This window comes from Staurois parvus, unplaced genomic scaffold, assembly GCF_062004578.1.
Source record: "Staurois parvus isolate SC_StPar_1 unplaced genomic scaffold, SC_StPar_1.0 ptg000449l, whole genome shotgun sequence".
Classification (NCBI taxonomy): domain Eukaryota; kingdom Metazoa; phylum Chordata; class Amphibia; order Anura; family Ranidae; genus Staurois; species Staurois parvus.
This window is the reverse complement of record NW_028318245.1, coordinates 4,379,397-4,852,681: the sequence shown is the minus strand read 5'-3', so window position 1 is coordinate 4,852,681 and position 473,285 is coordinate 4,379,397. Positions and strand designations below refer to the sequence as shown.

The 473,285-nt window shown below is 45.3% G+C and overlaps 16 protein-coding genes, 3 long non-coding RNA genes and 2 pseudogenes across 27 annotated transcripts; 18 read left to right on the top strand and 3 right to left on the bottom strand.

Annotated features, from left to right (window-relative positions):
* The first annotated feature begins 4,713 nt into the window (after positions 1 to 4,713).
* Positions 4,714 to 77,542, top strand: LOC149453410 (uncharacterized). The gene is made up of 26 exons (XM_089688640.1): positions 4,714 to 4,836; positions 36,429 to 36,599; positions 36,686 to 36,809; positions 36,926 to 37,410; positions 37,514 to 37,655; positions 40,059 to 41,081; positions 45,019 to 45,149; positions 49,902 to 50,043; positions 50,314 to 50,375; positions 50,485 to 50,626; positions 51,259 to 51,393; positions 51,713 to 51,738; positions 51,848 to 51,995; positions 52,261 to 52,321; positions 52,520 to 52,665; positions 54,154 to 54,528; positions 54,637 to 54,956; positions 55,065 to 55,190; positions 64,568 to 64,617; positions 73,597 to 73,744; positions 73,831 to 73,954; positions 74,071 to 74,168; positions 74,274 to 74,415; positions 74,649 to 74,746; positions 74,857 to 74,998; positions 76,404 to 77,542. Exons 1-26 carry the CDS (start codon positions 4,825 to 4,827, stop codon positions 77,540 to 77,542), a joined length of 5,712 nt encoding a protein of 1,903 aa, XP_089544766.1. The 5' UTR covers positions 4,714 to 4,824.
* On the top strand, positions 6,140 to 14,924 carry LOC149453412 (uncharacterized). Its single transcript, XM_089688601.1, has 2 exons — positions 6,140 to 6,819; positions 12,739 to 14,924. The coding sequence occupies exons 1-2, from the start codon at positions 6,140 to 6,142 to the stop codon at positions 13,613 to 13,615; spliced, it is 1,557 nt and encodes a 518-aa protein (XP_089544727.1). The 3' UTR covers positions 13,616 to 14,924.
* LOC149453411 (uncharacterized) lies at positions 42,110 to 49,786 on the top strand. The gene is made up of 3 exons (XM_089688564.1): positions 42,110 to 46,537; positions 49,275 to 49,376; positions 49,463 to 49,786. Exons 1-3 carry the CDS (start codon positions 46,526 to 46,528, stop codon positions 49,664 to 49,666), a joined length of 318 nt encoding a protein of 105 aa, XP_089544690.1. The 5' UTR covers positions 42,110 to 46,525; the 3' UTR covers positions 49,667 to 49,786.
* Positions 77,543 to 79,600: 2,058 nt separating the features above from the next.
* On the top strand, positions 79,601 to 146,248 carry LOC149453408 (uncharacterized). Its single transcript, XM_089688574.1, is given in 7 exon segments — positions 79,601 to 82,324; positions 82,441 to 82,599; positions 82,686 to 82,809; positions 82,926 to 83,125; positions 83,240 to 83,378; positions 85,089 to 87,007; positions 143,819 to 146,248. Coding segments are annotated over 7 exon segments (3,558 nt in total). The 5' UTR covers positions 79,601 to 82,228; the 3' UTR covers positions 144,740 to 146,248.
* Positions 87,637 to 118,243, top strand: LOC149453409 (uncharacterized). 4 transcript variants are annotated; one of them, XM_089688534.1, is made up of 8 exons: positions 87,637 to 87,673; positions 90,184 to 90,337; positions 90,424 to 90,547; positions 90,664 to 91,373; positions 108,649 to 108,741; positions 110,958 to 111,048; positions 113,827 to 114,143; positions 118,010 to 118,243. In XM_089688534.1, the coding sequence occupies exons 3-6, from the start codon at positions 90,463 to 90,465 to the stop codon at positions 111,027 to 111,029; spliced, it is 960 nt and encodes a 319-aa protein (XP_089544660.1). In that variant the 5' UTR covers positions 87,637 to 87,673; positions 90,184 to 90,337; positions 90,424 to 90,462; the 3' UTR covers positions 111,030 to 111,048; positions 113,827 to 114,143; positions 118,010 to 118,243. The 4 variants fall into 4 exon arrangements, with proteins under 4 accessions (XP_089544660.1, XP_089544662.1, XP_089544661.1 ...); XM_089688536.1 differs by lacking the exon at positions 87,637 to 87,673 and adding an exon at positions 88,517 to 89,134 and having other exon boundaries at positions 110,980 to 111,048; XM_089688533.1 differs by lacking the exon at positions 87,637 to 87,673 and adding an exon at positions 88,527 to 89,134.
* A 3,766-nt stretch (positions 146,249 to 150,014) lies between the features above and the next one.
* LOC149453407 (uncharacterized) lies at positions 150,015 to 176,232 on the top strand. 2 transcript variants are annotated; one of them, XM_089688455.1, is made up of 6 exons: positions 150,015 to 150,143; positions 150,239 to 150,371; positions 150,610 to 150,704; positions 150,824 to 150,962; positions 153,401 to 154,701; positions 172,370 to 176,232. In XM_089688455.1, exons 2-6 carry the CDS (start codon positions 150,251 to 150,253, stop codon positions 173,057 to 173,059), a joined length of 2,346 nt encoding a protein of 781 aa, XP_089544581.1. In that variant the 5' UTR covers positions 150,015 to 150,143; positions 150,239 to 150,250; the 3' UTR covers positions 173,060 to 176,232. The 2 variants fall into 2 exon arrangements, with proteins under 2 accessions (XP_089544581.1, XP_089544580.1); XM_089688454.1 differs by lacking the exons at positions 150,015 to 150,143; positions 150,239 to 150,371; positions 150,610 to 150,704; positions 150,824 to 150,962; positions 153,401 to 154,701 and adding exons at positions 169,474 to 169,637; positions 169,754 to 169,851; positions 169,935 to 170,067; positions 170,323 to 170,420; positions 170,537 to 170,678 and having other exon boundaries at positions 172,014 to 176,232.
* Positions 176,233 to 179,653: 3,421 nt separating this feature from the next.
* Positions 179,654 to 210,530, top strand: LOC149453404 (uncharacterized; annotated as a pseudogene). Its single transcript, XR_016314703.1, has 10 exons — positions 179,654 to 179,708; positions 180,630 to 180,738; positions 180,825 to 180,945; positions 181,062 to 181,261; positions 181,367 to 181,508; positions 181,767 to 181,864; positions 181,964 to 182,105; positions 183,535 to 184,584; positions 184,666 to 184,691; positions 208,954 to 210,530. The product of XR_016314703.1 is annotated as an uncharacterized LOC149453404 (transcript).
* Positions 194,717 to 201,280, bottom strand: LOC149453406 (uncharacterized). The gene is made up of 2 exons (XR_016314711.1): positions 200,159 to 201,280; positions 194,717 to 196,360 (listed from the first exon to the last, which is right to left on the bottom strand). It is a non-coding gene; the product is annotated as an uncharacterized LOC149453406 (long non-coding RNA).
* LOC149453405 (uncharacterized) lies at positions 203,638 to 208,769 on the top strand. The gene is made up of 6 exons (XM_089688555.1): positions 203,638 to 203,860; positions 203,977 to 204,062; positions 204,163 to 204,304; positions 204,558 to 204,764; positions 204,844 to 204,985; positions 208,637 to 208,769. Coding segments are annotated over exons 1-5 (522 nt in total). The 5' UTR covers positions 203,638 to 203,775; the 3' UTR covers positions 204,846 to 204,985; positions 208,637 to 208,769.
* A 6,548-nt stretch (positions 210,531 to 217,078) lies between the features above and the next one.
* Positions 217,079 to 233,450, top strand: LOC149453403 (uncharacterized). The gene is given in 9 exon segments (XM_089688575.1): positions 217,079 to 217,119; positions 218,561 to 218,672; positions 218,947 to 219,117; positions 219,204 to 219,327; positions 219,444 to 219,643; positions 219,757 to 219,898; positions 223,424 to 224,230; positions 224,315 to 224,434; positions 231,998 to 233,450. Coding segments are annotated over 8 exon segments (2,748 nt in total). The 5' UTR covers positions 217,079 to 217,119; positions 218,561 to 218,579; the 3' UTR covers positions 233,089 to 233,450.
* A 2,335-nt stretch (positions 233,451 to 235,785) lies between these two features.
* On the top strand, positions 235,786 to 244,187 carry LOC149453402 (uncharacterized). The gene is made up of 8 exons (XM_089688339.1): positions 235,786 to 235,844; positions 239,857 to 239,992; positions 240,079 to 240,202; positions 240,319 to 240,620; positions 240,739 to 240,880; positions 241,137 to 241,234; positions 241,348 to 241,480; positions 242,647 to 244,187. The coding sequence occupies exons 3-8, from the start codon at positions 240,118 to 240,120 to the stop codon at positions 243,999 to 244,001; spliced, it is 2,115 nt and encodes a 704-aa protein (XP_089544465.1). The 5' UTR covers positions 235,786 to 235,844; positions 239,857 to 239,992; positions 240,079 to 240,117; the 3' UTR covers positions 244,002 to 244,187.
* Positions 244,188 to 248,711: 4,524 nt separating this feature from the next.
* Positions 248,712 to 265,753, top strand: LOC149453401 (uncharacterized). The gene is made up of 12 exons (XM_089688639.1): positions 248,712 to 249,494; positions 249,625 to 249,795; positions 249,882 to 250,005; positions 251,127 to 252,223; positions 258,477 to 258,530; positions 259,741 to 259,860; positions 259,991 to 260,158; positions 260,245 to 260,368; positions 260,485 to 260,582; positions 260,647 to 260,808; positions 260,900 to 261,041; positions 263,163 to 265,753. The coding sequence occupies exons 1-12, from the start codon at positions 249,411 to 249,413 to the stop codon at positions 264,302 to 264,304; spliced, it is 3,486 nt and encodes a 1,161-aa protein (XP_089544765.1). The 5' UTR covers positions 248,712 to 249,410; the 3' UTR covers positions 264,305 to 265,753.
* A 27,502-nt stretch (positions 265,754 to 293,255) lies between these two features.
* LOC149453400 (uncharacterized) lies at positions 293,256 to 306,276 on the top strand. Of its 2 annotated transcripts, XM_089688288.1 has the most exons (8): positions 293,256 to 293,586; positions 295,813 to 295,928; positions 296,185 to 296,349; positions 296,436 to 296,559; positions 296,676 to 296,962; positions 297,085 to 297,234; positions 297,562 to 297,703; positions 302,197 to 306,276. In XM_089688288.1, exons 2-8 carry the CDS (start codon positions 295,833 to 295,835, stop codon positions 303,570 to 303,572), a joined length of 2,340 nt encoding a protein of 779 aa, XP_089544414.1. In that variant the 5' UTR covers positions 293,256 to 293,586; positions 295,813 to 295,832; the 3' UTR covers positions 303,573 to 306,276. The 2 variants fall into 2 exon arrangements, with proteins under 2 accessions (XP_089544414.1, XP_089544413.1); XM_089688287.1 differs by lacking the exon at positions 293,256 to 293,586 and having other exon boundaries at positions 295,309 to 295,928.
* Positions 306,277 to 307,073: 797 nt separating this feature from the next.
* Positions 307,074 to 336,785, top strand: LOC149453398 (uncharacterized). Its single transcript, XM_089688638.1, has 8 exons — positions 307,074 to 308,771; positions 308,904 to 309,074; positions 309,161 to 309,280; positions 309,406 to 309,600; positions 309,717 to 309,858; positions 311,066 to 312,376; positions 317,109 to 317,115; positions 335,609 to 336,785. The coding sequence occupies exons 1-8, from the start codon at positions 308,688 to 308,690 to the stop codon at positions 335,964 to 335,966; spliced, it is 2,388 nt and encodes a 795-aa protein (XP_089544764.1). The 5' UTR covers positions 307,074 to 308,687; the 3' UTR covers positions 335,967 to 336,785.
* Positions 323,995 to 336,065, top strand: LOC149453399 (uncharacterized). The gene is made up of 11 exons (XM_089688291.1): positions 323,995 to 324,072; positions 326,452 to 326,521; positions 329,849 to 330,977; positions 332,392 to 332,511; positions 332,859 to 333,029; positions 333,147 to 333,225; positions 333,342 to 333,439; positions 333,551 to 333,692; positions 333,892 to 333,989; positions 334,100 to 334,238; positions 335,221 to 336,065. The coding sequence occupies exons 3-11, from the start codon at positions 329,850 to 329,852 to the stop codon at positions 335,577 to 335,579; spliced, it is 2,334 nt and encodes a 777-aa protein (XP_089544417.1). The 5' UTR covers positions 323,995 to 324,072; positions 326,452 to 326,521; position 329,849; the 3' UTR covers positions 335,580 to 336,065.
* On the top strand, positions 336,048 to 406,837 carry LOC149453396 (uncharacterized). The gene is made up of 26 exons (XM_089688637.1): positions 336,048 to 336,178; positions 342,110 to 343,250; positions 345,156 to 345,275; positions 346,187 to 346,357; positions 346,475 to 346,553; positions 346,670 to 346,971; positions 347,073 to 347,214; positions 347,441 to 347,637; positions 347,743 to 347,881; positions 349,759 to 349,808; positions 364,806 to 364,880; positions 364,933 to 365,114; positions 370,800 to 371,946; positions 375,303 to 375,440; positions 375,717 to 375,887; positions 376,005 to 376,083; positions 376,200 to 376,585; positions 376,700 to 376,835; positions 378,367 to 379,130; positions 390,009 to 390,965; positions 401,620 to 401,784; positions 402,203 to 402,340; positions 402,427 to 402,550; positions 402,667 to 402,965; positions 403,081 to 403,216; positions 403,888 to 406,837. Exons 2-26 carry the CDS (start codon positions 342,111 to 342,113, stop codon positions 404,847 to 404,849), a joined length of 8,199 nt encoding a protein of 2,732 aa, XP_089544763.1. The 5' UTR covers positions 336,048 to 336,178; position 342,110; the 3' UTR covers positions 404,850 to 406,837.
* Positions 386,383 to 387,542, top strand: LOC149453397 (uncharacterized). Its single transcript, XR_016314708.1, has 3 exons — positions 386,383 to 386,850; positions 387,168 to 387,287; positions 387,416 to 387,542. It is a non-coding gene; the product is annotated as an uncharacterized LOC149453397 (long non-coding RNA).
* Positions 406,838 to 417,732: 10,895 nt separating the features above from the next.
* LOC149453395 (uncharacterized) lies at positions 417,733 to 426,009 on the top strand (annotated as a pseudogene). The gene is made up of 7 exons (XR_016314727.1): positions 417,733 to 417,958; positions 420,632 to 420,751; positions 421,245 to 421,415; positions 421,502 to 421,660; positions 421,741 to 422,043; positions 422,155 to 422,296; positions 424,268 to 426,009. The product of XR_016314727.1 is annotated as an uncharacterized LOC149453395 (transcript).
* A 9,437-nt stretch (positions 426,010 to 435,446) lies between these two features.
* Positions 435,447 to 446,049, top strand: LOC149453394 (uncharacterized). 2 transcript variants are annotated; one of them, XM_089688444.1, is made up of 7 exons: positions 435,447 to 435,535; positions 439,217 to 439,317; positions 439,594 to 439,764; positions 439,893 to 439,971; positions 440,088 to 440,380; positions 440,477 to 440,618; positions 442,497 to 446,049. In XM_089688444.1, the coding sequence occupies exons 2-7, from the start codon at positions 439,222 to 439,224 to the stop codon at positions 443,360 to 443,362; spliced, it is 1,647 nt and encodes a 548-aa protein (XP_089544570.1). In that variant the 5' UTR covers positions 435,447 to 435,535; positions 439,217 to 439,221; the 3' UTR covers positions 443,363 to 446,049. The 2 variants fall into 2 exon arrangements, with proteins under 2 accessions (XP_089544570.1, XP_089544569.1); XM_089688443.1 differs by having other exon boundaries at positions 435,464 to 435,535; positions 439,109 to 439,317.
* A 5,232-nt stretch (positions 446,050 to 451,281) lies between these two features.
* On the bottom strand, positions 451,282 to 457,500 carry LOC149453393 (uncharacterized). The gene is made up of 2 exons (XR_016314712.1): positions 456,585 to 457,500; positions 451,282 to 452,837 (listed from the first exon to the last, which is right to left on the bottom strand). It is a non-coding gene; the product is annotated as an uncharacterized LOC149453393 (long non-coding RNA).
* Positions 457,501 to 466,892: 9,392 nt separating this feature from the next.
* LOC149453392 (uncharacterized) lies at positions 466,893 to 471,944 on the bottom strand. The gene is made up of 6 exons (XM_089688294.1): positions 471,244 to 471,944; positions 470,862 to 470,999; positions 470,652 to 470,775; positions 470,030 to 470,535; positions 469,777 to 469,918; positions 466,893 to 468,280 (listed from the first exon to the last, which is right to left on the bottom strand). The coding sequence occupies exons 1-6, from the start codon at positions 471,406 to 471,408 to the stop codon at positions 467,058 to 467,060; spliced, it is 2,298 nt and encodes a 765-aa protein (XP_089544420.1). The 5' UTR covers positions 471,409 to 471,944; the 3' UTR covers positions 466,893 to 467,057.
* Between the last annotated feature and the right edge of the window lie 1,341 nt (positions 471,945 to 473,285).

The following is a 473,285-nucleotide window of genomic DNA, read 5'->3' as shown; positions in this document are numbered from 1 at the left end:
TGTCGGAGAATGTAGTGTGGATGGTGGGGGGAGGAGAGCTGTCGGAGAATGTAGTGTGGATGGTGGGGGGAGGAGAGCTGTCGGAGAATGTAGTGTGGATGGTGGAGGAGAGCTGTCGAAGAATGTAGTGTGGATGGTGGAGGAGAGCTGTCAGAGAATGTAGTGTGGATGGTGGAGGAGAGCTGTCAGAGAATGTAGTGTGGATGGTGGGGGGAGGAGAGCTGTCGGAGAATGTAGTGTGGATGGTGGGGGGAGGAGAGCTGTCGGAGAATGTAGTGTGGATGGTGGGAGGAGAGCTGTCGGAGAATGTAGTGTGGATGGTGGGAGGAGAGCTGTCGGAGAATGTAGTGTGGATGGTGGAGGAAGAGAGCTGTCAGAGAATGTAGTGTGGATGGTGGGGGGAGGAGAGCTGTCGGAGAATGTAGTGTGGATGGTGGGAGGAGAGCTGTCGGAGAATGTAGTGTGGATGGTGGAGGAGAGCTGTCGGAGAATGTAGTGTGGATGGTGGAGGAGAGCTGTCGGAGAATGTAGTGTGGATGGTGGAGGAGAGCTGTCGGAGAATGTAGTGTGGATGGTGGAGGAGAGCTGTCGGAGAATGTAGTGTGGATGGTGGAGGAGAGCTGTCGGAGAATGTAGTGTGGATGGTGGGAGGAGAGCTGTCGGAGAATGTAGTGTGGATGGTGGAGGAGAGCTGTCGGAGAATGTAGTGTGGATGGTGGAGGAGAGCTGTCAGAGAATGTAGTGTGGATGGTGGAGGAGAGCTGTCGGAGAATGTAGTGTGGATGGTGGAGGAGAGGTGTCAGAGAATGTATATAAATGAGGATGTCCTCCTGCGCTTTATATGGATGTGATCCCTATAATTATAGCTGCTGCCACTCAACTTAAACCAATAACTGTGAAATTAACATACATAAAATAGTGAAGCGCTATATCAACCTAAATCCTAATCATAAATAAATTCATACTTAATTGTGCCAAATGTGTCAACATATTAGTGCTCAGTGGTAAACTGACCCCCAAACAGGAATATATCCTTAATGTGAAACCACTACACAAAAATTGAGTGAATATAATACAAGTGATATAAAAAATATCATGTGCATAAACCATTTATTTTCAAACCTAATAACCACTCAGTATATTAGCATATAAATGTGAATCAAATGCAAAAAAACATCCGTGAATAATCAAGATATAAAGTCCATGCAAGTGAAACTGTGTTAAAAGGTGATCTTCACCCACACAGGGTCAAAAGGCTAATGTCAGGGATCTCCTCGATCCCTGCCGCGATGGTCCCGGCGCAGGCGCACTGCTCCACCCAGCGCACGGGCACTAGGTCCGGGCCGGCCGCGGCGTTCGAGCTCGCGCATGCGCAGTAGAAGCCGCGGCCGCCCGCTGGGCACCAATGGCAGCGCAGGGCAGGATATTTAAAGGTCCCTGAGCTGTCATTTCGTTGCCTTCTGGTCTTACCTGCTTCCTGTGTTCCTGTACCTGTGCCTAGTAAGTTATTGACCCGGATTGCTCTTGACCTTGCTGATTTCTCCTGCCCAGACCCCTGCTTGCCTGACCTCTCTCCCTGGATGCCCCTTATTAGATCTGATCTCCTGTTGCTGACCTGGCGTGTGACCCGACGATTCTCTGCCTGCTCCCTTGTACCTTACCGTCCTCTACCTTACCGACTCGGCCTGTCTGACTACGCACTTGCTCAGCCATCCATCCATCCATCCCATCGGGCTCACCCGACCTCCTCACATCTGGCTCTCCCTGGTTGGAACCCCTGGCGAACACCCCTACCACTGACAGGTGTGCTCAGTAGAGGCGACCTGGTCTCGGGGTACTACAAGTCCATCCCCACCATCAGGGGCCCTGGTGAACAAGTACCCTGGGGCTTAGACTCCGCGCTCTGGGCACGCCTGACCAGTGGAGTGCTAGTGGTGCCGCTCGGCGGTCCCTCACAGCTAATAACCTCCTCTGTACCAGATCCTCATAAATATGCTGCTCATCCAGGGACCACAAGATAAATAGAGACTCCTCCCCAGCGTATTTATTCTGCTCCACCTCCACTCAAGGGCATATAAGTGAGACACAAAAAGATCCTTCCATAGTGCAATATTGTTTATTTAAAATGGATAAAAAATTCAATTGCACTCACATGTATTCCCCAACACATCAGCCTGTCACCACATCCTATGGGTGTACTGCATGGTATCTGGGGAAACCAATATGGCCGCTGCGTTCGGACATGCGTCACCTTGTGCCCGTAAATGGCGTACCGACGCGTTGCGTCACGTGCGTTGTGACTTCATCAGGGTTAACGGCCAACGTTGACCATGATATGTTTATATAAAGAAAAACAATTAAGATCAAACTCCACATTGAGTCCATAAGGTCCCTGTGTATGCATGATATAAATCCATCTGGACTCTGCTTGGCTCAGAGATCTAATTTTATTACTTCCTCTCCAGTGTTTGACATATTTTTGAATGCCCCAAAACTTCAAACCTGAGGGATCGTTATTGTGTTGTTTTAAGAAGAAAATTACGTTCCTTGACCAAACAGGTTTTTTCCCATGCAAGCAGTACTATGCATGTAGAGAAACTAAAGGGAAAAATGTTAAATGTAAGACATTTAAGGCTAATTATGATGGAACTGAGTTTAAAATTAGAAATTTCATTTCGTGTCGTACTGAAGGAGTTTTTTATGGCTTGGAATGTGACTGTGGTTTTCAATACATAGGAAGGACTAAAAGACCCCTTTGGAAACGTATAAGGGAGCATGTACAAAACTTAAAGGATTCCCAAAACATAGTGTTTCCAAACACTTCCTAAAACAACACAATAAAGATCCCTCAGGTTTGAAGTTTTGGGGCATTCAAAAATATGTCAAACACTGGAGAAGAAGTAATAAAATTAGATCTCTGAGCCAAGCAGAGTCCAGATGGATTTATATTATGCATACACAGGCACCTTATGGACTCAATGTGGAGTTTGATCTTAATTGTTTTATTACTGACTTTTAATTGTTTTATCTAATTTATCAGGTCTATTTATATGCTGTATTTAATTTACTGTCCCCTGGTTAGCATTATTTTAAGGTTTTATACATATTGAGGCCCTGTAAGTTGGGTGATTACATAATTTATATTCAATTTGTTGTCATTATTTATGATGCATATTTATAGTCCAAGCTATGGATGTATATGCATGGCACATATACTTATGTGTTTTATTTTAATTTAAATTTTGATTTTTAAATTTAAATTTTCAATTTTATCATATGTGTCCTGGAGTTTTTTGCATTCGGTTTTTTATTTAAATTTAACTTTTTTTTTTTATATATATATTTTTTCTCCATTTTTTTCATTTTGTCATTGTTTCCAATTTTTTCCTTCCTGGTTTCTCTTTAGGTTTAAATTATATTTTTTAATATAGTATGGATTTTTATATATTCCCTTGGTCCATTTAATTTAATGTTATGGTTGGTCTTGTATTAAATTTATAATAATAAAGTATTTTAATTATTGTGGTATTTCTTAGTGCATAGACTGAGGGTAATAAATTATCACTTGGTCATCATTAATGTAATTTTATTATTTAATTTATTTGCACTCACTTATATTATTATTATTATTATTATTATTATTATACAGTATTTATAAAGCGCCAATAGTTCGCTCAGCGCTGTACATTACAGATTATGAAGCTTCCGGTGTGGTGGCTATTGTATTCATTTACATAATAGTGCCATCGAGTTGAGGTTATATTTTCCTTTTCCTTTATAACACCATTTGGCAATATGTTCCTCAGCGTTGGAAGTGACGGACTCCAGTAAAATGTCCACTGGGAGCCCGCCCTTTCATTAGGAACATCATCTGGTTTTCCCCTTTCGTCTTTCAGGACAGCACCTTGAGAGACCTCGGCTCCTCCCCACCTGAGGAAACACCTCCACCCAAAATAAAAGTTCTCCATTCCCCTCCGACCTCAGTTCTGGTGTTTCCTCCGGGGGGGGGGAGACACGGGAGGAAGCGCAAGGTGCTGTCAGGTAGACAGGCAGGGGAGCCGAGGGTCGGAGAGCCGGCTGCGAGGCTCGGGGCAGCCGGGAGTGAAGGCCGGAGCGTCCGGCTGCGATCCTCCCTGGGCAGGCTGCCGTGCAGTGAGCGTGCACCCTGGGGGACAGGAGACAGCACGTACCTGTTCTCGCCCCCCGACCCCCTCCGGCGAGTTGGGGCGTCGGGGCGGCCGTAGTGAGGTCTGGAGAGGATCGGGGAGGAGTCCCACTCCTTCCTATGCTGGCGGGCAGTGGAACTTGCCGGACGTCGGGAGACGGCGGTTTCCAGCGGAAGGGGCGGGGCTTCTCCCAGGACCGTGGCTTCCGGTCGCGGCCCTAGCACTACGACGGCGCGAAATTTGAAAAGGTGGTGTGGTGCGGAAGAGCCTGGGGGACAGGCCAGCATGGGCGACCACCCTCCTGAGAAGGATGTCGGAGGCACCGGGACCAGGGGATGCCAGCACTAGCCAGTCTCAGGTAAGGTGACTCGTAGGAGTCCTCCCCTACCTGGTGGCCCCTAGCTCCTGGGGTATTCCCGGACCCTCTGGTGGTGAGGGTCTTCATGGGCAGGGTAGGGGGTCTGTGGAGAGCTTAGGCCCTGCTAGGAAGGGGGGGGGGGAGTAGGGGTGATGGCAGTGGGTGATAATCTTCCTTTCTGCCCTCTTGTGTCTTTCAGGGCAAGGCCCGGGCAAAGCTGAAGCACCAGGAGCCTAAGCGCAGGTGCCCATCCTGCAAAGAAATTCTGAAAGAATCCTGGAGGAAGGTTCTTTGTGGCCCATGTATAGAAAGGTTGGTAAAGGAAGAGAGGCCAGAGCAGGGTGACTTGGTCAGGTCAGTGAAGGAACTGACCAGTACCTTCGACTCGTTTAAAAACCTTATGGAAAGCTTAGCCGTTCCCCAAACCACACCGTGCCCCCCCCCCCCCGGTGGCCTCAGTAGGTCAGAGCTGGGAGACCCTCATAGCAGGGGAGGAGGAGGAGTCTGCTGGGGAGGGCCCCTCAGGTGAGGGCAGGGGTCCTTCTCATTACAAACTGTCCCTAGAGGAGGTTGACGACCTTTTAGGGGCTATATATGAGACCCTAGACATCAAGGAGGAGGTTAAGACCTTGTCCTTGCATGATCAAATGTATCAGGGGTTGGAGGAACAAAGGCACAGCGTGTTTCCGTTATACAGTATTTTACCATCAAAAAAGAGTGCCAGGATCCAGAAAGGAAGATTTCCGTTTAGTGAGGATCCGGAGGCTGTGTGGAATAAAAACCCCAAGATTGACGCAGCCTTTTCTCAAACAGCGAGGCGGACGAACCTAGCATTTGAGGATATGGGGGTCTTGCCGGATTTATTGGACAGGAGAGCGGAATCTCTCCTCAGGAAGGCTTGGGATTCAACCCTGTCCAACTTGAAGCCTGCCATGGCCACAAATGTCGTGGCCAGGAACCTAGAATACTGGTTGACACAGTTGCAAACCCATATTGTGGCGGACTCCCCCAAAGAGAAAATCTTGGCTTCTTTTGAGACCCTGTTACAGGGTGTAGGTTTTATCGCGGATGCTTCCGCAGAATCAGTAAGGCTGGGGGCCAGGTCGGCAGCCCTGACGAACTCTGCTAGGAGAGCTCTATGGTTGAAGACTTGGCAGGGCGATATCACTTCAAAGGTGAGGTTGTGTGGCATCCCCTTTACGGGAGATTTCCTGTTCGGGCCAGGGTTGGAGGAGATTCTAGACCGGACGGCAGACAGGAAAAAGTCCTTCCCCCTAAAAAGGAAGTTGCAGGAGGGAGGGGACGTGAAAGGCTCGCCCAGCAAAGAGACAGAACCTCAGGCTGGAAGGACAGAGTAGGTCTTGGGGGCAGAGAGGTAGGGGCAGGGGAGGGGTGATATTTCGCCCTCCTGAGCAGCCCCAGAAGCCACGGTGACTCGCTTCCTCCTGTGGGAGGAAGATTGGCGGCCTTTCTCCCACAGTGGGAAGTGGCGGTTGCCAGCCCCTTTATTCTGGACGTCGTGAGAAGGGGTTATCGAGTGGAGTTTTTGGAGCCGCCGCCGGGGAGGTTCTTTGTGAGAGCCCGGCCAAGGGGCCTGGCAAGGGCCTCTGGCCTAATGGGCGCACTGAGGGATCTGGAGGACAAGAAAGTTATCACTAAGGTCCCAGAAGGGGAAAAGGGGACAGGGTTTTATTCCCACGTGTTCATGGTTCAGAAGCAGTCGGGGGCGTTCAGGCTGATTCTGAACCTGAAGCCCCTAAACAGGTTGGTGCGATACAGGAGGTTCCGTATGGACCCCATTTTCACGGTCAAAGCCCTACTCCCGCCAGGGACATTTATGGCCTCCATAGATTTAAGGGACGCATACCTTCACGTGCCCATCGCGGAACCCTCACAATGTTTTCTCAGGTTGGCGGTACGGGGGGAAGCGGGAATACGGCACTGGCAGTTCAGGGCTCTGCCGTTCGGACTATCTTCCTCGCCAAGGGTATTTACCAAAATTTTGACAGAGGCACTGGTTCCCATCCGCATGAAAGAGATTGCAGTTATAGCCTACTTGGACGACCTGCTGCTCTTTGCGGACTCAGAGCTCCAGCTACAGCAGAACATTGCCATAGTAAGAGGTCATCTAGAAAACCTGGGGTGGCTTTTGAACCTGGAAAAGTCCTGTCTTGTGCCCTCCCAAAGAGCGGTTTACTTGGGGTACATTCTGGATTCCGTAAGGCAGAGGACAATCTTAACTTCGGAAAAGGTTGCCAAATTAGAGGCAGGGGTCAGATTGTTACAGGGGAGCAGGTCAGTAACATTGAGGCAGGCCATGTCGGTACTGGGGTTATTAACGTCTTCCATTCCAGCAGTGCAGTGGGCAGGCTTCCATCTGCGTCCCCTCCAGCTGTGGGTGTAAGGGACCGCCCGGCGGTACTACTAGCACTCCACTGAATAGGCGTCCCCAGCGCATGGAGTCTAAGTCCCAGGGTGCTTGTTCACCAGGGCCCCTGATGGTGGGGATGGACTTGGAGCTCCCTGAGACCAGGTCGTGACTACCGGGTGCGTCCGTCAGTGGTAGTAGTATGCGCAAGGGGCTCCCACGGGGAAGAGTCTGATGTGAGGAGGTCAGAAGACCCCACTGCACGGGATGGATGGATGGATGAGCAGGGTCAGACGGGCCGGGTCGGTAACAGAGAGGGCGGCAAGGTACAAGGCAGCGGGCATAGAATGGTCGGGTCACACGCCAGGTCAGCAACAGCAGGTCAAGTCCAATAGGGGGCATTCAGGAGAGAGGTCAGGCAAAGCAAGGGTCAGAACAGGCGAAAACAGCAAGGTCAGGTACAATCCGGGTCAATAACTTACAGGGTACAGGTTCACAGGATTCAGAATGCAGGAAAGACCAGAAGGCACTGAATGACAGCTCAGGGTCGTTTAAATATCCCGCCCTGCGCTGCCATTGGTGCCCAGCGGGCGGCCGCGGCTTCTACTGCGCATGCGCGAACTCGAACGCCGCGGCCGGCCCGGAACCAGTGCTCGAGTCCCTGCGCCGGGCGGCATACTGCGCCTGCGCCGGGACCAACGCGGCGGGGATCGAGGGGATCCCTGACATTGCCCCCCCCCTACGGGCAACCTCCGGATGCCCACCCGATCTCTCCACCACGGGTGATCGCGAAAGAACCTCCGGACAAGTCTGGGTGCATGGACATTATGGGCCGGTTCCCAAGAATTGTCCTCAGGACCATAGCCCTTCCATTTGATAAGGAATTGGGTCTGGCCTCCCCTCCTTCGACACTTCAGGATTGTTTCAACCTCAAATTCTTCTTCTCCTTCGACCGTTACCGCTTCCGGGGGTCTAGATTCCCGGTCAGGGAAGGCATCTGGGACCACAGGCTTCAGGAGGGATACATGAAAGACCGGGTGGATCTTGAGCGTGTCAGGGAGGGCGAGTTCATAGGCTACTTCGTTAACCATCCGTTTAATGCAGAAGGGGCCTATGAATTTGGGTCCCAATTTCTTTGACGGGCAAAGCATCTTTAGATTGGACGTCGCCAGCCAAACCTTCTCCCCAGGCCGCAATACCAGATCTCCTCTCCGTTTCCTGTTGAATGCTTTCCTGTAGTCTTCCTGGGCCCGACTGATGGCCACTTGAAGCTTCTTATTGTTCGCAGCGAAGAACGTTACCACATCTTGTGTTGCTGGTACTGGGCATTCCGACACCAAATCCGGGAGGAAGACTGGGTGAAAGCCATAGTTGGCGAAGAACGGGGACTGCCCTGTTGCTGAGTGGCGGGCGTTGTTATACGCAAATTCTGCTAAAGGAAGAAGTGGCAGCCAGTCATCTTGAGTAAACGAGGTATAGCATCTTAAATATTGCTCTAAGGTCTGATTGGTCCTTTCGGTTTGACCGTTAGTTTGAGGGTGGAACGCAGAAGAGAGAGATAATTTGATGTCCAGGGCTTTGCACAGTGCTCTCCAGAATCTGGACGTGAACTGGACCCCTCGGTCCGAGACAATGTCTTCGGGGACCCCATGCAACCTGACTACCTCACGAATGAAGACTCGCGCGGTCTCGGCCGCCGAGGGGGTCTTCTTCAACGGGATGAAGTGGGCCATCTTGGACAAGCGGTCCACGACTACCAGGATTGCCGTGTGGTCTCGGGATGGCGGAAGCTCGACTGTAAAGTCCAGTGAGATCTTTTGCCAAGGCCGTTCAGGAATAGGTAAGGGTCGCAGCAGACCCCAAACCTTGTTTCTTGAGGGCTTGTTCTTCTGGCAGGTGACACAGGACCTGACATAGCCCTTACAATCTTTAGCCATGTCTGGCCACCAGAATGAGCGTCGGAGAAGTTCCAGGGTCTTTTCTGGGCCAAAGTGCCCCGCCATTGGGTGGTCGTGGCAATGCCCCAAGACCAGGGTTCGAGCTTCTTCCGGCACCACAATTCGATCTTCCCTCCATAGGAGTCCCCCCTTGTTCTGGAGCGGCCCTCCGCCTGGGGTAGAGAAGTTTGTGGATGCCTCCATTAGCCTGGAACGAAGGTCCGACTGAAGGACCAAGAAGTTACCCGAGGACAGGATGGTGTCAGGTACTGGGGTCTCCTTGGCGTCTTCGTACATCCGTGATAACGCATCCGGCTTAGTGTTCTTTGATCCCGGCCGGTACGTAATATGGAAGTTGAATCTTGAAAAGAATAGTGCCCATCTCGCCTGTCGCGGGCGTAGACGCTTGGCAGTTCTCAGATACTCTAAGTTCTTATGGTCAGTAAATATTAAGATGGGGTGCACCGCACCTTCCAGCAGGTACCTCCATTCCTCTAACGCCGTTTTGATCGCTAGTAGCTCACGGTCACCGATATCATAGTTCCTCTCCGCCGGAGTCAGCTTCCGTGAGAAGAACGCTACCGGGTGGAGCAGTTCCTTGGTGCCTTTTCGTTGGGAGAGGATGGAGCCTACCGCATTCTCCGATGCATCTACCTCCAAGATGTAGGGCAGAGCGGCGTCTGGGTGACCCAAAATGGGTGCCGAAGTGAACAGCTTCTTTAAGGCTTCGAAAGCTCCCTGCGCTTCTGGTGTCCATCTGAATCGGGTTCCCAGCTTGGTTAGCTGAGTAATGGGGGAGACCAGACCCGAGAAGTTCTTGATGAACTTCCGGTAAAAATTTGCAAAGCCGATGAATCGCTGGACGCCTTTCCTGTCTGTGGGTTCAGGCCAATCCAGTATTGCAGCGACCTTCTGGGGATCCATCGCGACCCCCGCGGTGGAGATAATCAGGCCCAAGAAGGCAATGCTGGATTGTTCAAAACAACATTTTTCTGCCTTGGCGTACAACCCATGCTGCCGCAACCGCCCCAATACTTTTGCTACATGTATTCTGTGTTCCCCCAGAGACGGGGAAAAAATCAGAATGTCGTCTAAATAAACGATCACAAAGACATCCAGAAAGTCCCTAAAAATATCATTTACAAAATGTTGAAACGTGGCCGGAGCATTACACAACCCGAACGGCATGACCAGATATTCAAAATGTCCGAAGCGGGTGCGGAAGGCCGTCTTCCACTCGTCCCCCTCCCTTATGCGAATCAAGTTGTACGCCCCCCTCAGATCCAGCTTGGTAAAAACTACTGCTGACTTTAAACTTTGGAACAGCTCAGGTACTAACGGTAGTGGGTAACGGTTTTTTATCGTGACCCTGTTCAATTCCCTGTAATCGATACATGGCCTTAAGGTTTTGTCCTTCTTTTCAACAAAGAAGATTCCCGCCCCCGCCGGTGAAGTGGAGTGGCGGATGAACCCCTTCTGGAGGCTGTCCTCGATATATTCCTTTAGGGCCCCCAATTCGGGCTCTGAAAGGGGGAAGATTCGCCCAAAAGGAATTTCTGAGCCGGGTAACAGGTCAATGGGGCAGTCATAAGGGCGGTGGGGGGGTAGAGTATCAGCTCCCCGTTTGCTGAACACATCTAGAAACCCATGGTAGGCCGCAGGGATTACTTGTTTTAATTCAGCTTCCCCCTCAGAGCACAGGAGGATTTGGGGGGACCCCGGGCCCGAAGTGCGGCAGTATATTCGACAGTATGGGGAAGGGAACGTGATTACTCCGGTCTCCCAGTCAATCTGGGGGTTATGGGCCCGTAACCATGGGAGCCCCAGAATGACTGGGAAGAGGGGTGAAGCTATAGCATCCAGGCGGAGGAGTTCCTGGTGCTGGCCGGCAATGACAGTGGTGATGGAGGGGGTTTCCTGGTTCACTACCCCCGATTTTATTCGGGAACCGTCGGCCAAATAAATATTGAACCCCTTCTGTTTCAATTGAAGGGGAATACCCTGCTGGTGAGCAAAATTAATATCCACGAAGCAGCTGCATGCCCCAGAGTCAATTATGGCCGATACTTCCACGGTCCTTTCTGGAAGCTGAAAGGAAAGGGGCACCACTAAGTATTGGGATGGACCAACATTGCCAAGGGATAAGGAAGAAGAGGTGCACTTACTCAGTTTCTGCGGGCAGGAACGCGCCATATGACCAGCTTCTCCACAATAGAGGCACAGGTTCTGGGATCGTCTGCGCAGATGTTCCTCTGGGGATAGTTTAGGCCGTGCCAGGCCGAGCTGCATGGGTTCGGGGTTGTCTCCAGGTGGCCGGTTTTGGATGACTGGCCTAGGTGTTTGACTGGGACCCTGAAATGATCCCCAGGGATTTCCGTGACCCTGGACGGACCTCTCAAACCTGCGTTCCCGCAGTCTACGGTCAATTTTAATGGTCAGTGCTATTAGGTCCTCTAAAGTCTCAGGTACCTCCACCCGGGCGAGCTCGTCTTTCAGGCCGTCTGATAGGCCAACACGGAACTGATGCAGGAGTGCGAACTTGTTCCAGCGAGTATCCCCCATCCACCGCCTAAATTCAGATGCGTACTCCTCCGCCGCTCGGCGGCCTTGCCGGAGTGTGTACAGAGTAGCTTCAGCAGAAGCTGCCCGCTGCGGGTCATCATAAAGGATGGCCTTAGCATCAAAAAAACTGTCAACCGAACCAAGGTGAGGGTCATTTTTTCCCCGTAATCGATGGGCCCAGTCTTGGGGTTCACCCTGCAGGAGGGATATGACGAACCCCACCTTCACGGATTCAGTCACGAAGGTTCGGGGTTGTAGCTCAAAATAGAGGAGGCAGGACTCGCGGAATGATCTGAACCGAGTGCGGTCCCCGTGGAAACGTTCTGGTAAGGGTACTCGGGGGTCGGCCGCCGGGAGTGGTGCGGATGCCCCAGACACCAGCACAGGGACTGCTACAGCTGGAGGTGTGGGGACCGCGGCCTGTGGGGCAGGAACGGATATAGTGCAGGCCTGGAATTGAGTTTCAATCTGCTGACATCTATCCTGCAGGGCCGATACGGCCTGTGTCAAATTGGATAGGTGCCTGCAGATCTCCTCCAGCGGCGAGGGACCTCCTCTAGACTCAGTCATGGCCTTCTGGTACTGTAAGGGACCGCCCGGCGGTACTACTAGCACTCCACTGAATAGGCGTCCCCAGCGCACGGAGTCTAAGTCCCAGGGTGCTTGTTCACCAGGGCCCCTGATGGTGGGGATGGACTTGGAGCTCCCCGAGACCAGGTCGTGACTACCGGGTGCGTCCGTCAGTGGTAGTAGTATGCGCAAGGGGCTCCCACGGGGAAGAGTCTGATGTGAGGAGGTCAGAAGACCCCACTGCAGGGGATGGATGGATGGATGAGCAGGGTCAGACGGGCCGGGTCGGTAACAGAGAGGGCGGCAAGGTACAAGGCAGCGGGCATAGAATGGTCGGGTCACACGCCAGGTCAGCAACAGCAGGTCAAGTCCAATAGGGGGCATTCAGGAGAGAGGTCAGGCAAAGCAAGGGTCAGAACAGGCGAAAACAGCAAGGTCAGGTACAATCCGGGTCAATAACTTACAGGGTACAGGTTCACAGGATTCAGAATGCAGGAAAGACCAGAAGGCACTGAATGACAGCTCAGGGTCGTTTAAATATCCCGCCCTGCGCTGCCATTGGTGCCCAGCGGGCGGCCGCGGCTTCTACTGCGCATGCGCGAACTCGAACGCCGCGGCCGGCCCGGAACCAGTGCTCGAGTCCCTGCGCCGGGCGGCATACTGCGCCTGCGCCTGGACCAACGCGGCGGGGATCGAGGGGATCCCTGACAGTGGGTTCTGAGGATTTGGGACAGAAGGATTCAATCCTTGGAGGACCAGGTCTTTGTTCCCCCCCAGTGTGAAGAGGTCTCTGTGGTGGTGGAGGAGGTGTTTCCCCGTGACCAGGGAAGTCACCACGGACACCAGAGCTCTTGGGTGGGGAGCCCACCTGGGAGATTTAGTGGTTCAAGGGGAGTGGTCCTCAGTAGAGAGGAAAGAATCCTTGAATTGGAGAGAGTTAAGGGCAGTAGGAGAGGCTCTCCGCTCCTTCCAAGACAGGATCAAGGGCAAGCACGTACAGGTCTTGACGGACAATGCTACGACAGTAGCTTACATAAACAGGCAGGGGGGAACAAGGAGTAGGGCTCTCGGATCCCTAGCGGCAGTGGTTTTATCCTGGGCAGAAAGAAACCTGGCTTCCCTGTCTGCGGTATACCTGAAGGGAGAACTGAATCAGAAGGCAGATTTTCTGAGCAGGACTCGGCTCAGAGAGTCGGGGTGGGCCCTGAACACAGAGGTTTTTCAGGCGATCGTAAGACAATGGGGGTCCCCGGACATAGATCTCTTTGCCTCAGGAAAGAACAACAGGGTCCCGAGGTTCTTCTCCCTGAACCGCGTGGACAGGTTAGAAGCGGTAGATGCGTTAGGACAGAGGTGGGATTACCCGCTGTGCTACACTTTCCCCCCTGTCCCCTTGCTCCCCCTGGTGTTAAGGAAATTCAGGGCAGAGAGAATCTCGCTCATCCTTATCGCCCCTTTCTGGCCACGGCGAGCGTGGTTTGCTACCCTAAAAAGCTTAGCCACACACCCGCCCTGGGAGTTACCACCAAGGAGGGATCTGCTGACACAGGGGCCAGTCCTATGCCCCAGGTTGGAGAGACTGAGGCTAAAGGCCTGGTTTCTGAGTGGCAGCTCCTGGGCTTTCAACCAGGTTAGTGGCAACATTGCTGGCTAGTAGAAAGGAGGAGACTCAGGCCATTTATAGCAGGGTTTGGGGTTGCTTTACGGCCTGGTGCGATAGGGCGTCAGTGGCAACCCATACCATGGTTTCAGTATTGGTGTTCCTGCAAGCAGGGGCGGACAAGGGGCTTTCTATCAGCATGCTGAAAGGCCAGGTTTCGTCCCTCAGCGTGTTCTTAGAGACTCTTTAGCCAGGGAGGCACTGGTAGGGAGATTTTTTTAAGGCCCTGGCGAGGCAGAGACCTCCAAAGTCCGGGCCTTTTCCAAGGTGGGACTTAGCCAAGGTGCTTGGAGTACTGATTAAAGGCCCCGTTCAAGCCCCTAGAGTCCTACCCGATAAGAGATCTTACGATTAAGACAGCCTTTTTAGTGGCAATTACCACAGCAAGGAGGGTGTGTGAGCTAGAGGCCCTTTCAGTCAGAGCCCCCTATTTACAGATTTTTCCAGATAGGGTGGTGTTAAGGCCGGACCCATCCTTCATTCCGAAGGTGGCCCAGAGCTTCCAGAGGGAGCAGGATATAGTGCTACCCTCGTTTTTTCCTGACCCGGTTGGGAAAGTTCAGGAGAAACTACATTTCTGGATGTTAGAAGGTGCGTACTCCTGTACCTTGAAAAGACAAAAGGGTTTAGGAGCACGGAATCTTTTTTTGTTTCGTTCGCAGGGGCTAGGAAGGGCAAGAGAGCTTCTAGAACAGCGGTTCTCAACCTGGGGGTCGAACAACCCTTTCACAGGGGTCTCCTAAGACCATTGGAAAACACATATTTCCGATGGTCTTAGGAACCGAGACACCGCTCCTCTATCAGTCTCCAGGCGGGTCCGCCCACATGAAGATACGTCCACATTTCCCTGGACTGCGATGTGTGCGCGGGATGACATGCCGCCCCTGTCATCTGGCCACATCCCCGGGATCACTCAACAGCTCCGCCTCCTCGCCAGTAATTGGCCGCCGGAACTGTAGCTCAGGAGAGGCACACTGGCGGCCAATCACCGGCGAGGAGGAGGAGCCGAGCAGCAGCGCGAAGATCAAAGAAGATCGAGCAAGGGAGCGGCCGGAGAATGAAGACAGCTGACAGGTAAGTGTCTGTAGCGTGCAGATGGTGCTGCTGCAGCTAGGTATGCTGGTCGTAGATGGGACAGGGAGGGAGCGAGCCCAGGCTGGAGCAGGAGTCAGCAAGGTAAGTATCATTGGTGTCAGTAGGAGGAATAGTGCCCCATCATTGGTGTCACTAATGATGGGGCACTATTCCTCCCACTGACACCAATGACGGGGCACTATTTCCTCCCCCCCCTCCCACTGACACCAATGACGGGGCACTATTTCCTCCCCCCCCCACTGACACCAACGATGGGGAACTATTCCTCCCCCCACTGACACCAATGATGGGGCACTATTCCTCCCCCCACTGACACCAACGATGGGGCACTATTCCTCCCCCCACTGACACCAACGATGGGGCACTATTCCCCCCCACTGACACCAATGATGGGGCACAATTCCCCCCCACACTAGCATCAATGATGGGGCACTATTCTCCCCCCCCCCCACTGACACCAATGATGGGGCACTAGTCCTCCCACACTGACACCAATGATGGGGCACTATTCCTCCCACTGACACCAACAATGTGGCACTATTCCTACCACTGATACCAACGATGGGACACTATTCCTCCCACTGACATCAGTGATGTGGCACTACTCCTCTCACTGACACCAATGATGGGGCACTATTCCTCCCACTGCAAAATTACAGTTATGAAGTAGCAACGAAAATAATGTTATGGTTGGGGGTCACCACAACATGAGGAACTGTATTAAAGGGTCGTGGCATTAGGAAGGTTGAGAACCACTGTTCTAGAAGGACACTGGCCAGATGGTTAAAACTGGCAATTAGAGGGGCGTACCAAGCGGAAGGCTTAGAGGCCCCGGAGGGAATCAGGGCGCATTCCACCCGAGCAGTAGCGACTACCCAGGTGGAGCTAGCAGAGGCTTCCCCAGGACAAATCTGCAGGGCAGCCACCTGGTCCAGCTATGACACGTTTGTAAGGCATTACAGACTCGACCTGGTCTCGGTGCAGGAACAGGCCTTTGGGCGTAAAGTCTTGCAAGTGTTGCACATACGGTAAATAATTCAACTGTGCGAAGGATGGGTCGTGTGAAACCAGAAGTGTTTTATTAGGAATGGCTGTAACAAACACAGAAAACCCTTAATTACATGTGACTGGATATGTTCACTGTAATCACTGTCCTCTATACATTACTAAATATTTCCATATACATTAATAAGTATTTTCCTATACATTAATAAACATCTTTAATTGCAATACTGAATATCTAGACCTCTGCAGATATGCTAGTGACCTGTTCTGCATAACAATAGCGTATTACAATAGAGAAATCACATTCCCTGTATCTTAGAGCCAAATCACATAGCTGCAATATATATTCACATTTATGCTACAAGTAATCTGATTGCATAATAGTAACAGCGACATTTACTGACCACCAGGACATGTTAAGTCATTTTGTCCTATTTATCATGTTAAACAGCCTCCTGCTTACCTGTAACAAACACAGAAAACCCTTAATTACATGTGACTGGATATGTTCACTGTAATCACTGTCCTGTAGAAAACAAAGTGTTAGACTTTTTGTTCCTACTTCTGTGTCTTCCTATTATCACAGGAAGTAGTTCTGCCCTCTTGTTATGGTACAATAAAAATGCAATCACTAGTATCTTCTATTGACAAAGATAGATTACTGTTATATTAGGTATTAGGCTTTGGATTTAAATTTTATGGGGCTGCCTATTTTCTATACCTCTTACACTCTCCCCCACAAATTTGTTATGTCGTCCCTGACATACGCAGAATTTTTTTAAGAAACATTCTTTTACTTGTCTAGTAGTAACCATAGGAAGCCAATGGTAAGTAGTAACCAAGTTACTTGAGGAAACATCCTCCCTGTGACATCTACTCCCTATTACATCACAGCTTTCCACCAGGCCCACAGCGCTATAGTACCTGGCAAGATATAGTTGCGTGTAACCAACTATTTAGTAAAAACCCTTTCTATACATATTTGTATAGGTTACTAAGTTTAGACAAAGGTGACGAGAAACTAGGGAACATTTTATTACTTTTATACCTTTTTATCATAATGGCGGAATACCCATTGTACATCAACAATGCAGCATAACGTTGCCATCTACCGCTCTGTACTTTTATCGGCCGACTTTGTCTCTTTGTAACATCTAGTTCCCTCACCTAAAACTGTTTCTGCCTGACCTACAATATCTGCAGTACAAATGCAATTATATTTTTCCTTACTTGAACCAACAGAAAAGTAACATATAATTATTCTGGTTTTGATAATTAACTTTGGTATAGTGTCCCAAATAGGAAACAATGGATCAATAAACATAATCACTTCTACCAACTTCTATAGTCTTCAGCAAAACATTCTGAACTGAAATACCAGCTAGAGTCAACAGGTAATGTAGGAATACTGTCTATAACCTGTATAGATGAAACTCTGGTAACACTACTGGGTTGACCTAAAGTGTCATATGTCAAAATCTTTGGTTGTCTCCTGTTCCTGTAGGGTTGTATTCTACATTGAGGAAGTGAATCTGAAAGGTCCTCATTCTCCTCTACATCACTTTCAACAAGTTGTTCTGTGTTCTCTGTTGCTGGGCATTCTTCTTCTATACCTCCAAATGCATACTCAGTTTGTTCAATTTGATCTATAGGCTCAGTCTCTCTGACTCCTTCTATATCATACTCACTTACTTCCAGCTGACGTGGGTAGAACTCAATAGCTTCTGGATTTAGCTCTGTACTTTCCTCTGGGTGGTCATGCTGGGTGACTGGGATGAAAGATCTCCAGTGTCTTTGTTCGTGATCTGATTCATTTTCTGATTCTCCCTCAGATCTCTGTGTAGGTTGTTGAGTTGTATTTCGATCCTTCCCTTGCTTCCTTGCACTGGTTCTTTTGGGTATCTGTTGACCTTGGTCGCTAGGTAGATAATCACATGGCAATAGTAAGTTGCGATGTAAAATCCTTGTTCGGCCTTTTCCAGTTTCTGGTTTGATTTCATACACTGGACTGTCTGCACACTTCTTTTTAAGAACAACATGTATGGTATCTTCCCAAAATGATCTCAATTTTCCTGGACCTCCTCTTTCGGTAAGATTTCTGACTAGAACTTTGCTACCTGGTAGAAGTTCAGCTCCATGAATTTTCTTGTCATAGTGTTCTTTTCCTCTCTGTGCATCTTGAGTAGCTATTTTTGAAGCAACCTTATAGGCCTCAGACATTCTATCTGTCCATATGTTCACATATTCAGAGTAGGTCTTGTATTTTTCAGTTACTGGAGTGTCAAACATACTATCAATGGGTAGTCTTGGAGACCTTCCAAACAGTAGAAAGAATGGAGATTGTCCTGTAGCTTCACTTCGAGTACAATTATATGCATGGACTACCTTTGCTAGTGAATTTTTCCAGTCCTTTTTGGAATTTGGTGACAGGGTACGAAGCATTGATAGCAGGGTACGATTAAATCTTTCAACTTGCCCATTACCTTCTGGGTGATATGGCGTTGTGTGAGAATTTTGGATGTGGCAGTGCTTCCCTAATGTCAAAAACAAGTGATTTTCAAATTCTCTACCCATATCATGGTGAATTCTGGTAGGAAATCCGAATTTCAAGACAAAATCATTGAATATTTTGTCAGCAACAGTTTTTGCGGACTTGTTCTTGGTTGCATATGCCTGAGCAAATCTTGTAAAATGATCTATTACCACTAAGATATACTCATATCCACCTTTACATTTCTCGAGATGAAGAAAGTCAATGGAGACCATCTCAAAAGGATAAGTTGTCACAATATTGTTCAATGGGGCTCGAACAAGCTTATTTGGCCGTTTGTCTTTCAGACAAGTACATTGACGTGTGATATAATGCTCAGTGTCTCTTTGCATATGTGGCCAAAAGAATCTTTCTCTGATTAAATTTACAGTCCTTTCTACTCCTAAGTGTCCCATCTCTTCATGTAACTCTTTCCATACTAAGTGATGGTACAACTTGGGCAACACTAGTTGAGAACCAGATGATGTTTTCCGTCTCAAAATGTTATCGTCGTCGAGGTAGAGTTTGGTCCATTGTTTCATAAGTATGAAAAGATCAACAGGTTCACCTTGTCGTTCCTGTTTGGATGGAAACTTGTTTTGGCTTTTATACTTCCATACTTTTCCAATCACAGAGTCTTCCTTCTGTGCGGTTCTTATTGTCTCTTTTGGTATTTGAGTTACCTTCTTTGGTGCTGCATCGGTTGTATTGGCAATCGTCATTGGACATAGCCAAGGTATCCTTTCTTTTTGATGTGCTTGAATTGCTTGGGTTATGCAAGTGATGACTTTGGGTTCTACTGCTTGTGAACATTGTTGCATATATTGTTCAGGACTCAATGGCATACGAGAAAGTACATCTGCATCAGCATTCCTTCTCCCAGGACGATATTTAATAGTGAAGTTGAAGTCAGCTAGTTCTGCAACCCATCGATGTCCTGTTGCATTCAATTTTGCTGTAGTGAGGACATAGGTTAGTGGATTGTTGTCAGTATATACAAATGATGGACAGTAATATAGGTAATCTCGGAATCTATCACATATTGCCCACTTCATTGCTAGAAACTCGAGCTTCCCTGAATGCATGTGGTAGTTTTTCTCAGCAGATGTGAGAGTTCTAGACCCATAAGCAATCACCTTTAGTTTCTCCTCTTGCTCTTGGTATAATACGGCTCCTAGTCCTTCTTGTGAGGCATCACAGTGAAGAACAAAGGGTTTGGAATAATCGGGGTAACCCATAACTGGAGGATGAGTTAACACTTCAATGAGCTGGTTCAGTACTACCTGATGATGGTCAGTCCAGGCGATAGACTGATAGGATGGAAGTTGACCTTTTGACTTTGGGTTTGGTTTCCTCCTCTTCTTTGTCTGGTTATCTGGTGTTGAGGTTGTGGTAGGTGTCAAACCTGCTGACAATAGTTCATAGAGAGGTTTGGCAATTCTGGAGAAGTTTTGAACATAAGGGCGATAGTAGGAAATAAATCCTAATAGTTTCCTGAGTTCTCCGACAGTCTTTGGTTGGTTGTTTCTGAAGGCAAGAACAGGTGCCCTGTCGGCCGGGTCCATAGAGTGGCCTTCTTTCGACACAATCTTGCCCAGGAATCTGACTTTATTTTGAAAAAGTTCACACTTCCTGGCTGTTAACTTGATTCCGTGTTGTTGGTAACGTTGGAGTACTGAAAGGACATGCTCCATATGCTCCTGGAAGGATTTACTATGAACAAGGTTGTCATCTAAGTATGGCAGGCAAATCTCAACTCTCAGTCCTATTAAACATGTCTCCATACTGCGTTGGAATTCGGCTGGTGCAGAGCTCAGACCAAAGGGTATTCGGATCCATTCATACAAACCCCAAGGTGTAATGAATGCTGTCAATGGTCGACTGCCTTCTTTCATAAATCCTTGATGGTATGCTTTCCCCTGGTCTAGCATAGAAAACCATGAACTTCCTCCTAGACTGTCCAGCATGTCTTGGATTCTAGGAATTGGATGACGGTCAGGAATGGACTTCTGGTTCAACTCTCTATAATCGCAACACAGTCTTAAACTGCCATCTTTCTTTCTTACGCACACAATGGGTGAGGAATATGATGATTTTGATTCTGTAATCCATCCTCGATTTATCAGATCCTGCAGATATTCCTTAACTTCTTGGTGCAGTGGTTTCGGCACAGACATGTAAGTTCTTGTGACCGGTGTACTGTCTTTGAGACGAATCTGTAACTGTAAAGAAGGAATACATCCTACATCAGAGTCATCTTTAGCAAAAGCATTGCATTCTTCCCTTAGCATTTCTTTGACGATTTGTTGATCTTCAGGAGGGAGGTGTTCAAAGGCACTGGCAGGTCCCAGCACTCCTGATTGTCATCCCCCACCCGCGGATAAGTCTCATTTGGATTTCCAATTTTCCCTTTTGGTCCTACCTTGAGTGTCTGTGGTTCAGAGGTCACCGAATTAGTAAACACATTTGTTGATTGTTTCAATTGTACTTGAGCCGGATATGTTGTTTTTATGGGCTCTACACCTCCAATCTTTGTTTGACCTGGTAACACAATGTCCCGTTTAGTTGTATTCCAAACTGGAATGGTCAGTTTGGAGAATTGTGCTCTTTGAAATGAGACTAGTGTCTCACCAATATGCAGTCCATCCGCAAGGTGATAAGCCTCACTCGGTGTAAACAAAACTGTCTGAGCCTGCAAGGACGGTTTGGTGTGAGCACTACACCGGATGTATGTTACAGTATTTGCAGGGATTCTTTGGTTCTTAGTACCAGTCTTTACGATAGCACCACTGGTTTCCCTACAGTTGGCTTGTAGTAAGCTTACAAGGACTTCTGCTTTGGGGGTTGGCAGTTCCAAAGCTGTTCTTAATATGTCCACAAAACCTGGGATAACTTTCTTCCCATCAGCAACTGTCTCTTTGAATGTTTCTTCAATTATATTATAGCTGATAATTGGCTTCTCAGCCACTTTCTCATCCTCAGAGACTACTAGTGGTACTAATAACTGTTTGGTAGTATTACTGCTCGATGTAAGCTGAAAGGTTACCTCAATCCAACCTGAGAACGGAATCTCTATCTCATTGGCTGCTTTCCCTTGGAGTACCCCTGGTCCTAGCAGTTCTTCAAACGATCGGAGCACAGTGTGTGGCAGTACTCGCTGTCTCCAGCCCTCATTGATAATGCTAACCTGAGAGCCAGTATCCCATAAGGCCTGGACAGGAGTATTGTCTATTTCACAGTTCACAATGCATCTCTTTCCAATTAGACCCAGTAGCTTGTTGTGCTTTTTCAAAGTGATGCCATTCACATTGGTTGGCAATTTTTCAGCTGTCGGGGATAGTCTTTGAGCAGGGCAGGTTGGCGTTTTCCTCCAGTAGTCTGCGTTTAACTTTCCAGCCAGGGCTCTGATGGTAGGTCGGGGACTAGTTTCTTTACTACTGACATTTGCACGTTGGGACGCAGGTTTGGTTCTGGCACAGGTTACTGTCGGTCCCTTAACAGCAACCTTCTCCCGTTTAACTGATTTTGTTTGGCCGCTCTGCATTGTCTCACCCTATGTCCAGCTCGACCACAGTTAAAGCAATGGTCACATGCAGTTCTCTGATCAGTCTTTTCACAAGATTGACAAGTCCCTGTCCTTTGTCCAACAGTTGTTCTAGGTCCTCCAAAGCCATGCTCTTGTCGAGTTCTCGAATCTTGGAGAAGTGTTTTCATATCGAATATTTCTTGTTGCAACTGTATTACTATCTTTTCAAGGTCAGAGTTACTCTTTGAAGGCTGTTGGATTGCCAGACTACTTGTTTGTGATGGAAGCAAAGGGAGGGTGCCTGGTACCTGAGAACAATGGAGGATGTTGGCCTGGCACTCTCTTCCCTTCGTCAGGTTACTGTGCTCAGATTTCTTTTGTTTCTGCTCCCTTTCCATCTCCATGTTTGTAGCCTCATTCATCTTCTCTATGAGCAACTCATCTGAGACTGTAGGATCGTCCAAGTGTTGTTTTAGTTGAAACTTGATATGGTCACTTCTCAGTCCAGTGCCCACTGACCTTAAGAATTTCTTTTGTATAAATTCAGTGCCAAAGTGTTCATCTGAACCTTCCCCTTGTGAAACGAACAGCAAATGGTCCTTCAATGCAATGGCCCTAAATAGGAAGTTCTGGGGAGTCTCTTTACTATTCTGTGATATATTGAGCAATTGTTGGTATAGTTCAGAAGCATTTTCCTCTTTATAATGGCTCTTTAGGATTCTCTTGAGTGGCACTAGGGTCAGTCCACTCTTCAGCTCTAGCATGCCTCTGAGACTTGACCCAGGACTAATGGCTTTCACCACAGCTTCCACAAGCTCTGACTCGGAATATCCCTTTTGCAGTCCCATGTCAATCTGGTGCATGAGGTTAGTATAGGACAGCTTATCTTTCTGTTCCTTTTCGCCTATCTGACCAGCAATTTTAAAGTCCTTTCTGATTGTAACTTCTGGCAAGTTAGTATGGGAAAGTCTCTGAGCAACTAGATTAGGGTCTTGATTTGCAGGACTTCCTTTTGAGTCTTTGTCTTTAGTGCTAAGTTCTTTCATCTGTCCCTCTATCATCTTGGCCGTTTCTTGAAGTTTTTCCTGTATACTGTAGTATTGCTGTTTTAAATCCTTTAACTGTTGTTCTGCTTGAGGGTCTTTGCCACCATCGCTTGGTGCTTCCCTGTTATCTCTCTTCTCTAACTCACCAATGAATTTCTTAGTTGCCTACAGAAATTGTGTCACCACTTCTTCACTTTCAGTCTCTACCAGTTCATCTAACACCTCATTCACTATCCGCATGTAATGGCGCCGGGTTTTTCCTTTTGCCATACTTGCTTCGGAGGCCTTTATAAACTGGCAAGTCTCCATGAGATCATCGACTGTTATGTGAATCAGGTGTTCACTGATTTCATCTTGCAACTTTTCGATATCCATACTCCTAATGTTTTTCTTTAACTTCACCACGGACAGCATAGTCACTCCTTTTCACTTCCGGACCTTTTGGCGTTCCTTTCACCCGGCCCCACGTTGGGCGCCAATTTTGTTGCACATACGGTAAATAATTCAACTGTGCGAAGGATGGGTCGGGTGAAACCAGAAGTGTTTTATTAGGAATGGCTGTAACAAACACAGAAAACCCTTAATTACATGTGACTGGATATGTTCACTGTAATCACTGTCCTCTATACATTACTAAATATTTCCATATACATTAATAAGTATTTTCCTATACATTAATAAACATCTTTAATTGCAATACTGAATATCTAGACCTCTGCAGATATGCTATGAACCTATTCTGCATAACAATAGCGTATTACAATAGAGAAATCACGTTCCCTGTATCTTAGCGCCAAATCACATAGCTGCCATATATATTCACATTTATGCTACAAGTAATCTGATTGCATAATAGTAACAGCGACATTTACTAACCACCAGGGCATGTTAAGTCATTTTGTCCTATTTATCATGTTAAACAGCCTCCTGCTTACCTGTAACAAACACAGAAAACTCTTAATTACATGTGACTGGATATGTTCACTGTAATCACTGTCCTGTAGGAAACAAAGTGTTAGACTTTTTGTTCCTACTTCTGTGTCTTCCTATTATCACAGGAAGTAGTTCTGCCCTCTTGTGATGGTACAATAAAAATGCAATCACTAGTATCTTCTATTGACAAAGATAGATTACTGTTATATTAGGTATTAGGCTTTGGATTTAAATTTTATGGGGCTGCCTATTTTCTATACCTCTTACACAAGCAGTTAGCCCGCCCGAGGGGTGAGTACTCGCTTATCCTCTCAAGGTGCTGTCCTGAAAGACGAAAGGGGAAAAATCAAGTTACGCTTACGGTAACGTCTTTTCCGGTAGTCTTTCAGGACAGCACCAATTGCCCACCCAGTGTTGATATTTGGTTATGTGAGATCGTCTTATTACGGTCATGTTGTCTTATGTTGTGTCTCCCCAGGTGACCGGAGGTACGATTTAAGAACTGAGGGGAGTGGAGAACCTTTATTTTGGGTGGAGGTGTTTCCTCAGCTGGAGAGGAGCCGAGGTCTCTCAAGATGCTGTCCTGAAAGACTACCGGAAAAGACGTTACCGTAAGTGTAACTTGATTTTTTCTTTATATAAACATATCATGGTCACCGGTGGGCGTTAACCCTGATGAAGTCATGACGCGCGTGACGCAACTCGTCGGTATGCCATTTCCGGTCACGAGGTGACGCATGTCCGGACGCAGAGGCCATATTGGTTTCCCCAGATACCATGTAGTACACCCATAGGATGTGGTGACAGGCTGATGTGTTGGGGAATACATGTGAGTGCAATTTCATCTTATATCCATTTTAAATAAACAATATTGCACTATGGAAGGATCTTTTTGTGTCTCACTTATATGCCCTTGAGTGGAGGTGGAGCAGAATAAATACGCTGGGGAGGAGTCTCTATTTATCTTGTGGTCCCTGGATGAGGAGCATATTTATGAGGATCTGGTACAGAGGAGGTTATTAGCCTTTTGGCCCAGTGTGGGTCATTGTGTGGAGGTGAGCAGGCAATGCTGCCATTTGAGGATTTTTATTCACCAGAGTGAAGATCACCTTTTAACACAGTCTCGCTTGCATTGACTTTATATCTTGATTATTCACGGATGTTTTTTTCGCATTTGATTCACATTTATATGCTAATATACTGAGTGGTTATTAGGTTTGAAAATAAATGGTTTATGCACATGATATTTTTTATATCACTTGTATTATATTCACTCAATGTTTGTGTAGTAGTTTCACATTAAGGATATATTCCTGTTTGGGGGTCAGTTTACCACTGAGCACTAATATTTTGTCAGAGAATGTAGTGTGGATGGGGGGGGGGAGAGCTGTCAGAGACTGCAGTGTGGATGGTGGGGGGAGGAGAGCTGTCAAAAAATGGAGCAGAGTGTTTAGTGATGTGGACTCTGCTGTGAGAACAATGTGTGTTGGGGATTTAGACACTGATAATAAAGGAAGATCTCTGCCAAGGTTCGGTTATTATTGAGGATACTCAATGAAAACAATGATAAGAGCTGAAGTTTCTTTTCTAGTAAATTCATTCCCAATGATAGAATCTATATAACAGAATTTGTATATTACATCTATTTAGACTTTGTTTTACATTATTTAATTTCAGCAAAATTGTAAATATTAAAGTCCACTTAATATATATTGTTTTATTGCTTTATTACATTTTTTTTTTTTAAATCAAAGAGTTATATTCTATATGTGATAATAAAAACATTTCATATATGATGATAGTAATAGCTATGTATACAGTCAGGTCCATAAATATTGGGACATCAACACAATTCTAACATTTTTGGCTTTATACACCACCACATTGGATTTGAAATGAAACGAACAAGATGTGCTTTAACTGCAGACTGTCAGCTTTAATTTGAGGGTATTTACATCCAAATCAGGTGAACGGTGTAGGAATTGCAACAGTTTGCATATGTGCCTCCCACTTGTTAATGGACCAAAAGTAATGGGACAATTGGCTTCTCAGCTGTTCCATGGCCAGGTGTATGTTATTCCCTCATTATCCCAATTACAATGAGCTGATAAAAGGTCCAGAGTTCATTTCAAGTGTGCTATTGGCATTTGGAATCTGTTGCTGTCAACTCTCAAGATGAGATCCAAAGAGCTGTCGCTATCAGTGAAGCAAGCCATCATTAGGCTGAAAAAACAAAACAAACCCATCAGAGAGATAGCAAAAACATTAGGCGTGGCCAAAACAACAGTTTGGAACATTCTTAAAAAGAAGGAACGCACCGGTGAGCTCAGCAACACCAAAAGACCCAGAAGACCACGGAAAACAACTGTGGTGGATGACCGAAGAATTCTTTCCCTGGTGAAGAAAACACCCTTCACAACAGTTGGCCAGATCAAGAACACTCTCCAGGAGGTAGGTGTATGTGTGTCAAAGTCAACAATCAAGAGAAGACTTCACCAGAGTGAATACAGAGGGTTCACCACAAGATGTAAACCATTGGTGAGCCTCAAAAACAGGAAGGCCAGATTAGAGTTTGCCAAACAACATCTAAAAAAGCCCTCACAGTTCTGGAACAACATCCTATGGACAGATGAGACCAAGATCAACTTGTACCAGAGTGATGGGAAGAGAAGAGTATGGAGAAGGAAAGGAACTGCTCATGATCCTAAGCATACCACCTCATCAGTGAAGAATGGTGGTGTTAGTGTCATGGCGTGGGCATGTATGGCTGCCAATGGAACTGGTTCTCTTGTATTTATTGATGATGTGACTGCTGACAAAAGCAGCAGGATGAATTCTGAAGTGTTTCGGGCAATATTATCGGCTCATATTCAGCCAAATGCTTCCAAACTCATTGGACGCCGCTTCACAGTGCAGATGGACAATGACCCAAAGCATACTGCAAAAGCAACCAAAGAGTTTTTTAAGGGAAAGAAGTGGTATGTTATGCAATGGCCAAGTCAATCACCTGACCTGAATCCGATTGAGCATGCAATGCCCCAAGAACAAGCAGGAACTGAAGACAATTGCAGTAGAGGCCTGGCAGAGCATCACCTGGGATGAAACCCAGCGTCTGGTGATGTCTATGCATTCCAGACTTCAGGCTGTAATTGACTGCAAAGGATTTGCAACCAAGTATTAAAAAGTGAAAGTTTGATTTATGATTATTATTCTGTCCCATTACTTTTGGTCCCTTAACAAGTGGGAAGCACATATGCAAACAGTTGTAATTCCTACACCGTTCACCTGATTTGGATGTAAATACCCTCAAATTAAAGCTGACAGTCTGCAGTTAAAGCACATCTTGTTCGTTTCATTTCAAATCCATTGTGGTGGTGTATAGAGCCAAAAATGTTAGAATTGTTTTGATGTCCCAATATTTATGGACCTGACTGTAGAACTCCAAACGTTTCAAATAAATTAATGGCTAACACTTGACTACAGTTTTGAGTAATAAATCACTATCAAATTATTATCTTTCATTCACTTTTTTTTTATTAACCACTTGAGCTCCTGAGGATTTACCCCCCTTAATGACCAGGCCTCTTTTTGCTACTCGGCGCTGCACTAATTCAACTGATAATTGCGCAGTCATGAAACGCTGCACCTAAACAAAATTTACGTCCTTTTTTTCACACAAATAGAGCTTTCTTTCGGTGGTATTTGATCACCTGTGCGCTTTTTATTTTTCACGCTATAAACAAAAAAAGATCAAATATTTTGAAGAAAAACGATATTTTTTACTTTCAGCTATAAAAAATATATAGTAAACTCAAAGTTAGTTATAAATTTAAAATGCATTCTGCTCCATGTTTTTGGTAAAAAAAATCCCAATAAGTGTATATTGATTGCTTTGTGTGAAAGTTATAGCGTCTACAAACTATGGTATAGATACTGCAATTTACGACATTTGCTATACAGCAATGCGCTAGTTTAACGGACAATTGCGCGGTCATGCAATATGGTACATAAATGAAATTTATGTCCTTTTTTAACACAAATAGAGCATTCTTTTGGTGGTATTTGATCACCTGTGCACTTTTTATTTTTGGCGCTATAACCAGAAAAAGTTTTGAAGAAAAAAACATTTTTTTGAAAAAAACAATATTTTCTCATTTTGGTCATAAAAAATATCTAAAAAAACTAAAATTTCGTCATAAATTTAGGCCAAAATGTATTCTGCTACATGTTTTTGGTTAAAAAAATCCCAATAAGTGTATATTGATTGCTTTTTGTGAAAATTATAGCGTCTACAAACTATGGCATAGATAATGGAATTTACATAGCTTTTACTTTCTGACTGCCCATCACATTTCTTGAGGTGCTAAAATACCAGGATAGTACAAACACCCTCAAATGACCCCTTTTCAGAAATTAGACACCCTAAGCTATCTGCTGAGAGGCATATTGAGTCCATGGAAGATTTATTTTTTTCCACAAGTTTCTGGAAAATGATAAAAACTTTTTTTTTACACGAAGTTGTCATTTAAATGATTTATTTCTCGCACAAGACATGGGTATATGTGGAATTACACCCCAAAATACATTCTGCTACTTCTACTGAGTATGGGGATACCACATGTGTGAGACTTTTTGGGAGCCTAGCCACATACAGGAGCCTGAAATCCAATGACCACTTTGAAAGCCTGAAGGTGCGTAACTTCCTCATTACACTTCCTCACTACCTATCACAGATTCGAAGGCCCTGACCTGCCAGGATAGCCACAAACCCACCCCAAATTACCCCTTTCTGGAAAGTAGACACCCCAAGGAATTTAAAAAGAGGCATGGTGAGTATTTTGCAGATCTCATTTTTTCTCACAAGGTTTTGAAATATAAAAAAATAGAAAAAATATGTTTTTTTGTTGTTTTTCTTCATTTTCCAAAAACTTGTGGCAACAAATGAGATCTGCAAAATACTTACCGTGCTTTTTATCAAATTCCTTGGGGCATCTACTTTCCAAAAAGGGGTAATTTTTTTTTTGGGGGGGTTAGGTGCTATCCTGGCATTTTAGGGCCTCCGAAACTGTGATAGGTAGTCTGGAAGTGTAATGAGGAAATAAAGCCCTTTAAAAGCCTGAAGGTGCTTATTGGATTTTGGGGTCCTGTACTTGGCTAGACTGCCAAAAAGTCTCTCATATGTGGTACCCCCATACTCGGGAGAAGTAGCAGAATGTATTTTGGGAAGTAATTCCACATATAACCATGGCATGTGTGAGCGGTAAATCATTTAAGTGACAATTTTGTGTAAAAAAAAAATATATATATTTATTTTTGTCATTTTCCAAAAACTTGTGGTAAAAAAATAAATTCTTCTATTGATTCAACATTCCTCTCAGCAAATTGTTTGGGGTGACTACTTTCCGAAAAGGGGTCATTTTGGGGGGTGGGGGCCTTTTATGCCCTGCATTAGAAGTTTATGTCACACATCATTCACTCTTATAACCACCTGAAGACCAAGCCTTTTTGTTCACATGAAAAAAATCTGTATTTTTTGCTAGGAAATTAATTTAAACCCCCAAACATTATATATTTTTTTTAAAGCAGACACCCTAGTGAATAAAATGGTGGGTACTACAATTTTTTATGGCACATAGTACTCGCGCAGCAATTTTTCAAAAGCTATTTTTTTTTAAAAAAATACACTTTTTTTTACTTTTAATGCACAAAAACACAATATATTGGCCAATTGTTTGGTAAAAAATAGTGGTATGCCGAGTAAATAGATCCCAAACATGACATGCTTTAAAACTGTGCATGCCCCGTGCAATGGAGACAAACTGCAAACATTTTTAATATCCATAGGCAGCGCTTTAAAAGTCTTTAAAAGCCACCATTTTAGATTTACAGAGGAGGTCTAGTGTTAGAATTACTGCCCTTGATCTGACGTTCACAGCAATACCTCACATGCATGGTGCAACCGCTGTTTACATAACGGCACAGGGTCAAGGCTTGTGCACACAGGTGTGCGCACATGGGAGGGGCAATTTTTTTTTTTTTAGTTATTTTGATTTTTTTTTTTATTATTTTTACATTGTACCTTTCATTTTTTCTTTTTATTTTATCACTTTTAATGCTATAACAGGGAATGCAAAAAAACCCCTATAACTTCAATGGGCATTGTCATATTCTTTTTTGAGAAATCTGGGGTCTATCATACTCTAGATATCTCCTCTGCCCTTACATTATCTAATCAAACCAAAATCGGTGTGATCAGATGCTTTCCCAAATTACAAATGGCGCTGTTTATATCCTGCGAAACTGAAGTGATGAAATGCTTGTATCTTCTGAATTCTTAGACTATAGAGATGATTGGCACCATTCTGGTCTCCAAACAGCTCTATGGTCAGCTGGCAGAAACACCGGCTGCATTCTCAGGTTCCCCTGATGGCACGGGACTGCCCGAGAAGGCCGTGGAAGGCAGCGGGGGAGGGGGGACATCATCTCCCACTGCTTGTAAAAGCAATCTTGCAGCTAATTAGCCACTAGGATTGCTTTTACATGAAAGCCGATCACCAGCTGAAAAAAACGATACCAGGATGATGCCTGCAGCTGTAGGTATCATCCTGGTATAACCATTCAAATCCAGTGATGTACCAGTACATTGCTGGTCCTTGTTGGTTATATATGCTATGTTCTTATTTTTTATGTATGCAGCCAGTGGACTGAATGAAAAAATGAGAAGAAATCTCTGCCAGAAAAAGTGTGTGGTATGCCAACCATTAGAATATACTGCCCTGCATCCACCCACTTCTAATGGTGGGCACACATTAGGTCACGCTTTGCCACAAGTGCCAGTTCCAAGATTGAATAAATGTCTAAATAGTGGCACGCTTGAATAAAAATTGTCCACGTATAAGTGGTACCCCATATGGAGAAATGATGACACCAAGTCCCAAACTATCTTGCCACTGCTCCCTATATAGTCTCGGCATCCGGGCGGGCTCCACGTGACTATCTTTTCCCTCGTAAATCCGAAACTTATAAGTATAGCCTGTTGTCCTCTCACAGGTCTTCTACATCTTGACCCCATATCTGGCACGCTTGCAGGGGAGAAATTGTTTGAATGCAAGGCGGCCAGAAAAATTAATAAGGGACTCATCAACGCAGATGTTTTGCTGGGGAGTATAGACATCTGCAAATTTTAGGTTAAGGTGATTTGCGAGGGGCTGAATTTTGTGGAGCCGGTCAAATTCAGGGTTACCCCGAGGATGACAGAGTGTATTGTCGCTGAAATGCATAAAACACATTATACTCTCATATCTATGCCTGGCCATGGCAGCAGAGAACATGGCATATGATGAATTGGGTCTGCAGACCAATACAACCACAATTCATTTATTTTAGTAATGCCCATGTTGAGGGTTAGGCCCCAAAAAAATGTAAATTTGAAAACCGTAATGAGTTTACATGCAAATGGTCTGGCAAGGTTTGAATTTGGGTTGGCGGCAATAAATTGTTGTGCATATAAACTGCTTTGATCCACAATCAACGCATACAGATATTCCGTGAAAAACAGCTCCAAAAATCAAGGAGGTATGTGAAAGACCAGGATGTACTCGACCGCTAGTACTCGCCAGTTCACCAAAAGGTAGAGCGGCACTAGTACTGGCACTCTGCTGCATATGAGAGTCATCAAAATTTACCGACAAGTGCTAACAGAGATCAGGCCTGATTCTGCGAACACTGCGGTTTTGTGTGCAATGTATCAAGTGACAGTGACCTACTGACACTGCACTTGCTGGGGGAGAAGGGGGGGGTAAGCGTAGGGGCTAAACGCAAGTGCTGGCAGGTGCCGGGGCTGATCCCGCTAACGCTGCGTTTTTGGGGACGCTATACTAATGTGAACGCTAGTATAGTGCTGATCTGATCAAAGATATTGACCCGTTCAGACACTATACTAGCAATGGAGGCTTATTGTACATGAGCGTGCTCCTGGCAATCAAGGGGTTAAATGTGATGACTGGTGTACTGTCGGGCAATCTGACGCTATCTGGGAGGGGTGTGAAAGCCACGGGAGCGTGAATCACGTATATGTATATATATATATATATATATATATATATGTGTGTGTGTGTGTGTGATTTTGCGTACCCATGCCGCCCTGTAGCAGTATTTCTGCTGTAGGGTGGTCAGGAAGCGGTTACAGAAGAGGTTTGTGTTACGGTGCTGCGTTACTTTAACTGAGAATTGCGCGGTCATGCAACACTGCACCCAAATTAAATTTACATCCTTTTTTTCCCCACAAATTGAGCTTTCTTTTGGTGGTTGTTAAATCTAAATTATGATTCGGCACTTATATTGATGGCAAGCTTGCAAAATATTTGGTTTTTATGATTAGTCATAATTAATATTATATGTGTGAATGGTCTTTGACAAATGGTAGTATTTACTATTCTTCAATTATAGCTGAGACCAAAAGATATACAAGTTAAGCTGAGATAGTATATACCAGTTGAAAGCTGAGTATACTATATTTAGGCATAAAGTATCTGGTAGTTATGTCAAGGCTATTAGGAGGACTCATTATCTATGTATTTTAATAGTATCTGTGTGTATTTAGTATACGTTTCTAACATTGATACATATATAGTTTAGTGATTATACATTGATATGTTCTTAAGCTATATTATTCTTTAAATATAGCTGAGGGTTACGTCATTAGCTTATAATATTATTTACATCAGCATACATATGTTCCTGTCCATCAAACATCATATGTATAGTATCCCCTCCCTTATATGAAATGGCTTTGCTAAGCAGTAATAATTTCCATAGAAGGTATTAAGATCACTAACTATGACGTACATTTGCCTCATAAAAGACCATCAGATAACGGACAAGAGAGACACTCACGCTCACACACTTACACGCTACATAACTCTTGCATACACACGTCTGAAAAGCTGCAACAGGTGCATACTGCTGCTAGATCATCATATCCGTCTACTTCCGGCTGCTTCTTCAACAAAGTCATTGAGTTGGACAAGGACATGAGAATCACACATGGCAAGGACAGCCATGACAGATAATGGTGACTTTGTTTTAAACATTTGCTTGTTATTTTTACAGTAGTTTTATCTACATGGAACTGTTCATAATACGCTTTACATTGTTATTTGACACCATTGTGTGATAGAATAAAATCACACTTCATTTTTTATTTCAATGGCTCTTTCATTCATAATCGCCTCAAGACACTAGAAGAAGTATTACATGCGTCTAAAAATCCAACAGTGGTATTTGATCTCCTGTGCGGTTTTAATTTTTTGCGCTATAAAAAAAAAAAAGGCTGACAATTTTGAGAAAAAAAAAACAGTATTTTGGACTTTTTGCTATAAAACATGTCCAGTAAAAAAAAATTAAAAAATCAAATTTTGTCACAAATTTTATCCAAAATGCATTCTGCGACATGTCTCTGCTAAAAAAATCCCAATACGTGTAAATTAATTGGTTTACATGAAAGTTATAGCATTTCCAAATGGCGGGAAAGATACTGGGATTTTAAATTTTTTTTATACTAATAATGGCGGTGATCAGCGACATATGGCGGCGATCAGTGACTTTTATGGCGGCGATCAGCGACTTATGGCAGGACTGCAGCGGACATTTTGACACTGGGGGGGAACTGACTTGGGGTCACTGACATCCCCAGTGACACTAATACAGTGATCAGTGAAAAAAAACCCCCACTGACACTGTACTAATGGCACTGGGGAGGAAGGGGTTAACATTTTTAGTGTTAACTGTGTGAGGGGAGTGTTTTACTAGGGGGTGGGGGTGTGTGCTGGACTGGGACAGGCTGATCGAGAGAGACAGGCAACTGACAGAGAGCAGGGCTGTGTATAAACAATGCAGCCCTGCTCTCTGTCAGCGATCACCGCTAATTGCGGGGAAACGGCCGGTAACGACCGGCCGTGACCCGGCGGCGGAGACCCGCTGCTGACACCCGCGGGACAGGTAGGGCAGGCACGCGCCTCGCGCGTTCCCCCTACCTGTTTTGCAAAACCATGTTTTAAAACGTGGTTTTGCCCAGCCGTGCCTCCCTACAACCGTTTTTATGCAGTGGCTGGGGCTGAAGAAGTTAATTAGACGACGTTACCTATGATATTGGATGAGATACAATAAAAATACACCACAAGGCAACTAGTAAAATATAGAAACAATGCAGACTGCAGTATCTGAAAGCCCACAAGGTGGTGATCTTGCTTATAGTGTGTGGAATACTCAGACAGGAAGTGATGTATGATATAAAAAGGAAGTTCTGGGTGAGAGGAGACATTGCTGGATCTGGCAGCAGAGGAGGTAATAAGAACTTATTTTACATTTACACCCAGTAACCCCCCCCGTCATGTCCGTCCTCTTCATCTATCATCACCGTGACGTCCACCAACTGTCCATCCAGAACCTCTGGTTTATAGACCGGATACGTCCTAAATAAAGGACCATTTATCCAACTGTCCATCCAGAGCCTCTGGTTTACAGACCGGATACATCCTAAATATAGAACCATTTATCCAACCGTCCATCCAGAGCCTCTGGTTTATAGACCAGATACGTCCTAAATATAGAACCATTTATCCAACCGTCCATCCAGAGCCTCTGGTTTATAGACCAGATACGTCCTAAATATAGAACCATTTATCCAACCGTCCATCCAGAGCCTCTGGTTTATAGACCGGATACGTCCTAAATATAGAACCATTTATCCAACCGTCCATCCAGAGCCTCTGGTTTATAGACCGGATACGTCCTAAATATAGAACCATTTATCCAACCGTCCATCCAGAGCCTCTGGTTTATAGACTGATACATCCTAAATATAGAACCATTTATCCAACCGTCCATCCAGAGCTTCTGGTTTACAGACCGGATACGTCCTATATATAGAACCATTTATCCAACCGTCCATCCGGAGCCTCTGGTTTATAGACCGGATACGTCCTAAATATAGAGCCATTTATCCAACCGTCCATCCAGAGCCTCTGGTTTATAGACCGGATACGTCCTAAATATAGAACCATTTATCCAACCGTCCATCCAGAGCCTCTGGTTTATAGACCGGATACATCCTAAATATAGAGCCATTTATCCAACCGTCCATCCAGAGCCTCTGGTTCATAGACCGGATATGTCCTTAATATAGTACTGAGCTCAGGGAACGATCTCATCTTTCTGTAATATAGAGGAGGAATCTCACCACTCTGAAGGACAAGAGGGTGTAATGGGCAGAAAGTTCCTTCCGGAAACAAGCACCAGCAACAAGTGTTCTGGGCAATATGTCCTCTCTCTACCAGCCACTGGGGTTTTACTGTTCCCGCAGATGTCCAGAACGGAACGGTGTGATGTGCTTTTTGTTTTTTTTTCTCTTTTCCAACTTTATTGAAATGTCAAAATGATCATACATTAATTTCTGTGCAGCATTGCGTAGAAATGGACAGTCACATGGAGCTTTGTTTCTTTGCCAAAAAACGTGTTTCGCGCACATTTTTCTGCACGGAGCCCAGGGGCTCTGTTGCAGTGTGAACAGGGTACATAGAAAACAATTGTAAATGGTGTTTCTTTAATGCAGGATAAAAATGGGGTTCTATCACAAGTGATGGCAGGGTGAAGGGACTGTCAGGGACTAGTTAGTGCAGACCCTTCCGCTGAACTGGATTTGCAAGCCACGTTGACTAGGGACCCAGCTGGTGGACTTAGGTAAGTATAACTTGCTTCACTAGGTAAGGAAAACGAAAAACCTTTCAGGATGGGGGGGATGAAAGGGATGGGAATGGAGTACTATTTTTTCCACCACACCTGTAACAAGTGCTCTCCTGTGTTGAAACTTATTACTCCAAAATAAAACTTGCATCTCTACAATACAACCCTTTGAAGCAGCGTGAGTTGTCTTGAACCTCGTCTTCATTTCTTGTCTGAAAAAATTCCAATCATCATGAATCCCCTCTCCTCCTGACTTGTAATTGCCCACCCCTCACAGCTATTAGCTCTCTCTGCACCAATTGTTTGGTTTCCAAATATTATATGAAAGAACATGTTCCTGGCATCCCTTTAGTTGTGTATGTTCCAGATTGCACGTAGCAGTGAATTCCTGCCTTTGCTGCCACATTGTAATAACAGTACAAAAAATGGCCGCTGCCCCAGTCTATAACTGGCCTTCACAGCAAGGAGCACATGGAATGGCGACGCATTCCAACAACAACATAGAGAAATTCCCAGCTCAGCTTGCCAACCAGCCTGCAAACAAACCGAACTAACCTGTCTGACAGTATGCGTTAAAAACAGGAGTTTAGTCAGCACACATTTGCAAATATCTGCGTAAGCTACAGAGCCTCATCACAGCACCCCGATTTTCTTAACTCTTCAAATTTTAAGAGCCCCCCCCATAGTAGAAGCACATGTATTTAATGGATAGACCAAGGGCAGGTGGACATGAGGGAGTCCACCTTTACTTAAAGGTACAGGAGCGCACTGGACACCCAGCATGTAGTACAATGGCAGCTAAGGTGTCCTGTGCACCCCCTCAACCAACAATTCAACAGTACAAAAACTGAGAGGAGAGGAGGATTCTGGAAAGATCACATGACATTGAGAGTTCCATCAGAATGATCATTGCTTCTTCCCTTTACACAGGACTATAAAGTAGTGAAGAAAATATCTGGTGAGCCATTACCACTTAGCAACCATCTTCATAGGACATCACCCATCACAGTGCCTCCACCTCACTGCCTGACAACAGAGGAAACCAGTGCCAAGAAGATTCTAGAAGTCACCCAGAAGATCATTGATCTGCTGACAGGAGAGGTGAGCGATGCCGGGAATTCTGGGACATTCTCCAGTAACAGACAAGGGATGTGTCTGGATGGTGACTGTATCATTGTGTGTGTCAGGTTCCTATAAGGTGTCAGGATGTCACGGTCTATTTCTCCATGGAGGAGTGGGAGTATTTAGAAGGACACAAGGACCTCTACAAGGACGTCATGATGGAGGATCAGCCGCCCCTCACATCACTGGGTAAGAGGAGACTTTATTGTAAAGGAGAGAGCAGTACAGAGGGTCCACCTAGATCCCCCATCATCTGATAAACACATAGAAACAATGGATTCAGTCAGTGTGTGTGTTTCCTACAGATGGATCCAGTCATGGGAACCCACCAGAGAGATGTCCCCGTCCTCTGTATTCCCGGGATTCCACACAGGAAGATCACACCATCCCCCACCATCAGGTAGATGGATCCAGTAATGGGAACCCACCAGAAAGATGTTCCTGTCCTCTCTATTCCCGGGATTCCACACAGGAAGGTCACACCATCCCCCACCATCATCGGGCAGATGGGTCATGTAATGGGAACCCACCAGAGAGATGTCCCCATCTTCTGTATTCCTGGGATTCCACACAGGAAGGTCACATCATCTCACATAAGGTCAAAGAAGAGATAAAAAATGAGGATGATGAGGTTGGTGAGATGGATGAGTTTACAGAAGGACACAAAGACCCCTTCAAGGAGATCATCATGAAGCCATTCAGTGACACAAACCCACCAGAGAGATGTCCCCGCCTTCTGTATTCCTGGGATTCCACACAGGAAAGTCACACCATCCCTCACCATCATCAGGTAGGTGGGACTGAGCATGTAGACCTTAGACTACGCGAGGACATTCTTCTTTGTATTCTCTTGTTCCTTTTTATGAATGTATTCCATCATCTTTGGGGTTTAGGTTGAAGACCTGGAAGACATCAAAATTGAGGTTAAAGAGGAAGAAGAAGAGATGTTGGTGAGTGGAGATCAGCAGTCTATGGAGGAGGGGGAGATGGATATGAAAAGTAAACTGGAGGAGTCTTCTCTACATATGGACACAAGTAAGTGATAATCACAAAATGCACTCTGGCTACATGGCCAGTATCCAGAGCTGTCCAAGATTGGATTCTTGGTGACACCCTCCAGTTGAATGCTCCTCCATTGTTTTTTTACACTCTCTATCTTTCTTTTTCCTTTCCACTCATTTCCTGAATATATTCCTTTTTTCGGTGACCTTTTTTAATTGACTTACTGAAAGAAAAAATATCAAATGAAGAACTGTAATATAAGTCTATGTTTGTACCCAATCCATGAATGTCTCCTGTGACATGTCCTCGGTCTCCAACCACATTTGTTGCAGCTTTAGTAGCAATGTCTCTATCCATTTAATGTGGCATAGTTATAGTTTTCTATAACATTTCATACAATGAATGACCGCTTGCCGACCACATAACTTACATATATGGCGGCAGAGCTGCTTTTCTGCCTTGGATCACGTGCCTAGTACGTGATTAGCACTTCCGGTTAGGGTACGTTCCCAATGACCAGGCTCTGCTGTGGTTTGTTACAGCACAGGGCGGTCAGCAGGTCCCGGCTAATGATTGACCGCCGAGACCCAAGGATCGGCTCAGTGCTTCATGGACAGGGCTCTGTGTAGTGACAGGCGATCTTGTTTTTTCTGGTCCCTGCTAAGCAGGGGAAAAAAACAATAAGAACTCTTATAAGATCAGCACACATTAACACTTCCTAAGCACACGGTTAACCCCAATGGGTTAAAGTGGAACTTCGCTTTCTCACTCAACATGGACTATTCTAAATCCGTATGCTGCTGGCACTAGTAGATAGATAGAAAAGTATATCATATTTACTTATTTAATTTTTTTTTATATACAGTATATATATTTCTTCATTTACTTCCTGGTTTCAGTGCCTAGGCAAATGATGTAATACATCCTAGGAATCTTCAGGATAGGGGGGGTGGGGGGAAGGGTTCTCAGGCCAGCCAATGCCTGAGCTAAGAGCAGATGGGTTCCGGGAAGTAAATGCTACATGAATCATTTGCCCTTACTTGAGATGGCCACTGCCAGCAATACCAAGGGTTGAGCTAAGAGCAGGTGGGTTCCGGGAAGTAAATGCTACATGAATCATTTGCCCTTACTGGAGATGGCCACTATCAGCAATACCAAGGGCTGAGCTAAGAGCAGATGGGTTCCAGGAAGTAAATGCTACATGAATCATTTGCCCTTACTGGAGATGGCCACTGCCAGCAATACCAAGGGCTTACCTGTAAAAACGCTCTAACACTCTGTAAAACGTGCAAACTGGCGTTTTTGGATGTTTTTTTTTACACCCCCAATTTTTTTTGGTAATAAAAAAACACTAAAAACTGCAAACACGGGAAAACGCTGCTAAACGCTAATGCAAAATAAAAAAACTGAAAAACTCAGGTTTTTAAAATGACTTTACACAGCTAATGTCACCAGCATTATCAACACGTCCCGTGTGCATGAGGGCTGAAAGTTATAGCTTCTACAAATGGCGGTATAGATACTGGATTTTTTTTTAAATTATTTTTTATACTAGTAGAAGAGGTAATCAGCGGTTTATAGTGGGACAGCGGAAGGCATTCTGACACTGGGGGGGGGACTGACTAACTGCGACTGACATCCCCAGTGACACCAATACAGTGATCAGTGCTAATAAAAAGCACCGACCACTGTACTAATGGCACTGGGCAGGAAGGGGTTAACATCTGGGGGCACCGACACTGTACTAATTGCACTGGGCAGGAAGGGGTTAACATCCGGGGGCACCGACACTGTACAGATGACACTGGGCAGGAAGGGGTTAACATCCGGGGGGCACTGACACTGTACTAATGGCACTGGGCAGGAAGAAGTTAACATCTGGGGGCACCGACGCTGTACAAATGACACTGGGCAGGAATGGTTTAACTTCTGGGGGCACTGACACTGTACTAATAGCACTGGGCAGGAAGGGGCTAAGATCCGAGGGCACTGACGCTGTGTTAATGGCACTGGGCAGGAAGGGGTTAACTTCTGGGGGCACTGGCACTGGGCAGGAAGGGGTTAACATGTGGGACAATCAAAGGGTTAACTGTGTGCTGTGTGTTTTACTATGGAGACATGCTGCTGTGTGCAGAGATACAAAGCAGCATGTCCTTGCTGATGGGAGAGACCTGGGTTGTTCAAATACAGACTTCACCCCTGTCAGCTTTCGATCACCGAGTGCCGGCCTGGACCCAGAGATTGACATCTCTACCCACCAATAGCGGCGCGGGCAGGGCTGTGCGTGGATATACGGGATTTTGTGCATCCCTGCTGCCCTGTTGCAGTATGTCCGCTATAGGGTGGAGGGCAAGCGGTTAATGACCTTGGATTGTGAATGCTTTGACAACACATGAAACTTGCTGATCGCATTTATTTAAATTTTTTTTTCATCAGATGGCCGCTGTGTTCGCAATACAAGTACCAGGGAAGGGAACCTCAATGTATCTCCAGAATTGAATGCAAAGGATACTGGCATTGCACCGTGTTCTTCGGTAGTAAATGGCTACCGGCTGGAAAGATTGATGGGTCCCTCTAATCCTGAAGAAGCTCCTGATAATATACAAAGCATGACTCCGGATGTTCATCGAAGTTCTCACCATGAGGATAGATCAACAGATCCACCAGAGGATGCTTCTTTTAGCCATGAAGGGGTTCACACAGGCAAAAGTTCATTGTCCTGTTCAGTGTGCGGGAAATCCTTCATTTACAACAAAGCACTAATTAGACACCAGACAAGTCACGCAGCTGGGTGTCCTTATTCATGCTCAGAGTGCGGGAAACGTTTCACTCGGAAAGGATTTCTTATCGATCACCAGAAAAGTCACACAGGCGAGCGCCCTTTCCCTTGTTTAGAGTGCGGGAAAAGCTTCACCCAGAAAGCACACCTTCTTATACACCAGAGAATTCACACGGGTGAACGTCCTTATTTTTGTTCAGAGTGCGGAAAATGTTTCTCTCAGAAAATCGTACTTCTTACACACCAGAGAACTCACACCGGGAAATATCTCTTTTCGTGTTCAGAGTGCGGGAAAGGTTTCTCTAGGAAAGAAAACCTTGTCGGACACCAGAAAAAACACACGGGTGAACGTCCATTTTCATGTTCAGACTGCGGGAAAGGTTTCACTCAGAAGGGAAATCTCCGTAAACACCAGAGACTTCACACAGGGGAAAATCCTTTTTTGTGTTCAGAGTGTGGGAAATGTTTCTCTACCAAAGAAAACCTTGCTGAACAGCAGAAAATCCAAGCAGGCGCGTGCCGTTTCCCGTGTTTAGAGTGCGGGAAGTTTTTCACTAAGAAAAAAAGCCTTCATGGACACCAGAGAATTCACAAGGGCAAGGGCCTTTTTTCCTGTTCAGAGTGCGGAAAATGTTTTACTCTTAAAGGAAGTCTAACTAGACATCAGAGTACCCACACCTGCTGATGCTGCTAACAAAAATATTGAGACCCCAGATAAAGAAGGCTGGGTAAAATCATTCCAGAGAAGATATGTCACCCCACAAGCCTCATATTTTCTGAGGGCCAATAGATCCCATTGATGTACATCATGGTATATTGGGGGTGGGGCAAATATTGGTGGCTTTACAGGAGTGGTTTAAAAGTTCTAGGCCTGCAGGGATTAAATTGTATGTTCAAGCCAGGGGCGGACTGACCATTTGGACATTCGGGCACTGCCCGAGGTCCCGGGGTCAGTAGGGGGCCCCTGAGATGCCCCTGGTACCTTTTTCATAGGCTTGTTTGGGCAAGGACACAGGGGCCCCATGATCCCCTATTGCCCTGGGGCCCCATGAGTTGTCAGTCTGCCCCTGGTTCAAGTATTACCAAAATGTAAGGCACAACCTCCTCTAGATCATGTCCAAGCAGGGCTGGGGGCAGGGGCGGACAAACAACTCATGGGGCCCCTGGGCAATAGGGGCCCCTGTGTCCTTACCCAAACTCAAAAAAGCCTATGAAAAAGGTACCAGGGGCATCTCATGGGGCCCCCTAGTGACCCCGGGCCCTCGGGCAGTGCCAGAGTTCTTGTTTGTAGGTGACCAAATACTTATTTTCCACCATAATTTGCAAATAAATTCTTTCCAAATCAGCCAATGTGATTGTCTGGATTTTGTTTCTCATTTTGTCTCTCATAGTTGAGGTCTACCTATGATGCCAATTACAGGCCTCTCTCATCTTTTTAAATGGGAGAACTTGCACAATTAGTGGCTGACTAAATACTTTTTTGCCCCACTGTATATATAATGGATCCTTCCAAGGGTAATGTCAGACCTTTCCCTGCACCAATGTAAGGGACATTCTTCCCACTGACCCCCAATGTAAGGGACATTCTTCCCACTGACCCCCAATGTAAGGGACATTCTTCCCACTGATCACCAATGTAAGGGACATTCTTCCCACTGATCTCCAATGTAAGGGACATTCTTCCCACTGACCCCCAATGTAAGGGACATTCTTCCCACTGACCACCAATGTAAGGGACATTCTTCCCACTGATCACCAATGTAAGGGACATTCTTCCCACTGACCACCAATGTAAGGGACATTCTTCCCACTGATCACCAATGTAAGGGACATTCTTCTCACTGATCACCAATGTAAGGGACATTCTTCCCACTGATCACCAATGTAAGGGACATTCTTCCCACTGACCCCCAATGTAAGGGACATTCTTCCCACTGACCACTAATGTAAGGGACATTCTTCCCAATTTTTCTTTAATAAAAATCTTGCAATCAATAAACATAAAAACATATACAGAATATACATAAATAAATAATTATATACGAGACCCTCACCCAGAGATGGACATACACGGGCAACATAAGCCGGGAGCTTGCCATGTCGGACTCTCAGACTTTTCACTGGCCCGCCATCTTCCCAGCAACGCAGAAAAGGCCTAAACCAAGACTGAAAAATATTCACCCATCCCGGCGGGGTCTCTGCTAACATATTACCAAGATTGTACTTTAACCACTTGCCTACAGGGCACTTATACCCCCTTCCTGCCCAGGCCAATTTCCAGCTTTCAGCACTGTCACACTTTGAATGACAATTGCGTGGTCATGCAACACTGTACCCATATGAAATTTTTATCATTTTTTTGAGACAGATAGAGCTTTCTTTTGGTGGTATTTAATCATCTCTGGGATTTTAATTTTTTCTTAAACAAACCAAAAACCACTAAAAAAAATTAAAAAAAAAAGTTTTTTCTTAGTTTATGTTATACAATTTTGTAAATAAGTGATTTTTCTCCTTCACTGATGTGCGCTAATGAGGCTGCAGTGATGGGCAATGATAGGCTGCACTGATGGACACTGATAGGTGGCACTGATGGGCACTGATGAGGAGGCACTGGTAGGTTGCATTGATGGGCATTGACAGGCATCACTGATGGGCACTGAAAGGCAGCACTGATACATTACACTGATATTTGGCACTGATAGGCGGCACTGGCTGGCACTAATAGGCGGCACTGACTGGCATTGATGCGCACTGATAGGCCACACTGACTGGCACTGATAGGTGGCACTGATTGCCAGCACTGATAGGTGGCACTGACTGGCACTGATGGGTGACATTGAAAGGCAGCTCAGATGGGCACTGATATGTGGCATTGATGTGCACTGATATGTGGCATTGATGTGGCACTGATGGGCACTGGCACGTGGCACTGATGGGCACTGACAGGTGGCACTGATGGGCACTGACAGGTGGCACTTCTGGGGCTACACTGATCATCAGGGCACACTGATCATCAGTGCCCTGAAGATCAGTGTACATGTCCCCTCCGCGGAAAGCAGATTACCGGCTCTCCTCTCCTCTCGAGCTGTCAGCGTGACAGCTTGAGAGGAGAGAAATGCCGATAAATGGCATTTCCGTGTTTACATGTGATCAGCTGTAATTGGACACAGCTGATCACATGACCGAGCCGACATCTTCGGCTCTTTCCATGATCCGCTGTGTCCTAGGGACACAGGACACAGCGCACAGGCGATCGCCGCGCTGCGTGCTCCCTGAGCCGCGCATGCTCAGTGAGAATGGTAGGACGTCATATGACGTCCTATCAGAACGAGAGAACCACCTTGTGCCCGTCATTGTACTATAGGGTGGGCGGAAGGTGGTTAAAAAGAGCAAAGAAAAGAAAACTAAATTGGGTTGACCATTCCTAGGCCACCTGGACAGGTATGTTACACTGCGTTTGATCAGGTTCAGCCTATTTCCCCATAACAGTTGGAAAAAAACAGCTGCAGACCTTTGCATAGAGAGATACCAGCAAGATACAGACAAAGCGGACATATACAAAAATCGAGATCAGGTACGTTTTGATCAAGTCAACCCTCTCCCTCAAGGAAAGCCTCCATCTCTTCCAGCTTGCTACTTTGGCATTGGCATCTACCAACCTGCTTTCCCAATTTCGATGACCATAGTCACCAGGACCAAATTTGATGCCCAACACTTTGATTTCCTGCTGGGGCTCCGGGAAGGCATCCGGAAGTTTGAAGCTTTCACCCTCCTCACCCATCGAGAAAACTTCACTCTTTTCATGGTTGACTTTAGAGCCAGAAGCCTCCGTGTACTGCACCATCACAGAGACCACCTCCTGCACCTCCTCAGTCCCAGAGATAACAGACACATCATCAGCATAGACCATGACCTTCAAAGGCATTTTGACTGTGGTCTGTAGATATTGATCAGGCGCAGGTCCTGCCCCCTAACAGAGACGTCAATGACCATGCATCTCCCCATTTCTACCTCAATTACCCACCGACACGTTACCATATCGGTTTTAAAAAGGACCGCAACTCCGCTGCAAGGCTCAGCCGCAAGAGACCAAAAGGAGGGACTACATCTCCACTACCTTTTTGCTAGGTGGACTTTGGCCAAAGCATTGAGCCAGGTCTCTTGCAAAAATAAAATCTCAGCATCAAACTCGCTGAGCAAAAATAAGGCCGTATCACGAGCTCTTGCAGATTTAATGCTGGCGACATTAATGGTCACCACCTTAACGGAGCGGGAACTGCCATCAAGATGATTGGGGTAGTTGTTTCTTAACCTCTACCACACTCTCATCACCCGAAACAGATCTCTTCAGAGTATGTGACTCCCCCTCATCCATAGATGATAAAGAAATGGATAAATCAGATACCATCTCATCACCTGACAAAACTCAATAGGTGTTGCCAAGAGGCACCCCTCCTGGGTCTGATTCTGAAGAAAGGAGAGCTCTTCTCATCCTCCTCTTCTTCTTTTTCTTCCTCTTAACCCTCTCCCACCCCTCATCAGCCGAATCCCCCCCAGCAGGAGGTGAGACATGGGACATGGACACCCCTCTCTGAGCCCCATTGTCTCCACCCCTAGCCAGCACCCCCACAATCTCCTGCCCACGTTTGCGCTATCAGACAGGTACCGGAGGTGTAGTAGATCGAGAGGGAAGATCTGCTAAACCCGCCACCACAGCAGCTTCCACTAGTCTGGAGGATCTACATACCGTAGGATTAGGAAGAGGAGGGACAGACTCAGGGATGACATTACTAGGGGAAACCGAATCTGACACAACAGAGGGAACAGACACAGGAGGGGCAACAACAGTTTCCTCCATAGCATCAGCTGCCTCATCTTCTTTATCCAGCTTCTGCAGCTCAGCCTCCAATCCTGGCAGGTTATGTAGTGCCTCTGGGCACTGATTATACGAATCTGGGTGCATTATTTGGCCAAATGGCCTAAATCCTGGCACAGTGAGCATTTTCTTGATGGTACAGGAGGATGCAAAGTGACCTTTCTCTCCACATTTATTACAAACCTTAGGCTGACCTTGATAGAAAATGGTCATCCTATCCCTTCCCAGAAATGCTAAGCAGGCAGTTACTGAACCACATTGCCCAGCACCCTCATTTGCAGCGACACTGTCCAGGCCCCTGTCCATAGCCCAGGCTCGTCAAGGACCTTCCGCAGTAGGGTGAGGACCTCGCCATATTGGTGTAGCCACACTACCAAATCAGCCTCTGGTATGGATTCATTGCGGACCAGGATTGTCACTGATTTTATCGAAAGCTGCCTTGAAACCACCTTTGCCACCAAACCTCTCTACTGCTGAAGGCTCCTGCACCTCCTATGTCTCTCCCAAAAACGATCCAGACCTTCAGGTTTCACAAACGATAAATTGTATTCATAACTGCCGACTGGGCAGATCAAAGCAAATACATCACAGGCTTTAAACTCCATCTCCAAAATCAACTCAGCCACCCTCTCCCTTACTGGTGGTGTTCCCTCCCATCTGAACTGCCCAACCTTCCACCTCCTGGACCCACCAACCATCCTACCACCAAACCTCCCCAAATTGTGACCATTAGGATTTCCAACATTCCCTCCACCCTCCTTGGTGCGACTCCCCAAAACAGAGGCATAGCTCCCCACATTCCTCCCAACAGTAGAAACATTTGTGTATTTGGATGCATCTGATACAACTCTAGCAGATACCAATTGCTCAAATTTGAGATTGGATGATGAATCCTCTCTTTGCTGAACAGGTTGAGAAATGTCATTTTTACTCTTGCCGGCAACATTAACCCCTTCACCACCACCTACCACCAGCACATCCATTGCTTTAAAAGTCTCACCAGTCATATTATTTGCTGACACATTCATAATCTTCATAGCAATGTCCGTACTCACTGCTGCAACTATAGAAACTTCAGCTCCAGTTGTCATCTCTTCCTCCAGGACAGAGCTTTCAGTACAGATAGTGCATGCTGTTTAGACACGGCAAAAGGTAAAACATCACAGACATCCATGTTTGTTGTTTTCTCTCCACAGGGTGCAGTGTGCTGCTCCTCTCCCCCACCAGCATCAATTAGCTCTGGAACACATGCAGATTCAGGTAAAGCAGACTCTTTGCAGGTGACAGCCATCTTGCCTGTAGAGGGACTACTGGTCTTGGCAGGAACAGCAACAGTAACATTCATCTCTGGGGTCTTTGGTGCAGGTCTATCCACATTCCCATGATGGTCTGGAGACATGTTTGTCAAGGGTTTTCCTTCCAAGTTGGCTGACGATACTTCCACAGCAGGTTGTTTGCAGCGCTCCTTCTCATCAGCAGTACTCACCACAGCCAGTGGGGCAGACATCTTGGAAGCAGCCATCTTGGTGTACTGGGATTTCTCCACCAGTACTGGCTTTGCTGGTCTGTACCTCCTCTGTCCGTCCTTAGGGACTTCTGAAGGGTCATCAGAAAAGGCAAACCTGTCTGCCCTCGGGGTGACTCCATCTGCTGGATGAAGGTCAGGGTTCCATTCTCACTCTCAACCCCCTGGCTGGTTGTTGCTGACAACTCCGCAGCCTGACATGGGGGAAGAGACGCAGAGGTAGATGGATCCGGATCATCCATTAACTGAGGCTGCTGATCCCCAGAAATCGATAATGTTTGGCTGGCAAATCTCTCATTGTCAAACTTTTCTTTAAATGCTTCACTTCTGGCTTTCAACTTTTCCAGTAATAAAGATTGTTTCTTCACCTTTTCCTCCATTTGCTGTAATTCTGGCTTCATGGACAATCTGTTCTTTCTCCAGGCCTGGCAGTATTCGACTCTGAAGGATTTGTACTCCGCTTTCAAAACTTTAAGTCTTTCCTCAGCTTTACCAATCATCAAGAATTGATCAATAATCTTCTGTCTGTACACAGAAGATTATCGATCCTCACCAGGGCCTGGACCCACAGTCAGATCCTCCACCTCCTCCTCCTCACTAGGCCCTGTGTCATCAGGGGGATCCCTCCGAGGGCCTCCTCCTGGATTAAGCATGGTTTGAAAGCCCAGGCTTGAAAATTGCTGGTTCTCAGGGAGAGATCCTTTAGTGTGTCCTCCTCCTTCTCCCATTGACCACCAATGTAAGGAACATTCTTCCCACTGACCCCCAATGTAATGGACATTGTTCCCACTGATCACCAATGTAAGGGACATTCTTCCCACTGATCACCAATGTAAGGGACATTCTTCCCACTGACCTCCAATGTAAGGGGCATTCTTCCCACTGACCACCAATGTAAGGGACATTCTTCCCACTGACCCCCAATGTAAGGGACATTCTCCCCATTGACCACCAATGTAAGGGACATTCTTCCCACTGATTACCATTGTAAGGAGCATTCTTCCCACTGACCCCCAATGTAAGGGACATTCTTCCCACTGATTACCAATGTAAGGAGCATACTTCCAATTGACTACCAATGTAAGGGAAATTCTTCCCACTGACCCCCAATGTAAGGGACATTCTTCCCACTGACCCCCAATGTAAGGAGCATTCTTCCCACTGATTACCAAGGTAAGGAGCATACTTCCAATTGACCACCAATGTAAGGTACATTCTTCCCAATGACCCCCAATGTAAGGAGCATTCTTCCCACTGATTACCAATGTAAGGAGCATACTTCCAATTGACCACCAATGTAAGGTACATTCTTCCCACTGACCCCCAATGTAAGGGACATTCTTCCCACTGACCCCCAATGTAAGGGACATTCTTCCCACTGACCCCCAATATAAGGGACATTCTTCCCACTGATCACCAATGTAAGGGACATTCTTCTCACTGATCATCAATGTAAGGGACATTCTTCTCACTAACCCCCAATGTAAGGAGCATTCTTCTCACTGACCACCAATGTAAGGGACATTCTTGTCACTGACCACCAATGTAAGGGACATTCATCTCACTGATCATCAATGTAAGGGACATTCTTCTCACTGACCACCAATGTAAGGGACATTCTTCTCACTGACCACCAATGTAAGGGACATTCTTCTCACTGATCATCAATGTTCTCACGGACCCTGATGACTTCACTTTCGCAGGCATTACCTGGGACCTAAGAATGCTATGAAGGGTCCCTCTGGGGCAAATAGGTTAAGACTGTTCTATAGAGGTTGGAGGAGCAAGACCACAACCTCCAGGCTTGTAGCCTGACTGAAGGCATTTTCCAAATTCTGTTATAATGTCCTTACAACTTTCCTTTTGTTTTTAATTTTTTAGTTTTATATTTTAATTAATAAAACACTGTCAAATTATTATTTTCTATTCTATTTTTGGTCTGCATTATAGCTGAGCTATAATCTGTGTGTGTAAAATAGATGAAAGGACTGTGTGGCAATGTAGGCTGCAATATATATCATCTCCTCAAGGTGGGGAGCTCATGCATGGTCAGTGAAACAGGAAGTGATGTCAGATTATAAATACGAAGTTTCGCAAGTGTTGAAGGAGGAAGTAGAGAGGAGATATTCCTGGAACTGGCAGCAGAGAAGGTAGTAAGAAATTGTTTTATATTTACGCCCAGTAACCCTTCTGTGATGACCTAGAAGTGCAGAGATGGGGGGTGGAGGATAAGCACAAGGGACTCACTACAGAGTGACCAGTCCCAGCGTCCGGATAGCATTACACCACCAATACAGAATAACCAGTCCTAGCAGTTCTAAGCTGCTTAACTCTCTTTCTTGTCTCCTGTTGACCAAATGGACAGGTCAGCAGGATTCTGGGAAGTCTGTAGTGATAATTGTTACTTTCTCATTATAAGGTGTAGATAAAAACATCTACTGAGCCATTAACATCCAGCCGCTGTCTTCACAGGACATCACCCATCACAGTGCCTCCACCTCACTGCCTGACAACAGAGGGAACCAGTGCCAAGAAGATTCTAGAAGTCACCCAGAAGATCTGCTGATGGGAGAGGTGAGCGGTGTCGGGAATTCTGGGACATTCTCCAGTAACAGACAAGGGATGTGTCTGGATGGTGACTGTATCATTGTGTGTGTCAGGTTCCTATAAGGTGTCAGGATGACACTGTCTATTTCTCCATGGAGGAGTGGGAGTATTTAGAAGGACACAAGGACCTCTACAAGGACGTCATGATGGACAATCAGCCGCCCCTCACATCACCGCGTAAGAGGAGACTTTATTGTAAAGGAGACAGCAGTACGGAGGGTCCACCTAGATCCCCCCATCATCTGATAAACACATAGAAACAATGGATTCAGTCAGTGTGTGTGTTTCCTACAGATGGATCCAGTAATGGGAACCCACCAGAGAGATGTCCCCATCCTCTGGATTCCACACAGGAAGATCACACCATCCCCAACCATCATCAGGTAGATGGATAGAATGCTAAATGCCCACAGACTGTTTGAAATTCTTCATAGTTTCAGCCTATTGATGCTCACATTTTAAATGTTGTTTTCTATCATTCTGTTGGTTTAGCATGAAGAACAGATGTATATGAAAGTTGAGGTTAAAGAGGAAGAAGAGGAGATAACTGTGATGAGTTATCAGGAGTCTATGGAGAAGGATGGGATGTTGCTGACAATCAAACAGGAGCAACCTTCTTTAGATGTCAAAACAGGTGAGTAATGCAGAAAGTGTATCGGTATATATATTGATGAGTAAGGACCTGTAGACCGACATATTATCAGGAAAGATGATCTCTACAAGGACGTCATGATGGAGGATCAGCTGCCGCTCACATCACCGGGTAAGAGGAGACTTTATTGTAAAGGAGAGAGCAGTACGGAGGGTTCACCTAGATCCCCCATCATCTGATAAACACAGAAACAATGGATTCAGTCAGTGTGTGTGTTTCCTACAGATGGATCCAGTCATGGGAACCCACCAGAGAGATGTCCCTGTCCTCTGGATTCCACACCGGAAGATCACACCATCCCTCACCAGGATCAGGTAGATGGGTAGAACACTAAATGCACACAGACTATTTTAAATTCTTCATAGTTTCAGCCTTTTGATGCTCACATTTTAAATGTTGTTTTCTACAATTGTGTTGGTTTAGCATGAAGAACAGATGTATATGAAAGTTGAGGTTAAAGAGGAAGAAGAGGAGACAACTGTGATGAGTTATCAGGAGTCTATGGAGAAGGGTGGGATGTTGCTGACAATCAAACAGGAGCAACCTTCTTTAGATGTCAAAACGGGTGAGTAATGCAGAAAGCATTTCGGTATGTATATTGATCAGCGGCGGACTGACCATTTGGAAACTCGGGCACTGCTCGAGGGCCCGGGGTCAGTAGGGGGCCCCATGAGATGCCCCTGGTACCTTTTTCATAGGCCTTTTTGAGTTTGGGCAAGTACACAGGGGCCCCATGATCCCCTATTGCCCGGGGGCCCTATGAGTTGTCAGTCCACCCCTGATATTGATGATTAAGGACCTGTAGACCAACATATCAGGAAAGATGATCTCTACAAAGATGTCATGATGGACAATCAGCCGCCCCTCACATCACCGGGTAAGAGGAGACTTTATTGTAAAGGAGAGAGCAGTACGGAGGCTCTACCTAGATCCCCCATCATCTGATAAACACATAGAAACCATGGATTCAGTCAGTGTGTGTGTTTCCTACAGATGGATCCAGTCATGGGAACCCACCAGAGAGATGTTCTTGTCCTCTGGATTCCACACAGGAAGATCACACCATCCCCCACCATCATCAGGTAGATGGATAGAATGCTAAATGCCATAGAATGTTTGAAATTCTTCATAGTTTCAGCCTATTGATGCTCACATTTTAAATGTTGTTTTCTATCATTCTGTTGGTTTAGCATGAAGAACAGATGTATATGAAAGTTGAGGTTAAAGAGGAAGAAGAGGAGACAACTGTGATGAGTTATCAGGAGTCTATGGAGAAGGATGGGATGTTGCTGACAACCAAACAGGAGGAACCTTCTATAGATATCAAAACAGGTGAGTAATGCAGAAAGCGTTTTGGTATATTGATATTGATGATTGAGGACCTGTAGACTGTCACAGTATCAGGTAATGTGATCTCTACAAAGATGTCATGATGGACAATCAGCCGCCCCACACATCACCGGGTAAGAGGAGACTTTATTGTAAAGGAGAGAGCAGTACGGAGGGTCCACCTAGATCCCCCATCATCTGATAAACACATAGAAACAATGGATTCAGTCAGTGTGTGTGTTTCCTACAGATGGATCCAGTAATGGGAACCCACCAGAGAGATGTCCCCGTCCTCTGTATTCCCAGGATTCCACACGGAAAGGTCACACCATCCCTCACCAGAATCAGGTAGGTGAGACTGAACATGTAGAATTGTATTCTAATCTATGAGAGGACATACGTCAACTTGATCTCTTGTTCCTCTTTATAAATGTATTCTATCATCTTTGGCGTTGAGGATGAAGAACTGAAAGACATCAAAGTTGAGCTTAAAGTGGAGGAAAAAGAAGAAGAGAGGTTGGTGAGTGGTGATCAGCAGTCTATGGAGGAGGGGGAGATGGATATGAAAAGTAAACAGGAGGAGTCTTTTCTACATATGGACACAAGTAAGTCATAAACACTAAATGCAGAAACTGTTCACATTTTAACTTTACTTCTATGATTATAAAGTGTGTGTTTACCACTGTACAGTATATTATATAATATATATTGTGGATCAGAAAATTGTTTGCCCCCTGTTGGAGCAAATAGAACTATGCTTTATAAAGGATTCTGCATTCCTCTGGATCAGCTGATGGTTTAGGCTTCTGCGAAGGCAAGTTTTTGAACTTATTTTTCTGTGATTTTTCATTCTCTGATATTCCACTGTAGCATTTCGGCAGTCTTTAACCATCTTCTGTAGTACGTCCGCAGTCTTTGACCATCTTCCGCAGTACGTCCGCAATTTTTGACCATCTTCCGTAGTACGTCCGCCGTCTTTGACCATCTTCTGTAGTACGTCTGCAGTCTTTGACCATCTTCTGTAGTACATCCACAGCCTCTTACCATCTTCTGAAGTATATCAAACATTTACGGCTATAAACTGTAGTGTGTTCACAGTCTCAATACAGTCTTTGGCCATCTACTGTAGCACGTCCGCAGTCTTTGGCATCTTCGGTAGCACGTCCGCAGTCTTTGGCATCCTCGGTAGCACGTCCGCCGTCTTTGGCATCCTCGGTAGCACGTCCGCCGTCTTTGGCATCTTCGGTAGCACGTCCGCCGTCTTTGGCATCTTCGGTAGCACGTCCGCCGTCTTTGACCATCATCTGTAGCACGTCCGCCGTCTTTAACCATCATCTGTAGCACGTCCGCCGTCTTTGACCATCATCTGTAGCACGTCCGCCGTCTTTGACCATCATCTGTAGCACGTCCGCCGTCTTTGACCATCATCTGTAGCACGTCCGCCGTCTTTGAACATCATCTGTAGCACGTCCGCCGTCTTTGAACATCATCTGTAGCACGTCCGCCGTCTTTGAACATCATCTGTAGCACGTCCGCCGTCTTTGACCATCATCTGTAGCACCTCCACAGTCTTTGACCATTTCCTGTACCAAGTCCACAGTCTTTGACCATCTCCTGTACCATGTCCACAGTCTTTGACCATCTCCTGTACCATGTCCACAGTCTTTGAACATCTCCTGTACCATGTCCACAGTCTTTGAACATCTCCTGTACCATGTCCACAGTCTTTGAACATCTCCTGTACCATGTCCACAGTCTTTGAACATCTCCTGTACCATGTCCACAATCTTTGAACATCTCCTGTACCATGTCCACAGTCTTTGCCCATCTCCTGTACCATGTCCACAGTCTTTGCCCATCTTCTGTACCATGTCCACAGTCTTTGCCCATCTCCTGTACCATGTCCACAGTCTTTGCCCATCTTCTGTACCATGTCCACAGTCTTTGACCATCTCCTGTACCAAGTCCACAGTCTTTGACCATCTTCCGTAGCATGTCCTTAGTCTTTGCCCATCTTCTGTACCATGTCCACAGTCTTTGACCATCTCCTGTACCAAGTCCACAGTCTTTGACCATCTTCCGTAGCATGTCCTTAGTCTTTGACCATCTTCCGTACCATGTCCACAGTCTTTGACCAGCTTCTGTACCATGTCTACAGTCTTTGACCAGCTTCTGTAGCATGTCCACAGCCTCTTACCAATACATTGTGCAATGGTGTTGGCTGCAGATTGACAATAGGTATGCAGAGAGGAGGATGTATGCTACGGCATAGGGTTTGATAATCAAAGTTTTCAATATGGTTGGGGAATATTCCCTCCACTCTTCTGTGCTTCAGAATGGAAAAGGGTAGTAAACAATAGGAGGGACAAGATGTGTGGGGTCTAGTCAGGGTGGGCCTATAAGTGCATGCGTTATTAGGGGGGTCCATGAATGTTAAAGTAAAAAATAAGGTTGAAGAACACGGGAACAGGAGAAATCGATCTATGCTCTCCATGTCTCAATAAAGGCTGGGTTGTGATCATACAAGTGGTTAATTCTTTCATTCTCCTGATGATATTAAATCCTATTGTCCATTTCTCAATATCTGGAATGGTATTGTCTAAGAACCAGCATTCTCCCTGCAGACAGGAGGAATTGTAGGAGGCCTTTTTTCGCCATCTTCAGCAATCTTGGGATTATAGGAAGTAGAGCTACTTCAGGGGTCTCTGACCATTGCATACTTATTATACTTATAGCATTTTCTTTTTAATTGCTTTCCCACAGATGGGCATTCCAGGAAAACCTCAGAAGAACAATCTTCTTCAGAAGTAAATTCTTACCAATTGCTAAGATCATTGGATCACCCTGAAACCAAGGAATCTTCCGATATATCACATACTATGACTTCAGATGTCCACCTAATATCTCACAATACAGAAGGATCAAGAGATTCACCTATGGAATCTTCTTTAGGCCATGATGGAGTTCACACAGGAGAGAATTTAGTGTCCTGTCCAGTGTGTGGAAAATCTTTCACTAACAAAGCTCTGCTTAGACACCGGAAAATTCACACGACTGAGCGCCCCTATTCCTGTTCAGAGTGTGGGAGATCTTTCTCCCAGAGAGCATACTTTCTTTTACACCAGAGAGGTCACACAGGTGAGCGTCCTTATTCATGCTCAGAGTGCGGGAAATGTTTCCCTCGGAAAGGAATTCTTACCGAGCACCAAAAAGTTCACACAGGCGAACGCCCTTTTCCTTGTTTAGAGTGTGGGAAATGTTTCACTCAGAAAGCACACCTTCTTATGCACCAAAGAATTCACACGGGCGAACGTCCCTATGTTTGTTCGGAGTGTGGAAAAGGTTTCTCTCAGAAAATCGTACTTCTTACACACCAGAGAACTCACACCGGCGAATATCCCTTTTCATGTTTAGAGTGTGGGAAAGGTTTCTCTAGGAAAGAACTCCTTGCAGGACACCAGAGAAAACACACGGGTGTTTATCCATTTTCATGTTCACACTGTGGGAAAGGTTTCACTCAGAAGGGAAATCTTCTTAAACACGAGAGAGTTCACACAGGCGACAATGCATGTTAAGTGTGTGGGAAATGTTTTTCTACGAAAGAAAACGTTGCTTTTTTTTTTTTTTAATGTTTGAACTGGATGGACTTTTTTGTCTTTTTTTTTGTCAGCCAGACTAACTATGTAACTATGAACACCAGAAAATGCGAGCAGGCACATGCTGTTTCAGAGTGCGGGAAGTCTTTCAGAGTACCTACACCTGCTGATAAAAATATTGAGACCCCAGATAAGGAAGGCTGGGTAAAATCATTCCGCAGAAGATATGTCACCCCACAACCCTCATATTTTCTGAGGACCAATAGATCCCCTTGAAGTACATCATGGTATATTGGGGGTGGGGCAAATATTGGTGGTTTTACAGGAGTGGTTTAAATGTTGTAGGCCTGCAGGGATTAAATTGTATGTTCAAGCATTACCAAAATGTAAGACACAACCTCCTCTAGATCATGTCCAAGATGGCTTGGGGGGGCTTCCCTTGAGGTAGTGTCTGTATGTGTCGAGGGACAGGTGGTGCCTCGAGACAGCAGCCCATAGAATATACTCAACCAAGCTGAGGGCCCACACTGACCCAATCCATTCTTTACTGTGCGGCCCTGCTACCTGGGGGCTCCCCAACCTGACAGGAGGAGTCCAAGCAGAGGAGAAGCAATGTCTTCGATGGTGAGGTCCATTGTCTGCACCAGTGCTGTACTTAGGGGGGTGCAGGCCACACCAGGTACCAACACTATGAGGTTGTTGGCTGCCCACACACTTTTTTTTTTTTTTTGTTTTTGTTTCACCATCCAACTGTCAGGGCCACTGCTGGGATTTCCTTCCTGCTGATGTGGTCTTTCCCATGTGCACAGTGTGTGCGCATCCCATTGAGAGACCAGGCCACATTATTTTGCCACAATTTTAGTACATTTGTACCAGGCGGTAGAATCCTTCAGCAGTGGACGTTACGATCTTTGGTCCAATCGCTGCTTGGAAGACATTTGTACACTTTATGATCTTGTGCATCAGTGGTAAAGTGTTACTAACCCCACGACAGTAAAAACAGTCTATATATGCAGTAAAGAAGGCTTGTTATACTCACTGTGGAACCTAAGGGGTTAATCCCCCACATTGTGTAAAAATGCTGTTTGATCCTGTCTTCCCTTCTTATACTGTCCCCAATCCATCTGCTACTATTACAGAGCTCTAGGAGTCACTTTGCACATGCTCAGTTTAGTGTGTATTGCTAGAGCATTTTGGGTTTTTTTGGGAGAGTGAATATGAGCAGCACAGGGCCAATCAGCACTGTCCAGAGAAAGGGTCAGGAGTCATGCAGGACTTCTCCGACAAGATTAACTAGTGCTCTGCTGGACACTGATAAAAATCACAAGACTGCTATATACTGATGAGAAAAGGTATTTAGCAGTTTATATTTACTAAAATAATTTCATTTCCATGTTGTGTGTACTGTGGGAGAGCGGATATAGCGAGTGTGGGGTCCGTGGAGACCAGATATAACGCGTGCAGGGTCCAGGGAGAGCGGATATAGCGAGTGCGGGGTCCAGGGAGAGCGGATATAGTAAATGTGGGGTCCGGGATTTAGTAACACTTTAAGTCAATGTTTTAAATTTTTTGGTTCCAGCAACTTATAAATAATCAACTGCTGTCAAAATATTGATTTGTTTAATTTTTTTTCTCCATTTTAATTGAAATATAACCTCTGTGTGAGAATAAAGAAATGAATCCATTGTGCATTGACAATAATATACAAAAAATAAAAATAATATATTTGATCCTTCCAGGGGTAATGTCAGTCCTTTCCCTGCACTGGAGATAAGCTACCTTCTTTCCTGGCCAGTAGGGGTGCTGCATAGGGAAAATGTTTACACTGATCACCAATGTAAGGGACATTCTTCCCACTGACCCCCAATGTAAGGGACATTCTTTCCACTGATCCCCAATGTAAGGGACATTCTTCCCACTGACCCCCAATGTAAGGGGCATTGTTCTCACTGACCATCAATGTAAGGGGCAATATTCCCACTGACCCCCAATGTAAGGGGCATTCTTCTCACTGACCCCCAATGTAAGGGGCATTCTTCCCACTGACCCCCAATGTAAGGGGCATTCTTCCCACTGACCCCCAATGTAAGGGACATTCTTCCCACTGACCAATGTAAGGGACATTCTTCCCACTGACCAATGTAAGGGACATTCTTCCCACTGACCACCAATGTAAGGGACATTCTTCCCACTGACCACCAATGTAAGGGACATTCTTCCCAATTTTTCTTTATTAAAAGTCTTGCAATCAATAAACAAAATAATATACAGAATATACAAAAATAAATAATTATATACATATTTACTGTGGTGGTTTATGTAAGGATTTATTGTACTTATAAAGGGCGGTGTCCCTTTCCCTTAGATGAAATATTACAGTGCCTCCAGCCGTTAAAATACGGCAAATATTTAGTAAACCAATGATTTGGACACCTTGATAATTTGATCACCACTTATTATTAGACCTTGAATTCTTTTAGCCAGTATGATTTCGTACCATACACACAAAATTTGCCTTATAATAGATAAATATAAAAATTTATTTATGTACAAAAATTATATATATATTAACACAAAACGCAAAAGACTGGTGATGAATGAATATTGATACACACGGTCAAAGATATATCCTACCAATATCATACACAATAATAATATTTCTAAATAATGGGAAACAATATAACAATCTTCGAAATGATAATGATTATTAAAAATTAAATTTATTAATAACTAATAATTTAGAGTATTTCAGAGGTTATATTCTCACAAACCGTGGCCATAGGATTGGAAGAAGATATTCTTTGATAAATTATACTCTAATTATTAATATTTAATAAATTATGAAATATGAAAAATTTGGAATATGACACCAAACAATTTTAACAGTAATACAGATCTCTCTACATATATATAACCACCCAATATAGTTGTGATACACTAAGGTAATTCTTGTTACTCTACACAACAGATAAAATATGCAATGCAAAATTAAATGGACAGTCTCACCACACCCGGAATTCAGACTATGAAACTTCCCAGTGGATTCAGCTGGCAATGGAACGCCTTCAGAATGATGCCACAGGGGCAAGTGATAGATATATAGTATAGTAGAGATTCAGAGGTTTAGAAGTTTAGGAGAAAGTTTTTAAAAGTTTGAAAAGATGGAAGAGGGGTTATTCAGCAGAGTTGTCTCTTCAGATGTCTTCAGATTTTCTTCTAGTGAGGTTTTTCTTAATCAGGTTTTTTTTTTTTAGTCAGGGTCTTTTTTTTTCTAAATAAGGTGCATGGGCTTTTATACCAACTAAACTATTGTTCTAAGATACCCTCCCACCAGGCTTCTTGATTGGCTAGTTGAGAAATGTATGTACATAAGCTATTTCTCACCGGCCTGCCAGGTGGCGGTCTTGTACCATAGAACAATTTGAGTATTGATGATGACTCATACCTCGGGTGGAACTCAAGGTGATTTTAGGTATTAAATATACGTCTGATCCAGATATATAGTTGATCATAGCTATAATGTTCTAAATAAGAACCATGGAATATATGTGTATACTCGGTTATTCATCTCTGAGATACAAGCTGGTGTGAAAGCATTTGTTTCCTGATAAGACATACAACTGATGCGAACTCACAATATATCTTACTTTTTTTCCTCATCTCAATACTCAAGTTAGTGATATACAATCCCCATTCTGCTGAATATTTTGTGGTGTGTGAAACATATTCTTTATAACATCCATAGATACTATGCTTTTTAGTAATATCTTTGTGGTTAGATATATTCAATTCTTAGTCTTAAAATGTCCTGAATTTAACCTTTAGTCTTAAGAGTGACACATTAAACTGATGTTTGTCCATTGTAAAGATGATAGGCAACAACCAGGTGTCCTTGTAGTTTGAAAAGACCATTTGAAAAGACTGATATCTCACCATTCTCCTCAAGGGTTGTTTACCCTTCTCAAACATTAATATAGTCTCATCTATTGTTCACTTGTTGGTGTGGTGATTCAACATTTGAAGGTTTAAAGTCTTATTTGGCTGTCTATTTAACTTTTGTATACGTCTTCCACTCAACCTCAATATATAAACAGTATTTATTTACAGTCCAAACAATCTATTGTCTTGTAAAAAAAACTCACTTCACTCATTATGTACATTTCTTAACTAGAGTCCTTCGACTTTTCAACCAAGACAAGTTAACCCTTAATATACGGCTAGGCTGGGTTGCTTGGCTGTCAGAAGAACATTGTATTTTGAAAAATAATTTGAAAAGTCCACAACATTACACAAAAACGAAAATAAATATAGCAAAATCTGCTGTCTGACAAAAGCAAATCTCTCAGAAATGAACGTCATAACTGGGGAAATATATCTTACAACGCTCACATCACTACACCAGACATCACACCTGAGAGGTGAAGAAACAACCCTGCCTCCATTATGCATGCAGCCCTCCTTCAAAAAGAAGATCCTAACCAACAAAAACTAAGGGAGTGAAAAGAACCGCATAAGAAAAGAGCCCCTCACCCAGAGATGGACAGTTCACCAAAGGCAGGTCTGATATTCCTCCACACCCTTATCCAGACCGCTCGAGGCTCCCTGCCCTTCTCAAGACCCTGAATCTTCCCAACCTCACCCAGAATATCGTGCACCACCACCTCAACAAAGAGGACTTTCTTCCACAGGGTAATCTGAATCCATGCATTCCATGTGAAGTAACACAACTATACTAGCTAAAAAAAAAGTATCCAAATCAAAGTCCCAGCGAGCTGGGAATGCCCCGTACACCCACTCTCCATAACTCATGCGATAGAGAAAAGGGATGCCGAGAACCCTCCCCACCCTTTTATACACCTCTATGTTAAAGGGACACTGGAGCAGAAAGTGGTCCATAGACTCCACTTTACCAACACACTACGCTCTAGGACAATCCCGATCATTCACAGGGCGGGGCTTCAGGTTCCCTCTCACATAGAGCCTTCCATGGAAAGCGAGCCAGGCTTGATCCCTAAACTTCAAAGGGATTCTCTCCAAGGTAATTAAACGCAACCCCTCCCTCATTACAGAACCTGGGCAATCCTTTAAGGCCAGTGACACACTGAAAGCAGCAGCCAAAATCCTCTGCCTCCCAGAACCTTCATGGGAAAGGACTGGATATCCTCCACTGTCACCAGCCACTGCCAAAGTATTTTCAGACATGGGGGCAACATAAGCCGGGAGCTTGCTATGTCGGACTCTCAGACTTTTCACTGGCCCGCCATCTTCCCAGCAATGCAGAAAAGGCTTAAACCAAGACTGAAAAATACCCACCCATCCCGGCGGGGTCTCTGCTAACATATTACCAAGATTGTACTTTAAAAAGAGCAAAGAAAAGAAAACTATCGGGTTTACCATTCCTAGGCCACCCTCCCACCTGGACAGGTAAGTTACATTGCGTTTGATCAGGTTCAGCCTATTTCCCCGTAACAGTTGGAAAAAACAGCTGTGGACCCTTGCATAGAGAGATACCGGCAAGATACAGATGAAGCTGACATATAAAAAGATCGCGATCAGGTACGTTTTGATCAAGTCAACCCTCTCCCTCAAGGAAAGCCTCCATCTCTTCCAGCTTGCCACTTTGGCATTGGCATCTACCAACCTGCTTTCCCAATTTCGATGACCATAGTCACCAGGACCAAATTTGATGCCCAAAACTTTAATTTCCTGCTGGGGCTCTGGGAAGGCATCCGGAAGTTTGAAGGTTTCACCCTTCTCACCCATCCAGAAAACTTCACTCTTTTCATGGTTGACTTTAGAGCCAGAAGCCTCCGTGTACTGCTGTATCACATAGACCACCTCCTGCTCCTCCTCAGTCCCAGAGATAAGAACAGACACATCATCAGCATAGGCCACGACCTTCAAAGGCGGCGCACCAGCAATGCCCAGAGGCACCCCGCACAACGATGCGCTCTCTAGCCTTCTTACAAAGGAGTCGATTGTGAAAGCATATAGAAGGGGGCTCAAAGGACATCCCTGGCACACACCAGAGCCGACCTCAAAAGGCCATCCAACCCAACCATTAACAAGTGGGAAGCTCTCAGCCCCTCTATATAATGTCTTCAGCCAATCTGTAAACCTCCCCTGCAGGCCGTATCTACCAAGTAGCAACCACAGATATTCATGATTCACTCGATCAAAAGCTTTTGCCTGATCCAATGCCAGCAAGTACTTTCTCCATCCAGCTGCCCTGCATCGCTCCAAAGCCTCCCAGATAGCCAAAACTACTGAAAAGGTACTTCTACCTTGAACCGAACAGTGCTGATGGCTGGACAACAAATCGCCTGCTACTGATGACAAGCGCCAAAAAAGAATCTTTGCCAAGATCTTTTTAACATTGAAAAGACTGATGGGGTGCCAGTTCTCAATCATTGAGGGGTCTTTACCTTTTGACAGAAGAATCACAGTGGATTGCCTCATGGAGGGAGGGAGCGAACCCTCTTCTAGACAGCTGTTAAAAACCTCCGCTACAAAGGGAGCCAGAATGGACTTGAAAACACTTGTAAAATTCAGCTGTCAATCCATCTGGCCCAGGTCATTTTTTGGTAGCCAGCTTGTCTATAGCACGAACCACCTCATCTGCTGAAATTGGTTCTGTCAAATTCATCAAAAGCAATGTACCATTTCCCAATCCTGGAGTAGAATCCAGAAAGCTTTCCATCCTGTCCTGGCCAAAGGTCCTTTCTTTCCAAAAGGTGTGCATAATATGACCCAAAGATCTCCAAGATCCCTGATCTGGACTTTATCAGGGAACCCGTACTGTCTTTCAGGACAATGACCGTCTTAACTGCTATGCCTTTCTTACAGTTCTGGTAAGGATCAGGCGAGTGATATTTCCCATAATCCCTCTCCAGAACCAAGGAGGCATGCCGGTTGTATTGACACTTCCTAAGAAGAAGCTTCACTTCAGAAATCTCCCCTGGATCTCCTCCATACGAGACAATACGATCAAACTTCTCCGTAAATGCTGGTAGGCAATATACATACCAAGCTGCTTCTTCTTACTTATGGCCTTGAAAAGTCCAATCGCCCTTTGTTTCACAAGCTCCCACCACTCTGACTTACTGCTGCAAAAGTCCAGTATAGAAACCTGTGCCTGAAAAAAATCCTCAAAGGATTGTCTTACCTCTACATCTTCCAGGAGAGCCAAATTCAATTTCCAGACACCCCTTCCCCTGGGTGAAGTGTACGAGACATTCAGAGTCACAGACAGCATACAGTGGTCAGAGAACTCCAACACTTGACTCAACTCAGGAGCCGAGCAAGCAGAGTTCTCCTTTAAAAAAAACCTGTCCATCCTGCTCTGACTATTCCCTCTCTGAAATGTGAACCCCGTGCTGCCAGGGCAGTGCTTAATGTGCACATCTACCAGGCCTGCCTGTCTATCCAAATCTCTGAGAAAAACGCTATCATAACCCAGCCTGTCTATGGAGCCTCTCCTGTCTTCAGGCCTAATTATGGTGTTAAAGTCACCTCCAAAGACAACCTGCTGGGACGTAAAAAGGAAGGGCTTGATCTTTGTGAGGAGGCATTTCCTGCCCCATTTCGACTGCGGTCCATAGAAATTGATCAGGCGTAGGTCCTGCCCCCTAACAGAGACGTCTAAGACCATGCATCTCCCCATTTCTACCTCAATTACCCGCCGGCACGTTACCATATCGGTTTTAAAAAGGACCGCAACTCCACTGCAAGGTTCAGCCGCAAGAGACCAAAAGGAGGGACCACATCTCCACTCCCTTTTTGCTAGATAGACAGCGGCCAATGTATTGAGCCAGGTCTCTTGCAAAAATAAAATCTCAGCATCAAACTCGCTAAGCAAAAATAAGGTCGTGTCACGAGCTCTTGCAGATTTAATGCCGGCGACATTAATGGTTACCACCTTAACGGAGCGGGAACTGCCATCAGGATGATTGGGGTAGTCGTTTCTTAACCTCTACCACACTCTCATCACCCGAAACAGCTCTCTTCAGAGTATGTGACTCCCCCTTATCCATAGATGATAAAGAAATGGATAAACCAGACTCCATCTCATCACCTGACAAAACTGGATAGGTGTTGCCAAGAGGGACCCCTCCTGGGTCTGATTCTGAAGAAGAAAGGACAGTTCTTCTCACCCTCCTCTTCTTTTTTTTTCCCCTTCAACCTCTCCCACCCCTCATCAGCCAAATCCCCCCTAGCAGGAGGTGAGACATGGGACATGGACACCCCTCCCTGAGCCCCATCGGCTCCACCCCCACAACCTCCTGACCACGTTTGCGCTGTCGTGGGACAGGTACCAGAGGTGGAGTAGGCCGAGAAGGTGGATCCACTAAACCCGCCCCCCCAGGCAGCTTTCGCTAGTCTGGAGGATCTACGTACAGTAGGATTAGGAACAGGAGGGACAGACTCAGGGATGACATTACTCCAGGAAACCGAATCTGACACAACAGATGGAACAGACACAGGAGGGGCAACAATAGTTTCCTCCATAGCATCAGCTGCCTCATCTTCTTTATCCAGCTTCTGCAGATCAGCCTCCAATCCTGGCAGGTTGTGTAGTGCCTCTGGGCACTGAATATATGGATGACCCAGCTGCTGGCACAAATTGCACCGAATCTGGGTGCATTCTTCGGCCAAATGACCTAAATTCTGGCACAGTGAGCACTTTTTGATGGTACAGGATGATGTAAAGTGGCCTTTCTCTCCACATTTATTACAAACCTTAGGCTGACCTTGATAGAAAATGGTCAGCCTATCTCTCCCCAGAAAGGATAAGCATGCAGTTGCTGAACCACATTGCCCAGCACGCTCAATTGCAGTGACACTGTCCAGGCCCCCGTCCATATCCCGTGCTCATCCAGGACCTTCCACAGTAGGTTGAATACCTCGCCATATCGGTGTAGCCACACTACCAAATCAGCCTCTGGTATGAATTCATTCCAGACCAGGATTGTCACCGCTTTTATCAAAGGCTGCCTTAAAACCACCTTTGCCACCAAACCTCTCCACTGCTGAAGGCTCCTGCACTTCCTATATCTCTCCCAAAAAAGGTCCAGGCCTTCAGGTTTCACAAATGATAAATTTATTCATAACTGCCAACTGGGCAGATCAATGCAAATACATCACAGGCTTTAAATCTCATCTCCAGAATCAATTCAGCCACCCCCCCCCCTTACTGGTGGGTCTCCTTCCCCCTTCCACTTCAACTGTACAACATTCCTCCTCTTGACCTCACCGACCATCCCACCAGCAAACCTCCCCAAATTGTGACCATTAGCATTCCCAACACTCCCTCCACCCCCCCTGGTGCGACTCCCCAACACAGAGGCATAGCTCCCCACATTCCTCCCAGAAGTAGAAACATTTGAGATTGGATAGTGAATCCTCTCTCTGCTGAGCAGGGGGAGAAATTTCATTTTTTCTTCTGTCAGCAACATTAACCCCTTCACCACCAACACATCCAATGCTTTAGCAGTCTCAACAGTCATAGAGTTCACAGAAATGTCCGCACTCACTGCTGCAACCATAGAAACTTCAGCTTCCGCTGTTATCTCCTCCTCCAGATCAGAACTTTCTGCCCAGGAATGTGCTTGCTGTTTAAACACCGCAACAGGTAAGACATCACTGACAGAGGAGATATCCATGTTTGCTCTCCACATGGTGCAGTGTGCTGTTCCGCTCCCCCACCAGCATCAATCAGCTCTGAAACACCTGGAAATTCAGGTGCAGCAGATTCCTTACAATCAGTGGCCATCTTGCTTGCAGCAATCCCAGAGGCACTACTGGTCTCAGCAGAGGATGGAGCAGCAAAATCCATGTCTGAGGTGTTTGGTGCAGATCCATCCATATTCCTCAGGTGGTCTGGAGACATCTCTGTCAGGGGTTTTCCCTCCATGTCTGCAGAGGGTTTCTCCACAGCAGAAAGACCAACAGCCAGCTCCTTCTCTTTTTGCTCCTCATTCAGGACACCATCCACCATAGCTGGTGGGGCAGACATGCTGGAAGCAGCCATCTTGCTGTAGTGGGACTTCTCCACCATTACAGGCTTTGCTGCTCTGTATCTCCTCTGTCCATCCTCATGGACTTCTGAAGGGTCGTCAGAAAAAGCAAACGTCTGCTCTTAGGGGTGACACCATTTGCTGGATGAACTTCAGGGTTCCATGTGTAGCAGGCTCCTTGTACAAGAGGATTCAGAAGGAATCACATGATCAGCAGTCAGTCCTTTCTCTCTCTCTCCTATTTGTAAAACCTGGGCATTCTGCCAAGTTCATGACTCATCCACTACACAGAAAAGAACGCTGGGAGGGGGAGGAAGCAGGAAGTGAAGGGGAGAAGAGAGAGACACAAGGCTGGAGAAAAGACAGGGACATGTGGAGCCCGTCCAAGCAGAGGAGGAGGCACTACAGCACCCAGCACGGATAGAGGGACCCTGCTGTGTGTTCAGAGTCTGGTGAGCTGTCCCCCTGGAGAGAGTAAGACACACCATTTACACTTTGCATATAGACTGGGACATCCGCACCCCACTGCTGGGATCTCACCCATCCGGGGCCCTGTGCAAGCCACAGATCCCCCTGCCTGCTTTGTCCCTCACCACCAGTGTAATTGAGACTGTCTGCCCCGGGGACTGACACATACTGGGAGATTGCATCCTGCGACTGCCCCTGGTCTTGGGGTGCTTTGTGTTGCCTTTAGACACTGAGGTTGGATCCTCTCAGCCCAGAAACCTAGTAAAATTGGATGTAACCCACTCCAGCTGAAACTCCAAAGAAGCCTTCAGCTGCTATTTACTTCATTGTAAGGACTAAACGTGCACCAACTAGAGCTCCACCGTTACAAGGACTGAAGTGGGGGAATCTGGCTTAGTAGCCTTATTAGAGGTACCTCTTTATTGCATTCTGTTCTGACTCTGAGGTGATTTTTGGCTAACGCCCCTCAGAAGCAGAATCATACACCGGTGTGGGTAATACATTTCATTGATAGAGTATAAGTAAGTTTATTTGTTTGATATCAGTTGTATTCTGCTTAAAGTGCGACTCTGCCATCCGGAGACTCTTGGCTGTGAAGCCCTCTAGTGGCAGACCAAATTTACTGCATTGCATAAAAGAAGAAAAGTAAGTTTTGAAGTTGAAAGGGGAACCCCACCCCTCTACACTGCATTTCATTCTCCATAAAATTGTTCTTGTTTTATTTAACCCTGTGTCAGCAAATTTCTTGGCGGGGTATTTGCTATTCATTACCAGTTGTGCCAGAGGGATTGGGTTTGCTTAGGGTTGGATTTATTGAGCGCAGGACCCATAATATATTCCAGCTTGTCCCAAGGGGCAGTGCTACACGTGGGGGCTCGTCCGGGATTCTTGCTGCTCAATTACCCAACAACCACTCAAGCAGTGCCCTATACCAACTCCTAAGATGGACATCGCAGCCGCGACCAAGTGGTGCAGCAGGGAAAATGCTTGCCCAGAACGGAGTGTAGTGGTCGAGTTTCCCAGAGAAATGGGGACCGAAGAACAGATTACCAAGATAGTGAATGCACTACCCACAGAGGGAAAGAAAACATGGGTGATAGATGTGATACCCGCCTTAGACACCACCCTGGCATATGCCCTGCTAGAGTGGAAGAAGGGGATCCCTGACAGTTTCCAAGGAGCCAATATCCAAATAGAGGATGGGACAAGGCTCCAGTTACTTCAGTTGAACACCCCCGGGCCTAGTTGTGCAAACCCTGAGAGGGAAGAACCCCTGTCCCAGACACCTCTAGCCACCATAGGCCCGGAATTCCTCACTGCATTGGGGGACTTCATGTTAAAATGCCGTAAAGACCCCTCTCCATACACAGGGATGTATCGGAAGCTCCGATTCTTCTCGGGTAGGCAACCAATACCTACCGGGGAGGATGGCTTTGAAGAGTGGCTAGACCAAGCCATGCAAGCACTAAGTGAATGGGACATTCCTGAGGCCCACAAGAAACAGAGGATTACGGAAAGCCTAAGGGGCCCTGCATTGGAGGCCATTCGCAACCTAAAACTTAGCAAACAGGATTGCACTGCTCAGGGCTATCTAGATATTTTACAAGATGTATTTGGGCGTACTGAAAAGGCTTCAGACCTCATCTATCAGCTAGAGCATACCTACCAAAATGAAGGGGAGAAACTCTCCAGTTACATGGGACGTCTAGACAAGATAATATACCAAATTCTGCTAAAAAGGGGAATAGGCCCTGAAAGAGTAGATGAGGTTCGGGCGCAACAAGTCCTACGGGGAGCCAGGCCCCTAGACCCCATTGCCATTCTATTACGAACTCGGCGAGATGGTGGCCTCCTGAACTATCCAGACTTGATCCGGACTGTGAGAGAGGAGGAAGCCATTTTGGATGACAAAGAGAGACAGTCAGACTCTGTTGTAGGGGTACGGGTAGTCCATGTGGGAGGTGACACCCCTGAAGTTGAACTCCTTAAGACTCAGGTGTCCCAACTAATGGAGATGGTGACCTTACTAATGGCGGGACCGTCGGGTTTAGCGAGAGAGACGAGAGCAGTTTCTGAAAACCTGTCAGGAGTTGCCCCAACGCAAGCAACTAGTCCCACCATTCAAATGACCTGCTTTAATTGTGGAGGGACCGGACATGTCAGGAGAGTCTGTCCGAGCCCCAGGAAGCCTGAAGCTAAGCGCCAAAAACCGGCGGAAAACTTCAGAGGGCCCTGGTGAAGGAGCAACCCAGGGACCCCACCACCGCAGCTAGCTCCACTCAACCAAGTAAAAGGGGGGTGAGGAGAAAATCTGGCCCTATCCAGAAGGACCCCACCATCCCTTACAAACAGCCTAGGGAAAATGCCACTTCACCTCAGGGAGTCAGTGCACACCTCAAACCTGGGAGTCAACCACGGCTTAGGCCGAGCCAAAACTCCCCCAGGAGGAGAGTAAGGATAAGAACTGCAGAACAGAAGAAGACGGTTACCTGTTCACCACTCCCTGAGAATTTAGTGGGACCCTCCCCTGTCGTCCCGATTCAGGTAGAAGGGATTTATACCAGGGCTCTTCTGGACACCGGAGCCCAAGTAACCCTTCTGTACCGAGACTTCTATGACAAGCATCTGAAGCATTTGCCCTTGCAGAAGCTGGAAGATCTGGAAATATGGGGTATAGGAACCCAGAAGTTTCCCTATGATGGTTACCTATCGGTCAGACTAACTTTTGATCCTTCCATGACAAGGAAGGCTGAGACTTTCGAAGCCTTACCCGTCATCTGTCCCCGGCCGCCTGGGGCCAATGGGAGTCCCCTAATCATAGGGACCAACACCAATCTTGTCAGAAGGCTGCTGGCGCCATTGGTCGAAGAGCCCAATGATCAACCCACTTCTTTATATCCCATGCTGAGGCAAGCATATCAGCGCCTGGTACAAGAGAGGAGAGCCCCAGCGGAAAGAATAGGGAAGATATGGTGCCTGGATCAACATGAGAAGGTGCTACAACCCGGAGAGGTGGCGTGTTTACAGGCATCAGTCAAATTGACCTGGAAGCAGCCAGGCCCCTTCATTGTCCTTGAGGCTGGTGGCTGTGAAGAGAACACAGGAGTGGAGATCCTCCCGGAGGTAGTGTCAACAAAAGTGCTACGGAGGAGCCACGGAAAGGTTTCGGTCAGTGTTCATAATCCAACTGCTGCCCCAGTGAAAATCCCAGCTCGGGTGCTGTTAGGACATGTGGATCCTGCAACCCCAATCTTGCCCACTGAAAACCTGGCACCGCAACCACCTTTTGCCTTTGTCAGATGCAGTCCGTCTACCATCACAATCTGATCCACAGTCTACCCCCTCAACTTCTCAGAGGACTAGACCTGTGACCAGGTCACAACCCACACCACCTCCTGCAGATGAAGAGGACAGTGAGAGTGAGGAGGTAGGGACAGATTTGCTGTGGCCATCTGACATTTCCGAACCCACCATTCCTTCTTCCACTGGAGTGACTGACGTAGTTCCTCTTAGTCCAGAGGCTCCTGAATTTGTGCCTCAGGCCCAACCTGCAGAAGACTTGCAAGAACCTGAAGACTGGTGGTCCATTGTTGATGAGGGAGAAGATGTGGAGGAAGCTGAACTGGGAGAGACAGAGAGCATCGAGCAAGAAGCGAGGGTTGATGAGTCAGTAGTGTCAGAACCAACATCGGAAGCAACGCCAGAACCTTTGCTAGAGCCCAGAGAACAGAGAGAGCGTAGAGTTATTCAACCCCCAAAGAGACTGACATATGATGTGTTGGGTGAAAACTCTGAGGAAGTAGTACATGCTTCTCAAAGGAATCTCGTGACGCCTGGTTCTCCTACAGCAGTTTCGGTAGAGAACAGCCCCAACTCACCCCCTGGCACATCTGGTTGGGCCATTCCCATTAGTGTGGCCTATGGGCAGGACAACCCTCACACTGCTACATGGTGGGAGGTTCCTCTGCCAGATTCTTATGCAAGTGTGAATAATTTAATTTCCTGTGTGTACTAACTTTGTTTTTTTCTCCGCGTGTATATAAAAAGCATGTAACAGGTGGCTTTTACTGCTGTCTTTGGAGGACCAAAGCTTCTCTGGTGGGGGGAGTGTGTAGCAGGCTCCTTGTACAAGAGGATTTAGAAGGAATCACATGTTCAGCAGTCAGTCTTTCTCTCTCTCTCCTATTTTGTAAAACCTGGGCATTCTGCCAAGTTCATGACTCATCCACTACACAGCAAAGAACGCTGGGAGGGGGAGGAAGCAGGAAGTGAAGGGGAGAAGAGAGAGACACGAGGCTGGAGAAAAGACAGGGACATGTGGAGCCCGTCCAAGCAGAGGAGGAGGCACTACAGCACCCAGCACGGATAGAGGGACCCTGCTGTGTGTTCAGAGTCTGGTGAGCTGTCCCCCTGGAGAGAGTAAGACACACCATTTACACTTTGCATATAGACTGGGACATCCGCACCCCACTGCTGGGATCTCACCCATCCGGGGCCCTGTGCAAGCCACAGATCCTCCTGCCTGCTTTGCCCCTCACCACCAGTGTAATTGAGACTGTCTGCCCCGGGGACTGACACATACTGGGAGATTACATCCTGCGACTGCCCCTGGTCTTGGGGTGCTTTGTGTTGCGTTTAGACACTGAGGTTGGACCCTCTCAGCCCAGAAACCTAGTAAAATTGGATGTAACCCACACCAGCTGAAACTCCAAAGAAGCCTTCAGCTGCTATTTACTTCATTGTAAGGACTAAACGTGCACCAACTAGAGCTCCACCGTTACAAGGACTAGAGTGGGGGAATCTGGCTTAGTAGCCTTATTAGAGGTACCTCTTTATTGCATTCTGTTCTGACTCTGAGGTGATTTTTGGCTAACGCCCCTCAGAAGCAGAATCATACACCGGTGTGGGTAATACATTTCATTGATAGAGTATAAGTAAGTTTATTTGTTTGATATCAGTTGTATTCTGCTTAAAGTGCGACTCTGCCATCCGGAGACTCTTGGCTGTGAAGCCCTCTAGTGGCAGACCAAATTTACTGCATTGCATAAAAGAAGAAAAGTAAATTTTGAAGTTGAAAGGGGAACCCCACCCCTCTACACTGCATTTCATTCTCCATAAAATTGTTCTTGTTTTATTTAACCCTGTGTCAGCAAATTTCTTGGCGGGGTATTTGCTATTCATTACCAGTTGTGCCAGAGGGATTGGGTTTGCTTAGGGTTGGATTTATTGAGCGCAGGACCCATAATATATTCCAGCTTGTCCCAAGGGGCAGTGCTACACATGCTCACTCTCAACCCCCTGGCTGGTTGCCGCTGACAACTCCGCCTGACATGGGGGGGGGGGGGAGAGACGCTGAGGTAGATGGAGCTGGGTCATCCATTACCTGAGGCTGCTGATCCACAGAACTTGCTGATGTCTGGCTGGCAAATCTGTTTTCATTATCAAACTCTTCTGCAAAAGCTCCACTTCTGGCTTTCAGATTTTCCAACAATAAAGATTGTTTCTTTACTTTTTCCTCCATGTGCTGTAGCTCTGGCTTCATGGCCAATCTGTTCTTACTCCAGGCCTGGTAGTACTTGGCTCTGAAGGATTTGTGCTCAGCTTTTAAAACTTGAAGTTTTTCCTCAGCTCTCCCAATAGTCAACAACCGATCAATAATCTTCTGTCTGAACACATCCACATCCTCACCAGGGCCTGGACCCACAGTCAGGTCCTCCACCTCCTCACTAGGCCCAGTCTCATTAGGGGAATCCCTCCCAGGGCCTCCCCCTGGGTCAGGCATGGTTCCTGGGCCAAGCTAGCAGGCAAGGCCCAGGCTTGAAAATGCTGGTTCTCAGGGAGAGCTCCTTTGTGCTCCTCCTTCTCCCAATGACCATCAATGGAAGGAGCATTCTTCCCACTGACCACCAATGCAAGGGACATTCTTCCCATTGATCACTAATGCAAGGGACATTCTTCCCACTGACCACCAATGTAAGGGGCATTCTTCCCACTGACCTCCAATGTAAGGGGCATTCTTCCCACTGACCTCCAATGTAAGGGACATTCTTCCCATTGATCACCAATGTAAGGGACATTCTTCCCACTGACCACCAATGTAAGGGACATTCTTCCCACTGACCCCCAATGTAAAGGACATTCTTCCCACTGACCACCAATGTAAGCTACTTTCTTCCTACTGACCACCAATGTAAGGGACATTCTTCCCACTGACCACCAATGTAAAGGACATTCTTCCCACTGACCACCAATGTAAGCTACATTCTTCCCACTGACCACCAATGTAAGGGACATTCTTCCCACTGACCACCAATGTAAGGGACATTCTTCCCATTGACCATCAATGTAAGGGACATTCTTCCCACTGACTACCAATGCATGGGACATTCTTCCCACTGACCATCAATGTAAGGGACATTCTTCCCACTGACCATCAATGTAAGGGACATTCTTCCCACTGACCACCAATGTAAGGGACATTCTTCTCATTGGTCACTAATGTAAGGGACATTCTTCTCACTGACCACCAAAGTGAGGAGCATTCTTCCCCCTCACCAATGTAAGGGACATTCTTCCCCCTGACCACCAATGTAAGGGACATTCTTTCCACTGACTGACTATCAATGTAAGAGACATTCTTCCCATTGGTCACTAATGTAAAGGACATTCTTCTCACTGACCACCAATGTGAGGAGCATTCTTCCCCCTGACCACCAATGTAAGGGATATTCTTCCCACTGATCATCAATGTTTTTCACCGACCCTGATGACTTCACTTTAGCAGACATTACCTGGGACCTAAAAATGCTATGAAGGGTTCCTCTGGGGTAAATAGGTTAAGACTGTTCTATAAGGTTGGAGGAGCAAGACCACAACCTCCAGGCTTGTAGCTTGACTGAAGGCATTTTCCAAACTGTTATAATGTCATTTTATTTTTCCTTTTTTTTTTTTATTCTTTAGTTACATATTTTTAATAATAACACACTGTCAAATTATTGTTTTCTGTTCTATTTTTGGTCTACATTATAACTAAGGTACAGTCTGTGTGTGTAAAATAGATTAAAGCAGTGGTCTCCAAACTGCAGCTCAGTGACCAGATGCGGCCCTTTGCTTACTTTTATCCGGCCCTTAGGACAGTATTTTTCTCCACTGATAGCAACAATGGGGCATAGTTCCCCCCTCTGACACCAATGAAGGGGCAGAATAACTCCCAATGACGGGTAACAATTCCCCCCAATGACACCAAAGATGGGGAAAGATGGGGCACAATTCCTTGCAGACACAAACAATCGAGCCCAATGACACAGATGATGGAGCTCTATTCCTCCTATTAACACCAAAGATGGGGCATTGTTTATTCCACGTAAGTCGTGACCTTTTCCACTCCCAATAGTCGGACCCTTCTTAAGTCTGAAGGACAGTAAAGCCCTTTGTTTAGAAAGTTTGGAGAACTCTGGATTAAAGGACTGCGCGACAATGTAGGCTGCAATATATATAATCTCCACAAGGTGGGGAGCTCATTCATTGTCAGTGGAATGTGCAAACAGGAAGTAATGTGAAGCGCAAACAGGAAGTGATGTCAGGTTATAAATAGGAAATTCCAAATGAGCGTTGAGTGGGGCAGAAGTAGAGAGGAGACATTCCTGGAACTGGCAGCAGAGGAGGTAATGAGATCTTATTTTGTATTTACACCCAGTAAACCTTCTGTGATGACCTAGAAGTGCAGAGATGGAGGATAAGCACGAGGGACTCAACGTGTGGGACTCAATAAAGAGCGACCAGTCCCAGCATCCAGATAGCATCACACCACCAATAGAGAATGACGAGTCCTAGCAGTTCTAAGCTGCTTTTTTAACTCTTTTTTGTCTCCTGTTGACCAGATGGACTAGTTGGAAGCATGCTGGGAAGTCTGTAGTGATAATTGTTTCTTTCTCATGGTGTAGACAAAAACATCTACTGAGCCATTAACATCCAGCAACTGTCTTCTCAGGAAATCAACCATCACAGTGCCTGCCTGACAACAAAGGGAACCAGTGCCAAGAAGATTCTAGAAGATCATTGATCTGCTGACAGGAGAGGTGAGCAGTGCCGGGAATTCTTGGACATTCTTCAACAGAAATATAAAGTAGTGAGGGAATATATGGAGATCCAAGCCGTCTTCACAGGACATCACCTACCACAGTACCTCCACCTCACTGCCTGACAACAGAGGGAACCAGTGCCAAGAAGATTCTAGAAGTCACCCAGAAGATCGTTGACCTGCTGACAGGAGAGGTGAGCGGTGCCGGGAATTCTGGGACATTCTCCAGTAACAGACAAGGGATGTGTCTGGATGGTGACTGTATCATTGTGTGTGTCAGGTTCCTATAAGGTGTCAGGATGACACTGTCTATTTCTCCATGGAGGAGTGGGAGTATTTAGAAGGACACAAGGACCTCTACAAGGACGTCATGATGGAGAATCAGCCGCCCCTCACATCACCGGGTAAGAGGAGACTTTATTGTAAAGGAGAGAGCAGTACGGAGGGTCCACCTAGATCCCCCATCATCTGATAAACACATAGAAACAATGGATTCAGTCAGTGTGTGTGTTTCCTACAGATGGATCCAGTAATGAGAACCCACCAGAGAGATGTCGCCGTCCTCTGTATTCCTGGGATTCCACACCGGAAGATCACACCATCCCCCACCATCATCAGGTAGATGGGTGGAACACTAAATGCCCACAAACTGACATTCTACATAGTTTCAGCCTATTGATGCTCACAATTTAAATATTGTATTCTATCATCCTGTTGGTTTAGCATGAAGAACAGATGTATATGAAAGTTGAGGTTAAAGAGGAAGAAGATGGGACAACTATGATGCATTATCAGGAGTCTATGGAGAAGGATGGGATGTTGTTGACAATCAAACAGGAGAAACCTTCTCTAGACATCAAAACAGGTGAGTAATGCAGAAAGCGTTTTGGTATATAGATTGATGATTGAGGACCTGTAGACAGGTAATGTGATCTCTACATGGACGTCATGATGGACAATCAGCCGCCCCTCACATCACCGGGTAAGAGGAGACTTTATTGTAAAGGAGAGAGCAGTACGGAGGGTCCACCTAGATCCCCCATCATCTGATAAACACATAGAAACAATGGATTCAGTCAGTGTGTGTGTTTCCTACAGATGGATCCAGTCATGGGAACCCACCAGAGAGCTGTCCCCGTCCTCTGTATTCCCGGGATTTCACACAGGAAGATCACACCATCCCTCACCATCATCAGGTAGATGGGGCTGAACATGTAGACTTGTATTCTAATCTATGAGAGGACATACTTCAACTTGATCTCTTGTTACTTGTTTATAAATGTATTCTATCATCTTTGGGGTTCAGGATGAAGAATCGAAAGACATCAAAGTTGAGGTTAAAGTGGAAGAAGAAGAGAGGTTGGTGAGTGGAGATCAGCAGTCTATGGAGGAGGGGGAGATGATTATGAAAAGTAAACAGGAGGAATTTTCTCTACATATGGACACAAGTAAGTAAGAAACACTAAATGCAGATACCGTTCACTTTTTAACTTTACTTCAATGAGTATAAAGTGTTTACCACTGTATATTATAAGTCGTCAACTTTCCTGTTATTGCTGATAGCCTTGGGGATCAGAAACATTTTTTCCCTGTTGGAGCAAATAGGACCATGCTTTATAAAGGATTCTGTATTTTTCTGGATCAGCTGAGGGTTTAGGTTTCTGTGAAGGTAGGTTTTTCAGCTTATTTATTTTTCTGTGATTTTTCATTCTCTGATCATCTATTGTAGTACGTCCACAGTCTTTGACCATCTTCTGTAGTACGTCCACAGTCTTTGACCATCTTCTGTAGTACGTCCACAGTCTTTGACCATCTTCTGTAGTACGTCCACAGTCTTTGACCATCTTCTGTAGTACGTCCACAGTCTTTGACCATCTTCTGTAGTACGTCCACAGTCTTTGACCATCTTCTGTAGTACGTCCACAGTCTTTGACCATCTTCTGTAGTGTGTTTGCAGTCTTTGACCATCTTACGTAACATGCCCACAGTCTTTGAACATCATCTATAGGCCTTGACCATCTTCTGTAGCATGTCCGCAGTCTCTGACCATCTTCTGTAGTATGTCCACAGTCTCTGGCTGTCTTCTGTAGTATGTTCGCAGTCTTTGACCAATGTCCGTAGCATGTCCTTAGTCTTTGACCATCTTCCGTAGTAGGTCCACAGTCTCTGACCATATTCTGTAGTATGTCTGCAGTCTTTGACCATCTTCTGTACCATGTCCACAGTCTTTGCCCATGTCCTGTACCATGTCCACAGTCTTTGACCATCTTCTGTACCATGTCCACAGTCTCTTATCAATACAGTGTGCAATGGTGTTGGCTGCAGAGTGACAATAGGTATAGAGGAGGATGAGAGGAGGATGTATGCTACAGCATAGGGTTTTTCAATATGGTTGGGGAATATTCCCTCCACTCTGCTGTGCTTCAAAATGGAAAAGGGTAGTAAACAATAGGAGGGACAAGATGTGTGGGGTCTAGTCAGGGTGGGCCTATAAGTGCATGCGTTATTAGGGGGATCCATGAATGTTAAAGTAAAAAATAGGATTGAAGAACACGGGAACAGGAGAAATCGATCCATGCTCTCCATGTCTCAGTAAAGGCTGGGTTGTGATCCTACAAGTGGTTGAGTGTTTAATTCTGCTGATGATATTAAATCCTATTATCCATTTCTTGATATGTGGAATGGTATTGTCTAAGAACCAGCATTCTCCCTGCAGACAGGAGGAATTGTAGGAGGCCTTTTTTCGCCATCTTCAGCAATCTTCGGATTATAGGAAGTGGAGCTACTTCAGGGGTCTCTGACCATTGCATACTCATTATACTTATAGCATTTTTTTTTATTGCTTTTCCACAGATGGACATTCCAGGAAAACCTCAGAAGAACAATCTTCTTCAGAAGTAAATTCTTACCAGTTGCTAAGTACAATGGATCACCCTGAAACTGAAGAATCTTCCGATATATCACATACTATGACTTCAGATGTCCACCTAATATCTCACAATACAGATGGATCAGCAGATCCACCTACAGAATCTTCTTTAGGCCAGGATAGAGTTCATACAGGAGAAAATTCAATGTCCTGTTCGGTGTGTGGAAAATCTTTCACTGACAACAAAGCACTGATTAGACACCAGAAAAATCACACGGCTGAGCGTCCTTATTCCTGTTCAGAGTGCGGGAAATGTTTCCCTCAGAAAGGATACTTTCTTTTACACCAGAGAATTCACACAGGTGAACGTCCTTATTCCTGCTCAGAGTGTGGAAAATGTTTCCCTCGAAAAGGAGTTCTTATTGAGCACCAAAAGGTTCACACAGGCGAGCGCCCTTTTCCTTGTTTAGAGTGCGGGAAATGCTTCCTTCAGAAAGGAGACCTTGTTAGACACCAGAGGATTCACACAGGAGAACGTCCTTTTTCATGTTCAGATTGCGGGAAACGCTTTACTCAGAAAATCGTACTCATTACACACCAGAGAATTCATACAGGAGAATTGCCTTTTTCTTGTACAGAGTGCGGAAAATGTTTCTCTAGGAAAGAATACCTTGCTGGTCACCAGAGAATTCACACGGGTGAGCCTCTTTTTTCATGTTCACACTGTGGGAAATGTTTCAGTCAGAAAGGAAAACTTGATAAACACCAGAGGACTCACACAGGCGAGCGTCCCTTCTCGTGTTCAGAGTGCGGGAAATGTTTCATTCATAAAGGAGATCTTGTGGTTCACCAGAGGAGTCACACTGGAGAGCGTCCCTATTCATGCTCAGAGTGTGGAAAAAGTTTCCTTCAAAAGGCAGTACTCATTGAACACCAGAGAATTCACACAGGCGAGCGCCCTTTCACTTGTTTAGAGTGCGGGAAGTGTTTTTCTAGAAAAGCTTGCCTTGTTGCGCACCAGAAAATTCACACGGGTAAGGGGCTTTTTTCTTGTGAGGAGTGCGGCAAATGTTTTAGGTTTAAAGGAAGTTTCAATAGACATCAGAGGACACACACTCGCTGATGCTACTGGCAGATGCACCGGTGCCCTTCATGAAATGAAATCAAATATATCCTGGCAGAAGTCAGGTGGAGCCTAATAATGAGATGCACCTGCTGCCGTAACTGGCTTTCTTCTTGCCAACGTCGGGGTTTTTGCTTTTCATTTTTTTCCATTCAAAATAATATAAAATGCATTATAAATCCCGTGCAAGCAATGTAAAATGGGCCTGGCAAGGAACTCAAAGTTTTGGGCATACCAGGCGACTTATCTTGCGAACCTCAAAATCTCAAAGCGACGGCACAGAAATCTACATGGTAGAACTATACTGTTGGCAACTATGACAAAACATGGGGCAACACGTGAGGAATCACGACAGTACAAAGGCAACTGTTCAAATACACAAGTAACACACTGGCAATGGCAGCAATATATGGGGGAGAAGATGTAGAGGCAATAACTGGAGCCCCAGATTGTAGGATTTCCGAATAGTGGCAACTGTGAAAGCAAGTGTCCCACAAAGGGGAGTCACTGACTAGAAATCATGACCATCCCATGAGGAAATAGGTCATCGTGATGGACAACCATACCAACACACGGGCAACAAAAGAGCAATGTCAGCAATACATAGCCAATAAAATGCAGGAACAAAATCCAGAGCCTGAATGTTGTGTATTGTACAGCAAAGCAGTTATAGTAATTTAAAAAGATAATTACTATAATAGGGAATGTGAGAAACTGTCAAGAGAAGCGACTGAAGATAATGAGGGAGAACTATCAGAAAATGTAGTGTGGATGATTGGGGGAGGAGAGCTGTCAGAGAATGTAGTGTGGATGGTGGGGGAGGAGAGCTATCAGAAAATGTAGTGTGGATGGAGGTGGAGGAGAGCTGTCAGAGAATGTAGTGTGAATGGTGGAGGAGGAGAGCTATCAGAGAATGTAGTGTGGATGGTGAAGGAGAGCTATCAGAGAATGTAGTGTGGATGGTGGAGGAGAGCTGTCAGAGAATGTACTGTGGATGGTGAAGGAGAGCTATCAGAGAATGTAGTGTGGATGATAGAGGAGAGCTGTCAGAGAATTTAGTGTGGATGGTGGGTGGAGGAGAGCTGTCAGAGAATGTAGTGTGGGTGGTGGGTGTAGGAGAGCTGTCAGAGAATGTAGTGTGGACGGTGGAGGAGAGCTGTCAGAGAATGTAGTGTGGATGGTGGGGGAGGAGAGCTGTCAGAGAATGTACTGTGGATGGTGGGGGAGAGCTGTCAGAGAATGTAGTGTGGATGCTGGGGGGAGGAGAGCTGTCAGAGAATGTAGTGTGGATGGTGGGGGAGGAGAGCTGTCAGAGAATGTAATGTGGATGGTGGGGGAGAGCTGTCAGAGAATGTAGTGTGGATGGTGGGGGGAGGAGAGCTGTCAGAGAATGTAGTGTGGATGGTGGGGGAGGAGAGCTGTCAGAGAATGTACTGTGGATGGTGGGGGAGAGCTGTCAGAGAATGTACTGTGGATGGTGGGGGAGAGCTGTCAGAGAATGTAGTGTGGATGGTCGGGGAGGAGAGCTGTCAGAGAATGTAGTGTGGATGGTGGGGGGAGGAGAGCTGTCAGAGAATGTAGTGTGGATGGTTGGGGAGGAGAGCTGTCAGAGAATGTAGTGTGGATGGTGGAGGAGGAGAGCTGTCAGAGAATGTAGTGTGGATGGTGGAGGAGGAGAGCTATCAGAGAATGTAGTGTGGATGGTGGAGGAGAGCTGTCGGAGAATGTAGTGTGGATGGTGGAGGAGAGCTGTCGGAGAATGTAGTGTGGATGGTGGAGGAGAGCTGTCAGAGAATGTAGTGTGGATGGTGGAGGAGAGTTGTCAGAGAATGTAGTGTGGATGGTGGAGGAGAGCTGTCAGAGAATGTACTGTGGATGGTGGAGGAGAGCTGTCAGAGAATGTAGTGTGGATGGTGAAGGAGATTTGTCAGAGAATGTAGTGTGGATGGTGGGGGGAGGAGAGCTGTCAGAGAATGTAGTGTGGATGGTGGGGGGAGGAGAGCTGTCAGAGAATGTAGTGTGGATGGTGGGGGGAGGAGAGCTGTCAGAGAATGTAGTGTGGATGGTCAGGGATGGGGGGGGAGGAGCTTTTAAGCTTTTTTTCATTATTTAATTTCATAAGTGATGTAAATATTTAAACACAGTTCTATGTATTGTTTTAACTTAAATTCAATTGAGTAACTTGCTTGTGATATGAAAGAAATTACTCTCTTATACATTGATAATAGTAATAGCAATAATAAAATAAAAAATAATATATATATATGTATATTCTATTTTGCCAAAAGTATTGGCCCCGCCCTCCAAATAATGTGATTCAGGTGTTCCAATCACCCCCATGGCCAAAGGTATATACAATCAAGCCCCTAGGCATGCATACTGCTTCTACAAACATTGGTGAAAGAATGGGTCGCTCTAAAGAGCTCTGTGACTCCAAGCGTGGTCCTGTGATGCGTGGTCCCGTGATAGGTGGCCACCTATGCAATAAGTCCATTGGTGACATTTCCTGGCTACTAAATATTCCACGCTCAACTGTTAGTGGGATTATAACAAAGTGGAAGCAACTGGGAACAACAGCAACTCAGCCACCAAGTGGTAGGCCACGTCACATGACAGAGCAGGGTCAGCGCATGCTGAAGCGCACAGTGCACAGAAGTCGCCAACTGTCTGCAGAGTCAATAGCTAAAGACCTCCAAACTTGGTGTGGCCTTCAGATGAGCACAACAACAGTGCGTAGAGAGCTTCATGGAATGGGTTTCCATGGCTGAGCAGCTTCATTTAAGCCTTACATCACCAAGTGCAATGCAAAGCGTCGGATGCCGTGGTGTAAAGCATGCCGCCACTAGACTCTAGTGCAGTGGAGACGTGTTCTCTGGAGTGACCAATCACGCTTCCCTGTCTGGTAATTCGATGGACGTGTCTGGGTTTGGCGTTTGCCAGGAGAACGGTAATTCCAGTGAAGGGAACTCTTAAGGTGACATTTTGGACAATTTCATGCTCCCAACTTTGTGGGAAGAGTTTGGGGATGGCCCCTTCCTGTTCCAACATGACTATGCACCAGTGCACAAAGCAAGGTCCATAAAGACATGGAGGAGCCAGTTTGGGGTGGAGGAACTTGACTGTCCTGCATAGAGTCCTGACCTCAACCCGATAGAACACCTTTGGGATGAATTAGAGCAGAGACTGCGAGCCAGGCCTCCTCCCCCGACATCAGTGCCTGACCTGACAAATGTGCTTCTGGAAGAATGGTCCAACCTTCCCATAGACACCCTCCTAAACCTTGTGGACGGCCTTCCCAGAAGAGTTGAAGCTGTTATAGCTGCAAAGGGCGGGGCCAACTCAATATTGAACCCTATGGACTAAGACTGGGAGGGCCATTAAAGGTCATGTGCGTGGAAAGGCCGGCCGACCAATACATTTGGCAATACACTATGTATTAAAACATTTTTCTCATTCTTCAGTTTCACATTTATGAATTAATAAAAAAACAATCTCAATTTACTGGTGTTTTTCCTTATTTTCGCTTTTTTTTTTTAATTGTGTCTGTAGTAATGGGTGTAACACAATAGAGAAATGCACCACAAGGTAATGAACTAAATGTTAAAACATAACATAGACTGCAGTACTAATATCCTTCACAAGGTGGTAATTGTGGACCGCACAGACAGGAAGTGATGTAAAATATAAACAGGAAGTTGCTCTTAGTCGGAAGGAAGTAGAGTGGAGACAATGGTGGAACAGGCAGCAGAGGAGGTAATAAGATCTTATTTTATATTTACATCCAATAACCCCCCCGTCATGTCCGTCTTCTTTCTCCATAGTCACCGTGATGTCCATCCTGTTCCTCCATCGTCACGTCCATCTTCTTCCTCCATAGTCACCGTGATGTCCTTCCTCTTCCTCCATAGTCACCATGATGTCTGTCCTCCTCCTTCAAAGTCACCATGATGTCCGTCCTCTTCCTCCATAGTCACTGTGATGTCTGTCCTCTTCCTCCATAGTCACCGTGATGTGTTTTATCTCCAAAAGATGAAGATACACACATATGTAGAAGATAACAATGTATCTTCAGCATAAATACTAAATACAGAGCCTTTGATTGCAATCTCCATCCATATCCACCAACACCAATGATTGGGCACTTTTCCTACTACTGACACCAATGATTGGGCACTTTTCCTACCACCAACAGCAATGATTGGGCACTTTTCCTACCACTGACCCCAATGAAGGAGCAATATTCTATTCACTAATCCCCATGCCGGGGCACTATTCCTCTCATTGACACCAATACGATGATAGTATTTTTAACAGACCAAATGGAGAAAATAAGAAAAGCACTTCAAAGTAAGTGTCCAGTTTACTTTCAGTAAGATTACTGAGGTCAAAGAAGCCGTCTGAGGCACCAGAACTCTGGAGGAACTCTGTGCAGACATTATTCATCCCGGTCTAGTCCAGTCAAGTCTCACATTATCATTCATCTGCAGAGAGGAGCATCCCAAAGAACGTTATGTTTTAATATACCTGTCTACTAACTGGTGGTGCACCGATTGAATGGACTTTAATAGATGTAATTTTATATCCAATTCATGTTCTGTTCTTTAGCACAGTGCCTCAAAAGTCCCCTGTTTTGTGGAGGTTACTCCTTTTAGGATTCAGTAGAGAGGAGCGGCCCGTAGAGGTCACATGACCACTATGATGGAGGTGCAGAAAGGCCAAAGCCATGTGACTGTGAAGATATTGGACCTCACTCTGGAGATCATCTACCTGTTGACTGGGGAGGTGAGGAGGATTCTGGGAGAGTTGTACATTAGCTGTAACTAAAACACAGCCCTGACCAGACACGTCTGGAGAATTCTGGGAAGTCTGTTGTGACCATTATTATTTTCCCCTAACAGAAATATAAAGTAGTGAAGGAAATATATGGAGATCCAAGCTGTCTTCACAGGACATCACCCACCACAGTGCCTCCACCTGACTGCCTGACAACAGAGGGAACCAGTGCCAAGAAGATTCTAGAAGTCACCCAGAAGATCATTGACCTGCTGACAGGAGAGGTGAGCGGTGCTGGGAATTCTGGGACATTCTCCAGTAACAGACAAGGGATGTGTCTGGATGGTGACTGTATCATTGTGTGTGTCAGGTTCCTATAAGGTGTCAGGATGTCACTGTCTATTTCTCCATGGAGGAGTGGGAGTATTTAGAAGGACACAAGGACCTCTACAAGGACGTCATGATGGAGAATCAGCCGCCCCTCACATCACCGGGTAAGAGGAGACTTTATTGGAAAGGAGAAAGCAGTACGGAGGGTCCACCTTGATCCCCCATCATCTGATAAACACATAGAAATGAAGGATTCAGTCAGTGTGTGTGTTTCCTACAGGTGGATCCAGTAATGGGAACCCACCAGAGAGATATCCCCATCCTCAGTATTCCTGGGATTCCACACAGGAAGATCACACCATCCCCCACCATCATCAGGTAGATGGATCCAGTAATGGGAACCCACCAGAGAGATGTCCCCGTCCTCTGTATTCCAGGGTTTCCACACAGGAAGGTCACACCATCCTCCATCATCATCAGGTAGGTGGGAATGAGCATGTAGACCTAAAATGTATTTTAAGATATCAGATGTCATTCTTCGATGTAATATCTTGTAACTTATTATAGTCATATTCTATGATCTTTGGCGTTTAGGGTGAAGAAATGAAAGGCATCAAGGTGGAAGTTAAAGAGGAAGAAGAGACGTTGGTGAGTGGAGATCAGCAGTCTATGGAGGAGGGGGAGATAATTATAAAAAGTAAAGAGGAAGAATCTTCTCTACCTTTGGACACAAGTAAGTATTGAGCACTAAATGAAGAAATGGCTCACATCAACATTTTATCGGCTTTTTCATGCAAATAGTAGGAGCCTAAGTAGGAGTTAGAAAAGCACCACACTATTACCTTCTGTCAATAAATGAATCACTATAGCAGCAACTCCCAACCCAAAAACCGTACCGCCCCTTGAAGACGTGGTGACGAAACGTGTTGGGCGTGGCCTACTGGATGTTGACATCAGGACATTTTTTCCCCTGTGATTGTCGGCGGTGATCCGCGGTGAGCGGTGATCGTCCATTACTCAGTGTTGTGGCATTGTGGTTTAAGCTGGTGTCTGTCTGGACACCATATTTGTGAGTGGTTTGGATTTTTTAATAAATGTATACTGTTTTTAAACGTGCTGCACCATCATTTCTTTTCCTTTGTCCCTGAGTGTGGCTACATTTATGGAGAGACGGTGGTATATGGAAAGGCTCATCCTGAGATTTTTGGCTGCAGAGTATTGCTCCTTGAATTGAGATATTGTCCATCACTGTGGAAGATTTTTTTCTAATTGCCTGGATATGTGAATATCACTGCTAAAGATATATCTACAGTGTGGATATCGTTTACTCATCGCTCCCAGAGCAAAAACACTAGTGCTGGTCTATAATCTGATCAGCATTTAGCTCTGGTGAGTTTATCCAATTTATTTGGTGGTGGATCAATCACGGTGTTATGAGTTTCACAGATGAAATTTTTAGTTATTTATGGTGTTTGGACTTTCACGGATTCATTATGGACACTTTATTTTATGGTGATATTGTATTTTAGCGCATTCCTTTATATATATATTTTTCACAAATAGTAGGAGCCATTTATACATTTTGTATTTGAAAGAATATGAAAGGTCCATCTCCATTCCTCAATAGAACATCATGTTCCCAACAAAGGAGGAGAAGATACTGTACACCATATGAAAGGTCCATCTCCATTCCTCAATATAACGTCATGTTCCCAACAAATGAGGAGGAGATACTGGACACCATATGAAAGGTTCATCTCCATTCCGCAATATAACGTCATGTCCCCATTCTCTTTAACGTTATGTTCCCAACAAATCAGGAGATACTGGACTCCATATGAAAGGTCCATCTCCATTCCTCAATATAACGTCATGTCCCCAACAAATGAGGAGGAGATACTGGATACCATATGAAAGGTCCATCTCCATTCCTCAATATAACGTCATGTTCCCAACAAATGAGGAGGAGATACTGGACACCATATGAAAGGTCCATCTCCATTCCTCAATATATCGTAATGTTCCCAACAAATGAGGAGGAGATACTGTACACCATATGAAAGGTCCATCTCCAGTCCTCAATATAACGTCATGTTCCCAACAAATGAGGAGGAGATACTGGACACCATATGAAAGGTCCATCTCTATTCCTCAATATAACGTCATGTTCCCAACAAATGAAGAGATACTGTACCCCATGAAAGCTCCCGATGTTCCTAATGAATGAGGTATGGGAAGGTCTATTTCATTTCTCACAGTAACAATGTCATCATAATTGATGTGATTTTGGTGTATTGGATCCTTTATCAGTTTTGTATTCATATTCTTTGCTATGATTGCCATGTTCTGTATAACAATACATTTCTGGGCCGACGTAAATGTCTCCTGAATAGAAGACATGAAGGATACTTATAACATTTATTAAAAAAAATGTTTCCAACAGATGGACTCTGTGTACGTTGTATGAATACCTCAGAGGGAGATCTTATTTTGGTTCCAGATGATGCACAAGATGACTGGACAGTACAACATTCTCCAAGAACGAATTCCTTTGGTGACGATAGACATCATAGACCCCACTGTGTGGGAAAATCGAAAAATCCTTCTAATCCTGAGGAATCCTCTGATCACTCACATACTAATCCTGCAGATATCAATGAAAGATTTCACAGTGCCAGCAGATCAACGCATCCATCTTATTTGAAGGAATCTTCAGGCTATGAAGGAGTTCACACAGGACAAGGTTCATTGTCATATTTAGATTGCGGGAAATCTTTAACTAAAACGAGAGCACTTCTTACTCACCAGAAAACGCTTAAAAGTGACCGCCCCTATTTATGTTCAGAGTGTGGGAAATGTTTTTGTGAGAAAGGAAAACTTCTTAGACACCAGAAAAGTCACACGGGTGAGCGTCCTTTCCCATGTTCAGAGTGCGGGAAATGTTTCATACATAAAACACATCTTCTTGTACACCAGAGAATTCACACGGGCGAGCGTCCTTTTTCCTGTTCAGAGTGCGGAAAATGTTTTACTCAGAAAGGTGTACTACTTAGACATAGGGGACTTCACACAGGCAAATATCCTTTTCCATGTTTAGAGTGTGGGAAATGTTTTATTCAGAAAGGAGACCTCCTTAGACATAAGGAAACTCACTCGAGCAAACATACTTTTCCATGTTTAGAGTGTGGGAAATGTTTCTCTAGCAAAGCAAGCCTTGTTGCACACCAGAAAATTCACAAGGATGAGCATCTTCTTTCCTGTTCTGAGTGCGGGAAATGTTTCTCTGAGAAAGGAAAACTTCTAAGACACCAAAGAATTCACACAGGACAGCATCCTTTTTCATGTTCAGAGTGCGGAAAAAGTTTCACTCAGAAAGCAAAACTTCTCACACACCAGAAAATTCACACAGGTGAGCATACTTTCTCGTGTTTAGAGTGCGGGAAAAGTTTCCTTAAAAAAGAAAACCTTCTTAGACACCAGAAGAGTCACACAGGGGAGCGTCCCTATTCTTGTAGAGAGTGCGGGAAATGTTTCATGCATAAAACACACCTTCTTGAACACCAGAAAATTCACACAGGCGAACGGCCTTTTTCTTGTTCAGAGTGTGGGAAATGTTTTACCCAGAAAGGACAACTTATTAGACACCAGAAAATCCACACAGGTATGCGCCCATTCTCATGTATAGAGTGTGGAAAGTGTTTCATTCAGAAAGGGGACCTTCTGAAACACCAGAGGAATCATACAGGTGAGCATCCTTATTCCTGTTCAGTGTGCGGGAAATGTTTTGCTCAGAAAGGACAAGTAATTAGACACCAGAAAAATCACACAGGTGAGCGCCCGTTCTCATGTTTAGAGTGTGGGAAATCTTTCATTCAGAAAGGGGACCTTCAGAGACACCAGAGAATTCACACAGGAGAGCGTCCTTTTTCATGTTCAGAGTGTGGGAAAAGTTTCACTCAGAAAGCAAAACTTCTCACACACCAGAAAATTCACACAGGCGAGCATACTTTCTCGTGTTTAGAGTGCGGGAAATGTTTCCTTCAAAAAGAAAACCTTCTTAGACACCAGAAAGGCCACACAGGGGAGCGTCCCTATTCTTGTAAAGAGTGTGGGAAATGTTTCATGCATAAAACACACCTTCTTGAACACCAGAAAATTCACACAGGCGAACGGCCTTTTTCTTGTTCAGAGTGTGGGAAATGTTTTACCCAGAAAGGACAACTTATTAGACACCAGAAAATTCACACAGGTGAGCGCCCGTTCTCATGTGTAGAGTGCGGAAAATCTTTCATTCAGAAAGGGGACCTTTTGAAACACCAGAGGAATCATACAGGTGAGCAGCCTTATCAGAGTGCGGGAAATGTTTTGCTCAGAAAGGACAAGTCAATAGACACCAGAGAAATCACACAGGTGAGCGCCCGTGTTTAGAGTGCGGGAAATCTTTCATTTTGAAAGGGGACCTTCTTAGACACCAGAGAATTCACAAAAAGCTATTGAAACCCTAGGAACCTGAGATTCTCCTGGTGGGGGGGGGGGGGGGTAGAAAGAGGTGCAATGTACATGAAGAGACATTGGGGTGTAGTGAAATATAATAAATGTGATGATATAATAAATACAGATATAGTATATATATGCTGTAAAATATATATGCGCATATATTAAATTGTGTATATACTATATATATATTTTTTCAGTTTGTGTTTCATTGTTTAGTTTCACGTTTATGATTAATAAAATACTATCGATTTATTGGTGTTTTTCATTATTTTATTTTTTTTATTGACTGTAAATCTAATCTGTCTGGAATAATGGGTCTACAACAATAAATAAATGCACCATAAAGCAAGCAAGCAAAACGTTGAAACATAATGTAGACTGCAGAATTTATCACCTCCACAAGGTGGTGATCTTACTTATAATGCGTGGAACGCACAGAGAGGAGGAAGCGAAGTATGATACAAACAGGAAGTTGCACTTTATTTAGGAGGAAGTAGAGAGGAGACATTGCTGGAACTGGCAGCAGAGGAGGTGATAAGACCTTATTTTATATTTACACCCAGTAACCCCTCCATGTCCGTCCTCTTCCTCCATCGTCATGTCTGTCCTCTTCCTCCATCATCACTGTGAGATCTTTTATCTCCAGAAGATGATATCTCTCTATATATATTTATAATGAATATGTAGAGCCATTTATCCAAGTTTTACTCCAGAGTCTCTGGTTTATAGACCGGATACATCCTAAATATAGAGCAATTTATCCAAGTTTTACTTCAGAGCCTCTGGTTTATAGACCGGATACCTCCTAACCAAAGCCTCTGGTTTATAGACTGGATGTTTTATTTATTTGAGGTAGTTATATAGCGCTGTCAATTTACAGAGCGCTTTTACACCTATATATTGACCATTCACATCAGTCCCTAATCCTCAAGGGGTGTACAATCTAAGGTCACTAACTTACATTCATACATACACATATTAGGGCCAATTTAGACAGGATCCAATTAACCTACCAGCATGTCTTTGGGGTGTGGGAGGAAATTGGAGCACCCGGAGGAAACCCATGCAAGCACAGGGAAAATATGCAAACTCCATGCAGGGGCGCCATGGTTGGGAATCGAACCCATGACAAGGCAGATGTGCTAACCACTAAGCCACTACATCCTAAATATAGAACCGTTTATCCAACCGTCCATCCAGAGCCGCTGGTTTATAGACCGGATACGTCCTAAATATAGAACCGTTTATCCAACCGTCCATCCAGAGCCTCTGGTTTATAGACCGGATACGTCCTAAATATAGAACCGTTTATCCAACCGTCCATCCAGAGCCTCTGGTTTATAGACCGGATACGTCCTAAATATAGAACCATCTATCCAACCGTCCATCCAGAGCCTCTGGTTCATAGACCGGATACGTCCTAAATATAGAACCATCTATCCAACCGTCCATCCAGAGCCTCTGGTTCATAGACCGGATACGTCCTAAATATAGAACCATTTATCCAACCGTCCATCCAGAGCCTCTGATTTGCTCTTAGCAGTATTTGGATTAAAAAAAGTGCTATATATTTATTTCACTTTAATTTCTCCTTTTCTGACCTAATTGGATTCCTTTCTCTGTCATGTGATCCTGAGCACCAATCACAGCACAGATGCACCTAGACCTATTTTGGTGGCGTTCGCTGTCATCAATGTGCACAGTGCATGCTGTGTCCAATGACAATAATAGAACGGGACACACAATATAGGCATTCCCGCTGCTATGCACACAGAACAATGTCATGTCTACATCATACATACTAAATAACCATCAAATACATGTCTGTAAATGCATATTGTGTAGATTTTTCTTACGCTATTATCTCTTTAGAGTGCATTGTTATGTATAGATAACATGACAACGCCAAATAAGATAGATGAGGATGGGAGTCACATGACCAAGAAGATACTAAACCTCACCCTGGAGATTATCTACCTGTTCGTTGGAGAGGTGAGGGGGTTTCTGGGAGGTCTCATGACATCACTCATCTCTATTAACCAATTCCTGTCCGGACACTTTTACCCCCTTCCTGTCCAGGGCAATTTTGAGCTTTCAGCGCTATCACACTTTGAATGACAATTGCGCTGTCATGCAACACCCATATGATTTTTTTGGAGATAGATAAAGCTTTATTTTGGTGGTATTTATTCACCGCTGGGATTTTAATTTTTTTTTGCTATGTAAATGAAAATGTCCAAAAATTTTGAAAAAGTGTTTTTCTTATAAAATTTTGCAAATAAATAATATTTCATCCTAAATCTTGGCCAAGATTTATTCCGTTATTTTTTTAGTAAAAAACAATAAGCCAAATTAGTTTATAACCAAAAATTATAATTTTTAAAATTTTGTTTACATTTTTATTTAATTTTTTTAAATGGTGACACTGTACTACTTGGGGGTGATGAAGATTTTTTTTTTTTACACTGATTGCTTTTACACCCATATAGGATGTAAAAGCAATCATTTCTCTTTCTGTCTGCATTCTTGCAGCCATTGAAAACTACTGAGTGAGCTGTGATTGGTCACAGCTTGTCACATGGTACAAGGCTGTTGTGAATAGCCTTGTACCATGTGACCTCTGTGATCATTCACAGATTTCACACGTAGTACGCAATGATGTCACAAGTGACATCTTGCTTACTACTTTGCATGTAATCACTGATTGGCCAAACAGTGATCTCATGATCGGGACCTCGTACAGAGGTCCCGTCCGACGATCGGTGTTTCACTGTGTCGTTTATATACAACGGCGGGAGGTGGTTAATAAAACATAGACCTGGCTAGGGAGGTGAGGAGGATTCTGGGAGGTCACATGACATCACTCTCATCTCTATTAGTAAAACACAGACCTGACCAGAGAGGTGAGGAGGATTCTGGGAGGTCATGACATCACTCTTAACCTTTTAGTTACAAATCTGACTTTAGAGGTTCACACTTGTAAGATTATTGAGGAGGGTGCTGGGAATGTGCACAATTATGTTCTGTCTCTTTGTACACAGGATTCTGAAGTAGTGAGGAAAACGTGGTGAGGGATCTATACCCATCATCTGTCCTCTTGCGCCTTCCTCCACCCCATTCGCTCCACCTCCTTGGAGCAATGACAAGAGGATCCTAGAAGTTCTCCAGAAGATCATTGATCTGCTGACAAGAGAGGTGAGCGGTGCCGGGAATTCTGGGACATTCTCCAGTAACAGACAAGGGATGTGTCTGGATGGTGACTGTATCATTGTGTGTGTCAGGTTTCTGTAAGGTGTCAGGATGTCACTGTCAATTTCTCCATGGAGGAGTGGGAGTATTTAGAAGGACATAAGGACCTCTACAAGGACGTCATGATGGACAATCAGCCGCCCCTCACATCACCGGGTAAGAGGAGACTTTATTGTAAAGGAGAGAGCAGTACGGAGGGTCCACCTAGATCCCCCATCATCTGATAAACACATAGAAACAATGGATTCAGTCAGTGTGTGTGTTTCCTACAGATGGATCCAGTCATGGGAACCCACCACAGAGATGTCCCCGTCCTCTGTATTCCCAGGATTCCACACAGGAAGATCACACCATCCCTCACCATCATCAGGTAGATGGATTCAGTAATGGGAACCCACCAGAGAGATGCCCCCGTCCTCTGTATTCCTGGGATTCCACACAGGAAGGTCACACCACCCCTCACCATCATCAGGTAGATGGATCCAGTAATGGGAACCCACCAGAGAGATGTCTTCGTCCTGCATATTCCCCGGACTCCACACAGGAAGGTCACACCATCCCCCACGATCATCAGGTAGATGGATCCAGTAATGGGAACCCACCAGAGAGATGTCCCCGTCTTCTGTATTCCCGGGACTCCACACAGGAAGGTCACACCATCCCTTACCATTATCAGGTAGATGGATCCAGTAATGGGAACCCACCAGAGAGATGTCCCCGTCTTCTGTATTCCCGGGACTCCACACAGGAAGGTCACGCCATCCCTCACCATCATCAGGCAGGTGGATCCAGTAATGGGAACCCACCAGAGAGATGTCCCCGTCCTCTGTATTCCTGGGACTCCACACAGGAAGGTCACACCATCCCTCACCATCATCAGGTAGATGGATCCAGTAATGGGAACCCACCAGAGAGATGTCCCCGTCCTCTGTATTCCCGGGACTCCACACAGGAAGGTCGCACCATCCCCCACCATGATCTGGTAAATGAAGCTCATAGGTCACTCCAGACTCTTGGGACCCGTGTACACCTGTGCTCTTCCCTTCTGCATGTCGACATATGAGGCACTAAGGCAGCCCATTCAAATCAATCAGCTGCCAATGCACAAGAACAAAGCAAAAACCAGACATACAATTTTTCCGACACAGTACACCACAGCACATAGTAGTGAATTACTGTACATTGTGGTGCTTTGAAATGCAGGTGTGGCAGGGCTGCATGGCGTTAGGGTGTTGGGTTGTCATTCAGGTTGAATGGCCACCAAGGAGTGAATGAATTTGTTGCCATTTACACCTGAGCATTTTGTCACCTGAAGCTTGAAAAAGTGCATGGGCTTCTTTTGTTCTGAATTACATGCTTTTGGTCCCATAGACTGAAATGGGAGCGCTGGAAGAACACTTGAAAAATGTGTGTATACGTGTGCTTTTTGAGTGCTCCCATTAAAGATCTACAGTGGTCACAAATGGGAGACTGTGGTCCGGACCCCGACCTAGTGACGCTCCTGTCTTGACCATCAGCCACCAATCTGCAGCACAAAGATCCCCACTGCTCAGCAGTCATTGGTTACTAGGACCGCTGGCATCCTATCAACCAATGACATTACATATATGCCCCGCCTTTGCAGCAAGTTTCCCCTCCCAGCTCCCGCCCCTTGTTTGCCTGAATACAGGGACATATCCATCAGGTACAGGTACACTGTTCATTTTGATGGGCTCTACCACTCTATAAGTGCGCTATGAATGATCAAAACTGATCTATAAAGATTGTTCTTGGGGGAACCTGATCTGTGGCGGAAATCTGATGGTCACACCTAATGTAAAGGGACACTCTGATGAGGACATTTGATATAAGGGGGCTCTCTGATGGGGACACCTGATGTAAGGGGGCACTCTGATGGGGACACCTGATGTAAGGGGGCACTCTGATGGGGACACCTGATGTACTGGGGCACTTTGATTGGGACACTCGATGCAATGGGGCACTCTGAAGATTTGGGGGTCACTTTGATGGGGACACCTAATGTAATTTGGCACTCTGATGGGAACACCTAATGTAAGGGGGCAGTCTGCCCCCTTACATTAAGTAAGCTCCATATTGGTATCAATGGAAAAGAATAAGCTTCATTGCTGTCAGTGGGAATAAAATCAGCCCCATCATCGTTAGTAGAAATGAAATTTGCTATGTGTCATTGTGTAAGTGAAATACAACAAGCCACATATTAAGTGGGAGTAGAAGAAATCCTATTGTTGGTGTGAAAGTGAGTAAAATAAGTCTCAACATTGGTGTCATTGTATGGGTAAAAAAAGGCCCTGGTATTGGTGTCAGCAGGAATAAAAATAAGCTCCATTGTTGGTGTCAGTGGGGATAACATAAGCTGGACCCTAAATGTCATTGGGGTTCAAAGAAGCTCCATAGGTGTTGTCATTAGGAGGACAATAAACATTTTTGTTAGTGTCAGGGGTAGCAAAATAAGTCTCGCATCACTGATGTCAGAGGAAAATAAGCCCTATACTGTTGGTGTCAGTGGGAGTAAAAAGGGCCCCATGTCATTGCTGCCCCTGGAAATAAAACGAGTCCCATATTAGTGTCAGTGGAAATAAATAATCCCCATATTAGTATCAGTGAGAGGGAATAAGCCCATTTGTCATTGTCAGTGGAAGTAAGGTAAATTCCATCATTGGTGTCAGTGAAATAAAATAGGCCCCAAATTACTGGTGTCAGTGAAATAAAACCTGATATCCTTGATTGGGAGTAGAATAAGTCCAATTGTTGGTGTCACTTTGAGTGAACTATGCCCCATCATTGGCATCAGTGCGAGTAAAATAAGCCCCATTGTTGGTGTTAGGAGTATAATAAACCATTTTGTTGGTGTCAGTGGGAGAAAATCAAACTTCATTGCTGGTGTCAGTGGAAACCAAATAAGTCGTTTATCATTGGTGTAAAGAGGAAAATGAGCCCCATATCGTTGGTGTCAGTGGGATAAAATAAGCCCCACATTGCTGGCATCAGAAGGAATAAAAATAACCCCCATTGATGTTAGTGGGATGAGCTAATCCCCCTGATTGGTGTCATTAGGAGGAGAAATAATCCTCTTATTAGTGGGAATAAAAATAAGCTCCACCGTTGGTGTTATTGGGGATAGAAAAAGCCCCATCACTGTTGTCAGGAGGAGGATAACAAACCTTTTCCTTAGTGTCAGGAGCAGCAAACTAAGTCCTGTATTATTGATGAAAGTAAGAGAAGAATAAGCCCCATATCGGTGTCAGTAGAGAATAAGCCCCATATTGTTGGTGTCAGTAGGAGAGAATAAGCCAAATATCGGTGTCAGTAGGAGGGAATAAGCCCCATATCGGTGTCAGTAGGAGGGAATAAGCCCCATTGTTGGTGGGAATAGAATAAGCCCCATATCGGTGTCAGTAGGAGGAAATAAGCCCCTTATTGGTGTCAGTAGAAGAGAATAAGCCCCATATTGTTGGTGTCAGTAGGAGAGAATAAGCCACATATCGGTGTCAGTAGGAGGGAATAAGCCCAATATCGTTGTCAGTAGGAGGAAATAAGCCCCATATCGGTGTCAGTAGAAGAGAATAAGCCCCATATTGTTGGTGTCAGTAGGAGAGAATAAGCCACATATCGGTGTCAGTAGGAGGAAATAAGCCCCATTGTTGGTGGGAATAAAATAAGCGCCATATCGGTGTCAGTAGGAGGGAATAAGCCCCATATCGGTGTTAGTAGGAGGGAATAAGCCCCATATTGGTGTCAGTAGGAGGGAATAAGCGCCATTGTTGGTGGGAATAAAATAAGCCCCATATTGGTGTCGGTAGGAGGAAATAAGCCCCATATCGGTGTCAGTAGGAGAGAATAAGCCCCATATCGGTGTCACTAGGAGAGAATAAGCCCCATATCGGTGTCAGTAGGAGGGAATAAGCCCCATATCGGTGTCAGTAGGAGGGAATAAGCCCCATATCGGTGTCAGTAGGAGGAAATTAGCCCCATATTGGTGTCAGTAGGAGGAAATAAGCCCCATATCGGCGTCAGTAGGAGAGAATAAGCCCCATATCGGTGTCAGTAGGAGGGAATAAGCCCCTTATTGGTGTCAGTAGGAGGAAATAAGCCCCATATCGGTGTCAGTAGGAGGAAATAAACCCAATATCGTTGTCAGTAGGAGGAAATAAGCCCCATATCGGTGTCAGTAGAAGAGAATAAGCCCCATATTGTTGGTGTCAGTAGGAGAGAATAAGCCACGTATCGGTGTCAGTAGGAGGGGATAAGCCCCATATCGGTGTCAGTAGGAGGGAATAAGCCCCATTGTTGGTGGGAATAGAATAAGCCCCATATCGGTGTCAGTAGGAGGAAATAAACCCCATATCGGTGTCAGTAGGAGGGAATAAGCCCCATATCGGTGTCAGGAGGGAATAAGCCCCATTGTTGGTGGGAATAAAATAAGCACCATATCGGTGTCAGTAGGAGGGAATAAACCCCATATCGGTGTCAGTAGGAGGAAATAAGCCCCATATCGGTGTCAGTAGGAGGAAATAAGCCCCATATCGGTGTCAGTAGGAGGGAATAAGCCCCATTGTTGGTGGGAATAAAATAAGCGCCATATCGGTGTCAGTAGGAGGGAATAAACCCCATATCGGTGTTAGTAGGAGGGAAAAGGCCCCATATCGGTGTCAGTAGGAGGGAATAATCCCCATATTGGTGTCAGTAGGAGGAAATAAGCCCCATATTGGTGTCAGTAGGAGGAAATAAGCCCCATATCAGTGTCAGTAGGAGAGAATAAGCCCCATATCGGTGTCACTAGGAGAGAATAAGCCCCATATCGGTGTCAGTAGGAGAGAATAAGCCCCATATCGGTGTCAGTAGGAGGGAATAAGCCCCATATCGGTGTCAGTAGGAGGAAATTAGCCCCATATTGGTGTCAGTAGGAGGAAATAAGCCCCATATCGGTGTCAGTAGAAGGGAATAAGCCCCATTGTTGGTGGGAATAAAATAAGCCCCTTATTGGTGTCAGTAGGAGGGAATAAGCCCCATATTGGTGTCAGTAGGAGGGAATAAGCCCCATTGTTGGTGGGAATAAAATAAGCCCCATATCAGTGTCAGTAGGAAGGAATAAGCCCCATATCGGTGTCAGTAGAAGGGAATAATCCCCATATTGGTGTCAGTAGGAGGAAATAAGCCCCATATTGGTGTCAGTAGGAGGAAATAAGCCCCATATCGGTGTCAGTAGGAGGAAATAAACCCAATATCGTTGTCAGTAGGAGGAAATAAGCCCCATATCGGTGTCAGTAGAAGAGAATAAGCCCCATATTGTTGGTGTCAGTAGGAGAGAATAAGCCACGTATCGGTGTCAGTAGGAGGGGATAAGCCCCATATCGGTGTCAGTAGGAGGGAATAAGCCCCATTGTTGGTGGGAATAGAATAAGCCCCATATCGGTGTCAGTAGGAGGAAATAAACCCCATATCGGTGTCAGTAGGAGGGAATAAGCCCCATATCGGTGTCAGGAGGGAATAAGCCCCATTGTTGGTGGGAATAAAATAAGCACCATATCGGTGTCAGTAGGAGGGAATAAACCCCATATCGGTGTCAGTAGGAGGAAATAAGCCCCATATCGGTGTCAGTAGGAGGAAATAAGCCCCATATCGGTGTCAGTAGGAGGGAATAAGCCCCATTGTTGGTGGGAATAAAATAAGCGCCATATCGGTGTCAGTAGGAGGGAATAAACCCCATATCGGTGTTAGTAGGAGGGAAAAGGCCCCATATCGGTGTCAGTAGGAGGGAATAATCCCCATATTGGTGTCAGTAGGAGGAAATAAGCCCCATATTGGTGTCAGTAGGAGGAAATAAGCCCCATATCAGTGTCAGTAGGAGAGAATAAGCCCCATATCGGTGTCACTAGGAGAGAATAAGCCCCATATCGGTGTCAGTAGGAGAGAATAAGCCCCATATCGGTGTCAGTAGGAGGGAATAAGCCCCATATCGGTGTCAGTAGGAGGAAATTAGCCCCATATTGGTGTCAGTAGGAGGAAATAAGCCCCATATCGGTGTCAGTAGAAGGGAATAAGCCCCATTGTTGGTGGGAATAAAATAAGCCCCTTATTGGTGTCAGTAGGAGGGAATAAGCCCCATATTGGTGTCAGTAGGAGGGAATAAGCCCCATTGTTGGTGGGAATAAAATAAGCCCCATATCAGTGTCAGTAGGAAGGAATAAGCCCCATATCGGTGTCAGTAGAAGGGAATAATCCCCATATTGGTGTCAGTAGGAGGAAATAAGCCCCATATTGGTGTCAGTAGGAGGAAATAAGCTCCATATCTATGTCAGTAGGAGGAAATAAGCCCCATATTGTTGGTGTCAGTAGGAGGGAATAAGCACCATATTGGTGTTGGTAGGAGGGAATAAGTCCCATTGTTGTTGGGAATAAAATAAGCCCCATATCGGTGTCAGTAGGAGGGAATAAGCCCCATATCGGTGTCAGTAGGAGGAAATAATCCCCATATCGGTGTCAGTAGGAGGGAATAAGCCCCATATCGGCGTCAGTAGGAGGGAATAAGCCCCATATCGGTGTCAGTAGGAGGGAATAAGCCCCATATCGGTGTCAGTAGGAAGGAATAAGCCCCATATCGGTGTCAGTAGGAGGGAATAAGCCCCATATCGGTGTCAGTAGGAGAGAATAAGCCCCATATCGGTGTCAGTAGAAAAGAATAAGACCCATATTGTTGGTGTCAGTAGGAGAGAATAAGCCACATATCGGTATCAGTAGGAGGGAATAAGCCACATATCGGTGTCAGTAGGAGGGAATAAGCCCCATTGTTGGTGGGAATAGAATAAGCCTCATATCGGTGTCAGTAGGAGGAAATAAGCCCCTTATTGGTGTCAGTAGAAGAGAATAAGCCCCATATTGTTGGTGTCAGTAGGAGAGAATAAGCCACATATCGGTGTCAGTAGGAGGGAATAAGCCCCATATCGGTGTCAGTAGGAGGGAATAAGCCCCATATCGGTGTCAGTAGAAGAGAATAAGCCACATATCGGTGTCACTAGGAGAGAATAAGCCCCATTTCGGTGTCAGTAGGAGGGAATAAGCCCCATATCGGTGTCAGTAGGAGGGAATAAGCCCCATATCGGTGTCAGTAGGAGGGAATAAGCCCCATATCGGTGTCAGTAGGAAGGAATAAGCCCCATATCGGTGTCAGTAGGAGGGAATAAGCCCCATATCGGTGTCAGTAGGAGAGAATAAGCCCCATATCGGTGTCAGTAGAAAAGAATAAGACCCATATTGTTGGTGTCAGTAAGAGAGAATAAGCCACATATCGGTATCAGTAGGAGGGAATAAGCCCCATTGTTGGTGGGAATAGAATAAGCCCCATATCGGTGTCAGTAGGAGGAAAGAAGCCCCTTATTGGTGTCAGTAGGAGGAAATAAGCCCCATATCGGTGTCAGTAGGAGGAAATAAGCCCAATATCGTTGTCAGTAGGAGGAAATAAGCCCCATATCGGTGTCAGTAGAAGAGAATAAGCCCCATATTGTTGGTGTCAGTAGGAGAGAATAAGCCACATATCGGTGTCAGTAGAAGAGAATAAGCCCCATATTGTTGGTGTCAGTAGGAGGGAATAAGCCACATATCGGTGTCAGTAGGAGGGAATAAGCCCCATTGTTGGTGGGAATAGAATAAGCCCCATATCGGTGTCAGTAGGAGGAAATAAGCCCCTTATTGGTGTCAGTAGGAGGAAATAAGCCCCATATCGGTGTCAGTAGGAGGAAATAAGCCCCATATCGGTGTCAGTAGAAGAGAATAAGCCCCATATTGTTGGTGTCAGTAGGAGAGAATAAGCCACATATTGGTGTCAGTAGGAGGGAATAAGCCCCATATCGGTGTCAGTAGGGGGGAATAAGCCCCATATCGGTGTCAGTAGAAGAGAATAAGCCCCATATCGGTGTCACTAGGAGAGAATAAGCCCCATATCGGTGTCAGTAGGAGGGAATAAGCCCCATATCGGTGTCAGTAGGAGGAAATTAGCCCCATATTGGTGTCAGTAGGAGGAAATAAGCCCCATATCGGTGTCAGTAGAAGGGAATAAGCCCCATATCGGTGTCAGTAGAAGGGAATAAGCCCCATATCGGTGTCAGTAGGAGGGAATAAGCCCCATTGTTGGTGGGAATAAAATAGGCCCCATATCGGTGTCAGTAGGAGGAAATAAGCCCCATATCGGTGTCAGTAGGAAGGAATAAGCCCCATATCGGTGTCAGTAGGAGGGAATAAGCCCCATATCGGCGTCAGTAGGAGGGAATAAGCCCCATATCGGCGTCAGTAGGAGGGAATAAGCCCCATAACGGCGTCAGTAGGAGGGAATAAGCCCCATATCGGCGTCAGTAGGAGGGAATAAGCCCCATATCGGCGTCAGTAGGAGGGAATAAGCCCCATATCAGCGTCAGTAGGAGGAAATAAACCCTATATCGGCGTCAGTAGGAGGGAATAAGCCCCATATCGGCGTCAGTAGGAGGGAATAAGCCCCATATCAGCGTCAGGAGGAGGAAATAAACCCCATATCGGCGTCAGTAGGAGGAAATATGCCCCACTGATGGTGGGGTTACAATCACATTTTAGGTTGCTATAGAGACCTCCGTAGGACTTATCGCACTTCGCATTATTAAATAACCAATTTGTCTAATTTAGTAACTGAATTTGACCAAAAAAGTCACAAACTATTTTTTTTCCTTCCGTAAAAAACCTTCGTCTAGGTTCACAGCTAAGCGTTTTCCGCGGCGTTTTGCAGAAACGCACTGCAGTCCATTGAGCATGTTTGCCTATGGGACACGTTGACATCTCTGGGTTTTCACCCGCTGCGTTTGTTGGAAAGCGCTTTTGATGCGTTTTGCATTTTAATCTGCCTAGCAACGAGAAAAAAACCGCACAATGCGTCAAATGCATGTGCAAAAAAAAAACGCAAAATGCACCGCAAAAAGCACTTCAGAAACGGATCAAATGCTAACTGCATAGGTGTGAGCCAAGCCTAAGACTACATTCACACCTATGCAGGTTGCGTTTGAGCCCTTTCTGCGAAGCGTTTTGCATTTTTGCACTTGTGTTTCGCTGCGTTTTTGATGTGTGTTGTGGGTTTTTTTTTTTTTCTTGTTGCTAGGCAGATTTAAAATGCAAAATGCATAAAAATAACGTCAAAAACGCAATACATGTTTTTCTGCAGCATTTCCATTGAAGTCTATAGAACCAAAAACGGCAACATCTTGCTTAAAAAAAGTCCCCGACCCTTTTAAAAAAAAAACGCAGCGGGTGAAAACGCACGGGTGAGAACATGTCCCATAGGAAATCATGCTGAATGGACTGTAGTGTGTTTCTGCAAACCGCCAAGAAAAATGCTTAGGTGTGAGCCTAATGTCAGGCAAGGTCTAGCACTGCAATGCAGAAAAGCAACACTGGATCTAGGCAATAAGGGGTTACAGGTGAAGAGGTGTGGCTGTAATTGTCAGCTGACCAGTTCACCATGCAGGCTTTTTTTGTTTGTTTGTTTTAATTTCTTTTTGCTTTTATTTTAGTTTTTTTCCCCCTCTCTGCAGCTGTCCAGGAAAAGTGAGGCATCTAGGCACTGATGCCTCACTTTTTGAGAGTTTGTCCATTTGTCATTGATGCAAATAAAGTTGAGTGAGGAAAAAAAAAAAGAGGCTGGCCTATAAATATCGGGGCAAGTGGCAGCCATTTTGTCTTGCACATGGTCTGATGCTGCCACATTCTTATTATAATACAGTATTTATATAGCGCCAAAGGGTTTGCTCAGCGCTGTACAATAGCGAGGGGACAGAACATGAGACAATACAGTAACAATACAATACACAAAGGGTTCGAGGGCTCTGCTCTGAGCTTACAATCTAGGAGGGAGTGGAAAGTGGTACACTAGGAAATGGCTGTAGGGGATGGAGTGGTGGGAGGAGTGGAGGAGGTCAGTTGTTAGGCGAGGGTGGGATAGGCTTCCCTGAAGAGGTGGGTTTTCAGGGTGCACCTGAAGGTGAGGAGGGTAGGTGACAGTTGGATGGACTGGGGTAGGGAGTTCCAGAGGATGGGGGAAGTCCTGGAGAAATCCTGCAATCGGGCGTGGGAGGAGGAGACCAGGGAGCTAGAGAGTAGGAGGTCCTGTGAGGAGCGAAGGGCACGGGTAGGGTAGTATTTGGGTATCAGATCGGTTAGGTAGTTTGGGGCGGCGTTGTGAATGGCTTTGTAGGTCAGAGTTAGCAGTTTGAATTTGATGTGCTGGGCAATCAGGAGCCAGTGGAGGGATTGGCAGAGGGGGGGTGACAGATGTGGAGCGGTTGGTGAGGTGGATGAGTCTGGCCGCTGAGTTCAGGATCGACTGGAGTGGGGATAGCATTCGTTTGGGTAGGCCAGTGAGAAGGGAGTTGCAGTAGTCCAGGCGTGAGATGATGAGGGAGTGTACGAGTTGTTTAGTAGTGTCTGGGGTTAGGAATGTACGTATCTTGGAGATGTTGCGGAGGTGGAGCCTGCATGATCTTGATAGTAGTTGGACGTGAGGTAGGAAGGAAAGGTTTGAGTCCAGGGTGACACCCAGGACTTTGGCATGTGGAGTGGGAGTGATGGTGGCGTTGTTAGTAGTGATGGAGAGGATGAGGGGGGCACGGGGTGGGGGGAAGACCAGGAGCTCAGTTTTGGACAGGTTTAATTTGAGGAAATGGAGCGACATCCAGTCTGATATGTCGTTCAGGAGGTGGGCGATGCGGGCGGAGAGTGAAGGGGTGATGTGGGGGGTGGAGAGGTAAATTTGTGTATCGTCGGCATAGAGTTGGTAATTGAAGCCGTGGGAGTGTATTAGTTTGCCAAGGGAGAAGGTATAGATGGAGAAGAGGAGGGGTCCGAGGACAGAGCCTTGGGGGACTCCAACAGAGAGGGGGAGGTGGCAGTGTTATAGGTGACGCTGAAGGAGCGTTGGGATAGGTTGGAGGAGAACCAGGAGAGAGCAGCGCCCCTGATGCCAAGGTAGTGCAGTTTAGTAAGGAGGAGAGGGTGGTCGACTGTGTCAAAGGCCGGGGAGAGGTCAAGGAGCAGGAGGACAGAGTAATGGCCATTAGCTTTGGCGGTTAGCAGGTCATTGGTGATTTTAAGTAGGGTGGTTTCGGTGGAGTGTAGGGGACGGAATCCAGACTGTAGAGGATAAAGGAGGTTGTTATCAGTGAAGTGGGCGCTTAGGCGATTGTAGGCTAGGCGCTCAAGGAGCTTGGAAGTGAATTGTAGCAGGGAGATGGGTCTAAGGTTGTTCAGGTCAGTGGGGTCAAGGGAAGGTTTTTTGAGTATGGAGGTGATGTGCGCATGCTTTAGAGGGGAGGGGAAAGTGCCAGTGGAGAGGGAGAGATTAAATATGTGGGTGAGGGAGCGAATGATGGAGGGGGGGTGACTGGAGGAGCTGTGAGGGGATAGGGTCCAGGGGGCAGGTGGTGAGGCGGGCTTTAGTGAAGAACTTAGAGACCTCCTCAGGGGTAGCTGGGCTGAAGGAGCGGAGCGTTGGGGAGGTGATAGTGTGCGGGGTGTTAGGCATAGTGGGGGGTAGTGCGGCTATGAGGTCAGAGAGGGGGAAGGGGGTGTTAGTGAAGTCGTGGGGGGTGCAGAGGTGGGAGAAAACGAGGTCCAGGGTGTTCCCATCGGTGTGGGTGGAGGACTGTGTGTGCTGTGTGAGTGCGAAAGAGGAGGTTAGGAGGAGGAGTTGGGAAGTAGCCGGGCTGTTGGCGTTGATGGGGATGTTGAAGTCCCCTAGGATGATGGTCGGTAGCTCGGAGGAGAGGAAGAATGGAAGCCAGGCGGCAAAGTCGTCTAGGAAGAGGGATGCGGAACCAGGAGGCTGATAGATTACCGCAATCCTCGGGGGTGGGAGAGAAGAGCCGGATGCAGTTGGCCTTGAAGGAGGAGAAGGATAGGGAGGGGGGTTAGGGAGGACCTGACAGGTGCTCAGTGGTGGCAAGAGCATACCAACCCCACCTCCTCTGCGGCCGCTCGGTCTGGGTGAGTGGGTCCACATGAGGCCTCCATAGGAGAGGGCTGCAGGGGAGGTGGAGTCAGTGGCTTGGATCCAGGTTTCAGTTACCGCTAGGAGGTTGAGGGAGTGGGAGACAAAGAGGTCGTGGATGGCGGTGAGCTTGTTGCAAACCGAGTGGGCATTCAGGAGTGCAACCGAGAGAGGAGGGGTGGATGCGGGGAGGAGGGGGACAGATATGAGGTTGAGGGGGTTGCGGCGGCTGGCGGGAGCAGGGGGGTGCCAAGAGGGGGAGTGGGGAGGTGGGGGGCCAGGGTTCAGGGAGATGTCTCCGGCGTTTAGAAGGAGAAGGGTGAGGAAGGTGGCATGGGAACGGGATGCGCAGGAGCGTGTGGGTCTGTTGGTGGTAGCGTGTGGGTCGGCGGGGGAGTGGAGTATCAGGAAGGAGGTGGTGAGAGCCGTAGAGGGGAGAAGGAAGAAGTGAGGGTGCAATGTAGAGCTGTTTTGGGGGAGTAGGGGGGTAGAGGGAGGCAAGTTTTGGAATGGAGGCGAGGAGAACGAGGAGGAGTGTAGGTGGCATGCTAGGGTGAGCGGAGTGCTGGTCGGGTCGGGGACGAGGGAGGTTTCAGTCAGGACGTGAGGATGGGGAGGGTCCGTTATGCCATGTCGGAGTTCATCAGTGTCCAATCGTAGGAGGGGAGTGGGAGTGGTGGGCGGCTGGGTCCACAGCTGGCTGGTTGCAGTCTGTGGGTGCTGTAGGCCGGCGTCCGTGGGTGTTGTGGCACGGCGTCGGTGGGTACAGTGGTTCGGCGACAGGACGAGCCGTGGGGCGCGGTGTTTGGACGTGTTGTAGGCCCGGCGTCAGGGGGTGGTGGAGGCCCGGCGTCGGGAAGAGCTGAAGGCCCGGCGTCAGGGGGTGTTCAGGGCCCGGCGTCAGGGGTGCTGAAGGCCCGGCGTCAGGAGGTGCTAGAGGCCAGGCGGCAGGAGGTGGTGTGGGCCGATGTCCGGAGGTGGAGTGGGCTAGGCGTTGGTTGGTGAGTGGAATTTGGATTTGTTTGGTACATTTTAGGCTTTTTTGCTGCACTTTTGTGTAAATGTGACAAATCTCTGTTACTGGGGCTGGTGTACTAATACTGGAGAGGGCAACATCTGATGCAGCCAATCAGCTTCTAATAGGTTGTTCAATGAAACTTTGACAACAAAAGCTGGAAGCTGATTGGTTCCTATGCAGAGCTGCACCAGATTTTGCACCCTGCAGTTTTAGTAACCCCCCCATGCTCCTCATGTATCTCTTCAGTTAGGATTCCTATCACCTCTGTTATTGGGGGCTACCTAGATTTGTATTCACACAAGCAAGTACTGATGATCAATGGGGAGCATACCCCCCCATTTTTTTTTTTTAATTTGTTGATGGGCAGCATGTCCCCCCCCCCTTTTTATTTCTGATGGGAAGCATGTCCCCGCCACTCCCTTTTCATTGGTGATGGGAAGTATGTTGCCCCCCAGCCAGTTTTTTTTTCTTCTTTTCCATAACAGTGATAAATGGAAAGGCTGCCCCCCCCTTATCATTGCTGATGAGGAAGGCTGCGAGCCCCCCCCCCCCCCTCATCATTGCTGATGAGGAAGGCTGCCCCCCCTTATCATTGCTGATGAGGAAGGCTGCCCCCCCTTATTGCTGATGAGGAAGGCTGCCCCCCCTTATTACTGATGAGGAAGACTGCCCCCCTCTTATTGCTGATGAGGAAGGCTGCCCCCCACTTATCATTGCTGATGAGGAAGGCTGTCCCCTCCTTATCATTGCTGATGGGGAAGGCTGCCCCCCCCTTATTGCTGATGGGGATGGTTGCCCCCCCCCCTTATCATTGCTGATGGGGAAGGCTGCCCCCCCTTATCATTGCTGATGGGGAAGGCTGCCCCCCCCCTTATCATTGCTGATGGGGAAGGCTGCCCCCCCCTTATCATTGCTGATGGGGAAGGCTGCCCCCCTTATTGCTGATGGGAAGGCTGCCCCCCCCCCTTGTCATTGCTGATGGGGAAGGCTGCCCCCCCCCCTTATTGCTGATGGGGAAGGCTGCCCCCCCCCCCCTATTGCTGATGGGGAAGGCTGTCCCCCCTTATCATTGCTAATGGGGAAGGCTGCCCCCTCTTATCATTGCTGATGGGGAAGGCTGCCCCCCCCCTTTTTGCTGATGGGGAAGGCTGCCCCCCCCTTATTGCTGATGGGGAAGGCTGCCCCCCCCTGCTTATCATTGCTGATGGGGAAGGCTACCCCCCCTCCTTATCATTGCTGATGGGGAAGGCTGCCCCCCCTTTCCTTATCAGTGCTGATGGGGAAGGCTGCCCCCCCTTTCCTTATCATTGCTGATGGGGAAGGCTGCCCCCCCTTTCCTTATCATTGCTGATGAGGAAGGCTGCCCCCCTTATTGCTGATTAGGAAGGCTGCCCCCCCTTATTGCTGATGAGGAAGGCTGCCCCCCACTTATCATTGCTGATGAGGAAGGCTGTCCCCTCCTTATCATTGCTGATGGGGAAGGCTGCCCCCCCCCCTTATTGCTGATGGGGATGGTTGCCCCCCCCTTATCATTGCTGATGGGGAAGGCTGCCCCCCCTTATCATTGCTGATGGGGAAGGCTGCCCCCCCCCTTATCATTGCTGATGGGGAAGGCTGCCCCCCCTTATCATTGCTGATGGGGAAGGCTGCCCCCCCCCTTATCATTGCTGATGGGGAAGGCTGCCCCCCCTTATTGCTGATGGGAAGGCTGCCCCCCCTTGTCATTGCTGATGGGGAAGGCTGCCCCCCCCCCCCTATTGCTGATGGGAAGGCTGCCCCCCCCCCTATTGCTGATGGGGAAGGCTGCCCCCCCTTATCATTGCTAATGGGGAAGGCTGCCCCCCCCTTATCATTGCTGATGGGGAAGGCTGCCCCCCTTTTTGCTGATGGGGAAGGCTGCCCCCCCCCTTATTGCTGATGGGGAAGGCTGCCCCCCCCTCCTTATCATTGCTGATGGGGAAGGCTGCCCCCCCTTTCCTTATCATTGCTGATGGGGAAGGCTGCCCCCCCCTTTCCTTATCATTGCTGATGGGGAAGGCTGCCCCCCCCCTTTCCTTATCATTGCTGATGGGGAAGGCTGCCCCCCCTTTCCTTATTGCTGATGGGGAAGGCCGCCCCCCCTCCTCCTTACAAACCCCTAAAAAAAATAAAAAAATTGTATTGCAACAGACCAATCCTTAAATATAATGGCAGCATTGGTGTTCTTTTTTTAGGCCATTTTTCCTTTCTTTTTACCCGGCAATAATGTCAATAATACTCTTCCTGCCCTAGGGGGGTTTCCACTATGGAGTGACAGCAGCATTGTCCCTTGAAAAACAGGATTTTTTTTTTCTCGCCTTAACACTGGATCGAATGAGGGTCAGGTAAGTAAATGGGGGCGGGGGGGGGGGGGTAAGAGGTGGACACTGATGCCTTATAATTATTTTATTTATTTTTACCTTTTTAATGCTTTCTAAGCACTTTATGCGGTTTTACATTATGGAGCACCTGTTTGTTTCATATTCTGAGTGGAGCCGATTGTCATAACTAGATTCTGCTGGAGCGCCCTGCGGTTCCTGGTAGCAGCATGGGATTGTTGGAAACGCTCGCTGGCATTATAGAGCACTATAGACCAGGGGCGGACTGACAACCCATGGGGCCCTCGGGCAATAGGGGATCATGGGGCCCCTGTGTCCTTGCCCAAACTCAAAAAAGCCTATGAAAAAGGTACCAGGGGCATCTCATGGGGCCCCCTACTGACCCTGGGCCCTCGGGCAGTGCCCGAGTTTCCAAATGGTCAGTCCGCCCCTGCTATAGACCTAATATAATCTGGGATATTTCTGGTTAGAGGCTGAAGTTTGCATTGGTGGTGGAACTTACAGGTTTTACATATCACCTGGTTTTTCCTTTTTTTTAGTGGACTTTTTGTAGAATGCAACTGCTTATGGGAACTTAAAAGAACAGCTGATGCTTCCCAAGCCCCAGAGGATCTGAGGACCCTGCTGCCTGCATAGGAGGGTCAGATGGAGAAGGAGGAACCGTAGAATCCATAAGGAAAAGGCACTGCTCAACAAGGCACCACCATAGAAGCTCACTGCCCACATGATAAAACACAGGGGCACAGGCAACTCCCCCCCCCCCCCAGATGTGGCTGCCAATGATGAAGGCGTCACAATAGAAGCTCACTGTCCACATGATAAAATACAGCGGCACAGGCAACTCCCCCCCTTCCCCCAGATGTGGCTGCCACTGATGAAGGCACCACAATAGAAGCTCACTGTCCACACGATAAAATACAGAGGCACAGGCAACTCCCACCCCTGATGTGGCTGCCACTGATGAAGGCACCACAATAGAAGCTCACTGTCCACACCGTAAAATACAGGGGCACAGGCAACTCCCCCCGAGATGTGGCTGCCACTGATGAAGGCACCACAATAGAAGCTCACTGTCCACATGATAAAATACAGGGGCACAGGCAACTCCCTCCCCCCAGATGTGGCTGCCACTGATGAAGGCACCACAATAGAAGCTCACTGATCACACAGTAACATACAGGGGCACAGGCAACTCCCCCCTCTCTCCCCTCCAGATGTGGCTGCCACTGATGAAGGCACCACAATAGAAGCTCACTGCCCACACAGTAAAATACAGGGGCACAGGCAACTCCCCCCCCCAGATGTGGCTGCCACTGATGAAGGCACCACAATAGAAGCTCATTGACCACACAGTAAAATACAGGGGCACAGGCAACTCTCCCCCAGATGTGGCTGCTACTGATGAAGGCACCACAATAGAAGCTCACTGTCCACATGATAAAATTCAGGGGCACAGGCAACTCCCCCCCCTTCCCCCAGATGTGGCTGCCACTGATGAAGGCACCACAATAGAAGCTCACTGACCACACAGTAAAATACAGGGGCACAGGCAACTCCCCCCCCAGATGTGGCTGCCACTGATGAAGGCACCACAATAGAAGCTCACTGTCCACATGATAAAATACAGGGGCGCAGGCAACTCCCCCTCCAGATGTGGCTGCCACTGATAAAGGCACCACAAGAGAAGCTCACTGTCCACACAATAAAATACAGGGGCACAGGCAACTCCCCCCCCCTTCCCCCAGATGTGGCTGCCACTGATGAAGGCACCACAATAGAAGCTCATTGACCACACAGTAAAATACAGGGGCACAGGCAACTCCCCCCCCCCCCCCCTTCCCCCAGATGTGGCTGCCACTGATGAAGGCACCACAATAGAAGCTCACTGACCACATGATAAAATACAGGGGCACAGGAAACTCCCCCCCCCCCCCCAGATGTGGCTGCCACTGATGAAGGCACCACAATAGAAGCTCACTGTCCACATGATGAAATGCAGGGGCACAGGCAACTCCCACCCAGATGTGGCTGCCACTGATGAAGACACCACCATAGAAGCTCTATGGACTTTCTTAGCCATTTTTCAATAAAATACTTCTTTTTATAGTTTTGATTTTTATCTTAAAACCGATTTAAATTCTTTATTAGCGGTAAATGTAAGAAACAAAAGCTTTCCTTAAGGTTTTCTCCCTCTAAAAATATCAGTTGTCTGGCTGTCTTGCTGATAATCTGTAACACTAAAGCTGACCATAGATGAATCAAGTTTCATCAGGTTCAGTAGGGACCATGCGAGATTTGATCCATCTTTGGACGGCCTGGATGTACTGAAGTCTATCCATCAAACTACTCCAGTAGAACCAGCTTGTCAGATTTCTCTCATGAGAGCACTGCTGATAGCTGTAGCCACCCACCGTGATCATTTGTGTTCTATCGGCAGGGAAGGCTCCCAACACTCCCTGATGGCAGAAGACCATACTGCTGTGGGAGGGATTCTCCCATCAACATTGACTGTGTTGATGTGGGAATCGAGTGATTTTTTTTAAATTTATTTCCTTTTATCCATGGAAGAATAGTAAGTTGTATAATCTCTGGCTTGTGTAAGAGTAACTAAACCAGGACAAGTATGCATAGAGACTTCTAACTTGGACCTTAATAAATCTGCCTATTCAGGGGTACGTGACATGGAACACATTTAAACCAGGGGTTAGGAATAATAGCCAGACAGCAGCATTTTATGTTAGCAATGAGAACCTCTACATCATGACATGTTTAAATTGTGTGTTATTTAACCCAAAATTAAGATTTCATTATACTTTGGATAAGTAGGCATCATGCTATTGTAAATTTTATTTTCTGTGTCTAGACGGAAGCCATGATCTCTCCAAACAACATGGGAAACCATGAATATACCGATCAAGATGGACACCCTTATCTGCTCCCGCAGCATTGGTGGATGGTAGGTACCTAATATAAAATGCTCAAAATGATAGTCTATTACTTGCAAAAGGTATCGCCAGAGTTATGAGCTTTTATCATAACTCATTACTTGAGTGACCAAGCCCCAGTGAGCAGGGCAAAACACATCAGACGGCGTGGCCAGAACAGAGGCTGAGGACATTCCTCAACGCTGGACTCCTGGAGTCGGTGGAGCAGCGTCCATCCCTTTTACTTGTATTGACTGACACTGGAATCGCTCGGACTCACGCTCCCCTCTTCTCACTTGCCAGTAGGAGGATCCCTTTGATTCCATCCATAGCTTGGAGCGGTAACCATAAGGTATATTTCATCATGACTTGGGTTAACCTCAATGTTTTGTGGACCCAAAATGAAATTTACTGAATGTATTGCCAAATAAGTATAGTCTATAGCTTGCTGAATATCACCAGAGTTATGAAATGTTAGCATAACTCTTTAAGTCCTGGGATTAGAGATTCTTTCTGGTTCAGTCTGAAGTCTTTAGCTGAGAAGGAACTCCTGGGTTGTAGGTTGAGTCTTTCGTGAGCTTTGGATCAGGGCAACGCAATACTGCTTCGTCAGATGCTCAGTTCGTCTCTTCAGCCCACAACTTGTGCTTACCCTGCAGGTTACCGGTTCCAAGGAGTTCTCTCTCAGCAGAATACAGGGATGGAAGGCTAAGCAAGGATTTCACTCTGATCCCTCTTGGGAAAGTCTACGGAGAGTGCCCCCACTCTCTGGAAGTAAAGGGTCTACTGTTATAAGACAGTCTTAACTTTCCGTTGTGAGCTATGGTTGGGCATCTGGACCAATTGCAAAGCTGCTATGTAGCAGCGGGCTTGGAGACTGAGTCAATCTCAGACCTTGCTGGATTGGGGAAGGAGTGCCCCCTTCTCTGAGAAGGCTGGGGCTAGATATGATTCAGTCTCCTTTCCCACTGTCTCAGTGCAGCCTCACAGTTGGTCCAAATGCTCAATTATGGCTTATGATGGAAGCGGGAGGATTGTCCTAGAACTGTTCATCCTTTCTTCCTGGGAATACAGAGAGTTGATTTTTGGAATGGTTCTGAGTTTTTCTTGATTAGAGTATGAGGGCGCCATAAAAGAGTCAACAAACGCTTCGGCCAAGCCAAAATCAGCCATCTCTATTCCTGGGTAAGACTTTTGGTACTACGTCAGAATCCTTATCCCCTTGGGGAAAAGGTCAGACATGTGCCACTCCCACTTCAAAAAAATAAGTTCACACTTCCCTCAACAATTCCATTACTCCTAAAAGCCCAATGTAGCACTGTCTGTCTACAATGCCAGTTATTCACTTTTGCTGCTTATTTTATGTTCCAATCCCACGCCCCCCCCCCCCCCCCTTTGTTGGTCCCAACAGAGCACTGTTCATACGCAATGCCCATAGTGACGCATTCATTGACTTGAGTGGGGTTTTCTATAAAATGCAAATATGTTGCGCAATCAAGCCCACCGTAGCATTGTTTGTCTACAATGCCATTAATTCCCCTTCACTGCTCATTTATACCCACCTTGGAGCAGTGTAGAATGCATTGCAAATGATTTCTCATTGGTTGCAGGCTCTTTGTGGTCCCAACAGAGCAGCGTTCATATGCATCGCACATAGCCATTGTCTCCTTGACTGGAGCGATGATCTGAAATGCCGATGATGTGTTGTGAATTGAAGTCCACTTTAGCATTGTCTGTATACAATGCCCCTCCACTGCTCATTTATGCCCACCCTGGAGCAGTGTAGAATGCATTGCAAATGATTTCCCGTTGGTTGCAAGCTCTTTGTGGTCCCAACAGAGCAGCATTCAGATGCAATGCACATAGCCATCCCTTGCTACTCATTTGCTGGAGCAGCATTTAGGTAGGACCTCCCAAACCCACTGTAGCATTGTTTGTATACAATGCTGGTAATTCTCCATTGGCTGCTCATTTATGCCCACCTTGGAGCAGTGTAGAATGCGATTGCAAATGATTTCCCATTAATAATAGGCTCTTTGTGGTCCCAACAGAGTAGCATTCATGTGCCATGCACATAATTTGAATAGTTGAGTTTTCTAAAGTAGTGTTGTATAAGTTTAGACAAAACTGATATTTTATAACCGTAAAATACTTTCCATTAAAGTCTAGTTGATATAATTTATTTTAAAATTTGATAAATTATTGGGGCTTAATGTCATCCTCTTGTGGGTTTTTTTTTTTTTTTTAGTGGAACCTCTATCTCCTTTCAGATAAGTGGATGAGCAGCATGGCTGGGTTCTGGCAAGACACTGCGATTTGATTTAAAACATGGGAAATAGGCAAGTATCTAAATGAAACCTTTTTATTATTGAGATTTCCAGGGATAATGGGATATCAATGATTGGTTAATTACCTTTTTTATATGTATTTTGTCATTTCTGCCTATAAGCTTAAGAAGATGGGCTCTTTTGGTTTAAAGTGTAAAGTCTCAAGGGTTTTTATCTTCATGCATCAAGGTAAAAAACCTTTTCTGTGCAGGATTCCCCCAATCCAGTGATGCTAACTGGAGTCTATGCTATCCTGGGACTCCCTCTACTCATTGGCTGAGACAGCAGCAGGAGCCTTTGGCTCCCACTGCAGTCAATCACAGCCAGTGTGCAAATGAGAAGAGAGAGAGAGGGGTGGGACAGAGTCCGTCTCCATGTGTGAATGGACACATGGAGCAATGGCTGGGGAGTGCACATGCTCGGGTGCCTCCATAGCAAGCTTCTTTTCTGTGGGGGCACGTGACAGGAGGGAGGGACTAAGCGCCGGCAGGGGACCCAAGAAGAGGAGGATCTGGGCTGCTCTGTGCAAAATACGCTTTCCGGTGGGATAGCTGAGGTGGGTTCGGACTCTTGATAGCTGATCCCTAATTCGGAGCAGAATGGGACAGATGACATTTTGTCTCATCTGTGCTTGTCCAATGTATTTTCACTTCTTGACAGCTGACCTTTTCAGACCCCATGTTCGGTCTATGGGCAGCTGGATGAAAATGGACTTGTGTCAGTTTAAATCGGGCTTCCCCAGAAACATAAGGTTTTGGTCCTGAAAAATGGAAACATATGCAGTTCTTCTTTTTTTTTTTTTTTTTTTTTGTGCATAAATACTTGGAGGCAAGCAGATGTAAGTCTATAGATTTACACTGAGCTACCAATCAGATCCACCAGAAAAATGAACAGGTGATTGAGAAAACCTGTAAGAAAAGAATCTGCTACCAGGCAATCCTTGTGTTCATCTGGTTTTGAACACTGGTGAACTGTATCATAAACGTTCAACCTGAGCATTGGCCTCACTTTTTGAAGCGGGACTTTTCAGGACTGAATAACTTTCTGTCCTGAAGAAAGGACATAGAGAAATGTGGCCTGCAATGGTTGGCATCCCATTCAGAAAAATGCTAGTTACATGGCTCCTGGACTTCTTTTGGCATTGGTGTATTTGGTGCTGATGCTGACCCTAGTATTGTAAAACGCATATAAAGTCAGTGATTCTTCACACCAAATGTAACAAGCTTGTGTGAAATGTGAATATAAACACAATAAATGTGATTTGTTCAATCCACAATTGTATGCAAAAAAAAGTGAAAGTCCACTCTAGGTCAAACTGGATCCTAGACTGTCACCAGGTCTCACCTTACAAATAAGCCCCCATTACAGGGGCCAATAAAGCCTTACCAGTAAATGACAAGCCCATGGTCTCTGGTGTCAGCTACGGGTAGGTATGCTGATGGACACTCTTTTTTTCTGAGGCTGAGTTTTGACACTGTGTATACAGTTTTGATCAACAGAGAATGCAAATGTGTCCTCGAGTCCAAGCCAGCGAACTGATAACACGTTGTACGTGCTGACTTGGAACGCTTTAAAAAATGTTAATTTTTTTTCAAATAAAGCAATGCATGTCTTTTAAATTAGATTTATTATTTGTTATAGATGTAGTCTGATTGTCAGGATGTCACATCAATAATAATTATCATTGCAAAGAATTAAACTTGGACTGGATTTTTTTAGGTATCAAAAACACATCTAACCATTGACAATTTTTTATTGAAACATACCGCTTTGGCCGATTAATTCTTTGTGTCCAGTAACTGGCCCAATCTTTGCTGTCAGACAAAACCACCTCACATGTTACAAGAGAACAGTCAAATGTTGACATGATTATACATATGAATACCAACATGTTTTTTCACCCTCAAAATCTCCTTCGGGAAGAGCAGGTTGATCTGAAATAAGATCGCATATAACAGTTTCCTTTGATATATCTATAAAATAATCACAATTTTCTTTGAAATGCATTATGTCAGATTAACCTCCAGTTCCTTTAAAGATTTTGAAGTCAAAACTTGACAAACGTATAATTATGTCCAAATTTGACTATTTTGCAACATATGTATGTGGGGTAGTTTTGATTTGACAGTAAAGATTGGACCAATTACGGCCACAAAGAATTATCAGTCAAAACTGTCTCTATGGACTTAGCCATTTTTCAATAAAATAGTTTTGATTTTTATCTTTAAACCAATTCTTTATTAGCGGCAAATATAAGAAACAATAGAAGTTTTCCTTAAGGTTTTCTCCTTCTAAAAATATCAATTGTCTGGCTGTCTTGCTGATAATCTGTAACACTAAAGCTGACCATAGATGAATCAAGTTTCATCAGGTTCAGTAGGGACTGTGCAAAATTCGATCCATCTTTGGACGGTCTGGTTGTACTGAAGTCGATCCATCAAACTACTTTAGTACCCGCAGTGATAATTTGTGTTCTATCGGCAGGGAAGGCTCCCAACACTCCCTGATGACCATACTGTTGTGGGAGGGATCCTCCCATCAACATTGACTGTATTGATGTGGGAATTGAGTGATTTTCTTTCCTTTCATCCATGCTGGAGGAAAAGAAAATTGTATAATCTATGGCTTGTGTACGAGTAACTAAACCAGGATAAGTACTGTATGCATAGAGACTTATAACTTAGACTTTACATCATGACATGTTTAGATTGTGTGTTATTTAACCCAAAATTAAGATTTCATTATACTCGGGATAAGTAGGCATTATGCTATTGTAAATTTTCTTTTCAGTGTCTAGACTGAAGCCATGATCTCTCCAAACATGGGAAGCCATGATCTCTCCAAGCAACATGGGAAGCCATGATCTCTCCAAGCAACATGGGAAGCCATGATCTCTCCAAGCAACATGGGAAGCCATGATCTCTCCAAGCAACATGGGAAGCTATGATCTCTCCAAGCAACATGGGAAGCTATGATCTCTCCAAGTAACATGGGAAGCTATGATCCCTCCAAGCAACATGGGAAGCCATGAATACACCGATCAAGATGGAAACCCTTTTCTGCTCCCGCAGCATTGGTGGATGATACTCTGTGCACAATTTGGCACGGTACCACTTTTTTATTTTCTATTTATTTAATTTATTATGCACTCCCACGTTTGTCACTTTTTTCTTTGCTTATGTGTGTGTTTTTCACGGATGGAGGGTGTGGGTCCTCGGGCCTACCCTGAAGTCTAGGGGGAGGATGTGTGGCCTTTTGGTTCCTTCCTCCCCTGATCCCTAGGGGGTTTTCTCTCCGGGAGAACCCCCTGACCTAGTACTGGATGTCCGGCTTCGGCTGGGCATAAGGAACGGTGGTCCACCAGGCCTTTTGGCCAGGAGGACCAAATGGGAACCTTGTCCCTGTCAGGAGCTTCGTGCCCCGGGGGATCAGGGTAACGGTTCAACCCCTCCGGGGGTAGGACAAACACACCCTTAAGTGCACTTTTTCGTGTGGTGTTCGCACTTGCACTTTTTTTGTGATCACTTACGGGTTTTTCGTTGTAGTTTGCACGTTTGCGGACTTAAAAAAAAAAAAAAAATTGGTGGATGATAGGTACCTAATATAAAATGCTCAGAATGATAGTCTATTACTTGCAAAAGGTATCGCCAGAGTTATGAGCTTTTATTATAACTCATGGCATGGGTTAGCCACACACTTTTGTGGACCCAAAAATGAATTTACTTGAATGTATTCCTAAGCTGAGTTATGAATGATAGTCTATAGCTTGCTAAATATCACCAGACTGAGTTATAAGATTTTATCATAACTCATTACTTGAGTGACCAAGCCCCAGTGAGCAGGGCAAAACACATCAGATGGTATGGCCAGAACAGAGGCTGAGGACATTCCTCAACGCTGGACTCCTGGGGGTTTATTTACTAAAGCTGGAGAGTCCAAAATCAGACTCCCTTCTGCATAGAAACCAATCAGCTTCTAACCTCAGCTTGTTCAATGAAGCTTTGGCAATGAAACCTGGAAGCTGATTGGTCTGATTTTGGACTCTCCAGCTTTAGTAAATAAACCCCCTGGAGTCGGTGGAGCAGCGTCCATCCCTTTTACTTGTATTGACTGACACTGAAATCGCTCGGACTCACGCTCCCCTCTTCTCACTTGCCAGTGGGAGGATCCCTTTCATTCCATCCATAGCTTGGAGCGGCAACCATAAGGTATATTTCATCATGACTTGGGTTAACCTCAATGTTTTGTGGACCCAAAATGAAATTTACTGAATGTATTGCCAAATAAGTATAGTCTATAGCTTGCTGAATATCACCAGAGTTATGAAATGTTATCATAACTCTTTAAGTTCTGGGATTGGAGAGTCTTTCTGGTTCAGTCTGAAGTCTCCAGCTGAGAAGGAGCTCCTGGGTTGTAGGTTGAGTCTTTCATGAGCTTTGGATCAGGGCAACGCAATACTGCTTCGTCAGATGCTCAGTTCGTCTCTTCAGCCCACAACTTGTGCTTACCCTGCAGGTTACCGGTTCCAAGGAGTTCTTTCAGCAGAATACAGGGATGGAAGGCTAAGCAAGGATTTCACTCTGATCCCTAACTGTTCATCCTTTCTTCCTGGGAATACAGAGTTGATTTTGGAATGGTTCTGAGTTTTTCTTGATTAGAGTATGAGGGCACCATACTAGAGTCAACAAAAGCTTCGGCCAAGCCAAAATCCACAATCTCTATTCCTGGGTCAGACTTTTGGTACTCTGTCAGAATCCTTATCCCCTTGGGGAAAAGGTCAGACATGTGCCACTCCCACTTCAAAAAAATAAGTTCACACTTCCCTCAACAATTCCATTACTCCTAAAAGCCCAATGTAGCACTGTCTGTCTACAATGCCAGTTATTCACTTTTGCTTATTTTATGTTCAAATCCAGTAGCAACCCCCCCCCCCATTAGAGCAGCATTCAGAGGCAATGCACATGGCCATCCCTTGCTGCTCATTTGCTGGAGCAGCATTTAGATAAGACCCCCCCCCCCAGCCCACTGTAGCATTGTTTGTTTATTTGTATACAATGCTGGTAATTCCCCATTGGCTGCTCATTTATGCCCACCTTGGAGCAGTGTAGAATGCGATTGCAAATGATTTCCCATTAATTGCAGGCTCTTATGACTGGCATTAGAACGTATTAATAGATACTTTGCAGGCTCCGAAATGAAAGCATCTTCGTATGCCTGTTGCTTCTTCATGAAAGTCCGGGTCATCTTCTGTTTCTGCTCATGCGTGATGGCGCTTGATAGATTTTTTTTTTTCTTTTCCATTCGACTGTCATACCACCGCATAGAAAATCGGTCGTTTGCATGTGAAATGACATTTTTCAGTTGTTCAACTGGATTTTTTTAGTTCACAATATCATTACCAGTTATAACATCCTGGGTTGCACATTTGTTCAACAAAATTTTTTCCTACGATTTTCTTACCGTGTATTCCTGCCATTAGGGCTTTGTACAGCTTTGGAGTGTTGTCTTTATAGGGAAATATGTTTTATAGAATTAGCATTCGGTCTGACAGTTGAAGAATGGTTGGTTACTTCCATCAGTCTTCCAACCTTTTTCTATTGCTTCCCTGACATGCTCTATATGAGTACTTAAAACAGTTTCTATTTCTTGGATATTTCTAAGAAAAAGGGGTCATGGTTGATTCTAAGAATTACTGGGCAGTCTCAAGTCCTGTACACATGGCCTGAATATCAGCTGGTATTGGCCAGTTCAACAGAAACTGGCCGACATTCGGCCCTTGTGCACACCCACCTATGTTAATATGTATGTTAATATGTAGTAATCAGCCAGAGGTCCCCTCTACAGTAGGATGGGATACAGCCTGGGATGGATAACGCTCTGGAGCCTGGGGTGTTAAGAAGTCAGTCAGAGGTCCCCTTTAAGGTAAGCTGGAATATGGCCTGATGTGGATCTCCCTCCTCTGGATACTGGGATGGTCACCTGGGTTCCTGAGAGATCATTTGCCTGTGCCGCCTCCTCCTCCGCTGCTGTCCGAACCTTGCGGAAGTGGAGATCACAGAAGCCTAGGGACCTCTGGCTGACTTCTTACCACCCCAGGCTCCAGAGGAGGGTTATCCATCCCAGGCTGTATTCCATCCTACCGTAGAGGGGACCTCTGGCTGATTACTACATATTAACATACTGCGCATTTAAAATGTGCATCTGGTGAGTGTGCATTTTTACTATAGCCCGCACGTCACCAAAATATTTGTTTACTACAGGGATAACAAGATTCACCTTTATCCGGATTACTGATATTTATTGGAACTCTCATTTTATCTTTCTTACATTTATTTGGACGTTCTTACTTATTTATTTCTTTGATTATCCACCATGACATCGTATTTCTCTGGATAATTAGCACTTTATTTGGGCATCAGTTAGCTATATATATATATATATATATATATATATATATATATATATTCCAGGTCATCAGTACTGTATATCCAGCATTTTATATATCCTTGAGATTATACAGTCATTTACGCATATCCATTTTAGCGCTGCACATATATTTGTCATTTAGAAGGTATACGGTTTCCTTTTTAGTGTACTAGCTGCTATTATTAAGCGCTCTCTGAGTCCCACTTTTACTGAGCTCATTAGTACAGCAAGCTCCTCCTGAGCGCTTCAGTTTTTTGTTCAGCAGCTGGGTTGAATGACAGACTGGTGTGTGCCCAGCATCACATAACTCCACAGTCCTCTTCTAAACATCACAAAAGCAGGGAGAGCATGTAAACATTTAAGTATAAAGCACCTAAAAACGGTTTTAAAATTTTTAAAATGTATTTTAAGTTATGCTATGTTGATGGGAACATGTAACGAATAAGAAGTAGGTGTTGTCCCAATTTGGCTGCAAAAGTTGAAATTCAGTGTACGTACTATGCTTGCATATGTGTCCTCTCTAATCCTATACCTCTCCTCTTTTTAGCTGCTCGACTGAACTAGTAGTGTTGAAGTGTGAGCAAGGTCAAGGTGAACTGCAATCATCCCAACAACATTATCTTCATCAATTTGCCTGATTTCCTTCACAATTTTGTTCTGTGATGAGCATCAAGTCGAAGCCACTTTCTGATTACTTCATGACTGTCCTCTACCATTTGTCTCGAATATGAAATACAAATTATTGTACAATAAAATGTTGACATTATTTTTTTTAACCTAAGTTACGTCTTGCCATCTTTTTTTTTTTTTTATCTGTTTTTAAACTAGAGGTAGTGGTCAGTTTGCTTGCATTTGGATTAAATGGTCTCTGAATTCAAGTAGAATAATATAAATAGAACCTATAGAGATGACTTGGGCTTGTCTGTATGGACTGATGTGCCTACTATTTGACTTGGATTCAGAGGGCCTTCCATGCTACTTATTACACTTATGCCAGAGGGGTACCCATCCTGGTTAGCAAATCCCTGCCCTGTGTGCTTGAGACAATTCATACTGATCCACAAGGGAAATATGTTTTGATGGTTTTCACGCTATGGGGTCAAAAATATGTGGTGGCTTCGATATATATATCCCTCCACCCTTCTCCTTCACAATGCTATGTACACTTCTGGAGAGGATTCCCCTGCACTGTCCTGCTTAATTGCTACTCATGGAGGACTTTAATGCCACCTTGGCATTTTTCCCGCTGATCTGGTTAATTGGGCATGGGCGGCAGGGTTGGAAGAAGTTTGGAGATGGAAACATCCTACCACTCGATCTTATTCTGTTTTCTCCACGTCCTATAAAACTTCCTCTCGTATTGACCTAGATTTTGCTAACCCCGCATTGTTGGCGGATGTTCTAACTGCTTCCTACCTACCTAGCGGATTGTCAGACCATTGTCCGTTGGCCCTGACGCTCCGCTCTTCCTCTTCTCATAACGCCTCCCTCTGGCGATTGGGACCCCACTGGATCTCCCACCCAACTGTTGCAAATGCTATTCCACCATTGCTAAGTGAGTTTTGGGACAATAATGCTGGGTCATCCTCTCCAGATGTTTTATGGGATGCCTTTAAGGCATATACAAGAGGACAATACATTTCCTCTATTGCTGCGGTCCGCAAAGCACACACCACTACTACCCACACCTTACAGTAGTCAGTGGAGGAATGTAGTACTAAATATGCAGCAGATCACTCTGAAACTAACTTTGACCTCCTCTCCATGGCCAAAAGAAAATTGCACCTTCACTTAGTTGAAATTACCAGATTGGATCTTCTCAATAGCAAACGATTTTTTGAACAAGGTGACCATAATGGGTGGCAACTAGCAATGCTGGCTCAACACGATCACCTTAATTTCCCAGCTTCAGACCTCCATGGGGGGAATGGTTTCCTCACTGTCATATTATAGAAAACTTCTGGCAATTTTACAATACCGTGTACACCTCCAAATTACCCCTCAGATTTCTGGGCTCATAACCTGTCAGCTTTACTCGATCAGTTAGCACTGGGATGGCTCTCAGATGCAGAGGGTGAGGCCCATTACTCCAGAGGAGGTCTCTGCCGCTATTCAATCCTTTCCTTATGGGAAAGCCCCTGGCCTTGATGGACTCCCAATCGAATTCTACAAGACTCATAGTGATATACTCACCCTGTTTTTAGCCTCCCTGTACACACTAAGTTTATCTTTGGGTAAGCTGCCTTCCTCTATGAATCATGCCCATTTGGTGCTAATCTATAAACTCCCTAAGGATACTGCCTCCTATGAGCCTAACGCTTTGATCAACACTGATTTTTAAAATCATAACCAAGCTTCTTACTCTGAGGCTGCAACTGATACTGCCTACCATTATTGACCTGGACCAAACGGGGCTCATGGCACATAGAGCCACAGTCATAAATATACGCAGACTGTAAAAACATTCATGCTACACATGCCAATGTGGGTTCTAAGGGTGGTGGCCTCCCTAGATCTTGAGAAGGCCTTTGATACCATCGAATGGTCATTTCTCTGGGAGGTACTTCGTAGAATGGGCTTCCCTCCTAGTTTTCATTGCATGGCTCAAGACACTTTATGCCAATCCTACCGCTGCGGTCCAGTTGGGTGGTGGCCTGTCAATCCTGTTCTCTATCCAGAGGCACTTGGCAGGGTTTCCCTCTCTCTCTGGCTCTTTTTTCCACATCTGTGGAGCCCATAGCTGAGGCTCTACATACCCCCCCTAACATCGGGGGCCTACGCATCAGCTGGCAGAAGGAGAGGGTGGCCCTGTACGCTGATGACCTTTTGTTTCTAAATGATGCTGGACCGTCGCTTGCTGGGGCCCCTCCAAATCCTGCACTCATTTGCTCCTCATTTGCTCCTGTTACGGCTCTCAGGGTCAACTGGACGAAATCCCAACGAAATCCCTACTGTTCCCCATTGACCCCCAGACTCCTAGCACGGCCCTCCCTTCTGCTCAGCTACAGTGGGTGGAGAGTTTTAGGTATCTATGAGTCGTGATCTCTCTCTGGGCCTCTAATTTTCTTCTTCCCTTAAATTTTACTCCATGGTACAAGATCTTAGGCTTAAACTGAAGGCATGGGAGTCCCTACCTTTTATCTGTTCTTGGGTGCATCTACCTTAACTAAAATGAAAGTTCTCCCGAAACTCACCTACCTATTCCGACACTCTCCGCAATGGATCCCTAAATCCTTTTTCACTCAACATGACCAACTATTCTCTATTTCGGGCCCCAACACCCCCTGATTGTTACAAATATTTCTTGGCCACTCAATTGGTTACAGCCACCTGGTGGGGTAAGTTCTGATTCCAACAACTCCTCAACTGATCTGGAAGCTGCAGTGTTGCGCTCCATGGAGGCTCTGAGGTTCCTTTTTGTATAGAAGATCCTGGGCCCACTACCCATTGATGCCCTCCATGCTCCCCACCCTGCGGGCCTGGTGTGCAGATTTAATATGCAAATGCTATCCCAAGCTAGCCGTCTCTATGAATGCCCCATAATGGCTTAATCCCACCCTACCCCATTTTTTCATGATACCCTCAGGCCTGGACAAAATGTAATCTCCCAAATTGTCACCGATTCTACATTGTCCCCTTTTGGCTGCCCTTTTTTCTATGTATAATGTTCCTGCATCCCATCTAGTTCAATACTTACAGCTCTCCCATGCCTTCCATGCTCAATTCCCTCAGTCTTCACTACGGCTCATCCAACCAGCTCTCGAAGTGTTGAGGTCTGATTGCACTGTGAAGCCTACCTCCCATCTAGAGGTGGACTGACCATTCGGGCACTGCCCGAGGGCCCAGGGTCAGTAGGGGGCCCCATGAGATGCCCCTTGTACCTTTTTATAGGCTTTTGTGGGTGTGCTTTGAGTGTGGGCAAAGACACAGGGGCCCCGTGATCCCCTATTGCCCGGTGGCCCCATGAGTTGTCCGTCCGCCCCTGCTCCCATCTATATTCCCACTTATTGAGAGCTTCTCTACCTGCTCTGGAGGCTTGCGCGTGTGATGGTTGTGAGTAGAGATGAGCGAAGAAATGAAAAATTCGATTCGACTGATTCGGCGAATTCGTGGACAATATTCGATTCGAGTCGAATAAATTCGCTGTGAATTTAACTTAAAAAAGGGTGTTTCTAGGCTTCAGAGAGACTTAATATTAGTGCAGAACACTGTACCTTTAATTTAAATGCCCTTGGAGTCTGCTGGGGAAGAGAAATAATACTGTCTGTCAGTATGACATGCAGATGAGTGCCGTCGATCTTAGAATCACTGCACACTTCACTCCTTTGGCCAGTCACGGGGCCAAAACCAGTGTTTGGAGCCACAGTGTGGCGGTGGAGGCAGCAGCAATGGGAGGCCATACAGCAACCTATGACAAAATGGAAACCAGCAGGAGCGTGAGGAGACCTGAAAGTGGCACATGGCAGAGTGGGAGCAATGGGAGGCGGTACAGGGACCCAGGTCACACTGTGGGCCCAGCAGCAGCGTGACCAGGCGGTACGGGGGCCCATGGCCGATATGGGGCTTGGTGGCACCTATGGAAGGCCTGTAATCTGCCAGCAACCTATGACAAAATGGACAACCGCAGGAGTGTGAGGAGATTTCAAAGTGGCACATGGCAGAGTGGAAGCAATGGGAGGCCGTACAGGGACCCAGGTCACACTGTGGGCTCAGCAGCAGCGTGACCAGGAGGTACGGGGGCCCATGGTCGATATGGGGCCTGGCGGCACCTATGGAAGGCCGCTAATCTGCCAGCAACCTATGACAAAATGGACAACCGCAGGAGTGTGAGGAGATTTCAAAGAGGTACATGGCAGAGTGGAAGCAATGGGAGGCCGTACAGGGACCCAGGTCACACTGTGGGACCAGCATCAGCGTGAACAGGCGGTACGGGGGCCCATGGCCGATTTGACCTCATTCATCCCATAGTCCTGCCGACTCACGAATAGCGTGGCCTCCTCAAAGGGCCTGAGCAAGCGCAGGTGTCACACATGAGCTGACAATGGCTGACATCTAAGTTACACAGGGAGTACCTTTATCCGCTTTTAACATCAGGAAATCTGTGATGGCCTTTAGCTGTTCGTAAAGGCGGTCTAACATATGTAGGGTTGAATTACACCTTGTTGCAACGTCACAGCATGAGGAGTCGGTACGGGGGCCCATGGCAGATTACATGTCTGGCAGCAGCAATGGGAGGCCCGTAATCTGCCAGCACCCTATGTCAAAAAATTAAACACACCAGCAGTGTGAAGAGACCTGAAAGTGGCACATGGCAGCAGAGTGTGGCGATGGAGACAGCAGCAATGGGAGGCCGTACAGGGACCCATGAGAGACTCTGGACTTGGCAGCAGCATGAGGAGGCGGTATATAGGGGCCCATGGCAGATTAGGGGCCTGGCAGCAGCTATGTGAGGCCCGTAATCTGCCTGCACCCTATGTCAAAAAATTAAACACACCAGCAGTGTGAAGAGACCTGAAAGTGGCACATGGCAGCAGAGTGTGGCGATGGAGACAGCAGCAATGGGAGGCCGTACAGGGACCCATGAGAGACTCTAGACTTGGCAGCAGCATGAGGAGGCGGTATATAGGGGCCCATGGCAGATTAGGGGCCTGGCAGCAGCTATGTGAGGCCCGTAATCTGCCTGCACCCTATGTCAAAAAATTTAACACACCAGCAGTGTGAAGAGACCTGAAAGTGGCACATGGCAGCAGAGTGTGGCGATGGAGACAGCAGCAATGGGAGGCCGTACAGGGACCCATGAGAGACTCTGGACTTGGCAGCAGCATGAGGAGGCGGTATATAGGGGCCCATGGCAGATTAGGGGCCTGGCAGCAGCTATGTGAGGCCCGTAATCTGCCTGCACCCTATGTCAAAAAATTAAACACACCAGCAGTGTGAAGAGACCTGAAAGTGGCACATGGCAGCAGAGTGTGGCGATGGAGACAGCAGCAATGGGAGGCCGTACAGGGACCCATGAGAGACTCTAGACTTGGCAGCAGCATGAGGAGGCGGTATATAGGGGCCCATGGCAGATTAGGGGCCTGGCAGCAGCTATGTGAGGCCCGTAATCTGCCTGCACCCTATGTCAAAAAATTAAACACACCAGCAGTGTGAAGAGACCTGAAAGTGGCACATGGCAGCAGAGTGTGGCGATGGAGACAGCAGCAATGGGAGGCCGTACAGGGACCCATGAGAGACTCTGGACTTGGCAGCAGCATGAGGAGGCGGTATATAGGGGCCCATGGCAGATTAGGGGCCTGGCAGCAGCTATGTGAGGCCCGTAATCTGCCTGCACCCTATGTCAAAAAATTAAACACACCAGCAGTGTGAAGAGACCTGAAAGTGGCACATGGCAGCAGAGTGTGGCGATGGAGACAGCAGCAATGGGAGGCCGTACAGGGACCCATGAGAGACTCTGGACCTAGCAGCAGCATGAGGAGGCGGTATATAGGGGCCTATGGCAGATTAGGGGCCTGGCAGCAGCTATAGGAGGCCCGTAATCTGCCAGCACCCTATGTCAAAAAATTAAACACACCAGCAGTGTGAGGAGACCTGAAAGTGGCACATGTTTGAGGCATGATTCATGGCGGATTTAGTCAGTTGTGTCAGGAACTGGTGGTTTGAAATCCAGACTAATCCACGCCTGATTCATTTTCACAAACGTGAGTCTCTCCACACTTTGGGTGGACAGTCGTGTCCTCCGCGGAGTTACAATACCTCCTGCCGCACTAAACACGCGCTCCGATGCCACGCTACTGGCCGGGCATGACAGCCTTTCAAGGGCAAATTCAGCTAGTTGGGGCCAAAGGTCAAGTTTCGTTGCCCAGTAGTCAAGGGGATTGTCTACCTCGGTTGGCAGGGTGCTGTCCAAGTAGGCCCAAGCCTGTTGTTTGAGCTCCTGCTCCAGGTCCACCTGATGCTGCTGCTGCTGCTGCGGCTGGTTAGTAGTTTCCTCACTGCGCTGGTGAAGAAAGCTACTCATCATCGACTGCAGACTGAGGCAGCCGCTGCTGGTGGAGCTGCCACTGCTCCTACCACCCCACCCCTCCCCTGCTGCCATGCCAGCGGAACGCGAGCGCACAGGGCCCACAGTGTCTGAGGATGGACGTTGGCGCACAAAGGCAGAGACCAACTGACTACATAGGTGGTTTTTATAGTACGTAATTTTGGCCTCCCTCTCAGCAGGTGTGAAAAAGGCCACCATTTTGGACCGGTAGCGAGGGTCCAACAAGGTGGACAGCCAAAAGTCATCCCTCTGTCTGATGGTTATTATTCGGCTGTCGCTACGCAAGCAACCGAGCATGCTATGGGCCATTTGTGCCAAGGAATGCGAGGGACTCCCTGCCTCCATCTCCACAGCATACTGCCACGGTGCGTCTGGGTCCTCTGTCTCCTCCTCCTCCTCCTCTACCAGATGCTCCTGCTCCTCCACTCCTGTCCGCTGAGTGGAAAAACCACCCATTTCACTCAATAATTCCTGAGCACAAATGTCCTCCTCTACCTCCTCCTCTTCTTCCTGTCCTGCCCCCACAGGGGTCATGTGGCGTTGAGATCTGTGCGCCACGTCTACCGCACCCTGACCAGCCATTGTTAACAGCATTTGTTCCAGGACGTGCAACAGAGGAATGACGTCGTTCATCCCATAGTCCTGCCGACTCACGAATAGCGTGGCCTCCTCAAAGGGCCTGAGCAAGCGGCAGGTGTCACGCATGAGCTGCCAATGGCTGACATCTAAGTTACACAGGGGAGTACCTTTATCCGCTTGTAACATCAGGAAATCGGTGATGGCCTTTCGCTGCTCGTAAAGGCGGTCTAACATGTGTAGGGTTGAATTCCACCTTGTTGCAACGTCGCAGATCAGGCGATGCTGTGGAATTCCGTTCTGCCGCTGCAGCTCAATGAGGGTGTTCTTTGCGGTGTAGGAATGGCTGAAATGCATGCACAGTTTACGTGACATTTTAAGGATGTCTTGCAGTGGGATGGTGGATTTTAGGAACCGCTTGACAACCAGATTGAACACGTGAGCCATGCATGGCGCATGGCACAACCTTCCTTGACGCAGAGCAGACACCATGTTCTTTCCGTTGTCAGTCAACATGGTTCCGATTTTTAGTTTGCGCGGAGACAGCCATCTGTCGATTTCTCTGTTCATTACACTCAGCAGTTCCTCCCCTGTGTGACTACGTTCGCCAAGGCATACCAGGTGCAGCACAGCGTGACACCGTTGCGCCCTGCACATGTGATATGCCGGTCGGGTAATGGGACTTGGCACGGGGGTGGCGGCTGAGGACACGGCGGAAAAAGAGGTGGTAGAGGCGGACATGCTTGCTGGACCAAGGATGTGCAAACGTGGAGGCAAAAGCGTCGTGACCTGTCCAAGTTGCTGGTGCGGCTGTGCCGGCACCACGTTCACCCAGTGGGCCGTAAATGACATGTACTGTCCCTGACCGTAGTTACAGCTCCACACGTCGGCGCTGCCGTGCACTTTGGCAGAGACCGACATGCTCAAAGACTGGCCCACCATCTCTTCTACATGTGAATGCAGGGCTGGCACTGCCTTTTGGGCAAAGAAATGACGGCTTGGCACTCTCCACCGCGGCGCGGCACAAGCCATCATTTCTCGGAAAGGTGCTGAGTCCACCAGTTGGAAAGGGAGGGACTGCAGCACCAGCAACTTGGACAGGAGGACGTTCAGCTTTTGCACCGTCGGGTGCGTGCTCGCAAACTGTTGTCTCTTGGATACGGATTCCAAGAAAGACTGTTGACGGAATCCGAGAAGAGGAGTAGCAGGAGAAGGAGCATCTGAACGAGCGGAAGATGCCAACGAGCGACAACTCCCCTCAGCAGAGGTGTTGGAGCCTTGACTGGCTGATAGAGGGCGATTGACGACGTCGGGTGACGGAGCAAGTAACGGAGCGGGTGATGGAGCGGGGGCTGGGGCAGGCAGAACCGCCGTATGTTTATCACGGTTTTCCCAGGCCACCGAATGGTGACGCTGCATATGCTGACGCAACGCTGTAGTCCCAACATGGGCCCCCTGGCCACGCTTGCATTTCTGGCCACATAGTCGACATACGGCTACGTTTACTTCCTCGGGCGGCTTGAGGAAAAATTGCCACACCACCGAGTAGGAAACTTTGCCCCCGCTACTCTTCACTGGCTGACTGCTACTTCCTCCGTGCGCACCGGCACCACTACTGGCCGTGGTGGTAGGCTGCAGTGGAGCTGGTGCTCTACTCCGTGGACGTTTGGCTCCACTGACACTGATGCGACCCTGCTGCTGTCTCCTGGGCAACCCACCGACTGTTTTGCTCGCTGCCAAGCTGCCACCCTCTTCTCCTGATGATGCGGAAGAAATTGCCTGATGACGACGAGGCTGCCAAGTGCGATCAACCTCCTCATCATCAAGTAGGGTCTCCGCCTCACTACTAGCCCCCTCGGCTGCGTCTGGGTCAGAAGACAGACCTGTCTCTAGACCGGCTACCGAGCCACTCTCCTCGCCAGTACTTGTTCGCTTGGCTGCTGAAAAGGCCGATGTCTCCCCCCGTTCCTGACCGCCCTCTGTTAGCTCTTCCTCACTGTACAGTGGGGCTGAGCCCACAGCATGCGATACTTCGCTTGGTGAGGGAACAGCAAAGGACAGGGGCAGGTAGAGGACACGTGATTTCAGTGGGCTTGCTCCCGGGCCATGCCAACTAACGGTTGTGTCTGACGTACCCACCGACCGTTGGCTGTAGGTGTCAGAGGTGACCTGGGAAGAGGAAGACGACCGAGCCAACCAATCAATGACGGCAGGGTTGTCGGTGGAGACACGACCGCTGGATGACACCGGGAGCACTGGCCTCTGGCTGCGAATACTGCTGCCTCGACCCCTTCCTCTGCTGCCACGTCTGCTCGCTCCTAAAACATTGCCTCCTCTGCCACTCCTCTGCATGTTGTCTGACATACTATTTAATTCAACGATTAGGTGTCCCTGAGTAACAATTCTCTGGCACTCAGTAACAATTCTGTCTGTCCCTGAGTATGAATTCTGTGGCCCTGAGTAACAATTCTGTGTCTGTGCGAGTAACAATTCTGTGTCTGTGCGAGTAACAATTCTGTGTCTGTGCAAGTAACAATTTTGTGTCTGTGCGAGTAACAATTCTCTGGCACTCAGTAACAATTCTGTCTGTCCCTGAGTAACAATTCTCTGGCACTCAGTAACAATTCTGTCTGTCCCTGAGTAACAATTCTCTGGCACTCAGTAACAATTCTGTCTGTCCCTGAGTATGAATTCTGTGGCCCTGAGTAACAATTCTGTGTCTGTGCGAGTAACAATTCTGTGTCTGTGCAAGTAACAATTTTGTGTCTGTGCGAGTAACAATTCTCTGGCACTCAGTAACAATTCTGTCTGTCCCTGAGTAACAATTCTCTGGCACTCAGTAACAATTCTGTCTGTCCCTGAGTAACAATTCTCTGGCACTCAGTAACAATTCTGTCTGTCCCTGAGTAACAATTCTCTGGCACTCAGTAACAATTCTGTCTGTCCCTGAGTAACAATTCTCTGGCACTCAGTAACAATTCTGTCTGTCCCTGAGTATGAATTCTGTGGCCCTGAGTAACAATTCTGTGTCTGTGCGAGTAACAATTCTGTGTCTGTGCAAGTAACAATTTTGTGTCTGTGCGAGTAACAATTCTCTGGCACTCAGTAACAATTCTGTCTGTCCCTGAGTAACAATTCTCTGGCACTCAGTAACAATTCTGTCTGTCCCTGAGTAACAATTCTCTGGCACTCAGTAACAATTCTGTCTGTCCCTGAGTATGAATTCTGTGGCCCTGAGTAACAATTCTGTGTCTGTGCGAGTAACAATTCTGTGTCTGTGCAAGTAACAATTTTGTGTCTGTGCGAGTAACAATTCTCTGGCACTCAGTAACAATTCTGTCTGTCCCTGAGTAACAATTCTCTGGCACTCAGTAACAATTCTGTCTGTCCCTAAGTAACAATTCTCTGGCACTCAGTAACAATTCTGTCTGTCCCTGAGTATGAATTCTGTGGCCCTGAGTAACAATTCTGTGTCTGTGCGAGTAACAATTCTGTGTCTGTGCAAGTAACAATTTTGTGTCTGTGCGAGTAACAATTCTCTGGCACTCAGTAACAATTCTGTCTGTCCCTGAGTAACAATTCTCTGGCACTCAGTAACAATTCTGTCTGTCCCTGAGTAACAATTCTCTGGCACTCAGTAACAATTCTGTCTGTCCCTGAGTATGAATTCTGTGGCCCTGAGTAACAATTCTGTGTCTGTGCGAGTAACAATTCTGTGTCTGTGCAAGTAACAATTTTGTGTCTGTGCGAGTAACAATTCTCTGGCACTCAGTAACAATTCTGTCTGTCCCTGAGTAACAATTCTCTGGCACTCAGTAACAATTCTGTCTGTCCCTGAGTAACAATTCTCTGGCACTCAGTAACAATTCTGTCTGTCCCTGAGTAACAATTCTCTGGCACTCAGTAACAATTCTGTGTCTGTGCGAGTAACAATTCTGTGTCTGTGCAAGTAACAATTTTGTGTCTGTGCGAGTAACAATTCTCTGGCACTCAGTAACAATTCTGTCTGTCCCTGAGTAACAATTCTCTGGCACTCAGTAACAATTCTGTCTGTCCCTGAGTAACAATTCTCTGGCACTCAGTAACAATTCTGTCTGTCCCTGAGTATGAATTCTGTGGCCCTGAGTAACAATTCTGTGTCTGTGCGAGTAACAATTCTGTGTCTGTGCAAGTAACAATTTTGTGTCTGTGCGAGTAACAATTCTCTGGCACTCAGTAACAATTCTGTCTGTCCCTGAGTAACAATTCTCTGGCACTCAGTAACAATTCTGTCTGTCCCTGAGTAACAATTCTCTGGCACTCAGTAACAATTCTGTCTGTCCCTGAGTAACAATTCTCTGGCACTCAGTAACAATTCTGTCTGTCCCTGAGTATGAATTCTGTGGCCCTGAGTAACAATTCTGTCTGTGCGAGTAACAATTCTGTGTCTGTGCAAGTAACAATTTTGTGTCTGTGCGAGTAACAATTCTCTGGCACTCAGTAACAATTCTGTCTGTCCCTGAGTAACAATTCTCTGGCACTCAGTAACAATTCTGTCTGTCCCTGAGTAACAATTCTCTGGCACTCAGTAACAATTCTGTCTGTCCCTGAGTAACAATTCTCTGGCACTCAGTAACAATTCTGTCTGTCCCTGAGTAACAATTCTGTCTGTCCCTGAGTATGAATTCTGTGGCCCTGAGTAAGAATTCTCTGGCACTCAGTAACAATTCTGTCTGTCCCTGAGTAACAATTCTCTGGCACTCAGTAACAATTCTGTCTGTCCCTGAGTAAAAATTCTGTGGCCCTAATAACGTTTCTGTGGCCCTAAGTAACAATTCTCTGGCACTGAGTGAAAATTCTGTCTGTCCCTGAGTATGAATTCTGTGGCCCTAACTAGCGTTTCTTTGTCCCTAAATAACGATTCTGTGGCCCTCATTAACAAGTCTGTGTCCCTGAGTAATGGTTCTCTGTCCCTAAGTAACTTCTCTCTGTCCCCAATTCTCGTTTCTGTGGCCCTAACTCTGTCCCTGTCCCTAGTACAGAGCGGTCTGCCTCTGTTCAATGACTGCAGGCAAATGAAGATTTCCAAAATGGCCGCTATATATACCTCGACCATTACACAGTGCTGGCTGACTGGCTGCTGATTGGCTGATGCGATCACATGTCGTTGAGGAATGCATTATGGGGCAGCGCGCCTTGTCTGCGCGCCTTCCCCGACATCCCCGCTCCGTCGCCGCACATGTCAGCCGCCATTTTCGGAAAAATTTCGATTTGCGCGTCCGAATTAGGCTGTTTTTCGGATTCGGCACGAATCGAAATTTTTCCGATATTCGACTCGAATTCCACTTCGGATACTTCGATTCGCTCATCTCTAGTTGTGAGGTTTACCGCAATTAGTGATAACTGGGATGATATTTGGGACCTTCTCTTCCATTCCCTGGTTTCTCTAAGGAACCATCTAGTTCCATTTAAAATGGTACATAGGGCCTATTATACTCCTTATAGACTTCATAAAATGAAACCAACACACTCTCTCGAGTGCTGGCGCTGTGGGTGCACTGCGGGGGATTTTACACATGTTTTGGCATTACCCAGCTTTATCGGATTTCTGGAGAGAGGTGATATCCCTATGTAATAAACTGACCTCAGTTCCACTACAACCTACCATAGCGGTATGTTTATTAGGATTGGTTGGTAATCTCCTACCTACTGTGGCTGAGCGCACCATGGTTAGCCTACTTTTGTTCTATGCTAGAAAAGCTATTGCATTAAAAAAAATCTGCTCCTCCATCTCTTATAAACTGGCAAATTATCATTAATTATCCGCTTCCAGAATGTAAGGACACTTCTATCCACAGAGTATGGTCCAAATGGTTAGCCAAACCTTCCACTGCCTCTGACATTCCGACAACCTGAGTAGCTTATTGTACCTCTAAGACGTCCCCGTATACTCTCCCGGTTCCAAGGACGACATACATTACACAACTTATATTACAACTGGACATTCCTTCAGGTAATAGCGGTGACCATCCAGGCATCTATGATAGTTTTTCAGATAGATTTTCTATGTTACCTTTTCATTTGTACAGTTGTGTTCAAAATAATAGCAGTCAGACATCACTAACCTGATCAATCACTGTTTTTGGTAGAAATGATATTTCTACATGGCAAATAATTTACTAGTAGGTGTAGTAGAGTAATAGAAATCCAACAGACCCAACAGTCATGACATGCATGCTGCTTATTCTGTGTAATTGAATCACTCATTGAAAGGGGCATGTTCAAAATAATAGCAGTGTGGAGTTCTAATAGTGAGGTCATTTGCTGCCTTCCTTCCTTAAATAAGGGCAATAATTGCCACCTGTTTTTCAAAGAATGAATGACCTCACTAATAGAACTCCACACTGCTATTATTTTGAACATGCCCCTTTCAATTAGTGATTCAATTACACAGAATCAGCAGCATGCATGTCATGACTGTTGAGTCTGTTGGATTTCTATTACTCTACTACACCTGCTAGTAAATTATTTGCCATGTAGAAATATAATTTCTACCAAAAACAGTGATTGATCAGGTTAGTGATGTCTGACTGCTATTATTTTGAACACAACTGTACATACACACATATATACATACATACATACACTGCTCAAAAAAATTAAAGGAACACTTTAATAAGAGTGTAGCATCAAGTCAATTAAACTCCTGGGATATTGATCTGGTCAGGTAAGTCGCAGAGGGGGTTGTTAATCAATTTCGGCTGCTTTGGTGTTCATGAAATTAACAACAGGTGCACTAGATGGGCAACAATGAGAAGACCCTCGAAACAGGAATGGTTTTACAGGTGGAGGCCACTACATTTTTTTTCCCCAACTCCTCTTTTCTGACTGTTTTTCACTAGTTTTGCATTTGGCTAGGGTCAGTGTCACCAACTGGTAGCATGAGGCCATACCTGGACCCTACAGAGGTTGCATGGGCAGTCCAACTCCTCCAGGATGGCACATCAATACGTACCATTGCCAGAAAGGTTGCTGTGTCTCCCAGCACAGTCTCAAAAGCATTGGGGGAAATTCCAGGAGACAGGCAATTACTCTAGGAGAGCTGGACAGGGGTGTAGAAGGTCCTTAACCCATCAGCAGGACCGGTATCTGCTCCTTTGTGCAAGGAGGAACAGGATGCCAGAGCCCTACAAAATGACCTCCAGCAAGCCACTGGTGTGAATGTCTCTGACCAAACAATCAGAAACAGACTTCCTGAAGGCCCGATGTCCTCTTCTATTGGGCCCTGTGCTCATTGCCCGGCACCATAGAGCTCGATTGGCATTTGCAATTGAACCCCAGAATTGGCAGGTCCGCCACTGGCACCCTGTGCTTTTCATAGATGAGAGCAGGTTCACCCTGAGCACATGGGACAGACGTGAAAGGGTCTGGAGAAGCCGTGGAGAACGTTCTGCTGCCTGTAACATGGTTCACCATGACCGTTTTGGTGGTGGGTCAGTGATGGTCTGGAGAGGCATATCCATGGAGGGACGCACAGACCTCTACAGGCTAGACAATGGCACCCTGACTGCCATTAGGTATCGGGATGAAATCCTTGGACTCATTGTCAGAACCTACACTGGTGCAGTGGGTCCTGGGTTCCTCCTGGTGCACGACAATGCCTGGCCTCATGTGGCGAAAGTATGCAAGCAGTTCCTGGAGGATGAAGGAATTTATACCACTGAATGGCCCCCACATTCGCCTGACCTAAATCCAATAGAACACCTCTGGGACAGGGACGGACTGACCATTGGGGAACTCGGGCACTGCCCGAGGGCCCGGGGTCAGTAGGGGGCCCCATGAGATGTCCCTGGTACCTTTCATAGGCTGTTTTGGGTGTGGTTTGAGTGTGGGTGAGGACACAGGGGCCCCATGATCCCCTATTGCCCGGGGGCCCCATGAGTTGTCAGTCCGCCCCTGCTCTGGGATGTCATGTTTCGGTCCATCCGACGCTGCCAGGTTGCACCTCAGGCTGTCTAGGAGCTCAGTGATGCCCTGGTCCAGAGTTGTTGCAATGAAATGGTAAAGTTGCTAAACTGTTCAAGCATTAAGGTTTGTTTTTACCTTTCATCATGAAGGCGTTAAAGCAGCTTTTCTCAACTGGTTTTCAGTTGTGGCATCCTTTAAAAGTATGGAAAAAAAAGTCTAAATGTAAAAGTTACTTATCAATTCACATTCAGATACGTACTTACAAACAGCCACAGATTTGCCAGAACAATCCCACTTTGAACTTTGTTATCCCACACTAAGCACGTCCCAAGAAGACAACGTGAGGTGTAAAGCCAGCCATAGATGGTTTGAATCTCGGCTGGTTCAGCAGGGACCAGCTGAGATTTGAACCATATATGGGCTGAATCAGGGGCGGACTGACAACTCATGGGGCCCCCGAGCAATAGGGGATCATGGGGCCCCTGTGTCCTTGTTCAAACTCAAAAAAGCCTATGAAAAAGGTACCAGGGGCATCTCATGGGGCCCCCTACTGACCCCTGACCCTCGGGCAGTGCCCGCGTTTCCAAATGGTCAGGCCGCCCCTGGGCTGAATGTGCCCAAGACGATCAATCAACTTTGGTACAATCAGCCTGTCGGATTTTATATGCAACTAGAAAAGCTACAATTTCTGGGGAAATTGTGTGAAGTGTTCTTGCCTCCACCAGTAGTCTACAACTGGAGTGGACGGAGTAACTGGGTGGAGTGGCTTGAGTAACTGTTGTGTGGTTGGAGTGGCTGGAGTAACTGTGAAAAGGTTGGACTGGGCAGAGTAACTTTATGGAGTGGGCAGAGTAACTGTGTGGAGTGTTTGGAGTGAGTAAAGATAGTAAACATTACACTAACCAATTGATTGATCAAATTTAAAAAGTGCACATGGCAAGCTCGATAAAGTGAGAAATGCATTTCAACTTTTAATTATCTATATAGCACATTTAATTGCAATGTTGTTGCCCAAAGTGCTTCACAGTTACATTAAAACATACATTTATAAAAACATTAGCAGCATTATCACCTCAAATACTCTCTACTGTAGAAAACTTATTTCCAAACCTTTAACCAGAAGCCGGCCAAACTGTCACATATTCAAAATGAGATTTCAAATAGGGCAGAGAAGAGCGGTTAAATACAAACTGCTCCAAATTGCTCACTTCACTGACGTCTTTAAACGGTCGTAGTTTTAAAAACTATAAATCCCACAGTGAAGAGCTTTATATTGTTAGAATCACAAGACCCAGACCTACATTTTGATGCATAGTATGTCTCTGAAATATTAAAAATGAAGGCACAGTCGCAGTTTAGAAATTGCCCTTCACATTTGAGGTAGCTAGAGTGGAGTTTCAATGAATGTCAATGGGCGGCGTGAGTTGCAAACAAATGGTCATATTGTGAAAACTATCAGGACTATGGTTTAGCCGTGGACATTTTTAGTGGCAGCAGGGATAACTGAACGTTTTGATATAAGATATGTGTAGGTGGGCTTGAAAATGAGGGAGTGATGGCAGTTTAGAGATCATGTCCTGATTTTTCAGCTCACACTAGCTTTTGTCAGCTCCCACTCTAGTTTTGAACATTCCGCCATTCATTCCTATGGAACCAATTTCACCACAAAAACGTTGATATTTCGTGAACCATTCGGCGAAACGTTCCACAAAGTAGTATATTACTGTGTATGTAGTGTAAAAACTGTGGGAGGAGTTAGGGTGGTAAATTTGGCTATAATAATAAGAATATATATGTGAGATAACAGTAAGTGGTCTGCCATACAAGAACACTTAATAATCACTGGGTTCTCTTAGCAGGGACAGCTCCCTGTGTTGATGGGGGAACCCGTGGTTGCAGGAAAGAAAATCACAACATCTATGTCTGGCTTAAGGTATCCCTAGTGTCTGGTACTCAAGGCACTTGACCCTGATCTCTGCTCCCCAGGTCCTGACACTGCATTGTCCGCACTTTCAGTTTTGCACTGTTAGCTCTACTATGAGCGGACTGGCAACTCATGGGGCCCTCGGGCAATAAGGGACCATGGGGCCCCTGTGTCCTCACCCACACCCAAAAAAGCCAATGAAAGGTACCAGGGGCATCTCATGGGGCCCCCTACTGACCCCGGGCCCTTGGGCAGTGCCCAAGTGCTCGAATGGTCAGTCTGCCCCTGAGCTCTACTGTCCCAGTTGCTCTTCAGAGCTCAGATTTGGTGGCCTTAGCACTCAAAAATGGCAGACACCTCTCAGGACAGACAGCTGAGGGACCCCCATGCTCTTCACAGACACTGCTGTGTCTCTCATGCTGTCTAGTGCAGTAGTGGGCAACCTTTTTTTTCAACTGAGCCAAATCTCACCAAAACCACGATTGAAATTTATTTTGAGAGCCACATTTTTAAAACTGAAAATACATCCCCCATATAGTAATTCATCCCCCATAGTAATTCATCCCCCATATAGTAATTCATCCCCCATAGTAATTCATCCCCCATATAGTAATTCATCCCCCATAGTAATTCATCCCCCATAGTAATTCATCCCCCCATATAGTAATTCATCCCCCATAGTAATTCATCCCCCATATAGTAATTCATCCCCCATAGTAATTCATCCCCCATATAGTAATTCATCCCCCATAGTAATTCATCCCCCATATAGTAATTCATCCCCCATAGCAATTCATCCCCCATATAGTAATTCATGCCCCATAGTAATTCATCCCCCATATAGTAATTCATCCCCCCTATAGTAATTCATCCCCCCTATAGTAATTCATTCCCCATATTGTGTCAATTCACTTACCTTTGCTCCGTGCGTTCCTCTCGCCGTGTTCCCGCGCCGTTCCGGTCTTCAGGGCGAACTGTGAGAGGAGAGGAGTTCGTCACGCTGCCCTGCCTACATCCTGACAGCCAATGTTTGCCACGCTCCGCGAGCCGGATTAAAAGGTCCGCCGGGCCGTAGTTTGCCCATTGCTGGGCTAGCTGCAGAGTCCTGACTTTTGGGGCGGCCGCCCGAGAGGAGGGAGGGGAGCGGGCGCCCGGCACACAGAAGAGCCGCATTAAAGTGTGCAAAGAGCCGCATGTGGCTCGCGAGCCGCGGCTTGCCGACCACTGGTCTAGTGCATGGCTTCATAGAGCACATGGGGCTTTTTAATAATGTTGGCAATTTGCTGGCAATCACCTACTCTCCTCTCTTTTAGGCGCACCCTGAAAACCCACCTCTTCAGGGAAGCCTACCCAGCCCCCTGCTAAGTGCTGATCTCCTCCACTCCTCCTACCACTCCATCCCCCACAGCTTTTCCTCCTGTACAACTATCCCCCCCCCAGATTGTAAGCTCCCAGGGCCCTCGAACCCCTCGTGTATCGCATTGTATTGTTGTTGTACTGTCTCATGTATTGTCTCCCATTGTAATGTACAGCGCTGAGCGAACTGTTGGTGCTTTATAAATACTGTATAATAATAATGTTAGCTGTGTAAAGTCATGTTAAAAATGTGCGTTTAGCTGTTTTTTCGTGTTTGCGGTTTTTAAGTTTTTTTTTTTTATTATTATTATATAGGATTTATGGCACCAACAGTTTGCTCAGCGCTACAATATAACGGGAGACAATACAGCAACAATACAGTTCAATACAAGAGGGTTAGAAGGGCCCTGATCCTTGAAGCTTACAATCTTAAATTAAAAAAAGTCCAAAAACGCTGGTTTGCTGCTATTTACTGCTTTTTTAGCGTTAGAGCATTTTTACAGCTAAAAAACTCCTCTAGAAACCCACTAGCTCTGGGGGGTTTTTTACCAGCCAAAAAACGCCCCTGCCAAAAAACGCTGATTACAGTCTATGTGTGCGCGGACACACAGGAAAACATGCTGGGGAGTTTACTGGCTGTAGAAAAACCCATCAAAAGCCAAAAACAGCCGCTGTAAAAACGTCCCGTGTGCATGAGGACTTACCCAGCAGCAAACAGGAAGACCCCCAACCTCAGCATCAGAGAAGCTCCTCAGCAGCCTAAAGCGCAGGACTGCATGAGCAAGGTATTCAGTCTCCCTTTGAGCACCACTGCCCCTCTGTCCTCCAACAGTTGCCAACATTTCAAAAATTTTACAGTTTCACTTTTTTGCTGTGCATCCAGCTAGTCATTGTCGGCAGTGTGACATAAAAGTGACATAAATGTACAGATTTGAGTAGATAAGATGTGACCTGTAGAAAATATGACAATGTAATCCTAAATGTAGTTTCAGTCCTTGTCATTAAAGAAATAAGGTATTCAGAGACAGATGGTCTTCAATTAGCATCTGAAGGGACTAGCTTCCTCTGGAAGTGGCACATGGGTGCTAATAAGATGTTGTCACCTATACGTATTCAGACTTTGCCATCTTCCTGAAGCTGAAAAGACACCAGGGGGGTCTCCGACCTGTCTAGGGAGCTCTAAAAGAATATACATAGATCAAAGGAGTATGTTTTATCCCTCATAAAAGCTAAAATATTAGTTGCAGAGAGATGAAAATACTTCCTTCTGATGGGGCATTCTGTGGGCCACATCGGCATATACAAACTATATTTGTGGGCTATGCAGAATGCCAGGAAAATGCAGAAAATGGTTATGTGGCGCTGCAGTGCGATAGCGGAACAGTAATTGGTACTGTCGCGATCGGACTGATGCACTGGTGTTGGAAATTCAGTCCCCGACTTGGTGATTCAAGCCGGTCTTGGTCCAATTGACTTTGGGCAGTTCAGCACCCAGAACAGCCTGTGGGCGGGTACAGGAAAATCCCCCAGGGTCAACTTGCCAAGAACTAATGTCCCGCCTACGTCCATATCCCCATAAATTGAGGACTCTGACATTGAGACATTGTGATTCGTATGGAACCAGTTCGATTTGACTGACGGATTGCTGACTCTCCCTGACTTGCTCCAGTTGCAGGATAGGTCTTAGTAAAAGTTTTATCTTGGTTTTTTATTCCCTTTAATTTTATAGTGAATAGTCTATGTGTGTCTTCTTGTATTTTTTGTATTTTCTGTAACTTTTTATACTTTGTACATATTTTATGCACTGCCCACTCTCGGGATATTAAATCTTAAAATTAATAAGTGACTTCAGTGTATTTAAGCACGGGCTCATATCTCCGTAGAGATTAGATTGTATTGTATGTTAGTGCCTTTATATGATCGGTCAAGCTCATTGCTAATCTGTATGCAATTGCACTGCGTGTTGGCAGATTGCGTGCAGATTGTAAAAGGTAACAGATCTGCAAGATGGAGATCTGTATGTGTGTGGTGTCCCAATAGACCGTTCTGTGGATAAACTGTTGGGTGGTGGCCAGCTACCGTTTGTGGTGTGTCTGGTGTGGGGGTGTGAGGACAGTGGAAGAGTGATTAACACCAGGGTTCTGGCTTGTAGGATAGCTGGAGGGATCATAGAATGGTGTTTGATTGCTAAGCTGCTCCTCAACTCTAATTAGTGCACCAGATTCTATGTGAGATTTGTATCTGCCAGTGTGTGTGGTCGACCAGCTGGATTGGAGTGGAGTCTCCCTCCGGTGGTGGCCAAGAGGTAGTGCGGGCTGTGAAAGTATATCACAGCTGGTCTTATATACGGTTTTATATATTCAAAGTTAAGTTCCCCTTATTCCCTCTTACCCCAAGTCATGGCCGCACATGCGCGCCTCGGTTAGCTGGTCACTGTGGGTGTGGCGTGTGGGTGAATCCGTGACAGTTGGTTCTCTGTTCAGCCAATGTCTGAGCTAAGGACAGATGGATTCCAGGATGTAACTGCTACATGAATCATCTGCCCTTATTTAAGATGGCCCCTGCCAGAAATGCCAGGTGGTTTTTCAAAATGATTTAACAAAATAAAGCCTGGAGAAATGGATGGATTGGGGGGGAGTTTGTTTTGAATATTAAAGATTAATTATATAGCATTTTTGGTTTGTGGTGCTCAGATGCAGAGCAGTTCCACTTTAACATATGAGGACAATGATTAATGTTACAATGGTTATTGATGTATATAATATAACAGGAATCTGCCGCAACTCAGCTCTCAGTGATGGAAAACATAGAATGCAGTTTTTATACTCGCAGCAAGGTGATGATCTTACTTATGGTGATTGAAACGAACAGACAGGAAGTGATGTAATTTTCAGACAGGAAGTTCCGGGTGGGAGGTGAGTCAGAAGGAAGAAGAAAGGAGACATTGTAGAAACTGGCATCAGAGGAGGTAATAAAATATTATTTTATATTTACACCAGATACATCCTAAATATAGAACCATTTATCCAACCGTCCATCCAGAGCCTCTGGTTTATAGACCGGATACATCCTAAATATAGAACCATTTATCCAACCGTCCATCCAGAGCCTCTGGTTTATAGACCTGATACATCCTAAATATAGAACCATTTATCCAACCGTCCATCCGGAGCCTCTGGTTTATAGACCGGATACGTCCTAAATATAGAACCATTTATCCAACCGTCCATCCGGAGCCTATGGTTTATAGACCGGGTACATCCTAAATATAGAGCCATTTATCCAACCATCCATCCGGAGCCTCTAGTTTATAGACCGGATACGTCCTAAATATAGAACCATTTATCCAACCGTCCATCCGGAGCCTCTGGTTTATAGACCGGGTACATCCTAAATATAGAACCATTTATCCAACCGTCCATCCGGAGCCTCTGGTTTATAGACCGGATACGTCCTAAATATAGAACCATTTATCCAACCGTCCATCCGGAGCCTATGGTTTATAGACCGGGTACATCCTAAATATAGAGCCATTTATCCAACCGTCCATCCGGAGCCTCTAGTTTATAGACCGGATACGTCCTAAATATAGAACCATTTATCCAACCGTCCATCCAGAGCCTCTGGTTTATAGACCGGATACATCCTAAATATAGAACCATTTATCCAACCGTCCATCCAGAGCCTCTGGTTTACAGACTGGATACATTTTAAATATACAATCATGTATTTATTTTTCAGGGTTGTTGATTCTCCAACTGTCCCAGGTCCAGCAGGACTGTCCTGGAACTCTAGTTCCTGGAGCCCATAGATCTGGCTTGTGTGTTAGAGCTAAATTCTGGATTTAATGTTCTACATCTAAGAAGTCACCCAGAAGATCATTGAGCTGCTGACAGGAGAGGTGAGCAGTGCCGGGAATTCTGGGACATTCTCCAGTAACAGACAAGGGATGTGTCTGGATGGTGACTGTATCATTGTGTGTGTCAGGTTCCTATAAGGTGTCAGGGTGTCACTGTCTATTTCTCCATGGAGGAGTGGGAGTATTTAGAAGGACACAAGGATCTCTACAAGGACGTCATGATGGACAATCAGCCGCCATTCAGTTATGTAAAAAAAGAAAACAATACAATTAGCTTGGAGGAGAGGCTATTGGACCTCACCCTGGAGATCATCTACCTGCTGACCGGAGAGGTGAGGAGGCTTCTCGGAGGTCAAATGACATCACTCTTATCTCTATTATAAAAGATCATTATATTCATGATATTATATGTGTTTCTGTATAATACAGGACAGTGTGCTAGTTAAGAAGACATCTGTTGAGAATAATACAAATAACAACTTGCTCACAAAACTGAAAGAACGACAGAACCCCATAAATGTTTCTTCACTTCCCTTGCAAACCCTTAAACGAAACACCAAGAAAAAGATTCTAGAAGTCACCAAGAAGATCATTGATCTGCTGACAGGAGAGGTGAGCAGTGCCGGGAATTCTGGGACATTCTCCAGTAACAGACAAGGGATGTGTCTGGATGGTGACTGTATCATTGTGTGTGTCAGGTTCCTATAAGGTGTCAGGATGTCAGTGACTCTGAGGAGGAGTATTTAGAAGGACACAAGGACCTCTACAAGGACGTCATGATGGACAATCAGCCGCCCCTCACATCACCGGGTAAGAGGAGACTTTATTGTAAAGGAGAGAGCAGTACGGAGGGTCCACCTAGATCCCCCATCATCTGATAAACACATAGAAACAATGGATTCAGTCAGTGTGTGTTTCCTACAGATGGATCCAGTCATGGGAACTCACCACAGAGATGTCCCCGTCCTCTGTATTCCCGGGATTCCACACAGGAAGGTCACACCATCCCTCACCATCATCTGGCAGATGGGTCCAGTAATGGGAACCCACCACAGAGATGTCCCCGTCCTCTGTATTCCCGGGATTCCACACAGGAAGGTCACACCATCCCCCACCATCATCAGGTAGATGAATAGAACACAAAAGTGACTCTAAACTGTGTAAGATTATACTATTCTCTAATCTTATTGGTCCTCAAAATTTAAAGATATTTTCCTTTTATTGGATTAGCACAAAGAACAGATGTATGTGAAACTTGAGGTTAAAGAGGAAGAAGAGACTGTGAGTTATGAGGAGTCTACAGAGGAAGTAGGGATGATGGTGACAATCAAACAAGAAGAACCCTCTTTAGATATTAACCCAGGTGTGTAATCAACACTGAATATAGAAACTGTTCATGTATGTACTGTAGATTGACAATTGAGGATCTATGAACCTTCACAACAAGTAATGTGATCTCTACAAGGACGTCATGATGGAGAATCAGCCGCCCCTCACATTACCGGGTAAGAGGAGACTTTATTGTAAAGGAGAGAGCAGTACGGAGGCTCCACCTAGATCCCCCATCATCTGATAAACACATAGAAACAATGGATTCAGTCAGTGTGTGTGTTTCCTACAGATGGATCCAGTCATGGGAACCCACCAGAGAGATGTCCCTGTCCTCTGTATTCCCGGGATTCTACACAGGAATATCACACCATCCCTCACCATCATCAGGTAGGTGGGACTGAGCATGTAGACCTAAAATGTACTCATAGCCATGAGATGACATTCTTCTATGTAACTTTGTGTTCCTCTGTATAAATTTATTCTATCCTCTTTGGGGTTTAGGGTGAAGAACTGAAATACATCAAAGTTGAGGTTAAAGAGGAAGAAGAAGAGACGTTGGTGAGTGGAGATCAGCAGTCTATGGAGGAGGGGGAGATGGTTGTGAAAAGTAAGCAGGAGGAATCTTCTCTACATATGGACACAAGTAAGTCACAAACACGAAATGCAGAAACAGTTCACATTTTTATTTTACTTTTAAGTATACGATTTAATAGGTTAAAAAATCTTTAAATTGAAGGCAGAAACCCATATAAAGCTTTGCAGCATTTTCTGAAACATTAAGAGGATTTTTTCCTGATCTCAAATGGCAATCATAGAACTCCCCGATTCAACATTCTACCATGTTTTTCCGACAAAAAATTAGTCTTATTTTTTCTGAGATGCACTAGTAAATCGGTAAAAACCATTGCCTGCGACATCCTATTCAAAGGTTTTAAAGCTCTTCTGCAAAGAATCCTTTCTGTATTTAGAAACACACAGAATGTGCTGCCCATGTTTAAGAACTTCACATCCTTCACTAAGGAAAGGATTAATAAACCCTAACTGTAGACAGAACATCATTGAAGTACCTACCCCACAACCTAACATTCCCAAGAAATGTGGTAGAGGTGTTGTGGGCCATATGATATAGAAATCTCCAGTCTCCCCCTGTAGTCTTTGTATTTACCATACTGCCCAATGTAACCAGCAAATGAGGTAGATACTTTATACTGTACACCATATGAAAGGTCCATCTCCATTCCTTAATATAACGTCATGTTCCCAACAAATGAGGAGGAGATACTGGACACCATATAGAAGGTCCATCTCCATTCCTCAATATAACGTCATGTTCCCAACAAATGAGGAGGAGATACTGGACACCATATGAAAGGTCCATCTCCATTCCTCAATATAATGTCATGTTATTATTATTACTACGAGTTTATATAGCGCCAAAGGGTTTGCTCAGCGCTGTACAATAGGGTACAATAAATGTATCCATCTCCATTCCTCAATAGAACGTCATGTTCCCAACAAATGAGGAGGAGATACTGGACACCATATGGAAGGTCCATCTCCATTCCTCAATATAATGTCATGTTCCCAACAAATGAGGAGATACTGGACACCATATGAAAGGTCCATCTCCATACCTCAATATAACGTCATGTTCCCAACAAATGAGGAGGAGATACTGGACACCATATGAAAGGTCCATCTCCATCTGCACCTAATACGATGACACAGGTCTGTGAAGTTGGTAAAAGTGACATCAAATGTTTGACTCCTGAATACAAGACTGGAAGAATTCTTCAAACCCTTTTTTAAACCTTTCTTTCCAACAGATGGACTCTGTGTACGGAGTGTGGATACCTCAGAGGGAGATCTTATGTTGTTTCCAGATGATGAACAAGATAACGGGACAGAACAACGTTCTCCAAGAACAAATTCCTTTGGTCAAATAATACATCACAGATCTTACTGTTTGGCAACATCAATGGATCCCTCTAACCCTGAGGAATCCTCTGATCATTCACCTACTATGATGTCCGATATTCATCTAATATCTAACAATGTGGATAGACCAACAGATCCATCTAATCCCAATGAGACTTCTTTGTACCATGAAGGAGTTCATACAGTAGACAATTCATTGGCCTGTTTGGAGTGCGGGAAATGTTTCACTGACAACAGAGCACTTCTTAGACACCAGAGATCTCACACACATGAACATCCTTCTTCCTCTTTGGAGTATGAGAAGTTTTCTACTAAGAAAAGAAAATGTCCTACACACCAGACAAAGGACATAAATGAACATCCATTTTCCTGTTCAGAGTGTGGGAAATGTTTCAGTAGGAAAGGAAAACTTGATATACACCAGAGAATCCACACAGGTGAACGTCCTTTTCTCTGTTTAGATTGTGGGAAAGGCTTCACTAAGAAAGAAAAACTTATTACACACCAGAGAATTCACACAGGTGAGCGTCCTTTTCTCTGTGTAGAGTGTGGGAAAGGCTTCACTAAGAAAGAAAAACTTGTTACACATCAGAGAACTCACACAGGCGAGCGTCCTTTTTCCTGTTTAGAGTGCGGAAAATGTTTCACTCAGAAAAATATCCTCCTTACACACCAGAGAATTCACAAAGGTGAGCGTCCTTTTTCCTGTTCAGAGTGTGGGAAATGTTTCACAGAGAAAGGAGGCCTAATTAGACACCAGAAAACTCATACACAAGAGCGTCCTTTTTCCTGTTCAGAGTGCGGAAAATGCTTTAGTCAGAAAAGAATCCTGCTAATACACCAGAGAATTCACACGGGAGAGCGTCCGTTTTCCTGTTCCGAGTGCGGAAAATGTTTCACAGAGAAAGGAGGCCTTCTTAGACACCAGAGAATTCATACACATGAGCGTCCTTTTTCCTGCTCCGAGTGTGGAAAATGTTTCATTGTGAAAGAAAAACTTCTTAGACACCAGAGAATTCATACACAGGAGCGTCCTTTTTCCTGTTCTGAATGCGGAAAATGTTTCACTGAGAAAAGAATCCTCTTAATACACCATAGAATTCACACAGGTGAGCGTCCTTTTTCCTGTTCAGAGTGCGGGAAACATTTCACAGAGAAAGGAGGCCTTCTTAGACACCAGAGAATTCATACGCATGAGCATCCTATTTCCTAATCCAAGTGTGGGAAACGTTTCAATGAGAAAACAACATTTCGTATACATCAGAAAAGTCACACAGGTGAGCCTTCTTTCAATTGTTGAGTGGGGGAAATGTTTCATGCAGAAAAGAGACCTTTCGACAAACAGGAAAATTTACATGGACTAGAGTCTAGCTTTCTGTTTTGAGTGTGGGAAATGTTTCTTTCACAATTCATCAGGGTGAATATCTTTTTCATGATCAGAGTGCGGAAAATGTTTTTCTTGGAAAGAAAGCCTGGTTGGAAACCACAAAATTCACTGATGTAGTGAAGTAAGATACAAAGTCAGTTCAAACCATTTTCTGTAGAATTATATTCTACAGCTCTTCCATCAAAGAATCCTTTCTGTATACAGGAGGTAAACCCTATTTCCTCCAAAAAAACACAGTCCGTGCTGCCCTGAATCCCGACAGAGAACTTTACATCATCCAGTAAGGAAAAGGTTATGAAAACTGAACTGTTGACAGGAAAAATATCATTGATGAGCCTACCACACGTTCCAACAGTCCATACAACAGCGGCGAAGGTATTGTACATAATGTGATATACAGATCTCCAGTCCTCCCCAAAAGAAAGGAATCTTTCAATTTACCACACTACCCAATGTTCCCAACAAATGCTGTACACCATATGGAAGGTCCATCTTCTTTGCTCAATATAACGTCATGTTCCCAACAAATCAGGAGGAGATGCTGGACACCATATGAAAGGTCCATCTCCATTCCTCAATATAACGTCATGTTCCCAACAAATGAGGAGGAGATACTGGACACCATATGAAAGGTCCATCTCCATTCCTCAATATAACGTCATGTTCCCAACAAATGAGGAGATACTGGATACCATATGAAAGGACCATCTCCATTCCTCAATATAACGTCATGTTCCCAACAAATGAGGAGGAGATACTGGACACCATATGAAAGGTCCATCTCCATTCCTCAATATAACGTCACATTCCCAACAAATGAGGAGGAGATACTGGACACCATATGAAAGGTCCATCTCCATTCCTCAATATAACGTCACATTCCCAACAAATGAGGAGGAGATACTGGACACCATATGAAAGGTCCATCTCCATTCCTCAATATAACGTCACATTCCCAACAAATGAGGAGGAGATACTGGACACCATATGAAAGGCCCATCTCCATTCCTCAATATAACGTCACATTCCCAACAAATGAAGAGGAGATACTGGACACCATATGGAAGGTCCAGTGGTTGAGCCCCATTGATTTAGTTATTGATAGAATTCTTATCTGAAGAGCTGAGGATAATTTTGGAATGCTTGACTTGGTTGGTTGTTTTGTTTGTTTTTTTTGCTGTATACTCCAATGTTCACCATTGTCACGTAGTTGTCACTGGATTCGGTTCAGGTGGACCTATTCTTCACTTTGAGGGTAATGTAACGTATGCTTCAAACTGTATTGGTTTTTGGACTACTTTGGAAATTGTACTTATTTTTCTAATAAACCATTGCTTTCTAATAAATGGTCTCCAAGAATGGGGGGTGGGGATTTGATCTGAGGTATAATAAGTGTGTGACAATAAAAGAATGAGAAACGTGTACACATGTGCATTTTGTTTTCGATACATTTTTTGGACGAAATTTAGATTTTTGGAGATTCGGGCCTATCTGAATCTCCGAATGGATGTAGTAGCATATGACAATGAATCTGAAAATAGTTACGGTGAAATTAACAAATGCATTTGTTTCATTTGGATGACGTCACATGATGTGATAGTAGTTTGGGCCCATGGGGAAATGAATTCAATTTTTTAATTCGTTCGACGATTCAGATATCGAGTGGATTATGATATTGAATCCACCTGAAATATCGAATTCTCAAACTAATATATAGAAATCTTCCGAAAAACCTGCTAATTATTTCAAATAATTATTATTTCAAATTCAATGGTCCACCCGGACCATTGAATATATGGATCGAATACTGAAGAGATATAATGAATTCTGAAAACGAATAAGAAATGTGATGAACCGAGATTCTTCAATGAACGAATGCATCCAAAACTACAGAAAAATTTCTGGCATGTACATGTCTGGTGATGTGTATGTTAGTGATGCTAATAAAAGCAATGCAAAAGTATGGAGATATATATACAGTATATATTGTGTGTATTGCCTAAAGTATTGTCCCCGCCCTCCATATCATGTGATTCAAGTGTTCCAATCCCCTCCACATCATGTGATTCAGGTGTTACAATCCCCTCCATATCATGTGATTCAAGTGTTCCAATCCCCTCCAAATCATGTCATTCAGGTGTTCCAATCCCCTCCATGGACACAGGTGTATACAATCAAGCCCCTAGGCATGCAGACTGCTTCTACAAACATTGGTGAAAGAATGGGTCGCTCTCAGGGGCTCATTGACTCCAAGCGTGGTCCCGTGATAGGTGGTCACCTGTGCAATAAGTTCATCCGTGACATTTCCTGGCCACTAAATATTCCACGTTCAACTGTTAGTGGAATTATAACAAAGTGGAAGCAACTGAGAACAGCAACTCAGCCACCAAGTGGTAGGCCACGTCACATGACAGAGCGGGGTCAGCGCATGCTGAAGCGCACAGTCCGCAGAAGTCGGCAACTGTCTGCAGAGTCAATAGCTAAAGACCTCCAAACTTGGTGTGGCCTTCAGATGAACCCAACAACAGTGCGTAGAGAGCTTCATGGAATGGGTTTCCAGGGCCGAGCAGCTGCATCCAAGCCTTACATCACCAAGTGCAATGCAAAGCATCGGATGCCGTGGTGTAAAGCACACCGCCACTGGACTCTAGAGCAGTGGAGACGTGTTCTCTGGAGTTATCAATCACGCTTCTCTGTCTGGCAATCCGATGGACGTGTCTGGGTTTGGCGTTTGCCAGGAGAACGGTACTTTCCTGACTGCATTGTGCCAAGGGTAAAGTTTGGTGGAGAAAGGATATGGTGTGGGGTTGATTTTCAGGGGTTGTGCTTGGCCCCCTAGTTCCAGTGAAGGGAACTCTTAAGGCGTCAGCATGCAAAGACAGTTTGGACAATTTCATGCTCCCAACTTTGTGGGAAGAGTTTGGGGATGGCCCCTTCCTGTTCCAACATGACTGTGCACCAGTGCACAAAGCAAGGTCCATAAAGACATGGAGGAGCCAGTTTGGGGTGGAGGAACTTGACTAGCCTGCACAGAGTCCTGACCTCAACCCCATAGAACACCTTTGGGATGAATTAGAGCGGAGACTGCGAGCCAGGCCTCCTCCCCCGACATCAGTGCCTGACCTGACCTGACAAATGTGCTTCTGTAAGAATGGTCCAACCTTCCCATAGACACCCTCCTAAACCTTGTGGACGGCCTTCCCAGAAGAGTTGAAGCTGTTATAGCTGCAAAAGGCGGGGCCAACTCAATATTGAACCCTACTGACTAAAACTGGGGGGCCATTACAGGTCATGTGCGTGAAAAGGCCGGCTGACCAATACTGCGGGCATTAAAGTGTATATCTGTATATACATTGTTATATTGATGTGATTCAAGGACAAAACATTTTTCATTGTCTACATTTATACGAGGTATATTCTTTGTGTAATTTTGTATACAAAATAACAGAATTCTACGCTATGTAACATACGGTATATAACATAGACTACAATATTGCAGGGGATCAGACTATGTAACGCACACACACACAGGAAATAATGTAATGCGGAAAGAGGAAGTGATGTCACACAAACAGGAAGTAGTCTCAGAAGGAGAGTCAGAAGGAAGTAGAGAGGAGACATTGCTGGAACTGGCAGCAGAGGAGGTAATAGGATTTTATTTTAAATGTACACCCAGTAACCCACCATCATGTCCGTCCTCTTCCTCCTCCGTCACTGTGATGTCCGTCCTCTTCCTCCATATTTACTATGATGACAGTTATGGTTTATAGACCGGATACGTCCTAAATATAGAGCCATTTATCCAACTGTCCATCCAGAGCCTCTGGTTTATAGACCGGATACATCCTAAATATAGAGCCATTTATCCAACTGTCCATCCAGAGCCTCTGGTTTATAGACCGGATACATCCTAAATATAGAGCCATTTATCCAACTGTCCATCCAGAGCCTCTGGTTTATAGACCGGATACATCCTAAATATAGAGCCATTTATCCAACTGTCCATCCAGAGCCTCTGGTTTATAGACCGGATACACCCTAAATATAGAGCCATTTATCCAACCGTCCATCCAGAGCCTCTGGTTTATAGACCGGATACATCCTAAATATAGAACCATTTATCCAACCGTCCATCCGGAGCCTCTGGTTTATAGACCGGATACACCCTAAATATAGAACCATTTATCCAACCGTCCATCCAGAGCCTCTGGTTTATAGACCGGATACATCTGGATCAGATGGAGAAGATCAGACTAAATATCTCAGGTCCTCCAGTGACTTTAACTAATTCTTGGTGTCCTAAGAATCTGTGTTGTATATCAGAGCTGAGTGCTGGATTTACTGTTCCAGTACTTGGACATGTGGTAGGCGGAGCAATCTTCTGCCCAACAGGATCTCCATAGTTCCTGCAGCAGTAGGAGACAGTGGCTGGACACAGACTTCTGCAAAGTAAGTATCATATGACTCTTTTAGGATGGAGGGAGGTAAAGCTACAGCATCAGGAGATGCACAAGCTCTGGTTGTGAAATGTGATTATCTGTAATTATAATACAGTACTGCTAACCGCTAATGGAAAAGGAGGTTTCTGGGAAGTCTGTCGACGATGTTTTTTTTACAGAAGAACATAACAAAGTGGAAAAAATATCTGGAGATCCATTACCACCCATCAGCCGTCTTCAAAGGACATCACCCATCACAGTGCCTCCACCTCACTGCCTGACAACAGAGGGAACCAGTGCCAAGAAGATTCTAGAAGTCACCCAGAAGATCATTGATCTGCTGACAGGAGAGGTGAGTGGTGCTGGGAATTCTGGGACATTCTCCAATAACAGACAAGGGATGTGTCTGGATGGTGACTATATCATTGTGTGTGTCAGGTTCCTATAAGGTGTCAGGATGTCACTGTCTATTTCTCCATGGAGGAGTGGGAGTATTTAGAAGGACACAAGGATCTCTACAAGGACGTCATGATGGACAATCAGCCGCCCCTCACATCACCGGGTAAGAGGAGACTTTATTGTAAAGGAGAGAGCAGTACGGAGGGTCCACCTAGATCCCCCATCATCTGATAAACACATAGAAACAATGGATTCAGTCAGTGTGTGTGTTTCCTACAGATGGATCCAGTAATGGGAACCCACCAGAGAGATGTCCCCGTCCTTTGTATTCCCGGGATTCCACACAGGAAGATCACACCATCCCTCACCATCATCTGGCAGATGGGTCCAGTAATGGGAACCCACCAGAGAGATGTCCCCATCCTCTGTATTCCCGGGATTCCACACAGGAAGGTCAAACCATCCCTCACCATCATCAGGTAGTTGGGCAAAACACAAATGGCCTTCAGACTTAAGAGATTATACCCTTCTCTTAGTCCAGTGGTTTGCACATTTAATTTTTTTACCTCTTTAGCATTATGAACAGATGTATGTGAAAGTTGAGGTTAAAGAGGAAGAAGAGGAGACAGGTTATCAAGATTCTACAGCAGAAGTTGGGATGATGGTGACAATTAAACGGGAAGAACCTTCTTTAGATATCAGCACAGGTGAGTAATGAACACTAAATGCAGAAACTGTTCAAGTATATTGATTATTAAAGATATGTAGAACTTCACATCAGGTAATAATGACGTCATGATGGAGAATCAGCCGCCCCTCACATCACCGGGTAAGAGGAGACTTTATTGTAAAGGAGAGAACAGTACGGAGGGTCCACCTAGATCCCCCATCATCTGATAAACACATAGAAACAATGGATTCAGTCAGTGTGTGTGTTTCCTACAGATGGATCCAGTCATGGGAACCCACCAGAGAGATGTCCTTGTCCTCTGTATTCCCGGGATTCTACACAGGAAGGTCACACCACCCCTCATCATCAGGTAGGTTGTATTGAACATAAGTAGACATAAAAATGTATCCTAAGCTATGAGAGGACATTCTTCAGTGTGACTTCTTGTCTCTTTTTTTTTTAATGTATTCTATCATCTTTGGGGTTCAGGGTGAACAACTGAAAGACATCAAAGTTGAGGTTAAAGAGGAAGAAGAGACATTGGTGAGTGGAGATCAGCAGTCTATGGAGGAGGGGGAGATGATTATAAAAAGAAAACAGGAGGAATCTTCTCTACATATGGACACAAGTAAGTCATAAACATTATTAAACCCACAGTTGCCCATACAAAGTAGAATTTTCTGCAACAAGTAAAGGATTTATTCCTGATCACTAATGGCAATCAGATAACTCCCTGGTTCAACATTCTAACATGTTTTTTTCCTACAAAAATTGGCAGCCATTTATATCTCATGAGACAAACTACTAAGTCAGTTAAAACCATTACCTGTGTCACACTATTCTACATGAGCAGCAGAGGATCACCAGACCAAGCAAACCAGAGCAGGACAAACTAGCAATGTCACATGTAGTGCGCAGCATGAGAGCAATATAGCGGGAGTGAGTGGGGACTGGAGAGAGAGGAGGATCAGCAAACCAGAGGATCAGCAGAGCTGGGGGTTACTACTGAGTGCAGGATCAGCAGAGCTGGGGGTTACTACTGAGTGAGGGTTCAGTAGACCTGGGGGTTACTACTGAGTGAGGGATCAGCAGAGCTGGGGGTTACTACTGAGTGAGGGATCAGCAGAGCTGGGGGTTACTACTGCATGCAGGATCAGCAGAGCTGGGGGTTTCTACTGAGTGAGGGATTGGCAGAGCTGGGGGTTATTACTGAGTGAGGGATCGGTAGAGCTGGGGGTTATTACTGAGTGAGGGATCAGCAGACCTGGGGGTTACTACTGAGTGAGGAATCGGCAGAGCTGGGGGTTACTACTGAGTGAGGAATCAGTAGAGCTGGGGGTTATTACTGAGTGAGGGATCAGCAGACCTGGGGGTTACTACTGAGTGAGGGATCAGTAGAGCTGGGGGTTTTTACTGAGCAGGGGATCTGCTGAGTGAGGGTACTAATAAGCGGTTGATCTGTTGAATGAGCAGGGGTACTAAGGAGCTGGGGAGCTGCAGAGTGGGGGTACTCCTGGACCCCTTTAAAACAAATAAAAATCATGCAAAAACTGCATTTTCAAAGCTTCCCTAAAGCTTCAAAAAAGCATCACTGAAGCAACACCAAAGCATCATCAAAGCACCACTGAAGCATCACCGAAACATTGTCAAAGCATCACTGAAGCATCAAAAAAGCATGCTGAAGCGATAGGCTCTTTACTGTGTGTTTAAGTCAAAGCAAGTATAAATGTGCTCCATCTGTTCATAATAAGAACTTCATCAATCTCTGTACCCCTCAACCCAACATTCCTAACAAATGAGGTAAAGGTATTGTAGGCCTTATTGTATTCGAATCTCCAGTCCACTTCTGTAGAATGTAATCTTTTTATCTACCCAATGTACCCAGCAAATGAGGAGGAGATACTGTACACCATATGAAAGGTCCATCTCCATTCCTCAATATAACATCATGTTCCCAACAAATGAGGAGGAGATACTGGACACCATATGAAAAGTCCATCTCCATTCCTCAATATAACGTCATGTTCCCAACAAATGAGGAGGAGATACTGGACACCATATGAAAGGTCCATCTCCATTCCTCATTATAATGTCACGTTCCCAACAAATGAGGAGATACTGGACACCATATGAAAGGTCCATCTCCATTCCTCAATATAATGTCATGTTCCCAACAAATGAGGAGGAGATACTGGACACCATATGAAAGGTCCATCTCCATTCCTCAATATAACATCATGTTCCCAACAAATGAGGAGGAGATACTGTACACCATATGGAAGGTCCATCTCCATTCCTCAATATAACGTCATGTTCCCAACAAATGAGGAGGAGATACTGGACACCATATGGAAGGTCCATCTCCATTCCTCAATATAATGTCATGTTCCCAACAAATGAGGAGGAGATACTGGACACCATATGAAAGGTCCATCTCCATTCCTCAATATAACGTCATGTTCCCAACAAATGAGGAGGAGATACTGGACACCATATGAAAGGTCCATCTCCATTCCTCATTATAACGTCACGTTCCCAACAAATGAGGAGATACTGGACACCATATGAAAGGTCCATCTCCATTCCTCAATATAATGTCATGTTCCCAACAAATGAGGAGGAGATACTGGACACCATATGAAAGGTCCATCTCCATTCCTCAATATAACGTCATGTTCCCAACAAATGAGGAGGAGATACTGGACACCATATGGAAGGTCCATCTCCATTCCTCAATATAATGTCATGTTCCCAACAAATGAGGAGGAGATACTGTACACCATATGAAAGGTCCATCTCCATTCCTCAATATACCATCATTTTCCCAACAAATGAGGAGGAGATACTGGACACCATATGAAAGGTCCATCTCCATTCCTCAATATACCATCATTTTCCCAACAAATGAGGAGATACTGGACACCATATGAAAGGTCCATCTCCATCTGCACCTAATACGATGACACAGGTCTGTGAAGTTGGTAAAAGTGACATCAAATGTTTGACTCCTGAATACAAGACTGGAAGAATTCTTCAAACCCTTTTTTAAACCTTTCTTTCCAACAGATGGACTCTGTGTACGGAGTGTGGATACCTCAGAGGGAGATCTTATGTTGTTTCCAGATGATGAACAAGATAACGGGACAGAACAACGTTCTCCAAGAACAAATTCCTTTGGTCAAATAATACATCACAGATCTTACTGTTTGGCAACATCAATGGATCCCTCTAACCCTGAGGAATCCTCTGATCATTCACCTAATATGATGTCCGATATGCATATAATATCTCACAATGTGGATAGACCAACAGATCCATCTAATCCCAATGAGACTTCTTTGGAAGGAGTTCATACAGTAGACAATTCATTGGCCTGTTTGGAGTGCGGGAAATGTTTCACTGACAACAGAGCACTTCTTAGACACCAGAGATCTCACACACATGAACATCCTTCTTCCTCCTTGGATTTTGGGAACTTTTCTACTAAGAAAGGAAAACATCCTACACACCAGACAAATGACATAAGTGAGCATCCATTTTCCTGTTCAGAGTGTGGGAAATGTTTTAATAGGAAAGGAAAACTTGATAGACACCAGAGAATTCACACAGGTGAACGTCCTTTTTCATGTTCAGAGTGTGGGAATTGTTTCACACACAAAGAGAATCTTCTCAGACACCAGAGAATTCACACAGGTGAGCGTCCTTTTCTCTGTTTAGAGTGCGGGAAATGTTTTGCTAAGAAAGAAAAACTTGTTACACACCAGCGAACTCACACAGGCGAGCGTCCATTTTCCTGTTTAGAGTGTGGAAAATATTTCACTCAGAAAAAAATACTCCTTATACACCAGAGAATTCACACAGGTGAGCGTCCTTTTTCCTGTTCAGAGTGCGGGAAATGTTTCACAGCGAAAGGAGGCCTTCTTAGACACCAGAGAATTCACACACATAAGCGTCCTTTTTCATGTTCAGAGTGTGGAAAATGTTTCACTCAGAAAGAAATCCTCCTAATACACCAGAGAATTCACACAGGTGAGCGTCCTTTTTCCTGTTCCGAGTGCGGGAAATGTTTCACAGAGAAAGGAGGCCTAATTAGACACCAGAGAATTCACACACATGAGCGCCCTTTTTCCTGCTCCGAGTGCGGGAAATGTTTCATTGTGAAAGAGAAACTTCTTAGACATCAGAGGATTCATACACAAGAGCGTCCTTTTTCCTGTTCAGAGTGCGGAAAATGTTTTGCTGAGAAAAGAATCCTCTTAATACACCATAGAATTCACACAGGTGAGCGTCCTTTTTCCTGTTCAGAGTGCGGGAAACGTTTCATAGAGAAAGGAGGCCTTCTTAGACACCAGAGAATTCATACGCATGTGCATCCTTTTTTTGATTCAAGTGTGGGAAATGTTTCAGTGAGAACTTTTTCTACACCAGAATAGTCACACAGGTGAGCACCCTTTCAAATGATCAGAGTGCGGGAAATGTTTCATGCAGACCTTCCGACACACAAGATATTTCACACGGTCGAGTCCAGTTTTCTCTTTTGAGTGTGGGAATCTTTTCCCTCAGGAAAGCCTAATACTTAGGAGAATTCATAAGGGTGACTATCCTTTTTTCATGTTTTTCTTGGAAAGAAATCCTGGTTGGACACCAGAAAATTCACTGATGGAATGCAAAGAATCCTTTCTGTATAGGGAAGGTAAACCTTTTTTGTCTGTGGCCGACCACTGTGTCTACGGTCCTCAAATTTTCCCAACCACTGCATCTACAGTCCTCAACCTTGCCCAACCACTGCATCTACGGTCCTCAACGTTGCCCAAACACTGTGTCTTCAGTCCTCAACCTTGCCCAACCACTGCGTCTACGGTCCTCAGCCTTGCCCAACCACTGCATCTATGGTCCTCAACCTTGCCCAACCACTGCGTCTACAGTCCTCAACGTTGCCCGACCAGTGTGTCTACAGTCCTCAACCTTGCCTAACCACTGAGTCTATGGTCCTCAACGTTACCCAACCACTGCATCTATGGTCCTCAACCTTGCCCAACCACTGCGTCTACGGTTCTCAATATTGCCAAACCACTGCGTCTACGATCCTTATAGTTACCCAACCACTTCATCTACGGTCCTCAACGTTATCCGACCACTTCGTCTATGGTCCTCAGCGTTATCCGACCACTTCGTCTATGGTCCTCAGCGTTATCCGACTACTGTGTCTATGCTCCTTAACGTTATCTGACCACTGCGTCTACGGTTCTCAACGTTACCCGACCACTACATCTCTAGTCCTCAACGTTACCCGACCACTGCATCTCTGGTTCTCAACATTACCCGACCACTGCATCTCTGGTTCTCAACATTACCCGACCACTGCATCTCTGGTTCTCAACGTTACCCGACCACTGCATCTCTGGTCCTCAACGTTACCAGACTACTGCGTCTACAATCCTCATTGTTACCTGACCACTTTGTCTATGCTCCTCAACGTTATCCGACCACTGAGTCTACGGTCCTCAACGTTATCCAACAACTGCATCTCTGGTTCTCAATGTTACCCGACCACTGCGCTACAGTCCTCAACGTTATCCGACCACTGAGTCTACGGTCCTCAACGTTATCTGACCACTGCATCTCTGGTTCTCAATGTTATCCGACCACTGCATCTCTGGTCCTCAACGTTACCCGACCACTGAGTCTACGGTTCTCAACATTATCCGACCACTGCATCTCTGGTCCTCAACGTTACCCGACCACTGCATCTCTGGTCCTCAACATTACCCGACTACTTCATCTACAATCCTCATTGTTACCTGACCACTTCTACGGTCCTCAACGTTATCCGACCACTGCATCTCTGGTCCTCAATGTTATCCGACCACTGCGTCTACGGTCCTCAACGTTATCCGACCACTGAGTCTACGGTCCTCAACGTTATCTGACCACTGCATCTCTGGTTCTCAATGTTATCTGACCACTGCATCTCTGGTCCTCAATGTTACCCGACCACTGCGTCTACGGCCCTCAATGTTATCCAACTACTGCATCTCTGGTCCTTAATGTTAACCGACCACTGCGTCTACAGTCCTCAACGTTATCCAACCACTGAGTCTACAGTCCTCAACGTTATCTGACCACTGCATCTCTGGTTCTTAATGTTATCCAACCACTGCATCTCTGGTCCTCAATGTTACCCGACCACTGCGTCTACAGCCCTCAATGTTATCCAACCACTGCATCTCTGGTCCTCAACGTTACCCGACCACTACATCTCTGGTCCTCAACATTACCCGACTACTGCATCTACAATCCTCATTGTTACCTGACCACTTCTTCTACGGTCCTCAACATTATCCGACCACTGCATCTCTGGTCCTCAATGTTAACCGACCACTGCGTCTACGGTCCTCAACGTTATCTGACCACTGAGTCTACGGTCCTCAACGTTATCTGACCACTGCATCTCTGGTTCTCAATGTTATCCGACCACTGCATCTCTGGTCCTCAATGTTACCCGACCACTGCGTCTACGGCCCTCAATGTTATCCAACTACTGCATCTCTGGTCCTTAATGTTAACCGACCACTGCGTCTACAGTCCTCAACGTTATCCAACCACTGAGTCTACAGTCCTCAACGTTATCTGACCACTGCATCTCTGGTTCTTAATGTTATCCAACCACTGCATCTCTGGTCCTCAATGTTACCCGACCACTGCGTCTACAGCCCTCAATGTTATCCAACCACTGCATCTCTGGTCCTCAACGTTACCCGACCACTACATCTCTGGTCCTCAACATTACCCGACTACTGCATCTACAATCCTCATTGTTACCTGACCACTTCTTCTACGGTCCTCAACATTATCCGACCACTGCATCTCTGGTCCTCAATGTTAACCGACCACTGCGTCTACGGTCCTCAACGTTATCTGACCACTGAGTCTACGGTCCTCAACGTTATCTGACCACTGCATCTCTGGTTCTCAATGTTATCCGACCACTGCATCTCTGGTCCTCAATGTTACCCGACCACTGCGTCTACGGCCCTCAATGTTATCCAACTACTGCATCTCTGGTCCTCAATGTTAACCGACCACTGCGTCTACGGTCCTCAACGTTATCCGACCACTGAGTCTACAGTCCTCAACGTTATCTGACCACTGCATCTCTGGTTCTCAATGTTATCCAACCACTGCATCTCTGGTCCTCAACGTTACCCGACCACTGCGTCTACGGCCCTCAATGTTATCCAACCACTGCATCTCTGGTCCTCAACGTTACCCGACCACTGCATCTCTGGTCCTCAACATTACCCGACTACTGCATCTACAATCCTCATTGTTACCTGACCACTTCTTCTACGGTCCTCAACGTTATCCGACCACTGCATCTCTGGTCCTCAATGTTAACCGACTACTGCGTCTACAGTCCTCAACGTTACCCGACCACTGAGTCTACGGTTCTCAACGTTATCCGACCACTGCATCTCTGGTTCTCAATGTTATCCAACCACTGCAACTCTGGTCCTCAATGTTACCAGACTACTGTGTCTATAATCCTCATTGTTACCTGACCACTTCTTCTGCGGTCCTCAATGTTATTCGACCACTGCATCTCTGGTCCTTAATGTTACCCGACCACTGCGTCTACGGTCCTCAACGTTATCCGACCACTGCCTCTACGGTCCTCAACGTTATCCGACCACTGAGGCTACGGTTCTCAACGTTATCCGACCACTGCATCTCTGGTTCTCAATGTTACCTGACCACTGCATCTCTGGTCCTCAATGTTACCCAACCACTGTGTCTACGGCCCTCAATGTTATCCAACCACTGCATCTCTGGTTCTCAACGTTATCCGACCACTGCATCTCTGGTCCTCAACGTTACCCGACTACTGCGTCTTCATCCTCATTGTTACCTGACCACTTAGTCTATGGTCCTCAACGTTATCTGACCACTGTGTCTATGCTCCTCAATGTTATCCGACCACTGTGTCTATGCTCCTCAACGTTATCCGACCACTGCGTCTAAGGTCCTCAACATTATCCGACCACTGAGTCTACAGTCCTCAACATTATCCGACCACTGCATCTCTGGTTCTCAACGTTACCCGACCACTGCATCTCTGGTCCTCAATGTTACCCGACTACTGCGTCTACAATCCTCATTGTTACCTGACCACTTCTTCTACGGTCCTCAACGTAATCCGACCACTGCATCTCTGGTCCTCAATGTTACCCAACCACTGCATCTCTTGTCCTCAATGTTACCCGACCACTGCGTCTACGGTCCTCAACGTTACCACTGGGTGTTCGGTCCTCAACATTATTTGACCACTGCATCTCTGGTCCTCAACCTTACCTGACCACTGCGTCTATGGTCCTCACTGTTAACCGACCACTGCGTCTACGGTCAAAGTTGCCCGTTTCTTTGCACTTCTTTAAAAGAGCTTCAACTGCACATCTTGAAACCCCGGTCTGTTTTGAAATCTTTGCCTGGGAGAGACGTTGCTGATGCGGTATAACTACCTTGTGTCTTGTTGTTGTGCTCAGTCTTGCCATGGTGTATGACCTGAAACTCTCTTCCACATACTCAACTCAGTAGCAGAGTTTGGCTTTTCCTCACCCAGTTTTAAGCCTCCTACACAGCTTTTTCTGTTTCAGGTACTGACTATATCAACCTACATATGTAATTGATGATCATTAGCACCTGCCTGGTATAATTGATTAACCATACACCTCATCCAACAAAATCCCTGACTTTGTGCAAGTGTAAGAATCGATGCTGGAAGGGTAGTCACACCAAATATTGATTTGATAAAGATCTGTCTTCGATTCGCTCACTTTGCATTTTGTCATTTGATAAAAAATAAACAAAATAAATATTTTTGATAGTATCGTTACTTTACAGCATTTCTTCACACCAAATATTGATTGGATTTGGTTCTCTTCTGTTTATTTTCCTTTTTGTACATTGATAAAAATAAACCATTAACACTTCTATTTCTGAAAGCATTCTTTTCTTCACACCTGCTTAAAACTTTTGCACAGTAGTGTATATTCACAAAAATTATATGAGTACACTGACCGGCCACTTTATTAGGTCCACCTTCCTAGTCCCGGGTTCGACCCCCTTCATTCTTGGTGGCAGAGATTCAACAAGGTGTTGGAAACATTCCTCAGAGATTCTGGTCCATATGGACATGATTGCTTCACACAGTGGCTGCAGATTTGTCGGCTGCTCATCCATGATGCGAATCTCCGATTCCACTACATCCCAAAGGGGCTCTATTGGATGGAGATCTGGTGAATGTGGAGGCCATTGGAGTCCAGTGTCCTCATTGTCATGTTCAAGAAACCAGTTGGAGATGATGTGAGCTTTGTGCCATGATGTATTATCCTGCTGGAAGGAACCATCAGAAGATGGGGACACTGGAGTCATAGAGGGATGGACATGGTCAGCAACAATACTCAGGTAGGGCGGGGTGTTTAAGGGGCCCAAGAAAATCTCCCCCCACACCATGACACCATCGCTGCCAGCCTGAACCGTTGATACAAGGCAGGATGAATCAACCACACCATGACACCATCACTGCCAGCCTGAACGGTTGAGACAAGGCAGGATGTATCTCCCACAACATGACACCACCACCACCAGCCTGAACCATTGATACAAGGCTGGATGGATCCACCACACCATGACACCATCACTGCCAGCCTGAACCGCTGGTACAAGACATCATGAATCCACCACACTATGACACCATCACTGCCAGCCTGAACCGTTGATACAAGGCAGGATGGATCCACCACACCATGACAACATCACTGCCAGCCTGAACCGTTGATACAAGGCAGGATGAATCCACCACACTATGACACCACCACCACCAGCCTGAACCATTGATACAAGGCAGGATGGATTCATACTTCCATGTTGTTTCTACCCAATTCTGACCCAACCATCTGAATGTCGCAGCTAAAATTCAGACTTATCAGACCAGGCAACATTTTTTTAATCTTCTATTGTCCAGTTATGGCGAGCCTGTGTGAATTGTAGCCTCCGTTTCCTGTTCTTATCTGACAGGAGTGGCACCTGGTGTGGTCTTCTGCTGCTGTAGCCCATCTTCTTCAAGGTTGGACATGTGCGTTCACAGATGGTATTCTGCCTACCTTGGTTGTAACGAGTGGTTATTGGAGTTACTGTTGTCTTTCTATCATCTGAGACCAGTCTGCCCATTCTCCTCTGACTTCAAGGAGACATTTTCCGCCACATAACTGCCACTCCCTGGATATTTTCTCTTTTTTGGACCATTCTCTGTAAACCCTAGTCATGGTTGTGCAGGAAAATCCCAGTAGATCAGCAGTTTTTAAAATACTCAGACCAGCCCGTCTGGCACCAACAACCATGCCACGTTCAAAGTAACTTAAACCCCCTTTCTTCCCCATTCTGATGCTCGGTTTGAACTTCAGCAAGTCGTCTTCACCATGTCTAGATGCCTAAATGCTTTGAGTTGTTACCATGTGATTGGCTGATTAGTCATTTGTGTGACCAAGCCATTGAACAGGTGGATCTAATAAAGTGGCCGGTGAGTGTACATCATATTAGCAATAAAGAAAGAAAAGACAATCAGACAAATGGAAGGGATCTCCCTCTATTCAGAACGTACTGTATGTAAGAGCGTACCTGAGTACCCTGTTATCAATCCCTGGAGAGAAAGCAAAGAGAAGGAAAGAAAGGAAAAGAAAAAGTGGGTATTAGCAGGCCAAGAGTAGGAAAAGGGGAAGGATGGTAGAGAAGGGGAAAAAAGGGGGGTGGATTGTTACTTGTCCTACACGTGCCATCCTTGGCAGCTTCAGCTGTCAATCACCAGGTCCCAGCCGGTGATTCCCCACCAGCACCCGGCGATCACTGAGTATCAGTGACGGGGGAGAGACCTTTATGTAAACAATACAGATCTCAATACAGATAGCCAAAACCCTATGACTAAGAGCTGTTCGCTCGAAACACGTCAGAGTCGGCTGCAGCTGTTTGAGGCTAATACCGCCGGCACCACGAGGGGTCCCGGCGGCAACTTCTTACTGGGTCAGTAGTTCATTTTATTATTATCCCTTACATTGTACTTGACTATCATCTGTCTCTGTATGTGGGAATAAAGTATCCATAGACATACCGCACTATTGGCCCTCTCTGTTTTTTCTGAGCTCCTCTGGGAGCCAGGTGCATCTACAGAGTGGTCATCACCTAATGAGAAGGCTGTATGCAGAGTATGGGATAACGAAGGGGACCTGACCAGACCTCTGATGACATATTGGAAGTCTCTATAATATATAAAGGCGCATAAAGGTTGCGCATCTGGTGAGTGCGTAATCTGTATCCTCACTGTCTCACCACGTGCACAGTCTATGTTGTTTGGAAGTCTATGGATCGATTGAGATCTTGTTCACATCTTCACATTGGACTTATCTGTGGACACAGCAGTTTTTTCCTCACATTATATTAGCCACCGTACAGTGGCATATATATGAGTGCACAGCATCACTTTATGGTTTTTGCATGATTTTATACATGTATATATATGTTCATTTATTTGTACTCTAGCGCTGCACCTTTTTGTATATTATTAATACAGATCTCTCCCCTGTCAGGTCCTGCACGCTGCTTTGTATGGCTCTGTATAGCAAAGCCATACAAAGCAGCATGCCTGCACAGTAGAACACAGCACACAGTTACCCTTTGATCGCCCCAGATGTTAACCCCTTCCTGCCCAGTGCCATTAGTACAGTCTCAGTGCTTTTTATTAGCACTGATCACTGTATTGGTGTCACTGGGGATGTCAGTGACACCAAGTCAGTTCCCCCCAGTGTCAGAATGCCCACCGCAGTCCCATAATAAGGCGCTGATTACCGCCATTACTAGTATTAAAAACAAAACAAAAACACTCCAGTATCTATACCACCATCTGCAAACGCAATAACTTTCACTTAAACCAATTAATTTACATGTATTGGGATTTTTTCCAGCAAAAACACGGAGCAGAATACATTTTGTCCGAAATTTATGATGAAATTTGATTTTTTACATTTTTTTTACTGAACATGTTGAATAGCAAAAAGTCAAATATATTATTTTTTTTCTCAAAATTATTATTTTTTTTTTGTTTATAGTGCAAAAAACAAAAACCGCAAAGGCAATGAAATACCACCAAAAGAAAGCTCTATTTTTTGGTAAAAAAAGGACATAAATTTCATTTGGGTGCGGCGTTGCATGCACAGCGCAATTGTCAGATAAAGTAACACAGTGCCGTAAATGGGGTTAAAATATTTTTTCATTTTTTTTTTATTTTTAAGGGCGGGGATTTCATCTGAGGTACAATCTGTGTGCGACAATAAAAGAATGAGTAATGATATTAAAAACAATGCTATATACAGTATATATATATATATATTTTTTTTTATAATTATATATTTCAATGACAAAATGCTTGAATGAGGTATAATCTGTGTGTGATAATGTATGTAACATAGTAGAACTCAATAATGTAGACTGCAGGATTTATACACTGTTAAAAAAAACTGAAAGGAAGACTTTGTAATCCAAGTCTAGCATCAAGTCAATGACACTCCTGGGATATGGATCTGGTCAGGTAAGTCGCAGAGGGGCTTGTTCATCAGTTTCAGTTGCTTTGGTGTTCATGAAATTAACAACAGGTGCACTAGATGGGCAACAATGAGAAGACCCCCAAAACAGGAACGGTTTTACAGGTGGAGGCCACTGACATTTTTTCCTTACTCATCTTTTCTGACTATTTTTCACTCGTTTTGCATTTGGCTAGGGTCAGTGTCACTACTGGTAGCATGAGGCCATACCTGAACCCTACAGAGGTTGCACAGGCAGTCCAACTCCTCCAGGATGGCACATCAATACGTGTCATTGCCAGAAGGTTTGCTGTGTCTCCCAGCTTAGTCTCAAGAGCATGGAGGAGATTCCAGGAGACAGGCAGTTACTCTAGTAGAGCTGGACAGGGGTGTAGAAGGTCCTTAACCCATCAGCAGGACTGGTATCTGCTCCTTTGTGCAAGGAGGAACAGGATGAGCCCTGCCAGAGCCCTACAAAATGACCTCCAGCAGGCTACTGGCCACCAAACAATCAGAAACAGACTTCATGAGGGTGGCCTGAGGGCCCAACGTCTTCTAGTGGGCCCTGTGCTCACTGCCCGGCACCATAGAGCTGGATTAGCATTTGCCATTGAACCCCGGAAATGGCAGGTCCACCACTGGCACCCTGTGCTTTTCACAGATGAGAGCAAGTTCACCCTGAGCACATGTGATAGACGGGAAAGGGTCTGGAGAAGCCGTGGAGAACGTTCTGCTGCCTGTAACATGGTTCAGCATGACCGTTTTGGTGGTGGGTCAGTGATGGTCTGAGGAGGCATCCATGGAGGGACGCACAGACCTCTACAGGCTAGACAATGGCACCCTGACTGCCATTAGGTATGGGGATGAAATCCTTGGACCCATTGTCAGACCCTACGCTGGTGCAGTGGGTCCTGGGTTCCTCCTGGTGCAGTGGGTCCTGGGTTCCTCCTGGTGCACGACAATGCCCGGCCTCAAGTGGGGAGAGTATGCAGGCAGTTCCTGGAGGATGAAGGAATTGATACCATTGAATGGCCCCCACGCTCACCTGACCTAAATCCAATAGAACACCTCTGGGATGTTATGTTTCGGGCCATACGACGCCGCCAGGTTGCACCTCAGACTGTCCAGGAGCTCAGTGATGCCCTGGTCCAGATCTGGGAGGAAATCCCCCAGGACACCATCCGTGGTCTCATCAGGAGCCTCCCCCGATGTTGTCAGGCATGCATACAAGCACGTGGGGGCCATACAAACTACTGAGGACCATTCTGAGTTGCTGCAATGAAATTTCACCAAAATGGACTCGCCTGCTACATCATTGTTTTGCTTTGATTTTCTGGGTGTCTTTGAATTCAGTCCTCTGTAGGTCGATCATTTTCTTTTCCATCAAACGATGGAGCGTCCTTACGTTCCTCACACATCACCCCGTCCATGCCAGTACGGAGATCCAGCAGGAGATTTTTCCCCATTGAGATCTGATGGGTTTTCAAAGTCTTCCTTTCATTTTTTTTGAGCAGTGTACTTTTCACAAGGAGGAGATCGGTGGAATACAAACATAGGAAGTGATGTAAGATGACACAGGAAGTGATGTAGGGTGGACAGAGGAAGTGATGTCACACAGAAATAGGAATTTCCAGGTGAGAGGTGAGTTGGGAGGAAGTAGAGAGGAGACATTGCTGGAACTGGCTGAGGAGGAGGTAATAAGATCCTATTTTATATTTATACCCAGTAACCTCCCCGTCATGTCCGACCTCTTCCTCCATCGTCACTGTGACATCCTTTATGGTTTATAGACCGGATACGTCCTAAATATAGAACCATTTATCCAACTGTCCATCCAGAGCCTCTGGTTTATAGACCGGATACGTCCTAAATATAGAACCATTTATCCAACCGTCCATCCAGAACCTCTGGTTTATAGACCGGATACGTCCTAAATATAGAACCATTTATCCAACCGTCCATCCAGAGCCTCTGGTTTATAGACCGGATACGTCCTAAATATAGAATCATTTATCCAACCGTCCATCCAGAGCCTCTGGTTTATAGACCGGATACATCCTAAATATAGAACCATTGATCCATCGTCCATAAAGCTGTCTTGGGGTTGTTGGCTATCATCTCTGTGAGATGATGGACAGCATGTCTTCTCTGGATCAGGAAATGGAGAAAGTGAGACCAAAGGTCTCAGGTTCTGCAAGACTGTCCATTTATTTCATCTAATTCTTGGTGTCCTAAGGATCTGTGTTGTGTATCCGAGCTGAGTGCTGGATAAAGTGTACTGGTACTTGTGACATCTCAGGTGTCACTGATAGGCGGAGCAATCTTCTTTCTGACAGTATCTACATAGTTCCGGCAGCAGTAGAATAGAGTATCTGGACGCACAGACTCCTGCGAGGTAGGTATTGTATGACACTCCTAGAATGGAGGAGGGTAATGGTTGAAGATGAAGCTACAGTGGTGGGTGATGAAGCAGGGTAAGCCAGCTGTTTTTTCTTTTGGGCAAAGTGTTCTCCTCCACTGAATTCAATGGTGAACTTTCTTGTGGCTTCTCATTAACATGGTGCCCAGGTTGTCCATCTCATTGCCTTGTTTTGAGTGCTGAGCACAGTCGTTGCAGATGACCTTGCCTTCTTCAGACCCAACACCCAACCATCAGAGGAGCTGTGACTAGACCTAATGGCGAGTGGTTGCTGTTCCGTAGTTCCACCGCTTAGAGATGATGAAGGCCCTTTACGTGGCACCCCCTGTTCTGGGATCGTGTTGGTCTTGGGCACACTGCTCACTCTGTAAGGATGTGGCTGTTTTTCAGTTTCCTTCTCTTCCTACCCATCTCTCTGCTGGTCCATGTCGTCAGTCTAAGTTGGGTCAAGCACCTCATTGTCACACGTCTCCTCCCTCTGTTGAATGAACTGAAAGACCAAGTTCACCTTTTTTGTATGCAATGGTTTTTATTAATTTATAAACATTTGAAGAAAACATGAGCAACAAGACTCGCCCACGTGTCTCCAACACCAACAGAGCAAACGGGCTATTAATGGCACCTAGATCACAAAAACAGTGATAGAACACTGACAGTATCTCAAAGGCAGCTATCCACCGCCTCACAAAACACAAACGAAAATAGGAAAGAGGAGTAGAAAAGGAAGAAGAAAACAAGACCAGGAGCTGGGGTCCGGGAACGCCAATACCGAATGTTCTGTCTCTCCAATCTAAGCATTGAAAGTGTGATCTCTGTAACTTACAGTTGTGATGAGATAGCGATAACTCCAATCTTAGTTGAATACCATAGTCAGTGACTCAATCGGATGATATCTTGCAGATCTTGTGAAGTTTATTCTATAAACTGAGAGAATCTTACAACAATGAACATCTGATAGGTCAAAAGATCATAATGTGACCTGCTTCATGACATGAGGCTAGAAAGTGCAATGCCTTACTGGGAAAAGGGTGGGGCTATCTATACAGCAAGAACTAAAGCAAAGGAAAGGGAGGAACAGAGACAAAATATAGAGAACACTTAAAGGCATATGACAGTCATGTGAAACATGACACCAAACAACATCACAACCCCAGACTAGCCGGGGGAAGGGGGGGGAGCGTGGAAAAAGCAAATGTCAACCATGGCGCCCATATTTTCAAAAATTTCCATTGGGAGTCGTTGAAGATACTCGATATCTGTTCGTTGAGCATCAGAGTGGTCATACGGTCCCTCAGCCCTTGAAGAGGGACAAACAGGCTCTTCCATGCCTGAGCAATTGTTCTATTGGCAGACAAAAACAAATAGGAAGCCAACTTCTGCTGGTGAGCCAATGGGACAATTGAGGTCTGGAAGATTCAAGAGGTTCTGGAAGATCTGGCATTTCTGCCAGTACACTGCATGGCCGCAGACGGACACATCAGCCTCAGTCTTGTGCCAGATGGTCTTTATAAGGAGGCTCATCACTTCCTCAAGTTGCTGGATGATCTCTAGCTCCCTGTGCCCTGTTCCTGGTTTTTACGACTTTGACACGTGATTTCCTGTTACCGACTCGGCTTGCTCCTGGACCTGTCTACTCTGCCTTACCCCTGATCTGACCTCGGCTTGGCTTACTGATACTCTCTCTCTCGCTCCTCTGTGTATGACCTCGGCTATCCCATCTGACTACGTCTGCTCTGATTCCCACCTGGTACCTGACCTTGGCTTGAACCGACTACCCAGTAAACATCTAAATCCCAGAAGGGCTTGCATACCACGCACAGGCGCCACCTGTCTGCAGACCTTTCTCCGTGCACCAGCTGTGCTTCTGAGTGGACCACCAACCAGCAGTCCTACAGACGACCTGTGCAACTTTGGGCCTGACTCTCATTGTCCCACTCTCAGGGGAGTCTGGAACTTAGCCGCAAGGGAAGCCCTCTCTCCATTGGCCTTCATCACCAGGTACGTGATACATACCAAGCCTCCTGGCGTATGGAGAGATGGTACAAGATGAATACACGAGACCAAAAACAAATCAGTCTCGGGCATGACCACCATGTATGCAACACGTCTCCACAATGACAAGTTCACCTTTTTTATGGAAAAAAAAAAAATGAAGTCTGAATTAGATCACAGTACCCACCACCAACTCCCCCATTCCCTGTTGCCTTATCTGTTATGATTACCTTCTCCCACCACCCACATCAGCAAGTCTGCACACTAGAAAATTTCTCTCTATAGCCCCCCCCCAGATGTGTACCATCACAATGCATGCAACGAGGAGCTATCAATGGTCGGTATTTGATAGAAAAGTATCCGCACAACTGTTGTTGCTCCTTAAAATCTTGCATTTATTAGAAGACCAAAGTGTAGAAATTGCAAATACAAAAAGTTGATGCGTTTCAGCCTACACGGCTTCAGACTAAAGCCAGGTAGGCTGAAATGCGTCAGCTTTTAGCATTTGCAATTTTTACACTGCGGTCATCTAATAAATGCAAGATTTTAAGGAGCAGCGATGGTCCTGCAGATCCTTTTCTATCAAATATTGCATACAGCTGAGCAACTGTGGATCGAGCACCAGTGGTGTATTTAGGTTTTGTGGTGCCCAAGGCAGGCCAGAGTACTTGGTGTCATTCTGGACTCCAACCTATCCTTCCAGCCCCAAGTCCAATCATTAACAAACTCATGCAGACTCCACCTCCGTAACATCGCCAAAATCCGCACGTTCCTAACCCCAGAAACCACTAAACAGCTCATCCACTCCCTCATCATATCACAACTCGACTACTGCAACTCCCTCCTCACTGGCCTGTTTCGCCACAGGCTATCCTCGCTTCAGTCTATCCTTAGTACGGCAGCTAGACTCATTCACCTTACCATCCGCTCCGTTTCCGCCACCCCCCTCTGCCAATCCCTCTACTGGCTTCCGATTGCACAACGGATCAAATTCAAAATCCTAACACTGACGTACAAAGCTGTCCACCATACTGCCCCAAACTACATGCCCTGACTTAATATCCAAGTACCACCCAACACGCACACTCCGCTCCTCACAAGACCTCCTTCTCTCTAGTTCCCTGGTCTCCTCCTCCCTTGCCCGCCTCTAGGATTTCTCCAGGGTGTCACTCGTCCTCTGGAACTCCCTGCCCCAACCCATCAGACTATCACCTACTCTCCTCTCCTTTAGGTGCACCCTGAAAACCCATCTCTTCAGGGAAGCCTACCCCACCCCACCCCCTGCTAATTTCTGACCTCCTCCACTCTTCCTACCACTCCATCCCCCACAGCTATCTCCTCCTGTACCACCATCCCCTCCCTCCTAGATTGTAAGCTCCAAGGAGCAGGGCCCTCGACCCCTTGTGTATCGCATTGTATTGTTATTGTACTGTCGTATGTTCTGTCTCCCTTTGTAATGTACAGTGCTGAGCGAACTGTTGGCGCTTTATAAATACTGTATAATAATAATAAATGTTATATCCAGTTATATTCTGTATATCCAAGAAAGAATCCAGGACATTCCTACAGCAATCCACTGAGCTGGCCACAACCAACTCTTGAAGGAGTCTATTCCACATTCTCACAGCACTATTGTTGTATTTGTTTCTGGTATCATTGGTCAGCACCTCCATGTAAGCTCAACAACCAATCAGAATCTCTTCTTACTTCTGTGACCCCATTCAGAAAAAAAATAGACTCAGATGAGATTCTTATTGGTCAGCATGAGCTCTGGTTGTGAAATTGACTATCTGTAATTATAACACATTACTGTTAACCCCTAATCGGAAAAGATGGTTCTGGGAAGTCTGTAGATGAACATTACTTTTACTTCTTTACACAGGAACATAACAAAGTAGAAAAAACATCTGGTGATCCATTAACAACCAGCAGCCGTCTTCACAGGACATCACCCATCACAGTGCCTCCCCCTCACTGCCTGACAACAGAGGGAACCAGTGCCAAGAAGATTCTAGAAGTCACCCAGAAGATCATTGATCTGCTGACAGGAGAGGTGAGCAGTGCCGGGAATTCTGGGACATTCTCCAATAACAGACAAGGGATGTGTCTGGATGGTGACTGTATCATTGTGTGTGTCAGGTTCCTATAAGGTGTCAGGGTGTCACTGTCTATTTCTCCATGGAGGAGTGGGAGTATTTAGAAGGACACAAGGATCTCTACAAGGACGTCATGATGGACAATCAGCCGCCCCTCACATCACCGGGTAAGAGGAGACTTTATTGTAAAGGAGAGAGCAGTACGGAGGGTCCACCTAGATCCCCCATCATCTGATAAGCACATAGAAACAATGGATTCAGTCAGTGTGTGTGTTTCCTACAGATAGATCCAGTCATGGGAACCCACCAGAGAGATGTCCCCATCCTCTGTATTCCCTGGATTCCACACAGGAAGATCACACCATCCCTCACCATCATGAGGTAGGTGGGTAGAAAACAAGTTGACTTTAGACTGTATGAGATTCTACTCTTCTCTTCTTTTTTATATCTTTTCATTTGTATAGCATGAAGAACAGATGTATGTGAAAGTTAAGGTTAAAGAGGAAGAAGAGGAGACAGGTTATCAGTGGTCTACAGAGGAAGCCTGGATGCTGATGGCAACCAAACAGGAAGAACCTTATCTTGATTTAAGCACAGGTGGGTAATGAACACTAAATACAGAAACTATCCAAGTATGTAGACTGATAATTGAGGATATGCAGACCTTCACATTATCAGATAATATGATCTCTAAAGAACAACATGATGGAGAATCAGCCGCCCCTCACATCACCGGGTAAGAGGAGACTTTATTGTAAAGGAGAGAGCAGTACGGAGGGTCCACCTAGATCCCCCATCATCTGATAAACACATAGAAACAATGGATTCAGTCAGTGTGTGTGTTTCCTACAGATGGATCCAGTAATGGGAACCCACCAGAGAGATGTTCCCGGCCTCTGTATTCCCGGGATTCCACACAGGAAGATTCCACCATCCCTCAGCAAGATGAGGTACATGGGATTGAACATGGAGACCTAAAATATATTCCGAGCTATGAGATGACATTGTTCTATGTAATCTCCTGTTCCTTTTTTTACAAATGCATTCCATCATTTTGGGGATTCAGGATGAAGAACTGAAAGACATCAAAATTGAGGTTAAAGAGGAAGAAGAAGAGACGTTGGTGAGTGGAGATCAGCAGTCTATGGAGGAGGGGGAGATGATTATGAGAAGTAAACAGGAGGAATCTTTTCTACACATAGATACAAGTAAGTAAGAAACACTAGTGAAGGCAGAAACCCATATAAAGCAGGATTTTTTCCAACAAGCGAAGAATGTATTCCTGATCCCAAATGCCAATCAAATAACTCCCTGGTTCAACATTCTAACATTTGTTTCCCTACAAAAATTGGTGGCTATATAAATTTAAGAGATAGTCAGTAAAAACCATTACCTGTGTCATACTATTCTACATTTTTACTGATCTTCTGCAAAGAATCCTTTCTATATACATAGAACATCACATCCTTTTGTAATGAAAGAATTAATAGTTCTTAACTGTTGATAATAAGAACATCATCGATGCGTCTACCCCTCAACCCAACATTTCCAACAAATTTGGTAGAGGTATTAGTGGCCATATGGTATACAAATCTCCAGTCCTCCTCTGTAGAATGTACTCTTTGCATACTGTACACCATATGGAAGGTCCATCTCCATTCTTCAATATAACGTCATGTTCCCAACAAATGAGGAGATACTGTATACCATATGGAAGGTCCATCTCCATTCCTCAATATAACATCATGTTCCCAACAAATGAGGAGGAGATACTGGACACCATTTGGAAGGTCCATCTCCATTCCTCAATATAACGTCATTTTCCCAACAAATGAGGAGGAGATACTGTACACCATATGAAAGGTCCATCTCCATTCCTCAATATAACATCATGTTCCCAACAAATGAGGAGGACATACTGGACACCATATCAAAGGTCCATCTCCATTCCTCAATATAACGTCATGTTCCCAACAAATGAGGAGGACATACTGGACACCATATGAAAGGTCCATCTCCATTCCTCAATATAATGTCACGTTCCCAACAAATGAGGAGATACTGGACAGCATATGAAAGGTCCATCTCCATTCTTCAATATAACGTCACGTTCCCAACAAATGAAGAGGAGATACTGAACACTATATGAAAGGTCCATCTCCATTCCTCAATATAACGTCATGTTCCCAACAAATGAGGAGGAGATACTGGACACCATATGAAAGGTCCATCTCCATTCCTCAATATACCGTCATGTTCCCAACAAATGAGGAGGAGATACTGGACACCATATGAAAGGTCCATCACTGTTTTAAAAAATCTACTGGTAAAGATAACAATATCCTCAATACACAAGCACCCTTACAGTTGTTTGGGTGTAATGTGTCCTGTATGTGACTTGTATTCATACTTTTCTGTTATGATTGCACATAATACGATGACAGAGGTCTGTGAAGTTGGTAAAAGTTACATCAAATGTTTGACTCCTGAATACAAGACTAGAAAAATTCTTCTCACACTTTGTAAACCTTGCTTTCCAACAGATGGACTCTGTGTACGGAGTATGGATACCTCAGAGGGAGACCTTTTCTTATTTCCAGATGATGAACAAGATAACGGGACAGAGCAACATTCTCCAAGAACAAGTTCCTTTGGTCACAGATCTTACTGTTTGGCAAAATTTTTGGATCCTTTAAATCCTGAGGAATCCTCTGATCGTTCACCTAACATGACTTCAGATATTCATCTAATATCTCACAATGTGGATAGACCAACAGATCCCTCTAATCCCGATGAGACTTCTTTAAGCCATGAAGGAGTTCATACAGTAGACAATTCATTGACATGTTTGGAGTGCGGGAAATCTTTCACTGACAGCAGAGCACTTCTTAGACATCAGAAAATTCACGCTTATAAAAATCCAATTTTCTGTTCTGAGTGCGGGAAATGTTTCCCTAACAAAGGAAAACTGCTTACACACCAGAGATGCCACACAGGTGAGCGTCCTTTTTCCTGTTCAGAGTGCGGAAAATGTTTTGCTCACAAAGGGGAACTTTCTATACACCAGAGAATTCACACAGGTGAGCGTCCTTTTTCATGTTCTGAGTGCGGGAAATGTTTCAGAGAGAAAGGAGGCCTTCTCAGACACCAGAGATGTCACACGGGTGAGCGTCCTTTTTCCTGTTCAGAGTGCGGGAAATCTTTTGCTTACAAAGGGGACCTTTTTATGCACCAGAGAATTCACACAGGCGAGCGTCCTTTTTCCTGTTCAGAGTGCGGGAAAAGTTTCACAGAGAAAGGAGGCCTGCTTAGACACCAGAAAATTCACACACAGGAACGTCCTTTTTCCTGTTCACAGTGCGGGAAATGTTTCACTCAGAAAGGAGACCTTCTTAGACATGAGAGAATTCACACAGGGGAGCGTCCTTTTTCTTGTGCAGAGTGCGGGAAATGTTTCACAGAGCAAGGAGGCCTTCGTAGACACCAGAAAATTCACACAGGTGAACGTCCTTTTTCCTGTTCCAAGTGTGGGAAATGTTTCATTGTGAAAGAAAAACTTCTTTTACACCAGAGAATTCACAATGGTTAGCATCCTTTTCCCTGATTGGAGCGTTGGAAATGTTTCATCTAGATAGAAAAACTTCTTTTACACCAGAAAAGTCACTCATGAGAGCAACCCTTATGAATGTTCAAAATGGGGAAAATATTGCATGCAGAAAGAAGACCTTCTTACACACAAGAACATTTACATGGCCTGGTGTCCATTTTTTCTCTTTGGTGTGTGGTAAAAATTTCACACAGAAAAACATAATACTTGGCCAAGAGAATTCACATTTAGTGAATATAATTTTTCATGGAAAGCAAGCCTTTTTGGACACCAGAAAATTCACTGATGTAGTAGCGTAAGATATGGAGTCAGTTTCAACAATTTTGTGTAGAATACTTTTGTACAGCTCTTCAGTCAAAAAATCCTTTCTGTTGTCAGAAATTAAACCTTTTCTCCTCCAAAAACACACCATCTGTTCTGCCCTGACTCCAGACAGAGAACGTCAGATCATCCAGTAAGGAAAAGATGATGAAACATGAACTGTTGACAGTAGAAATATTATTGATGTACCTAACCGACAACCCAACATTTCCATCAATGGTGGTGGAGATATTGTAGGAAATGTGATAAACAAACCTCCAGTCTTCAAAGAATGTACACCATATGAAAGGTCCATCTCCCTTCCTCAATATAATGTCATGTTCCCAACAAATGAGGTGGAGATACTGGACACCATATGAAATGTCCATCTCCATTCCTCAATATAACGTCACATTCCCAACAAATGAGGAGGAGATACTGGACACCATATGAAAGGTCCATCTCCATTCCTCAATATATCGTCATGTTCCCAACAAATGAGGAGATACTATACACCATATGAAAGGTCCATCTCCATTCCTCAATATAAAGTCATGTTCCCAACAAATCAGGAGGAGATACTGTACACCATATGAAAGGTCCATCTCCATTCCACAATATAACGTCATGTTCCCAACAAATGAGGAGGAGATACTGGACACCATATGAAAGGTCCATCTCCATTCCTCAATATAACGTCATGTTCCCAACAAATGAGGAGATACTGTCTACCATATGAAAGGTCCATCTCCGTTCCTCAACATAACGTCATGTTCCCAACAAATGAGGAGGAGATACTGGACACCATATGAAAGGTCCATCTCCATTCCTCAATATAACGTCATGTTCCCAACAAATGAGGAGGAGATACTGGACACCATATGAAAGGTCCATCTCCATTCCTCAATATAACGTCATGTTCCCAACAAATGAGGAGGAGATACTGTCTACCATATGAAAGGTCCATCTCCATTCCTCAACATAACATCATGTTCCCAACAAATGAGGAGGAGATACTGGACACCATATGAAAGGTCCATCTCCATTCCTCAATATAACGTCATGTTCCCAACAAATGAGGAGGAGATACTGGACACCATATGAAAGGTCCATCTCCATTCCTCAATATAACGTCATGTCCCCAACAAATGAGGAGGAGATACTGGACACCATATGAAAGGTCCATCTCCATTCCTCAATATAACGTCATGTTCCCAACAAATGAGGAGGAGATACTGGACACCATATGAAAGGTCCATCTCCATTCATCAATATAAAATGTCCATCAATATCAACATCATGTTTCCAACAAATGAGGTGGTGGAAGGTCCATTTGCATTCTCAGTACAAATCCTGTATCATCATTGCACAGACGCTGTTATCTGATGTGATTTGAGTGTATTGTATCCTGTATGTGATTTGTATTTATTGTTTGTAGTGATGATTGCTCCCGATTCCAGGACTCTGTGAATAGTTGGATGCTGTACCAACAGATATGACTTCTGAATGTAATACTTGACGTACACTTAACATTTATTATATCCAGATGTTCTGTAGATAATGATTATTAGTTACATTTGTCAGTAGATGTTTTGTTGGAATTATACTTTTTAGCGGTGCACCGAAATGAATATTCTGGTGCCGAAACCAAAAATTCAGGATGCACTTGGTCGAAGACCAAAACGGAAATGGACAGTTATTAACAATGTATATATTCTTCAAACGCAATTCTTTTTGGAAAAAAATACACTTTAACCCCTCCCCCTCCAGAGGATTTCCCTCCCTTCCTGACCAGGCCATTTTTTTGTGATACGGCGCTGCGTTACTTTAACTGACAATTGTACGGTCATGCAACGCTGCACCCAAATGAAATTTACGTCCTTTTTTTCCCACAAATAGAGCTTTCTTTCTCTAGTATTTGATCGATTTTCATATTGGCCAAAATGTTTCGGCCGCCAAAATTTCGGTGCATCCCTAATACTTTTTGGTATTTGTAATATACTTCAGGTATGTTCATCATTATGTTTCTTTTTATTTATGTTAAAAAGAATGGTTTGGTATCGTAATGAAAGAGAAACTAAAATGTAAATTGTGGAGATTTCTCGATATTGTTCAGAAAATGGAAAAAAAAAAATAAAAATGGCTTTCCAACAAATAATCACAGTATAAAGAAAAAGAACACCTTAGAGCAAGATTTTATTTTATTTCCGGATTGTTACGCATAAGATGGTATAAATGCCTGTCAAGATATACAGTACTGTGCAAAAGTTTTAGGCAGGTGTGAGAAAAATTCTGTAAATGAAAATGACTCTTATGCAGGCCATATATGGGTCGAATTCCGAAAGATTTTACGTCTGCAAATCGAAAATGTTATTCGCTCGGTAATCCGATGGCGCCATCAATGATTTTGAAATTCGGCCGAGCGAGTCATAAAGTTCACCCCGTATAACAAGCGACACTTCTGTTCCTTCAAGGTCACGGCTCACTCGCATATTCTTTCTGGAAAAACGATCGTATGATTTGACCATCATTGAGCCGAAAATCTGTAGTTTTTCATGAATTTTCCAACATGCCCGATCACCGAAAAGGGGAGGAACCATGAAAATTGACCGGTGCTATTGACCCATTAATCAGGCGATTATTCTTAGGTCCGATTTTCGGATGAAAAATCGGTCGAATTTCGACCCATGTATGGCCAGCATTAGATTGTAAGCTCCGAGCTTCCAGCTAACCCTCTTGTATTGAACTATATTGTTGCTGTATTGTCTCCCTTTATATTGTAAAGTGCTGCGCAAACTGTTGGTGCAATATAATTCCTGTATAATAATAATGAGGAATGCTTTCAGAAACATAAAGGTTAAAAGATTATTTTTTTATCAATTACCAAAATGGAAAGTAAACAAAATCGAATATTTGGTGTGACCACGCTTTGTAGGAAAGCATTGGAAGTGGGGTGCAGGGGCGGACTGACCATTTGGAAACTGGGGCACTACCCGAGGGCCCGGGGTCAGTAGGGGGCCCCATGAGATGACTCTGGTACCTTTTTTGTAGGCTTTTTTAAGTTTGGGCAAGGACACAGGGGCCCCATGATCCCCTATTGCCCGAGAGCCCCATGAGTTGTCAGTCCGCCCCTGGTGGGGTGTAGAAAAATGGCAGCAGGTGCTGTGGACCGATGAGTCAAAATGTGAAATATTTGGCTGTACCAGGAGGCAGTTTGTTGGAGAGCGGTACAACTGTGAAGCATGGTGGAAGTTCCTTGCAAGTTTGGGGTTGCACTTCTGCAAATTGACTTGGAGATTTGGTCGGAATCAATGGTGTCCTAAATGCTGAGAAATCTAGGCAGATACTTATCTATCATTCCATACCATCAGGGAGTGTGTGAAATTTATTCTGCAGGAGGACAACCACCCCAAACATCCAACCAATGTCAACTATCTTCAGTGTTCACATACAGTCAGGTCCATAAATATTGGGACATCGACACAATTCTAACATTTTTGGCTCTATACACCACCACAATGGATTTGAAATGAAACGAACAAGATGTGCTTAAACTGCAGACTGTCAGCTTTAATTTGAGGGTACTTACATCCAAATCAGGTGAACGGTGTAGGAATTACAACAGTTTGCATATGTGCCTCCCACTTGTTAAGGGACCAAAAGTAATGGGACAGAATAATAATCATAAATCAAACTTTCACTTTTTAATACTTGGTTGCAAATCCTTTGCAGTCAATTACAGCCTAGAACACATAGACATCACCAGACATCCCAATATTTATGGACCTGACTGTATATGCGGTGCGGTATATCGCGTGTGATTCGCACAGGAACCGCACCACATTCCTGTGCACATCACATGCGATTTGTGTGCGGTGTGATTGGAGCCCTACATTTTGTATGGCTCTAATCGCACCTGCACCAAAAATGTAGAGGACCCTTGTTTGGGTCCGCACTAGAATCGGATCGCATGGGTATTCACACCTATGCGATCCGATTCTGCACATCGCACCGCGTTTTGTGGAAAACTTTCGGGGTGTTAACATACACACCTGCAGCGGTTCGCATGAATGGGGTGCGATTCTGATGTGGTGCGGAATTTGCACTGAAAACGCAAATTACGAACCGCGTCAGTGTGAAGGGGCTAAAGAAGAACAAGGAGTCCTGGAAGTGATGGTTTGCCCCCCACAGAGCCCTGATCTCCCCATCATGGAGTCTGTCTAGGATGACACGAAGAGACAAGGATTGGAGGTGGCCGACACCTACAGAAGATCTGGGCTCAGATCTCCAATACACACAGAGAACAACCAACCCGTTGACCTAAATTTATGACCTCCTACTCTCTAGCTCCCTTGTCTCCTCCTCCCATGCTCGTCTCCAGGACTTCTCCAGAGCCTCCCCCATCCTCTGGAACTCTCTACCCCAATTTATCAGACTATTGCCTACTCTGCTCACTTTTAGGTGATCTCTGAAAACCTCTCTCTTCAGAGAAGCCTATCCTGCCCTCAGCTAATAATGGAATCTTCTATTCCTCCTACCAGTCCATCCCCCACAGTTACTACCTTTTGTACTACTAGCCCCTCCCTTAGATTGTAAGCTCCAAGGATCAGGCCCTCCTATCCCTCTTGTATTGAACTGTATTGTTGCTGTATTGTCTCCTGTTATATTGTAAAGTGCTGAGCAAACTGTTGGCGCAATATAAATCCTGTATAATAATAATGCCGAAATTAGAGTGCGGGAAATGTTTCGTTCGAAAAGAAGACCTTCTCAGACATCAGAGAAGTCACAAAAAAAGTTTGGACCTCTACAAGCCTTAGATTCTCCAGGGTTGAGGGGGCAGATAGAGGTGGGGAATCCCAACACCGAAAGAATACACAGGGCAGGGCTCATAGCCACTGGCTGCAAGCGTTGATCAAATGCTGGTTTTCCAGCAGCACCGTTCAATAGAAGCCAGTCGCTAGAAGAAACAGAACAGACAGCAGCACGCATCGACTGAGAGTCGACCAGTTCCTGCTGAACTGTCTTTGCATAGCTTTGCTCTGACCCCTCGCCCTCCTGAGGATTTCCCCCCCTTCCTGACCAGGCATTTTCCTGCGTTACGGCGCTATACTGACAATTGCACAGTCGTGCAATGCTGCACCCAAATGGTGGTATTTGATCGCCTCTGCGGGTTTTATTTTTTATGCTATAAGCAAAAAAACCTGACAATTTTGAGAAAAATTTTTTTGGACTTTTTGCTATTAAACACTTCCAGTAAAAAATTTTTAAAAATCAAATTTCATCAAAAATTTAGGCTAAAATATATTCTGCTCCGTGTCTTTGCTAAAAAGAATCCCGATATGTGTAAATTAATTAGTTTACGTGAAAATTATAGCGTTTACAAATCGCGGTATAGATACTGGAGTTTTTTTTGTTTTGTTTTTAATACTAGTAATGGCGGCGATCAGCGACTTATTATGGGACTGTGGCGGACATTCTGACATTGGGATGGAACTGACTTGGTGTCACTGACATCCTAAGTGATACCAATACAGTGATCAGTGCTAATAAAAAGCACTGACACTGTACAAATAGCACTGGGCAGGAAGGGGTTAACATCTGGGGTGATCAAAGGGTTAACTGTGTGCTGTGTTCTACTGTGCAGGCATGCTGCTTTGTATGACCCTGCTATGCAGAGCCATACAAAGCAGTGTGCAGGAGCTGACAGGGAAGAGATCTGTATTGTTTACATAAAGGTCTCTCCCCTGTCACGGATACTCGGCGTGAAAGTGATAGCGTCTACAAATGGCGGTATAGATACTGGAGTTTTTGTTTTTTTTATACTAGTAATGGCGGCAATCAGCAACTTAACTAATCATTTTTTTTGTAATTCTCTGTTAACGGGGCATGGCAGGGGTGTGTGTCCTATACAGACATACTTTTGCTAATAGGTGTCCCTCTTTTCCATCTCAAAAAGTTGGAAGGTGTGAGAAGAAGAAGAGAACAACCCAAAAGATTTCCCTGAAAATTTAAATATTAGAAAAATGAGAAAAACCCCACAAACAATACTCATTTATTTTCACTGCAATAATGCAACTACAATGACCTCCACTACTACAAGGACCACATTCTTGTCTGACATTTCTTCACTTTCTTCATGGTATACTAATCAGCATGTGTGACATAATGCAGGCTGTGATATTTATATTCTCCATAAGGTGGTGATCTCTTGGTGGAGGCGCTCAAAAAGGAAGTCATGTGACCTGTACACAGGAAGTGATGTCACATGGAAACAGGAAGTTCTGGGTTATAGTTTAGTTGGGAGACAAAGCTGGAACTGGCAGCAGAAAAGGTAAAACAATGGTTTATAATATGTACACCAATACATCCTAAATATAGAGCCATTTATCCAACCGTCCATCCAGATCCTCTGGTTTATAGACCGGATACGTCCTAAATATAGAACCATTTATCCAACCGTCCATCCAGAGCCTCTGGTTTATAGACCGGATACGTCCTAAATATAGAACCATTTATCCATCCGTCCATCCAGAGCCTCTGGTTTATAGACCGGATACGTCCTAAAAATAGAACCATTTATCCAACCGTCCATCCGGAGCCTCTGGTTTATGGACCGGTTACGTCCTAAATATAGAACCATTTATCCAACCGTCCATCCAGAGCCTCTGGTTTATGGACCGGTTACGTCCTAAATATAGAACCATTTATCCAACCGTCCATCCAGAGCCTCTGGTTTATAGACCGGATACGTCCTAAATCTAGAACCATTTATCCAACCGTCCATCCAGAGTCTCTGGTTTATAGACCGGATACGTCCTAAATATAGAACCATTTATCCAACCGTCCATCCAGAGCCTCTGGATTATAGACCGGATACGTCCTAAATATAGAACCATTTATCCAACCGTCCATCCAGAGCCTCTGGATTATAGACCCTATACATCCTAAATATAGAACCACAACTGTCCATCCAGAGCCTCTGGTTTATAGACCGGATACGTCCTAAATATAGAGCCATTTATCCAACTGTCCATCCAGAGCCTCTGGTTTATAGACCGGATACGTCCTAAATATAGAACCATTTATCCAACCGTCCATCCAGAGCCTCTGGTTTATAGACCGGATACGTCCTAAATATAGAACCATTTATCCAACTGTCCATCCAGAGCCTCTGGTTTATAGACCGGATACATCCTAAATATAGAACCATTTATCCAACCGTTCATCCAGAGCCTCTGGTTTTTCATCACAGGACATCACCCATCATAGTGCCTCCACCTCACTGTCTGACAACAGAGGGAACCAGTGCCAAGAAGATTCTAGAAGTCACCCAGAAGATCACTGATCTGCTGTCAGGAGAGGTGAGCGGAGCCTGAAATTCTGGGACATTCTCCGGTAACAGACAAGGGATGTATCTGGATGGTGACTGTATCATTGTGTGTGCCAGGTTCCTATAAGGTGTCAGGATGTCACTGTCTATTTCTCCATGGAGGAGTGGGAGTATTTAGGACACACTAATCTCTACAAGGACGTCATGATGAACAATCAGCCGCCCCTCACATCACCGGGTAAGACGAGACTTTATTGTAAAGGAGAGAGCAGTACGGAGGGTCCACTTAGATCCCCCATCATCTGATAAACACATAGAAGTGATGGATTCAGTCAGTGTGTGTGTTTCCTACAGATGGATCCAGTAATGGGAACCCACCAGAGAGATGTCCCCGTCCTCTGTATTCCCAGGATTCTACACAGGAAGATCACACCATCCTTCACCATCATCAGGTAGATGGATCCAGTAATGGGAACCCACCAGAGAGATGTCCCCGTCCTCTGTATTCCTGGGATTCCACACAGGAAGATCACACCATCCCCCACCATCATCAGGTAGGTGGGTAGAACACAAAAGTGACTCATCAGTATGAGAATATACAATTATCTCGGTTATTTGCCCTAACAATTTAAAGATCTTTTTTCTTTTTATTGGATTAGCATGAAGAACATATGTGTGTGAAAGTGAAGGTTAAAGAGGAAGAAGAGGTGATGACTGTGATTGCTTATGAGGAATCTACGGAGGAAGTAGGGATGATGGTGACAATCAAACAAGAAGAACCCTTTCTAGACATTAATGCAGGTGAGTAATGAACACTAATTAAAGAAACTGTTCACGTATATATAGATTGATATTTGAGCATCTGTAGACCTACACAATATCAGGTAATGGGACCTCTACAAGGACATCATGATGGACAATCAGCTGCCCCTCACATCACCGGGTAAGAGGAGACTTTATTGTAAAGGAGAGAACAGTACGGAGGGTCCACCTAGATCCCCCATCATCTGATAAACACATAGAAACAATGGATTCAGTCAGTGTGTGTGTTTCCTACAGATGGATCCAGTAATGGGAACCCACCAGAGGGATGTCCCCGTCCTCTGTATTCCCGGCATTCCACACAAGAAGATCTCACCATCCCTCACCATCATCAGGTAGGTGGGAATGAGTATATAGGCCTAAAATGTACTCCTAGCTATGAGATGACTTTGTGTTCCTCTGTATACATGTATTCTATCATCTTCGGGGTTTAGGGTGAAGAACTGAAATACATCAAAGTTGAGATTAAAGAGGAAGAAGAAGAGAGGTTGGTGAGTGGAGATCAGCAGTCTATGGAGGAGGGGAAGATGATTATGAAAAGTAAACAGGAGGAATCTTCTCTACATATGGACACAAGTAAGTCATAAACACGAAATGAAGAAACAGTTCACAATTTAATTTTACTTTCATGAATATAAATTTACATTGGTTAAAAAAGACAAATGTCCGTTGACAAAACATCTTAAGCCCACAATCAAACCAAGTGAAGAGTGAAACCCATATAAACAAGGATTTTCTTTAAATACATTTCTTCCTGATCCCAAATGGTAATCAGAGATCTCCCTGGCTCAACATTCTACTATATTTTTTACTGCAAAAACTGGTAGCCTTTTTTTCCTTTTCTGAGATAAAATAGTAAGTCAGTAAAAAAACTTTTTCTTGTGGCATACTAGTCTACATTTTAGAGCTCTTCTGCAAAGAATTGTCTTTGTATACTCTGGTTAAATGTTTTTCCTCCAAAACCAGTTTATGCTGCCCGTGTTGAAGAACTTCACATGCTTCACTAAGGAAAAGATCAAGAAACCCTAACTCTTGACAGTAAGAAAATCATCGATGTACCTAACCATCAAACCAACATTCCCAACAAATGGAGGAGATATTGTTGGCCATATGATATAGAAATTTCCAGTCCTCTAGAATGTAATCTTTGTTTTAAACACTACCCAATGTTCCCAACAAATGAGGAGGAGATACTGTACACCATATGAAAGGTCCATCTCCATTCCTCAATATAACATCATGTTCCCAACAAATGAGGAGGAGATACTGGACACCATATGGAAGGTCCATCTCCATTCCTCAATATAACGTCATGTTCCCAACAAATGAGGAGGAGATACTGGACATCATATGAAAGGTCCATCTCCATTCCTCAATATAAAGTCACGTTCTCAACAAATGAGGAGGAGATACTGGACACCATATGAAAGGTCCATCTCCATTCCTCAATATAGAACGTCATGTTCCCAACAAATGAGGAGGAGATACTGGACACCATATGAAAGGTCCATCTCCATTCCTCAATATAACGTCATGTTCCCAGCAAATGAGGAGGAGATACTGGACACCATATGAAAGGTCCATCTCCATTCCTCAATATAACATCGTGTTCCCAACAAATGAGGAGGAGATACTGGACACCATATGGAAGGTCCATCTCCATTCCTCAATATAACGTCATGTTCCCAACAAATGAGGAGGAGATACTGGACACCATATGAAAGGTCCATCTCCATTCCTCAATATAACATCGTGTTCCCAACAAATGAGGAGGAGATACTGGACACCATATGGAAGGTCCATCACTGTTAAAGGTCTATTTCCATTCTAACGCAATGTTATCAATGCACAAACATTGTTACCCAGTGTGGTTTGGGTGTAATGTGTCCTTTATGTTGTTTGAACTCATACTTTTCTGTTATGAAAGTTACATCAAATATAAGACTCCTGAATTCAAGACATTACGAATTCTTATCACACCTTTTTGAACCTTTCTTTCCAACAGATGGACTCTGTGTTCGGAATATAAATACCTCAGAGGAAGATGCTATTTTATTTTCAGATGATGAGAAAGATACCGGGACAGAACAACATTCTCCAAGAACAAATTCGTTTTGTCAAATATTACATCACAGACCTCACAGTTTGGCAGCATCAATGGGTCCTTTTATTCCTGAGGAATCCTCTATTCATTCATGTAATATGACTTCAGATTTTCATCATAAATCTCACAGTGTGGAGAGGTCTACAGATCCATCTAATACCCAGGAGTCTCCATTTACCCATGAAGGAGTTCATACAGTAGACAATTCATTGTCATGTTCAGAGTGCAGGAAATCCTTCACTGATAGCAGAGCACTTTTTACACATCAGAGAACTCTCACACATGAACATCCTTCTTCCTTTTCCAATGACGGGAAATGTTTCACTATGAAAGGAAAAGTTATGCACCAGAGGATTCACACAGCTGAGCATCCTTTATCCTGTTCGGAGTGCGGAAAATTTTTCACTCAGAAAGGGGACCTTTTGAAACACCAGAGAACTCACACAGGTGAGCGTCCTTTTTCCTGCTCAGAGTGCGGGAAATGTTTCACTCAGAAAGGAATCCTACTTATTCACCAGAGAATTCACACAGGTGAGCGTCCTTTTTCCTGCTCAGAGTGCGGGAAATGTTTTGCACATAGAGAGGGTCTTTTTATACACCAGAGAATTCACACAGGGGAGCGTCCTTTTTCCTGTTCAGAGTGTGGGAAATGTTTCACAGAGAGAGGAGGCCTTCTTAGACATCGGAGAATTCACACACAGGAGCGTCCTTTTTCCTGTTCAGATTGTGGGAAATGTTTCTCTCAGAAAGCAGACCTTCTTAGACACCAGAGAATTCACACAGGGGAGCGTCCTTTTTCCTGTTCAGAGTGCGGGAAATGTTTCACAGAGAAAGGAGGCCTTCGTAGACACCAGAAAATTCACACAGGTGAGCGTCCTTTTTCCTGTTCTGAGTGTGGGAAAGGTTTCATTGTGAAAGAAAAACTTCTTATACACCAGAGAATTCACACTGGTTAGCACCCTTTTTCCTTTTACTGTCGAAAATGTTTTATTCAGAAAGCAAATCTTCTTACACATTTGAAAAGCCACACAGGTGAGCACCCTTTTGAATGTTCGGAAGTGGTGGAACTGTTTCATGCAGAAAGGAGACCTTCTGAAACACCAGAAAATTCAAATGGGCCAGTGTCCTATTCAGACAGAGAACGTTGCATCATTCACTAAGGAAAAGATTATGGAACCTCAACTGTTGACTATAAGAATATCATTGCTGTATCATTGACCCTATATCCTAATGTTCGCAATGATGATGGTGACCAGATGGGGTACACACCTCCCTCCCTCTGAAGAATGTAATCTTTCAATTACCATATTAGCAAATGAGGATATACTGTACACCATATGAAAGGTCCATCTCCATTCCTCAATATAACGTCATGTACCCAACAAATGAGGAGGAGATACCGTATACCATATGAAAGGTCCATCTCCATTCCTCAATATAACGTCATGTTCCCAACAAATGAGGAGGAGATACTGGACACCATATGAAAGGTACATCTCCATTCCTCTATATACCATCATGTTCCCAACAAATGAGACAGTGGACACCATATGGAAGGTCCATCTCCATTCCTCAATATAACGTCATGTTCCCAACAAATGAGGAGGAGATACTGGACACCATATGGAAGGTCCATCTCCATTCCTCAATATAACGTCACTTTCCCAACATATCAGGAGGAGATACTGGACACCATATGAAAGGTCCATCTCCAGTCCTCAATGTAACGTCATGTTCTCAACAAATGAGGAGGAGATACTGGACACCATATGGAAGGTCCATCTCCAGTCCTCAATATAACGTCACGTTCCCAGCACATGAGGAGGAGATACTGGACACCATATGAAAGGTCCATCTCCATTCCTCAATATAACGTCATGTTCCCAACAAATGAGGAGGAGATACTGGACACCATATGAAAGGTCCATCTCCATTCCTCAATATAACGTCATGTTCCCAACAAATGAGGAAATACTGTACACCATATGAATGGTCCAACTCTATTCTTCAAGGTCCATTTGCATTCTCACAGTACAAATATCATCATTGCACAGACTCTGTTTACTGGTGTGATTTTAGTGCATTGTATCCTTTATCTGATTTTTAATTTCTTGTTTTAGTTATGATTGCTCCAAATTCCATGTCAGAACTTGTAGGACCGTATGACCTCCGAATGCTAAACATAAAGCATACGTTAACATTTATTAAAAGACTGCTTCTCAACAAATATTCACAGTATATAAAATATGAGTACTTTGGGGGGAGATTTTGTTTTATTTCCAGAAGATATTAGGACTGTTCACTATTCCCGAATAATAAATTCCTTTAGTCAAAAGAAAGATCAATGAGCTCTTCTCATACTGAGGAATCTTCTGATAAATCACACCTTGTTACCCCATGTTCACATCTGAGATCTCACAGTGTGAATAGATCAGCAGATCCACCTACTGCTAAGGAATTTCTTTCACGAGTTTAACCAGTAGAGCATTCCTTGCAGGGTGGATTTGATTTAAATCAAACTGATTTAAATCACAATTTAAATCACGATTTAAATCACTAGTCAGTAAGGCTTGATTTAAATCATAGTTTTCTACATAAAGACTAATTCTTGCTGGTATAACTTTAATATGCAAGTAGATGAAGATTTTTAGAATAACAACTTTTCATATTAGTTTTTTTATCCCCAGTTTAATAGGTTAATCATTCATATTTGGACAACTTTTCTGTTGTACTTAGGAAGGAGAAAAATAATCATTACCTTAATAATAACAATTTAAATAGATTTATTCAACTGAAACAGTAACATTACAACATATGTTATTTGCTTAAACAAACATCCATGTTTGTTAACTAATTTGGCTAAACAAAATATATATATATTAAGAAACTTAGACTGTCAGCCCCTTCCTCCTCACACTTAGTTTCACTTTCTTCTTGTGCAGATCTATTCCACTCCAAACAAACAGAAAAATATTGTTTCTATTCACTGAACTTCTTGAAACTTAGCACTGAAGGGGTTGATTCTGTATTCATAGGTTTGTAGAAGTTAGGATTAAGGTCTTTTTCTTAACTCTGTTCATGTTATAACATTTTTGCTGTGAAGAAGAGGCATGTGATCTCCGCTGAGTCAAATTCAGTTTTGAGAACTGCAAAAGTAAACCAAGCATCTGTGATAATATCTTGTAGGCAGAGAAACTGCCCAACAATCTTACAAAAACCTCTGGAAGAGCATGACATTGTGAATGGATTCATGGAATTTATTTACCAAAAAAATTAAACATATACAGCCTTATTCTACATAATTAAAAAACTAATCTTTATTTCATGATGGAATAACCTTTGGATGGTAATATATTTTCCTCAAAAAGCATTTTATTTAAAAAAATCAGATTTAAATAAAAAAAATCTGATTTAAATAAAAAAAATCCGATTTTTTTGATTTTTAAAAAAAAATCATTGATTTTTATCCACCCTGATTCCTTGTCATGTTTGGTGTGTGGGAAATCGTTCACAGATCACATCTTACACACCAGAAAACTCACAAAAGTGAGCATCCCTATTTTCACTAAGGGTGCCGGAAAAGTTTCTTTGAGGAAAGAGAACTACTTACCTACCAGAAAATTCACACAGGCAAGCCCCCTTTCTCATGGTTGCAGGGGTGTAAATATTTGCTTCAGAAAGAGGACCTTCGTAGACACCAGAGAAGTCACATGGGTGAGCGTTCCTGATCATTCTTTGTGCCGGAAATCTTTCATACATACAACACACCTTCTTGAACACCAGAGATTTCACATACACAAGCATCCTTTTTTTTTGGCTTACAGTATGTGAAAGGTTTCTGAGCAAAGCAAAACCAGAGAAATCACACAGTTGAGCGGCCCTTTTATTTGGTAAAGCTTTCATTTAGAAATGGGGCCTCCTTATACACACATTGGGTCATTGTCATGCTGAAAGATGAAGTTCCTCAATCTGTCAGATTGCGAGGGCATCTCCTCTGCATAGCCCTCTGCAGATCTCACCACAGATTTTCCATCAGATTCAGGTCTAGGCTCTGGCTGGGCCATTCCAAAACTTTCATCTTCTCCTGGTGACGCCATTCCTTTGTTGATTTGGATGTATGCTTTGGGTCGTTGTCATGATGAAAGATGAAGTTCCTCAATCTGTCAGTTTTCGAGGTCATCTCCTGTGCACAGACCTCTTCAGATCACCCCACAGATTTTCCATCGGATTCAGGTCTGGGCTCTGGCTGGGCCATTCCAAAACTTTACTCTTCTTCTGGTGAAGCCATTCCTTTGATTTGGATGGACGCTTTGGGTCGTTGTCATGATGAAAGATGAAGTTCCTCTTCATTTTCAGCTTTTCTAGCAGAAGCCGGAAGGTATTGTGCCGATATTGACCGGTATTTGGAACTGTTCATAATTCCCTCTACCTTGACTGAGGCCCCAGTTCCAGCTGAAGAAAAACAGCCCCAAAGCATAATGCTGCCACCACCATGCTTCACGGTGGGTATGGTGTTCTTTTGGTGATGTGCAGTGTTGTTTTTGCGCCAAAACATATCTTTTGGAATTATGGCCAAAAAGTTCCACTTTGGTTCCATCAGACCAGAACACATTTTCCCACATGCGTTCGGGAGACTTCAGATGTGTTTTTGCAAGATGTAGCCAGGCTTGGATGTTTTTATTTGTACGAAAACTCTTCCGTCTTCCACTCTACCCCATAGCCCAGACATATGAAGAATACCGGAGATTGTTGTCACATGGACCACACAGCCAGGACTTGCCAGATATTCCTGCAGCTCCTTTCATGTTGCTGTAGGCCTCTTGGCCGCCTCCCAGACCGGTTTTCTTCTCCTCTTTTCATCCATTTTGGAGGGACATCCAGTTCTTGGTGATATCACTGTTGGTGATGTCACTGTTGCGCCATATTTTTTCCACTTGATGATGACTGTCTTCACTGTGTTCCATGATATATCTATTGCCTCGTGAATTCTTTTGTACCCTTCTCCTGACTGATACCTTTTAACAATGAGATCCCTCTGATGCTTTGGAAGCTCTCTGCGGACCATGGCTTTTGCTGTAGGATGCGACTAAGAAAATGTCAGGAAAGACCGACTAGAACAGCTGAACTTTATTTGGGGTTAATCAGAGACACTTTAAATGATGGCGGGTGTGTACTGACTCCTATTTCACATTATTTTGAATGTGATTGCTTCATTCTGAACACAGCTACATCCCCAGTTATAAGAGGGTGTGAACACTTATACAACCACATTATTTTAGTTTTTTGTGTTTACTCAGTTCAGTTTGTTTTCCAATTGAGTTGTACAGTTTATAGGTCACATTAAAGGTGGAAAAAGTTCAGAAATGATTTAACTTTATCTAAATCTTTTACATCACAGAAAGCTGTCATTTTAACAGGGGTGTGAAGACTTTTTATATCCACTGTATACGGCTTACATTACATTAGATCATACATGGAGTATATAGAGAAAATTTATCATGAGTAATTTGCTAGATTTAATGTGTTTCCATTCACTCAGCCCTTTTCAGAGATACTCCTTCCTCGGGTATGAAATGTAAGCCATATACATGTATGGTTCTTATTTCTTAATATTTGTATGAATAAAAAGACCAACGTATTTTTTATCATAAGTTGTGATATGAGTGCCTATGAATTCCAACAGGGGATTTAGCAATTTATTTTATTACTGTTCAGAGTGCAGGAAACTTTTTATTCAGAAAGGACAACTTATCAGACACCAAAAAGGGAACACTGGACAGTGCTAAGGGAACAATTTGTAATCAGGTAATAAATCTATCAGGATGTGGTTATTATTGATGGATTGCAGCGCTGAACTCCGGAAGGGACAGGATCTGATAGGAGCTTCATTTACTTTCATACAACATTCATTCCTGGTGGTAGAATCCTCCAGCACTGTAAAGGTGTAATCTGTGTAATTCATATGTGGCGGGAATGTTTATTCTGTACCAATTCACAGTTTGTTGTTTTCTTTGCTGTCACCAGAATTGTAAACATTAAAGTACTATCAAAGTATTGTTGTTTTTGCATTAATTTATCCACTTGCCCTCCAGAGGAAACCAGCACCAATAGATCACCCCTACAGCAGTCGATCCCCTCAGCAACAGTAGACCCCCCCAGTGACAATCGAATCCCCAGAAGCCAGAACCAGTAGATTCCCCCCCCCCCCGTGACAATCGAATCTCCAGAAGGCAGAACCAGTAGACCCCCCCAATGACAATCGAATCTCAGAAGCCAGAACCAGTAGACCCCCCCCAGTGACAATCGAATCTCCAGCAGGCAGAACCAGTAGACACTCCCCCCCCCCCATTGACAATTGAATTTCCAGAAACCAAAACCAGTAGACACCCCCCCCCCCGTGACAATCGAATCTCCAGAAGTCAGAACCAGTAGACACCCCCCCCCATTGACAATCGAATCTCCAGAAGCCAGAACCAGTAGACCCCCCCTCCCCACTGACAATCTAATCTCCAGAAGTCAGAACAAGTAGATCTCCCCCAATGACAATCAAATCTCCAGAAGCCAGAACCAGTAGACGCCCTCCCCCCCCCCCCCCCCCCATAGTGACTAGGTCTTCCAGTAGCCAGCATCAACAAACCATCCAGCAAGTCGAAGCATCCCTTGCCGGTACCTATATTCAGTGCTGGAGGTGCTGAAACTGGGTATCACCGTGTTCCCACTGACAAAAAGCCCTGGTTAGTCCTCATTTACAGGACATCCAGAAAGTAATCACAGCGCTTAACTTTTGCCACATTTTGTTATGTTACGGCATTATTCCAAAATTGATTCAATTCATTTTTTTCCTCAACATTCTACAAACAATACCCAATAAGGACAACATGAAAGAAGTTTGTTTAGAAATTTTTGCAAATTATTAAAAAACAAAAAACCCCCCATGTACTGTACGTAATGCCCTTCTCCCTCGATCGCTCATTTTGGCCAGACGGCCCGCTCTAGGAAGATTCCTGGTGGTTCCAAACATCTTCCATTTACGGATGATGGAGGCCACTGTGCTCATTGGGACCTTCATTGCTGCAGAAATGTTTCTGTACCCTTCCCCAGATCTGTGCCTTGATACAATCCTGTCTCGAAGGTATACGGACAATCCCTTGGACTTCATGGCTTGGTTTGTGCTCTGACATGCTTGTTACCTGTGGGACCTTCTATAGACAGCTTTATGCCTTTCCTAATGATGTCCAATCAACTGAATTTCCCACAGGTTGACTCCAATCAAGTTGTGGAAACATCTCAAGGATGATCAGTGGAAACAGGATGCACCAGAGCTCAATTTTGAGTGTCATGGCAAAGGATGGGAATACTTATGTACATGTTTTTTTTTATTTTGATTAAATTGCAAAGATTTCAAAACAAACTTCTTTCATGTTGTCATTATGTTTGTAGAATGTTGAGGAAAAAAATTAATTTAATCCATTTTGGAATAAGGCTGTAACATAAAACGTGGCAAAAGATAAGTGCTGTGAATACTTTCTGGATGCGCTGTAGAATATCATGTCCAGTTCTGGAGATTTTATGAAAAACATTGATAGGATAGAACAAGTCCAGAGATGGGCAACAAAACATGGTGAAAGGTCTGCGGGATAAAACATCGGGAGAGACTTCAGGAACTTGATATGTACAGTCTGGAGCAGGGGTGGACTGACTACTCATGGGGCCCCCCCGGGCAATAGGGGATCATGGGGCCCCTGTGTCCTTGCCCAAACTCAAAAAAGCCTATGATAAAGGTACCAGGGGCATCTCATGGGGCCCCCTACTGACCCCAGGCCCTTGGGCAGTGCACAAGTTTCCAAATGGTCAGTCTGCCCCTGGTCTGGACGAAAGAAGGGAAAGGGGAGGCATAACTGAAACCTTTAAACACTTCACTTTTCATAGGACATCATATGATGTCCTGGACTTGAAGTGGAGATATCTGGATGATGCCTGCAGCTACAGCCGGTGATTCCCTCCCATACAAAGGCCATCCAAGCGTCTGATTAGCCAGACACTGGTATCCTGAGGGTATACATTGGTGGCCCTATGATGGCCCTCCCCACAAAGGAATCCTCTATGTTCAATTCTTCTCCATGTCAAACCAGGTTCCAGTCCCTAAAAGAATTGTATATACATTGTTATAATGACAAATTTCAATGACAAAAGTCTTGTCTTTACTTGTTTTGTTTTTTTTTGCATTTCTGTGAGGTATAATCTCTGTGTTGTGATGTATGCAACATAGAAGAATATGCTACATAAAGTAGAATGCAGGATTTATTCTGTCCACAAGGAGGTGATTTGGCTTAATGGACCACAGGAAGTGATGTCACATACAAATAGGAAGTTCCGGGTGAGAGGTGAGTCGGGAGAAAGTAAAGAGGAGACATTACTGGAACTGGCAGCAGAGGAGGTAATAAGATATATAAATTCATATTATGTACAGAAATCCAATGTAAATATAAAGCCATGTATGCCGGTCTACGTAGATTAGGGTTTTACTCCAGAGACATCCTAAATATAGAACCATTTATCCAACTGTCCTTCCAGAGCCTCCGGTTTATAGACCGGATACATCCTAAATATAGAACCATTTATCCAACCGTCCATCCAGAGCCTCCGGTTTATAGACCGGATACATCCTAAATATAGAACCATTTATCCAACTGTTCATCCAGAGCCTCTGGTTTATAGACCGGATACGTCCTAAATATAGAACCATTTATCCAACGGTCAAAAAGGTGGGGTTGGCTTGCTCCTGTCACCGCTGAGCACCTTCCGAGTCCTCCCAAACCCCCCCTCTCTATCCTCCTCCTCCTTTGAGGCCCACTGCATCCGACTTTTCTCTCCAACCCTCCTGAGGATTGCTGTAATCTACCGGCCTCCTGGACCCGTATCCCGCTTCCTTGATGACTTCTCCGCCTGGCTACCCTTCTTTCTCCCCTTCTTTCTCTCTTCCGAGCTACCCACCATCATCCTTGGAGACGTCAACATCCCTGTCAACATCAATAACCCGGCTACATCCCAACTCCTCCACTTAACCTCCTCTTTTGCACTCGCACAGTGCATACAATCCACCACCCACTCCGACGGTAACATCCTGGACCTTGTCTTCTCCCATCTCTGCACTCCCCACAACCTCACAAACATCCCCTTCCCTCTCTCTGACCACAACCTTATTACCTTCTCTGTCTCCTTGTCCTCAAACACCTACCCCTCCAAATGTAAAACTATTACCAACAGAAACCTCCGCAACCTGAACCCTGCCCCCTTCCACTCTGCAGCTGATCAACTTTACGACAGCATCCTCCCCCTGTCCTGCCCCGACCTGGCCACGACTGCCTATAACAACTCGCTGTCAACCGCTCTAGACTCGCTAGCGCCTTTAACCACATGAAGCATCAGACTCCGACCGCTTCAGCCCTGGCAGTCTGATCATACCAAAACTCTCAAACAACGCAGTCGCGCGCTGGAGCGACTATGGTGCAAAACCAAATCCCAACTAGCGTTCACCCGTTATAAATCTGCCTTCCACACCTACACCTCCTCCCTCCACGCTGCCAAACAAGCCTACTTTCTGACCCTCATCAATACCCTCTCCTCCAATCCTCGCCGGCTCTTCTCTACTTTCAACTCTCTACTCTCTCCGCCCCCACCTCCACCCAGTACCTCACTCACCGCCCTTGAGATTGCCAATCACTTCAAACAAGATTGACACAATTTGCAGGGACATCGCCGCTACTCAGACTTCCACCCCACCTATCACCTCTCACACGGTAACCCCCTCAACACCCCTCTTCCTTGGCCTCACCACTGTCCAGGCCTCCACCCCACCTAACATCCCTCACACTGAAGCCCCCTCAACACTCCACTCCTTCGACCTTACTACCACTGAGGAGGTCACTAAGGTCTTCTCTGAAGCCCGCCTCACCACCTGCCCTCTCGACCCTGTCCCCTCACAACTCCTACGATCTAAATATATCATAGAAAACTTTTCTTTTTACACAAATCCAATCTCCATACAAAGTGTCTAACATAAAAATTAAAATGTCCCCAATGTTCTAAACAATATCCGTGAAACACCATGACGTCGGACACATTGAGGTCAAACCGCAGGTGCGATCGTGGCCATTTTGGAAGAGGGAACATGCGGATACTGTTCCCTAGCTTTGTCCATATATCCTGTCTCTGATTTGAGGAGCTGCTTTTTTCAATCCTTGATGTAAGTTGCTAAATAAATTTGTTTTGAATTGAATCAACTCTATCTAACTACTGATTTATCTATGAGGAAATTGGAGGAAAAGATGGGCAGAATCTGAAGAGAGAGATTATCCCAGTCTTGTGATATGCCTTTTTGATATACCCAGAGGGTATTTATTCATTGCTGCAGGAGTTGGAGTGGCTTTTGAGCACAGTTGAATTTAATGTGGTGATATACACTGATTTACTGGAGTGCACACGTTTTGGAGTGTTTCACATTTAAAAAGTTGGTTTATATTTTGAAGAGTAGGGAATATATGTGCTGTTGGATGCATCTATATCCATACTCTTGACAAAAAAATATTTTATTTTTTTTTTTGTGCACAGTGTGGGGTATATTTTTTGTATAAAGGATATAACACTATTTTGAGTTTTTGTTTTTTTCGAGGTATATGAGTACTGCAGACTTCCGGAATTGAGAATAATTTTTGAAAGAAGAAAAAGAGTGTTTCACGGATATTGTTTAAAACATTGGGGACATTTTAATTTTTATGTTAGACGCTTTGTATGGAGATTGGATTTGTGTAAAAAGAAAAGTTTTCTATGCTATATTTTGATTAACTTTCAAGGGTGGAAGTAATTTACTTTTCTAAATAATTGGAGTGGTGCTGTTTAATTAATATAAACTCCTACGATCTCCCTCCTCTTCCATCCTACCCTCCCTCACCCACATCTTTAATCTCTCCCTCTGTTCTGGCGCATTCTCCTCCCCTCTGAAACACGCGCTGTTGGATTTTTAGACACATATAATACTTCTTCTAGTGTCTTGAGGCGATTATGAATGAAAGAGCCATTGAAATAAAAAATGAAGTGTGATTTTATTCTATCACACAATGGTGTCAAATAACAATGTAAAGCGTATTATGAACAGTTCCATGTAGATGAAACTACTGTAAAAATGACAAGCGAAAGTTCAAAGAAAAAGTCACCATTATCTGTCATGGCTGTTCTTGCCATGTGCGATGCTCCATGTCCTTGTCCTTGTCCTAAATGCTGTCCTTCTAGACTTTGTAAAGAAGCCGGAAGTAGACGGAGATGATGATCTAGCAGCTGTTGCAGCTTCTCAAACGTGTGTATGCAATAGTCATGTAGCGTATAAGTGTGTGTGTGTGAGAGAGTGTCTCCCTGTCCGTTATCCGATGGTCTTTTATGAGGCAAATGTACGTCATAGTTAGTGATCTTAATACCTTCTATGGAAAGTATTACTGCTTAGAAAAGTCATTTCATAAAAGGGAGGGGATACTATACATATGATGTTTGATGGACAGGAACATATGTATGCTGATGTACATAATATTATAAGCTAATGACGTAACCCTCAGCTATATTTAAAGTATAGTATAGCTTAAGAACATATCAATGTATATATTTATCAATGTTAGAAACGTATACTAAATACAAACAAATACTATTAAAATACATACTGTAATAGTAAGTCACTTCTAATAACCTTGACATAACTACCAAATACTTTTAACCAACTATCTCTAAATATAGTCTACTCAACCTTCAACTGGTATATCTTTTGGTCTCAGCTATAATTGAAGAATAGTAAATACTACCATTTGTCAAAGACCACTTACACATATTAATATTAATTATGGCTAATCATAAAAACCAAATATTTTGCAAGCTTGCCATCAATATAAATGCCGAATCATAATTTAGATTTAACATGTCCCCCTTATTATGATTAGTTCAGAATTAATGTTTAATCAATGCACACTTCATTCATGTCCCATACACACCGTCTTATACCAAATGATCGTATATATTCTTCATAACTGGACCAATCAAAAATAACTTTCCTACAAAACTCTATACCTTACCTTTCAGTTTCTCTTCCTAAAAATTCTTAATCATAATGTTAATTGATATATGATAATATAGTAATAATAATAATAATAATAATTAAATTATGTAATAATATTTGTATAATATTTTAACTCTCCGGAAATATACTTTCCATTCTAAAATGTGTCATAAGTTGATATTGCTCCTATAAGAGTAATATGTTTCTTAAATCTTTTAACAAAAGATATTCTAGTAACTGGAATAACTCTATGAAGTTTTAACCAAAAAATATTCCGTATATGAATATGTAAAAAATAAAAAATAATAATAATAATAATATTATCCCAATATGGATGTAAGTATCGGAATAAAAGGATCATTAAAATGTATATGTGACCTATAACAATATTTTCAATAATAAATTGTTTTATCACTAATAAATAGATTTCCTCTTGATGAATCTTTTCTTCATGCAATGTCTATATAATATCTTTAAGTTCTGTAAAGTAGAAACATTTTTGTTGAACGCGATAAATCAGTCACAAGTGTGAAGTATTAAGCTCTTGTTCAATCTTCTTTAACGTCCGAATTCTTTAAAGTTGGCTTGTAGGAGATTGTTACGCTTCATATTTGATTTTAGATGTCATTTCTGTAAAGAAATGCAGTATCATTACTTTGGCACAAACATTACATTATTCTTGCACCTATTTCAACAAATATGAAAGATTATGGAACAATCAGTGTATGAGTTTGAAACACATATTGTGAAGTAACATTACTTCCTATTTCCTTTTACAGAAAACTTCTATATATCAATCAAAATACTGTCCTAATCCTGCCTAAAATTACCTAAACTAGAATACAAAAGTAGTGTGTTATTTAGGTATGACAGGACGCAATATTTCATCATAGGTCATGACCGCAAAACCCTGTTTTACTAAACAAAGAAAGGTTTTGTATCACCCCAGAGATGACAAAGGTTTATGCCTTTGTTCTCATCCCTATAATATTAGAAATATGCGTAACTGTTTTCTGTGCTGATGTCATTATTCTGGTGTTAGAGTGTTCTTCAGTAATACATGTGTTGCTGTGAATGTGAGGTAGAGACTTGTCTGATACAGCTGTACCTATCACAATGTGTTTGGCTAACAGTGCTCTTATCCACTGAGGATACCTTTCACGGCATTCTCTGAATGTATCTTCCTCAAGAATTCTTCTTAGTGAACTGTCAGGAGTCTGTAATATGATACTATGTGACTTTACTGTGCTTTGTGAAGCTTTGATTGCATAAAAGAAACTCAACAGTTGTTGTGCCTCTGATGTAAAAGTTCTTTCCAATGATGATAAATTTCTGGAGAAGTAACTAATTAGTCTCTCATTACCTTCTTTTAATTGAGACAAAGTTACTGAAATTGCATTATCAGATACTTGAGTTTTCACAACAAAAGGAGCATTGGAACAAACCTCAATAGTACCTAATGCTGGCGCATTCTGCAAATCCTTTTTCAACACTTGTAAAGCATTATTCTCATTTGGACCCCATTGGTCAACTAAGTTATTTTTACTCTTCAAAAGATGATGTAATGGCTTAACTTTCTCTGCGAAACCATGTATAAACTCTTTACAATGGTTTATGTTTTTCAAAAATTGTTGCAATGCTTTATGTGTTGTAGGAACTGGAATGGCAGTGATAGCTCTGACTGTTTCCTGCAATAATTGTCTCTTTCCTTGACTGATCTGCATGTGAAAGCATTTCACCTGACTTTTCATCAACTGAACTCTGTCTGGGTTTAATTTTAGGCCTGCATCCTGTAACAACATAAATAACTCAGACAAAAGAGTAATATGTTTGTTAACATTCTGCGTACTTAGCATAATTGTATTTACATGCTGAAAAATGCATTCTGGCCTTGAAAATTGTGATAGAATTTTTTCTATGGACTCATGGACTATACCATCACTGATGTCTAAACCAGCTACTAATCGAGTGAATGCATAGGTCTCTTTCTGAAACTTAAAAGCTAACTTGTATTGACAACTTTTAGCTATGGGGATCGAAAAATGACTGTTATCGATTTCCAAAACAGAAAACACTTTGGATTCAGCCTTTAAATGTAACTTGATATTAGAATGATCAGGAACAACTGCTTTGTTATTTGTAATATGTTTATTCAGTGTCCTGAAATCAACTGACAAAGAATATGAATTGTCAGCATTTTTGATAGGCCAAATACAGTTATTTACTACTGATTGTGTTTTCTTTAAAATCCCAAGTTGTACAAACTCTTGAATAATGGCAGAAAGTGGTCCTATTGATTCTCGTGGTAATTCATATTGATTAAGTGGTATGGGATCTTTTCCCTCAATATTCAATTCTGTATATTTCAAAGTTCCTATGTCATTTTTAAATTTTGACCACAAACTTGGAAAACGTCGTACCAATTCTTGTAAAGCACAATTACCATCAGTATCAGGCCATTTTTGTGCTATAGACATTTTAGAGTTGAAACCAGCATCACTGTATATAGAAGGATCCATTAACATTGATTTGGGCCTAGATGGATTCCTCCAAATAACTTTGGTCATAATATCAATAATCCACTTTTGCTTATTGATAAAATCAATGCCAAGAATATTCTCGGTGGCATTACTATACCAAATATCAATGTTAGTTTTCACTAGCCCAGGTATTTCAAATGTTACATTAGGCACCTGTCTAGCAGTGGAATGACCTGTATTATTAAAACCTTTTATTTTACACATGGGTGAATTTGGTTTCACAGGTACGTTTTCTCTGGTAAGATTAATCTCAGATCCGCTGTCAATTAGGAATTTGATCTTTTTACCATTTAGTAATCCGTCTATAAAAGGCCTTCCATTGTCATCCAATACAATTGGAGCGACAAATTCTAACGATATCGGGGATGAATGTGGACGTGATTCTATTTTTGGAACTGGTAATAAACCATTTCTGTCAGTGACAGCCCTTCTCACCCTGTTGTCAGAACAGTTGTTTCTAGTCAAAGTATGAATTTGTTTAACTGATGAGGCATAAGGCAATTCAGTTAAATTTTTATCATTACACAACACAGCAGGTTGTACAAAAGCTGCTTTTTCACTTTTTATTTCCAGTTTCTTTATTTGTGAGTCAAATTTAAACTCCCAACAATGGCGTCTGATATGACCTTGTTTATGACAGTGAAAGCATGTGGTATACTCATTATGGCTCGCTTGCTTGCATCTGTCGTTGTCATTCTTACTGGGACCTGTAGTTCCTGGCATAACTGTAGTCTGACTGTTTTTGTCACTTTGAAGCGCAGCTACCTCATAAGTGATATTGCTATTTTTCAATTTTCTTCGAATTTTATCAATGAAACTTACTATATCATTCAAATTTTGTTTTTCCTCTGCTATGACAATGGTTACTGGGTCTAAATACGTGAATTTCTTTACAAAAGCTTTGATCATAGCTGAGTCTTCCTCATTTTCTACTCCAAATATAATTTTATATGCTTTGGAAAACTTGTTTTTAAACTCAAAAGGGTCTTCATCAGCAGTAGTATGAAGTAAGTCTAGCATTTCTACAGAAGGTACGTCTTCACCTGTTGAACATAACAGCAATTGTCGCAGTCTGTCTGTCGCGTCATTATATTTTTTCTGATCTTTATCGTTAACAACAGAATTTTTAATTCGAGACATAAATTTAATTGGTAGCCACATCGGAAATAAATAATTTATGTCATGATCTGAAATCTGATGGCATTTGACATGCATTTCATATATTTCCATGTTGCTGTAGATATCTTTATCTGGATCATAAGCAGGGATGTCTTTTAAAACTTTCATTAATTGATTATGTATTTGCAACTTAAGTTTTGCAGTTTTACATAACAATTCTTTATGTTTAATTTGTGTTTCGTCATCAGAGTCAATATCCAAACTTTCAGAGATATCGGACAGCTGTGGCTCTGATTTTGAATCACTCTGTTTGTCATCTGTGTTTATCATGGCAACCTGTTTACTGTCATTCTGCAGTCTTAACAAAAGATTTGTCTTTAAGTCAATTTGTTCCTCAAGATTCTCTACGTAATTACAGAAAATGTCACAGTTTGGGCAACTAGGAGCATCTTGAGACAAATTTTCATGCTGTTCTGTATTCTGTACAGTGCTACATTCGGTCTGTTTTAACGTACAAGCTTTTTTAACAGGTAAATCAACATTCAAAATCATTTTGTTGAATATTCTTACTAAATTTAAGATGTTAGATATCTTCTTACACTGTCTGTGTACAGTAAATCTAGATTTATCTATCTGAATATTGGCCTGTAAACATTCGTTATACATATAGTGCCATAGCTGACTGTCTTCAGGATATAAAGAAACATCCTTAAATTCTAACTTGCTTTCATTTACTAAGTCATCAATAAATTCCATAATTGTTACTCACCGTAATCAGAAGATTTTCTCGTTTGACCCGGCTCAGTCACTGGAATTCTCGTCCAAGTCTGTTTACTCGCCTGTTCTGCTAGGATTTTTGCACCGTGTGTTTCCCAAGACTTGACAATCACAGAATCGTGCGTTTTCCCCCTTAGCAAGGCATGGGAATACTCGGCGATGGCTGGCTCACCAAAATGTTGGATTTTTAGACACATATAATACTTCTTCTAGTGTCTTGAGGCGATTATGAATGAAAGAGCCATTGAAATAAAAAATGAAGTGTGATTTTATTCTATCACACAATGGTGTAAAATAACAATGTAAAGCGTATTATGAACAGTTCCATGTAGATGAAACTACTGTAAAAATGACAAGCGAAAGTTCAAAGAAAAAGTCACCATTATCTGTCATGGCTGTTCTTGCCATGTGCGATGCTCCATGTCCTTGTCCTTAATGCTGTCCTTCTAGACTTTGTAAAGAAGCCGGAAGTAGACGGAGATGATGATCTAGCAGCTGTTGCAGCTTCTCAAACGTGTGTATGCAATAGTCATGTAGCGTATAAGTGTGTGTGTGTGAGAGAGTGTCTCCCTGTCCGTTATCCGATGGTCTTTTATGAGGCAAATGTACGTCATAGTTAGTGATCTTAATACCTTCTATGGAAAGTATTACTGCTTAGAAAAGCCATTTCATAAAAGGGAGGGGATACTATACATATGATGTTTGATGGACAGGAACATATGTATGCTGATGTACATAATATTATAAGCTAATGACGTAACCCTCAGCTATATTTAAAGTATAGTATAGCTTAAGAACATATCAATGTATATATGTATCAATGTTAGAAACGTATACTAAATACAAACAAATACTATTAAAATACATACTGTAATAGTAAGTCACTTCTAATAACCTTGACATAACTACCAAATACTTTTAACCAACTATCTCTAAATATAGTCTACTCAACCTTCAACTGGTATATCTTTTGGTCTCAGCTATAATTGAAAAATAGTAAATACTACCATTTGTCAAAGACCACTTACACATATTAATATTAATTATGACTAATCATAAAAACCAAATATTTTGCAAGCTTGCCATCAATATAAATGCCGAATCATAATTTAGATTTAACATGCGCACATCACTCCCATACTTGAAAAGCCATCCCTGGACCCCACCGACCTGAACAACCTTAGACCCATCTCCCTGCTGTCATTTACATCCAAACTCCTTGAGCGCTTAGTCTATAATCGCCTAAGCTCCCACCTGAATGACAACAACCTCCTCGACCCCCTACAGTCTGGCTTCTGTCCCCTACACTCCACCGAAACCGCCTTACTCAAACTCACCAACGACCTGCTAACCGCCAAAGTTAATGGCCACTATTCAGTGCTCCTACTCCTCGACCTCTCCGCGGCTTTCGACACAGTCGACCACCCCCTCCTCCTCAAAAAACTACACTCCCTTGGCCTCAGAGACTCAGCTCTCTCCTGGCTCTTGTCCTACCTATCACAACACTCTTTCAGCGTTACCTATAATGCTACCACATCCCCCTCACTCCCCCTCTCTGTTGGGGTCCCTCAAGGCTCTGTCCTCAGGCCCCTTCTATTCTCCATCTACACCTCCTCCCTTGGCCAACTGATACATTCTCACGGCTTCAACTACCACCGCTATGCCAACGACACGCAAATCTATCTCTCGACCCCTTGCCTCATCCCTTCAGTCTCTGCCCGAATCACACACCTACTGAACGACATATCAGATTGGATGTCGCTCCACTTCTTTAAACTGAACCTCTCCAAAACCGAGCTCCTAGTTTTCCCCCCAGCCCGCGCCCCCCCCCACCCCCCGACTTCTCCATCACGACCAACAATGCCACCATCAGTCCCACCCCGCAAGCCAGAGTACTTGGTGTCATCCTAGACTCCAATCTGTCCTTCCAGCCCCAAGTCCAATCACTAACAAACTCAAGCAGACTCCACCTCCGCAACATCTCCAAAATACGCCCATTCCTAACCCCGGAAATTGCTAAGCAACTCATCCACTCCCTCATCATATCACGACTTGATTACTGCAACTCCCTCCTCACTGTCCGGCCTCACCACAGGCTATCCCCGCTTCAGTCGATCCTGAATATGGCGGCCAGACTCATCCACCTTACCAACCGCTCCGTTTCCACCACCCCCCTCTGCCAATCCCTCCACTGGCTTCCGATTACCCAACGGATCAAATTCAAAATGCTAACACTGACGTACAAAGCTGTCCATAACTCTGCCCCAAACTACATCACCGACCTAATATCCAAATACCACCCATAACGCACTCTCCGCTCCTCACAAGACCTCCTTCTCTCTAGTTCCCTGGTCTCCTCCTCCCATGCCCACCTCCAGGACTTCTCCAGGGCATCACCCATCCTATGGAACTCCCTACCCCAATCTATCAGACTATCACCTACTCTCCTCTCCTTTAGGTGCACCCGGAAAACCCACCTCTTCAGGGAAGCCTACCCCACCCTCTGCTAATTTCTGATCTCCTCCACTCTTCCTACCACTCCATCCCCCACAGCTATTACTCCCGTACCACTATCCCCTCCCTCCTAGATTGTAAGCTCCAAGGAGCAGGGCCCTCGAACCCCTCGTGTATCGCATTGTATTGTTATTGTACTGTGTCATGTATTGTCCCCCACTCTAATGTACAGCGCTGAGCGAACTGTTGGCGCTATATAAATACTGTATAATAATAATAATTTATCCAACCGTCCATCCGGAGCCTCTGGTTTATAGACCGGATACGTCCTAAATATAGAAATATTTATCCAAACGTCCATCCAGAGCCTCTGGTTTATAGACCGGATACGTCCTTAATATAGAACCATTTATCCAAACGTCCATCCAGAGCCTCTGGTTTATAGACCGGAATACGTCCAAAATATAGAACCATTTATCCAACCGTCCATCCAGAGCCTCTGGTTTATAGACCGGATACGTCCTAAATATAGAACCATTTATCCAACCGTCCATCCAGAGCCTCTGGTTTATAGACCAGATACGTCCTAAATATAGAACCATTTACCCAACCGTCCATCCAGAGCCTCTGGTTTATAGACCGGATACGTCCTAATTATAGAGCCATTTATCCAACCGTCCATCCAGAGATCTCGGGATTGTTGGCTCTCATCACTATGAGATAATGGACAGTATGTCTTCCCTGTAACAAGGTATGGAGAAGATCAGACCAAATGCCTGTATTGTGGGCATTGTGATGGTACACAAGCTCTGGTTGTGAAATATGACTGTAGTAATAATTGTTAATTTTTCTCTATACACAGGATTATAAAGTAGTGGATAAAAAATCTTATCCATTACCACCCAGCAGCCGTCTTCACAGGACACCACCCATCACAGGGCCTCCACCTCACTTCCTGACACCAGAGGGAACCAGTGCCAAGAAGATTCTAGAAGTCACCCAGAAGATCATTGATCTGCTGACAGGAGAAGTGAGCAGTGCCGGGAATTCTGGGACATTCTCCAGTAACAGACAAGGGATGTGTCTGGATGGTGACTGTATCATTGTGTGTGTCAGGTTCCTATAAGGTGTCAGGATGTCACTGTCTATTTCTCCATGGAGGAGTGGGAGTATTTAGAAGGACACAAGGACCTCTACAAGGACGTCATGATGGACAATCAGCCACCCCTCACATTACCGGGTAAGAGGAGACTATATTGTAAAGGAGAGAGCAGTACGGAGGGTCCACCTAGATCCCCCATCATCTGATAAACACATAGAAACAATGGATTCAGTCAGTGTGTGTGTTTCCTACAGATGGATCCAGTAATGGGAACCCATCAGGGAGACATCTCTGTGCTCTGTATTCCTGGGATTCTACAGCCATCCCTCACCATCATCAGGTAGAACACAAAAGTGACTCTTGCGTATATGGGATTATACTCTTCTCTCAGACTTCTGGTCCTCACAGTAAAGTCTTTTTTTTTCTTTTTGTGGGATTAGCATAAAGATCAGATGTATGTAAAAGTTGAGGTCAAAGAGGAAGAAGAGGTGATGACTGTGATGGGTTATCAGAATTCTATGGAAGAAATTGGAATGATAGTAAATATCAATCAGGAGGAACTTTCTGTAAATATTAGCACAGGTGAGTAATGATTACTAAAAATATAAACTTTTGATGTATATAGATTAGTGTTTGAGGTTATGTAGACCTTCACATTATCAGGTAATATGATCTCTACAAGGACGTCATGATGGACAATCAGCCGCCCCACACATCACCGGTAAGGGGAGACTTTATTGTAAAGGAGAGAGCAGTACGGAGGGTCCACCTAGATCCCCCATCATCTGATAAATACATAGAAACAATGGATTCAGTCAGTGTGTGTTTCCTACAGATGGATCCAGTAATGGGAACCCACCAGAGATATGTCCCCATCCTCTGTATTGCCGGGATTCCACACAGGAAGGTCACACCATTCCTCACCATCATCAGGTAGATGGATCCAGTAATGGGAACCCACCAGAGAGATGTCCCTGTCCTCTGTATTCTCGGGATTCCACACAGGAAGGTCACACCACCCCTGAGCATGTAGACCTAAAATGTACATGTTAGCTATGAGATTACATTCTACATGTGACTTTGTGGTTTTTTTTACTTATTCTATCATCTTTGGGGTTTAGAGCGAAGAACTGAAAGTCGTCAAAGTTGAGGTTAAAGAGGAAGAAGAAGAGAGGTTGGTGAGTGGAGATCATCAGTCTATGGAGGAGGGGGAGATGATTATGAAAAGTAAACAGGAGGAATCTTCTTTACATATGGACACAAGTAAGTAATGAACACTAAATGCAAAAACAGCTCACATTTTCATTTTATTTCTCTGAGCATAAACTATAAATATACATAGGGTAAAAAAAAGACAAATATACATACATAAATGCACATGTAAACACTTAACTGCACAGAAACTGTACATATTTCATTTTTATTTTATAAATATGAAGTATAAATAAAGATAGGTTTAAAAAGACAAATGTCTGTGGAATTCACCCTCCACAAAAAATCCTAAACCCACAGTTGATCCAAATGAAGGCAGAATCCCATATAAAGCAGAACTTTTTTGAACAAGAAAATTATTTCTTGCCTATCCCAAATGGCAATCAGATACATCCCTGGTGCATCATTCTACCATGTTTGTTTCCTACAAATATTGGTAGCCTTTATACTTTTTTAGATAAAATACTAAGTTGCTGAAAAACATTTTCTGTGACACATTTTTCATCTTATTTGTGAGGAGTTGTTTCTGTGTACAGAGAACTTCACATCCTTCCATTAAGAAAAGGTTAAGAAACTGTAAATGTTGACAATAAGAACATCGTCAATGTATCTACCTCTCAAACCAAGTAGAGTTATGGCAGGCCGTATGGTATACAAATCTCTAGTTCTCCGTTGTAGATTGTAATCTTTGTGTTTTCCATATAGCCCAATGTTCCAAACAAATGAGGAGATTCTGTACACCATATGAAGAGTTCATCTTCATTCCTCAATATAACGTCATGTTCCCAACAAATGAGGAGGAGATACTGGACACCATATGAAAGGTCCATCTCCATTCCTCAATATAACATCATGTTCCCAACAAATGAGGAGGAGATACTGGACACCATATGAAAGGTCCATCTCCATTCCTCAATATAACGTCATGTTCCCAACAAATGAGGAGGAGATACTGGACACCATATGAAAGGTCCATCTCCAGTCCTCAATATAACATCATGTTCCCAACAAATGAGGAGGAGATGCTGTACACCATATGAAAGGTCCATGTCCATTCCTCAATATAACATCATGTTCCCAACAAATGAGGAGGAGATACTGGACACCATATGAAGTACCATCTCCATTCCTCAATATAACGTCATGTTCCCAACAAATGAGGAGGAGATACTGGACATCATATGAAAGGTCCATCTCCATTCCTCATTATAACGTCATGTTCCCAACAAATGAGGAGGAGATACTGGACATCATATGAAAGGTCCTTCACTATCATCTTACTATAATATGAGATGATTAAAGGTCTATTTCTGTTCTCACAGCAACAATGTCATCAATACACAAAATCTGTTACCTGGTGTGGTTTGGGTATGTTGGGTATACAGTATGTGGTTTTCATATATTTTTTATGATTGCTTCCAATCCAATTTAAGAAGTCTGTGAAGTTGTTTAAAGTTACATCAATATATGAGACTGTTGAATACAAGACTTGAAGAATTATTATCACACTTTTCTAAACTTTAATAATCAATAAGTCCTTCTGCGCTTATATGGATGTCCCTACAGATATAAAGCTGCTATCACCTGACCTGGCCTTAATAGGTGAAGTAACACTGATTAAATGGACGGTGAAGCGCTAATCATGTTAAATACTAAATGTAAAATAATACTAGAGTATGACAACAAAACTATTACCCACAACAAATGAGAAATATACAGTGCAATAATCAGTGCAATTTATACACACAGTGCTCTGATCCTCATGGATCTAATCAGGTGTAACTTAGGTGAAATACACAGGATAACCTGTTTCAAATATAGTGAATCCCTTTTTCCTAATGGAAAAAAAATCAAACCTCCCCCTGCCCCTAAAAGGGACTTAAAGTGGTTAATAAGTGACCCCTTAAGAGTGGAAAAAAAACAACAATAAACGTGTAAAGTGCCAATTATTGGTAAACTAATAACAAACAAAAGTCCAGCAAACACTTATACACTTATATGAATTATAAATATGAAAAACAAAAAATGTCCAATATCATATAGCTGTGGTCTTTAACCATTTGCCGCCTGCCCTATGGCCGAATGGCGGCCGGCAAATGTCATCAGCGTTCTGGGTGGATGCCATATGGCGTCCTCCCGCACATGCGCAGACTGCGCTCCTGCAGAGCCGCGCGGCGGTGCGATCTGTCACCGGCCGTGTACCTCGGACACAGCCGATGACAGATCTGAGTATCGGCCCCAGTTGCCGGTACCATGTGACCTGCTGTGACCAATCACAGCAGGTCACATGACAGTTGTTTATAATGGATGGCTTCATTCATGCCATCCATTGTATACTAGTGTCTAGCTGTGAATGGTCACAGCTAATCACATGCACATGTCATGTGATTAGCTGTGGCCAAATCACAGCTAAGCACAAAAAAAAACCCCTGAATGAATCGATGTCATTCAGGTAAATGCTTGCTTATAGCAAAATAATTCTTTGCTATAAGCAAATTGTGTAAAAAAAAAAAAAAAAAAATACTGATCACTTCCCCAAAATAGTACAATGTTACTATGGTAACATTGTACTACTTTGGTCATAGCGAAATATGAAAAAAAAAATCTTAAAAAAAAGAAAAAAAATTTAATAAAGAATAATAAAAAAAATGTATTTATAAATTTTTTTTTCATACTGTCACCAGTCAGTGTCCCTGATCACGTCCATGCCAGTTATATGATGACGCTGTACTGCACTGGTGACAATATGTAAAAAAAAAATAGTGAAACTAATTTTTTAAATTTTTTCATCTTCCGAAAAATTATGACCAAAAAAATACAATTCAAAAAACTCGCCATGCTTCTTATGAAGTACGTCGGACTGTCTACTCTGCAAAAAGGGGTCATTTGGGGGATATCTGTACTGTTCTGACATTCTTGGACCTCAAGAAATTAGATTGACTGTCAGTACTTCAGGATTGATCAATATTCAGATCTATACCATAGTTTGTGAACTCTATAACTTTCCTACAAACTAAAAAATACATCCTAATTTGGGTTATTTTCACCAAAGACATGTAGTAGAATACATCTCGGCCTAAATTTATGAAGAACAATTATTTATTTGCAAACTTTTTTAACAGAAACAAAGAAAAAGGTGTGTTTTTTTCAAAACTTTTGGTCATTTTTGTTAATTTAGCAAAAAATAAAAAACCCCAGCGGTGATAAAATACCACCAAAAGAAAGCTCTAGTTGTGTGAAGAAAATGATAAAATTTTAGTTTGGGTACAATGTTGTATGACCGCGCAATTGTCATTCAAAATGTGAGAGCGCTGAAACCTGAAAACTGGCCTGGGCAGAAAGGTGTAAAATTGCACGGTATTGAATTGGTTAAACACACACACTTAAGGGGTCACTTATTAACCACTTTAAGTCCCTTTTAGGGGCAGGGGGAGGTTTGATTTTTTTTCCATTAGGAAAAAGGGATTCACTATATTTGAAACAGGTTATCCTGTGTATTTCACCTAAGTTACACCTGATTAGATCCACGAGGATCAGAGCACTGTGTGTATAAATTGCACTGATTATTGCACTGTATATTTCTCATTTGTTGTGGGTAATAGTTTTGTTGTCATACTCTAGTATTATTTTACATTTAGTATTTAACATGATTAGCGCTTCACCGTCCATTTAATCACTTTTCTAAACCTTGTTTTCCAGCAGATGGACTCTGTGTACGGAGTATGAATACCTCAGAGGGAGATCTTATTTTATTTCCAGATTATGAACAAGATAACAGGACAGAACAAATTTCTCCAAGAGCAAATTCCTTTAGCCAACATATACATCATAGACCATATCATTTGAAGAAATCAATGGATCCATCTAATCCCGAGGAGTCTCCTTTGTACCATGAAGGAGTTTATACAGTAGACAATTCATTGTTATGTTTGGAGTGTGGGAAATCTTTCACTGACAACAGAGCACTTCTTAGGCACCAGAGAATTCACACACATCAACATCCTTCTTCCTGTTTGGAGTGTGGGAAATGTTTCACTAATAAAGGAAAACTTTTTATACACCAGAGAAGTCACACGGGTGAGCGTCCTTTCTCCTGTTCAGAGTGTGGGAAGTGTTTCACTCAGAAAGGAATCCTCCTTATACATCAGAGAATTCACAGAGGTGAGCGTCCTTTTTCCTGCTCAGAGTGCGGGAAATGTTTCACTCACAAAGGAGATTTTTTTATACATCAGAGAATTCACAAAGGTGAGCGTCCTTTTGCATGTTCTGAGTGCGGGAAATGTTTCACAGAGAGAGGAGGCCTTCTTAGACACCAAAGAATTCACACACATGAGCGTCCTTTTTCCTGTTCAGAGTGCGGGAAAAGTTTCAGTCAGAAAGGAGGCCTTCTTGTACATCACAGAACACACACAGGTGAGCGTCCGTTTTCCTGTTCAGAGTGTGGGAAATGTTTCACAGAGAAAGGCGGCCTTCTTAGACACCAGAGAATTCACACAGGTGAGCGTCCTTTTTCCTGTTCAGAATGTGGGAAATGTTTCATCGTAAAAGAAAAACTTCTTAGACACCAGAGAATCCACACAGGGGAGCATCCTTTTTCCTGATCCAAGTGCTGGAAATGCTTCAATGAGAGAGCAAAACTTCTTATATACCAGAAAAGCCACACAGGCCCACGAATAAAATTCAAAACATTAACAATAACATATAAAGCCATTTATAACTCCGCTCCAAATTACATCTCCAATCTTGTCTCCAAATATCACCCAAACCGTCCTCTCCGCTCTTCCCACGACCTTCTCTAGCTCTCTTGTCTCCTCCTCCCATGCTCGTCTCCAGGACTTCTCCCGAGCCTCCCTCATCCTCTGGAACTCTCTACCACAATCGATCTGACGATCGCCTACTCTGCTCACTGTTAGGCAATCTCTAATAACCTATCTCTTCAGGGAAGCCTATCCTGCCTTCAGCTAATAATGGAATCTTCTATTCCTCCTACCAGTCCATCCCCCACAGTTATTACCTTTTGTACCACTAGCCCCTCCTTTTAAGATTGCAAGCTCCTAGGAGCAGGGCCCTCCACCCTCTTGTATTGAACTGTATTGTTGCTGTATTGTCTCACTTTATATTGTAAAGCGCTGAGCAAACTGTTGGTGCCATAAATCCTGTATAATAATAATAATAATAATTGTGGGCCATATGATATATAAAACTCCAGTCTTCACAGTGAAGTATACCCTATGGCGCCGCACCAAGCTATGGATGGAAGGAAAAGGATCACCAACACCGGCAAGTCTGAAGAGGCGAGCATGAGTCCGCACGATTCTAGTGTCAGCCAATACAAGTGAAGTAATGGATGCCACTCAACCGACCCCAGGGGTTGTATAGGGATGCGGTGCAACACTGCAACTGGCAACCACTCATCATATTTCTAATTTTCCCAGGAGTCCAATGTTGAGGAATTGCCTTGGGCCAGAGAGGCGGCTAAGGCCGTTCCTCAACATTGGACTCCTGGAGTCGGTTTGAGCAGAGTCCATCCCTTCACTCCATTCTTCACAGGAATATAATCTGATATCTCCATTCCCAATAAATGAGGTGGAAGGAAGCATGTCTGTGCAATGATGATATACAGCATGTGCCATGAGAATGCAGACACTGTTATCCAAAGTTATTTGATGTATTGTATCCATTATCTGATTTGTATTTTTTATATTTTTTGAAACATAACTTTTCACATTTATTAAAAAGTTGCTTTCCAAAAAAAAAAAGAAAAAAGGTTACTGTGTATGGAATAAGAATACCGTGCAAAAATTGAAAGAGGCCGGGGAGTCCACCAGAATTATAAGGAGGTGCCACCAGATACACCTGGTAGGGTGTCGCCTAAGGAAATTTAAGAAAAACCAAAAGAAAAAGAAAGTAGGCTACACACCAAAGAGGCTTTCCTCAAACTGTTATTTATGAAATGTCTATGAACCATACAAACTAAAAACACATTGCATCAAAGATCCAGAAACCACTCCCAACCATACGATCACCCACCCACACAAGTAACCCTCCCAAAGTAGGCACTGCCAAGATGCAACCCCAAGAAGGTACCCGATCCGTCCCGGTGTGTAGCCGCAGCACCCGCACTGACCCTCCAAAACAACCCCCCAGGCAGGGCCATGGATAAAGGGATACCACCAATCCTTCTGTATGGGGCCCAGGCTAGCCGGGGGGGCCCAGGCAGCTGGGTAAATTGGATGTGGGCAGAGAGGGTGATCGGCATAAAGGGGGGGGGGGGGGAAATTATTGGAAATGATCCTCTGTATGGCTCTCTGCAGCATCTGAAAGCTGGATTCTTCTCCTCCCCCTCCCGATGGTTTTCAGCTGCTGCAGAGACAGCCATACAGGGGATCAGTTCCAGTAGTTTCCTGCCATGCCGATAACCCTTCCTGTGCACATTTGATTCACCCAGCTGCCTGGGCCCCCACAGTGCAGCTCCCCTTCTCTCCTTCCAGCTTCAGGCACCCAATAGGATCCTTCAGGATGGAGAGTGGGGGAACGGTCTGATAAATATGTCACATTAACCAGCCCCTTCCTTTCCTGAATGAACACAATGAGTGATCAGTACTGATCACTCACTGTGTTCATAACTGAAACAGAAAACTGTTTTTGTTTTTTTTTAAGGGGGCCCTGTCAGTTGGCTGTATGGGGCAACTTGGTTTCTAACAGCAGCCCTGCCCCCAGGAACCCCCCCCCCCCGAAAAAAAATCCCCCAAGCATCCCCCCAGACAACCTCCTGGGACCACCCCCCAGACCCACAGTAAGTGGAATGGAATAATGAAATAAGAATACCTCTGGAGGTTGTATTTTATTTACAGATTTTTATTCTCAGTATAATGGGACGGTACACTGTCCACTGAGGATAAATTCCTTAGTCAAAATATATGTTAGATACCTTACCATTTGGAAAGATCGATCCCTTTAATCTTGTCATTCTCTGAGATAAGGATTGGAGGACACTGGTTGTAGGGGTAGAGAGGTTCATGAATGGTCAGCTGGAAATGTACAAGCAGATCCTCCTGGCGGATGGCGCGGGGTCTAAGCGCAAGCCAGTATTCGCTGCAATGACTGTCAAAAATAAGGGCAATAGATGATCAATATTGAAATACAAAATAATAATGTATTCTATTTACAGTACCAATATATTCAGGGGTTGGACCAAAAAATAGAAACTCTATGATTTGAAGGTGCGAACATGACAACGTGTTTGGTGGTAAAAGCGGAAAGTGATGTAACGTTCTTTTGCTTCCGCTGTGTGATGAGACACTTAGCTAACAGTTGGGAAGCCTCACTTTCATCATTGACTGTTAGTAATGCGGAGTCATGTCAGAACTTACTGAGCTTCAAAGAGGGCAAATTGTTGGCGCCGCTTAGCTGGTGCTTCTGTGACTGAAGTTGCCAATTTGTTTGCCGTGTGGCGAGGTCCAGTATCAAAGGTTATGACGGCGTATACAGTTTCGGGGAAAACGTCATCTGATGATCATAAGCACAAAAACACGGTCAGCTGACCGTAAGAGACAAAAAGAAGTTGGCCAGGATTGTGACCCGGAATAAGAAAATGACTCCATTCCAGTCTTCCAAAGACCGTGTCCACAAAACCTGTGCAGAGGGAACTCTATCAGCAAAATATTCACGGGCGAGCTGCAATTGCTGAAACAAAAGTGACCGATATTAAGGCTCAGAAGAGGAGAGAGTGGTGCAACACCCAAAAATCATGGACTATCAATCAATGGAAGACTGTACTGTTTGGAAAACTCTTCTGAACGATGGAAACTGACTGCTGAAAAACGTAGGTTAACTACTTCATGTCCGGACACTTTCACCCCCTTCCTACCCAGGCCAATTTTCAGCTTTCAGCGCTATCACACTTTGAATGACAATTGCGTGGTCATGCAACACTGTACTCATATGAATATTTTAGCATTTTTTTGAGACAGATAAAACTATTTTGGTGGTATTTATTCACCACTGGGGATTTTTATTTTTTTATGCTATATAAATGAAAAAGTCCAAAACTTTTGAAAAAAGTGTTTTTTATAACATTTTGCAGATAAATAATCTTTCATCATAAATCTTGGCCAAAATTTATTCAGTTATCTTTTTAGTAAAAAATAAATAACCCAAATTAGTTTATAACCAAAAATTATAATTTAAAAAAAAAATTTTTTACGTTTTTTATATATTATTATTTATGTTTTTTTTTACATTCCATCACCCTAGCAGTACAGTGTCACCATGGTGACACTGTACTACTTGTGGGGGGTGATGGCGATTTTTTTTTTAAACTGATTTTTTGAACTGAGGCTGTAAAAGCAATCATTTCTCCTTCTCTCTGACTGCATTCTTGCAGCCATTGAGAACTACTGTTGTCATGGAAATTACAGGTTGAACTTTAAATGTGTCATATATTAGTGTTATTCATATGTCTCTCGTGTGGTTTAATTAAAGCTCTGAAGGCTGCAATTGGGCCATACGCATTTACAATGTATATATTACACTACTCAGCTCGGTAATGGATAAGATGGCGGATCTGCGCTTATAGACCAGCGTGTATACCACCACGGCATTCGATGCGAATGCCGCTGGCGGTAGGCCGCGGGCCTGTATCCACATATCAGCAGCATAGTACCACATGGACTTCGTATAGCCAGGCGCCGGGCAGTGCGAACTCCGCGTGTAGGCTCATGTATATCTTACAAACCACTACCGACCTGAACTGTATCTGGATGGATGTGTTTTAATAAAGATCGTATCGGGTCCATTCAGATACAGACTGGCACTGTTTAATCTAAGGGACGCTTGTACAGAGAATGTACATACTACTAGGAGCTGATAGCATGTAAGGGATGGGAAGTTCGCTCTCCACAGAGAGCCCACCAGGGGGAGGGGAAGACTGGTTCAACTGGCTTCCAGCATAGATAAGAGGAAAGGCTACGCTCCAATCAGGATGTACATTCTGTGTATAGACACTCCCCATACATTGTTCTGTGGGAGGGGATTGACCTGACTCTCATGTGGGGGGGCGTGTGTGTGCTTGTAATAAAACAGGAGGCTGGGGTTGGAGCCAGTCTCAGAGTGAATTCCAACTGCAACTTGAGAGTGTCGTGTGATCATTCCTGGGTAACGGGAGCTCCATTTTCCCCACATCTCAACAGAGCTAAACCAGTTGGAGGCGCAGGTATCGTGGAGTTTAGCTGCAGTCACGGTAAGCAAAGTTTGCACAGCTTTATGGGGGATTACTGCGCATCCAACTGTGGACACTCACGGTAAGAAGAAATTCGTTGAAGGCGAATTTCCAAGACACTGTGTGAGCTATGATTGGTCACAACTTGTCACATGGTACAATGCTGTTGTGAATAGCCCTATACCATGTGATCTCTGTGATCATTCACACATTTCACACGTAGTAAGCAATGATGTCAGAAGTGATATCTTGCTTACTACTATTCATGTGATCACTGACTGGCCAATCAGTGATCACGTGATTGGGACCTCACACAGAGGTTCCGTACGGCGATTGGTGTTCCGCTGTGTCCGGAGCACTGGATCGCAGTGCCGAGCGCTCCCAGGTAGTGCGCACAATCCAAACTGGCGGGCACAGTTTATGAACGGCAACACGCCCCTGCACTGCCACTGTCCTGCCGTTTATATACAGCGGTTGGACGGGAAGTGGTCAAAAACTGTCAGTTTAGCCACGTTGGCATACCGCATTTATGCGTGTTTGCGTTTAGACGCGTTTTTTAAAGATAACCTCAGGAGACCTTCCAAAATGCCCAGAATGCACTGAAAAATAGTAAAAAATTAACTAATTCGGACATTTTGAGAGAAATAGAGAGAGCAGAAGCAGAGAGAGCAGTATGTGTTGGGATGATCTGTCTTTTCTGGTTGTACTCACTATGGATCCCATCATGAGCATAATGCGGCGCGTTCTACCATTTTGTCCTTCACCTTCACGCAAAACCTGGAAATGACTGCGCTGGTGTACCGGGTCCATTTGAATACATGGAAAATTCTTTGCATGCATTTCTGATGATGAAAAAAGGCTCTGGACAGCATCTGGATATGGAACAGTTACAAAACGCGGTTAGCCGTGTTTACACGCGTTTACAAGCGTTTGAAATACTGATAAAATCTACTCCTGAGCGTAAGTTTGGTGCGTTCAAAAACAACAACTGTAAACTCAACTGCCTGTAAACGACGATGGACACATAGGAAAACATTAGGGAGAGTTCAGGGGCTGATGAAAAAAACACTGAAAAGCTCCTGAACGCCAGTTTATCAGCTGCAGTGTACATGGCCCCTGAGAGTATCAAAGTTCAATATTATTAACTGATAAAATGATATAAATCATATTAATGATAAAAGTTTCTGGAAATATATTTATAAATGTATAAGGTAATGATATCAGGTTTGAAGGTTACTTCTCCGTCTTTGATATATACACTGATTTGGTTACGTATGCATTTCTATTTCTGCTTTAAAACTTTCTGTTAGTATGTTGGGAGGAGTTTTATGTTTCAGTATAGATTGGAATCCTATATGCAAGAAAGGCTGTTACATTTATTTTTAGTATTACTACTATACTTGGAAAATATGTAAAAGTATTGCACCCCGGGGTGGACTGACAACTCATGGGGCCCCCGGGCAATAGGGGATCATGAGGCCCCTGTGTCCATGCTAAAACTCAAAAAAGCCTATGAAAAAGGTACCAGGGGCATCTCATGGGGCCCCCTACTCACCCTGGGCCCTCGGGCAGTGCCCAAGTTTCCAAATGGTCAGTCCGCCCCTGATTGCACCATGTTTATGTATAAAAGACGTGGACCAGAGACGGCTACTTACTGAGGGAGACTTACCATCTGAAAGCACATACCATTTGATGTCTCTTCCTTCTGAGTACTTGACATTCCTATTTATGCAGCTCTGCTCAACCACTTTCCTGCCTCTCTATAGCAGAGGTACTGCCTAAGGGTGGCACGTTTGCGCAAAAACACGTATATATACGCATGATTTGCATTTCCAGGTAGGGGGCGCGTGCGTGCGCCGCCCTACCCAGGCAGCTATTGGCAGCTGGGGTTTGTCAATCACCGGGTCCTGGCCGGCAATCGGTGATCGACAGCAGAGCTGACAGGGGAGAGACCTGTGTGTAAACAATGCAGGTCTCTCTCCTGTCAGCATGGATATGCTGCTTTGTATCTCTCTGCACAGCAGCATGTCTCCCTAGTAACACACACACACAGTTAACCCTTTGATCGCCCCACGTTAACCCCTTCCTGCCCAGTGCCATTAGTACAGTGTAGGTGCCCCCGGATGTTAACCCCTTCCTGTCCAGTGCCATTAGTACAGTGTCAGTGCCTTCAGATGTTAATCCCTTCCTGCCCAGTGTCATTAGTACAGTGTCGGTGCCCCCGGATGTTAACCCCTTCCTGCCCAGTGCTATCAGTACAGTGTCGGTGCCCCCGAATGTTAACCCCTTCCTACTCAGTGCCATTAGCACAGTGTCGGTGCCCCCAGATGTTAACCCCTTCCTGCCCAGTGCCATTAGTACAGTGTTGGTGCCCCCAGATGTTAACCCCTTACTGCCCAGTGCCAGTAGCACAGTGTCGGTGCCCCGGATGTTAACCCTTTCCTGCCCAGTACCATTAGCACAGTGTCGGTGCCCCCGGATGTTAACCCCTTCCTGCCCAGTGCCATTAGTACAGTGTTGGTGCTTTTTATAAGCACTGATCATTCTATTGGTGTCACTGGGGATGACAGTAGCAGTCAGTTCCCTCCCAGTGTCAGAATGCCCGCCGCAGTCCATTACTAGTATAAAAATAAATAAATATTCCAGTATCTATATCGCCATTTGTAGACGCTATAACTTTCACGTAAACCAATTAATATACAATTATTGGGATTTTTTTTAGCAAAGACATAATCTCTCCATGATAACGTGTAGCATAATAAAATTCGAATGTACATAGCATAGACTGCAGTATTTATGTTGTCCACAAGGAGGCAATCTGACATAATGTGAGTTGAACTCATTCACAGGAAGTGATGTAGGGGGGAAAGAGGAAGTGGTAGCAAATAGAAATGGGAAGTTCCAGGTGAGAGGTGAGTTGGGAGGAAGTAGAGAGGAGACATTGCTGGAACTGGCAGCAGAGGAGGTAATAGAATATGTGGGATCATAATATGTGCTCAAATGTAGATCTAATATATCCAACTGTCCATCCAGAGCCTCTGGTTTATAGACCGGATACGTCCTAAATATAGAACCATTTATCCAACCGTCCATCCGGAGCCTCTGGTTTATAGACCGGATACGTCCTAAATCTAGAACCATTTATCCAACCGTCCATCCGGAGCCTCTGGTTTATAGACCGGATACGTCCTAAATCTAGAACCATTTATCCAACCGTCCATCCGGAGCCTCTGGTTTATAGACCGGATACGTCCTAAATCTAGAACCATTTATCCAACCGTCCATCCAGAGCCTCTGGTTTATAGACCGGATACGTCCTAAATATAGAACCATTTATCCAACCGTCCATCCAGAGCCTCTGGTTTATAGACTGGATACATCCTAAATATAGAACCATTTATCCAACCGTCCATCCAGAGCCTCTGGTTTATAGACTGGATACATCCTAAATATAGAACCATTTATCCAACCGTCCATCCGGGGCCTCTGGTTTATAGACCAGATACGTCCTAAATTTAGAACCATTTATCCAACCGTCCATCCAGAGCCTCTGGTTTATAGACCGGATACGTCCTAAATATAGAGCCATTTATCCAATCGTCCATCCAGAGCCTCTGGTTTATAGACCGGATACATCCTAAATATAGAGCCATTTATCCAATCGTCCATCCAGAGCCTCTGGTTTATAGACCGGATACATCCTAGGCAAGTAGACAGGATAGAGCTTTTTCTTTCACTTCAGCACCAGGTGGATGGAAGACTGGATGGTGAGGAGATTATGGATTGGAATCCTATGATGAGGAGAGCTCCACTTCCAGCCCCAGCTTCCTCCTCTTGTCTCTGCCCATTACCAATGCCAGTGGTGAAGGAGGCAATGATCCTTCTAAACCCCCTAGACAAAAGAGCCTCTCTGCGAGTATAGGCAGGAGAGGTTACTTGTGTGCCATGAACAGGGATGGAGGTAGATGAGAAAGAAGAAGCTACAGAGATGGGAGATGGAGCAAGCTGAGCTATTTGCTGTGTCCTTTAGGCAAAGCAGGTCTTTTCACATTGATGGGTAATATGACTACTCATGCACATGGTGCCCAAGCTGTTAACATTCTTGCCTCATCCTTGCCATGATAAGTGGTAAGAGTTCAACATGGGAAGTTATTAGTTGACACGTCAGGATCAACAGGTAATAATATCAAACGCGTTCAATGGTAATTAACAGAACAAGAGTGAGCTGATAACAAAAGTTGATTCTTAGGGTTTATATTCCTTCTAAAGAGAATTTCTAGTTTACTGTCAATGAGATTAACCACTAATACAGAATATGAAGATATCATAACTCTGGAGGAACTCTGTGTAGACATCATTCCTCCCGCTACAGTCCAGATAATTCTCAGTTTATTATCCGTCTACAGAGAGTCCTGTATAGATCACATGACCTCAATGAGGATGGATGAAGACCAAAGTCACATGATGGAGAGGATATTGGACCTCACTCTGGATATCATCTACCTGCTGACCGGAGAGGTGAGGAGGATTCTGGGAGGTCAAATGACATCACTCTTATCTCTATTGATAAAACACAGACCTGATCGGAGAGGCGAGGAGGATTCTGGGAGGTCACATGACATCACTTTTATCTCTGTTAATAAAACACAGACCTGACCGGAGAGGTGAGGAGGATTCTGGGAGGTCACATGATGTCAATCTTATCTCGTTTAATAAAACACAGACCTGACCGGAGAGGTGAGGAGGATTCTAGGAAGTCTGTGGTGATAATTGTTACTTTCTCTCTATACAGGATTATAAAGTAGTGAAGAAAATATCTGGTGAGCCTTTACCACCCAGCAGCCGTCTTCACAGGACATCACCCATCACAGTACCTCCACCTCACCGCCTGACAACAGAAGGAACCAGTGCCAAGAAGATTCTAGAAGTCACCCAGAAGATCATTGATTTGCTGACAGGAGAGGTGAGTGGTGCCGGGAATTCTGGGACATTCTCCAGTAACAGACAAGGGATGTGTCTGGATGGTGACTGTATCATTGTGTGTGTCAGGTTCCTATAAGGTGTCAGGACGTCACTGTCTATTTCTCCATGGAGGAGTGGGAGTATTTAGAAGGACACAAGGACCTCTACAAGGACGTCATGATGGACAATCAACCGCCCCTCACATCACCGGGTAAGAGGAGACTTTATTGGAAAGGAGAGAGCAGTACGGAGGGTCCACCTAGATCCCCCATCATCTGATAAACACATAGAAACAATGGATTCAGTCAGTGTGTGTGTTTCATACAGATGGATCCAGTAATGGGAACCCACCAGAGAGATGTCCCCGTCCTCTGTATTCCCGGGATTCCACACAGGAAGATCACACCATCCCTCACCATCATCAGGTAGATGGATCCAGTCATGGGAACCCACCAGAGAGATATCCCCGTCCTCTGTTTTTCTGGGATTCCACACAGGAAGATCACACCATCCCTCACCATTATCAGGTACATGGATGTGAACATCTATTTTTAACATGTATTCCAAGCAAGGAGATGACATTTCTTGTATTTAATTTATCGTTTTTTTATAAATGTATTCTGTCATCTTTGGGGTTTAGGGTGAAGAAATGAAAGACATCAAAGTTGAGATTAAAGAGGAAGCAGAAGAGACATTGGTGAGGGGAGATCAGCAGTCTATGGAGGAGGGGGAGATGATTGTGGAAAATAAACCGGAGGAATTTTCTCTACATATGGACACAAGTAAGTCAGAAACACTAAATGCAGAGACAGTTGCCATATCCGTTGAATTTTATGACTATGAAGTGTACATTTACACCATTTGATTAGCTTAAAAGACAAATGTCTATGGAATTCACCCTCCCAGCAAAATTGCAAACCTGCAATTGATCCTGCAATGGCTGAGAGGTTAGCACTTCTGCCTGGCAGTGCTAGAGTCATTGGTTCGGATCCCAACCACAGCATCTCTTGCCTGGAGTTTGCATGTTCTCCCTGTGCCTGGGTGGGTTTCCTCTAGGTACTCTGATTTCCTCCCACACTCCAAAGACATGCTGGTAGGTTAATTGTCCCTAGTATGTGTATGTATGAATGCGAGTTTGGGACCTTAGATTGTACGCTCCTCGGGGGCAAGGACTGATATGAATGCCCAAAATATATATATATATATATATATACATACATGTAAAGCACTGCATAAATTGACGGCGCTATATAAGTACCTGAAATAAATAATTAAATTGCCCTCCTGAGGTTCCCCCCCCCCCCTTCCTGACCAGGGCATTTTTTGTGTTATGGCGCTGCGTTACTTTGAGTGACAATTGCACGGTCGTGCAACGCTGCACCCAAATGAAATGAAATTTATGTCCTTTTTTCCCCATGAATAGCTTTCTTTTGGTGGTATTTGATTGCCTGTGCGTTCTTGATTTTTTGCGCTATAAAAAAAAAGACCGACAATTTTGAGAAAAAAATACAATATTTTTGACTTTTTGCTATTAACCATTTGCCGCCTGCCCTATGGCCGAATGGCGGCTGGAAAATGTCATCAGCGTTCCGGGTGGACGCCATATGCGTCCTCCCGCGTATGCGCAGATCGCGCTCCTGCAGAGCCGCGCAGCGGCGCGATCTGTCACCAGCCGTGTACCTCGGACACGGTCGATGACAGATCTGAGTACCGGCCCCCGTTGCCGGTACCATGTGACCTGCTGTGACCAATCACAGCAGGTCACATGACAGTTCTATGCAATGGATGGCTTCATTCATGCCATCCATTGTATACTAGTGTCTAGCTGTGAATGGTCACAGCTAATCACATGCACATGTCATGTGATTAGCTGTGGCCAAATCACAGCTAAGCACAAAAAAAAAAAAAAAAACCCTGAATGAATCGGTGTCATTCAGGTAAATGCTTGCTTATAGCAAAGTAATTCTTTGCTATAAGCAAATTGTGTAAAAAAAAAAAAAATACTGATCACTTCCCCAAAGTAGTACAATGTTACTATGGTAACATTGTACTACTTTGGTCATAGTGAAATATGAAAAAAAAAGAAAAAAAATTAATAAAAAATAATAAAAAAAAAAATATATTTTTTTCATACTGTTACCAGTCAGTGTCCCTGATCACCGCCATGCCAGTTATATGATGACGCTGTACTGCACTGGTGACAATATGTAAAAAAAAAAATAGTGAAACTAATTTTTTTAATTTTCTGAAAAATGACAAAAAAAATACAACTTCAAAAAACTCGCCATGCCTCTTATGAAGTACATCGGACTGTCTACTCTGCAAAAAGGGGTCATTTGGGGGATATCTGTACTGTTCTGACATTCTGGGACCTCAAGAAATTAGATTGGCTGTCAGTACTTCAGGATTGATCAATATTCAGATCTCTACCATAGTTTGTGAACTCTATAACCTTCCTACAAACTGAAAAATACATCCTAATTTGGGTTATTTTCACCAAAGACATGTAGCAGAATACATATTGGCCTAAATTTATGAAGAACATTTATTTATTTGCAAACTTTTATAACAGAAACAAAGAAAAACGTGTGTTTTTTTTTTCAAAATGTTTGGTCTTTTTTTCTTAATTTAGCAAAAAATAAAAACCCCGGCAGTGATTAAATACCACCAAAAGAAAGCTCTAGTTGTGTGAAGAAAATGATAAAATTTTAGTTTGGGTACAATGTTGTATGACCGCGCAATTGTCATTCAAATTGTGAGAGGCTGAAACCTGAAAACTGGCCTGGGCAGGAAGGTGTAAAATTGCCCGGTATTGAATTGGTTAAACATGTCCAGGAAAAAAAATAAAAAAAATCTAATTTCTTCATACATTTTGGCCAAAATGTATTCTGCTCCGTGTCTTTGCTTAAAAAAAAAATCCAGATATATGTAAATTAATTGGTTTACTTGAAAGTTATAGTGTCTACAAAAGGTGGGATAGATACAGGGATTTTTTTTTTCTACTAGTAATGGCGGCGATCAGTGACATATAGCGAGACTGCGGCTGGCATTCTGAGACTGGGGGGGACTGACTTGGTGTTACTGACATCCCCAGTGACATCAATACAGTGATCAGTGCTAAAAAACAGCACTGACACTTTACTAAGGGCACTGGGCGGGAAGGGGTTAATTTGAGGGGCTTGTGTGGGAGTCTTTTACTAGGGGGTGGGGGAGGGGGTGTGCTTCACTGTAATCACACTGATCGGGATGGCTGTGCTGTGCAGTGTGCCCGAGCTGACAGGGAGGAAGACTGTTTGTAAACAAAACAGTCTTCCTCCCAGTCGGTGATTGTCGGTAATCACCGGGCGCCGGTGGGTAATCACCGGCCGGGACCCTGTGACTTACATCCGCGAATGGCGGCGCGAGTAGGGCACACGCCCCCTACCCAGAAATGCAGAATCACGTGTATATATATGTGATTTTGCTCACCTGTGCTGCCTAGTAGCAGTATATCTGCTATACTGTGGCAGGGAAGCGATTAAACATGCCCAGGAAAAAAAATTTAAAAATCAAATTTTGTCATACATTTCGGCCAAAATGTATCGCGCTCCGTGTCTTCGCTAAAAAAAAAAAATCCTGATACGTGTAAATTAATTGGTTTACGTGAAAGTTATAGCGTCTACAAATGGCGGTATAGATACTGGGGTTTTTTTTGTTATTTTTACTAGTAATGGTGGCGATCAGCGACTTATAGCGGGACTGCGGCGGGCATTCTGACACTGGGGGGGGGAGACTGACTTCGTGTCACTGACATCTCCAGTGACACCAATACAGTGATCAGTGCTAATAAAAAGCACCGACCACTGTACTAATGGCACTGGGCAGGAAGGGGTTAACATCCGGGGACACTGACGCTGTACTAATGACACCGGGCAGGAAGGGGTTAACATCCGGGGGCACCCACACTGTGCTAATGACACTGGGCAGGAAGGGGTTAACATGAGGGGCGAGCAAAGGGTTAACTGTGTGCTGTTTTACTATGGGGCTGTGTGTGTGCTTCACTGTAAGCACACTGCTTTGCATGGCTGTGTTATGCACAGCCATGCAAAGCAGTGTGCAGGAGCTGACAGGGGAGAGAACTGTTTTGTTTACATACAGGTCTCTCCCCCGCCGGAGATGCTCGGCAATCACTGGACGCCGGCGAATAACCACTGGCCGGGACCCGGTGACTGACTGCCGTGGCCACAAATGGCGACGCAGGTAGGGAGCGCGCGCGCCTCCTACCCGGAAATGTGAAATCATGTGTATATATTTTATTCCATTTCCAGATGATGAACAAAATAACGGGACAGCACAAAATTCCCCAAGAACAAATTCCTTTGGAATCCGTTTGTCAAGATCGATGGATCCCTCTAATCCCGAGGAATCCTCTATTTATTCACATGACATGACATCAGATATTCATCTGAAACTTCACAGTGTGGATCGATCAACAGATCCCTCTAAATTCAAGGAATCGTCTGTAATCCACGAAGGAGTTCATATAGAAGACTATTCATTGTCACGTTTAGAAGGTGAGAACTCCTTCGCTGAAAACAAAGTACTTTTTAGACACCGGAGAACACACGCGCCTGAGCACCCTTCGTCCTTTTCCGAGTACGGGAAATGTTTCATGAACGAAGGACAACTTCTTACACACCAGCGAAGTAGCACGTGCGAGCATCCTTTTTCCTGTTCAGAGTGCGGGAAATGTTTCACTCAGAAAGGGTGCCTTCTTATACACCAGAGAATTCACACAGGTGAGCGTCCATTTTCCTGTTCAGAATGTGGGAAATGTTTCATTGAGAAAGGAAAACTTCTTACGCACCAGAGAACTCACACAGGCGAGCGTCCCTATTCCTGTTCAGAGTGCGGTAAAAGCTTTGCTCAAAAAGGAACCCTCATTAGACACCAGAGAACGCACACGGGCGAGCGCCCTTTTTCCTGTTCAGAGTGCGGGAAATGTTTCCCCGAGAAAGGAAAACTCCTCAGACATCAGAGAGTCCACACAGGTGCTCGGTCTTTTTCCTGTTCAGAGTGTGGGAAATGTTTCACAAAGAAAGGAAAATTTCTTAGACACAAGGAAACTCACACAAGTGAGCATTCTTTTTCCTGTTTAGAGTGTGGAAAAAGTTTCACTGAGAAAGCAAACCTTCTCGTACACTATCAAAGTCACAAAGGCAAGCGTCCTCATTCATGTTTAGAGTGTGGAAAATTTTTCAACCGAAAAGGGAACCTGCTTAGACACCAGAGAATTCACAGCCGCGAGCGTCCTTTTGCCTGTTCTGAGTGCGGGAAATGTTTCGTTGTGAGAGAAAAACTACTTAAACATCAGAGAATTCACAGTAGTGAGCATCCTTTTTCCTCTTAAGAGTGATATGAATGTTTCACTGTGTAACCACCAGAAAAGTTACGAAGGCAAGCACCTTTTTAATGCTCGCCGTGCGGGAAATGTTCTATCCAGAAAGAAGACCCTCTTACACACCAGACAATTTGCATGGGCAAACATCCATTTTTCTGCTCAGGGTGCTAGAAATGTTTTACTCAGAAAACCATCCTACTTAGACCCAAGAGGATAAGTAAGAGAATAAGCAATAGCGTAAGATATTGAGTCTGTGTAAACCATTTTTGTGAAATTGTATTCTACATTTCTGCAGCCCTTCCAGCAAAGAATCCTTTCTGTATTCGGAAGTTAAAACTTTTTTCCAAAACACACACAGTCTGTCGTTCCTTTGTTCCAGTTGGAGAACTTCAGTAAGGAAAAGATCAAGAAATCTTAACTGTTGACAATAACAACATCATCAATGTACCTATCCTACATCCCTGCAAATGTGGAGGTACTGTAGACCACATGGTGTACAAACCTCCAGTCATCTTTTACCACACTACACAATGTTCCCAACAAATGAGGAGGAGATACTGGACACCATATGAAAGGTCCATCTCCATTCCTCAATATAACGTCATGTTCCCAACAAATGAGGAGGAGTTACTGGACACCATATGAAAGGTCCATCTCCATTCCTCAATATAATGTCATGTTCCCAACAAATGAGGAGGAGATACTGGACACCATATGAAAGGTCCATCTCCATTCCTCAATAGAACGTCATGTTCCCAACAAATGAAGAGGAGATACTGGACACCATATGAAAGGTCCATCTCCATTCCTCAATAGAACGTCATGTTCCCAACAAATAAGGAGGAGATACTGTACACCATATGAAAGGTCCATCTCCATTCCTCAATATAACATCATGTTCCCAACAAATGAGGAGGAGATACTGGACACCATATGAAAGGTCCACCTCCATTTTTCAGTATAACGTGACGTTCCCAACAAATGAGGAGGAGATACAGGACACCATATGTAAGGTCCATCTCCATTCCTCAATATAATGTCATGTTCCCAACAAATGAGGTAAAGGAATACCCATTTCCATTCTCACAGTAAAAATGTCATCGTTGCACAGACATTGTTATCTATTGTGATTTGGGTACATTGTATCCTTTATCTGATTTGTATTTATTTGTTTTGTTATGATTGCACCCAATTCCATGCCAGAACTCTGTGAAACTGTTAACTGCTGTACCAACATACACTGTATTTCCAAAAGTATTGGCCCCGCCCTCCATATCATTTGATTCAGGTGTTCCAATCACCCCCATGGACACAGGTGTATACAATCAAGCCTCTAGGCATGCAGACTGCTTCTACAAACATTGGTGAAAGAATGGGTCGCTCTCGGGTGCTCAGTGACTCCAAGCGTGGTCCCGTGATAGGTGGCCACCTGTGCAATAAGTCCATCTGTGACATTTCCTGGCTACTAAATATTCCACCCTAAATTGTTAGTGGGATCATAACAAAGTGGAAGCAACTGGGAACAACAGCAACTCAGCGACCAAGTGGTCGGCCACGTCACATGACAGAGCGGGGTCATCGCATGCTGAAGCGCACAGTGCTCAGAAGTCACCAACTGTCTGCAGAGTCAATAGCTAAAGACCTCCAAACTTGATGTGGCCTTCAGATGAGCCCAAAAACAGTGTGTAGAGAGCTCCATGGATAGGGTTTCCATGGCTGAGCAGCTGCATCCAAGCCTTACATCACCAAGTGCAATGCAAAGCGTCGGATGTCGTGGTGTAAAGTACGCCGCCACTGGACTCTAGAGCAGAGGACACGTGTTCTCTGGAGAGACCAATCACACTTCTGTGTCTGAAAATCCGATGGATGTGTCTGGGTTTGGCGGTTGCCAGGAGAATGGTACTTGCCTGACTGCATTGTGTCAAGTGTAAAGTTTGGTGGAGGGAGGATTATGGTGTGGGTTTTTTTTTTTCAGGAGTGGGGCTTGGCCCCCTAGTGCCAGTGAATATTTTGCCCTTAATATTTAAAAAAAACTATTCCTATTGTTGGAAGTGTGGGAGGGTTCCTAAACACTATAAAAGATATTTCATTCTCATTCTCAAGGTTCAATATGAAGGAAATTTCTCTACAAGAAAGTAAAACCTCTCATTCACCAGAAAAGTCACACAGGTGAGCGCACTCTTCTCATGTTTAGAGTGTCTGAAATGCTTCACTCAGAAACAGGACCTTATGCAGGCCATAGACTGGTCAAAAACCAACCGGTTTAAAAAAAAAAAACGAAAAACTGGTCGTTCAATAGGCCGACATTACCACCAATGGTAAAAAAAAATCGGCCGATTTTCATCCCGTCTATGGCCGGCATTTAATTACTTCTGTCCCTTGCAGAGAGCTCCGCTATTATATTTGACACAAAAAAGTATTGCAGTTGCAACATTGTATCCAGATGGTTTTATTCGGATACAAATAGATACATTGTTGCAACCGCAATACTTTTTCATGTCAAATATAATAGCGGACTGGAATTCTTCTTCTTCTTCCTCTTCTTCCTCCTCTTCCTCCTCCTCTTCCTCTTCTTCTTCCTTCTCCTCCGATTTGCCCATCATTGCCGGGAAAATCGGCCGATTTTTTTCCAACTTTACCGATAAAAAAAAATGTCCCAAAACGGCTGACCAATTAACCAACTAATGGTGCGAAAATCGGCCGATTTTTTTTTCAACCCGTCTATGGCCTGCATCAGACACTCTACAAGTGAAAGTTACATTCTGGGTGATCAGTTTTTTTAGTTAGAATTCTTTGTATCATTATTTTAATTGCTGTTCATTCTTCGGTGTCACCATCATTATAACTAATAAAGTTCTTTCAAAGTATTTTTGTGTTTCGTTATGTATTTATTCTTACAAGGGAGGGGTGTTTACTTTTGCGTGTGACAATAAAGGAGTGAGTACCATTTATGTTGGCGATGATGTTAATAACAATGAAAAAATATACATATACCCTCACCGGCCACTTTATGAGGTCCATCTGTTCAATGGCTTGGTCACACAAATGGCTAATCAGCCAATCACATGGCAGCAACTCGATGCATTTAGGCATCTAGACATGGTGAAGACGACTTACATTCAAACCGAGCATTAGAATGTAGAAGAAAGGGGATTTAAGTGACATTGAAAGTGGCATGGTTGTTGGTGCCAGACGGGCTGATCTGAGTATTTCAAAAACTGCTGATCTACTTGGATTTTCTTGCACAACCATCTCTAGGGTTTACAGAGAATGGTCCGAAAAAGAGAAAATATCCAGGTGTTTGGAGGAAAATACCTTGTTGATGTCAGAGGAGAATGGGTAGACTCGTTGGAGATGATGGAAAGGCAACAGTAACTCAACCACTCGTTACAACCAAGGTATGCAGAATACGATCTCTGAATGCACAAAAAGAGAAAATATCCAGGGAGTGGCAGTTATGTGGTGTAAAATGTCTCCTTGAGGTCAGAGGAGAATGGGCAGACTGGTTGGAGATGATAGAAAGGCAACAATAACTCAAATAACCCCTTGTTACAACCAAGGTATGCAGAATACCATCTCTGAAGGCATAGCATGTCTAAACTTGTAGCAGATGGGCTACAGCAGCAGAAGACCATACTGGGTGCAGCTCCTGTCAGCTAAGAACAGGAAACGGAGGCTACAATTCGCACAGGATCACCAAAATTGGACAATAGAAGATTGGAAAAATGTTGCCTGGTCTGATGAGTCTGGATTTCAGCTGCGACTTTCAGATGGGCGGGTCAGATGGGCGGGTCAGAACAACATGAAAGCATGGATCCATCCTGCCTTGAATCAAAGGTTCAGGCTGGTGGTGTCATGGTGTGGTGGATCCATCCTGCCTTGTATCAATGGTTCAGGCTGGTGGTGGTGGTGTCATGGTGTGGGGGATCCATCCTGCCTTGTATCCACAGTTCAGGCTGGTGGTGGTGGTGTCATGGTGTGGGGGATCCATCCTGCCTTGTATCAACGGTTCAGGCTGGTGGTGTTGGTGTCATGGTGTGGGGGATCCATCCTGCCTTGTATCCACAGTTCAGGCTGGTGGTGGTGGTGTCATGGTGTGGGGGATCCATCCTGCCTTGTATCCACAGTTCAGGCTGGTGGTGGTGGTGTCATGGTGTGGAGGATCCACCCTGCCTTGTATCAACGATTCAGGCTGGTGGTGTCATGGTGTGGTGGATCCATCCTGCCCTGTATCAACGTTTCATGGATGTGCAGCCAACAAATCTGCAGCAACTGAGTAATGCCATCATGTCAATATGGAACAAAATCTCTGAGGAACATTTCCAACACCTTGTTGAATCTATGCCACCAAGAATGAAGGCAATAGGTGGTCCAACCTGGGACTAGCAAGGTGGACCTAATAAAGTGGCCGGTGAGTGTCATGTGCATTATGTTGTATCTCAATTATTTTTTTAATGTCTGAGTTTTAGCTCAGGTATAATCTGTGTGGAATAATGTATATAATGGGCCGCAGAACGTAGAGGGCAGGATTTATATTCTCAACAAGAAGGTGATGTCACTTTAACGTGGAACACACACACACACACACAGACAGGAAATAATAAAAAGGTATATACAGGAAGTGATGTCATTTAGAAACAGGAATTTCCGGGGGACGGTTGAGTTGGGAGGAAGTACAGAGGAGACATTGTTGAAGCTGGTAGTAGAGGATATAATAAGATGTTGGTAGGGGAAAGCGTAAACAGGTCCATTGTTGAGAGTAGGGTTAAAGGCACAGGGGTTAGAGGAGAAAGTAGCGGGAACAAGGGAGCTAAGGGTATGTCTACAGAGTGTAGACTAGAGTAAGTAGCAGGCACAGTTTTAAGAGGGGGGTGTACAGGCGCGGTAGTAAAATGGGAAGGGGGGCCTGCAAGCATGCGAGCGAGAATGGAAAGTAGGCGGTGTGAAGGTGTACTGTTGTTTATTACTTTGGTTTGGTACTGAGTATTTAGAAGGACACAAGGATCTCTACAAGGACGTCATGATGGACAATCAGCCGCCCCTCACATCACCGGGTAAGAGGAGACTTTATTGTAAAGGAGAGAGCAGTACGGAGGGTCCACCTAGATCCCCCATCATCTGATAAACACATAGAAACAATGGATTCAGTCAGTGTGTGTGTTTCCTACAGATGGATCCAGTCATGGGAACCCACCAAAGAGATGTCCCTGTCCTCTGTATTCCCAGGATTCCACACAGAAAGATCACACCATCCCCCACCATCATCAGGTAGATGGATCCAGTCATGGGAACCCACCAGAGAGATATCTCCGTCCTCTGTATTCCTGGGAATCCACACAGGAAGGTCACACCACCCCCCACCATCATCAGGTAGATGGATCCAGTAATGGGAACCCACCAGAGAGATGTCCCTGTCCTCTTTATTCCCGGGATTCCACACAGGAAGGTCACACCATCCCCCACCATCATAAGGTAGGTGGGTAGAACGCAACAGTGACTCCAGATTTATGAGATTACACTGTTATATCTGCCTATCAGTCCTCACATTTTGAAGATTGTACTTTTTTATAATGTTGGTTCAGAATGAAGAACAGATGTATATAAAAGTTGAGGTTAAAAAGCAAGAAAAGGAGACATCTGTGATGAATTATCAGCGAACTACGGAGGAAATTAAGACGATGGTGACAATCAAACAGGAGGAGTCTTCTCTAGATATCAGCACTGGTGAGTAATAAACACTAAATACAGAAACCGTTTTGGTATATGGATTGATGATTGGGGATATATACTGTAGATCATCACCTCATTAGGTGAGATGATCTTTGTAAGGACATCATGATAGACAATCAGCCGCCCCTCACATCACCGGGTAAGATGAGACTTTATTGTAAAGGAGAGAGCAGTACGGAGGGTCCACCTAGATCCCCCATCATCTGATAAACACATAGAAACAATGGATTCAGTCAGTGTGTGTGTTTCCTACAGATGGATCCAGTCATGGGAACCCACCAGAGAGATGTCCCCGTCCTCTGTATTCCCGGTATTCCACACAGGAAGATCACACCATCCCTCACCAGCATCAGGTAGATGTAGTCCTAAAAATGTATTCTAAGCTATGAAAGGACATTCTTTTGTATTTTAATATATCTATATTTCATGATCTTTGGGTTTAGGGTGAAGAACTGAAAGACATCAAAGCTGAGGTTAAAGAAGAAGAGGTGTTGGTAGGTGGAGCTCAGCTGCCTGTGGAAGAGGGGGAGATTATAAAAAGTAAACAGGAGGAATCTTCTCTACATATGGACACAAGTAAGTAGTAAAGTAAATTAGAAAACTGCTATCTGCTATCTATTCAAATTCTACACATCATATTCCCAAATATTGAGGGGAAAATACTGGACATCATATGAAAGCTTCATCTCCATTCCTCAATATAACGTCATGTTCCCAACAAATGAGGAGGACATACTGGACACCATATGAAAGCTTCATCTCCATTCCTCAATATAACGTCATGTTCCCAACAAATGAGGAGATACTGGACACCATATGAAAGGTCCATCTCCGTTCCTCAATATAACGTCATGTTCCCAACAAATGAGGAGGACATACTGGACACCATATGAAAGCTTCATCTCCATTCCTCAATATAACGTCATGTTCCCAACAAATGAGGAGATAGTGGACACCATATGAAAGGTCCATCTCCGTTCCTCAATATAACATCATGTTCCCAACAAATGAGGAGGAGATACTGGACACCATATGAAAGGTCCATCTCCATTCCTCAATATAACGTCATGTCCCCAACAAATGAGGAGGAGATACTGGACACCATATGAAAGGTCCATCTCCATTCCTCAATATAACGTCACGTTCCCAACAAATGAGGAGGAGATACTATACACCATATGAAAGGTCCATCTCCATTCCTCAATATAATGTCATCGATTTACAAACCCTGTTACTCCATGTGGTTCGGGTATATTGTCCCCTCTCCATGGTTTGTATTCATACTTTTCTGCTATGATTGCTCCTAATACAATGTCAGGTCTGTGAAGTGGTTAACTGTTACATCAAACTATAAGAGTGATGAATGTAAGATGTGAAGAATTGATATAACATTTATTTAATAATTCTTTCCCCACAGATGGACTCTGTGTATGGAATATAAATACCTCAGCGGGAGATCGTACTTTATTCCCAGACTATGCACAAGACAACAGGACGATATTATCTTCAAGAACAAATTCCTTAAGTCAAGGTATACATCACAGACCGTGTCACTTGGAGACACCAATGGATCCCTCTAATCCTGAGGAATCCACTGATCGTTCACATAACCTGACTTTACTTATTCGTCTAAAACCTCACAGTGTGAATAGATCGACAGGTTCATCTAATCGCAAGGAATCCTTTTTAAGCCATGGGGAAGGTCAAATAGCAGACAATTCATTGTCATGTTTAGAGTGTGGAAAGAGTGCGCACTCCTATGCATGTACAGAGTGTGGGAAATGTTTTACTGAGAAAAGAAAATTACTTCTGCACCAGAGAATTCATACTGGCGAGCGTCCCTTTTCCTGTACAGAGTGTGGGAAATTATTCACTCAGAAAGGAGACCTTCTTGTACACCAGAGAAGTCACACGGGGGAGCGTGCTTTCACATGTTCAGAGTGCGGGAAAAGTTTCTTAAGGAAAGACAGCCTTGTTAAACATCACAGAATTCACACAGGTGAGCGTCCTTTTTCATGTTCAGAGTGCGGGAAAGGTTTCATTCAGAAATGGGACCTTCTTATGCACCATAGAAATCACACAGGCGCGCATCCTTTCTCATGTTCAGAATGTGGGAAATGTTTCAATACAAAGCAACACCTCCTTGCCCATGAGAGAATTCACACAGGCGAGCGTCCTTTCTCATGCGCAGAGTGTGGGAAATGTTTCACTCAGCAAGGAAGCCTTCTTAAGCACCAGAGAATTCATACTGGTGAGCGTCCATTTTCCTGTTCAGAGTGTGGGAAATGTTTTACTGAGAAAGGAAGCCTTCTTACACACCAGAGAATTCACACGGGTGAGAGTCCTTTTTCCTGTTCAGAGTGTGGGAAATGTTTCAGTCAGAAAGGAAATCTTATTATGCACCAGAGAATTCACACAGGCGAGCGTCCTTTTTCCTGTTTAGAGTGCGGGAAATGTTTCACTCAAAAAGGAGACCTTGTTGCACATCAGAAAACTCACAAGAGTAAACATCCCCATTCATGTTCAGAGTGTGGGAAATGTTTCTGCAACGAAGAAAAACTTGATATACACCAAAGAATTCACACAGATGAATGTTCATATTCATGTCCACAGTGTGGGAATTGTTTCGCTCAAAAAGCAGAGCTTGCTACACACCAGAAAACTCACAACAGTGAGCCCCCATATTCATGTTCAGAGTGTGGGAAATGTTTTCGCGATAAAGCAAAACTTGTTATACATCAGAGAATGCACACAGGTGAACGTCCTTTCTCATGCTCAGAGTGTGGGAAATGTTTCTCAAGGAAAGACTACCTTATTAAACATAAGAAAAAACACATGGGTGAGGGTCCTTTTTCATGTTAAGGGTGTGGGAAATGTTTTAATGAGAATAAAAACTGTAAACTTCAGAAAAGATACTCAATGATCGCCCTTTTGTCATAGCAAGAGTGCGGAACGTGGTTTATGCATGGAGGAAGTCTAACTCAATATTCCAGTACACACCTGCTGACAAATATATGTTCGCTTTTAACAGGTGAAAGTGCTTTTCAAAGGACAATATTTTAAAGAATGAAGATATCAAGGGGTACATCCTAGAAAAAGGATTCTCATTGGGGTATAGTCTCCATAATACTCAAAAAATTGTGTGACAATATATGGACTATTCTTCCAATACAAAGACAACAAATGAACAGTGCGAGCAATAAAGAAAACTGCAAAAACAATAACTGAATCCTTGTCTGCCTATTGTGTATTCTACTAAAGAAAAATGTATATAGATATAGCCCACAGAATGCAGAGAATGTAGTGTGGATGGTGGGGGGAGGAGAACTGTCAGAGAATGTAGTGTGGATGGTGGAGGAGAGTTGTCAGAGAATGTAGTGTGGATGGTGGGGGGAGGAGAGCTGTCAGAGAATGTAGTGTGGATGGTGGGGGGTAGAGCTGTCAGAGAATGTAGTGTGGATAGTGGGGGGAGGAGAGCTGTCAGAGAATGTAGTGTGGATGGTGGGGGGAGGAGAGCTGTCAGAGAATGTAGTGTGGATGGTGGGGGAAGGAGAGCTGTCAGAGAATGTAGTGTGGATGGTGGGAGGAGAGCTGTCAGAGAATGTAGTGTGGATAGTGGGGGAGAGCTGTCAGAGAATGTAGTGTGGATGGTGGGGGGAGGAGAGCTGCCAGAGAATGTAGTGTGGATGGTGGGGGGAGAGCTGTCAGAGAATGTAGTGTGGATGGTGGGGGGAGAGCTGTCAGAGAATGTAGTGTGGATGGTGGAGGAGAGCTGTCAGAGAATGTAGTGTGGATGGTGGAGGAGAGCTGTCAGAGAATGTAGTGTGGATGGTGGAGGAGAGCTGTCAAAGAATGTAATGTGGATGGTGGGGGGAGGAGAGCTGTCAGAGAATGTAGTGTGGATGGTGGAGGAGAGCTGTCAGAGAATGTAGTGTGGATGGTGGGGGGAGGAGAGCTGTCAGAGAATATAGTGTGTGGGGGGGGGGGGGAGAGCTGTCAGAGAATGTAGTATGGATGATGGAGGAGAGCTGTCAGAAAATGTAGTGTGGATGGTGGGGGAGGAGAGCTGTCAGAGAATGTAGTGTGGATGGTGGAGGAGGAGAGCTGTCAGAGAATGTAGTGTGGATGGGGGAGGAGGAGAGCTGTCAGAGAATATATATATTCTATATTGCCAAAAGTATTGGCCCCGCCCTCCAAATCATGTGATTCAGGTGTTCCAATCCCCTCCATGGACACAGGTGTATACAATCAAGCCCTTGGCATGCAGACTGCTTCTACAAACATTGGTGAAAGAATGGGTCGCTCTCAGGAGCTCAGTGGCTCCAAGCGTGGTCCCGTGATAGGTGGCCACCTGTGCAATAAGTCCATTTGTGACATTTCCTGGCTACTAAATATTCCACGCTCAACTGTTAGTGGGATTATAACAAAGTGGAAGCAACTGGGAACAATAGCAACTCAGCCACCAAGTGGTAGGGCACATCACATGACAGAGCGGGGTCATCGCATGCTGAAGCGCAGAGTGCGCAGAAGTCGCCAACTGTCTACAGAGTCAATAGCTAAAGACCTCCATACTTGGTGTGGCCTTCAGATGAGCCCAACAACATTGCGTAGAGAGCTTCATGGAATGGGTTTCCATGGCCGAGCAGCTGCATCCAAGCCTTCCATCACCAAGTACAATGCAAAGTGTCGGATGCTGTGGTGTAAACCACACCGCCACTGGACTCTAGAGCAGGGGAGACGTGTTCTCTGGAGTGACCAATCACGCTTCTTTGTCTGGCAATCCGATGGACGTGTCTGGGTTTGGCGATTGCCAGGAGAACAGTACTTGCCTGACTGCATTGTGCCAATTGTAAAGTTTGGTGGAGGGGGGATTATGGTGTGGGGTTGTTTTTCAGGGGTTGGGCTTGGCCCCCTAGTTCCAGTGAAGGAAAATCTTCTCTCAAGGTCCATAAAGACTTGGAGGAGCCAGTTTGGGGTGGAGGAACTTGATTGGCCTGAACAGAGTCCTGACCTCAACCCCATAGAACACCTTTAGGATGAATTATTGCGGAGACTGCGAGCCAGGCCTCCTCCCCCGACATCAGTGCCTGACCTGACAAATGTGCTTCTGGAAGAATGGTCCAACCTTCCCATAGACACCCTCCTAAACCTTGTGGACGGCCTTCCCAGAAGAGTTCAAGCTGTTATAGCTGCAAAAGGCGGGGCCAACTCAATATTGAACCCTAGGGACTGAGACTGGGAGGCCATTAAAGGTCATGTGCGTGGAAAGGCTGGCGGCCCGATACTTTTGGCAATATTTTGAATATACAAATTATGTGTTTCAGTTTAGAATTTGATTTCCTTTATTTAATATCGTTTTTCATTATAATTATATAATTGAACTACAATCTACATGTGTAATCATAAATATAACATAGTGGAGAAATGGTCCACAAAGCAGCGGGACAAGATGAAGAAACGTAAAGTAGACTGCAGTATTTATATTCAACACGTGGTGGCGATCTCACTTTGGATGTGCAGACAGGAAATGAGGTAGGATACAAAACAGGACTCTCCAGGTGAAAGGTCAACTGGAGGGAAGTAGAGAGGAGACATTGGTGGAACTGGTAGCAGAGGAGGTAATAAGATCTTATTTTATATTTACATCCAGCAACTCCTCATCATGTCCGTCCTCTTCCTCCATCGTCATGTTTGTCCTCTTCCTCCATAGTCACTGTGATGTCTTTTATCTCCAAGACCCAACTCGTAGCTCATTAGAATAAAAAAGGGGGCAAGTTCCGAGTAGGATGGCCACCTCATCCCTTTAAAACCGAACACATACTAATGACACGGGTTCTGTTGCTGATTAGGGTGGTAATTAAACTCAGTGCCTTATCTGCATTAAATTAGCCTCAGAACCCGTGTATGTGGATGAGGTGGCAACCCTAGTTCCGAGTTTGGCTAGAGATGTGTTCGGAGGATGCCCATGCTCAACTCTACAAGCTGTCTCTCAACTATCTCGCTTTATAAAATCCTTGAAGTTATCATTACGTCTAAGGGAACCCCGGCTAAAAAAATTAATCGGGTGAGATAGACAAATGTCTTTTGCACTGGTGGTCAGTGGGCAGAACTTCCCCCTTACGAATTACACCCTTACAGACAAATAAAAAAAATGATTGGCGTCATACCACTGGATCTTCAAGTGGCACCTTCAGATGGGAGGTCCACCAGTCATAGCTCAAGGAACTCAACCTCTGGAGGTTGCCGGTACCAATTATGTAGTCATGCTGTCTAGGTCAATGCAACTGAACCTGATGAACTTTTGACTACGTATTGAGTTCATATTTCAAACCATCTCATTGTTGATATCCATGATCTTTTGGACTTTCATTTACAGGCAGGGGCGGACTGACAACTCATGGGGCCCCCGGGCAATAGGGGATCATGGGGCCCATGTGTCCTTGCCCAAACTCAAAAAAGCCTATGAGAAAGGTACCAGGGGCATCTCATGGGGCCCCCTACTGACCCCGGGCCCTCGGGCAGTGCCCAAGTTTCCCAATGGTCAGTCCGCCCCTACTTACAGGATAAGAATTTGAGAACTTAGATTTGAAAATGTTGGCTATAATGATACTCCACTCACCAGGGTTGTATTATCCATTGATGATTACGATCCACATCGCTACCAACTAAATGAGTCCAGGGATTTGTTTGTATGTAGTCTCTGTGGCGCCATATTTACATACCATTGATAGGTTTCATATCCCACTTTTTGTCCTCACGCACACTAGACGTTTTTACAGCGCCTGTTTTTGGCTTTTGATGTTTTTTTCAACAGCCAGTAACCCCCCCAGCATGCTATCCTAGGTGCACACATAGACTGGAATCAACGTTTTTTTGGCTGGGACGTTTTTTGGCTGGAAAAAACAACCCGGGACTAGTGGGTTTCTAGAGGAGTTTTTTAGCTGTAAAAACGCTCCAGCGCTGAAAAATGTGGTAAATCGTGGCAAACTGGCATTTTTTTTTACTTTTTTTGACCAAAAAAAGTTTTATTTTATCTTATATTGAGAATGGCTGCTGTATATTATCCAGGAGAAATGTGTATTGAATATTTAATGGGCTTGTTTATTTCACTCATCTGATTTGCAAGCAATTAAGGCAGTTTTGTCATCCTTCTGTCTCTCGGTGGTCTCTTGATGTAGCCACCGTGATGTGGTAAAATCGGTTTAGCACCTAGAGTTAGGACACTCTCTATGAGGGTGGGACAAGTGCCCATTATGGATTGCCATTGGGCATTTGACTTCACAATCTGTGCAGACTGATATACCGTGAGACTCTGCTTATAATGGATTGTCTGGTGGACTGCGATACAATTCTGTGCATCTGACTTTAACCACTTTAAGTCCGGACACTTTCACCCCCTTCCATTCGAGGCCAATTTTCAGCTCTATCACACTTTGAATGAATTGAATGATTACTCCACTTTTTCGTGGAACAAATTAGGAAATTAAAAAAATATAGCATGTGCAATTGCTAGACCAGCCAGATTATTTAAACGTATTAAAAGTCGCCTTTCCTTTGCAATGCAACCACTGTAATTTTATGTAAAATTCAAAGCATCACAGCGAACTTGAACACCCCCAAAAAATGTCATTTCCTGCTTGTGTAATTGGCTCACTAATGTTCCCAGGAGTCTGCACTAAGGTACAAGTCAGATTTTAGGCATCCTCTGCTATAAGAATTTCAGCGTTGGCGAGGTACTCCTTTGATAGATAAATGTTATACACTTGATGCAGGACCCTCCAAGAATTTTTAAATGTTTTACCTTGCTTTTATGAAATAAAAATGCTATTTTATATGGGGGGCGTTCAAATCGAACAGGGACTTTTAATTTTACAGGTGTAAAAAGGGATGCAAACATGGTCGATACTATTATTATTATTATTATACAGGATTTATATAGCGCCAATGGTTTGCTCAGCGCTTTACATTATATTGGGAGACAATACAGTAACAATACAATTCAATACAAGAGGGATTAGAGGGCCCTGCTCCTTGGAGTTTACAATCTAGGAGGGCGGGGTGAGTGATACATTAGGTAGTCACTGTGGGGGATGGAGTGGTTGGAAGAGTAGAGGATACCAGAATTAGCAGAGGGCAGGATAGGCTTCCCTGAAGAGAAAGGTTTTCAGTGAACGCCGAAAGGCAAGTAGAGTAGGTGATAATCTGATAGATTGGGGTAGGAAGTTCCAGAGGATGGGTGATGCCCTGGAGAAGTCTTGGAGACGAGCATGGGAGGAGGAGATAAGGAAGCTAGAGAGTAAGAGGTCTTGCGAGGTAGTAAGTAGCAAGTGTGTCCCATTACTGATAGGCGGCACATTTTTTTCTAGCGTGGCGGTACTACACGCAGTTGTAAGTGGCAGGTGTGTCCCATTACTGATAGGCGGCACATTTTGCTAGCGTGGCGGTACTACACGCAGTAGTAAGTGGCAAGTGTGTCCTATTACTGATAGGCGGCCCACATGTCGTGGGCCAGTCCAGGGACCATTAAGATGGCAGACAACAGTGTTAGTGTGTGCATGGAACGGCATGTGGTGATGAAGTTTCTTGTGAACGAAGGTGGATATCTACAGAATTCAAGTGCGGTATGGCGATGAGACGCTCAGCCGCAGTAACGCATTTGAATGGTGTAAACATTTCAAAGATGGCCGTACGTCCAGTCACTCCAGTGAACTTTCAGCGAGTGGAACATCCGATCCTGGATCATCGACGTATCACCTGTCGTGAAGTCGCACCAGAGACGAATCTTTCTGTGGGAACGGTGAAGACAATGATGAGGAAGTAAATCCGGCTGTCCTAGGAAGGTTCAGGCGTCCTGACAAATCTTTCTATGCTGAAGCTTTCCAGGCATTGGTTAAACACTGGGATAAGTGTATAAATGTAGCAGGGGAGTATGTTGAAAATAAATGCAGCTTCTGCTCCTTAAAATTTGTTCTTTTATTATATAAACTCAAAAGTCCCTGTTTGACTTGAACGCCCCTCGTTTTCATATAAACATGTTCTTTGGTTACAATTGTGGAGCAGATTGGTTTCTGGTTGGTAAGTTTCACCATAGTGACTTTCGGTACTTACCTCATTGACTTACCAATCCACCCCATTGGATAAAACATACTGTACCTATAAAAAAAACTATACCTATACTTTGGGCTATTTGGTCTTTTTGAGTGAATCAAATTTGGATAAGGTAAGGGTGGGTTATAAACCCCTCTCACTATATTTTTCCCTATCTATGTTCCACTGGGGAGACTTACCTTCACTTCCTGTGCTGTAGATATAACAGAAAGTACAGGTGTCCCTTTAGGAAAATTTCCCATCTGCTGTTTTGGTGACAACTCCCAATTTTTGCGTTCTCACATTTTCCGTCTCAGTGAAAGTCATCAGCAAGACAAATAGGGTGAACCTCTCCATCAGGAACAAAGGCAGCAATAAGATCCCAACAGGGGGTATAACCCCCCCCCCCCATCCCCTAAGGGGTGTAACCCTCCTCCTATCCAAAATATAACAAATTGAATACAGAAACACTTTCTAAATGGACAAGACAGAAGGATTGTGTGCAGTTTGTAGAGATTATTGTAACTATATCTCTTTACACAGAAAGTGAAAGTGAACCATTAACACCCAACCATCACCCACCATTGTGCCGCCACCTCACTGCCTGACAACAGAGGGAACCAGTGCCAAGAACATTCTAGATGTCATCCAGAATATCATTGATCTGCTGACAGGAGAGGTGAGCGGTGCCGGGAATTCTGGGACATTCTCCAGTAACAGACAAGGGATGTGTCTGGATGGTGACTGTATCATTGTGTGTGTCAGGTTCCTATAAGGTGTCAGGATGTCACTGTCTATTTCTCCATGGAGGAGTGGGAGTATTTAGAAGGACACAAGGACCTCTACAAGGACGTCATGATGGACAATCAGCCGCCCCTCACATCACCGGGTAAGAGGAGACTTTATTGTAAAGGAGAGAGCAGTACGGAGGGTCCACCTAGATTCCTCATCATCTGATAAACACATAGAAACAATGGATTCAGTCAGTGTGTGTGTTTCCTACAGATGGATCCAGTCATGGGAACCCACCAAAGAGATGTCCCCGTCCTCTGTATTCCCGGGATTCCACACAGGAAGGTCACACCATCCCTCACCATCATCAGGTAGATGGATCCAGTCATGGGAATCCACCAGAGAGATGTCCCCGTCCTCTGTATTCCCAGGATTCCACACAGGAAGATCCCACCATCTCTCACCATCATCAGGTAGATGGATCCAGTAATGGGAACCCACCAGAGAGATGTCCCCGTCCTCTGTATTCCCGGGATTCCACACAGGAAGGTCACACCATCCCTCACCATCAGCAGGTAGATGTGTAGAAAACTAAATGCCCCCAGATTTATTAGATTATACTCATCTATGTAGCCCCAGCCTATTGGTCCTTATATTGAATTGATTTTACTTTCTATAATTTTGTTGGTTTAGCATGAAGAACAAATTTATATTAAAGTTAAGGTTAAAGAAGAAGAAGAGGAGACATCTGTGATGAATTATCAGCAGACTTCAGAAGATGTTGGAATGAAGGTGACAACCAAACAAGATGAACCTTCTCTAGATATCAGCACTGGTGAGTAATGAAAACTAAACACAGAGACTGGTAAAGTCTATGGATTGATAACTGAGTTTATGTAGACCTTCATATCATCAAGTAAGATAATCTCTGCTTGGGCATCATGATGGACAATCAGCCGCCCCTCACATCACCTGGTAGGAGGAGACTTTATTGTAAAGGAGAGAGCATTACGGAGGGTCCACCTAGATCCCCCATCATCTGATAAACACATAGAAACAATGGATTCAGTCAGTGTGTGTGTTTCCTACAGATGGATCCAGTCATGGGAACCCACCAGAGAGATGTCCCTGTCCTCTGTATTCCCAGGATTCCACACAGGAAGATCACACCATCCCTCACCATCATCACGTACGTGGGAATGAGCAAGTACACCTAAAAATGTGTTTTGTATTATGAAAGGACTTTTTTATGTAATCTCCTGTTCCTTTTTATGAATGTATATTATCATCTGTGGGGTTTAGATTGGAGAATTGAAAGTCATCAAAATTGAGATTAAAGAGGAAGAAGAAGAGACATGTGTCAATGAAGATCATCAATCTAGGGAAGATGGGGCTGTAAAAAATAAACTAGAGAAATCTCTCTATATCAACACAAGTGAGTAATAAACACAAATTGCTGAAACAGATCAATTTGTTATGAGTATTAAGTATTCATTCACATTTCCCCAAAAAAGCAGTAGAAAGCAAAAACCTTAAATAGGCATGTTACAGTTTTCTGGTACAATGATTAAAGATGTCTTTTCTGTTTTCAAAAAGCAAATGGATAACTCCCTGAATTAATATTCTATAAAGATTCTTCCTAAACACATGCAAATTTTTTGCAGAAACACATCAATAATTACAGCAAATAACCCTTTCCATGTTTAGGGGCAACAGTTTTTTTTGTTTACATCAAGGAAATACATTAAACTTAAGACAATTTATCCCTGGCAGTAAGTATGTCATCAATGTACCTACACCATGACCTAGTTTTTCCAGCAGATTGAAATATTGTACACCATATAGTATACAATTTCCACTCCTCACCAGTAGAATATAAACTTTGTATCTATAATACTAGTCAAGGTTCCCAACCAATGACTGCTAATTTAAACTTCTGTATAGGAAACGTCCATCTCCATTCCTCAATTTAACGTCATGTTCCCAACAAATGAGGAGGAGATACTGGACACCATATGAAAGGTCCATCTCCATTCCTCAATATAACGTCATGTTCCCAACAAATGAGGAGGAGATACTGGACACCATATGAAAGGTCCATCTCCATTCCTCAATATAACGTCATGTTCCCAACAAATGAGGAGGAGATACTGGACACCATATGAAAGGTCCATCTCCTTTCCTCAATATAACGTCATGTTCCCAACAAATGAGGAGGAGATACTGGACACCATATGAAAGGTCCATCTCCATTCCTCAATATAACGTCATGTTCCCAACAAATGAGGAGATACTGGACACCATATGAAAGGTCCATCTCAGTTTTTCAGTATATGACCATGTTTACAAGAATTGAGATGGGGAAAGTCTAATTTCGTTCTCTCAATATCGATGTCATCTTTTCCCAATACTGTTGCCCGGTGTGGCTTGGGTGTGTTATATTATTGAACTGGTTTGTATTCACATTTTGCTGTTATGGCGATACTCAATTCCATCCTAGAGCTCTAGGAAACTGCTGAACACTAGACCATCACATATGACTTCTATTTTCAATGCATGAGGAATACGTGTAACATTTAGTTACCAACTGCTTTCCAACAGGTGGACACTACGTTCGAAAGAAAAGTATCTCAGAGAAAGCTCCCGATATATCTCCAGACTGTAATAGAGAAGATAATGAAACAACACAATATTCTCCAGGAAGAAAATCCTACCGGTTGGCAAGATCGAGGAACCTCACCAAATCCAAAGAATCTTCTAATAATTTACATACTGTAACATCTGATATTCACGCGAGTTCTCCCAGTTCAGATAGATCAACAGATCGTTCTAATCCCAAGAAATCTTTAGGAGTCCACACAGAAGAGAGCTCGTTGTCATGTTCGGTGTGTGGGAAATCTTTCACAGACAAAAAAGCACTTCTTATGCACCAGAAAAACCACACGGTTGAGCGTCCCTTTTCATGTTCAGTGTGTGGGAAATGTTTCGCTTGGAAAAGAGTTCTTACTGAACACCAGAAAATTCACACAGGCGAGCGCCCTTTCCCTTGTTCAGAGTGCGGGAAATGTTTCACTCAGAAAGGAGACCTTGTTAGACACCAAAGAATTCACACGGGAGAACGTCCCTATTCATGTTCAGAGTGTGGGAAAAGTTTTACTCAGAAAATTGTACTTCTAACACACCAGAGAACTCACACGGGGGAATATCCTTTTTCATGCTCAGAGTGTGGGAAATGTTTCTCTAGGAAAGAAAACCTTGTTGGACACCAGAAAAGGCATACAGGTAAACTTCCATTTTCATGCGCAGACTGTGGGAAATGTTTCAGCCAAAGAGGAAATCTTTATAAGCACCAAAGAATACACACGGGTGAGCGTCCTTTTTCTTGTTCAGAGTGTGGGAAATGTTTCATCCACAAAGCACACCTCCTTCTACATCAGAAAAGTCACACTGGCGAGGGACTTTTTTCCTGCTCGGAGTGCGGAAAATGTTATATTCAGAAAAGTGCACTGCTTGTGCACCAGAGAATTCACACGGGCCAATATCCTTTTTCATGTTCAGATTGTGGGAAGTGTTTCACTGAGAAGGAGAAGCTTGTCATACATCAGAGAAACCACACGGGTGAGCGTCCTTATTCATGTTCAGACTGCGGAAAATGTTTCACCCAGAAAGGACACCTTCTTACGCATCAGAAAAGTCACACGGGCGAGCGCCCTTTTTCATGTTCAGAGTGCGAAAAAAGTTTCGCTCGGAAAGAAGTGCTGCTTGAACACCAGAGAATTCATACTGGCGAGCGTCCTTTCACGTGCTTAGAGTGCGGGAAATGTTTCACTAGAAAAGGAAGCCTTGTCGGACATGAGAAAATTCATACGGGAGAGGGCTTGTTTTCATGTTCTGTGTGTGGGAAATCTTTTAGATTTAAAGGCAATCTAGTTAGACATGAGAAGATACACTCTTGATGATGCTATTGTATAAAAGTACAGTAGAATTGAACGTGTTTAATTATTCTGTACAGGACTGTTTGTTGTAAAATGAGTTCATAACGGAGGATATCGCAGCAAAAGTGACATTTCATTTTAAAGTATAATATGATGGGCTGAATCAGCTGTTGACTTGTATTTTATTAATAAATACTGTAGTTACGGGTTCCGTCTGCTTCATTTCCCAGAACCTCTCCTGCCAATACTGGGGTGGCCCCATCAGTCTTTTTAATTTTTCCATTTTATAAAATAAACATCCAACAGGAAGAGTGAAAGCTCCTCAATCAGTGGATGGGGCAAAAATAGCGGAACAATACAGGAACAATACCTGGAGGACGGCCGACTGTTTTTTGTTTTTGCTATCCCAAACAATATTTTTAAAGATCGAACTTTTTGGATGCAGAAAGGATAAATGTAATAAATGTACTAATCCATGGCGTCCAACCTATTGAATCCCTTTACAACGTTGGATAGTGAAGAAGGATTCCCTTACATTGGTCATCAGAAGAGAGGTTGACCACCTTATATGACTGGTCAGTGGCGGGAGTTACCTTTACACTGAGAGGGAAATTAATGTTCATTTACAGGAAGTTCAAATAAAATTGCTGTAGAAGAAAATAAGAAAAATGACAAGAGCAGCTATGGTGGATAATAAGTATGAGGTGTGGATGGTGGAGGAGAGCTGTCAGAGAATGTAGTGTGGATGGTGGGGGGGGGAGAGCTGTCAGAGAATGTAGTGTGGATGGTGGGGGGAGGAGAGCGGTCAGAGAATGTAGTGTGGATGGTGGGGGGAGGAGAGCGGTCAGAGAATGTAGTGTGGATGGTGGAGGAGAGCGGTCAGAGAATGTAGTGTGGATGGTGGGAGGAGAGCGGTCAGAGAATGTAGTGTGGATGGTGGGGGAGAGCTGTCAGAGAATGTAGTGTGGATGGTGGGAGGAGAGCTGTCAGAGAATGTAGTGTGGATGGTGGGAGGAGAGCTGTCAGAGAATGTAGTGTGGATGGTTGAGGAGAGCTGTCAGATAATGTAGTGTGGATGGTGGGGGGAGAGCTGTCAGAGAATGTAGTGTGGATAGTGGGGGAGGAGAGCTGTCAGAGAATGTAGTGTGGATAGTGGGGGAGGAGAGCTGTCAGAGAATGTAGTGTGGATGGTGGGGGATGAGAGCTGTCAGAGAATGTAGTGTGGATGGTGGAGGAGAGCTGTCAGAGAATGTAGTGTGGATGGTGGGGGAGGAGAGCTGTCAGAGAATGTAGTGTGGATGGTGGGGGAGGAGAGCTGTCAGAGAATGTAGTGTGGATGGTGGGGGAGGAGAGCTGTCAGAGAATGTAGTGTGGATGGTGGAGGAGAGCTGTCAGAGAATGTAGTGTGGATGGGGGAGGAGAGCTGTCAGAGAATGTAGTGTGGATGGTGGTGGAATGCTGTCAAATGAATATTGAATTGTTTTAATTTCCTCAACTTCTTAGCACCCAAATCCAGTCCCATGTGTCAAGTTGATAACGTCTGTGTCTCGTTGTTGTTTTATGTATAACATGCATGTTTCTTATTTATATTGACTAAAGAAGAGGTCAGCGTGCCTCGAAAGCTTGCTCTACAATCTATTAACTTGGCCAATAAATGGCTTCACCCTAGAAACGCCTTTCACACCCAATCGATTGGAAGTTTCTCCAAAAGCTCTTCAACGCTGGACACGAGGACTTCCATTCTATCCAATGATTGCCCATTCACAACAGAGCATAATGTCGCTTGAAGCACACCACTCGAAAAAGTACATGAGCTTCTTTTAGTGGAGAGCTGCATGTCCTCTTCGTTGCAGACTTCAACAGGAGTGCATCAAAAATGCTTGTAATGTGTGGTTTTTGTGCATATTCTTACCTAGAAACTAACTTTCCACTGGCAAGAATTAAAAAAGAAACACTCAAACCTGAAAAGTACACAAAGCACCTGTATAAACTCTCCAAAAATGCCTGAAAACAAATGAACGAAGATGACTGTAGAAGACCAGATCTGATTAGGGTTGCCACCTCATCCCTTTAAACCCGAACACAAAACATTACATGGGTTCTCTGGCTGATTAAGGTGGTCATTAAACTCACTTAATGCCTTATCTGTATCAAATTAGCCTCAGAAGCCGTGTAATTAATATGTGTTCAGGTTTAAAGGGGTGAGATGGTAACCTGGTAAATCTGATAAAAGATGCATACAATTTCCAACTACTTCAAATCTTGATGGAGGAATCCTTTCGCAGTGAAAGTGTTCCAATTCGGTGTTGGGAAGTCTTTTGTATAAGCTCTAATTCATGTTTTTCATATGCTAGTTTCACTTATAAATAATAAAAGTCTCTATACAGATATATATATATATCTATCTATATATACACATACAGTATCTTGCAGAAGTGAGTCCCCCTCCCCCAGACTGTATACAATGTACACACACACATATATATATATATATACACACACAAAAGTGAATAAAGCTCAAAATCCTTCTAATAGCTTTTATTTCCATGCACACAAATGCATTGGGAACACTACACATTCTAATCCAAATCAAAACATGAAGAAAAATATATCAAATTTGTGTTGTTCCTTTAAAGAAATTGAAGAAAAGTGAATATTAGACTGTTCTAAAAAATAGCAGTGTTTGTATTCTTCTTTACAAACTCAAACATTCACTATATAAACTGAAAAATGTTTGGAGATTTTGCTTTCCTTTGGATCACTTAATGAATATTTAGTTGTATAAGCACTGCTTCTGAGAACTGCTGTACATCTGTGTTGCATGGAGTCAACCAACTTCTGGCACCTGTGAACAGGTATTCCAGCCCAGGATGATTGGACTACATTCCACAGTTCTTCTCTATTTCTTGGTTTTGCCTCAGAAACTGCATTTTTGATGTCACCCCACAAGTTTTCTATTGGATTAAGATCCGGGGATTGGGCTGGCCACTCCATAACGTCAATCTTGTTGGTCTGGAACCAAGATGTTGCACGTTTACTGGTGTGTTTGGGGTCGTTGTCTTGTTGGAACACCCATTTCAAGGGCATTTCCTCTTCAGCATAAGGCAGCATGACCTCTTCAAGTATTCTGATGTATTCAAACTGATCCATGATCCCTGGTATGCGATAAATAGGCCCAACACGTAGTATGAGAGACATCCCCATATCATGATGCTTGCGCAACCATGCTTCACTGTCTTCACAGTGTACTGTGGCTTGAATTCAGTGTTTGGGGGTCGTCTGACAAACTGTCTCCGGCCACTAGACCCAAAAAGAACAATCTTACTTTCATCAGTCCACAAAATGTTGCGTCATTTCTCTTTAGGCCAGTCAGTGTGCTCTTTGGCAAATTGTAACCTCTTCAGCACGTCTTTTTTTCAACAGTGGGACTTTGCGGGGGCTTCTTGCAGATAGCTTGGCTTCACATAGGCGTCTTCTAATTGTAACAGTACTCACAGGAAACTTTACACCTTCTTTGATCTTCCTGGAGCTGATTGTTGGCTGAGTCCTTGCCATTTTGGCTATTCTTCTATCCATTCGAATGGTAGTTTTTTGCTTTCTTCCACGTCTTTCAGGTTTTGGTTGTCATTTTAAAGCATTTGCGATCATTTTAGCTGAGAAGCCTATCATTTTCTGCACTTCTTTATATGTTTTCCCCTCTCCAATCAACTTTTTAATCAAGGTACGCTGTACTTCTGAACAATGTCTGGAACGACCCATTTTCCTCAGAATTTCAGAGAGAAATGCACTGTAACCAGCATGTACAACATTTGCTGCCTTCCTTCCTTAAATAAGGGCAATAATTGCCACCTGTTTTTCAAAGAATGAATGACCTCACTATTAGAACTCCACACTGCTATTATTTTGAACATGCCCCTTTCAATTAGTGATTCAATTACACAGAATCAGCAGCATGCATGTCATGACTGTTGGGTCTGTTGGATTTCTATTACTCTACTACACCTGCTAGTAAATTATTTGCCATGTAGAAATATCATTTCTACCAAAAACAGTGATTGATCAGGTTAGTGATGTCTGACTGCTATTATTTTGAACACAACTGTATATATACACACAGTATCTCCCAGACGTGAGTCCACCACTCTAACGGACAGTATACAATGTACAAATATATCTATCTATATATGTGCACAGTATCTACCAGAAGTGTTTCCCCCCTCCCTCGGACTGTATACAATATATATAAAATATATTATATATATATATATATATATATATATATATATATACATATACACACACATACAGTATCTCCCAGAAGTGAGTCCCCCCCTCACTATATAGATATATATATTGAAAGAGAGAGCGCACGATACAGGATTCTATGTTTGGATATTATCTGAGATATAATCTGCCTGTCTATTCATAGATGTTATATACTAGAAGAATGGAGCACAAAGCAGCGAGCAAAGTGATAAAACATAATGTAGACTGCAGTATTGATATTCAACACAAGATGAAGAATAATCGTAGTCAGTAGACCGTACAAAAAGTGAAGCAGGAAGTGATGTAATCTTTAGACAGGAAGTGATGTTTATGAACATGAAGTTCCAGGTGAGAGGTGAGTCAAGAGGAAGTAGAGAGGAGACATTGCTGGAACTGGCTGCAAAGGAGGTAATGTATTATTTTGTATTCACACCCAGTAACCCCCCCCCCCGTCATGTCCGTCCTCTTCCTCCATAATCACCATGATGTTCGTCCTCTTCCTCCATAGTCACCGTGATGTCCGTCCTCTTCCTCCATAGTCACCGTGATGTCTGTCCTCTTCCTCCACCATAGTCACTGTGACATCCTTTATGGTTTATAGACCGGATACGTCCTAAATATAGAACCATTTATCCAACCGTCCATCCGGAGCCTCTGGTTTATAGACCGGATACGTCCTAAATATAGAACCATTTATCCAACCGTCCATCCGGAGCCTCTGGTTTATAGACCGGATACGTCCTAAATATAGAGCCATTTATCCATCTTCCATAAAGCTGTCTCAGGGTTGTTGACTCTCATAACTGTGAGATAATGGACACCACAGATGTCCCCCAGGCCTATTTTGGTGGATTTGGCTGTCAGGGTGACATCTATGGGTACGGTACATGCAGTGTCCAGTAACACTAATGGGACGGGGCTCACAATATAGACATTCCTGGCCACTGTGCACACAGAACAAGCAACATATTGCTTGGAGTTGTACTTTAAAAGGAATCTCTGGTTTACCTTCAGTGAAATGAAAGTTTCCTGTATTGCAGTACATGGAGACATCTGAGATGTCAGAACTCTGGAGGAACTCTGCTGACATTATTCATCCCGGTACAGTCCAGATAATTCTCAGTTTATTATCCGTCTACAGAGAGGAAAGTCCGGTATAGATCAATGAAGATGGATGGGCACCAGAGTCAGACAAGTGAGAGGATATTGGACCTCACCATGGAGATCATTTATCTGCTGACCGGAGAGGTGAGGAGGATTCTGGGAGGTCACATGACATCACTCTGATCTCTATTAATAAAACACAGACCTGACTGGAGAGGTGAGGAGGATTCTGGGAAGTCTGTAGTGAAAATTGTTACTTTCTTTGTATACACAGAATTATAAAGTAGTGAGGAAAATATGTGGTGAGCCTTTACTGCCCAGCAGCCATCTTCACAGGACATCAGCCATCACAGTGCCTCCACCTCACTGCCTGACAACAGAAGGAACCAGTGCCAAGAAGATTCTAGAAGTCACCCAGAAAATCATTGATCTGCTGACAAGAGAGGTGAGCGGTGCTGGGAATTCTGGGACATTCTCCAGTAACAGACAAGGGATGTGTCTGGATGGTGACTGTATCATTGTGTGTGTCAGGTTCCTATAAGGTGTCAGGATGTCACTGTCTATTTCTCCATGGAGGAGTGGGAGTATTTAGAAGGACACAAGGACCTCTACAAGGACGTCATGATGGACAATCAGCCGCCCCTCACATCACCGGGTAAGAGGAGACTTTATTGTAAAGGAGAGAGCAGTACGGAGGGTCCACCTAGATCCCCCATCATCTGATAAACACATAGAAACAATGGATTCAGTCAGTGTGTGTGTTTCCTACAGATGGATCCAGTAATGGGAACCCACCAGAGAGATGTCCCCGGCCTCTGGATTCCCAATATATATTTGCATTTTGCTTCTATGTGTATAAGGTACATAGGATGAAAAATGACACATCACCCTTAAGTAATCACAAACCCACAGTTGATCCATTGGAGGACAGGAAAACCCCTATTAAGTTTTTCAGAGTTTGTTTTGTCCAGGGGGAAAAAATTGTCATTCCCAGCAGCAAGTGTAAGCATTTTTTTTACTAATCATGTACTGTCTTGTTCAACATAGAGAACTTCACACCCTTCAGTAAGAAAAAGATTATGAAATTTTAACAACTGACAGTAGGAATGTCATCAATGTACCTATTTCACCACTCAATGTCCAAACAAATGAGGAGGAGATACTGGACACCATATGAAAGGTCCATCTCCATTCCTCAATATAACGTCATGTTCCCAACAAATGAGGAGGAGATACTGGACACCATATGAAAGGTCCATCTCCATTCCTCAATATAACGTCATGTTCCCAACAAATGAGGAGGAGATACTGGACACCATATGAAAGGTCCATCTCCATTCCTCAATATAACGTCATGTTCCCAACAAATGAGGAGGAGATACTGGACACCATATGGAAGGTCCATCTCCATTCCTCAATATAATGTCATGTTCCCAACAAATGAGGAGATACTGGACACCATATGAAAGGTCCATCTCCATTCCTCAATATGACGTCATGTTCCCAACAAGTAAGGAGGAGAAACTGTACACCATATGAAAGGTCCATCTCCATTCTACTTGTTATTCTTTAATAAAAGTATTCTATATATACACACACTGCACTTAATTGGCGCTCTCTGCGGTTCCTTTTATAAATGACAGAGGTCACTTCACTCTGCCGCAGGCTATTCTATACTGATTTTCGGACTTCGAGTTCTTATGGCCTTTCAACAAACCCCCCTCCCCCCAGCACATTCATGCCATGCACCACTTTCAAATTCTCTTTTTTCAACAGATGGGCACTGTATGTACAATAAAAATACCTCGGAGGGAGATTTTATTAAATCCCCAGATTATAATGTAGAAGATAAAGCCATGGCACAGAATTCTCCAGGAGTTACACTCATCACTCAGATTACACAACAAAGACCTTCTCATTTGGAGGGATCCATGGATCAGCCTTTTCCTGAGGAATCTTCTGATCACTCACAAACTATGACTTCAATTATCCACAGTCCCAAGAGATTAACAGATCCACCAAATCCCAAGGAATCTTCTTTAGGACATAAAGGAGCCCACACTGGCAAGAAATCATTTTCATGTTTAGAGTGCGGGAAATGTTTCACTGAAAACAGAGCACTCCTTATACACCAGAGAAGTCACACGGGTGAGCGCCCCTACTCGTGCTTGGAGTGCGGCAAATGTTTCATTCACAAGACAAACCTTCTTGTCCACCAGAGAATTCACACAGGGGAGCGTCCCTTTTCCTGTTCAGAGTGCGGGAAATCTTTCACTGAGAAAAGCGTACTCCTTACGCACCAGAGAAGTCACACAGGCGAGCGTCCTTTCCCTTGTTTAGAGTGCGGGAAATGTTTCCTTCAAAAAGGAGACCTGCGTAGACACCAGAGAAGTCACACAGGCGAACGTCCCTATTTGTGTTCAGACTGCGGGAAATGTTACTCTCGGAGAACAGAGCTGCGTACACATCAGAGAATTCACACGGGTGAATATCCTTTTTTGTGCTCAGATTGCGGAAAGCGTTTCTCCAGGAAAGCAAGCTTTCTCACTCACCAGAGAGTTCACACAGGTGAGCGTCCTTTTTCATGTTCACAGTGCGGGAAAAGTTTCAGCGAGAGAGAAAAGCTTCGTAGGCACCAGAAAATTCACGTGGACGAGCGTCCTTTTTCGTGCTCCATCTGTGGGAAAGGTTTCATTGAGAAAGCAAAATTCCTCGCGCACCAGAGAAGACACGTAGGTGAGCGTCCTTTTATGTGTCCAGAGTGCGGGAAATCATTTTATGAAAAAAGAAGCCTCCTTTATCACCAGAGAACTCACATTCGTGAGGGCCCTATTCATCTTGGGAGTGTGGGAAATGTTTTACTAATAAAGGAAGTCTGATTAGACATCAAGGTAGAAACAACCCATGAATCTGGTCGGTCTGCAGTTTTGCAGGGAAGAAAAACAAACACGTCGCATAGCAAAAGCAGCACATAATCCGCACATTACAGATTGTTGGGCACACAGGTAACTCCTTGCTTGCCCCTAGATGTTAACCCCTTCCCTGCCAGTGTCAGTACAGCAAATAATATTATCACTGATCCCTGTATTGGTGTCACCGGTGATGTCAGTGGCAGTCAGTTCCCACAGAGTGTTCAGTTAGTGTCAGATTGCCCGCCGCATGGTCTCACTATAAGTTGCTGATCACCGCCATTACTAATATTAAAAAAAAAAATTCCAGTATAAATCCCATAGTTTGTACGCTATAACTTTCACACAAACCAATCAATATACACATGTTGGGATTTTTTTTTTTTTTTACCAAAGACGTAGCAGAATACATTTTGGCTTGAAATTATGAAGAAATTTGAGTTTTAATTTTTTTTTTTGGATATGTTTTTAAGCCGAAAGTATACTTTTTTTTTCAAAAATATCAGTCTTTTTTTTATTTATATCATAATTATTAAAAACAAAGACCACCAAAAGAATGCTCTTTTTGTGTGAAAAAAAGGATATAAATTTAATTTATATGCAGCGTTGCATGACTGTTCAATTGCCAGTTAACCCCCCTGGCGGTATTCCCGAGTGTAGCTCGGGGTAAAGTTTCAGCACCACAAGCGGTAAGCCTGAGCTACACTCGGGAATACCCTGCAGCGTTGCTCTGGGATCTCTTGCTCACTTACCTTGTCCTGCGCACCCGCGATGTCCCCCCTGCAGTGTCCCCGGCAATGTCCTCCGGCCAATGCTGGCATCCGTCTTCTGGGTTCCGTTCCCTGCGACGTCGGGACATACGGGGGATGGAACTGGCGGGAAATTAAAAAATGTGAAAAAGTGACATTCACTAAATACACTAAAATCTCATAGTATAACATTACTGTATCAAACCATTTCACATACATTTTGTCCCGAGTGCTTTGTCCTGTGCCCTGCCTGCATTTTTACTGTTCTTTCTGCCTGGAAACTGAGAAACATCCATGGCGTCCAAAAAGCGTCCCTTTAGGTCAAAATCGGTTTTAGACCAGCTAGAGAACAGCGATAGTAAATTAGAACAACTTGCAGAATTGAGTGATAATGATTCGTGGGGAAAGTCATCATCAGACACTGAAAACGATTCTGCGACTTTGCTCAGTGATGTGCGAACTTGGCTCTCTGTTTCAAATTTCAGTGTTTTTGGTTTGATTATATTTTTGAATTAAATTTATCATTATATTATTATTTTTTATGATTATTTATTAAATTATAATTTATGATTTTGTGTTTCAAATTTTATCATACCCGGGATGTTACTAGACTCTTGTTCGGACAGATTTCAGCGAGTTATTCCTAAAAATGACAGGCCTACAATAGAAAAAATACATATTTCCATGCAAAAAAAGTACCGCTTTGAGCACAGAAATACTGACATAATCAGACGGCTAGGGAGGTTAAAGTAGCACAGTTCTGAATAGCCAAAAAACAGCCTGGTCATGAAGGCGGGGGAGGTGGGAATCTGCCGCAGCATAGGTGGTTAATACATGAAAATGTCAAACAATGCTTTAAAATTTCTCAACTGTCCCTAGTATGTGTATGTATGAATGTGAGTTAGGGACCTTAGATTGTACACTCCTTGAGGGTTAGGGACTGATGTGAATGTACGATATATATGTAAAGTGCTGCGTAAATTGATGTCACTTTATAAGCACCTGTAATAAATAAAAAATAAAAATTGTTTATTATTTTTAAAATGTGTCGGATAATAAAAATGGCATCTGTCAAGAAACTTGTATTCTATGTGCAACTGTTTTGTTTTTTTTTTTCTTCATTTTCTTCTTTAATTTTTTTCATATTTTTTTATTTGTTTTTTGTTTTTTTTTTTGCCACTGTTCTAACGTACAGCCCAATACATGGTATCGTATCCATATACCAAGCGGTGGCGACCCTAGGGGGTGTGGGCCACACCGGGTGACACCATCACATGGGGTGCAGGAGCAGGATGGCAGCAGAGCTCCTGGGCTCTGTGAAGGTCCTGGACAGTTATTGGGTGATCCCGGATACCCGGCACAGTGACAGCTGCCCCCCGATGTAGCGGTAAAATGAGTATCCCGACCCGTGAAGATATGTATCCCCTGAAGCAACTGCGCATGTGTCGGTTTCAGGCCGAAGAAGCCAATTGCCGATCTCAACCTATACGGGGTTAACTGATCTTGCAACCCATAGTGATCCGCTAGATCAGCTTCAGCGGTTTGCAGCCTTTAAGGGGTTAACTGTGGCAGCTCTGTGCTCAAGTCGAAGATCGGCTTCTTCGGCCTGAAACCGGCACATGTAGTTGCTTCAGGGGAATACATATCTTCACGGGATACTCATTTACCGCTACAATGGCACCGCTCCTTCCTCTCTGGAGGGGTGATACCATGTGTTATCGCACCGGGTGACACCCACCCTAGAGACGCCTCTGATACCAAGACAGAACATTTATGTTTCCTCTCGCAACCTGCATAGTGATCCGTGGGATCAGCTTCAGCGGATTGCAGCCTGTAAGGGGTTTACTGTGGCAGCTCTGCGCTCAAGTCGGCGATCGGCTTCTTCGGCCTGAAAGCGGCACATGCGCAGTTGCTTCAGGGGAGTACATATCTTCACGGGATACTCATTTACCGCTACACTGGTGCCGCTCCTTCCTCTCTGGAGGGGTGACACCATGTGTTACTGCACAGGGTGACACAACTCTTGGGATGCCTCTGATACCAAGACAGAATATTTATGTTTCCTCTCACAACCTCTCGCTAATCTAAGCCTTGAGGAAGAAGGGATCTCCCTTCAAAACGTATCAGCTTTACCCCTCTCGATGGGATTTGCACGTGTCTCCTATTCCAGTGTTTCGGTTTTGGATTTTATGTGCCTTATATATTGCCATTTTTGTGAGTATATATCTCGATTTCATAAAATCGCTCTTTTATACTGAGGTAATGCGCGAGGTTGGTGCGCTTTTGTTTTTCACTGTAGAATGATAAGGTCTTGTGGGCAACGCGTTTCACAGATAACATCTGCTACGTGTTGTAGGAATAACCAGTGCAACGGTATCAAGCTTTATATGGGAACATTTGCAACATTGATCAAAATATTCTTTCAAAACCTCTTAAAAAAAATCTAATCAGTTGTCAGATGCTCAGCTGCACAATTCATGCAATACACCACAGCAGTGCCGGGACAGGGTCAGCTAGAGCCCAGGGCGAACATGCCAAACTGTGCCCCCCCCCCAAGAAGTATGCATATTATGTGTCAGCAAAAATCCCCCCCCAGCCTCGCTATCTATCTATCTATGTATATATATATATATATATATACACACATACTATATTGCCCCAAGTATTGGTCGGCCGGCCTTCCCACGCACATGACATTTAATGGCCTCCCAGTCTTAGTCCGTAGGGTTCAATATTGAGTTGGCCCCACCCTTTGCAGCTATAACAGCTTCAACTCTTCTGGGAAGGCCGTCCACAAGGTTTAGGAGGGTGTCTATGGGAAGGTTGGACCATTCTTCCAGAAGCACATTTGTCAGGTCAGGCACTGATGTCGGGCGAGGAGGCCTGGCTCGCAGTCTCCGCTCTAATTCATCCCACAGGTGTTCTATGGGGTTGAGGTCAGGACTCTGTGCAGGCCAGTCAAGTTCCTCCACCCCAAACTGGCTCCTCCATGTCTTTATGGACCTTGCTTTGTGCACTGGTGCACAGTCATGTTGGAACAGGAAGGGGCCATCCCCAAACTCTTCCCACAAAGTTGGGAGCATGAAATTGTCTAAAATGTCGCCTTAAGAGTTCCCTTCACTGGAACTAGGGGGCCAAGCCCAACCCCTGAAAAACAGCTCCACACCATAATCCCCCCTCCACCAAACTTTACACTTGGCACAATGCAGTCAGGCAAGTACTGTTCTCCTGGCAACCGCCAAACCCAGACACGCCCATCGGATTGCCAGACAGAGAAGCGTGATTGGTCACTCCAGAGAACACGTCTTCACTGCTCTAGAGTCCAGTGGCGGCGTGCTTTACACCACGGCATCCAACGCTTTGCATTGCACTTGGTGATGGAAGGCTTGGATGCAGCTGCTTGGCCATGGAAACGCATTCCATGAAGCTCTCTACGCACTGTTGTGCTCATCTGAAGGCCACACCAAGTTTGGAGGTCTTTAGCTATTGACTCTGCAGACAGTTGGCGACTTCTGCGCACTGTGTGCTTCAGCATGCGCTGACCCCGCTCTGACATGTGACGTGGCCTACCACTTGGTGGCTGAGTTGCTGTTGTTCCCAGTTGCTTCCACTTTGTTATAATCCCACTAACAGTTGAGCGTGGAATATTTAGTAGCCAGGAAATGTCACGGATGGACTTATTGCACAGGTGGCCACCTATCACGGGACCACGCTTGGAGTCACTGAGCTCCTGAGAGCGACCCATTCTTTCACCAATGTTTGTAGAAGCAGTCTGCATGCCTAGGGGCTTGATTGTATACACCTGTGTCCATGGAGGGGATTGGAACACCTGAATCACATGATTGGGAGGACGGGCCCAATACTTTTGGCAATATAGTGTATACGGTTCCTTGAATACAAATGCACGCCACACTTTTCAGATATTTATTTGACAAAAATTTTGAAAACTATCATTTTCCATCCCCTTCACAATGATGTGCCACTTTGTGTTGGTCTATCACATAAAATCCCAATAAAATACATTGACGTTTTTGGTTGTAACATGACAAAATGTGGAACATTTCAAGGGGGAGGAAGACTTTTTCAAGGCACTATATATATATATATATATATATATCTGCAATAATGTAGTGTTAGTGGGAACAGTGGACAAGTTCCAGCTGATGGCACCAACATTTAAAAAAAATATATACACTTACCAGTCACCTTATTAGGTCCACCTTGCTAATGCCAAGAAATTCTCCCCCACACCATGACACCACCAGCCTGAACCATGGATACAAGGCAGGATGAATCCACCCAACTGTGACACCACCACCAGCCTGAACCATTGATACAAGGCAGGATGGATCCACCACACCATGACACCAACACCACCAGCCTGAACTATTGATACAAGGCAGGATGGATCCATGCTTTCATGTTGTGTACACCAGGTTCTGACCCTACCATCTGAATGTTGCAGCTGAAATCCAGACTCATCAGACCAGGCAACATTTTTCCAATCTTCTATTGTCTAATTTTGATGATCCTGTGTGAATTGTAGCCTCCGTTTCCTGTTCTTAGCTGACAGGAGTGGCACCCGGTGTGGTCTTCTGCTGCTGTAGCCCATTTGCTTCAAGGTTGGACATGTGCTTTCAGAGATGGTATTCCACAGACCTTGGTTGTAACGAGTGGTTATTTGAGTTTCTGTTGCCTTTCTATCATCTCCAACCAGTCTGCCCATTCTTATCTGACCTCAAGGAGACATTTTCCGCCACACAACTGCCACTCACTAGATATTTTCTCTTTTTCAGACCATTCGCTGTAAACCCTAGAGATGGTTGTGCGTGAAACTCCCAGTAGATCAGCAGTTTTTGAAATACTCAGACCAGCCTGTCTGTTACCAACAACCATGCCATGTTCAAAGTCACTTAAATCCCCTTTCTTCCCCATTCTGATGCTCGGTTTGAACTTCAGAAAATCGCCTTCACCACATCCAGATGTCTAAATGCATTGAGTTGCTGCCATGTGATTGGCTGATTAGCAATTTGTGTTACTGAGCAATTGAGCAGGTGGACCTAATAAAGTGGCCGGTGAGTGTATATATTTCACGCCTTGAAATGAATAGTCAAACTGTTGTTTTTCATTTTATATATACTGTATGTTCTATATATATATCCAAAATATATTATGAGTGTGTAATAATGTAGGTAATATCATAGCAGAATGGACCCTATGGCCAAAACAAAAATCATAATGGCTGCAGTTTTTACATTTTCCACATAATGGCGATCTCACAAACACTACATTGAAAGCACTGACACAGACAGGAAGGCTCTATGCCTCCTACAGACAGGAAGTGCCGGGTGAGAGGTGAGTCGGGAGGAAGTAGGAGACATTGCTGGAACTGGCAGCAGAGGAGGTAATAAGATCTTATTTTATATTTACATCCAGTAACCTCCCCCCCACCCCCGTCATGTCCGTCTTCTTCCTCCATAGTCACCATGATGTTCGTCCTCTTCCTCCATAGTCACCGTGATGTCCGTCCTCTTCCTCCATAGTCACTGTGATGTATTTTATCTCCAGCAGATGATTTTTCACTATCTTTATATATATATATTTATAATGTATATGTAGAGCCATTTATCCAAATGTACATTTACAAAATGAGATATATCCTGAATTTAGACACATTTATCCACGTTTTATTGCAGAGCCTCTGGTTTATAAACTGGATTCATCCTAAATATAGAGCCATTTATCCAACCATCCATCCAGAGCCTCTGGTTTATAGACCGGATACGTCCTAAATATAGAACCATTTATCCACGTTTTATTCCAGAGCCTCTGGTTTATAGACCGGATACGTCCTAAATATAGAACCATTTATTGAACCATCCATCCAGAGCCTCTGGTTTATAGACCGGATACGTCCTAAATATAGAACCATTTATCCAACCATCCATCCAGAGCCTCTGGTTTATAGACCGGATACATCCTAAATATAGAATCATTTATCGAACCATCCATCCAGAGCCTCTGGTTTATAGACCGGATACGTCCTAAATATAGAACCATTTATCGAACCGTCCATCCAGAGCCTCTGGTTTATAGACCGGATACGTCTTAAATATAGAACCATTTATCCAACCGTTCATCCAGAGCCTCTGGTTTATAGACCGGATACGTCTTAAATATAGAACCATTTATCCAACCGTTCATCCAGAGCCTCTGGTTTATAGACTGGATAAATCCTAAGTATAGAGCCATTTATTCAACCGCCCATCCAGAGCCTCTGGTTTATAGACCGAAACATCCTAAATTTTAGAGCCATTTATCCAACCGTCCATCCAGAGCCTCTGGTTTATAGACCGGATACGTCCTAAATATAGAGCCATTTATCCAACCGTCCATCCAGAGCCTCTGGTTTATAGACCGATACATCCTAAATTTTAGAGCCATTTATCCAACCGTCCATCCAGAGCCTCTGGTTTATAGACCGGATACTTCCTAAGTATAGAGCCATTTATCCATTCCTGTGTCTTCTCCAGTAAGTTCAAACCTAAAACAAAAGATAAAGGTCAAAGTTGTGCTTTAATAGGAATTCTGGTTTCCGTTCAGTGAGATGAAAGTGTCCTGTAGTACAGTATAAGAAGCCATTTGATATGTCAGAACTCTGGAGGAACTCTGTGCAGACATTATTCATCCCGGTACAGTCCAGATAATTCTCAGTTTATTATCCATCTGCAGAGAGGAGTGTCCTTTATGGATCACATGATCATATCAATGAAGATGGATGAGGACCGGAGTCACATGACTGAGAGGATATTGGACCTCACCTTGGAGATCATCTACTTGCTGACAGGAGAGGTGAGGAGGATTCTGGGAGGTCACACGACATCACTGTTATCTCTATTAATAAAACACAGACCTGACCGGAGATGTGAGGAGGATTCTGGGAGGTCTGTAATGATAATTGTTACTTTCTCTCTATACACAGGATTATAAAGTAGTGAAGAAAATATCTGGTGATCCATTAACACCCAAGACCTGTCTTCATGAAGCATTACCCATCACATTGTCTCCACCTCACTGCCTGACTCCTGAGAGAAAAGAGAAGAAGATACTAGAAGTCACCCAGAAGATCATTGAGCTGCTGACAGAAGAGGTGAGCGGTGCTGGGAATTCTGGGACATTCTCCAGTAACAGGCAAGGGATGTGTCTGGATGGTGACTGTATCATTGTGTGTGTCAGGTTCCTATAAGGTGTCAGGATTTCACTGTCTATTTCTCCATGGAGGAGTGGGAGTATTTAGAAGGACACAAGGATCTCTACAAGGACGTCATGATGGACAATCAGCCGCCCCTCACATCACCGGGTAAGAGGAGACTTTATTGTAAAGGAGAGAGCAGTACGGAGGGTCCACCTAGATCCCCCATCATCTGATAAACACATAGAAACAATGGATTCAGTCACTGTGTGTGTTTCCTACAGATGGATCCAGTCATGGGAACCCACTAGAGAGATGTCTTCGTTCTCTGTATTCCTGGGATTCCACACAGGATTGTCACACCATCCCCCATCAGCATCAGGTAGGTGGGACTGAGCATGAAGACCTAAAAATGTGTTGTAATCTTTGTCATCTTTGGGGTTTAGGGTGTAAAACTGGGAGATATTAAAGTTAAGGAGGAAGAAGAAGAGACGTTGAGTGGAGCTCAGCAGTCTATGGAGGAGGGGGAGATGATTATGAAATGTCGCCGTCCTCTTTATTCCTGGGATTCCACACAGGAAGATCACACCATCCTTCAACATGATAATGCAAGTGGGATTTTAAGGAAGGCGATTACATTCTTCTATGTAATCTCTTGTTCGTTTTTCATAAATGTATTCTGTCATCTCTGAAGTTTAGGTTGAAGAACTGAAAGACATCAAAATTGAGATTAAAGAGGAAGAAAAACAGTTGCTGGTGAAGGAATATCAGCAGTCTATGGAGGAGGGGGAGATGATTATGGAAAGTAAACCGGAGGAATCTTCTCCACATATGGACACAAGTAAGTGGTAAACACTCAATGCAGAAACTGTTTTCATTTTTATTTGACTTCTATAAGTATAAAGTATTCATATATGCTGTTACACGGGCTGAGAAATATTTTTTAGTTTACTACACCCTCTTAAATAAAATCCCAAACCCTTAGTTAATCGAAAGGCAGAAAACACATGTAAAACTTAGCCTAACTTTCTCCAACAAGGAAAAAAGAATTCTCTACTTCTTACAGCAAAGAGCTCCTCTGGTATTTGAAGGTTAAATCTTTTTCATCCAATTACGCATAGTCTGTTTTGTCCTTGTTTTGTATATAGACCTTGACAAATTTCAGTATGAACACAGTTAACAAAACTGTCACTAAGAATATTATTGATGTGCCAACACCACCATCCAATGTTCTCAACAAAGGTGGAGATACTGTACACCATATGAAAGGTCCGTCTCCATTCCTCAATATAATGTCATGTTCCCAACAAATGAGGAGGAGATACTGGACACCATATAAAAGGTCCATCTTCATTCCTCAATATAACGACATGTTCCCAACAAATCAGGAGGAGATACTGGACACCATATGAAAGGTCCATCTCCATTCCTCAATATAACGTCATGTTCCCAACAAATGAGGAGGAGATACTGGACACCATATGGAAGGTCCATCTCCATTCCTCAACATAACGTCATGTTCCCAACAAATGAGGAGATACTGGACACCACATGAAAGGTCCATCTCCATTCCTCAATATAATGCCATATATTAGAATATGGTACTTATAATGAGGCCTCAGCAGCCAGTAGTTGGGGTTTTCCCTACCGAGGTGTCTGCTTAGCCCAGTGAAGTGGCCTCTGTATAAATTTATTTTCTTTGCTTTTTATCCCCTTTTTCTGCTTTTATGTATTGCTTTTTTTTCCTACATCTTATAATGGATGAGACATGTCAAATATAGGGGCACTAATAGCAGCCTCCCATAAAGTATTCCTAGGCTCTGATTGTGTCCTGCATCATACTCTCCAGCTTCTCTTGTAGCACGTTTTCTCTCTCTCACCCCCAGCTATAGTCTCTAAAGATCTACTGTAAAATGTCCACAGTCTGTGACAATATTTGAATATCCTGTGTGGACTTTTGGTGATGTCAGGGGCCACACTTAGGTCTACCTATTTCTAGAAGGTTGTCCACCACTGCTGTACACTGTATGAAATGTCCATCTCCATTCTTTAGTATGTTTTCATTACTCCACTGAGTGAGGCGGAGGTAGGTCCATCTCCATTCTTTAGTATGTTTTCATTACTCCAATCAGTGAGGTGGAGGTAGGTCCATCTCCATTCTTTAGTATGTTTTCATTACTCCACTGAGTGAGGCGGAGGTAGGTTCATCTCCATTCTTTAGTATGTTTTCATTACTCCAGTCAGTGAGGTGGAGGTAGGTCCATCTCCATTCTTTAGTATGTTTTCATTACTCCAGTCAGTGAGGTGGAGGTAGGTCCATCTCCATTCTTTAGTATGTTTTCATTACTCCAGTCAGTGAGGTGGAGGTACTGTAGGTCCATCTCCATTCTTTAGTATGTTTTCATTACTCCAGTCAGTGAGGTGGAGGTAGGTCCATCTCCATTCTTTAGTATGTTTTCATTACTCCAGTCAGTGAGGTGGAGGTAGGTCCATCTCCATTCTTTAGTATGTTTTCATTACTCCAGTCAGTGAGGTGGAGGTACTGTAGGTCCATCTCAATTCTTTAGTATGTTTTCATTACTCCAGTCAGTGAGGTGGAGGTAGGTCCATCTCCATTCTTTAGTATGTTTTCATTACTCCAGTCAGTGAGGTGGAGGTAGGTCCATCTCCATTTTTTATTATGTTTTCATTACTCCAGTCAGTGAGGTGGAGGTAGGTCCATCTCCATTCTTTAGTATGTTTTCTTTACTCCAGTCAGTGAGGTGGAGGTAGGTAATCTCCATTCTTTAGTATGTTTTCATTACTCAAATCAGTGAGGTGGAGGTAGGTCCATCTCCATTCACACACCATATTAATACAATAGTCTCTTTGCACGGTTACTGTTGAGTGCTAGACCAACATATATGACTTCTGAATGCGGGACGTGAAGAACACATATGACCTTTAAAATTATTTCCAACAGATGTATGGAATATAAATATCTCAGACGGAAATCCCATAATATCTCCAGCTTCTAACGCAGAAGACCATGACATTGCACAATATTCAGACGTAAAATCTATTTCTCCAGCTACATATCACAGACCTTCCAGCATGGGAAGACCAAGAGATCCCTCCATTCCTGTGGAATCTTCTACTACAAATTCAGATATCCATCTGCAACCCGATAGGCCAACAGATCCAACGAATCCCAAGACATCTTCTCTTAGCCATGATGGAGTTCACACAGGAAAGCGTTCAATGTCCTGCCCGGTGTGTGGGAAATCTTTCAGCGACAACAGAAACCTCGTTAGACACCAGAGAAGCCACACAGGAGAGCGTCCCTATTCTTGTTCACAGTGCGGAAAATGTTTCATTCACAAAGCAGACCTTCTTAGGCACCAGAGAATTCACACGGGTGAGCGTCCTTTTTTATGCTCAGAGTGTGGGAAACGATTCATACATAAAGCACACCTCCTTTCACACCAGAGAATTCACACGGGCGAACGTCCTTTTTCCTGCTCAGAGTGCGGAAAATGTTTCACTGGGAAAAGCGTGCTTCTTACGCATCAGAGAATTCACACGGGTGAACGTCCTTTTTCCTGTTCCGATTGTGGGAAATCTTTCACTGAGAAAAGTGTGCTTCTTACACACCAGAGGAGTCACACAGGCGAGCGGCCTTTCTCGTGTTCAGAGTGCGGGAAATGTTTCATTCAAAAAGGAGACCTTCGTAGACATCAGAGAACTCACACAGGGGAGCGTCCGTATTCCTGTTCAGAGTGCGGGAAATGTTACTCTCGGAAAGCAGAACTCCGTATACACCAGAGAATTCACACGGGTGATTATCCTTTTTTATGCTCAGTTTGCGGGAAAAGTTTCAATTACAAAGAAAAACTTCGTAGACACCAGAAAACTCACACCGGCGAGCGTCCTTTTATGTGCCCTGACTGTGGGAAATGTTTCATCGAGAAAGGAAAACTTCTTGCACACCAGAGGAGACACACGGGTGAACGTCCTTATTCATGTTCAGAGTGCGGGAAATCTTTTTATGAGAAAAGGAATGTTCGTAATCACCAGAGAACTCACACTGGTGAAAGTGCGGGAAATGTTTCACACACAAAGTAAATGTAATGATACAAGTACGTGTAGCTGTTTAATCTGTTGACAACCGTCTGCTGGCATTTAACCCATGGAACTGGTTAGTCCCTCCAACAGAGGACTTGGCTTTGCTTCAATAGCAGTAGGAAATGAGTTTGAGATACACTATATTGCCAAAAGTCATGGGCCCGCCCTCCAAATCATGTTTCAATCCCCTCCATGGCCACAGGTGTATACAATCAAGCCCCTAGGCATGCAGACTGCCTCTACAAACATTGGTGAAAGAATGGGTCGCTCTCAGGAGCTCAGTGACTCCAAGCGTGGTCCCGTGTTAGTGGGATTATAACAAAGTGGAAGCAACTGGGAACAACAGCCACTCAGCCATGAAGTGGTATGCCACGTTACATGACAGAGCGGGGTCAGCGCATGCTGAAGCGCACAGTGCACAGAAATCACCAACTGTCTGCAGAGTCAATAGCTAAAGACCTCCAAACTTGGTGTGGTCTTCAGATGAGCCCAACAACAGTACATAGAGAGCTTCATGGAATGGGTTTCCATGGCCGAGCAGCTGCATCCAAGCCTTCCATCACCAAGTGCAATGCAAAGCGTCGGATGCCGTGGTGTAAAGCACACCGTCACTGGACTCTAGAGCAGGGGAGACATGTTCTCTGGAGTGACCAATCACGCTTCTCTGTCTGGCAATCCGATGGGCGTGTCGGGGTTTGGCGGTTGCCAGGAGAACGGTACTTGCCTGACTGCATTGTGCCAAGTGTAAAGTTTGGTGGAGGGGGGATTATGGTGTGGAGCTGTTTTTCAGGGGTTGGGCTTGGCCCCCTAGTTCCAGTGAAGGGAACTCTTAAGGTGACATTTTAGACAATTTCATGCTCCCAACTTTGTGGGAAGAGTTTGGGGATGGCCCCTTCTTGTTCCAACATGACTGCGCTCCAGTGCACAAAGCAAGGTCCATAAAGACATGGAGGAGCAGTTTGGGGTGGAGGAACTTGATTGGCCTGCACAGAGTCCTGACATCAACCCCACAGAACACCTCTGGGATGAATTAAAGAGACTGCGAGCCAGGCCTCCTCCCCCGACATCAGTGCCTGACCTGACAAATGTGCTTTTGGAAGAATGGTCCAACGGGGCCAACTCAATATTGAACACTACGGACTAAGACTGGGGGGCCCATAAAGGTCACGTGCGTGGAAAGGGTGGGGCCAACTCAATATTGAACCCTACAGACTAAGACTGGGAGGCCATTAAAGGTTATGTGCGTGGAAAGGGCGGGGCCAACTTAATATTGAACCCTACGGACTAAGACTGGGGGGCCATTAAAGGTCATGTGCGTGGAAAGGCCGGCTGACCAATACTTCCGGCAATATAGTGTATATCAAGACAGATCCTTCTTTTACCGATACGTCTATTTATTGTTCATATCCCTCTTTTGTGTTCAGATTATTTATTAAATCAGAAAAAGAACACTGTGGGTGGTGATGGGGCAATGAAGGAAGAGGATGAAAAATTACGGAATGTAGTTGATGACTATTGGTTAAAGTTAGACATAACGAGGTGGATTTTGACATCGAGGAAGAAAGTGAGGAACAGGTAATGGGTTCTAAATATACTAACTTTATTTAAAAAAAAAACCCGATGCCACTCTTGAATATATGGAAAACCTTAGCAATGTTCCGATGTTCCTCCAGGTCATCACAGAAGAAAATTCAGGAAATCAATTAGTCCTGAACTACTAACATTTATAGGTAAAGTTGATCCAGGGAATATCCGATTGCCTCTCGGGGGATCAGGAAGGAATTTTTTTCCCCTGCAGGAGCAAATTGGATCGTGCTTTGTTGGGTTTTTTTTTTGCCTTCCTCTGGATCAACTGTGGGTGTAGGATTATAATTTTTTTTTTTTTCAATAATTGAACTGGATGGACGTTTGTCTTTTTTCAGCCAGACTAATGCAGGCCACAGAGGGGGAGAAAACCGGCCGAAAATTCGTCCAAAAGAATAATCGGCCGATTTTCGGATCGTTAGTGGCTTAATTGGTTGGCCTGTTTTCTTGATTTTGACACATTTTTTAATTGGTCATGTTGGAAAAAAAAACTGCCGATTTTACCCATCGGCTGATTTTCACGGCAATGATGGGCAAATCGGCCGTTTTTTTTTCCGATTAAAAAAAATGCGCATGAGCCATGACCAAAGAAAAAGAATATCTGTATCTATTTGTATCCATTTCGGATACAGATGTTTCTATTCGGATACAAATAGATACAATGTTGCAACCGCTATACTTTTAAATATCAAATATAATAGCGGAGCTCTCTGCAGGGACACTGCTATTAGATTTGACATTTCTAAGTATTGCGCTTCAAAGATTGTATCTATTTGTATCCATTTCGGATACAGATGTTTCTATTCGGATACAAATAGATACAATGTTTGCAACCGCAATACTTAGAAATGTCAAATCTAATAGCGGTGTCCCTGCAGAGAGCTTCGCTATTATATTTGACATTTAAAAGTATAGCGGTTGCAACATTGTATCTATTTGTATCCGAATAGAAACATCTGTATCCGAAATAGATACAAATAGATACAATGTTGCAACTTTGCTATACTTTTAAATGTCAAATATAATAGCGGAGCTCTCTGCAGGGGCACAACTATTAGATTTGCCAGCCGTAGACAGGATGAAAATCAGAAATTTTTTTTTTACCAATGGTGGTAATTAGAGATGAGCGAATCGAAGTATCCGAAGTGGAATTCGAGTCGAATATTGGAAAAATTTCGATTCGTGCCGAATCCGAAAAACAGCCTAATTCGGACGCGCGAATCGAAATTTTTCCGAAAATGGCGGCTGACATGTGCGGCGACGGAGCGGGGATGTCGGGGAAGGCGCGCAGACAAGGCGCGCTGCCCCATAATGCATTCCTCAACGACATGTGATCGCATCAGCCAATCAGCAGCCAGCCAGCCAGCACTGTGTAATGGTCGAGGTATATATAGCGGCCATTTTGGAAATCTTCATTTGCCTGCAGTCATTGAACAGAGGCAGACCGCTCTGTACTAGGGACAGGGACAGAGTTAGGGCCACAGAAACGAGAATTGGGGACAGAGAGAAGTTACTTAGGGACAGAGAACCATTACTCAGGGACACAGACTTGTTAATGAGGGCCACAGAATCGTTATTTAGGGACAAAGAAACGCTAGTTAGGGCCACAGAATTCATACTCAGGGACAGACAGAATTTTCACTCAGTGCCAGAGAATTGTTACTTAGGGCCACAGAAACGTTATTAGGGCCACAGAATTTTTACTCAGGGACAGACAGAATTGTTACTGAGTGCCAGAGAATTGTTACTCAGGGACAGACAGAATTGTTACTGAGTGCCAGAGAATTCTTACTCAGGGCCACAGAATTCATACTCAGGGACAGACAGAATTGTTACTCAGGGACAGACAGAATTGTTACTGAGTGCCAGAGAATTGTTACTCAGGGACAGACAGAATTGTTACTGAGTGCCAGAGAATTGTTACTCAGGGACAGACAGAATTGTTACTGAGTGCCAGAGAATTGTTACTCAGGGACAGACAGAATTGTTACTGAGTGCCAGAGAATTGTTACTCGCACAGACACAAAATTGTTACTTGCACAGACACAGAATTGTTACTCGCACAGACAGAATTGTTACTCAGGGCCACAGAATTCATACTCAGGGACAGACAGAATTGTTACTGAGTGCCAGAGAATTGTTACTCAGGGACAGACAGAATTGTTACTGAGTGCCAGAGAATTGTTACTCAGGGACAGACAGAATTGTTACTGAGTGCCAGAGAATTGTTACTCAGGGACAGACAGAATTGTTACTGAGTGCCAGAGAATTGTTACTCGCACAGACACAAAATTGTTACTTGCACAGACACAGAATTGTTACTCGCACAGACACAGAATTGTTACTCAGGGCCACAGAATTCATACTCAGGGACAGACAGAATTGTTACTGAGTGCCAGAGAATTGTTACTCAGGGACAGACAGAATTGTTACTGAGTGCCAGAGAATTGTTACTCGCACAGACACAAAATTGTTACTTGCACAGACACAGAATTGTTACTCGCACAGACACAGAATTGTTACTCAGGGCCACAGAATTCATACTCAGGGACAGACAGAATTGTTACTGAGTGCCAGAGAATTGTTACTCAGGGACAGACAGAATTGTTACTGAGTGCCAGAGAATTGTTACTCAGGGACAGACAGAATTGTTACTGAGTGCCAGAGAATTGTTACTCGCACAGACACAAAATTGTTACTTGCACAGACACAGAATTGTTACTCGCACAGACACAGAATTGTTACTGAGTGCCAGAGAATTGTTACTCAGGGACAGACAGAATTGTTACTGAGTGCCAGAGAATTGTTACTCAGGGACAGACAGAATTGTTACTGAGTGCCAGAGAATTGTTACTCAGGGACAGACAGAATTGTTACTGAGTGCCAGAGAATTGTTACTCGCACAGACACAAAATTGTTACTTGCACAGACACAGAATTGTTACTCGCACAGACACAGAATTGTTACTCAGGGCCACAGAATTCATACTCAGGGACAGACAGAATTGTTACTGAGTGCCAGAGAATTGTTACTCAGGGACAGACAGAATTGTTACTGAGTGCCAGAGAATTGTTACTCAGGGACAGACAGAATTGTTACTGAGTGCCAGAGAATTGTTACTCGCACAGACACAAAATTGTTACTTGCACAGACACAGAATTGTTACTCGCACAGACACAGAATTGTTACTCAGGGCCACAGAATTCATACTCAGGGACAGACAGAATTGTTACTGAGTGCCAGAGAATTGTTACTTAGGGACAGACAGAATTGTTACTGAGTGCCAGAGAATTGTTACTCAGGGACAGACAGAATTGTTACTGAGTGCCAGAGAATTGTTACTCGCACAGACACAAAATTGTTACTTGCACAGACACAGAATTGTTACTCGCACAGACACAGAATTGTTACTCAGGGCCACAGAATTCATACTCAGGGACAGACAGAATTGTTACTGAGTGCCAGAGAATTGTTACTCAGGGACAGACAGAATTGTTACTGAGTGCCAGAGAATTGTTACTCAGGGACAGACAGAATTGTTACTGAGTGCCAGAGAATTGTTACTCGCACAGACACAAAATTGTTACTTGCACAGACACAGAATTGTTACTCGCACAGACACAGAATTGTTACTCAGGGCCACAGAATTCATACTCAGGGACAGACAGAATTGTTACTGAGTGCCAGAGAATTGTTACTCAGGGACAGACAGAATTGTTACTGAGTGCCAGAGAATTGTTACTCAGGGACAGACAGAATTGTTACTGAGTGCCAGAGAATTGTTACTCAGGGACAGACAGAATTGTTACTGAGTGCCAGAGAATTGTTACTCAGGGACAGACAGAATTGTTACTGAGTGCCAGAGAATTGTTACTCGCACAGACACAAAATTGTTACTTGCACAGACACAGAATTGTTACTCGCACAGACACAGAATTGTTACTCAGGGCCACAGAATTCATACTCAGGGACAGACAGAATTGTTACTGAGTGCCAGAGAATTGTTACTCAGGGACAGACAGAATTGTTACTGAGTGCCAGAGAATTGTTACTCGCACAGACACAAAATTGTTACTTGCACAGACACAGAATTGTTACTCAGGGCCACAGAATTCATACTCAGGGACAGACAGAATTGTTACTGAGTGCCAGAGAATTGTTACTCAGGGACAGACAGAATTGTTACTGAGTGCCAGAGAATTGTTACTCAGGGACAGACAGAATTGTTACTGAGTGCCAGAGAATTGTTACTCGCACAGACACAAAATTGTTACTTGCACAGACACAGAATTGTTACTCGCACAGACACAGAATTGTTACTCGCACAGACACAGAATTGTTACTCAGGGCCACAGAATTCATACTCAGGGACAGACAGAATTGTTACTGAGTGCCAGAGAATTGTTACTCAGGGACACCTAATCGTTGAATTAAATAGTATGTCAGACAACATGCAGAGGAGTGGCAGAGGAGGCAATGTTTTAGGAGCGAGCAGACGTGGCAGCAGAGGAAGGGGTCGAGGCAGCAGTATTCGCAGCCAGAGGCCAGTGCTCCCGGTGTCATCCAGCGGTCGTGTCTCCACCGACAACCCTGCCGTCATTGATTGGTTGGCTCGGTCGTCTTCCTCTTCCCAGGTCACCTCTGACACCTACAGCCAACGGTCGGTGGGTACGTCAGACACAACCGTTAGTTGGCATGGCCCGGGAGCAAGCCCACTGAAATCACGTGTCCTCTACCTGCCCCTGTCCTTTGCTGTTCCCTCACCAAGCGAAGTATCGCATGCTGTGGGCTCAGCCCCACTGTACAGTGAGGAAGAGCTAACAGAGGGCGGTCAGGAACGGGGGGAGACATTGGCCTTTTCAGCAGCCAAGCGAACAAGTACTGGCGAGGAGAGTGGCTCGGTAGCCGGTCTAGAGACAGGTCTGTCTCCTGACCCAGACGCAGCCGAGGGGGCTAGTAGTGAGGCGGAGACCCTACTTGATGATGAGGAGGTTGATCGCACTTGGCAGCCTCGTCGTCATCAGGCAATTTCTTCCGCATCATCAGGAGAAGAGGGTGGCAGCTTGGCAGCGAGCAAAACAGTCGGTGGGTTGCCCAGGAGACAGCAGCAGGGTCGCATCAGTGTCAGTGGAGCCAAACGTCCACGGAGTAGAGCACCAGCTCCACTGCAGCCTACCACCACGGCCAGTAGTGGTGCCGGTGCGCACGGAGGAAGTAGCAGTCAGCCAGTGAAGAGTAGCGGGGGCAAAGTTTCCTACTCGGTGGTGTGGCAATTTTTCCTCAAGCCGCCCGAGGAAGTAAACGTAGCCGTATGTCGACTATGTGGCCAGAAATGCAAGCGTGGCCAGGGGGCCCATGTTGGGACTACAGCGTTGCGTCAGCATATGCAGCGTCACCATTCGGTGGCCTGGGAAAACCGTGATAAACATACGGCGGTTCTGCCTGCCCCAGCCCCCGCTCCATCACCCGCTCCGTTACTTGCTCCGTCACCCGACGTCGTCAATCGCCCTCTATCAGCCAGTCAAGGCTCCAACACCTCTGCTGAGGGGAGTTGTCGCTCGTTGGCATCTTCCGCTCGTTCAGATGCTCCTTCTCCTGCTACTCCTCTTCTCGGATTCCGTCAACAGTCTTTCTTGGAATCCGTATCCAAGAGACAACAGTTTGCGAGCACGCACCCGACGGTGCAAAAGCTGAACGTCCTCCTGTCCAAGTTGCTGGTGCTGCAGTCCCTCCCTTTCCAACTGGTGGACTCAGCACCTTTCCGAGAAATGATGGCTTGTGCCGCGCCGCGGTGGAGAGTGCCAAGCCGTCATTTCTTTGCCCAAAAGGCAGTGCCAGCCCTGCATTCACATGTAGAAGAGATGGTGGGCCAGTCTTTGAGCATGTCGGTCTCTGCCAAAGTGCACGGCAGCGCCGACGTGTGGAGCTGTAACTACGGTCAGGGACAGTACATGTCATTTACGGCCCACTGGGTGAACGTGGTGCCGGCACAGCCGCACCAGCAACTTGGACAGGTCACGACGCTTTTGCCTCCACGTTTGCACGTCCTTGGTCCAGCAAGCATGTCCGCCTCTACCACCTCTTTTTCCGCCGTGTCCTCAGCCGCCACCCCCGTGCCAAGTCCCATTACCCGACCGGCATATCACATGTGCAGGGCGCAACGGTGTCACGCTGTGCTGCACCTGGTATGCCTTGGCGAACGTAGTCACACAGGGGAGGAACTGCTGAGTGTAATGAACAGAGAAATCGACAGATGGCTGTCTCCGCGCAAACTAAAAATCGGAACCATGTTGACTGACAACGGAAAGAACATGGTGTCTGCTCTGCGTCAAGGAAGGTTGTGCCATGCGCCATGCATGGCTCACGTGTTCAATCTGGTTGTCAAGCGGTTCCTAAAATCCACCATCCCACTGCAAGACATCCTTAAAATGTCACGTAAACTGTGCATGCATTTCAGCCATTCCTACACCGCAAAGAACACCCTCATTGAGCTGCAGCGGCAGAACGGAATTCCACAGCATCGCCTGATCTGCGACGTTGCAACAAGGTGGAATTCAACCCTACACATGTTAGACCGCCTTTACGAGCAGCGAAAGGCCATCACCGATTTCCTGATGTTACAAGCGGATAAAGGTACTCCCCTGTGTAACTTAGATGTCAGCCATTGGCAGCTCATGCGTGACACCTGCCGCTTGCTCAGGCCCTTTGAGGAGGCCACGCTATTCGTGAGTCGGCAGGACTATGGGATGAACGACGTCATTCCTCTGTTGCACGTCCTGGAACAAATGCTGTTAACAATGGCTGGTCAGGGTGCGGTAGACGTGGCGCACAGATCTCAACGCCACATGACCCCTGTGGGGGCAGGACAGGAAGAAGAGGAGGAGGTAGAGGAGGACATTTGTGCTCAGGAATTATTGAGTGAAATGGGTGGTTTTTCCACTCAGCGGACAGGAGTGGAGGAGCAGGAGCATCTGGTAGAGGAGGAGGAGGAGGAGACAGAGGACCCAGACGCACCGTGGCAGTATGCTGTGGAGATGGAGGCAGGGAGTCCCTCGCATTCCTTGGCACAAATGGCCCATAGCATGCTCGGTTGCTTGCGTAGCGACAGCCGAATAATAACCATCAGACAGAGGGATGACTTTTGGCTGTCCACCTTGTTGGACCCTCGCTACCGGTCCAAAATGGTGGCCTTTTTCACACCTGCTGAGAGGGAGGCCAAAATTACGTACTATAAAAACCACCTATGTAGTCAGTTGGTCTCTGCCTTTGTGCGCCAACGTCCATCCTCAGACACTGTGGGCCCTGTGCGCTCGCGTTCCGCTGGCATGGCAGCAGGGGAGGGGTGGGGTGGTAGGAGCAGTGGCAGCTCCACCAGCAGCGGCTGCCTCAGTCTGCAGTCGATGATGAGTAGCTTTCTTCACCAGCGCAGTGAGGAAACTACTAACCAGCCGCAGCAGCAGCAGCAGCATCAGGTGGACCTGGAGCAGGAGCTCAAACAACAGGCTTGGGCCTACTTGGACAGCACCCTGCCAACCGAGGTAGACAATCCCCTTGACTACTGGGCAACGAAACTTGACCTTTGGCCCCAACTAGCTGAATTTGCCCTTGAAAGGCTGTCATGCCCGGCCAGTAGCGTGGCATCGGAGCACGTGTTTAGTGCGGCAGGAGGTATTGTAACTCCGCGGAGGACACGACTGTCCACCCAAAGTGTGGAGAGACTCACGTTTGTGAAAATGAATCAGGCGTGGATTAGTCTGGATTTCAAACCACCAGTTCCTGACACAACTGACTAAATCCGCCATGAATCATGCCTCAAACATGTGCCACTTTCAGGTCTCCTCACACTGCTGGTGTGTTTAATTTTTTGACATAGGGTGCTGGCAGATTTCGGGCCTCCTATAGCTGCTGCCAGGCCCCTAATCTGCCATAGGCCCCTATATACCGCCTCCTCATGCTGCTGCTAGGTCCAGAGTCTCTCATGGGTCCCTGTACGGCCTCCCATTGCTGCTGTCTCCATCGCCACACTCTGCTGCCATGTGCCACTTTCAGGTCTCTTCACACTGCTGGTGTGTTTAATTTTTTGACATAGGGTGCAGGCAGATTACGGGCCTCACATAGCTGCTGCCAGGCCCCTAATCTGCCATGGGCCCCTATATACCGCCTCCTCATGCTGCTGCCAAGTCCAGAGTCTCTCATGGGTCCCTGTACGGCCTCCCATTGCTGCTGTCTCCATCGCCACACTCTGCTGCCATGTGCCACTTTCAGGTCTCTTCACACTGCTGGTGTGTTTAATTTTTTGACATAGGGTGCAGGCAGATTACGGGCCTCACATAGCTGCTGCCAGGCCCCTAATCTGCCATGGGCCCCTATATACCGCCTCCTCATGCTGCTGCCAAGTCCAGAGTCTCTCATGGGTCCCTGTACGGCCTCCCATTGCTGCTGTCTCCATCGCCACACTCTGCTGCCATGTGCCACTTTCAGGTCTCTTCACACTGCTGGTGTGTTTAATTTTTTGACATAGGGTGCAGGCAGATTACGGGCCTCACATAGCTGCTGCCAGGCCCCTAATCTGCCATGGGCCCCTATATACCGCCTCCTCATGCTGCTGCCAAGTCTAGAGTCTCTCATGGGTCCCTGTACGGCCTCCCATTGCTGCTGTCTCCATCGCCACACTCTGCTGCCATGTGCCACTTTCAGGTCTCTTCACACTGCTGGTGTGTTTAATTTTTTGACATAGGGTGCAGGCAGATTACGGGCCTCACATAGCTGCTGCCAGGCCCCTAATCTGCCATGGGCCCCTATATACCGCCTCCTCATGCTGCTGCCAAGTCTAGAGTCTCTCATGGGTCCCTGTACGGCCTCCCATTGCTGCTGTCTCCATCGCCACACTCTGCTGCCATGTGCCACTTTCAGGTCTCTTCACACTGCTGGTGTGTTTAATTTTTTGACATAGGGTGCAGGCAGATTACGGGCCTCACATAGCTGCTGCCAGGCCCCTAATCTGCCATGGGCCCCTATATACCGCCTCCTCATGCTGCTGCCAAGTCTAGAGTCTCTCATGGGTCCCTGTACGGCCTCCCATTGCTGCTGTCTCCATCGCCACACTCTGCTGCCATGTGCCACTTTCAGGTCTCTTCACACTGCTGGTGTGTTTAATTTTTTGACATAGGGTGCAGGCAGATTACGGGCCTCACATAGCTGCTGCCAGGCCCCTAATCTGCCATGGGCCCCTATATACCGCCTCCTCATGCTGCTGCCAAGTCCAGAGTCTCTCATGGGTCCCTGTACGGCCTCCCATTGCTGCTGTCTCCATCGCCACACTCTGCTGCCATGTGCCACTTTCAGGTCTCTTCACACTGCTGGTGTGTTTAATTTTTTGACATAGGGTGCAGGCAGATTACGGGCCTCACATAGCTGCTGCCAGGCCCCTAATCTGCCATGGGCCCCTATATACCGCCTCCTCATGCTGCTGCCAAGTCCAGAGTCTCTCATGGGTCCCTGTACGGCCTCCCATTGCTGCTGTCTCCATCGCCACACTCTGCTGCCATGTGCCACTTTCAGGTCTCTTCACACTGCTGGTGTGTTTAATTTTTTGACATAGGGTGCAGGCAGATTACGGGCCTCACATAGCTGCTGCCAGGCCCCTAATCTGCCATGGGCCCCTATATACCGCCTCCTCATGCTGCTGCCAAGTCTAGAGTCTCTCATGGGTCCCTGTACGGCCTCCCATTGCTGCTGTCTCCATCGCCACACTCTGCTGCCATGTGCCACTTTCAGGTCTCTTCACACTGCTGGTGTGTTTAATTTTTTGACATAGGGTGCAGGCAGATTACGGGCCTCACATAGCTGCTGCCAGGCCCCTAATCTGCCATGGGCCCCTATATACCGCCTCCTCATGCTGCTGCCAAGTCCAGAGTCTCTCATGGGTCCCTGTACGGCCTCCCATTGCTGCTGTCTCCATCGCCACACTCTGCTGCCATGTGCCACTTTCAGGTCTCTTCACACTGCTGGTGTGTTAAATTTTTTGACATAGGGTGCAGGCAGATTACGGGCCTCACATAGCTGCTGCCAGGCCCCTAATCTGCCATGGGCCCCTATATACCGCCTCCTCATGCTGCTGCCAAGTCTAGAGTCTCTCATGGGTCCCTGTACGGCCTCCCATTGCTGCTGTCTCCATCGCCACACTCTGCTGCCATGTGCCACTTTCAGGTCTCTTCACACTGCTGGTGTGTTTAATTTTTTGACATAGGGTGCAGGCAGATTACGGGCCTCACATAGCTGCTGCCAGGCCCCTAATCTGCCATGGGCCCCTATATACCGCCTCCTCATGCTGCTGCCAAGTCTAGAGTCTCTCATGGGTCCCTGTACGGCCTCCCATTGCTGCTGTCTCCATCGCCACACTCTGCTGCCATGTGCCACTTTCAGGTCTCTTCACACTGCTGGTGTGTTTAATTTTTTGACATAGGGTGCAGGCAGATTACGGGCCTCACATAGCTGCTGCCAGGCCCCTAATCTGCCATGGGCCCCTATATACCGCCTCCTCATGCTGCTGCCAAGTCCAGAGTCTCTCATGGGTCCCTGTACGGCCTCCCATTGCTGCTGTCTCCATCGCCACACTCTGCTGCCATGTGCCACTTTCAGGTCTCTTCACACTGCTGGTGTGTTAAATTTTTTGACATAGGGTGCAGGCAGATTACGGGCCTCACATAGCTGCTGCCAGGCCCCTAATCTGCCATGGGCCCCTATATACCGCCTCCTCATGCTGCTGCCAAGTCTAGAGTCTCTCATGGGTCCCTGTACGGCCTCCCATTGCTGCTGTCTCCATCGCCACACTCTGCTGCCATGTGCCACTTTCAGGTCTCTTCACACTGCTGGTGTGTTTAATTTTTTGACATAGGGTGCAGGCAGATTACGGGCCTCACATAGCTGCTGCCAGGCCCCTAATCTGCCATGGGCCCCTATATACCGCCTCCTCATGCTGCTGCCAAGTCTAGAGTCTCTCATGGGTCCCTGTACGGCCTCCCATTGCTGCTGTCTCCATCGCCACACTCTGCTGCCATGTGCCACTTTCAGGTCTCTTCACACTGCTGGTGTGTTTAATTTTTTGACATAGGGTGCAGGCAGATTACGGGCCTCACATAGCTGCTGCCAGGCCCCTAATCTGCCATGGGCCCCTATATACCGCCTCCTCATGCTGCTGCCAAGTCCAGAGTCTCTCATGGGTCCCTGTACGGCCTCCCATTGCTGCTGTCTCCATCGCCACACTCTGCTGCCATGTGCCACTTTCAGGTCTCTTCACACTGCTGGTGTGTTTAATTTTTTGACATAGGGTGCAGGCAGATTACGGGCCTCATATAGCTGCTGCCAGGCCCCTAATCTGCCATGGGCCCCTATATACCGCCTCCTCATGCTGCTGCCAAGTCTAGAGTCTCTCATGGGTCCCTGTACGGCCTCCCATTGCTGCTGTCTCCATCGCCACACTCTGCTGCCATGTGCCACTTTCAGGTCTCTTCACACTGCTGGTGTGTTTAATTTTTTGACATAGGGTGCAGGCAGATTACGGGCCTCACATAGCTGCTGCCAGGCCCCTAATCTGCCATGGGCCCCTATATACCGCCTCCTCATGCTGCTGCCAAGTCCAGAGTCTCTCATGGGTCCCTGTACGGCCTCCCATTGCTGCTGTCTCCATCGCCACACTCTGCTGCCATGTGCCACTTTCAGGTCTCTTCACACTGCTGGTGTGTTTAATTTTTTGACATAGGGTGCAGGCAGATTACGGGCCTCACATAGCTGCTGCCAGGCCCCTAATCTGCCATGGGCCCCTATATACCGCCTCCTCATGCTGCTGCCAAGTCTAGAGTCTCTCATGGGTCCCTGTACGGCCTCCCATTGCTGCTGTCTCCATCGCCACACTCTGCTGCCATGTGCCACTTTCAGGTCTCTTCACACTGCTGGTGTGTTTAATTTTTTGACATAGGGTGCAGGCAGATTACGGGCCTCACATAGCTGCTGCCAGGCCCCTAATCTGCCATGGGCCCCTATATACCGCCTCCTCATGCTGCTGCCAAGTCTAGAGTCTCTCATGGGTCCCTGTACGGCCTCCCATTGCTGCTGTCTCCATCGCCACACTCTGCTGCCATGTGCCACTTTCAGGTCTCTTCACACTGCTGGTGTGTTTAATTTTTTGACATAGGGTGCAGGCAGATTACGGGCCTCACATAGCTGCTGCCAGGCCCCTAATCTGCCATGGGCCCCTATATACCGCCTCCTCATGCTGCTGCCAAGTCCAGAGTCTCTCATGGGTCCCTGTATGGCCTCCCATTGCTGCTGTCTCCATCGCCACACTCTGCTGCCATGTGCCACTTTCAGGTCTCTTCACACTGCTGGTGTGTTAAATTTTTTGACATAGGGTGCAGGCAGATTACGGGCCTCACATAGCTGCTGCCAGGCCCCTAATCTGCCATGGGCCCCTATATACCGCCTCCTCATGCTGCTGCCAAGTCCAGAGTCTCTCATGGGTCCCTGTACGGCCTCCCATTGCTGCTGTCTCCATCGCCACACTCTGCTGCCATGTGCCACTTTCAGGTCTCTTCACACTTTGCTGGTGTGTTTAATTTTTTGACATAGGGTACAGGCAGATTACGGGCCTCACATAGCTGCTGCCAGGCCCCTAATCTGCCATGGGCCCCTATATACCGCCTCCTCATGCTGCTGCCAAGTCCAGAGTCTCTCATGGGTCCCTGTACGGCCTCCCATTGCTGCTGTCTCCATCGCCACACTCTGCTGCCATGTGCCACTTTCAGGTCTCTTCACACTGCTGGTGTGTTTAATTTTTTGACATAGGGTGCAGGCAGATTACGGGCCTCACATAGCTGCTGCCAGGCCCCTAATCTGCCATGGGCCCCTATATACCGCCTCCTCATGCTGCTGCCAAGTCTAGAGTCTCTCATGGGTCCCTGTACGGCCTCCCATTGCTGCTGTCTCCATCGCCACACTCTGCTGCCATGTGCCACTTTCAGGTCTCTTCACACTGCTGGTGTGTTTAATTTTTTGACATAGGGTGCAGGCAGATTACGGGCCTCACATAGCTGCTGCCAGGCCCCTAATCTGCCATGGGCCCCTATATACCGCCTCCTCATGCTGCTGCCAAGTCCAGAGTCTCTCATGGGTCCCTGTACGGCCTCCCATTGCTGCTGTCTCCATCGCCACACTCTGCTGCCATGTGCCACTTTCAGGTCTCTTCACACTGCTGGTGTGTTTAATTTTTTGACATAGGGTGCAGGCAGATTACGGGCCTCATATAGCTGCTGCCAGGCCCCTAATCTGCCATGGGCCCCTATATACCGCCTCCTCATGCTGCTGCCAAGTCTAGAGTCTCTCATGGGTCCCTGTACGGCCTCCCATTGCTGCTGTCTCCATCGCCACACTCTGCTGCCATGTGCCACTTTCAGGTCTCTTCACACTGCTGGTGTGTTTAATTTTTTGACATAGGGTGCAGGCAGATTACGGGCCTCACATAGCTGCTGCCAGGCCCCTAATCTGCCATGGGCCCCTATATACCGCCTCCTCATGCTGCTGCCAAGTCCAGAGTCTCTCATGGGTCCCTGTACGGCCTCCCATTGCTGCTGTCTCCATCGCCACACTCTGCTGCCATGTGCCACTTTCAGGTCTCTTCACACTGCTGGTGTGTTTAATTTTTTGACATAGGGTGCAGGCAGATTACGGGCCTCACATAGCTGCTGCCAGGCCCCTAATCTGCCATGGGCCCCTATATACCGCCTCCTCATGCTGCTGCCAAGTCTAGAGTCTCTCATGGGTCCCTGTACGGCCTCCCATTGCTGCTGTCTCCATCGCCACACTCTGCTGCCATGTGCCACTTTCAGGTCTCTTCACACTGCTGGTGTGTTTAATTTTTTGACATAGGGTGCAGGCAGATTACGGGCCTCACATAGCTGCTGCCAGGCCCCTAATCTGCCATGGGCCCCTATATACCGCCTCCTCATGCTGCTGCCAAGTCTAGAGTCTCTCATGGGTCCCTGTACGGCCTCCCATTGCTGCTGTCTCCATCGCCACACTCTGCTGCCATGTGCCACTTTCAGGTCTCTTCACACTGCTGGTGTGTTTAATTTTTTGACATAGGGTGCAGGCAGATTACGGGCCTCACATAGCTGCTGCCAGGCCCCTAATCTGCCATGGGCCCCTATATACCGCCTCCTCATGCTGCTGCCAAGTCCAGAGTCTCTCATGGGTCCCTGTATGGCCTCCCATTGCTGCTGTCTCCATCGCCACACTCTGCTGCCATGTGCCACTTTCAGGTCTCTTCACACTGCTGGTGTGTTAAATTTTTTGACATAGGGTGCAGGCAGATTACGGGCCTCACATAGCTGCTGCCAGGCCCCTAATCTGCCATGGGCCCCTATATACCGCCTCCTCATGCTGCTGCCAAGTCCAGAGTCTCTCATGGGTCCCTGTACGGCCTCCCATTGCTGCTGTCTCCATCGCCACACTCTGCTGCCATGTGCCACTTTCAGGTCTCTTCACACTGCTGGTGTGTTTAATTTTTTGACATAGGGTGCAGGCAGATTACGGGCCTCACATAGCTGCTGCCAGGCCCCTAATCTGCCATGGGCCCCTATATACCGCCTCCTCATGCTGCTGCCAAGTCCAGAGTCTCTCATGGGTCCCTGTACGGCCTCCCATTGCTGCTGTCTCCATCGCCACACTCTGCTGCCATGTGCCACTTTCAGGTCTCTTCACACTGCTGGTGTGTTTAATTTTTTGACATAGGGTGCAGGCAGATTACGGGCCTCACATAGCTGCTGCCAGGCCCCTAATCTGCCATGGGCCCCTATATACCGCCTCCTCATGCTGCTGCCAAGTCCAGAGTCTCTCATGGGTCCCTGTACGGCCTCCCATTGCTGCTGTCTCCATCGCCACACTCTGCTGCCATGTGCCACTTTCAGGTCTCTTCACACTGCTGGTGTGTTTAATTTTTTGACATAGGGTGCAGGCAGATTACGGGCCTCACATAGCTGCTGCCAGGCCCCTAATCTGCCATGGGCCCCTATATACCGCCTCCTCATGCTGCTGCCAAGTCCAGAGTCTCTCATGGGTCCCTGTACGGCCTCCCATTGCTGCTGTCTCCATCGCCACACTCTGCTGCCATGTGCCACTTTCAGGTCTCTTCACACTGCTGGTGTGTTTAATTTTTTGACATAGGGTGCAGGCAGATTACGGGCCTCATATAGCTGCTGCCAGGCCCCTAATCTGCCATGGGCCCCTATATACCGCCTCCTCATGCTGCTGCCAAGTCTAGAGTCTCTCATGGGTCCCTGTACGGCCTCCCATTGCTGCTGTCTCCATCGCCACACTCTGCTGCCATGTGCCACTTTCAGGTCTCTTCACACTGCTGGTGTGTTTAATTTTTTGACATAGGGTGCAGGCAGATTACGGGCCTCACATAGCTGCTGCCAGGCCCCTAATCTGCCATGGGCCCCTATATACCGCCTCCTCATGCTGCTGCCAAGTCCAGAGTCTCTCATGGGTCCCTGTACGGCCTCCCATTGCTGCTGTCTCCATCGCCACACTCTGCTGCCATGTGCCACTTTCAGGTCTCTTCACACTGCTGGTGTGTTTAATTTTTTGACATAGGGTGCAGGCAGATTACGGGCCTCACATAGCTGCTGCCAGGCCCCTAATCTGCCATGGGCCCCTATATACCGCCTCCTCATGCTGCTGCCAAGTCTAGAGTCTCTCATGGGTCCCTGTACGGCCTCCCATTGCTGCTGTCTCCATCGCCACACTCTGCTGCCATGTGCCACTTTCAGGTCTCTTCACACTGCTGGTGTGTTTAATTTTTTGACATAGGGTGCAGGCAGATTACGGGCCTCACATAGCTGCTGCCAGGCCCCTAATCTGCCATGGGCCCCTATATACCGCCTCCTCATGCTGCTGCCAAGTCTAGAGTCTCTCATGGGTCCCTGTACGGCCTCCCATTGCTGCTGTCTCCATCGCCACACTCTGCTGCCATGTGCCACTTTCAGGTCTCTTCACACTGCTGGTGTGTTTAATTTTTTGACATAGGGTGCAGGCAGATTACGGGCCTCACATAGCTGCTGCCAGGCCCCTAATCTGCCATGGGCCCCTATATACCGCCTCCTCATGCTGCTGCCAAGTCCAGAGTCTCTCATGGGTCCCTGTATGGCCTCCCATTGCTGCTGTCTCCATCGCCACACTCTGCTGCCATGTGCCACTTTCAGGTCTCTTCACACTGCTGGTGTGTTAAATTTTTTGACATAGGGTGCAGGCAGATTACGGGCCTCACATAGCTGCTGCCAGGCCCCTAATCTGCCATGGGCCCCTATATACCGCCTCCTCATGCTGCTGCCAAGTCCAGAGTCTCTCATGGGTCCCTGTACGGCCTCCCATTGCTGCTGTCTCCATCGCCACACTCTGCTGCCATGTGCCACTTTCAGGTCTCTTCACACTGCTGGTGTGTTTAATTTTTTGACATAGGGTGCAGGCAGATTACGGGCCTCACATAGCTGCTGCCAGGCCCCTAATCTGCCATGGGCCCCTATATACCGCCTCCTCATGCTGCTGCCAAGTCCAGAGTCTCTCATGGGTCCCTGTACGGCCTCCCATTGCTGCTGTCTCCATCGCCACACTCTGCTGCCATGTGCCACTTTCAGGTCTCTTCACACTGCTGGTGTGTTTAATTTTTTGACATAGGGTGCAGGCAGATTACGGGCCTCACATAGCTGCTGCCAGGCCCCTAATCTGCCATGGGCCCCTATATACCGCCTCCTCATGCTGCTGCCAAGTCCAGAGTCTCTCATGGGTCCCTGTACGGCCTCCCATTGCTGCTGTCTCCATCGCCACACTCTGCTGCCATGTGCCACTTTCAGGTCTCTTCACACTGCTGGTGTGTTTAATTTTTTGACATAGGGTGCAGGCAGATTACGGGCCTCACATAGCTGCTGCCAGGCCCCTAATCTGCCATGGGCCCCTATATACCGCCTCCTCATGCTGCTGCCAAGTCCAGAGTCTCTCATGGGTCCCTGTACGGCCTCCCATTGCTGCTGTCTCCATCGCCACACTCTGCTGCCATGTGCCACTTTCAGGTCTCTTCACACTGCTGGTGTGTTTAATTTTTTGACATAGGGTGCAGGCAGATTACGGGCCTCACATAGCTGCTGCCAGGCCCCTAATCTGCCATGGGCCCCTATATACCGCCTCCTCATGCTGCTGCCAAGTCTAGAGTCTCTCATGGGTCCCTGTACGGCCTCCCATTGCTGCTGTCTCCATCGCCACACTCTGCTGCCATGTGCCACTTTCAGGTCTCTTCACACTGCTGGTGTGTTTAATTTTTTGACATAGGGTGCAGGCAGATTACGGGCCTCACATAGCTGCTGCCGGGCCCCTAATCTGCCATGGGCCCCTATATACCGCCTCCTCATGCTGCTGCCAAGTCCAGAGTCTCTCATGGGTCCCTGTACGGCCTCCCATTGCTGCTGTCTCCATCGCCACACTCTGCTGCCATGTGCCACTTTCAGGTCTCTTCACACTGCTGGTGTGTTAAATTTTTTGACATAGGGTGCAGGCAGATTACGGGCCTCACATAGCTGCTGCCAGGCCCCTAATCTGCCATGGGCCCCTATATACCGCCTCCTCATGCTGCTGCCAAGTCTAGAGTCTCTCATGGGTCCCTGTACGGCCTCCCATTGCTGCTGTCTCCATCGCCACACTCTGCTGCCATGTGCCACTTTCAGGTCTCTTCACACTGCTGGTGTGTTTAATTTTTTGACATAGGGTGCAGGCAGATTACGGGCCTCACATAGCTGCTGCCAGGCCCCTAATCTGCCATGGGCCCCTATATACCGCCTCCTCATGCTGCTGCCAAGTCCAGAGTCTCTCATGGGTCCCTGTACGGCCTCCCATTGCTGCTGTCTCCATCGCCACATTCTGCTGCCATGTGCCACTTTCAGGTCTCTTCACACTGCTGGTGTGTTAAATTTTTTGACATAGGGTGCAGGCAGATTACGGGCCTCACATAGCTGCTGCCAGGCCCCTAATCTGCCATGGGCCCCTATATACCGCCTCCTCATGCTGCTGCCAAGTCTAGAGTCTCTCATGGGTCCCTGTACGGCCTCCCATTGCTGCTGTCTCCATCGCCACACTCTGCTGCCATGTGCCACTTTCAGGTCTCTTCACACTGCTGGTGTGTTTAATTTTTTGACATAGGGTGCAGGCAGATTACGGGCCTCACATAGCTGCTGCCAGGCCCCTAATCTGCCATGGGCCCCTATATACCGCCTCCTCATGCTGCTGCCAAGTCTAGAGTCTCTCATGGGTCCCTGTACGGCCTCCCATTGCTGCTGTCTCCATCGCCACACTCTGCTGCCATGTGCCACTTTCAGGTCTCTTCACACTGCTGGTGTGTTTAATTTTTTAATTTTTTGACATAGGGTGCAGGCAGATTACGGGCCTCACATAGCTGCTGCCAGGCCCCTAATCTGCCATGGGCCCCTATATACCGCCTCCTCATGCTGCTGCCAAGTCCAGAGTCTCTCATGGGTCCCTGTACGGCCTCCCATTGCTGCTGTCTCCATCGCCACACTCTGCTGCCATGTGCCACTTTCAGGTCTCTTCACACTGCTGGTGTGTTTAATTTTTTGACATAGGGTGCTGGCAGATTACGGGCCTCCCATTGCTGCTGCCAGACATGTAATCTGCCATGGGCCCCCGTACCGACTCCTCATGCTGTGACGTTGCAACAAGGTGTAATTCAACCCTACATATGTTAGACCGCCTTTACGAACAGCTAAAGGCCATCACAGATTTCCTGATGTTAAAAGCGGATAAAGGTACTCCCTGTGTAACTTAGATGTCAGCCATTGTCAGCTCATGTGTGACACCTGCGCTTGCTCAGGCCCTTTGAGGAGGCCACGCTATTCGTGAGTCGGCAGGACTATGGGATGAATGAGGTCAAATCGGCCATGGGCCCCCGTACCGCCTGTTCACGCTGATGCTGGTCCCACAGTGTGACCTGGGTCCCTGTACGGCCTCCCATTGCTTCCACTCTGCCATGTACCTCTTTGAAATCTCCTCACACTCCTGCGGTTGTCCATTTTGTCATAGGTTGCTGGCAGATTAGCGGCCTTCCATAGGTGCCGCCAGGCCCCATATCGACCATGGGCCCCCGTACCTCCTGGTCACGCTGCTGCTGAGCCCACAGTGTGACCTGGGTCCCTGTACGGCCTCCCATTGCTTCCACTCTGCCATGTGCCACTTTGAAATCTCCTCACACTCCTGCGGTTGTCCATTTTGTCATAGGTTGCTGGCAGATTACAGGCCTTCCATAGGTGCCACCAAGCCCCATATCGGCCATGGGCCCCCGTACCGCCTGGTCACGCTGCTGCTGGGCCCACAGTGTGACCTGGGTCCCTGTACCGCCTCCCATTGCTCCCACTCTGCCATGTGCCACTTTCAGGTCTCCTCACGCTCCTGCTGGTTTCCATTTTGTCATAGGTTGCTGTATGGCCTCCCATTGCTGCTGCCTCCACCGCCACACTGTGGCTCCAAACACTGGTTTTGGCCCCGTGACTGGCCAAAGGAGTGAAGTGTGCAGTGATTCTAAGATCGACGGCACTCATCTGCATGTCATACTGACAGACAGTATTATTTCTCTTCCCCAGCAGACTCCAAGGGCATTTAAATTAAAGGTACAGTGTTCTGCACTAATATTAAGTCTCTCTGAAGCCTAGAAACACCCTTTTTTAAGTTAAATTCACAGCGAATTTATTCGACTCGAATCGAATATTGTCCACGAATTCGCCGAATCAGTCGAATCGAATTTTTCATTTCTTCGCTCATCTCTAGTGGTAATGTCGGTCGATTGAACGACCGATTTTTTTTTTTTTTTTTTTTTTTTTTTTAAAACAGCCGTTTTTCTCCCTGTCTATGGCCTGCATTACTATATAACTATGACAATGGGTAACCTTACAAAGAAGGAAAGGCAAGACCTTTAAGTGTTACAAAATAAAAAAGAAATAATATCAAAGCAAGCGATAAGAGGGGATATATTGTACTACTAGTGGAAAATGGTCGTCAAATAAAATGGCAATTGTCTGATACAAATTGCTATGGAAGAATACCAGAGAACCCATTTCCCGTATCGGTGGTAAGATTAATCCATAGACTTGATTGGCTGTACGTGGAAGAATATCAGAGAACCCATTTCCCGTATCGGTGATAAGATTAATCCATAGACTTGGTTGGTTGTACGTGGAAGAATATCAGAGAACCCATTTCCCATATCGGTGGTAAGATTAATCCATAGACTTGGTTGGTTGTACGTGGAAGAATATCAGAGAACCCATTTCCCGTATCGGTGGTAAGATTAATCCATAGACTTGGTTGGTTGTACGTGGAAGAATATCAGAGAACCCATTTCCCGTATCGGTGGTAAGATTAATCCATAGACTTGGTTGGTTGTACGTGGAAGAATATCAGAGAACCCATTTCCCGTATCGGTGGTAAGGTTAATCCATAGACTTGATTGGCTGTACGTGGAAGAATATCAGAGAACCCATTTCCCGTATCAGTGGTAAGATTATTCCATAGACTTGATTGGCTGTACGTGGAAGAATATTTTTTTTAATTTGGATGGACAATTTTATAGGACAATAGATGTGATTTCACATTTCCAGGTAGATGGTGCTGCCCTACCCACGCTGTCATTGGCTCCCGAAGAGGTCATCCTCCGGGTCCCGGGCAGCGATTCATGTCCAGGACTCGGTGATCGGCGGCGCAGCTGACGGGAGAGATCAGCGAGTGTAAGCGGCACAGATCTCTCTTCTATCAGCGGGAACGTGCTGCATTTTATCTCTCTGCAAAGCAAGGAGATAAAAACCAGCACATCCTCTAGTAATACACAACATAGTACACATTAGTCACGCTCCCAGCACACAGTTAACCCTTTGATCACCCCCGATGTTAACCCCTTCCTGCCCAGTGCCATTAGTACAGTGTCAGTGCATTTTATTCATACCACTGGGGGTGTCTGTGACAGTTAGGCTGGCCATACATTATCAGTCCGCCCGATAATGTATGGCCAGCCTAACTGTCACAGACACCCCCACCCCACACTCAAACCACACCAAAAAAAGCCCATGAAAGGTGCCAGGGGCATCTCATGGGGCCCCCGACTGAGCCTGGGCCCTCGGGCGCCCCATGAGATGCCCCTGGCACCTTTCATGGGCTTTTTTTGGTGTGGTTTGAGTGTAGGTGAGGACACAGGGGCCCCTGATCCCCTATTGCCCGGGGGCCCCTTTAAATTTACCATAAACCATATAATAGGAGGTCAAAGCTATACAACAATTTCAGTTGTATCCAAGTAGGCAGTCCCTTACACTACATAGTTGAAGGTAAATTTAAAAGAAATTGGGCAGAAATTGGACAGAAAATTGTATAGTGTATGGCCTGCCTTAGTTCCCCCCTAGTGTCAGAATGCCCCCCGCAGTCCTGCTGTAAGTTGCTGATCACCACCATTACTAGTATTAAAAAAAAAAAAAAAGTTCCAGTATCTATACCGCCATTTGTAGACGCTATAACTTTCACGCAAACCAATTAATATACACGTATTGGGATTTTTAATTTTTTTTTTTTTTTACCGAAGATGTAGTAGAATACATTTTGTCCTAAATTTATGAAACTTTTTATTTATTGGATATGTTTTATAGCAAAAAGTAAAAATTATTGTTTTTTTTAAACTTGCGGTTTTCATTCAGCCAGGGTTCACACCAATGTGAACTTTCACGCAAACCAATTAATATACGGTACATGTATTGTGATGGGTTTTTTTTTTACCAAAGATGTAGTAGAATACATTTTTGCCTAAATTTATGAAATGTAATCTTTTGGATATTTTTTATAGCAAAAAGTAACCAATATATATATAGATTTTTTTTAAACTTTTGCTTTTCATTTAGCGCGGGTTCACACCATTGTGAACTTTCAAGCAAACCACTTATACATGTATTGGGATATTTTTTTTCTTACCAAAGACGTAGTAGAATACATTTTGGCCTAAATTTATGAAACTTTATTTTTTTTATTTATTGGATATGTTTTATAGCAAAAAGTAAAAAAAAACAAATATATATATATATATTTTTTTTTTTTCTTAAACTTTTGCTTTTCATTTAGCCAGGGTTATTTATTTATTTATTTCAGGTACTTATATAGCACCGCCAATTTATACAGTGCTTTACATATATATTATACATTCACATTAGTCCCTAACCCTCAAGGGGTGTACAATCTAAGGTCCATAACTTACATATTCATACATACACATACTAGGGACAATTTATACAGGATCCAATTCACCTACCAGCATGTTTTTGGAGTGTGGGAGGCAACCGGAGTACCCAGAGGAAACTCACGCATGCACAGGGAGAACATGCAAACTCCAGGCAGGTGGTGCCGTGGTGGGGATTTGAACCAACGTCCAGAGTACTGCCAGGTGGAAGTGCTAACCATTTAGCCACTGTGCTGCCACACCAATGTGAACTTTCAAGCAAACCAATTAATATACACGTATTGGTATTTTTTTTTTACCAAAGACATAGTAGAATACATTTTGGCCTAAATTTATGAAATTTTATTTTTTTTTTTTACTGGATATGTTTTATAGCAAAAAGTAAAAAATATTGGGTTTTTTTTTTTTTTTTTTTTTTAAACTTTCGGTTTTCATTTAGCCCGGTTTCACACCAATGTGGTGCAGGAACTGCTGTGAATCCTGTGCGTTTCCCGCACCACATTGCAATCTCATCGCATTCATGCGATCTGGTGTGGGTGTCAGCGGTGAACTGGTGACATTCTGAAACCGATCGCAAAACATGATTGCCAGAAATCGCATCGCATGGGTGAAAGCACCGTGCAGATTTAAAAAAAGGTTCCTGCAGCTTTCTGGTGCGATTTGAGCCATGTAAATCACACCGCACAGACGTTGGCATGTAATTCGCACAGGAATGCAGTGTGATTCCTGTGCGAAGTACAAGCGGTGTCCGGCACCGCATTGTATGAACCCGAGCTTATACAAAAAAAATTTAAAAAACAATGATCATCAAATACTACTAAAGAATGCTCTATTTGTGTGAAAAATATTATGGAAATTTCATTAGTGTACAGCGTTGCATGACCGCGCAATTGTAATATAAAAAAAGTATAGCAGCACCATATAACAAAAAATGACCTGGTCAGGAAGGGGGGTAAATCTTCGGGAGGGCGAGTGCTTGGTCCTCAGTGAATATACGTTCTCACAGAAGATGAAATGAACATGGATCAGTGGAGAGTCGTCCATAAATAGGTATCCATGGGGCCAATGCTCACCTGGCCAGTACCTACAGGATAAAAAGCAAAGCTTTACAGCATTGCAGTACCGGTAGTTTTTATGCTGGAATATCCCTGTATATGTATGTATGTCAGGAAAACAAGAAAGGCCATAAATTTTCACCTATTTGCGCATGTACAGAAATGGTGGTCTAGGGTCACTACAATTTGTTTGTGATTTGGCATCTCCCTCTTTCTTCCCCTCCTGTTTAGTGCTAGTTAGTTCAGTCCTAGCTAGACCATCCCTGTTTCTTCCATGTTCCCTCAGTCAGTGTTAGCTCTTTGCAGAAACAATGTTTAGGAAAGTCATTGTCTTCTTACACTTTAAAAAACTGGAAAAACATCCTCTGTACTGCAATTAGATGAAGTAAAATTGTGCTGGATTCAATTTTTGTATCATATTGAAGAGTTAGGCTGCCTATGGATGGTGCCAAGTCACCAGGTGACCATACTGTTCAGACATACTGGGTCCAAGGATGTATATCAAGGCATAAAGGGAACCAGATACCTTTTCCCTCCCCTTAAAAAAAAAAAAATTTTTATTTGGAGTATGTTGGTTGTACTGTTGGTGAGTTTCCCTGTTCCCTAGGTTTGGTCTAAACTCATGTTGTACAGAAACCGGAAGGCAGTTGTAAGTGCTAGGATGGGGTTGCAGCAAATGGTATTGTAAAAAGACTTATAGACTGTAGACAAGAAGGTTCCAAAGAAAGTAGTGTGGATGGTGGAGGGAGGAGAGCTGTCGGAAAATGTAGTGTGGATGGTGGGGGGAGGAGAGCTGTCAGAGAATGTAGTGTGGATGGGGGGAGGAGAGCTGTCAGAGAATGTAGTGTGGATGGTGGGAGGAGAGCTGTCAGAGAATGTAGTGTGGATGGTGGGAGGAGAGCTGTCAGAGAATGTAGTGTGGATGGTAGAGGAGAGCTGTCAGAGAATGTAGTGTCGATGGTGGGAGGAGAGCTGTCAGAGAATGTAGTGTGGATGGTGGAGGAGAGCTGTCGGCGAATGTAGTGTGGATGGGGGGAGGAGAGCTGTCGGAGAATGTACTGTGGATGGTGGGAGGAGAGCTGTCGGAGAATGTAGTGTGGATGGTAGAGGAGAGCTGTCGGAGAATGTAGTGTGGATGGTGGGAGGAGAGCTGTCAGAGAATGTAGTGTGGATGGTGGGAGGAGAGCTGTCGGAGAATGTAGTGTGGATGGTGGGGGGAGAGCTGTCAGAGAATGTAGTGTGGATGGTGGGAGGAGAGCTGTAGGAGAATGTAGTGTGGATGGTGGAGGAGAGCTGTCAGAGAATGTAGTGTCGATGGTGGGAGGAGAGCTGTCAGAGAATGTAGTGTGGATGGTGGAGAAGAGCTGTCGGAGAATGTAGTGTGGATGGTGGGAGGAGAGCTGTCGGAGAATGTAGTGTGGATGGTGAAGGAGAGCTCTCGGAGAATGTAGTGTGGATTGTGGGAGGAGAGCTGTCGGAAAATGTAGTGTGGATGGTGGAGAGCTGTCGGAGAATGTAGTGTGGATGGTGGGAGGAGAGCTGTCGGAGAATGTAGTGTGGATGGTGAAGGAGAGCTCTCGGAGAATGTAGTGTGGATTGTGGGAGGAGAGCTGTCGGAAAATGTAGTGTGGATGGTGGAGAGCTGTCGGAGAATGTAGTGTGGATGGTGGGTGGAGGAGAGCTGTCTGAGAATGTAGTGTGGATGGTGGGGGGAGGAGAGCTGTCGGAGAATGTAGTGTGGATGGTGGGAGGAGAGCTGTCAGAGAATGTAGTGTGGATGGTGGGGGGAGGAGAGCTGTCGGAGAATGTAGTGTGGATGGTGGGAGGAGAGCTGTCAGAGAATGTAGTGTGGATGGTGGGAGGAGAGCTGTCGGAGAATGTAGTGTGGATGGTGGGGGGAGAGCTGTCAGAGAATGTAGTGTGGATGGTGGGAGGAGAGCTGTCAGAGAATGTAGTGTGGATGGTGGGAGGAGAGCTGTCAGAGAATGTAGTGTGGATGGTGGAGAAGAGCTGTCGGAGAATGTAGTGTGGATGGTGGGGGGAGAGCTGTCAGAGAATGTAGTGTGGATGGTGGGAGGAGAGCTGTCAGAGAATGTAGTGTCGATGGTGGGAGGAGAGCTGTCAGAGAATGTAGTGTGGATGGTGGAGAAGAGCTGTCGGAGAATGTAGTGTGGATGGTGGGAGGAGAGCTGTCGGAGAATGTAGTGTGGATGGTGAAGGAGAGCTCTCGGAGAATGTAGTGTGGATTGTGGGAGGAGAGCTGTTGGAAAATGTAGTGTGGATGGTGGAGAGCTGTCGGAGAATGTAGTGTGGATGGTGGGGGGAGGAGAGCTGTCTGAGAATGTAGTGTGGATGGTGGGGGGAGGAGATCTGTCGGAGAATGTAGTGTGGATGGTGGGGGGAGGAGAGCTGTCAGAGAATGTAGTGTGGATGGGGGGAGGAGAGCTGTCAGAGAATGTAGTGTGGATGGTGGAGGAGAGCTGTCAGAGAATGTAGTGTGGATGGGGGGAGGAGAGCTGTCAGAGAATGTAGTGTGGATGGTGGGAGGAGAGCTGTCAGAGAATGTAGTGTGGATGGTGGGAGGAGAGCTGTCAGAGAATGTAGTGTGGATGGTAGAGGAGAGCTGTCAGAGAATGTAGTGTCGATGGTGGGAGGAGAGCTGTCAGAGAATGTAGTGTGGATGGTGGAGGAGAGCTGTCGGCGAATGTAGTGTGGATGGGGGGAGGAGAGCTGTCGGAGAATGTACTGTGGATGGTGGGAGGAGAGCTGTCGGAGAATGTAGTGCGGATGGTAGAGGAGAGCTGTCGGAGAATGTAGTGTGGATGGTGGGAGGAGAGCTGTCGGAGAATGTAGTGCGGATGGTAGAGGAGAGCTGTCGGAGAATGTAGTGTGGATGATGGGAGGAGAGCTGTAGGAGAATGTAGTGTCGATGGTGGGAGGAGAGCTGTCAGAGAATGTAGTGTGGATGGTGGAGAAGAGCTGTCGGAGAATGTAGTGTGGATGGTGGGAGGAGAGCTGTCGGAGAATGTAATGTGGATGGTGAAGGAGAGCTCTCGGAGAATGTAGTGTGGATGGTGGAGAGCTGTCGGAGAATGTAGTGTGGATGGTGGGGGGAGGAGAGCTGTCTGAGAATGTAGTGTGGATGGTGGGGGGAGGAGAGCTGTCTGAGAATGTAGTGTGGATGGTGGGAGGAGAGCTGTCGGAGAATGTAGTGTGGATGGTAGAGGAGAGCTGTCGGAGAATGTAGTGTGGATGGTGGGAGGAGAGCTGTCGGAGAATGTAGTGTGGATGGTGGGAGGAGAGCTGTCGGAGAATGTAGTGTGGATGGTGGGAGGAGAGCTGTCGGAGAATGTAGTGTGGATGGTGGGGGAGGAGAGCTCTCGGAGAATGTAGTGTGGATGGTGGGGGAGGAGAGCTCTCGGAGAATGTAGTGTGGATGGTGGGAGGAGAGCTGTCGGAGAATGTAGTGTGGATGGTGGGAGGAGAGCTGTCGGAGAATGTAGTGTGGATGGTGGGAGGAGAGCTGTCGGAGAATGTAGTGTGGATGGTGAAGGAGAGCTCTCGGAGAATGTAGTGTGGATCGTGGGAGGAGAGCTGTCGGAAAATGTAGTGTGGATGGTGGAGAGCTGTCGGAGAATATAGTGTGGATGGTGGGGGGAGGAGAGCTGTCTGAGAATGTAGTGTGGATGGTGGGGGGAGGAGAGCTGTCTGAGAATGTAGTGTGGATGGTGGGAGGAGAGCTGTCAGAGAATGTAGTGTGAATGGTGGAGGACATCTGTCAGAGAATGTAGTGTGGATGGTGGGGGGAGGAGAGCTGTCTGAGAATGTAGTGTGGATGGTGGGGGGAGGAGAGCTGTCAGAGAATGTAGTGTGGATGGTGGGGGGAGGAGAGTTGTCAGAGAATGTAGTGTGGATGGTGGGGGGAGGAGAGCTGTCAGAGAATGTAGTGTGGATGGTGGGGGGAGGAGAGCTGTCAGAGAATGTAGTGTGGATGGTGGAGGAGAGCTTTTTCTTTTTATGTTTTTATTGCTTGATATTATTTGAAGTATTATATACTTATGTAATAAAGAATGCAATAACCCACATCATGAAGTAGGAGATTACATAGTAAGACATAGCATAGGCTGAAATTTTTATATTCTGCACAAAGTGGCCAACTGTACATGGACTGCACAAACAGGATGTGATGTTAAGTATAGACAGAAAGTTAAGTAAAACACTGGTAGGAAGTGATGTTATGCCCAAACAGGAAGTTCCGGGTGAGAGGTGAGTCTGGAGGAAGAGGAGAGGAGACATTACTGGAACTGGCAGCAGAGGAGGTAATAAGGTCTTATTTTATATTTACACCCAGTAATCCCCATCATGTCCGTTCTCTATCTCCATAGTACCCGTGACATCTGTTATGGTTTATAGACCGGATACATCCTAAATATAGAACCATTTATCCAACCGTCCATCCAGAGCCTCTGGTTTATAGACCGGATACATCCTAAATATACAGGTGAAACTCGAAAAATTAGAATATGGTGCAAAAGTTCATTTATTTCAGTAATGCAACTTAAAAGGTGAAACTAATATATGAGATAGACTCATTACATGCAATGCAAGATAGTTCAAGCCGTGATTTGTCATAAGTGTGATGATTATGGCTTACAGCTCATGAAAACCCCAAATCCACATCTCAGAAAATGAGAATATTACATGCAATCAATAAAACAAGGATTGTACATAGAGCAATATCAGACCTCTGAAAAGTAGAAGCATGCATATGTACTCAGTACTTGGTTTGGGCCCCTTTTGCAGCAATTACTGCCTCAATGTGGCGTGGCATGGAAGCTATCAGCCTGTGGCACTGCTGAGGTGTTATGGAAGACCAGGATGCTTCATTAGCGGCCTTCAGCTCTTCTGCATTGTTCAGTCTCATGTCTCTCATCTTTCTCTTGATTCTCTATGGGGTTCAGGTCAGACGAGTTTGCTGGCCAATCAAGCACAGTAATTTCACGGTCATTGAACCAGGTTTTGGTGCTTTTGGCAGTGTGGGCAGGTGCCAAGTCCTGCTGGAAAATGAAGTCAGCATCCCCATAAAGCTCGTCTGCGGAAGGAAGCATGAAGTGCTCCAAAATCTCCTGGTATACGGCTGCGTTGACCCTGGACTTAATGAAGCACAGTGGACCAACACCAGCAGATGACATGGCTCTCCAAATCAACACAGACTGTGGAAACTTCACACTGGACTTCAAGCATCTTGCAGTGTGTGCCTCTCCATTCTTCCTCCATACTCTGGGTCCTTGGTTTCCAAATGAGATGTAAAAGTTGTTCTCATCAGAAAAGAGGACCTTGGACCACTGAGTAACAGACCGGGCCTGTTTTTCTTTAGCCCAGGTAAGACGCTTCTGACATTGTTTGTTGTTCAGGAGATGCTTGACAAGAGGAATACGACATTTGAAGCCCATGTCCAGGATCCGTCTGTGTGTGGTGGCTCTTGATGCACTGACTCCAGCCTCAGTCCACTCCTTGTGAAAGTCCCCAACACTTTTGAATGGCCTATTCCTGACAATCCTCTCCAGGCCGCGGTCATCCCTGCTGCTTCTGCACCTTTTTCTTCCACACTTTTCCCTTCCACATAACTTTCTATGAATGTGCTTTGATACAGCACTTTGGGAACATCCAAATTCTTTTGCAATTACCTTTTGAGGCTTTCCCTCCTTATGGAGGGTGTCAGTGATGGTGTCAGGTCAGCAGTCTTTCCCATGATTGTGATTCCTACTGAACCAGACCGATAGACCATTTAAAGGCTCAGGAACCCTTTGCAGGTGTTATGGCTTAATTAGCTGATTAGAGTGGGACACTTTGAGCCGAGAATATTCTCATTTTCTGAGATTGTGTATTTGGGGTTTTCATGAGCTGTAAGCCATAATCATCACAATTATGACATATCACGGCTTGAACTATCTTGCTTTGCATGTAGTGAGTCTATCTCATATATTAGTTTCACCTTTTAGGTTGCATTACTGAAATAAATGAACTTTTGCATGATATTCTAATTTTTCGAGTTTCACCTGTAGAGCCATTTATCCAACTGTCCATCCAGAGCCTCTGGTTTATAGACTGGATACATCCTAATTTATACCAATTTATTAATTATTATAGTTAAATTGAAATTTAATAATAGAGAAAGGGGCCATAGATCAGCTCTTGCAGTGTCAAGGTGCACAATTATATAAGCAAGTTAACTGAAAAATAGCTACAGGTGCTTTTTTTTGTTTTAACTAAGGATGCAGAGGCTGAGGATGAGGGCTGCCATAAAAAAAAAATAAATATATATATATATATATATATAAATAACGTCTGATCTTCTATCCACAGTTTGGTTCGAGTTGTAATAAAAGGTAATCTCCAGTTTTCTTTCAGTTTATTGAAAAATGAGGCCTGTAATATAGTATAACAAGGGGTTGAAGAGACACTTATGAGAACAAAGGAGGAACACTAGAGACCTTTTTCATCCCAGTATAGTGCAAATATTCATCAGTTTATTGCTTGTACAGGAGCGTCCTATTCGGGTCACATGGTCAAATCAATAAACATGAGCTGTGACCAAATCCAAGTGACTGAGAGGATATTGGACTTCACCCTGGAGATCATCTACCTGCTGACCGGAGAGGTGAGGAGCATTCTGGGGGGTCACATGACATCACTCCTATCTCTATTAATAAAACACAGACCTGACCGGAGAGGTGAGGAGGATTCTGGGAGGTCACATGACATCACTTTTATCTCTTAAAAAAACACAGACCTGACCGGAGAGATGAGGAGGATTCTGGGAGGTCACATGACATCACTCTCCTCTCTTTTACTGAATTAGTAACCCAACTGGAGAGGTGAAGTCTTAGTAATTTTTTTTTACTCTACTTACCTAGGATTATAAAATAGTGAAGAATATGCCTCGTGATCCAATGCTCAACATCTGTCTTCGTGAAGCATCACCCGTCACAGTGCCTTCACCTCACTTCCTGACACCTGAGAGAAAAGAGAAGAAGATTCTAGACCTCACCCAGAAGATCATTGGTCTGCTGACAGGAGAGGTGAGCTGTGCCGGGAATTCTGGGACATTCTCCAGTAACAGACAAGGAATGTGTCTGGATGGTGACTGTATCATTGTGTGTGTCAGGTTTCTGTAAGGTGTCAGGATGTCACTGTCTATTTCTCCATGGAGGAGTGGGAGTATTTAGAAGGACACAAGGATCTCTACAAGGACGTCATGATGGACAATCAGCCGCCCCTCACATCACCGGGTAAGAGGAGACTTTATTGTAAAGGAGAGAGCAGTACGGAGGGTCCACCTAGATCCCCCATCATCTGATAAACACATAGAAACAATGGATTCAGTCAATATGTGTGTTTCCTACAGATGGATCCAGTCATGGATGTCCCCATCCTCTATATTCCTGGGATTCCACACAGGAAGGTCACACCATCCCTCACCATCATCAGGTAGATGGATCCAGTAATGGGAACCCACCAGAGAGATGTCCCCGTCCTCTGTATTCCCGGGTTTCCACACAGGAAGATCACACCATCAATCACCATCATCAGGTAGATGGGTCCAGTCATGGGAACCCACCAGAGAGATGTCCCCGTCCTCTGTATTCCCGGGATTCCATACAGGAAGGTCACACCATCCCTCATCATCATCAGGTAGGTGGGACTGAGCATGAAGACCGAAAATATATTTTAAGCTAAGAGGTGACATTCTTCTACTGTATATCATTTTTTTTTTTTGATTTTTATTTATTTATTCCTTTATTTTTGTTATTTAGAACAAAAAACTGAAAGACATGAAAGTTAAAGTAAAACAGGAAGAAGAAGAGACGATGGTGATTGGACATTCACTGTCTATGAAGGAGGGTGGTCCTCTTTATTCTTGGGATTCCACACAGGAAGATTACACCATCCCCCACCATCATCAGGTATTTAGAAATTGAGAGAAAACACTCAAATTCTATTCTCTTTTCTATGAGATGAACTCCTTCAGTGTATTTTTTTATTATTGTTATTATTATTGGTAGTAACCAGGGGCGGACTGACAACTCATGGGGCCCCCGGGCAATAGGGGATCATGGGGCCCCTGTGTCCTTGCCCAAACTCAAAAAAGCCTATGAAAAAGATACCAGGGGCATCTCATGGGGCCCCCTACTGACCACGGGCCCTCGGGCACTGCCCGAGTTTCCAAATGGTCAGTCCGCCCCTGGTAGTAACTTTTCCAGAGATTACGTTTTATCATGTTTGGGTTTTAGGCTGTAAAACTGGGAAACATCAAAAATGAAAATAAAGAGGAAGAAGAAGAGAGGTTGGTGAGTGGAGATCAGCAGTCTATAGAGGAGGGGGAGATGATTATGAAAAGTAAACAGGAGGAATCTTCTCTACATATGGACACAAGTAAGTAAGAAACACCAAATGCAGAATCTGTTTATTTTACTAATGTACAGTATCTGACAGAAGTGAGCCCCCCCCCCTCCCCCAGACTGTATACAATGTATATATATACAGCATCTCCCAGAAGTGAGTCCCACCCCTCACATTTTTGTAAATATTTGATTCTGTCTTTTCGTGTGACAACACTGAAGAAATGACACTTTGCTACAATGTGACGTAGTCAGTGTACAGCTTGTATAACATGTAAATTTGCTGTCCCCTCAAAACGACTCAACACACCGCCATTAATGTCTAAACTGCTGGCAACAAAAGTGAGTCCACCCCTAAGTGACAAGGTCCAAATTGGGCCCAATGAGCCATTTCCCCTCCCCGGTGTCATGTGACTTGTTGGTGTTACAAGGTCTCAAGTGTGAATGGGGAGCAGGTGGGTTACATTGGTGTTCTCGCTCTCACTCTCTCTTACTGGTCACTGGAAGTTCAACATGGCACCTCATGGCAAAGAACTTTCTGAGGATCTGAAAAAAAGAATTGTTGCTCTACATAAAGATGGCCTAGGCTATAAGAAGATTGCCAAGACCCTCAAACTGAGCTGCAACACGGTGGCCAAGACTGCTGACGTCACAGAGCCAGACTCTGGAGAGATCCTGACTTTAGTGTCAGGATCCACCCAGATGCCTGAACGGCAGTTGGCTCAGCCTCAGTGAGTCGCTCAGAGCCAGAGCCAGTTGCTCCTGCCCCCTCCACAGCCCGGCGCTCCAGTGAGCACTGGAGGTGCAGAGCAGAGAGTGGTGACTGACAGTCACCGACTCTCCACTCAGTGTAGAATTGAGAGATTGGTGGGTGTTGACTGCAATGTCAAAGTTGACTGCAACTGTAAAGGAGCTGTGGCTGGCTTGTGCTGGGGAGAGGATTCAGCTTTCTCCTCCCTGTATGGGAGCACTGTTATGGGGACACCTGATGTATGGGGAACACCTGAGACACCTGATGTATGGGGAACACCTGAGACACCTGATGTATGGGGAACACCTGAGACACTTGATGTATGGGACCCCTGATGTATGGGGACCCCTGATGTATGGGGAACACCTGAGGTATGGGGAACACCTGATGTATGGGGAACACCTGAGACACCTGATGTATGGGAGCACTGTTATGGGGACCCCTGATGTATGGGGGGGGACATGTATGGGAGCACTGTTATGGGGACGTCTGATGTATGGGGACACCTGATGTATGGGAGCACTGTTATGGGGACACCTGATGTATGGGAGCACTGTTATGGGGACACCTGATGTGTGGGAGCACTGTTATGAGGACACCTGATGTATGGGAGCACTGTTATGGGGACACCTGATGTATGGGGACACCTGATGTATGGGAGCACTGTTATGGGGACACCTGATGTGTGGGAGCACTGTTATGGGGACACCTGATGTATGGGGGGGACCTGATGTATGGGAGCACTGTTATGGGGACCCCTGATGTATGTGGGGGACCTGATGTATGGGAGCACTGTTATGGGGATGCCTGATGTATGGGAGCACTGTTATGGGGACCCCTGATGTATGTGGGGGACCTGATGTATGGGAGCACTGTTATGGGGACACCTGATGTATGGGAGCACTGTTATGGGGACACCTGATGTATGGGACCACTGTTATGCGGACACCTGATGTATGGGGGACACCTAATGTATGGGAGCACTGTTATGGGGACACCTGATGTATGGGGGACAACTGATATATGGGAGCACTGTTATGGGGACACCTGATGTATGCGGGACACCTAATGTATGGGAGCACTGTTATGGGGACACCTGATGTATGGGGGACAACTGATATATGGGAGCACTGTTATGGGGACACCTGATGTATGCGGGACACCTAATGTATGGAAGCACTGGTATGGGGACACCTGATGCATGTGGGACACCTGATGTATGGGGACACTATCATGGGGGAACCTGATGTATAAGAACACTGTGATGGGGACACCTGATGTATGGGAGCACTGTTATGGGGACACCTGATGTATGGGAGCACTGTTATGGGGACACCTGATGTATGGGAGCACTGTTATGGGGACACCTGATGTATGGGAGCACTGTTATGGGGACCCCTGATGTATGGGGGGGACCTGATGTATGGGAGCACTGTTATGGGGACACCTGATGTATGGGGGACACCTGATGTATGGGGGACACCTGATATATGGGAGCACTGTTATGGGGACACCTGATGTATGGAAGCACTGTTATGGGGACACCTGATACATGTGGGACACCTGATGTATGAGGACACTATCATGGGCAAACCTGATGTATAAGAACACTGTGATGGGGACACATGATGTATGGGAACACTGTTATGGGGACATCTGATGTATGGGAGCACTGTTATGGGGACACCTGATGTATGGGAGCACTGTTATGGGGACAACTGATATATGGGAGCACTGTTATGGGGACACCTGATGTATGGGGGACAACTGATATATGGGAGCACTGTTATGGGAACACCTGATGTATGGAAGCAGTTATGGGGACACCTGATGCATGTGGGACACCTGATACATGTGGGACACCTGATGTATGAGGACACTATCATGGGCAAACCTGATGTATAAGAACACTCTGATGGGGACACCTGATGTATGGGAGCACTGTTATGGGGACACCTGATGTATGGGAGCACTGTTATGGGGACACCTGATGTATGTGGGACACCTGATGTATGGGGACACCTGATGTATGGGAGCACTGTTATGGGTACATCTGATGTATGGGAGCACTGTTATGGGGACACCTGATGTATGGGAGCACTGTTATGGGGACACCTGATGTATGGGAGCACTGTTATGGGGACACCTGATGTATGTGGGACACCAGATGTATGGGGACACCTGATGTATGTGGGACACCTGATGTATGGGGACACCTGATGTATGGGAGCACTGTTATGGGTACATCTGATGTATGGGAGCACTGTTATGGGGACACCTGATGTATGGGAGCACTGTTATGGGGACACCTGATGTATGGGAGCACTGTTATGGGGACACCTGATGTATGTGGGACACCAGATGTATGGGGACACCTGATGTATGTGGGACACTATCATGGGGGAACCTGATGTATGGGGACACTATCATGGGGGAACCTGATGTATAAGAACACTGTGATGGGGACATCTGATGTAAGAGGACACTGTGATGGGGTCACCTGATGTAAGAGGACACTGTGATGGGGTCACCTGATGTAAGAGGACACTGTGATGGGGTCACCTGATGTATATGGGCACTGGAATGGGTCACCTGATGTATGGAGACACCTGATGTATGTGGGACACCTGATGTATGGGGACACTATCATGGGGGAACCTGATGTATAAGAACACTGTGATGAGGACACTATCATGGGGGAACCTGATGTATGGGGACACTATCATAGGGGACACCTGATGTATGAGGACACTGTGATGGGGACACCTGATGTATGGGTCACCTGATGTAAGAGGACACTGTGATGGGGACACCTGATGTATGGGTCACCTGATGTAAGAGGACATTGTGATGGGGACACCTGATGTATGGGTCACCTGATGTAAGAGGACACTGTGATGGGGACATTTGATGTATGGGTCACCTGATGTAAGAGGACACTGATGGGGACACCTGATGTATGGGTCACCTAATGTATGAGGACACTGTGATGGGGACACCTGTTGTATGAGGACACTGTGATGGGGACACCTGATGTATATGGGCACTGGAATGGGGGAACCTGATGTATATGGGCACTGGAATGGGGACACCTGATGTATGGGTCACCTGATGTAAGAGGACACTGTGATGGGGACACCTGATGTATGAGGACACTGTGATAGGGACACCTGATGTATGGGTCACCTGATGTATGAGGACACTGTGATGGGGACACCTGTTGTATGAGGACACTGTGATGGGGACACCTAATGTATATGGGCACTGGAATGGGGGAACCTGATGTATATGGGCACTGGAATGGGGACACCTGATGTATGGGTCACCTGATGTATGAGGACACTGTGATAGGGACACCTGATGTATGAGGACACTGTGATGGGGACACCTGATGTATGAGGACACTGCGATGGGGACATCTGATGTATATGGGCACTGGAATGGGGACACCTGATGTATGGGTCACCTGATGTATGAGGACACTGTAATGGGGACACCTGATGTGTGAGGACACTGTGATGGGGACACCTGATGTATGAGGGCACTGTGATGGGGACACCTGATGTATGAGGACACTGTGATGGGGACACCTGATGTAAGAGGACACTGTGATGGGGACATCTGATGTACAGTATATGAGCACTATGATGGGGACACCTCATGTGGGGCCCCGGGCCCCAGTGCAATACTTAGCCCAGAGTTCCCAAATGAAAGACTTGAACAATATTTTTTAATTTTTGTTAGAAACTTTTTCTTCTTTTTTTTTTTTGGACCAGATAGAGCCTTTATTCTGAATAGTTCAGCAGAAGATCCAATGGTATCCGCAGATTTGAAGGCAGAATATAATTCCCCTGGAGTACATCCCATTGTCCCAGTTGTACATCACGGACCTCACCATTTGCAGGGAATACCGGCTTCCTCTAATGAAGGACCTTCTGACCAATCCCATACCATGACCTCTGATATCCATTTGAGGTCTCACAGTGCGGATAGATCAACACATCCGTCCAACCCCAAAGAGTCTTCTTTATGTGATATAGGTCACATAGGAGAGCGTTCCCCTTTGGATTGCACGAAATCTGGCACTAAAAACAAAGCACTGCCTAAACAGCAGAGGAGTTCCTTGGGTGAGCATCCTATTTCATGTTCAGATTGCGGGAAATCTTTCACTGCGAAAGGGAGCCTTCATAGACACCAGAGAATTCACACGGGTGAGCGTCCACATTCATGTTCAGAGTGCGGGAGAAGTTTCATTCAGAAAGGAGCACTTCTTATACACAAGAGAATTCACACAGGTGAGCGTCCATATTCATGTTCAGAGTGCGGGAAATGTTTCATTCAAAAAGGAGCACTTATTATACACCAAAGAATTCACACAGGTGAGCGTCTTTTTTCCTGTTCAGAGTGTGAGAAATGCTTTGCTGACAAAGGAAACCTTCTTACACACCAGAGAATTCACACCGATGAGCGTCCCTATTCGTGTTTAGAGTGTGGGAAATGTTTTACTCAGAAAGATGACCTTGGTATGCACCGGAAAAGTCATACCGGTGAGCAGCCCTATTCATGTTTAGAGTGTGGAAAATGTTTTGCACAGAAAAATGTACTTCATAAACACCAGAGAATTCATACGGGTGAGCGCCCTTTCTCATGTACAGAGTGCGGGAAATGTTTCATTCACAAAGGAGACCTTCTTAGACACCAGAAATTTCACACAGGGGAGCGTCATTTTTCATGCACAGAGTGTGGAAAACGTTTTGTTCAAATTAGAGATCTTATTAAACACCAGAGAATCCACACGGGTGAGCGCCCTTATCCATGTTCAGAGTGCGGGAAATCTTTCACCGAGAAAGGAAACCTCATTAGTCACCAAAGAATTCACACGGGTAAGCGCCCGTATTCATGTTTAGAGTGTGGAAAATCTTTTACCGAGAAAGGAAACCTAATTAGTCACCAGAGGATTCACACGGGTGAACGTCGTTTCTCCTGTACAGACTGCGGTAAAGGGTTCATTCACAAAGGAGACCTCAGTAAACACCAGAGAATTCACACGGGAGAGCGTCCTTTTTCCTGTTCAGAGTGCGGGAAATGTTTCACTCAGAAAAGTGTACTTTTTAGACACCAGAAAGTTCACAAGGATGAAGATTCTTTTTAATGATTTCAATAACACAAAGATAATTCACACAGGTGAGCGTCTCTTCCCATGTTAAGAGTGTGGAAAATGTTTCATGCATAAAATGCAATTCACGCACACCAGAGAATTCACAAGACAGCGTTTTCTACTGCTTCGAGTGCGGGAAATGTTTGATTCAAAATGGAAGCCTTAAAACAAAATTCATGCTGGCGAGTGTCATTACTGGTGTACAGAGTGCAGAAAATTTTAATTCACAACGGACAGCTTCTTGCACACCAAAGGTCACACAAGTGCTTGTCGTTATCCAAGTGCAAAGTGCGGGAAATGTTTAACACCAAGGAAATCTGATTTGACATCATCTAGTTCACACCAATGGATGCTGTTGACAATTGTGTGGTCACATTTTACAGAAGGAACTGATCAGTAGATAGGGGGACAGTACTATAGAAAATTCTTTCACACCATAAAAACGCAGTCCAGATGCGTTTCTGCATGTGCGTTTTTGGCGCGTTCCGGTGCGTATTTGATGCCTTCCGGTTATTTTTACTCAATTTAAATAGGGACGTGCATTCCGATACATTTTTTATGTGTTTTACTGTGTTCCAGTACGGTTCTGTGCAGGAAAAATGCCGCCTGTTCTACTTTTTTCTGCAACCGGAACATACTGCAACTGCAAGCCCTGACTATGACATTGACCACCATAGAACCTACTTTCTGTGCGTTTTGGATGCAGAAAAAAAGACACCAGTTCACACTACATGCGTTTCGGTGTGCTTTTTTTTTCTGCATTCAAAACACACAGTAAGTGATATGGTGGTCAGTGGGAGGAATAGTGCCCCATCATTTGTGTCAGGGGGAGGAATAGTGCCCCATCATTGGTGTCAAGGGGAGGGATAGTGCCCCATCATTGGTGTCCGGGGAGGGATAGTGCCCCATCATTGGTGTCGGGGAGGAATAGTGCCCCATCATTGGTGTCGGGGAGGAATAGTGCCCCATCATTGGTGTAGGGGGAGGAATAGTGCCCCCTCCTTGGTGTCAGTGGGAGGAATAGTGCCCCCTCCTTGGTGTCAGTGGGAGGAATAGTGCCCCATCATTGGTGTCAGTGGGAGGGATAGTGCCCCATCATTGGTGTCAGTGGGAGGAATAGTGTCCCATCATTGGTGTCAGTGGGAGGAATAGTGTCCCATCATTGGTGTCAGTGGGAGGAATAGTGTCCCATCATTGGTGTCAGTGGGAGGAATAGTGTCCCATCATTGGTGTCAATGGGAGGAATAGTGCCCCATCATTGGTGTCAAGGGGAGGGATAGTGCCCCATCATTGGTATCAGTGGGAGGAATAGTGCCCCATCATTGGTGTCAGTGGGAGGAATAGTGCTCCATCATTGGTGTCAGTGGGAGGAATAGTGCCCCATCATTGGTGTCAGTGGCAGGAATAGTGCCCCATCATTGGTATCAGTGGGAGGAATAGTGCCCCATCATTGGTGTCAGTGGGAGGAATAGTGCCCCATCATTGGTATCTGTGGGAGGAATAGTGCCCCATTATTGGTGTCAGTGGGGAGGAATAATGACCCATCATTGGTATCAGTGGGAGGAATAGTGCCCCATCATTGGTGTCAGTGGGGGGTGAAATAGTGCTCCATCGTTGGTGTCAGTGAGAGGAATAGTGCTCCATCGTTGGTGTCAGTGAGAGGAATAGTGCTCCATCGTTGGTGTCAGTGGGAGGAATACTGCCCCATCATTGGTATCAGTGGGAGGAATACTGCCCCATCATTGGTATCAGTGGGAGGAATAATGCCCTATCATTGGTGTCAGTGGGAGGAATAGTGCCCCATCATTGGTGTCAGTGGGAGGAATAGTGCCCCATCGTTGGTATTAGTGGGAGGAATAGTGCCCCATCATTGGTGTCAGTGGGAGGAATAGTGCCCCATCATTGGTATCAGTGGGAAGAAAATTACACACCATCATTGGTATCAGTGGGAAGAATAGTGCTCCATCATTGGTGTCAGTGGGAGGAATAGTGCCCCATCATTGGTATCTGTGGGAGGAATGAATAGTGCCCCATCATTGGTATCTGTGTGAGGAATAGTGCCCCATCATTGGTATCTGTGGGAGGAATAGTGCCCCATCATTGGTGTCAGTGGGGAGGAATAGTGCCCCATCATTGGTATCAGTGGGAAGAAAATTGCATCATCATTGGTATCAGTGGGAAGAATAGTGCTCCGTCATTGGTGTCAGTGGGTGGAATAGTGTCCCATCATTGGTGTCAGTAGGAGGAATAGTGCCCCATCCTTGGTATCAGTGGGAGGAATAGTGCCCCATCCTTGGTGTCAGTGGGAGGAATAGTGCCCCATCCTTGGTGTAAGTGGGAGGAATAGTGCCCCATCATTGGCATCAGTGGGAGGAATAATGCCCAATCTTTGGTGTCAGTGGGAGGAATAGAGCCGTCGATATGGTTGTATTCTGGATGCAGAGTGGATTTCTGTAAATATGCAATAACTTACATCATCCAACCAGGACGCGTCTTTCACCAATGATCCTTTGTATAGGTATCTTGGACTGTTGCGCGTCATTACCCTTTTTTTATGCTCTACTGAAAAGGCTGGTTCAGCCAATACATGGCTAGCAATAAATGTAATACTTCAAACGTAATTTTACTCCTTTACTCTTTTATTTTTATTGTGTGTTACTTATTCTGATTTTGTACAATAAACAATAACGCTCTGCAATGTTCTGTTCTCCTGTTTTTTTACAAATGACTTTACTTCCTAATTGATTGGAGATTGGAATGTGCTCAGTTCATAGAGAGCCATCTATCACTATTGGTGACAAGGAAAGCCCAGATGGTACACTTCCACCCATGTCAGCCGATATTATAGATGGACAGTACATATTATAAATGCCACATGGTTACAAGGATTTAATATCTGCTTTGGAGATTGAAGTATGGAAGTCGTACCTAAGCTGTCAGAGAATGTAGTGTGGATAATGGAGGAGAGCTGTCGGAGAATGTAGTGTGGATGGTGGGGGGAGAGCTGTCGGAGAATGTAGTATGAATGGTGGGGGGAGAGCTGTCGGAGAATGTAGTGTGGATGGTGGGGGAGGAGAGCTGTCGGAGAATGTAGTGTGGATGGTGGGTGAGGAGAGCTGTCGGAGAATGTAGTGTGGATGGTGGGGGGAGGAGAGCTGTCAGAGAATGTAGTGTGGATGGTGGGAGGAGAGCTGTCGGAGAATGTAGTGTGGATGGTGGGGGAGGAGAGCTGTCGGAGAATGTAGTGTGGATGGTGGGTGAGGAGAGCTTTCGGAGAATGTAGTGTGGATGGTGGGGGAGGAGAGCTGTCGGAGAAAGTAGTGTGGATAGTGAGAGGGGAACTGTCGGAAAATGTAGTGTGGATGATGGGGGGAGGAGAGCTGTCGGAGAATGTAGTGTGGATGGTGGAGGAGAGCTGTCAGAGAATGTAGTGTGGATGGTGGGGGGGGGAGAGATGTCAGAGAATGTAGTGTGGATGGTGGGAGGAGAACTGTTAGAGAATGTAGTGTGGATGGTGGGGCAGGAGAGCTGTCAGAGAATATAGTGTGGATGGTGGAGGTGAGCTGTCGGAGAATGTAGTGTGGATGGTGGAGGAGAGCTGTCGGAGAAAGTACTGTGGATAGTGAGAGGGGAACTGTCGGAGAATGTAGTGTGGATGATGGGGGGAGGAGAGCTGTCGGAGAATGTAGTGTGGATTGTGGAGGAGAGCTGTCGGAGAATGTAGTGTGGATTGTGGAGGAGAGCTGTCGGAGAATGTAGTGTGGATTGTGGAGGAGAGCTGTCGGAGAGTAACACCCCTGCAACTCTTTCTTTTACAGCTACTCTAATTTAGAATCTTTCTTTAAATTTTTTTTAGGTAATGTACAAGAACAAATACAGCTTTTTTAAACGTAATTTTAGTTTCAACTGAGAAATAATAGATTATAACAAAGTTACAGAATACACCAGTAGGAAACAATATAATGGGAAAAAAATCGGCTGCAATTTTTTTTACTGTACACAAGGTGCGATTTCAATACCTATGAGTGACCACACAGACAGGAAGTGATGTAGAAGACTAAACAGGAAGTTCCGGGTGAGAGGTGAGTTGGGTGGAAGTAGAGAGGAGACATTGCTGGAACTGGCAACAGAGGAGGTAATAAGATCTTATTTTATATTTACACCCAGTAACCCCCCCCCCCCCCCGTCATGTCCGTCCTTTTCCTCCATCGTCACTGTGACTTTTTTTATCTCCAGCAGATGATGATACACACATTTAATAATTTTATTTAGAGGGTAGGTAGGTAATTAGATACATTCAGATGTTGGTTTATAGACCGGATACTTCCTAAATATAGAACCATTTATCCAACCGTCCATCCAGAGCCTCTGGTTTTTAGACCAGATACGTCCTAAATATAGAACCATTTATCTAATCGTCCATCCAGAGACTCTGGTTTATAGACCGGATACGTCCTACATATAGAACCATTTATACAACCGTCCATCCGGAGCCTCTGGTTTATAGACCGGATACGTCCTAAATATAGAACCATTTATCCAACCGTCCATCCAGAGCCTCTGGTTTATAGACCGGATACATCCTAAATATAGAGCCATTTATCTAACCGTCCATCCAGATCATCTGGTTTATAGACCGGATACATCCTAAATATAGAACCATTTATCCAGCCATCCATCCAGATCATCTGGTTTATAGACCGGATACATCCTAAATATAGAGCCATTTATCCAGCCGTCCATCCAGATCATCTGGTTTATAGACCGGATACATCCTAAATATAGAGCCATTTATCCAACCGTCCATCCAGAGCCTCTGGTTTATAGACCGGATACATCCTAAATATAGAACCATTTATCCAACTGGACTACAGAGCCCCTCTTATCTTTTATGGAGAGGGGAAAGTTTCGATAGTCTGGTAGATCACCAGGTGAAAGTGAAGGAGAAAAGAAAAGTAACACAGGACTTTGGATAGCAAAATCTGTAAGAAGCAGTCTGAAGTGTCAGACCTCTGGAGGAACTCTGTGCTGATATTATTCATCCCGGTACAATCCTGATTATTGTCATTTTATTATCCGTCTACAGAGAGTCCTGTATAGATCTCGTCAATGAAGATGAACGAAATGCAAAGACACATAACTGATGCAATGCTAGATCTCACACTGGAACTCGTTTGCCTGCTGACCGGAGAGGTGAGGCGGACTCTGGGAGGGTCAGATGACGTTTGACTTTTTTCTTCAGTTAAAACACAGAGATGATGAAAAAAATTCAGGATAATTCAGCGAAATCCTTATCAGTAATTGTTAACATCTCTCTTTACACAGGATTATAAATTAGTGAAGAAAATATCTGGTGAGCCATTAACATCCAACAGATATCTCTATGGGATATCACCCATCACAGTGTCTCCACCTCACTGCCTGACAACAGAGGGAATCAGTGCCAAGAAGATTCTAGAAGTCACCCAGAAGATGATTGAGCTGCTGACAGGAGAGGTGAGCAGTGCCGGGAATTCTGGGACATTCTCCAGTAAGAGACAAGGGATGTGTCTGGATGGTGACTGTATCATTGTGTGTGTCAGGTTCCTATAAGGTGTCAGGATGTCACTGTCTATTTCTCCATGGAGGAGTGGGAGTATTTAGAAGGACACAAGGACCTCTACAAGGACGTCATGATGGACAATCAGCCGCCCCTCACATCACCGGGTAAGAGGAGACTTTAATGTAAAGGAGAGAGCAGTACGGAGGGTCCACCTAGATCCCCCATCATCTGATAAACACATAGAAACAATGGATTCAGTCATTGTGTGTGTTTCCTACAGATGGATCCAGTCATGGGAACCCACCAGAGAGATGTCCCCGTCCTCTGTATTGCTGGGATTCCACACAGGAAGATCACACCATCCCTCACCATCATCAAGTAGATGGATCCAGTCATGGGAACCCACCAGAGAGATTTCCCCGTCCTCTGTATTCCCGGGATTCCACACAGGAAGGTCACACCATCCCCCACCATCATCAGGTAGGTGGGACTTGGCATATAGATCTAAAAAATGTGTTCTAAGCCATGAGAGGGCATTCTTCTATGTAATAACTTGTTTCTTTTTATAAATGTTTTCTATCATCTTTGGGGTTTAGAATGAAAAACTGAAAGACATAAAAACTGAGATCAAAGAGGAAGAAGAAGAGATGTTGGTGAGTGGAGATCAGCAGTCTATGGAGGAGGGGGAGATGATTATGAAAAGTAAACAGGAGGAATCTTCTCTTCAAATGGACATGAGTAAGTAAGAAATACTAAATTCAGAAACAGTTTTGTGTTTTTTTTTACTTCTTTGAGTATAAAATTAATATTTAGATCATTTCATGGGGTTAACAAAAGACAAATGTTCATTACATTTAGCCCATTAGAAAAAAAAAAACAAAACCTGATCAATATTATACTATTGTTTTTTCTTACAAATATGAGCCATCAGTATTTTTAGTATATTTAGTAAAATATTTTGCATTAATATATTGAGTCCTCAAAAACACATTCCAGTAGACTATTCCTCATTCCAAATGCTTTTATAGCAATGAACCCTTTCTTTATTTGGAGGTTAAACCTTCCTCCTCCAGTAACAAAACTTTGGCTCTCTCTCTGTTCAAGATCGAGAACTTGACATCCTTCAGTAAGGTCAGGATTGAGAAATCCTAACTGGTAACAAGAAGAAACTTATTGTTGTACCAACACCTCCATACAATGTTTCTCCCAAAAAATAGTTGGAAATAGTGTACACCATATGAAAGGTCCATCTCCATTCCTCCATATAACGTCATGTTACCAACAAATGAGGAGGTACTGGACACCATATGAAAGGTCCATCTCCATTCCTCAATATAACGTCATGTTCCCAACAAATGAGGAGGAGATACTGGACACCATATGAAAGGTCAATCTCCATTCCTCAATATAACGTCATGTTCCCAACAAATGAGGAAGAGATACTGGACACCATATGAAAGGTCAATCTCCATTCCTCAATATAACGTCATGTTCCCAACAAACGAGGAGGATATACTGTACACCATAGGAAAGGTCCATTTCCATTCCTCAATAGAATGTCATGTTCCCAACAAATGAGGAGATACTGGACACCATATGAAAGGTCCATCTCCATTCCTCAATATAACGTCACGTTCCCAACAAATGAGGAGGAGATTCTGTACACCATATGAAAGGTCCATCTCCATTCCTCAATATAACGTCACGTTCCCAACAAATGAGGAGGAGATACTGGACACCATATGAAGGTCCATCTCCATTCCTCAATATAACGCCACGTTCCCAACAAATGAGGAGATACTGGACACCATATGAAGGTCCATCTCCATTCCTCAATATAACGTCATGTTCCCAACAAATGAGGAGGAGATACTGGACACCATATGAAAGCTAAACTAAGTGGCAGGCACGAAGAATAGTTATTCATTCAAAAATGTCTCTCCAGCAGATGGAAGCTACACCTGGAATATCACGGACAGACATCCTATATTCACCGCAGACTGTTCTGAAGAACATGAGAACATCACACAATATTCTCCAGGAGTAAATCCCATTGTTCAAAACGTATATCATGGACCTTACCATTTGGAAAAATCAGTGGATCCCTCCAAATCTGAAGAATCTTTGGATCAATCACATCCTGTTACCCCTGATGTTCATCTGAGATCTCATGGTGCAGAAAGAGCAATAGACCCATCTAATTCCAAGGAATCTTCAAGTTATGAAGATAGCACAGGAGAGGTTTCATTGCCAAGTTTGGTGCGTGGCGACACAACACGTGAGAAAAGTGACTCAGTTGAGCGACCTTATTTATGCTCAGAGTGTGGAAAGTGTTTCAGTCAGCATGCAGTCCTTCTGAGACACAAGAGAATTCACACTGGCGAGCGTCCTTATTCATGCTTGGAGTGCGGGAAATGTTTCATCGAAAAAAGAGACCTTACTGTACACCAGAGAAGTCACACGGGTGAGCGTCCATTTTCTTGTTCTGAGTGTGGAAAATGTTTTACAGAGAAAGGACACCTTATTAGACACCAGAGAATTCACACGGGTGAGCGTCCTTATTCATGCTCACAGTGTGGGAAATGTTTCGCTGAGAAAAGAGACCTTATTATACACCAGCGAAGTCACACGGGTGAGCGTCCATTTTCCTGTTTAGAGTGCGGGAAATGCTTTCCTGAAAAAGTAAGCCTTATTAGACACCAGAGAACTCACACGGGTGAGCACCCTTTTTCATGTTCAGAGTGCGGGAAATGTTTTTCTGTGAAAGGACAACTTATTGTGCACCAGAGAATTCACACAGGCGAGCGTCCTTTTGTCTGTTTGGAGTGCGGAAAAAGTTTTACTCAGAAAAGTGTACTTCTTACACACCAGAGTATTCACACAGGTGAAAATTCTTTTTCATGTTCAGAGTGTGGGAAATGTTTCTCTAGGAAAGGAAATCTAGCTGCACACCAGAAAATCCACAGTGAGAATTGCCCCTTTTCATGTTTAGAGTGCGGTAAATGTTTCAGTCAGAAAAGACACCTTCTTAGACACCAGAAAAGTCACACAGGTGAGCGTCCTTTTCCTTGCTTAGAGTGCGGAAAAGGTTTTACTGAGAAAAGAGACCTTATTAGACACCAGATCATTCACACAGGCGAGCGTCCTTTTTCCTGTTCAGAGTGCGGGAAATGTTTTACTCAGAGAAGTATACTTCTCAGACACCAGCGTACTCACCTGGCTGAAAAATCGTTTCCATGCTCAGAGTGCGGGAAATGTTTCTCTAGGAAAGGAAGTCTGGTTGGACACCAGAAAATTCACACTCGGAATCGCCCTTTTATGAGTTAAGAGTGCGGGAAATGTCTCACACAAAATGAAAAGTAGAACTGTATGACTAAAAATGAATTTGTAGAGAAGAGCATCCTGGCAAAAGTGGAAATTCGGTTGTAGGTAATGTGTCATGGAGGATCACCTTCTTGTGAGGCTCCTTGGAGACTACAATCGTCTTGTCCACGTTGTGGCGGCCTTATTTCTCTTTCTGCATTCTCCACAAATAAAATCCAATCGGGGAGGTTGGAATCCGTATATAAGGGATGCAGACCGGGACCCCGAGATATATAGATATATATATATATATATATACATACCCCCAAGAATTTTTCTACAGAAACATACCTAAATCCACAGCTCCGCCCAAGACTCGCCCCTCCTGTACATGGACATTCTGTGTGCCGGCCCGTGTAGTCTCCATTCCTCATCACAAGTACCAGCCACACTTCACTCCTAATAAATATGGCAAGAGGAGCTATCAATAGACATTGGCAGAACGGAAAAAAAATAAAAATTTGTTTAATTTCGGATCGATTTATTAAGTTACTAATTTCATTCCGTTTATTCGTTTTCAACCGGATTCAAATTTTTCCCAATGGATTTGAAGTATTCAAATTGAATTGGATTTGAATAGAAAATATCGAGGGCAGGGGTCTCCAAACTGTTCAAACAAAGGGTCAGTTTAATATCCTTCACACTTTAGGGGGCCGGTGGGGGTAGAAAATGTCCCATGCCATTCAATTAGTTAGAACAAACATGGCCTCAGGGTTGGTGGTCAATAGGAGCAGGAGTAGTGCCACACCAATGGTATCAGTGGAAGAAATAGTGCCCCATAATTGGTGTCAGTGGGATGAATAGTGCCCCATCAGTGGGAGGAATAGTGCCCCATCATTGGTGTCAGTGGGAGGAATAGTGCCCCATTATTGGTGTCAGTGGGAGGAATAGTGCCCCATTATTGGTGTCAGTGGGAGGAATAGTGCCCCATTATTGGTGTCAGTGGGATGAATAGTGCCCCATCATTGGTGTCAGTGGGAGGAATAGTCCCCTATCATTGGTGTCAGTGGAAGGAATAGTGCCCCATAATTGGTATCAGTGGGAGGAATAGTGCCCCATAATTGGTGTCAGTGGAAGGAATAGTGCCCCATCATTGGTGTCAGTGGGAGGAATAGTGCCCCATCATTGGTGACAGTGGGAGGAATCGTGCCCCAGCATTGGTGTCAGTGGGAGGAATAGTGCCCCATCATTGGTGTCTGTGGGAGGAATAGTGCCCCATCATTGGTGTCTGTGGGAGGAATAGTTCCCCATCATTGGTGTCTGTGGGAGGAATAGTGCCCCATCATTGGTGTCAGTGGAAGGAATAGTGGCCCGTCATTAGTGTCAGTAGGATGAATAGTGCTCCATCATTGATGTCAGTGTGAGGAATAGTGCCCCAGCATTGGTGACAGTGGTAGGAATAGTGCCCCATCATTGGTTTCTATGGGAGGAATAGTGCCTCATCATTGCGGTTAGTGGGAGGAATGTTGTCTCATCATTTGTGTTTGTGGGAGGAATAAAGCCCCATCATTGGTGTCAGTGGGAGGAATGTTGTCCTATTATTGGTATCTGTGGGAGGAATGTTGTCCCATCATTGCGGTTAGTGGGAGGAATGTTGCTTCATCGTTGGTGTCAGTGGGAGGAATAGTACCCCATCATTTGTGTTTGTGGGAGGAATAGTGCCCCATCATTGGTGTCTGTGGAAGGCATGGTGCCCCATCATTGGTGTTTGTGGGAGGAATAGTGCCCCATCATTGGTGTCAGTAGGATGAATGTTGTCCCAGCATTGGTGTTTGTGGGAGGAATAGTGCCCCATCATTGGTGTCAGTAGGATGAATGTTGTCCCAGCATTGGTGTTTGTGGGAGGAATAATGCCCCATTGTTGGTGTCAGCAGGAAGAATTGTACTCCATTGTTGGTGTCAATGGATGGAATAGTGGACGGAATAATGCCCCATCCTTGGTGTCATAATTATGCCTAGTTGCTGGTGTCAGTGGGAGGAAGAATTCCTTGTAGGTGTCAGTGTGAGTAATTATGGCCTATTGTTGGTGTTGTGGGAAAAGTTCCTCTTATAAGTGGGTGAAATAGTGCCTCAAGGGTCAAATAAAGGCAAGCAAAAGGCCACGTCTGGCCCCCAGGCCTCAGTTTGGAGACCATTGGAGTAGAGTGCACCACTCTACTATGCTCTCCTATGAAAAGGTATCTCAGTAACTTCTAGGGAAGCCCTCCTAAATGTGAAGCCTCAGCGGGCACCCAGTTTTGCCTCCTTACTTTCTCAATTTTACGGCAGCGAAACAAGTTCCTGCAAAAGCTTGGTGGTCATCCAGCCCCTTTAACCCAGATGAAGAAAAATAAATAAATGGCACGGTATCTCTTGAGTGGAAAGCAGTTCTCAAGGACAAATGACGCAAATTTGACCAAGCCTGGAACCTCCGGACGGAACATTTCTATATCTAGGGACCTTGACTGTTCGTTCTGGATCACTTGACTGCTATTCAAGAGCAACCTATGTCTATCCCGCAGCAGATTTCTCACCCCTTCCCACTATACCCTTCTAGACTGTCCATTTTTTTACGTCGAATAATTCTGTACCGACTTATTTTTCCGTTATAACACAATTAAAATGTTTTGGGGGAGGGGTTTCTTGTGATCACAAATTATAGGCGTGGCACTTCTACTTGCCGGAACACTATGGTCTTGTACCCTGACTTTGTGTAAACGTTCTCCTTGGCTGACATTGTGCTCGCTGTCATATATGGTTACAAATCTTTGAATAAAAACGTATTGAAACCGAAGAACATTTACTCCAGCGCTGTCGATCAGAAAAAGAAATGGTGCAAGTAGTGTGTGGGGAACCTCCTTATACAAGAGAGGAAACGCTGGGACGCATAACTTGGGTCCAATAAACCAGTCTTCATCTGGTATGTCAGGGGTTGAATCCGGTAAATTCTCTTTGACAAGATGCAGCTCCTCCAGAGAGATGGAAGAAATCTCTGAATCAGGACATTAAAACAGCAGAGGGCACCGTCTAAGTGCAGCATTACTTGCCTCACCACTTGCCCCCTGGACCCTATCCCCTCACAACTCCTCCAGTCACCCCCCTCCACCATCATTCGCTCCCTCACCCACATCTTCAATCTCTCCCTCCCTACTGCACATTCCCCTCCCCCCTAAAGCATGCACACATTACCCCCATACTCAAAAAACCCTCCCTTGACCCCACTGACCTAAACAATCTTAGACCCATCTCCCTGCTACCACTCACTTCCAAGCTCCTTGAGCGCCTAGCCTACAATCGCCTAAGCGCCCACCTCACTGATAACAACCTCCTTGATCCACTACAGTCTGGCTTCTGTCCCCTACACTCCACCGAAACCTCCCTACTTAAAATCATTAACGACCTGCTAACCGCCAAAGCTAATGGCCACTACTCCGTCCTCCTGCTCCTCGACCTCTCCGCGGCCTTCGACACAGTCTACCACCCCCTCCTCCTTACCAAACTGCACTCCTTTGGCATCAGGGACGCTGCTCTCTCCTGGTTCTCCTCCTACCTATCCCAACGCTCCTTCAGCGTCATCTATAACGCTGCCACCTCCCCCTCTCTGTTGGAGTCCCCCAAGGCTCTGTCCTCGGACCCCTCCTCTTCTCCATCTACACCTCCTCCCTTGGCAAACTGATACACTCCCACGGCTTCAACTATCACCTCTATGCCGACGACACACAAATTTACCTCTCCACCCCTCAGCTCACCCCCTCACTCTCCACCCGTATTGCCCACCTCCTGAACGACATATCAGACTGGATGTCGCTCCATTTCCTCAGGTTAAACCTGTCCAAAACCGAGCTCCTGGTCTTCCCCCCAGCCCGCGCCCCCCCCCATCCTCTCCATCACAACTAGCAACGCCACCATCAATCCCACCCCACATGCCAAAGTCCTGGGTGTCACCCTGGACTCAAACCTTTCCTTCCAACCTCATGTCCAATCGCTATCAAAGTCATGCAGGCTCCACCTCCGCATCATCTCCAAGATACGTACATTCCTCACCCCAGACACTACTAAACAACTCGTACACTCCCTCATCATCTCACGCCTGGACTACTGCAACTCCCTTCTCACTGGCCTACCCAAACAAACGCGATCCCCACTCCAGTCTATCCTGAACTCAGCGGCTAGACTCATCCACCTCACCGACCGCTCCACATCTGCCACCCCCCTCTGCCCATCCCTTCACTGGCTCCCGATTGCCCAGCAGTTCATATTACTAACTCTGACCTACAAAGCCATTCACAACGCCGCCCCAAACTACCTAACTGACCTGATACCCAAATACCACCCTACCCATGCCCTTCGTTCCTCACAGGACCTCCTACTATCTAGCTCCCTGGTCTCCTCCTCCCACGCCCGACCGCAGGACTTCTCCACGACTTCCCCCATCCTCTGGAACTCCCTACCCCAATCCATCAGACTGTCACCTACCCTCCTCACCTTCAGGCGCACCCTGAAAACCCATCTCTTCAGGGAAGCCAACCCCACCCTCACCTAACAACCGATCTCCACTCCTCCCACCACTCCATCCCCCACAGCCACTCCCACCACTCCATCCCCCACAGCCACTTCCTCCTGTTCCACTATCCCCTCCCTCCTAGATTGTAAGCTCGAAAGAGCAGGGCTTTCGAACCCCTCGTGTATTGTATTGTTACTGTATTGTCTCATGTTCTGTCCCCCTCGCTATTGTACAGCGCTGAGCAAACCCTTTGGCGCTATATAAATACTGTATAATAATAATAATTAAAACATTTATTGTGTGATAAAAACTCACATGACCTGAAGGCTTGCAGAGCAAAAGAAATCAATGTCCAGGGAACCCTGTAGTTGAGGCATCCAGTTCAGGTATTGTGCAGCACTGCCACTGGCCAGGTAGGCATAAGATGCTCAGAGCACTGATAAAGAGGCAGGAATGACTTGAAACGCGTAGCCACACCCCTAGAATCTCCTCCCGACCAGGAAATGCCCTGAGCCTCCTATGCCTATCTGGCTGGCGGCAGTGCTGGACTACCCCTGGACGTGATGCCTTTGCTACAGGGTTCCCTGGATGTCTTGATTTCTTATGCTGATCACAGGCAGTGCAGCATTTCCAGCATTGCTGATCACAGCCAGTGCCAGCATTTCTGATTACAGCCAGTGCCAGCGTTTCCAGCATTTCTGATTACAGCCAGTGCCAGCGTTTCCAGCATTTCTGATTACAGCCAGTGCCAGCGTTTTCAGCATAGTGCCAACGTTTCCAGCATTGCTGATTGCAGCCAGTGCCAGTGTTTCCAGCATTTCTGATTACAGCCAGTGCCAGCGTTTCCAGCATTTCGGATTACAGCCAGTGCAACATTTCATATGTTACTGATCACAGCTAGTGCAGCATTGCTGATTGCAGCCAGTGCCAGCACTTCCAACATTGCTGATCACAGCCAGTGCCAGCGTTTCCAGTGTTACTGGTCACAGCCAGTGCCAGCATTTCCAGTGTTGCTGATCACAGCCAGTGCAGCATTTCCAGTGTTGCTGATCACAGCCAGTGCCAGCATTGCCAGTGTACTGATCACAGTTGGTGTCAGTGGCAGAAACTATGCCCCACTGTTGCTGACAGTGGAGGGAATAATGGCCCAAGGGCTGGATAAAAGCAAGCAAAGGGCCACATTCAGCCCCAGGGCCACAGTTTGGAGACCACTGGTGTAGAGGAACCGATCCTCTTCATTTTCCTCCTGCAACCGCTGAGATCCGGCTTCTCCTCCTCTCCTTCCCTCCAGCATTCAGAGGCTGCAGGAGAAAAATGCTCATTATGCTACTCAAAATAATAAATTCAAAATTCTGAACCATTTCATTTTATTGTGGCCCCGACTAGTCACCAAATCACATAAGTGGCCTTCCGCTCTTCCAAAGTTTGAGTGCCCCCCCCCCCCATCTTATTAGGATCTCTTGTTTCTTCTCACCCGGAGCACCACTGACTCCTCGGCTTTGCATTATTGGTTAGCGGAACATTAAGCCCCAGTTCACACTGGAACCGACTTTCAAATCGCGCCACCTCACTTAAAGTCGCTTGATTTCAAAGTTGGTTGTCAGTGCGACTCGGAAGAGATTTGTGCGACTTCATGCAAGTTGCACTTGAAACCACCAAAAATTAGTGCAGGAACAGCTTTCAAAATGAGTGCAACTCCGACCGAGTCAGAGTCGCAGCGATTTGAACGGTTCCACTGCAGACAATAGGGTGCGACTTGCCATGCAATTTGAAACGGTCCAAGTCGCACCCGTGTGAGAATAGGCTGGGTTGGCAAGGGTGCAAATAGGCATCACAGCAACTTACTTTTTTTCACAGGTTTGTGGTCGCTAAAAATGTAAATGGCGTCACATTGACTTACCTGAGCATTTGATGCTTGCGCAGTGAACGCAAATATCCAGATCATCGCATATGATTGTTTTTATTGATTGCTTTTGTCTCTCTGGAGCACGCCCATTTGTTGCGGTAGGAGATAGCTTTTCCTCAACTGATGTGTGCTGGTGTTTCCAGTCACAAAGATGGCCGAGCTTCCTTCTAAACTTTGCAGTCCACAATCTGGGCTGCCAGTGTGTGTGCTCTCTCTCTCTCCTCCCCTCTCTCTCGCTCTCTCCTCCCCTCTCCCAGGCTCTCTCCCCCTTTCTCTCTTCCCCTCTCCCGTACTCTCTCCTCCCCTCTCCTGCTCTGTCTCTCCTCCCCTCTCTCCTTCTATCTCGCTCTCTCTTCCCCACCCTCTCTCCCCCCTCTCTCTCGCTCTCACCCCCTCCCCCTCTCTCTCCCCCTCCCCTTCTCTCTCTCCCCCTCCCCCCTCTCTCTCGCTATCTTTTCCCCCTCTCTCTCTCCCCCCCTTTTTCTCTTCTCCTCTCTTTTCCTATAATTTCCCTTTGGGATTAATAAAGTATTCTGAGTCTGAAACATTGTTTGGTAACAACCAGGCGTTTCACTCTTCCTTAATGGCAGCCATCTTACCTCAGACAGACCATCCTCTGATCCCCGCACACAGTTCTGTCGTGGCGGGATGACTTTGAATTGAAGAAGATACAGGAAGGAGTTGTTTTTATTTTATTTTTTCTATTTACTGATGGAGTAGCTTCACATATGGAGGCTTTAATAGGTTTCCACAGGAACAGGTGTGAGGATATGGTGTCACTCAGCTCACCTTAGGAGTTCCCGCCACCCTGTCTTCTCTCCAGGGATTGGCTGGGGGGTTTTCATCACTCATTTCACCTTACCTCACAGAGCTGTTACCTCAGGAGTTCCCGCCTCCCCATCTCCTCTCCAGGTATTGGCTGGGGGGGTTGTTGTCGCTCACCTCACCTTACAGAGATGTTAGCTCAGAAGTTCTCGTCTCCCCATTTCCTCTCTAGGGATTGGCTGGGATCTCAGGAGTTCCTTCTTCCAAGCTCCTCTCCCGGTATTGGTTGGGGAATGCTGTTTCTCATATAATCTCACAGCCACTGTGCACAGCTATTACCTAAGGCGTTCCCCTCCTCCTCTGGGATTGGCCAGATGTCATTGTCGCTCAGCTCACAGTCAATACGCACAACTGTTACTTCAGGAGTTCCCGACCCCTTCCCAGCTCCACCTTTGGGATTGGTGGGATTGGCTGGGGGTCGTTGCTGCTCAGCTCACCTCACAGCAACTGTGCACAACTGTTACCTCAGGAGTTCCCGCTTTCAAGCTCCTCTCCTGGGATTGGTTGGGGGGAGTAGTTGTCTCTCAGTTTACCACACAGCCATTACCTCAAGAGTTCACGCTTCCAAGCTCCTCTCCTAGGATTGGTTAGTGGAAGGGGGGGGGGGGGTGTAGTTGTCTCTCAGTTCACCTCACAGCCATTACCTCAGGAGTTCCCGCTTCCAAGCTCCTCTCCTGGGATTGGCTGGGGGGTAGTTGTCTTTCACTTCACCTCACAGCCACTGCGCATAGCTGTTACCGCAGGAGTTCCCGCCTCTCTCAGTTCCTCCTCTGGGATTGGCTGGGGAAGGGGGGGGGGTAGTTGTCTCTCAGTCCACCTCACAGCCTCCACATACAGTTGTTACCTCAGGTGTTCCCTCCTCCCTCAGTTCCGCTTCTGGGATTGGCTGGGGGGGTAGTTGTCTCTCAGTCCACCTCACAGCCACTGCACACAGCTGTTACCTCAGAAGTTCCCGCCTTCCAGCTTCTCCCCTTGGATTGGCTGGGGGGTGCTGCCTCTTATATAACCTCACAGCCACTGTGCACAGTTGTTACCTCAGGAGCTCCCGCCCCATCCAGTTTCTCATCTGGGATTGGCTAAGGGGGGGGGTCATTGTTGCTCAGTTCACCTCACAGCCACTGCACACAGCTGTTACCTCAGGAGCTCCCGCCTCCCAGATACCCTCCTTGGATTGGCTGAGGGGTGCTGTCTCTCATATCACAGCCACTGTGCAAAGCTGTTACCTCAGGAGTTCCCGCCTCCCAGATACTTTCCTTGGATTGGCTGAGGGGTGCTGCCTCTCATATCACCTCACAGCCACTGCACACAGTTGTTATCTCAGGAGTTCCCGCCTCCCAGCACCTCTTCTGGGATTGGCTGAGAGGACAGCTGCAGGTGGCTGTTCACTCTCCACAGGCACCAATCACAGGACAGAGAGTCCAGGATCTTTCCAGAATCACCGGGCAGACGCCGCTCTCCACAAATACGTCACCTTTTCTGTTCAGGCCCCATAGATAGATAGATGGATGGATGACTTGTGTATAAATAGTATAATGTACTGTATTTCAATTTTCATTTTGCTTTCCATTCTATAAATACAGACATATGTGAGATTTATTACAGCATCAAATTGTTTCTCATATTTTTGTGATTTTTATGTTTAAGGCCTTTTTCAGACGGGGCGGATCCATCAGTGTGATCCGCCTCCTCAGGGAGGGGGAACCTCTTCTCAGCGAGGGGGAACCTCTCAGCGGGGGGAACCTCTTCTCAGCGAGGGGGAAACCTCTCCTCCTCAGCAAGGGGGAACCTCTTCTCAGCGAGTGGGAACCTCTCCTCAGTGGGGGGAAACCTCTCCTCAGTGGGGGTGGGAACCTCTCCTTAGCAAGGGGGAAACCTCTCATCCTCAGCGAGAGAGAACCTCTTCTCCTCAGCGAGGGGGAAACCTCTCCTCCTCAGCGAGGGAGAACCTCTTCTCCTCAGTGAGGGGCAAACCTCTTCTCCTCAGTGAGGGGCAAACCTCTTCTCCTCAGTGAGGGGGAAACCTCTCCTCCTCAGTGAGGGGGAAACCTCTCCTCCTGAGTGAGGGGGAACCTCTCCTCTTCAGCGAGGGAGAAACTTCTCCTCCTTAGCAAGGGGGAAACCTCTCCTCCTCAGCGAGGGGAACCTCTTCTCCTCAGTGAGAGGGAAACCTTCCCTCCTCAGCGAGGGAGAACCTCCTCTCCTCAGCGAGGGGGGAACCTCTCCTCAGCGAGGAGGAAACCTCTCCTCCTCAGCGAGGGGGAGCCTCTCCTAATAAGCGGGGGGGGGCCTCTTCTCCTCAGCAGGGGGGGGAACCTCTTCTCCTCAGCGAGGGGGGGAACCTCTCCGCTGAGCAGGCGGATGACACAGACACAGCCCGTTGATTTCAATGGGACGGTCGGATGGACCAACAAATGGTCATCCAATCTGATCCACTGGATCTCCATCCGTCTGGCCAGCGCTGTACATTATAGTGGGAGACAGTACATGAGACAATACAGTAACAAAACAATACACAAGGGTTTCGAGGGCCCTGCTCTTTCGAGCTTACAATCTAGGAGCCACCCCATCCCTTTAAAACCAAACTCATATTAAATACACAGGTTCTGAGGCGAATTTATTGCAAATAAGGAGGAGTTTAACTGCTCCCCCTCCAGAGGATTCCCCCCCTCCAGAGGATTCCCCCCTGCCCCTTCCAGAAGATCCCCTTTTCCTCCAGAGGATTCCCCCCCCCCCTTCCTGACCAGGCCATTTTTTGCGTTACGGCGCTGCGTTACTTTCCCTGACAATTGCGCGGTCGTGCAACGCCACACCCAAATGAAATTTATGTCCTTTTTCCCACGAATGGAGCTTTCTTTCGGTGGTATTTGGTCGCCTGTGCATTTTTTTTTTTTTTTTTTTTTTTTTTTGAGCCATAAACAAAAAAAGGCTGACAATTTTGAAAAAAAAAACAATATTTTTGACTTTTTGCTATTAAACACGTCCAGTAAAAAATCTGAAGAATATATTTAAAAAAATATATATTTTAAAAATCTATTCTCTATATTTTTTTTTAACATATAAAAAAGTCATTTTAACATATATTTGTAAATGCATTCCGAAAAATGTAATTTGTATTTTTAAAGACGTACAGTATATTTGAAATGTATTTTTAAAAATATTTTTCATATATTTTGTAATAAAAATGCATTTCAACATTGTGTGTGTGTGTGTGTGTGTGTGTGTGTGTGTGTGTGTGTGTGTGTGTGTGTGTGTGTGTGTGTGTGTGTGTGTGTGTGTGTGTGTGTGTGTGTGTGTGTGTGTGTGTGTGTGTGTGTGTGTGTGTGTGTGTGTGTGTGTGTGTGTGTGTGTGTGTGTGTGTGTGTGTGTGTTTAAATATATTGAATACGTCCAAAATTGTAGCATTTCAAATATATGTCAATATATTTGGGAAGAATATTTTTTCAAATATATTTTTCTTTCATGTGGGAAGATTGACAGTTACAAGCATGACTCCCAAAGGCAGAGGCTTGGTGGGACTTGTAGTTTCACAACAGCTGGAGGGCCGCCAGTTTGACACCTTTCCTCTAGAGTAGTGGTCGGCAAGCCGTGGCTCGCGAGCCACATGCGGCTCTTTACACACTTCAATGCGGCTCTTCTGTGTGCCGGGCGCCCGCTCCCCTATATGGGGGATGAATTACTATATGGGGGATGTATTTTCAGTTTTAAAAATGTGGCTCTCAAAATAAATTTCAATTGTGGTTTTGGCGAGATTTGGCTCAGTTGAAAAAAAAGGTTGCCCAACACTGCTCTAGGGTATCACCTTTCAGAAAACAGATCGTGGTTTTTTGGGGGTTTTTTTTGCCACCTTCAGGCCTAAAATGATTTTGTGTACAAAAAAAAAAAGCAAACTTGGCTCTGGCAGTTAAAAGGGTAAATGATGTATAATCTACACCCGGGGTGTAATAAAATGTGCTACAAAACTGAAGAACGAGGCAACGGGCAGAATGTTACATATGATGTGAGCAGCGGTCTTTATATTCTTCACTAGATGGCGATCCCTCCAGATAGTAATGGTTGTGCTGTGCATACAGGAAGTGATGTCAGGTGCAGACAGGAAGTGATGTCAAGTACCAAACAGGAAGTGATGTCCAGACAGGAAAAGATGTCAAGTACAGACAGGAAGTGATGTCAGGTACTGATGGGAAGGATGTCAGGTACAGACAGGAAGAAATGTCAAGTACAGACAGGAAGTGATGTCAAGTACCAAACAGGAAGACATGTCAGGTACAGACAGGAAGAGATGTAGGGGAATAAACAGGAAGTGCTGGATGAGAAATGAGTTTTGGGGAAGTAGAGAGGAGACATTGCTGGAACTGACAGCAGAGGAGGTAATAAGGTAATAAGATCTTATTTTATATTTACTATAGAAACAAAGGTGCGGCATCATAGGCCTAGTTACATACAAATGATACAAACGCAAATCATCACGTATGATCGCCCGCTAACTCCTAATATTAAACTGGAATTTCCCTCTCTCAGTCAACACAGACTATTTCTAATCCTTCTGCTGCCAGCATTAGTAAATAAATAGGAAACTGCTGTGAAGCCGCATGCTGGCACAGCCTGGTGCCCACAGTTGAGATGCCGGCACCGGGGAGAAAAGGGACGGCACGGGTGAGCACACCGCTGGATCTTGGGATAGGTGAGTGTGTGTTTATTAAAAGTCAGCAGCTACAGTTTTTGAAAACGAACACTGCACATCACCTTGAACACACCATCCCCACTGTGAAACGTGGTGGCAGCTTCATGTGGTGGGGAGGCTTCTCTTCAGCAGGGAGAGGGAAGCTAGTCAGAGTTGATGGGAAGATAGATGGAGCCAAATCCTGAAGAAGCCACGTGACCGTGGTGTAACGCGTAGACGCATTTCCGGTTTTGAGTGGTGACGCACTTCCGGTTTCCGTACGCCATCTTGGTACACCTTATCCCCTAGTACACCCATATCACATTGGAAACTGTGCTTGTGTACTGGATAACATGTGAGTGTCCATTTCTTGGCGATTTTAAGTGTGATTAAAACGGTGTTGCACTATGGAGGTCTGTTTTTGTTTTAATATACATGCCATGTATATCTGAGTTCATATTGCGAGGAGAGTGGTCTGAGAGGAACATATAACTTCGAGGGGGACCTTAGTGGAGTCGGTGGAACCAATGGAGGCATTGAAGCCAGGTTGAAATCCTTATAAAGCTTTTTGGCCCTTATGGGTCGAATTTAGAAGGTGAGGAGGCACTTTAGCTAGTCCAGGGGAAGTCACGTCAGAGTGTCACTAGGAGCACGTTTGCAGCATGGAATGAAGTTCTGAAGCACTGTGTATTGGACGCTATATATTATTTGCACAGTTTTGACATCACGTTATTTTGGACTGTTTTGATATATATTTATTTCTTTACACCTGTCACTTTGAATACAGAGTGTTATCACTCAATTATTTTCACTTATCGGGTTAGCCACTAGGTGGAATATCAGGAGTTTGTTTTGGCACATTTATAATATTTTAGAATTTAGGTACTTTACCAGAGCACAAGTTTATTTTAAATATTGTTGATGTCACGCTATTTATTCATTATCATCTTATAGGGGATTGAGTGTTTATTATTCACATGATTCATTCACATTTGGATTTATAATTTGTTTAGGGTCATTATATTATTTATTATCGATTTATGTATTGCACATTATAAGCTGAGCGCTTAACCAAAAAAATGATGATTAATCTGAGAAGAAAACCTGTTAGAGTCTGCAAAAGACTTGAGACCGGGGCGGAGGTTCCCCTTCCAGCAGGACAACTACCCAAAACATCCAACCAGAGCTACAATGGAATGGTTCAGATCAAAGCATCTTCATGTGTTAGAATGGACCAGTCACAGTCCAGACCCAAATCCAATGGAGAATCTGTGGCCAGACCTGAAAATTGCTGTTCCCAGACGCCCTCCATCCAATCTGACAGAACTTGAGCCATTCTGCAAAGAAGAATTGGCAGAAATATCCCTCTCTAGAAGTGCAAAGAGACATCCCCAAAAAGACTTGCAGCTGGAATTGCAGCCAAAGGGGGTCCTACAAAGTATTGATTCCGGGGGCCGAATACAAATGCCGCCACACTTTTCACAGATTTATTGGTCACAAATGTTGGAAACCATTTCTCATTTTCCTTCCACTTCACAATTATGTGCCACTTTGTGTCGGTCCATCACATCCAATCCCAATAAATACATTGTAACATGACAACATGGGGGGCATTTCAGGGGGGAGGGGGAATACATTGTAACATAACAACATGGGGGACATTTTGGGGGTGGGGAGGGGAATACATTGTAACATGACAACATGGGGGACATTTCAGGGGGGGAGGGGAATACATTGTAACATGACAACATGGGGGACATTTCAGGGGGGTATACATTGTAACATGACAACATGGGGGACATTTCGGGGGGGAGGGGAATACATTGTAACATGACAACATGGGGGACATTTCAGGGGGGGATACATTGTAACATGACAACGCGGGGGACATTTCAGGGGGGGGGGAGGGGGACTTCTTCAAAGCACTGTATCCTTCCATATCGGTGAAGCAGCTATCAGTCAATGGAGCTATTTTTGTAACAACATAAAGTCATTTATAACAAAAATACACATTTTTTAGTTCAGTGTTTGATCGAATAAAACTGAAATGTGTTTGATCGATTAAATTGGTCGTTCATGTCATTGATTTTACAGCACAGTTACCGGGCGGATTACGAGGGCTAGAAAAGCTTTATTAGCCATTGCGTTCTCACATCACAGCAAGGTAAGATATCACTCAATCAATAAATCTGTTTTTAATGAATTTAAAGTATTTACATTTTTTATTAAAATATTTGATAGAAATGTGACATATCATTAGTGTTCACACGTTCTCTTCCACTAATCCAGGGGCGCTCAACCCATGGCCCACGGGCCCCTCTGATGTGGCCCTCCACTTCAAACTGAATGCAGGAGTTTCGGTGCGCTTTCAGAAAGTGCACCCCACCCACAAGATATAATAGAAGTGTAAACCACAGCGCATCCATGCGAAAGCAGCCTAATAGAGAGCTCAGGACAGTAAAGGCTTGTTTACATTTGCAGTTTTGGGGGTCGGGGGTGGGTGGTAAAACCCATAGTTGAGACGTGTTTTTACCCCCAAACCCCCTCCTCCCTTCAACCACTGGTGTAGCATCAGGGGTTGCAATGGTGACCCCATGCTCCAGGGGGCCCATGCGGCCTCCCTGTCCCTGTAGTTTGGCGCCATTCCACAGGCATAAGCAGTTTTAAAGCGTGACATGTATCTATTTACTCAGCATTATACTCTTGTATATTTTACCAATCAATTGGGTATTATATTGTGTCTTTGTGTGTTAAAATTCATTAAAGTGCATTCTTTCACTAAAATCATTTGTTGAAAAACTCCTGGCAATATATCATGTGACTAAAAAAAAATGCTATGCCCACTATTTTTTTCTCCTGCCCCCCTCCCTCCGAATACCCTTATTGCAGGCAGCTTTCTCTGGGGCTACCCAAGCAGGCTCGCTGCTGAGCCGCTGCTCTGTGTCCATTCACACACAGAGCGAGAATCACCCCTGCTCTCTGCTCATTGGCTCACTGTCTGTGATTGACTTTTCTCAGCCTGTGAGGAGGAAGAGACTCCAGATCGCCTCTGCTCAAGTGCACATCACTGGATCAAGAGGGGGCTCAGGTAAGTATTGGGGGGGCTGGGGGGGGGGGTTGCTGTACACAGAAGGTTTTTATCTTCATGCATAGAATGCATTCAAGCAAAAAAAACCTTGAGCCTTTATAACCACTTTAATCGTGAATGTTCGTGGTAGTATTATATCCAAATGTGCCGGGTACTTTTCAAAAATTTCCACTGTGTAAGTAATTCTTTGGGTACATTCATGCACCCTTTGTGCATCTCCCTTCACCAACACTCTTATGCTCTCACCTTATTAGTGGGGTCTCCTATACTATGGCTGTTAATCCTCTCTCCAGCGTCCAAATACCCTACAGTCTGCCTCCATCCTCCCCAATTCTCTGTACAGTGTTAATTTGGAACTCAAAAAGGAGAAGGATACCTAGTGCTCTCTGTATTTAATGAGGCATTCTTTAATAAAATTGCATATACTTACCTTAAAATGTGAACAACTCCTGGTGCACGGCAGTAAACAAGCATTATATATAGGAAAACCTCCAACAAAATGGCCGACTGGAAACTTCCGGCGCAGGGCGTAATATTATTGGCTGTTCCCCACACGTTGCATCATCTGATCGTGTGACCTCATCAGACCCTTATTGGGTCACATGATCGTGTGAACTCACACGGTGAGGTAACGTCGTCAGATGATGCAGCATGTTGGGAGGAGCCGGTAATGCCACGCTGTGAGCCGGAAGTGTACAGTCGCCCACTCCTCTTGGCAGATCCTCATTAAGTCATTAAGGTTTTGTGGCTGACGTTTGGCAACTCGAACTTTCAGCTCCCTCCACAGATTTTCAATTGGATTAAGGTCTGGAGACTGGCTAGGCCACTCCAGGACCTTAATGTGCTTCTTCTTGAGGCACTCCTTTGTTGCCTTGGCTGTGTGTTTTGGGTCATTGTCATGCTGGAACACCCCTCCACGACCCATTTTCAATTCCCTGGATGAGGGAAGAAGGTTCTCACCCAAGATTTGATGGTACATTGCCCCGTCCATCGTTCCTTTGGTGCGGTGCAGTTGTTGTGTCCCCTTAGCAGAAAAATACCCCCAAAGCAGAATGTTTCCACCACCATGTTTGACAGTTGGGATGGTGTTCTTGGGGTCATAGGCAGCATTCCTCCTCCTCCAAACACAGCGAGTTGAGTTGATGCCAAAGAGCTCGATTTTGGTCTCATCTGACCACAACACTTTCAACCAGTCCTCCTCTGCATCATTCAGATGTTCAGTGGCAAACTTCAGACGGGCCTGGACATGTGCTTTCTTGAGCAGAGGGACCTTGCGGGCACTGCAGGATTTCAGTCCTTGTCGGCGTAGTGTGTTACCAATTGTTTTCTTGGTGACTGTGGTCCCAGCTGCTTGGAGATCATTGACAAGATCCTCACGTGTAGTTCTGGGATGATTCCTCACTGTTCTCATGATCATTGACACTCCACGAGGTGAGATCTTGCATGGTGCACCAGACCTAGGGAGACTGACAGTTGTTTTGTGTTTCTTCCATAGGCAAATGATTGCACCAACTGTTGTCACCTTCTCACCAAGATGCTTGGTGATAGTTTGGTAGCCCAGTCCAGCCTTGTGTAGGTCTACAATCTTGTCCCTGACATCCTTGGACAGCTCTTTGGTCTTTGCCATGGTGGAGAGTTTGGAATCTGATTGTATGATTGCTCCTGTGGACAGGTATTTTTTATACAGGTAACAAAATGAGATTAGCAGCACTCCCTTTAAGAGACTGCTTCTAATCTCAGCTTGATACCTGTATGAAAGACACCTGGTAGCCAGAAATCCTGCTGAATGATAGGGGATCAAATACTTATTTCCCTCATGAACATGCAAATCAGTCATCATTTGTTAGACATGCATTTATTTTGAATTTGTTGTTGCTATTCTGTCTCTCAGTGTTACAATACACCGAACGTTCGATTTTTCGACCGATCATTTCTTTGTGAATGGGCAAACCTTCAAAATCAGCCGGGGAGCAAATACGCCTTTCCTTCACTGTATATCTTTCTTCTTTTTGAGTTCCCAATTGATACTGATCAGAGGATTGCAGAGGATAGAAGTGGATTGTGGAACAGGATGTGGATGCTGAAGAGAGGATTAATAGCTGTGGCATAGGAGACCCCACTTAAAGGGGAAAGCGCATGTTTGTTAGGTCAATAAATAAGGTGAGACCATAAGAGTGTTGGTGAAGGGATATGCACAAGTTGCGTATGAACGTGTCTGAAGGATTACTTACACAGTTGAAATTTTTGAAAAGTACCCGTCACATTTGGATATAACACCATCATGAACATTCACAATTAGGATTTTGTTTAATAAGAATATATGGACACTATGGACTGTTGGTTTTATGTTTTTTATTGATGAAAATTTTACTGAAAAATAAATACTTTTTTTTGGCTTTCCAGGATGCCAGGCTGTTTTGTTCCAGGATGTACATTTTCATGGCGAAAAACAAAATTGAGAAACATATATATTCATATTTTCCCTCGGAACGAGAAACTAATCAGGCTTTGGCTGCAGAATATGAATTTTCAAAATTATGAGATAGAGTATCTGGTGCCGCGTATAGCGAAATGCGTAAGCGGAAAATATAGAGTTTGTTCAGATCATTTCACAGCGGATGACTACGAAGCGCGAGGAACAGGAAAAGGGCGCTGCTTAAGATGCGATGCTATACCTACACTGAAGATGCCAGAGAAGCCACCAGCCTTAGAACCATCAATTGAAGAACTTGGCGACCATACTTATTACAAGCGACAGATTTTGATAAGGGAAACATCAGAAGGGGAAATAAAGAGCGAGGAGTCATCATCCTCTCCTAAATTTTCTGAATCCTCAAGTCATTTTTATGGTCCGATGTCTCCTAACTCACCAGAGGTAGTACCGTCCTCATCTTCAGAGATAATTTATGACGAGATATCACCTACCGATCTGGAATCACAACAAATGCTGGCAGAGCAAATTGAACTTTCTACTTCAAATGTTTTACTTTCTACTTCAGATGTTTTGATGGAAAGTTTAATTCCAGCAAAAAAGAAGAAAAAAATTTCTACAAAACTCACAATGTCAAGAGGTACAAACACAAATTTTCCGGGACAGAAACGTAAACTGAAACAGATTTGTAGGCCGTATGCCTCCAAAGATAAAAATGTACAAGCGTCCGTTGACAGTTCTATCGCCGTTCAGTGTGACTTGGGTGGTCTTCCTCCACTATCATTGTGGACTAAATCCACACCTTTTGAGAACGATGAGCGATTGTCCACCAATGTCCAGCCATTATTATTACAGTTTTCCTTTTGTGAAGCTGATATTCCAGGACAACCTGGTACATCTCAAGGAAAATTTTTAACTGAACAAGTTATCACTGACGAAGGAAAGACTCAAACAACAACAGTTCATTGTTCTGGAGGTTCAGTTTCGATACCGTCAAGGTCTTCTGAAGGTGAAGCCAATGGAGCTCCTGAAAATATATTTCAAGATGAACGTTACCATCCAAGTGTTAAAGAAGAGGAAGAATATTTGAAAGAGATGCAGGTAGGTTTTCTCATTGACAACAAGCAGAAGATAGGCGTGCACACTGAAGCTGCCCAATTCTAAGACTTCAAAGCAGTCTTCAGCTTTTCCTCTTCCCGGACCATGCCCCACTAACGCGTTTCACCTTCAATGTAGACTAAGCCCAGGAGTGGGTGAAATGGGTTAGAGGGCAATGGTTCAGGAAGAGGAAAAGAAGAAGCCTGTTTTAATTTTTTAGAAACAGGCAGCTTATGCGTGCATTCCTGTTTCCTGCTTGTTGTTTATCGGGTGGGATGGGCCTGAAGATCTTACAGAAAGATATTACAAGATGAAAGCTACCATCCAAGCGTTAAAAAGGAGGAAGAATATTTGAAAGAAATGCAGGTAGGTTTTCTCATTGACAAAAAGCAGAATATAGGAGCATACGCCAAAGCTGCCCGATTTCTAAGACGTCAAAACAGGCTTCAGCTTTTCCTCCTCCCACACCGTACCCAGCTAATGCATTTCACCCACTCCTGGGCTAAGTCTCTTAGGAGTAGGGTAAGGGATTAGATCGACGGGGCAGTCAAAGGAGTGGCTAAGAGGCACGGTGTCAGCAGTGCGCTTGAAGAAATGTCAGAGAAATCAGTATAGGAAACTGAAACTTTTGGAATGGTCTGAAGGTGAACTGTGGGTGCAATGGATGCTAAGGCTGCACCAACTCAGGGTAAAACCCAGGATGTGCCAACGTTGGATTGCAGGGAGTAAGTTACTGTAGCAATACATTCTTCATCTCAGTTGTGGCAGTGCGATATCCTGCCATGGTGGTGACCCAGGATTCTCAACCATACAGGTTGAGGGGCTCCAGGCAGTTCTCATAATGCAGAGGAAACTGGTTTATCAGTTTCCTCTTTGGTTTGTAAAGCCTGTTTTGGAACCTGTGGCCTGGAGATTTCTAAGAGATTTGGGAGGGATGAAATCTCCAATCCTGGGTCCAGGTTTTGAGAGCAGCCAGCTCGCTGATTGCACAGGTGTGTGCAGGCCTTTTTGTAGAGGCCAGGCCATGATTCTGGGCTCCACCCTGGCAGACAGGAGGTCTCTGCCTTGGAGTCAGTAGGGCTTCACCTAGGAGAGGTGGAAGCCAGAGTAGCTGTGTGCTAGAGGCTCGCTGTGTGCGAAAAAGCCATTTAGAAAGAGTCTGCAGGAGACGGACGTAAGCCTGAAGTGGAAGGCCAGAGGAGAATTGTGTCTACAAGCCAGGAGGCTGAATATTTGTTTGTTAGTGGATACCCCTATGTGGGAAGCTTTATGGAACTTTTTCTTTAAATAAAAGTGGGCTAAAAAGGCCTTAAAAAAAGAAAGCGAGTTGCTGTGTGCTTTAAAAAAGCTCTACCATTTGAAGAGAGTTCCCACACAGTACAGTCCTGATAATTTTCAGTTTATCCTTTCTCTACAGAAAGGAGCATCTTATAGGGATCTGATGACTACATCAATAAAGATGGACAAAGACCAAATCAATATGACTGAGAGGATATTGGACCTCACCCTAGAGATCATCTACCTGCTGACTGGAGAGGTGAGGGGGATTCTGGGAGGTCACATGACATCACTCTTATCTCTATTAATAAAACACAGACCTGGCCGGAGAGGTGAGGAGGATTCTGGGAGGTCACATGATATCACTCTTATCTCTATTAATAAAACACAGACCTGACCGGAGAGGTGATGGGGATTCTGGGAGGTTATATGACATCACTCATCTCTATTAATAAAACACAGACCTGACCGGAGAGGTGAGGGGTATTCTGGGAAGTCACATTACATCACTCTTTATCTCTATTAATAAAACACAGACCTGACCGGAGAGGTGAGGAGGATTCTGGGAAGTCTGTAGTGATAATTGTTGTTTATGTCTTTACACAGGATTGTAGAGTACCAAGGAAAATATCTGGTGAGCCTTTACTACCCAGCAGCTCTCTTCACAGGACATCACCCATCACAGTGCCTCCATCTCATTGCCCGACAAAAGAGGGAACCAGTGCCAAGAAGATTCTAGAAGTCACCAAGAAGATCATTGATCTGCTGACAGGAGAGGTGAGCGGCGCTGGGAATTCTGGGACATTCTCCAGTAACAGACAAGGGACAGTACTGTATGTTGTGGGTCAGGTTTCTATAATGAGTCAAAATGTTACTCTCTATTTCTCCATGGAGGACTGGGAGTATTTAGAAGGACACAAGGACCTCTACAAGGACGTCATGATGGACAATCAGCCGCCCCTCACATCACCGGGTAAGAGGAGACTTTATTGTAATGGAGAGAGCAGTACGGAGGGTCCACCTAGATCCCCCATCATCTGATAAACACATAGAAACAATGGATTCAGTCAGTGTGTGTGTTTCCTACAGATGGAACCAGTAATGGGAACCCAGCAGAGAGATGTCCCCGTCCTCTGTATTCCCAGGATTCCACACAGGAGGGTCGCACCATCCCTCACCATCATCAGGTAGATGGGACTCAGCATATAGATCTAAAAAATATATTTCAAGCATTGAGAAGACAGTCTTCTATTGCTTGTTTCTTTTTATAAATGTATTTTGTCATTTTTGGGATTTAGGGTGAAAAACTGAAAGACATTAAAGTTGAGGTTAAAGAGGAAGAAGAAGAGAGGTTGGTGAGTGGAGATCAGCAGTCTATGGAGGAGGGGGAGATGATTATGGAAAGTAAACCGGAGGAATCTTCTCTACATATGGACACAAGTAAGTCACAAACACTAAATGCAGGATTACAAATCTATTTTACTTCTATGAGTACAAAGTATGCATTTATGTTGTTATTTGGACTGAAAACAGACATAAATCCTCGAGTTTACCCTTCCCCCCTTAGCTGTTCAATCCAAAACCCTTAGCTGTTCAAAAGGCATAAAATGGATTCAGTCAGTGTGTGTGTTTCCTACAGATGGATCCAGTAATGGGAACCCACCAGAGAGATGTCCCCGTCCTCTATATTCCCAAGATTTCACACAGGAAGGTCACACCATCCCTCAACATCATCAGGTAGGTGGACTGAGCAACCATAACACCAAATAATATCTAAGCTGCAAGAAAACATTTTTCTCTGTAACAACTTTTTATTTATAAATGTATTTTTCATATTTGGGGTTTAGGGTGAAGAACTGAAAGACATCAAAGTTGAGCTTAAAGAAGAAAAAGAGACGTTGGTGAGTGGAGATCAGCAGTCTATGGAGGAGGGGGAGATGATTATGAAAAGTAAACGGGAGGAATCTTCTCTACATATGGACACAAGTAAGTAATAAACACGAAATGCAGCAACAATTTACATTTTCATTTCTAGATCTTTAAAGTATGTATTTAAATAATTACAGGTGGAAATAATCTATATGGTGTGGAAGGTCCATCTTCATTCTTCAATATAACGTCATTTTCCAAACAAATGAGGAGGAGATACTGGACACCATATGAAAGGTCCATCTCCATTCCTCAATATAACGTCATGTTCCCAACAAATGAGGAGGAGATACTGGACACCATATGAAAGGTCCATCTCCATTCCTCAATATACCGTCATGTTCCCAACAAATGAGGAGGAGATACTGGACACCATATGAAAGGTCCATCTCCCTTCCTCAATATAACGTCATGTTCCCAACAAATGAGGAGGAGATACTGGACACCATATGAAAGGTCCATCTCCCTTCCTCAATATAACGTCATGTTCCCAACAAATGAGGAGGAGATACTGGACACCATATGGAAGGTCCATCTCCATTCCTCAATATACCGTCATGTTCCCAACAAATGAGGAGGAGATACTGGACACCATATGGAAGGTCCATCTCCATTCCTCAATATAACATCATGTTCCCAACAAATGAGGAGGAGATACTGTACACCATATGGAAGGTCCATCTCCATCCCTCGATATAATGCCATGTTCCCAACAAATGAGGAGATACTGTACACCATCTGAAAGGTTCATCTCCATTCCTCAATATAACGTCACGTTCCCAACAAATGAGATACTGGACACCATATGGAAGGTCCATCTCCATCCCTCAATATAACGTCATGTTCCCAACAAATGAGGAGGAGATACTGGACACCATATGAAAGGTCCATCTCCATTCTCCATTATGATGTAATTTTTCCGAGAAATGTATAATTGCAACCATTTCTATGCCTGAGCTCTATGAAGTGCTAGACAGATATATATAATTAAATGGAAGACATGAAGAATACTTATTACTTTTTTTTTGCTTCCCAACAGACGGGATCTATGTCTGGAATACCACAGAAAACCATCTTATTTTATCTACAGTCTGTTATGAAGAGGACAATGCCATCACACAACATTCTCCGGGAGTAAATCCTATTACTCGAAACAATCAACACAGACCTTACCTTTCGGAGACATCAATGGATCCCTCTAATCCTGAGGGATCTCTTCATGAATCACATACTGTTACTCCAGATATCCACCCTGTGGAAAGAACAACGGATCCATCAAATTCCCAGGAATCTGTAAATAATGGAGTTAACACTTTAGAGAGTTCATTGTCAAGTTTGGTGTGTGGGAACATAGTACTGGTAGGACACGAGGAAGGTAACACAGCTATGCCTCCCTAATAATGTTTGGAGGGCAGGAAATGTTTTAGTGAGAAAGCAAGCCTTCATTCACACTGGAGACTTCACGCTGGCGAGCGTCCTTTTTCCTGTTCGGAGTGCGGGAAATGTTTCAGTGAGAAAGCAAACCTTCATTCACACTGGAGACTTCACGCTGGCGAGCGTCCTTTTTCCTGTTCGGAGTGCGGGAAATGTTTCACTGAGAAAGCAAGCCTTCATTCGCACTGGAGACTTCACACTGGCGAGCGTCCTTTTTCCTGTTCAGAGTGCGGAAAATATTTCACTCAGCAGAGCATAATTTTTAGACATCACAGGATTCACAGGGGTGAAAATGTGTTTTTATGTTCTGAGTGCGGGAAAAGTTTCTGTAGGAAGGGAAGTCTGGTTTGACATCAGAAACTTCACGCTCGGGATTACCTTTGTACAAATATGTGTGAAATATTTTGCAGAAAAAAAAAAGATGATCTAATAAAGCAATAGAACAACGGATGGAAATGCGTTTATGGAGGGGAACATTCTGGCAAAAGTGATAATTTGGATATAGATGAAGTCTGATGGGCTGAATCACTTTCTGCCTCGTGTATTCCTTGGATCCTCCAGTGGTAAGTGTGACTTCTACAAATCCTTTATCTTTTTCTCAACATTTGGGTGCCCTTATCCACTTTCACCCCCTGCCTACCCAGGCCAATTTTCATCTTTCAGCGCTGTCGCACTGTGAATGACTATTGTGCAGTCATGCAACACTGTATCCAAACTAAATTTTTATAATTTTTTTCACACAAACAGTGCTTTCTTTTGGTGGTATTTAATCACCATTGGGTTTTCTATTTTTTGCTAAATAAACTAAAAACAGACCGAACGTTTTGAAAAAATGTTTTCGTTTTTTTTTTTTTTTTCAATTTTGCAAATAAACAGTTGTTCTTCATAAATTTATTCCAAAATATATTCTGCTCCATTTCATTGGTGAAAATAACCCACATCAGTGCATATTTTTTAGTCTGTGGGAAAGTAATAGAGTCTACAAAATATGGTATATATATCTGAAAATCGATTTATCCTATTGTACTGACGGCTGATCTCATTTCTTGAAGCCCCAATACTCTCCAAAATGGCCACTTTTTGGGAAGTACACAAGGTATTTAGTAAGAGGGATGGCAAGTTTTTTGAAGCTGTAATTTTTTTTAGAAAATTAAAAAAATAAAAAACTTTTTTCATAATTTTGTTTTTTAACATACTGTTACCAGTGCAGTATAGTGTAATCATATAACTGGTGTGGTGCTGATCAGGGACACTAACTGGCATGAAAAAAATGTGTTGGAAAATGTAGTGTGGATGGTGGGAGGAGAGCTGTCGGAGAATGTAGTGTGGATGGTGGAGGAGAGCTGTCAGATAATGTAGTGTGGATGGTGGAGGAGAGCTGTCAGAGAATGTAGTGTGGATGGGGGAGGAGAGCTGTCAGAGAATGTAGTGTAGATGGTGGGAGGAGGAGAGCTGTCAGAGAATGTAGTGTGGATGGTGGGGGGAGGAGAGCTGTCAGAGAATGTAGTGTGGATGGGGGTGGGAGAGCTGTCAGAGAATATAGTGTGGATGGTGGGAGGAAAGCTGTCGGAAAATGTAGTGTGGATGGTGGAAGAGAGCGGTCGGAGAATGAAGTGTGGATGGTGGGGGGAGAGCTGTCGGAGAAGAAAGTGTGGATGGTGGGGGGAGAGCTGTCGGAGAATGTAGTGTGGATGGTGGGGGGAGGAGAGCTGTCAAAGAATGTAGTGTGGATGGTGGGGGGAGTAGAGCTGTCAAAGAATGTAGTGTGGATGGTGGGAGGAGAGCTGTCAGAGAATGTAGTGTGGATGGTGGGAGGATAGCTGACAGAGAATGTAGTGTGGATGGTGGGGGGAGAGCTGTCGGAGAATGTAGTGTGGATGGTGGAGGAGAGCCATCAGAGAATGTAGTGTGGATGGTGGGGGAAGTAGAGCTGTCAGAGAATGTAGTGTGGATGGTGGGAGGAGAGCTGTCGGAGAATGTAGTGTGGATGGTGGGAGGAGAGCTGTCGGAAAATGTAGTGTGGATGGTGGAGGAGAACGGTCGGAGAATGTAGTGTGGATGGTGGGGGGAGAGCTGTCGGAGAAGAAAGTGTGGATGGTGGGGGGAGAGCTGTCGGAGAATGTAGTGTGGATGGTGGGGGGAGGAGAGCTGTCGGAGAATGTAGTGTGGATGGTGGGGGGAGGAGAGCTGTCAAAGAATGTAGTGTGGATGGTGGAGGAGAGCTGTCAGAGAATGTAGTGTGGATGGTGGGAGGATAGCTGACAGAGAATGTAGTGTGGATGGTGGAGGAGAGCCGTCAGAGAATGTAGTGTGGATGGTGGGGGGAGTAGAGCTGTCAGAGAATGTAGTGTGGATGGTGGGAGGAGAGCTGTCGGAGAATGTAGTGTGGATGGTGGGAGGAGAGCTGTCGGAAAATGTAGTGTGGATGGTGGGGGAGGAGAGCTGTCGGAGAATGTAGTGTGTATGGTGTGGGAGGAGAGCTGTCGGAGAATGTAGTGTGGATGGTAAGAGGAGGAGAGCTGTCAGAGAATGTAGTGTGGATGGAGGGAGTAGCTGAGCTGTCAGAGAATGTAGTGTGGATGGAGGGAGTAGCTGAGCTGTCAGAGAATGTAGTGTGGATGGTGAAGGAGAGCTGTCAGAGAATGTAGTGTGGATGGTGGAGGAGAGCCGTCAGAGAATGTAGTGTGGATGGTGGGGGGAGGAGAGCTGTCAGAGAATGTAGTGTGGATGGTGGAGGAGAGCTGTCAGAAAATGTAGTGTGGATGGTGGAAGACAGCTGTAAGAGAATGTAGTGTGGATGGTGGAGGAGAGCTGTCAGAGAATGTAGTGTGGATGGAGAAGGAGAGCTGTCAGAAAATGTAGTGTGGATGGTGGGAGGAGAGCTTTCGGAGAATGTAGTGTGGATGGTGGAGGAGAGCTGTCGGAGAATGTAGTGTGGCTGGTGGGAGGAGAGCTGTCGGAGAATGTAGTGTGGATGGTGGGGGAGGAGAGCTGTCGGAGAATGTAGTGTGGATGGAGGGAGGAGAGCTGTCGGAGAATGTAGTGTGGATGGGGGGAGGAGAGCTGTCGGAGAATGTAGTGTGTATGGGGGGGGGAGAGCTGTCGGAGAATGTAGTGTGGATGGTGGGGGAGGAAAGCTATCAGAGAATGTAGTGTGGATGTTGGGGGGAGGAGAGCTGTCAGAGAATGTAGTGTGGATGGTGGAGGAGAATATTAAAGCTGTATAAACATGGATGTTTGTGGCAATGTCTCTGTGACAGTCTGATTCCATCAGGGTGACACGTGACTGCATAGGATGGTCTCTATAGCACTCTAACAACAGAGTCAAGCTGAGAATCACTAGATCAGTAATACAGTACAGAACACAAACTGTTACTTGAGATGATCCTCATAAGCAGCACCCTGTGTGATACACACTCCTGAGCACTGCACCCCATGTAATACACACTCCTGAGCCCTGCACCCTGTGTGATACACCTGAGCCATGTGCCCTATGCAATATGCACTTCTGAGCCCTGTTCTGTCCTTCCAGCTGCTCTTGGGATTGGCTGGGGGGTAGTTGTCTCTAAGCTCACCACACGAATGGAACTCTTTCTATTCAGACCCGATAGATAGATACACTATATTGCCCCAAGTATTGGTCCGCCGGCCTTTCCACGCACATGACCTTTAATGGCCCCCCAGTCTTAGTCCGTAGGGTTCAATATTAAGTTGGCCCCGCCCTTTGCAGCTATAACAGCTTCAACTCTTCTGGGAAGGCCGTCCACAAGGTTTAGGAGGGTGTCTATGGGAAGGTTGGACCATTCTTCCAGAAGCACATTTGTCAGGTTAGGCACTGATGTCGGGGGGAGGAGGCCTGGCTCGCAGTCTCCGTTCTAATTCATCCCAAAGGTGTTCTATGGGGTTGAGGTCAGGACTCTGTGCAGGCCAGTCAAGTACCTCCACCCCAAACTGGCTCCTCCATGTCTTTATGGACCTTGCTTTGTGCACTGGTGCACAGTCATGTTGGAACAGGAAGGGGCCATCCCCAAACTCTTCCGACAAGGTTGGGAGCATGAAATTGTCCAAAATGTCGCCTTAAGAGTTCCCTTCACTGGAACTAGGGGCCAAGCCCAACCCCTGAAAAACAACCCCACACCATAATCCCCCCTCCACCAAACTTTACACTTGGCACAATGCAGTCAGGCAAGTACCGTTCTCCTGGCAACCGCCAAACCCAGACACATCCATCGGATTGCCAGACAGAGAAGCGTGATTGGTCCCTCCAGAGAACATGTCTCCACTGCTCTAGAGTCCAGTGGCGGTGTGCTTTGCACCATGGCATCCGACGCCCATAGACCGGCTCCGGATGTGAAGATGGCAGTAACAAGCCACTGCTGGATGTGGGGGGAGTGCAGTTTTCTGGAGGATCAGAGGTTGGGGTAAGTATAGCTTTCCCCTGAGCCCCCGAAGAAAACAAGCAGGTAACCCATGGGGTGCGGCCCAGAGTTCTGATTTAACACCTAAGGTGAGCAGCAGTTTTTTACATTCTCTACAAGATGGTGATCTCTCTAGACAGGAAGGAGCATACAGGAAGTGGTGTCAGGTAGACAGGAAGTGATGTCAGGTATAGGCAGGAAGTGATGTAGGGGAATAAACAGGAAGTTCTGGGTGAGAGGTGAGGAAGTAGATTGGAGACATTGCTGGAACTGACAGCAGAGGAGGTAATATTTATTTCAGGTACTTATATAGCGCTGTCAATTTATACAGCGCTTTACATATATATTGTACATTCACATCAGTCCCCGCCCCCGAGGAGTGTACAATCTAAGGTCCCTAACTCACATTCATACATATACTAGGGACAATTTATACAGGATCCAACTAAACTACCAGCATGTCTTTGGAGTGTGGGAGGAAACTGTAGTACCCGGAGGAAATCCAGGCACAGGGAGAACATGCAAACTCCAGGCAGGTGGAGCCATGGTTGGGATTTGAACCAATGTCCCAAGTACTGCCAGGTGGAAGTGCTAACCATTTAGCCACTGTCCTGCCAAGTAATATATGAGCTTATTGTATATGTACTATAGAAAACAAAGGAAGTGATGTCAGGTATAGGCAGGCAGTGATGTGGGGGAATAAACCGGAAACTGTGGGTGAGAGGTGAGTCTGGAGGAAGTAGATTGGAGACATTGCTGGAACTGACAGCAGAGGAGGTAATAGGATGTTATTTTGTATTTACTATAGAAAACAAAGGTGCGGCATCATAGGCCTAGTTACAAATCATCACGCATGCTCGCCCACTAACTCCTGATATTAGCATTAGAGACAGCCCCGTAAAGCAGAGAGAGGACAGAGGAAAAATGATTCGGTGTTACAAAATAAGGCGTCTTTCACACGAAGCGGAATTGGCTGTGCTAAATAAGGGATCCATGGGCAGATCGCGTGCCGAATTGGAGCTGATCGGGATGGAGGTCAGCTTTTTGACATCGGTGTCTGTGCCGGGGTCATTGACCCGTGTCGGCTCTATGGGCGGCCAAGTGTCTGCTGACAGCAGGCTACCTCTGATGCGTCATGTTTAGGTCCACAAAAACGTAAAAACATCCCGCTAGTTGATGTACCCACCTCCAGCTTCCTCTTCAACCGCTTGGTGCCGACTGTGCGCCTATATGCATCCTCTCATTTTCTGATCCATCACTGGAAACATGGTTTTGAAGAATGTTATTACTAATGTGCTCCTAGAGTTCATTCCATAAATAGGCAGCGTCCACCCCCTTCCGTCCAGTTGGCTAGTCCGAGTGGGTTGAGGTGTAACAATGGAGATCGGCAATTAAATCATGACCTCGCCTGAGGGGTCCCATTGGTTTTTCTGTTGGTTTCTATCCAATCTTGGAAGCAAGGAGTAACAAGGAAGTATTTTTTTTTACTGTTCGCTTCTGTGTTAAACACTTGCGGACCGCTTTCCTGCATTAACGCAGACGGACAACACAACGTACCTGTACGTTGCTGCCTGTTTCTGGGTTTCGGTGCATGTGCGCACCTACTCCTGCTGTGAATGTACACAGCGGGAGCCTGTCAGCAAGTCCCGCCCAATGATTCACGGACGAGGCCTGCTGATCGTCTGTGCCCAATCACAGCCAAGAGCTTTGTGTTGACATTCAACACAGAGCTCTGTACAGAGTGAACAATTTCTCCATTCGGATATCAAACCATCACAAATATTCCCGATTAGAATTAAATTTTATAATATATGAACACTATGGACTATTGGTTTTATGTTTTGTATTGATGAAGATTTTGCTTCTTGTCACATGATATCCTTTTTATAATTTGTAAAGTACTGCGTGGCACTAATTTAATATATTGATCATCAAAATAATATAACTATCAAAAAAAAAAAATACACACACATATATATATATATATATATATATATATATATATATATATTTAAGTAGACAAAAGTTTTCTTTTGGGAAAAAAAAATACTTTTTTTTTTTTTTTTGGTTTTCCAGGATGCCATGCTGTTTTGTTCCGGGGTGTACAAATTCATGGCGAAAAACAAAATTGAAAAACATACTTTTTCATATTTTCCCTCGGAACGAGAAACTAATAAGGCTTTGGCTGGAGAATATGAATTTTCAAGATTATGAGATAGAGTATCTGGTGCCGCGTATAGCAAAATGCGTAAGTGGAAAATATAGAGTTTGTTCAGATCATTTCACAGTGGATGACTATAAAGCGCGGGGAACAGTAAAAGGGCGCTATTTAAGTTGTGACGCTATACCTACACTGCAGATGCCACCAGCCTTAGAACCATCAATTGAAGAACTTAGCGATCATACTTATTACCAGCGACAGAATTTGATAAGGGAGATATCAGAAGGGGAAATAAAGAGCGAGGAGTCATCATCTTCTCCTCAAATTTCTGAATCCTCAATCCTTTATGGTCCGATGTCTACTGACTCACCAGAGGTAGTACCGTCCTCATCTTCAGAGATGATTTATGACGAGATATCACCTACCGATCTGGAATCCCAACAAATGCTGGCGGAGGAAATTGAACTTTCTACTTCAGATGTTTTACTCTCTACTTCCGATGTTTTACTTTCTACTTCAGATGTTTTGATGGAGAGTTTAATTCCTGCACAAAAGAAGAAAAAAATATCTTCTCCAAAGCTCACAATGTCAAGAGGTACAAACACTAATTTTCCGGGACAGAAACGTAAACTGAAACAGATTTATAGACCGTATGCCTCCAAAGATAAAAATGTACAAGTGTCCGTTGACCGTTCTATCGCCATTCAGTGTGACTTGGTTAGTCTTCCTCCGCTATCATTGCAGACTAAATCCACACCTGTTGAGAATGATGAGCGATTGTCCACCAATGTCCATCCATTATTATTACAGTTTATCTTTTGTGAAGCTGATATTTCAGGACAAACTGGTATATCTCAAGGAAAATTTTTAACTGAACGAGTGATCCCTGACGAAGGAAAGACTCAAACAACAACAGTTCATTGTTCTGGACGTTCAGGTTCAATACCCTCAAGGTCTTCTGAAGTTCAAGCCAATGGAGCTCCTGAAAATATATTACAAGATGAATGTTACCATCCAAGTGTTAACGGAAAGGAAGACTATTTGAAAGAAATGCAGGTAGGTTTTCTCATTGACAACAAGCAGAAGATAGGAACGCAAACTGAAGCTGCCTGATCCCAAGACTTTAAAACAGGTTTGAGCTTTTCCCCTTCCTGGACCATGCCCCACTAACACGTTTCACTTTAGAAATAGACTAAGCCCAGGAGTGGGTGAAACATGTTAGACGGGCATGGTCCGGGAAGAGGAATAGCTCAAGACTGTTTTGAATTCTTACAACCGGGCAGCTTCTGTATGTATTCCTATCTTCTGCTTGTTGTTTATCTATTCGGGTGGGATGAGCCCGAAGATCTTATAGAAAGATATTATAAGATAAAAGTTACAATCCAAGCGTAAAAGAGGAGGAAAAATACTTGAAAGGGATGCAGGTAGGTTTTCACAATGACAACAAGCAGAGGATAGGAGTGCACACTGAAGCTGTCCAATTGTAAGATTTCAGAACAGGCTTGAGCTTTTTCCCTTCCCGGACCATGCCCACCAACGCGTTTCACCTACTGCTAGGCTTATACGTAGACTATGTCACCATCCAAGAGTTAAAAAGGAGGAAGAATATATGCCTCCCCTCTCTGCCAATCCCTCCACTGGCTTCCCATTGCCCAATGGATAAAATTCATAACATTAACAATAATGTATAAAGCCATTTATAACTCTGCCCCAAATTACATCACCGATCTTGTCTCTAAATATCACCCAAACCGTACTCTCCGCTCCTCGCAAGACCTCCTACTCTCTAGCTCCCTTGTCTCCTCCTCCCATGCTCGTCTCCAGGTCTTCTCCAGAGCTTCCCCCATGCTCTGGAACTCTTCCCCAATTTATCAGACTATCGCCTACTCTGCTCACTTTTAGGTGATCTCTGAAAACCTATCTCTTCAGGGAAGCCTATCCTGCCCTGAATCTTCCACTCTTCCAACCAGTCCATCCCCCACAGTTACTACCTTTTGTACCACTAGCCCCTCCCTCCCAGATTGGAAGCTCCAAGGAGCAGGGCCCTCCTATCGCTCTTGTATTAAACTGTATTGCTGCTGTATTGTCTCCCTTTATATTGTAAAGCGCTGAGCAAACTGTTGGTGCTATATAAATCCTGTATAATAATAAAAATAATAATTAAAGAAATGCAGGTTGGTTTTCTCATTGACAATAAGCAGCACATACGAGCGCACATTGAAGCTGCCCGATTTTACAACTTCAGCTTTTCCTCTTCCCGGACCATGCCCTACTAACGCATTTCATCTTCAATGTAGACTAAGCCCAGGAGTGGGTGAAACGGGTTAGAGGGCCATGGTTCAGGAAGAGGAAAAGAAGAAGCTTGTTTTGATTTTTTAGAACCGGGCAGCTTCTGGGTGTATTCCTGTATCCTGCTTGTTGTTTAACTATCGGGTGGGATGGGCACAAAGATCTTACAGAAAGATATTATAAGATGAAACTTACCATCCAATCTATAAAGAGGAGGAAGAATATTTGAAAGAAATGCAGGTAGGTTTTCTCAATGACAACAAGCAGAATATAGGAGCGCACGCCAAAGCTGCCCGATTTCTAAGACGTCAAAACAGGCTTCAGCTTTTCCTCCTCCCACATCGTACCCAGCTAACGCATTTCACCCACTCCTGGGCTAAGTCTCTTAGGAGTAGGGTAAGGGATTAGATCGACGGGGCAGTCAAACGAGTGGCTAAGAGGCACGGTGTCAGCAGTGCGCTTGGAGAAATGTCAGAGAAATCAGTATAGGAAACTGAAACTTGTGGAATGGTCTAAAGGTGAACTGTGGGTGCAGTGGATGCTAAGGCTGCACCAACTCAGGGTAAAACCCGGGATGTGCTCATGTTGGATCGCAGGGTGTAAGTTACTGTGGCAAGACATTCTTCATCCCAGTACAGTCCTGATAGTTCTCAGTTTATCATTTCTCTACAGAAAGGAGCATCTTATAGGGATCTGATGACTACATCAATAAAGATGGACAAAGACCAAATCAATATGACTGAGAGGATATTGGATCTCACCCTGGAGATCATCTACCTACTGACCGGAGAGGTAAGGAGGATTCTGGGAGGTCACATGACGTCACTCTTATCTCTATTAATAAAACACAGACCTGACCGGAGAGGTGAGGAGGATTCTGGGAGGTCACATGACGTCACTCTCATCTCTATTAATAAAACACAGACCTGACTGGAGAGGTGAGGGGGATTCTGGGAAGTCACATGACATCACTCTAATATCTGTTAATAAAACAGACCTGACTGGAGAGGTGAGGGGGATTCTGGGAGGTCACATGACATCACTCTAATATCTGTTAATAAAACAGACCTGACTGGAGAGGTGAGGAGGATTCTGGGAGGTCACATGACATCACTCTTATCTCTATTAATTTATTTATTTCAGGTACTTATATAGTGCCGTCCGTTTACACAGCGCTTTTACACACACACACATATATATATAGTACATTCACATCAGTCTCTAACCCTCAAGGGGTGTACAATCTAAGGTCTCTAACTCACATTCATACATATACTAGAGCCAATTTAGACAGAATCCAAGTAACCTACCAGCATGTCTTTGGAGTGTGGGAAGAAACCAGAGTACCCAGAGGAAACCCACGCAAGCACAGGGAGAACATGTAAACTCCATGCAGGAGGCGCTATGGTCGGGAATCAAACCCATGACCCACTTACTGCAAAGCAGACATGCTAACCACTAAGCCACTGTGCCGCCCAATTAATTAATTAATAAACCACAGACCTGACCGGAGAGGTGAAGAGGATTCTGAGAGGTCACATGACATCACTCTTATCTCTATTAATAAAACACAGACCTGACCGGAGAGGTGAGGAGGATTCAGGAAGGGTCATATGACTTACTAAAACAGATACCTGATTGTAGAGGTGAGGAGGATTCTGGGAAGTCTGTAGTAATAATTATTATTTTATGTCTTTACACAGGATTGTAGAGTACCAAGGAAAATATCTGGTGAGCCTTTACTACCCAGCAGCCATCTTCACGGGACATCACCCATCACAGTGCCTCCACCTCACTGCCTGACAAAAGAGGGAACCAGTGGCAAGAAGATTCTAGAAGTCACCCAGAAGATCATTGATCTGCTGACAGGAGAGGTGAGCGGTGCCGGGAATTCTGGGACATTCTCCAGTAACAGACAAGGGGCGGTACTATATGTTGTGGGTCAGGTTCCTATAATGAGTCAAAATGTTACTCTCTTTTTCTCCATGGAGGAGTGGGAGTATTTAGAAGGACACAAGGACCTCTACAAGGATGTCATGATGGACAATCAGCCGCCCCTCACATCACCGGGTAAGAGGAGACTTTATTGTAAAGGAGAGAGCAGTACGGAGGCTCCACCTAGACCCCCCATCATCTGATAAACACATAGAAACAATGGATTCAGTCAGTGTGTGTGTTTCCTACAGATGGATCCAGTCATGGGAACCCACCAGAGAGATGTCCCCGTCCTCTGTATTCCCAGGATCAAACACAGGAAGGTCACACCATCCCTCACCATCATCAGGTACATGGATCCAGTCATGGGAAGCCACCAGAGAGATGTCCCTGTCCTCTGTATTCCCGGGATTCCACACAGGAAGGTCACAGCATCCTTCACCATCATCAGGTAGATGGATCCAGTCATGGGAACCCACCAGGGAGATGTCCCCGTCCTCTGTATTCCCATTATTCCACACAGGAAGGTCACACCATCCCTCACCATCATCAGGTAGGTGGGACTCAGCATGTAGACCTAAAAAATGTATTTCAAGCTATGAGATGATCTCTTGCTCCTTTTTATAAATTTGTTCTATAATCTTTGGGGTTTAGGGTGAAAAACAGAAATGCATCCAAGCTGAGATTAAGGAGGAAGAAGAAGAGATGTTGGTGAGTGGAGATCAGCAGTCTATGGAGGAGGGGGAGATGATCATGACAACTAAACAGAAGGAGGCTTCTTTACATATTTCCACAAGTACGTAATAAACACTCAATGCAGGATATATTTACATATTTATTGTACTTCTATGAGTACAAAATATGCATTTACGTTGTTATTTGGGCTGAAAAAAGACAAAAATCTTTGACTTTACCCCTCCCCCTTAAAAAAAAATCCAAACCCCTCAGCTGTTCGACAGGCATAAAAGACAAGTAAAACTTGGCCTAACAATGTATTCAGTCAGTGTGTGTTTTTCCTACAGATGGATCCAGTCATGGGAACCCACCAGAGAGATGTCCCCATCCACTAGATTCCCGGGATTCCGCACAGGAGGGTCACACCATCCCTCACCATCAGGTAGATGGATCCAGTCAAGGGAACCCACCAGAGAGATGTCCCCGTCCTCTGTATTCCTGGGATTCCACACAAGAAGATCCCATCACCCCTCACCATCATCAGGTAGATGAGACTGAGCAACCGTAACACTATCTAAGCTGCAAGAAAAGATTTCTCTCTGTAACTTCCTTTTATTTATAAATGTATGCTATCATCTTTGGGGTTCAGGGTGAAGAGCTGAAAGACATCAAAGTTGAGGTTAAAGAAGAAAAAGAGACTTTGGTGAGTGGAGATCAGCAGTCTATGGAGGAGGGGGAGATGATTATGAAAAGTAAACAGGAGGAATCTTCTCTACATATGGACACAAGTAAGTCATAAATACTTAAAAGAGAGACTATTTGCATTTTACTTCTATGAGAATAAAGTATCTTCGTTTACAGATACATGTATTGTTACAGAAAAGAATGAATTTCAATCAAATACAAAAAAAAAAAAGATCCAAAAATTTGCCGTTGATCCAAATGAAGGCAAAACCCACATGTACAGCTTGGCACAATTTGCTCCCACAAGAGTGAAAGAATTTCCTCCTAATTACAGATGGCAGTCAGATAACTCCCTGGATCAATGTTCAACCATATTTTTTCCTACAAATATTAGGAAAGATATATATTTTGTATTCAAATTTTTAGAGAAATATATTCAGCCGTTAAAAAAAATTCCTGTTGAGGACTATCCTTCTGTTTCGGCAGTCCTAAGCAAAGTAGGGAAGAACTTCAGGTTCTGGTTGACATTGAGATCTACTTGAACCCAGGATGCTTTCAGTTCAGCAAACTGGCAAACTAAATGGCCTCAGTTGGTCAATTTACACACCTGACAGTATCCTCGCTGCAGCAGAGGGAAGTCATTTATTTATTGATGGTATCATTACTGCCAACAACTGCCAGCTTCCCGCGTGGTGTGTTTCAGGTGATAAAAAAACCAGTAGGGATCCCGGGCATGTCATTGACCAAATATGGTCATGATCTAAACATGTTATTTAAAGGAATTATGTATTTTTAATATAGCACTCTGTAGTACACCTGTATGTATGAGATCTACCTGCAAATAGCAGCGTCATCATTGTATCAACACTTATATTCAATGGTCCTGAAAAATGAGGTAAGGTACACCATATAAAAGGTCCATCTCCATTCCTCAATATAATGTCATGTTCCCAACAAATGAGGTGGAGATACTGTACGCCATATAAAAGGTCCATCTCCATTCCTCAATATGACGTCATGTTCCCAACAAATGAGGAGGAGACAATGTACACCATATGAAAGGTCCATCTCCATTGCTCAATATAATGTCATGTTCCCAACAAATGAGGAGGAGACACTGGATTTTTAATGAAAGGTCCATCTCCATTCCTCAATATAACGTCATGTTCCCAACAAATGAGGAGGAGATACTGGACACCATATGAAAGGTCCATCTCCATTCCTCAATATAACGTCATGTTCCCAACAAATGAAGAGAAGATACTGGACACCATATGGAAGGTCCATCTCCATTCCTCAATATAACGTCATGTTCCCAACAAATGAGGAGTTACTGTACACCATATGGAAGGTCCATCTCCATTCCTCAATATAACATCATGTTCCCAAAAAATGAGGAGGAGATATTGGACACCATATGAAAGGTCCATCTCCATTCCTCAATAGAACGTCATGGTCCCAACAAATGAGGAGGAGATACTGGACACCATATGAAAGGTCCATCTCCATTCCTCAATATAACGTCATGTTCCCAACAAATGAGGAGGAGATATTGGACACCATATGAAAGGTCCATCTCCATTCCTCAATAGAACGTCATGGTCCCAACAAATGAGGAGGAGATACTGTACACCATATGAAAGGTCCATCTCTGTTCCTCAATATAACGTCATGTTCCCAACAAATGAGTAGGAGATACTGGACACCATATGGAAGGTCCATCTACATTCTCCAATATGATGTAAGTTTTCAGAGAAATGAGATGGAAGAACGTTCATATGCATCCTTACAATAACAGTGCAGTTTTGGTTTATTGTATTAATATTCTGGGTTCTATTCATATTTTGGGGATATAAATGCAACCATTTCTATGCCTGAGCTCTATGAAGTGCTAGACAGATATATATATATATATATATATACAGTAATTAAATGGAAGACACGAAGAATACTTATTACTTTTTTTTTTGCTTCCAAACAGACGGGATCTATGTCTGGAATACCACAGAAAACCATCTTATTTTATCTACAGTCTGTTATGAAGAGAACAATGCCATCACATAACATTCTCCGGGAGTAAATCCCATTACTCGAAACATAAAACACAGACCTTACCATTCGGAGACATCAATGGATCCCTCTAATCCTGAGGAATCTTTTCATGAATCACATACTGTTGCTGCAGATATGCACCCTGCGGAAAGAACAACAGATCCATCTAATTCCCAGGAATCTGTAAATAATTGAGTTAACACTTTAGAGAGTTCATTGTCAAGTTTGGTGTGTGGGAACATAGTACTGGTAGGACAAGAGGAAGGTAACACAGCTATGCGTCCCTATTAATGTTTGGAGTGCGGGAAATGTTTCAGTGAGAAAGCAAGCCTTCATTTGCACTGGAGACTTCACACTGGCAAGCGTCCTTTTTACTGATCAGAATGTGGGAAATGCTCCACTCAGCAGGGCATGCTTCTTAGGCTTCACAGGGGTGAAAATTAGTTTTCAGGTTCATAGTGCAGGAAAAGTTTCTCTAGGAAGGGAAGTCTGGTTGGACATCAGAAACTTCAGGCTCGGGATCGCCTTTGTACAGGAGTGTGTGAAATATTTTGCAGAAAAAAAAGATGATCTAATAAAGCATAAAAACAACGGTTAGAAATGCGTTTATGGAGGGGAACATCCTGGCAAAAGTGATAATTTGGGTATAGAAGTCTGATTGGCTGAATAACTTTCTGCCTCGTGTATTCCTTTTTGGAAAGTACACAGTCTAAGGTATTTAGTAAGAGGCATGGCAAGTTTGTTGAAGCTGTCATTTTTTTGACACTTTTTTTAGAAAATGAGGAAATTAAAAAAAAAAAAAACTTTCACAAATTTTTTAGTACATGCTGTCACCAGTGCAGTACAGGGTCATCATATAACTGGTGTGGCGGTGATCAGAGACACTGACTGGTGACCGTGCAAAAAAAGTGTCTGAGAATGTAGTGTGGATGGCGGGGAGAGAGCTGTCAGAGAATGTAGTGTGGATGGGGGAGGAGAGCTGTTGGAGAATGTAGTGTGGATGGAGGAGGAGAGCTGTCAGAGAATGTAGTGTGGATTTTGGGGGAGGACAGCTGTCAGAGAATATAGTGTGGAAGGGGGGAAGAGAGCTGTCAGAGAATGTAGTGCGGATGGTGGGGGGAGGAGAGCTGTCAGAGAATGTAGTGTGGATGGTGGGGGGAAGAGAGCTGTCAGGGAATGTAGTGTGGATGGTGGGGGAGGAGAGCTCTCAGAGAATGTAGTGTGAATGGTGGGAAGAGAGCTATCAGAGAATGTAGTGTGGATGGTAAGGGAAGAGCTATCAGAGAATGTAGTGTGGATGGTGGGGGGAAGAGAGCTGTCAGAGAAAGTAGTGTGGATGGTGGGAGGAGAGCTGTCAGAGAATGTAGTGTGGATGGTGGGGGAGGAGAGCTGTCAGAGAATGTAGTGTGGATGGTGGGGGGGAGGAGAGCTGTCAGAGAATGTAGTGTGGATGGGGGGAAGAGAGCTGTCAGAGAATGTAGTGCTGATGGTGGGGGGAGGAGAGCTGTCAGAGAATATAGTGTGGAAGGGGGGAAGAGAGCTGTCAGAGAATGTAGTGTGGATGGTGGGGGGGAGGAGAGCTGTCAGAGAATGTAGTGTGGATGGGGGGAAGAGAGCTGTTAGAGAATATAGTGTGGATGGTGGGGGGAGAAGAGCTGTCAGAGAATGTAGTGTGGATGGTGGGGGGAGAAGAGCTGTCAGAGAATGTAGTGTGGATGGTGGGGGGAGGAGAGCTGTCAGAGAATGTAGTGTGGATGGGGGGAAGAGAGCTGTTAGAGAATATAGTGTGGATGGTGGGGGGAGAAGAGCTGTCAGAGAATGTAGTGTGGATGGTGGGGGGAGGAGAGCTGTCAGAAAATGTAGTGCGGATGGTGGGGGGAGGAGAGCTGTCAGAGAATGTAGTGTGGATGGTGGGGGGAAGAGAGCTGTCAGGGAATGTAGTGTGGATGGTGGGGGAGGAGAGCTGTCAGAGAATGTAGTGTGAATGGTGGGAGGAGAGCTATCAGAGAATGTAGTGTGGATGGTAAGGGAAGAGCTGTCAGAGAATGTAGTGTGGATGGTGGGGGGAAGAGAGCTGTCAGAGAAAGTAGTGTGGATGGTGGGAGGAGAGCTGTCAAGAGAATGTAGTGTGGATGGTGGGGGAGGAGAGCTGTCAGAGAATGTAGTGTGGATGGTGGGGGGGAGGAGAGCTGTCAGAGAATGTAGTGTGGATGGGGGGAAGAGAGCTGTCAGAGAATGTAGTGCTGATGGTGGGGGGAGGAGAGCTGTCAGAGAATATAGTGTGGAAGGGGGGAGAAGAGCTGTCAGAGAATGTAGTGTGGATGGTGGGGGGAGAAGAGCTGTCAGAGAATGTAGTGTGGATGGTGGGGGGAGGAGAGCTGTCAGAAAATGTAGTGTGGCTGGTGGGGGGAGGAGAGCTGTCAGAGAATGTAGTGTGGATGGTGGGGGGAGGAGAGCTGTCAGGGAATGTAGTGTGGATGGTGGGGGGAGGAGAGCTGTCAGAGAATGTAGTGTGGATGGTGGGGGAAGAGAGCTGTCAGAGAATGTAGTGTGGATGGTGGGAGGAGGAGAGCTGTCAGAGAATGTAGTGTGGATGGTGGGGGAGAGCTGTCAGAGAATGTAGTGTGGGTGGTGGGGGGAGGACATCTGTCAGATAATATAGTGTGGATGGTGGGAGGAGAGCTGTCAGAGAATGTAGTGTGGATGGTGGGGGAGGACAGCTGTCAGAGAATGTAGTGTGGATGGTGGGGGAGGAGAGCTGTCAGAGAATGTAGTGTGGATGGTGGGAGTAGGAGAGCTGTCAGAGAATGTAGTGTGGATGGTGGGGGGAGAGCTGTCAGAGAATGTAGTGTGGATGGTGGGTGAGGACAGCTGTCAGAGAATGTAGTGTGGATGGTGGGGGAGGAGAGATGTCAGAGAATGTAGTGTGGATGGTGGGGGAGAGCTGGCAGAGAATGTAGTGTGGATGGTGGGGGGGGGGAGGAGAGCTGGCAGAGAATGTAGTGTGGATGGTGGGAGGAGGAGAGCTGTCAGAGAATGTAGTGTGGATGTTGGGGGGAGAGCTGTCAGAGAATGTAGTGTGGATGGGGGGAGGAGAGCTGTCAGAGAATGTAGTGTGGATGGTGGGAGGAGAGCTGTCAGAGAATGTAGTGTGGATAGTGGGGGAGAGCTTGCAGAGAATGTAGTGTGGGGGGAGGACAGCTGTCAGAGAATATAGTGTGGATGGTGGGGGAGAGCTTGCAGAGAATGTAGTGTGGGTGGTGGGGGGAGGATAGCTGTCAGAGAATATAGTGTGGATGGTGGGAGGAGAGCTGTCAGAGAATGTAATGTGGATGGTGGGAGGAGAGCTGTCAGAGAATGTAGTGTGGATGGTGGGGGAGAGCTTGCAGAGAATGTAGTGTGGGTGGTGGGGGGAGGACAGCTGTCAGAAAATATAGTGTGGATGGTAGGAGGAGAGCTGTCAGAGAATGTAGTGTGGATGGTGGGGGAGGACAGCTGTCAGAGAATGTAGTGTGGATGGTGGGGGAGGAGAGCTGGCAGAGAATGTAGTGTGGATGGTGGGGGGGGGAGAGATGTCAGAGAATGTAGTGTGGATGGTGGGGGAGAGCTGTCAGAGAATGTAGTGTGGATAGTGGGGGGGGGGGAGCTGTCAGAGAATGTAGTGTGGATGGTGGGGGGAGAGCTGTCAGAGAATGTAGTGTGGATGGTGGGGGGAGGAGAGCTGTCAGGGAATGTAGTGTGGATGGTGGGGGGAGAGCTGTCAGAGAATGTAGTGTGGATGGTGGGGGAGAGCTTGCAGAGAATGTAGTGTGGGTGGTGGGGGGAGGACAGCTGTCAGAGAATATAGTGTGGATGGTGGGGGAGAGCTGTCAGAGAATGTAGTGTGGATAGTGGGGGGGGGGGGAGCTGTCAGAGAATGTAGTGTGGATGGTGGGAGGAGAGCTGTCAGAGATTGTAGTGTGGATGGTGGGGGGAGGAGAGCTGTCAGGGAATGTAGTGTGGATGGTGGGGGAGGAGAGCTGTCAGGGAATATAGTGTGGATGGTGGGAGGAGAGCTGTCAGAGAATGTAGTGTGGATGGTGGGGGGAGGAGAGCTGTCAGAGAATGTAGTGTGGATGGGGGGAAGAGAGCTGTCAGAGAATGTAGTGTGGATGGTGGGGGAGGAGAGCTGTTAGAGAATGTAGTGTGGATGGAGGAGGAGAGCTGTCAGAGAATGTAGTGTGGATGGTGGGGGAGCAGAGCTGTCGGAGAATGTAGTGTGGATGTTGGGGGGAGAGCTGTCAGAGAATGTAGTGTGGATGGGGGGAGGAGAGCTGTCAGAGAATGTAGTGTGGATGGTGGGAGGAGAGCTGTCAGAGAATGTAGTGTGGATGGTGGGAGGAGGAGAGCTGTCAGAGAATGTAGTGTGGATGTTGGGGGGAGAGCTGTCAGAGAATGTAGTGTGGATGGGGGGAGGAGATCTGTCAGAGAATGTAGTGTGGATGGTGGGAGGAGAGCTGTCAGAGAATGTAGTGTGGATGGTGGGGGAGAGCTTGCAGAGAATGTAGTGTGGGTGGTGGGGGGAGGACAGCTGTCAGAGAATATAGTGTGGATAGTGGGAGGAGAGCTGTCAGAGAATGTAGTGTGGATGGTGGGGGAGGACAGCTGTCAGAGAATGTAGTGTGGATGGTGGGGGAGCAGAGCTGGCAGAGAATGTAGTGTGGATGGTGGGGGGGGGAGAGATGTCAGAGAATGTAGTGTGGATGGTGGGGGAGAGCTGTCAGAGAATGTAGTGTGGATAGTGGGGGGGGGGGGAGCTGTCAGAGAATGTAGTGTGGATGGTGGGGGGAGAGCTGTCAGAGAATGTAGTGTGGATGGTGGGGGGAGGAGAGCTGTCAGGGAATGTAGTGTGGATGGTTGGGGGGAGAGCTGTCAGAGAATGTAGTGTGGATGGTGGGGGGAGAGCTGTCAGAGAATGTAGTGTGGATGGTGGGAGGAGAGCTGTCAGAGAATGTAGTGTGGATGGTGGGGGAGGAGAGCTGTCAGAGAATGTAGTGTGGATGGTGGGAGGAGAGCTGTCAGAGAATGTAGTGTGGATGGTGGGGGAGAGCTTGCAGAGAATGTAGTGTGGGTGGTGGGGGGAGGACAGCTGTCAGAAAATGTAGTGTGGATGGTGGGGGAGGACAGCTGTCAGAGAATGTAGTGTGGATGGTGGGGGAGGAGAGCTGGCAGAGAATGTAGTGTGGATGGTGGGGGGGGGGGGGGGGAGAGATGTCAGAGAATGTAGTGTGGATGGTGGGGGAGAGCTGTCAGAGAATGTAGTGTGGACAGTGGGGGGGGGGAGCTGTCAGAGAATGTAGTGTGGATGGTGGGGGAGGACAGCTGTCAGAGAATGTAGTGTGGATGGTGGGGGAGGAGAGCTGGCAGAGAATGTAGTGTGGATGGTGGGGGGGGGGGGGAGAGATGTCAGAGAATGTAGTGTGGATGGTGGGGGAGAGCTGTCAGAGAATGTAGTGTGGATAGTGGGGGGGGGGGGGGAGAGCTGTCAGAGAATGTAGTGTGGATGGTGGGGGAGAGCTGTCAGAGAATGTAGTGGGGGGAGGAGAGCTGTCAGAGAATGTAGTGTGGATGGTGGGGGAGGAGAGCTGTCAGAGAATGTAGTGTGGATGGTGGGAGGAGAGCTGTCAGAGAATGTAGTGTGGATGGTGGGGGAGAGCTTGCAGAGAATGTAGTGTGGGTGGTGGGGGGAGGACAGCCGTCAGAGAATACAGTGTGGATGGTGGGAGGAGAGCTGTCAGAGAATGTAGTGTGGATGGTGGGGGAGGACAGCTGTCAGAGAATGTAGTGTGGATGGTGGGGGAGGAGAGCTGGCAGAGAATGTAGTGTGGATGGTGGGGGGGGGGGAGATGTCAGAGAATGCAGTGTGGATGGTGGGGGAGAGCTGTCAGAGAATGTAGTGTGGATAGTGGGGGGGGGGGAGCTGTCAGAGAATGTAGTGTGGATGGTGGGGGGAGAGCTGTCAGAGAATGTAGTGTGGATGGTGGGGGGAGGAGAGCTGTCAGGGAATGTAGTGTGGATGGTGGGGGGAGAGCTGTCAGAGAATGTAGTGTGGATGGTGGGGGGAGAGCTGTCAGAGAATGTAGTGTGGATGGTGGGGGAGGAGAGCTGTCAGAGAATGTAGTGTGGATGGTGGGAGGAGAGCTGTCAGAGAATGTAGTGTGGATGGTGGGGGAGAGCTTGCAGAGAATGTAGTGTGGGTGGTGGGGGGAGGACAGCTGTCAGAGAATATAGTGTGGATGGTGGGAGGAGAGCTGTCAGAGAATGTAGTGTGGATGGTGGGGGAGGACAGCTGTCAGAGAATGTAGTGTGGATGGTGGGGGAGGAGAGCTGGCAGAGAATGTAGTGTGGATGGTGGGGGGGGGGAGAGATGTCAGAGAATGTAGTGTGGATGGTGGGGGAGAGCTGTCAGAGAATGTAGTGTGGGGGGGGGGGAGCTGTCAGAGAATGTAGTGTGGATGGTGGGAGGAGAGCTGTCAGAGAATGTAGTGTGGATGGTGGGGGGAGGAGAGCTGTCAGGGAATATAGTGTGGATGGTGGGAGGAGAGCTGTCAGGGAATATAGTGTGGATGGTGGGAGGAGAGCTGTCAGAGAATGTAGTGTGGATGGTGGGGGAGAGCTGTCAGAGAATGTAGTGTGGACAGTGGGGGGGGGGGGAGCTGTCAGAGAATGTAGTGTGGATGGTGGGGGAGGACAGATGTCAGAGAATGTAGTGTGGATGGTGGGGGAGGAGAGCTGGCAGAGAATGTAGTGTGGATGGTGGGGGGGGGGAGAGATGTCAGAGAATGTAGTGTGGATGGTGGGGGAGAGCTGTCAGAGAATGTAGTGTGGATAGTGGGGGGGGGGGGGGGAGAGCTGTCAGAGAATGTAGTGTGGATGGTGGGGGAGAGCTGTCAGAGAATGTAGTGGGGGGAGGAGAGCTGTCAGAGAATGTAGTGTGGATGGTGGGGGAGGAGAGCTGTCAGAGAATGTAGTGTGGATGGTGGGAGGAGAGCTGTCAGAGAATGTAGTGTGGATGGTGGGGGAGAGCTTGCAGAGAATGTAGTGTGGGTGGTGGGGGGAGGACAGCCGTCAGAGAATACAGTGTGGATGGTGGGAGGAGAGCTGTCAGAGAATGTAGTGTGGATGGTGGGGGAGGACAGCTGTCAGAGAATGTAGTGTGGATGGTGGGGGAGGAGAGCTGGCAGAGAATGTAGTGTGGATGGTGGGGGGGGGGGAGATGTCAGAGAATGCAGTGTGGATGGTGGGGGAGAGCTGTCAGAGAATGTAGTGTGGATAGTGGGGGGGGGAGCTGTCAGAGAATGTAGTGTGGATGGTGGGGGGAGAGCTGTCAGAGAATGTAGTGTGGATGGTGGGGGGAGGAGAGCTGTCAGGGAATGTAGTGTGGATGGTGGGGGGAGAGCTGTCAGAGAATGTAGTGTGGATGGTGGGGGGAGAGCTGTCAGAGAATGTAGTGTGGATGGTGGGGGAGGAGAGCTGTCAGAGAATGTAGTGTGGATGGTGGGAGGAGAGCTGTCAGAGAATGTAGTGTGGATGGTGGGGGAGAGCTTGCAGAGAATGTAGTGTGGGTGGTGGGGGGAGGACAGCTGTCAGAGAATATAGTGTGGATGGTGGGAGGAGAGCTGTCAGAGAATGTAGTGTGGATGGTGGGGGAGGACAGCTGTCAGAGAATGTAGTGTGGATGGTGGGGGAGGAGAGCTGGCAGAGAATGTAGTGTGGATGGTGGGGGGGGGGGAGAGATGTCAGAGAATGTAGTGTGGATGGTGGGGGAGAGCTGTCAGAGAATGTAGTGTGGGGGGGGGGGAGCTGTCAGAGAATGTAGTGTGGAAGGGGGGAAGAGAGCTGTCAGAGAATGTAGTGTGGATGGTGGGGGGGAGGAGAGCTGTCAGAGAATGTAGTGTGGATGGGGGGAAGAGAGCTGTTAGAGAATATAGTGTGGATGGTGGGGGGAGAAGAGCTGTCAGAGAATGTAGTGTGGATGGTGGGGGGAGAAGAGCTGTCAGAGAATGTAGTGTGGATGGTGGGGGGAGGAGAGCTGTCAGAGAATGTAGTGTGGATGGGGGGAAGAGAGCTGTTAGAGAATATAGTGTGGATGGTGGGGGGAGAAGAGCTGTCAGAGAATGTAGTGTGGATGGTGGGGGGAGGAGAGCTGTCAGAAAATGTAGTGCGGATGGTGGGGGGAGGAGAGCTGTCAGAGAATGTAGTGTGGATGGTGGGGGGAAGAGAGCTGTCAGGGAATGTAGTGTGGATGGTGGGGGAGGAGAGCTGTCAGAGAATGTAGTGTGAATGGTGGGAGGAGAGCTATCAGAGAATGTAGTGTGGATGGTAAGGGAAGAGCTGTCAGAGAATGTAGTGTGGATGGTGGGGGGAAGAGAGCTGTCAGAGAAAGTAGTGTGGATGGTGGGAGGAGAGCTGTCAAGAGAATGTAGTGTGGATGGTGGGGGAGGAGAGCTGTCAGAGAATGTAGTGTGGATGGTGGGGGGGAGGAGAGCTGTCAGAGAATGTAGTGTGGATGGGGGGAAGAGAGCTGTCAGAGAATGTAGTGCTGATGGTGGGGGGAGGAGAGCTGTCAGAGAATATAGTGTGGAAGGGGGGAGAAGAGCTGTCAGAGAATGTAGTGTGGATGGTGGGGGGAGAAGAGCTGTCAGAGAATGTAGTGTGGATGGTGGGGGGAGGAGAGCTGTCAGAAAATGTAGTGTGGCTGGTGGGGGGAGGAGAGCTGTCAGAGAATGTAGTGTGGATGGTGGGGGGAGGAGAGCTGTCAGGGAATGTAGTGTGGATGGTGGGGGGAGGAGAGCTGTCAGAGAATGTAGTGTGGATGGTGGGGGAAGAGAGCTGTCAGAGAATGTAGTGTGGATGGTGGGAGGAGGAGAGCTGTCAGAGAATGTAGTGTGGATGGTGGGGGAGAGCTGTCAGAGAATGTAGTGTGGGTGGTGGGGGGAGGACATCTGTCAGATAATATAGTGTGGATGGTGGGAGGAGAGCTGTCAGAGAATGTAGTGTGGATGGTGGGGGAGGACAGCTGTCAGAGAATGTAGTGTGGATGGTGGGGGAGGAGAGCTGTCAGAGAATGTAGTGTGGATGGTGGGAGTAGGAGAGCTGTCAGAGAATGTAGTGTGGATGGTGGGGGGAGAGCTGTCAGAGAATGTAGTGTGGATGGTGGGTGAGGACAGCTGTCAGAGAATGTAGTGTGGATGGTGGGGGAGGAGAGATGTCAGAGAATGTAGTGTGGATGGTGGGGGAGAGCTGGCAGAGAATGTAGTGTGGATGGTGGGGGGGGGGAGGAGAGCTGGCAGAGAATGTAGTGTGGATGGTGGGAGGAGGAGAGCTGTCAGAGAATGTAGTGTGGATGTTGGGGGGAGAGCTGTCAGAGAATGTAGTGTGGATGGGGGGAGGAGAGCTGTCAGAGAATGTAGTGTGGATGGTGGGAGGAGAGCTGTCAGAGAATGTAGTGTGGATAGTGGGGGAGAGCTTGCAGAGAATGTAGTGTGGGGGGAGGACAGCTGTCAGAGAATATAGTGTGGATGGTGGGGGAGAGCTTGCAGAGAATGTAGTGTGGGTGGTGGGGGGAGGATAGCTGTCAGAGAATATAGTGTGGATGGTGGGAGGAGAGCTGTCAGAGAATGTAATGTGGATGGTGGGAGGAGAGCTGTCAGAGAATGTAGTGTGGATGGTGGGGGAGAGCTTGCAGAGAATGTAGTGTGGGTGGTGGGGGGAGGACAGCTGTCAGAAAATATAGTGTGGATGGTAGGAGGAGAGCTGTCAGAGAATGTAGTGTGGATGGTGGGGGAGGACAGCTGTCAGAGAATGTAGTGTGGATGGTGGGGGAGGAGAGCTGGCAGAGAATGTAGTGTGGATGGTGGGGGGGGGAGAGATGTCAGAGAATGTAGTGTGGATGGTGGGGAGAGCTGTCAGAGAATGTAGTGTGGATAGTGGGGGGGGGGGAGCTGTCAGAGAATGTAGTGTGGATGGTGGGGGGAGAGCTGTCAGAGAATGTAGTGTGGATGGTGGGGGGAGGAGAGCTGTCAGGGAATGTAGTGTGGATGGTGGGGGGAGAGCTGTCAGAGAATGTAGTGTGGATGGTGGGGGAGAGCTTGCAGAGAATGTAGTGTGGGTGGTGGGGGGAGGACAGCTGTCAGAGAATATAGTGTGGATGGTGGGGGAGAGCTGTCAGAGAATGTAGTGTGGATAGTGGGGGGGGGGGGGGGGAGCTGTCAGAGAATGTAGTGTGGATGGTGGGAGGAGAGCTGTCAGAGAATGTAGTGTGGATGGTGGGGGGAGGAGAGCTGTCAGGGAATGTAGTGTGGATGGTGGGGGAGGAGAGCTGTCAGGGAATATAGTGTGGATGGTGGGAGGAGAGCTGTCAGAGAATGTAGTGTGGATGGTGGGGGGAGGAGAGCTGTCAGAGAATGTAGTGTGGATGGGGGGAAGAGAGCTGTCAGAGAATGTAGTGTGGATGGTGGGGGAGGAGAGCTGTTAGAGAATGTAGTGTGGATGGAGGAGGAGAGCTGTCAGAGAATGTAGTGTGGATGGTGGGGGAGCAGAGCTGTCGGAGAATGTAGTGTGGATGTTGGGGGGAGAGCTGTCAGAGAATGTAGTGTGGATGGGGGGAGGAGAGCTGTCAGAGAATGTAGTGTGGATGGTGGGAGGAGAGCTGTCAGAGAATGTAGTGTGGATGGTGGGAGGAGGAGAGCTGTCAGAGAATGTAGTGTGGATGTTGGGGGGAGAGCTGTCAGAGAATGTAGTGTGGATGGGGGGAGGAGATCTGTCAGAGAATGTAGTGTGGATGGTGGGAGGAGAGCTGTCAGAGAATGTAGTGTGGATGGTGGGGGAGAGCTTGCAGAGAATGTAGTGTGGGTGGTGGGGGGAGGACAGCTGTCAGAGAATATAGTGTGGATAGTGGGAGGAGAGCTGTCAGAGAATGTAGTGTGGATGGTGGGGGAGGACAGCTGTCAGAGAATGTAGTGTGGATGGTGGGGGAGCAGAGCTGGCAGAGAATGTAGTGTGGATGGTGGGGGGGGGAGAGATGTCAGAGAATGTAGTGTGGATGGTGGGGGAGAGCTGTCAGAGAATGTAGTGTGGATAGTGGGGGGGGGGGAGCTGTCAGAGAATGTAGTGTGGATGGTGGGGGGAGAGCTGTCAGAGAATGTAGTGTGGATGGTGGGGGGAGGAGAGCTGTCAGGGAATGTAGTGTGGATGGTTGGGGGGAGAGCTGTCAGAGAATGTAGTGTGGATGGTGGGGGGAGAGCTGTCAGAGAATGTAGTGTGGATGGTGGGAGGAGAGCTGTCAGAGAATGTAGTGTGGATGGTGGGGGAGGAGAGCTGTCAGAGAATGTAGTGTGGATGGTGGGAGGAGAGCTGTCAGAGAATGTAGTGTGGATGGTGGGGGAGAGCTTGCAGAGAATGTAGTGTGGGTGGTGGGGGGAGGACAGCTGTCAGAAAATGTAGTGTGGATGGTGGGGGAGGACAGCTGTCAGAGAATGTAGTGTGGATGGTGGGGGAGGAGAGCTGGCAGAGAATGTAGTGTGGATGGTGGGGGGGGGGGGGGAGAGATGTCAGAGAATGTAGTGTGGATGGTGGGGGAGAGCTGTCAGAGAATGTAGTGTGGACAGTGGGGGGGGGGGAGCTGTCAGAGAATGTAGTGTGGATGGTGGGGGAGGACAGCTGTCAGAGAATGTAGTGTGGATGGTGGGGGAGGAGAGCTGGCAGAGAATGTAGTGTGGATGGTGGGGGGGGGGGGGGGAGAGATGTCAGAGAATGTAGTGTGGATGGTGGGGGAGAGCTGTCAGAGAATGTAGTGTGGATAGTGGGGGGGGGGGGGGGAGAGCTGTCAGAGAATGTAGTGTGGATGGTGGGGGAGAGCTGTCAGAGAATGTAGTGGGGGGAGGAGAGCTGTCAGAGAATGTAGTGTGGATGGTGGGGGAGGAGAGCTGTCAGAGAATGTAGTGTGGATGGTGGGAGGAGAGCTGTCAGAGAATGTAGTGTGGATGGTGGGGGAGAGCTTGCAGAGAATGTAGTGTGGGTGGTGGGGGGAGGACAGCCGTCAGAGAATACAGTGTGGATGGTGGGAGGAGAGCTGTCAGAGAATGTAGTGTGGATGGTGGGGGAGGACAGCTGTCAGAGAATGTAGTGTGGATGGTGGGGGAGGAGAGCTGGCAGAGAATGTAGTGTGGATGGTGGGGGGGGGGGAGATGTCAGAGAATGCAGTGTGGATGGTGGGGGAGAGCTGTCAGAGAATGTAGTGTGGATAGTGGGGGGGGGGAGCTGTCAGAGAATGTAGTGTGGATGGTGGGGGGAGAGCTGTCAGAGAATGTAGTGTGGATGGTGGGGGGAGGAGAGCTGTCAGGGAATGTAGTGTGGATGGTGGGGGGAGAGCTGTCAGAGAATGTAGTGTGGATGGTGGGGGGAGAGCTGTCAGAGAATGTAGTGTGGATGGTGGGGGAGGAGAGCTGTCAGAGAATGTAGTGTGGATGGTGGGAGGAGAGCTGTCAGAGAATGTAGTGTGGATGGTGGGGGAGAGCTTGCAGAGAATGTAGTGTGGGTGGTGGGGGGAGGACAGCTGTCAGAGAATATAGTGTGGATGGTGGGAGGAGAGCTGTCAGAGAATGTAGTGTGGATGGTGGGGGAGGACAGCTGTCAGAGAATGTAGTGTGGATGGTGGGGGAGGAGAGCTGGCAGAGAATGTAGTGTGGATGGTGGGGGGGGGGAGAGATGTCAGAGAATGTAGTGTGGATGGTGGGGGAGAGCTGTCAGAGAATGTAGTGTGGGGGGGGGGGAGCTGTCAGAGAATGTAGTGTGGATGGTGGGAGGAGAGCTGTCAGAGAATGTAGTGTGGATGGTGGGGGGAGGAGAGCTGTCAGGGAATATAGTGTGGATGGTGGGAGGAGAGCTGTCAGGGAATATAGTGTGGATGGTGGGAGGAGAGCTGTCAGAGAATGTAGTGTGGATGGTGGGGGAGAGCTGTCAGAGAATGTAGTGTGGACAGTGGGGGGGGGGGAGCTGTCAGAGAATGTAGTGTGGATGGTGGGGGAGGACAGCTGTCAGAGAATGTAGTGTGGATGGTGGGGGAGGAGAGCTGGCAGAGAATGTAGTGTGGATGGTGGGGGGGGGGGAGAGATGTCAGAGAATGTAGTGTGGATGGTGGGGGAGAGCTGTCAGAGAATGTAGTGTGGATAGTGGGGGGGGGGGGGGGGAGAGCTGTCAGAGAATGTAGTGTGGATGGTGGGGGAGAGCTGTCAGAGAATGTAGTGGGGGGAGGAGAGCTGTCAGAGAATGTAGTGTGGATGGTGGGGGAGGAGAGCTGTCAGAGAATGTAGTGTGGATGGTGGGAGGAGAGCTGTCAGAGAATGTAGTGTGGATGGTGGGGGAGAGCTTGCAGAGAATGTAGTGTGGGTGGTGGGGGGAGGACAGCCGTCAGAGAATACAGTGTGGATGGTGGGAGGAGAGCTGTCAGAGAATGTAGTGTGGATGGTGGGGGAGGACAGCTGTCAGAGAATGTAGTGTGGATGGTGGGGGAGGAGAGCTGGCAGAGAATGTAGTGTGGATGGTGGGGGGGGGGGAGATGTCAGAGAATGCAGTGTGGATGGTGGGGGAGAGCTGTCAGAGAATGTAGTGTGGATAGTGGGGGGGGGGAGCTGTCAGAGAATGTAGTGTGGATGGTGGGGGGAGAGCTGTCAGAGAATGTAGTGTGGATGGTGGGGGGAGGAGAGCTGTCAGGGAATGTAGTGTGGATGGTGGGGGGAGAGCTGTCAGAGAATGTAGTGTGGATGGTGGGGGGAGAGCTGTCAGAGAATGTAGTGTGGATGGTGGGGGAGGAGAGCTGTCAGAGAATGTAGTGTGGATGGTGGGAGGAGAGCTGTCAGAGAATGTAGTGTGGATGGTGGGGGAGAGCTTGCAGAGAATGTAGTGTGGGTGGTGGGGGGAGGACAGCTGTCAGAGAATATAGTGTGGATGGTGGGAGGAGAGCTGTCAGAGAATGTAGTGTGGATGGTGGGGGAGGACAGCTGTCAGAGAATGTAGTGTGGATGGTGGGGGAGGAGAGCTGGCAGAGAATGTAGTGTGGATGGTGGGGGGGGGGGAGAGATGTCAGAGAATGTAGTGTGGATGGTGGGGGAGAGCTGTCAGAGAATGTAGTGTGGGGGGGGGGGAGCTGTCAGAGAATGTAGTGTGGATGGTGGGAGGAGAGCTGTCAGAGAATGTAGTGTGGATGGTGGGGGGAGGAGAGCTGTCAGGGAATATAGTGTGGATGGTGGGAGGAGAGCTGTCAGGGAATATAGTGTGGATGGTGGGAGGAGAGCTGTCAGAGAATGTAGTGTGGATGGTGGGGGGAAGAGAGCTGTCAGAGAATGTAGTGTGGATGGGGGGAAGAGAGCTGTCAGAGAATGTAGTGTGGATGGTGGGGGAGGAGAGCTGTTAGAGAATGTAGTGTGGATGGAGGAGGAGAGCTGTCAGAGAATGTAGTGTGGATGGTGGGGGAGGAGAGCTGTCGGAGAATGTAGTGTGGATGGTTGTTGAGATGATCCTCTTAAACAGTATCCCTCTCAGTGAAGTTCAACTCTGGTAACCCAGGTGTGGTACCACGCTTGGAGTCACTGAGCTCCTGAGAGCGACCTATTCTTTCACCAGTGTTTGTAGAAGCAGTCTGCTTGCTTAGGGGCTTCATTTTATACACCTGTGGCCATGGAGGTTATTTGAACACCTGAATCCATTGATTTGGAGGGCTGGCCCCTAGATAGATAGATATGCAACTGAATAACGAGCAACGGGCAAACTGTTAAAGAAGAAATCCATTCAAGAAATGTCCCATGCAGTGGGGCTGTGAATGGGTTAGGCGTTTGTAAAGCTGAGATATACTTACCTAACCAACAGATCCTATGAGTGCAAGACTGCTCCTGCTTCCCCCTTGTAAATGGGCTGTTCTTGACGTCATCATGTCTATAGATCAGCTCTGGATGTGAGGACGACAGTAACAGGTCACTGCTGGATGTGGGCGAGCGCAGTTTTCCGGCGAACGGGGTAAGTATAGCTTTCCCCTGAGCCCCTGGAGAAAACGAGCTGGTAACCCATGTGGGCCCAGAGTTCTGCTTTAACACCTAACGTGAGCAGCAGTTTTTTACATTCTCCACAAGATGGTGATCTCTCCAGACAGGAAGGCGCATACAGGAAGTGGTGCCAGGTACAGACAGGAAGGGATGTCAGGTATAGGCAGGAAGTGATGTGGGGGAATAAATGGGAAGCTGTTGGTGAGAGGTGAGTCGGGAGGAAGTAGATTGGAGACATTGCTTAAACTGACAGCAGAGGAGGTAATAGGATATTATTTTGTATTTACTATAGAAAACGCAAATCACGCATGCTTGCCCGTTAACTCCTAATATTAGCATTAGAGACAGCACCTCGTAAAACGAGGACATAGGAAAAATTATTCGATGTTACAAAATATGACGCCTTTCACACGAAGCAAAATTGGCTGTGCTAAGCAAGGGATCCATGGGCAGATCGCGTGCCGAATTGGAGCTGACCGGGATGGAGGTCAGCTTTTGGACATCGGTGCCCATTTAGTCCTTGCCCGGCGGACCTGTGCCGGCTCTATGGGCGGCCAGGTGTCTGTTAACAGCAGGCTACCTCTGATGCGTCATGTTTAGGTCCACAAAACCAGAAAAACGTCCCGCTAGTTGTTGTGCCCACCTCCCGCCCCCTCTTCAACCGCTTGGTGCCGACAGTGCGCCTGAGTCGAACGCAGTGCCCTACCCCTGCTTTTCTCAACAACTTGTCACAAAGGACCAGCCCATCTCACACCGCTCTGTCACCTGCCTAACGATGCCACACTCAGCTGCGCCCTGCGCAAAGATTTTCTGGCTTGCGGGACCACAATCTATGTGCCAGCAGCTTGAGAGCGATTGTCACTGGATTGATTAATTACACAATTTACCCTTCAAACTGCCACCAGATGCCTTTGGGGACTATCAACCCTTCACAATGTTAGCAAGAACAAATGTGAACAATAAATGTCTGTAACACGCACGGTCACCACAGACAGGTATATTTAGAGGATTATTATGTACAGTAGCACTCTTCCAGGGACAGGGATATCAGAGGATTATTATGTACAGTAGCACTCTTCCAGGAACAGGGCTATCAGAGGGCAGTGCAGGGTCGGGTGGCTGTTTATAAATGGCTTCCGCGCACCCTGCTTGTGCGCGCTCCCTGGGAGCACGCAGCACCGCGATCCGGTGCCCGCCGTGTCCTCCGGACACAGTAGAACACCGATCATCGGATGGGACCTCTGTACAAGGTCCCGATCATGTGATCACTGATTGGCCAATCAATGATCACATGCAAAGTAGTATGCAAGATGTCACTTGTGACATCATTGGTTACTACCTGTGAAATCTAAATGATCACAGAGATCTCATGGTACAAGGCTATTCACAACAGCCTTGTACCATGTGACAAGCTGTGACCAATCACAACTCACTCAGTTGTTCTCAATGGCTGCAAGAATGCAGCTAGAGAGAAGGAGAAATGATTGCTTTTACAGCCTTTATGGGTGTAAAAGCAATCAGTGTAAAAAAAAAAAAAATCTTCATCACCCCCACAAGTAGTACAGTGTCACCATGGTGACACTGTACTGCTGGGTGACAGTGTATAAAAAAAATATTAAAAAAATGTTTAAAAATTATTATTTTTGGTTATAAACTAATTTGGGGTTTTTTTGTACTAAAAATATAACGGAATAAATTTTGGCCAAGATTTATGCTGAAATATTTATTTGCAAAATTTTATAAGAAAAACACTTTTTTTCAAACTTTTTGGACATTTTAATTTACATAGCAAAAAAAATAAAATCCCAGTGGTGAATAAATACCACTAAAATAAAGCTTTATTTGTCTCAAAAAAATGCTAAAAAATGCATTTGGGGACAGTGTTGCATGACCGCGCAATTGTCATTCAAAGTGTGATAGCACTAAAAGCTGAAAATTGGCCCTGACAGGAAGGTGGGGGGGGGGGGGAATGTGTCCAGACGTCCAGACTGGAAGTAGTTAATTTGCATTAAGCCCGGGTTCACACTGACCTGGTGCGGAATTCGCACCGTATCAAAATCGCACCCCCTTCATGCGAACTGCTGCATGTGTGTGTGTTAAGTTAACAACACCCCAAAAGTGGTCCGCAAATTGTGGTGCGATGTGCAGAATCAGATCACATAGGTGTGAATGCCCGTGCGATCCGATTCTAGTGCGGACCCAAAAAAGGGTGCTGCACGTTTTTGGTGCGGGTGCGGTGCGAATAGAGCCGTACAAAATGTAGGACTCCAATCGCACCACACACAAATTGCATGTGATTTGCACAGAAATGCGGTGCGGTTCCTGTGCAAATCACATGCGATATACTGCACCACATATACGTGACAACAGGCTGAAAACCTTAGAGATACTTTTAACACTTTTCAAAATAGAGTTTGCTAACCGCTTCAGCTCCGCCCCATAGCAGAAATACTGCTACAGGGCGGCAGCTGTGTGCAAAATCAAGTATATATACCTGGTATTGCACTTCCGGGGGCGCAAGGCAATCAAATACCACCGAAAGAAAGCTCTATTCGTGGGAAAAAAAATTATGAAAATTTCATTTGGATGCAGTGTTGCATGACCGTGCAATTGTCAGTTAACGTAACGTGGTCAGGAAGGGGGGTAAATCCTCTGGAGGGCGAGGGGTCAAATGGTGCAATTAAAATATTGACAGAAAGGGGTGTTACAAAGCAATAAAGCAACATAGAAATAGAAGAAAGGCGTTAAGAAGGCAGAATACTTGCAAAGTCCTGGTCCAATTGTCCGGGCAAAAACGTTGCTGTGGCCCTCTTGGGTGTTATGATGTTCCTTGGTTGATGGTAAAACGAGAGCTCCATACTAGATCCAATCAGTCCCTTTTCTATGATATCAAAGGTATGTCGCCCAAAAACAACCGACCTACCATCCGGTTTAGGGGATGGGTGCTAGGAGGTCAACAAATTTATGACCAAGTCCCAACTACAGTTTCATACCAATATTGACAACTTCCAATACCTGCAGGTGGTATTCTAGCAACTGGCAGATTATTATTCAGAATTATATTTCGAACCCAGGGATACCAAACACAGTGTACATTTGTCACCCAGGAGCGAAGAGACTGCTTTCTCCCCCTTTCCTATGTGCTAACATTGTCATGTATGATCTTGATTTGTTCAGTATGATATTCCCTATTCAGATATATACCTAATATTAATGTGCCCTGTTCCTGTTGAATTCTATGCATTGTATGTGGAATTGTCACATATGAAATAGACGTTTTACGGCACGTTCTGCATTCCTAGATCCTTAATGGTAGCACACCCTTTGATGATGCTTGGCTAGATATATAGGTTCAGCTCCCATCTGAATCTGGTGACACCTCAGATTATGCCCAGAACACTTCGACACTGAGAATATGTTTTATGGGTTTTATTGAAGAAGATAAACCCTGAAAAAGAACTAGCTGATTTAAGACAGGTAATGTACATAAACACAGATAGCACTTTGTATAACACAGTTAGTAAGAAGTCACAATTCACTCGTCACATTCTCCAAAAACTGACTAGTATCACACTGACTAGGGTGACATGTGAGAGTGACATATGAAACAATAACTGTTAATGATATTTAGCAGCTTATTGACATTTGCTATAGAAATACTATCTAGAGCAGAAATGTCATACCTAACCACTGGCCAGTGGGATGAAACTTAAAGTCTCTCAACATTGGGGCCCTTTAATCAATGGAAGAGCGCTCACTCTCTGCATGGGAGAGTATTTGTAATCCAGGGGTAGCAGGATAGCACAGTTTCCTTTAAGCAGAATCTTCCAGTGAACATTACAATAGGAGAAAACAACACTTCAACAAAATCTTTACCATACAGGTGAATCCTGATATACTGACACTTGCTCAGTATATTCAAAGCAGCAGGCTTCTGTGGTGATTTGGAACTAAACCACACTCTTCAGCCACAGCACAAGTTTTGAGGAGACAATCACCAGTAATACACAGAGACAGAGTTCTCTCATCAATCAGCAGCAGGAATAGCTAATTCTGAGCAGCTTGGGCTTTCCAAGATCTGTGTCACTCTGAGAATTAGAGAGCAGGCTTTCTCATGATCATTCTCCAGAGATGAACAGCAAATGCAGCAATATCAAAATCCCCTTTCATCACAGAGTACTCACTGTTTCTGGATTGTCTTCTAGATAGCATTAGACAGTAGTAGAAATCCTCTCTCTTTCAGCAGCTCCAGACTTTGAGAGACACATGCACTTGAGTGGCTGGAATCCTGAGTGTCAGGCAGGACAATCCTTGATTTGCACACTGTCCTCCTGCAACAATTTCTCTGCTACACACTCCCAGCCCAGTTTATGGGTTCCAGCAGCACAGAGAGTGAGCCTCTGTGACTTTACATCAGGAGCCCCTGCTTCATGCAGTTCCCTGAAAATGTCTGCCTCCCCACATGTGCTTCTTCTTCCTTTTTCCTCTCTCCTTTCCTCCACAGCCAATCATAAGTTCAACTGCAACAGTGCTGCTATGGGTGGATCCTTTTCAGCTGTAGCAACAACCATTTAGAGCACACTCCTGCTTTTCCTGTCTGTCACTCACAAAGAGAGAAAAGAAAAAAATGCTTTGCAACTGCTGTTTAAGATTTAAAGCAACCAGCACATCTCTACACAGAGGAAAGTGTTTTCCACGGTTTGTGGAAACAGACATCCTGCCAAGACTAATTAGCTGTTTACAGGTCTGGACACTGTGTCTATATGTGTTTTAATTAAGATAGGTTCTTTTGAAGTTTGTTAAAAGTTACTGCTACAAATTCCAGTTCTAGTTTGCAAGGGGGAGGGGGGAATAGGAACACTGCTCATGATACCCACACAAGATGGCTGTCGTGTACATCTTCCATGTCTCTATTGCGCACAATCGTTACAGTGCCTATATGCATCCTCTTATTTTTACATCACTGGAAACATGGTTTTGAAGAATGTTATTACTAATGTGCTCCTAGAGTTCATTCGATAAATAGGCAGCGTCCTGCCCCTTCCATCCAGTCAGCTAGTCCGAATGGGTGGCAGCTCGCTTTGAGGTGTAACAATGGAGATCGGCAATTAACTCATGATCTTATCTGAGGGGTCCCATTGGTTTTTCTGTTGGTTTCTATCCAATCTTGGACGCACGGAGTAACAAGTATTTTTTTTTTCACTGTTCGCTTCTGTGTTAAACACTTGCGGACCGCTTCCCTGCATTTACTGCGCACGGGTAACACAACGTACCTGTACGTTGCCTGTTTCTGGGTTTCAGGTGCACGCACGCACCCACTCCTGTTGTGAATGTACACAGCGGGAGCCTGTCAGCAAGTCCCGACCAATGATTCACGGCCGAGACCTGCTGATCGGTTGTGTCCATTCACAGCCAAGAGCTCTGTGTTGACATTCAACACAGAGTTCTGTACAGAGGGAACGATCTCTCTTAAAGGGGGAAGCGCATGGGACCTAATGTTTTTCAGGTGAATAAATCAGGTGAGAGCATAAGAGTACTGGTGAAGGGATATGCAAAAGTGGTTTATAAACGTACCTGAAGAATTACTTACACAGTGGAAATTTTTGAAAAGTACCCGCCCATTTAGATATCAAACCATCATGAACATTCACGATTAGAATTTAATTTTATAATATATGGACACTATGGACTATTGGTTTTATGTTTTGTATTGATGAAAATTTAGCTTCTTGACACATGATATAATTTTTATAATTTTCTTTGTAAAGTACTGCGCAGCACTACTGTAATTTAATATATTGATCATCAAAATAATGTAGCTATCAAAAAAAACATTTAAGTAAACAAAAATTTTATTTTGGGGAAAAAAAATTCTTTTTTTTTGGTTTTCCAGGATGCCATGCTGTTTTGTTCCAGGATGTACAAATTCATGGCAAAAAACAAAATTGAAAAACATACTTCTTCATATTTTCCCTCGGAACGAGAAACTAATAAGGCTTTGGCTGGAGAATATGAATTTTCAAGATTATGAGATAGAGTATCTAGTGCCGCGTATAGCAAAATGCGTAAAAGGAAAATATAGAATTTGTTCAGATCATTTCACAGTGGATGACTATAAAGAGCAAGGAACAGTAAAGGGGTGCTATTTAAGATGCGATGCCATACCTACACTGCAGATGCCACCAGCCTTAGAACCATCAATTGAAGAACTTAGCGACCATACTTATTATCAGCGACAGAATTTGATAAGGGAAACATCAGAAGGGGAAATAAAGAGCGAGGAGTCTTTATCCTCTCCTCAAATTTCTGAATCCTCGAGTCATTTTTACGGTCCAATGTCTCCTGACTCACCAGAGGTAGTACCGTCCTCATCTTCAGAGATGATTTATGACGAGATATCACCTACCGATCTGGAATCCCAACAAATGCTGGCGGAGGAAATTGAACTTTCTACTTCAGATGTTTTACTTTCTACTTCAGATGTTTTGATGGAAAGTCTAATTCCTGCAAAAAAGAAGAAAAAAATATCTTCTCCAAAACTCACAATGTCAAGAGGTACAAACACAGTACATTTTCCGGGACAGAAACGTAAACCGATACAGATTTATAGACCGTATGACTCCAAAGATAAAAACGTACAAGTGTCCGTTAGAAAAAATAAAAGTTCCATCGCCGTTCAGTGTGACTTGATTAGTCTTCCTCCACCAACGTTGTGGGCTAAATCCACCCCTGTTGAGAACGATGAGCAATTGTCCACCAATGTCCAGCCATTATTTTTACAGTTTTCCTTTTCTGAAGTTGACATTCCAGAACAACTTGGTACATCTCGAGAGAAATTTTTAACTGAACGAGTTGTCACCGAGGAAGAAACAACTCAAACAACAACAGATCGTTCTCCAGTTCATTATTCTGGAGGTTCACTTTTGATACTTTCAAGGTCTTCTGAAGTTGAAGCCAATGGAACTCCGGAAAAGATATTACAAAATGCAACTTACCGTCCAAGCGCTCATAAGGAGGATGAATATTTGAAAGAAACGCAGGTAGGTTTTCTCATTGACAACAAGCAGAAGATAGGAGTGCACACTGAAGCTGCCCGATGCTAAAACAGACTTAAGCTTTTCCTCCTCCCGCACCATGCCCTACTGATGCGTTTCGCCTACTGTATGCGCTTAGACATAGAGCAAGTTACAGTCCAAGCATTAAAGAGGAGAAAGAATTTAAAGAAATGCAGGTAAGTTTTCTCATGGGTAACAAGCAAAAGATAGGAGCTGCCTGATGCTAAGGCTTCAAAACGGGCTTGTCCAAGGCCGCGCATTTCACCTACTCCTGGGCTTAGACATAGACTAAGTTAATATCCAGGCGTTAAAGAGGAGGAAGAGTATTAGAAAGAAATGCAGGTAGATTTAGCCATTGGCCAACAAGCAGAAGATAGGAGCGCATGCCAAAGCTGTCAAATTCTAAGACTTCAAAACAGACTTGAGCTTTTCCCATGTCCTGGGCCATGCCCCAGTAACGCATTTCACCTACTGCTGGGCTTAGACATAGACTAAGTTTCTGTCCAAACGTTAAAAGAGGAAGAATATTAGAAAGAAATGCAGGTAGGTTTAGTCATTGGCCAACAAGCAGAAGATATTTGCGCACGCCAAAGCTGTCAAATTCTAAGACTTCAAAACAGACTTGAGCTTTTCCCTTGTCCCGGGCCATGCCCTTTGTAACGTGTTCCATCTACTCAGATTAGATATAGACTAAGTTACTGTCCAAGCGTAAAAGATAGGGGTACACACAGAAGCTGTCCAATTCTGAGACTTCAAAGCAGGCTTGAGCTTTACCTTTGTCCTGGACCATGCCCCTGTGACGCATTTCACCTACTCCTGGGCTTAGACATAGACTAAGTTAATGTCCAGGCGTTAAAGAGTAGGAAGAATATTAGAAATGCAGGTAGGTTTAGTCATTGGCACACAAGCAGAAGATAGGAGCGCACGCCAAAGCTGTCCAATTCTAAGACTTCAAAACAGGCTTGAGCTTTTCCCTTGTCCCGGACCATACCCATGTAACACATTTCACCTACTCCTGGGCTTAGACATAGACTAAGTTAATGTCCAGGTGTTAAAGAGGAGGAAGAATATTTGAAAGAAATGCAGGTAGGTTTTCTTATTGACCACAAGCAGAAGATAGGGGTACACACCGAAGTTGCCCAATTCCGAGACTTCAAAACAGACTTCAGCTTTAGCCTTGTCCTGGACCATGCCCCTGTAATGCATTTCACCTACTCCTGGGCTTAGACATAGACTAAGTTGCTGTCCAAACGTTAAAGAGGAGGAAAAATATTAGAAATGCAGGTAGGTTTAGTCATTGGCCAACAAGCAGAAGATAGCAACGCACGCCAAAGCTGTCCAAATCTAAGACTTCAAAACAGGCTTGAGCTTTTCCCTTGTCCTGAACCATGCCCCAATAATGAGTTTCACCTACTCCTGGGCTTAGGCGTAGACTAAGTTAACGTCAAGGCGTTAAAGAGGAGGAAAAATATTTGAGAGAAATGCAGGTAGGTTTTCTTCTTCACAACCACACCCCACTAACGCGTTTCACCCACTTTTGGGCTTAGTCTACGTCCAAGCCCAGGCGTGGGTGAAAAGCCTTAGAGGGCATGATCTGGGAGGAGGAAAAGCTGAAGCCTGTTTGAAGTCTTAGAATGGTGGACCTTCGATGTACGCTCCTATCTTCTGCTTGTTGTCTATCTATGCGGGCAGGATGGACTCCTTTTGGAGCTGCACCCATTAGCGTGTGGAAATCACCAGATTGAAAGCATTGGAGCTTTGAGTGGCCCTCTCAACACCTGGGCTCCATGCAGGCAAATAAAGAGTTTGAAGATGAGGGACAACGGAAACTGATTTTTTTATTTGAGTGATGGTGTTCCGGCCCTGGTAGTCTATGCAGCGTCTTAGGGTTCCATCTTTCTTCTCAACAAAGGAAAAACTGGCTCCAATCAATGAGGTGGCTTTCCATATGAATTATTTTTTTATTAATGTTTTGATACATTTGGAGATGGCATGTGCTCGGGGATTGAGAGTGAGTTGGGCCTTCCATGAGGAGGAGTAGACATATACAGGCCATAGACGGGTCGAAAACCGGCCCTTTTTTTATAAACAAAAATGAAAAATCGGTAGTTTGATCAGCCGACGTTACCACCAACGGTAAAGAAATTGGCCTATTTTCGTCCCGTCTACAGCTGGCATTTAACCCCATAATTACTTCTGTCCCTTGCAGAGAGCTCCGCTATTATATTTTACATGAAAAAGTCTTGCGGTTGCAACAATGTATCCATTTCGGATACAGATGGTTTTATTCGGATACAAATAGATACATTGTTGCAACCGCAAGGACTGGAATTCTCCTCCTCCTCCTCCTATTTTTTATCTGTAAACCAATCGGCCGATTTGCCCATCACTGCCGGGAAAATCGGCTGGTCGTCAAAAACGGCCACGAATTTTCCAACTTGACCGATAAAAAAAAGTGCCAAACCCCTGAAAAATGGCCGACCAATTAACCCACTAACGGTGTGAAAATCGGCTGATTTTTGACCCGTCTATGGCCTGCATAAGGGATTAGAATGATGGGGCAGTCAAAGGAGTGTTGAGGAGGCAAGGTGTCAGCGGTGACCTTAGAGAAATGTCAGAGAAATCCATATATAGTAGATAGAAAAAGTCTACACACTTGTTGTAGAACCTTTTGATTTTATTACAGCACTCAGAATTTTTGGGGAGGAGTATATCAGCATGGCACATCTTGACTTGGCAATGCAGAAATACTTCCTTGCAGAAATACTCCAAATCTGTCAGATTGCGAGGACATCTCCTGCACACAGCCCTCTTCAGATCCCCCACAGATTTTCCATCGGATTCAGGTCTGGGCTCTGCCTGGGCCGTTCCAAAACTTTCCTTTTCTTCTGGTGAAGCCATTCCTTTGGTGATTTGGATGTATGCTTTGGGTCGTTGTCATGCTGAAAGATGAAGTTCCTCTTCATGTTCAGCTTTCTAGCTGAAGCCTGAAGGTTTTGTGCCAATATTGACTGCTAATTGAAACTGTTCATATTTCCCTCTACCTTGACTAAGGCCCCAGTTTCAGCTGAAGAAAAAAGACACAAAGCATGATGCTGCCACCACCATGCTTCATGATGGGTATGGTGTTCTTTTGGTGATGTGCAGTGTTGTTTTTGCACCAAACAAATCTTTTGGACTTATGGCCAAAAAGTTAGTTTTAGTTTTTTAGGTTTACTTCTCCCCCCCAACACAGCTGCAACATTCAGGGTAAAACCTAGGAGGTGTCGGCTTTGGATCGTAGGAGGTAAGTTACTATGACCAGACATTATTCATCCCAGTACAGTCCTGATAATACTTAGTTTATCATTTCTACCCAGAAAAGAGCATCTTATAGGGATCTGATGACTACATCAATAAAGATGGACAAAGACCAAATCGATATGACTGAGAGGATATTGGATCTTACCCTGGAGATCATCTACCTACTGACCGGAGAGGTGAGGAGGACTCTGGGAGGTCACATGACATCACTCTCATCTCTATTAATAAAACACAGACCTGACCGGAGAGGTAAGGAGGATTCTGGGAGGTCACATGACATCACTCTCATCTCTATTAATAAAACACAGACCTGACTGGAGAGGTGAGGAGGATTCTGGGAGGTCACATGACATCACTCTCATCTCTATTATTAAAACACAGACCTGACCAGAGAGGTGAGGAGGATTCTGAGAAGTCTGTAGTGATAATTGTTATTTTATATCTTTACACAGGATTGTAGAGTACCAAGGAAAATATCTGGTGAGCCTTTACTACCCAGCGGCCGTCTTCACAGGACATCACCCATCACAGTGCCTCCACCTCACTGCCTGACAACAGAGGGAACCAGTGCCAAGAAGATTCTAGAAGTCACCCAGAAGATCATTGATCTGCTGACAGGAGAGGTGAGCGGTGCCGGGAATTGTGGGACATTCTCCAGTAACAGACAAGGGATGGTACTGTATGTTGTTGGTCAGGTTCCTATAATGAGTCAAAATGTTACTCTCTTTTTCTCCATGGAGGAGTGGGAGTATTTAGAAGGACACAAGGATCTCTATAAGGACATCATGATGGACAATCAGCCGCCCCTCACATCACCGGGTAAGAGGAGACTTTATTGGAAAGGAGAGAGCAGTACGGAGGGTCCACCTAGATTCCCCATCATCTGATAAACACATAGAAACAATGGATTCAGTCAGTGTGTGTGTTTCCTACAGATGGATCCAGTCATGGGAACCCACCAGAGAGATGTCCCCGTCCTCTGTATTCCCGGGAGTCCACACAGGAAGGTCAAACCATCTCACATAAGGTTAAAGAAGAGATAAAAGATGAGGATGATGAGGTTGGTGAGATGGATGAGTTTACAGAAGGACACAAAGACCACTTCAAGGATGTCATCATGGAGCCATTCAGTGACACAAACCTACCAGAGAGATGTCCCCGTCCTCTGTATTCCCGGGATTCCACACAGGAAGGTCACACCATCCTTCACCATCATCAGGTAGATGGATCCAGTAATGGGAACCTACCAGAAAGATGTCCCCATCCTCTGTATTCCCAGGATTCCACACAGGAAGGTCAAACCATCCCCCACCATCATCAGGTAGGTGGAACTGAACAACCAAACACAAAAGGATATCTAAGCTGCAAGAAAACAATTTTCTCTGTAACGTCTTTTTCCTTTTTATGATTGTATTCTGTCATCTTTGGGGTTTAGGAGGAAGAACTGAAAAACATCAAAGCTGAAATAAAAGAGGAAGAGATGTTGGTGAGTGAAGATCAGCAGTCTATGGAGGAGGGGGAGAGGAGTATAAAAAGTGAACAGGAGGAATCTTCCCTACGTATAGACACAAGTAAGTAGAAAAAAATCTAAATCAGTTCATTTGCATGTTGTTTCTATGAGTATAAAGTATCTTCATTTAAATAAAGACACAAAAGGACAAATTTCAATGAAATTTAAAAAAATGATCAAAAAAACTTGCAGCCCAGCCAAATGAAGGTGAATCTTGGCACAATTCACTCCCACAGGAGTAAAAGAACTTCTTCCTGATTCTGGTTGGTCAGATAACTCCTCGGAACAATATTCAACCATTTATAGAGCCATTTATATTTTTTTCATTATGAAAAAAACCCCCAAAACATTCAATCCCTTCTAGAATAATATATTGAGCCCACCAGAAAAACTGACGAAGGCTTATTGCCGAAACGCGTAATCCATTTTCTATGCAAATTTTACTCACTCAATAAAGTTTATTATTCAGGAAGACAAGTGCTATACCAATCCTCATCATTCAGAGTAGGGATGTTCTTCAGGTTTCGGGTTGACCATGAGTTCTGCTGGAACCCAGGTTGTTCTCAGTTCAGCAAATAGGCAAGCTAAGTGACCAGAACTGGCCAGTTCACTCACGTGTCTATAACTATGGCTGCTGCAGTCCAAAGTCATTCATTACTGCCGCTAAATGACAGCCTCCCGCCTGTTTTGTTTCAGATTGTAAGCAAGCCAGCAGGGACCCTGGGTAACGTCATTGGCCAAATATGGTCACGACCTAAGGGACTGTGTATTTTTAATGCTGCTCGTTATGTCACATTAAAAGACGTAATGTTTCTAAAATTGTGGGTTTTTTTCACATTGCTCCATGGTTGTGCCCAGCTACCCATTGCCGCCCCCCCCTTTTTTTTTTTTGAACAAGCTTGAAAAAGGCCCATAAATAAATAAGATTGAGCTTAGACGTTATTAAACTTTGATGGGATTCAGATGCTTTGTTTGAGGTTCATGGATTTCAGACTAGGTTCAGAAAAAGTCCAGGAAACCAAGATTTTCTTTGTTTGCTCATCCCTAAAGCCAATCACCTTAGTCCGTATTTGTAGGGAAAGCGTTTTACCTGGTACATAAAGTTTATTCTGTCCTTACAAGGTAGAGAACTTTATAGGGAAACTTGGCAGACAGTACATGCATTCGCACCCTCACAGATGACAGATGGGGAGCAGCAGTTGTGTCTGTGAAAGCAAGGCATCCCAATTGACATGAATGAGACTGCCTGCACAGGGAACACCTATGTGGGTAAACAAGACCCTCAAATGGGTATACGCTACTGTGTGAATGAGGCCTGGCTACTAACAGGAAGAGCATCATTATTGTACCAACACTTTCATCCAATGTTCCTGAAAAATGAGGATTAGCTACTGTACACCATAAGAAAGGTCCATCTCCATTCCTCAATATAACGTCATGTTCCCAACAAATGAGGAGGAGATACTGGACACCATATGAAAGGTCCATCTCCATTCCTCAATATAACATCATGTTCCCAACAAATGAGGAGGAGATACTGTAAATGAAAGACATGAAGAATACTTCTAACATTTTTTTAAATTGCTTTACAGCAGACGGGATCTATGTCTGGAATACCACAGAGAGACAACTTATTTTATCTACAGTCTGTTATGAAGAGGACAATGCCATCACAGAACATTCTCCGGGAGTAAATCCCCTTACTCGAAACATACAACACAGACCTTATCATTTGGAGACATCAATGGATCCCTCTAATCCTGAGGGATCTTTTCATGAATCACATACTGTTACTCCAGATATCCACCCTGCAGAAAGAACAATGGATTCATCTAATTCCCATGAATCTTTAAATTATGGAGTTAACACATTACAGAGTTCATTGACAAGTTTTGTGTGTGCGAACATCGTACAGGTTAGACACGACGAAAGTAACACAGTTATACGTCCCTATTCATGTCCAGAGTGCGGGAAATGTTTCATTCTAAAAGGAAACCTTCAAAGACACCAGAGAGTTCACACGGGTGAGCGCCCTTTTTCCTGTTCAGAGTGCGGGAAATGTTTCACTCAGAAAGGCGTTCTTATTAGACACCAAAAAAGTCACACCGGGGAGCGTCCGTTTTCCTGTTCGGAGTGCGGGAAATGTTTCACAGAGAAAGCAAGCCTTCATTCGCACCAGAGAATTCACACTGGCGAGCGTCCCTTTTCCTGTTCAGAGTGCGGGAAATCTTTCACTCAGCAGAGCATACTTCTTAGACATCAGAGAATTCACAGGGGTGAAAATTCTTTTCCGTGCTCAGAGTGCGGGAAAAGTTTCTCTAGGAAGGGAAGTCTGGTTGGACACCAGAAACTTCACGCTCGGGATCGCCTTTGTACAGCTGAGAGCATGTGAAAAATTTTACATAATAAGATGATATAATAAAGCCAATGTTCAATCAATAGAACAACGGTATGATTAGAAATGTGTTTATAGTGGGGAACATCCTCCCAAAAGTGATCATTGAGGTATAGAGGAAGTCTGAGGGGCTAAATCACCTTCTGCCTTTTTGACTATTCCTTGGAGGCTCCAGGGGTAAGATCTGACTACCACAAATCATCTCTCTTTTCCCCCACATTGGGTGTTCTTATTCCTCTTTCTTCATTCTCAATAAAATGAGTAAAACAAAATCCAAGGAATGCAGACCCGGAAACTCAAGACATACAAGTATACCAGAGAAATGTTCTGACTGCACATTTCTTAGATTTTCTGTGTAGGGGAGAGGTTTGGATTTATAGTTACCCAAATGGAAGAAAAATATATTCTAAAAATATTCTTCCCAAATATATTGACATATATATGAAATACTACAATTTTGGCCCTATTCAATATATATATAGATACTGTATGCTGAAAGGCGTTTTTTATATATTACAAATATCTGAAAAATATTTTTTTCAAATACATATTTTTTAAATACATTCTTCAGATTTTTTTTAACATATCAAAAAGTCATTTTAACATATATTTGTAAATACATTCCAAAAATGAACATTAAATGTTTTTTTAAAGACATAAAGTATATCTTACATGTGTGTGTACACACACACATATATATATATATATATATATATATAGTGTATGTTGAAATGCGTTTTTTTATGTAATATTATATATATAAAAAACGCATATCAACACATATATATATAGATATAGATATACAGTAGTGTATATTGAAATGCGTTTTTTATATATTACATAATATATGAAAAATATTCTTTAACCACATGCCGCCCAGCCACTGTAGAAATACGGCGGCAGGGCGGCACGGCTAGGCAAAACCACGTTTTAAAACGTGTGTTTTTAAAACAGATAGGGGGCGCGCGCGAGGTGCGCCGCCGCCATACCTGTCCCGCCGATCATGGCCGCGGATGTCAGTCGCCGGGTCACAGCCGGTTTTTACCGGCTATGTCCTGGCGATTAGCAGCAATCAGTGACAGAAAGCACAGCTGCAGTAGCTGTGCTTTCTGTCAGTTCCCTGACAGCTCCTGACACGCTGATCGGGACAGAAGAGTTTATCTCTCCCGATCAGCGGTGTTCCCTGCAGTACACACCCTGGCCCCCTAGTAAAACACTCCCCTCACACAGTTAACCCTTTCACTGAATAATAAAGTTAACCCCTTCCTCCCCAGTGCCATTAGTACAGTGTCAGTGTTTTTTTTTTGCACTGATCACTTTATTGGTGTCACTGGGGATGTCAGTGACCCCAAGTCAGTTCCCCCCAGTGTCAGAATGTCCCCCGCAGTCCCGCCATAAGTTGCTGATCGCCACCAAAAGTCACTGATCGCCGCCATAAGTCGCTGATCGCCCCCATTATTAGTATAAAAAAAAATTAAAATCCCAGTATCTTTCCTGCCATTTGTAAATGCTGTAACTTTCACGTAAACCAATGAATTTACACGTATTGGGGTTTTTTGTAGCAAAGACATGTCGCAGAATGCATTTTGGCAGAAATTTAGGACTAAATTTGATTTTTCATTTTTTTTTTACTGGACATGTTTTATAGCAAAAATTCCAAAATATTGTTTTTTTCCCTCAAAATTGTCAGCCTTTTTTTTTTTAGCGCAAAAAATTAAAGACGCACAGGCAATCAAATACCACCGAAAGAAAGCTCAATTTGTGGGAAAAAAAGTTAGTAAATTTCATTTATGTACCGTATTGCATGACCACGCAATTGTCAGTTAAACTAGTGCAGCGCTGTATAGCAAAAAAATGGCGTAAATTGCAGAATCTATACCATAGTTTGTAGACGCTATAACTTTCACACAAAGCAATCAATAGACACTTATTGGGATTTTTTTTTACCAAAAACATGGAGCAGAATGCATTTTGGCCTAAATTTATAACTAACTTTGAGTTTACTATATATTTTTTATAGCTGAAAGTAAAAAATATCGTTTTTCTTCAAAATTTTTGGTCTTTTTTTGTTTATAGTGTGAAAAAAAAAAGCGCACAGGTGATCAAATACCACTGAAAGAAAGCTCTATTTGTGTGAACAAAAGGACGTAAATTTCGTTTGGAAGCAGCATTGCATGACCGCGCAATTATCAGTTGAATTAGTGCAGCACCGAGTAGCAAAAAGAGGCCTGGTCATTAAGGGGGTAAATCCTCAGGAGGGCAAGTGGTTAAAAATATGTTTTTGAAATATTCTTCCCAACTATATTGACATATATTGCAAAGTATATGAAAAAATTTTTTTTTATATATATATATATAATACGGCCAAAATTGTAGTATTTCAAATATATGTCAATATATTTGGGAAGAATATATTAAAAATATATTTAAAATATATTTTTCTTCCATGTGGGTATAGGCCTGTGTGGATTATATGATAGTAATATTATCCATAAAAGAAACAGTACAGAGCCCGTCCCATGCTTACCAAAATGGCACCATAGCACTTAAGTGTGGAAACACCTTTTCAAATCTGATGAACATACTGGTAATTGTGACACCAGGTGGAAAACAAAGGTGGGTAACACAGCGGCATCATAAAAAAAAAACCCATTGGATAACAAATGGACAATAGAAAGAATACATGGGCAACCATACCAATATACAGTTAACAAGTATTCAGTGGTGACATTGTGGAACAGTAAATGAAGCCCAGTCTCCCTATTATTTTTCTGTTTTACTGGATCTAGTCTACAGAATGCAAAAAGAATCAGTGGACATTGGTGGTCAGTGGCCAGAATGGCCCTTGCGTTGGGTGGGGGGTTAGAGGGAAACACATACACAACTGAAATGATTTTAGTCTGTGAAGGGGGCATTGGGTGGAACCTGCAAGAGAAGGTGCTATACACAATGAAGGGAAAGCTGTCAGAGAATGTAGTGTGGATGATGGGGGGAGAGCTGTCAGAGAATGTAGTGTGGATGGTGGGGGGAGGAGAGCTGTATGAGAATGTAGTGTGGATGGTGGGAGGAGAGCTGTCAGAGAATGTAGTGTGGATGGTGGAGGAGAGCTGTCAGAGAATGTAGTGTGGATGGTGGGGGGAGAAGAGCTGTCAGAGAATGTAGTGTGGATGGTGGGGGAAGGAGAGCTGTATGAGAATGTAGTGTGGATGGTGGGAGGAGAGCTGTCAGAGAATGTAGTGTGGATGGTGGAGGAGAGCTGTCAGAGAATGTAGTGTGGATGGTGGGGGGAGAAGAGCTGTCAGAGAATGTAGTGTGGATGGTGGGGGGAGGAGAGCTGTCAGAGAATGTAGTGTGAATGGTGGGGTGAGGAGAGCTGTCAGAGAATGTAGTGTGGATGGTGGGAGGAGAGCTGTCAAAGAATGTAGTGTGGATGGTGGGGGGAAGAGTGCTGTCAGTGAATGTAGTGTGGATGGTGGGGGAGAGCTGTCAGAGAATGTAGTGTGGATGGCAGAGGAGATCTATCGGAGAATGTAGTGTAGATGGTGGAGGAGGAGAGCTGTAAGAGAATGTAGTGTGGATGGCAGAGGAGAGCTGTCAGAGAATGGTGTGTAGATGATGGGAGGAGAGCTGTCAGAGAATGTAGTGTGGATGGTGGGGGAGGAGAGCTGTCAGAGAATGTAGTGTGGATGGTGGATGGAGGAGAGCTGTCAGAGAATGTAGTGTGGATGGTGGATGGAGGAGAGCTGTCAGAGAATGTAGTGTGGATGGTGGGAGGAGGAGAGCTGTCAGAGAATGTAGTGTGGATGGTGGGGGGAGGAGAGCTGTCAGAGAATGTACTGTGGATGGTGGGGGGAGGAGAGCTGTCAGAGAATGTACTGTGGATGGTGGGGGAGGAGAGCTGTCAGAGAATGTACTGTGGATGGTGGGGGAGGAGAGCTGTCAGAGAATGTACTGTGGATGGTGGGGGAGGAGAGCTGTCAGAGAATGTAGTGTGGATGGGGGGAGGAGAGCTGTCAGAGAATGTAGTGTGGATGGGGGGAGGAGAGCTGTCAGAGAATGTAGTGTGGATGGGGGGAGGAGAGCTGTCAAAGAATGTAGCGTGGATGGTGGAGGAGAGCTGTCAGAGAATGTAGTGTGGGTGGGGGGAGAAGAGCTATCAGAGAATGTAGTGTGGATGGTGGGAGGAGAGCTTTCCGATAATGTTGTGTGCATGGTGGAGGGGAGCTGTGAGAGAATGTAGTGTGGATGGTGGGGGGAGGAGAGCTGTCAGTGAATGTAGTGTGGATGGTGGAGGAGGAGACTTGTCAGAGAATGTAGTGTGCGTGGGGGAGGAGAGATGTCAGAGAATGTAGTGTGCGTGGGGGAGGAGAGATGTCAGAGAATGTAGTGTGGATGGTGGAGGGAGGAGAGCAGTCAAAGAATGTTGTGTGGATGGTGGGGGTAGGAGAGCTGTCAGAGAATGTAGGGTGGATAGTGGACGGAGGAGAGCTGTCAGAGAATAAAGTGTGGATGGTGGAGGGAGGAGAGCTGTCAGAGAATGTAGTGCGGATGGTGGAGGAGAGCTGTCAGAGAATGTAGTGTGGATGGTGAGGGGAGTAGAGCTGTCAGAGAATGTATTGTGGATGGTGGAGGGAGGAGAGCTGTCAGGGATTGTAGTGCGGTTGGTGGTGGAGAGCTGTCGGAGAATGTACTGTGGATGGTGGGGGGAGGAGAGCTGTCAGAGAATGTAGTGTGGATGGGGGGAGGAGATCTGTCAGAGAATGTATTGTGGATGGGGGGAGGAGAGCTGTCAGAGAATGTAGTGTGGATGGTGGAGGAGAGCTGTCAGAAAATATAGTGTGTGGATGGGGGGAAAAGTGCTGTCAGAGAATGTAGTGTGGATGGTGGGAGGAGAGCTGTCGGAGAATGTATTGTGGATGGTGGGAGGAGAGCTGTCGGAGAATGTATTGTGGATGGTGGGAGGAGAGCTTTCCGATAATGTAGTGTGGATGGTGGAGGGGAGCTTTGAGAGAATGTAGTGTGGATGGTGGGGGGAGGAGAGCTGTCAGTGAATGTAGTGTGGATGGTGGGGGGAGGAGAGCTGTCAGTGAATGTAGTGTGGGTGGTGGAGGAGAGCTGTCAGAGAATGTTGTGTGGATGGTGGGAGAAGAGCTGTTAGAGAATGTAATGTAGATGGTGGGGGAGGAGAGCTATTGGGGAATGTAGTGTGGATGGTGGGGGGAGGAGAGCTGTCAGAAAATGTAGTGTGGATGGTGGGGGGGGGGAGAGATTTAAGAGAATGTAGTGTGGATGGAGGAGGGGAGCTGTCAGAGAATGTAGTGTGGATGGTGGGAGGAGAGCTGTCAGAGAATGTAGTGTGGATGGTGGGAGGAGAGCTGTCAGATAATGTATTGTGGATGGTGGAGGAGAGCTGTCAGAGAATGTAGTGTGTATGGTGGCATGAGAGCTGTCGGTGAATGTAGTGTGGATGTTGGGGGAGGAGAGCTGTCAGAGAATGTAGTGTGGATGGTGGGGGGAGAGCTGTAAGAGAATGTAGTGTGGATGGTGGGGGGAGAGCTGTAAGAGAATGTAGTGTGGATGGTGGGGGGAGGAGAGCTGTCAGAAAATGTAGTGTGGATGGTGGGGGGAAAGCTGAAAGAGAATGTAGTGTAGATGGTGGGAGGAGGAGAGCTGTCAGAGAATGTAGTGTTGATGGTGGGGGGAGGATAGCAGTCAGAGAATGTAGTGTGGATGGGGGGAGGAGAGCTGTGAGGGAATGTAGTGTGGATGGGGGTGGAGAGCAGTCAGAGAATGTAATGTGGATGGTGGAAGAGAGCTGTCAGAGAATGTAATGTGAATGGGGGAGGAGATTTGTCAGAGAATGTAGTTTGGATGGTAGGAGGAGAGCTGTCAGAGAATGTAGTGTGGATGGTGGGAGGAGAGCTGTCAGAGAATGTAGTGTGGATGGTGGGGGGAGGAGAGCTGTCAGAGAATGTAGTGTGGATGGAGGTGGAGAGCTGCAAGAGAATGTAGTGTGGATGGTGGAGGAGAGCTGTCGGAGAATGTTGTGTGGATGGTGGGAGGAGAGCTGTCAGAGAATGTAGTGTGGATGGTGGGAGCAGAGCTGTCAGAGAATGTAGTGTGGATGGTGGGGGAGGAGAGCTGTCAGACAATGTAGTATGGATGGTGGGGGGAGATCTGTCAGAGAATATAGTGTGGATGGTGAAGGGAGAGCTATGTGAGAATGTAGTGTGGATGGTGGGAGGAGAGCTGTCAGAGAATATATTGTTGATGGTGGAGGAGAGCTGTCAGAGAATGTAGTGTGGTTGGTGGGGGGAGGAGAGCTCTCAGAGAATGTAGTTAGGATGGTGGGGGGAGGAGAGCTGTCAGAGAATGTAGTGTGGATGAGGGAGGAGAGCTGTTAGAGAATTTAGTGTGGATGGTGGAGGAGAGCTTTCGGAGAATGTAGTGTGGATGGTGGGAGGAGAGCTGTCAGGGAATGTAGTGTGGATGGTGGGGGGAGGATAGCTGTCACAGAATGTAGTGTGAATGGTGGAGGGAGGATAGCTGTCAGAGAATGTAGTGTGGATGGTGGGGGGGGAGAGCTTTCGGAGAATGTAGTGTGGATGGTGGGGGGAGGAGGGCTGTCGGAGAATGTAGCGTGGATGGTGGGGGGAGGAGAGCTGTCAGAGAATGTAGTGTGGATGGTGGGGGGAGGAGAGCTGTCAGAGAATGTAGTGTGGATGGTGGGGGGATGAGAGCTGTCGGAGAATGTAGTGTGGATGGTGGGGGGAGGAGAGCTGTCGGAGAATGTAGTGTGGATGGTGGGGGGAGGAGAGCTGTCGGAGAATGTAGTGTGGATGGTGGGGGAGGAGAGCTGTCAGAGAATGTAGTGTGGATGGTGGGGGAGGAGAGTTGTTAGAAAATATATTGTGGGTGGTGGGGGGAGGAGAGCTGTCAGAGAATGTAGTGTGGATGGTGGGAGGAGGAGAGTTTGTCGGAGAATTTAGTGTGGATGGTGGGAGGAGAGCTGTTAGAGAATGTAGTGTGGATGGTGGGAGGAGGAGAGCTGTCGGAGAATGTAGTGTGGATGCTGGGAGGAGGAGAGCTGTCGGAGAATGTTGTGTGGATGGTGGGGGGAGAGCTGTCAGAGAATGTAGTTTGGATGGTGGGGGGTGGAGAGCTGTCGGAAAATGTAACGTAGATGGTGGGGGGAGGAGAGCTGTTGGAGAATGTAGCGTGGATGGTGGGGGGAGGAGAGCTGTCGGAGAATGTAGTGTAGATGGTGGGGGGAGAAGAGCTGTCAGAGAATGTAGTGTAGATGGTGGGGGAGGAGAGCTGTCAGATAATGTAGTGTGGATGGTGGGAGGAGAGCTGTCAGAGAATGTAGTGTGGATGGGAGGAGGAGAGCTGTCTAGTAGACAGCTGAAACCTTTATATTTATTTATGTACATATATATATATAGTTTTATTTTGTTTTTTATTATTTTTTTTTTTATTCAATATTCATCAAAAACGAGACATCAGACAAAATGTGAAATTATGTGAGTGGCAGTTTTTACATTCTCCACCGGGTGGCAATCTCACAGTAGTCAGAACATACAGACAGGAAGTGATGTAAAGGTATATAAACAGGAAGTTCGGGGTGAGAGGTGAATTGAGAGGCAGGAGCGATTCCTTTTTGGAACCAACATTAGGAGAGGTAATCAGATATTTTATATTTGCACTCAGTAACTCTCTTCTTCCTGCATAGTAGCTGTGATATATGTGGTTTCCAACAGATGCTGATATTTAATATTGACATATATAAAAAAAAAAAAAAAAGAGTACGAGCCTAAAATAAAAGGTTTTAGAGCTGTACTTTAAAGAGAACCTCTGGTTTACGTTCATTGAGATTAACAAGTCCTGTAACAGAGTATAAGAAGACGACTGAGATGTCGGAACTTTAGAGGAACTCTTTGCAGACATCATTCATCCCAGTACAGTCCAGATAATTCTTTTTTTATCATATCTCCATAGAAAGGAGCATCTTTTAGGAATCTCATGACCACCTCAATAAAAATGGACATCGACCCAACCCATGTGACTGAGAGGATAATAAACCTCACCCTGGAGATCATCTACCTGCTGACCGGAGAGGTGAGGAGGATTCTGGGAGGTGACATGACATCACTCTTATCTCTATTAATAAAACACAGACCTGACCAGAGAGGTGAGGAGGATTCTGGGAAGTCTGTAAAGATAGTTTCTATTTTCATTTTACATAGGGTTATAAGGTAGTAAAGAAAACATCTGATGAACCATTAACACCCAGCAGCCATCTCCACTGCCTGACAACAGAGGGAACCAGTGCCAAGAAGATTCTAGAAGTCACCCAGAAGATCATTGATCTGCTGACAGGAGAGGTGAGCGGTGCCGGGAATTCTGAGACATTCTCCAGTAACAGACAAGGGATGTGTCTGGATGGTGACTGTATCATTGTGTGTGTCAGGTTCCTATAAGGTGTCAGGATGTCACTGTCTATTTCTCCATGGAGGAGTGGGAGTATTTAGAAGGACACAAGGATCTCTACAAGGACGTCATGATGGACAATCAGTCGCCCCTCACATCACCGGGTAAGAGGAGACTTTATTGTAAAGGAGAGAGCAGTACGGAGGGTCCACCTAGATCCTCCATCATCCAATAAACACATAGAAACAATAGATTCAGTCAGTGTGTGTGTTTCCTACAGATGAATCCAGTCATGGGAACCGACCAGAGAGATGTCCCCGTCCTCTGTATTCCTGGGATTCCACACAGGAAGATCCCACCATCCCTCACCATCATCAGGTAGATGGATCCAGTAATGGGAACCCACCAGAAAGATGTCCCCATCCTCTGGATTCCTGGGATTCCACACAGGAAGATCACTCCATCCCTCACCATCATCAGGTATATGGATCTAGTAATGGGAACCCACCAGAGAGATGTCCCCGTCCTCTGTATTCCCGGGATTCCACACAGAAAGGTCACACCATCCCTCACCATCATCGGGTAGATGTAGTTCTAAAAATGTATTCTAAGCTATGAGATATTCTTCTATGTAGTTTGTTTTCTTTTTACAAATGTATTCTACCATGTTTGGTGTTTAGGGTGAAGAACTGAAGAACATCAAAGTTGAGATTAAAGAGGAAGAAGAAGAGAGAGTGAGTGGAGATCAGCAGTCTATGGAGGAGGGGGAGATGATTATGACAATTAAACAGGAGGAATCTTTTCTACATATGGACATAAGTAAGTAATAAACACGAAATACAGGAACTGTATAAAATGTGTATTTATGGAATTTAATGGGTTAACAAAAGTCAAATTTCCATCAAGTTCACCCCATCAAAAAAAAAACAAAACTTGAATTAAGCCACATGAAATAAAAAAAAAACAAATGTAAAGCTCAGCCCAATTTCCTCCAACAAGGATAAAAGAATTTCTTCGTAATTACAAATGGCAATTGGGTAACTCCCTGAATCAATATTCAGCCATGTTATTCCTACAATTACTTGGAGTTATTGCTATGGTTTGTATGTAAAAACACATCTAATACATTTTGCAGTATTATATTGAGTCATCACAAAAATTATTGTAGAACATTCTTCCACATGTTCAGTAAAGAACCCCTTTCTGTATTTGGAAGTTAAAGCATTTTCCTCCAGTAATGTAAGTTTAGTAGTTTAGTTCTGTCCTTGTTCAAGTTAGAGAACTTGACATCCTTCAGTAAAGGAAAGACTAAGAAACGTTAACTGCTAAGAGGAGGAACATTATCCTTGTACCCGTACCACTATGCAAATTTCCAGAGAAGGAGATACCGGACACCATATGAAAGGTCCATCTCCATTCCTCAATATAACGTCATGTTCCCAACAAATGAGGAGGAGATACTGTACACCATATGGAAGGTCCATCTCCATTTCTCAATATAACGTCATGTTCCCAACAAATGAGGAGGAGATACTGGACACCATATGAAAGGTCCATCTCCATTCCTCAATATAACGTCATGTTCCCAACAAATGAGGAGATACTATACACCATATGAAGGTCCATCTCCATTCCTCAATATAACGTCAGGTTCCCAACAAATGAGGAGGAGATACTGGACACCATATGAAAGGTCCATCTCCATTCCTCAATATAACGTCATGTTCCCAACAAATGAGGAGGAGATACTGGACACCATATGAAAGGTCCATCTCCATTCCTCAATATAACGTCACGTTCCCAACAAATGAGGAGGAGATACTGGACACCATATGAAAGGTCCATCTCCATTCCTCAATATAACGTCATGTTTCCAAGTATTGAGGTGGAAGGTTCACCTCCGTTCTCACCTCAACAATGTCATTTATGCACAAACAATATTACCCGGTGCAGTTTGGTTATATTGTATTCTTTATCTGACTTGTATTTCGGGGTTATAATTGCAACCAATTCCATGTCTGAGCTCTGAGAAACTGTTAAGTAGACCAAGATATAAAAATGGAAGGCACGAAGAATACTTATTTGTTGTTTCCAACAGATAGAAGTTATGTCTGGAATACCACAGAAAGACATCCTTTATCTACAGACTGTTCTCCAGGAGTAAATCCCGTGACTCAGAACTTACATCACAGACTTTACCATTTAGAGAGATTAATAGATCCCTCCAATCCTGAGGAATTTTCCGCACAATCACGTGCTGTTATTCCAGATATCTATCTGAGACCTTACGCTACAGAAAGATCGATAGATCCATCTAATTCCATCAAATCGCTAAGTTGTGGAGATCACTCAGGAGAGAGTTCATTGTCAAATTTGCTGAGTGGGAACATAGCACTTGAAATACACAAGAAAAGTAACAGAGCTGAGCGTTCCTATAAATGTCCAGAGTGTGGAAAGTGTTTCGTTCAGAATGGACACCTTCTAAGACACATGAGAGTTCACACGGGTGAGCGCCCTTTTTCCTGTTCTGAGTGCGGAAAAGGTTTCATTCAAAATACAGACCTTCTAAAGCATCAGAGAATTCACACAGGAGAGCGTCCGTTTCCCTGTTTGGAGTGTGGAAAATGTTTCACTTGTAAAGGAAAACTTAACCTACACCTGAAAATTCACACAGACGAGCGTCCTTATTTATGCTTAGAGTGTGGTAAGTGTTTCACTGAGAAAAGAAACCTTATTGAACACCAGAGAAGCCACACGGGTGAGCGTCCATTTTCCTGTTCAAGGTGTGGAAAATGTTTTACTGAGAAAGGAAACCTTAATAGACACCAGAGAATGCATTGTGATGAGCGCACTTCTTCATGCCCAGAGTGCGGGAAATGTTTCACTGACAAAGGAAAACTTATTATACACCAGAGAAGTCACACAGGTGACCGTCCATTTTCCTGTTTTGAGTGTGGAAAGTCTTTTGCTGAAAAAGGAAAACTTACTGTACACCAGAGAAGTCACACAGGCGAACGTCCGTTTTCCTGTTCTGTGTGCGGAAAAGGATTTACAGAGAAAGCGAAAGTTATTAGACACCAGAAAATTCACACGGGCGAACGTCCTTTTCCTTGTTTAGAGTGTGGGAAATGTTTTACTGAGAAAGCAAAGCTTAATATACACCAGAGAATTCACACCGGTGAGCGTCCGTATGCTTGTTTGGAGTGCGGGAGATGTTTTACTCAGAAAAGTATACTTCTTAGACACCAGACTATTCACACCGGGGAAAATCCTTTTTGCTGTACAGAGTGCGGAAGATGTTTCTCTAGGAAAGGAAGTCTGGTTGGACACCAGAAAATTCACACTCGGGAAAAAAAGATAATCGAATAAGGCAACTATTCAATCAGTAGAACAACTGTGTGAAGAAAGATACGTTTATGGAGGGGAACATCCTAGCCAAAGTTAGACTTCGTTCTAGTTGAAGCCTGATGGTCTGCCACTGTGTAAAGGTGCACATGGTGTCTGTCCCAGCAGGGAAAGGGTCTGCTATTGATTAAAGTCAGGCAGGTGGTGCCTACAAAAGGGTGTCTTCCATAGTCAGGGTTTCAAAAGTAGCTTAAAGCCTGACAGGTGAGGAGCACCTGTCCAGGCCTGTCTGGCCTACACAGACAGCCCAACAAGCCAGACTGATGTCTGAGGGGAACATCCTAGCAAAGGTTAGACTTCAGTTCTAGTTGAAGCCCGATGGTCTTCCACTGTGTAAAGATGCACATGGTGTCTGTCCCAGCAGGGAAAGGGTCTGCTATTGATTAAAGTCAGGCCAGTGTTGCCTACAAAAGGAAGTCTTCTCTAGTCAGGGTTTCAAAAGTAGCTTGAAGCCTGACATGTGAGGAGCACCTGTCCAGGCTTGTCTGGCCTACACAGACAGCCCAACAAGCCAGACTGATGTCTGAGGGGAACATCTTAGCAAGAGTTAGACTTCAGGTCTAGCTGAAGCCCGATGGTCTGCCACTGTGTAAAGATGCACATGGTGTCTGTCCCAGCAGGGAAAGGGTCTGCTATTGATTAAAGTCAGGCCAGTGTTGCCTACAAAATGGAGTCTTCTCTAGTCAGGGTTTCAAAAGTAGCTTGAAGCCTGACATGTGAGGAGTACCTGTCCAGGCCTGCCTGGCCTACACAGACAGCCCCACAAGCCAGGCTGATGTCTGGGAGTTGGAGATTGTGAAGAGATAGTGGTAGTCCACATCTGAACAAAATGGTGTGCCTTAGTAAAGCAAGTGGTAGTATGTGAGTAGACAAGTGGTCCAGCCAGGTGACTGATGGAACAGGTCCAGTCAGGTGACGAGAAGATGAGGCAACTCTATCCTAGGGAAGAATAGACAGCTGAGCAACAACTAACCAAGAGGCTGAAATACATTTGCATTTATTGTTATGCTAAACAATCCCTGTGTGGGTGAAACAATGTATCACAATCATGTGTGGATGAATAAAAGTGGGCATAAAGCCCTAAAACAGACTTTGCTGAGGGGACTAAATGCTTGGAAATCTCTCCATTTTAGGCCTAATCTCACAGCTTCCTCCATTGCTTGGAGCTTCCAGTGGTAAGATCCGACTGCTACAGTTTTTCACTCTTCTCAACCACATTGGGGTGTCCTTATTCCTCTTCTTACATTCTCCATGAAACTGATTCATTTTAGTGTTTTAAGGAAAACGTGTTTTCCCAGGTGGTTTTAGGAGGAACATCTGCTTTTTCCATCAAGCAGTATTGCACCTACCTTAACTGGCAGATAGAAATTGACCAGCATTTTGCTGGGGCCCTGTTCTCATTTATGCAGAGTTGCTCAATTTATATAGCTCTCGTATGAATTCATCTACCTGTGCTTCGTGTCGCTAGTATATTTCTGCCTAGTCTTGCTCATCAAAACTGTTGAACCTTTGGCTGATTTTTTTCTAAGGTGTCTCTGAGATGCTAAAATTTAATTTCTAGTGAAGGAAAACACTTTCCTTGTGTTAAGAAGAAAGCCATTGACTCTATGACTAAGCCCTATGGGTGGAGGGGTGGTCCTAGAAGAGGGCTGTCAATGGCAAGCTAATAAATCTGGTGTGCGGTGGCTTTCTTCCTAATACTTGATCAGGTGAGCAGAGATGGCTCGTATAACCTCCAGCACCCAGGTTAGAAGTGGCAATCGGGAGGAGAACATGGCTCATATAACCTCCAGCACGCAGGTTAGAAGTGGCAGTGAGGAGGAGTACACGGCTCGCTTAACCCCCAACACCCCGGTTAGAAGTGGCAGTCAGGAGGAGCACATGGCTCGTATAACCCCTAGCACCCAGGTTAGAAGTGGCAGTGAGAAGGAGCACACTGCTCGTATAACCCCCCAACACTCAGGTTAGAAGTGGCAGTGAGGAGGAGCACACTGCTCGTATAACCCCCAGCACCCAGGTTAGAAGTGGCAGTGGGGAGGAGCACATGGCTCGTATAACCCCTAGCGCCCAGGTTAGAAGTGGCAATTGGGAGGAGCACACTGCTTGTATAACCCCCAACACCCAGGTTAGAAGTGGGAGTCGGGAGGAACACACGGCTTGTATAACCCCCAGCACCCAGGTTAGAAGTGGCAGTGGGGAGGAGCACATGGCTCGTATAACCCCCAGCACCCAGGTTAGAAGTGGCAGTTGGAAGGAGCACACTGTTCGTATAACCCCCAACACCCAGGTTAGAAGTAGCAATTGGGAGGAGAACATGGCTCATATAACCTCCAGCACACAGGTTAGAAGTGGCAGTGGGGAGGAGCACACTGTTCGTATAACCTCCAGCACCCAGGTTAGAAGTGGCAGTCAGGAGAAGCACATGGCTCGTATAACTCCCAGCACCCAGGTTAGAAGTGGCAGTGAGGAGGAGCACACTGCTTGTATAACCCCCAACACTCAGGTTAGAAGTGGTGAGGAGGAGCACATTGCTTGCATAACCCTAACACCCAGGTTAGAAGTGGTAGTTGGAAGGAGCACATGGCTCATATAAGCCCCAGCACCCAGGTTAGAAGTGGCAGTGAGGAGGAGCACACTATTTGTTAAACCCCCAACACTCAGGTTAGAAGTGGCAGTGAGAAGGAGCACACGGCTCGTATAACCCCCAGCACCCAGGTTAGAAAAGGGATGATTAAGACCAACAGGAAGGTGAATTGAGATTGGGCAGCATGTCCAAGCTGGAGATACCTAAAGAACTCCAAGGCGTTTTCAGGCGGTTTCCATTGATTTCAATGGGAATAGGCGTTTTTGGGGCTTTTTTCAAACTCCCCAAAGATGCTAGAAGCAGGAGTTTTTTCACCACACCCCAAGCACAACGCCTCAGTGTGGAAACATACATAGATAGACATTCACATACACAGGGAAGCAGTTTTCTTGAGCTTTTCAGGTGCTTTTTTTTAATGCAAAAATGCATGAGCAACTCCTCAGTGTGAAAGCAGCCTAAGACTCTGTTCCTTCTATACTCTACCTACACCTCTCCCTGGGTCAGTTGATAACCTCCCTTGGCTTCCAGTACCATCTCTATGCTACTATCTAAGCACTCCTTTAGTGTCGTCTACAACTCCATTCATTACTGTCCTCTTTCTCTTTCCATAAGTGTCTCCTAAGACTCTGTTCCTTCTTCTCTATATTTACACCTCTCAGGTGATAACTTCCCGTGGCTTCCAGCACCATCTCTATGCTATTATCTAAGCACTCCTTTAGTGTAACCTACAACTCCATCTGCTACTCTCCTCTTTCTCTTTCCATAGGGGCCTCCTAAGACTCTGCTCCTTTTATTCTCTACACCTCTCCCTGGGTCAGTTGATAACCTCCCTTAGCTTCCAGTACTATCTCTATGCTACTATCTAAGCACTCCTTTAGTGTCATCTACAACTCCATTCATTACTGTCCTCTTTCTCTTTCCATAGGGGTCTCCTAAGACTCTGCTCCTTCTATACTCTACCTACACCTCTCCCTGGGTCAGTTGATAACCTCCCTTGGCTTCCAGTACCATCTCTATGCTATCTAAGCACTCCTTTAGTGCCACCTACAACTCCATTCATTACTGTCCTCTTTCTCTTTCCATAAGACTTTGCTCCTTCTATCCTCTACCTACACCTCTCCCTTGGTCAGCTGTTAACCTCACATGGCTTCCAATACCATCTCTATGCCTATGACACCTGAATTTTTCCCTAAATGTTCAAACCCATATGAGGGGCAGAAGATGCATTTACTAGAGGATGCTGCTGAACTGAAGGACTTTTTCTGCTTTTGGCTATGCTGCAACCCCTAACTCTCTCTCTCCTGGACCTCAATAAAGTAGCAAAATGAAGACGAGAGAGTGGACGTCTGGCTGTTGGTTGCCACTGGTGAGTCTGTGGTTTGGGTGAAGCTAAAGAGCAAAGCATCAGTAGAAAGCCTGAGAGGGTCTGAAAAGAACAGCAGTTTCTTCAGGTGTAAGTGCTAGATACACACATCGGTCACTTTATTAGGTCCACCTGTTCAATGGCTCAGTAACGCAAATTGCTAATCAGCCAATCTCATGGCAGCAATTTGATGCATTTAGGCATCTAGACAAGGTGAACATGACTTGCTGAAGTTCAAACTGAGCCTCAGAATGGGGAAGAAAAAGAGTTTAGGTGACTTTGAACGTGGCATGGTCGTTGGTGCCAGATGGGCTGGTTTGAGTATTTCGAAAACTGCTGATCTACTGGGATTTTCATGCACAACCAGTTCCCTGGTTTACAGAGAATGGTTTAAAAACGAGAAAATATCCAGTTGTGTGGAAGAAAATGCCTTGTTGATGTCGGAGGTCAGAGGAGAATGGGCAGACTAGTTCCAGATGGTTGAAAGGCAACTGTAACTCATGTTAATATGGACCAAAATCTCTGAGGAATGTTTCCAACACCTTGTTGAATCTGTTCCATGAAGAAGGAAGGCAGTTCTGAAAGCAAAAGGAGGTCCAACCCGGGACTAGCAAGGTGGACCTAATAAATAACACCTCCTCTTCCTGAGTCCCCCACCAGTGCTCATGGCTCCACCTCTTCAGTGAGCGCCCCTATAGGAAGCCTATGCTTGAGAAAGGAAAACCAATTGTACACCAGAGAAGTCACACAGGTGAGTGTCCTTATTCATGCTCAGAATACGGGAAATGTTTCACTGAGAAAGGAAAACCAATTGTACGCCAGAGAAGTCACACTGGTGAGCGGCTTTTTTGCTGTTTGAAGTGCTTTGCTGAGAAAGGAAAACGTCTTGAACACCAGAGAATACACACAGGCAATCATCCTTTCTCATGTTCAGAGTGTAAGGCGCCATGCACACTGGGGGGGTGTTTTGATAACGCTGGTAACGTTAGCCGTGTAAAGTCACGTTACCCATGTTTTTCTGCGTTTCTGGTTTTTAGTGTTTTTTTTTTTACCAAAAACATTTTTTTGGGTAAAAAAAAGTCCAAAAACGCTGGTTTGTGGCGCTTTACCGCGTTTTACAGCTAAAAAACTACTCTAGAAACCCACTAGTCCTGGATTTTTTTCCAGCCAAAAAACATCTGTAACGGAACCGACCCAGATGACACTTGAGTACCTCCGTTAGAATACCGCTTCCCCGTCCGAACACCAACAACAGACACCACAGCTGACTATACAAGACTAGATGACACCAGTCTTGAAGTAAACCAGGAGGTAGACTACTTTATTTGAACACAGATACAAGATATACACTCAGGAGACAACCCCCCCTCCCTGCAGAATGACACAGGGCGGGGCAATCTACATTTAGTAACAAGAGACACACAGGTATTCAAACTTCACACCAGCAGACAGTCCCATCAGGAGGGAGGGCTGCTGGAGACACCCCCCCCCCCTACTAAGCTAATACACATAAACGCATGCATCCCATAATAGTTTGCTCCCAAGCCAGACAGACAGTAGAACAATGGGATGCAGCCACATAACATCAATCAACAACCGCTCACCCCAATATTAGGACAGATCACCGTGTACCCCTAACAGGCACAGGGTGACTTACACATAATAGGGATATGGGGAGCTGAGACAGGGGTCTCCCCACCTCTCCAAAGTGAGCTGGGTTCCATGGGCCCCCCACCCAAAGTGACTCCCGTCACAACGTCCCTGCCAAAAAATGTTTATTCCAGTCTATGTGTGTATGGACACCTAGGATAACATGCTGGGGGGTTTACCGTCAAAAGACAGCCGCTGTAAATACGTCCCGTGTTCATGAGGACTAATTCAGAAAAATGACCTTCTTAGACACCAAAGAATTCAGACGGGCAACATTCATTCTCCTGCGAAAAAAGGTTTTCACTGTGAAAGAAAAACTTTGTAGACATCTGAGGATTCATACTGGTGAGAGTCCTTTCTTCTGAAGAGTTCAGGAAAGGTTTCATTGATGAAGGAATACTTTCTGGGCCTATTATACTCCAGAGATCTCACATACAAGAGTGTCCTTTTGGCGTATTTTACCTGGTCCTAAAGCCGAACAATCTTTACCAAACCATACCCAATGGCAATAGTTTTTTCCTTGAGTATATAGATAAGGGGTTGCAGGAACTCTGAAGTGATGGTGAGTTTTGGAACTCACCACCCTTCGCTATGACAAAACCAAATATCATCTCTAGTCCTTTCTTGCACCCAATGGCTCATGATCTAAACTTTAGTAGGGATTAAACAACTAGCGATGAGCGAACAGAGCAAAGTCGCTGGACGTTGGCTGTACAATTGAAAACATTTGTGAACCCTGAACCTAGTGGTGAACCCCACTGAAGTCTATGTACAAATCTTGAGAGATGCCCTAAACTTGCAGAAAGTGGTACACCTGAAAGAGGTCCTAAAGCAGCCAGGGATTCCCTGTACCAGACCTTTATCCTAGATGAGGCTCTACTATGTATTCTAAGGGGTTACCCTGTGCAAAAAAACTGTAAGGTCCCCCCCAAAATTCATACAAGACCCTTGGAGGGGCAGTGTACATGTACCTCTACCCTTCCTGGACCATACTAGGCCACATGCCCTCAACATGAGGAGGGTGCCCTGCTAGTAAAGCCCCTCCGCCTTCCCGGCAATGCACCTTGTCCCCATGTTGATGGGAACAAGAGCCTTTTCACCACATCCCTGGCCCAGTGGATGTAGGAGTCTGTGGGTAGGGACTTAGAATCTCTGGCAAGGTACCCTCCCCATGTTGAGCGTTTGTGACTCAGTATGGTTCAGGAGGAGGGGTGTACACTCTTTGCCCCTCACTTTCCAATCCAGCCAGGCTGCATGCTAGGATAAGGGTCTACTATGGATTTTTAGGTCCCCCATGCCATGTTTTATTATTATATGCGTGAGGTCCCCTCTTAAAATTTATAGCAGACCACTATGGAGGCCTCCCCCATCTTCTGGAACCCCAATCTGTGCGGGTATCTCCTACTCTAGCCACCGATAGGTGATCCCTGAAAACTCATCTTTTTAGGGAAGCCTATCCCGCTGCTACCTAACAACTCAACTTCTACCCTCTCCATTAGCTCATCCCTCACACAGTCATTACCTTTTGTATCACTTGCCCCTCCCTTTAGATTGTAAGCTCCCAGGCTCAGGGCCCCTGCCAATCCTCTTGTATTGAGTTGTATGGTATCTGTACTGTCTCCTTTGCTGTTACTATATAAATCTTGTATAATAGTAATATTAATAGTTTTATAACATTTTCCTATTTCAGTTTTTTTTTTTCAAATTGTGGTTTTTCATAATTTTTTATGGCTTTGGTTTTAAATGATTTACAGTCTGGTCCTGTAATAGGAGCAAAGAACGAGGCTGGAAATACAGGCGTACCTCGGTTTACCAACGCCTCGGTTAACGTCATTTTCGGTTTACGAATTAAAATCCATTGAAAATAATGCCTCACTTTACAAATTTTTTTCGCAATGCGAACGGATTAATTGGTTTTCAATGAATTTATTGATTAATTTTTAATCATGTTCCTGTACAGTATTTATGCCTTTAAAGTGCACTTTATAAAGAGTTTTGAACAGATAAGACTTTTTTTCTGACCTCTGTAACGGATTAATTGGTTTTCGAAGCATTTACGATTTTTTTTTTTAATCATGTCCCCGTACAGTATTTATGCCTTTAAAGTGCACTTTATAAAGAGTTTTGAACAGATAAGACTTTTTTTTACTTTTTTCTGACTTCCAGAACAGATTAATTGGTTTTCAATGCGTTTACAAATTAATTTTTAATCATGTCCCTGTACAGTATTTATGCCTTTAAAGTGCACATTATAAAGAGTTTGGAACAGATATGACTTTTTTTTACTTTTTTCTGACCACCGGAATGAATTAATTGGTCTTGAATGCATTTACGATTGTTTTTCGCAATCGGAACAGATTAATTGGTTTTCAATGCATTTAAGATTTTTTTTTAATCATGCCCCTGTACAGTATTTATGCCTTTAAAGTGCATTTTATAGAGTTTTGAACAGATAAGACTTTTTTCTGACATCCGGAACAAATTAATTGGTTTTCAATGAATTTACAAATTAATTTTTAATCATGTCCCTGTATAGTATTTATACCTTTAAAGTGCACTTCTTAAAGAGTTTTGAACAGATAAGACTTTTTTTTACTTTCTTCTGACCTCCGAAATGGATTAATTGGTTTTCAATGCATTGACAATTTTTTTTTTAATCATGTCCCTGTATTTATGCCTTTAAAGTGCACTTTATAAAGAGTTTTTTGAACAGATAAGACTTTTTTTTTACTTTTTTCTGACCTCCGGAACGGATTAATTGGTTTTCAATGCATTTACGATTTTTTTTTAATCATGTCCCCGTATAGTATTTATGCCTGTAAAGTGCACATTATAAAGAGTTTTGAACAGATAAGACTTTTTTTTACTTTTTTCTGACCTCTGGAACAGATTAATTGGTTTTCATTGCATTCCTGTGGGAAACCGTGCTTCGGTTTACAAATTTTTCAGAATATGAAAAGTCCCGCGGAACTAATTAAATTCGTAAACCGAGGTACGCTTGTATGTTACAACATGACGTGAGCATCAATTTTTACATTCTCCGCAAGGTGACAATCTCGCTCAGAGTGAGTCGAATGCACAGACAGGAAGTGATGTCAGGTAAAGACAGGAAGTGATGTCAGGTGTAGACAGGAAGTGATGCCATATATAAATAGGAAGTTCCGGGTGAGAGGTGAGTTGGTAAGAAGTAGAGTGGAAATGTTGGTGGAACTGGCAGCAGAGGTGGTAATAAGATCTTATTTTCTGTTTACACTCAGTAACCCCCCGTCATGTCCGTCCTCTTCCTCCATCGTCATGTCCGTCCTCGTAAAATGGTGGACACATGGTCTTCTTTGGTTTTGTTGGAAGTAATGCTTGGCAGATATGTTATTGGAGGAGGGATGAGTCAAACGTACTTGAGTTTGCTTCGAGCAGAGTTCGACGAACATGACTAAAGTTCAGGTGCCAAACCCGAACCCCATTGATATCAACGGGAGCTGAATGTTGTTCTGGCCATTTTCTAGGCTATAAGGGATTGCCAAACAAATGGCATATGGATATGGGCACTTGGGGAACATGTACCAAAGCAAAACTTTTTTAAAAATCTGTTTGGTGGCGAGACGAAAGAAAGATGGCACGGGGTCAGCCTAAATTCCATATCCAAGAAAAGAAGAACAGCGAGGATTGGCAATAAGTCATAGGGGCGGACTGACCATTTGGAAACTCGGGCACTGCCTGAGGGCCCCGGGTCAGTAGGGGGCCCCATGAGATGCCCCAGGTACCTTTTTCATAGGCTTTTTTGAGTTTGGGCAAGGACATCGGGGCCCTATGATCCCCTATTGCTCAGGGGCCCCATGAGTTGTCAGTCCGCCCCTGGTCATAGATAGTATATACAGTCATGGCCAAAAATCTGGCCCCCATCCTGCTTTTCTGTCAGATAATGCACCACTTCACCCAGAAAATTGTTGCAATTACAAATGTTTTAGCATTCTCGTGTTTATTTCTTTTGTTTGTATCAGTAGGACACAAACAAGTAGAGAAACAAAAAGCCAAATCTGACACATTCCACCCCAAACCCCAGAAATGGACTGGACAAAATTATTGGCACCTTCAATGTAATATTTGGTGGCACACCACTTAGAAAAATACTTGAAATCAATGTCTTCCTGTAACCATCAATGAGTTTCTTCCACCAGAGAGGAACTGGAATTTTGGATGACTCTTCTTTCGCCAACTGCTTCAGATCTCTCAGGTTGGAAGGGTTCCTTTTCCTAACTGCTGTTCTGAGATCTCTCCACAGGAGCTCTATGTGATGGAGATCTGCACTCATTGGTGGCCAGTTCAGTCCTCTCCAGCGCTTTGAAACCATTTCTGGGGGCTTTTTGATGTGTGATTTGGGTCATTGTCCTGCTGGAAGACCCATGACCTCTATCGGAGACCCAACTTTCTGACCCTTCATTGCACCCCAGAAATCTTTGGTAGCTTTCAGATTTCATAATGCATGCACACGGTCAAGACATCCAGTGCCTGAAGCAGCAAAGAGAGCAAAGAAACCTCCTGGTCCTAATGATTTAAAGAAGCCTATGTCCTGTACTAGATGATCAGGACAATAGGATTTGTAAATTACCAGGAAAATCAGGTTCCTGAAGCTCAATAACGGGCCACAAGTCCCTCACCTCTGTTCCTATGATGTCCTTATTGCTTGTTACAAAACTGCTAGATTGGAGTGGAAAGGGTTTTATAGGGGGTGCCCCTATTTTTTTTCTTTACATTTTATTTGTAGATGGAAAATGGAAGCGTTAGAAACTGTGTAAGACTGGCGTTTGTCTATGTTCCCATCAGGCTGATCTCCCCTAACATCTTGTTCTGCTTGACCCTCATGACCAGGGAAATAATTTCTCCCTAAATCCTGTAATCCTCAATAGAGTTTCAAAGTCTTTCAGATATTAATCCAGACCCTAAAAAAGGTTGGTTAGAGTTGTAATTTAAAGGGAATATCTGGTTTACTTTCAGTGAGATGGAAGAGTCTTGCAAAATAGTATAGGAATCAGTGTGAGGGGTCAGAACTCTGTGCAGACATCATTCATCTCTACAGAAAGGAGCATATCATGACTACCTTAATGAGAATGGACAAAGACCCAACCCATGTGACTGAGAAGATATTAGACTTCACCCTGGAGATCATCTACCTGCTGACTGGAGAGGTGAGGAGGATTCTGGGAGGTCACATGACATCACTCTTATCTCTGTTAATAAAACACAGACCTGACTGGAGAGGTGATGAGGATTTTGGGAGGTCACATGACATCACTCCTTTCGCTGTTAATAAAACACAGACCTGACCGGAGAGAAGAGGAGGATTCTGGGAGGTCACATAACATCTCTCCTATCTCTATTAATAAAACCCAGACCTCACCAGAGAGGTGAGGAGGATTCTGGGATGTCACATGACATCCCTCTCATCTCTATTAATAAAACCCAGACCTGACCGGAGAGGTGAGGAAGATTCTGGGAGGTCACATGACATCACTCATCTCTATTAATAAAACACAGACCTGACTGGAGGGGTCGGGAAACTTCTGGGAAGCCCATGGTTATAATTGTTATTGTCCCTTTACATAGGATTATAAGGTACTAAAGAAAACGTCTGGTGATCCATTACCACCCAGCAGCCGTCTTCACTGCCTGACAACAGAGGGAACCAGTGCCAAGAAGATTCTAGAAGTCACCAAGAAGATCATTGATCTGCTGACAGGAGAGGTGAGCGGTGCCGGGAATTCTGGGACATTCTCCAGTAACAGACAAGGGATGTGTCTGGATGGTGACTGTATCATTGTGTGTGTCAGGTTCCTATAAGGTGTCAGGATGTCACTGTCTATTTCTCCATGGAGGAGTGGGAGTATTTAGAAGGACACAAGGACCTCTACAAGGACGTCATGATGGACAATCAGCCGCCCCTCACATCACCGGGTAAGAGGAGACTTTATTGTAAAGGAGAGAGCAGTACGGAGGGTCCACCTAGATCCCCCATCATCTGATAAACACATAGAAACAATGGATTCAGTCAGTGTGTATGTTTCCTACAGGTGGATCCAGTCATGGGAACCGACCAGAGAGATGTCCCCGTCCTCTGTATTTCTGGTATTCCACACAGGAGGATCACACCATCCCTCACCATCATCAGGTAGATGGATCCAGCCATGGGAACCCACCAGAGAGATGTCCCCATCCTCTGTATTCCCAGGATTCCACACAGAAAGGTCACACCATCCCTCACCATCAGATAGATGGGTCCAGTAATGAGAACCCACCAGAGAGATGTCCGCGTCCTCTGTATTCCCGGAATTCCACACAGGAAGGTCACACCATCCCCCACCATCATCAGGTAGGTGGGACTGAGTATGTATACCTATAAATATATTCTAGGCAATGAAATTCCATTCCATTATATAGCCGCTTGTTCCTTTTTATAAATGTATTCTTTCATCTTTGGAGTTTAGGGTGAAAAAGTGAAAGACATCAAATTTAAGATTAAAGAAGAAGAGACGTTGGTGAGTGGAGATCAGCAGTCTATGGAGGAGGGGGAGATGATTATGAAGAGTGAACAAGAGGAATCCTCTCTACCTATGGACACAAGTAAGTAAGAAACACTAAATGTAGAAACTGTTCAAACTTTAATTTTACTTCTGTGATAATTGATTATAATTGCTAAATAATATCATGGGTTGACAAAAGACAAATGTCCATCAGCTTAATTTCACCAATAAAATGTCATGTTCCCAACAAATGAGGAGGAGATACTGGACACCATATGGAAGGTCCATCTCCATTCCTCAATATAACGTCATGTTCCCAACAAATGAGGAGGAGATACTGGACACCATATGAAAGGTCCATCTCCATTCCTCAATATAACGTCATGTTCCCAACAAATGAGGAGGAGATACTGGACACCATATGGAAGGTCCATCTCCATCCCTCAATATAACGTCATCTTCCCAACAAATGAGGAGGAGATACTGGACACCATATGAAAGGTCCATCTCCATTCCTCAATATACCGTCATGTTCCCAACAAATGAGGAGGAGATGCTGGACACCATATGAAAGGTCCATCTCCATTCCTCAATATCACGTCTAAGACATGGGATAGAAGTTTTGGTGTGTTTTCATAATTTGGGGTTTTAATTGCAGACAATTCTATTTCTGATCTCTGAAAATCTGCTAAGTGTTAGAACGATTTATATAACTAAATAGAAGACAGGACGAATATTTGTAATATTTATTTAAAAATCGCTTTCCAACAGATGGAAGCAATGATTGGAATGCCACAGAAAGACATTATCTTTTATCTAAAGACTGTCATGGAGAAGATAATGATGACATTACACAATATTGTACAGGAATAAACTCTATTACCCAAAACACAAGAAGCATACCTGACCTTCTTGAAAGATTAATGGTTCGCTCTAATCCTGAGGAACCTTCTACTAAATCGCATCACAAGGCGGAAAGAAAAATAAATCCACGTAGCCCCAAGAAATCTGTAAGTTATGGAGTTCACACAGGAGCGAGTTCATCATCAGGTTTGGTGAGAGGGAACATAGCACTTGTTAGACACAAGAACAGTAACACAGCTGAGCGTCCTTATTCATGTCCAGAGTGCGGGAAGTGTTTCATCCATCAGGGACACCTCATACGACACAAAAAAATTCACACACGTGAGCGTCCTTTTTCCTGTTCAGAGTGCGGACAATGTTTCATTAAGGATGCAGACCTTCTAAAACACAAGAGAATTCACATGGGAGAGCGTCCTTTTTCCTGCTTAGAGTGCGGGAAATGTTTCAAACGCAAGGGAAAACTTATGGTACACCAGAGAAGTCACACAGGTGAGCGTCCATTTCCCTGTTCAGAGTGCGGAAAATGCTTCACTGAGAAAGGAAAACTTGTTATACACCAAAGAATTCACACGGGCGAGCGCCCTTTTTTCTGTTCTGAGTGCGGGAAATGTTTCACTGAGAAAGGAAAGCTTCTTAGACATCAGAGAATACACACAGGCGAGCGCCCTTTCTCATGTTTAGAGTGTGGGAAACCGTTCATTCAGAAAAATGACCTTCTTAGGCACCAAAGAATTCACACGGGGGAATATCCATTTTCCTGTTCAGAGTGTGGGAAAGGTTTCAATGGGAAAGGAAAACTTTGTAGACATCAGAGAAGTCACGCGGGTGGGCGTCCATTCTTGATAAGCGTGCAGGAAATGTTTCATTGAGAAGGAAGATTTGCTGTACACCAGATATCTCATACAGAGGAGCATCCTTTTTCTTGTTTGGCGTGCGGGAAATGTTTTACCGAGAAAAGAAGCCTTGTTGGACACCACAGAAAAGTCCTTTTTCTTTCGAGAATGCAGGACATTTTTTTATGTAATGGAGCACACAGTTCCAACAAGGTGGCAACAGGATCTGAATATCACAGCTGAACCCAGTACGGCGGTACCTTGTGGTACAAGGTTTCAATACTGTAGAAGACACGTTCCCAGCAGCTTCTGACGAAGGAGGTGATTGGTAGGCGGTGTGATGACAAAGTCACCTGAGAGGCAGAAGAAAGAGGTCCAAGGTAGCAGCTCAGGTGTAAGATTCCTACACTGTCCCACCTCTATTGGAACCTTTCCCTATGCTAGACACACACCATCCTTCCTCCATCGGAACCTTTCCCTATGCTAGACACATCGTTCCTTCTCCATCGGAACCTTTCCCTGTACTAGAAACACTGTCCCTCCTCCATCGGAACCTTTCCCTGTGTTAGACACACCGTCCCTCCTCCATCGGAACCTTTCCCTGTGTTAGACACACCGTCCCTCCTCCATCGGAACCTTTCCCTGTGTTAGACACACCGTCCCTCCTCCATCGGAACCTTTCCCTGTGTTAGACACATCGTTCCTTCTCCATCGGAACCTTTCCCTGTACTAGAAACACTGTCCCTACTCCATCGGAACCTTTCCCTGTGTTAGACACACCGTCCCTCCTCCATCGGAACCTTTCCCTGTGTTAGACACACCGTCCCTCCTCCATCGGAACCTTTCCCTGTGTTAGACACACCGTCCCTCCTCCATCGGAACCTTTCCCTGTGTTAGACACACCGTCCCTCCTCCATCAGAAACCTTTCCCTATTTAGACACACCGTCCCTCCTCCATCGGAACCTTTCCCTATGCCAATCACACCGTCCATCCTCCATCGGAACCTTTCCCTGTGCCAGACACATCGTCCCTCCTCCATGGGAACCTTTCCCTGTGCCAGACACACCGTCCGTCCTCCATGGGTAACCTTTCCCTGTGCTAGACACACTGTCCCTCCTCCATTGGAACTCATAAAAGTCTATGGGGCGCGACTTTCCATAGACATCTACGGTTCGCGACTTCCCATAGAAGTCTACGGGTTCGCGACTTCGCAGAGAAGTCTACGGGTTCGCGACTTCGCAGAGAAGTCTTCGGGTTCGCGACTTCGCAGAGAAGTCTACGGGTTCGCGACTTCGCAGAGAAGTCTACGGGTTCGCGACTTCGCAGAGAAGTCTACGGGTTTGCGACTTCGCAGAGAAGTCTACGGGTTTGCGACTTCGCAGAGAAGTCTACGGGTTTGCGACTTCGCAGAGAAGTCTACGGGTTTGCGACTTCGCAGAGAAGTCTACGGGTTTGCGACTTCGCAGAGAAGTCTACGGGTTCGCGACTTCGCAGAGAAGTCTACGGGTTCGCGACTTTGCAGAGAAGTCTACGGGTTCGCGACTTCGCAGAGAAGTCTATGGGTTCGCGACTTCGCAGAGAAGTCTACGGGTTCGCGACTTCCCAGAAAAGTCTGTGGGAGGCAGCGTGTGTGAACCCTGGTGCCAGGGCTCAATTTCTAGTCGCCATTGTGACTTGGCAGCTGGGATTTGTCAAGCCCTGCTATAGAGGCAGATTGGTGGACTAGGCCAAGTGGTGAAAAATGCAAATCACGTCATATTTGGGGAATAGTTTGATAGGTTTTCGGGGTTTAAATGACAGTAATATGATACTCAGGACAAAACAGCATTGACTTTTCCGCCCACCTGCAGTTGACACCAGTTGATACCAAATATGGCCAACCATGGCAAAACATGGGGCAACCCACTGGTGATGATGACAGCACCTGTTTAGGAAATTGGCAAATTCTGACAGTACATGGAGAATCCTACCGAAAAAATGAGCAATTGCTGCAATACATAAACAATAAAATGCAGAAACTTTAGGCTGGCGTGTCTTATTTGTGCATTTCAAAAAATGTGTACAAGGATCTAGCCTACTTGAAGTTAAAGATGAATGCAAAAAAAACAATTCTTAGTATTCAATATGGATTTGCACCCTTATTTCAGTGCAGAGGCGTAACTAGAATCTTCAGGGCCCCAGTGCAAGAAACCATGATGGGCCCTCCTGACCGGCAGGTCCCTTTCCATCAGTCCCGGGGCTCTTTCCTCTGGTCTGGATCTGAGTGACATAGACTGCAATGGAAAAATCACAAAAGTCACAAGCAAGTCGCAAGGAAATCGCAAGCAAGTCACACGAATTTGGGGTCACAGCAGTGTCAACCAAGTCTATGGTCCTGCAGCCGTCTTGGGGCCTCCCCACTGTGAAGCAAATGCGACCTTTGCTCCACTGTATCAGTGGTAATGAAGGGTGGCCAATGGTGGACACTGTTGAAGGACATCCTTACGTTGATGGTAAGCAGATAGAAAGCGCATGTACGGTCAGAGGTCAGGCTCGGAGACCAGTAGATATGGCAGAAGAGAGGCTCCCACCGACCAGCAGGATAGGTATACAAGCAGGTCACCCTTGCAAATGCCACGGGCTCACCCTAAGCGCGGGGTCTAAGGACTAACTGGTATTCACCAGAGCTCCTGATGGAAATGGAGTTTTGCTGCGTGTTAGTACCAGGCCACAGTCCTCAGGATCGCCCCACTAGAAGGTGAGCAAGCCAGGGTCCAGCAGCAGATATAGCTGGTAGAGATCAAGTGTAGTCCATAAACAAGCCAAAGGTTGGTAACAAGTGGGTGCAGGTTGGGATCAATCAGAAGTGTAGTCAAGGAACATGCCAAAGGTCAGTAACAAGTGGGTGCAGGTTGGGATCAAGCAGAAGTGTGGTCAAGGAACACGCCAAAGGTCAGTAACAAGTGGGTGCAGGTTGGGATCAAGCAGAAGTGTGGTCAAGGAGCAAGCCAAAGGTCAGTAACAAGTGGGTGCAGGTTGGGATCAAGCAGACGTGTGGTCAAGGAACACGCCAAAGGTCAGTAACAAGTGGGTGCAGGTTGGGATCAAGCAGAAGTGTGGTCCAGGAACACGCCAAAGGTCAGTAACAAGTGGGTGCAGGTTGGGATCAAGCAGAAGCGTTGTCAAGGAACACGCCAAAAATCAGTAACAAGTGGGTGCAGGTTGGGATCAAGCAGAAGCGTAGTCAAGGAGCAAGCCATAGGTCAGAAACAAGTGGGTGCAGGTTGGGATCAAGCAGAAGTGTGGTCAAGAAACATGCCAAAGGTCAGTATCAAGTGGGTGCAGGTTGGGATCAAGCAGAAGCGTAGTCGAGGAGCAAGCCAAAGGTCAGTAACAAGTGGGTGCAGGTTGAGATCAAGCAGAAGCGTAGTCAAGGAGCAAGCCAAAGGTCAGTAACAAGTGGGTGCAGGTTGGGATCAAGCAGAAGTGCGGTCAAGGAACTGCAAAGACATGGCTTAAAGCAGAACTCCAGGAATTCTTTTTACCGTGCAGTGGGCTGTGCCCCCACTGCATGGAACGGCTGCTAGCCTTTTTCTAGGGGTGAGGAGAAAGTTTATACTCTCCTTACCTGCCAATTCTCCATAAAACAGGTCCAGCAGTGGATTGCTGCTGTCTGAAGAGCATATCTTGAGTGTGCTGACACCAGGAACAGTCCATTATTTGGGGGGCAGAAGCCGGAGGGACAGGTCTTGTGCAAGGAGGATCGGCCAGTCAAGTGAGTATATCTTCAGGTTCCTCTCCAAAGAGCAAAAGGCGCATTTGAACCATGCAGTGCCGGCACAGGCCCACTGCACGGGCCAAAAACATTTTTCCCCTGTATTTCTGCTTCAGATCAGGAAGTTCATGGGAGGAGCAAACAGATCAAGTTTATCAGTTCAAGTTTACCAAAAACAAGAGACAAGGCAATAAAATCCAAAGGATCAGACAGGGAGCCTTCTAACATCTCAGGTGGCTCAGTAGGAAGAGCCACTGCCACACGCAGTAGAGGTTGTAGGTTCCAGATCCTGCTGCTAATGAAGGCATTGGGAAGAACCAGCAAACCAGGAAAGAAGCTGTGGCAGATGGTGGGTGGAGAACTACCAGAGACTGTAGTACGGGTGGTGGGAGAAGGGCTGCTAGAGACCTCAGTGCGCATATTGGGTAGGGATGAGCCAACAGTTCGGTCAGTGACATCACTGCCCAAATATAGCCAATGACATTGACCTCATAGGACTATTAGCTATATTTTAGAATAACATTGACCTAAATATGGCCATAGCACCATTTGATCAACGTTGTCACCAATATGTAGCTGATGACAGTTCATCAGTATCATCACGCACATAATCACCTAATACTTGAATTCAGTGTTTCTCAACCTTTTTTCATTCAAGGCACCCATTAAAATTATGGACAGTCCCGAGGCACTCTTTAAAATTATGGACAGTCCCGAAGCACCCTTTAAAATTATGGACAGTCCCAAGGCACCCTTTAAAACTATCGACGTCCCGAGGCACCCTTTAAAATTATAGACAGTCCCGAGGCACCCTTTAAAATTAGTGACAGTCCCGAGGCACCCTTTAAAATTAGTGACAGTCCCGAGGCACCCTTTAAAATTAGTGACAGTCCCGAGGCACCCTCTAAAATTATGGACAGTCCAGAGGCACCCTTTAAAATTATGGAGAGTCCCGAAGCACCCTTTAAAATTATGGACAGTCTTGAGGCACCCTTTAAAACTATGTACAGTCCCAAAGCACCCTTTAAAATTATGGACAGTCCCGAGGCACCCTTTAAAATTATGGACAGTCTCGAGGCACCCTTTAAAATTATGGACAGTCCCGAGGCACCCTTTAAAATTACGGACAGTCCCGAGGCACCCTTTAAAATTACGGACAGTCCCGAGGCACCCTTTAAAATTACGGACAGTCCCGAGGCACCCTTTAAAATTATGGACAGTCCCGAGGCACCCTTTAAAATTACGGACAGTCTCGAGGCACCCTTTAAAATGATGGACAGTCCCGAGGCACCCTTTAAAATTATGGACAGTCCCGAGCCACCCCTTAAAATTATGGACAGTCCCGAGGCACCCCATTCTAAAATGTGAAAAAGGTGATTTATTCTTCCAAAGCAAATACACTTTTGCACACTGGTACTCACTAGTATTCCAATGTTTCTCCTCTCCCTCAGTTTTTCTCCATCAATGAGCAAATGTGACCCCCCCCCCCCACTGAAGAAGAGGGGCAGGCGAAGGTCAAACTAGGATGCTGTGCAGGCAGCTGACATCTTCCTTATCAACTGATGATGTCATTGGTTGTCAGGATGCCAGCGGGTAGAAGGTCATAATGGTGCACAGTGAAAACCTGTGGCCTTGTGTAACTAGAAGGCAGGCTTGTCCCACCCACTCGGTAATCACCAAGTGCCAGCGGGTAATTACCAGCTGGGACCCGGTGATTGATATTCACGGCCGTGAATGTCGGTGGGGCGTGCGCGTGCCCCCTACCCGGAAATGCAAAATCACGTACAGTATATATATGTGATTCTGTGCACAGGTTGCCGCACCCGTAGCAGTATATCTGCTATAGGGCGGTCCTGTGACCCATAAACTGTACAATTCAGTTGAACAACAAACTGAAATTTTTTAGGGAAGGGAAAATAAAAAACTAAAATAATGTGGTTGCATAAGTGTTCACACCCTTACACTAATCCTTTGTTGAAGCCCCTTTTGATGTGATTCCAGCACTCAGTCTTTTTGGGGAGGAGTCTATCAGCATGGCACATCTTGACTTGGCATTATTTCCCCGCACTTCCAAAATCTGTCAGATTGCGTGTCATCTCCTGCACACAGCCCTCTTCAGATCCCCCCACAGATTTTCTATCGGATTCAGGTCTGGGCTCTGGCTAGGCCATTCCAACACTTTCCTCTTCTTCTGATGAAGCCATTCCTTTGGTGATTTGGATGTATACGTTGGGTCGTTATCATGCTGGAAGATGCAGTTCCTCTTCATGTTCAGCTTTCTAGCAGAAGCCTGAAGGTTTTGTGCCAATATTGACCGGTATTTGGAACTGTTCATAATTCCCTCTACCTTGACTAAGGCACCAGTTCCAGCTGAAGAAAAACAGCCCCAAAGCATGATGCTGCCACCACCATGCTTCACGGTGGGTATGGTGTTCTTTTGGTGATAGGCTGTGTTGTTTTTGCACCAAACATATCTTTTGGAATTATGGCCAAAAAGTTCCACCTTGATTCCATCAGACCAGAACACATTTTCCCACATGCTTTTGGTAGACTTCAGATGTTTTTGCAAAATTTAGCCGGGCTTGGATGTTTTTCTTCACAAGAAAAGGCTTCCGTCTTGTCACTCTACCCCATAGCCCAGACATGAAAAATACGGGAGATTGTTGTCACATGGACCACACAGCCAGGACTTGCCAGATATTCCTGTAGCTCCTTTCATGTTGCTGTAGGCCTCTTGGCTGCCTCCTAGACCAGCGTTCTTCTCGTCTTTTCATCCATTTTGGAGGGACGTCCAGTTCTCGGTGACGTTACTGTTGCGCCATATTTCCTCCACTTGATGATGACTGTCTTCACCATGTTCCATGGTATATCTAATGCCTTGGACATTCTTTTGTACCCTTCTCCTGACTGATACCTTTTAATAATGAGATCCCTCTGATGCTTTGGAAGTTCTCTGCGGACCATGGCTTTTGCTGTAGGATGCGACTAAGAAAATGTCAGGAAAGACTGACTAGAACAGCTGAACTTTATTTGCAATTAATCAGAGGCAATTTAAATGATGGCGGGTGTGTACTGACTCCTATGTACCATGATTCTGAATGTGATTGTGTAAGCCGTGTAACGGGGTGGGCTCCCCCGGATACAGTGAAGTCACGAACAAGGAAAGCAACCCCAACACCAGCTTTTGCCACAACAGAATTTTACTTAGATGTGGCAAATAAACACAACCACAAATGCTGGAAACATACAATAAATTTACATACACCCAGCCCAAAGGCTGAGACCCTTGTGCTGCACAGCACTGTGCCTTCTGATGGATGAAGGTAGAAAGTGTAGTAATTTACCTACTGGTGGGCACAAATAAGCTGCCACACCCTACCTGTTATTACCCTAAAAGAGCAGGAATCAGTGTATGGGTGTATGGTATGGGCTAGCATGCGGTGCAGCACAACCGCTTACAATCTTACACAATTCTACAGTATTCCCCCTCCCATAACTGGTCCTGTAGCACGTGCCTGAGTATTCCTTCTGAGCAAAATGCCAGTCTGGCTTGAGTTTGTGGGATTTTGTCAGCTCTCCAATGTGAAATGTCACTTTAAGTTGTTGAGTCCCTCCAATAATCAGTAACAACACTTGTGGCCTGACACAAACAGAGACCCTAACTAACTATAGGCCTGGACTCAGTCTCAAGGAGCCAACAGTGGAATGAGGTGCGTGCACGATCTTACCAACCCGGGTCTGCTTTGCATCTGCTGGTGACTCTGAACAGAACAAATGTCTCTCCAACAAGCATGCGGTCTTGCCGTATATGTTGCTTAGTTCCTCTGGTCTCATCAGCTTCCTGGCAGCAAACTCATCAGCTTCACTCAGCTGCAGGTCTGGTTACTGAGGGACGCATTCACACCTGGATGTCATCGGATTCTCAGCTCACACGGCCCCTTCATTCAGCATCGTCCAAAACATGGCTGCAGTCTCCTCTTCCTGTTCACTAAACTCCAACTCTGAGTGCAAAACCCCTCCTCTTCATGAATATACAAATATCTATCCAGTCTGAGCCTGTGTTAGAAAAACAGTGACATCTTGTGGCTAAACCGCAGAATGTCAGTCAAAACATTAATTTACTTCCACATAGTGTTCAAACAATGAGAGCTGTTTCCCCATCTCACAATTGCTTCATTCTGAACACAGTTACATCCCCAGTTATAAGAGGGTGCGAGCACTTATGCAACCACATTATTTTAGTTTTTTTATGTTCACTCCCCCCTCTAAAAGATTTCAGTTTGCTTTTCAATTGAGTTGTACAGTTTATAGGTCACATTAAAGGTGGAAAAAGTTCTGAAATGATTTATCTTTGTCTCATTTTTTTTTTTACATCACAGAAACCTGATATTTTAACAGGGGTGTGAAGACTTTTTATATCCAATGTACATGGCCATACATGGGCAATACACTAGGGATTGTGACAGCGAATGGGAAACAAAAGGTGGGTAACACACAGACAATCATGAAAATACATAGGGGCAACAAATAGGTAATCTTGAGAAACATAACCAACCATACCGATATGTGTGCAACAAAACATGCAATGGTGGCAAGAAAAAGCAGAAATAATACATGGAGTTTGCTCTTCCTCTTTTTTGTGTTCCACCGAAATACGTGTGTACTAGCCTAGCCTACTAATTTCAGAAAGGATCCTTTAAAAAAAAAAAAAAGTACTAACCGACTGCATCCAATCAGGATTAGACCACTTACATCACGGGTAAGTAAAGAGACTGCCTACATTGACTACAGGAGCAGAAGGCCTTCCTTACATTATTGGTCAGAGTTAAGAATGGTTCTTCTACACGGCTCGAAAAAATGAAAGGAAGACTTTGAAAACCCATCAGATCTCAATGGGGAGGAATCTCCTGCTGGATCTCTATACTGACATGGACGGGGTGATGTGTAAGGATGCCCCATCATTTGATGGAAATTAAAATGATCGACCTACAAAGGACTGAATTCAAAGACACCCCGAAAATCAAAGTGAAGCAATGATGCAGCAGGCGAGTCCATTTTGGTGAAATGTCATTGCAGCAACTCAGAATGGTCCTCAGTAGTTTGTATGGCCCCCACGTGCTTGTATGCATGCCTGACAACGTCGGGGGAGGCTCCTAATGAGACCACGGGTGGTGTCCTGGGGGATTTCCTCCCAGATCTGGACCAGGGCATCACTGAGCTCCTGGACAGTCTGAGGTGCAACCTGGCGGCGTCAGATGGACCGAAACATGACATCCCAGAAGTGTTCTATTGGATTTAGGTCAGGCGAGCGTGGGGGCCATTCAATTGTATCAATTCCTTCATCCTCCAGGAACTGCCTGCATACTCTCAGCACATGAGGCTAGGCATTGTCCTGCACCAGGAGGAACCCAGGACCCACTGCACCAGGAGGAACCCAGGACCCACTGCACCAGGAGGAACCCAGGACCCACTGCACCAGGAGGAAGCCAGGACCCCTTGCACCAGCAGGAACCCAGGACCCACCGCACCAGAAGGAACCCAGAACCCACTGCACCAGGAGGAACCCAGGACCCACTGCACCAGCGTAGGGTCTGTCAATGGATCCAAGGATTACATCCCCATACCTAATGGCAGTCAGGGTGCCATTGTCTAGCCTGTAGAGGTCTGTGCGTCCCTCCATGGATATGCCTCCCCAGACCATCACTGACCCACCACCAAAACGGTCATGCTGAACCATGTTACAGGCAGAACGTTCTCCACGGCTTCTCCAGACCCTTTCATGTCTGTCACGTGCTCATGGTGAACCTGCTCTCATCTGTGAAAAGCACAGGGCGCCAGTGGTGGACCTGCCAATTCTGGTGATCAATTGCAAATGCCAATCCAGCTCTATGGTGCCAGGCAGTGAGCACAGGGCCCACTAGAGGACGTTGGGCCCTCAGGCCACTCTCATGAAGTCTGTTTCTGATTGTTTGGTCAGAGACATTCACACCAGTGGCCTGCTGGAGGTCATTTGTAGGGTTCTGGCAGTGTTCATCCTGTTCCTCCTTGCACAAATGAGCAGATACCGGTCCTGCTGATGGGTTAAGGACCTTCTATGGCCCTGTCCAGCTCTCCTAGAGGAACTACCTGTCTCCTGGAATCTCCTCCATGCTCTTGATACTGTGCTGGGAGACACAGCAAACCTTCTGGCAATGGCAGGTATTGATGTGCCATTCTGGAGGAGTTGGACTGCCTGTGCAACCTCTGAAGGGTCCAGGTATGGTCTCATGCTACCAGTAGTGATACTGACCCTAGCCAAATGCAAAACTAGTGAAAAACAGTCAGAAAAGATGAGTAAGCAATAAATGTCAGTGGCCTCCACCTATAAACCTGTTTTGGGGGTCGTCTCATTGTTGCCCACCTAGAGCACCTGTTGTTAATTTCATGAACACCAAAGTAGATGAAACTGATTAACAACCCCCTCTGCTACTTACCTGACCAGATCAGTACCCCAGGAGTTTCATTGACTTTATGCTAGACTCGGATTATAAAGTCTTCCTTTCATTTTTTTGAGCAGTGTATTACAAAAGGAGCTGGGGAGGGAGGATGAATCCTTACAACTAAAAAGAGCTGTCGGAGAATGTAGTGTGGATAGTGGGGGGAGAGCTGTCAGAGAATGTAGTGTGGATGGTGGAGGAGGAGAGCTGTCAGAGAATGTAGTGTGGATGGTGGAGGAGGAGAGCTGTCAGAGAATGTAGTGTGGATGAGAGCTGTCAGAGAATGTAGTGTGGATGGTGGGGGAGGAGAGCTGTCAGAGAATGTAGTGTGGATAGGGGGAGGAGAGCTGTCAGAGAATGTAGTGTGGATGGTGGAGGAGGAGAGCTGTCAGAGAATGTAGTGTGGATGGTGGAGGAGAGCTGTCGGAGAATGTAGTGTGGATGGGGGGGATGAGAGCTGTCAGAGAATGTAGTGTGGATGGTGGGGGAGAGCTGTCAGAGAATGTAGTGTGGATGGTGGGGGGAGAGCTGTCAGAGAATGCAGTGTGGATGGTGGGGGGACAGCTGTCAGAGAATGTAGTGTGGATGGTGGAGGAGAGCTGTCAGAGAATGTAGTGTGGATGGGGGGGGAGGAGAGCTGTCAGAGAATGTAGTGTGGATGGGGGGGGAGGAGAGCTATCAGAATGTAGTGTGGATGGTGGGAGGAGAGCTGTCAGAGAATGTAGTGTGGATGTTGGAGGGGGAGAGCAGTCAGAGAATGTAGTGTGGATGGTGGGGGGAGAGCTGTCAGAGAATGTAGTGTGGATGGTGGGGGGAAGAGCTGTCAGAGAATGTAGTGTGGATGGTGGAGGAGAGCTGTCGGAGAATGAAGTGTGGATAGGGGGGGAGAGCTGTCGGAGAATGTAGTGTGGATGGTGGGGGGAGAGCTGTCGGAGAATGTAGTGTGGATGGTGGAGGAGAGCTGTCGGAGAATGTAGTGTGGATGGGGGGGGGAGAGCTGTCAGAGAATGTAGTGTGGATGGTGGGGGGAGAGCTGTCAGAGAATGTAGTGTGGATGGTGGGGGGAGAGCTGTCAGAGAATGTAGTGTGGATGGTGGGGGGAGAGCTGTCAGAGAATGTAGTGTGGATGGTGGGGGGAGAGCTGTCAGAGAATGTAGTGTGGATGGTGGGGGGAAGAGCTGTCGGAGAATGTAGTGTGGATGGTGGAGGAGAGCTGTCGGAGAATGTAGTGTGGATAGGGGGGGAGAGCTGTCAGAGAATGTAGTGTGGATGGTGGGGGGAGAGCTGTCGGAGAATGTAGTGTGGATGGTGGAGGAGAGCTGTCGGAGAATGTAGTGTGGATGGGGGGGGAGAGCTGTCAGAGAATGTAGTGTGGATGGTGGAGGAGAGCTGTCGGAGAATGTAGTGTGGATGGGGGGAGGAGAGCTGTCAGAGAATGTAGTGTGGATGGTGGAGGAGAGCTGTCAGAGAATGTAGTGTGGATGTTGGAGGAGAGCTGTCAGAGAATGTAGTGTGGATGGTGGGGGGAAGAGAGCTGTCAGAGAATGTAGTGTGGATGGTGGGGGGAGGAGAGCTGTCAGAGAATGTAGTGTGGATGGTGGGGGGAGGAGAGCTGTCAGAGACTGTAGTGTGGATGGTGGGAGGAGAGCTGTCAGAGAATGTAGTGTGGATGGGGGGAAGAGAGCTGTCAGAGAATGTAGTGTGGATGGTGGGGGAGGAGAGCTGTCGGAGAATGTAGTGTGGATGGTGGGAGGAGATCTGTCAGAGAATGTAGTGTGGATGGTGGAGGAGAGCTGTCAGAGAATGTAGTGTGGATGGTGGAGGAGAGCTGTCAGAGAATGTAGTGTGGATGGTGGAGGAGAGCTGTCAGAGAATGTAGTGTGGATGGTGGAGGAGAGCTGTCAGAGAATGTAGTGTGGATGGCGTACTCACTCAGCTCCTCTCCTGTACTGCTTGTGGGTTGGTGGCTGCTACCAGGCCACTCCTTCCCTGCCATACAGGTGGTTCGCTCTAAGGGGGCGCGGTGAGCTCTGAGCCTTCTTCTTTTCCAGCTTCAGGACTGCAGGTAGGCCCATCCCACTGGGCATTCTTGCAGCCTCCTTCCTTCAACCTCACATCTTCCACCCAAACTCTCCCTCCACTCCTCACTCTCCCTCCCACTGAGCAGGCTCTATTAAGGGTGTCCAGCCCCTTGCCAACCTCTTGTTGGGCATTGGCTAGGATCTCTCAAAAAAGCAATCAGTCACTCATCTGCCTCTAGTGTCTTCCTCCAAAAGTCCTAGAGCAGAATGAAATTCCAGAGGGGCTGGCCTGCAGAGCCTCTCAGCCCTGACCACAAATTTACCCCTCTGGCTATTACACCTGGGCTGCTACTCAGCCCCTCTCTAACCATTGGAGTCTAGCTCTCCCTAGATTAACTAGGAGGCTGCTATAGATAGATTGAAGTCTCGTGAATTAGAACGGTAATACAGCTTTACGAGCAGGACCCTCTCATTCCTCTTGTATTGGATTATATTATAACTGGACTACCCCCCTTCATAATGTAATGCACTTCTTGGAAATCCTGAATAATATAATAATAATAATTTTGTATCGCAGTATTTTATTTTTTTCAGAAATATTAATATAATATCATGTTTTTGTTTTTTTATCGTAATTTTTATATTTGTGTTTTAGAGGTTTTCTAATCTGGTGTAGTAATGAGCGCTACAATACTGAAGAGCGAGGCAGCGGAGAAAATGTGAAAACATGATGAGAGCATCAGATTGTACATTCCCTACAAGGTGGCGCTCTCACACACACAGGAAGTGATGTAGGTACAGAGAGGAAGTGATGTAGGGGTAGGAAGTTAAGGGTGAGAGGGGAGTCTGGAGGAAGTAGAGAGGAGACATTGGTGGAACTGGCAGCAGAGGAGGTAATAAGACCTTATTTTCTATTTACACCCAGTAACCCCCGTCGTGTCCGTCCTCTTTCTCCATAGACATGTCCATCCTCATAAAATGATGGACACCGTAGAATTTTCTGGAGAGGAAGAAGACTGAGCTACAGTACAAGTTCTAATCAAGGCAGCCGAAGGAACGAGCATTCCTACAGTACATAGAAAAAAAGGGATAAAGTTTGCGATGTTCCTTATTTTAGGTACAATGATTTTTATTGAGTAATAATATCAAAGTAAAAACTGAACAGTGATATCCCATGCAGTTGACCGATTCAAAAACAAAAGAAAAAACATATGATAACCAACAATCCTATTTTCAGGGGGATCCCAAGGAAAGGGAAGCAATAGCATCCAGTAGCCAGTATCAGAAGTGTCAACATATGACTGGGTGCACGGACCCAGAGCTTGACAAAGAGGTGGTGGTGGGTATTCCTCACATTGCTGGAACTGGCAGCAGGGGAGATAATAAGATCTTATTTTCTATTTACACCCAGTAACCCCCATCATGTCTGTCCTCTTCCTCCATCGTCATGTCCATCCTCTTCCTCCATCGTCATGTCCATCCTCGTAAAATGCTGGACACTGTAGAATTTTCTGGAGAGATAGAAGACTGAGCTACAGTACAAGTTCTAATCAAGGCAGCCAAAGGAATGAGCATCCCTACAGTACATAGAAAAAAATGGATAAAGTTTGCGATGTTCGTTATTTCAGGGACAACAACATTTATTGAGAAATAATATGAAATATTTTCAGTAGGATCCCAAGGAAAGGGAAGCAATAGCATCCAGTAGCCAGTATCGGAAGTGGTAGCATATGACTGGGTGCAAGGGCCCAGGGATTGACAAATAGGAGGTAGTGGCTATTCCTCACATTGCTGGAACTGGCTGTAGAGGAGGTAATAAGATCTTATTTTCTATTTACACCCAGTAACCCCCCCGCTCCCCGTCATGTCCATCCTCGTAAAATGATGGACTCTGTAGACTTTTAGGGAAAGGTGGTGAAGGGAAGAAATAGAGAGGAAGAGAGTGAGCAGGAGGAAAAAAGGATGGAAGAAAGAAGGAGCAAAGTCAGGTAGAAGCAAGAAAAGGTGGCTGCAAGTTAAAACATCCCCTGGTAGCATGGGATACCCAGGCAAGTTGAGGGCAGAGTGGGGACCACCGTGGAATCCACAAATTGGAGTGTGAGACATGGAGTATACTAGTCATTTTCTCATGAACCATAAGGGTGGTCAAGATATTCTTCATCTTTGCGAACCCAACAGAGGGCTTCTTCCAAGCCCTGGCAATGGCAGGTTTTGCCACTATGAAGAGGTATGTAGCCACGATTTTCGTTCTTTCATGAAAGTGGCTCCATCTGTAGCATCACAAAATATTATTGGAGGACTGGGCAATCCACACTTACTACTCTTTCACTGCCGTGGACGTAAGGCGTTCAATAGGAACAGAACTGCTTTCCAGCTTGCTGGGTCGGTAGCTCCTATGTCCTTGACAGGTTGTGGTCTGCAAATGTATGGTGTCTTCAGCCATGATGTCTCATTAAAGAGGACCTGTCACCAGGGATTTGTCCCTTAGTGACGGCACTTAACCACGTGAATTCCCACTGCCATTATAAATTGACACGGGGTTAGCGGCTATTTGGGCCGGTGCCATTTTAAAGCCACTTTGGTGGGTCTCAGCATGGTTTACCGGTGGACCTCCTTTCCAGGAGCTGAGACAATCGATTCTTTGGGCTTCTGATTCTATGTACTTAACCATTTTTTTTCCATTTTTAAATAAGTGATAACATAATCTCTGTTCTCAGCACATAAGGGTCTTGGAGAGGTGGGGGTGGAGACTTCGAAGAGGTGGGGGTGGAGACTTTAGAGAGGTGTGTCAGCATGAGGCAGAGAGTAATACACTGATCTTCCCAGTGAATGGCTGTGCAGGAGGGAAGGGGCAGCACAAGACTGGCCGTTGCTCCCAGCACAGCCAGAAAAGAGACCACTCTGAGATGGATGTGCTCTCATGCCTAGCGTGGTCAGTTAGCAATAGGAAAGCAAGGAGACTGGCAGGAACACCAGGGATTTCACACGAAGGAAGCAATAGAAAGAGAACAGGATACTTCTTCATACAAGTACATGGTACAGAAGACATGTATTAGAAACATGAAGCATGAAATGTTGGGGGTAACATACGCGTTAAAGTATGGAATCAAAAGAAAGTAAGTTGACTGTAAAACAAAGCAATAACTGTTAAACATTGAATCATATGTCTAAAACCTGAAGACGTTGTGGGAGGTATTTACAGGATATAGGACTAAGGTCCTTGGACCTGTATTATATTTGAAAAAAAAAAAAAATTACAAAATATACAAACACCCCCTCCCATCCCATTCTGTATGACGTTGGCCACCTAGACAGGAAGTGAAGAGAAATCGCCCTAAACATAAAGATCCCCATTGGAGGTTCTACTTCTTCTCCAAGTCAATTCAAACCAAAAATAAAAGGTTTTGGTTAGAGTTGAGCATTAAAGGGATGTCTGGGTTACATTAAGTGTTCTTTAATATCGTATAAGAAGCCATCTGAGGTGTCGGAACTCTGGAGGAACTCTGTGCGGACATCATTCCTCCCGGTACAGTCCAGATAATTCTCAGCTTATTATCCGTCTACAGAGAGGAGAGTCCGGTATAGATGAGAAGACAACATCAAGAAGGATGAACAAAGACCCAACATATGTGCCTGAAAGGATACTAAACCTCACCCTGGAGATCATCTACCTGCTGACCGGAGAGGTGAGGAGGATTCTGGGAGGTCACATGACATCACTCTTATCTCTATTAATAAAACACGGACCTGACCGGAGAGGTGAGGAGGATTCTGGGAGGTCACATGACATCACTCTTATCTTTATTAATAAAACACGGACCTGACCGGAGAGGTGAAGAGGATTCTGGGAGGTCACATGACATCACTCTTATCTCTATTAATAAAACACGGACCAGACCGGAGAGGTGAGGAGGATTCTGGGAGGTCACATGACATCACTCTTATCTCTATTAATAAAACACGGACCTGACCGAAGAGGTGAGGAGGATTCCGGGAAGTCACATGACATCACTTGTCTCTATTAATAAAACACAGACCTGACCGGAGAGGTGAGGAGGATTCTGGGACGTCACATAACATCACTCTCATCTCTATTAATAAAACACGGACCTGACCAGAGAGGTGAGGAGGATTCTGGGAAGTCTGTGGTGATAATTGTTACTTTCTCTCTATACACAGGATTATAAAGTTGCAAAAAAAATTTCTGGTGAGCCTTTATCACCCAGCAGCCGTCTTCACAGGACATCACCCATCACAGTGCCTCCACCTCACTGCCTGACAGCAGAGGGAACCAGTGCCAAGAAGATTCTAGAAGTCACCCAGAAGATCATTGATCTGCTGACAGGAGAGGTGAGCGGTGCCAGGAATTTTGGGACATTCTCCAGTAACAGGCAAGGGATGTGTCTGGATGGTGACTGTATCATTGTGTGTGTCAGGTTCCTATAAGGTGTCAGGATGTCACTGTCTATTTCTCCATGGAGGAGTGGGAGTATTTAGAAGGACACAAGGACCTCTACAAGGACGTCATGATGGACAATCAGCCGCCCCTCACATCACCGGGTAAGAGGAGACTTTATTGTAAAGGAGAGAGCAGTACGGAGGGTCCACCTAGATCCCCCATCATCTGATAAACACATAGAAACAATGGATTCAGTCAGCGTGTGTGTTTCCTACAGATGGATCCAGTCATGGGAACCGACCAGAGAGATGTCCCCGCCCTCTGTATTCCCGGGATTCCACACAGGAACATCACACCATCCTTCACCATCATCAGGTAGATGGATCCAGTAATGGGAACCCACCAGAGAGATGTCCCCGTCCTCTGTATTCACGGGATTCCACACAGGAAGATCCCACCATCCCTCACCATCATCAGGTAGATGGATCCAGTCATGGGAACCCACCAGAGAAATGTCCCCGTCCTCTGTATTCCTGGAATTCCACACAGGAAGGTCACACCATCCCTCACCATCATCAGGTAGGTGGGACTGAGCATGGAGACCTAAAAATGCATTCCAAGACCACATTCTTCTTTGTAATATATTGTTCCTTTCTATAAATGGTTTCTGTTGCCATTTTCGGGGTTTAGTGTGAAGAACTGAAAGACATCAAAGTTGAAATTAAAGAGGAAGAAGAAGAGACCTTGGTGAGTGGAGATCAGCAGTCTATGGAGGAGGGGGAGATGAATATGCCAAGTAAACAGGAGGAATCTTCTCTACAAATGGACACAAGTAAGTGATAATCACAAAATGCAGAAACAGTTCATTTTGCTTCTATGAGTACAAAGTATATTTATTTAAATCATTTTATGGATTAACAAAAGACAAATGTGTATCAAGTTCACCCCACTAAAATGACTTAGAGATCCAGATGAAGGCAGAAAACACATTCCTTCCTAATTCCAGATGGCAATCCAATAACAACCCAGATAAACATTCAACACTGTTTTTTCCTCCACAAATATTGGAAGCCATAAATATATTTAGATAGGATCAAATCCAATCATTTTTGCTGTAAAATAGAGATTCATCAAAGACATTTTTCATTTTCACAGCTCATACGGCAAAGAACACTTTTGTATACCCAAAAGTTTCTTCTGTCCCTGTTCAAGATGGAGAACTTGACATCCTTCAATAAGAAAGTAGTTAAGAAATTTTAATTGCTAACAGGAAGAAAATCATTGCTTTGTGAACACCACGATCCTTAGTTACAATGTTACATTGATGAAAGGAGGACATATACTGTATGAATGTACCATCTCCTTTTATCAATGTAACATGTTCCCAACAAGACACTTCACATCACAGAGCCTCCACGTGACTACTCAAGAGTAGCTAGAGGAATTTAAAAGTCAACGAAAAGATAATTACGTTTCTGACTGGAGAGAGGACCATATGAAAAGTCCATCTCCATTCCTCAATATAACGTCATATTCCCAACAAATGAGGAGGAGATACTGGACACCATATGAAAGGTCCATCTCCATTCCTCAATATAACGTCATGTTCCCAACAAATGAGGAGGAGATACTGGACACCATATGAAAGGTCCATCTCCATTCCTCAATATAACGTCATGTTCCCAACAAAGGAGGAGGAGATACTGTACACCATATGAAAGGTCCATCTCCATTCCTCAATATAACGTCATGTTCCCAACAAATGAGGAGGAGATACCGGACACCATATGAAAGGTACATCTCCATTTCTCAATATAACGTCATGTTCCCAACAAATGAGGAGATACCGGACACCATATGAAAGGTCCATCTCCATTCCTCAATATAACGTCATGTTCCCAACAAATGAGGAGGAGATGCTGGACACCATATGAAAGGTCCATCTCCATTCCGCAATATAACGTCATGTTCCCAACAAATGAGGAGGAGATACTGGACACCATATGAAAGGTCCATCTCCATTCATCAATATGACGTCATGTTCCCAAAAAATGAGGAGGAGATACTGGACACCATATGATAGGTCCATCTCCATTCCTCAATATAACGTCATGTTCCCAACAAATGAGGAGGAGATACCGGACACCATATGAAAGGTCCATCTACATTCCTCAATATAACGTCATGTTCCCAACAAATGAGGAGATACTGGACACCATATGAAAGTTCCATCTCCGTTCCTCAATATAACGTCATGTTCCCAACAAATGAGGAGGAGATACTGGACACCATATGAAAGGTCCATCTCCGTTCCTCAATATGACGTCATGTTCCCAACAAATGAGGAGGAGATACTGGACACCATATGAAAGGCCCATCTCCATTCCTCAATATAACGTCATGTTCCCAACAAATGAGGAGGAGATACTGGACACCATATGGAAGGTCCATCTCCATTCCTCAATATAACGTCATGTCTCCAACAAATGAGGAGGAGATACTGGACACCATATGAAAGGTCCATCTCCATTCCTCAATATAACGTCATGTCCCCAACAAATGAGGAGGAGATACTGGACACCATATGAAAGGTCCATCTCCATTCCTCAATATAACGTCATGTTCCCAACAAATAAGGAGGAGATACTGGACACCATATGGAAGGTCCATTTTGGTACGATCTGAGTAAATTGTATTCTTAAATTGTATTTTATTCATATTTTGTGGTTATAATTGAAACCAATTCCATATTCAAGCTCAGAGACACGTATTGCTTTTTTTTTAAAAATATGCTTTCCTACAGGTGGGATCCATGTCTGGAATACCGCAGAGAGGCATCATCTCTTACCTGGAGACGGATATGAAGAGGACAGTGACATCACACAATGTTCTCCGGGATTGAATCCCATGACTCGGAACATTCACAGACCTTACCAGTTGAGGAGATCAATGGATCCCTCGAATCCTGAGGAATGTTCGGATAGATCACAAACTGCCCCTCCAGATATCCATCTAAGATCTCACACTGCGGAAAGCACAACAGATCCATCGAATTCCCAGGAATCATTCAATGACAGAGAGAGTTCATTGTCAAGTTTGGTGTGTGGGAGTAGAGCACTTGTCAGACACAAGAAAAGTAACACAGCTGAGCGTCCCTATTCATGTCCAGAGTGCGGAAAATGCTTTAATAAGAAAGGAAAACTTATTGTACACCAGAGAAGTCACACAGGTGAGCGACCGTTTTCCTGTTCAGTGTGCGGGAAGTGTTTCAGTAAGAAAGGAAATCTTAGTGTGCACCAAAGAAATCACACGGGTGAGCATTTGTATTCCTGTTCGGCGTGTGGAAAATGTTTTCCTGAGAAAGGAAGACTTATTCGACACCAGAGAATTCACACTGGTGAACGTCCTTTTTCCTGTTCAGAGTGTGGGAAATGTTTCAAAGAGAAAGCAGATCTTATTAGACACCAGAAATGCCACAGTGGCGAGCGTCCCTTTACCTGTTCAGAGTGCGGGAAATGTTTTTCTAGGAAAGGAAGCCTTCAGTTACACCAGAGAATTCACACCCAGGATGGCCTTATTTCATGCTTAGAGTGCGGGAAATGTTTCACTAAAAAAGCAGACCTCAAAAGACACCAGAGAAGTCACACAGGTGAGCGTCCATTTTCCTGTTCAGAGTGCGGCAAATGTTTTACTGAGAAAGGGCACCTTATAAGACACCAGAGAATTCACACTGGTGAGCGTCCTTTTACCTGTTCAGAGTGCGGGAAACGTTTCACTCAGAAAGAAGATCTTGTTCGACACCAGAGAAGTCACACCGGCGAGCGCCCTTTTTCCTGTTCAGAGTGCGGGAAATGTTTTCTTGAGAAAAGAAGCCTTCAAGCGCACGAAACACTTCACACAGGCGAGCGTCCTTTTCCCTGTTCAGAGTGCGGAAAAAGTTTTACGCAACATAGTGTATTCCTTAGACACCAGAGTATTCACAAGGGTGAAAATTCTTTTCCATGTTCTGAGTGCGGGAAATGTTTTTCTAGGAAAGATAGTCTGGGTGAACACCAGAAAATTCACACTTGGGATCGCCCTTTAACATGTTGAGAGTGCGGGAAATGTTTTACACAAAGAAAATCTCATAAGGAAATTATTCAGCCAGTAGAACAACTGTGCGAATCGAATTTATAGAGGGGGAACACCTTAGCAAAAGTGATATTTTGGTTATAGGTGAAGTCTCAGGTGTTGCGTCACGTACATTCCTTGGAGAACCCATTGGTAAGACCTGACTATTACCTGTCGTATCTCCTAGTCATGGGCTGGTCCCACACAAAGATGGCATCGTGGTATTAACTGTGGGAATACATGGGCAAATATGGCCATACATGGGCAATACACTAGTGACTGTGATAGCAGATGGGAAACACTGGCAATCATGAACATCCACATGGGCAACAAATGGGCAATCATGGCAATACATACACAACTATATAAGTATGTGGACAACAAACATGCAATGGTGGCAATAAAAGACGATAAAAAACAGAAATAATAACTAGAGTCATGTCTGTCTGCCTATTAATTTCAGAATGGATTCATGTAAAAAAAACAAAATGAAATATTCCGCTGCATCCAATCAGGAATTGAAGTCTTAGTTATGGGACCACTTACATTGGCTATCGCTGCAAATGGTGTCCTTACATTGGTGGCCATTGTTGAGAATGGCTCCTACATTACAGAGGGGCTGGAGGAAGGGGGTACTCTTACAACTAAAAAACTTTTTTTTGGGAAAGAGGACATTGGAAGGAACCTAAATGAAAAGCTACTATAGACAATGGAGAGCTGTCAGAGAATGTAGTGTGGATGGTGGGGGAGGAGAGCTGTCAGAGAATGTAGTGTGGATGGTGGGGGGAGGAGAGCTGTCAGAGAATGTAGTGTGGATTGTGGGGGGAGGAGAGCTGTCAGAGAATGTAGTGTGGATGGTGGGGGGAGGAGAGCTATCAAAGAATGTAGTGTGGATGGTGGAGGAGGAGAGCTGTCAAAGAATGTAGTGTGGATGGTGGGGGGAGGAGAGCTGTCAGAGAATGTAGTGTGGATGGTGGGAGGAGAGCTGTCAGAGAATGTAGTGTGAATGGTGGGAGGAGATCTGTCATAGAATGTAGTGTGGATGGTGGAGGAGGAGAGCTGTCAGAGAATGTAGTGTGGATGGTAGAGGAGGAGAGCTGTCAAAGAATGTAGTGTGGATGGGGGAGGAGAGCTGTCAGAGAATGTAGTGTGGATGGTGGGGGAGGAGAGCTGTCAGAGAATGTAGTGTGGATGGTGGAGGAGGAGAGCTGTCAGAGAATGTAGTGTGGATGGTGGGGGAGGAGAGCTGTCAGAGATTGTAGTGTGGATGGTGGGAGGAGAGCTGTCAGAGAATGTAGTGTGGATGGTGAGGGGAGGTGAGCTGTCAGAGAATGTAGTGTGGATGGTGGAGGAGATCTGTCAAAGAATGTAGTGTGGATGGTGGAGGAGAGCTGTCAGAGAATGTAGTGTGGATGGTGGAGGAGAGCTGTCAGAGAATGTAGTGTGGATGGTGGGGGAGTAGAGCTGTCAGAGAATGTAGCGTGGATGATGGGGGAGTAGAGCTGTCGGAGAATGTAGTGTAGATGGTGGAGAGGAGAGCTGTCAGAGAATGTAGTGTGGATGGGGGAGGAGAGCTGTCAGAGAATGTAGTGTGGATGGTGGAAGGAGAGCTGTCAGTGAATGTAGTGTGGATGGTGGAGGAGAGCTGTCAGAGAATGTAGTGTGGATGGTGGAGGAGAGCTGTCAGAGAATGTAGTGTGGATGGTGGAGGAGAGCTGTCAGAGAATGTAGTGTGGATGGTGGAGGAGAGCTGTCAGAGAATGTAGTGTGGATGGTGGAGAGGAGAGCTGTCGGAGAATGTAGTGTGGATGGGGGAGGAGAGCTGTCAGAGCATGTAGTGTGGATGGTGGGAGGAGAGCTGTCAGTGAATGTAGTGTGGATGGTGGAGGAGAGCTGTCAGAGAATGTAGTGTGGATGGTGGAGGAGTAGAGCTGTCAGAGAATGTAGTGTGGATGTGGAGGAGAGCTGTCAGAGAATGTAGTGTGGATGGTGGGGGAGGAGAGCTGTCAGAGAATGTAGTGTGGATGGTGGGGGGAGGAGAGCTGTCAGAGAATGTAGTGTGGATGGTGGGGGGAGGAGAGCTGTCAGAGAATGTAGTGTGGATGGTGGGGGGAGGAGAGCTGTCAGAGAATGTAGTGTGGATGGTGGGGGGAGGAGAGCTATCAAAGAATGTAGTGTGGATGGTGGAGGAGGAGAGCTGTCAAAGAATGTAGTGTGGATGGTGGGGGGAGGAGAGCTGTCAGAGAATGTAGTGTGGATGGTGGGAGGAGAGCTGTCAGAGAATGTAGTGTGAATGGTGGGAGGAGATCTGTCATAGAATGTAGTGTGGATGGTGGAGGAGGAGAGCTGTCAGAGAATGTAGTGTGGATGGTAGAGGAGGAGAGCTGTCAAAGAATGTAGTGTGGATGGGGGAGGAGAGCTGTCAGAGAATGTAGTGTGGATGGTGGGGGAGGAGAGCTGTCAGAGAATGTAGTGTGGATGGTGGAGGAGGAGAGCTGTCAGAGAATGTAGTGTGGATGGTGGGGGAGGAGAGCTGTCAGAGATTGTAGTGTGGATGGTGGGAGGAGAGCTGTCAGAGAATGTAGTGTGGATGGTGGGGGGAGGAGAGCTGTCAGAGAATGTAGTGTGGATGGTGGGAGGAGAGCTGTCAGAGAATGTAGTGTGAATGGTGGGAGGAGATCTGTCATAGAATGTAGTGTGGATGGTGGAGGAGGAGAGCTGTCAGAGAATGTAGTGTGGATGGTAGAGGAGGAGAGCTGTCAAAGAATGTAGTGTGGATGGGGGAGGAGAGCTGTCAGAGAATGTAGTGTGGATGGTGGGGGAGGAGAGCTGTCAGAGAATGTAGTGTGGATGGTGGAGGAGGAGAGCTGTCAGAGAATGTAGTGTGGATGGTGGGGGAGGAGAGCTGTCAGAGATTGTAGTGTGGATGGTGGGAGGAGAGCTGTCAGAGAATGTAGTGTGGATGGTGAGGGGAGGTGAGCTGTCAGAGAATGTAGTGTGGATGGTGGAGGAGATCTGTCAAAGAATGTAGTGTGGATGGTGGAGGAGAGCTGTCAGAGAATGTAGTGTGGATGGTGGAGGAGAGCTGTCAGAGAATGTAGTGTGGATGGTGGGGGAGTAGAGCTGTCAGAGAATGTAGCGTGGATGATGGGGGAGTAGAGCTGTCGGAGAATGTAGTGTAGATGGTGGAGAGGAGAGCTGTCAGAGAATGTAGTGTGGATGGGGGAGGAGAGCTGTCAGAGAATGTAGTGTGGATGGTGGAAGGAGAGCTGTCAGTGAATGTAGTGTGGATGGTGGAGGAGAGCTGTCAGAGAATGTAGTGTGGATGGTGGAGGAGAGCTGTCAGAGAATGTAGTGTGGATGGTGGAGGAGAGCTGTCAGAGAATGTAGTGTGGATGGTGGAGGAGAGCTGTCAGAGAATGTAGTGTGGATGGTGGAGAGGAGAGCTGTCGGAGAATGTAGTGTGGATGGGGGAGGAGAGCTGTCAGAGCATGTAGTGTGGATGGTGGGAGGAGAGCTGTCAGTGAATGTAGTGTGGATGGTGGAGGAGAGCTGTCAGAGAATGTAGTGTGGATGGTGGAGGAGTAGAGCTGTCAGAGAATGTAGTGTGGATGTGGAGGAGAGCTGTCAGAGAATGTAGTGTGGATGGTGGGGGAGGAGAGCTGTCAGAGAATGTAGTGTGGATGGTGGGGGGAGGAGAGCTGTCAGAGAATGTAGTGTGGATGGTGGGGGGAGGAGAGCTGTCAGAGAATGTAGTGTGGATGGTGGGGGGAGGAGAGCTGTCAGAGAATGTAGTGTGGATGGTGGGGGGAGGAGAGCTATCAAAGAATGTAGTGTGGATGGTGGAGGAGGAGAGCTGTCAAAGAATGTAGTGTGGATGGTGGGGGGAGGAGAGCTGTCAGAGAATGTAGTGTGGATGGTGGGAGGAGAGCTGTCAGAGAATGTAGTGTGAATGGTGGGAGGAGATCTGTCATAGAATGTAGTGTGGATGGTGGAGGAGGAGAGCTGTCAGAGAATGTAGTGTGGATGGTAGAGGAGGAGAGCTGTCAAAGAATGTAGTGTGGATGGGGGAGGAGAGCTGTCAGAGAATGTAGTGTGGATGGTGGGGGAGGAGAGCTGTCAGAGAATGTAGTGTGGATGGTGGAGGAGGAGAGCTGTCAGAGAATGTAGTGTGGATGGTGGGGGAGGAGAGCTGTCAGAGATTGTAGTGTGGATGGTGGGAGGAGAGCTGTCAGAGAATGTAGTGTGGATGGTGAGGGGAGGTGAGCTGTCAGAGAATGTAGTGTGGATGGTGGAGGAGATCTGTCAAAGAATGTAGTGTGGATGGTGGAGGAGAGCTGTCCGAGAATGTAGTGTGGATGGTGGAGGAGAGCTGTCAGAGAATGTAGTGTGGATGGTGGGGGAGTAGAGCTGTCAGAGAATGTAGCGTGGATGATGGGGGAGTAGAGCTGTCGGAGAATGTAGTGTGGATGGTGGAGAGGAGAGCTGTCAGAGAATGTAGTGTGGATGGGGGAGGAGAGCTGTCAGAGAATGTAGTGTGGATGGTGGGAGGAGAGCTGTCAGTGAATGTAGTGTGGATGGTGGAGGAGAGCTGTCAGAGAATGTAGTGTGGATGGTGGAGGAGAGCTGTCAGAGAATGTAGTGTGGATGGTGGAGGAGAGCTGTCAGAGAATGTAGTGTGGATGGTGGAGGAGAACTGTCAGAGAATGTAGTGTGGATGGTGGAGAGGAGAGCTGTCGGAGAATGTAGTGTGGATGGGGGAGGAGAGCTGTCAGAGCATGTAGTGTGGATGGTGGGAGGAGAGCTGTCAGTGAATGTAGTGTGGATGGTGGAGGAGAGTTGTCAGAGAATGTAGTGTGGATGGTGGAGGAGTAGAGCTGTCAGAGAATGTAGTGTGGATGTGGAGGAGAGCTGTCAGAGAATGTAGTGTGGATGGTGGGGGGAGTAGAGCTGTCAGAGAATGTAGTGTGGATGGTGGGGGGAGTAGAGCTGTCAGAGAATGTAGTGTGGATGGTGGAGGAGAACTGTCAGAGAATGTAGTGTGGATGGTGGGGGAGTAGAGCTGTCAGAGAATGTAGTGTGGATGGTGGGAGGAGAGCTGTCGGAGAATGTAGTGTGGATGGTGGAGGAGAGCTGTCAGAGAATGTAGTGTGGATGGTGGGGGGAGGAGAGCTGTCAGAAAATGTAGTGTGGATGGTGGGGGAGGAGAGCTGTCAGAGAATGTAGTGTGGATGGTGGGGGAGGAGAGCTATCAGAATGTAGTGTGGATGGTGGGAGGAGAGCTATCAGAATGTAGTGTGGATGGTGGGAGGAGAGCTGTCAGAGAATGTAGTGTGGATGTTGGGAGGAGAGCTGTCAGAGAATGTAGTGTGGATGTTGGGAGGAGAGCTGTCAGAGAATGTAGTGTGGATGTTGGGAGGAGAGCTGTCAGAGAATGTAGTGTGGATGTTGGGAGGAGAGCTGTCAGAGAATGTAGTGTGGATGGTGGAGGAGAGCTGTCAGAGAATGTAGTGTGGATGTTGGGAGGAGAGCTGTCAGAGAATGTAGTATGGATGGTGGAGGAGAGCTGTCAGAGAATGTAGTGAGAATGATGATGAGAGAGATACCAGGGAATTTAGTGTCGTTATTGAGGGTGGAGGAGATATGGAGGTATGTTCCAGTCAATATCGTGGGAACAGGGGCAGGAGGAGCTTATGGAGAATGTATTGTGAATTGAAGAAGCTCCCAAAGAATGTAGTACAGGAATTGGGGCTGCAGAGTGTTTAGTGATGTTGACATTGTTGAAGGAGCAATCTGTGTGTCTCTACCATTGTATGGGTAGTTCTGAGTGAGCAATGTGTGCTGGGGGACTTTTTCAGTATTGCAGTGCATAGTTATGGAGGAGACTGGATTGCATAGAACCCACACATCCTTTGTAATGAATCTTCCTTGGTTTGATTCTCTTAAGATCCAGTAGAAATATGGAGAAACCAAACTTGGTGCCCAACTCTTTCGAAGACTATGAGGGAAATGTTGATAGTCAATTCTGGACTTTTTTGGGTTGACAGCAGACCTCCCAATTTCAGAAGTTGAGAAAGATGGACAACCTGCAAAGAGTGCTGTTGTTGGGTATGGCCTAAAGGAACATGGGTAAGTATTGTTTAAGCCTGCTCTCAATACACACATAGTACACATTTGCCACAGTCCTTGTACCCATAAAATATTTCTCTTCCACAATCGAGAGTTTCAAGCACTCAGCCAACATTTTGTCTGAAACTGCCTTAAAGAAAAAGTTTATTAAACAATTAAAACTACTTAGAAATCAACAACTGTTTAGGCCAGCCTTTTTCAACCAGGGTGCCCGGGCATCTTGGGGTGCCTTGAGGTTTCTTCAGGGGTGCCTTGGAAAAATGTCTAAAAATTGCCCAGAACTTGTATACAAGTTACACAAAGCCACGGGCTTTCATTGTGCACCATTACGACCTTCTAGCTGCTGGCTTCCTACAACCAATGACATCATCAGTTGATAAGGAGGATGTCAGCTACCTGCGCAGCGTCCTAGAAGGACCCTTCAAAAAGTGTATTTGCTTTGGAAGAATAAATCACCTCTAATGTTGGGTGTTCTAAGTGTATGGATGTTGCTGTCTTATATAAATGTTTCACATTTAGAATGGAGTGCCTCAAGACTGTCCATAATTTTAAAGGGTGCCTTGGGACTGTCCATAATTTTAAAGGGTGCCTCAAGACTGTCCATAATTTTTAAGGGTGCCTCGGGACTGTCCATAATTTTAAAGGGTGCCTTGGGACTGTCCATAATTTTAAAGGGTGCCTCAGGACTGTCCATAATTTTGAAGGGTTCCTCAAGACTGTCTATAATTTTAAAGGGTGCCTTGGAACTGTCCATAATTTTAAAGGGTGCCTCAGGACTCTCCATAATTTTAAAGGGTTCCTCAAGACTGTCTATAATTTTAAAGGGTGCCTCAGAAGTGTCCATAATTTTTAAGGGTGCCTTGGGACTGTCCATAATTTTAAAGGGTGCCTCAGGACTGTCCATAATTTTTAAGGGTGCCTCGGGACTGTCCATAATTTTAAAGGGTGCCTCGGGACTCTCCATAATTTTAAAGGGTGCCTTGGGACTGTCCATAATTTTAAAGGGTGCCTCAAGACTATCCATAATTTTAAAGGGTGCCTCGGGACTCTCCATAATTTTTCAGGGTGCCTTGAGTGAAAAAAGGTTGAGAAACACTGGTTTAGATAACAAACATTTTTGGTCAGGAGTATGTAATGCACAGCAGTAAGCCCTATATTATGTAAAACACAATGTGTAGATCACAACAGTCAGCTGTGTACAGTATATCAGTTATGTTTTTGGTCAGCAGAAGGAAAAGATGGCTTGTGTCTATGGTCAACTGATGGAAAAAAAAAAATGGCTGGTGTTGGTGGTCACCCGGAGATAAAAAAAAGCCTGGCACTGATTATCAGTTGGAGGAAAAATGCTCGTTGTTGGTGGCCAGGGGTAGGAGAAATGCCCAGGATTGGGGTCAGCAAAAGGGAAAAAAATGCCTTGTCTTTGTGCGATGAGACCAGGTCACCACACCGCTTACTTTCTTGATCAACACGAATTCTGAGGGTACAATGTGGCCCACAAAGTTTATTGAAGGCTGAGCAAATTTACATTTGTCAAGGGAGAGCTTCAGGCCTTTTCTCCTGAAGCAGAATGGGCAAGGAACTTGAGGATGCTAAATTTCTTCCTAGAAATGTGAGCAGAGTCCTTGCACAAGCAATTAATGGACTGAGCTTTTCAGGACACCAGACTCAATGTCCCCTTTCGAAATCTCCTCCTCTAGGACAAGACACCTCTGCTCCAGGTCTACAGCAAACCCAAATACTCCTGTGCTTGGGGATGGACTCAGCATGAGCTATGGCTACATCTCAGATGTCCTGAAATGTGCACTCCTTGCTGCCCTCAAAGGACCGGGTGTGGCAGGCGCAGCACCCTTTGGTGCCTAGTGCGCTGTGGCATTAGAAAAATTATGCAATTGCTGATTCTTTGTTTAATTAGACTGACTTTACTCTGTAATTCCTCCAATGCCGCTCTATGGATGCAGTAGGTTTAAAGAGCACACCGAATACTTTAGTTAACTTCTTTAATAACTTCAATCTTCTTCATATAACTGCTTACAATGGCTTGTTTCATTTATCATACAGTAGCTTATTTCTTTATATTACAGTAGTTTGATTCGATAGCTTATCTCGATAGGTTCAATAGATTTGATAAATTCGTTCTGTTTATTTCGATAGATTGATAAATTCACTTGGATTTATAAATTCGTTAATTACTCTACAGTGACTTGATTTGTAAGTTCGTAAATTTGGTGGAACTACAAGTAAACACACACAACAGTTTTTACATACAGATCTACCTGCATTACTAAACAACAGAGGAAAACACAAGTGCATTAAATACCTATTTGGCCTTCTCTGTTTCCATAAAGCTCTTCTGATTGGAACTGTCTGTTTCCTCTTCTGTCTGCTGAGCATGTGTCTCTAGAAAATCCTAGCAGGGAGTTTTACACAGGCATAAATGTGAAACTGGCTGGGATTGGTTAAGGCTCTGTACAGTGTGAGGCTGTCTGTGATTGGCTCATCTTTAACTAACTCTTAAAGGCATATTTTCCTTTTCTGCTTCTGCTAACACAATGAATATAGAAATATCATATAACAATCAAAGACATAAATTACAGCAATGATTTTGCTTTTGGCTTTAACATATGTACATATATACTGTACTGAGGTTATTGGCAGGTTTGGTATACACATATATGTGAACCATATTAACAACCTAGGACTGGTCTTAGCTGGCCAGCTACACCGGGGTAGTCCAAATGCACTAGATATAAAGAAAACAAACAGAGGGCCAATGTTCCTAGTGCATTACCGTAAACAACATTTATTGAGGAAATAAAAATAGGTATCGTACTCACAAATGACAAATGTCAAAGGCACATCGTAAAGAACAGCACTGTCCAATCCACACTACGTGGCCATCCGCAATGAAAACCCTGGACTTTCAACAAACTAACGCATTTCGAGGACTTGCCTCTTCCTCAGAGCCAACCCAAGAGGCAAGTCCTCTTGGGTTTCTAACGCATTTCGAGGACTTGCCTCTTGGGTTGGCTCTGAGGATTAGAAGCCAGGAACTAAATTTTCTTGGCACCTATCTAGGAGGGTGCTGCACATATCAGAAAGTGTGCGATGCAACACAAGAATGGACCATGAGGGTAGGGGCTAAAAAGTTAAAGGAGAAGTTTGGGCTATAAAAAAAAACAAAACCCCATAAAAACCTCCATGGTGCAGCTGTACCATGTTTGCTCTAAGCCTGGGAACTAAGCAATCACATAACCACTGATCACTCAGGTCTCACTCTGCGCAGAGCGGGGTCTCGGCTCTGCCCCTCCGGCACTCAATGGATCATCGAGTTGGTGACGGGGCGGTAGCAGCTGGCTTTGGCTCTCAAAGATGAGAGCCAAAGGAAGCCAATCAGGCAGCTTGGTCAATCCCAACAATGGATCCTTCCAGAGTAGGGTTTCTGATTAGGGTGGTCATTAAATTCACTTAGAGCCTTATCTGCAATAAATTAGCCTCAGAACCCGTGTCATTATTAGGTGTTCGGTGTTAAAGGGTTGAGGTGGCCACCCTATTCCAGAGCCTGGTGCCGCTCTGTGACAACAGCTAATCGTGGACAATAGTAAAAGCAAGTGCACTCCCATGACCCAGAAGAGAAGTATGGGGGGTAAGCTTTGGCTGTACTTATAATGTAGGCTGCAGTAGGGATCTCACTGGCAGCACATAGAAAGCACAGACAGGAAGTGATGTCAGATGCAGACAGGAAGTGATGTCAGGTACAAATATGAAGTTCCGGGTGAGAGGTGACCTGAGAAGACGTTGAGAGGAGACATTGCTGGAACTGGCAACAGAGGAGGTAATAAGATCCTGTTTTATATTTACACCCAATAGCCTCCCCATCATGCCTGTTCTCTTCGTCCATCGTCATGCCCGTCCTCTTCCTCCACAGTCATGTCCGTCCTCTTCCTCCATTGTCATGACCATCCTCTTCCTCGTCACGCCCGTCCTCTTCCTCCATCGTCATGACCGTCCTCTTCCTCTATCGTCATGCCTGTCCTCTTCCTCCATCGTCATGTCCGTCCTCTTCCTCCATCGTCATGTCCGTCCTCTTCCTCCATCGTCACGCCCGTCCTCTTCCTCCATAGTCACGTCCGTCCTCTTCCTCCATAGTCACGTCCGTCTTCTTCCTCTATCGTCATAACCGTTCTCTTCCTCCATAGTCACCGTGACGTCTTTTATCTCCAGCAGCTTTTGGTACATAAATATTATAGTGTATTAAAATATATACAAAGATCCATCCTACATATAGAGCCATTTATCCAATTGTTAGGCTTGCCATCTCACTCCTTTAACACCGAACACATATTAAGGACACAGGTTCTGTGGCTGATTAAAGTCATAATTAAACTCCCTTAGTGCCTTCTCTGCATTAAGTTGACCCCAGAACCCGTGTCATTAATATGTGTTCGGTGTCAAAGGGGTGCGGTGGCAACCCTACCAACCGTCCATCCAGAGCTTCTGGTTTATAGACCGGATACGTCCTGAACATAGAACCATTTATCCAACCGTCCATCCAGAGCCTCTGGTTTATAGACCGGATACGTCCTAAATATAGAACCATTTATCCAACCGTCCATCCGGAGCCTCTGGTTTATAGACCGGATACGTCCTAAATATAGAACCATTTATCCAACCGTCCATCCGGAGCCTCTGGTTTATAGACCGGATACGTCCTAAATATAGAACCATTTATCCAACCGTCCATCCAGAGCCTCTGGTTTATAGACCGGATACGTCCTAAATATAGAACCATTTATCCAACCGTCCATCCAGAGCCTCTGGTTTATAGACCGGATACGTCCTAAATATAGAGCCATTTATCCAACCGTCCATCCAGAGCCTCCGGTTTATAGACCGGATACGTCCTAAATGTAGAACCATTTATCCAACCGTCCATCCAGAGCCTCCGGTTTATAGACCGGATACGTCCTAAATATAGAGCCATTTATCCAACCATCCATCCAGAACCTCTGGTTTATAGACCAGATACATCCTAAATATAGAGCCATTTATCCATATAGTTGAGCTGCTAATTTGCCAACCATTGCATTGTCAACAGGGTAGTGCATAGTAGAAAATCATGAATAAGTGAGAGATTGCCCTGTCATGTGATCTGGTAAAGGCAAGGATGTTTTTTTCTATCCCAGACTAAGGAGTGGAATTGAGTTAAGGCCAGAAAGAATGCCGTATTCCCAAATATAGGGGATCAGATGTCCATACTTGTGTGAGAACGGTAGCTAAGAGAAAAGTTTGTCACAAAGCATATGAAGATGGCGGTGAGGGCTGGGGTGGTAGGATGCAATGTATTTCTGAACCTTGATTAATCCAGGCGAAAGCCTTTAAGTCACAGGAGGAGAGAGCCTGTTCATTTTCAAGACAATATTTGAGAGGTTGGCACTGAAACCAGTTGCCTGGTAGAAGTCTGAACTGATGAGGTCGGCCTTCCTTGTATCTCCTGCCCAGGCCCCACTGAAGGTAGAAAAGATGGTGCTGAGGGACAGGAAGAACATGAGTACTTGCACAAGCTCCACCCTTGAAATTAGGATGGGTGACGATTGTCGTGCAAAGGTGTGGGTGGCGTGAACCCCAAATAAGCAAACCCTTTTTCTGTAGGGTCTGGTGGAATGAGCGGGGGTCACTATGGGAATGGCATGGAAAGTGTATAGGAAAAATGTCAATTTTGAAATATTGATCTACCACGTCATGAGTAGAGGCCACGGTGATATGGGAGGGTTTTTTGGAGGAGAGGAATGTAATTCAGGAAGTAAAGTTGGAAGAGGTCTGCTGGGACTTGAATACCAATATATTTCAATGGGTGGGTTTGTCATGGTCAGGGGTAAGGCTTGGAGACCAGCAGCTATAGTAGTAGAGAGACTCCTACTGACCAGCAGGAAAAGTACAAAGGCAGTGTGATGGGAGTCACTTTGGGTGGGGGGCCCGTGGAACACAGCTCACTTTGGAGAGGTGGGGAGACCCCTGTCTCAGCTCCCCATATCCCTATTATGTGTAAGTCACCCTGTGCCTGTTAGGGATACAGGGTGATCTGTCCTAATATTGTATAGACATGTATAGGTGGGGTGGGGGTTGTGGATTGTTTGGTGTTGTGTGGCTGCATCCCATTATTCTGTTGTTTGTCAGGCTTGGGAGCAAACTATTATGGGATGTATGTGTTTATGTGTATTGGCTTGGTGGGGGGTGTCTCCAGCAGCCCTCCCTCCTGGTGGGACTGTCTGCTGGTGTATCTCTTGTTACTAAATGTAGATTGCCTCGCCATGTGTCATTCTGCAGGGAGGGGGCATTGCCCCCTGAGTGTATAAATCTTGTATCTGTGTTCAAATAAACTAGTCTATCTCCTGGTTTACTTCAAGACTGGTGTCGTCTAGTCTTGTGTGGTCGGCTGTGGTGTCTGTGGTCGGTGTTCGGACGGGGAAGCGGTAGTCTAACGGAAGTACCCAAGCGGAGTCTAGGGTCGGTTCCGTTACAGGCAGGTCACCCGAGGCGTGGGGTCTAAGCACTAATTGGTGTTCATAAGAGCTTCTGATGGTGGAGATGGGTGTTAGTACCAGGTCACGGTCCTCAGGATTGCCCCACCAGCAGGTGAGAAAGCCGGGATCCAGCAGCAGATATAGCTGGTAGGGATCGTGCATAAGAATGGTCAGTAAACAAGTCAAAAGTTGGTAACAAGTGGCTACAGGTTGGGTTTTGGCGGAAGGAACAAGCCAAAGGTCGGTAACCAGTGGTAGAGAAGGTATGGACCACACTAGGAGTGACAAAAACAAGATACTGTATTAAAAACATGGCTTAAATAGGAAGTTCATGGGAGGAGCAAAGAGTTCAAGATTCATGGGAAACAAGGTAGGAGGGATAAGAGAGGGAGCTGTTCGGCATCTCAGGTGGCCCTACAAGGTGAGCTACTGCCAGACACAGCAGAGGTCCTAGGTTTAGATCCAATTCCTGACATGGTCCATTTTTTGAAGGGAACATTTTGGTCGAGTAATAAATCTTGTCCCTGGGATAAAGAAATATTTAGGATCTCAGATTCAGAATAGCTGACTTTAAAGTTACCAAGCAAGCTGGGAATAGTAGAGGGCATGGTCATCTGTGGGGGTTTGTGACCTACACTAATAGGTCATCTGTGAACACGAGTCTTATATTTATCATTTTTATTTGCATGTATATTTTTATATGTATCATTTATATAAATGTTGAGTAGTTTTGTAGCCCTGATGAAGGGAGAATCTGTTTTGTCCCTGAAATGTGTTGGTTTTTTCCTCCTCTGACCCAATTTTATCAGTAGAAGGTTACACATTTATTTGGTACTCTGTATATAATTGAATTCTCAACTCTTGTTTTTCTTCCATTTTCAAAGGGAGGTCCCCGTTCGTGGAGTGCTGCCGTACCGCAGCCAGTGCGCCACGTGATAATTTGTTTGACCTATCGAAAATCCTTATCCTGCTGTTCATTTTGGACTGTTTAGATCACATGACCACATCAATGAAGATGGAGACAGACCAAAGACATGTGAGAGAGAGGATATTGGACCTCACCCTGGAGATCATCTACCTGCTGACCGGAGAGGTGAGGAGGATTCTGGGAGGTCACATGACATCACTCTGATCTCTATTAATAAAACACGGACCTGACCGGAGAGGTGAGGAGGATTCTGGGAGGTCACATGACATCACTCTCATCTCTATTAATAAAATATATACCTGACCAGAGAGGTGAGGAGGATTCTGGGAGATCACATGACATCACTCTCATCTCTATTAATAAAACACAGACCTGAACGGAGAGGTGAGGAGGATTCTGGGAAGTCTGTGGTGATAATTGTTACTTCCTCTCTATACACAGGATTATAAAGTAGTGAAGAAAATATCTGGTGATCCATTAATGTCCAGCAGTTGTCTCCTGGGGACATCACCCATCACAGGGCCTCCACCTCACTGCCTGACAACAGAGGGAACCAGTGCCAAGAAGATTCTAGAAGTCACCCAGAAGATGATGGAGCTGCTGACAGGAGAGGTGAGCGGTGCCGGGAATTCTGGTACATTCTCCAGTAACAGACAAGGGATGTGTCTGGATGGTGACTATATCATTGTGTGTGTCAGGTTCTTATAAGGTGTTGAAATATTCTTTTTTTCTCCATGGAGGAGTGGGAGTATTTAGAAGGACACAAGGACCTCTACAAGGATGTCATGATGGACAATCAGCCGCCCCTCACATCACCGGGTAAGAGGAGACTTTATTGTAAAGGAGAGAGCAGTACGGAGGGTCCACCTAGATCCCCCATCATCTGATAAACACATAGAAACAATGGATTCAGTCAGTGTGTGTGTTTCCTACAGATGGATCCAGTCATGGGAACCCACCAGAGAGATGTCCCCGTCCTCTGTATTCCCGGGATTCCACACAGGAAGATCCCACCATCCCTCACCATCATAAGGTAGATGGATCCAGTAATGGGAACCCACCAGAGAGATGCCCCCGTCCTCTGTATTCCCTGGATTCCACACAGGAAGATCCCACCATCCCTCACCATCATCAGGTAGATGGATCCAGTCATGGGAACCCACCAAAGAGATGTCCCCATCCTCTGGATTCCAAACAGGAAGGTCACACCATCCCCCACCATCATCAGGTAGATACAGAGTACACCTAAATATGTATTTCAAGTAATTGGATGAAATTCTTTTTGCCCCTTGTTATAAATGTGTAATATTATCTTGTGGTTTAGGCTGTAGAGGTGGAAGACCTAAAAATCAAGGTTAAAGAGGAAGAAGAAGAGAGGTTGGTGAGTGGAGATCAGCAGTCTATGAAGGAGGGGGAGATGATTGTGAAAATGAAGGAGGAGGAATCTTCTCTACACATAGATACAAGTAAGTAATGAACACGAAATGCCGAGACATTTTTGGAGGTTAAATCTTTTTCCTTCTGTAAAGCAAAGTTTGTTCTGTCCTTCTGACCCTTTTGCTCCCTTTGCCTCTATTGGTCCTTTTGACCCTTCTGCCCCTTTTAGCCCTTCTGATCTTTTTGTGCTTTCATCCCTTTTAAATCCCTTTGAACTTTAGGCCCCTTTTGCCCTTTTTTGATCCTTCTGACCCATGTTTCCTTTTTGGCCCTTTTACCCCTTTTGCCCTTTTTGGCCCTACTATACATTTTTTCCCTTTTTGCCACCTCTGCTCCTTATGGCCCCTTTGCCACTATTCTTTTGCCTTATACCACTTTTTTTTATTTTGGCTTTTTTTGACCCTTCTGAACGTTTAGGCCCTTTTGCCCCTTCTGCAAATTTTTCCCACTTTGCACCTTTTGGCTCGTCTAGCTTTTTTAGCACTTTTTCCCTTTTGGCTCTTTGGCTTCTTTACGTCCTTTGGGCCTTTCAGCCTTTTTGGCTCTTTTACCCCTCTGGCACTTCTGCCCTTTTGATCCTTTGGCCCTTCTGCCATTTTAACCTATCCAGCCCTTTTTACCCCTTTTATTCCTTTGCCCCTTTTTTGTCCTTTTTGCCTGTTTCAGCCCATATTAGCCCTTTTGTACCTGTTGTCCCTTGAGCTTTAATGTTCCTTTTGCCCTTTTGACAAATTGTGCCATGTTTGCACCTTTTTTTTTTTATTTTTTCCCTTTTGGTACTTTTGCCCCTTTTTGATAATTTTAGCACTTTTTGGCATTTTTGTCCCTTTTTGGTCCTTTTTTTCCCTATTGCCCCTTTAGGCACTTCTATTTCTTTCAAGATAGAGAACTTGACATCCTTGGGTAAGGAAAAAAATTATGGAAAGTCATAACTGCTAACAAGTAGAAAAATCACCTTTTCACTTTTCTAAAAAAAATAAGGTGGCGATATTGTCCACCATATGAAAGGTCCATCTCCATTCCTCAATATAATGTCATGTTCCCAACAAATGAGGAGGAGATACTGGACACCATATGAAAGGTCCATCTCCATTCCTCAATATAACGTCACTTTCCCAACAAATGAGGAGGAGATACTGGACACCATATGAAAGGTCCATCTCCATTCCTCAATATAACGTCATGTTCCCAATAAATGAGGAGGAGATACTGGACACCATATGAAAGGTCCATCTCCATTCCTCAATATAACGTCACTTTCCCAACAAATGAGGAGGAGATACTGGACACCATATGAAAGGCCCATCTCCATTCCTCAATATACCAACATGTTCCCAACAAATGAGGAGGAGATACTGGACACCATATGGAAGGTCCATCTCCATTCCTCAATATAATGTCATGTTCCCAACAAATGAGAAGGAGATACTGGACACCATATGAAAGATCCATCTCCATTCCTCAAGATAACGTCATGTTCCCAACAAATGAGGAGGAGATACTGGACACCATATGGAAGGTCCATCTCCATTCCTCAATATAATGTCATGTTCCCAACAAATGAGAAGGAGATACTGGACACCATATGAAAGGTCCATCTCCATTCCTCAATATAACGTCATGTTCCCAACAAATGAGGAGGAGATACTGGACATCATATGGAAGGTCCATCTCCATTCCTCAATATAATAGCACATTCCCAACAAATGAGGAGGAGATACTGGACACCATATGAAAGGTCCATCTCCATTCCTCAATATAATGTCATGTTCCCAACAAATGAGGAGGAGATACTGGACACCATATGAAAGGTCCATCTCCATTCCTCAATATAACATAATTTTTTTTTAATAACTTGAAGAATACTTGTAACTTGTTTTTTCTTTTTTTAAATTACTTTTCAACAGATGGGCACTATGTCTGGAATACCATGGAGAGACATCTTACTTTATCTACTGAATTTTGTGAAGAAAATATGGTTACTCCAGATAGCAATCAAAATTCTCAGAGTGCAGAAACATTGTCAAGTTCAGTGTGTGGGAACAGAGCACTTGTTAGACACAAGAAAAGTAACACAATCGTGGGTCCCTATTCATGTCCAGAGTGTGGGAAGTGTTTCAGTCAAAAAGGAAACCTCCTTAATCATCAGAAAAGCCACACAGGCGAATGCTCCTATTCATGTTCAGAGTGCGGGAAATGTTTCAGTCGTAAAAGAAAACTTATTCTACACCAGAGAATTCACACCGATGAACGTCCTTATTTATGCTCAGAGTGTGGAAAAAGTTTCACTGAAAAAAGAAGCCTTATTTTACACCATAGAATTCACACTGACGAGCGACCTTATTCCTGTGCGGAGTGTGGAAAATGTTTCACTCAACATATTATACTTCTTAGACACCAGAGCGTTCACGCAGGCCAAGGTTCTTTTTCATGTTCAGAGTGCGGGAAATGTTTCACGAGGAAATGCAGCCTGGTTGAACACCAGAAAATTCACACTCAGGACGGACTTTTGTCATGTTTAGAGTGCGGGAAAAGTTTCTCCAGGAGAGGGAGCCTTATCAGACACCAGAGAATTCACACCGGGGAACGTCCTTTTTCTTGTTCGGATTGCGGGAAATGTTTCACTCAGCAAAGCATACTTTTTAGACATCGCAGTATTCACACCGGCGAGCGGCCATTCGCCTGTTCACAGTGTGGGAAGGCTTTCTCTAGGAAAAGAAGTCTGATTGGACACCAGAAAATTCACATTCGGGATGGCTCTTTTTCGTGTTGAAATATTTGACACAAAAAAATGACCTAATAAAGCAACTGTTCGGGTGATCGAACGTGATTAACCACCCTGGCGGTCTGATTATGTCAGTATTGTTGAATGTCAAAGCGCTACATTGTTTTGCATGGAAATTTGTTGTTTTGTATTGTAGGCCTGTCATTCCTAGGAATAAATCACTGAAATCTGTCCGCACGAGAGTCTAGAAAACATCCCGAGAAAGTCTGAAACACAAAATCATAAATTATAATAAATATGCTCAGTCGCAGAATTGTCGCTGTCATCGCTTTCAGTGTCCGGATGACGAATTTCCCCCACGAATCACGATCGCTCAATTCTGCAAGCAATTATAATTCACTATTGCTGTTTTCTAGCTGGTCCAAGTGCTGGTTCACACCGGATGTGACTTGCAGAGAACCCCCCATCCTAACCTTGTCCCGCGATCCCCCCATCCTTGCCCAGGAAGGATGCAGACCCTAGTATCTGGCCCAGGAAGAAAGCAGAACTTGGTATCTGGCCCAGAAGGATGCAGACCCAGGTACCTGGCCCAGGAAGGATGCAGACCCTAGTACCTGGCCCAGGAAGAATGCAGACCCTAGTACCCGGTCCAGGAAGAATGCAGACCCTAGTACCCGGCCCAGGAAGGATGCAGACCCTAGTACCCGGCCCAGGAAGGATGCAGACCCTAGTACCCGGCCCAGGAAGAATGTTGACCCTAGTACCCGGCCCAGGAACAATGCAGACCCAAGTACCTGGCCAACGAAGGATGCAGACCCTAGTACCTGGCCCAGGAAGGATGCAGACCCTGGTACCTGGCCCAGGAAGAATGCAGACCCTGGTACCTGGCCCAGGAAGAATGAAGACCCTGGTACCTGGCCCAGGAAGAATGCAGACCCTGGTATCCGGCCCAGGAAGAATGCAGACCCAAGTACCTGGCCAATGAAGGATGCAGTCCCTAGTACCTGGCCCAGGAAGGATGCAGACCCTAGTACCTGGCGCAGGAAGAATGCAGACCCTAGAACCTGGCCCGGGAAGGAAGCAGACCCTAGTACCTAGCGCAGGAAAAATGCAGACCCTAGAACCTGGCCCAGAAGGATGCAGACCCTGGTACCTGGCCCAGGAAGAATGCAGACCCTGGTATCCAGCCCAGGAAGAATGCAGACCCAAGTACCTGGCCAATGAAGGATGCAGTCCCTAGTACCTGGCCCAGGAAGGATGCAGACCCTGGTATCCAGCCCAGGAAGAATGCAGACCCAAGTACCTGGCCAATGAAGGATGCAGACCCTAGTACCTGGCGCAGGAAGAATGCAGACCCTAGAACCTGGCCCAGGAAGGAAGCAGACCCTAGTACCTAGCCCAGGAAGAATGCAGACCCTAGTACCCGGCCCAGGAGGAATGCAGATCTTAGTACCTGGCCAAGGAAGCATGCAGACCCTCGACCCGGCTCAGGAAGGATGCAGACCCTGGAACCTGACCCAGGAAGAATGCAGACACTAGTACCTAGCCCAGGAAGAATGCAGACACTAGTACCTAGCCCAGGAAGAATGCAGACCCTAGTACCCGGCCCAGGAGGAATACAGATCTTAGTACCTGGCCCAGGAAGGATGCAGACCCTGGAACCTGACCCAGGAAGAATGCAGACCCTGGTACCTGGCCCAGGAAGAATGCAGACCCTGGAACCTGGCCCAGGAAGAATGCAGACCCTAGTACCCGGCCCAGGAAGAATGCAGACCCTAGTACTCGGCCCAGGAAGAATGCAGACCCTAGTACCTGGCCCAGGAATGATGCAGACCCTAGAACCTGGCGCAGGAAGAATGCAGACCCTAGTACCTGGCCAATGAAAAATGCAGACCCTAGTACCTGGCCCAGGAAGGATGCAGACCCTGGTACCTGGCCAAGGAAAAATGCAGACCCTAGTACCTGGCCCAGGAAGGATGCAGACCCTGGTACCTGGCCAAGGAAACATGCAGACCCTAGTACCTGGCCCAGGAAGAATGCAGACCCTGGAACCTGGCCCAGGAAGGATGCAGACCCTAGTACCTGTCCCAGGAAGGATGCAGACCCTAGTACCCAGCCCAGGAAGGATGCAGACCCTAGTACCTGGCCCAGGTAGGATGCATACCCTAGTACCCGGCCCAGGAAGGATGCAGACCCTAGTACCCGGCCCAGGAAGGATGCAGACCCTAGTACCCGCCCCAGGTAGGATGCATACCCTAGTACCCGGCCCAGGAAGGATGCAGACCCTTGTACCCGGCCCCGGAATGATGCAGACCCTCGTACCCCGCCCAGGAAGGATGCAGACCCTACTACCTGGCCCAGGAAGGATGCAGACCCTACTACCTGGCCCAGGAAGGATGCAGACCCAGGGACTCAAGAGAAAGTATTCCAGGGACACTGCATGTTCCTCAGATTCTCAGGGTAGGGATCAGGTTTAGGGGTTTGTCAATAATAATAAAGATTTTAGAGATGAGGTTTAATGGTTACAGGCCTATAGACGTAAAGAGGAACCTCATCCCATCATGTGGGGGTTTTTTTTTGTTTTTTTTGGTTTTTTTTTCGTTACTGTTTTTATTGGTGTGATGATACCTTTCACATACTCACCTGCCCAGCAAATTCAGCATGGTCCGGCTGTGATTTGCATACATGTGGGCAACAAACATGCAATGGTGACAATAAAAATGCAGCAAAAAGAACTGGAACCTTGTCTGCCTATTATTTTTGTATACTACTAAATAAGATGTATGTGGATCTACCTACTGATTACAGAAAGGGTCACAAACCCGTGTACTAAGCCATAGCATCCATTCAAGACAGTGGGGGGAGAGCTGTCAGTGAATGTAGTGTGGATGGTGGGAGGAGGAGAGCTGTCAGAGAATGTAGTGTGGATGGTGGAAGAGAGCTGTCAGAGAATGTAGTGTGGATGGTGGGGGGAGAGCTGTCAGAGAATGTAGTGTGGATGGTGGGGGAGGAGAGCTGTCAGAGAATGTAGTGTTTATTGGTGAGGGGAGAGCTGTCAGAGAATGTAGTGTGGATGGTGGGGGGAGGAGAGCTGTCAGAGAATGTAGTGTGGATGGGGGAGGAGAGCGGTCAGAGAATGTAGTGTGGATGGGGAGGAGAGCTGTCAGAGAATGTAGTGTGGATGGTGGGGGGAGGAGAGCTGTCAGAGAATGTAGTGTGGATGGTGGGGGGAGGAGAGCTGTCAGAGAATGTAGTGTGGATGGTGGAGGAGAGCTGTCAGAGAATGTAGTGTGGATGGTGGAGGAGAGCTGTCAGAGAATGTAGTGTGGATGGTGGAAGAGAGCTGTCAGAGAATGTAGTGTGGATGGTGGGGGGAGAGCTGTCAGAGAATGTAGTGTGGATGGTGGGGGAGGAGAGCTGTCAGAGAATGTAGTGTTTATTGGTGAGGGGAGAGCTGTCAGAGAATGTAGTGTGGATGGTGGGGGGAGGAGAGCTGTCAGAGAATGTAGTGTGGATGGGGGAGGAGAGCGGTCAGAGAATGTAGTGTGGATGGGGAGGAGAGCTGTCAGAGAATGTAGTGTGGATGGTGGGGGGAGGAGAGCTGTCAGAGAATGTAGTGTGGATGGTGGGGGGAGGAGAGCTGTCAGAGAATGTAGTGTGGATGGTGGAGGAGAGCTGTCAGAGAATGTAGTGTGGATGGTGGAGGAGAGCTGTCAGAGAATGTAGTGTGGATGGTAGGGGGAGAGCTGTCAGAGAATGTAGTGTGGATGGTGGAGGAGAGCTGTCAGAGAATATAATGTGGATGGTGGGGGGAGGAGAGCTGTCAGAGAATGTAGTGTGGATGGTGGGGGGAGGAGAGCTGTCAGAGAATGTAGTGTGGATGGTGGAGGAGAGCTGTCAGAGAATGTAGTGTGGATGGTGGAGGAGAGCTGTCAGAGAATGTAGTGTGGATGGAGGAGGAGAGCTGTCAGAGAATGTAGTGTGGATGGTGGGAGGAGAGCTGTCAGAGAATGTAGTGTGGATGGTGGAGGAGAACTGATGGTTATGTTATTGATCTTGATGGAGAAGTCGGGGGAGGGGGCACGGGCTGGGGGGCATACTAGGAGCTCCGTTTTAGAAAGATTGAGTTTGAGGAAGTGGAGTGACATCCATGCTGATATTTCACTTAGTAGGTTAGTAATGTGAGAGGAGACTGAAGGGGTGAGGTGAGGATTAGAAAGATAGACTTGTGTGTCATCAACATAGAGATGGTACTTAAAGCCATGGGAGTTTATCAAGTGACCAAGAGAGGAGGTGTAGATGGAGAAGAGAAGGGGTCCAGAACCTTGAGGGACCCCTACAGAAAGAAGGAGTGAAGAGGAGAAGACCAAGTTATAGGTAACGTTGAAGGAACAATAGTCGTGTGAACCTCCTGCGCTCACAAGTGTTTCAACTGTATAAAAAACACCAGGAGAAGCTGCTAACATTAAATCATATACCAGTGATTGTTGTAAATAAATACAATAAAAAATGTAGCGCTACTCCTTTAAGTACATACACAAACATATATATAATACATTAATTAGTGATGTGTAAACTCAAAATCACATCAAATCAAATAAAAAAAAAAAAAAAAAATTTTGTGATAGTGATATCAATTAAAATTAATTGGTGCCCATTACTCATTAAATATACAAAGTTAAATCAGGTAACTTAAAACGTGAAAAAACATTTTCATATATATATATATATATATATATATATATATATAATTCTGTGAATAGAAAACCACACGTGTCTCTCGTGTAGTGAAAAAACCACAATATAACAGTAAATAGAACAGTGCTCTCAAAGTCCAATGAATGCTGATAGTGACCAAAGAATAAATAACACAATCGTGCTTCCAATAACTACTGATGGTGACCATAAATTAACAGAAACCCGTGTAGATATTTGTGTGCATGTGAATATGACAATCTGACTACTATCTGGATAAGCCTCTCACCTCATCACTTCGACCCTTGCGGATCAAAGCGCTTTAGTGGATCCCCCTAGTGTGTTTTTTATTCTTTGGTCACTATCAGCATTCATTGGACTTTGAGAGCACTGTTCTATTTACTGTTATATTGTGGTTTTCACTACACGAGAGGCACGTGTGGTTTTATATTCACAGAATTATATATATATATATATATATATATATATATATGAAAATGTTTTTTCACATGTTTTAAGTTACCTGATTTAACTTTGTATATTTAATGAGTAATGGGCGCCAATTAATTTTAATTGATATCACTATCACAAAAATTTTTTTTTTTTTTTTTTTAATTGATTTGATGTGATTTTGAGTTTACACATCACTAATTAATGTATTATATATATGTTTGTGTATGTACCTAAAGGAGTAGCGCTACATTTTTTATTGTATTTATTTGTAACGTTGAAGGAACGCTGCGATAGGTAGGAGAGCAGAGTCTCGGAGGCCAAGAGAGTGGAGTTTTTTGAGGAGGGGGGATGGTCAACAGTATCAAAAGCCGCAGAGAGGTCAAGTAGTTAGAGTATGGAGTAGTGGCCATTGGTTGGGATGAGTATGGAGTAGTGGTCATTGGTTGGGATGAGTATGGAGCAGCCTCCATTGGTTGGGATGAGTACGGAGTAGTGGCCATTGGTTGGGATGAGTACGGAGTAGTGGCCATTGGTTGGGATGAGTACGGAGTAGTGGCCATTGGTTGGGATGAGTACGGAGTAGTCTCCATTGGTTGGGATGAGTACGGAGTAGTGGCCATTGGTTGGGATGAGTACGGAGTAGTGGCCATTGGTTGGGATGAGTACGGAGTAGTGGTCATTGGTTGGGATGAGAACGGAGTAGTCTCCATTGGTTGGGATGAGTACGGAGTAGTGGCCATTGGTTGGGATGAGTACGGAGTAGTAGTCATTGGTTGGGATGAGTACGGAGTAGTAGTCATTGGTTGGGATGAGTACGGAGTAGTGGATATTGGTTGGGATGAGTACGGAGTAGTGGCCATTGGTTGGGATGAGTACGGAGTAGTGGCCATTGGTTGGGATGAGTACGGAGTAGTAGTCATTGGTTGGGATGAGTACGGAGTAGTGGATATTGGTTGGGATGAGTACGGAGTAGTGGCCATTGGTTGGGATGAGTACGGAGTAGTGGTCATTGGTTGGGATGAGTACGGAGTAGTGGCCATTGGTTGGGATGAGTACGGAGTAGTGGCCATTGGTTGGGATGAGTACGGAGTAGTGGCCATTGGTTGGGATGAGTACGGAGTAGTGGCCATTGGTTGGGATGAGTACGGAGTAGTGGCCATTGGTTGGGATGAGTACGGAGTAGTGGCCATTGGTTGGGATGAGTACGGAGTAGTGGTCATTGGTTGGGATGAGTACGGAGTAGTGGCCATTGGTTGGGATGAGTACGGAGTAGTGGCCATTGGTTGGGATGAGTACGGAGTAGTGGCCATTGGTTGGGATGAGTACGGAGTAGTGACTATTGGTTTTAGCAGTTAGTAGATCATTAGTGAGGTTTAGTAGGGCAGTTTCAGTGGTGTGTAGAGAGTGAAAGCCAGACTGTAAAGGGTCAAGAAGGTTGTTGTCAGTGAGGTTGGAGCTCAGGCGATTGTAGACTAAGCGTTCTAAGAGTTTTGAGGTAAACGTGAGCAGCGAGATGGGTCATAAGTTGTTCAGGTTGGTGGGGTCCAGTGAGGGCTTTTTAAATATGGGAGTGATGTGTGCATAATAATAATAGTAGTGTGTGACTGTGGGGGAGGGGACATTAGAGTGTAAATTTTTTTGTTTATTAAAATCTTGCAAACAAAAAACATCATAAAAATCATATTTACATATATACAGTTTAAAAATATGTAGAACTAAACAAAACCAGCTTACTTCAGCAAAATAACAAATCCTGACCGTCACCTAAACACCCCTTCAGGCTAAGAAACGATTAAACATTCACCCCATACATTGATCCCACACATTCATCCCATACATTCATCCCATACATCGATCCCATGCATGCAGCCTTTCTTCAAAAATCTGATGTTACAAAATCTAGGGGACGTGAAAGGACAGAAAGAGAAGCCACGCCCCCAGAGACTGACAGACAGCAGCTACGGGGACCTGACATTCCTCCACGCCTTTGTCCAGGCTCCCGGCCGCCACCTGTCCTTCTCAAGACCCCGAATCTTCCCAACCTCACCCAGAATGTTGTTCACCACCACCTCGACAGGAAGGACTTTTTTGCGAATGGAAACCTGACACCGTGCATTCCACGTGTGGTAACGGACTACTAAGCTAACTAGAAAAAGTGTCTCAAAATCAAAATCCCGGTGAGTCTGAAAGGCTCCGTAAGACCACTCCGCGTAACTCAAGCGGGAAAGGAAAGGGATCCCCAGAGCCCCACCCACCCGCTTGTAGACTTCTATATTGAAGGGGCACTGAAGCAAGAAATGGTCCATCGTCTCCTCCACTCCACCGCACTCCACTCTTGGACAACCACGGTTCTCCGCAGAGCGATGCTTCAGGTTGCCCTTCACATAGAGTCTGCCATGGAACGAGAGCCAGGCCAAATCCCGAAACTTTAAAGGGATTCTCTCCAGATTCAGCAAACGCAGACCCTCCCTCATAACCGGGCCTGGGCAATCCCTCAAGGCCAATGGCTCGCTAAAGGCAGATTCAACAACCCTCCTCTCCAGGGCCTTCCTAGGAAGAGATTTAATTTCCTCCGCCGTCACTCGCCATTGCCGAAGCATTTTCAGACATGGGGCAACATAAGCCGGGAGCTTACCATGTTGGACCCTCAGGCTTTTCACTGGCCCACCATTCTCCCAGCTCCGTAGAAAAGGCCTAAACCAGGACTGAAAAATACCAACCCACCCAGGCGGTTCCTCTGCCAGTGTAAAATATCGTATTGTCTCGATATTTTATTAACTTGTATTGATGAGAAATGTTCAAATAGAAAGTCCTTCCACTTCTTGTAAAAACTCAAAAAGATGATTTAATAATAACGTTGCATAAAATTAGAAATAAAATATTGGCATACAGAATGTTTAAATAATGTCCAAAAAATATAGTTAAGTTCTTGATAATAAGATTGTATATATGTATATGTGTGTGTATGTGTGTGTGTATGTCTGTCGCATCAAGGCTGCTATAGAGTGAGAGAGACTCAAAACTTTGTTCTGCTATTAAAAAAGAGCAATCCAGCCCCCACCAACCTAAAAGTGGGTTGGTATTCTCTTGTAGTTCTACTAAGATAATTGCTTCTCTCAAAGTCTGAGTGTAACTTTATCTCTTACATAGATGGGGGAGGATGAGGGAAGGTATAGCTAATTGCTCTCATATGTGGCTTGAATGTAAAGGAAAAACCCAAGATATATGTTCACAGACTATGAAGTCTAATTCCTTACTTTTCCCAATCTAGAACAAATATAAATATAATAACTCAATTATTCTATTAAGATCCAACTCATTCATACTTATGTTAGTACTGTTAATAAGAAGATATTAAATATTAGGTTAAGGAAAGCTTCTAACATTTCCCTCTCAAAATGATCGATTTTATCGAATCTTAATCATTTTCCTTATCTTAATCCATTTATACACATTCTCGTCACTTTCGTATCCATTCATGCATTTTTGGATCTTAAGATAATTGATCTGAACATATCTTTAATTTGATTCTATAATGGGAAAACAAATTCTTTGATAAACCTTTTGTTATGTATCACATAAAAATATTTTTACCCTTATTATTTTCCTTTCCTTTTACCAAATAATTCATCCCCTTAATAAATGTATAACTGTAACATTATAGTACAATACTTTAAAATATGTCACTTAAAAAATAGATGTTTCATATTTTCCCTCCAAAATGTGTGTAGCACACAGTTCTATAATCCATACATTGTTCAAATTACCTTATCAACATTTAAACATAACATATGTTCTCTAACTTCAATCCATACATGTATATCAAATGATTATTTTTTTTTTTTTAAAAACATACATATAACAATGTAAAGCTTGCCTAAGTTTTTCTATATGTACCTTAGAAAAACTTATCTCTAGCTTAATTAACAACAGATGTTCTAACTAAGAGTGACTCTGTTGTAACAAAAGTTTAACCTCTTCACTTCTGAAAATACATAGTGTGTGATTGCAAATGTTCATGTGAAAACTGATCTCATCTTGATATGGTAAACATATCATGTCAAAATAAAATGTACACACAAAAAAAAAACAATATATCTGATGAATTAATTATTTCATCAGTAGTCAAAAAGTCAATTGTTTTATACGTTCTTCCTCTATGAGATGCCTTGAGATGTCTTGTCTTCTTTTAGCGCTCTGTAAAGTTAAAATAACTTTATTGAACATAAAAAGAACAACAAAAACAATGATGAATGAAATTCTTGTTGCAAAGCTTCTTCCAGAATAAATTTCCTTCTTGGAAAATGTATTATCATCTGAAAGGTTTAGAAATATTTGAGTTTTCTTCCTTTAACAGTTACTCTTAGGTCATTTCCTGTAACAGAAATGCAGTATCATTATTTTGGCATTGATAATTTTACATGGATTAATCCTCTTACATTTATCTGTTAATATTACATATCATAATCACAAACATTTCTAGTCATGACATGGAAGACATATTTTCATTATAACACTTCTTATTGACTTGTAGTGTTCTATTTTAGAATGCGGGCACTCCTGCCTAACAGTACTAGGGTTGCTGATGCAAATCCCAACCATGGCATCACCTGCCTGGAGTTTACATGTTCTCTCTGTGCTTGTGTGAGTTTCCTCCATGTACTCCGGTTTCCTTCCACACTCCAAAGTCATGTTGGTAGGAGAATTGGCTCCTATCTAAATTGGCCCTAGTATGTGTATGTATGACTGTGAGTTAGGGACCTCAGATTATACACCTCTTGAGGGTTAGGGACTTATGTGAATGTACTATATATGTAAAAAGCACTACATAAATTCACAACGCTATATAAGTACCTAAAATAAACAAAAATAAATATAACAGGACGCTACATCTCCATTATTGGTCATGATTCAAAACCTTGGTTTCAAAACCAAAGAAAGGTTTTGTATCAACCCAGAGATGACAAAGGATCATGCCTTTGATCTTATCTCTATAACATTGGAAATATGCGTAGCTGTTTTTTGTGTTGACTTACTTCTTGTAGTGTAAGACTGATCTGCAGTAATACATACTGGTTTCAAACTTTTCTCAGTTCCTATGTTGAAAACATGAGGTACAAACTTCTCACTTACAGCTGTACAAATATGTGTTGGTATGTTTTCCTGAAAATGTCTTTTTGTTACATCTATTTGAATGTGTTTGGAAGACAGTGTTTTGTACCATATAGGATAATTTTCACGATAATATTCTGTTGAACCATCTTCCCCTAGGAGTTTCAGTGAGGAATCAGGTGTCTGTAATATAATCTTACTTGACCTCACAATGTATTCAGTTATTTTGACTGCAAAGAAAACACTTAACAATTTTTTCATATGTGCATCAAAGTTTTTCTCCATATTTGTCAAAGTTCTTGAGAAGAAACCTATTATTTTCTGATTATCTTCTTTTAATTGTGACAAAGTTGCTGAGATTGCATTATTGGAAACATTGGTTTCTAAAACAAAAGGAATTTTACTACAAAACTCAACAGTATTTAATGTAGTAGCATTCTGCAAATCCCATTTCAATAGTTCAAAAGCTTCTTTCTCAGTTTGATCCCATTGTTCCAATACACCATCTTTTTGTCTCAAACGATCAAATAATGATCTAGACTTTTCTGCAAAATTGGGTATAAAATCTTTACAATGATTTACTTCGCTCAAAAACTGATGCAAAGCCTTGCGATTTGTTGGAATTGGATAAGCAGAAATAGTTCTAACTTTTTCTTGCAACAACTGTCTCTGTCCATGACTAATTTGCATATGAAGGAATTCCACCTGTCTTTTCATCAACTGAACTTTCTCTGTATTCAATTTCAATCCTGCTGTTTGTAACAACGTAAATATTTCAGACAAAAGAGTGATATGTTCAGTTATATTTTGTGTAGACAAGAGAAGCTTGTCTACATGCTGGACAATACATTCTGGCCTAGAGAATTTAGATAATATTTTTCCCAAATACTCATGAACAATGCCATCACTTATATCCATGCCTGGGGCTAATCTTGTGAATGTATAAGTTTCTTTGTTGAAGCTAAAGGCAAGTTTATATTGACAACTCTTAGCTAATGGTACTGACAAATGGCTATTGGCAATTTCAAGTACTGAGAATATTTTGGCCTTGGCATCCAGATGTGACATTATGTTACAATCAGGAACAATAGATTTGTTATTTGTGATGCATTTGTTCAATGTCCTGAAATCAACTGATAAAGAATATGAATTATCAACTTTGATAGGCCAAATACAATTATTCACCACAGATTGTACTTTCTTTAAAATTCCTTGCTGTAAAAACTCATCTACAATGGAAGAAATTGGATGAAGTGATTCTAATGGCAATTTGTATTGAGGTTGAGGCCTAGGGTCTCTACCTTCAATGTCAACTTCAAAATTTGTAAACAAACCTACATCATTTTTGCTTTGACTCCAAAGATCTTTATGTGATATAACCAATTGTTCCAATTCAAGATTGGTTCCCGTATGTGGCCATTTATGATCTGAAGACATGTCAGCAGTTGCTGTACAAATACTTCCAACATTACCATACATGGAAGAATCAATTGATGTTGATTTGGGCCTTCAACTTTCATCCAATAAATGTGGAGCAACATATTCCAACGGTAAGGAAGAAGAATCTCGATTTGATCCTGATTTAAATTTCGGCAATGGCAGTAAACCATTCCTATTAATGGCAACAGAACTGTTTACCATATTATTTAAGCTGTTGTTAACTCTCAGTGAACTGATCTTTTTAACTTCTGAGGCATAAGGCAACTCAGACAGACTATTGTTGGAACATGGAGGAGCAGATTGTTCAGAAATTATATTTTGGTCTTCTAATTCCAAAGCTTTTCTTTGTAAATCTAATTTATAATGAATACAATCTCTTTTCAAATGACCAAATCGTTTACAATAGAAACAAATAGTATTTCCTGTCTGCTCTGAGACTCTCGTCCTGCCTGTGACGTATTCATCATCATAATTGGGTGTGGCTAAGCACATGGTCTCTCTCTGTTCTCCATTTTGAACAATTAAACTTTCCTTCTTCTGATTGTTTAATTTAAGTTGTCTCCTAACTGTATCAATAACTTTGGCTGCGTGATCTAAATCATTTTTTCCAGTAGCAATAATAAAAGATGCTGGATCAAGATACTTGAATTTTTTAACAAAAGCATTTACCATAGAAGGAGTCTCATTGTCTAAATTAAATATAATTTTGTATACTTTAGAAAATCTATTTTTAAATTCAAAAGGATCATCATTAATCGTAGCTCTTAAGGAGTCTAAGATTTCCAAAGAAGGTGTTTCCTCTCCAGTAGTATATATCAATAATTGACGTAGTCGGTCTGATGCATTGCTATGCATTTCCTCATCATCCTCAATATATGGCGTTTTGATTAATCTACATGCCATAACACTGGGGAGCCATAAACAGAATAGAAAATTTCTTTGCTCCTGATTTAAACAAAAATTATTACAAAAATTTTCATAAACCTCCATGTTATAGAAAGCATCGGAGTCCATATCATAGGCTGGCATATCCTTCAAAATTTTCATGAGCTGATCAAGGATTTTAAGATTAAGTTTTGCAGCTGTATCCCTTAATTTTCTCTTACACATTTCTTCCTGATTGGTAGGATCTCCTTCTATAGACTGGATCTCTGGTACAAAAGAGTGTTGTTTCTCTGCCTTAGTATTCACACAAATTCTTTTTACATCATTCTGCAGGTCAGATAACTGAATGTCTTTTGTTTGAATTGCACTTTGCATATCATCATTTTGCTCAGTCAAAATCTGGCAATTAGCACATACACTGCTCTGATCTTGCTTCATTACACAATCAGCAGTCTTAGGAACATCAAAAATCATGGCGTTAAAAACATTAACTAACTTCATTACATTTCTAACTTGTTTGCTCAGTTTCTTAAAGGAAAACTTAGATTTTTCTATCTTACTATTAGCCTGTAAGCACTCATTATACATGTACCGCCAAAGTTCATTATCTTTAACAAATGTAGACAGATTCTTGAATTCTAACTTACTCTCTCTAGATAATTCATCAATAAAATCCATTACTTACCAATTAAGAAGGTCTTTCTTTACATAACGCGTCTTTTCTCTCTTGGCGGGAAATGACATCACCAAGGAACAGCGTTTCTTGCAATTGCGCAAAATTCTCACCAATTCTGCTTTTAGGTTCTCGATTATGCCGACGATTCATCTGTTGCAGACTTTACTTCTCCTGAAAGCTTGACTTCATATTTTGTTGACTTACAAACAGCTTCCCTCTCAGCAAGATGAAAGAGAAAAAAAGTCAAAAAGAAGCGATCGGCGGAAACGAATCGAACTGGAGGCTCGCCACTGTAAAATATCGTATTGTCTTGATATTTTATTAACTTGTATTGATGAGAAATGTTCAAATAGAAAGTCCTTCCACTTCTTGTAAAAACTCAAAAAGATGATTTAATAATAACGTTGCATAAAATTAGAAATAAAATATTGGCATACAGAATGTTTAAATAATGTCCAAAAAATATAGTTAAGTTCTTGATAATAAGATTGTATATATGTATATGTGTGTGTATGTGTGTGTGTATGTCTGTCGCATCAAGGCTGCTATAGAGTGAGAGAGACTCAAAACTTTGTTCTGCTATTAAAAAAGAGCAATCCAGCCCCCACCAACCTAAAAGTGGGTTGGTATTCTCTTGTAGTTCTACTAAGATAATTGCTTCTCTCAAAGTCTGAGTGTAACTTTATCTCTTACATAGATGGGGGAGGATGGGGGAAGGTATAGCTAATTGCTCTCATATGTGGCTTGAATGTAAAGGAAAAACCCAAGATATATGTTCACAGACTATGAAGTCTAATTCCTTACTTTTCCCAATCTAGAACAAATATAAATATAATAACTCAATTATTCTATTAAGATCCAACTCATTCATACTTATGTTAGTACTGTTAATAAGAAGATATTAAATATTAGGTTAAGGAAAGCTTCTAACAGCCAGCATGCTACCAAAATTATGTTTCAAAAACATCAGAGAAAAGAAAACCACCGGGTTGACCATACCTAGGCCACCCATCCGCCTGGGAAGGTAGGTTACAGACCTCTTAATGAGGTTCAGTTTGTGCCCCCATAACAGCTGGAAGAAACAACTGTAGATCCTCGCATAGAGAGACACTGGCAAAACACAGACAAAGCTGACATACAGAAATACCGGGATCAGGTAAGTTTTAATCAGGTCAATCCTTTCCCTGTAAGAGAGTTTCCAATCCTTCCAGCTGGCCACCTTGGCATCGGCATCTTGTAGCCTGCTTACCCAATTTGCAAGGCCGTAATCACCGGGACCAAATCTGATGCCTAAAATTTTAATTTCCTGCTGGGGCTCTGGGAAGGCGTCCGGAAGGGTAAAGCCTTCGCCTTCCTCTCCCATCCAGAAAACCTCACTCTTATCCTGATTGATCTTTGAGCCAGATGCCTCAGCATACTGTTCCATCACCGAGACCACCTCCTCCGCCTCCTGCGTCCCGGAGATGAAAACAGACACGTCATCAGCATAGGCCACGACCCTCAGAGGGGGCTCCCCAGGAATGCCCAAAGGAACTCCACACAACGGTCCGCTCTCTAACCTCCGAATGAAGGGATCGATTACAAACGCATATAGCAGAGGACTCAAAGGACATCCCTGACGCACACCTGAGCCAACCTCAAAGGGTCGTCCAATCCAACCATTCACAAGCATGAAGCTTTCAGCCCCTCTGTATAAGGTCTTTAGCCAATCGATAAAGCCCCCCTCCAGGCCATACTTGCCAAGAAGCAGCCATAGGTACTCATGATTGACTCGATCAAAAGCTTTGGCCTGATCCAATGCCAGCAGGAACTTTCCCCAGCCTGCAGCCCTGCACCGCTCCAGGGCCTCCCGGACAGCTAACACCGCTGAAAAAGTGCTTCTTCCCTGAACCGAACAGTGCTGATGGCGAGAAAGTAAATTGCCCGCAACAGATGATAAACGCCAGAAAATAATTTTTGCCAATATCTTCCTATCAACATTGAGAAGGCTAATGGGCCGCCAATTCTCAATTCTCGAGGAATCCTTACCCTTTGACAGAAGAATCACTGCAGATTGTCGCATGGAGGGAGAGAGCGAACCCTCTCTCAGACAGCCAATAAAAACCTCCACCAAATATGGGGCCAGAGTCACCTTAAAGTGCTTATAAAACTCGGCTGTCAATCCGTCTGGCCCAGGCGACTTCTTCATGGCAAGCTGATCAATAGCTTTCACCACCTCATCTGCCGTGATGTCCTCTGTCAAACTCACAAGAGAACTGCCATTTCCCAGTCCTGGAGTAGAGTCCAGAAAACCCAACATGCTCGCCCGATCGAGGTCCCTCCTACCCAGGAGGTCAGCATAATATGACCTGGAGGTTTCCAGGATCCCTGACTTGGACTTTGTCAGGGAACCCGTACTGTCAACCAGGCCTACAACTGACTTAACTGCTCTACCTTGTTTGCAGTTCTGGTAAGGGTCGGGCGAGTGATATTTCCCATAATCCCTTTCCAGAACCAAAGAGGCATGCCTGTCATATTGACACTGCCTGAGCAAGAGTTTAACCTCAGAGATCGCTTCTGGATCTCCATTATTCGAGACAAGCCGATCGAGCTTCCTCCGCAGACGCTGGTAGGTGACATACTTATCAAGCTGTTTATTCCTTCCTATGGCCTTGAAAAACCCAACGATCCTTCGTTTTGTAAGCTCCCACCACTCGGACTTACTGCTGCAAACGTCCATGATTGATACCTGTGCCTGAAAAAAATCCTCAAAGGATTGACTCACCTTCTCATCGTCCAGGAGTGCCGAATTCAGCTTCCAGGTACCCCTCCCCTTAGGTGGTGTATCGGGGCCACTCAGAGTCACAGACAGAATACAGTGATCGGAAAACTCCACCGCCTGACACAGTGGTGCCGAGAAGGCGGAGTTCCCCTTTAAAAAAAACCTATCTATTCTACTCTGACTAGAACCTCGCTGAAAAGTGAATCCCGTGTCGTCTGGGCAGCAATGAATGTGCACATCAACCAGACCTGCCTCTCTAGCTATTTTGTTTAAAAAAAACCCGTCACAGTCCAGCCTGACTCCGGTCCCTTTCCTGTCCTTAGTCCTAGTGACGGTGTTAAAGTCACCACCGAAGACAACTTGCTGGGCTGTAAAAAGGAAAGGCTTGATCTTCATGAAGAGGCATTTCCTGTCCCATTTTGTCTGGGGCCCATAGATGTTAATCAGGCGCAGGTCCTGCCCCCCCATGGAGACGTCTAAGACCATGCATCTCCCCATTTCTACCTCAATAATCCGCCGACAGGTTACCATGCCGGAAAAAAGTACCGCAACTCCAGTGTAAGGCTCGGCCGCAAGAGACCAGAAGGAGGGGCCGCGCCTCCACTCCTTCTTCGCCATATGAACATCCCCCAAACTGGACAACCTGGTCTCCTGCAAAAAGAAAATGTCAGCATCAAACCTGCTGAGCAAAAATAAGGCCATGTTACGAGCGCTTACTGATTTTATGCTGGCGACATTAATGGTCGCCACCTTCAAAGGAGTGGGAACCGCCATCAGGATGATCGAGGTACCCGTTTCTTAGCCTGCTTACCCCCCTCCCTACTTGGAGACCCTACACGCTTCATAGTCCTCTGTGATTCCTCCTCCATGGAAACCAGAGACTCATCCCCTGAAGATCCCTCATCCTCCACCTCAGATAACACATCAAATGTGTTTGACACCTCCACCCTCCCAGGTACAGGCACATCCTTCTTCCGCTTCTTCTTCCCAGACTTCCTTTTTGCCTCCAACCACTCCATATCATCATTTGATAAACCGGACCGCAAAGCCCCCTCCCCTTCCCTTCCACCATCACCAACAACATCATCCACCCCACTCTCTCCACTCACCACAGCAGTCCCCCCAACCTTCACCCCAATACCCCCACCATCATTCACTCCACCCCCCAGCGCCTCACGCGCTCTGACCCTCCGACGCCGGGGAGGGGGGGTCGGTGCAACCATACACATTGGTCCAGTTCCCTCCACAGCCCCCACTACCTCTGGGGAAACTGACACAGGAGGATCAGACACAACATCCACGGACACTGACTCAGGGGGCACAACACAAGGAGATGACACATTAGAGGGACCATCAGACACTGGGACCACAGGGACAGAGACATTGGGGACCCCTGGCCCAGCCCCCCTCTCCTCTGCCTCCTCCATGTCCAGACGAAAAAAACTCTTCCACCAAAGCTGACTGGTTGTGCATGGCCTCAGGGCACCGGTTGTACGAATGGCCAACCTTATCACACAGATTGCACCTGATGATATTACAATCCTTAGCCAGGTGCCCCAGATCCTGACATAGGGAGCACTTCATCTCTGGACATGAGGAGGCCAAGTGACCCCGAGAACCGCACTTATTGCAGAGCTTGGGCTGTCCAGGGTAGAACACCACAATCCTGTCCTTCCCAATGAAGGCTGAGGAGGGCAGATGCTGGACCACATTCCCACACACATACAACCTCATCTGCACCGACCACCCACCAGTCCATATCCCTCTCTCATCCACAATCTTCCTCAGGGGTGCAAGTAGCTCCCCAAATCTCCTCAGCCAGACAGCCAAGTCAGCCGAAGGAATGGACTCATTCCGTACTAGAATGGTGACCGTCTTCACTAGAGGTTGGCGTGAGACAACCTTTGGGACGAGTCCCCTCCACTCCGGCTGACCCTTATACATGTGTTCATACTTCTCCCAGAATATATCCAGAGGCTCGGGGCGCACAAAGGACAGGTCATAGTCATAGGATCCTACAGGGCTGATCAAGGCGAAGATGTCATCCGCCCTAAACCTCCAAAATCCTGTCCACCACCGACATCCTGACCGGGGGAGCACCCCCACCCTCCCATCTGAGCTGCACCAAATTCCTCCTCCTGAAGGACAGGGGTGCAGATGGCAGGCCTGCAGCAGATCTCCCCCCAGAGCTGACAACATGATGTGACCCCCTCCTCCCAGCCAGAGCCCCAGCATAGGTCTTATTTGCAGCATTAGTTGTAGTGGACCTTAAAGCTGCACCCTGCCCATTGGTTGCAGGAACCTCAGAGCCCCCGCTCTGCAGACCACCATCAGAGGCAGCAGCAGTCACTCCATCCACCAACACACAGGCATTCCCCTTTCCAGCATTGCAAGCACTCTTATCATCCATATGTTTCCTTTCACTCGTGGCACTACTGCTCCCAGCAGACTCACTCACACCAGATGCTCCTGTCTCCCCCTCCCCCAACATACTCCTCTTAGGCAAAAGCCTTCCACTCCTGGTCACTCTCCCCTGGGTTTCAGCAACACCTTTCAGAGTGCTGCTGACAATTTCCCTCCCACCATTTTCTGCTGCATTTGCAGCCATCAGCAGGGATTGTCCAGCAAGCGTGTCAGATCCCCCCTTTACCTTCCCCCCAGCAGAGTCCACAGTCACAGGGTTCCTGGTATCAGAGTCCTCAGTCCCAGCAGAGAGCAGTCCTGCAGGCACAGCAGCCATCTTCCCTGCAGAGCTCTGTGCACACACAGGAGGATTTCCCTCCAAAACACTGCAGTGCACATGGCTGTCCACACTGGAGTCCAAACTGTCACTTTTAATAAAGCGTGGCTTTTCTGTTTTTTTCTCCTTTACAGGACCAGGTACAGAGTCCTCACCGTCATCTTCATCCTCAGAGTCCTCAGAAAAGCGGAAAGTTCTTCCAATTAGGGAAGACTCCAATTCCTCAATGTATTTTAGCAGCCCTCCGCCATATTCCTCTACCTCCTGTGCTGTTCCTCCAGCTTGCTGTGGAGGGAGGGAAGCAGAGGCTGACATTTCCTCCAGGGAAGCAGATCCTGAGGTGGATGGGATAGCAGGGGCAGCATCCAGGACCCCCTCCTCACTCTCCACCCGTACTGCCACCGCCGATGCTGGATCCTTACCGGAGTCTCCCTTCATCTTCCTGAACCTTTCCTCATTCCAGAACTTTTCTCTGAAAGCTCCGCTCTTCTCCTTCAGCGTCTTTACCAGATTCTGCTGCTTCTTAATGGCGACCTCCAAACCCTTCATCTCCGGCTTCATACTCTGCCTCTTGCTGCTCCATGACTTGTCATGGAGAACTTTCTTCTTCTTGTAGTCAGTTTTCAGACTCACCAACTCTTCCTCCTCCTTTGCGATTCTCACCAGATAATCAGCAACCCGCTCTCTAAAGACAGGGAGGGATTCCCCACTTTTAGGGCCACAGCCAAGGTCTTCAGGTGCTGGTAAAGTATGGGAAGGCAAGCTGGGTCCCTCAGGGGGAGCATGGTCTGAGCCTAGCCCAGAAGAGGCCATGTTTTTGGGGCCAGGCGAGCAGGCCTGGCCCCCTAGTGCCTGGAGAGGGAGAGCACCTGCAGCACAACCTCTCTGGTGCAGAGTGTAAGCTCCTCTGGTGCAGAGACTGATGTGACTGGCTCAGTTCTCTCTGTACAGCACTGCGGTATATGTCAGAGCTGTCATCTAAACACCCCCTCAGGCTAAGAAACTATTAAACATTGATCCCATGCATGCAGCCTTTCTTCAAAAACCTGATCAAAAATCTTCCCAACCTCACCCAGAATGTTGTGCACCACCACTTCGACAGGAAGGACTTTTTTGCAAATGGAAACCTGACACCGTGCATTCCACGTGTAGTAACGGACTACTAAACTAACTAGAAAAAGTTTCTCAAAATCAAAGTCCTGGTGAGTTTGAAAGGCTCCGTAAGACCACTCCGCGTAACTCAAGCGGGAAAGGAAAGGGATCCCCAGAGCCCCACCCTTCTGCTTGTAGACTTCTATATTCAAGGGGCACTGAAGGAAGAAATGGTCCATCGTCTCCTCCACCCCACCGCACTCCACTATTGGACAACCACGGTTCTCCGCAGAGCGATGCTTCAGGTTGCCCTTCACATAGAGTCTGCCATGAAACGAGAGCCAGGCCAAATCCCGGAACTTTAAAGGGATTCTCTCCAGATTCATCAAACGCAGGCCCTCCCTCATAACCGGGCCTGGGCAATCCCACAAGGCCAATGGCTCGCTAAAGGCAGATTCAACAACCCTCCTCTCTAGGACCTTCCTAGGAAGAGACTTAGTTTCCTCCACTGTCACTCGCCATTGCCGAAGCATTCTCAGGCATGGGGCAAAATAAGTCGGGAACTTACCATGTTGGACCCTCAGGCTTTTCACTGGCCCAGCATTCTCCCAGCTCTGCAGAAAAGGTCTAAACCAGGACTGGAAAATACCAACCCACCCAGGCGGTTCCTCTGCCAGCATGCTACCAAAATTATGTTTACAAAACATCAGAGAAAAGAAAACCACCGGGTTGACCATACCTAGGCCACCCATCCGTCTGGGAAGGTTACAGATATACCATAACAGCTGGAAGAAACATCTGTAGATCTTCACATAGAGAGACACTGGCAAAACACAGACAAAGCTGACATACAGAAATACCGGGATCAGGTAAGTTTTAATCAAGTCAATCCTTTCCCTGTAAGAGAGTATCCAATCCTTCCAGCTGGCAACCTTGGCATTGGCATCTTATAGCCTGCTTACCCAATTTGCAAGGCCATAATCACCGGGACCAAATCTGATGCCTAAAACTTTAATTTCCTGCTGGGGCTCTGGGAAGGCGTCCGGAAGGGTAAAGCCTTCGCCTTCCTCTCCCATCCAGAAAGCCTCACTCTTATCCTGATTGATCTTTGAGCCAGATGCCTCAGCATACTGTTCCACCACCGAGACCACCTGCACTTATTGCAGAGCTTGGGCAGTCCAGGGTAGAACACAACAATCCTATCCTTCCCAATGTAGGCTGAGGAGGGCAGATGCTGGACCACATTCCCGCACACACACAGCCTCATCTGCACCGACCACCCACCAGTCCATATCCCTCTCTCATCCACACCGACCACCCACCAGTCCATATCCCCCTCTCATCCACACCGACCACCCACCCGTCCATATCTCCCTCTCATCCATACCGACCATCCACCCACCCGTCCATATCCCCCTCTCATCCACACAGACCACCCACCAGTCCATATCCTCCTCTCATCCACACCGACCACCCACCAGTCCATATCCCCCTCTCATCCACGCCAACCACCCACCAGTCCATATTCCCCTCTCATCCACACCGACCACCCACCAGTCCATATCCCCCTCTCATCCACATCGACCACCCACCCGTCCATATCCCCCTCTCATCCACACCGACCACCCACCCGTCCATATCCCCCTCTCATCCACACCGACCATCCACCCGTCCATATCCCCCTCTCATCCACACCGACCACCCACCAGTCCATATCCCCCTCTCATCCACATCGACCACCCACCCGTCCATATCCCCCTCTCATCCACACCGACCACCCACCAGTCCATATCCCCCTCTCATCCACCCATCCATATCCCCCTCTCATCCACCATACCATATCCCCCTCTCATCCACGCCGACCACCCACCAGTCCATATCCACCTCTCATCCACACCGACCACCCACCAGTCCACATCACCCTCTCATCCACTCCGACCACCCACCAGTCCCCATCCCCCTCTCATCCACATCGACCACCCACCCACCAGTCCATATCCCTCTCTCATCCACACCGACCACCCACCAGTCCATATCCCCCTCTCATCCACACCGACCGCCCACCAGTCCATATCCCCCTCTCATCCACACCGACCGCCCACCAGTCCATATCCCCCTCTCATCCACACCGACCATCCACCAGTCCATATCCCCCTCTCATCCACATGGACCACCCACCAGTCCATAGCCCCCTCTCATCCACACCGACCACCCACCAGTCCGTATCCCCGTCTCATCTACACCGACCACCCACCAGTCCTTATCTTCCTCTCATCCACACCGACCACCCACCATTTAGTATCCCTCTCTCGTCCACACCGACCACCCCCCAGTCCATATCCCCTCTCATCCACACCGACCACCCACCAGTCCATATCCCCCTCTCATCCACACCGACCACCCACCAGTCCATATCTTCCTCTCGTCCACACCGACCACCCACCAGTCAGTATCCCTCTCTCATCTACACCGACCACCCACCCGTCCATATCCCCCTCTCATCCACCAGTCCATATCCCCGTCTCATCCACACCGACCACCCACCAGTCCATATCCCACTCTCATCCACACCGACCACCCACCCGTCCACATCCCCCTCTCATCCACACCGACCACCCACCCGTCCACATCCCCCTCTCATCCACACCGACCACCCACCAGTCCATATCCCCCTCTCATCCACACCGACCACCCACCCGTCCACATCCCCCTCTCATCCCTGCCGACCACCCTCTAAATATCATAATGATCCCAAAAATAGTGATGTGATCAAATCAACAAAATGTAGCGACTTCTGTGACTTGTGCGCTGCACCTCCACCAGAAGTAAGTAGCAAGCAAGTCCAGAGCGGGATGACACTAAGGGGTGTTCCTGCTTGTTCCTCCTGCCAGTGACCCGGTCGAAGGCGGGATCTCTCCAGCAGTCAAATGATCAATCAAAAGTAGAGTAGCCAAGTCTCCATCTCCAGCAAACCAAAGAAAGGGATTCCTCCTAGAGGGCAAGCTTGTAGACCGCGCCCGGAGACAGTAGATAGCAACCACGTGGAGCATAACATCATCAATGGATAAAAAGCACTTACAAAGATGGCCGCCATCTGGATACGGCGGCGTGACGTCAGCACGTAGGCTCCTTCCTGACACGTTTCTAGATGTGTGGATAGTTAGTTTTGGTTTTGTAACTTCTCTCTCGTTTTCTTAAACTAGTTTCATTTCTGTACATGGAACCACCTTCTATGGTATCCCTCAGTTTCTGTTCTTCACGTAACTATATTTATTTTATTTTTTTACATTTATTTCAGGTACTTATATAGCGCAGTCAATTTATGCAGCACTTTACATATATATTGTACATTCACATCAGTTCCTAACCCTCAAGGGGCGTACAATCTAAGGTCCCTAACTCACATTCATACATACACATATTAGGGCCAATTTAGACAGGAGCCACTTAACCTACCAGCATGTCTTTGGAGTGTGGGAGGAAACCGGAATACCCGGAGGAAACCCACCCCCTACCCGGAACTGCAAAATCACGTATATATACACGTGATTGTATGCACCCCTGCCGCCCTGTGGCAGTATTTCTGCTATAGGGTGGTGCGGAAGCGGTTAATACTGTCGATGTATACCAGTCAAAGACAAAACCCTGACTTGTCGACCAATACTGAACAAAATATGTTAACACAAAATGCTATTGTACTACAGAAAAACAAAATCCACTAAAATTGAATCCCCTTAAATGTTTTATTCATACAAAGACTAAACACAAGCAATGGTAGATGAAAGCACAGCAGACTGATGGACGCCCGACTCAATATCGAATCTGTGGTGTCTCTGGTAGCTTTTGCTCAGTGAAGGATATCCCGCACTTTGTACATGATCAACGATGATCAATCCATGTGAATTCTCTGGTGCCTAACAAGGTGGCTTTTCTTAGTGAAAGATTTCCCACACTCTGAACACGAATATGGACGCGCACCAGCGTGCATCATCTGGTGTTTAACAAAGTCTCCTTTCTGAGTAAAACATTTCCCGCACTCTGTACATGAATAAAGATGCTCGCCCACATGAATTCTCTGGTGTACAATAAGAACTCCTTTCTGAGTAAAACATTTCCCGCACTCTGTACATGAATAGGGGCGCTCGCCTGTGTGAATTCTCTGGTGTCTGACAAGGTGATCTTTCTTCGTGAAAATTTTTGCGCAGTCTGAACATGTAAAAGGACGGTCCCCCGTGTGAACCTTCTGGTGTTTAACAAAGTCTCCTTTCTGAGAAAAACATTTCCCGCACGCTGTACATGAATAAGGGCGCTCACCTGTGTGAATTCTCTGGTGTCTAACTAGGTGAGATTTATTAGTGAAAGATTTGCCACAGATTGAACAGGAATAAGGGCGCACACCAGTGTGAATCATCTGGTGTTTGACAAAGTCTCCTTTCTGAGTAAAACATTTCCCGCACTCTGTACATGAATAAGGATGCTCACCCGTGTGAATTCTCTGGTGTACCATAAGACCTTCTTTCTGAGTAAAACATTTCCCGCACTCTGTACATGAATAGGGACGCTCCCCTGTGTGAATTCTCTGGTGTCTAACAAGGTGATGTTTCTTAGTGAAAGATTTTCCGCACTCTGAACATGAATAAGGACGGTCACCTGTGTGACTTCTGTGGTGTTCAAGAAGCTTTCCTTTGTCAGTAAAACATTTCCCGCACTCTAAACATGAATAAATACTCTCACCAGTGTGAATTATCTCATGCTTGAAAAGGTTTTTGGTGTCAGTGGAAGATTTCCCACACTCTGAACATGAGAATAGATTGTCCCCTCGGTGAGCTCCTTCATAGGGTGCGGACGATTCCTTGGGATTAGATGGATCTGTTGATCTATCTGCAGTGTGAGATCCAAAATAGACATTTGCAGTCCTAGTATGTGATTGGTCAGAAGATTCCCCCTGATCAGAGGGATCCATTGATGTCTCCGGACAGGAAGGTCTGTGATGGATATTGGGTGTATTTGGATTCACTCCTGGAGAATCCTGTGTGATGGCATTATCTTCTGACTTCCAATCAGCAGATAATAGAAGAAGTCTCTCCAAGGAATTCCTGACATCAGCGCCATCTGATGGAGAGAACGTTTTTAAACAAACATAAAAAAGGCAGTAAAAAGATTATGTATTTTGTTCTAGCAATCCACAGTTGCAGAGTCCGTGTATTGGAAATGTACAATTACAACACCAACATATGAGAACAAATCAGATCAAAACACCTACGGAACACTGGGGAACATTGTTTTGTGCATCAACGACAGCAGCAGAGATTGATCTTTAGCTACATCAACATTATATTGAGGAATGGAGACGGACCTTTCATATGGTGTCCAGTATCTCCTCCTCATTTGTTGGGAACATGATGTTATATTGAGGAATGGAGATGGACCTTCCATATGGTGTACAGTATCTCCTCCTCATTTGTTGGGAACATGATGTTATATTGAGGAATGGAGACGGACCTTTCATATGGTATCCAGTATCTCCTCCTCATTTGTTGAGAACATGACGTTATTGAGGAATGGAGATAGACCTTCGATATGGTGTCCAGTATCTCCTCCTCATTTGCTGGGAACGTGACGTTATATTGAGGAATGGAGATGGACCTTTCATATGGTGTCCAGTATCTCCTCATTTGTTGGGAACATGACGTTATATTGAGGAATGGAGATGGACCTTTCATATGGTGTCCAGTATCTCCTCCTCATTTGTTGGGAACATGACGTTATATTGAGGAATGGAGATGGACCTTTCATATGGTGTCCAGTATCTCCTCCTCATTTGTTGGGAACATGACGTTATATTGAGGAATGGAGATGGACCTTTCATATGGTGTCCAGTATCTCCTCCTCATTTGTTGGGAATATGACGTTATATTGAGGAATGGAGATGGACTTTTCATATGGTCCTCTCTCCAGTCAGTAACGTAATTATCTTTTCGTTGACTTTTAAATTCCTCTAGCTACTCTTGAGTAGTGACGTGGAGGCTCTGTGATGTGAAGTGTCTTGTTGGGAACATGTTACATTGATAAAAGGAGATGGTACATTCATACAGTATATGTCCTTCTCCTTTCATCAATGTAACATTGTAACTAAGGATCGTGGTGTTCACAAAGCAATGATTTTCTTCCTGTTAGCAATTAAAATTTCTTAACTACTTTCTTATTGAAGGATGTCAAGTTCTCCATCTTGAACAGGGACAGAAGAAACTTTTGGGTATACAAAAGTGTTCTTTGCCGTATGAGCTGTGAAAATGAAAAATGTCTTTGATGAATCTCTATTTTACAGCAAAAATGATTGGATTTGATCCTATCTAAATATATTTATGGCTTCCAATATTTGTGGAGGAAAAAACAGTGTTGAATGTTTATCTGGGTTGTTATTGGATTGCCATCTGGAATTAGGAAGGAATGTGTTTTCTGCCTTCATCTGGATCTCTAAGTCATTTTAGTGGGGTGAACTTGATACACATTTGTCTTTTGTTAATCCATAAAATGATTTGAATAAATATACTTTGTACTCATAGAAGCAAAATGAACTGTTTCTGCATTTTGTGATCATCACTTACTTGTGTCCATATGTAGAGAAGATTCCTCCTGTTTACTTGGCATATTCATCTCCCCCTCCTCCATAGACTGCTGATCTCCACTCACCAAGGTCTCTTCTTCTTCCACTTTAATTTCAACTTTGATGTCTTTCAGTTCTTCACACTAAACCCCGAAAATGACAACAGAATTCATTTATAGAAAGGAACAATATATTACAAAGAAGAATGTGGTCTTTGAATGCATTTTTAGGTCTTCATGCTCAGTCCCACCTACCTGATGATGGTGAGGGATGGTGTGACCTTCCTGTGTGGAATCCCAGGAATACAGAGGATGGGGACATCTCTCCGGTGGGTTTCCATGACTGGATCCATCTACCTGATGATGGTGAGGGATGGTGTGATCTTCCTGTGTGGAATCCCAGGAATACAGAGGATGGGGACATCTCTGTAGTGGGTTCCCATTACTGGATCCATCTACCTGATGATGGTGGGGGATGGTGTGATCTTCCTGTGTGGAATCCTGGGAATACAGAGGACGGGGACATCTCTCCAGTGGGTTCCCATTACTGGATCCATCTACCTGATGATGGTGAGGGACGGTGTGACCTTCCTGTGTGGAATCCCAGGAATACAGAGGATGAGGACATCTCTCTGGTGGGTTCCCATTACTGGATCCATCTACCCGATGATGGTAAGGGATGGTGTGACCTTCCTGTGTGGAATCCCGGGAATACAGAGGACGGGGACATCTCTCTGGTGGGTTCCCATTACTGGATCCATCTGTAGGAAACACACACACTGACTGAATCCATTGTTTCTATGTGTTTATCAGATGATGGGGGATCTAGGTGGACCCTCCGTACTGCTCTCTCCTTTACAATAAAGTCTCCTCTTACCCGGTGATGTGAGGGGCGGCTGATTGTCCATCATGACGTCCTTGTAGAGGTCCTTGTGTCCTTCTAAATACTCCCACTCCTCCATGGAGAAATAGACAGTGACATCCTGACACCTTATAGGAACCTGACACACACAATGATACAGTCACCATCCAGACACATCCCTTGTCTGTTACTGGAGAATGTCCCAGAATTCCTGGCACCGCTCACCTCTGCTGTCAGCAGATCAATGATCTTCTGGGTGACTTCTAGAATCTTCTTGCCATTGATTTTCTTGGGTTTCAGGGAATGAGGTGAATGAACTCTTATGGTTAAATGATCACCAAACATCTTTGGAGGAAAGCTCTGCTTTGAAAGAAGCAACACTAATATCATGTGACCTCCCAGAATCCTCCTCACCTCTCCGGTCAGGTCTGTGTTTTATTAATAGAGATCAGAGTGATGTCATGTGACCTCCCAGAATCCTCCTCACCTCTCTGATCAGGTCTGTGTTTTATTACCCCCCCTTTGACCTGAAGCAAAGGGCAACATGCTTATACTCACTCTGATGTCAACACCCTTGACCTTTATCTCTCCCAGCTATGCATCTCACCTCTCCGGTCAGCAGGTAGATGATCTCTAGGGTGAGGTTTAATATGTTCTCAGTCATGTGACTCGGGTCCTCTTCCATCCTCATTGATGTGATCATGTGATCCATCCAAGACTCCGATCTCTGTAGACAGATCATATAGCGCCTTCGCTGGTCATTATAACTCATGGAGAAGTAAAGATTCACTATTAACCCTTCGTCCAACAGTGAGGGAGGTTTATAACTACAACAATGTTTTAAATATTTTATATTCTTTAAACATATATTTTTTTATTTATCATTGTAATTACGGTAGTGAGACGTTCTATTTATGAAGACATCATATGTCTCTCTCTCTATGTGCTTGTGTGATACATCATCATCTGCTGGAGATAAAAGACGTCACGGTGACTATGGAGGAAGAGGACAGAAGTGACAATGGGAGAAGAGGATGGGGGTGACATTGGAGGAAGAGGATGGGGGTGACATTGGAGGAAGAGGACGAACGTGACGATGGAGGAAGAGGATGGGGGTGACGATGGAGGAAGAGGACAGACGTGACTAGGGATGAAGCGGACATACATGACTATGGAGGAACAGGAAGGACATGACGATAGAAGAAGAGCACGGGCATGATGATGGAGGAAGAGGGCGGACATGACAATGAAGGAAGAGGAAGAACATGACGGGGGGAAGGGGTTACTGGGTGTAAATATAAAATAAGATCTTATTACCTCCTCTGCTGCCAGTTCCAGCAATGTCTCCTCTCCACTTCCTCCCGACTCACCTCTCACCCCTTTACTTCATTTTTAGAAACCTACATCATTTCCCTTTTGTATGTTACCTCACTTCCTGTCTGCTCCTGACACCACTTCCTCTTACTGACTTCCTATGTATGTAGATTCACACCTTTCCTATCTCCATGTCCCACCATGAATTATCTTTCCTAGCGCCAACTTGGCTGCCTATTACTACATGTACAGTGAAGGAAATGCGTATTTGCTCCCCTGCTGATGTTGAATGTTCGCCCACTCACAAAGAAATGTTCGGTCTAAAAATCGAATGTTCGGTGTATTGTAACACTGAGAGACAGAATAGCAACAACAAATTCAGCAGAAATGCATGTCTAACAAATGATGACTGATCTGCATGTTCATGAAGGAAATAAGGATTTGATCCCCTTCACAAAACATGACTTAGTACTTGGTGGCAAATCCCTTGTTGGCAATCACAGAGGTCAGACGTTTCCTGGAGTTGGCCCCCAGGTTCGCACACATCTCAGGAGGGATTTTGGCCCTCTACTCTTGGCAGATCCTCTCCAAGTCATTAAGGTTTGGTGGCTGACGTTTGGCAACTAGAACTTTCAGCTCCCTCCATAGATTTCCAATCGGATTAATGTCTGGAGACTGGCTAGGCCACTCCAGGACCTTAATGTGCTTCTTCTTGAGCCACTCCTTTGTTGCCTTGGTCGTGTGTTTTGGGTCATTGTCATGCTGGAACACCCATCCACGACCCATTTTCAATGCCCTGGCTGAGGGAAGAAGGTTCTCACCCAAGATTTGATGGTACATTGCCCCATCCATCATCCCTTTGATATGGTGCAGTTGTCCTGCCCCCTTAGCAGAAAAACACCCCCAAAGCAGAATGTTTCCACCACCATGTCTGACAGTTGGGATGGTGTTCTTGGGATCATAGGCAGCATTCCGGCGAGTTGAGTTGATGCCAAAGAGCTGGATTTTGGTCTCATCTGATCACAACACTTCCAACCAGCCCTCCTCTGCATCATTCAGATGTTTTGTGGCAAACTACAGACGGGCCTGGACATGTGCTTTCTTGAGCAGAGGGACCTTGCGGGCACTGCAGGATTTCAGTCCTTGTCGGCGTGTTGTGTTACCAATTGTTTTCTTGGTGACTGTGGTCCCAGCTGCCTGGAGATCATTGACAAGATCCTCACGTGTAGTTCTGGGATGATTCCTCACTGTTCTCATGATCATTGACACTCCACAACATCCACACTACATTCTCCGACAGCTCTCCTCCTCCCACCATCCACACTACATTCTCTG

Excerpts from the sequence above, each read along its gene's own strand:
- LOC149453400 (XM_089688288.1), top strand. The coding sequence starts at position 295,833 with ATGGTCAAATCAATAAACATGAGCTGTGACCAAATCCAAGTGACTGAG. Across the intron at positions 295,929-296,184 it reads TCTACCTGCTGACCGGAGAG|GATTATAAAATAGTGAAGAA; the intron begins GTGAGGAGCATT and ends CTACTTACCTAG. Across the intron at positions 296,963-297,084 it reads CCATCCCTCATCATCATCAG|AACAAAAAACTGAAAGACAT; the intron begins GTAGGTGGGACT and ends TTTGTTATTTAG.
- LOC149453412 (XM_089688601.1), top strand. The coding sequence starts at position 6,140 with ATGGGCGCACTGAGGGATCTGGAGGACAAGAAAGTTATCACTAAGGTC. Across the intron at positions 6,820-12,738 it reads AGATTGTTACAGGGGAGCAG|TGTGAAGAGGTCTCTGTGGT; the intron begins GTCAGTAACATT and ends GTTCCCCCCCAG.
- LOC149453394 (XM_089688444.1), top strand. The coding sequence starts at position 439,222 with ATGACCACATCAATGAAGATGGAGACAGACCAAAGACATGTGAGAGAG. Across the intron at positions 439,765-439,892 it reads TGGAGCTGCTGACAGGAGAG|GAGTGGGAGTATTTAGAAGG; the intron begins GTGAGCGGTGCC and ends TTCTCCATGGAG. Across the intron at positions 440,381-440,476 it reads CCATCCCCCACCATCATCAG|GCTGTAGAGGTGGAAGACCT; the intron begins GTAGATACAGAG and ends CTTGTGGTTTAG.
- LOC149453409 (XM_089688534.1), top strand. The coding sequence starts at position 90,463 with ATGGAGGAGTGGGAGTATTTAGAAGGACATAAGGACCTCTACAAGGAC. Across the intron at positions 91,374-108,648 it reads CCATCCCCCACCATGATCTG|ACGGAAGCCATGATCTCTCC; the intron begins GTAAATGAAGCT and ends TTCTGTGTCTAG. Across the intron at positions 108,742-110,957 it reads TCCCGCAGCATTGGTGGATG|TGGAACCTCTATCTCCTTTC; the intron begins GTAGGTACCTAA and ends TTTTTTTTTTAG.
- LOC149453399 (XM_089688291.1), top strand. The coding sequence starts at position 329,850 with ATGCCAGGCTGTTTTGTTCCAGGATGTACATTTTCATGGCGAAAAACA. Across the intron at positions 332,512-332,858 it reads TCTACCTGCTGACTGGAGAG|GATTGTAGAGTACCAAGGAA; the intron begins GTGAGGGGGATT and ends GTCTTTACACAG. Across the intron at positions 333,030-333,146 it reads TTGATCTGCTGACAGGAGAG|GACTGGGAGTATTTAGAAGG; the intron begins GTGAGCGGCGCT and ends TTCTCCATGGAG.
- LOC149453401 (XM_089688639.1), top strand. The coding sequence starts at position 249,411 with ATGAAGATGGATGGGCACCAGAGTCAGACAAGTGAGAGGATATTGGAC. Across the intron at positions 250,006-251,126 it reads GCCGCCCCTCACATCACCGG|ATGGGCACTGTATGTACAAT; the intron begins GTAAGAGGAGAC and ends TTTTTTCAACAG. Across the intron at positions 260,583-260,646 it reads CCATCCCCCATCAGCATCAG|GGTGTAAAACTGGGAGATAT; the intron begins GTAGGTGGGACT and ends TTTGGGGTTTAG.
- LOC149453407 (XM_089688455.1), top strand. The coding sequence starts at position 150,251 with ATGTATGTGAAAGTTGAGGTTAAAGAGGAAGAAGAGGAGACAGGTTAT. Across the intron at positions 150,372-150,609 it reads TTCTTTAGATATCAGCACAG|ATGGATCCAGTCATGGGAAC; the intron begins GTGAGTAATGAA and ends TGTTTCCTACAG. Across the intron at positions 150,705-150,823 it reads ACACCACCCCTCATCATCAG|GGTGAACAACTGAAAGACAT; the intron begins GTAGGTTGTATT and ends TTTGGGGTTCAG.
- LOC149453405 (XM_089688555.1), top strand. The coding sequence starts at position 203,776 with ATGGAGGAGTGGGAGTATTTAGAAGGACACAAGGACCTCTACAAGGAC. Across the intron at positions 203,861-203,976 it reads GCCACCCCTCACATTACCGG|ATGGATCCAGTAATGGGAAC; the intron begins GTAAGAGGAGAC and ends TGTTTCCTACAG. Across the intron at positions 204,063-204,162 it reads CCATCCCTCACCATCATCAG|CATAAAGATCAGATGTATGT; the intron begins GTAGAACACAAA and ends TTGTGGGATTAG.
- LOC149453411 (XM_089688564.1), top strand. Across the intron at positions 49,377-49,462 it reads AAGATCTGCTGATGGGAGAG|GTTCCTATAAGGTGTCAGGA; the intron begins GTGAGCGGTGTC and ends TGTGTGTGTCAG.
- LOC149453410 (XM_089688640.1), top strand. Across the intron at positions 45,150-49,901 it reads GTCTGGAGGATCTACATACC|CATGAAGAACAGATGTATAT; the intron begins GTAGGATTAGGA and ends CTGTTGGTTTAG. Across the intron at positions 54,529-54,636 it reads ACACCAGAGAGGTCACACAG|AGTGTGGGAAATGTTTCACT; the intron begins GTGAGCGTCCTT and ends TTCCTTGTTTAG.
- LOC149453396 (XM_089688637.1), top strand. The coding sequence starts at position 342,111 with ATGCCATGCTGTTTTGTTCCGGGGTGTACAAATTCATGGCGAAAAACA. Across the intron at positions 349,809-364,805 it reads ACCATCTTATTTTATCTACA|ATCAGCTCTGGATGTGAGGA; the intron begins GTCTGTTATGAA and ends TCATGTCTATAG. Across the intron at positions 371,947-375,302 it reads AATATTTGAAAGAAACGCAG|TTTATCATTTCTACCCAGAA; the intron begins GTAGGTTTTCTC and ends GATAATACTTAG.
- LOC149453398 (XM_089688638.1), top strand. The coding sequence starts at position 308,688 with ATGAAGATGAACGAAATGCAAAGACACATAACTGATGCAATGCTAGAT. Across the intron at positions 309,075-309,160 it reads TTGAGCTGCTGACAGGAGAG|GTTCCTATAAGGTGTCAGGA; the intron begins GTGAGCAGTGCC and ends TGTGTGTGTCAG. Across the intron at positions 309,859-311,065 it reads TTCTCTTCAAATGGACATGA|CAGATGGAAGCTACACCTGG; the intron begins GTAAGTAAGAAA and ends ATGTCTCTCCAG.
- LOC149453402 (XM_089688339.1), top strand. The coding sequence starts at position 240,118 with ATGGAGGAGTGGGAGTATTTAGAAGGACACAAGGACCTCTACAAGGAC. Across the intron at positions 240,621-240,738 it reads CCATCCCTCACCATCAGCAG|CATGAAGAACAAATTTATAT; the intron begins GTAGATGTGTAG and ends TTGTTGGTTTAG. Across the intron at positions 241,481-242,646 it reads ATCTCTCTATATCAACACAA|GTGGACACTACGTTCGAAAG; the intron begins GTGAGTAATAAA and ends GCTTTCCAACAG.
- LOC149453392 (XM_089688294.1), bottom strand. The coding sequence starts at position 471,408 with ATGAGTTATAATGACCAGCGAAGGCGCTATATGATCTGTCTACAGAGA. Across the intron at positions 469,919-470,029 it reads CCATCCCTCACCATCATCAG|TGTGAAGAACTGAAAGACAT; the intron begins GTAGGTGGGACT and ends TTCGGGGTTTAG. Across the intron at positions 468,281-469,776 it reads TTCTCTACATATGGACACAA|ATGGCGCTGATGTCAGGAAT; the intron begins GTAAGTGATGAT and ends TCTCTCCATCAG.